Source organism: Lycorma delicatula, chromosome 11, assembly GCF_047948215.1.
Source record: "Lycorma delicatula isolate Av1 chromosome 11, ASM4794821v1, whole genome shotgun sequence".
Taxonomy (NCBI): domain Eukaryota; kingdom Metazoa; phylum Arthropoda; class Insecta; order Hemiptera; family Fulgoridae; genus Lycorma; species Lycorma delicatula.
The window spans coordinates 38,164,699-38,650,584 of record NC_134465.1 but is presented as its reverse complement, the minus strand read 5'-3'; the positions used below and the strand labels follow the sequence as shown (position 1 = coordinate 38,650,584).

At 30.8% G+C, this 485,886-nt stretch overlaps 9 protein-coding genes, 1 long non-coding RNA gene and 1 pseudogene across 17 annotated transcripts; 6 read left to right on the top strand and 5 right to left on the bottom strand.

Annotated features, from left to right (window-relative positions):
• Positions 1-9,283: 9,283 nt before the first annotated feature.
• On the bottom strand, positions 9,284-20,855 carry LOC142332005 (translocon-associated protein subunit gamma). The gene is made up of 5 exons (XM_075378061.1): positions 20,589-20,855; positions 20,115-20,242; positions 15,928-16,016; positions 13,651-13,782; positions 9,284-9,504 (listed from the first exon to the last, which is right to left on the bottom strand). Exons 1-5 carry the CDS (start codon positions 20,719-20,721, stop codon positions 9,438-9,440), a joined length of 549 nt encoding a protein of 182 aa, XP_075234176.1. The 5' UTR covers positions 20,722-20,855; the 3' UTR covers positions 9,284-9,437.
• A 361-nt stretch (positions 20,856-21,216) lies between these two features.
• On the top strand, positions 21,217-52,710 carry LOC142332280 (WD repeat domain phosphoinositide-interacting protein 4-like). The gene is made up of 8 exons (XM_075378613.1): positions 21,217-21,465; positions 22,497-22,571; positions 26,565-26,757; positions 27,429-27,609; positions 32,101-32,309; positions 37,847-37,948; positions 50,102-50,220; positions 51,942-52,710. The coding sequence occupies exons 1-8, from the start codon at positions 21,414-21,416 to the stop codon at positions 52,049-52,051; spliced, it is 1,041 nt and encodes a 346-aa protein (XP_075234728.1). The 5' UTR covers positions 21,217-21,413; the 3' UTR covers positions 52,052-52,710.
• A 7,646-nt stretch (positions 52,711-60,356) lies between these two features.
• LOC142332510 (cytochrome c oxidase subunit 1-like) lies at positions 60,357-61,894 on the top strand (annotated as a pseudogene).
• Positions 61,895-79,734: 17,840 nt separating this feature from the next.
• LOC142332597 (protein ILRUN) lies at positions 79,735-112,729 on the bottom strand. Its single transcript, XM_075379120.1, has 5 exons — positions 112,380-112,729; positions 92,295-92,414; positions 90,105-90,334; positions 86,997-87,157; positions 79,735-84,347 (listed from the first exon to the last, which is right to left on the bottom strand). Exons 1-5 carry the CDS (start codon positions 112,535-112,537, stop codon positions 84,297-84,299), a joined length of 720 nt encoding a protein of 239 aa, XP_075235235.1. The 5' UTR covers positions 112,538-112,729; the 3' UTR covers positions 79,735-84,296.
• Positions 112,730-144,864: 32,135 nt separating this feature from the next.
• LOC142332072 (uncharacterized) lies at positions 144,865-156,567 on the bottom strand. Its single transcript, XR_012758144.1, has 3 exons — positions 156,320-156,567; positions 146,614-146,722; positions 144,865-145,988 (listed from the first exon to the last, which is right to left on the bottom strand). It is a non-coding gene; the product is annotated as an uncharacterized LOC142332072 (long non-coding RNA).
• Positions 155,829-179,133, top strand: LOC142332070 (cilia- and flagella-associated protein 58-like). Of its 2 annotated transcripts, XM_075378252.1 has the most exons (7): positions 155,834-156,064; positions 158,376-158,554; positions 160,418-160,590; positions 163,935-164,097; positions 171,138-171,362; positions 175,251-175,361; positions 178,005-179,127. In XM_075378252.1, exons 1-7 carry the CDS (start codon positions 155,992-155,994, stop codon positions 178,215-178,217), a joined length of 1,137 nt encoding a protein of 378 aa, XP_075234367.1. In that variant the 5' UTR covers positions 155,834-155,991; the 3' UTR covers positions 178,218-179,127. The 2 variants fall into 2 exon arrangements, with proteins under 2 accessions (XP_075234368.1, XP_075234367.1); XM_075378253.1 differs by lacking the exon at positions 175,251-175,361 and having other exon boundaries at positions 155,829-156,064; positions 178,005-179,133.
• An 8,437-nt stretch (positions 179,134-187,570) lies between these two features.
• Positions 187,571-192,473, top strand: LOC142332187 (protein YIPF1). Its single transcript, XM_075378472.1, has 2 exons — positions 187,571-188,354; positions 192,060-192,473. Exons 1-2 carry the CDS (start codon positions 187,791-187,793, stop codon positions 192,429-192,431), a joined length of 936 nt encoding a protein of 311 aa, XP_075234587.1. The 5' UTR covers positions 187,571-187,790; the 3' UTR covers positions 192,432-192,473.
• Positions 192,474-231,738: 39,265 nt separating this feature from the next.
• Positions 231,739-391,182, bottom strand: LOC142332181 (stromal interaction molecule homolog). The gene is made up of 14 exons (XM_075378461.1): positions 390,515-391,182; positions 325,266-325,408; positions 314,648-314,767; positions 305,046-305,158; positions 302,814-302,929; positions 298,901-299,070; positions 296,607-296,759; positions 292,082-292,249; positions 291,116-291,216; positions 285,998-286,161; positions 280,094-280,156; positions 245,872-246,007; positions 240,335-240,518; positions 231,739-237,287 (listed from the first exon to the last, which is right to left on the bottom strand). Exons 1-14 carry the CDS (start codon positions 390,804-390,806, stop codon positions 236,988-236,990), a joined length of 2,223 nt encoding a protein of 740 aa, XP_075234576.1. The 5' UTR covers positions 390,807-391,182; the 3' UTR covers positions 231,739-236,987.
• Positions 391,183-391,564: 382 nt separating this feature from the next.
• On the top strand, positions 391,565-392,490 carry CRIF (growth arrest and DNA damage-inducible proteins-interacting protein CRIF). Its single transcript, XM_075378234.1, has one exon. The coding sequence runs from the start codon at positions 391,653-391,655 to the stop codon at positions 392,418-392,420; it is 768 nt and encodes a 255-aa protein (XP_075234349.1). The 5' UTR covers positions 391,565-391,652; the 3' UTR covers positions 392,421-392,490.
• Positions 392,491-394,753: 2,263 nt separating this feature from the next.
• Positions 394,754-400,197, bottom strand: LOC142332059 (uncharacterized). The gene is made up of 2 exons (XM_075378233.1): positions 399,149-400,197; positions 394,754-395,068 (listed from the first exon to the last, which is right to left on the bottom strand). The coding sequence occupies exons 1-2, from the start codon at positions 399,968-399,970 to the stop codon at positions 395,000-395,002; spliced, it is 891 nt and encodes a 296-aa protein (XP_075234348.1). The 5' UTR covers positions 399,971-400,197; the 3' UTR covers positions 394,754-394,999.
• A 460-nt stretch (positions 400,198-400,657) lies between these two features.
• LOC142332262 (alpha-N-acetylgalactosaminidase-like) lies at positions 400,658-484,922 on the top strand. Of its 7 annotated transcripts, XR_012758238.1 has the most exons (11): positions 400,658-400,929; positions 424,074-424,269; positions 426,499-426,673; positions 430,434-430,608; positions 444,117-444,211; positions 452,834-452,995; positions 455,605-455,802; positions 463,092-463,181; positions 466,658-466,822; positions 472,246-472,428; positions 484,565-484,922. XR_012758238.1 is itself a non-coding variant. In XM_075378583.1 (10 exons), exons 2-10 carry the CDS (start codon positions 424,097-424,099, stop codon positions 471,541-471,543), a joined length of 1,368 nt encoding a protein of 455 aa, XP_075234698.1. In that variant the 5' UTR covers positions 400,658-400,791; positions 424,074-424,096; the 3' UTR covers positions 471,544-471,625. The 7 variants fall into 7 exon arrangements, 5 of the variants coding, with proteins under 5 accessions (XP_075234698.1, XP_075234697.1, XP_075234701.1 ...); XM_075378583.1 differs by lacking the exons at positions 472,246-472,428; positions 484,565-484,922 and adding an exon at positions 471,409-471,625 and having other exon boundaries at positions 400,658-400,791; XM_075378582.1 differs by lacking the exons at positions 472,246-472,428; positions 484,565-484,922 and adding an exon at positions 471,409-471,625.
• The last annotated feature ends 964 nt before the right edge of the window (positions 484,923-485,886 follow it).

Below are 485,886 nucleotides of genomic sequence, written 5' to 3'. Positions count from 1 at the left end.
AGGCTACATAACAGGATTCCCCCAAACCTGGAGAGTCAGGTAAGTTTTTGAAAATAAGCCAAAAGTCAGGAAAAAGTTAAAATTGTGAAAAGGGAAAATTTTGGTAAAAACCCTTTGAAGTGCACATATTATTCACAGAAATCATCAAATGTTATATGGAACTTGGAAAAGTAATACTTTTTAAAGTTTTAATTATTTTGAAGTAACTTTCCATAAATATTGCATCTTGAATTTTTAAAATTGGTTAGAACTGCAGTAAGTGGTGTGATAAAAAATTGCCAGCTTACTGTAGACAAAGTGTGGTGTCTGTCCATCTGAGCCTTCTTTGAGAAGGTTCAAAGCTCTTCTCTCTCACCTTATCTTCACACTAGCTTGTTGGATTTGATGAAAAGTTTATTGTGTTGGTTTTGCACACCTTTTGTAACCAGATGTGTTGATCTGCTAGTACTGGCAGCAAGGTAGTGGCTATCGACTTAGAAAATAGTGAAAACTTACTTATTGTTTGGTATTCATTTCCAAACCATAAAACACCTATTTATTTATCGTATGGCACATGCACATGGTTTGATAATGTATATTAAGATAACAAAAAAAATTGGATAGAGAAGTATAAAAACTGTACAAATTATAAAGAGAGTAATAAAGAATTATTGTTGATTAAACAAACTGTAAATACTAAAAACTGTGAAACATGTCTCCGAGTTGGTTTTACTAAACTTTAGATAGCAGTGCAAGATTTTTCTAGTAAAGACAGTCCAAAAACTTTGACAGAAAAGCCCATTGAATTTCAAAGTTGTTGCTCGACTGTCTTCTCTAAACTCCGAAGTGATTATTTCACAACCTGATCTTGGAAAGAGACAAATGAACAATCTTCTTCAAGTTCTCTATGAAAAAGTAGAATCTCAGAAGATACAGCTGAAAGAACTAAAACTCAGTATGACTAGGTAGTCATACCTCATTACAGAGGTAGTCATACTGAGTTTTAGTATGATCTGAAAGTTGATTTTGATACTTTTTCGGATGATCTTCATGATGCAGACAAAGAAGAAATAAGATGATGATTTTTATGTTTCCATTTAGGGTAAGAGCAAGAAATGCTGAGTTGTGAAACTAGCACTGATTTTTTCACATGGGAATACTAGTGTGGAGTCAGGAATTTCTGTGAACAAATCTCTACTTTCTGAAAACCAAAAATAACAAACTATTGTGAACCAAAGAATTGTTTATGATACTCTGAAATTTTATGGAGGTTCCCATAGAGTTAAAATAAATCAGAAAATATTGACCACTGTCAGAGGGGCAAGAAAGCAATATGACCTTTATGTGGATAAAGGTAAAGAAATGAACACCAAAGAAGAGGTTGATGTTACTAATAAAAATGAGGATTCAGCTGAAAAAACTACAAGAAAGACAAGTATTCCAAGTAGTGCCTCAGTGTGAAAATACTACTATCATTAAAACTCCAAACAAATTATTTAACTGTATACATATTTATTTAACAAACTGTATACAATTTCGCACAAACTTCATGTTCTGGGCATATTTTACATTTGACTGTTCATATTTTTCCATTACACTTTATTTAGCTGCATGTAGCTTACATCTTCCATCTACGTACAATGCTCTTGAGGACCTAAAATCAAATTTAATTATGAGATATGTTTTCTTCTGACAACACTAACCTCAAAAACAATATGTCAAAATCTTTTATATGTCCACTTTTAGCCCATCGACCAATAATTAGTTGTTAGATGGTGCCTCTGAAACATTATATTGAAATAAGAGAATAAATAAATAAAATTATAAATATAATGTAACCAAACGTAATCTACGCTCGCTAGTCAAGGTTAGCGAGCGTAGGTTAAGTTTGGTTAGATTATATTTATTTAATTTCTTAATTCAATACAGCATTTCATTGGCGCCATGTAAAAACTAACTAACTACATGGTCAACAGATGTTAAGCATTGTGGACATATAACGGATTTTGACTGTTCATAGTTGTGTACTTACATAGAAGTTTTGATATTTCAGAATTCTGCAGAAATCACTATTTGATACAAAAAACATTGCTAGCATAACCACATCAATTTTGGGCAAATTACTGTTGTTGGCTTTTGGAAACCCTGCTTCCATTGAAAAGACTTGTACTCATCATACTATTACAAAAAATCGTATTACATACAAAAAAATGTGTTTTAGAGCAGAAAATCAACAAACCATATAGACCGCCGTAAACAATCTGATGTTTTGCGTGACATATAGTCATGCGCTCTGATTGGTGTTTTATGTCATGTGACCAATGAGCTTTATTTTTTTTTATTTCATGGAAATATTAAATAATTAACAAATTAGGTTCATTTTCAATTTTTTTTCTTCATTAAGACCAATTGTAGAAAAGAAAATTCTATCAGGTTTTCCCTAATGTCATTTGTACTATTTATTACAGTTAATTTTTTCACTGGTGAAATTTTTACAAAAAGGTTACCTACAAAAAAATTAAAGGTGTTAACTAGTTTCTTAGAATTTATCTCAAACCACTAAATTTTTTTAATGTATTTTAGGTAATTAATGGCTTTTAAAGGGCATCTACAAAAGTCTGTTTAATGGTCACTGGTTAGATATAAACTTACACCTACAACTCAGTTGGTTGAGATGTTATCGTGCTTTTTGTAATGTAAAAAAATGTTTGGACTAGGCAATATGTGCCTAAGGCAGTGACTTCATACTGTAAAGAAAAGCAGTATAATAAAATAATTAAGATAATCTTAATACATCTGTTTCTTCTTTGCCTGGATCTTCTGGTCAGAGTAACAGCATTTCAGCAGCAAATGATACATTTGAATCCTCGACTTCAAATATGCAAAATGACAACAAAATTACTTATTTTTGTTATAAAGATGTTTCTAAGATGGAGGATTATTTGGGTTCTCAATGTTGTACAAAATAAGTTATCCTAAGTTCATGTGAATATATTTGTGCAACTTTTAAAATTATGTTTCCTGATAGTTGTATATCATCAAAATTACAGCTTTGAGTTGGAATTAATCATGGCCTTGTACCATACGTTGATGGCATTCTGCAAATATGCCATAATATTAATCACAAAATATTTTTCAAGTAAATGTTAATAATGCTTGGTTTCTGTAAAAATAAGGGTGTTCTGTTCTAGTTTTCTTATCTGTGTTACTTTTATTCACAGTAATTTTAGTTTTCCTGTAAGTTGTGATCATACATATATTCTTTGTTAAATTGAAATCTATGTTTCTTAACATTTTTATGTAAACCAAGCTATTAAAAGTTATTTTTTTGTTTACTTCGCAAAATAATGTAAGCTAGTTTTTATGAAAAATGTTTAGCAATCGCAGGTGTGAGCCAGTTATTTTTAAAAATTGCTTTAGCTTTGATTTTTTATCTGTGTAACTTTTAGTTACATGATGTTATGAAAGAAACTTTGTTTTTTTTTTGTACTTTGCGATGTAATTTATTGAAACAATCTATTACATTTATTTTTTTTGTAATATTGTGCTATTTAATTTTTGTAATTATTTCAATAAATAGCCTAATTTAAAAAATATATTGTAAAAAAATCATTAAAAAATAAACGTAATAATAAATAATAAAAAAAGGTGTAAGTTGGGCAGCTATGGGGATGGTGAAGGCTGAAAAAAGTAAAATGATCGATATATTTTGCGGATTAAACACAATAGCATAACATTATAAGAGTGAGGAGATTTTACTAAATTTATCAGGAAAATTAAAATGGATCCATAAAATTTGGTGAAAACCCTGTTTCATTCAAAGTATATTTATTTTATTTTTTAGTTCCTCAGTGCAATTTCATTTGAAGGTAGTAATAGAGTTCATCACATATTAAATGCGATCAATCAGAAGTTACATCTTTCATTTTATATCGTATACATGTTACTTAGTCTTAGTTTTGTAGGTAATTACTGTTGCATTAATAAAAATTTGTTCATTTTCCTTTCTGTGATGCAATAAAACTTACTGCAAGAAAGTTTTGATATCTTATTGCAAGATTTGTTTGATATCTTAAGGGTCAGGGAAATTTTTAAATAAATTTAAAAAAGAATTATACTTTATATTTCACTTGCACACTCCTAAAGAGCAATTTTGTCACCTGCACACCTAACATGCTCGTTTAAAAATAAATGAAAATTTCAAAACTGTGCCCAGAAGTGTTCGATTTCAACCAGTATTACATTGATGCTAATAAAATAGAAAAGGCGCTTGAGTGGCTCTTTTATATGTGGGCATTTTATCCAAGGTGGCTATTGATTTGGAGCAGAATCATGCAGTCGCCAGAGTATGGCAAATGCTGCACATTCGACATTGAAGCCTCTGCCCAAATTGTTATCAGAACACTTTGAGTTTTGCTAGCTGGTGACAGTTACTTGTAATGCTTGGTAGGTCAGACTACCTGAATACCAAAGAATTGTTTTCAACAATTGTTAATTGTTGATTATTGGTGAAGATCCATTTGACATACAAGTTCAATCATATGTAGTTGATGGAAATTTCAAGCCCACTTTACCAGAGGGCTACTTTAGCAATATAGAATCGGGCATCTAGCATTTTTTTTAGAGCTATAAGTATGGGATCATGACCTGTCAAAACCAATACTCAGCTATATTTAAGGATAATGCTCATTTCTATATCACTGACTCCCATTTGATGGGGCCAAAAGGATTAATAAAAAAGGACTGTCAATGCCGATGCATTTTGCAACAGTCTTGTTACTGTTCAAACACCTGTTGGTCATCTTAAAAGTGTGAAATGAAAGAGATATGCAATTTTACATAAGCAGTGTCTGCTGAAAGACTGTTGCAAATGATGATTATGAGAATGAATGTGGCAATTAACTTTATCATATGTATTATGATGAAATCATTACCACTAGTATAATGCCAATTGACACCAATATACCCCAAATACAAACTATTTTACCTGATATTACAGACAATTATCCGATACCTATTTATCAATTCAAGTGTAAAATAGTTTCTCCCATCAACATTATGAAATAACAAAGGGAAGATGAATTGGCATGAGTTAAACTGCTGCTGACTGTAGGAATGGGTTGGCACCTACCAGTGCTCGTAACTTCACTTGACTACTTTCAATCAACGATAATGAGTAAGAAAATGAGATTACAGAGTATCTGTTTTACACCCTCTCAACTGTAGTTACATAAGGCTCAGCAAAATATTTCTGTTTGTGGCCACTTGTGCCAAAATAGAGTTGAGCCTAATAATATTGTTCAAAACATTCACTTTATGTGTGTAATATTTGAGCCATGAAAAAAACTTATCTAGTGAATCTGTCTTTTGGAACCGCTAGAATATTATGTTGCATTTATCATTTTGCCTTCTTGCTGTCAAATTGATATCCTTTCAGTAGCATCACTGGTTTGTAAACAATCAGAAATCACAAGGAGCAGTATCTAGTAAATGAGGTATCTCACAAACTAGAAATTCCATGCTTGACCAAGAAATCCTGTTGACAAGAACAGCAGCCATAATTTTTCCACTCAGAAATTCTTAAACCTTTGAGAATACAGGGAGTAGTGACCCTGATGCTTGAGCCGGTTAGTTATTATTTTCACTATATACAGAATACAATTACACTCTGATCACTTAGTAGTAGTATACATTACATTTACTTATGCCATATAATCGACACATTAATGCCTTTGTTTCTTTCCAGCACAATTATGGCCGTTGTGATTTGTCAAACCACAGACAACTCAAAGAATGGCTTCATGTGAGTAGGTGAATGTTAAGTCGTGAAAATCCCTTTGGATACCAGACGGAACTGTTGGTGCAAACCCTAGCTACAGTATATTTTCATTTGAGAGAATTGTCTTTATTTCACCAATACACATGAAGCCAAAATTTATGATGATTAATAGAACTGTACGGGTTGTTAAGATGTTTCAGTTGATATCATTGAACGTAGAAATTTTGGCTGTGATGTGACCACTCCAGAGGCTGGTCAGTGGGTTTCATTGAAAATCTACTTCCTATACACAAAAAGAGATTGTTTTTGTTATGGAGCAAGATCATGTTTCATAATAAGTAAGAGTATCATTAGTACTTGTGGGGAACTGAAGATTATCAAAAGGTTGAGAAGCAGAGCCCTACAATCAGGTTAACGATGGATGATTGCTGTCACCGGCTGCAGTAGGAAGCGAGAGTGGTTGTTGAAAACCAAAATACAAATATGGAAGTAATTATATGCTGAGATCTGGTTGGTGATTTTGATCAAAGAGACAGGAAAGTGCTGATGTACCAGCATGATTAATTTTAGTTTTCTGATGGCTGTTTTTGAGCAGAAAGTAACATCTTTTATGCCAAATCCTAGGTGTTCTTTTAGTGCCATGTATGGATATAAAGCAGAGTTGCCTAGAGAACAGGGTTTATGTGGAATCCAGCCAGTCAGCACAATTACTGCAAAAATCTTGAGTCCCATGCTCGGCCAGATCCCCCGATTTTTACAAGGAAGAAAAGGCTGTGGCAAAAACGTTATTTTCCACAGCTTAATGGGAATAAAAGTACCATTCAAATGATAAATTACTGTAAAAATCAAAAGAAAATTTTTCTTGAAAGTACATCCACCATTCTGATGTTTAAACAAGTAGCGAGCATCTCATAAGGATTTTATAGCGACAGTTGCAATTAAAATGATGAAACAATACATTTGACAAAAGGAGAAAAGACAGTTTAATTAAATCATATAAATTAAAAGTAACTGCTACTTGTCCATCAAAAAATTTTTAACATCTAGATTAAATTACATGATGTCTTCTAGCTCCCTTGGAGGAATCTTTCCTCGAGCCTTTGAAATTAGTGAGGAAGATTAAGGGTAAAGTGAATAATGGAATCTTTGAGGTGTTCATTAACAAATCAATGCAGGATTATGATCCATTAATTCTATGTTTACAAGAAACTGATCTCTAAAACCAAGAATAAGCCATTAACTATTTCATTGCGATTGTCAGTTCAGTAGAGGCCTGGAAGGCTATTTACTTGAAGACGTGTATTATTAAGTAAAATTTATATTCAAAGTAAACCTTCTAACTACTAACTACTTATGCTTTTGTTCCTGTCCTCTACTTCACTTGTATGTAAATCCCACCACATTTTACAGCTTTCAAAGTAAGAAATCTGAAATCTATTATTCCAGATTCTTGCTCCACCTGAGGGGACATATGTTGTGTTACTGTGTGGACATATTATTTTATAAGTTACATGTTAAATGTAATTACATTTAAGAATGATCAGGATTAATAATAAGGATTACACTGCCCTTGGGGGTAGACCACAGTACAACGCGCTGTTTCTTAAGATTTTTCATTCTAAAGTGTGTTGTGAAAATTAATTTTAAATATTCTCCAGAGTTGAACAGAATAAATCATATTATCAAATTATTTTTACTAAACCACTAAAAACATGTTAGTAAAATATTTTGTGATGCAAATAAATGCTAGGCTTCTGTTTCCACTTAACAGAAGGATGGATGTGCAAGAAACCACCGGAAGTAAATCTAAAATTACCTTTCATTATCTCTTCATTACAATTAAAATATTTTGAGGTAAAAGTGAAAAAATATAATACCAGTAGTTTGTAAATAAATTAACTTTAATAAAATTATATACTACAAAATAATCTTTATATTTTTACTGTTATTATTTATTACATTGCATTTCTTTTTATACAAATATTAATGAAAAAGACATGATGAATAAAATGATAAGGCAAAAAAGTTCAGACTCTTGTTGGTGTTTGAACCAAAGAAACCTGGGAAAATACTCTGATGTTGCAATTTAGGAACTGTTGAAATAAACAGTTAAGAATTTCTTACATAAATCTTTTAATGCAAATTATGTACTGAATAATATTCTACAAAAAATAAGATGTCAGTAAATTAGTAATAAAAGTATCTTATCCTATATTTTAACATGGTGGTCAGCAAAGTTTTATGTATGGAACACTTTTATGTGTTTCTTGAAATAGCAATTTGCATATTTAATACGACAGTGTTTTTTTATCTCTTAAATATTATTTATAATAATTACAAAATGTTTAATTTCAAGTTTTAATAAGTAAATATTTTTTTTATAATAATCCTTCATTCTTGCTTTAACACTCAATTATAATGGGACTTTTTTTCTATATTTTAAATGGCCTTTTCAGGTCCACCCTAAACTAACAAATCGATCACATATTAAATCGTTAATCGCATAATGACTTTTTTATCGATACAGTCAGTACCAAGGCTAAAAAATAATAAAGAAATCCTATATAAAACCCCAAACAAAAAATCACATAGGTCACATCAGGTGACCTTGGAGGCCACCACAAATAATAAGCTGTCATCAGGTACATGTCGACATATCCAAGGGTGAGAGAGCATTATTTGACCAATCCCATAGGGTTATGCCAGTGAGGAAGAGTAAAATCTTGCTGCAAAACAAGATTCTCTCATCAATCTTGTAGTTGAGGAATGTGATATGCCATGTTACATAGCATATCCAAATAAGCAAACAGCTCCTTCATGCTTGAATCTGTGAAAAAGAACAGTCTGTCAGGATGTAGTATAGAAAATATTTAATTCTGGGCAGTCCTTCTTGCAGTGAAAGAAATAATAGGGATTTTGTGGCTGATGATATGGACATTATATGTGTTAACTATTCTACTAAGATGAAATGTACACTCGTCACTAAACATATTACAATCAAGAAATTCATCATCTTCATGGTACAACATTTTGTTTGTGTGAAGTCGGTCTGCACAGCATACTTTGAAGGCTTCAAAGCCTGTAACAGCTGTAAACAGTCAGGACGCATTTCCTTAATACATTCCACAGTCATCACCATTGGTTTGCGGCTGGATTTTTTAAGACTATGCAGGAAAAGACTTCCCTGACGTGTTCAAAATCTCTTTAGATACCGTTAATTGTCCTGTACTCCCTACACAGAATAAACTGCATCTACAGATTCACATTTATCAAACTGCACAGAAACATTTTGTTCAGGAGTCGCCATCTTTGCCAGTAGCACTGTCAAGTGGAAAGATAGGGAGTCAATCTTAAAATTTTATCTTTTATTTTAAAAAATATTCCTTGAACAAGAAGTGCAATATGTACTCAAAAATAACTGCAGATATCCAAAAATTATAATAATCTAATTAAATCAGATATTAATTAGTATACTTTACCTACCAAAATAATGAATTGAAGGAAATTATTAAAAAAAAAACAAAATACAAACAATCATTGCATTCATTAAATAAATAATAAATAACATTTATATAAAAAAGTAATGTAACAGATGAATATACCAATAATGAATGACTTAATATAAACCTTATTTGTTTTTTTAATTTTGAGACTTTTTATAATGGATGAAATACTGCATTCATTTAGTTCCGGTAGATAAAAGGGCTAATAATCCACCAGCAACTCCTATAGATAAGACATAATTTCTGCAATAGCTGTTAAGGAAAATAAACATAAGTAGTAAAAAAAAAATAAATGATCTTACAAGAACAATGAACCACATAACACAAAAGACACATGCAGTTAATTAAAAAACTATTATCTAAAACAAAAGAAAAGATTGTAGGTATAACCTTGAACTTTGCAACACCTGGAAATTGAAGGGTTTGTAAAATGTAACAGTGAAATGCCTACATTAAGTCCACAGTTAAATAAAATGTTACTGACAGATAAGCGTCAAGAAATAAAAATAATTACATTTTTAATATTGATAAATTTACACAATAAGTAATAATAATAAGTTACCGGCATTCATTTTTTATGGACTAAAAATTAAATTAAATTAGAATCATCATACTGTTATGTTTTGGTTTTCTGCACAGTTTCATGAAATAAATTATAGTTGCAATTTTCAGCCATAACTTTAATTGTATCTACACTAAAATGATAGTGTCTGCTTAGAATTACATATTGTATCTACAATAAAATGATAGTGCCTGCTTAGAATTACATCAATCCTCTACATAATTAACTGATGGAACAATAAAAAACAAATATCTGAAGAAAACAGAAGTTCTGATAAACAGAATGGTAAAATAAAATTTTACTTTAATTCATTGAAATATTACGCCTTTTACGGAATATAATTCAGTCAGCAACTCAAATTGTTGATACATGAAAAATGGTGCTGTAAAATATGACATTCTCTCTTCTCTCTACGATATTTTTTTTTACTCTCAAGAGTAAAAAAAAATTCAGACTGGCTAAGCATTTTCTGATGATGAGGTAGAGTGTGTATACGAAGAGATTGATGAAGTAATTAAACACGTAAAAGGAGATGAAAATTTAATAATAGTTGGAGATTGGAATGCAAGCATTGGAAAAGGCAAGGAAGGAAATATAGTGGGTGAATACGGGCTGGGCAAAAGTTATGAAAGAGGGGACCAACTTATAGAGTTTTGCACGAAGTATAATTTAGTAATTGCCAACACCCAATTTAAAAATCATAATAGAAGAATATACACTTGGAAAAAGCCAGGCGATACTGCAAGGTATCAGATAGATTATATCATGGTTAAGCAAAGATTTAGAAATCAACTCGTTGACTGCAAAACTTACCCTGGAGCAGACATTGATAGCGACCATAATTTGGTGATAATGAAATGTAGATTGGGGTTTAAAAACCTGAAGAAAAGTTGTCAGATGAATCGGTGGAATTTAGAGAAGCTTGAGGAAGAGGAGGTAAAGAAGATTTTTGAGGAGGACATCGCAAGAGGTCTGAGTAAAAAAGATAAGGTAGAAAATGTTGAAGAAGAATGGGAGAATGTTAAAAAGGAAATTCTTAAATCAGCAGAAGCAAACTTAGGCGGAATAAAGAGAACTGGTAGAAAACCTTGGGTTTCAGACGATATATTGCAGCTGATGGATGAACGTAGAAAATATAAGAATGCTAATGATGAAGAAAGTAAAAGGAACTATCGGCAATTAAGAAATGCTATAAATAGGAAGTGCAAACTGGCGAAAGAAGAGTGGATTAAAGAAAAGTGTTCAGAAGTGGAAAGAGAAATGAACATTGGTAAAATAGACGGAGCATACAGGAAAGTTAAGGAAAATTTTGGGGTACATAAATTAAAATCTAATAATGTGTTAAACAAAGATGGTACACCAATATATAATACGAAAGGTAAAGTCGATAGATGGGTGGAATATATTGAAGAGTTATACGAAGGAAATGAATTAGAAAATGGTGTTATAGAGGAAGAAGAGGAAGTTGAGGAGGATGAAATGGGAGAAATAATACTGAGATCTGAATTTAAGAGAGCATTAAAAGATTTAAATGGCAGAAAGGCTCCTGGAATAGACGGGATACCTGTAGAATTACTGCGCAGTGCAGGTGAGGAAGCGATTGATAGATTATACAAACTGGTGTGTAATATTTATGAAAAAGGGGAATCTCCGTCAGACTTCAAAAAAAGTGTTATAGTCATGATACCAAAGAAAGCAGGGGCAGATAAATGTGAAGAATATAGAACAATTAGTTTAACTAGTCATGCATCAAAAATCTTAACTAGAATTTTATACAGAAGAATTGAGAGGAGAGTGGAAGAAGTGTTAGGAGAAGACCAATTTGGTTTCAGCGAAAGTATAGGGACAAGGGAAGCAATTTTAGGCCTCAGTTTAATAGTAGAAGGAAGATTAAAGAAAAACAAACCAACATACTTGGCGTTTATAGACCTAGAAAAGGCTTTCGATAACGTAGATTGGAATAAAATGTTCAGCATTTAAAAAAAATTAGGGTTCAAATACAGAGATAGAAGAACAATTGCTAACATGTACAGGAACCAAACAGCAGCAATAACAATTGAAGAACATAAGAAAGAAGTCCTAATAAGAAAGGGAGTCCGACAAGGATGTTCCCTATCTCCATTACTTTTTAATCTTTACATGGAACTAGCAGTTAATGATGTTAAAGAACAATTTAGATTCGGAGTAACAGTACAAGGTGAAAAGATAAAGATGCTACGATTTGCTGATGATATAGTAATTCTAGCCGAAGAGTAAAAAGGATTTAGAAGAAACAATGAACGGCACAGATGAAGTCCTACACAAGAACTATCTCATGAAAATAAACAAGAAGAAAACAAAAGTAATGAAATGTAGTAGAAATAACAAAGATGGACCGCTGAATGTGAAAATAGGAGGAGAAAAGATTATGGAGGTAGAAGAATTTTGTTATTTGGGAAGTAAAATTACTAAAGATGGACGAAGCAGGAGCGATATAAAATGCCGAATAGCACAAGCTAAACTAGCCTTCAGTAAGAAATATAATTTGTTTACATCAAAAATTAATTTAAATGTCAGGAAAAGATTTTTGAAAGTGTATGTTTGGAGTGTCGCTTTATATGGAAGTGAAACTTGGACAATCGGAGTATCTGAGAAGAAAGGATTAGAAGCTTTTGAAATGTGGTGCTATAGGAGAATGTAAAAATTCAGATGGGTGGATAAAGTGACAAATGAAGAGGTATTGCGGCAAATAGATGAAGAAAGAAGCATTTGGAAAAATATAGTTAAAAGAAGAGACAGACTTATAGGCCACATACTAAGGCATCCTGGAATAGTCGCTTTAATATTGGAAGGACAGGTAGAAGGGAAAAATTGTGTAGGCAGGCCACGTTTGGAGTATGTAAAACAAATTGTTGGGGATGTAGGATGTAGAGGGTATACTGAAATGAAACGACTAGCACTAGATAGGGAATCTTGGAGAGCTGCATCAAACCAGTCAAATGACTGAAGACAAAAAAAAAAAGAAAGCATTTTCTGAATTTTAAGCCACCAGCATCCGCAAGTACTTATGTATATGCAAGGATATTATGATTTTTATATGAAGAAACAATACAAGCCTAAAAAAATGCATTTTTAGATACATTTTTTGAATTCTTATAATTTCATCTTATTACACTGAAATCTTCTGTTATCTTTTTATTAGTAGAAGCAATTTGAACACAGCAACAGACTTCAATCTTTAAGAATGCATAAAGAGCAAGATATAGGCTTTGTAATAAAATCACTCCTTAAAATGGCACACCATCCCACTGAACATTTATTAAGTGGTTTCCCATCGCCTCCTTCACAGAATTAACTATGCTGTTGAATTCAGAGTCCTACGTCCAATGGAATGACGCCTTCATTCTGATCACAAAGTGGTTATATAATGAACATCTTTACTCACAGAAAAGTAATTCTGATCAGTGTTCCTTAAACCTTGGATGCTGTAATGCATCATAGTCATAAGGATAGTGTAAAGCAACAAATTAATATACTCTTTTCGTAGAAAATGATTTTTGTTACACATCTGCCTCAATTTAATAAGAGAAAATCGCTGATTAGGACTTTAAAAGTAGAAAAAAATGGGTGTAGCTGTTATTGTGTAAGAAACTACACTAATAACAAGTACAACATTTCTAATAAAACTACATAACTTAGAGTAAGTAAACTTAACGAATATTTCTATTTTATTTGAATAAAACTGCATATTTGTTTCAAAGAAAAACGAAAATTATATAAATAGAATTGCTGAGCATTTTTTCTTTTTTTTAATAATGATGTATACATAAAATATAATGAAAGGATACACAGCTGGAGTAAAACTTTTCAGCACATAGAAACTGGAGAAAATAACTAATGCTAAAAATAAAGCATTATTATAAAAAATTGAAAACGTTGTGGCCTCATAATCAGCTACTTCATTTTTCTTCCAAAGAATCCTGTAAAGATGTAAAAATGAACATTAGTTAAAAACCAATAGGTCTTAAGAATTTAATAATTAATATAAGTTACATAGTCTGTTCATCCATCATTCTGTTTAGTTTACATTTTACATTTTAAACTAAATTATGCTCTGAAAGTCTGAGAATCATAGACCTGAGTAATTAAATGTATTATACAGTTGTCGCTCAAAAGTTTGCGATTCTGGTTGTAGAAAGTATAAATTACATTTATATTTACAACTTGAATTTTAGGCAATATGAGAAACGAAAAAACCCAAGCCAGTTAATTAATAATACCTTTTTGTAATATAAAAATCAAAAGAGATTTAATAACAAATATACCAAAAGATAATTTCGCGGGAAAGAAATCTAATCGCTAGATAAGTATATGCAGTAATGCTGGGATATAGTTTCCTTTCAAGATAAATCTATCTTTTAGATATGAACACATATGATGTTGGCACTTGTTGTATTTCATTCTAACATCGGACATCGCATTAAAATTGATGAGAAAAAGATCTTTTATTGTGATCTGTATATAATAATCAAACTTAGCTGTTACTCAAAAAAATTATTTTCTGAATTGATTTTAACAATCTACCTTTTAGTACGGTTAATAGTGTTGCATTGTACTTCTCAGATAGATGGAAAATTGCTAATCGTAAATTTCCCATTAATGATAACGCATCTGCGACTCGTAATACAAAATTACAGGGTATTTTATAAGATGAAAAGTTGTCTTGAGATGATTAAATTGATCTTATTTACAACAACATCAAATTGCACTGTTCTCAATAGGTAGCATACTATCATCCCTGGTGACTACCTCAAAAAAAAAAATGAATATAAAAATAGACTATCAGGTCACTTTTTGATAGCAATAAGTGAATTATGTAGACAGATATTTAGTAAATTAAACATTATAATTTATCCATGTGTTTATAAGAGTATGAATATGCATGCAATATTTGCTACTAAAAACAATAGTCATCCAAAATAAATAATATTAATCCCTCTATCAAACCAGACACTGCCATTTTTTAATAAATTACTGAAACATTTAAAAATCATCCAAATAATTTATTTTAAATATAGTTAAATGATTCTCTTTTACAATCAGCCTACTCTATGTATGTTATTGATAAAATATAAAAGCAAACAAAATGTATATGATTTTTGCAACAATTAATTTATAATATTTTGACAAAAAAATACTGTATTTCCCATTCATAAATATCAGTGGTGAGGCTAATACAACCGACCATTACCTTTTATTAATATTCATAAATTTACAATGTAAATTACTCTATAAAAACTACACTATTAGAACTTAAAGCAGAGCAAAATCTACACAAATTTGTTTGGTACTTACGTATTAACGCCACCGCAGCTACAGCTTTATTTAAAAACAAAGTAGTCAACTGGATTTCGGTGGAAAATGGGCTGATATAGAGTTTAACATAGATTCAAAACAGTCTCTTTATTCATTTTATAAATATAATTTAACCAAACTAAACCTACGCTCTCTAACCTTGACTAATTAACACTGTAATTTTTTGAGTATTTATTTAATAAATTCAGCAATTATTTATTATTTAAATAACAACAATTACTGTTAATTAGTCAAGGTTAGCGAGCGTAGGTTAAGTTTGGTTACATTATATTTATAAAATAAATAAATACAAATAACCATTTCTTAAAATTAATAAAGAGACTCAATAAAATAAATACTCAATTTTAAATAAAGCTGTAGTTGCGGTGACGTTAATATGTAAGTACCATTTTTTCTTATTACTTTCTTTTCTTTAACTCCAATGTTTTTTGAGTTTTTTTCATGTTTGTCCTCAAATCTTGCTTTCTTAATTTAACATACTTCCTGACATTGCCAAATGATGAAATTTTACACAGTTACTACAGTCTGGTGACAATATAATATTCCACCATTACTTTTCCAAAAATCCCCTTGTACGGGGGTAAATTAAGTGTGCAGGTGTAAAACATCTTTTGAAATCCAAATTAACCTACTATACTAATGCAGTATATGATCAAAATTTGATTAAAGTATGACTAAAAAGTATAAAGCAAGTTCTTAAAAATGTTTGTAATATTTATTTATTAAATAAATAAGAATTATAATTATACCTTTCATCTTTCTCCTTTTTACTAATCTTTTTTTCAGCAAATTCTCTTGAAACTTCTCTAGCAACGGCTTCTTCACGTTTTACTGCCACCTACATGTAATCAAACATACTCTACATTTTATTCTACATTACATAATTCAATAACAGGTTCATTCTTTTATTTTAATCAGAAAAACTTTAGTGTTTCCTATCGACCCAAAATCCCAATCCATAAAAAAAGTAGTGAAAATAGTAGGCATTATCAAAGTTTAGTGCCCTTTGAAGCATTAAATATAAAAAACAACCTAGAATACAATAAATATATATATATATATATGTGCAAGTCATCATAAAAGAATAGTGGGGTTACAGTAGCTCAGATCAAGGACTTAGGGATATTTTGAGAAATTATTTTGGTAGCACTGAAAGCCTCAAAAAAAGTAACAGCCATTTTAACCAGTACATCAGTCTATATTGTTGCTGAGGTTTGTTTGTTTCTTTCTTTGAATATTATTTTCAGTCCATGATAAAGCAGTGTGTTTGGTGAAATGCCACCAGACTGGCATCAATAATTTTAGTTCAATATGCATTTTGATGTACGTATGAAAAGGAGTCACTGCATTTAGAGTAATATATAAAACAGAAATTGCCTCGAAGATGACCAGTATAAGAAGAAATTGTTGAACGAATTACAGATCTATAATCAGGAGGACCTAATAAATTCATTGCTCATCAAAACCTAGAGTAACAAATTCCAAAAAAAACTGTTCATAAAGTTCTACGTAGACTTGCATGTGTACAAAATTAGGCTAGTGCGAGAAATATAAAAATCTGATACAGAAAAAATTTCCAATTTGTTGTCCTTTAAATGAAATTAGTAAAACCTAACTAATTTTAAATTATGTAATTATTAGCGATGAGGCAGTTCCCTGTCTTAATGGATGTGTTAATATACACAATTAACGAATATGTAGCTCTGACAACAGACATAATTTTTTATACAGCACATGATAATTATAATTTTTATATAACATTAACTTTACCTATGGGTGAAGTTAATGTTTTTTTGTAAATTAATGAAAAAACATGCAATCAGAGGTCCATTTTCTTGCTGGCAAGAAAATGGCAATTTTTATCTCAATATGTTAAAATAATGAGTATAGCTTTTCTCAACCAAATGAACTTGAAAATGTATATGTAACTTATTTACAACCATCTGTATATATAATATAAAAAAAATATCTCTTAATAAAAGAATTGTGGGGTTTAAGACATGAATTAAATGAAACAAAAAAAAATCAAATTCTCCATTTCAAAGAGTTTTGTTATATAATCAGTAAGCTTCACTGTGCATGCCCTTTATCAATTAGCAAATGTCCAATCAAAATTCATATTCTGCTTGTACACGATGTATATACAATCTTCAGCTATGGTTGTATTATATTTTAGTAACTTTTTTGTCTTTAGTCATTTGACTGGCTCTTTATTTTGATATACCCCCTGCATCCTTCTTTCTTTGTCTGTTTAGCCTTCAGAACCACCGTAAAGTATTACTTCAGAAGATTGATATGTTTGATTGTAAATGAAGTGTAATGTTGTAGTCTCAGGTCGACCGACCATTCCTGAGTGTATGGTTAACCATACACTCAGGAATGGTTAACCCCCTACCATCCTATATTCCTAACAATTTGTTTTACATACTCCAAATTATGCCTGCCTGCACAATTTTTCCAGTCTACCGGTCCCTCCATTATTAAGGAGACTGTACCAGGATGCCTTAATATATGGCCTGTAAGTATGTCTTTTCTTTTAACTATATTTTTCAAAATTCTTCTTTCTCACAAATTTGCCACAACACTTCTTCATTTGTCACTTTATCCACCCATCTGATATTTAACATTCTCCTATAGCGTTGCATTTCAATAGCTTCTAATCTTTTCTTCTCAGGCACTCCAATCCTCCAACTTTCACTTCCATATAAAGCTATGCTCCAAACACATATTTTCAAAAATGTTTTCCTGACATTTAAATTAATTTTTGATGTAAGCAAATTATTTTTCTGACTGAAAGCTTGTTTCGCCTGTGCTATTCAGCATTTTATATCATTCCTGCTTCGTCCACCTTTAATAATTCTACCTCCCAAATAATACATTGATAATGTTTGTTTTCAATTCCTCCAAGGTGTGCTAATTGTTCCTATAAACAATTTCTTTTAAGTAACCCCACAGAAAGAAGTCTGGTCTAGTCAGATCAGGGAAAGCTGGTGGTCCCAATTCTTTAGAAATGATTCTTCAACCAAAAAAATCCTGTAACATCACCATATTAAGAGTGCTGTATGGCAAGTAGTGCTGTCTTGTTGGAACCAGCAGCCACACTCAACCTTTGCACAGTAACGCTATGAACTGTTGGATAATTTCGTAGTAGATGGCAGCATCCAGTTTTTAAAAAATAAGGATCCTATTCATTCCCTTAAAACTGCACACTGTATATCTATTTTTGTGAGTATGGGGAGATTAAAGAAAAATGTGTGGGTTTTTCAGTACTCGCAGGTCCAGTAATTCTGATTATCAACATAACCACCAATGTGAAATCTGAACTAAAATGCCAATACTGCCTCTAAGGAAGTTCTTGAAACATTGTTAGTAGTGAACCTTTTAGCATAATCAGCATTCCTTGGCTCACAGAAACCCTGCAATCAACATGGATTAACATTTCAGCATTCTCCTCACTGCATGCAGTACAGGCAGAACCTAGTGAAATGTTCTTTTCCCGGCTTACTCACCGTAAAAGTTTATGAGATGTTTTAACTGCCACTTTAACGTCCTCCTGTATGACCTGCATTGTTAAAACTGACTGTCAGGCATGTTTCTGGTCTTACACTGAACCAGTTTCATACAATTTTTAACTAACTTCTGAATTATACTTTTCACTAGTGCTTCCTTTTCAAATTTCTCCTTTAACTTTTGCAGACACAAACTTGAGATTTCATCTCTCAATAGGTTTCCATCAAGAATACATGTTCTTCAACAGCTAACTGCATTTTAACAAATAACAACATGATTATCCAACCTTGTTCAAAAGCCAGTGACTTGCCACAGACAAGCAATACTCTAATGTACAAGCAATGAATAGTCCTACACACACCAGCTCCAGTCGTATGAACATTTTCCACATTATTTTACCCACCTCACAATAATATGCATTTTAGAAAAAATGTGCATTTAGTGTAAGCTAATTTACCATTATAAAGATTTTTGTAGAGCTAAATATGATTGCTGATGGATACTTATTTCAAAATAAATATAACACAATAAAATTATACTAAAATCAAAACTCTACTATTTGTAATTGCTTGCACACTTCATTTCACAACCACAGTTAATATTTCTTTGTCTAACATCCACTAGATTAAGTTGATGCATTACACCTATTAACAAACACTGTTTCTTGAATCTGCTCATTAATCAAGACATCAGAGACTTCCTAACATATTGTTAAAAATCAATTAAAAATAAAAGAATTGTTTTTAATAATCTAAATATTTGCATATGAATTTACCTTAGTAAATGTTTCTTGTCACAAAATTTCTAATCGAGTAATGTTACATTTTTAAACCTGTATGTAATATTTTAAAAGTTTTCTCTTAAAAGCTTTTATGGTCAAAAACAAAGATAAAAGTGTCAGCCTATATTTATGCAATAATTAATGACCACTGATTTATACATCATTCCTGACTCATTAAACTAAAAAATTAATTTAAGTGGAATCTCTACTGGTAAATTATGACACAGGTTTACTTATCAGTTGTTGTACAAACTGTTCGATGTTACTACACAACGAGCTTAATCATAAATATAAGGCAGTTTTTAACTGTATCTCTGTACTCGTTATCAATTTTTTAATAACTTATATTAACAGCTTATAAATGGTCATAGTGGAACCAAACAAGACTGATTACTAAAATGTAAGCTAAACCCAGCTGTTAAAACAAAAACCTCAAAGAAATAAAACAAAATCCATCTTATTAGGATAGATCACCAGGCTGTTAATTTTGAACATTTATCTCATCAATAAATTTATTAACTCACTACAAAAAACAATTGATGTAACACATGACAATTTCAAACATCTTATATAATAGATTCTATTTAATGCTCAGATATATTAACTAAAAATTACTACAATTAATTAATAAATCTGTTAATATACCTTATGTTTGAGAACAAACTTAGTGTTTTTATATGCAAATGCCACTAAATACGTGCTGACTAATGTGACAACAACAAATGAAATTAGCGATGAATATAAGTCAATCATATGGATCCTCCAGAACAACCCTGAAATGTAGAAAAAAAATTACAAAAATGCTTTAAAAATTAAACATACATAAATTTCAAATTACTAGATGGCACTCTGAAAACTAATTTGTGTGATTTAAGTGACGTTAAATATTGCAATGAAATAACATCTGTAAACTTAAACGAATATTAAATTTATACTAATGAAAATGTAATTATAGAAAGCAGATTTACAATCACAATAATACATTTTTTCAATTACATGTAAATGCATATATACGTACAGAAAATAAACTACTTCCACAAAATCGAGTTAATTTTCATGCCTTAAATTAAATAATAATAAAAAACTTTCGGCAGAAAAACAAATATTAAAATTGCTCACAAATTGGTATCGCAGATACAATAAATGCATTTCCATAAAATAAAGCAGATGATTTTGTCGAAACATTTCGGCTAAAGTCTTGTAATAGAAGTTCTTCTTCTTTAGTAAAAGATGATTTATTTTTTCCAGACATTCTTAGGCAACTAATAATACAAGTTATACGTTCAGTAATAAGTATTTAACTAATAACGAATGCAGGTCAACTAAAACGACAACACCGTCACACATGCTACTGACAACCAAGCATCTAACGCACGTAGAGGTTAGCTACGTCTTACAACGTGTCACTAACTTCCATCGTAAAACTCGATGTAAAACAAAATTCATTTGTTTTCTTGGAAAAAAACTACATTGCTTTTAAAATAATCGAAGGCAATATTACAACATTTAAAAAAAATATCAATCAGCCGAAATGTAATATTATTCGTTAATTAAATGTATTTTAAAATACAAATTTCAATCTTAATGCAAATAAAATGACTAAAAGAAGTATTTATTGAGAAAATTTTATGTAACTGTAACAATGTTTTAAAGTATTAACAAAGTCTAGGTTTCTTTGCAAATAAATAATAGAAGGGAAATTTGATTTTTCAAAACTTCATATAGTGATGTACGCAGTCAGCTGCAGAGCAGCTGTTTACTGTATTTTAGTCTACGTTAGTTGAGGATTTGAAAGGGATGTGATTGTGTTTTTAACCTAAAATATTATTAATGCGTTTCATATTCTTTAATGTAAAAGTGTACACAAATCGCCCTTTATTATGTTCAGACATAGATAGCATATTTTGTTAAAGGCAGTCAGTAGTAAATGAGTTAACAGTAGCTATGGCTAACGATGATAGAGGAGTGATAAATTTAAGGTTCAATCAAGATCAAGGTTTGTTCAAAAGTTCTTTGTTTTGGTAACTTATCTATAATTACGTATATAGTAATATTTAGCCACTTTCATTAATATGGTTGATGTTTCGTCATCTGTTAAGTAATCTTTGTTGTACGTATCGTAAAAAAAAAAAATTATTCTATAAATTTTGTAGTTATTTCGAATTACATTTTCTGTAATTGCATTAAATGTAGAAGTAAATATAGCTATTAAAAAAAAAAAAAAAAAAATGAGTGAACAGTGTTTGAGTTGTTATATAATCTGACCAATGTCTTAAACTTTTTTCTTTTGTTGTTTCCTCTTGTTTGTATTTTTCTAATAATATGTTTGACTGTATGTAATGGTGTCAGCTCTATTTGTTAAGACACGAGATAGATGCATGATTGTGCATACAATTGTCTATGTGACAACAGTTTATTGTTTCCTCATTTAAACAGTTGTTTATAATTGAGGTATTATTTAGTGATTGAGATGTAAATTCATGACTTGCCACATAATTTGCCCTTGTTTAAATATAATTTTTTTTTGTATGTAGGTAAATCTCTCTTTCAGCATTGAATCTGAAATACTTGTGTAAATATTTTGTATACATTAATTTTGTAATAAAATAAAATTTAAAAATATTTTTTGTGCATGTTAATTTTTCATTTTACTTATCATTTTTGTTAAATTTTCTTGGAGAAATGTAGAAATGATTGGCTGCATTTTGTATTATGCACCTTGTATTTTTAGTGCAAAATTCAGTTTATTTTTAAACCATAAATTTATCATTCCTATTAAAATTTATGGGTTTATGCCGTTTACCTTTCTGTAACTTTTTGACATCATCTATGGCACAGATATAGAAAGTATTTTTATCTATTTTTTCCTATATTGACCATTTTCATCCTTTAATATAGAACTATCTTAATCTTAAAATTTGACTAATTGATTTGCAAATTGTTTTAGTATTTTAGAGTTTAAAAATTTTATTTTACTGTAAATGTTATGTTTAAATTAATGTTATTTTATTCCTTAATTGCTTATAGGCTGCTTTACATGTTGTATGGAATCAGGACTTCGTATCTACAATGTTGATCCATTGGTTGAGAAAGCACATTTTGGTATGTTAGATTTAAATTTTTTTGAACTTATTAATAAAAAAAAAATAATTTATATGTATGATTCGTTTATCGCATTCTAAGTGTGGAAAAACACATTTTCTTTATAAACTCGTCAATTAATATTAATCATTGCATATAATTCTTCCTTAATTTTATTGAGTAATTAGTTAGCCTAGTATTAGACAGTAGATAAATACTGGTCATTTTTATCTAATATTGTGTTACTATTTTATTCTTCTGTTTGATTATTTTTAAATCCGTTAAAAAAATTGTTCTTTGTTTATGTCAAATTAGCTGTTTTACACTGTGGTACAAAAAATACAATATTGGTAATGTGTTTCTTCCATCAGTATGAAAAAAATTTTCCTGTCTTAATAGAAATATTAAAAATTATTAATGGCTCACTTTCAGAATTACATGAAAATTGTGTTTTCTGAAGATCTTCAAAACAAATAAAACAGGTCCTTCTATAATGTTGCTTCTGGCCTAAAATAAGAAAGAAGATGTTGTGTAACTAATTGCTGAAAGAACTTTTGGAAGTGCAATCTCTTTTTATAACTTGTTAAAGTCTCATTAATAATATTTTTAAACAGTGTTGTATTTCATTATAAAATCTTTATTCTGTTTAAAAAAGGATTACTGTTTCTCTTTATTTAAATCGAAATTCATTTCTCAATTGGATTCAGGTAATTGAATACAGCAGATAATTTCAGCTTATTCTATTAAATATAGTGTGGCAGAAGGAAATGGGAAATTTTGAAGTAACTCTCACCAAAGTAAAAAAAAAAAAAATGGATTTACAAGTTTTATCGTTGAAAACAAATAGTAAATTACATGCCATTAACTGTTCCAACACAAAAATTACAATTTCTTAAAAACAGTGACCAATAAGATTGTGACATTCAATTGTATGCGTTCCTGGAAGCGAATACTGAGATTTTGCACGGCACTTTGAAATACTTCCATGGGAACAAGTAGTCTGATGGTTTCAGTTCCTGTACAACTTGAATTTTATAAGGATGAAACTTCAAATCACTATGGAGTATTCAGCAGATATTTGTTTAATTTAGGTTCAATGCTGCTGCATGTTTCCTTGCTGATCGTCGTGGGCTCCTTTCAGTTGAAATCCTCAAATGTTCTCTGGGGTCTGTTTCAATGTTTCCTGGGGTTTGTTGAATTGATTGACTTCTTGGTAGTTTGTGTTTTAGAGCTGAATCCATCTCCTCAAAATTCTCAACCCATGTCTTGATGGCGTGGTAAGATGGAATGTGGCCATGACATTCTAAATTGTAATGATGTCAGAATTCCTGTTGAGCAGCAGTCACACTGTCACCAATTTTGTAAAATGCCTTCACGGCAAATGCAAGTTGTGTACTGACCCACTGGTCCATGATTACTAAATTTAAAATAGCTGTTCGCAGAAGAATGCCACTCTTTCTACCAGCTCCTCAGGGCTACCACTACTACTTTCAAAATTTCCCATTTCCTGTGCCACCCTGGTCTTTTTCTGTTCCATTTATCTCTTTAATTGTTGAACAATGTTAATAAAATCTGTTACTTGTGTTTAAAACAATAGTTTCGGTAAATTGTATAAAAATTTCATATTTTCAAATTTAAATGTGTCTCAAAATTGTTACTCGATTATTAATAAAAAAAATCATACAAATTTTATTATGTCTAAACCACCCTTTAATCAAATTAACAAGTTTAGCTTAATTTTAAATATTTACTGAAGGAGATAATGTTTTTTTTTATTTTTACCCAAATTTTTCTGTACTACTTTCCTTTATGAAATGACAGTTATTTGCAGACATAAATGAGCTTTTTCTTTATATACATTTATAGTTTTTTTTTTGTATAGTCTACCATACTTGCAACTAGATTGTTTAGTCTTGAAGAAGGAAATTATTTTCTGAAAACATTCAGGTAAAAAAAAAAACTGATGAACAGCACTTAAATACATTTAAAATTAAGTTAATACTTAATTATATTAATAATTCTTTCTTGAAAATTAATCAGTATTATTACAACCTTCAGTTAATTTTATGTGAGTGTTTCATGCAATTTTGTTTTTAAAAAACTTTATTTCTTTGAGTTAACTGATTTGTATACATCTAAAAATTGACATAAAATTTTTAGTAGGAAGATGGTGAAATGGTAACAGATGGTTTTATCTATTCCCTCATTTTGCAGTAGGCAATTGACTAATTATAACATCTCTTTTGTGATGACAGGATAAAGTTATTTTAAACTGATAGACTATTGTAGAGAAATTGAAACCAGCATAATTGAATGAGAAGTCAACACTGATAGGAACATTAAATGCATTGCAAATTGTGATATGAATTTGTTAAGGTATTAAATACACAGTGTTTTTTTTAGTCCTGTTACCCAGTTGTTAATGTCTGGTAATTTTTTTCTAAGAAAGGGAAATTTTGTTTTGTGACATGAAGTTGGTAGCGCTACTTAACCGGTATAGATACGGCAGTGTGAGTTGATTCTCCTTTAGCTGTGTAAACGTTTTTGCCGTTTCCAGTCGTGTTACGAACAGCGGTTTTCAACGCCCTAACGCTTTACAAGCCAAATCTTTGCATTCTGAAAAAATTGGTGTGTGGTGTGCGATATCTTGTCATCGTATAGTCGGATTCATATTCTTCGAACAGACAGTAAATGGTGAAGTATGCATGAATATTGTGGGCCAATTTGTGTCCCTCCTTGAACCTCAAGAACGGTATTGCTGGTTTCAGCAAGACGGCGCTACATGCCACCATGGATTTTCTCCAAGAGTTCTTTGATGATCGAATAGTAAGCAAGGGCTTATGGCCTCCAAGGTCCCCAGACCTTATATCTCCTGACTACTTTTTGTGGGGCTATATTAAGTCCGAGGCCTTCAAAAACAATCCTCACACTATTGATGATCTTAAAGTCAATATTACAGACTTAATCACGAATATTTCCAATGCAACTCTTAAAAAAGGTTTCTGTTAATAAGCTGAAAAGAGTCCGTGCATGTATAACTGCAAGTTATAACAATTATGTATGCATTATATTGTGTATAACAATTGTGTAAGTAATAGCTTTTTATTAAATCTCTTTTGTAAGTAACAAATACATTTTATTTATTCCACCTAAATTTCCCTTTCTTAAAATACATTTAAAATTGGGTAACAGGACTAACAAATCATTCTGTGTTTATTGATTGAAAAAGTTATTGTTTCAGGTTGGTTTTAAAATTAGGTCCATTTTGAAAAAAAAACAAAAAAAACTGAAAAATATGAATAAACACTTATGCATCATAAAAACTATGTTTATTTACTACTTCTCTACATAGCTGCCTTCAACTTCAACACATATTTTTATATAGCGTTTCATTGTTCTTTATTCCATTGTCAAGAAATTCTGCCGTCAGGAATTTAAACTGTGCAGTAACTCCATTTTTCAATTTGTTGTCTTTGCCAAACCTGTGTAACGCAAGCTGCTGCTTAAGGTGAAGAATAAGAAAATCGCTGGGAGCTAAGTCAGGGTGGATGATCGAAGATTTTCCAACAAAATTTTTCTGATCGCCTCACTGCTTGATTTGCTGTGTGTGGCCAGGTAAAAACAAATTCCTGCTGGATGGCATCCCACATTGTTTGTTTTTTATAACTTTTCTAAGATTTTTTAACATTTTGCTATACATATGGAAATTCACAGTAGTTCTGTGAAAACTAAATTCAACTAGCAAGACACTTTTTTGTCTCAATAAACAGTAGCATAAGATTGTTTATCAGACAACAATATAAACAAGTAACAGTAAAATAACTAAACTATTGATTTAACAGTTGATTATCGATTGAAATAACTGATCTACGGAAGGCTATCTCTCTCTAATTGGGTAAACTATCTGTTTACCTAATGTGTATAAGTGACAAATTCAAAATAAACCTTACTTTAAAAATACAATTTGTATTATAAATTGTAAATAAGAGATGTTAATCAGTATTTGTTTTTCAGATCTTGAAATGATGGGCAGTGTGAGACATTGTGAAATGTTACATAGAACAAATTTATTTGCAATTGTAGCTGGTGGTAAAAGTCCAAAATTTGCTGATAACAGTGTTTTAGTTTATGATGATATACTTAAAAAGTTCATATTAGAATTAATTTTCACATCACCAGTAAAAGCTGTGCGCTTAAGAAGAGATAGGTATGTATAACATTGCACATAATTGTTTTCTACATTTATATGGTAATTACTCATATTTAGAAAGATGACGCGTATTCTAAAGTCAATATTCTTGGTATATGTTTTTGTTTTCACTGCGCTGATTATAAAAAAAAAACTCTCGCTTTAAAGGAGATTTTTACTTTAAAGAAACTTAAAATGAAAAATAAAAAATTACATATTTCTGAAGCTGCAAGGGTAATGATTTGAATTTGTATCAATATTCTTGTGTTTCAGTTTTTTCTATTTTGTATAATCAATTTCAAATGTTTATTATTCGTTCTTAAATATACTTCATTGGAATTTATGTAAACTGACAGATTGTATTTGTTTATTGTTGTTATTTATTTATTTTTTGGAAGCATAATTTCATATGATTTGAAAGTAAGTTATCTTTAATTGCTATTTTTTTTATTACTGACTATTTTAGTAATGCATTTTCATTTTTCCAATCCCTAAAACTAATTTCAGGTTGTGATGTGATAACTGGTTAATTCTTCTACTATACTTTCTAAATCTTTATTTATTTTATTTACAATCACTTGAATTTTATTGCTGTTATTATAGTTTTAATAAAAGAAAGTTAATTAATAAAATGTTGGATTATTAGTGAACATTAACTAATTATAACTTGTATTGTTTGTTCACTACAGAATTGTAGTTGCGACTGTGAATCAAATGAATGTGTTCTCATTCCCTTCTCCGGCTCAGCGTTTATTTACATTAGAAACAAGACATAATGCCCTTGGATTATGTGAAGTTACACCAATAATGACTGCCGAAAGGCAATTATTAGCATTTCCTGGCCACAAAATTGGAAGCTTTCAACTTGTGGTAAGATTATTTCTAATGTTATTTTGGTAAATTTAAATTATGTCAATAATCTTATTTCAAATTCAAATTCTACTACCAGGATTTTTTGTGTTTTTTAATGAAGGTATATTTTGAAATTAAAATCAAACTAAATGCAAAAAATCCATTTTAGTTAAATCATCATGTGCAGGTTATATTTATGGTTTTCCTGCTCTGAGATTTTATTGTAAGTAAATGTGGCTTTTCCATTTTTTATAAGTTTTTCAGTGATGTTCAATTTTATTATTTTTTTTTTGTGTCAAGTAACATTAAAAATCCTAGAATTTTTATAGAATAATTGAATCGCATAAGTATCGTATTGCATTCAAGTTGATATGGTGTAACACAACAGTTACCAGCAAAACAATGATGCTTGCTTCTTATCAGCAAAAAGACTTAAGTTTCTTAGCTCAATTTATCCTGAAAAAGTTTGTCTTAAAATTATGTCTCTTTTTTGTCTTGGCACTTGTAGAGATTTTATGTTTTTCATGATCTTTGAGCTTATCTTTTGGTCCTCCTTGCAATACGTTTTTCTTCATAACAGCAGTTAAAACTTTGTGTGCTAAATTAAATGATGAATCTTATTATATTTTAATGACATCTTGTATTCTATTATCGATCAACTTTCCTGTGTTTTTTTTTACAACTTAATTTTTGGACTTTTCATCTTTGATTCTCAAATATGTAAATATAAAGTGATTCAGAAATATTAAAACAATGTATAGTAAAACTACGCATATTTAATATAATTCTGTTAACAGTACTGGGCGATTGTCAATTGTTCATTGTTTAACATACATTTTATTTCCTCTATATTTTTAAATTTGAAAGTCCTCTGTGATTCACTCATCACTAATTCTCCTGTTTCTCAGGTAGCTAGAGAAGTGAAATATAGCATAATTATTCTCCTGAGTGTCTTTAGGAAAAGCCAATTCATAAAGGTTGTTGTACAGTTGTAAGATCATGTTCCTGTGGACAATTTGAGATGAAGGAATAAGTAAATGAAAATTCAAGGGTTCAGAGTATTCATGGATGATTTCTCCAATGTGATTTTCATTTGGGTCAAATTCAAGCAAGCAAACAAGCAAAAGTGCCAGATCAGTATGGTTTGACAGGACCTGTCAAACCATACTTGACTGTGTTGTGCCATTCAAGGTACCTGAGTAACATAGACTTATGTATTGATAACATTTTTAGAACTGTATGTTGACAAAGATGATGAATTTTTGGATCACATGGAAGAAAACTGATTCTTCTTCCCACTGATTTTCTAATTTTTGATGATATTTCAATAAATTTTCTTCCACTATTTTGAACATAATACTACTTTTTTCATTCATTGCAGTTAGACAGGTGTGTGTTACGAATATCATTTTAGCATGTCAGAAGAGGGTACAAGAACATGATTTCGACCATAGCAGGTCTATCTTCAAGGTTGAAGACTTAAGAAATAATTCGTATCTAAACTATATCATTTCTAGGGACTCCTCTAAAAGTCAGAATGTGTTTTCAAGATAAAAAATGGACTATCTGATTAGTGTTTAGTGCCCATTAATATGAGGGACATTTAATAATTAAAGAGAAAAATTGATTTAGAAAAAAAAATTGTATTTTACAAAATGAGACTTTTACTGCTTCTCAACATAATCCCCAGCAATATTAGTACACTCATTTCAATGATGAACTAGTTTTTTTTGTATCTGATGCAAAGAAGTCTTTGTCTTGTTGTGTGAGCCACTTTCCCACAAGTTCTTTGACCTTGTTGTTGCTGAACGTTTTTCAACGTAATGTCTCGTTGAATGGACCAAACAAATGAAAATCTGAAGAGCCAAATCTGGACTGTAGGTAGGATGTGGTAGTATCTCCCAACCCATTTTTCTAATGGTTTATTGGGTCAGCTGGGTGATGTGAGTGCGAGCATTGTCGTGTAGCAATATTACATCTTTTCTTTGAGATCAGCAACATTTTTCTCTCATTCCTGGCTTTACTTTTTTCATTAGCATGTCTGAGTAGTAGGCACTGTTTATTGTATGCTGATTTTCCAAATAATTACAAAAGACGACACCTTGGGCATCCCAAAAGACAGTCAACATGACTTTTCCTGCTGATGCTTGCATACTGAATTTCTTTCAGACAGATGAGCTGGTGTGCTTCCATTCCCAGGTTTGTCTTTTGGACTCTGGTTCAAAATGGTGAAACCAAGTTTCATCACTTGTTAAAATGTTGTTTAGAAAAGGGTCACATTTCCTTTCATAGCTTTCTTTCAAGTCTGTACACACTTTGAGTCTTGTTTCCTTGTGTTGTTGCATTAACTCTTTCAGGACCCACCTGCAACTTGTTTTGCTGTTAACATTTACTTGTGCTAACATTTACTGCAACCATTTTTGTTATATATTCAACTGTGAATCGGTCTTCATGAATATGTCGTCAATGTGGGTTTCAAGCGAAGGAGTTTACACTCCAACTGGTCGGCCAGGACATTGTTCATCAGTCACTGAGGTTCATCCATTTTTGAACTGTTCTATCCACTTATAAAAATATCCGTGGTTCATACAACTTTCACCATACTGTAAAATCATTTGAGAAAAAGATTGTAGGTGGTCTTTCACCTTCAGAAAACAAAAAAACAGATCACTGAACGTTGTTCAACAAATGTGGGAACTTCAAGGAGACATGCCATCGTTAAATGCAATATTGAGGTTATAAATAAAACAATTTTTATCCATCAGCTGTTCTCAGCTCATGCAAGTGATGCCAACCTAAAATCATGAAAGTACAAAACTCCTCCTACAAACTGTTTCATTTCTACATCAATTTGTCTTTAATTATTGAATGTCCCTTGTATAATCATGTAGAACAGTATTTGGTAAATTAAAAATTTTAACTTATCTACGAGTGTATTAATGTAACCTTTGCTAAAATAGATTAGCCGTTTATTTAAAAAAAAAAATTAATATCCATCTGTATTTATCCAAACAGCAGAATATTTTCATGTAACTGTAATCTTCAGCGTATAAGAAAGGTCTTATGCTTCTGTTATCATTTTTACTTCCTTGTGCAAAGTAAAGGAACTATTGTGATCACAAAAAATTTTGGTTTTTAGATTTCAACGGAAATATCCATTTTGTCTATCCCTGAATCCATTTTGACTAATTTCAGCATGACATCTGTACGTTCATGCATATGTATCTTGCATAACTTAAAAACGATTAGCCATAGGATGTTGAAATTTTGGCTTTAGGACTGTTGTAACATCTAGTTTCACATCTCCCCTTTTGATTGCAATTGACTGGACCAAAGTGTCCAAAAAAGCCTAAAATCCAAAAAGTTGGATTTTGAGCTTTTTTGTAGCTGCAGTAATAAGCTGTCATTGAGAACTTTTTAACGATATATCATAAGTGATACTTATTTTCATTGGTTCCAGAGTTATAGCCAAATAAAAGTTTAATTAATGAAATATAATATATATCTTACAAGGGGCTTCAAATCGGACTTCATCTTTTTCTTTTTTTTTAATATTTTTGTTTAATTTAAATATATTGACTTTAAAAAAATTACAATAAGAAATAATTCAACAATAGCAATAAAAAAAATATCAAAAGTTATTAATGAAATAAAATTTTATTACTTTTCATTTTAAAATAATGTATATATGTAGTTTAATAGGCGTATAAGGAAGTCATATGGTGTCGAGATTAGATTTTTTTTGTAGAGTATTGGACCCATTTAAAATACAGCAGTAATTTTTTTTTTTAATTAAAAGATTCTTTTTTGTAAGAATAGTATTATTATGATTCTGTAAATAATCATAATAATAATGATGATGATGGTGATAAAATCTGAGTTTTTTTGCATATTTATTTAATGTATACAAATAATACATGCTTAAATAATTTTTATCATAAATATTTAATGTCTTTGTTTGATTAATTTACTATTATTTCATACATTTTTATTTTTAATTATTAATATAGACTATAGCTAGTTTTTAAAAAAATGTTTATAAGTAATTGGACATGGCTGCGATCAAGGTTTTATCACTCACTGTTTCCTTTGACTGATCCAGGAAGTTACTGGATCCTTTTTTTAATCTGTGAAATAGCGTAATTACATGTTCTGATACGATGTATGTATTAATTATTAGTTTTCGGCTAAAATAAAATATTTATTTGTTCTTTTCAACTAAATTCTCTTAAGCTATCTAGTATAACCAGCTGTAATTATAATACAATAAATGTGATTATTTAATGCATCCTGCTTATTATTTTATTATAACATGTGCTATTTGAACTGTAAAAGATTCTTGTGCTCTAGCAGATGTTATTTTGTAATTTGTAACAAAAATTTGATAATAATTAGATTACATTTTTCAAACTATTTGTTATTTTTATTTTTTCACTTTGTTCATAATTTTATTTGCAGAGATTGAATTCATTTGTTGTTATTAGTATTATCTGACTTTATTTTTACTAGGATTTGGCCAGTACAGAGGCAGGTATATCTAGTGCACCAGTCACAGTTAATGCACATCAGGGTGATTTGGCGTGCATAGCGTTAAATCAACAAGGCACTATGGTTGCAACTGCATCTGTAAAAGGGACGCTTATACGTGTATGGGATACAGCAAGGCGCAATCTACTTGTTGAGTTTAGACGCGGCTCTGATCCTGCAACATTATATTGGTAATGTACAAAAATATCATATATGTTAATATACCAATATATATTCATATAAAGTCTGCTCAGTTATGAAATTCAGAGTGTACATCATGAGTGGAATAACATCGATAGACCTAAACATCTTTAATACAAAATAACAAGTACATTACATGCATTATTGCTGATTTCAAATGAAAAATTTCAGGTTATGATAATTTCACTGAACTTTGATTAATTTTTATTTAGCTATTATATGGTCACTCGAGAACAGCTACAGAAAGGAATAATGCAAGAATTTAGCCTACTCCCTTAGCTTTTTTAATCCATACATGAGAAGTACCAGGAAGAAAGTAAAAAGAATTTGAGATTTGAGTAATAGCTACCTGGGAAAAAGTGAAAGTATCAAAAATGTTATATTTGTTTAAAATATTGTTACATGTTGGCGCTCAACCAGGATATCAAGAGACTAACAAACTAAAAATTTGTTATAAATATAATCTATTACTCTAAAAACATAGAAGATTAAATAAATAATAATAATAGTAATAACAACATGAATAATAATAATATTAATAACAACAACAACAATAATAATAATAATAGTGAGTATATGAATACAAAATAATAATTCAAATAAGGACAAGATTTGTTTAAAGATAGTTAAATTATAAAAACCAGAAAACAGTCTAATTTACTAAAAGTGTTATGATGACCACTAATATTAATACTTAATATTGCATTTACAACAAGATAAGATTAGTCTAAAGTTCATACAATTCAATTCTCTGCAAATATCATAATTTTTACTGTTTAACTACCCTACACTTTATGAATGAATTCTAATACTGTCACTTTCACCACTGTTTACCAATAACTCATCGAACAACTTCCTGCATTCAACCACTGCCCACACTGGAATGCTTGTGGTATATACTCTTCATTCGTTGTTACTACATGCTTACTGATAATGCCATAACACAAACATTTCTAACGTGGCCTTGCAGAACTACTCGCTTACCTTCTCTTTAACAGCTAACTGTTCTCACTGATCCTGGCAGTATTTGTATCTCTTGGCCTATGGAACCAGTACTTGTCTCATTCTGTAACTGTTGAAGCATAATAATTTCATCATCTGTGCTCTTATGTTTTCCTATAAATTCATATTTCGGTCCAGTAACCCTTTGGTCCAGTAACCCTTCTTGTTGAACAACAGCTGTTGGAGGGGCCATTATCTATACTACAAAGGACAGATTGTTAAACGAATCTATTAACCTGAGAAAAGGATCCCTTTTAGATCCTTCTCAATTCCTTTGGTTATTTTGTCATACTTAATTGGAAGGAATCCATTACCCTGGTCCATTATACTGGTTCTGTTACACCATTATCCTTTTAATTGAAACAATAATTTAGTAATATTGAATATTATAGACAAAAAATTATTATTAAAAGATGGAATGTAAATGTAGTGACAAGATAATTATAAAAGTTCCAATCACTGAAGCATTTTGGTTTTTGATTTTAAAAATTGAAAGAATATAGAAAATAAACAAGACAAAAAGCTCTTGAACTGAGACATATCAGGAGTTTTACACAGAGAAGAAATCTCTTGTTATCAAGTGTTAATAATAGGACAATATAGAAAAGATTTAAATCTAATACAAAGGGAAATTAGTAAATAAATTGCAAACTGATGCGGGATTATTGAAAATGAGTGAATAGTTTTTAAAAATAATATTAGATGTACTTACTACAATCAAAATGTTTCCTTACTACATAAGGAAATGTTTCCTGGTTACTATGAAAAGTGTTTGTTTGTTAAGAGGTGCATAATTATATCAGTAAATTCTCAAACTCAGAATTTGATGAAAATCAACCTGGTCATCCTATTAAAGTCATTTCAAAACCAACTGTGCAGCAGATAGAGATGATTTGAGCTAACAGGCAAGTAATGATAAAGGGCTAAGGAATTCCGATAGATTGTTTAGCCTGCTGAGCAATGATTTGAAAATATTAATTTCCAAAAAGTGTACGTATAGTGAGTGAATGCTTAGTTGACTGAGCAGTAAATCAAGTAGGCCTAGTGTGCAACTTCTCTCTCAATACATTCATGAAGAAGAAAAGATGCTTAAAAGGATTGTCACTGGGATAAATTATGTTTGCAGGTGTGATATAGACTAATATTGCACCCAAATGAAAGTATGATTTAAAGCAATGAATATATTCTTTTTCAGCCTCATGCAAAAAATTTGAGGTTATTCTCTCATCCATAAAGGTTCTGTTTATAGCATATTTTCAAGGCAATTTTTCAAGGGGATTTTCAAGGCAAGCTATCGACCAATTTCCATTATGTGGTAATGTGAATGCTACATGATTTTCTAAAGTTCTTTGTATGCTTTAAGTTACAGTTCGTAGAAAACATCCAGACCTAGAACTAGTGAAATCACTCCATCATGAAAATTATTTCAGACCCAGAGAATTGATGAATTCAGGTGGCAATCTGTTAATATCCACATTACATCCAATTGACATTCACCTTTTTGGTTTGTTAAAATCTCACTTGGGTAGAAAACATTTTGTGGATAATGATGTTCAGATATATCATGAGGTAGCAACTGATCATTTATGCAGCAGGTTTCAAGCTGCTAAAAAAATATCATTTGTTTTTATAATACAACTGGATAAGTGTATTCACGTTGGTTGAGACTACATCAAAAAATAAAAAAGGATTTTCAGATGTTACTTCTAGTTTTTTCTTTTATACTAATTCTTCAAAACCTACCTCTAAATGATAATGATGATTATTTAACAAACAAAATCTGACTATATTTTAAATTGATTTTTGTTAATAGCTTTTGAGTATTATCTAATTTTCAGATTTATTTCAAGTACCATTTAGGATATCTTTTTCTTTGTATTATATATAAAATAGAATAAGTCTGAAGTTGTGTTAGTGTGCAATGCATAATTAAGAGCAAAATTCAAAAAATTAATTAAAAAAAATTACTATTAAAACCAAATTCAAATTTATTTGATAGTTTATAAGTTAACAAACCTCTTTATGGAAATGCATAAACGGAAGACTTGGCGTTAGCATCCAGAGCAACCAGTACTCTGATGCCCAGGAGACCGTCGAGGATCCGTCTCAACTTTGCCAGCAATTCGTCGATACTCCATCCAAGCTGGAAGTATCCTGATACTGGTATGACATCGACCGTACCCCTCGTGACTTGCACGATGGTGAATTGCTCATCTGGGGCATCCAGAAGATACCCAACGATACCGAGCCGACCACAATCGCAGAGAGCGGCTGTTCCCTACAAGATTGAATAACATCCACTCCATGGAAGCCGACCACCCTATCCCCGACCCTGTACGGCTCCTGGACCAAGAGGATCTCGAGGTTGTACTCTTCAAGGATCCTCATGGCTTCTCATTGGTGGCCACCCGGGAATGATGCAGTTTTAACTGCCCCAGGCTTAAGCGTTCGATGTGGACGACTGTCCTCGAAAGCTTCCCCCAATTCAGGTGTCGCCATACGCCGTATTATGCACGATCTTCACCCGAGCTTTGTCATGCGACTTGTATTGCTTGCCCCTGACCCGGTGTTCGGAATCAAAGCCTTTCACCAAGGCACAGGTAGCGCACTTCACAGGCGTGGTCGTATTAGTGCAGTTAGCTGCCCTGTGCCCAGCAAGGGCTCAATGACCATACATCTCCGACTGTGCTCTGCAACAGAGAGAGGTGTGACCAAAGCCCCCTTATATTTGTACTTATGTATGATCAGAAGATTCTGCCAGATCTTTGGCAAGATCTCAATTAAACAGTGGCTCTTTTTAGTCTCTTTCCGCCCCAACTGCCGGATTACCTTGGTCCCGTTGAGGAAGTTTTCAACAGCCATTTCCAACACAGGATTTTGGTTGTGTATGACCCTGAGGATTTCAGGTTCCTCTACCCTCGTTGCCCTCGACAAATCGTAGACCAATATTTGCGGCCTCCACTCGGCCAGCAACTGAGCCTTCAGCCCGTTCTTTAGAACATCGATCTCCAGCATGACGCTATTGTCCCTTGTTTTTGTAACCTGGAAAATATGGAACTTTTCTTTGCTCAGGTACAGGATTTTTTTTCAGGGTTAGCTCTGTCATTGCTGACAATGCCCCTGGACCATCTTGACAGTGGCCCTTTTAATTTTTGCAGCCAGATCCTGGACTGGCAGCGGTGGAGTAGGTCGCTTAGGCCCAGGGGTGGCAAAGGAGATAGTCTTCTTAACCTTTTCTTCCACCCGTTAAATAGTTTTGTGTAGTTCACCAACAGCCTCACCTGTCACCAGCTTGAAACCGCTGACTCCCTCCACAACCTGGTCAACCTTTCCCAAGAGCCTTAACACAATTGTATCAAGGACCTGGTTGGCGCCCTGGAGTCTTTCACACTTTAAAGCCAGCTCAACAACCATCAAACTACACTCGAACAGGTAAGAGTCGACTAACTGTCGAGCCTTTATTGAAATCCGAGATGCCTTCTTTTGAGGAGAATTTAATCCATGCAGACCGTATCTCCTTAAACCTCCCTATAGAAGGCTTCGCCCTTCTAAGCTGGAGATAGAGATCTCCAGCTTAGGGCCGACCACCACATCACTATCCTTCACCACCCATGACTTTGTGAGGAGGGTCCGTTTGTACTGGTTGCGCCCTCCATAGCCTTGCTTTCTCTGCATGATTCCAACTACCGTTTTCCCTGCACAGCTCGACACAGAGGTTTTGGCAGGATTTTTAGTGCAATCGACCGGTACACAAGAACACTCCACTACCCTCATGGAGACCTCTGAGACCTCCTATCTCAAGACCTGATGAGTATTCACAATCTCTTTCTTGAGCAAGGCCTTCTGTTCTCACACAACCCACTCGAGAAGTCAAATGCTAAAAGCTCCTAAGTCAAACCACTGGTGAGTTCAGAGCAAATGACTTCCCAAACCTGCCAGAGGATCTAGAAAAATTCTTTGGCCTCACAACCCTCTGAAATGGGGACATGATTTAACAAAGGAAACATCCTTACTTAGCTGACAGTGGCACTACTGCAACACACTACGCATCTGTGTAGCTCAAACATCACAGCAGCGCAGGTTAACTGGCAGCCACTGATTGTTGTCAGCCCGGACGACATGAACGTAGGCATGCTGTACTTGTAGAAAGAAAATTATCGCCATCGGTATCAGTGAACACAAGTTTTACAGCATGGGGCCAGAGGCCGAGAAGTGATTGAATGATGAGTTGTACATGTTTATGTCATTTTCATCACATGCATCGATCTTGTTTTGTTTAGCATCCCTACTTCCATATATTACCTGGCGCTGTATATATTATCATTGTAATAAATTGCTGAACAATGTAGTAATATAGCTAAGCGCACACATCAATTGGACAGCCAATGCAAAACTTCCAAAGTTTAGTCAGTTTAATCCCACTGTTTAGTCAGTTATACATTAGATGTTGATTGTTGTCAGACGATACAGTGTTTTATATTTAAAGGAAAAAAAGGTTTACACTTTTTATTTATGTTCTTTTCAGTATAAATTTCAGTATGGATTCAGATTTCATTTGTTGCTCCAGTGATAAGGGAACAATACACATATTTGCCCTAAAGGACACGCATCTCAATAGGAGATCCACGTAAGTAAATTATTTTTGTTTAGTATTTAAAATTGAAACTAGATATATAAGATATTTAAATTATTTTATAGAGATCATTGAGCCTTTCCTTAAAATAGTGATAGCATTATAATTTCAGAATTGCTTTTTATCGTTAACAAATAGTGTGTGGGTGGGAATAAAATATGTTAATTGATAAAATGTAACTTACTGTATTTTGTTAAAATACGATAACTAAAGTCACATTTTTATGTAGTGGTGTTGCTAATTTATTAGTAAAAGGATTTATGTGCTTGCTTCTTTAGATCAAGCTCTTTGAATTTTATAATTTTTTATAAGATATTAAGTCTAATTTTTTTTCTTTTTTGTTGAGTACATCTCATCATAAATTTATCTAACCTTCCCAAATATTTTGATGGGCCGTTAGGCCATCCAATAACTGTGTTCAGTAACATACACAGTTTGGTTGTGCTGAAACTGTTTCTTGCAGATTAATACTATTTAATATCACTTTTAGAAAAATGTCAGTGTTTTACAAGTTGTTTTAGCTTATCGATTAACATTTAAACACTATTGCAGGCAGGTTTCATACTATATCAATCTTTGCTTTACTAGAAATTGAACACAGTAAGATAAAATATTTTTTTTTTAGGAGGGCGAAAAACACGTTCGTGTTATCATTGCCTGGAACAAATAATACAATATTACAAAAGAAAACATATTTCAATAATTATTCAATAGTCGAGTACAGATGCACAGCCTTAAAAGATATTCGATAGTAGCATCTTATTGTTTCCTAAAATATCTTGGATGTTAGCCCCTAATATTTAAGTCTACAATGCTGCATAATACACAGAGTCCAGAAGGTTGCGGTGTATCGTTAGTTGGCAGTCACAGCAAACATAAACAGGTGCATCGGTCTGATTCATTAGGTGTTTATGTGTAAGATTAGTATGCCCTATTCATAGACAGCAAATAACCTCTTCTCTACAATTATTGCAGATTGAAGAACTCCATGGCAGCGTAGCATCCTTGATGTATCAGAGTTTATTATCTACTGTAGTAGTCCAGCCACCTTCCTCGAAGAGTGTGTATAATAGAGTTAATAAAATCTGTTGTAGTAACATGAATGGTGAAAGATGGTTAGCTACATGTTTCTTCATCAGCGGAATCCATACATTCAATACCCAGGATTACCACATGGCTAGGGTTCCAGCTGAAACTAACTTGTGTGTTGCAACAGTTCAACTCAGCGATTGCATTATGAATTTTGATGACGATTGGATGTTTAGAATACAAATCTTCTGTAGCTTGGAGTACACTATACACATCGCTACCAATGAGGATGTAATTGTATTTTGGGTTAATGATATTCAAAGCCTAATTGATGGTGTACAGTACAGCATTGTAGACAGTTGCAATATTAGGTAGACCGAACGTATAGGTTCTGTCATTTACAACAAAAGTGCATGCAATGGTATCATTGTGTTTAGATCCATCTGTTTATACTGCTGCGTCTGGGGGTTTGTCTTTGATAGAAATTTGTAAAACATTTGCTAAAAGACAGTAGGAATTTTTTATTATATATGGTTTGGTCATAATTAAATTTTATTGGGTCGAGTCCTCCATGAAGGACATAAACAGAAATAAGTTGGGAAAATAGAAGGTGTGTCAAAATCTAATAGGTACAGTAAATGCTGGGCATGAACACCCATTGGTGCTGTATAGTGTGCAAGGTTTTCATACTGTTGTAAATGAGGGTTTGCAAGGACTGCTTTAAAGACTGGATGATTTGGTTATCCTTTACGACGAGCAGTGTAAGATGCTAACAACTGGTCCCATCTTTCCCATAGTGATGGCTCATCGCAATCAGCAAGCATGCTTGCGACAGGACTTGGTCTAAAGATACCTGTAGGAAGACAAAGAAAAGCGTGATGTACAGACCCGGCATCTTAAGCATGGTATTCTGAATTGTAGTTGATGCAGTCATAATCCAGACGGGACCAAACTAAAGAATAATAAAAGTGCAACATACATGATCAGTCTTACTTGGTGTTGCTAAAGCCTCGTAACATATCTAGAATTTTTAAACATCTTGCTTTTAAATGTTTTCTATATTTGACCCACGTAAGACGACCATCAAAGATCTAAAAATTTGTCAGGAGAGATCGAAGTTAGCTCTTAATTGACACGAACTTTTGGAATAAAAGAATCTCATAGGCGAGAAAGGACTACACATTTTGTTTCCTTAAGTGAGAATATGAAGCCAAACTTCAAGGCGAGACATAGTATTCTATTGTAGTCTGTCAGCTGTGACTGTTGAATGAATTGTGATATATATATAGCAAAATCATCAAGTAGAGAACATAAAACAGGCAACACACATTTAGTAATACAGTTGATGGCTATAGTAAACAAGGTAGCACTTAATACACTTCCTTGAGACATTTTATCCTCAATGTGACCCTACTCAACACGGAATCTCCAACATGAACATGGAAAGTTCATGTCATTTAAGAAACCTAACTAATAAAAGCAATAAATAAAACTAATAAAAGCAATCATATTGCCACGACTCTCCATTCTTTAAGAGTGTTTAGAATACCATGTTGCCAGGCTATGTTATATGCTCTTCTAATGTCAAAAAAAAAAAATAGTGACAAGTTGCTGGTGGAGCAGAAAAGCATTTTGGATAGCTGTTTCCAGTGATAACGAGATGGTCAATGGAAGATCGTTCTTGGCGGTAACTACATTCTTCTGGAGATATCAGAGTATGTTTCTCTAAGTACCATTTAAGCCTGCGTTCACCATTAATTCCATCACTTTGCACAAAATGCTTGTCAAGGAGGTAGTCTGATTTCAGACTACTGCTTTATCTCTACCAGGTTTAAGTACTGGTACGACAATGTCTTCCGACAAGATGGGTAAGAAGACTTGTGCAGAAAACAACACATTATGAATACACAGTAGGTGATATAATGCTGAATTTGGAAGGTATGAGAGCATACTGAGATAACTGTTGTCAGGTCCAGTGGAGGAGTCATGTCAGTTTTTTAATGTATGTGACAACTCATTGAATGTAAAGGGAACATTTAATTCACAGACTGAATCCCCAACTTTTACAAAAGGTGCACTCATCTATACTATACTACAAGTATAACATCTTCATTGCAACCAAAGACCTTGAACGTTCCACTGGATAATATTCATGAATGAAGTTAATTATAGACATATATAGATATAGAATTACAGATATATATAAAATTAATTATAGGTGATTCAGTTTTTCTTTTTGGAATCTGTTAATTTTAATAACTTCCATTGCCCTGGAGTTGGGTGGTTCCTCAATCATATCCTCCATATCACGAGGTGATGATGGGGAAGATTTTGAAAAATGGCAAGTCGCAGACAACACTCCAGAGGGGGTGTTTATGTGGGTTCTCTTAACAGGGAGCTTATTGGAGAGCTTACTGCCAACTGTATTTACTTCTGCTCATAACAGAAAATCTTTGGGGAGAGGAGCTCCGGAGGTATTCCGCTAATGTTGGTTTTGTTGGCTGCAACTACTGATTTTTTGTTCATCTTAGCTCTGAAATAGTGGCTATGAGTGATGCAACTTGATTAGAAAACATCTGAACAAGCTTTTTTAACTTGCTGCAGGATCCGCACTATTGATTACCCACATTTTCAGGAACTTGTCTTGATGTAGCAGCTGCAAATGAGACATCTGCACATAATTATCTGTACGTGCTGCAGTGAATCTTGAAGGTTGGACTGACTGCTAGTACAGTGCCTGTTATCAAAACTGAAAACATTCAGTTTAGTTTTCACGTGCAGAAAGCAAATTGCTTTCTTGTAAATACTACTTTTTATTTTATGTTACCAGATGGTATTATGAATTGCTTTTAAATATTTTCTAATTCTGCTGTTTATATTTCATAAATCATTAAGCATTTTGTCATAAAAAAAACTTATGGAATATTATTTGAAATATGTATTTTGCAGAATTAGTTAAACAAAATGATGAACTGAGTGAGCACAATAAATTCCTAAAATTTTTCACTACAGCTACAGAAAAAACCTTGAAGAAGCTAAAAATTCATACGGAAATGCAATGTTAAATGTGCCAAAAAACCAGAATGTGTTCGTTAAATTCTGAAGCTGCATGACAGTTTAAAAGGTGATGCCCTTGGCATTACAAAAGAGCAGGTTGCTACTAAAACGCGTGCTAAAGTTTTAAAAATTGATAAGTCTAACTGTGTGGCCACTTTTGTCAATTGCAGCAGTGCTCAGGACTCTGAAGTCATATAAAAAAATCTTCAATAGTGAAAACAAAGAAATATTAATGGCTAAGGCATGTGAAGAAAATAACCCCCAAATAAGAATAACAAATATCTCAGCTGATGCCAATAAGGAAGACTTTCCAATGATATCAATAGAAATCAACTACCAAAAAATAGTGTTATCATTGTTCTAAATATAGATACGGAAATAATAATCACGCAGCCCTAGCAGAAGTAACATGTGATGTGTATGCTGGGATCATGAAGACAAAAACTGTTTTTCTAGGATTTTAAAACTGCAAGGTGTATGATAATTTTAATATTAAGACATATAAAAACTGGTGGATTTAATCATAGTTTGATAAAGTGCAAAAATACCTTCAAAAGACCTCAAGCATGTTTGAGGTGTGCTGGCGAAAATAATGTATCTGCATGTAATACGGAGATTAGAAAAAGTATCAATTGTATTAGTGCCAACAAGTATTTGTCTAAAAAACTATCAATAGAAGATTCTGTTGATAACATAAATAACTGTGAAAGCTACAAGGTGAGATGGGAATAATATATTAGTGATATCGATTATCCCTGGAAACCCAGAGTCATCATTTAGATCTGTTGTGTAATCTTTGGCTTTGGTAAAGAGATTTTATATTGAATTCTGTTTATGGAAGTTGTAGATTATAATCTTAGTGAAGAATTAATTTTTAACAGGAAGGTTGAAATAAATGAAGATTCAAGTTTTTCCAAGTCTGAGTCATTGATCCTGCATATTAATGTAAGAAGTATAAAGAAAAATAGTATTAAGTTTGATGCAATGATAAATGCTCTTGAGAATAAAGTTGTTATATATGATCAGAAGCTAGAATCTAGAAATGGATTCTGTATTTTTTTTTTTTGTTTCTTATGATGTTTTTATATACTAAAACATTAATGTTTTAAATTTTAGGCATAGTTTTTTTTTATGTACTGTTTTAATTGAGTGAGGTATACTTCACAATTTGTGTAAAATATATAATTTTTTTTAATTATAGGACCAACCTATGTACAGGTACTTATGTCCCCTGTAGGTGCTTTTTGTATATGTAGATGCTTAAAGGAATTTGGTAATAAATAAATTGTTAAATGTTGTAAAAATGTATGCCTATTCTTTACAAGTATTATAATTACATCAGCAGACAAACCATAATGATAAATTAAATAACATTGTAATTGTCTGTCATATATAAGCATACTTTATAGTTTGTTGCAATTATATTTATCATAAAAATAAACACAGACGAGCCAATTAATATCTCAGGAAATAAGTTGCCTTTTTAGTATCATATCGAGAAAAATATAGCTATATTGTTTGCTATGTGCTCATAGTTTCCAAATACAGCCAAACGTATGTAAAAATAAATAATTACCTGTATGTCTACTTTATTGAATGTCTAAGTATAATCCAATTAGCTAATTGTCCTGTATTTGTTGATCCTGTAAGTGCATTTGTGCAAATTCTTTTTACTCGAGTTTTGATTGAGAAAAGTAATCGCATTATATAACTGGTTGTATATTTTTAGTGTATTATAATTGGGTTCACTTGATTATTTTTCTGTAAAAAGCAAAAAATAAAACAAAAACAGCCCCAGGAAATAAATAGTGTGTATGAATTTATGAATCAAGGAGATGGTTGATTTCTGAAGTCGAAAAAGGAAGATAGACAATTGATTCAGATTAAAAATTATGAAGAAAGAACAGAAGCTGTGTGAGGGGTGATGTGATCCTAAGTCCAAGTAGTGAGAAAAGAGAAAAAGCAGTTGCTAGAAAAATTAGTCAAAAATCTGGCAGAGACGTCTTTCTTTATTTGAATAAAATATAAACTCCCAGAAAAACCTGCTACGGGACTAGATAATTTTGACAAGCGCATAGTGAGATGGACTATAAACGAATTTCATGAAATTCATAAAAAACTGCCGACTGTGAAAAGCATAATGTTAGCGCCAAAGATGCTATTGGTTATTGAGGAAAATAATAAGAGAATTAGGCTTTTGGTACAGAAAAACTAAAAATAACAGGAAGGTTCTCGCTGAGCAATAGACGTAAGGTTTAAGCGTGTTTAGTATCGTACTTCCATAAAAAAAATTTAGAACCGAAATGGGGCCGGTAGTGCACCTTGATGAGTCATATATTTTTCCGCACTTCAAATAAATTGTGGTGTAGTAATTTAGGTAATGGGCTGAAAGTTCCTATTTCAAAAGGCAGCAAACTTATAGTGTTTGCTGGAAAAGATAAATACAGTGAAGTGTTTGCAAAAGCATTCTGGTCCTCGTTCTCCCTCAATGCTGAAATCACAGTTGTACGAGTCTGTAAAAGCAAACAAACATTTAGTGGAGGGTGTCTTTCCTGTGGGGTCAGAATGTCTACGTGTTTGTTGATGAATTTTAACAAAAAAAGGGCATGAGTTCTCCAACCTCTATACCACCTGGATTTAAATCCTATCGAGATGGTTTGGTCAGAAGTTAAAGGATATAGCAACTCATAATGTAACTTTTCATATCAAAGATGTTCTAAGGCTACGTAAAAATAAATCGATGCAAATGAAAAAAGATATAAGGTGTATTGTAATAAATTTAAGGAAACGGAAGCTAAATATAAGTGACAAGAACACATTGACAATACTATGATATCATTTATTATTTCATTTCAAGAAGATAGTGAAAGTGACAAGCTTTTGTAATTCTTGTCGTATTTACCATTTTGAAAAATGCATAACATCATTTTTTCACAGGAAATGGTTGGATATTAATAAAAGAATTTTCATCAGTGAACCAACTAAATATGACATAACTTACATTTATATGTATAGTGTTTTGTGTGTGTGTGTATAATTAAATTAGTAAAATTTAAAAATGTAATAGTGTTTTAAATATTAGCTATACATTGAGGTGAATAAAATTTCAACAAAATTTGTTCTCTGATCCAACTAACACCACAATTCGTCTTACGAAGGCCGTTCGCTATTAGGTTATGAGGCAAATGTTATCTAAAAGGATAGAAGAATGATTCAAAGAGCGGCTTTCACTGCCATGGCACCAATTATCAAGACCCGTTGTGCCACCTCCACTCTACATTGTGGTAATCCACAAAGTGGTACGAAATAATAAAAAATTATTTAGTATTAAGTTAATATAACAGAATTATAGTTATTAAATAACAATTTTTAATACATACTTTTAAAATTAAATTTTCTCCATTTAATGTTTGGTATGACTGCTCTTCAAGAAAATAATTATTTTCTTTCACTATAAATATTATGTAATATATTTTAATTAAACATTGTACGAAGTTTATCATGAAAATATTTAAATTAATTGAATAATAAGAAAAAAATGCGTAGTTGTACAATTTTTTGATTTCTTTTCTAAGCAATAAATCACGTTGATAAATGTTTGGTACAAACAGGACCTTAAATCAAAGTTTTTATACGCACTAAATCAGCATAATAGTTATGTTAATAAGCCTACATAGCTCATGCTAATTTTTTGTAGTAATTCTTTTAATTTAAACCAAATTTTAATTGTTATAAAAAACATTTATTTAATTTAGACAAACTTAAATAATAAAATAGATCTTGATTTTTTTATAAAAATTATAATGAATTGGCTGTATTATAAGATTTGAATGACGCAGATGGAATCTGTATCATAATGAGGATCATTATGAAACAGATTTCCATTATGATACAGGTGTTCAACCGATCAAAAGTGGGGCTCTTTTCAACCACTGTCTGTTGGGAAGTAGATATGGTTTAATGTATCAGAGCTGTCTTTTTAATTTGATTTAAATCCAATTTAGTAGTTATCAAGCAGAGGTAAATTTGAAAGTACACCAAAGATAAGTAATTTTTTATATTATACTGTTTACTCTTTTGTTAATTATATTGGATTCTGAAGAAGAAATGTATTTTACATGATTGATGTTAAAGAAAAGGCAGAGCTTACTACTTAGGACCTATTGACGCTGAAATGTTTTGTTTAAGTTCTCAAAAATTAAAAAAAAAAAAAAATATTCTGTAAACACTGTATTCTATCATTGATCTAAATCAATAATCACAATATTACCTCAGCTGTAGAAAAAATATGGTATGCAACACTCTATAATGGCAATTACTGCACTCTTGCAAAGTTAATAACGCTCGCCAAGGCTTGTGTCATAACTTACTTCATACTCGTGCATTGAAGGCTATAGTTATAGGGTCATTGCATAATGTACTAATGTACAGATAATATAATACAGTTAACTTTTAAAGTAATGAATTGTTAAAGAAAATTTATTTTCAAACTGAATAGTTCGGACTGTTAAGAGTATAGTTTATTTTCAAGATTCTTTAAAGCATGTACATGTTAAGCAGTTTAATCAAGTGGTGGCTTACATACAGGCACTGTGGAACTGTAAAAACTCCTATTTCCCCTTGTTATTATCAATAACACTTAATATAATGAGTCCTTTTTTCTTTAATTCTTTCTTTATACTTGTACAATATATAATCCTTGAGCTTAATGTCAGTAGTCATCCCCCAGTTTATGAAAAAGATACAAAAATCTTTGTATGGAACTGTGCGCTTCACAGTTTCAGCAGCTTGGTGTTTCTGGCTGTTGTGCGCATGCACACATAGGAAGCTGCAAGGGAGAGAGAGCACTGTCCCTCCCACAGTTCCAACCTGGCGTGCTGGTGGAAGGTAGTTTCTTTTTTACTCTGCGTGTATTGTGCTTAAAAACTGTGTACCATATTCTTGATGTGATAAAATCCTAAATATAAAATACATATAAAATTCTAGATTTAGATTTTATCAGGTTTGTTAATAAATTGTCATTTCATATGTGTTTCTTTCCTTTTACACTATTTTAAAACAAAGGCTAAAAATTTTCTTGAGCAGCACCTCCACTAATTTTAGCTATGATCCGCCACTGATATACTACATACTACAAAATATACTCAAAAGTTTTTTATTTTTTTAATTATACAGTCACAAAATTAATGTTTGTAATTGCATGCTATTTATTAACGTAACTTTTTTAAGTGATAAATTCTGCTTGTTAAATTACATAAATAAAATATTCTTGTCAGACACAAAAACACAATATCTCTCAAGTACAGATCAGTTCACGGTTTGGTGCCGGTAATTATGAATTGTAAGACCAATGTTAAGTAAGTACTAAGTTTTTTATATTTAAATAAACTTATTCCCCCCCCCCATGCATCAGTAAAATGAAAACAACAGAACTATTTCTGTATTACACAAGCGTACCATTTAAATTCTGTTTAGCATGAAATCATTGAAAATAAAAACAAAATTTTGTAATGATGCAAGCCACACTATATATCAGAGAAATTCTTTATGAAAATAGGATAAAGAAGTTCTCTATAGTCAAAAAACAGAATAGATGAAATTGTATCTTGATGCCTAGACAAACTGTGTTTATAAAGATGTGCAGTGAAATCAACAAATTGGGCAGGTTGGTTACATTGAAACGGATATGATGTCTGCTCTGATACAGTATTGACTTTTCTCACACTTCGACCTCGATCCACGAATTAATATCCTGAGATTACATCAAAACAGTTTTTTTTTTATTTTCAAAATTATTCTCTGTGAGTTTACAGAATTTACATTTTGTATTTTGTTTTCTAGGACAAAGAATCGATTAGATAAAGTGATACAGTAAGACTCAATTGCTATGGCAACCGGTTAAACAATATTTAGGCATATTAAGAAAAATCATGAAATAAAGTAATTTTTTAACTATATAGAAAATGTATGAATTTTGTATTTTCTCTTTTACAGTACAAATTTCTTAATATATTCTTTACAGCACAGATTGGTTGTATAAAATTTGTTTTTTATAAATTTTAAGACAATTTTGAGGAAAACAATTTCAAGCAGAAACATAAAATGATTTGTACGTCCATTTAATAATAAAGTCACCAGTTTTGGATGCTATAATACACTTTCTAAATATTATTTATCTATATCCCTTAACGTCTGACTGTTGTGCTTGAGGCTATGTTAAAGTAGTTTTATTTGTCATCATAAACTGGTTTGATGCTATTCTCTATCTTTCTGCCCGTGATAATCGTTTAATATCAAAACGATTAATACATCCTATGTCCTCAGTTTTCTGGTTTATATATTCCAGTCTTTGTCTTCAGTTTTATCGTGTGTGCAATGCATCTCTCTATTACCAAATTAACTAAACCTTGATATCTTATTATATGGCTCACAGACATGGTTGTCTCTTTTAACATGAACTTCTTCTGTCTTCTTCCATTCTTTTTTAGACCTCTTCATTTTATATTTTATTAGCCCATTTAATTTTCAATATCTTGCTGCATTTCTAAGGCCCGTATTCTTTTCCTTTTTTCCTCATTTCACTACCAAGTTCTACATTCCACATACATATTTTTATAAGGTAGAAAAGCTTTCTACCTCTTAGATCTATAATAGATAATAGTAGATTTTGTCGCCTGAAAACTCTCCTTGTTTGTGTCAGTATGCTTGTGATATTTTCATCCATTCTTTGTCATTTTACTTATGTTAACTATGTAATAAAGTTTTATAACTTGTGGCATATTATATTTCCCTACATTAATACTTAATTTCTCATCATCCTCTGTTCTGTCTCATTTAATTACCTCTGTTTTACTGTTATTTATTTTCAAACTAAATTTTTGTACTAGCAATAAATCAATACCATTCAAAATGTTTTCTAACTCATTTTTGGTTTTTCCCAGAACAACTTCATCTATGAATCTAAATTTAGCGTTTTGAATGCCAGCCACTTTTATGAATCTCATTCTAGAATTGCCAGTAGTTTACTTTATTCTACTTCTAGAAATGCCAGCCATCTTTTAGCATATTTCAAGCTGTATTTATTAATTAAAATAGAAATGTGATAAAGGGGAAGGTTTGGTTGATGCACTGAAATTGATTCGAAACAAAAAGTTAACAAGGATCTGTGGTACCGGTTCCCATAAAAATAGTTCATCTTGATGAAATTTGTCTCTTACATACATTTTCATCTAAGAGAAAAAGATCCAAATGTATGGCTGCTCCAAAGGTGTTTTGTTCCAAATTCATAACACTTGTATTTTATATGCAGGCAAAAAACTTTTACATTGTTTCATATGATGTAATTAATTAAAAACATACATTTACAATCAAGTTTCTGTTATTTGCATGCTTCTAATTTCATGTAAATTATATTTAACATAGGAAAAATATTTGTTATTAAAACATCTTGTGATCTGTTTTGAATTCGGTCGCAAAGTTAGTTCCATGGGCTCCCATAAGAAGAAAACAAATGTTTACTTCTAAAAGTATTAAAAATGTAAAAATCTATTTTCATTAGGTTTGATCGTTTGTTTTAAACCTAAAATAATTTAGATAGTAAAGGCAGTTAGTTTTATATGGATTTGAATACTAGATCTTGGATACAGGTATTCTTTAATGGTTGGGTTTCAATTAACCACACATCACAGGACCTGTCGACCTGAGACTGTACAAGACTACACTTCATTTACATTCATACATGCCATACCCTGAAGTAATACCTTACGGTGGTTCTGCAGGTTAAAAAAAAGGTATAGTTAATATCTTGCTTTCAATTTACATAGTGAAGAAAAATCTGACTGTTGATTTGTCATATAAAAATAAAGAAAATAGGTAGAAGAGGACACACTAAGGCTCAACATCCATGGTGGATGGACACACATCTAGAAAGAAAACTGCTGCAAGATAAGTCTTTAAAAAAAAGTTTTGGTGGCAATCTTCTGACTTAAATAAAGCTTTAGTTTGTATTGTATATAAGTTTGATTACTATTTTGTATTTTTGTCATATGTTATTAATTTCAGGTTTTCAAAAATGGGTTTTCTCGGTAATTATGTAGAATCACAATGGGCTCTTGCTAATTTCACAGTGCCTCCTGAATGCGCTTGTATATGTGCATTTGGTCCACAAAGTTCAGTTATTGGTAAGTTATACTAATTAACAAAATTCACTACCTTTTTATAGAAATGTAAGAGGAACTGTAATTTTTACAAAAAAATAGTTTTTTAGGTGTCAATTTTTAGTCTAAGCATACAGGGATTTTAAGATCATAAAGTTAAATGTTAAATTTCTTCTGTTACATATACAGAACACTAACCAGGAAATATATATGTCTGTCTGAGATGGTTATATTTCAAATCTGATAATCCTTATAAAAATCGTTATTTACTAAGTGAACATGTTAGACACATAGTTGCCCTAGCTGAAGTATCTGTTCATATAAATACTGAAGTTTTTAAACTGAATTTCATTGCTCTTTCAGGATTAAGAAAACTGATCTTGGTTACTTTTCCTACAAATTAATATGTAATTCTTGCAATTGATATATTAAAATTCTATCTGCGAATAGAATGCATTAGCTAATATAAGATGTTAAAAGTTTCATTTTTTACATAATACTTTTGTTAAATGTTTCCAGTATTTTCATTATTTAAATCAAAAATTCATAATTGTGCTTTATCTAGTTTCATCGTCAGAGGAGCAATCTAAAGGGAATCCAAAATTATATAAAATTTTCTAGTCTGCAATTTTAGTTTCTACTTAATGTGTTAAAATTATCAATGGTAATTAAGAAATCCATACTTATCTTATTTCACTTGATTAGAGATGGCTGATGGGAAGCTCTAATTTCAGAAACAGAAATCAGATAGATAATTCAGAACAGGTAACTGAGATGGAGACATCATTCCTTTGCAGTTAGCAGGAGAGATGGGATCAGTCGACCGAGGTTAGATGGACTCATAGATTGATGATCCTGGACCTCCAGAAACGACTCCACTGGAAGCTTAATCCAGTTTCTCACCTGTTACAGAAGTTTAAAGCATATCTGTGCATTTAGGTATTTAGACACTCTACTGAATATGACCATTGCAGGAGAGAGGAAGCTGCAGAGCAAACTGTACTTGCGTGTGACATGCAGCATTGGGAAGGATGCCTGAGAGAATTCGGCTCACTAAGCCCCTCCAAAAAATATCACAGACTATGCTACAGAACGAGCAGGCACAGAATTTGGTGCTGATATTGTTGGTTGTAATTATACAAACCAAAATGTCAGAAAAAGTTCAGGGATGACTATCCCCTTGGAGGTGTGTTTGAAAAGCTGTCTGATTTCATGGAGAGTGACTAAAAAATAAAATAAAAATAATATAGAGAACAAAGTGTGTCACCAGACATTTTATACTGCCGTGTTTTGTCCATCATGAATCCTCAACAACAGCTAATATATATTATTATCAAGAATTATCTGCTGTCTTTATGATGTATTAGCTGCAAAAACTAACAAGTAATTTCTAGGTTTCCGAGCATCTAACTCTTCAGATGTGGCTTACTATGATTTCTATTGTTTCTCATGCTGAGAGGACATTATGTGAATGTAATGATACAGTGATACAGCTGTATCATGCATTTATGGATAAGTATATGCTTATTTGATACAAATTTATTTCATCCAACTGCCATTCCGAAATGTGACATCCTTAATGATCTGAACAATGAAAAAGCGACAGGTCAAATTGGATCACAAGGAGTACACCTTTTAAATAAATTCCTATTTTAATTATTTCACAGCCTTCAATTAATGATCTTTTCAATTCAGATTATAATACGGTTTAATAATTTGTATTTTTTCCTTTTATGATGTTTCAGCTATTTGCCTTGATGGTACATTTCACAAATATGTTTTTAATTCAGATGGCAGCTGCAATAGAGAAGCGTTTGATGTATATCTAGATGTTTGTGATGATGATGATTATTAATTATTTTTATTATTTATTTGTGTAAAAAAACGATAATTTTATTTCATGTATTTTCTTGTGTGTGAAAGAATTTCAGTGTGCAAGTCAATTTCAGTGTGTATGTGAATGTATATAGAGTAAAAATAACAGTAAGCTTTCATTAAATAAATAAAAATATTGTTTATTTTATTGTGTAGACATAACAATAATACAATAGTAATAGATTTTAAATTTTATACTGCATCTAAAATCTGTAAAAATTATAATTGTTGATATTCTAATAGAAATTTTATATACCCGTAATAATAATTATTGTGTATAACTAATTTTTTTTACATTTGTGAATATGTATATATATATATATTTATATATATATATATATATGTTTTGTACAGACAAATTATATATTTGCATTATTGTCAGCTTCAGTGGTCATTTGTAAAATAATATATTTCATTTTAAATAAAAAAGTGTTTGTTAATTTTTTACTGGATAGTGTTATAACTATAAATGTATGTGTCTTCATCATTTGTAATATAGTAAAACTTTGTAAATACTTTATATTTTATATATATATACAGACACAACACAACACACACACACATACACACCATCAATTTAAGTCATAATTATTGTGTGCATAAGTTGTTATTTAATTAAAAATTTGACGAGAAATAAATTTCTCTTTTTAAATATGTATAAAATATTCTTAATTTTAATACCAATTTAAAAATTTTCCTTGGAATTACTGCACTGATTAGACATGAACACTTTGTTCCTTCTATTTATCCTTGAAATTTTTTTTGAGGTTCTGGATGTTGTAATGAGCTAACAACTCTTACAACATTACCTGTACTAATATGCCATTTTTATCAGCTAATTTAAGTTTTTACTACTTTTTAATTTTTGGATGCATCCATATATGTTTTTTAAAAAATTGAATTTTCTCTGTTAAAAGATTTTTTTTTACGAGAAATTTCCTTTAAAATCATCTTTACATCGACCAACAAATGAGCAGCTACATTGAATCTCTATACAAATGTTAACTAATTTTTTATTAGTAATTTTTAGATTTAAATCATACAATTTTATGAAACAGAAGAACTATATCAAAATACAGTCGATTATTAAAAAGGAAATGACACATTATTGAAAAACCTTTTAGCGTGTAAGCAAAATCAAATAAAAACGTAAGATTGTGCCTATTTGTTAAAAATAAAAAAAATGGGATTTTAAAATATTTATTTAAAACTAAAAACTTAAAATTTTATTAAAAAAACAAACCAAACATCAGGTTAGACAGATATTATGAATATAAACAAAATTGATGCGACTATTAACAGATGAGTGTTAAATAATAAATATATTTTATAAGTTGTCACAAATTTTTTTTTTACTAAAAATTATACTTGCTTAAAGCAATGGAAGGAGAAAAATTTAAATGGCTATGGACTAAAGTCGAGTAAACCAGTGATAAGGTTAAACAAAATATTCCCCTTACAGTTTGCCTGTGAATTTACTAATTTGTGTTTAAATTTGCAATATTTTTCTAATCACTCTAATTCATTAATATTATTATTTATTTCTAAAATTCCCAAATTTTACTATGTCGTTATGTGTTTTATTTTCTATTAGATGTTCAGCTACCTTGGATGCTTTTTTTATTTACCAAATTTGATATTTAAAAAATATACATACTTGTAAAAGTTTCTTTCGCTATAGCACTACTATGTATAAAGAATAGAAATTTCTGTCTTTTTTTTTTTTATAAATCTATAAAATTTATGCTTTTTCTATAGATGCTTACATTTACTCTGTGAAATAGTAATTGTGGTAGTAAGTATTTCTACATAATATGTGGTGAAACGTTTCTTGTCCAGTCACTTGCCTTACTAATTTTACATGTAGAAGAGGAGTAACAAGTACTTATATGAAAATTGATGTTCAGTATTTAAAAATACCTAATCTATAAAAAGAGTCTACTGAAAAACAGTTCAGGTAACAGAACCAGCATAAAAATAAAATAAAATATAAAGATTGCTTATAAAACCTAAATTAAAACCTATAAAGGATTTAAGTTAAAGAAACTATTAACCTTCAAAGATAAATTCTTTTTTTCCTGAATTTTTATGGGCATCGACTGCTAAGGTCATTAGCCCTCGTCACATTCTTTAAAAGAAATTATTATCTCCATCAGGATCGTCATATGTAAAGGGCCCTTACATTTTATTTAAAAACACAAACTTCACAATAAACATTAAGACATAAAAGACAAGGACAATCACAAACACTTAAGGGGTGTAAAGGGCCCCAATATTAAAATTTGAGATAAGGTTCTCAAAAGACCATGAAATTAAAATTTCAACTTATCAATACCATTTCTTTCTTTATATATATATATATAAAACTACCGCTTAGAGATTCTTTTATCACAGCTTTAAACTTTCATTTTATAGACTTTTAAGAAGTACACTGGCGTGTAAAAATGCAACTATATTTTCTTCATTTCCATTATCCAGATCAGCACTAATATTATTTCTAAGACGGAACCTCTTTCTGAGGTCCTCATATATGGTACACTCTTATATTAGATGCTTGATTGTCAGTGTTTTATTACAAACACCGCACATTGGTCTCACTTCGCCGGTTAACAAATATAAATTTGTTAATCGCGTGTGACCGATTCTAAGTCTGGTCACCGCTACTTGTTCACGGCGAGTCAACTTAAAGTCGCCTTTCCATTTATAAGGAGAAGTTTTTACTGAGTTTAATTTTGTATTTAAACTCCTCCATTCAGCATTCCACTTGTTTTTTACTATATTTGTTAGACGGTTTTTAACATCTGCCACTCTTACAGGAAATGCATACAAATCATCGCAGACTGTTGCCTTTCTGGCAGCTTGGTCTGCGATTTCATTACCTGAATACCAGCATACTCCGGAGTCCATACAAATACGCATCGCTGTCCTCGTTGTTTTAGAACGTATAAAATGAACAGGATGTTTGCAATTAGGATATCCTTAATGTTCTTGTTCCGAATTGCGACAAGTGCACTTAAATAATCGGAACATATCAACACTCTCTCTTCGCAATAGTGTTCAGTGTAGCGAAGAGCTTGCTGAATTGCAGTGAGTTCTGCCGTGTAGACAATGGCCACATCTGGCAGTTTCCAAAAGTGGGCTTCTCCATCTACATATATTGAGCATCCAACAATATGTTCGGTTTTAGAACCGTCAGTATAAATTCTAACATGTTCTTCGTAACTACTGACGGTTGCCAAAAATTCCTGTTGGATGATCACTGCCGGTTTCTTTTTTATTTCTCCTTGAGAGAGATCCAAACTTGTATTTACCGCTTGCAAGAGCCATGACGGTATTTCTCTAGTAGAAATTGCCAATGTATCTGGAAAGGCAATTTCGTATTTACTTCTTAATTCGTGGTACCTAATTCCGGCTGGTCTGGAATAGGTAGCACGACGTTCGTATAATGCAGCCATAGGATGCAATAAAAGTTTATTATTTATATGGGCAGGATAAGCCCATATATTTGCTGCGTATCTTAGTAAAAGGATCTCTTCTATAATGTAGTGGCATTATTCCGGCTTCAGACATCAGACTAGCCGCCGGACTTGTGCGGAAAGCTCCAGTTGCATATCTTATTCCGCTATTATGAACTACGTTTAACTTTTTTAAATGCGACTTTCTAGCGGATGAATATACGATACATCCGTAGTCTAGTTTAGATTGAACCAATGCTTTATACAATCTCAATAATGTCTCTTTGTCTGAGCCCCAATTTAAGTTCGATAGACATTTTATAATGTTTAGGGCTCTTTTGCATCTATCACTCAAGTCCTGTATATGTAATCCCCATGTAAGGGATTTATCCAATACTAGTCCTAAATATCTTACATTGTCTTTATATTGTATTGGATTATCATCAATATTCAACGCAGGATTTTGATGAGGAATTCTCTTACTACAAAAGTGTACACAGCACGTTTTTTCTGGTGAGAATTGGAATCCGTTTTTCCTTGCAACTTCATTTAGAGCATTGATCGCTCGTTGCAATTTGTACCTCACCATAGCAGTCTTGTTGCTGGCATACATAATTGCCAGATCATCAACATAGACGCTTTTGCTGATTTCTATTGGAATGGCTAATATCAATTTATTAATGGCAATGGTAAACAAGGTACCGCTCAACGGCGAACCCTGCGGTATGCCACTTTTCAAGATTCTTTCACATGAATATTCATTGTTGACGCGTACTTGGAAGGTACGGTCATTCATATAGTTGCTGAGCAGTATAGGCAGATTGCCACGAATTCATTCATGTATCTGGAGCATTATACCATGACGCCAGGTCATATCGAAAGCCTTCTGAAGATCAAAGAAGACAACGACACAATGTTTCCTTGTAATGAATCTGTTATATATAACGTCCTCTAAGCTGATCATTTGATCAGTGGTAGAATAGTATTGCCGAAAACCTGCTTGATACGGTGATATCAGGTTTTCTTTTTCCAAAACGAGTCGATTATTAATCATTTTTTCAAATATTTTTCCCATAGCACACGTTAAAGAAATAGGGCTCTAGCTATTGGGATCTGTTAAATTTTTATTTTTCTTTGGTACTGGAACTACATGAGTTTTTTTCCACTGCTGCGGGTACGTTCCATCCCGCCATATCTGATTATAAAGTTCTAATAATCTGCGTTTTGCAGTGGTATTCAGCTGCCTGATCACATTATAATGGATTTCATCCGGACCAGCAGCTGTGTTATCTGCTTTTTCCAACGCTTTCACGAATTCTTCCATTTTAAATGGTACATTATATGAGTAATTATACTCAGTTCTAAAATTTAGTAGACCTTCGAGTTCTTCTTTTTTGGTTCAAAAACCTTCCTCGTAGTTGGCCGTTTTGCTGGCCTTCTCGAAGTGATTGGACAATAGCTCTGCTATTTCGTTTGGAGTATCCTTAATTCCATCTTCATCTTGAAGGCTAGTTATGGGAGCAAAATTTTTACGCCCACAAATCGCCTTCACTTTCCTACAAACATCTGATGCAGTAGTGGTTCTGTCAATGGATGACACGTATTGCTGCCAGGATCGTTTTTTCGAGTCAATCATAAGACGTTTTGCATACGCCCTGTATTTTTTAAAGGCAACAAGATTTTCTATGCTAGGACGCTTCTTGAAGGCGTTATACGCTCTTTTCTTTCTTTTAATAGCTTCACTTATTTCATCGTTCCACCATGGAACGGGTTTCTTCGTAAGTTTCCCAGATGCTTTGGGAATATATCTCGATGCCGACTCAATTATTGCATTTGTTATGGGGTCGACATCGTCTCAGTTGTTTCAGGGAGTATCGTTCTAGCTGTGAAGCTCGTCCAGTCTGCCTTTTCAAATAACCATCTTTTAGGGATGGGATATATTGTTCTTGTAACATTAGTTACAATTTGCACCGGGAAATGATCGCTTCCATGCAGATCGTCTAAGACATGGAAGCTGTACCTCGGTGCTATCGATCCGCTTATAAGTACAAGATCTATACAGGACGTCGATCCATCTCTGGCATTGAAAAAGGTTCCTGATCCATCGTTTAAAATAATAAGTTCTGAATTCATCAGGAACCCTTCCAGTTCTCTTCCGCGGGGATCTATTCGATCCGATCCCCAAAGAGAATTATGAGCATTGAAGTCACTCACCAGTAAAACAGGTGGGGGAAGCTCAAAAATTAATCTTGCTATGTCATCCTTATTCCAATCAAAATTCGGCAAGTATATGCTGCAGACAGTGATCTGAAGCGGACGCTTCATCCTAACGGCGACCGCTTGTAGGTTTGTGTTTAGAACAACCGCTTCGGTGGTAGCTCTAGTCGATGTTAATATCCACCTCTAACTATTCTACCTCCAACTCTTACATTTGGCGGTTGGTCTCGCCGAAATATTTCGAATCCTTTTAATTTAAAATCTTCATTTCGGCGGAAATGCGTTTCTTGCAGACATATACAAATCGGGTCTACATCATGTACCAAGCGTACATGAACAATGGATGTTTGAAAAACATCCATTGATGTTCCATTGTACAATCGACTCGCTAATTTTTAATTAAATTATGATCTGGGTTTTCCTTTCGGCCACCCTTTTTTCCTTTTTTTCTCCATCTATCGAACAGCATCGTGTTCGTGGAGAACGTCGTCGCCGGTGTAGCTTCCGGTCTCCGAATCGGAGACCACCGAAGCCGCCGACGACGACGGGCATGGATTGGCGCCGATTTAGAGGCGGCAAGCTGGCCGCCCCCAGACACAGGGGTCGTACCGGTCACCGCCTGTGGAAGGGGGGACACTCGTCCCCCCTGTGTGATATTTTGTGGCCTCTGTGGTTTAGAGGTCACCTCAGTTGCGGGAGGCTTTGCAGCCTCTATAACACACTCTTTCTTGTCATTAAGAATTTCGCTGAGACGGACTTTACATTCTGGTTTGGAGTCCGTTTTCTTTTCTGCAGGAGCAACTTTCACTTTTACAGATTTATCTTCAGCAGGCTGTACCACTATCTTTGGCTTAACAAATTCTTTATTGCTGAAAGGTTTCATCTTGTTTTCGATGATCCTCTCAATCATGTTAGCCAAAGTAGGCGCAAGTTTATTTATAATTTGAGTCTCATCTACAGCAATTGGAGCAGGAGCAGGAACAGTAGCCGCAGCCTGAGCATAAGATGTTGTTGCTCTAGGTTTGCGGGCGTTAACAATCTTTCTGGCTTCGATGTAGCTGACTTTCTGCAGGGTTTTAACTTCCTGCACAGCTACTTCTTCTTTGTAGACAGGCCAATTCCTGGATCTACATGAATCCTGTCCCTTGCAATTGATGCAAATGTAATCAATTGTTGCAATTGATGCTCTTTACACGGCTCTCCCTCATGCACCTCTTCGCCGCACACGCATATTTGCGTTCTCTCACATTTGATAGCGGTGTGGCCAAAACGTTGGCACTTGAAGCATCGCATTGGTTGCGGGATAAATGCCCGCACATCCAATCGATGTATCCCCGCTTTAATCTTCTCCGGCAAGGTAGGCCGGTTAAATGTGAGAACATGAGAGGCTGAAGGTAGGACTTCGCCATTCCTCCTCATGCTCAATCGGCGACACTCTATTACTCCCTGCGATGACAACTCCTCAACAATTTCTTGCTCCGTGCAATTTAGAAGATCCCGACAGACGACCACACCCCTTGAGGTGTTGAGCGTACCGTGGGGATCGACATGTACAGCCAGTTCTCCAATCTTTTTAAGCCCTAAAATCTTTTGAGACTGGACATCATTTACAGTCTCAACATGAAGTCCCATGAAGGTCTTCCTTATTTCTTTTACAGGGCCACCAGCGCATTTGTTATCTCCCGAGCGATGAGAAAAGGACTCACCCTCGAGAAATTTCCATCCTCCTTTGTAATGACCAAATATTTGGGTTTCGGTACATTACTACTTTTAAAAAAAGCTTTTTGTAAGCTTTTCCTAGCGTCAATCTCAATCTTTCTTGACTCTGCACTTTTTCTCCGTTTTGCCTCAGGCGAAACGGCTGGTTCTAGACGAGGATGTTTACGTGAACCCTCTGTCACGTTTAGTTGTTCAGTTTGCATGAACAATTAATCCCTTCTGTAGTAAGGCTAGCCGCCGGGGTACACCCCCACTCCAGGGCTACCTACCCTGGAGGTCCGTTCCGGTGGAACCGGCATATGTCCTGGCAGAGAGCGGATGCGCAGTCTCTGCACTGACTCCAGGCCCTTACACACCGAGGCATTCAGGGCTCCCATGCCCCGAACAACATGGGCACCTTAACTACATGCTTGCCATCGCGGGGGGCATGTGGACAACGAAAGGTCTCCGTTACACCTGCAAATAACTTCGACCGTGGCCGCCACATCGCCAGCTCTAAAAGCAGTATCAATCCATTTCCATAATCAGTAAAAATTTCGTATCTGCAGGTGGCCGCGAAATCCAGTCCTCTAATTCGGCATGCAGATGAAAATCGGCCGAGAAAAGTATATCCGAGAAACAATACTCGGAACCCCGTTAGCCAGCTATATGTAATGTACGTGAGTACAGCTGTTGCCGCCCTGGACGTGGAACGTAGATGTTGTGTTCCGGACGTGGGGATTATCTACCTCAGGGCAATAAATTATTATTATTATAAATAAGCCTTAGCAAATAAATTCACCACTATATTTGCAATACAGGATCATAATTGAATATAAGACAAATAAATAATGAGAGGTTATTAACCTTAAATAAATTTACAATTTATCACCTAACTCAGCCATCCCATTCATAATGAATAAATGAATATTTTCCACAAATCACAAAGACATTGGAACCCTATACTTCATCTTCAATCTTTGAGCCAGAATATTAGGCACAATAAGAAGAATAATTTATTTGAATAGAATTAATACAACCTGGATCAATAATTAAAAATGATCAAATTTATAATACCATCATAACATCACATGCATTCATTATAATCTTTAATATAGTTATACCAATTATAATTGGAGGATTTGGAAACTGACTAGTACCAATAATAATTGGAGTACCAGATATAGCATTCCCACGAATAAATAATATAAGATTCTGATTATTGCCCCCATCAATCACATTGTTAATCTCAAGTTCAGTTGTAGGATCAGGGTCAGGAACAGGATGAACTGTTTACCCACCCCTTTCAGCCCAAATCGCACATTCAGGACAATCAGTAGACTTAACTATCTTTTCACTTCACATTGCAGGATTAAGATCTATTATAGGAGCAATTAACTTTATCTCAACAACAATAAATATACTACCAAAAGGAATAACTATAGAAAAAATACCGCTATTCTGTTGATCAGTACTAATCACTGCAATTCTTCTATTAATCTCCCTACCCGTACTAGCTGGAGCAATTACAATACTATTAACGGACCGAAACTTTAATACATCATTCTTTGATCCAACAGGAGGTGGAGACCCAATCCTATATCAACACTTATTTTGATTCTTTGGACACCCGGAAGTTTACATTTTAATTCTACCAGGATTTGGATTAATTTCTCACATTATCACAAATGAAAGAGGAAAAATAATAACATTCAGACACCTGGTAATAATCTATGCAATACTAGCAATCGGAATCCTAGGATTTATTGTATGAGCACATCACATATTTACTGTAGTTATAGATATTGATACACGAGCATATTTTACATCAGCAACTATAATTATTGCAATACCAACAGGAATTAAAATTTTTAGATGAATGCAACAATGCAAGGAATAACCAAAAAAAAATCACCTCAAATAATCTGATCAATAGGATTTGGATTCCTATTTACAATTGGAGGACTAACAGGAGTAATTTTAGCAAATTCATCAATTGACGTTATTTTACACGATACATATTATGTAGTAGCACATTTCCATTATGTTCTATCAATAGGAGCAGCATTTGCCATTATAGCAAGAATTATTCATTGATTCCCACTAATAACAGGTATAAGAATAAATAAAAAATGATTAAAAATTCAATTCTAAACTATATTTCTTGGAGTTAATTTAACTTTCTTCCCACAACATTTCCTAGGATTAGCAGGTATGCCATGACGATACTCAGACTATCCAGACAACTACATAACATGAAACATAATCTCATCGATAGGATCCGTTATTTCAATAATCAGAATTATAATATTTATATTTATCATATGAAATCAATGATATTTAAACAAATTACAATTTTTAAAAACAATAAATCATCAACTGAATGATTCTCCAGTACACCACCCCCTGAACACTCATTCAATGAACTACCATCAGTTTCAAAACCATTCTAAGAGTGGCAGAAAATTGCCATGAACTTAAAATTCATTAATAAATTAAAAAATAATTTCCTTAGAAATCGCATCATGAATAAAATTCAATATAATAAATAGAGCAAGCCCAATTATAGAATAACTAATAAACTTCCATGATCACACTATAATAATTCTATTATCCATTACAACAACAGTAACAATTATAATAATAACAATAACAAAAAATAAAATGTCAAACAACCTACTAACAGAAAATCAAGCAATAGAAACAATTTGAACAATACCAGCTATTATTCTAGTATTCATCGCCATTCCATCAATTAAAATTCTATATTTAATAGAAGAAATAATTAAACCATCAATCACTATTAAAACAATTGGACATCAATGATATTGATCATATGAATACTCAAGACTAAAAAAAAATAGAATTTGAATCATATATAAAACCACAAAATGATTTAACCTCATTCCGATTAATTGAAGTTGATAATTGAATAACCATCCCATTTCTAACACAAATTCGAGTAATTGTAACATCATCAGATGTAATCCACTCTTGAACTATCTCATCAATAGGAGTAAAAATAGATGCAATTCCAGGACGACTAAACCAAATTAGATTAATAACAAAAACACCTTGAGTTTTTTTTTGGACAATGCTCAGAAATTTGTGAAATAAACCACAGATTTATACCAATTACAATAGAAAGAATTGACATAAAATCATTTATTAAATGAATAAAACAATAAAAAAAAATTCAAACATTAAGTGACTGAAAGAAAGTAACGGTCTCTTAAACCAAAATATAGTAAACATCGAATACTCTTAATGAAAGAAGCTAGTTTAAAAAAAACATTTAATTGTCAAATAAAAAATACATAAAATGTGCCTCTTGATTCCACAAATGTCACCAATAATATGAAACCTAATATTAATAACAACAACAATAACAATTATAATAAACATAACAAAACTATTCTTCATAACAAACATAAAAAAAAAGAAAAATAAATATTAACTGAAAATGATAACTAGACTTTTCTCAACATTCGACCCAATAACTAAACTATTACAAAGAAACTGAATAATTATTTTTATAACAACAATAATTTTACCAAAATGGTATTGAACAAAATAATCTCGAATAAATATATTCACAAAATTAATAGAAAAAAAATTAATAAATGAATTTAAATCAATAACTGACCAAAAAGAAATATTAATTATAGTAATATCAATTTTTATATTTATCCTAACCAGAAATATAATAGGATTAATCCCATATGTATTCACATCAACAAGACACTTAGTAGTATCAATATCAATTGCCCTACCTAGGTGAATTATAATTACAGTATATAGAAGGAAAAACTTTACAAATGAAATATTCAAACATATACTACCCAAAAGGAACACCTTCAGCTATTTCACCAATAATAATTCTAATCAAAACTACAGGAAACATTATCCAACCAATCTCATTAGCTGTACGACTAACAGCAAATATAATTGCAGGCCATTTATTAATAACACTATTAGGTAATACATCATCAATAAAAATATTAATAATTACTCTACTAATACAAATAATTTTAACAGCATTCGAAACAGCAATTTCAATGATTTTTTTTGTCTTCAGTCATTTGACTGGTTTGATGCAGCTCTCCAAGATTCCCTATCTAGTGCTTGTCGTTTCATTTCAGTATACCCTCTACATCCTACATCCCTAACAATTTGTTTTACATATTCCAAACGTGGCCTGCCTACACAATTTTTTCCTTCTACCTGTCCTTCCAATATTAAAGCGACTATTCCAGGATGCCTTAGTATGTGGCCTATAAGTCTGTCTCTTCTTTTAACTATATTTTAAAAAAATGCTTCTTCTTCATCTATTTGCCGCAATACCTCTTCATTTGTCACTTTATCCACCCATCTGATTTTTAACATTCTCCTATAGCACCACATTTCAAAAGCTTCTAATCTTTTCTTCTCAGATACTCCGATTGTCCAAGTTTCACTTCCATATAAAGCGACACTCCAAACATACACTTTCAAAAATCTTTTCCTGACATTTAAATTAATTTTTGATGTAAACAAATTATATCTCTTACTGAAGACTCGTTTAGCTTGTGCTATTCGGCATTTTATATCGCTCCTGCTTCGTCCATCTTTAGTAATTCTACCTCCCAAATAACAAAATTCTTCTACCTCCATAATCTTTTCTCCTCCTATTTTCACATTTAGTGGTCCATCTTTGTTATTTCTACTACATTTCATTACTTTTGTTTTGTTCTTGTTTATTTTCATGCGATAGTTCTTGCGTAGGACTTCATCTATGCCGTTCATAGTTTCTTCTAAATCCTTTTTACTCTCGGCTAGAATTACTATATCATCAGCAAATCGTAGCATCTTTATCTTTTCACCTTGTACTGTTACTCCGAATCTAAATTGTTCTTTAACATCATTAACTGCTAGTTCCATGTAAAGATTAAAAAGTAACGGAGATAGGGAACATCCTTGTCGGACTCCCTTTCTTATTACGGCTTCTTTCTTATGTTCTTCAATTGTTACTGTTGCTGTTTGGTTCCTGTACATGTTAGCAATTGTTCTTCTATCTCTGTATTTGAACCCTAATTTTTTTAAAATGCTGAAAATTTTATTCCAGTCTACGTTATCGAATGCCTTTTCTAGGTCTATAAACGCCAAGTATGTTGGTTTGTTTTTCTTTAATCTTCCTTCTACTATTAATCTGAGGCCTAAAATTGCTTCCCTTGTTCCTATACTTTTCCTGAAACCAAATTGGTCTTCTCCTAACACTTCCTCCACTCTCCTCTCAATTCTTCTGTATAGAATTCTAGTTAAGATTTTTGATGCATGACTAGTTAAACTAATTGTTCTGTATTCTTCACATTTATCTGCCCTGCTTTCTTTGGTATCACTACTATAACACTTTTTTTGAAGTCTGACGGAAATTCCCCTTTTTCATAAATATTACACACAGTTTGTATAATCTATCAATCTCTTCCTCACCTGCACTGCGCAGTAATTCTACAGGTATTCCGTCTATTCCAGGAGCCTTTCTGCCATTTAGTGCTCTCTTAAATTCTTTTGATGCTCTCTTAAATTCAGATCTCAGTATTGTTTCTCCCATTTCATCCTCCTCAACTTCCTCTTCTTCCTCTATAACACCATTTTCTAATTCATTTCCTCCGTATAACTCTTCAATATATTCCACCCATCTATCGACTTTACCTTTCGTATTATATATTGGTGTACCATCTTTGTTTAACACATTATTAGATTTTAATTTATGTACCCCAAAATATTCCTTAACTTTCCTGTATGCTCCGTCTATTTTACCAATGTTCATTTCTCTTTCCACTTCTGAACACTTTTCTTTAATCCACTCTTCTTTCGCCAGTTTGCACTTCCTGTTTATAGCATTTCTTAATTCCCGATAGTTCCTTTTACTTTCTTCATCACTAGCATTCTTATATTTTCTACGTTCATCTATCAGCTGCAATATATCGTCTGAAACCCAAGGTTTTCTACCAGTTCTCTTTATTCCGCCTAAGTTTGCTTCTGCTGATTTAAGAATTTCCTTTTTAACATTCTCCCATTCTTCTTCTACATTTACTACCTTATCTTTTTTACTCAGACCTCTTGCGATGTCCTCCTCAAAAATCTTCTTTACCTCCTCTTCCTCAAGCTTCTCTATATTCCACCTATTCATCTGACACCTTTTCCTCAGGTTTTTAAACCCCAATCTACATTTCATTATCACCAAATTATGGTCGCTATCAATGTCTGCTCCAGGGTAAGTTTTGCAGTCAACGAGTTAATTTCTAAATCTTTGCTTAACCATGATATAATCTATCTGATACCTTGCAGTATCGCCTGGCTTTTTCCAAGTGTATATTCTTCTATTATGATTTTTAAATTGGGTGTTGGCAATTACTAAATTATACTTCGTGCAAAACTCTATAAGTCGGTCCCCTCCTTCATTCCTTTTGCCCAGCCCGTATTCACCCACTATATTTCCTTCCTTGCCTTTTCCAATGCTTGCATTCCAATCTCCAACTATTATTAAATTTTCATCTCCTTTTATGTGTTTAATTGCTTCATCAATCTCTTCGTATACATACTCTACCTCATCATCATCATGGGCGCTTGTAGGCATATAGACGTTAACAATCGTTGTCGGTTTAGGTTTTGATTTTATCCTTATTACAATGATTCTATCGCTATGCGTCTTGAAATACTCCACTCTCCTCCCTAACTTCTTGTTCATCACGAAACCTACTCCTGCCTGCCCATTATTTGACGCTGAGTTAATTACTCTAATATTACCTGTCCAAAAGTCGCCTTCCTCTTCCCACCAAACCTCACTAATTCCTACTATATCCACCTTCATCCTACCCATTTCCCTTTTTAAATTTTCTAGCCTACCAACCTTTTTCAAGCTTCTAACATTCCACGCTCCGACTCGTAGAATGTGATCCAAGCTTATGGCTTTGCAACGCTTGTAACACTTTACTCTAGAGAAGTACCCTATGAAAAAAACTCATCCATTTCACATAGTTTCAAAAAGATCATGACCAATTACTTTATCAATAAATGTAATAACAATATTAACAGGAACTGTAAAATGAACTCAAACAAAAGAATATGACCTAATAGTAATAGGTATAATTATATCAACACTATCCATAATAATGTGATGACGAGATATCACCCGAGATGCAACATTCCAAGGAAATCATACAAATAAAGTAAAATCACTAATAAAAATAGGAACAATTATATTCATTATCTCAGAAATAATATTTTTCCTATCATTCTTCTGAATATTTTTCCATTTAAGTTTAGCCCATCAATCGAAATTGGAATAAATTGACCACCAAAGTCAATTAAACCATTTAATCCAATAGAAATTCCACTTTTAAACACAATTATTCTAATCTCATCAGGAATTACAGTAACATGAGCCCACCACAGAATCTTGTCAAATAAACTATCCATATCAAACAAGTCACTAATATTAACAATCATGGTAGGAGGACTATATTTTACAATCTTACAAAAATGAGAATACCAACAATCAACATTCACAATAGCAGACTCAATTTATGGGTCATCATTCTTCTTAACAACAGGATTCCATGGCATTCACATAATTGTAGGAACAACATTTCTTATAATTTCATTAGCACGATGTACAAAAATACACTTTTCAGCTACTCATCATATAGGACTTAAAAGTCGCAATCTGGTACTGCCATTTTGTAGATGTAATCTGATTATTCCTTTACCTATCACAATCTACTGGTGAGGAAAATAAAAATTAAATCTTTTTAGTACAAAAAGTATAATTAACCTCCAACTAATAGATTAATAAAATTAAAATTACTTTAACAATAATATCACTAAGCTTAATCATCATTATAATCATAATTGTCACAATATTAATTTCAAAAAAAAAAAAAAGACGAGACAAAAATTCACCATTTGAATGTGGATTCTCTAAAATATCATCAACACGAAAATCTTTCTCTACCCACTTCTTCTTAATTGCAACCACCTTCCTACTCTTTGACATCGAAATCTCAATAATTATACCAATATTTTCAACAAAAACAATAATACACATAAATGAATGATTCATTTCATCAACAATCGCAATTACAATTCTTATCATAGGACTAATACACGAATGAAAAATAGGAATACTAGAATGAAGAAAATAAGGAGAATAGTTAAACATAACATTTACTTTGCAAATAAAAAATATTGAAAGATCAATTTCTCTTAGAGTAAAGAAGTAAGATTACAATTAATTTTGACTTAATATTAAGGATAACCCTCATACTCAAATTAACTGAAGCTAAAATAAAAGCTATTCACTGTTAATGAAAAAAATTGATAATATCCAGTTAAAAGAATAAAAAGTAAAGGAGCCGCTAACTACCTTTCAAGTGAAACCACTTTATTCTTATTTATATAGTTTAAAAAAAACAATACACTTTCAATGTATAAATAAATAAATTTTGTAAATGTCCAATTCATAATAACAATTTCAATGTTAAGCTTTTAATTAAGCTACCCGAACAGAGAGAGAAAAAAAAAATCCTAAGAATATTTAAAGTACACCTATCAAAAAAAAAACCTAACCATTTTAAAAGTCCAATTAAACCCTCTGAAACAAAATATTCTAATCAACCACTATCAACTAATCCATATCTAAAATAATAAAATATAAAAAATCAATTAAAAAAAAAACCAGAAGAATAAAAATTCAAAAATCATATATTACTAAAAAAATAAAAATAAATCAAACCAAAATAAAAATAAAAAAAACTAAAAACATCAAAAAATAAAAATAAAGGAATTAACCTAAAATCAAAAGGCAAAATAAAAAAAATCATCCTCAAACAATCAAAATATAAAAGAACCCACAAATAAACAAGAAAAATACAAAAAAAAGAAGAGAAATTTATATAAAAACTGTAAGAAAAATTAATACAAGGAAAAAAAAGAATTACAAGAAAATAAATAATAAATTAAACGTAAACTATAAATAAAAGTAACCCCGACAAAAAAAATAAAAAATAAAAATAAAAAACATAAAAAAAACTCCAAAATAAAATCCCTCAAGTAAAATCCAGAAAAAAAGGAAACCCACATAAACAAATTAAAGAAACAAAAAATGCTACACTTACATAAGGACATTGCTTGGAAATACCACCTATAAACCGAATATCTTGACTCCCAAAAAAACAATGAATAAAAATACCAGAACACAAAAAAAGTAACGACTTAAAAATAGCATGAATTAATAAATGAATAAAGCAAAGAGATAAAGACCGAAGAGAAAGAATGAAAAATATAAATCCTAACTGTCTAAGAGTAGAAAAACCAACCAATAATCCTCTTTAAATCATTTTCTAAACAAGCAGCAAAGCCAGATAAAATTATAGTAACTAAGGAAAAAAATAAGTATCACAAAAATAAATAAAATAATTAAATTGAATAATAAGATAAACACCAGAAGTTACTAAAGTAGAAGAATGAACCAAAGAAGATACGGGAGTCGGAGCAGCTATAGCAGAAGTAGCCAAACAGAAAAAGGAAATTGAGCACTTTTAGTAAAAAGAAGCAAACAAAACTAAATAAATAAAATCATCATTAAAAAAATAAATATAAAAAATATAATGAAAAGAACCGAAATTAATAAATAAACCGACACATAAAATTAAAAATACATTACCTACACGATTTATTATTAAAGTAATAAGACCAGAATATAAAGAAACTCTATTCTGATAATAAATAACTAAACAATAAGAAATTAATCCAATGCCATCTCAGCCTAATAATAAACAAATAAAATCAGTATTAAAATAAAAAAAAAAACCAAATAATAAAACCGAACTAAATTTAAGTCACCTGACATATAGCCAAGTCTATAAAACAAAACACAACCTCTAGTTAAAAAAACAAAAGATATAAAAAAAACAAGAAATCCAATCAAAAAAATAAAAATAAACTCATAGAAAAAGAATTAGAAAAAAATAACCTCTCAAAAAAAAAAAAACAAAATCATATTCAAATAAATAAATACCAAAAAAAAGAGATTATAACAAAAAAACATAGCCTATCCTCAAAACGATCTTTGATATCACAAATAAAAATGTTTAATTTAAATAAATAAGCAAATAAAAAAAAACAAATCAAATATTATTAAAAAAAATAGGAAAACAATGAAGAAGTAAAACATAAAATTCACGAACACATCAAGAATTAATAAAATTAAATCACCTGAATACAAACCATGCTGAGTTAAAGAAAAAATTATTACTCTATAACAAGCAGAAAAAAAATAATTGAAAAAATCACCATCTCAAAATAGAAATAATTAAATAAATCTCAGAAAATAAATTTAATCTAGGAGCACAAGACATATTCATAACACAAAACAAAAATCAAAAAAAGCTAAGTGAAGGTAAATAATTAAGCAAACCCCTAACAATAAAAAATCTACGACTTCCCAACCGATCATAAACAACACCAATTAAATAAAAAAGACCCGAAGAAACAAAGCATGAGCAACCATAAAAGATAATGAACCAACAAACCCTAAACCAGTTATAGTAAATAAACCACAAATAACTAAACTTATGTTACAAACGGAAGAATATGCAACAAGAACTTTTAAATCTCTCTGAACTATACAAAATATTCTAATATAAAAACAACCGAACAAACAAATACTAATAAAAAAATAACCATAATCAAATAAAAAATAATAAATATAACCCAAACAACGAATAAAGCCATATCCTCCAAGCTTTAGCATAATACCAGCTAAAATTATAGAACCTGAAGTAGGAGCCTCTACATGAGCCCTGGGCAATCACAAATGAAATCCAAATAAAGGAAACCTTACTAAAAAATAAAATAATAAACATTAAATAATTATTTAAAAGAAAATCAAAAAATAAATAATTAAAATAACCATAAAAACTATTTAAATAAAAGATTCTAAACAAAAAGGGAAAAGAACCAAAAAGAGTATAAAAATTTTTAAAAAATCCGGCTCTTAACCGTTCAGGCTGATACCCTCATCCAAAAATTAATACAAATAAAGGAATTAATCTACACTCAAAAAATAAAAAAATCAATAACAATAAAATCCAAAACTATAAAAAAAACAATTTAAAATGAAAACAAAAAATATAAGTAAGACTTATATTTTTAAAATAATAAAAAATCAAAATAAAAAATCAAAATAATAATGCAAATAAACAGATAATAAAACAACAATAAAAATTCAAATACTCAAGCAACAAAAAATATATGATACCCTAAAAATTATAAAAAAATAAGAAACAGAAACAAAAAATAAACCCACTAAATGTACTTAATATACAAAAAAGGATTAAAGAAAACAAAAAAAAAAATAAATTTTAACATAAAGATAATCTATCTAAATAATCTCTTCTAGAATTACGAATCAAAAATACAAGTAAAGATAACCCTAAAACACCATCCCACCAAATACTAAATAAATAATCAAAAAATAATAATCAAAATTAAAATAACCTATAAACCTAAAAATAAAAAAGAAAGAAAGTAACAAATATTCAAGACCTAAAAGACACAAAAGAAAATGCTTACGAATAAATAAAAACATAATTAATCTAAAAAAATAACCAAAAAATAAGTAATTATCATAAGTAAAAGTTTAAGATAGTTTAAAAACAATGATTTTGTAAATCATAATTTAAAATAAATTTATCTAAACAAAATCAGTAAAGAAAAAATCATCTTTAGTATCCAAAACTAATATTTTATATTAAAATACTTACTGAATTTAACAAAATATATAATTATATCAAATATTATTTTATCCCCAATACTAAAACACCCTATATCACTAGGATCAATATTAATTTTTAAACAGCCTTAATAAGTAGAAATCACTCAATACTAATTAAATCATCATGATACTTATATATTATATTCTTAACAACAGTAGGAGGACTAATAATTATATTTATATACATATCAAGAATTGCATCAAATGAAAAATTTAAACCAAGAACAAAATTACTGATTATCTGAACAACCTCAATATTAATAACAATATTAGTAAATAAATTAGATCCAGCCATAGAAACAATAATTAAACTAAATGAAACAAAAGAAATAATAACCGAACTAACTGAAGAAAAATCAACAAGAAAATTTTTTAGAATTTATAAAATAAATATCACACTTACAATAATAACAATTTTAATTATCACAATAATTTCAGTAAATAATATTGCAAGAACATTCGAAGGACCATTAAAAAAAACTTATGTTTAAACCATTACGAAAATCAAGACCACTAAATTCCTTTTTAATTGACCTGCCAAGACCCTCAAATATTTCACTATGATGAAATTTTGGTTCACTGCTAGGTATATGCTTGATAATTCAAATCATTTCAGAATTATTTTTAGCAATACATTACTCGCCAAGAATTGACAGCATTTAAAAGAATTATTCAGAGTATGAGAAGTGAATTATGGATGAATAATTCGCAAACAGAGCATCACTATTCTTTATTTTAATCTTTATACATACAGGACGGGGAATATATTATGGATCATTTAAACTAAAAAAAACATGAATATCTGGATCAATAATTATATTAACATTAATAGCAACAGCATCTATAGGATATGTACTACCATGAGGACAAATATCATTTTGAGGGGCAACAGAAATTACAAATTTAATTTCAGCTATTCCGTATATAGGAGAAATATTAGTACAATGAGTATGAGGAGGTTTCGCAGTAGATAACTCTACACTAAATCTATTTTTTACATTCCACTTCATTATACCTTTCATCCTATCAATAATAGTAATATTACATCTAACATTTCTTCATGAATCAGGGTTGTTGAACCCATTAGGTATAAAAAACAACATCTATAAAATCCCATTCCATCCATACTTTACAACCAAAGATATTATAGGAATATCAATAACAATAATAATTTTTATAACAACAATCAACATAAATCCATTCCTTACTATAGATCCAGAAAATTTTACACCAGCTAACCCCCTCAGAACTCCCCCCCCCCCATATTCAACCAGAATGATACTTCCTTTTTGCATATGCAATTCTACGATCAATCCCAAGAAAGTTAGGAAGAGTAATAGCACTAATTATAACAATTATAATCATTATATCACAACCATTTTCAATAAAAAAAATTTCAAACAAGATCATTTTACCCAATGAATAAAATTATATTTTGAACAATAATTAATACATTTATTCTACTTACATGAATTGGTGCACGGCCAGTAGAAGAACCATATATCATCACAGGACAAATCCTAACAACAATTTACTTTTCATTTTTTATTATTAATCCATTAATAACAAAACTATGAGATAAATGTAAGTTAATAAGCTTAAAGCAACATAACTTGAAATTAGATAAAAGTATAAAATACTATTAACTTTTAAATCACCTTAAAATAATGAAAAACAAAAAACCCTAAAAAAAATATAATTTTAAGTAATAGGTAAATATCTCCTTCAACATAAATATATTAACCTTTCATAACGATAACGAGAAAAAGACCCACGAACCCACACAAAAAATAAATAATAAAAATAACCTTAACAAAAAAAAAATTATACAATCACCTCCCAAAAAAACTAAGCAAGTAAAAAATCTTATAAACATTATATTTCTATACTCAGACAAAAAAAATAAAGAAAATCTAAAAGATCTATACTCAACATTAAATCCAGAAACTAACTCTGACTCACCCTCAGAAAAATCAAATGGAGAACGATTAGTCTCAGCCAAAATACAAGAAAGAAAAATCATAAATAAAGGAAAATAAAAAAACAAATCAAATATCCAACTGAAAATAACAAAAATAATTTAAATTAAAAGACTCACAATATAAGATAAAACAAAAAATAACCCAAAAAAAAAACAACTTCATTAGAAATACTTAGAGAAATTCTATGTATACAACCCAATAAAGAATAAACCGAATTAGAAGATCAACCAGCAATTATAATAAAATAAACCCCCAACCCAGAACAACAAAAAAAAAAAAAATAAGAAGTAAACCCAACAAAATTAAAACTAAAAGGAAATATCAATCAAAAAATTAAAGAAACAGAAAGGCCTAAAATATGAACAAAAAATAAATCAAATAATTCCCAAAAACAAGAAAATAAAACTCCCTTCTAAATAACTTTAAAGCATCTCTAAGAGGCTGTAATAAACCAAATAAACCCACCCTGGTAGGACCCCTGCGAAATTGAATATAACCTAAGACCCTCTGCTCAAATAAAGTAAAAAAAGCAACACCCAAAAGAATAAAAATAAATAAAAAAAAAGAACTAAAAATAAACATTTACTAACTGTAAAAATACATTATTAAATTCTAAATTTAAAGCACTTAAATCTGCCAAGTTAGCAAATAAATTATTACATTACCAAAAATCTACTATGCGGGACCGAAGACCTCTACATTCCACTGAATAATGTTCATAAGGGAAAAAAATATAAAGAAATTAAAAAAATATACATATACTTAGGAAACCATATAAAATTTAGCTGTATGTGATTTGGATTTTCTTTTTCGTATTCTTTATTTTAAATAACTCCGACGCCTTTGGGTGGGTTGGTTTGTCAACCATATCTTCCAGTATATGGGGCTGATGGATTCCCTTTACGGGGAGCTTATTAGTTGGCTTACTGCCAGCTGTGATAGTCTCTGCTCGTACCAGTAGTACTTCCGGAGCAGAAACTTTCGTATGGATCACACTGTTGAATTCATTTACTGCGACGTAGGACTTTTTATTCACCTTTGTCAGCTCTGAAATAGTGACTGTAAGCGAAGTAACTTGATCAGAAAGCATCTGAACGAGTTTCTTAAGTTCATTGCAGGATCTGCACTGCTGATTATGAACATTTGAAAGAGTTTGTTTTGATGTAACAGTGGCGAAATATATATCTGGTTTGACGAGGTTACTTGAGCTAACTATCTTTCTATATTCCCTGCGTACAGCCAGGAAAGATAGTTTCTGCTCAGTACAGATTTTGAGAATTGCCTTTTCTTCTTTAAAGGTTGGGCAATCTCGGGAGCGGGCTGTATGTGAACCACTGCAGTTCGCACATTTGTCACTTTCCTCGCAGTTAGTGTCATTGTGACCTTCATTAGCACATCGAGCACAGATCTGTTCTCGAGCAAGATGTAGTGTGACCATACTTTTGGCATCTGAAACATCGCCGTGGGTTGGGTATGAATGGGCGTACCCGAACGGAGAGGTAACCCACTTTAATCTTCTCTGGTGGAACAGGAAGAATGAATGTCAGTATAAGAGACGGTGTCGGTTCTTCTGTTCCGTTCTGCCGTTTCACTTCTACAACACCTTGAGTACGAAGTTCATCAGCAATTTCACTTAAATTCATTTCCAGAAGGTCACGACAAAAAATTACTTCTTGGCTGGTATTTAGGGTCTTGTGGCTTGTCGTACTTATGTTTATGCCGCCCATATTGGCGAGACGTAATAGGGAGCGACTATGCTCATCGTTAAATGTTTCCACCAGAATTGCTCCATCACATAATTTCTTAATGTTCCTAGGAGAACCAGGAAATCAGGAAAGGTGAGAACTTTTGAACGAAGCCACCTTCCTGATTATTTTGAATAACAACAAAGCGAACATTCTTACACCTGACACCATCTTCGTCCGCTGTAGTAAGAACATCCTTATCAGACGAAGCTGACCGAGGCCTTTTCACTAGACTGAAATTGGTGGTTTTTTCAGATGGACCACCAACCATCATAGAATTTGCTGAAGGAACTGAAATTTTGGTCCCACGAGAACCAGCGATATAATAGACCATTCCAGCAGAGCGCACGCGTACTGGAGTTAGAGCTGAATACAACTGGGTTTGCTCTGGTGCCCAGAGAACATCGTTTGAGACTCACTACGTAGAGCCATTTACCCATCGGCACGATAGTTTCCACCTTAGGTTACGGTTGCGTTTCATAAGATGTCGCAACACCACCAAGTGTAAATGAAAGAGAAAATTATGTTGGATGTTGTAGTGTAGTTGAGTAAATGTATATGTAGTAATTCGTGAAGTGTTCTCGGTGTAGTATATGTGTATAGTGTAAAGTATTCTGCAGTGTATAGTGGGAAGAAAAGCTGCAGAGGCTCATGGGGACGCTAACAAAAACTGAAAAATGGCTGTATCATTAGACAATCATTTTATTAACTGCTTTGCACGTTTGCTTATATATTATGCTTTTTTAAGAAATCTTAATAACTATTTTTCAAATTTTATTTATTTATTCCATTTTATTTTACATCTTCGCATAACATCACATATGTCAAAAAACTAATACCAAAATTACAGTTAAAACACACATTATTTCCAAACATACTCGACAAGCAACAAATAAAGTTAATTTCCGCAAGATCTAACACATTTTACATTTATTATCCTTCCTTGAGTATTTGGAAAATGAAGACTGACAATTTTACTGCTCATTAGTAGATATTCGCTTACTGAATAATAGCACCTGTCCACCACAAAGCCCCTTCCTAATTCCCTTCTGATTGTCTTCAATTTTAATTTGTGGTTGCAGCTTATTAAATCAGGATGATTTGGTACACATTCATAAGTTGATGTTCTGTGCTTTGGGTAGGAGATCTTTGTCTTTAGTATGAAGTCAGAGTTATGTTTCAGTTCTGCTAGCGTTGTCAATAAATAGTGTAATCTGTAAAATATAAATGGGTGGAAGAATGAACAGGCTTAAGGTATCTAAAAAAACTCTTGCAAGAATCACTAGGTTTCAGTTGACAGATCAGGCGAATTTTATTTTTTTGCTACCAACAGAATTTCCCCAAAGAATAATTCCTTTATTTAAAAGGGAATGCACCAGCTCTGTTGGTGGTGGTATATTATATATATGCATAATACATCACCAACAGAGTTTTCCTGTTTGTCATACATAATGAAGAGTTTAATTTAGATGGAGACTGAACCTGGCCCTTCTGGGTATGGGCATCATCGATTGTGAGACCCAGAAAATCAGCACAGCTAGAAAATTTCAAGACATCATAAATGGAGTATCAGTTTATTGTTCCATGATTCAGATGAAACCTTATTTTGCTTGTATTGTACTGGAATTAAGTAGTAAGCCATTACCCAGAAACTGTTCATTCATGTTAAAGATCAGTATACTCACTAAATTAGAATAATTTAAGTTTGTAAAAGCCACTATGGGGTATCAACAGCAAACATAATCGGCCTTGACAGATGCGTCAAGTTTGGCAGGTCATATACATAAACCAGAAATAACATTGGCCCGAGAATAGATACCTGAGGAACGCCATGAGGTACAAACTTGTAGGTACTACTACTGTTTAATAACAGACATGAACACTGTCTATTGTTTTTTAAATAGGGCTTAAGCAGAGTAAGGGTAGCTTCACAAACACTATAGTACTCAAGCTTCCAGAGCAGCAGCTCATGATTTACACAATCAGACGCCTTTAATAAGCCACAGAAGACACCAAGAGCATCAACAATTTTTATTAAAAATTAATTTACCACTTTAACAGTATTTTTACCATTACAGAAGTTAAACTGGGTATGATGCAACAATCTATTATTTTCATATTAACATAGCTGAGAAATGCAGAATTGCAATTTGGCGATTATTAAAATCAGATTTTGAACCTTTTTTGAACACTTTAATCATATAAGTAAATTTTAATAAATCTGGAAAGACTCCTGTGTTAATCAGAACCTCAATATCGTAGCTATCAAAGAATACGATCTCAAAACAGAAGGTGGAATCTCATCCCAGCCATATGTGTTTGATGACTTTAAGGATTGTATAATAGATATTACTTCAGTCACAGGATATTCTTCTTTAAAGATCTCAAAGAAAATATTGGTAGCGGGAAGATTATCTAATAGAGAACTTGCCTTATTTATATCTGATGTCACATTAATACATATCTTCCTAAAATGTTGGTTTAAAGAATGCAAAAGGGTGCCAGTTATACCATCAACAGGCAAGAGTTCCAAAAATTCATTAATGCTGTCCAGCATAACTGTCTGATCCCTCACCATTCTCCAGGAATTCCTGATTTTATTCTTCAATTCTATTATTATTATACTTTTATACTGCTAAATAATTTTTTTTTTTTAATTTCTTATATATAGCTACATATTTCTTAAAAGAAACATTGGTGAACCCATCCAGATTCATCTATCTATTCTTTTCACCTGACACCAGTCATCATCATTTTTATTTCTTTTTTGGAATTGGAAAGGCAATATTAAAATTTCAAAAAAGTATTTATAGATGGTATCTGTGTTGAGTATTCTGATCGAAAACTCAGTCCATATATAGAGTTTCAGGTTTCCTGTTTCAATAATCCTCTAAATATATCAATGTAATTCCTGGAGAAGTACTTTAGATACATGGAAAATAAAAAAAATTATCTTAATTCTATAAATTAGGGGCTGAATATTTGTTATGGAGAGAATAATAATTTGCATTAAAAGACGACTGAATTTACTCCATTATTAAAGCACGCATCAATTAAATCTTGTGTGATAATAGCAAATATGATTTCTTTTAAAATACTGGTAGAAATATTTGTTAAATGCTTACTCCATATTCAAAGTAAAAGGTTTAATTCCCCTACACATAAATAGGAAGTAAAAACAATGACTAATTGACAGAAAGAACTATTCCTTTGTCTGAAATACCATAAAAGAATTTAATCTTATGCAACGATAGGGACTCGCATAACAGAAGTTTTAGTTGATTAATCTATCTCTAGAATGTTATAGCTGAAACATCAGGCCAGATGCACTATTAATTAAATGTTTATGAAACTGCGGCCAGTAAATAATATAAAGGAGCTGTTGAAATATAATTGGTCCTCTACCAGTTTAACTTCAATGAGGTGTGACAGTTCAATTTCCTAAATGCATCTTTACAACACAGATTTTTACAACTACACATTAGCGGCTACTGTAACCTCTTAAGTACATCTTTGTGCCATATGTATCTGCAATAGTAAACTTCCAACTGCACTACTAATAAAATTCATGCTCACTTATAACCTGTTACGGTAAGGTAATTTGATGGCAATTGTTATTACTAAGATAATTATTATTATCTTTTCTACTAAGATCACTAGTTTCTATTCGAGTTCTGCAAAGAAAGGAAGTGGCGTACACAACATAGAGATTTGATCGCAATCATCCAATCATCAGGTAATAAAATTACACAAACTTAACCCGGCTAGACAATCAATCTTAGTTAAGGTGAATCTTGCCATGAAAGACTGGTTTTTGATAGATTAAAAAAATAATAATCAATTACACAAGAACATCATTTAAAAAACGAACATAAATTTAGAATATAAACAGAATAAAATTTGACATTAATATGTGGTCTATTTTTATATAATATTAAAATGTTCTATATTTAATACTAAGATGTTTATTATTATATTCTATTAGTTTTGAATAAACTCTTTTAAAGATCTGTGATCAGCAAATATCAGAGGAAGAAAAGGTACAGAAAAGTTGCCAACAACTCTTAAAACATGAAAAAGAAAATAGATTCTTTTATGATATTGTGACTGGTATGCAATTTACCACATAACCCCAATTTAATAATATACATCATTTTTAACTTCAAAATTGGCATTAACAATTTCAACAATAATAAAAAAAAAGTTATATCCTTTACCAAAATGAGAATCTTTTATATTTACATTAAAAATTAAAAAATATCTAATATAAATGTTACCCTAAATGAATGTGAGAAGTATACCTGACCAAAAGCATACAAAGACAATAGTATTCATGCGTTATTACTCAGTAAAGTCGAAACGAAGTTACGTTGTTGACAGTGAAGTTTTATGTACGGTTAATTTAACTGATCTCACTGATGATGAAATATAACAACTGCAGTTAAGTCACAAATTAAGAATAGGTTTTTCACTGAATAGCATGGAAGACATCACAGAGGATGATACATCTGATTAAACAAATATCTGATATGTTACCAAATAAGTATCAATCAAAGCAATCAGTTAAATTATACTTTTATCGTTTGTTTTAAAAATTACATCCTTTACTAAAAATAACTGTATGGATTAGTCTTAAACCTACCATAGTGTATATGTTACAGCTAGACAAAATATAAACAGGGAATAAATGTTGATATGTAAAGCACAATTACAGATCTCATTTTATTTGGGTGAATAAAAATAAACAATAAAAGTAAAAATATTTATATTTTTTAAATATCATAATAATAATGATTAAAATAAAACAACATAATTATAAAGTTAAATGTACATAATTAAAACACAGTACTGAATTTCTTAAATTACATTTTTCTAAAAACGTAACTACACACTTCATTATTTGTAACTAGCAATGTTAATGGTAATACAGAATAAAAGTATATAAAGAAAGAAAAAATTCCCTGTAATTTAGACTGTTTAGAATATACTATTACAACAAAATCGATACTTATTATTTTATTTCAGTAATAGAAATAGAAAAATACAATTTGTGCTAATACTTATAAAATAATCATGTACTTCATTTAATTTAAATAATGTCATTTCATTTCATTTAAATGAAATCATTTCTAAATCACATTATTCAACTACTAATAAACTACTAATTTTTTGTATTTTACTAAAAGTTGATTTGGTAGTAAAAAGTTCCTTCTTCAACCATTCTGGCCAAACTGTAGGAATTAAAATCTTGGACCTGCTGTTTATACCAGTTCTGGAGCCATTATAAAAATTTTTGTGAAAGAATCAAACTGTGCAAACAGCTCTGCTATTTTGTTCTTTAAGCTGCGGTAGATATATCATGTTTTATAAATTTTTGGTATTCTTAAACAAGAAATTTATATAAATAGAAAATAAATTACCCAAATTTTAAGTAAAGGTATATTGTAAATATTTTCTCAGCACAGAATGAGGAACTGTTATTAATTGTGAGAAGGAAATCTATGAATGCATTTTAAATATATAAAAAAGTTCATCATGAAGCATGCTTCAGATATATTTTTGTCACAGATAGGAGATCTAATATTCTAACCGTTACACTTCTAAACTTAATTCGATAAAAGAGAAAAAATATTACACATTTCCTTGATTTAAATCAAGTAGATTAATTACTAGTGAGTAATTATTTCATATGAACAAGTGTTTCTCTTAAAAATATAATATTCAAATGGATGTTATTAGATCTGAATTTATTACAACCTTTCATAGAGTAAAACACAAAACTCCTGTTTGAAGTTAAATATTGCTGATATTTTATCAGAAAAATGGTGTGCTGTCATGGTTTAAAGATTTTAAGTCTGCACCTTCCGATTACTTACAACATGGTCAATTATCTCCACTACTGTTTATAATGATGAACGCAACATTTTTCATGATTTCTGTTCACTAATGACCTAAAATTTATATATAGAATAAAAAATTATGATGGTGTATTGAATTATGGAAAACAATGAATAAACTGATAATACTTTGCGTTTTGAAAATTAACTACAGAAATTAACATTTTGATGCTGAAATGAGATTTGATACGCATTTTAAGAACATCTATTCTGACTGATGCATTACAAATATTAGAAATTCATAAAAAGAAATTATGTAGAATTTACAACTGAAACATTTAAACTGTTATTTTTTTACTTCATTGAGATTTTTCTTAGAATATAATTGTATTGTGTGGTCATCCTGACCCCATCAGAGGAAGACACCTACCTACCTGCCTTGTGACAATCCTACAATACATCTATCTGCCTTGTGTATATAGTATATATACTCTATAAATTTAAAAAAATGAGAAATTGCAGGCTTGTAAAGTTATTCTGATGATCCGAATGGCATGTACTCTGAATCAATTCAAGAATGGACTAAATTTTTTTGACAAAAAAAAATATTATTTAATAGACAAGTACTTTTTTAATTCTAAAATATTCTTTAGTAGAGAATTTTTTATTACATAAAATTAATGATTAATAAAATTATTTATTTACATAAATAATAAATTAAAAATTCTTTAATGAAATTCCATGAATGAGAAATAAATAAAAACTGTCCTTTAGAGATGCACTATTAATTTAACACAATGTTGTTTTTTTGTCATTTTTCATTTATATGTAATTACACAGTCAAAAAGATTAAATTTCCAGTAATATCAAAGACAATATACATTAAACAAAAAGAAAAATATTTCAAATAAGTATTATACTTGCTGATATATCAAACAGCTTTATGAATAACTCCAAAAAACAGCCTTACTATTGACAAGAGAAGCAGAAAATAGTTAACAAAGATTGCTAAAGAAAGTAGTATTTTTGAAATAAATAAATTACAAAAATATAGAAGCAAACAAATTCAAAAATTTTATTTCTTAATACAAAAACAGTTTATTTTATTTTATTCATTGATATTACAAACTGAAAGGGAATTTTGAAGTGGTGGCTGATTTTTAACGCCCAGGTCATGTTATACTACAAACTATTGTAGATTTATAAAATAATTTAGTCGTATCACAGTAATAACAGAACACTGCATAATATTAGAACTTCTAAGATATTTACAGTAAATATGACAAAATAAGAGTAATATAGGCAAGATCTTCTGTTAGTTTATGAACAGTTTCATGCTTGTAATAATACAATTGAGGTTTACAGCTCTATTATTATTTTATGAACAGTTTCATGCTTGTTACAATACAACTGAAGTTTACAGCACCTTTCTCACAAGCTCATTAGTCTGCAATAGTGATATTATATTATTTTTCTAAAGCCAATCCTTTCGAGAATCATATTCCTCTGCACTACACAATGTTAGTTTTATTTCTGTTTTGATTTAAATTTGGAAAAGGATATTTTAACAATTTTAATCTTAAGTATAGTATAGGATGATTTTTAATTTCAATTTTAATATGTATTTTGATACAAATGATTTGAAAAAAAGAAAAATTTTATAGAGCAACTGATTATACGAGTAACTTGCAAAAGCACTCTTGCATGAAGTATGGAATAAGGTAGGTGTCATCCTATTTTATTTTATTTATTAATTCTGAACTTAGGTTGAACAGATTAATATATATAGGAAAATTATTATTTTTAGTTTGCTGTTGATATGATTGAATTTTTTCCAAAAGTCGTATGTTCCTTTAGTTTTTATTTAGAACACTATGAATACATACAGAAGCAAGAATTTTATCAGCATATGTATCTTGGTACTCTTGCAGTAAATCAAGTATAAAACATTTGCTCAATCGCATTTGTAACAGTGATAGTTTGCAAAGCAAAGCATCACCTACAACTACTACTGTTACAAATGTCTTCTTTTGTTTGTTGTTACATGTTTAGATCGTTTTTTGTGCTAACAAAATTAACATTAAAAAAAATAAGTGTGGGATTCTTCCAGAAAATTATTGTTTAAACTATCTTCTTTCTTAGGCTCAGATTTTAAAAACAGTAATTTTAAAACCAAAGCAATACATAGAATTACAACCTTAAAAAATCAGTGCTGTTAAGAGCTTAAAGAATTAGATAAAGCTTTACCGTTTCAACAGTTTAGGTCCGCATATGATATTAATCTATTACAGTAATGAAGAAAGATTCCACCTAGAAATGAGACAGGTTCTACATTAACACAGAATAACAAGTAGTGAGGTATAAATCCATACGTTTCAAAGAACATCTTTAATACCAAAAAAAAAAATGTAAATAAAATTATTTATTGCTTTTTTAAAAACACAAGCTGCTGAAATTATATAATTTTTCATTCTCCAGGTTTCCTGAACTTGCATCATGCACATATTTTTTTCTCCAGCAGCTTTTGAAGTATAGTGTGTAGAGTAAAATCTCTTGCTACTGAACACAACTGAAGGCCTAAATAAAAAAGAAATGTGTATGTGTGTGTGTGTGTTGTTTAAATTCAATATTTAATTACACTCACTTTTCTCTTTACAACTGCAATTAGAATTTATGGGTTTTTATTTATCATAACAAAATAAAAAAAGCGTATTTATTAAATAAAATCTTATAATAACAATTATACAGCTACACTCTATGTAGTTCTAGCGACTAAACTCTCCATACACAAACTTTTCCAACATCAAACTACTCCCATCAACTAGGGTCATGCTATTATTGCTACCAATTGGTTTGAGCACTTCAAAAGGAGGTCCTCCAACAAAATACAAAAAAAAATATTTAACAAAATATTAAATAAATTATTTTGTTAAAAAAAACCAACACCTTTTTGAGGTCACAGTTTTAATAAAAGTTATTTAATATATAAATAATGAAATCTGCATTACATAAATTGGAATTACACTTATTAAAGTACAAGATTTTTATCTATATATTACAAAGTCATTTCACTAAATTACAATAAAACTGATAATATAATTATTACAATAATAAAATAAAATTATAAACATTGTAACTACAATCAAATAACTAGTTTTTTTTTTGTTTTTATTACTGCTACTTTCTGTTCAATTTGTTTGTAGTAATTGAAAAATATTAGCACATTCATAAAAATCTATATATCAATACTGAACATTTTTCATGCAATAAAAGATCCCACAATAAAAATTACAAAGAGAATAACAAATTATTAAACTGACAGTGAAAGAAAAATAAATAAAAAGAATAATAAAATTATTACTATTATTAAATAAAATAATAATAATAATAATAAAATATTATTTATCATCAGCTTTGTCATTATTATAATTATACTAAAATAATTGGTGTTACTTTCCTTTGTTCATCACTTGTCAACACATTTTATTTTCACCATCTGGAGGTGGCAAATGTTGTACAGAGTCCTATAAATCATAAAAATGACAAATATTAAAATTAATAATTAAAGAACAATACTTATCACAATAATTCATCATGTAAGGATGAATCAGAAAGTTAACTGAAAAAATTTCTCATTTCAAAATTTCTTTTAAATTCACCCCTTCCCCCATTAATTTAATATACCTTTCATCAGAAGTTGATGTAACTGTATATGTTAAAAGTCTAACAATTTGTCCTTTTGTTGCTCTCTCTCCAACATGTTAGCACACACTTTAATTAAAGATAAGCCGAGATATAAATTATAATAAACTTAAAAAAAGTATATAATAACAATAATAATAATAATAATAATAAAAGATTTCAAAAGTACTCAAAAAATATAAAATAATCTTTTTTCAGTTATATGGCAAAGCAATTTTCAAAAATAATAAGATTGTATGTCAAGATTTAATAGGGAAAATGAGAAGAGTGAAGTGGTTTCCTGTTGCCGTCTTCATAGAGCCAAATATACTGTCGCATATTAGCATGTAAAGTCCATGAAAATGCAGGTGACATTCTGTTCACCGTAGAGAATACTGTAAATAAACATCAATAACCTCAGAGAAAGTGACTTGTGAGTGTGTTACTTGTACCTGCAATGGTTTAAAGCCATATGAAGACAAGGATAGATAGTATAAGACTACTACAGGAAACCTTCATACTATCTCCTTTATGTAGGAAACATACTATTACTAATTATTTACTTATCTGGTTTTATTATTTACTTTAAAATGACGTGAAAATATCATTAATTTATGTACACTTTTAAAATGAATATAACCAAATCAAAAAAAAAGTTCAATAAATAAGTACTACATACTTTACTACTGTCACTTATAGGATGAAAAAGAATCTGATCTTATTTTTTCTTTAGAAACTTTTTTTTGTCTTCAGTCATTTGACTGGTTTGATGCAGCTCTCCAAGATTCCCTATCTAGTGCTAGTCGTTTCATTTCAGTATACCCTCTACATCCAACATCCCTAACAATTTGTTTTACATATTCCAAACGTGGCCTGCCTATACAATTTTTTCCTTCTACCTGTCCTTCCAATATTAAAGCGACTATTCCAGGATGCCTTAGTATGTGGCCTATCAGTCTGTCTCTTCTTTTAACTATATTTAAAAAAATGCTTCTTTCTTCATCTATTTGCCGCAATACCTCTTCATTTGTCACTTTATCCACCCATCTGATTTTTAACATTCTCCTATAGCACCACATTTCAAAAGCTTCTAATCTTTTCTTCTCAGATACTCCGATTGTCCAAGTTTCACTTCCATATAAAGCGAAACTCCAAACATACACTTACAAAAATCTTTTCCTGACATTTAAATTAATTTTTGATGTAAACAAATTATATTTCTTACTGAAGGCACGTTTAGCTTGTGCTATTCGGCATTTTATATCGTTCCTGCTTCGTCCATCTTTAGTAATTCTACTTCCCAAATAAAAAAATTCTTCTACCTCCATAATCTTTTCTCCTCCTATTTTCACATTCAGTGGTCCATCTTTGTTATTTCTAATACATTTCATTACTTTTGTTTTGTTCTTGTTTATTTTCATGCGATAGTTCTTGCGTAGGACTTCATCTATGCCGTTCATTGTTTCTTCTAAATCCTTTTTACTCTCGGCTAGAATTACTATATCAGCAAATCGTAATAACTTTATCTTTTCACCTTGCACTGTGGATCTAAATTGTTTATTCATATAACGAACAGATCGACACACACACACACAAAGTTGATATTTTTTCACTTCATAAAAATAACTCATATTATTGAAACAATTGATACTCGGTTTCTATGTCCAAAATATGCAATTACCTGTTACCATGCGCTTCAGGAAATCAGGATCGTTGTAGGAACATATCGCATCCTATATATAATGCTCCTGCAAGACAAGATTGCCTTCTATTCAAATGACTTGAAAAGAAATTATGATGCATATTTTATGATTACATAACAGCTGCAACTCTACATACACCTAAATCATCTTAAAACACCTATCTGCAGAACTATTACCGAAACTAATTATTTATTGGGAAAAGCGAGAAAAAATACATGTAGAGCGAGGTATCGCGAGTTTTGCTTTTTGACTAAATCGGTTTCTGAGAAAATAAAAATAATGAGATATTTTTAAGTTATTCTAAGTTACTCTTGATGTTTTTATTAGTTAAGCGCCAGTCGTAACACAGGTTACAAATCACTCTTGAAAACAGCATATCCATTATCAAGAATAATCAATATCCAGACTTATTACGAATAGTAAGGGAAGAAGCGGTTGCTTGTCTATTGCACTCTTCACTGTTCAGATATACTGTCGCACATCAACATATATGCTCTTGATGCCTTCAAAATATTCATTCTAGAGCAGGCTGTATAGTGAACAGCATTTATCGCAGAAAGTAACCCAATAGTTAATCTTGTATTTCATTTACTTAACTTGCATGACAGTCATAGTAAAGATAGCATAAAGGAAAAACTAATAACCCCCTTCCTTTTGAAACAACATAGAGTGATATGATATAGTATATATAGTGCCTCAACAGAGAAAAAAAAAACAAAACTAATTATTTTTAATCAATAAGATTGATAAAATAGAGTTATGCGATTATAAATATAAATGCAATTTCACCTGATAATGTAAATGACTGGACATTCCAAATGGGTTATTAAGTCTAGAAGAATCTGCTAGCTGTGAAGGAGGTGAACCGAGAGCAGTCAAATGCGACAACTGTTGTGTTAATTCACTAGTTGTACTTTCCTCAGTAACTGTTACTATCATCCATATTATATCTATAAATAAACATAAATAAATATTCACAAAAATCTAAGACAACTTTAGCCAAAAAATAAATTTTATGCATTATTAAATTTTTTGAGAATTTTTAACCAAAAACAATTTCTTCTCACTTATCTCGATATCACACAATACCATTAAACGGTCGATTAAACAATTTTATAACGGTTTATCATAGGCAGAAATGTGCGCTAACACAATCTGTAAAAGGTATAATAAACAATAAATAAGCTACAATCCATTTTCTTTTTGGCAAATGATAAAATGAATTTTATACAGGTTTCTTACTGCACTTACAATTCAACTGCAACTGATACAATCAACCAATTCTTTATTAGCTAAATTGTGAATTAAGTTGATTCATGCCATAGCAACATAAATTTTTTACAATTACTTTAATACAATTTCTATGATTAGAGTATAATGAGGTACTCAAATTCATCCTTTTAAGTTAGCTCTCGTCTGGTATGTACTGCATTCTTCTATAATTTGATCTGTCTTTATTCTATAACATTTTTTGCTGGAAATTTTTGTAAAAATTATAGTTTCAGTAATTCAGTTGTAGTACAAGATTTTTATGGTCACAGATTTTGAGCAGTAACAACCCATTTGTAATTGTTCATCCTTATTTAATAAAAAATAAAATGTATCAGATACCAAACTCCTTCTGACAGCATCCATTACCAGGATTGCAACTCAGCTCCTGCAAATTTTCAGAATTCACAAGTTTAGCTAATACCCTGAATTGGAAATTCATTTCTTCAATTAAAATCATTACTAAACATTAAAAGTTAAACAGTATCTCTTTTTGATCTTCAACAAAAGTATATCCAAATTCAATGAAACTTATACTCAAGTTTTTAAATCATTTTGAGGCCCATACATACATATATATATTTACAAACAAGGTTTTGACCTTTGTTTGATATTATAAACAATCAGGTCTTTTTAAGATGTGATATTACAAATTCTGTAATATTAGAATTTGTAATCTTATAATTCAGATTATCCATAATCAGGGTTTGGTCAGCATTTGACCCGAATCCTGATAAAACAAGGTCCAAACTCATTGAAACTAATATAATAAATTGCTTGAAGGAAAGAACAGAATTAAAAAATACTAACCAGGTTTTTACTACACAAATGTATATTCCATATCTGGATAATCAATTTGGAGATGATCTGATCACTCATCTGATGTAGTTCCACATTTCAGATTGATGGATGGAAGTGTATATCTATCCCGATCAAAGTTGGCAACAGCATACCCTGCCATTGTATATGCAGTTACATGCATCTATAAGTAATCTGGGATGTAGTGGAACTAATAATGTTGAACAGTAGCAGTTATTATTTCTTTCTATTGTGTGTATATTAGTTTCTTAGTTACGTTGCAGTTTTCCATAGTCTGAGTATTATATTTTGTAAAGTTTTAATTTTTTTTTCTTTTTGCGAATCAGTGTAACTAGGTCAGATTGAACTTTATGTTAAAAATCCATCATTTTAATAGTGAATGACAAAATATTTTCTTCGGTGGCAAAAGAATTTCAAAGTTAAAAGATATTAGTAAGGGTAGAGAAAACAAACTAAGTGTTAGAAATAGTAGATAAAAAAAAAAAAAAATCATAGTTTTATTTTTGGAGGCTAGTTAATCAGATTTCATAATTTTCAGTTTGTAAACAAGATTTTTCTATAGTGTGTCATACACTATTAGTGGTAAAAACTGGCATTTTGTTTCAAAAATCCACAACGCTCATAGAAAATTCTAAAATGCAAAATAGTTCAAAGTTAATCACATCTTTTAAGGCAATAAGTTCCAATAATGAAAACAGAGCTGTTAATGGTGCAAATATATTTTTATTTATGAATTTGATAGTTAAATATAACCGATCCATTTTGTGCACAAATAATGAAGTTTCATATTAAGTTACTAAAAGTATATTAAGCTGCTTATTTGTCAGCAAAGCACAACTGATGGCTAGTCCTCAGATCAGTGGTGTGTACACTTCAAATAGTATATGATTATAAGTGAAACTAGTGCAGGTTTTAATATTAAAATATATATTGTATAAAACAATACCGTATTTTTAATTTAAACAATTTATCCGATTAAGAAAATACAATAAATGTACATACATATATATATATATATATATATATATATATAGAGCATCATTTAACACAGTTGACATCAAAAGCATATAAACAAACCCTGTAATCAAAGATGACAGTGCTATGATATGATGTCAACTTTTTTACCAAAAAAAGTTAACTTTATGACTGCATGTTATAAGATAAATGTGATTATACATGTTTGTAATTTTATAAGTCTTAAATACGCATTGTACGTGTGTTTTTAGATGTTATGTAACAATGAGCATCGTCAAAAAAAGTACTGTGCTTCACCTTAAGACAGCTATAACCAAAACAGACTAATAAAAATATATTGATATTCTTAAAATGATAAGAATAAGCAGACCATCATGTCAAAGCGATAATATTTCTTGTCTTTCATCCTGGTGTTCTGACCTGAGTCCCTGCCGGAGAAGACATTTTTATACGTTACAAATTTCACTCTTCATAATGATTATTATTGGCCAACAAACTGATATTAAATAAATAAATAAATATTAATTAATTTTTTTAAATAATGTAAACATTTAGTACAAGTTTATATACTGGAAATGAAGTAACTGTGTTCTTCTGTAGCATGGAAAAAGTTGTAGCCTCTTTAATGCAATGAAAATTGTTAGTCTCAGAGGTTCTATAAATCAATCGGTCGCCAGAAGAAGTCGGTCAGTTTTTATCTAAATATCAGATTTTTCATTGATATGTATCTTAATTATCTTTCAATATGTATCTTAATTTACATACATGTCAGTAATTATAATTAACAAATAAACAATAAATATGAAAGTAATAATAAAAAGAAATTAATCGCACCTCCAAAATATGAACCGGTAGGTGTAACCATACGCCATTTGCTTTGATAAACTCCTGGTCTATCGGGTGTAGTAAGTTCCACTGCAAGGTGAGCTGTACAATGTGCACCTAATGCCGGTGCCGGTATTCTTTCACAAGTCGACATACGATCCCCACCGGCAAATTGTAGGCAACAACCGATAGGCCAATTTTCATCACCGCTATTCTGTACTGTCCAAATTTTACTGAATCTACAGGTAACAAAACAACACTACTTAAAATGCAAAATTATAAAAGTAGAAAACATTTCACAATTTGCATAATTCCTCGTCTTTGTTTCATACATTTTTACGTGTCAATAAAATGTGAATACGGGGACCGTGATACTGAAGATAAAATATATTTCTTTATTTTAATATAATTTATCATAATAATGGTGCCGAAAGTAAAATGACTTTCAACTCAAATGAAACCAAAAGTACAATACATGCTTACATATACAACTACTTCCATTTTTCTTTCTCTCATTAATAAAGTAAGGTACGAACAAAGAATGACAAACAAACAGCACTACTTCAGAAAGCGGTAAACAAAATTCCATTTAACATATCTAAAAATGCCTGTCTGCCTTTTTAAACATAAATTAAATTTAAATTTCTCTGTGAAACAAATTAATCTCTTTTTTTTTACTTTTCAAAATTCCAAAATCACAATCCATTCAATTTCTGAATGAACAGTCTTAATAACTATCAGTTTAATCAAGTTATATTTTATTAGGTAACATCCCAACCCCGCAAGGGAAGACACCCACCACTTTGTGGTGATTCCAGTCGCCACATCACCCTCTTCTATTCTGAGCCTTGAGGGGCTTTACCAGATGTCGTCTTTAGACTTTCTAACTGATTACATCTCATAGTCATCAGCCAGGCTTCAGTCAGGATGCCACCAATGCAAATGCCTCGGCAGACATTTACATCAATAAAAATGCGAAAAACTATCTATATAATGTGAATGATAAATAAATAAATACTAGTTGCTGTAATTTAAAAAGTAATTTTTTAGGCTTAAATATAAAAATATATTTTGACAATGATGACATATTATTTTATTCCTAACTTTCTAATAATATAACCTCTAACAAAGGAAAGAAACTTTTATTAAACTAAGGTATAACAATCACACTTTTCTTCTGTATTTTTACAGCACTGCTGCTCACTTTCTTTAATACAGAAAACAAAAACAGCTAATCTTTACAACTGGTAATACTGACTGAATTTCCAAGTTTTTTCAAATAATGCTGACTTTTAACAACGAAGGTGTGGATATCAATTTAACGCATAGAAGAACTTAGAGAAATTCTGTTGGAGCAAGGTGGCTTAACAAAAAAAAAAAATCTTCAGAAGATTTCTGATTTGATGCTATTTATCTTCATTTAGGACAAGCTGGTAATCTCTCCAACAAAAAAGATCTGTCCATATCTCAATGTTGAAAAACATTCAGTTGACAAATTTTTGAAAATCTTGGAGAACATCTAGCGACAAGCACCTGAAAAATCTCCTATGCAAAAAAGAAAACTGCACGAAGATATGGAGTACAATTCATGAACATCAACCACATCATTTCAATCACAGTGAGGTACAAAACCGTTTGCTAACAGGTTACCACATAGAAAAGAATTCTACAGATGACTGACTATTGAGAAGTCAAAGTGAAAATGAAATCCATTTGAGATAGAGTATAAAAATCATTGTAACAAGACATTTGGATAAAATATAAGGAAATTCCTATTCGTCATTAAGAACAGTTTAGTATTAAAATTAAGGGAAAATTAGCAGGGGCACACTTCCTTCCATTGTGTTTAAACAGTAAAGTTTAGATTTTTTTTTAAACTAATACCCCTAGATTTGTTGTATACACCTTGAGCAAGAGCCGATGTGCGGTTCATGTACAATGGCACTCCATCAAAATTCAGTAACATTTTGTAAAATGGACAGAAACATAAGTAAGAAGTGTCAATAAAAAATTTGGTATAAAAAGATCTTATCAATTGGATCTAAAAGATCTGAGCTTTTGATTTTATTATAATTAGATAAGATATTTAAAAGATTAATGTACACAACAAGGGATGGATAACAACAGCACAAATGTTTATACAAAAAAAAAAAAAACCTGCATATACATAAAAATCAATATTTGCACACAACAACTTACTTAGTTAATGGAGGGAAGGTAAGACTTTCATCACTAATTTCATCACGCACTAACATCATAGAAGGCAATTTAAATGGAGATTCAAAATCAAAATACGAACAAACAGCTGCCTGTAAGTTCCTGAAACAGCAAAACATTGGATAAATACACAAAAGCAAGCATATATATAAATATGATCACACACGTACACACAAACACATCTACCAAAAATAATTCTTTTCACTTACTGTTTCTTGTTTTTAGTATCTAGTATCTGAATATTATAAATTTGGAGATATATGTTTATCATCTCCAGTCACTATTATAAAATGAACTATTGCAAAAATATTACAATCTATTAGTAAATAATGAAACTAATGTTTCCAAAACCATAATCTGAATATATATTTTAAATATACATTTGAATAATTTAAATCAAATATATTATTCGGTTAATCCAATCTAATCTTAAATTTTGAATTTAAGATTCCTAACATTAGTATAAGTTTTCTGTGCTTGACAATTTGTGTTCATTTCCCATAATGTAATCAGAGTAATTAGGTTTTTATTTGCTGTATTGTTCCTGAAAGCATTATTTTTTTAATTTTGTCATTTCTGTACAGAATTTTTTATAATTTTGCTCTCTGCAATCTATTTTCCAAGAAAATGCCTAGCTTATTAATAATACAATTAAGATTTATTAATTACTGTATTTTTTATTGTTAATTTTCAAAACAATTTTATAACCGAGTTTACCATTTGTACCGCAATGGTATATTATACGGTTTTTTCTCTTCTAGTGCTATAATTTTTTCATTCTATTATGTTTAAATTGACATTTATTGATTAATTCATTAACATCTTTATTATAATATTTTTTAGTCGCTATGTGCTCACACTTTTATAAAATTAAATTATTTATTAATAATCATCAATCAGTTTATAATTCTATAACTGTAGAATAGTAGATAGCAGTATAGTAGAATAATAGAATGGTCCAATAGTAGGTAGCACTTGATAACAATGTTTATGAACGTCGATGTATAACATTTTAAATTTACATCATTTCAGTAATGACAATGAAGTTGTGTTGTTACAAATTTTGTAGTTGTTAAGTGTTATTTTCTATATTTTTAAGTCTATTTTTTTTTTGTTATTTGTTGATGTAATTATAAAATTATGTACAGACTGATGAAGCGGGATACCATGATAGTCTATTATCAGTATAGTTTTTTAGGTTTTTTTGTTGATGTGTTTGGTGGTTAAGTTGTTGTTAAATTTCAATACGTTTCTGAACTTTTTATGTAGTTCACAGATACAAATTTATAGTGTTGTCCAGTCAATGGTACCAGGTAGTGAAATTCATCATGTCTAATCAGTGCCATGATTCTATACTGCAATTATATGCCATGATTGTAGTGCAGTTATTCATTGAACTATAACCCTGTGTGTTCATGCTAATCTGTTGTTCTGTGATATTCACGTGGCCATGATATTAATGCAAATCAACATTAAATTGACTTTTAACAAAGTCAGGGAACATTTTCAGAAAGACATAAACAATAAAAATAGTTTATGGTGAAAGGTAAACATCATTTCAAACAGTATAAACAACTCACGTGCTTATGTTCATGAAATCATGTGTTCTGATCATTTTACAGTTCAAGAAATAGAAAACTGCTACATATGTTTTAAGATAACCATTTTCTCTTAAATCATCTTTCAAATAATGATGATTTGAGATGTTCGAAGATGATTTTTAAAAATTCACAGATAGCTTATACACAATCCCAAGAGACCTAGCAGGATTACTTCCAGGAGTGGCAATGTTATCCAAATCATTAGATCACTTCAGGAGGGGAATACTTCTAAGTAGGTAGACAGTCTTCTTCTGATTTTAGCTGTGTCTAAAAAATGTACAAAAAAAGTACCTTGAACAGACACTTATGTTCATAAATATTTTTTTTCTTCAATCAATTACTTTTTATGCAGTGTTTAATTCACTCTACTTAATATCTCATTAAAATTATTGAGGAAAAACAACTGATATTTTATTTTTAACATAATAACGTAAGAAAAAAGAAAGCTTACATTATTAATAGTGAGAGTGAAATATCAGACATAACTACATGACATCAGATCCTTACTTCCTATCATTTTTATAATTTTGAAGATATTATTTTCTTATATTTTCCTTTGGTAAACATAAGGTCCAAACGAATTCTCTTTCATAACAACTTGCACAGGCTCCCAAGTAATAAATAATATTACTGAAATTAACAACAGGTTTCTTGTTAAGACTTCTACAAGGACAGTAATCAAACTACATAAAAATCACTACTTTCAGTTTCAAATCTTTGATCTTCCTCAATGCACATATATAATGGTTATTTGCGACTCTTAATTGGTAATTGAAAATTAAATGGTTGCCAGAGAAACATTGATAAAATAGCAGTTGCTTAAACTGATATGAGATGTATGGTATATTTTGATTTTTGACAAATAGAAGGAAGCGGTACTACAGAGATAGATGACAATCGTGTCACATTTTTAGTAATAACTTATAAGAGACAGTAGTGCGAGAGGAATTCTAGAAATACTGTGAGAAATAGGATGCTAGAAATTTGTAAAATGAAAAAGGGAAAGAACGATGCTCAATCATGAATGATGAACTTCAAAAAGTTACTAATGAAATGTGATATGGTGCTTTGAAATCAACTTTATAGAATCAGAACAAGACTTGCCAGGTTCTGTTTAAGTTCCATGCTAGGTAAATATCAAAACTAACTGATGTAGATAATGAAGAATATTTTTAGACAGCTGTGACTGGGAGAGTATCATGGTTAAAATGTGTCCAAACAGTGGATGCATACTCATTTAATTAGTCAAAAAACTTTAAGCAGGCACTTAAAAAAAAAATCATGTCTACAGCGTTTGCCGGGTTTTCCTTACACAATTCATGGAAAATAGGAAATAAATAACATAATTGAAATGATTAAAAAATCAATAAAAAAAAATTATTTGGGCTGCTTGCAAAGGGTGAAAGGGTGTTATTATTCTGCATCATAATATGTAATTCATCAAAGGTCCCAACAAAGAATTTGAACAGTTCAACCAGGATAGGTTTCACTCAGGCTACAGAATCTCAAAAACTACTTTATAAGAGAATTATATCAAATTTTGTTTGCTTTAATTCCTGTCCCCCAGAAATCTTTACTAAAATATACAGAGGAACACAGCCAGTTTAATTTTTTGTGCTATCATCATTATTTTATTACTTATTTTTTATAAAAAGGATCCTGCATATAAATACCAAAAAAACGTTTTTTATGGCTAAAATGTTTTTTATGAGTAGCACTACTTTGAATGAGAACATAGCTAAGATTTCAATAACTCTGATAAATAATTTCCTTCTGCAAGTTCCATTAAAAATAGGTTTTGCTGTTAAGTACACACTATTTAAATAACAGTTTATCTCTGGCTTTATGTTTCATCAGCTTTATATAAAATAAAAATCATGAAAATAAAGTCAATTCTTAGAAATTTACAGAAAATTTAAATTAAGCAGAAAGTGAAATTATTACAAACAATTGCCGACAGTATTTATCTACCAATGAAAACTGTGAAATGGTAATATTTTCTATAAAATATTTGATATCTTTATAGAATTTTACTAGATTTTGATAAATGAATAATAATATTCACGTTATTTTACAAAGGGAACAATGTAGCTCTACATCTTACAGAGCAGTGATTCTCAAACTGTTTAGTTCCATGACTCCTAAAAAGTAAAAAAAAATATATAATAAATATTTCATGACTTCCAACCACAACTCAATGAAACCTAGTTAAAAACAATTTAGCTGCATTGCCAGGGACAGGTATGAACATGCATGCATGAAGTGTAAAAATATGAGCAATTTACTGGTTCCAACTCGATGTGTACATGCTCCTTGTAATTTGGTCTGCTTGCATAATATTAGCTGTGAAAGCATACACATTGTACTCTCAGCAGTATAAGGGAATTGCAGAATGTCAGTTTAGTTTTGAATGCAAAGCATGTGGCTGGTGCATTTAATTAAGTCTTAAAAGTGTATTTACATTGAAATTTAATTAAGGTTTCACTTTTTTAGTGTACAGTCAAATGTTGTAACTGTGTAAATGACAAGATTGTACAATGACACTTATTTAAATTAGGTTTTACTTCATTGGACAGAAAGCCACAAAATGTTGTTGCATTGCTTTCTTTCAAGTCGTCTCCTATGAAAGCATGAAGCCATCAAAATTATTTGAACTTGTAAACTAAACATCCAGATCATAAAAGCCAACCCAGTTTTAATTTTTTGAAAAAAAAAATTACACTTTGAGAAATCAATAAGCTTCTATTTGTAAATCAATCTATATTGATACAAGTGAATTTGAAGCAGCTTAATTGAGTAGTAGCTAAAAGTCCAAACCTCATAGAACTGCAGAAAACATTATACTGCCTGTTGCAACTGATGTGGTCAGTGTTTTAATGGGCAAGGAAGAAGCAAAAAACTGAAAAAAACATTCCCCTTTCTAACAACACAGTATCAAGCTGAATTAATGACATGGCTGCCAATGTTCACGATCAGATAATTTAGCGAGTTAAAGTGAATTTTTTAGTATTCAATTTGATGAATCAACAGAAAACATTTTTCAGTTCTTATGCTTTAATAAATAAGATATGCATATAGAATTCATGATATGAATGCTATAGGGAAGATCAATCAAAGAAAGTATGTTGTTTTGTAAATCAATATGTGGTCATGCAACAGGAGATTGTTTTCTTGATGTTTTTTATGAAGCTACGAAAAATTATAACACACAACGGTTAAAATATATTAATGTATGTAGTGATGGTACAAAGATGAGAACAGGAAAAAACAGTGGATTTCTGAAAAAATTATAAGATTGTCTTACACAAAGGGTGGAATGGATGCACTGCTTCCTTCACAGACATGCTCTTACCACAAAAAAATAAGCCGAAAATTTTCAAACAAATTCTTCAAAAAGTTGTAAAAATGGTTAATCTTATTAAAATTAGAACATTACAGATTAGACTGTTTGGGCAAAAAGAAAATCTTTTCTTTTCCATACTCTGTCAGAAGGTTATCGCAGGGAACATGGTTATTGGAATAGCAAGATGAATTAATATTTTTCAAAGATAAACAAATCCTATTCTCAAAGTTTTTACAGAATGATTATATGTTAATGTTGGCTTACTTAGCTGATGTTTTTTTGCTAAACGACCTGAATGTGAATTTACTAGAGCATAATATTCATTTTATGACGAAGTTCAATCTTTCATTAAGGAACTTAATATCTGGATTATCTGGCTTCAAAGCAAAAATTTTGGTATATTTTTACTCACTTCTGATATATTGAGAAAAATCTGAATGAAGAAGACACTATTACACCTCACAGTTTGGATAGCAAGAAGAAGCATTTGCGCAAGCTAAAAATTCAGTTGGCAGAGTATTTCCCAAAAGATAAAAATAATTTCCCCATGAAATGAGTATTGAATCCATTTAGTGAAAATGGTATTGATTCTAAGTTACCGGTAGAGATTTACAATCAACTCATCGAAATGCTTGTCAATAAAATGTTACAAATACAATTCACATGTGAAGATTTAGATATGTTTTGCCTTGCTCATCAAAGTGTATATGGAAATTTAGTCACAGAAGCATTGAAAATATTAATCCCTTTCGCCACGTTTTACCTCTATGTAAAGGGTTTTTTGTCTATGGTTGCACAAAAACTAAATACAGGAATCATCTTTTATGACGTAAAAACAATTTTTGCTTTTCCATGTTTCTATGATCGATCCATTTATGGAGAAACATTTAAATTAAAAATAAATGCAACCATCTCATTGGTCCATTTTCTTTACATGTGTACTTACAAATGTAAGTAAAATGTTTATAAATAATTTTGTTTTTCTCATAAAATGATTTCATTATTGTTTGTGTGAAGTTGTAGGCTAATTTTGCAACCCCAGATTGAGAAACACTGTTATACAGTATGATTTGTAGCCGTTACACAAAATATTACATGAGTAATGATAATAAAATACAATAAAATATGTTAAACTTTATTGCTCCTCCAATAACAGTTATCTGGATACAGTTATGCCTGAAATCTACTTCAAATTCTCAATAAATAATTTGTGTGTGTTGAAGAATAATTCAAAACAGTCTAGCAGTGGTGTATTCATAAAGTTTAATGCTAAAAAACATAATTTTTGTTAATTAATGAAAGTAAATTTTTATTTAAAATTCTCATCCATCATAAAATACAATGTGTAAAATAATTTCATCTTTATCAATCAAGCAAACAACAAAATGGCATTGTTAGTTCAGTAAAAAATGCTAACTATGAGTTTTCCTTTAGGTAGATACAGTAACATTTATCAACAGTTAACTACAATGGTAGTAGCTCTTGAAACTTTAAAAAACTGACATAATTCATATTTAATTTAACAATGTAATTATAGAAAATTACATGTCACATATACAGTATAGTGATAAATAAAATCTAATCAACAATAACACCACATATGATTTTACAATTGAGGCAGAAGCAATAAATAATATTAATATTTTCTTTTTATTATTAATCTTATCAGCATAAGCAACTGTTATCACTTTTAACTCATTTTAGAATTAACATACAATTAATTATGTAACATGAAATTAGCTAACTACACATTTTTAAGTTTTATGCATATTCTTCTAATAAGTTCAAACCATTAAAATTTCTTCAACATCATGTATTATAACAGAATCTATTTTTAAGAAGAGAAAAAAACATAATTATAATTATTCATATTAAAAGTAACAAAGAAAAGACACTTAAGAATACAATTTACAAAAAATAAAACGTTAGTGTATATTTTGTGTAATTATCAGCAATTACAATACAAAGAAAGGATCTTGTAGTTATCTATCACCACTGAATCAAATCGTGTACTTTAATATTTTCATGAAAACCATTTAAATAGAAGCCAAATGTTGTAGAACACAGCACATACAGTTTTATTGAAAGTAAATTTAACCAAAATCTTTCTAAAACATTTTTTACTCATTTTTTATTTTAAATATTTAACTAGTTATTTTCTTTTTTTGTCTGTATATTGTTTTTATAATTAAAATAATGCTTAATATAAAGGTCTAGCTTAATATTTGAAGTTTACTTAAATGGAGCTGTAGTTTTCATGAAAATACTGTAAGTAGAGCCATTTTTTTCTAGCACTATTTTAAGGGTAAAAAAGTCAACATTTCTTTTAAATTCAAGTTAAAGAAAGTTGAGAATTTCAAACTCAAGGTCAAATTTTTTTAAAAAATTGACACTATAAACAGTTGAGCAGTACACTAGATTCAGGAAAAAAAGATAAAATTACATGATTCCACAATATTGTTTTTATTTATAAAAAAATTTTTTCTGGTTTTGTATTTTTACTAATTCCACGACGCTGATAAAAAACATGCTGAACAACTAAGTAAACTTGTAATAAAGTCCATTAATGAAACCAATAAAAAGATTATTCATTAATAAAAAATACAGGGTGGGTATTAAATAACGAGACTATTGCTGCTACAGATAAAGTGCCCATGCACCAAATTCGTACGATCGATAGCTGTGTAGTGTGAAGCCTTCTCTTTTGATTGTTACCACTCCAGTTTCTGTAGACATATTCGTCTACAGAAAAAAATGAAGGCTATGGCCTTCATTTGAATAACATCTGTTTCTTGTTTTGCCGAAAAAATAATTAGTGTTTTATTAGAGCAAAGAATTGTCGTGAAATTTCATATGAAACTTCGAAAAATTACTTCTGAAACTTATCTTTTATTAAAAATAGTATATGGCAATGAATGTTTATCACACGCGTGGGTTTTTGAGTGGTTTAAGCATTACCAAGAAGGCCAAGAAGATGTTTGCCTAGGTCACCCTTCCAGGTCAAAAATGGATAAAAATATTGAAAAAATTGGTAATCTGATCTGTCGCTTAACTATTCGTGCATTTGCTGAAACTGTAGCAATTAACAAAGAATGTGTAAGGGAAATTTTACATAACAATTTTAATATGAAAAAGTGCGCGCGAAAGTGGTACCTAAAATTCTCACAATCTAACAAAAGAAGCTTGTGAAAATGTTTGTTCTGACACTTTAAATGCCATTGAAAATGACCCAAACTTCTTGAAAAGAGTGATAACACGTGATGAATCTTGGTTTTTCATTTATGATCCAGAAACTAAGCATCGATCCAATCATTGGAAGGCCACAACTTCACTGAGAGCTAAAAAAGCTTGAATGAGCAAATCAAAATTCAAAGCAATGATGATTGTTTTTTTGATATTCATGGGATTGTGTACCTTCACTGGGTTTCTGAAGGTAAAACTATTAATCAACATTATTACCTTGAGGTCCTAGCTCAACTCCGTGAAAAAATAAGAAAAAGACTACCAGAATTGTGGAAGAACAAGTCACAGATTCTTCATCAAGACAATGCACCGGCTCACACTTCATTGCCTGTCAAGACATTTCTAGCCAAGTATAACATCCCATTGTTAGACTATCTGCCTTATTCACCTGACCTGGCACCATGAACTTTTATCTATTCCTCAAGGTCAAATCTGCATTAAAAGGAACAAGATTTCAAACCACTGAAGCTGTGAAAGAAAAAGTGGCACATGTCATGAAAGAGCTCACAGAAGAAGACTTCCAGCACTGGTTCGAACAATGGAAAATTTGCATGGAGCGTTGTAGGAATAGAGGAGAAGAGGTTTATATTGAAGGGGATAACAACTAAATAACTAAATATGTATAAATTTAAAATAAAATATTTCACAGCATTAGTCTCGTTATTTAATAGCCACACTTCGTACAATAAAGAATATGAATACAAAGAAAGAAAAACAATTATTATAATGATTACTTTGTTGTTCCAAAAAAAAAAAAAAAAAATAGATGTAAAGCTTTAAATACTAGAGCAGTAATTTTCAACTTTTTTAGCTCCCCAAAAAGTAAAAAAATATATAATGTATAATTTGCGACATTACAATCCAATGAAACCTAGTAAAAACTATTTAGCTGCATTGATAGTTGGGTATATACATGCAGGTGTGAGGTGTACAAACATGAGCAATTTACAGGTTCCAATTTGATGTGCATGTGCTCCTTGTAATTTGATTTGGCTTGCATAATATTCGCTGTGAGAGCATAAGCATGTTCAAACATGCATATGATACATTTGAACATGTCATGCTCTCAGCAGTATAAGTAAGGCATAAGGAATTGCAGAACATCATTTTATTTTTGAATGTGAAGCATACCTCTGGTACCTTCATTGAAGTTTTTAAAAGTGTAGTCATTGAAAATAATAATAATAAGGTTTCAGTTTTTTAGTGTATGGTAAAACAGTGTAACTTTTCTTTATTTTATTTTTTTCAATTAAATTCTTATACAAAATTGATAAATTTGTGAAAAAATGAAGCAATCCATCTTCATCCAATGATGAATCGATTTGTAAAAAGTCAAGATTGTACAATGACAGTCAGTTATTTAAATTATGGTTTTACCTCATCGGATAGAAAGCCGAAGTGTGATGTCCAAGTCAGTGTGATGTTTCAAGTCCTACCTGATGAAAGCATGAGGCCATCAAAATTAATTCAACACTTGGAAACTAAACATCCAGATCATAAAACTGGAATTTTTTCGAAAGAAAATTACATACTTTGAAAAATCAACAAGCTTCTATTTGTAAATCAGCCGTACTGACAAAAGAAACTTGAAGCACCATATCTTATACCATTAAGAGTAAGTAGCTAAGATTTCAAACCCCCATACAATCACAGAAAACCTCATATTGTTTGCGGCAATTAATACGGTCAGTGTTTTAACAGATGTGGAAGCAAAAAAATAGTAAAAATAATTCTGCTTTCTAACGACACATTAACACGGTGAATTGATGACATGACTGCAGATTTTCACGATCTGATAATTCAGCAAGCGAGTTCAAGTGAATTTTTGTAACATTTTTTTGAATCAACAGATGTGGCAAACATTTTTCAGTTCTTATGTTTTAATAAATAAGATATGCATATAGCATTCAAGAAAATATGATGTTTTGTAAATCAATACGTGGTCATGCAACAGTACAATGTCTTTTTGATGTTTTTTATGAAGCTACAAAAAATTATAACACAGATTGGATAAAATGTATTGCTGTATGTAGTGATGGTGCAAAGGTGATAACAGGAAAGAACAGTGGATTTTTGAAAAAATTAAAAGATCAGTCTTATATCAAGGGTGGAATGGAAGCACTACTTCCTTTATAGACATGCTCTTGCCATAAAAAAATAAGCTGGAAAATTTTAAACAAATCCTTTGTAAATCTGTAAAAATAGTTAATTTTATTAAAATTTGAACATTACAGAATAGACTCCTGCCAAGGTGGAAAGCGCCGACTGTAAATATGTTTTGGCAATTTTTATTGACATAGAGGCAGCATTTCCTTCCTTGTGTTGCAGTTCTGTCCTCTATGAGTTGGAATGCTGCAATGTTCCTATAGCCTTGCAGGTCGTAGTACGTGACTACTTGTCTGATCGCACAGCTCTTTTTAAGGTGCACACCTAGTTGTGGAAAAGTCTGTCACCAGGGGAAGTCCGCAGGGCTCCGTTCTCGGTCTCTTGCTGTGGAACCTGGTTTTTGACAGATTTTTGAGACTGACATTCCCAGAAGGGATCACGGCCCAGGCTTTTGCTGATGACTGTCTCCTGTTAGTTTGTGGTAACTCAGGACCGCAGCTGGAAGAACGAGTGCAGGTGGCTTTTTCAACTGCAGAGGGCTGGATGGACATTCAAAATGAAAGATTTCTGTACCCAAGATGAAGTTTATGCGTCTCAAGGGTGCAGACAAATTATTATACAGTCGTAATCCCTATATTAAGTAAAAAGGCTGTGTAATCAGCCGAGTTTGAGGTCATAAGTACCTAGGTGTTTTGTTTGATGAGAAGGTGCTGTTTAGCAACCACATTGGGTAAGTAGCGGCGGAAGCCATCTCTGTGATGCACAAGCTTAGGAGGATTGCTCGAAAGGATTACAGGCTGTCGGGCCACCATTTGTACATGGTGCACCAAGGTGTCTTCAAAATATGACCTCTTATGCGACGTCCTTTGGGCGCACAGGTTGGAAAGAAATCAAGCACTTATTCAAAATTTAAGGAGTGCCCAGCACAGAGCCTTAATCGTATGCACTGGTATTTTTAAAACAACCCCCTATGAGGCAACCACTGTATTGGCAAAGGCTCTCCCAATCAATTTAGTGATGAAAGTTTGGGTGGCCATATGGAAATTGTGAAGAGGCAGGGAGGCTGAAGTATTTGGGATATGGTTTTGAGCCAGAGCTGTACCGGAGCAGAATGGTTATCTTAATGCACTGGTTCTAAATTTCAAAAGTTGCCCATTTCCTGCCTGCAAAGGTAGCTTTTTACAGCCTTGTGATGGAAGCATGGCAGCAAGAATGGCGTGCCACATGGGAGGTCCTTAGATCTTCCCTTAGTCATGGCATTGTGGCATGCCATTTGAAGAAGATCTGGGGGGATGGTATGCCTCTCTCTTAAGGGCAACAGGACCCCAAGTGTTCTCCAACCATGTAAATTTAAACCAATATTTGTTTTGGTTCTGTCTGGGCAGCTGATGAGCTTGCGTCTGCAGGGATGTACAGTCGAACGAACACATAATGTTCGACTGCCCAACTCTTGGGGGGAGGGCAAAACTCAGGTCACCTTGGAACTTTCAACGGGAAAACTGGCCACTCACAAACTGCGAGAACTACATTGTCGAACCGTGTGGGAATTCTTTGATACAGTTGCTCTGTTCAATCGACATCAGTAGTTTGCCTAAGGGAAAAGACTCCTACTGCACTGCTGTAGGAAGCTAACCGAGTGATATGGCTGGCTACTAGCCAGATTAAGGCTCTAAGTGCTTTAATGGCTGGCATTCAGCGGCCTACGTGTGGCAGTGAATTGCTGTCTTTAACAAGATAAATTTAATTATTGATAGTCATATATGTTTTAGTAGTTGACAGGGTGCACCTACCCATTTCAGTGATATATGAAGTGGCAGTGGGACACGCAAACGAGTGGTCAATGGTACCATGCTTATTCTGCTCATGCTTTTAGTTTAGCTCTAGGAGCTAGTTATGACACTGGTCGCTAAACTGTTTTGAGGCTCAGTAGCCGTTTGTGGCACAGAAATTTGGTCTTATGCTTTAGGGCAACCAAATGGGGTGGTGGCGGGAGAAATGCCATGCAAACCAGTAACAGAATAGGCTGTTTGGGTGAAAAGAAAAATTTCTTCTTTTCCATAAAAAAGTTAGATGGTTATGAAGGGGGAATGTGTTAACCCAGTTACTGGAATTGTGAGATGAATTAACAATATTCTTCCAAGATAAACAAACGCCATTATCAATGTTTTTACAGAATGAGTATATATTGCTGTTGGTTTATTTAGTAGATTTATCTTTGCATTTAAACAATTTGAATGTGAATTAACAAGGATGTGATAAAAACATTTTATTAATGTCATGACAAAGTTCATGCTTTCATTAAGAAGCTTGATAACTGGATTATTCACCTTCAAAGCAAAAATTTTGATAAGTTTCCACTCACTTCTGATTAATTGAGAAAAATTTGGATGAAGACACTATTACTCACCACAGTTTGGATAGCAGGAAGATGCATTTGTGTGAGCTAAAAATTCAGTTGGCTGAGTATTTCCCAGAAGATAAAAATGAATTCCTGAAGAGATAAGTACTGAATCCATTTAGTAAAAACATTGTTGCAGCTGCTAAGTTATTAGTTGAGATTCATGACCAGCACACTGAAATGTCTGCCGATAAAACGTTACAAATACAATTCACATCTAAAAATTTATATAAGTTTTGGCTTGCTTGTCGAAGTGAATATGGAAATTTAGTAACAGACGCAATGAAAATATTAATCCCTTTCGCTACGTCTTACCTGTGAGAAAAGGGTTTTTCATTTATGGTTGCACTAAAAATGAAATATAGTAATTGTCTTTTATCAGTTGAAAACAGTTTTTGCTTTTATTTCTATCATAGATACATGCATGGAGAAACTTTTAAATGAAAAACAAACACAATCAATTCATAAAATGATTTCACTATTGTTTATGTGTAAAGTTTTAGACTAATTTCACAACCTCCCTTTCATATAACCCTGACCCCCAGGTTAAAAAAAATTGTATTAAACGACTAGTGAGAACAGTGTTTCTTAAAGAAAAATAAATTATTGCTGCCGCAGTAAGAAAATTTAATATTTACATTATATTCTTTATCTGATTGGTATTTAGTAAAAACAATTATTTTAAAAGCAAACAAAATATATTACATTTCAACACAACTTGTGTAACTGTGAAAACCAGACAATCAAAAGACAGCTATGCTAGTAATTTTTTAAATAAATTTCTATGAGTGTATTTTTATGCCGTTCAAAAAAATGTAACTGATAAATTAGAAGTTAAGAAAAAACTGATCTGGAGGATGTAACAGCAAGAGCTAAAAGCAGAATAGTAAGATCAAATGGACGTATCCACAGGGAGCAACAAGGAGGTAAGCTACCCCTCCCTTTCAAGATGGAATAATTTTTTTTTGAAAAATTAAAAATTCCACATCAATTTGAAAGAAACTAATTACAAAATCGAGACACTTGCACCTTCTGTGGGAAGATTTAAGAACTATTGCTACATGCTGGCACCATTTTATTACTTGTGGCCACAGGTTATCTAGAATAGTCTCATCACTCTTGACTCATTTCACGACACAACAGGAGTATTCCAGAAGCTATTTACCAAGTATATAACAGAGCACAAATTTTTGGTTGCAGTCAGTGCAGTTGTTACTTTTTATACAAGTGTGCAAGTAGTGTATACAATTTTTCATGGCTAAAGTTTGTTTTTCATGCCGGCCACCGGCATGAAATTATTATAATGGCATTCACTTTATTATAATGGATAGATATTGGAACATTTTTTTGCTAAGTAGCCTACTTTGGTGTTTATTATATGCTTTTATTTAAATTGCAATATAAGCATCGTAAATTTACAAAAGCTCTTGCTTTAAAATTTGCTATTCTTCATTTTTTTGTCATCTTTCTATGCTTGCAAGTGTTATGTTACTAAGGATTCTTCTGGATCTTTCAACATAAAACAGAATTTAGTATTTATGTTTGTAATTTTTTTTTAAGTTCTAAAAATAATCAATACTTTTCATGAACAATTAAAAATAATTTGAAATGTAATTTCCAACATCATTTTTTGCAATTGCTCGATTTTTATATCGGTAGAATCAGCTAGTTTATCTTGAATTTGTCAGTAAAGAAAAAAAAACGTGTAACTACCTTGTGAAAAATTTATGATTATGTTACAGAAAATACAGGAATATGGAGATATTCCTTTTGGGGTCCCAGAATCCAAAAAAGTGATTTTTAATAAATGTCTGTACGTCTGGTAAACTTTCTATTGATGATTCTTCCATAATGTTATAATGATGCCATATTTCTGAATTAAGCTCAACTTGTATAGTCATGTATCATCAAACTCAATTTTGACAAAAATATCAGTTACAATCATAATTGTTAAACCAATGCAGCAAGATGCCAGGTCTGGTACGTCTACATCAGTGTTTGGTCAAATTAATTTTTTTTTTTGCAGTGAATTTAAAATGAAAAAAACACCAGCAGCAGCAATGAGGATGAGAACAAGGAAGTAAGCCACATAGTCCATAACCACTGGTTCGTTCAAACAATGCGGCTGTGGGGCCTTCTTCTATGGTTAAACCAATGTGCAACACAATGAAATCAGAACTGAAGATGATGGTTGTCATGAAGATGCTATTGGAATATTCATCAGCCTGGCGAGTACTAAGCCAGCTGATAAAAAATGTCTCTTCAAATGTCTGGGTACCTTAAAAAAACTACAATTTTGCAGTGTATGCCAAACACCTTAAGAGGAAATTCAGTCACCAGTGGCTGGACACAATTCACCATGAGTAGCTTTCTCAAGATGACTCAAAGGTGCTTTCTGTAAATACTGTGATTGTTTCTGCCATCAGTCTGAAAGATAAGAAGTGGTTGGGGTACCTTTTCCATCAGACTATCACTATGTACAAGAACATGCACAATTATTGCAAAGCACATTTACAGTCCCAGGGACATCATATTGCATGAACATTCATGGAGGATGTTGCAAGATTAAAAAGAATTAAGAATTATTAAAATTATTAATAGTGCTGTTCTCAAAAAAATGTTGTTCCCAATTGTTTCATATGTTATTTTTTTTGGACATATGATTTACCTCTCAAGAGGCAAAAATTTGAATGAAGGCATACTTATCAACTTAAGTAATTGATCAAAGCAGATGATCTAAAAGACCATTGATTGAACTAAAAAACCATTTTGAGCATGGACCGAAAAATGCATCATACAGATAACCTATCATCCAAAATGAAATAACTGATTTATCTCTGTAGCACTACAATCAGGGAACACAACGTACAAGGGTTAAAAAATGCATTTACAGCATTTTGGCTGATGAAACCATGGATATTTCTGGCAAAGAACAGCTGTCTATTGGAGTACATTTCTTTGATGAAAATGACAACAAAATCAAAGAATTTTTAGGCTTTGTAGAGCTTGAAGAACTATCTGGCCTTGAGTATTGCCAGAACCATTGAGATTTTTGTAACAAACATAAACCTAGACCCCCTGATAAGTGTGTGGGGTTAGGCTTCAATGGATATTCCAAAATGTCTGGGAAAGAATAAAGTGTGCTTTGGTAATTAATGACTCGCCTAAAATTCTAAATAAATATTACAGAATAGAAAATGGAATTCTTCAATAATAGAATAAATAATAAAGCAATCTTTTAGATCCCATGAGATGGCATTCGATAATATATCAAGGAACAAAATGATCAAATATATAAGAAAAAGTGTACTGAAATGTACGGATAGAAAACATTATCAGGATCTACCGGACTGGTCTAGTGGTGAATGCATCTTCATAAATTAGCTGATTTTGAAGTCGAGAGTTCCAATGTTCAAATTCTAGTAAAGGCAGTTACTTTTATATGGATTTGAATACTAGATTGTGGATACCGGTGTTCTTTGGTGGTAGGGTTTCAATTAACCACACATCTCTGGTACGGTCAACCTGAGACTGTACAAGACTACACTTCATTAACACTCATACATATCATCCTCATTCATCCTCTGAAGTAATACCTGACGGTGATTCCTGGAGGCTAAACAGAAAAAAAAAGAAAGAAAGAAAACATTAACAGGACAATAGTAAATTTGATTATAGAGGGATGTATAGAATACATATTGTATATGACTGGAATATATAAAAGAGGTAACTAAGATAAATGGCCACATAAATGCCATATAACATACCACTTTTCATATGATTAGAAAAATTGAATAACACTTTTTGATAAAACACAATTTTGGCTTCTAAACACATATTTTAGCTTTCCCAACTATTGCTTAATTTACCTCCAGCTTATAGTCAATAATAATGTTTTTTTGTACCATGCCTAACCTGACTGAGATTTAAAATCAGAATTCCTTAAAGTAGATCATTTCACATATTATTTCTAACTTTTACTATTTCACCTACAGGCTTGAAATTTAATTTTCAAAACAATTTAATTTCAAAAAAATTAAAAATTTGAAGAAAATTTTTAAATGAATTATTTTCAACTGTTTGGCATTTAATTTTGTTATAAAAGGTTTTTTATTTTATGGTTATGTTTCATATATATTTAAAATATGAATAGACCTACAAAAAAAAATTGTTTAGGAAAAACTCCATCCCACAACAGGCAAAGCGAAAAACCCATATCTCATTATAAGATAACACTGCAAATGAATTATGTAAGGACTGTTAAAGAACATAAACTGGAATGGAATTGTTTATGGTTAATTAAAAAAATACAACTGATAGTATGGAAAAATAACAAACACTCCTACTTTGTAACAAAGATATTGCGCTACACTATTTGCCCATAACCTTTCTATAACGATTCTTATACATAAGTAGGGTGAAACGTTCCAGGCCTGGATAAGAAAACAACATTTTTCTTAGTACATTTTGGTTTATTTTTCAGCATGGTCACCATTAAGTTCTATCTATACACTTAGCCTAGAGTTCCACAAGAGTGCTTATGCCAGTTTGGTACAAAAATTTATCAAACTTCTTAAAGTAACAATCTATGGTAGCAATAACTTCATTTTTGATCGAAAATTTCATCCTTCCAAGCCATTTTTTTTAGGTTAGGAAACAAGTGATAGTCACTGAGAGCTACATCAAGTGAGCATGGTGGATGTTAGAGCAATTCAACCCACTGGGTTGGTCTAGTGGTTAACGCGTCTTCCCAAATCAGCTGATTTGGAAGTCGAGAGTTACAGCGTTCAAGTCCTAGTAAAGCCAGATATTTTTACATGGATTTGAATACTAGATCGTGGATACTGGTGTTCTTTGGTGGTTGGGTTTCAATTAACCACACATCTCAGGAATGGTCGAACTGAGAATGTACAAGACTAACACTTCATTTACACTCATACATATCATCCTCATTCATCCTCTGAAGAATTATCTAAACGGTAGTTACCGGAGGCTAAACAGGAAAAAGAAAGAGCAATTCAAACCATGATTCATTGATATTTGGCACTGCAATGACTGAAATGTGAGTGGAGCATTGTCTTGATGGAAAATCACTTTTTTTCCAAATGGTCGTTTTTACTTAATTTCATTGCTGAAATATTCCAATTGGGTTGAATAATATTTGCCATTTATAGTTTCAACCTATTTAAGATAATCAATGAAAAATGCGCATCCCAAAAAACAGTTGCCATAATGTTTTTGCTTTTATGGAATAGGTTGACTTTTTTCAACTCATTATTTTGACTGTCTTCAGAGTGCAGTGATGAACCCAAGTCTCATCAATCGTCACAAATCGACATAAAAATTCCTCTGGATTATGCCAAAAGAGCCTGAGACAATCACTTTAAATGATTTTTGGCCAAGCATGAGCAAATGCAGCACCCATCTAACATACAGCTTGTTCATACCCAAATATTCATGCAAAATATTACACACATATTCTGTTGACATGCCTACAGACTCTGCTAACTCATTCAATGTCACTCGATCTGCCAAAACGATTTTATGCATCTTTTCTTCAATTTCTGGTGGAGCCACTTCACCAAAAACTTCAGTTTTCTGGTGGAGAGCATCTGCTGGTGGTTCATCGTTAGTGCATATTTGACCCGTTTTAAACTCTGAGATCCAGCATTTTAACTGTTGTATTTGATGGAGAAGAGTATCCCAATGTTGTATCTAGCTCTTTAATTTCCTTTGCACAAGCCTTTCAGATAAAAGTATTTAATCACTGCATGAATTTCCAGATTTTCCATTTTCAAAAAAGTCCTAATTTCACACTTTGATGGAATATAAATACTATACTAAGTGATGCTGTGACTTGAAATTCTTATAGTAAACTAATTAAGAATAGAATCATGCAACGCTGTCGAGAAATTTTTATGCAATCGCTATGCGAGGCCAGGAACTTTTCACCCCACCCTCGTAACACAGAAAATTTACACAGATATATAAATAATCATCAGCTGAATCATCAGTTGAATGAATTGCTAATGTTTCAGATTTATTAATAATAAATAAATAGCGGCAAACAGTTTGACACAATTTAAAATCATTAAATGAAAAAATTATCTTTCAAAATAGTGGAACTTATTTTTCCATTACACTTTTCACAGCTAATTAGCATCACCACCTTCTTTAGAGATAACATTATTATCGGTGCCAATCTTAATAAGTAGGAATTGCATGTAATAATTGAATAATTTTCTCATATATAATATATATATATATTTTTTTTTAATTTTGGGAATTTATAATTTTGCATTGTTGCAAGTGTGCTGAGGTGTTGGTTTTCATGTTCAATACATAAAATAATTTGCATTTCATACAAAGATAAGACAATACAAAATTTATAAATGCATAAAATTTGACAAAAGCAATATGTTAAACAACAGTATCTAAACAGTCGTATTAAAAAAAAAGAAGGTATTTACTATCTTGAAGGGTAGTTGTTTTATATTTAATTGGAAAGGAAAAAAATCTAATGCAGCACCATCTTTTTGCACAAATATATTTCATTTTTGACAACAAAAAATATTATTTTCAGTAACTGATAAAATAACTGTTTCTTATCACCCTAGACAGTGAAGATAACATTTTCATATCAAAATTGCAAAGTTAACATTTAGAGACTAATAGTTTTTATAACTTACATGACATTAATTACATTCACACAATCTAAAACATCAACAACAAAATTTATACCCATAACCAGGTTACTAATATTTTCAACTGATTATATGAGTATCCTAATTAACAACAAACAGTACATATTTCACCACAGCTCGAATTATTTTTTAACAGTCCTTTGATTAAATAAAAGTAATCTGCTTATTTCAAAAACTGATTTTTCCCCAAAATTTAAAGAAACACAATTCAGATCCTGTAAGAAAAAACTAACACTCCTAACATAAATACTGAACATAATGTAGTGTTTTAATAATTTAACAGTTAGTTCTAGGTAGTTATATCAGTCACTTCAAAATTATTTTATTTTTGATTTGATAAATACAAATAAACTGGTTAACATTAACAGGTCGCTTATATCAATTTTTAATTTTACAAGGTACTTCCAAAGAAAACTAATAATGTCAAAAGGTTAGTCATAATGTCAAAGTCCTACATTAAGAATTGATACTTTGGAAACAATTCTAAACATCAAGAAACCAAGTAATAGGTATTATCATGTAACATATATATAACTAATTAACTACAACAAACTATTTTGTAAAATTTCATAATTTTTTATACAATTAAATGGAAAAACATTTATATGAAGCTTCTCTTAACTTGAAAATTTACACTGAATTAAAGTAATAAAATCAGAAAAAAATCATTACCAGTTGTTCATGTCTAAAAAAAATGATGCTGTAGTCGCATTCATGTTATCTCCAGCTAATTTTTGCATTTGTCTTATTAATTCCTCTTTATCTGTCGTTCCCATACAGCTGAACTGTTGTAACAAATGTTGATCGACCAAATCATTATCTACATCCATATTTATATATAAATAAAAGTTCTAAAGGTTTACCGTTCACTAATATGCACAATTGTATGCATAATATAGAATAATGAATTGAATAAATAATGTTAACTTCAAACAAATAAATATACCAGCAGAAAACACATTTTTTAACCTCACAACCAATGCCTTCTCAATACAAAATAACGGTCATGTCATCACGTATGTTTGATTTACTCGGAACATGAAATGAGATCATTTCCATCAACATTATTGAAATCGCAATTCTGAATTTATGCTACGACACACTTTCAGATTTTTTAAGAGAATTAATAATGAAGCATTTTAAAGCTATTTCTTTATTTAAATATAATTTCATTCACCAGTAAATTTTAATAATTTCAGCGCTGATCAATGATCTGATAAAAAGTGTATGAATACATTTTACACATAATGTATTACTATAGCAAATAAAAATTGACTTAGATAATTTTCAATATATAAAACGTTCATGTTTTACCTGCTGAATGGCAAATACATCAAAACTACGAAAATCTTATCCGTAGTGATTAACGATAGGAATGAAATCGTATTGGGCTGAATTTCCGAGAATTTTTTGTAATATATGCAGTCACCTGATGTATAAGGATTAAATTGCCAATACGTATACCTGGCGCACTTGCCAGCTGACGTGACTAAACAGTATCATAAAGTTAATACATTAAGATGAGTATAACGTCGTGCTAATATCTCTAAAAATCAAAACTGTAAAATAAAAATTATAGAAACCAGGATGTAAAAAGTATGCAACTTAAGTTGTATACTTAGATTCTTTTAGAAAAGAACTCAAAGTAAATACAAATATACTTTCCACAATTACTCGACAACTGCAAAAAAATTATTTGAAAGCGTATATTTTGTTTTTAGAAAAATCATTTTTTTCCGATAGATCGTCAATTTAAAGAATTGTGTCTTCAGGCTATAATATAGGTTAACAGTGAGTTGATTGTAGCACAACACTTATTACAAAAGAATTAAAAAAATTAATGAAAACTTTTAAATGACATAATTCTAATAATACAAGTTGAACTCGATTAGTTAATATCAACGGACCACCAATAGTATTTCTTCCCCTAGTATGCTTTTAAATTAATATGTTTATGCTTTATGTCGTGTTTAGGAGGGAAGTATTTAATTTTTCTACTAAAATTAGGTTGTAGGGCCGGCGTCTGTTGCAGACTTTTGCGAGATGAAATCTGCAAAATATCTTAACAGAGCTATTAAAATAGCGTGATGTGTATTATCTTTTTAAGATAAGGTGTTTTAAATTTTCAGGTATTTTGTATTTTTTGTCGCTTACATCAACGAATTAAGCAATGAAAAGAATCTTTTCCCTGATTCGCAGTTCAGAGTATGTCAGTTATGGATACAAAGTTGTCGGTAGTTTTTTAGTATTTTATTTTGCAATTGTTTAACTTTATTTGCCAGAATGAACAATACCCTTTTCAGAAATGTTGAATTTTTTTTGAAATTTTTCCTCAAAAAATTGAGAAAAGTCTCAAAAAGTACACCTGCAATTGAATATATTAAATCATGGTTACATTAATTTCTATTCATTTAAGGTTATTAGAAGAAAAAAATTTCAAATGGCAGTTTCTTAACCAAACTGTACTTATCAAGCACATTACAGCCAAATATAAGATTTGTGCTTGGTCATCAAGTTTACAAAGCTATTAACCAATCTCTGTGGCAGAAGAGTAGCATCTCAAACTTTCATCCACAGGTCCCAAGTTTGAATCCTAGTCATGCATGGCCATTTTTCACATGCTGCAATTTCCATATCCCATGACAAGCTTCAAGCTTATGTGATGGTATAATCGAGCCAAAAAAAAATTGAGTGCTTTTTTTATAAGTTGTGAGAATTGAATTGAAATATTTGAGGTCAAAAGCCAGTCTTTGCTTCTAATGAATAGTGTCTCACATCTTAAAAAATTTTAATTATATCACTGCTTTTTGTATTAAAGCAGCAAAAAAAAAACTGAAATTTTAAGTTGGTAGCATCACTATGGTAACCATGTAAACAGATCAATTCTCTACTTGAGCAGTTTTATTTGTAGTACATGTTAATTTAATCACAACATTAATTCTTCAATTTTATGGATTCTATTCTTTACACTGGGTTTTAAAATGAAAGGAATTTTATCAGCACAGAAACTGAAATTAAAACTTTTAGCTGTAATGAAAAACATTTTTTATATTTTGCATGTCATAATATTTACAATATTATTTGCATGTATAATATATGTAAACCATTTTAATCTATTATAATTAATGTATTCAATGCATTACTTTGATTCAGAGTAATGCCATTATATATAAATAACAAAATTAAAAAATATTAACCGCAATAAATATGCAGACATTACAGAAATAGATAAGATACATGATAAATTGATTATGAAATTAAGTGATTTGTTTTTAAAAAAAAGAGTTGTACAAATACTAAAGGGAAAAAAGTAAAAGATAAAATCCTACCCTTGATGTATATGCTATTTTGAAATAAAACAAGAAAGATTAAAATTTTCAAAACACAGACCCTAAGTAACATAATTAATTAATTGACATTTCAATTAATTAACATTAATTAAAAATAAATAACATAAATAAAATTTATGAAGACATTAATAACAGAGTTAATAGCCGTTATAATGAACCAAATATAGATTTAATGTCATTATATAATTTTATAGATTTAACGCCATTATGTAAAAAGTTAATGGTAAAGGAAAATGATGATAAAAATTAATCAAATATGTGACGGACAAAAATGTACATTATCGCATATTATTAGCTTAGGTTTGAAAGCAGAGTGTTCCCTACAGATCTAAATGTCAGTAGATACACCCATTTTAAGCAGGAAGACAACACAGTCATGACTGGTGACATCAATGTTCTTTCAAAAAATTTTGTATACATAAAAAGTAGACTGGTAAAATATTTTGATAAAATATTTTTTTTTGTTTTTTAGTAATAAACAATATGAATGGATTCCTATAAAATAAAAACTCTGAGATGGTACCTTTATGAGTAAATATACCATAATATAAACAACAATTTTAAAACTGCAGAATAATGTTTTGACATATAAAAAGCATTCGATTCTGTCAACCATGAAATCGTATTAAAAAATCTGGTGATAATCAGGGAGGTAACATTAGTAGGCTGATTTCAGTCATATTTAACAGGCTGTTAGATTAAATAATAATCATTCAACCTAGCTGGTTAGGCCGGGTTAAATTTCATTAGGAATGAGTATCAATTAAATATGAAACCCCTCAAGCTGTACTTTCATCACTGTCATGGCAGTGTTATCTATACTTTTTTGATATATGTGAATGATTTCTATAAAATGAAGTTTTGTGGAAATCGTACAGTGTTTGCAAATGTTACAGGACTAAACTAATAAGTGACAGTTTTATTAGATTAAGTTTTTATTTAATGTAGAAGATTCCAATTTTTTAAATTATTCGTAGTTAAGCAAACGCCCCAGAATATGTTATCGCATCGTTTTACGAGGTGTGTGAGAAAAGTAATGATATTGGTAACACTGCGAGCGATCTGGCAACGCTGTGTCTACCGGTCTGTGCTAGATCGGTTTGTTCATCCCTTCCAGATGCTCAGTACGAGTTTCAACTCCGTTCAGCCAACATATTATTTTTGATAGCGCCATCAGTGAATTTGTGTTTTTGTTGTGTGTTACGAAAATGAAGCATCGGAATTTAGAGAGACGTTGTGCAATCAAGTTTTGTATTAAACTTGGGGAATCCGCGAGTGTGAAATTTGAAAAGTTGAAATAGGCCTGCGGGGAACATTGCTTATCAAGAGCACAAGTTTTCCGCCGGCACAAATCATTTTTGGAAGGCCGAGAACACGTTGAAGATCAACCTCGCTCAGGGAGACCTTCAACTTCAAAATCTGACGAAAACGTTGAGCATGTGACGGCTTTTGTGAGATCAGACCGTCGTTTAACAATAAGGATTATGAGTGAACAGTTAAATTTAAACACTTTCACCGTACATCAAATTTTGACAGACGATTTGGACATGCGAAAGTTTTGTGCGAAATCGGTGCCGAAAAACCTCACAACGAAACAGAAGGACATTCGAAGATACGTGTGCGTTGATCTTCTTGAGAGGATTGACAACGACCAAGAATTCTTCAATCGTGTGATCACAGGTGATGAATCCTGGATATTTGAGTACGATCCTGAAACAAAGCGGCAAAGCGAAGAGTGGCACACTCCGTCATCACCTCGATCGAAAAAATGTCGAATGAGCAAATCAAACATCAAAACCGTGCTGATTTCCTTTTTTGACAGTGTATCGTGCATAAAGAATTTGTTCCTCCAGGACAAACTGTCAACCAAGTGTTTTACAAAGGTGTTCTTGAAAGGCTCAGGAAAAGGTGATTCGCGTGAGACCAGACATTGCAGACAAGTGGATGCTTCATCATGACAATCGTGTAGTATTATCGACCAAACACACCTTCAACATATTGAGGTAGGGCAGAAGAAAATCGTTAAGAATCATCGGTAGATAAAAAGAAGCAAATAAAACGGCATCTCTTCCAGAATTCAAAAATTTTAATGTAATATCTTTGCCGTATTTATGATTTTAAGAGAGTTTTGTAGTCGATGTAAAAATAATCAAAAAAATTACATATACGTAAAATGATAAGAGGTGTGTTTTTAGAAGTGTAGATTCCGAGTTAGTTGATTAATCACTAGTAAACCATTAAAAGACCCACCGGCTTGGTCTAGTGGTGAACGCGTCTTCCCAAATCAGCTAATTTGGCAGTCGAGAGTTCAACTCCTAGTAAAGTCAAATATTTTTACACGGATTTGAATACTATATCGTGGATACCGGTGTTCTTTGGTGGTTGGATTTCAATTAACCACACATCTCAGGAATGGTCGAACTGAGACTGTACAAGACTACACTTCATTTACAATCATACATATCATCCTATCCTCTGAAGTATTATCTGAAAGGTAATTACCAGAGGCTAAACATGAAAAAGAGAAGTAAGCCATTAAGAAAATCTTTTGTATACATCCGGACCTAAGCGTATAATATACTAAATTGGGAATTCTGGAATTCAGTTAACCTTTTAGAAAGGAAATCAAAAAAATGGATACTAGATATCCCACAAATGGAATATTTATTTAGAAGAATCGAATAAATTAGTTTTGGTTATAACAGTATTTAAATTGATTTACTGAATTAATCGGTCTTATTTTCATAAATAATTTACGATATTATTCGTATAATAATTAATTATAATTAAGCCTTAATGATTAATAACTTGGAAATTTTCATTGAAATTATCTCTATATTAATTTAAATGTTTTTGTTGAATCGTTTGTAGTATTAATAACCTAGTAGTTACTTGTTTGTAATAAATCTGCTGAACAATAATTATAATCAATAAAGTTACGGTTAGTTGATGTAATCTGTTTTTTATTTATCGGTTACAAAAATAATTTATATTCATCTTATTATCGGATCGTGTATTGTTGCCGGCACAATAGATAATATAAATACATACATTACTGATTTTGCGCGTGTAAAATGTTCGCATTCATAGAGAAATAAAGATATAATGTTTATTAACTAATATTAATTGTAACAATTAATTTTCTGTGGTAATTATAAAAATATTAAATAATTTAAAGCACTTCCAGTTATCCAAATACGTTAATCATATGATATTAATATTGGATAACGGTAAAGTAAATAAAGATTATTATTTACCTCTTATATATTATCACGATAAAACATTGTACTTTTTAAATTACCGGACGGAATAAGAATAATAATAAGTTATTATTATTATTATTCTAAGCTATATAAAGAATTACTTTTCCAAAATAATATTAGAAACTAATTAACGATCTTATATGAGCTTTGCTATTACCACTACTAGCTGTAACATTAGAAAAAAGTTAGAACAGAACCGCATACTACAGACAGGAAACATGCTAACAAAATAATACACCGGTACGGATGTACTGTCACCATCATATTTTACTGACGAGAGACAAGAATGATTCTTAACATTTATAACAAATACCGGTATGTCATACGTTAAACTTCACGGGTGAATATGAATACAGTAAATAAATTTTCTCGATCTCATTATTACAAAAAGCAAGCGACAAAAAGATAATTTAAAAATATGAGTAAAACTAATAATGTTTAACGCGTCAAACGACTTGGCCTCAAACTTCCGGCTTCAACAACAGCATGATTCACAAACAAGTCAAAACATGTCAATATGTGGGACAACTTAACGCTGTAAAAATTTGTGATACTGACAAATAGATATAACAACTGTATAGAATAAATAAAAATAGAAAAAATAAGAAAAATAGTACATAACACAACAAAATAAAGATTCAGCAAACAAAATACTTCACAAATTTAAAATAAAGCTCGACATATAATCAGGAGTAGAGTGTAAAGTTCTACAGCAGACAAACTTAAATTCAGCGTCAAAGATATGAATACGAGGTGCTACCCAAAAGTTCGGGGAATTTTACCATAAAAATAAAATAGCTTACCATAACTTATAATTTCCACTGTCTCCTTCAAAGTAATTCCCTTGGGCATTGATACAGTGATCCCAGCGTTTTTCCCATGATTTCATGCATCCCTGGAAGTCTGCAGGAGTAAGTATTCGAAACACGTTCTGCGTTTCTTCCTGAATCTCCTCAACTGTGTTAAAACGACGGCCTTTCAATTGAAATTTTATTTTCGAAAATAGAAAAACGTCGCACGGGGCAAGATCGGGGGAATAGGGTGGGTAGGGAATCACTACCGTCTTTTTGGAAGCCAAAAAATTCCTAACGGCTAGCGATGTGTGCGCGGGCTCGTTGTCATGGTGCAGAACCCAGCTGTTGTTACCCCACAGATCTGAACGTTTGCGCCTAATGCTTTCACGTAACCGCTTCAAAACTTCACAATAGAACATTCCATTGACAGTTTGATCAAGAGGAACAAATTCCTTATGGATAATGCCTTTGATGTCGAAAAAACAATCATCATGGACTTCACGTTGCTGCGAACTTGGCGTGCTTTTTTTGGCCGCGGTGAACTTGGCGACTTCCACTGCGACGACTGCTGCTTAGTTTCAGGGTCATACCCGTATACCCATGTCTCATCACCGGTTATGATGTTGGAGATGAAGTTAGGGTCATCTCTTGCTGAATTTTTCAATTCACTACAGACAGCTACGCGATTTTGTTTCTGGTCACGCATTTTATATCACTGCTGCTTCGCCCATCTTTAGTAATTTTATTTCCCAATTAACAAAAATCTTCTACCTCCATAATCTTTTCTTTTCCTATTTTTACATTCAGTGGTCCATCTTCGTTATTTCTACTACATTTCATTACTTTCGTTTTGTTCTTGTTTATTTTCATGCGGTAGTTCTTGTGTAGGACTTGTGATCCATGCCAATCACTGTTTCTTCTAAATCTTTTTTACTCGACAAGAATTACTATATCAGCAAATCGTAATAACTTTATCTTTTCACCTTGCACTGTGGATCTAAATTGTTCTTTAACATCATTAACTGCTAGTTCTATGTAAAGATTAAAAAGTAACAGGGATAGGGAACATCCTTGTCAGTCTCCCTTTTTTATTATTGCTTCTTTCTTATGTTCTTTGATTATTACTGTTGCAGTTTGGTTCCTGTAAATGTTAGCAATTATTCTTCTACTCTATAATTGAACCCTAAATTTTTTCAAATGTTGAACATTTTTATTTCAGTCTAGATTATCAAATGCTTTTTTAAGTCTATAAATGCCAAGTATGTAGGTTTTCTTTTCTTTAATCTTCCTTCTACTATTAATCTGAATGCTAAAATTGCTTCCCCCGACCCTATATTTTCCTGAAACCAAATTGGTCTTCTCCTAACACTTCTTCCACTCTCCTCTCAATTTTTCTGTACAGAATTCTAGTTAAGATTTCTGATGCATGACTAGTTAAACTAATTGTTCTGTATTCTTCACATTTATCTGCTCCTGCTTTCTTTGGTACCATGACAATAACACTCTTTTCGAAGTCTGACGGATTTCCCCTTTTTTGTAAATATTACCCACCAGTTTGTATAATCTATCAATAGCTTCATCACCTGCACTGCGCAGTAATTCTACAGGTATTCCGTCTATCCCAGGAGCCTTTCTGCCATTCAAATCTTTTAATGCTCTCTTAAATTCAGATCTCAGTATTCTGTCTCCCTTTCCATCCTCTTTGACCTCCTCTTCTTCCTATATAACACCAGTTTCTAATTCATTTCCTCTGTATAACTCTTCAATATATTCCACTCACTTATTGACCTTTTCTTTTGTATTATAAATCAGTGTATCATCTTTAACATATTATTAAATTTTAATAAATGTACCACAAAATTCTGCTTAACTTTCCTGTGTGTTTCGTCTATTTTACCAATGTTCATTTCTCTTTCCACTTCTGAACGCTTTTCTTTAATCCACTCTTCTTTCGCTAGTTTGCACTTCCTGTTTATAGTATTACTTAATTTTTGTTAGTTCCTTTTACCTTCTTCATCATTAGCATTCTTATACTTTTTATGTTCATCCATCAGCTCCAATATATCCTTTGATATCCAAGGTTTTCTACCAGTTCTTCTTTTTGTTTTGCCTAAGTTCGGCTGATTTAAGAATTTTCTTTTTAACATTCTCCCATTCTTCTTCTATATTTTCTACCTTACCTTTTTTACTCAGACCTCTTGCGATGTCCTCCTCAAACCTCTTCTTTACATTCTCTTCCTCAAGCTTCTCTAAATTCCATTGATTTATCTGACACCTTTTCTTCAGGTTTTTAAACCCCAATCTACATTTCATTATCACTAAATTATGGTCGATATCAATGTCTGCTCCAGGATAAGCTTTGCAGTCAACAAGTTTATTTCTAAATCTTTGTTTAACCATGATATAATCTACTTGATACCTTGTACATCACCTGGCTTTTCCATGCTATATTCCTCTGTTATGATCTTTAAACTGGGTGTTAGCAATTACTAAATTATACTTTGTGCAAAACTCAATGAGTTGGTTCCCTTCTTTCACTTCTTTTACCCAGCCCGTATTCACCCACAATATTACCTTCCTTGCCTTTTCCAATGCTTGCATTCCAATCTCCAACTATTATTAAATTTTCTTCCCCTTTTTGTGCTTAATTGCTTCGTCAATTTCTTCGTATACGGACTCTACCTCATCATCTACATGGGCACTTATAGGCATATATTTGTTAACAATCATTGTCGGCCTAGGTTTTGATTTAATCCTTATTACAATGATTGTGTCGCTATGCATCTTGAAGTACTCTACTCTCTTCCCTATCTTCTTGTTCATTATGAAACCTACTCCTGTCTGCCCTTTTTTGAAGCTGAGTTAATTAGTCTAAAATCACCTGACCAAAAGTCGTTTTCCTCTTTCCACCGAACCTCACTAATTCCTACTACATCTACATTTAACTTTTAACTTATCCATTTCCCTCTTTAAGTTTTCTAACATACCAACTCTTTTTATGCTTCTAACATTCCATGCTCTGACTCGTAGAATGTTATTATTTTAATTTTCTGGTGACCCCTTACTTAGTATCCCCATCTGGAGATCCGAACAGGAGACTCATTCATCTCTAGAATATTTTACCAAGGAAGGTGGCTCCATCTTTGTTACATGAAAATGCAGAGATCTACATTTTCTTGGAAAAAAAGCAGCTGTAGTTTTCCATTGCTTTCAGCTGCGTAGTACTCAGAAAATTGAGTGATGTTGATATGGCCGTTTAAGTCCTCCTGACCTACGTCCTTAACAACTACTGAAAGAGCTACTGCCCTCTTTTAGGAATCATTCCTTAGTCTGGCTCTCAACAGATACCTCTCTGATATGGTTGCACCTTCAGTCCAGATACTCTATCACTGAGCACTCAAGCCCCTTCACCATCGGCAAGGTCTCATGATTCATAGAGGGAGATAATATACTTAATTGTATGAAAAAGTTTACAATAAAAGCAATAGACATAGTTTTTTGTGTAGAATAAACAAGCTGATCCCTCAAAAGTATCTTGCGTTGATTAAGTTTTCTCTATATTTTGCAAAACAAATATGTGTCCATAATTATCCTTTGGAAATTCTTAGTCACACAGAGGATTTGGATGACCTTTATTTATCAAAAATATTATTTCTGCATTTTTTATTATATTGGGCCAAGTTGCTGGGTCGTAAGTCAAAATTTTGCTGAAATTAAAATTAAAGTGTCTCCGACTCTTTAGTATTTTCTAAATATGAAGATAATTGACTATTTGATTGTATTCCTGATGTATCACTTGTAGTGGCATTAATGTCTGTAGTAGCACCAGTTGTAGTGGGGTTCAAATTTTCTACAGGTTCAATAAACGGTTCAAATGTGGTTAAATTGGTTTCATCTTCATGTGTCGGTTATGTTTTAAGCATTAACTGGCTGTGAAGAACAAACGAGTTTCTGTAAGAAGGATTCTAATGCTCCCGCTTACTTTTTATTTTCGGCGTCTTTCTTTTGCTGTTTAGACTCCGGAACCATCGTAGGGTATTATTTCATAGAATGAATGAGGATGATATGTATGAATGTAAATGAAGTCTTGCACAGTCTCAGGTCGACCGTTCCTAAGATAAGTAGTTAACTGAAACCCAACAACCACCAAAGAACATCGGTATCCACGATCTAATATTCAAATCCGCCTTTACTAGGATTTGAACCTTAGAACTCTTGACTTCGAAATCATCTGATTTGCAATGACGAGTTCAGCACTAGACCAGTTGGGTTGGTTCTTTTTCTGTACTGGTACCCTGAAAGTCGTTTCCTGTTGTCAGCCGTTCTGCGGAGAAATATTATAATATAATAATGAACTTAGAATAATTTTATATCACAAACTACAAATGGAAACAATAGATATACTCTTCAATTTAATGTACGCGTTTTTTAAGTTTATGTCGTAAACCGATCAATCGAAGAGAAACATTTACTTGATCCTAATTACGATTAATAATTATATAAATACATATATATTTTTTCAATTTATAAATACGAATGAAAAAGAGATATTCTGGTCGAAGCAAACTTATATTAAAAGAGATATACAATAATTTACAATGCATCGTATTAAAATTTAATTAAATTAATTAAAACTGTATAGTCGTGTACAATAATAAACATATGAGAAATGTTTTTGAAAATTTCCCGTTTTTTGGAGAATGAGAAAATGAGTAAATTTTCAAACAATAAAATTTTAAGTCATATTTATAACGGTAAAATAAAATTAAATAAGCATTTGTTATTTAAAACTTCTTATGCCACAACATTTTTTAGTAATTATTAACCGCTTAATAAAACTCGTTTTAGTATATTTGTCCACTGACGAAAATACATGTCCAATAGGACCACAATTATAAACTCAACAAGTTATATAAACATATCGATAAGAATTATATGAAAACGCATACCGTATTTCTTGCGAATACAACATTTTTAAAATGCCCTCTTTTCACGCTTTCGTCACTTTTCCGCTTCACAAATACAAAATGCTGTTATTGAGCTCAAATCCTTAAATAACAACAGGGTTCGCTCTTATACAAAATATTATTAGCTGTTTGTCGATGTTCACTTTTGAAACCTACCCTCACTGTCACTCAACAAGGAAATCCGCAAGACTAAACAATTCATCGCAAAATTCAGAACAGTTCACTTGCAGGTATTCATATCATATTTACTTCAAATGAGATTGTCGGCAATTTTATAGATTCTATATTATTAATCATCAAAATAAACGATGGCAGATTTGTTGTAATTTTCTGAATGTCCTTATTTCAAACTAAATTTCCGCCAGTTTGTCGTAAAAATAAATTGTTTTTCTCAAACCGGACTAAGTGCACGCAAAAAAAAATATTTGCGCAATTGCACTTGCAAGCGTCAATGTTTGCCGACAAGGACGTGTTTAAGCCCTCCAGTAGATTTATTACTCATTACGGAGATTCTATTGAAGTTCTCAAAATGCATGTCGTGCCCAGGTGCTTTTATTTAACATATTGAAGGTTGTCTAACTTCTCAAGTACCGGCAGCGTGTTGGAAATGTACGACACGTTCATGTTTTATAATTTTCTATTAAGGTTATTTTTTCTCTAAGCTATTTTTACCCCGACCAAGATCTGGGTCTGTTATTACAAAATGTCAACTGAAAGTGCAGCGTGCAGTGTCACTTTATTGAAAGTAGAGGAAATGTTCTTGATGATGAATGCATAATTAAATATAATTTAATAAGTATAAAAAATGTCCATTAAGTTAAAATTTGCTTGGTTTTGATGTTTAAAGTTAATTATTTTATATAAATTTATTACTCTTTGTGTGTTTGTATTTTTGTAAGAATGATGTGCGATTAATGTTTCTTTTCTGTCCGACTGGGAAAAAAATTGTGAATTGGTTTATATAAAGATTGTAACAATTATTTTAGGCAGTTCGCCAGCCAGAACATGAAACCAAAGAAGAATCAGCTTTAAAAGAAATGCGAGAAGATTTTAGAAATATGGAAGAAGTTTATAAAATAGTAAGTAAATATTTGTTACAACAAATATTCTGAATATCCTGTACGCTTAAATATATAAATAGTAAGTAATTTCTGGCCGAACAAACTAAACTTGTGAGCCGTTTTCTAATTCCCGTTTGACAACAAGCATATCAGCTACTAGATTTTTGTCTCTTACAAGCTCAACATTTTTATTCTTAGAAATTACATTTCCGAAGACTGACTGTTCTGTCAAAAAACTCTATTTTAATGTTTTTATGAGCGTTTCTGTTGGAGTATACAGCCAGCAAATAAAATTTTCATGAAGCGTTTCTGTTTTTTGCCCTTAAGGTTTACGTTTAAGCTTCTCATATTGATATTTTTCCATGTATGATTTGTTTCAATGAGGTGATATGTAAAAGTCAATTCATCAGTGGAATGAAGTGAAATGCACAGACTTTTGTTCACTCGGCAGTCTTAACTTCTCAGAAATTAAATTGATGAAGATATTAGTTTATATCACGATATAGAATCGATTTAATTCCGAAAGCTGATTTTCTGATAGAGTTTTTGTTATAATAGTGACAGTTTAATGTTAATAAAAACATAATAGTGTTGTCTATCCAGACACGCTGTGTGTTTTGTACTTAGGAAATGAATTATTTGATAGTTTTAGTGCTCCCATGTAGGCTATTGCTTAGAGAAACCTTTAAAACGAACATTTTAAATATGTTTATTCATTGTAGGATTTTAGTAATAAATTTTATTATAGAAATCAAACGATTCAACTTATTTAATTCTAAAGCGCGTAGGTATATTATGCAAAAGCTATTCTATCAACTATTACAGAATAAGAACAAATTTTTCGTCATTAGAAAAGAGAAAATCTTTTCATTACGGGGGTTACTCTTTTTAACAATTTCATTAAAATAATTAAGATACTAAATTCAACTCAAAATTAAGATAATATCTAATAGAAAAAATCTACATAATTCGAATGAATTATTTGTTTTGTGTATTGTTGTAATTATAATTATAATTTACATATATTCATTTACTGTAATTTTATAGCGTGAATTCTTAAATTTAGTCATTGAGTAATTTTCAGGCGCTGTCTTTTTAGTTTGTATATTCAAATTTGAGTAATATTTTGTTCTTGCGTTATAATTTAAATGCGGAAACATTTTGTTCTTGTAAACTATTGGCAGAATTTGTAAGTAATTTGACAATATGTTAAAAGAATTATATATTATCATCATTATTTTATACAGTGAATAAATAAAAACGGTTCATATTTACCAACACTAAAAAATCTGATGTAGGACCACACGATTCCCTTGTACGCCTATTAAATTACATATACACATATTTTTAAAATGAAAAGTACATAAAAATTTATTTCATTAATAACTTCTGATATTTTTTCATATTTTTTTATTTTTATTATTATTGAATTATTTGTGTCGTAAAAGTTTTTTTACGATCAGAGGTTAATAAATCAATATATTTAAATTAAAATAAAGGAGATGAAGTATGATTTGAACCGATGTGCCTTCTCCTTCTAAGATCCAAATATTTCATTAATTAAAATTTCATTTGGCTATAACTCTGGAACCAATGAAAATGAGTACCACTTATGCTATATCGTTGAAAATCTCTCAATTAGGGCTTATTAATGCAGTTAAAAAAAGTCCAAAATCCAAAGTTTTTTGGATCATAATACCGAAATGTTTCGCGATGACAATACTTCCTTTACTTCGTACCATGGAAGTAAAAAACTGATTTAAGTAGATTTCATAAGAAAACTACCTATTGTAATGGGTACTGTGATTCGACTTCCGGAAAATTTCGACATATCTTCGCGTTTCATATCCCCCAGACACCAAAACCACCATCAGTTCAAATGTTTATATATATTTCTTGTTAAAAAAAAAAAGTTTTTATATCACTTTTTTGTGGATACGATAACTGCCGTAATTTTGCGCCAATAACCTTCAAATTGATACATAAAATATAAAGACCCAAAATCTCGGTCGAGTTCGTTAATGGGCAAAATCGAAACCAAGGGTGTGGAAAAGGGGGACCTTTTTCGAAAAAAAAAAACAACAAAATATTATAATAACTTTCTTATTACGTAAGATATCGAATTCGTTTAAAGTTCCTACTATTCTTAGGATAAGGGCTTACAGCTTACCTAATTAAGTTTGTTGATATCACCAACCATTAGCCCAGGGGCTGGAAAAAAGGGGTTTCGAAGACAAAAAATCATACCTCCCTTAATAGGCGCACTATCGAATCGGTTTAAAGTGGTTATTAGTCCTCTACACATTTCCTAAAACTTTTGTCTGAAGAAATTTTTGATATGACCAACCCTTATTACGGTAAGGGATGACAAAAATGTTACTGGAATTGCAAGAAGATGAGACTTGTATGCTAAACATGTGAAACTTTTTTCACATGCAACCATTGTCGTATTGAGTAAATTTAAACTTTTTCTTAACTTTATGATCGAAATCTTTTTTATTCGCTACTTAGCACCGGTGAAATCTACGTCCGCCTTCTGGCGTGCCGAAAAGGATTTTTTTTACTCTAAAAACTCAACCTACTTTTTGAAATAGTCCAATGATGTGATAGTTCATTTTACATACGTGCAATAAATATATAAGAACAATTAGAATGTTATTGTTCTATTAAGACACTTCAAAGTGAAATATTTTATTATTTATTTTTCATAATGTTTTAATTACCTGGCATTGTATATATTTTAAAGAAAATTGAAGACATCCCCTATCGCTCTATTTTGTTTAGTAGATAACAACTACGCTTCCAAGGCTTTAAACATCAGGTAATGAAACCAGTGGTACGGTTCAAATAGAGTTTTGACCGATAATAGCAGTTACCAGACCAAAACTGTCTGTGTAGCTCATCTTTACTGATATTACCGGTTATAAAAGCTCATGTTATTTGAGATTCAGTAAATACTTACTATCTTAAGAGTCGATAAGCCTGTGTCTGTTTCTTTTCTGATCGGTTGTATTTATGACCTACTAACTTAAAAAAAAAACCTACTCAGTTTAAAAATTGTACAAATAATGAGATCATAGAAGACAGCAGAACCAATAATACAGACCCAGAAATAATTAAGTGTGAGGGAAAATTAATTATGATATGCCAGCAAAAAATATACCTAAACACTTAAAAAAAAGAAGTTACATCTAAGGAATTCAGAAAGAAAGTTACATAATACTTATTAACAAGAAAGGTGACAACAAATGTGAAAATTATCTTGCTGTATAATTTTACTTATCCTTAGTAGAATGTAAAATCTATATAAGAGATTAAGAATGTAGGTACAGAAAAATCTTAAAGAGGAGTAAGCAGTGGTTACACGGCCTTTCAAACTAAAAACCGTATTTGTTGCACAAAGAAATTACTATCGAGAAAGGAAATAACAGATATAAGAGGTGTTAGACATTTTCAGATTTGTCTTTGGGCTCTAACTTAGTGTCAGAAAGGAAAAGTGGAGGCTATAGGAAGATACTAAAGCCTCAAAAGAAAAAAAAATAAATGAGATTAAGTTTAACTAAAATAAGTAAACGGTACAATTTGAATCATTAAGAAAGACGATAATAGGAATTCAACCATAATCCACTGGGTTGGTTTAGTGGTGAATGTGTCATCCCAAATCTACTGCTGATTTGGAAGTCGAAAGTTCCAGCGTTCAAGTCCTATTAAGGTCAGTTATTTTTACACGGATTTGAATATTAGATCGTGGATACCGGTGTCTTTGGTGGTTGGGTTTCAATTAACCACACATCTCAGGAATGGTCGAACTGAGACTGTACAAGATTACACTTCATTTACACTCATACATATCACCCTCATTCATCCTCTGAAGTATAATCTGAACGGTAATTATTGTAGGCTAATGAGAAAATAGAAAGAAACTAATGATGAAAAAAGAAAGAAAAGGAATACAAGCTTAAAATTCATAAGTCGGTGCAACTTCTGATGTTATTGAGCGATGCTGAAACATGAATAATGTGGGATGAACAAAACAGCAGAAATGTAACTTTAAAAATGAAATATTTGAGAAGAGCGGTGTACAAAACAAGAAGGAATCCTAGTTACAAATGCTAATAGTTAAAAGGAAGTGAGATTGATCTCAGCGTGGAGGTAACTGAAAGATTTACTTTAAAATGATTCGGACAAATAAGAATGACATTTCTTAGATGGAAGACTGGAAAGGAAAAGAAGAACCTGTTCAAATTAAATTTTTATCTTATAAATTATGCAGTATTAAAAATACAAATGAGAAAAAATAAACATTCTTAATAAAAAATGTTGTATCCCAGTCAACCTCTTTGATTAAATTATGTTTTTATCATAAAAATAATACTGCATTTAGAATATATTGGTAAAAAAAAGAAAAATTTGGACCTATATGACCTGCTTGCATGACAACTACTGCATACAAAATTTTTAATAACAGCCACATTTGAAAACCAGATACGTGTCAGAAATTACAAAAACATTTTTTAAAAATTGCTAAAATTCTTAGGTGGGACCTACATTTTTAAAAGTTCTCATTTTGTCCACATTAATACTAGATGCAACTGGATTTTCAATCTTAAATATTAAAGTTAAAAAGAAATAAATACTTTACTACGGGTTCCACTCAGACCCTTAATTTTTTAGGCTTAAATTTTTTTTATAGGGCCTAAAAAAGTCTGCCCGATTTAGCGGAATGTTATGCAACAAGGCAAAAAATTGTATCTACTAAAAAAAATTATAGATGGACGAAGCAGGAGAGATATAAAATGCCAAATAGCACAGGCGAAATGAGCCTTCAGTCAGAAATATAATTTGTTCACATCAAAAATTAATTTAAATGTCAGGAAAAGATTTTTGAAAGTATATGTTTGGAGCATCACTTTATATGGAAGTGAAACTTGGACGATTGGAGTACCTGAGAAGAAAAGATTAGAAGCTTTTGAAATGTGGTGCTATAGGAGAATGTTAAAAATCAGATGGGTGGATAGTGACAAATGAAGTGGTGTTGCGGCAAATAGATGAAGAAAGAAGCATTTGGAAAAATATAGCTAAAAGAAGTGACAGACTTATAGGCCACATATTAAGGCATCCTGGAACAGTCGCTTTAATATTGGAGGGACAGGTAGAAGGAAAAAATTGTGTAGGCAGGCAACGTTTAGAATATGTAAAACAAATTGTTAGGGATGTAGGATGTAGGGGGTATACCGAAATGAAACGACTAGCACTAGATAGGGAATCTTGGAGAGCTGCATCAAACCAGTCAAATGACTGAAAACAAAAAAAAAAATTGGTTAAAATTTGCTCCTTGTCCGATGAGGTCAAAATATGGCCAAAACATGGATCCTTTGTCGACAGGTTTTCGAGGTACCAGGCAAAAAATGTTTAGAAAGAATGCTGAATAACCCCCATGTCCAATTAACTTAAAATGTGGAATTCTAAATAACTTAATAAATTCTTTCATCTTACTAAAACTCAATTTTCTAAGACTACTATAAAAGAAGTAAAAAATTAAAAATGACCAAAAACTACTTTTTCATTTTTTTAGTTTTGTCCAAAATTAAATGCCATCAATGCCCCTTTATAGAAATTTTTTGAACCATTTTAGAAGATTTTATGTTTAGTCAATCGATTGATATTAATCAAAACACACACATACACGTATGCACTTACATACATATTCTGGAGTTTTTTATAACTTTTTTTTTTTTTGGAGTAAAGGCGTAAACAATTACATTTTGTGAAAACTCCGAAACCCAAAATTTTTGTCGATCGTTATATTTTGGCTTTGTAGCTATGCTGCTGTAGCAGTATTATAGCCAGAAACGTAATAAGTTTAAAAATTTATAGGTAGCCTGACACTGCAAGGTTGAGTAATAGATAAAAAAGTTTAGTAGATTTGCTCCAGTTTGACACTTGAAAAATCAATAGTTTAATTTTCATCACCGACCGTCATGAATAAAAACAGAAAAAAAAATTCGATGGAAGGACTGGAAATAAACGCATTAAGTAGAATTTATACGTTAGTATATTCCTAACTAAATATTTTTGTATTATATTTTATTAATTTTTTTATAAAACTGATTGCAGTTAACTTTCTTTTAATTATGAAAGTTATAAAAAACTTTACCTGCACCTGAGATAGGTTTTCTTCATGATACTATTTACTCGTACTTGGCTCAAATAAACAAAATATTTTCTATGACTTTCACTTCTGTGTTAAGGTGTATTGTATAGTCAATCTTATTAAAAGAATCTATTTTTAAAAAATACGTGCACACGGTTAGAAAAATTAAAATATTTTATTATTATTGTATTAAAAAATATACAAGTATTTCTTTTATTTTGCAGGCCACTGGGGAATTAGAGGCATCGATGACAGCAAATCGTTTCTTAAAAGAGTTTAATCAGTTATGGAATGCCGTAATAAAAAGACAAGAGTTTATTTCTTCTTTATCAAACGTAATAAAAGAACAACAGACTGCTATATTAAATCTCAGTAATGAATTAACTACGGCGTTAAAGGCAACGGAAATCGATCAAGAAACTATTGAAAAATTGAAAGAGGTTATACACTATGCGTGTTAAATAATTTATTTCTAATTTATTTCAGCTTTTCTGTATATTCATATTTCTAAATTTTGAGATTTTACTTCAGTCTCTAAACTTCAAATGTTTTTAGAACTGGAGAAGGCAAGTTGCCGATTCTCAGACTGGTATAGAACTACAAGAATTGGAAAAAGAGAATTAAAATGAAAAGTATCAACTTGTAACGAAATAAAAAACAGTTAATAAGCGGAAAACACTATTAATATTCTTCGCATAGTTACTATTTATCAAGCGTTGAAAATTGACAATGGAAAACAGAATACAAGCTTGATTACTTACCTACCGATTAACTGCTGACAAGCCGGGGATTTTACTACCTTTGCTAGATTTGTCACAAAATTTGGCTACTTCTTATATTAAAATAAATTGTATTACCGTGAAGTTTAGGAATTTCTCAAAGAAAATGCAATCAAAAAAAGATTAAAAAATGTTTTATTTTAAGATAAAATTTTTTTATCTCAAATAAAAATATTTTTTCACTTTTGAACAATTTCTTCTTGAAAGAATAACTTGTACTGTAGACGTGTTTGATTTTCAAGGCATTTCTCCCGCCACCACCCCATTTGGTCGCACTAAAGAATAACACCAAATGTCTGTGTCATAAACGGCTACTGAGCCTCGAACCAATCTAATGACCAGTGTCCAACTAGCTCCTAGAGCTAACCTAATTGCGTGATGGAAGCATGGCAGCAAGAATGGCACGCCACGACTAAGGGAAGGTCCATGCATAGATTTATACAGAATCTGAGGGGATGGTATGCCTTTCCATCGTTTTAAAGGGCAACCGGAGCCCAAATGCTATCCAACCATGTAAATTTAAAACAATATTTGTTTCGGTTTCGCCTGGCAGCTGATGAGCTGTACGTCTGCGGGGAGGTCCAGTCAAACGAGCACATGATTTTCGACTGCCCAGCTCTTGGGGGTGCCAGAACGCAGGCTATCCTGGAACTTAGAGGTCAAGAGGAAAATTGGCCACTCATAAGCGGCGAGTCAGTGTGGCATGAGCCGCATTGTCGGACCGTGTGGGTGTTTCTTGATGCCGTTGCTTTGTTCAACCGGCATCAGTAGTTTATCTAAGGGAAAAACTCCTACTTCGCTGCTGTGGGAAGCTACCCGAGAGTTATGGCTGACCATCAGCCAATTAAAGCTCCAAGCGCTTTAATATTGGTGGACAGGCACTTGCTGGTATTCAGCAACCTAGGCGTGGCGATGAGTTGCTGTCTTGGCGAGATAAATTTAATTTATTGATTGTCATGTATATTTTACTACTTGACGGAGTGTGCCTACCCATTTTAGAATATATGCCAAGTGAGAGCGGGGGGACACAAAAGCAAGTGGTGTGTGGCTCCATGCTTATTTCACATTGATTTAACAGTAAACGTTGAGACAACCGGTGCAAAAAACAAGAAACTTACCAGGTAAGAAACTTTCAGTGTTTCTCGGTGATAAAGACACTGGAAGACTTCAAGAAATTTTTCTTTGTAATCTTAGAAAATCTGTATGTAAAGGTTGTGACTAAACTTCCAAAGATATTTGGTTTTAAGGGTTAAAAAATATCTTTATTTTACAGAATATTAACACCAATATTACATATTTATGTTAGACAATAATCTAAATAGATACGAATTTGTTATCAATATTTTCAATGAAACTGACAACAAGAATATTTTACAGAATGATTTTCAGTGACAAACTAACATATATTGTTTCTCATTGGCATTGAGCATGTTCTCAAATTTGTGGATGCGACCCGCAGAATGGATTCCCTGAAAGTCCTTATTTGGTGTCCTCTTCGACAAGGCCAAGCAATCAGACCATCTTTTTTTTTCTAGAACTTACTGTAGTTCAACATATCTAAAACATAAAATATTTAAATGTGTTTAAATTCATTAAAATTCCATAAAGATGATAATGTCGTCATTCAGCAGGATTGACCTATTTTTCATAATACACACTGTGTTTGTGATTTCCTCATTTAAGCACATTTCCCCAATGATTAAAACGAGGAGGTGCATCTGAGCAATAATTTCTCCAATCTTTTAATCTTACTCCTTTACACTTTTACTTCTGGGATTTTGATTATAAAAATTTTCACACCATTGTTATCAATGACATCTACTGAATGAAATAGTTGATTATGGAAGTAACTGCAACTGTTGCTTCTGATGTTTTAGGATGTTACAGCATAATTTTGAATTGACATAAAATCAGGGGAATTCACAGAACTCATATTGAATTCAAGTCTGTAAAATAGAAATGTAATGTAATGTGTTTCACTTTAATTTATGACTTATTTCATGTCTCCATAATTTTTTCCTTCAAAGTTTACAGTAGTTTAAAAGTGTCCTACAACTTTAGGGACACACTGTTTGGATGAAAATTAAATAACTATTTAATGTGAAACCAAGACTAAAAATGACCTGAGAATTAAAAGGAGTCTTTCATTTGCTAATCTATGACCATTTTCCTTGTTTGATGGTTCAGTTATTGTATGTATTAGTAATTTCAAGGGTGTGTATGATGTGGGTGCAGGGGGGAAAGAGTAGATAGGAAAGAGAAATGGCTATTTTGATACAGAAAAAGATTAGTTATAATGTTCGTAAAATTATTTCTCTACAGAAAATTGGGAATTCATTAAGACTAGTGGATGCAACTCATGCTAGAGAACAAGTTGCTCAAGAAACACTTGAAAATTTACGCCAACAAGTAACACAACTAAACACTGAAATGGAATTAAAGGCCAAAATGGAACTCGATCAAGATGGGGAGTGAGTAAATTTTTATTACTATTGGTTTAATGCTTTTTTCACTTAACAAATTATATTTTTTATCTTTCTGTTTTTCTTATATTATTATTAGGGAAATCACTACTGTATACATTTAATTCTCTTTGTAAAAAAGACTTGTATATAAGGGAATAAATAAAATTATAGGATGGAAAAAAATATAAATTAAAATTCATCTAAAAATTTAACTGAAAATTTTTCATCTAAAAGATTTGAATTTTTTTTAACTTCAGCCCCATCATCACTTAGTTTTACTTTGTAATTTTTTATTTATCACTCAATATTTTACATAATTTGTGTGTATACTTTAGTTGTAATTTTCAGTTATGTTATAAAATAATGCAATAATAGTAATTATAATTATAAAATGAAACTTATGAATTTGAATTTTTGTATTGGAATCTCTTCAGTGGTGTATGCTAACACACATCCAATAAATTGTGTAATGAAATATAATTATTTAAAGCAATAAAAGGAAATAGCTGGATGAAATCATTAGAATAGAAATGGAATAAAAAAATAAATAGGCCAGAACAAAGGAAAGGAGAGGAAGAGGTTGATCTACTGTGTCATGGGATGTGTATTTGGATGGAATAGCTAAGAGGAAAGGAAACAGCATGCAGCGGGGATGGAGATGGCACTGGATTGCAAACAGATCTAATTATGACTGAAGGTACCTGACATTTAATGACAAAAAGGGATAGAAAAGAAAGAAATTTTTCTATGGTCTTTTTCATAACTTATATACAATTAATACTTTCTCATAATTTAATAATACTTTGAACAAAATTTTCATCTTTTGAATAAAAAACTAGTAATCCTGATGAAAAAACTAGCATATGGTATTGCAACATCAACTTGCTGTCAGATATGAGATCGTGTCAAATGTAATCTCAAAATCAATTCTTTATTCTTTAATTATACATACTTAATTATAAAATAAAAGAATAGATTCTTTTAATTTTTTTTCAATTATGAATAAGTTGATGGTATTCTCCATTCTTTTCTGTTCTGTAATATTTTAATCTCATTCTATGTACTTCATCCTAAATTCTCAATTATTTGTTTTATAAATTCCAATCTTTGTCTTCCTTTACACATTTTACCTTCTACACATTCCTCTGTTACCAAATTTACTGAAAGTTGAATGTCAGAAAAGTAATTAAATAATTAGTAAATGCATATACAGGTTTGCATCGATGGCAAAAAATAAAGAATTACAAGCAAAAGAAAAAGGGAAAATGGAAATAGAATTGAGTAGAGTAAAAGAGAAATTAAGGACACTTACCAAGGAGTATGAAGAACTTGATAAGAAGTATACTGCAGCAACATTAAAAATGACGGAACTGTCACAGGATCTTGAGGTAGGCCTGCTTTAATACATTTTTTATAGTATTAGTCAAAAATAATTTATGCATCATCAGTAGATTATTTTTTATTATACAATTCTATAAGTTTATTTGTTGAACTAACTACAATTTCTCTATACGAAAAACAGCTATACTAACAGATATTAGATAAAAAGATAATTAAGACAGTCTCTAAAAATTAAAAAGGTGAAAAAAGATAGGTATTCACTTTAACTGTTAAATGATGATCATCAGTAGATATAGATAAATAAATAAAACCTTTATTCTGATCATAAAATAATTATACTTTATTCAGATCTGGAATGATCAGTGTGATATTTCAGAGATATAAAAAAGGAACTGCTCTAGCATTTGCAGTAGAATGTTCTCAAAATTTCCAATAACGCCTTTGAATTGTAAATTATTTTTTATATTTAATATTTTCATATATTCAGTAATTTTCTTTAACATTATTTCATGTTTTGTATTTTAAATTATTGATATGGACTTTAATCACATCTATTCTTTTCTTATGTTTTTATAATTTATTTTACATTGATGCAGTGATTAATGAATTATTATTTACTGATCAGACAAAATAATTATTTATTTATTTTTCAGTTCACTTCCCTTTTTCAAATATGGTGGCCAGTTAATTTTCTGATATAATATCAACTACTTTTTTACTAGATTTTGGTAGATTCCTTTATTCTTGGGTTTTTTTTCTATAAACTTTAAGCTTTCAAAAATGAAAATCAGCCTGACATAATTTTTTTCCTTTGCAATTCATATTTCTTATGTAATTTTCCAATAAGAAACCTCAATTTAAGACTTTCAAAAACTGTAAAAAAGCTTATATTTTATAAAAGTTAACTAAAATAATGAAATATTACAAATAAACATTAAACTACAAGAAAAATGTAAATTTACACTGCTGTAGGTTTAGGTTCAACGTACTGTATATGCATATGTAACACCTTACGTACACCTGATCATTGTCAGATGTAGTTCTTCAACATTTGCATTTACGGAAAATAAAAAAGTCATAAAATGATGTATATAAAATTTGAAAAAAGTAGGGGATTACTATTTAAAAAAATAAATTTGGTCCCATACTGGAAAAAAGGAAGGGAACTGAAAAAAGTACTTTTAACGCTCAGGGTAAAATAAATGGAGTTCTCCATTGCAGTTTTTTTATAGATTTTTTCAGAGCAACAGCTGAGTTTCAGAGCTTCTAATACTGGAACAATCAAAATGTACATACTGCATAGTAAATTGTACAATAATCTTATCCCAAAATCAAACTAGTTATAAAGTTAAGCTAAAGTTGATAATAAAGTTCATTAAAAAAGAAGATTATTTAAGACTGTAAGTATAAAAAATCTATAAAAAAAATTCAGAGTATTTATTGATATTCTTATTATATTAATTTAATTTCCATTTTGTGTGTGTGAGTACTTGTATATGTTATATTTAAAAATTTTTACCTTATTTCAATATTTTATTCACTGTAGAATAAAACACATGAAGTAACAAAAGAAACACAGCTGAAAGGAAGATTTGAAGAAGAAATAATAAACATAAAAAGAACATTAGAAGATAAAAATAATGATGTAATGTACTTAAATAATCAAATTATGGAACTTACTAAAAAAAATAATAAACTGGAAAATTCATTAAGAACTGCAAAGGTAACTAACTATTATTTACTGTAATAATAATAATCTTGACTACAATTGACTATTTTTGGTTGTAATTTACTTCTATTGTGATCATAGATTAGCTTTTAAATTAGATATAATACATTCTGTTTTTAAAAAAAACAAAAGTTAATAACTGAATACTGTTGAATTGGGAACGCATTCTTGCATCAGAAAATACTTTCTTAAGCAATGTATTAATTAGCATTCTGTCTTGCCAAATCTACAAGCAGATCAGGCTGACAAGTTTTTATTATGCCATTGTAGTAGAATAGTTATAATTCATACAGTATTGATAAAGTTTAGGAACCCTTAAATAACTTTTCAACAGGAAAATATAGAAAAATTAAGATTTAGTGATCGCCTCTATCTTGGAGCAATCTATTTTTTTACATGAGATCATTACCCCAAGCCCCCTGAGAGTTATCTTGAGGGATATCTGAAAAATTTTAAATAGAAAGGATAGGATTGTGCTAAAACAAAAAATTTAATGTAAAAAAATCTTTGAGCTATGACAAACATATCCAAAATAATGGGCATTTAATAGAGCTAGTTTCAAAAGCAGTTCACAGTATATTCCATGTAGTGGTCTAAATTTGACCACAAACACATTGATGTGAGAATTATGATTTGATTTCAGATGTCATTACTTAACAGGAATCTCAGTTATTTGTTTGTTCCTAAAGCCCGTTTTAAAAGTGAACAAAACTTGTTTCAAAATGAAAATTATACCTTACAATTTATCCCAATTTTTACTTTTCTTGCTATTATAAGTAGTACAGGATATTAAAGATAAACACAAAAGTATTGTGATGGGTCAAAAGTTTGCGCGCCTGGTTTTTACATTTCTTAATGATTTCAGGTTCCCTGAGTCTAAAAATAGCAAAAAAAACCTAAGGCATAATTTTCTATATATAGACACACACACACACACACACACACACACACACACACACACACACACACACACACACACACACACACACACACACACACACACACACACACACACACACACACATATATATATATATATATATATATATATATATATATATATATACTAGCTGTACCCGCCACGCTTCGCTGTGGCACATTGTGGTTGCATGGATGAGAAATGAGAAACAAAACAAAGCATACGTTTCATAGAAGTTTAATTTTGCAGTACTTGTGGATATACAATATTTTTTGTTTTACCACTGTCTGCGTAGATATAAAGGCTATCTGGTTTCCCGACTCGGGAACACGCAACATACAGTTGTCCATGTGAGAAGCAATCCGCATCTAAATCTAAACCACACAATTCTAAAGACTGACCTTGAGCTTTATTGATTGTGATTGCAAATGCCAATCGAATTGGGAATTGCAATCTTTTAAATTGAACTGGTGATCAATCGGGATCATGGGTATTCGAGGAATGAGGACATCTTCACCTTTGAAAGGCCCCGTTAAAATCGTTGCTTCCACTACGTTATTCATCAATTTCTTAACTGCAACTCGCGTGCCTTGCAGAGTTTTGGCTGATTAATATTCCGCAACAGCATAATTGGCACACCTATTTTCAATTTTAATATGTGTGGTGGCATCCCTGGCAGATAAAGTGAGTTTAAAAATTCCGTTGGATAATAACTCCTTCATCTGCTTCCACAACGGTGTCTATCGACTTATATGTAATTTCCTCACTTTGAATGCTGGATTGAATAACATTATTAAGTTGATAGACATTTTTATTCTTTGCGGCAAGGATAGCTCGTTCACTGAGCCAATCGTGATTTCTATGAGTAATTTGAATATCAGGAAATACTTTTTCGATCAGTTCTTCTTTCGATGTTACTAAATTACAAAAATGATCAGGAAATGATATTCGTCTATACGTCTCATCGACTGGCAGCTGTCCGTTTCCAATGTCCAGTAACTGTCATGAGAATACCTCAGCTGATGGATCATTCTGCAACCGGACACGCATATTCGTAGTCAACTGCAATGTACGTACGTGTCGCCACAGTGTTGAATATTTCAGGCAAGCATTTATTTCGTCTGCTGGTGTCGATCGAGAAATTACAGGCAATGTTTGCCTAAAATCTCCTGCGAGCAATATCAAACCATTCCCGAATGGTTGAACGTTTCCACGCAAATCTCCTAACGGTCGATTAAGAGCTTTAAGCGTTTTTTTATGTGCCATCGTGCATTCATCCCAAACAATGAGTTTACATTTTTGTAATATTTTTACCATACAGGATGCTTTGGAAATATTGCACGTGGGAGTCTTGATGATTTGCATGTTTAATGGCAACTTCAGAGCTGAATACGCAGTCCTTCCACCTGGTAACAATGTCGCAGCTATTCCAGACGAAGCAAGAGCTAAGGCTATGTCATTTTTTGATCGAACCGTTGCTAGAATCAACCTAATGAGGAATGTTTTCCCAGTTCCTCCTGGCGCATCCAAGAAGAAGGTCCCCCAACTCCGTCATTTATCGTTTGCATTATGCGATCATAAATGCCTTTCTGTTCACGCGTTAATTTGGGAATGTTTGATTGGACATATGACTGAAGATCACCAATGTTGTAACTCTGTTCACGGCGTAAATCCACATCAAATGAAGCAATCGCAGCTCGGGTGGGTGCTGGCATTCCCAATTGACTAAGAACTTCATTTGTATTAGCTAAGCACTTGTCTTCAATATTTATCAATGCTTCGTTGTAAATTCAGACAAAAGTGAATATTTAACCTAACAAAGGATTTTTTGGTCATTATGTATGGATATTATTTTCTGTGTATTTGGTTATTTCGACTTTTTTTGTTTGCATATCTGAAGTCTATCTGGGCTATAAGAAAGTTGGGTGTTTTAATTTATTTACTGTAAGTCATACTTCTTGGTGGCTTTTCTTTTTGTTTTGGTATTTAATAAAATACAGATTTTTAGCTGTTAAATATAATTTAAAGAAATTTGTTTATTTTGTTAATCAGTTGTGATTTTGTTTACATTTGCAACGGCCATACGGGTTCTTTGTGATTGGTCGTTGTGTTTGACAGCGGCCATCTTGCATTGATCTTTGGTTTTCCTTTGTTTCCATTTCCATCTGATTTATTAGCCTCTTATTTATTAAAAAAACTGTACAAATTAAAAATAGATAGATAGATTTATTAAAAATAGATGAAAACAATCTTTGATGCGGGTTATATATCGTGCTAAATTTTTTTTATCGTGTTTTTTTTAATTTTAATAAAATACAGATGTTTTAGCTGTTAAATATAATTCAAAGAAATTTGGTGGTTGTGTTTGACAGCGGCCATCTTGCATTGATCTGATTGGTTTTCCTTTGTTTACATTTCCAAATTAAAAATAGATAGATAGATTTATTAAAAATAGATGAAAACAATCTTTGATGTGGGTTATATATCGTACTAAAATTTGAGCTCAATCGGTGCAGAAAATTTTGAGTTTTTGAAGCGTACACAAACGAACTTAATATATATATATATATATATATATATATATATATATATATGATGAAAATTCTGAAAACATCTGTTATGTTTTGTATTATTCAAAGTCATTAAAAATGATTCAGTAAACCACAAAAATAAAGTAATTGATAATGATGCTTTTTAAGGCTGTTGCCTTGAAAAATCAGAACTTGAAAAATTCATTGTTGTACCTGAACCGAAGTGAAACACACAACTGATTTTGAAAAATCAATTCACACTTCTTTTCATCTTCTTATGGATGAGTGAAGTAATAATCCCTTTTTAGCAATACCTTAACACCTTAGGGAAAATTCCTGAGATATCCCAGTTTTTCAGCTCTTCCAGTTTTTTTATTTGTTTAACCTCTTCCTATTTAACACGCAGGAGGGTCATTAATCAAAATAATTTTGGTTATTAACATCCTAACAACCCCTAAAGAAATAAACACATTAAATTTCAGATTGTTAATTGTTTGGAAAATTTATTAAATTAGTGAAATTATGAAAAATTTATTATTTATAATGTATCGATGTCTAATTGTGGAACGACTGCTGAATCGGATGTAGTGTATCATACTCATAACATTTAATGTAACAGAAGACCATAATTTTTAATGATTATATTACTTGTGCCTGTAATTACATAACAGCAAATATTGTATTTTATTACAGAACGATAAAGAGAGGTTACAACAAAATTATGATGTTCTTTCTCAACGCTACATGAAACTGCAAGAAGAATATTCATTTGAAGCTCGTCAGTTTGAGACAATTAGCCAAAAAGTTACTCAACTTGGAAACCAGTTGAAGGTAAAAATGTATAATTTACTCAGATATATTTACACATAGATACATTCATGTTCTATTTATGCGTAATATTACAGTAATATATAATCAAATCGTTTATTATTATTGGCAAATAAGCTATTGTAAAATACTACTTTTCTCACTCAAAAGTGTATGTAGAAACCTTTCCTTTGACCTCTAATAGTTTTTAATCTGATGCGTGAAGCTTGAAACTGAAATGGGATACACAGGGTAATATAACTTATTATACTCTTATACCCCATTGTGTAGGTATATTCTGTGAATCTGCACAATGTTCAGATTGAAATAATTAATTTACTTTAGTGAAATGATGAAAAAACTTTTTGAAGACTGAAAATATCCAGGGCTGAAAGTATGGAAAATGTATGATCAAGCGGAGAAGTTTATCAAAATACTAAATTGAAATTCGTGAGATAAAACACTAAGCAGAAAACAGCTAAGGTGAATTACAGCAGAAAGCACACTAAAAAAAAAGATTGGGAATTTCTTAACAAGGAATGGTATATTTAAACAATGAGAAGAGTGAAAATCGCATTGATTTTAGTAAATATGCCTTATTAGACCTAGTAAATTAGATTTTAGTAAATATGCCTTATATGACTTTTATTAGAATTTTTGTTTTTTATAACACTAAATAAAAAGCTTGAATCGTTCACAGGCCAGTGCAATTTTAGCCAATATAAGTAAAAAAAAAAAAAAAAAAAAAAAAAAATGGCTTGATGTCACCTTATGTGTAACACTTCTTAAACTAAGTGTTTAAAGTTAAGAAAGCGTAAGCCCTTTCATCTAATCAACCGAATCGGACTGTTGAGCCATCCCGAAAGGAAGCATGCTAGACCTATCCTCCGATCATAAATAACATTATTGTAAATAACTACACTATTTTACAGTTCTTGTTTTTTTCTGACTAATCCTAGACTCCGCATTTTGTAATTTGATTCAGAGATGGTCAAAATGGGATATTCCCACCAAAATCTGAATTTCTCGAATACAATACTTGTTTTTCTTTCCTATTTATTATTCGATAAATGACAAGTAGTGTATTGTTAGGCAGTCAGATGTGTTGAAGTATTCCAGGTACCTTTCTTACATATCTCATCAACATTCGTTTCCACTTCATAGAAAAAACTATCAGTATCTTTCACACGTGCGACAATTCATATGGTCCTCTAAAACAATACCTAACTGCGGCCCCAGAGGATAAACAAGAAAAAAGACTAAGATATCCGCTCTGCTTACCTTCAAATTCGGTCTCTTCGCGAAGCAATGACTCGAATGCTACTTCTATCGAGTGTACGATATCGTTTACGTTGATGACCGCAAAGTTTTTTGTTTTGAAGCAAATGTCTCTTTACTCATCAACCAACGGCTTTTCGCACGACAGCTCGATTAAGATGTTGTATTTTATAGAACCATAGCATTCAACCGATTCGGTCAGCAACGTGAACGATATCGAACACTCGATAGAAGCAGCATTCGAGTCATTGCTTCGCGAAGAGACCAATTTTGAAGGAATGCAGAGCGGATATCTTGGCCTTTTTTCTTGAATAACCTCTGGGGCCGCAGTTAGTTATTGCTTCAGAAGACGATATGAATGAATTGTCGCACGTGTGAAAGATACTGATCGTTTTTTATGAAGAGAAACGAATGTTGATGAGATATACAAGAAAGGTAAAAATGTTCCTGAAATACTTCATCACATCTAACTACCTAACAACACACTACTTGTCATTTATTGAATAATAAATAGGAAAGAAAAAGAAGTATTGCAATCGTTAAATTCAGATTTCGGCGGGAATATTCCAGCCGACCATCTTTGAAACAAATTACAAATGCGGAGTCTAGGGAAGTCGGGAAAAAACAAGAACAGTAAATAGTGTAATGATCGGAGGTTTAATTCTGTAAATTCGAACTCTCATTCAAAATTACTATGTGCATTAATACCATTTTTTCTTTTTCTGCAAGAAGTGATATGAAACATTAACTCTCTTCTTGTTTATCGGCTGATTTTCAACTCTGTCGTTAAGGTACGTTGATGATATTACTAAATATTAAATTAGACTTAGCGGTTTAAGTGTGATAATAAATTAGCCGATAATACTATTAGATGTAGTTCATGGTCTGTGATCATTTTCAGCACATCATAAATTACACATCGAACATTATGAAAGGAATGCTGTATTCAAGCGCTAAATTCACCAGCTTATATTCCGGCGCATTTTTACTAGATTATAGAGATTTAAAAGTTTTTTTTGTTTATATAGAAAATAATGTAGTTAAGTGAAAGGATAGTAATAAAAATTCTCCAGCTTATATTCCAATGCATATTTACTAGATTAGTTTGTATTGTTTTATTAACATTTATTTAATAGAGCACGGTGTTGCGTTTCTTTTAAAATGAAAATTTGAGAGGATAAGCACTAAATCCAGTAGCTTATATTCCAGTGTATATTAAATTAATAGAGCACTATGTTTTCTAATAGTATTCATAATTTTATATAGAAAATGATATTGTATTCAAGCACTAAATTCATTAGCTTATATTCCAGTGTATATTTATTAGATTAATAGAGCGCTATGTTATGTTAGTACTCATAATTTATAAATAGAAAATGATATTGTATTAAAGCACTAAATTCATTAGCTTATATTCCAGTATATAGATTAATAGAGCACTGTGTTATGTTTTCTTACCATATTTGTTTATTTTTCTATCTCATTAAATACAATAGTACTGATAATTTTATACAGAAAATAATGTTAAGTGAAAGGATTTTAGTAAAATAAAATAAAATAAAATTTACAAAATAAAAAATTTATTTAAATTAAATAAAGATATAAAATAAAAATATATTAATATATAAATAAATATATAACTAAAAAATAAATAAAAAATAATAAAAATAAATATATAAATAAAAAAAAAAAAAAATAATAAAAAAAAAAATATAGATATATAAACACGCAGTCGCCCTGCTTATAACATATGTGTTAAAAAAGCGTCAAAGTCCTCCTCCGGCATAGCTCAGAAAGCCTGGCGGAGAGAGGCGGATTATCATTCTCCTCCTCCTCCTGCGTAGACTCAGAAAGCCTGAGGGACGGAAGTGGTACTACCTCGAAGCTAAAATTGCTACTGGAGGTAGCTCGCCGCAGTTGCTACTCGTCTCGCTGGGTGGGGTCGACACTAACCCCCACCTGCGGTAACGCGACACATGCTGGCTCTGTTGAGCCGCCCGCATTCTGTGCCGCGTCTACCAACATTGGTAGAGACCTCACCTCAGTCGGCTCCGGGTTGAGCTCACCCACTCTTTCGACCGATGGTAGGTTACAAGCATGTGCGCAACTAGAACATTTTGCCATTACTTTTTGTCGATTGCTAATCTTTCCCGTATATCGAGCGAGATTAGCAATCTTTCTTTCAATTATTTTAAATTTCTCGCTCACTTCATCATTCATGTTGTATGGTTCAATCCAATGCGGGGGCGTCTGCGTGTCTGAGATGTTTTAGCAGCAATGGAGGAGGTTGAAGGTGAGGATATCGCAGGAGTTATTCGTTCAGTAGCCGCAGGCGTCGTCGTTGTTGTTGTTGATGTTGTTGTCGACGCCTGCGCTCCCTCCTGCGCGGCGGTCGTAGGACTTAATACGATTACCGGAGGCGTTGGTGGTGCGGTTGTTGCGGCTATTGCAGCAGCCTCCGCAATCGCAAAACACGTAAGGAGCGATGAGTACGACGTCTTTGATGATAAATAAGGCGTCGTTCTCATCGTCCTTACCCCAGATGTTGTTGGGGTTGACCGCCGCGGCTACCTCGTCGTCCTTACCCCAGATGTTGTTGGGGTTGGTCGCGGTGACATCCTATTTGCTGCTCTTTCGTATGGATGAGATGGTGGGGTCGATGATGGTAATGTTGACAGCAGAGGCGCCGCTCTTCGTCTCTTCTCCTCATCCAGCCTCTGCCGCAACTGACCTAAGACCATCTCAGCCATTAGCAGTCACTCCTCCATCGCTTGAGTATTGCCATCGTTGACGTCGTTGTTGTTATTGTTTTGGCGTTGTTGTTGCTATTGTTCTGCATTTTTCTGAAAAACAAAAATAAATTAGTTATCGATATGAGAAAAACGACATCTTCAAATATAGTATTAATAGTCTACCTGTAAAATAATAGTTTGGAATAGGACTATGTTTATATTTAGCAAATAGCATAGGACTATGTTTATATCTAGCAAATAGCATATCTGATGATAGTTTAGTTAAGTCTTTTCTAAATAAATTAGTACTGCTGAGAGAATCAGACCAATAATATATCTTCCTTTCTACTAATTTTTAACCCATCAGTTAACGGAAAATTAAATAAAACTATAATTTATTCGTTTTAAAACAAATAACATTTATTAAACATCAAAATTAACTTTTTACAAATTGAACAAAGAAAAGGTAATTAGATGTAATTTTTCTTTTACAACTATGACAAATAGGATGTCCACAAGGAACGACAATATATTGTACGATATTTTTCTTGCAATATCGACACAATATTATTTCACATCCTTTTAATTTAACTCCTTCAACAAAACCATAAGTATGTTTAGAATTCACTACATTATGGATTAACTAGCCCTTATCAACTTTTAACATAAATGTTCCACAATTTAATTTTATCACTCCCCTTTCACAAGAAGTATGTATTATTTTACATGTTTTTACCTCTATAGAAGGATTAGATCTCCATAGGAATTGTCACTCCACGAATAGAAGCTACATCGATATTCAAATTCTTATTAACGATCAAATGCGCATCATTTCTATTCCGAACCTGAAAAACAAAAAACGATCTTTTTATTTGTTGTAAAGATTTATTTTTAATTTAATCTAGATTAATTAGAATCGAATAATAATTGCCTCTGTATAGACTCTGTCGATGGTAATTTGCGTCGTAACATGTGTCGGATAAACTGGTTCCGGCGATGATGGTGATGAAGGTACCCTGTAATTTGGTTCATCAAGCGGTGACATCGGTCGATACGGATGATTACCGCTATCTGACAATGAAGAATTCGCAATAAGAGGGGTGTTTTCTTCATCGCTACTAGAAGCCTAATCTAACCGTATGGCTTTTTCTTTTCCTGTTTAGCCTCCGGTAACTACCGTTCAGATAATACTTCAGAGGATGAATGAGGATGATATGTATGAGTGTAAATGAAGTATAGTCTTGTACATTCTCAGTTCGACCATTCCTGAGATGTGTGGTTAATTGAAACCCAGCCACCAAAGAACACCGGTATCCACGATCTAGTATTCAAATCCGTGTAAAAATAACTGGCTTTACTAGGACTTGAACGCTGGAACTCTCGACTTCCAAATCAGCTGATTTGGGAAGACGCGTTCACCACTAAACCAACCCGGTGGATTTCTAACCGTATGGCTGAACTTCCAAAACTTAACCTCCTTGCTCGTGGACGAACAGAAGAAGATAATCGGTTTTCTGACATTTCCTGCAGCTGTAGATCATTGCTGGTACCAAATATTTCTTGTGACATCTGAAAATAATATACAATACATGTAAAACCTATATCTTATTTCCTAAGTAATCTATTAAAGAAACAAAATTGTACTTTATGAAATTTTTGTCGAATATATCCCAAGTAACTAAGCCGTTTTGAAAATTTCTAAACCTAAAAAAAGTAACTTCATTTAATTTCTTATAACACATTATTTATACATTTTACAAATTAATATATATATATAATTATTTATTGCTGGAATTAAATAAACACGATATCATTTAAAATACTCTAAATATTAACATTAAATATATTTTTGGAAATTTTACAATTACATATATAGTTATTATTTATTGCTGGAATTAAACAAAAAAAAATTTTATTTAAGGTGCATAATTATTATTGCAGGAATTAAACAAACCGCAATATTATTTTTAAATGTGTAATTACTTTATATATATATATATATATATATATTAACATTTAATATATAATTATCGCTAGAATTACATAAAGACTAAATATTATTTTATATTGTTATTAAAATGACGTTTCACATTTCTTAAATAATAAAGATAGCGACGAGAAAAAATAAATAGCTGAATAACACAGTATACACTAGTAGAACAGTAAGAACGCAATAAAAACTGGTGAAAATTTAGCGGGATTTTATATAAAACCGTTAGCCTTGTAATTGAGATAACTTTCAAATAAACAAACAAACAAGTATGACGCAAATGATTTTTTTTAGGAACTCTTTTTTATGACGTCAGCAGATTTTTTTTGATGACAGCAGAATTTTTTTTTTAGGGAAATTTTTTTTCCCGCCGCCACTCCGCGCAGGAGCCGGACGTGATGCTTGGGCGAGGCGGGGCGGCGGCTGCGCGCGTGTCTCGACAGTTTTTTTATGGGAATTTTTTACATTTGACCTTGATCTTTGACCTTGTCCCAGAACCGGCATACACTTTTGACCTTTTCCCAGAACCGGCATAATTCTACTACTGTTAATGTTGCAATAATTTCATCAGAGCTTAAACTTATAGTAGAAATTATTAGGTTAAAGTATCCAGGATAGTGTTCCATATAAAACGACATAAATAAAGAAATATTCTTACCAACCAGGTTCATTAAAAAAAAAATGTTATTCCAAACTATGTACATAATTGAAAAAAGTACAGCTGTTGATCAGGAATACACTGAACAAAAAAAAGCTAACTATAAAACTCCATAGAATATGTTAAGTTGTCAATCATATAATAGTCAATTCAAACTGATTATATTAAATGTTATCAACTCCTACGGTTAATATTGAATTCTGATAGCATGCAATAAAATGTGAGCAGTAGTATTTATCTTCAATGATCTTTAGAATTAGTGTATGAATGGTGGCTTCAATTATTGTAATTACAAGTTTCCTTACATCCTTCAATTTCCAGGTTGTTATATCCTGAGGTGCTATTGCATGTAATTGTATTACACAATCATTAAAATTAAATCATGCTTTTAACTTTAGTCAAATTTACATATATAAAAATAAAATATTTTGATCCTAATTTGTTTCAAATTACATTCATTTATAATGTTGGAAAAAGTTTTAAGATTCCCATTGAAAAAATTGTATGACCAAAAATCTATTTACATTTTTTTATCTAAGAAAAAACTAAATCCAGCATTTAGTTTGATATATGGAAATTGACACAAGGTAAAAGAAATAATAAAAAAAAATTGTAATGGTGAATTAATTCAAATAGAGTATGTTGAAGCTTCTACTTAAGAATATAGAAATTAAATTTTTAATAGAAAAATTTATATTTTTTTTATATTACAGAAAAAAGATGAGGAACTTATAAACGATAAAAAAGAATCAGTGAAACTTAGAAAATTAATTGAATCAAGTTCAAAAAAATTTGACAACATAGAATTGCTAAAAGAAAAATTACAAAAAGAAAAAAACAAATTATCATTGCAAGTTAAAATTTATGAAAGAGAAATAAATAACCTAAAAAATACCATAGAAAATGAAAAACAGATTTTTCAAAATTTAAATCGTACAAAAGAAAATGAATTAAAGCACATATATCGTCTTGAAAAGAACATTCAAGAATTGAATAAAAAACTTATTACTAGTGAACAAATAAGAGTCAAACAGCAAGACAATATCAATTTACACGAAGCAGAGGTCAAAAAATATAAGCAAGTAATTAGTGAAATTGAAAAAGAAAAAGAACAGTAAGTGTATTTTGGTTATATTTAATTATCTATAGATTATAAGCACAATAAAATGATGACGATAAATCATCCCATAATTTTATAAAATTTTAAAAGATCATCCACTTCTTTGTAATTTTTGGATTTATAGTTTCCTAAGAAGTTCTAGCAAATGCTCTAAAAAGATTTTCTTACAGCTTTCTCCACTTTATTTAACATAGTATCAAAGTTGTCATCTTTAAATAAATGTCTAATTTAAGGTCCTACAAAAATTCTTTCTTTGAGTTTTGCTTTACTGATCTTTGGAAACTTATTTTTTAAGTAAGCAAATCCAAGCCCACTTTGATCCATTGCTTTCATGAAGTTTTTCATAACCCCCAGCTTTATATGCAATGGAGGTACATAAAATTCGATTGAATCAATAAGTTTTGCATTAACAGCATTATTCTTTCCTGAAATTAATGCTCCAGAGTGGTTTGGCCCCTCTTTCTGTATATAATGATTTTTTTGGTCTCTGCTGTCCCACCCGCAAAGAAAACAAATGTATTTGATGAAACCAAGTTGAAGATCTAGCAACAGAGCAATTTGTATAAATTAATGTTTCCACTTACCAACAATTTTCAATCTATGTGTCCTTTTCTTTCTTTTTTCCTGTTTAGCCTTCGGTAACTACCGTTTAGATAATTCTTCAGAGGATGAATGAGGATGATATGTATGAGTGTAAATGAAGTGTAGTCTTGTACATTCTCAGTTCGACCATTCCTGAGATGTGTGGTTAATTGAAACCCAACCACCAAAGAACACCGGTATCCACGATCTAGTATTCAAATCCGTGTAAAAATAACTGGCTTTACTCGGACTTTAACGCTGGAACTCTCGACTTCCAAATCAGCTGATTTGGGAAGACACGTTAACCACTAGACCAACCCGGTGGGTTCAATCTATGTGTCTTAGGGCTTTCAGAGTCACTTCTCCATCATCAGGGATTTTATTGAAATTGTTAATTTAATATTCATGTGTATAAGTTCTCTATATATAATTATAATTAAATTTATGTTAAAATTGTTATGTTCATAATAGTCGATCATCAAATAATAAAATAATTTATATGTCAATAAGATTGTAATGTCATCTCCGTAAGATGTTTACAACTATTATCTTGCCAAGAAAATTAAATCTAAACAGAGTAATTACTTTTAAATCACCACAGATATTCCACTGCAATACTTTATTTTATCAAGCAGAAGTTTCATGCTCATGTAAGTTTGTTTTAATGCGTATTTTTCTTTAGAAACTTATAAAACTTTGAGAAAACTCATTCCCAATGTGCAGAAGCATTTCAGACTATGTTTAGACGAATCAATAAACAAACATAATTCCTCTGTTTTGTACTTGTGACCAAAAGATTCCATTATAGACAAAACATATTACAAAAATCAAGTCATTTTCAAAGAAATTCTTGAAGTCATTATGCCTTTTTCTAAAAACATATTTGCCTCTTGGTGGAGGAGCTTCCACTCTTTTAATCATAAGCCTAAAACTTCTGCTTCTTTTTTTGATAAATCCAGATCTTGTACAAGGTTGTTGAGGTCCCATTGTGTTCTTAAATGTGGTTCACCAGATGAACATGAAGCTTCATAGTTTGGATCAACCCTTACATCATCATTATCCTCTGCCAAATCTTTGTTTTGATGATCATCGCGCTAAGTATGATTTTTCTGGTGCTTTAGGCACAAGCAGTTCTTCACTGTGAGGCGAAGGCCTCTGGCAGATGGTAAATTAGTGTATGAAATAGCGTGCTTTGATTTTGAACTAGTGTCCACCAATATTAGTCAGACAAAGGTAACAATCAGGGGTATGATCTTTTGGTTCCCACCAAATCATTGAAACAGCAAAGATCATATGTCAAGAACCCTTTGACCAGCTTGTAATAAGTCTGACACAAGTAGCACAAATGTGAGAGGCTCAGTTTTGTCTTGGTAACCAGCTTTGTAACCAAAATAAAGCTCATAATGTTTTTTGATGAGAGGAATAAAACTACATTCCTGAGATTTAAATGTTACCTTTCCACATAATGTAGCAAAAGCTGTCTGGGGATTCACACAATTTCTAGGCATTTTGTAAAATCACACAATATAAAAACACTATAGAAAGTATTCACTACACGTCTTGAATTCAAAAGATGAAATGTAAATTTAGAATACGTTGTAACTGAGAGAAATTAACACTGAAATATCAGCACATACACATAAAAGATGTACACAGATGTCAACAGAGTGAACACTAAGCACAGACTGGCTATGGCTTGAACCAGTAACTTAGATATTATAAACAAAAACAAAAATGTTGCTCCACTTTGACAAACAATGATGACTAAGTCTGTAAGAAAGCCATCTTCTGACACATTTTAGAATTGCATCATCCAGCAGTTATGATTAATTATATTGTTCTATGCCATTGCAGACCTTCTTTCATAACAAACTAATCATTTTTAAAAGCTTAATCAATACAATTTTTTTTATTCATTTATGTATTATAAATGCGTAATAACATAACATAATTGCATAATCTCCATAACATATATAACACTGAACAGGGTGTAATTTGAAAACTAAGGGTGATAAAAAAATTATGTTAACATTTTTGAATTCAAGGAGGAAAATACATATAGAAACCACTTCTATTTTCTTTAGGACAGAATTTTGTACACCAGTGCTATCAATCCAAGATTCTCAAATTACTCACCACCCTTCAGTTAGCCCCAGAGCCTAACTGATGGTTCTATCTATTAATGTCAGATGTCTTCTTCCACATTTTAATCCAGATTTCTTATTGTTAGAGATGATTTTCTTAAGAAAACTTTTCTGGACCTCAATCTTCAACTTGATGACACATAGTTGTAGGTGTGTCCACCATACAGATAATTGAAGATGGATGAAGCAGAAAATGCATAGGCCAGAAAAGTTTAGTTGAGAATGGAAAGTAATAGAAAAATTCAACAGGCTGTTAAAAAATATATAGTAATAACATTTTTTTCCATTATTGTTTTTTTTTAATATCAGTGAAAAGAGACCTGACTTACACAGTAGAAATAAGCAGGCATTTGATAAGAAGGAAAGACTGCTGAGTGGAAAGTTAAACTTAGCGTTAAAGAAGAGATTAAAGAAATGTTTTATTTGGAGTGTGATGCTTTATGAAGCTGAAATGTGGACAATGAGAAGGGCAAACAGAAAATGAATTGATACTTTTGAGATGTGGGTGTGGTGCAGAATGACAAATTTCAGATTCCAAGACCATGTAACAAATTAAGAAGTATTAAGAAGAACCAAAGAGAACAGGAAAATGCTAAATGTGATTGAATATAGGAAAAGGAACTGGCTAGGAAATTGTATGAGAAAAAGGTGTTATTAGTTGATGTGATAGAAGGCCTGGTGAATGAAGAAAAGGAAGAGATTTCAAATGATGGATTATGGAAAGGGGAAGATATGCTGAGACAAACAGGTTAACAAAGGATAGCACAAGGTGGAGAGCAGTAGCCATGACAGGACCTGCTCTAATAGGAGAATACTATGAATGAATGAATGAAAAAGAGAAGAATATCTAAAAGTTAACATTTGAAGTTCCTTATTGCCAACATTGTTTTATTTTTCTAATATCTATAAAAGTCACATTTTAAAAATAAATAATTATTAAATAAGTTTTCCTCTTACAGTAAATTATCTCTTGTTTTAAATAACAATATCAACTTATAATCTAATTCTATCAAAAAATGTATTTTTGTAAAAAAATGTAATTCCACAGTTTAATTGAGAACACATTTCTTCTTCTTAATGTTGACTTTGTTTTTACCTATTGCATATTTTCAGTTCTACATAAGTTTTTATACAGTGTGGTACCTAATAATAATAATAATAATAATAATATTGATGAATTTCAAATCAGTTTTTAGGCTGATGAAATCAGCTTCTGAAACTTAGTAAAACTTTTAATCCATTTCAGTAGCTCCTAGAGTCCCTTTTCATATTTAATCCTCTATTTAGATTTGACATTTCATAATCGATCATCTCGCTTATATTTTATTAGAATAAGTTAAATCTCTACATAATAATCTGATTTTGAGAGTATTTTTCCCCCCAACTCAGGAGGTGAAGCAACAATTCATAAACATCTATCTTTAATGTTTAATTTAATTACAGTTAGTTATAAATATAGTGTCATAATGAAGCAAAAATATTTTTTATTATAATATGTATTGTATATTACTAATTTTTTTTAAACAGGAAAAATGAAGAAATAAATGAATTAAAGAATAAAATTGAAGAAATAAAGGAAGAGATTAAAATAACATTATTAGAAATAACAAGCTTAAAGAGAGAAAAGTTAGGAGTTGATGAGAATTATAAAAAACAACAAAATGTGTTTGATATAGTAATAACAGAAAGAAATTCTTTTAAAAAAGAACTGTTAGAAGCTAAGGTAATTAATAAAAATTGACTTTATTTTGATATAATAATATTTTATCTACTTTTTTTTTCATAAAATAAAATTAAAATAAAGAGCTGTGCTAAACGAATGTTAAAATAAATTTGAAAACAAGATTATACTTAAGATTAGATCATTTACAAAATCTTGTAAACCATTTTTTGAGTATAATTTCATCTTCCAGTTATATAAAATAAAAATATTAATATTAATTATACTGTAATTACAAATATCTATCATACATATTTATATCCACACAAATGATTCAGAATGTTCAATTATTATAAACTTTAATGCAGTACCATGATTTACTTACATCCATTCTCCTCTTCAGGTTTTGGCTAGGACAACCAATGCAATCTCCTGGGTCCTTGCAATCCGTTCTATGATTCAATCATGCTCATTCCATTTCTTATTCTTTGATCCCTTATTCCTTGAAAAGGTATTTTTTAAGATTGGACCAGATACTGTACATGTTTAGCAGGATGGTGGCTCTGTCTTTGGGTTTATTCAGTTGATAACATTTCCTAACTAGGAGTTGTACAAGTACCCAATTAATGGATTAGGTAGAATCAGGTAAACTTTGTTTTCCTATTTTCCTATCATTTTGTGAAGTATAAAATAATGCTTATTTGTTTTTAATATTAATCAGTTTAGTATATGTTTTGTAAAAACACTGAAGTAGCCTTTGCATCATAGTATATTTGTTGTAAGTAAAAGTTATATTTAAAAGTAAAGAGAAAAAAACAATATTCTATTGCAACAAGTAGTATTTATGGAATGTTCCTGGAGATTGAACCTATGGTTACTAGAGTCTGCATATGAAAAATTCAATTTTCAATTTTTTTTTGAAAATTCAAAACATTATCTTGTGTTTGTTAGATTAATAGAACTTGTTTTGTCAAATTTAGATGTTTTAAACAATTTGCATTATTTTTATTACTGTAAAATTCGTTGTTATTAAACAGTGTAGTGGTATCTAATTAAACCTATTTATTACTGAGCTGTGTTCCTGCATATAACTTTTTTTTTTAATAGAGTATTAGAAATTATGGTATGAGGTCAATGTGCAGTTCATTATTATAGCTGACCAAAAAATAATTTCATGTATAAAAATATTTTTTTAATTACATATGGTATGTACATACCATACTAGTATACATGTACATAACATACCAGAATGTATGTAATTTACATACCAGCCTTTACTCAATTACAATATGAGAATTTATGAAATTGGTGTCAGACTTCTATCAATTATAGATACTGTATTGATGTAATGTAACTGGAAGTAGGTTCTTTTAGTGGTATTGTTATAACTCTCTCGATGTGCTTAATGTGCAGCAATCTTTAATTGTATTAAATTTATAGTTAAAATAAATGTTAGATCTTGTTAATCAGACATCTTCAGTATCCCATAATTGTCAATTGGCAACATCATTTTCTGTTGTACAATGAATACAGTTATAATACAGGACCCACTTGTAGTCTCATTAGGTGTATAACCAGCGAACACAGTATATTTTTATGATAAAAAAGTTATGTTTTACTGCTGAATAAGTTTATTTTTTAGTTTTACTGCTGAATAAGTTATATAGACTGTTAAGCACTCCAACATTTAAAAAAATATAAATGTTGTATAATAGTAAAAATCTAATTATTCAGTGAAATATAAACTGATAGGGATGACCTTGGGAACTCTTTTTTTACATTTTACTGGGATTTCTTTTTAGAACGTATTGTAAAATTACTATTTTTGATACATTTAAGAAATAATATACTGTAAAATTTATAGAAATAATAGTAAAATTATTAAAGCTAATTAAATTTTTCCTAGAATTTTTTTTCAATTTAGGATGAGATAATTGATTTCAAACAAAAATTTAAAGTAATGATGCAACAAGTTGAACAGTTGAAGGAAGATATATCATGTAAAGAGAATGAATTAACCAGCAGAGAGTTGAGTAAGTAAATTAGCTATTTAAGTATACATTGTATATATTAAAGCAGTTGTCTGCTCAAATGCAGATTGAATCTTACTACAGATTTAACAAGTACTTATGATAGAAAGCCTATCAGCATTATGAACATCTACCATACTTAGAGAAAAATACTTATTTATTAGATTTTTTTCTAATCAAAACTGTATATATATATATATATCTTGTATATATTAAAAGAAATGTATCTCGATCAATTAAATTGTTTTTGTGACTTACCATTCCCAAAATGCTGAGTTCAATGTTTTTACACAATTATAAATAATTTTTTCCTTACGTTTCTGATCAATAAAAAAATGATTTGTTTGTATTATCGGTGTACTTTTATTGTACAAAATATTGACAGTATTTTGAACAAATAATTGGTAAATATTCTTTTCACGTTTTAGTATTATCTAGTGTTTTTAAATTGAAACTAACAAAAGATCAGGCTTTGAATGAACTTGTCATGACCTTCAATTCTTCTATTGACTGTATATTTTTTAAATTATTTTTTGTGGAGTAATGCCAATGATGTAAATCATTTTTTTTAAAATATATTAACAGAAATAAAATTATAACTTTTTATAAAATGAAATTTTGTTTGAAAATAATCAATTATTTTTACAGATCTATTGTGAAACATTTTTAAAAACATGTGATTGTATATTGAAAGACATATTTTATATTGATATATTTATATAGTAAATATTTTATATTAAATACAAAATTTAGTATATTTTATTTTATGTTGAAACAGAACAATGAATTATTTACTTTTAATCTTATGCAATGATGTTTTAATTTAAATGTAGGCGGACAATTTAATCTTACCATGGTAATCAAGTGACTCTGCACAAATTTAAAGTTCACTCACTATGGTGAGAAATCTGTGAATTGTTTTTTTAAACAAATTCCATCCTGTCATGTTTTCCCAACAATAAAAACTAATTACACAATATGTAAACGATTAATTACACAAACATTATGTTAAAACATTATACACAAACATTTTGTTAAATATTTGCATAGATTTCAAGTCAGTATATTATATTTCAACTTCCAATTTCATATAGTTCAAAAAAACACCCACATTATACGTGCATTAGTAAGGACTCACTTTGTTCATCCAGTTATTAAATTCAGAGATATAAATATTAATTTCTCAAACATGGTATCACTGATATGTTAAATAAATAAATTAAAAATTAATATATTCCACCTTACCAGCACATTGATATGTTCTCTAGATCTTTTGGCTTACTTGAAAGCCATCATCAGGAGTTAAAATTAATCCATTAAAGTCAAAGTTTAAAAATAATTTTGAATGATTTCAATGTCCCGGTGCTACTACTATACTCAAAGAGAGTATACTAGTTCGACCGGGACAGTCATGACTGTTTTTAAATCTTAATTGTGATTTTTAAACTCTGATTAATGGATTAATTTTAACTTCTGATGATGGCTTCCAAGTTAGCTGAAAGATCTAGAGAATTTATCAATGTGCTGGTAAGGTGAATTATATTAATTGCTAATTTAGATATAAATATTTAAAAAAAAACTGATGCTGGTTTATGAATACTACTTATAATTATTTAGATTATGGTGTAATCAAACCACTGTGAACATAAGAAACTCATTAATAATTTTTGCAGAAAATTATTACAACTAAAAATTAAATTTGTACTATTTTCCTAATAAGCATTTAATACATTTTAATTATCATTGAAAAGGCTTGTGATTTTGACTGACTTCAGTAAAAGGTGTAGATTCTCTCATTTTGACCTACAAATAATTTTTCATAAATATTAAAGCCTTTCTCTTATCAATTGAGCAGATCTTGACAGTTTTTTTTTGCCTCATGGAAGTTTCTATACTGGTCCCATTGTAAGTTTTACCGGATAATTTGTGCAGAAGATCATTTTTAACAAAATATTAGATCACCTATTTACACGATTCAAAGATGTTTTTTACTTTTTGTACTCGTTTCTCACCTTTATAAAGAAGTAGGTTTCCAGACTTATGAATGATTTTAAAACTTTTTTCTACTACACTTAGGTTATTGTATACAATTTATATATGAATTCCTTACTGCCATCACACACAACGAAAACTTGTATTACACAATTTGTTCTTTAAAAAATTAACAGAACAGAATAGTCTCTATTACTATTAGGACAACTAACTATTAATTTCTTAAGTATACAGACAAAATATTAACTTGTAGTTGGTAAACTATTCTTCAATAAACTATTTTATATGGTAAAGAGGTTTAACAGTTTTTCATTTGTTGTAGTGCATAGAAAATTACAATCAGAGAAACAATCATTGAAAGCTGATAGTCAACTCTGGAAAGAGAATTATAAAAAAGCTAAAAAAGTGATTGACACTTTGCAAGAAGAAATATCAGAAATAAAATACACTTTAAATATGAATAATAGTAAAGTACAAAGGTTCAGAAAAGAAATTGATCATGTAAGCTATATTAGTTAATAAAAAATAAAATCTCATGAATTAGAATCATATTTAGATGTGGCTAAAGTATTTCAAGGCATAGTTTTGGTTAACAGTTGACTGGGTGAGGGAATAACATTCTAATACTCTTTAAAATCAAAATTTCAAGCGTATTTTATGTTGAAGCAGTTCAAATTTCATTCCAGGAATTTGATTGCTGTTGACTTTCAAATAAGGAACATGTAAAAAAATAAAACAGCCTAGAAAATAACACCAAACAAGAATTTAATTAATATTTATTCTTTGATATCACCTTATTTCTTCAGTTTGGCTTCACAAATTTCAATCTTGACTTTCTTCAATTATGAAATTAATTAGACATTTTAGGAGTTTGTTCTAGCCGTTTCCCTATTTTATCATTAGATATCTTTAAGTTTTTATTCATTCAATACATTTGAATCCACTTGATTAGTTTTATAAACATTATCAACTCATCTAATTATTACCAGCATCCTCCTGAGACCAATTTTATTATCTATTATTATTATTCTTTTTGTTATACAGGCATTGACTTCTAAGGTCATTAACCCTCATCACATTCTTTAAAAGGGGTTTATATCACCATCAGGATCATCATATGTAAGGGTGTAAAGACCCTTATATTATATTTAAAAATACCTAAATTTATAATACATTAAAACACAAACACTAAAAAAAACACTTACGAGGTGTAAAGGACCCTGATTTTAAAATTACAGATAAATAAAACACAAAAATATAAATGGAAAAAAAGGGTCCATAATACCACAATCTCTTTTTTCTGCCTCCCTTATTTTTTTTAATTTTTATTTTTTTTAAGCACCCTGGGGACAACCAGACCACTGTTAAGCAGCACGTCAGTCATCCTAGGATGACGTGGCCGTTTACTTCCCCCTATAAATAGTCCTATAGGACGGAACCTATCAGGGTCCCCCCTGCGTCATAAAAGCAATTTGACCACATGTTCAGGATTTTGGTGAGGGTGCTCTTAAAATCAGGAGAGGATCCCAGTGAGGCCAGAAGATATCAACCAATCAGTCTCTTGCTGGTAATCGGCAAGTTGCTTGAAAGGCTGGTTGTGGAACGGCTCTGGAAAAGGATTGAGGAGAACTGTTTTCTAAATCGAGGCTAGTATGGCTTCACGAAAGGGGCTGGCATTGAGAATTGCATCTTAAATCCTCTTGCCGAGGTGGAAAGCGCCAACTGTAAATATGTTTTGGCAATTTTTATTAGCATAGAGGCAGCATTTCCTTCCTTGTGTTGGAGTTCTATCCTCTATGAGTTGAAATGCCGCAATGTTCCTGTAGTCCTGCATGCCATCGTACGTGACTATTTGTCTAATCGTATGGTTCTGTTTAAAGATACGCACCTAGCAGTGGAAAAATCCGTTACCAGGGGAAGCTTGCAGGGTACTGTTCTCCGTATTGCTTTCAAGCATTTTCGACCTGATGACTTAATAGGTCTCAATTACCGGCAGAACTTCCACCTTTTTAGTGAAACAGCTAAGCGATCACTTGTGCACGCAAATGATGGATTTGAACCCAGGACCTACTGGATGAAAGACAGAGATGGTACTGGTTTGTCAAAAGGATAGGTGAATTTGATTAAGAAATTCATTATCTTCTATATCATATTGATCTTCAAATGTCAAAACTACTCCCATTCTCTTTTTCATACCTTCTTTCTTCTTCACCTAAGTAATTGTTTTAATGTTCCTTACTTTCTGAGCTTACTATCTAATTTTTTTCCTTACTTTCTAATGGCTTTCATGACTGGAAAGTAGAAATCCATTTTTCTTTTTTTAACAACAATATCTTATTACATTCCAATTATTTTTATTTTTAGGTAATGAATGAAAGAGACATTCTTAATTCTCAATTAAATCACTGTAAAAATGATTTGGCACTTTTAAATGAAAAGTTAAGGGTGCTACAAGTAACTCTTGACAAAGGTAAAGCATTGTATTTTCAACATCTTGATGACATTCATCTTTTAAAAATTGAAGTCAAACAACTCAGGTAATGAATCTTTTATTATTTATAACTCAGTGGTTTTTGAAACAGAATTTACAGTACTTATTAGAATCGACTGTTAATATTTAAGTCTCATTAATTTATAATAATTATTATATAAAAATTATGTTAATATTCCTTCTATATAATTAAACTAGCGTACTCCGTCGTGACTTCACCCACAATATAGATCTAGCTTCACTCGCAATGCTTTTTTAATAGCAAACTTATTTTTTTATAAATAATTATTATTATTTATAAAAAAATAAATAATAAATAATTTATTTTATAATAATAATTATTATTATTCTTTATTTTTTTTATAAACTGTAAATAAAAATTTTTATGAAAAATACTACAGGAATATGCGATAGACAATGAATTGTTGCCCAAAACTTAAACAAAGGAAGATAAGAAAATTGAACAATATTTGTTAGACCAATCCATTTTATGAATGAATTAAAATAGTTCAATATAAAAGTCCAATAAAGATAAAAAAAAAATTTATTACAATCCCAAATCTAGCATCCCCATCGCGGCTTCGCCCGTGCTCTATAGTTACTTGCGCTTTCCTTCACGATCAGAAGGGTCATGGCTCGCTTCGCTCTCCCTTCCCGTTTCCTTTTCCCTTACTTCCCTTGCCCCTTTCTCTTCTCCCCGGTCCCTTTCCTCCTTCCTCTTTTTCCTTTCCATTTCCTTTTCCCCGTTTCCCCTTCTTCCTTTTTACCTTTTTCGATTTTTCTCAATTTCCCTTTTCTGATTTTTCCCTTTCTCCCTTCTTTACCGGTTTTCGATGAATTTCGGTATAGATACATTTTGACGCTAAGCAGAAATCACGGTAAAATTCTTTTTTATTCCTAATTTAAAAACTAAACCTTTTCCGGACACATGTTTATGATGAACTTTTTTTTCATTATTTTGAACAGAGACAGCTGTAAAATTTAACGGTATTCTTCTGGAGCACTCACACACTCATTCTGTCGCTCTGCGCGCGCACACGATGTATTAATATTACTTATTTGACAGATGTAATGAATTACTTCATTTCCATGCTTTACCTACGCTTTTAATCTCAACCAATTTTTTTGCATCTGACATCTTCAATTATTTACTTTAGATATTTCTAATTTTTTAATTCCATTTTAATTTAATTATTTATTTATTTTAAATTTAATTTAATATTATTCTATTTAATTTTAATAAAATTTATTTAATCCCCTTCCCCACTTCCCTTTCCTTTTTCAATTTTTCCCTTCTCCCCTTTTACCTTTTTCTATTTTCCCCTATTTCCCTTTTCTGATTTTTCCCTTTCACCCTTCTTCCCCGCGCGTAAATCAGTCCAGTAGTTTTTTAGTCTATAGTGAACACACATAACGGAAAACATTGCAATGTAATCGTAAAATATTTATTATAGTATATATTGCTTTTACGTTCAACAGATAGCGCTGTTAACACGAAATTTTGTTTTTTATCGATTTGAATCCCTTAAAATCAAAATTTCGCAAAATCATTTCTTAGAACACGCCTACTTAAAGATACGAAAGTATCCTGAAAATTTCAAGTCTCTACCTATAATAGTTTTGGTTGTAGGTTCTCAGAACATTCTCTTTTGTTTAAGAGATTGTCAGAATTAAAATGCTGATATTTAAAGATAAAAAAGTAGCTAAAAAATTTGCACAATCTTTGCTTTGTAATCTATGCAACCTAGTACTTTAAATAAAATCATGGGAGTATGTTATTAACTATCTATTATCAGTCGTAAATATTGCATAGATTTACCTGTCCTCAGTCGATTTTAAGGAAGCCTTCAATGATTAAATAAAACTAAGGCTTTAAATACATTGTGGAATTGTAGTACACCAAAAGTTCATAAGGGTAACACAAATGTCAATCAAATGATGTAGGAGCAGTTCTGAGATGAGGCTGCATTAGCAGAATGTACAGTTTGATCAGTGGTATTTGATAAGGAGACCTGCCTACAGGTTCGCTCTTTAACCTGGTATATAATAAAACTACATCCTGTTAAAGTAAACGAGTACATGCTTATGAGACTGGTAGTCAGAAATACGCATACATTCCAAGAAGTATTCCGCTTGCAACAGCCGCATAACTAGAATTTCTTTCTTTTTTTAAGGGGGTTTGTAACAATGATCGGTAATAAAAATGTTAATGATAATAGTATTAGCAGTGGCATGACAACAGTAGTAAATAAAAATTAGATATATACGATTCACAAAATTAATAAGTTTGTGATATTACAAAAATACAGTGGTGAATTCTAGACTTTCAAATGGATACATAAACTTTCAAACATTACTTAAATATCAGAGATGTCTTATACCATCTAATGTTTCTGAAGGAGAAACATTGTAATTTTACCAAATGTTTTTGCTAACTGTCTAATATTACTTCTATTCATAAACAGTATCAAGAAAAGAAAGCAAAATTTGTTATTTTATGAAGGGTAGTAAAATATCTGGTATGTTCTAAAAATATTGGAAATTTTTTTAAATTAAGATTCAAATTTCTCTCATGATGGACATGATCAGAGGTCAGGTTTCAAAATTCTTCAGTGAAACTACAAAATTTGTCTCTCTTCATTCCAGAATATAACAAACTGTGGTCATGGTAATGAAGGAAATAAAATAACACCTGGCCATTTCAACGAGTTTTTAAACTCTACCTGTGGATTAAATCTGTTTTTTTAATAAATAAAAGTCATCGTAGGAATCAGGAAACAATGATATAAATATAATTTATAATTTTTATATCTGTTTTCAAACATTTTCATTTTGAATAAATAGATTTTTAGTCCTTCATTTTAAAGGAAAATATGGACACCCTGAACTATGATGGTCAGTAGATGAGTGTTATGATCTAGATCTTAGAACAAATGACTGAAATATCAAGTAACTGAATATTACTGGAACTTAAGCAAGAGGACGGCAAGGCAGCATACAGATAGACAGAAATATGCATTTTCAGAATCTAGACCTGAACTTAATCGAGAACAATAGAATTTCTTGAATGAGACTACACCGCTGCTATAAGTAAGTATTGTTTTAAGAAAATATTATATCAAATAAAATTACAAATTTGTCATACAAATTAAGTTTGGTATTTTGATAAAATAACAAAGAGATATTTTACTTAATGGCTGTAATACAAAGCAAATATTGATTGTAATTTAATAGTGTATATATATATATATATAGTATATATATATATATATATATATATATATTATTAAGTCATATGATATTACTCTAAAAAAAAATATTTAAGTAACAATATCATTCAATGAGGTATGGTTACAATATATTCATTTTTACCTTTTCAACAAATTACAGAAGTGAAAAACTCAAATTAGCAAAAGTTGTAAACAATTCGACTGATTTTCGTTCAGAAATTTTTCACTTGGAAAGAGATTTAACTAAAGAAAGATTGAAATGTAAAGCACTAGAAGAAGAATTACAAACACCATTAAATATTCATCGTTGGAGAAAACTTGAGGTAAAAAAGATTTTTGGTATCATGACATATTGTTTTAAAATACAAAATTTCAGTTCACTTTAATTCAGGTAGAAATTATAGAAATGTTACCCAGTTAGCTTTTACTCTAAATTTAAACATTTTCAGAAACTGCTGGCAGTGGCAGAGTACTTTCATGGTGTCAGATGTAGCAAAAGTTTTTTGATTAAATTTTAAATGATATTTAAAAATGTTTAAATCTGCAACACTAACAGCATTTAAATCCACTTAAAAAGTAATTATAAATTTAAAATTAGATTTTAAGTTGAATCTTACAGAAATATAACAATTAATGAACAATAATGATTACCGCTGATTTGGTAGTCACGTTACTAATAATTATTTCAAATATTCAGAACTTTATTTCTTATTTTTATTTTAACCCATAGTAAATTCACTTTGAATATTTGCTGATTTTTCACTTGATATTTGTTGATATTTTTATTGTTGATTTTAGTCGGTAGTATGTTAAAAGAATGAGTTTGGTTAAGGTCGTATATGTTTTTTTTAGATTGGAATTTTAATGCTCAATTGTGTAACTTTGTTCTTTATTATTTATGCTTAAAACTTTAATTTTTTGGTTTATATTGGCAAAATATGGAGAGAAAAATCATTTTAAATGATCAAAAACACAGTTTGAATTGCGTACACTATTTAAATACATCACCAACATAGATTGTTCAAGATCTAAACAAAACCACCCTCACACCCGACACCATGAGAACACCCTCTTGACAGTCTATGAAGAAACTTTATTTAGATCAAAAACTAACTCGGTCAGGTAAAGTTCATATAATTTTCACCTTAAAGCATCGTAGTCCATTTAATGAAACTATTTTATATTTATTATTTACATTAACTTTTTTGTTAATAAATGAACATCTCTCCTCTTCAAGTAACAGAATTTCTAAAATCTTATCAGTATTAATAATTTATAATTCAAACGGGTTCAACTATTGAAAAAATCAAAAATATCCTGCCAGAAACCAAAAAGAGGATCTTTTAAAAATTAATAATATTCCAAGTGAATTTACTTTGGGTTAAAATAAAAATAAACAAATAAACTTCTGAACATTTGAAAAAATTATTAGTAACCTAAATTATTATTACTTATTAATTATTATCATTATTAATTTTTGTAATGCTATAAGATTCAAGTTAAAATCTAATGTATAATTACTTTTTTAAGTGGATTTAAATGCCATTGTATTTCAGTGGCATTCTCACAGGAATCTTCTGTCTGAGTCTGGTAAAGACCAACTGTTTAACGGTAATTAATTAATCATGGAATGTTGTGAGGCAGTATGTCTCAAGTGTTTTTAAATTAGTTGTACATAAATTTTTAATTAGAGTAGGTACCAAAAAAAAATTGTTGAATTTTATATTACACCAATGAGTGCAGTGTATTTTCAAATATTAGTGCTGCCCACTTAGTTCATTGCTCACCCACCAAGATGGTGTGACTATATAAAGCTGGATTTAAATTTGGCAGGTCATCATGAAGATATTCTCAGATGGACTTAAATTTATTATTGTATATGTATGTAGATGATGTACTTGTTATAGTTGCAGTTACTATTGCTTTAGATATATATATTTTTTTTTAGTTTAGCATTTTATTTTACTGTATTATTTGTTACATAATACAGTACAGTTTTTTATGATATTGTAAGATACATAACAAGTGGATTTCAAATTTCAATTTTCATTGTTTCAACATTCATAGTACTCTTTCTTTATTTACTTACATTTTTTGTTTCATACTTATCATTTCACATTCATTTTATATTCATTATACCAAAGGTTGCAAAATAAATAAAAATGCTTAGTTTTGTTTATTTGTGATCAACAATCGCTCATAAATGAAATCAGTTTAATAAATCATCATCGACCATCACTGTTAAGAGGAAGTTTTGGATTAATTCAAAGATCATTTGTTACTACATGGTTCAGTGATGAATATTTCAGATAAAATTTTATGAAGAAATTGAAGAAGCAAAAGAAAAGAAATATTTGTAGCAAAAGTCACACGACTGTAACTGATATACTGTGTAAATAGCAGTGACGCAGAAATGAAATGAATGAGTATGAATTCTTTGCTTTAAATTCTTTTAAAATGTATCATCTTTGTGGTTTTATTGAATCAACAATAAGTATCATTCCCTCTCTTTTGGTACCATAATTTCATGAACATGTTTTCAATTTTAACTTTCCTTATCAATCACCGCTTGGAACAATTCAACTGGCCAAACCATTTCCTCAGATCGTTTAAGCATGATATCCTTCTTCTTTCAGGTGTTTTTTTACATTTTGTTTTACTCTGAATGATAAGATACAGAATCTGGCATTTCCTTCCATTTTTCTTAACATGAGAAAAAATACTGACTTTCTTGCTTCCACCGCATCTGAATTAATTTATTCTTTTATCAAAGAATGCTTTCATTCATTATATAATCTATTCAATTGAGCCTCATCATTTTCTAAATGCACCTCAAAAGCCTCTAATGGCCCATCAATGCCTCAGATACTGCTCAAGTATTCATTCCAAAACAGTTCATTAATTACCTGAAAATACTTGAACACAATATGATGCTATAGAAATATATAAACAAAAAATGTACTTTACTAGAATGTGTTGCACCATTATACATTCATTATTATGTCTCTTATCTAAACTGCACTTATCTTGGATTTAACACTGAGGCTCAAGAGACTTGCTGCCATGATCATCTGAATAAACCGTATGTATTTATCTCCACAAGACTAAACTAAAAACAACAATTTCTGTTCCATCTCTTCCAAAGATGTTATGAGTTTGGATAACAAAGCAGTTAAAACCATAGATTCAAAGGATCATCACAAAGTATCCCGACTGAAAGATAAAATTATAAACAGGATGTTTGCTGTGTTACACAAGGCAATTATCTATACTGAATATTTATAATTGTGCTCAAACTTGAAAAGATACATACATATTACAAATCCACCAAGGTTTTTATTTTCAATATTTGACCATTACTTTAGTTTGATTAAAACATTTGTTGGGGAAAGTTGCAAAAATAAAATTACACATAGCTCGTTTTTGCCAAAAGAAAATTGCACTTTATTTTTAACAGAATGAAATCAGAATTATATAACCATATTCATAAAAACAAAAAAAATGCATAAATACATTATTACATATTATTGTTTTGTTAAGACAAATGCTTTGCACAAATAAATCAGATGGAAATGTAAACAAAGGAAAACCAATCAGATCAATGCAAGATGGCCGCTGTCAAACACAACGACCAATCACAAAGAGCCCGTATGGCCGTTGCAAATGTAAACAAAATCACAACTGATTAAGTAACAAATTTCTTTGAATTATATTTATCAGCTAAAACATCTGTATTTTATTTTTTTTTAAAACACCAAAACAAAAAGAAAAGCCACCAAGAAGGATGACTTACAGTAAATAAATTAAAACACCCAACTTTCTTATAGCTCAGATAGACTTAAGACTATGCAAACAAAAAAATTCGAAATAACCAAATACACAGAAAATAATATCCCTACATAATGACCAAAAAATCCTTTGTTAGGTTATTTTTTTTACATATATATGACCAAACAATCGTTTTTTGATCATTTAGCGTTCTTTGCTGTGTAAAAGTAAAGAACAAAATTCACAAATAGTAACACTGAAACCACACAACCAAGTATTCCTTTTTTTTTCTTTTTTCTAACCTCCGAAACCACCGTTATGCATTGCTTCAGATGATGATATGAATGATTTATAGCGTATGAAAATGCCATGCCTGACCGGGATTCCAACTCGGACCACCGGATTAAAGTCCGAGACGTTACCACTCGCGCCACGGAGGCCGGCAAACATATTCGTTAGGAGCCGAATAAAAACACGACTTACCAATATGGCGTTGTGTGTCAAACCAATTTTATACGGACTATAATTACTTTTAATACGCGAAACCCTTTGCAATGATTGGACATTAACTTAAACGTCTTCAAAAATTATTCCTTTTGAACTAAGCCACATTTTGATATCATTGTTTTTCTATAACACGGCTGGAATTCTTTTCGTTTAATTATAAGAAGCGTTGTCAAAGACAATAACTGATTTCTCTTCCAAAGGACATAATACACCGCTAAACTATTTCTAAATAATTCAAATTCGTGTAATTTATTTACGAATCGCATTTTTATCAAAATCTCACCTTTTTCTCAATTGACCTGCGGGGTTCTGTTTTCTTTGGAGACCGTAATTCATTAGCAGATTCATACTCAAGAATCACGTTGTACACTGAAGCAGCACAACTTATACTTACGTTAGCAGTTTATTAACATCTGAAATCAACGCCGTTTGATTATTCTGTAATTTGTAAGCATTTAAAATGATGTGTTTTTTCGCACGACTTAGGGCTTTTTTTCGCAGCCCACAAATCTTTATATATAAAAATGTTAAGTTCGTTTGTGTACGCTTCAAAAACTCAAAATTTTCTGCACCGATTGAGCTCAAATGTTAGCACTGTATATAACCCGTATCAAAGATTGTTTTTATCTATTTTTCGCATCAGTCACATACCCGCGACCGCGAGAAAACATTTTTTTTAACGGTCAGCTGTGTACCAGTGACCGCGCCATCTGCCGGAAGCGAGGGGAACACTCGCCATACTAGCTAACGACAACCGCAGTCACATGTGAAACAATACCTGTCCCCAATTACATTGTTTATTAACAAAAAAAAAAAAAAAAAACGTATCCACTTGCATCTGATTCAGATTATTATACAATCTGAATTAGATATTCACTTTAATCGAGGTACTTTTGTGTGATCGTGTCGTGATTGAGATTCACCAAGCACTGAATTTATTAGAAAACGACCAATAGTGGGATATATGTATTAATGACGCGTGAAACACTGCACATCCAAACCAAATTCGCGCATTATTCGCAATTATATTGACCGCTTGCTTCCCTTCATCTCCCACAGAGTTATGGGAAAGATATCGATCGCATATGGCTGAGGATATTTTGCATAGAGTACGCCTAGAAAATACCAATATGACCGTGGAATTTACAGAAGGCATTTACAACGAAGCATTGATAAATATTGAAGACAAGTGCTTAGCTATTGCAAATAAAGTTCTTAGTCAATTGGCAATACCAGCACCCACCCGAGCTGCGATTGCTTCATTTGATGTGGATTTACGCCGTGAACAGAGTTACAACATTGGTGATCTTCAGTCATATGCCCTATCAAACATTCCCAAATTAATGCGTGAACAGAAAGGCATTTATGATCGCATAATGCAAATGATAAATGACGGAGTTGGGGGGACCTTCTTCTTGGATGCGCTAGGAAGAACTGGGAAAACATTCCTCATTAGATTGATTCTAGCAACGGTTCGATCAAAAAATGACAATTATCTTGTTGCGGAATATTAATCAGCCAAAACTCTGCAACGGCACGCGACTTGCAGTTAAGAAATTGATGAATAACGTAGTGGAAGCAACGATTTTAACGGAACCTTTCAAAGGTGAAGATGTCCTCATTCTTCGAATACCCATAATGCCGACCGATACACCATTTTAATTTAAAAGATTGAAATTCCCAATTCGATTGGCATTTACAATCACAATCAATAAAGCTCAAGGTAAATCTTTAGAATTGTGTGGTTTAGATTTAGATGCGGATTGCTTCTCACATGGACAACTGTATGTTGCGTGTTCCCGAGTCGGCAAACCAGATAGCCTTTATATCTACGCAGACAGTGGAAAACAAAAAATATTGTATATCCACAAGTATTGCAAAATTAAACTTCTATGAAACGTGTGCTTTGTTTTGTTTCTCATTTCTCATCCATGCAACAACAATGTGCCACAGCGAAGTGTGGCGGGTAGAGCTAGTATTATAAAATTAATATCTTAAATTTAAAAAAAATAAAATTAGTTAAATATATCTTAGTACACAGAAAAAAACATTATTCATAGCTTCAATAATATAAGCTGTATGAAAAATATCAGAAATTTGTTACCCGCAATAAATACATTATTGTTCTATAAAATAACTAAACTTTGAATTGAAATTACATAAAAAAAAGTTGTATGTTAAGAAGGGTATTTCATCAGGTATGAACTGCAAACATATGTTATTTCTGGATTTTTCTTCAGATTAGTTAAACAAGTAGACAGTTTTAATGAGCAAGTTTTTTTAGCATATGAAAGTTTATTATATCAGACTTCACCAATATTTAAAAGACTGTTTTCAGTAATTGTTTAATCCATGCCTTAAAAAATGCATTTTTTCTTGTTTACAATTATTAATTTCACAGTTAAAAATTCTTTGGGATATTTAAGAAAAAAAATAGTTTAAAAACATATAATGAATAAACAATATTTGTTTGTATAAAAATATCATGACATAAATATCTGTATTTTACTCAGTAACAGTTTTCTAAATAGATATACATCTGAGATTAACTTTGATTTGCTGAATATATAATCAACATGTTTATTCCATCGCTGATATTTATAACCCCACAAACTTAAAATTATCTTATTTACTGTGAAATGTCATAAACACTATCAATCAAATATATGAAATATCAAATTTTAAATAAGTAATTACAGTGGAATATTTGTGAGAACTGGAAACCTTTGTATTAATGGAAAGTATTCAAAAATGACAAAAAATATGTTAGAATACACATTTCCAGTATTATTTGAATTTTTAAATATTAATTCTAACATAAAAGTAAGGAATAAAAAAAAGACAAACTTAGAAAATGAATGAATATGTCCATCAAAATTTTGTGTTTTATGTGTTATTCAAATTCAAAATGCTAACAGAACATTGTAAGTGAAAGTCGGAAAAAAGTATAACAGTACCGATTCTATTTAAATAATTTGTAACAAATTTTGTAAAATTTATTTTTTTCATATAAAATAATATGTTAAAATATAAAATAATAAAAATGTAGAAACATAAAATAATAATTATGTTTCATATAAAATAATAGGGTTCAGATCCTGTTAAGCTGGAGTTGTTACAGAAAATTAAAATTCTACAAAAACGATTATTAAAAGGTACTACTTCATCAAAAAAATTAGAAAATAAATTACTCAACTGTAACAAAAAATACGAAGCTTTAAAAAAAGAGCTGTCACGCCAGCCTGGACCAGATATCATTCAACAGCTTACTAAAACTCAATCAGCATTAAGAGAAAACTCAACAAACAAAAGAGTAAGTTATCATTCATCAAATAGACTAAATTATGTTAAATTTAGGTTTAAACGAAGATGAGTGTTATCAATCAAAAAGACAACTATACCGGATTTCATAAACTTCTGCAATTTATGAGAACCATTTAACTGGCTCATTAATATGATTCATTAATGTTCCAGTTAATCAAATACAGTTTCAGCTGTAATTACATATCCTTAATTTATATCCTTCAATATTTTAGATGCTACACCCTAAATGGAATGGCTTAGGATGTAAGTCTGTACCGAAACAGTTGTAGCAACATCAGATACTAAAGATTTTTCAGTTTTAATAGTTGAATGATTATTTTCAGGTTTGCAAATTTCCTTGAACCTTATTGAATGATTAAAAAATGTACTGTTATTGTGTTTAGAATGGTATTTTAATATTAAATGACCAGTGAAAATTATTCAAAAATACCATATGTATTGACCACAAAACTCAGATTCTTGGATTTGATTAATAGCTATAACTCATATTGTTTTCATAGCAAAAAACATTAATGTATTAAATTGAAATTTTACTTTCAGTTTTTTTTTACCTACATAGCCATTTATACATGAGTTGATATCTGGATGCACCAACATACTGCTACCACCTAAGTCTGTTATCACTTTCTCTTCTGTTACATTGATCATGGAGAGGTACACATTCTTACATTCCCAGATATAACTTGTGAAGAATTAGATTTGATCCCACATTTCTGCCTCAGTCTTCTCAGCAGATTTCTTCTTACTCATCAATTTCTTCATCAGTTCATCCTCTTTCCTAAGATCATGGTCTACCTACCTTAATCTTCTACTCCTTACCTCTGCTATTACATTGCTTTCTCCAGAAAGATTTCTTGATATTTCTTAATTTCTTCTTTATACTCCTTGCTCATTAGAAGGTCAATCAACTTTTCTGTCTTCATTCTCAGGAGACAGTTACTTTCAACATTTTTATTCATTAATCATACTTCTGAGCCGTTTATCAGTTGTATTATGTTTTGTAAACTCTTATTCTTTGTTTTGTGTGAAAGAGATTTTGAGCCCAGAAATCTTGTTATATGAATACAAGCATTTGTTAACTGTATTCAGCCTGCTATAAATTTCAGATAATTCTGTACTTTTAGTTATACAGTTCCTGTCTAAATAACTGTACCCATTGACACGTTCAAACTCGTGTAATTCCACATTCATACTACTCTATTTTACTTGCTAAACATAATTAATATTATTCTTGTTAATGCAATATAATTCTCAGGCTCTTGCATTCTGTTTCTTTATCAAGGTTTTCTCTAGTTCTTTGAGGTCTCACTTGCTGTCTGCAATGACACTCAGATCTGTGTAAATGATTGATCTTGATTGATCTGTTAATTCCCCACTTTATCCTTCTCAATCCTCTTCCAGTGCTGGATTGAACAGTAATGAAAGCCACTCATCCTGTGTAAGTATTTACTTCAAAATCCATAGACCATTTTCCATTTTTGTTGCATATCTGAATATTAGAATAAAAGATTATATTTAGTTAATATTACAAAATATTTTGCTTATTCCTAAAAAAAAAAAAAAGAAAAAAGTTGTACTATTCACACTCTCTTAAGCCAGATAAAAGAGCTGCTTTCATATAACCAGTAAAATATGCTGTCTTTCATTTCCATTTTTAATTGGTAACTGATCTTATGTTCTCAACAAATTATTTTAAATAAAATTAAAACATTTTCTTTTTAGAAAAATACTCTGTTGATGAGTTTTTAAATAATACTAATAAAACCTCTGAATTTTATACATAAAAATTAATTATTAAATAGTAATATATTTGTGTAGCTTTGAAATATAAATATGTAGTCAGTTCTCATTAACATCTTAAAAAATGTATGGTTTTTGTTTTGTTTAAAATCTTCATGCATATTACTTAATTTATTTATTATTTTTTGTTATTAGTAGTATGGTCTTCAACAGATCTTTTTTTGAAATTAACTGCATATTTTTGATACTTTTGATTTTTGATCAAGGTTTAACCACAACTTCCCTTGATTGATCTGGAAAGAGTCGTTTGTTAATGTTTATGTATTAGTATAATTTCATTACACATATTTATGTCATATAAATTCTTTAATTCTGTGTGTATAATAATTGACCAAAAACTAAGAATCTTTAGAATTAAAGTTCACTCTGATTTTTTAAACATTTTCCTTTGTCCTAAAGAGGACTTTAAAATAACCACTTTCTTGCAATTTAAATAGAATTTACTGCTTAAAAGTTTTTTTGTTGTTGTTATCCTTCCACTAATGTATGATTCATTAACTTGATCAGCATTTTTTATCGTATGTGAATACATATATATTTTTTATTTTTTATAAAAACGTCTTTTACCATACATTTGTTGTAGGAATTTCCTACATGTTTCAGCACATCAATGTATCAGCATCATCAGAGGATGGATTGCCTGATTAACAATAAGCATACAAATTACATGCTTGTTTTAAATACATATTTTAATGTGTAATATTGTGATGTGATGTTTTGCGTTTTTTTTTTTGTATGTAAGAATGACAAAATATGATGTGGATAATTTTCATATCTTGGTGATGCTGACACATTGATGCATCAAAACATATAGGAAATTCCTATGACAAATATATAGTAAGACAATAATTAAGATTACATATTTGTTTCTGGTAAAAATTAAAAAAAAATTATTAACTGTTCTAGCCTAATAATGATAAGTTTCTACATCTACCCTTCATGCTGCTCTTATAAGTTAATTAAATGAAAGATACTCTAAACTTTATACAGCTGGCTGTTGAAAATAAACCAGTCTCTGTAACAACATGATGCATGAACAATAGTCATTACCAAAATCTATAATCTAATTTATATTTATCATCCTTTCTGTTAAGTATAACTAAGATCGATCAGTGAAAAATGAAACCTGTCAGTTACTATAGTCAACTCTAAGAAATGCGGCATGGTTTGTTTTTTTATAAGCAAGAAGTAGACAACTCTACCTGGAACTATCAACAGTTCAAAGTAATTTTTACAGTAATAATCTTATTAAAATTGAGTTTCACATTTGAAATTTAAACAGAACCCAAAACATTCAAGTGAGCACTTTTGAACTGAAAAAAAATTGCTAATATTTCAGGGAGGGAGTTTCATTAGCAGAATTCAAAGTACCTATAACCAATCACATTAACATCAGAAATTGTAAAAGGCTAAAGAAGTTTCAGAGATCAATCTGAAACAAGTGCCTAGGATTCTTATGAAAGGTGTGATTATTCATGGCAGTGTATGATCTCAGTGTAGAGATTGCAGAAAAGCTTTTTGTGAATGATTCAAGAGAGAGAATTTTTACCATTTGAGCTAAAATTATCTTTTGACCAAGATGAAAATCTGGTTGGCTACCCACTGCCTTAAAAGGTGATGGATAAGATTACTGCCAGTTCACTAGCAGTAGGCTTCTTAATAAGGGTTTGAAAAAGCAGGTTTTGAAGTATGCTACTGCCTGAATGTGGGCAGTAACTATTTGGAGAAGTAGATGTATAGGTAACAAACCGTTGCAATACAATCTTTCTCTCTGTTTTTGTTTTAATTACTGTCTAGTCTGAAATCAATTTTGGAATAACCCTTTCCTTGTAGAAAGGCTCAGTATCTATGGGAAACTGAGAAATTATGAAATAGTGATTCTGCTCTGTGTGCATTTTTATAAAATATAAATTCTTTGTATCGATTATGCATGGTTGATTTAGTGTGTAATTAGTTATAGCATATTATTAAAATACTTAGAGAGAGTGAGAGAGTGATAGTGAGAGTGAGAGAGTGTAGATATTAACTACCTGTAAACAATTCAAAACAGATTTTATTGATGCGTTGCATATAACAGTGTTTATTGGGACAAATAGCCGCTTACAAATCTGAAATAGCTGACCTAAACCTCAGTATACAGCATGTTAAAAATGAACTTACAGAAGTTAAGAAACTATATTTTGAACAGGTAAATATTTTCATTGATTGCTTTTAATTTTACATTAATTTATTTTTTAAGATTAAATATTTTTGGCATTTCATTTTATATTATAAATAAATCAGATGATTATTTTACGCTGTCATATCTATGTTTTATTACGATAAATAGTATTATGATGCATGATTCATACAGCACACTGAATATAATGCAAATATTCAATATTTGTTTAAAAATAAAAAATAGAAACACCACACAATACAACTATTTTTGCCAAACTTTATGCAAAATAATGTTTTGGTCTACAAAAAAGAACTTATTACACTTCTGTTACAATGTTTAATTATTTACTTAATGGTTGTCATCTTTTGACTGATTTTTATTAAATTAAATTAAGGAATTTCTTTTTATAGAAAGAATATTTCTTTCTCTGTTGATGAATTTTTAAGTAGCATTAATTAGATAAATCTGAATTTTGTGTGTAGTGGTTGAAAGAATACTTATGTATACATATTTAACATATAACAACTAACAAATAGGTTTTATTGTGTACTAATTTTATTTATTTATTATTCATATAGTGTTATATAACTGTATTTTTGTCAATTAACATGGGTTATAACTGCTTCTCTATTTTATTCATAAATTTAATATATTATAATTTACCCTGATCAAGGTTTTTCTACAATTTATCAATATCGTTCCCGGCAAATATTTGGACAGTTCCTTTTCATTATCGATGGAATAGCAAACTTACAGTTCCTGAAACAATCTATAAAATGTGTAATTAAGTTGTGATCTAAATGAACTGTTTATTTATGCTATATCTGAAAAGTTCCAGAATGCTTACATGACTTTTAGACTGACAAAGATAGAAAAATTCAAATAAGTAACATTATATAGAAATATTTTATGGAAATATCTTCATGGTGATCCACACATTTTTTGACCATACATCAGACTTCTTTTTTCTCTTCCCTCCCTCCTTCCAATGCCACGTAACTGAAAATAAAAAAAGTTACTAATGTTAATACCACATAAGTGATCATAATTTATGACACTATTCTGAATCAAAAAAAAAATGACCGATCACCTTCATGTTTAAATAACTTTGGTGTGCTTCATTTCAAATGCTGATATCAATCATAACAATTCATATCATTCAATCATTTTTCTTGTAAGCTTCTTGCAACATTTTCAAACTGTCTGTAATCATACTGTCAAACTTGAATCAAAATTTCATACAAACACATTATAGTTAGAAAATGTTTATTTCTTTTTTATCAAAAACTCTCCTGAAGCGCATCTCCAGAACACATCCTCATTTACACAATTGGAACTGAAAATGATATAACATAAAGTGATGTGACAAACACAGTACTATTTCTTAAGAATCCCGATAATCTAATAGCAAAAATTAATACTTTGGTGCAATGTTTAGAATGTTTGAGAAGACTTCATATTTTGCTTATGCTAAATAACTCTAGGAATGGGCATTTCATTCCTTAGAAATGCTGAACCTGTTCTTGTATGAGTTTTTAATTTTTGGAGAAAAAAAAATTTTGCAGCGTATTTTCAAATTAGAGCTTTCCTTATTATACTCCAGTTCCTTCAAGAACATATCAACCTTTCTCACTGTCCTCCCCTTTTCTTACCCTTCATCCCTTTTTTCATTTTTTGTTCTGTCAAACAATTTTTTTGCCCCTGCTAGTGCATTGATTTTCAAACGCTTTCACCCACCACCCACATTGAAAATCAAAAGTTTTCTAGCGCCCCTAAAGATTTTTAACTTACTATTTGTTAAAAGTAATAATTGCAATTGCTGTTTTTAAAATGCACTCTTAAAAAATCAGCAATTGCAATTGTTGTTTTTAAATGTGGTATATCCTATTTCTGAGTTGAAACTTACATTTTAAATCAGAGCAATTAAAATGCATATTTAAGCATATTTGAAAAAAATTTATTAAAATTCCTTTCAAAAAAATTACAATTGTATATATATATATATATATATATAACAACAATAGTGATAGCATATTCAATATAACAATACAATAATTAAAATAAAGCTTCAGTTGAAAAATTACACTTACCTTAATGTGAAGGTTGAATCCATGTTCAGCACTAAACCCATGTTCAGACAACACTATGATGGAAATATTATCAGAAATTGTTGAACAATCAACCATAATCCAGGATACAGTTGTGGGATTGGCTTTTGCAGCCAAAATTCTTGATAGCTATATATAACTTTTGCCTTTTTTTTTTTTTTAATCGGCCATTGCCTTCCTAGACCCCCAATTTTCTGTTGGCCTTCTTCGTGGTAAAAGGTCAACAGAAAATTTTTTCGCCTTCATGGGAGGTAGGTGCTCCCTCACATGAAGGCCTCCAGCACCCATAATCGAGGGGGGGTTATCGCCCACTTTGAGAACAAATGATCTAGTGCATCCTTAGTGTGATCTGGTGAGGTTGAGTTGACTGTGAAACAATCAAAGGATTGTATTTCTTGTTTAGAGGCTATATCATAAAGTGCCTTTCATCTAAAACTGGGCCTAATTACCAGTTTGGGCCAAAAGTAAAGTTTGTAAATAATAATATTTTGTCAGGTAAGTTACAAATTCTATGATTAATATATTTGTTAACATAACTGAGTTGATTGAAATTATTTTTCAGAAGAGTAAAGCTGAAAGATATAAAAGACATTTAGATGAATTGAAAAAAGAAAGAATGAATCATGAAAATGAAGAACTTACAACGATTTTACCACTTTTAAAGGCAAAAATATCAAATGGGTACGATCGGTTAAATAGTAATAATGGAGCTGACAGTAATACTTCTAAGGTCAATAATGATATCTGTAATGCTATAACTAGGCAAAGCTTTTAAATTAATTCAATCCCATAAACTTATTCGATACAGTTTAAACAAATTTTTAATTATACTGGTATTTGATAATTGATAAAGCAAGAATTTTTTTTAACTTTAAAAAAATTATTCTAATGAGTTTCTAAAATTTTATAGTGCAATACATAATTTTTACCCATTAAAAAAAAAAAAAATTACTTTGTGATTACATGAAAAAGATTTGTTTTCTAAGTTATGTATTTTGGTCATCTCTCACATCCTTTTCCCTATCTCATAATCCATCTTTGCTCATCAAATAACCCTCATCATGCTAAATCTCTTTCATTTATTCACTTCTCTACCAGTTGGTCTTTTTTTTTTCATTGAAGATATTTAAGTTAAAAGTTGGAATTTGGGTCTAATTTCACTTCAGGTTTAGGTTACCAATAACTTGTTTGACCATCCTATATTTTACATATTAAGTTACTGTAGCGTATTAAAATGGAATGAGAAGAAATTATTGAAAGTTTACCCTAAAACTCTACTGTAATATCCTGATTTAAAAGAAATTCTTTATGTGTTATATAATAAAATCTAAGATTCTTTTTTTTTAATATCCAGACAGATTTATGCTTCTAAAAGATCTTACCAAGATTATAATTCAATCTCTCACTCGTACTGCAGGTGGCAATAACACTAATTTTAATGGTAGTCCTCTTAAAGCAATTGAAAAAGTAATTTAATATGTGGTCAAATAGTATATATGATTTGTAATATCCGTTTATATGGTGTAGCATATTAAGGCAATTACACACTAAGAATTGTAACGTTTTTGTTTTTTATTTTTTATTTATTTATTTATGATTCCATATTTGCTTTACTATAATTTCATTTATTAATTATTTCTATATGTTGACATACACTTTAGCCACTTCCTTTTTTTATTAAATAATTTTATATTTTGTATCATCGAACTATCAAGATTTTCTTATGCAAATACTAAGGTAATTCCTTTTTTATCTATATGGTAGTATACTCAGTTGTCCATGATGTAAACTACAATAGTTTAAATTATGGACTAGCCTGAGTAAGATATAACTTTTTTTATTGCATTATTTTATTTTAGTTTAATTTTGTGTTTAAATTGTTTTAAACACAAAATTAAATTGTTTTAATGCTTTCATTTCATTTCATGACATGCTACATGCAAAATTTGTGAGAAATTTGATTAATATTTCCTCATCTCCAGTCTCTAGTTTCTATGAAATGATTTACTATGTGTAATCTTTGTTAGGTGTGGTGTTTAATCTGTTTGTATTTACGGTCAAATAATTATTCATGTCCAATTCATATTTCTGCCATCCAATATTTTGCCCTCATAATTACATGGTCATTTGCTTTAACTTAGTGTGAAACTTAACAGATTTTTCAAAAGATTAGGTCAGTCACCGGTTATTTATTGCGCTGAATCACCCCACATGTGCATAAAATAGATCTCTCTAGAAAGCTTCATTTTCATATGAATGTTTTACGTTTACTGAATCCAGTTCTCAGCCGATTATGAAAAACCAATTTTTTTACAAAGGTGTCTCTAATACACAATTCAACATAGATAAAAAGTTGCATACATAGGTAATTAAAAATATTATATATGGATGAGTACGTCAGGTATACTGGTTTTGTTTTTAATGTATTTTGAAGTGAATTTTATAATTTTAATTTTGTGGATTCTAGAATGCCAATTGCTTTATGTTTATTTGTTTTATAGTGAAAGTAGGTCAGTCTGTAGTTTTTTGATAGATGATGCAAAAAGTATGATATTGTCTTAAGTTTTCTTCATGTAGGAGTATGAACATATAAAACTATATACATTACATCAGATCTTCATAGATCTCCTCAAGTAACAAACTTTAAATTGGTAAAATTCAAACACATGCAAGTTGATGTAATAAAAAACATAAAACAAAGTAAGTGATATAAACCAGTATGTTTTTAAATACAATCTCTGGTGTATCATAGGAATTCTTTAGTTAAATATATTTTATTTGATTGTGTTTTAAATGGATTTCTTAACTATGACTGCATATAAACAAGTGCCTTTTGCAATACCAGTAAGGAAGAGACTGGATTGTCTGTAAGCATATTTCCAGAAATTTAAAAATTAAATCGTAGATATTTTATTATTCTTCAAAAAGAGACCTTATTTCATCATGTTGATCTCTGAATTCCAATTTTTATATCATCATAACTCTGCCCATAGACAAAAAATAAATCCTGCAACTTTCACTAAAGGATTACATACAGTTTCACTCTTTTTTTTAATAATTTGTCATGTTCTATGTATTTTATAGATAATATAATACAATTATAGTAAATTATTATATTTGTCATTATAGTACTGTATTATATAATATAATAATATTTCTATAACATAAACTTAATGATATTTCATAAATAATATTATTGTTTTATATAGATGTTGTTTTAAGTTTTATATTTTATCAGAGCAAGATTTAACTCAGTTTATTGCATAGTAGATTTAAATAACAATAAACAAAATTTTTAACATTTAATAATTAATATTTTTAATATAAGGAAATTTCTTCAGGAAAATTTCTTACATATTTTGGGCTAATAAGAACTATTGGTGAGAGGTAAAAAAAAAAGTAAAGGAATAAGGGTATGTTTTATAGGTATGGAAAATACATTCATCCTTATCAAATGGGATAAGCTTAAGGGAAATATTAAGAAGCCAAAAGAGTAGATTAGAAAAATAAAAAATTAATTAACAATGTATACCTGAAGCAGTAAACGGTTATGAAAATAAAGAATGCTCAAACTGAGTGGAAAGAATGAGGCAAGGAAAGGTACTGATTACTCCGATCTTGTTAACATGTTAATTTAAAATACTATAAAAATAATGCTCTGATGGAGGAGTAGAAATAAATTGTATAAGGTCTACAGATGGCATGGTGTTTTAAGAAGATGAACTGTAGGATTTACAACTGATAATTTCAAAATTAGTAGACACTGTGATAAAATATGGAATGAATATTAATGTTAATAATGAAGATAGAACTCAATAAATGTAACATAAAAATCAAACAAGTAAAACACCACAGGTTTTAAATATTAGGTACAATGTTAACAGAAAGTTGCAAAAGTAAAAAAGGGAAGAAAAATTTTCTATGGCATTGGCTAAATAAATGTTCAATAGAAAGAAATGATTATGTGATAAGATATAATTCAGTATATTGTGAAATTTGTGTTTTGTATATACTTCTATATAGATATGAAATATAGGCACCCATATTAAGAAAACAGCTGAAAGCATTTGAAATTTGGGCATGGAGGAGATAAGAAGATTTAATTGACAGAGTGAAAAACAAACTAATTCAAGAGTTAGAAGAAAAGGATGAACAAGAAACTTAATCAAAATAATTTAGAATAGAAAGGTTAAATCATGAGGGAGAAGAATGGGTTAACACAGTGCAAGAAGAAACAGTAGAAGTGGCCAAAAAGAATAAAAATGATAGGTGAGTTAAACGGAATTAGAAAAGTTTAGACAGAAGTAAAAGAAAATGGACATGGTGAATGGTACCTTATGAATATCAATTCCATTTCTTTAAATATTAATATTAAAAAAATAAATAAAGTTAAGGTAGTTGTATTCTTATACTTAATAGACTTCTAAATAAAATAAAGAATTAAAAATAAATGAAAACCATAAATAGTTTTCTAGTGGTGTGTATCATCAATATTTTATAATAAATTGGAATAAACAAAATAAAAATCTCCATTTTTTATTTTTTAAATAAAAAAAGTAATTTTTGGAGAAATGGTAGCATATAACTTCACTTTGTCTTGTGCACAAACTGTCCTAGAATCAGCTGGGATTATTATATAATGGCAGAAATAAAAAATAAAATTTTTTTCTTTCTTTTTTAACCTTGATGTAACATTTTCACAATGAATCAGCCAAAATTCATGTATAGAAAAATTAAGTTAATAGTAGTTGTATTTATGCTCAAAATTATGTGCATAATTTTGTGATGATTGATTTAGAAAATTTTTGCTATAATTTTTTCAGTGAAATATTGAAATTTGAAGGAATCTGATAATCAGTTTTCTAGCATTTGGCATTTTTGCCGCCACCTCCCCCCTGGAACATTTAATGCCATAGGCACATTTAATCCCAGTTTCTAGGAATTCTTACTAATTTATATTAATTAACATTCTTTTATTAAATTTTAAACTTGTATTACATTTAGTATAAAAATAGGTTAAAGGCTGGTAACAGAGATTACTAGGCCCTAATCAAACGTACATCGCCTTTCACATCAATCTAATGATTGAAATCGGTCTTAAAATTAGTAAAATAAAATAAAACAGCTAGGCTAATTTGCTACTACCAAGCCTTATTTTTAGTAATGCGATTGCTTATGACAATTTTTGTTTGTATATTATTAGTTACCCATATAAATTCTAGTGATTGACTAAATTCATCTTTACAAAAGAACTGAGGTTTCCTACTTAATTGGCGATAGTTGAATGAAAGTAACCTCATCAAGGAATTCCCATACAATTGTCTATGGCTTGTGCTGCAAAACCTCATTAATGAGAGGCGATTTTTCCCATCCCAATCATGAAGTTCCAAAGTGATACTTTCTTTATTCCCTCCCATAAGCAGGGCAGTCAAACATCAGATGAAAATTCAACTGGACCATCTCATCTCAGGACCTCTTCAAAATTTGCAAATAGCAGCTCACTTCACAATCAAATCTTCTAGGAAAGCCTTCCCAAAACAGTAGCAGCTTCAAAGAAACATGTCTCAACCTGTTGACTTAGAGTAAGGCTTATATTTTAATTAATCTGTAAGTCTTGACTGAGGCTGTGTGCTACATCATACTTTTGAAAAATCCATTATATATTTCTTCCCAAAGCATGAAAGATTCAAGATCGAATTACATCACAAGAAAGGAATTACAAATCATACTGATAGTTATGATAGATATCAAGATCATCATAACAAATCATATTAATAATCATAATTAATTTCCTGAACTGCGAAGGTGTTAGAAAATGATTTAACAGTCCATAGAAGTATATATGGTGTGAAATCCATTTTCATGCTTATAGTTCATACAAATCTCATATAGTTTTAGCTACTCAAAGTTTTATTGTGCAAAATTCTATGTGGACTGTTGACCATGTAGTCTCTCCATCCTTTTTAATATCATTTTGGGAATTGCCTGATCCATTTTATCTGCTCAGGGATCATTTATATTTTGAGATCATAGCTTGTTTGGCTGGGGCTGCAACTCTATTTCAACATACAATCACTCTGCCTTAGGTAGAAAGGTCAGTTGTCTTACTGCCATAGTCATAAATAATCTGTAATTGCAAAAACGTAAATACAGTTTTTTCAGAAGGAGCTCCTCAAAGTGTGGAAGAAGTAGAGTTACAGCCGATTCCATAAAATAGAGCCAATCTTGAAGAAAGTTATGAATATTTAAGTGACTGCCACAATAAAGAAAATTAAAGTGAGGTAGATATTTTTTCAGATCAAATGGTGAAGGTTGAAAAGTTATAGTAACCTTTAACAAATTTTACTGATTATAAAATTCGTTGTTGGGCCGCCGTAATCCCTACAATAAAATTGTTGTTACGCCGTAACAACAATGCTACGGCAAACCGCTGTTTATTACCGTTATAGCTTATCGTTAACACTTGTTTGAAGGTATTTCCCGATTTCACCTTTTCTTGATTTATTTATTAATTTTTCAGACATCAATATTCTTCATGTTTTCTTTTTTTTATATAACTTTCAGAAATTCATATTCTGTATAAAATTTACAATACACACATTCAAAAAATCATATGGTTGACAGTCAACAAATTTTGAACTTGAATCGTTAATAACTAATTAACGCGATCGGATAAAATTTTTTTTCAAATGGGGTTTTTCTCTTCGCGATTTACTCTATACAACCGTTCTAATCTCAGTTTTAGGAGAAAATATATGTATCACTGTGTTATCATGATTATACAATATAAAATTAAATTTGTATATTTGATAAAATATTTTTATAGAGATTTTTGCAAAAACAATACAAACTGAAAAAAAAATTAAAGCAAATGTTTTTCTCTCTTTTTTATAAATTTTACGGTCTTTTAACTAAAAATCTAATGAATTTTTTTATTGTAAAATTGTTCTTTAGAAAAACTTTATCTTTATAATACTACCAATGAAATCTTATTTTCTTTCACTCCCAATCATAGGATTTTTCCAAAAAAACGTAACAATACTGACTTGATTTTTTTAAAAAGTATTGTTCATTACAAAAGAAATAAAATAAAACAAAGACAAGTATCACAAAATAACATCAGCTAATATAATAAAAAAATTTACTTTCTAAATAACATAATTATCATTCATCAACCACTGAATTGTCATCAGTTACAAAAGGACTAATTAAGGCCTCATAATACTGATGAGTTCTGAGGTGAATGTACTCTTTCAGTGACATCAAATCCTGTAATTTTTAACCGAAAGCATTAAAGGTTTGTTAGTAAAGTAATTGGTGTTAATAAACTGGCATCGGAATGCCCCAATCAAGTTTTTTATGAAATGCCAAGAGTTTTGAAATCTAAAATTTTAAATAAATATTTAAATTTTGTTCAGGTTTTTCAGCCATGAATCTTGTTCACTTAATCTTCAACCATGACACATTTTCTTCATCAGTAAAAATCTTCTGAACCGTTTGCACAACTTTTATTGGAGACAATGGTGGACCATTCATTTTAATGTGTCCCATCCCCTGGGAACTTCTACACTTGCTTAAGTTAATTTTTTTCAGTTAACATGTGAATTAAATCAGCATCCATATATGTCCGTGTGAGCCCTGGTTAACTGATATAATTCACTGTTAGGATGAGAATAAATATATTGAGAACTCTGTGATGGAGCTGTGCTGTAGGAGGTTGTAGACATTGACCTCTCTCCTGAAAATGGACCAGAGCAGAAAGAGAGTTAGGGTTATGATTTCATTATAAGCTCATTAAATTTATAGATCTTTTCTTGATTGCTGAATAAATCAAGAAGACTTTGAGTAAATTGAATTGTAGGACAAAATTCTTGTTGTGTTCAACACTTGCTTTTTTGGTATGAGAGAATAGTATTTTTAGTGTTTAAAAAAAGAGTCAAACAAGTAATGACCTGAGTGCTAATTGTCTAATAGTCAATTATTATTTTAGCTGAGTGCTAATAGTCTAACTGAAGTTAGATATGGAAAGAGTTTTTCTGCAAAACCTTCAGTGTTAGAGGAAGGCATAGGGATTGCACTTGCAGGAATGGGCTAATTTTATATTTGGGGGTTGTAAGTTATGGTAGGTAGTCATAGTTGGAAGAAGCCATACGAAGGCAATAGTAAGTTGTGTACATATAATGATGGAAATGCCTGCTTTGGCATTTGCATCAGTGGCATCCTGACAGAGTCCAAACTGATGACTATGATGTGTTACCAGTTTTAGAGGGTCTAAAAGATGACCTCTGGTAAAGCCCATCAGACCTACGAACAGAGGGGGTTGTGTGTAGTGTGACAACCAGAATCATCAGAAGCAGGTGTCTTCCCCTGTGGTAGTCAGAATGTTTGTTGGTTGTGGATGTGTGTGACTAGATTCAAGGAACCTATAATATATTTCTGTTCTGTCTTGGACAACAATCGCTGTAAAGTTTAACTCTTCTACACTGTAGTATTAAGGAAAATCAGAGAGAACAGGAAAATGTTAAATGTGATTGATTATAGAAAAAGGAACTGGTTAGGACATTATATGAGAAGAAGTTGTTTATTAGTGAATTAGTGAATGCAATAAAAGGCTTGGTGAGTAGAAGCAAAGGAAGAGGAAAGAAGAGATTTCAAATGATGGATGGGATTATGGAGATGTAAAAATATGCAGAAACAAAGAGGTTAGCAAAGGAGAGAAAGAGGTGGAGAGCAGTAGTCGTGACAGGACTTGCCCTAATGGCAGAACATTATGAATGAACATTGTCAAGAATCCCAGAAAGATGCTTAAACAAGCAAGAAACTATTTCCTGACTACCTCTTGATGCTATATTGTCTTATCCTGCAAATAACATGTGGGATGTGAAACAATGTGCTTGTTTGTAAAGAATGTTAAATTTAATATCCACAGCTGTCATTTGTAAAACAACATACTACTTGATAAATTTACGGGTGGTTAAATCCACTTATTATAATTAAAATTATTGTATTTTAACTGCCACATTTACTACAAGATTCATTTTCAGATTTCTTGAAATCTAAAAATTCTACAAAAATATCTTCCAATAAAGTGATTTTCTTTTTTTGGAATAACAGATTCTTTTTAATGAAGTGATCTTGAGCAGCGATACCAGTGGGTAGGAAACCTTTTGATATGATTCCAGCAGAATTTTTTATATTGTTTTTAACAATAAATCTAATCTTTTTTTTCTAAATATGTCAAGAGTATTTAAGAACGTTCCTTGATAAGCTTCATTTCTCCAGATTCTATTTTCAGGTAATATATCCTAGTAAATTTACAGACTTTTTCTGCCATTATTTCCTCATAAGTTTACAAATATAAGTCTCCTCAACATTTGGGAATTTTACTTATTAATTTTGAGAATCAGAGTTTAATAACGTGTATAAACTGAGCTTGAAATTCTCATAGCACTTTTTCCTGCATTTTGCATAATGGTTTTATTTCTTTGGGTTTTTTTCTTATTTTATTACATTTCTGCCTCTACCCTTCTGACATACTTTTCTTTTTCAATATTCCTTCCCAAATTATTTCGGTTTCTCTAGCCCACGTCAACTTTGGAAATTTTTATAAAACAATACTAAGCAGACATTTAGGTCCAATGTCAACGCCAGTTTACTTAGCAAATACTTTTTTACGTAGGCAATTCATTTTTTGTACTGGCCCTTCAAGAAAATGGCGAAGTAAGAATAAGCCCCAAACGTTTTTGTGTTTTAGTTAAGCAATAATTAACATTAGCCTTTTTAGCATGGTAAAATAATGTGTACTTTTAATAAGTCTGTGGGCATATTAACTTATTTTTAACAAAAATTGACTTCTGCTCTTTGTAGCAGTAGTCATAAAATTATTAGTGTAGCTACTATAGGATCTAATAGCCATACCTATATTCTAATATCAATATAAGAAACGGTTTGACTAATGCTAAATAAGTAATACAGTATACAAACCTTTAAGTTCTAGATATCTGTTCATTTAAAAGTTATAACATTATTTATATATATGCATAAATTATTTTATTATTAAAAATATTTAATACCTCGATAATGTTGGCTGCATTGCATTTGACAGCTGCATCTGGTTATCTACAGTGGTGTTTCGTTTTATTTTATTTAGTCGTTTTATGCCGACGTAGGCACTATTTGTCTTATTTATTGTACTTTAATTTGATTTACATTAAGTTATACAGAAAAAAGTGGTTAGTTATTCCAGGACAAAATGTTAACAGTTTCGGTTTTTGGTGTAACTGATTGATTAGGTTATGCGAACGGTTATTTTATCAATTATAAAATTATATGTTACTGGTAATTAATAATGGCATCTACCAAGACGTCGAAACTTATTGATATTGAATCATCGGTTTCTGCTGAATCTAGATTGCAGTTTCAAGATTTTCCAGCTGACGACACTAATGGTGTTGCAAAACTTGATATAGATTCATCATATTCTCAATTTCCTAGTACTTCCGCATCAATCGATGACGGATTATCAAAACCACTTGATGATTCTGATAAAAATCAGTATCTTAGTTTACTATCCATCGAATACTATCAAAGATTATTCGATGTGAACACCGATCAAGTGGTGGAAAGAATCATATGGGCGATGATCCCTAAACCTGGTGTTAATTATCTACAGCATCATATTGGTTCAAAACCGGATTTATATGGACCGTTTTGGATTTGTGTTACGTTAGTATTCACCATTGCAATTAGTGGTAATCTCGCCAATTTTTTACAGACTGAAGCAACTCATAGTCACTATCACTGGAAATATGATTTTCATGCTGTAACATTTTCTGCCAGTGCTATATTTGCCTATGCTTGGATTTTACCTGTTGTTCTCTGGGCAATAATTAAATGGCAAGGCTCTCAGGAGGTATCTATTTATATTGTATTTTTAAATTTTATTTGTAAAATAAATCATAGTTTTATGTTAACATTTTATTAATAATTAAAAATAATTTTTTTCCTAAGGTTTTCATAAAACTTTTCTAATTAAATATTGTTCATGAATTATATGACCAAAAAAGTAAAATTTTATTAAACTTTTTTTAGGAAAAGAATACAATTTTTATTAAAGTAATGAATTACTTCTGTTATTTAGGTGTTTTGAATTTTTTTTAATGTGAAAGAATATTTTTCTGTTCTATATGATTTTCAGCAGTTTCATTTGTTATTTCACTAACTGAAATTTGATTAATGAGGCTTGTCATATATTCCTTACTTTCTTTAATCAGTGTTCTATTATTTTGCATGAGCTTTCTTAAGAGAATGTAAGGTTGGGCGAGATATAGGTTGCAAAAAGTGGGAAAGAAAATTGTTTTTATGTAGCATGCTCTGTTGTATTAGTTTTCTTTTTTTATTGAAAGATTTGAATTTAACAGAACTTTGAATTAATCTTCAGTGTTTCTAAATAGTTGTTTATTGGATACAAAATATTCATTTCAGTATGGTACAAAGAGTAAATTCAATTTTCTACTGTAAGAGGTGCAGGTTGATCCAGGGGCTATTAAAGTAATCAGGCTTTATATAAACCCAAAAAAGAAACTAAATTACAAAATACAGAATAGTAGTAACTATGGTAACTAAAGTACACAGACCTTTGATGTGGAAAACTTCACAACTTATTTTTGTTGCCATAGAGACGAAATTAATTAAATTTTTGCTTCTTTAATGAATATCTTTAATTGACAACTTTACCTCCAATGGGGTTTACGGCTTGATAAAACGTTCCATGAAGGGTAACATGAATGTACCCTGCAAATTTGAAAAGGATCGGTCAGTTGGTTCTTGCGTGATGCAAGAACAAACTGATGTAGAACAGACAGACAAACTTTTGGCTTTATATAAAAGAAAATATAGTTTATTGAGTAGGTTGTTTGAAATCAGTTATTATTAAAAACTGCATCTTTAATCAGTTTTGCTAAATTAACAAGATTTAACTTGCACTTTAATGATTTCTGTATAATCTGCTACTTATCTTTTTTAATGAACATTTTATTTTGTTTCCTTGGGTATTATTTAATGGTAATATAACATTAAAATTGTGTATTTAATCTTTTAGTGTTATATCTAGAAATATATGAATTTGAATGTAATTATTATTTTTTTTTAAATTATCATTTATAAAAAAAGGTTGTTTATAATCTTTTGATGAAATGTGGCTAGCAGTTATAAAAAGTGAACAAATACTGCAACCATATATTAACTAAGACCCATAATAGATTATAAAAAATGTTGTTGAATGAATTATGCAAAAATTGAAGTAAACTTTCTTCTATACAAATTGATTGCTGAAAAGAACAACAGCATGTATCTACAATAAGAGAAGAATGAAGGTAAGATTGGTGACATCCTCAGAAAGCTGTGCACAATGAAGGTTAATACTTATCAAGGGTTGATTTTATTTAACTTGCTAAAATGTTTTACCAAACCTACTTTGAACAAAGACTGCCTTTCATTTATTTTTATACTAGTGTAAAACTAGGGACTCTGATACTTTATCAAATGATAGTTGATGTTTCTTATCTTTGTCATTTATTTATCAAAACTACATTTCCTTTGATAATACATCAATTAATATTCTATTTTCATATTAGCCTTTAATATTAATGAAAGCGTTACAATTTGAAGGATAAAATAATCTTATCATTTGACTGCAGTTTTCTAATTAAGACATGAATTCAACTGTACAACTAGTAATATTATTTTACTAATAGACATATAATATTTTAGTAATAGACATTTACTTGTGGTTTTGCGACTTAGGATTGCATACTAATTTACAATTTATTATGGTGTTAAAATGTTACAGACTTCATATGTCCTAACAGCTGTTAAATTACATTGTATTTCAAGGAAAATAAATTTTGTTAATGTTCGCGCAAACAGTCTGACATTACAAACATTAATGAGAGCATTATGTTTTATGGTTGTAAATTATTAATTTAAAATGTAGAAATTGGTTGGTGGATCTAGAATTTTTCATGCAACAATTGTTTGTTTGCTTTATTAATTACAAAACTAAAGAATATGTGTCCATATCCTGATATTTTCTCAATTAGATACAAATAAAAATAATTTTGACTATTATATCTGTATGCAAAAAATTTGGATTTTTATGTTATCAAATGACCATGGTGTAAAATTGACGACCCAGAATACATGTTTGAGGTCAGTGAATTTTATTTACAAGGAGAAATAATACTTGAAGAGTAATTTTCTTTCGGTGGACATTCAGAGAAAAAATATGGTTTCTCATGGTGGTACCTTATTGGTCTCAATTTGATTCGGTTGATTAAAAAAAAAATTGGGCTCAGTTTGACAATAGTTTCAGCCTGCTGGCAACACAAATCCAGTTGATGCAGGTTTCCATAGATTAGACACAATAAGGCTGTCTGTACATGAACCTATTAAAAAGAATTGTATTGGTAACTTTTGTTTCTAATCAGGTAATTGTGAGTCATTTTCAGTGGAATGCTGCACACTGAGCAACCTGTTAGAAATCCATTAGTAATCTGTTGCAAACTGGTTCCAAATGACTAGGCTTCTGCCACCTAGCTTTTTCAGTTTTCTCCTGTCGTGGCAGGAGCAGTCAGTTGCTAGACTGTTTCAACATGTGATGAAAAGCAGTAAATTTAGTCTTGACTGTTGAAGCTCTTTTGCTGCTATGAACAGTCAGCAGTGGATTATTTTTTTGGGGGTATAAATGAACCCATAATTGTCTGCCTTGTTTTATTCTCTTAAAATAATACCTCATCATCTTTGTTACTGAACTATATATCTGACGTCATGATTGCATAATGAAAAAAGTGGAGTTTTTTTACATTACGTGCATTCGACTGATGCAATTTCTGTCGTCGTTGGGTGCTGCACGTGAGGAACTGTGTCACTGACTGGATAGTAATTAGCTGTTGATTTTAATAACTACTATCTGGTTCCATTATTTTTTGGAGTAGCTCCACGTGTGGATTGTCTAAATAAACATATAATTTTTCAATCAGGACATCTTTTCCCTCTTGCAATTTATAAAGTTATTGTGGATCCACCTTGTGGACAGCCCCTCCTAGCAGAATTTATGTGTGATTGTTATATTAAAATCTAAATAGTGATTTGTTTTGATGCAATATTAATCAGTTCTGGCTCTCCAAATAATGATACATTACATAAAAACTTTCAATTGTCACTAGAATAATTAATAAAGGAAAGAATAATTAATAAATAAATAAAGGAAAGTAATGTGGTCTTTTTTACTTAAAAACTTGAATTTTGTGCGAAGTATATTATAAAACTTTACGTTTAATATAGTTTAGTACAAGCATTATTTAGTAAAACAATTATTGGTGAAACATTTTTATTATTTACTGAACGTGGTTATACTTTTATAAGTTGTACAAAAGCAGTGTCTGCTATCATTTTGGTAAAAAAACAACTAAAATCGTTCAGTCTTTAAAAATAGATATGACACCTACAACACTGTTGTTGTTAATGGAATATGAAATTCCTCCTGTAATCATTTAAAATTTTATATGTATTTTAAAAATATGCTACAGTGAATTAATTTGGTAGTACTTTGTTTCAGAGTCATGTTGGGCTAATAGAGTTGTTATGTGTTTATGGATATTCACTATCAATTTATGTGCCACTATCAGTATTATGGGTGATACAAATCGGATGGCTTCAGTGGTTGCTCGTGCTACTAGGTGCGGCTATGTCCGGTTCTGTGTTAGTCACTGCAGTTTGGCCAGCATTTAAAGATCGTAGTGCTTTATTATTAGCCGCTATATTAGGGTTCCATTTGTTACTTGCAACTGGCTTTATGCTTTATTTTTTCCACGCACCATCTATCGCATATTATAATAGTAATACTGATAATATTGTTCATCCTGGTACTGATGTGCCATTGCATAATGTTGTAAATAATAATAATAATAATAATAATACATCTACTTAAATGTAATAATTACTATCATAATAAATATTAAATTGTTCAAAATTTTGTGTTTTATTTTTTAAGTATCCTGCTGTTTTTTTAATAGAAATCCAATTTTGGTCTTTCGAAAAATCCACTGACTGTACATATTTTTTTAAGTATCCTGCTGTTTTTTTTAATAGAAATCCAATTTTGGTCTTTTGAAAAATCCACTGACTGTACATTTTTGAGGAATGTTACTTTTTTCTTTAGTATAATTTGTAATGCTCATCCATGTGAATTGTCTAAAATTTCAGCTAACAGATGTAAAAGACAGAGGCGAGTTGTACATTTTTTTCTTACTGTTATCAGCTGTTGAAATGGTAAACCTGAATTGCTTCTTGTATAAAAGTCAGTTCAGACAGTGTGTTATCAACCTTTACTATTGTTTGTTATATCAAATATACAAACAGTATTTGTATGAAAATAAAAAATTTTTTAAGTAAGTTTTAAAATGAATATCTAAGAAAATCATATTTATATTACTTATTGTTTCTTAACAAAACTTGTTTTAATTCTTAGCTAAAAGTCCTGGTTTTTCTTATGTTTATGGTGCATGTAAAGCGCCGGAAGTACAAGAGACTTTGGTCAAGAATTTTTATTCTGACAATGGTTAATTGCTTGGTTCTGGTAGTAAATGGAGAGAAGTTATAATTTATACAGCTAAATGCCTGCAGTATGTACAACAGTGTGTTTGGCTGAATCATAAGGCAGCGAGAAACTGCTTTCCTTAGTTAGCCTGATGTAGGATCCAAAGCATTCCGTATTGTTTTGGATGTGATTTGTGTATCACATAAAATAAGAATCTCTGGAATAAATTGTTCAATTTGAATTATATGTTATAACTATTCTTTTAAATACTTAAAATTTGACTGGCATAATGTATTCTTTGATGTTGTATGTAATATTATATTACATAAAGCATAAATGTTTTTTTCTGGGCAAAAAACACTACATCATTATCATTGCCTGAACATGACATATTTGTTGTAAACAAACATCACATTTTATGTCTCAATTAGAATCATAAAATTTCCAACCATTATACAGCAACTACCATGAAGAGCTGATACACACTAAATGTTTGTATATAAGCAGATGGTCTTAAGAAATAACACCCAGTCTAAAGTTTCTTTATCGTTGCCCAGAATTCATCAAATGCTTCTGGGCAATTTATATTTAAGATGCAAGGCTGTGTAACATTTGCAATCTACAAGGATGTGATGCATAGTCAACTGGCTGTTGCATTGTGGAGCGTTTTCTCGTGACATCAAAAACTCATGAGTAACTTTTGTTGTTCCAACCGCAATCTGCAGAGGACCACTTCCTCTTGGCAAACTTTTCTGTGATAAGGAGTCCCATGGGATAAAAACATTTATCCCATAAATAAATAATAAAAATAAAGTAATTAAAAGTAAAAAAATAAAGTTACTTTCTAAATAACTTTAAAGCATCTGTAAATATTTTAATTAATCATTCTTTATGTTATTTTAATTCTTGTATATCCCAATAATATACATAGGATTTTTTTATACACACACATATATATATATATAGGATTTTTTTAAGTTGAAATACTGTATTCTAATAGCAATGTTGGTTATAAAACTGGTAACAATTTTTTTTAATACGGATTATTAAATTGTTTATGTGTTTAAGATTTATTAACTTTAATTACATTTTTTTAGTTATATTTTAAACAGTTAGTTTAATTTGATAACAAAAATTTACTTGAAAAATAAAAGGAAAATAATTAATAGAATTAATTACAGAAAAGTACGTACTGTCACTACTCTCTTATGACTTTAAATCATCACTTAAAATTTTTTAAAATACTTAATAAAGTGTCTTGTCTTTAAGTATAATATTTTTTCTTTTGCTAAAATATGCAAGACAAACTCAATGCTTGAGTTCCAATGTTCAGCAAGTGATTTAAACTTATTACAGTTTTTGTGTGTGTGCGCTATATAATGAAGTCAAATTACAAAGAACATGACATGTTTACTGTTTATATAATACTTTCAATAAATATAGTCAGGAAACTTTGTAATTTACTGTTCAATAATAATTTTTGTCTTTATTAAGCATTCAGGTAGAGTTAAATGAAACAGATTTGGTACCAATTAGGGTTGGTTGCTCAGTTAACCCATAAATTTTTAGTTGCTAATAATCCTCAGTTGGAATGTAACTTGACCTGTAGAAAAATCTAAATAATGCTGAAAATGTAAGTAAAATAAACCTGCATTAGAAAAATAAAACAGACTATAGAAAATGAAATAAATATTAAAAATTAAATTATACGACTATATTTATTTTTAATGTTAGCTTTTTGAAGTATGTGACATTAAAAATGCCTTACTATCAAACTTAAATTTGGCATATGCTTACAAAATTCTAATTTTAAAGAAAATGTAATGAATTATTATAATTTTTTACTTGATTTCTGAAGCCAGTTTTATATCATTTTTAATATGGGTAGGCTTATAATAAATTCTGTTTATAAGAAAACCTAATTTCATGGAACATTTCAATGAAGCTTAAGTTTTCCAACTAGCTGTGTTAAAAAGTTAAATAAAAAAATATTTTGAATATCATAAAACTGCAGGATACAAATCATAAAGTTATAATGATACAACAATAAGTTAAATCTTGAATCGCCTACGATCATGTGGTTTTTAATTTAAAATTCTGCTCATGTTACCTAAAAGAAACTTGCATTGGTACCAACTTATATCACAAAATAAAATCAAAATCAGTCTATAATAAGACGTGTATATATATAAATTTAGAATCTTTTTTTTATAATTTGTTATAAGACTTAAAATTTAATGTCTATTTATAAGTGTAACATTAATGGTTTTGGTGAAAATGCACAAATATTCAAATATTAATATCTTGTACCTTAACTTTTTAAATTATGGAATTTTGAATGGTTGAAGCAATATTGTAACAGGAATATGCTAATAGAAATGTTTGTAAACATTTTATATGACTCCAATAATTGCATAACTTTTTAAAATATTGACGTAAATATAATAAATTAGTTTCAGAATTTTGAGTTTGTTGAGAAAATCATTTTTATTAGTTTTGTAAACACTAAATGTTTATTGTTTTGTTAAGTAATAAGACCTAATAATGGAACAGTACTTAGTATTTAATAATCTAAGTTTGTTTGTTTTACCTATATCCTTGTTATATTCAATAATATTATTTTTTTTATTGGTGGAATCAGATTTGTTATTAGTTCATGAAAAATAAGAACAAAATAACAAAAATTTGTAATTTTTTAAGAACTATTAAAAATAACTTATTTAATTTTTAAGAAAAAAGTTGACAAAACAATATAAAATTAATTTTTGAAAATATACAGAAACAACAGTAAGGGGTTGCACATGGACATCAACAAATGAAAGAAAATTTTTACTTAGATCAGTTAAAAAGATCATTCAGAAAAATAGCTTAAAAAGTACTTAACAAAATGTACATAAAGAAACCAAGGGAATATTAGAAAGCTTTAGGTAATTGAGGAAAACATATAAAATGGTTCCAGCAAAAAAAGAAAAACAAATAATAATAAAACTGAACAAGTAACAAAATTAAGACAAAAGCCTAACAGATTTAAGGAATTTTAAAACTTCATTATATAAATCATTGCCTATTATGAATCCTAATTAAATTTCTTTTGCATCGCTAAAAATAATAACACAAAGAATATGTGATTAACTATGCAATTGTTATTGAAAGACGATATTACAGCATCACCAGACACTTGTAAAACTATAACCTGTATAAAATATCTGTGTATTTTACCAGTGACTCTACACAAAGACTAAGGACTGATTTGGGTTGTCTTGCACTGATAATTTTACTAGCTTGTGATGCTTATCGTTATAGAACATCAATCACAGATTCTGGCATTAACCAAAATTTCACTATATAAGCATAATGAGAATGGATAACGCTCCAAAAAAGTTGGCTTAACATATATCTTCTTAATGGCTAAACCTGTTCTTTCTGCCAGAAAATGCTACAAGATCAAGACTGCAGCAGAAACTGAACATACATAGCGATGAAGTCAGAGATGTACTTCATACAAACAAATATTGGATGTATAATGAATATGTCGGCTTGTTCTAGAAGAGAACTTGCTGAACTGCAGGACAGCAAAATCCATCTGGGATGCGATTAAGAGCAATGAGTACAGCACGTAATTTGGTAATAATTATATCACATCAGAGAGGTGGACTGAACATATAAAAATCTAAGATTTTTATGTGTTCATTACTGACTTGTTACTAGGTTTAGATAAATTAACTGCAGTTTTTCCTTATCTTATAATTTATTATCTACCACCCTGGTTCCAAATTTGTAAAATGGTTAAATTAACATTCTGCAAAAAGTAAGAATTTTTATTATTTTAACAAAGCAGTAAATATTAATAGTAATATATATATATCATCACACTTGATCTCATCACATTCCATAAATAAATAATTCTTTAATTGTACTTTTACATTAAGAGTATAATAATAACTACAAACAACTGTACGTGTTGATCCCCACGGCACACTCTACACCTCAAGAGGTGTTGTGGTCTGTCGGGATCTTTTAAATTGTTCGGAACAAGAGATTGTAGAGGAACTGGCAGCACAAGGAGTAATAGAGTGTCGCCGATTGAACATGAGAAGGAATTCGCCATTCCCTCAGAGTCCTTCCCTCAGCATCTCATGTTCTCACATTTAACCTGCCTACTTTGCCGGAAAAAGTAAGAGCGGGAATACATCGGTTGGATGTGCGGGCATTTGTCCCACAGCCAATGAGATGCTTCAAATGCCAACGTTTTGGCCACACCGCTCTCAGATGTGAGAGACCACAAATATGCGTGTGCGGCGATGAGTTGCATGAGGGAGAGCCATGCAAAGAACCTCCTACATGCATCAATTGTAAAGGAACGCATTCTTGTAGATCCAGGAACTGAACTGTCTACAAAGACGAGGTAGTTGTGCAGGAAGTAAAAACCCTGCAAAAGGTCAGCTACTTCGAAGCAAAGAAGATTGTTAACGCCCGCAAGCCTAGAGCAACAACTTATGCTCAGGCTGCGGCTGCCGTTCCTGTTCCTACTCCAGTTGCTATCGATGAAAGTCAACTCATCGGTAAACTTGCTCCGACTTTGGCTAACATGATTGAAAGAATTATTGATAATAAAATGAAACCTTTCAATAGTAAAGATCCTATAAAGCCAAAGATAGTAGTACAGCCACCCGAAGATAAATCAGTTAAAATGAAAGTTTTTCCTGTTGAGTAGAAGATTCTACTTTGAGCCAAAGTAGAATCCCAAGTCCGTCTGAGTGAGATACTTATTGATAAGCAGAAAGTAACAGCTACAGAATCTGTTATGGAGGCTCCCAAGCCTCCTGCAACTGAGGTGGCTTCTAAACCCCAGAGGCCACAAAAAATCACACATGGGGGCGAGTGTCCCCCATTCCACAGGCGGTGACCGGTGCTACCCCCGTGTCGGGGGCGGCCAGGTTGCCGCCTCTCAATCGGCGCCGATCCATGCCCGTCGTCATCGGCGGCTTCTCTTGTCTCCGATTCGGAGACTGGAAGCTATACGGGCGACGACGTTCTCCGCGAACACGATGCTGTTCGCAATATGGAGAAAAAAAGTATGGCCGAAAGGAAAACCTAGGCTATAATATAATTTAAAATCAGCGAGTCCATAGTACAATGGAACATCAATGGATGTTTTTCAAACATCCATGAGCTCCAACGCTTGGTACATAATGTAGACCCGATTTGTATATGTCTGCTAGAAACGCATTTCAGCCGAAATGAAAATTTTAAATTAAAAGGATATGATACATTTCGGCGAGATCAACCGCCAAATATTAGAGTTAGAGGTGGAGTAGCCACACTAACATCGACCAGAGCTACCGCCGAAGCTGTTGATCTAAATACAAACCTGCAAGCGGTCGCCATTAGAATGAAGCGTCCGCTTCAGGTCACTGTTTGCAGCATATACTTGCCGAATTTTGATTGGAATAAGAATGACATAGCAAGATTAATTTCTGAGCTTCCCCCACCTGTTTTACTGGTGGGTGACTTTAATGCTCATAATTTTCTCTGGGGATCGGATCGAGTAGATCCCCGCGGAAGAGAATTGGAAAGGTTCCTGATGAATTCTGAACTTATGCTTTTAAACGATGGGTCAGGAACCTTTTTCAATGCCAGAGATGGATCGACGTCCTGTATAGATCTTGCACTGATAAGCGGATCGATAGCACCGAGGTACAGCTTCCATGTTTTAGACGATTTGCATGGAAGCGATCATTTCCCGGTGCAAATTGCAATTGATGTTACAAGAAAAATATATCCCATCTCTAAAAGATGGTTGTTTGAAAAGGCAGATTGGACAAGCTTCACAGCTAGAACAATACTTCCTGAAACAACAGGAGTTATCGGGGACGATGTCGACGCTATAACAAATGCGATACTTGAGTATTCATTGCGAGATTCATTCCCAAAACATCTGGGAAACTTACAAAACGACCCATTCCATGGTGGAACGATGAAATAAGTGAAGCTATTAAAAGAAAGAAAAGAGCGTATAACGCCTTCAAGAAGCGTCCTAGCATAGAAAATCTTGTTGCCTTTAAAAAATACAGGGCGTATGCAAAACGTCTCATGATTGACTCGAAGAAACGATCCTGGCGATACGTGTCATCCATCGACAGAACCACTACTGCATCAGATGTTTGGAGGAAAGTGAAGGCGATTTGTGAGCGTAAAAATTTTGAGCCTATAAGTAGCCTTCAAGATGAAGATGGAATTAAGGACACTCCAAACGAAATCGGAGAGCTATTGTCCAATCACTTCGAGAAGGCCATCAAAACGGCCAACTACGAGGAAGGTTTTCGTACAAAAAAGAACTCGAAGATCTACTAAATTTTAGAACTGAGTATAATTACTCATATAATGTACCATTTAAAATGGAAGAATTCGTGAAAGCGTTGGAAAAAGCAGGCAACACAGCTGCTGGTCCGGATGAAATCCATTATAATATGATCAGGCAGCTGAATACCACTGCAAAACGCAGATTATTAGAATTGTATAATCAGATATGGCGGGATGGAACGTACCCGCAGCAGTGGAAAAAAGCTCATGTTCCAGTACCAAAGAAAAATAAAAATTTAACAGATCCCAATAGCTATCGTCCCATCTCCTTGACGTGCGCTATGGGAAAAATATTCGAAAAAATGATTAATAATCGACTCGTTTGGGTTCTGGAAAAAGAAAACCTGATATCACCATATCAAGCAGGTTTTCGGCAATACCATTATACCACTGATCAAATGATCAACTTTGAGAACGTTATATATAACAGCTTTATTACAAGGAAACATTGTGTCGGAGTCTTCTTTGATCTTCAGAAGGCTTTCGATATGACCTGGCGTCATGGTATAATGCTCCAGATACATGAATGGGGCATTCGTGGCAAACTACCAATCTTATTGAGCAACTATATGAATGACCGTACTTTCCAAGTACGTGTCAAAGGAAAATGGCATACCACAAGGTTCGCCGTTGAGCGGTACCTTGTTTATGATCGCCATTAATAAATTGATATTAGCCATTCCAATAGAAATCAGCAAAAGCGTCTATGTTAATGATTTGGCAATTGTGTATGCCAGCAACAAGACTGCTATGGTGAAATACAAATTGCAACGAGCGATCAATGCTCTAAATGAAGTTGCGAGGAATAATGGATTCCAATTTTCACCAGAAAAAACGTGCTGTGTACACTTCTGTAGTAAGAGAATTCCTCATCAAAGTCCTACGTTGACAATCGGCAATGATCCAATACAATATAAAGACAACGAGAGATTTTTAGGACTAGTATTGGATAAATCCCTTACATGGGGATTACACATACAGAACTTCAGTGTTAGATGCAAAAAAAGCCCTAAACATTATCAAATGTTTATCGAATATTAATTGGGGCTCAGATAAAGAGATATTGTTGAGACTATAAGGTATTGGTTCAATCGAAACTAGACTACGAATGTATTGTATATTCATCCTCTAGGAAGTCGCATTTAAGAAAGTTAGACGTAATTCATAATAGCGGAATTAGATATGCGACAGGCGCTTTCCGCACAAGTCTAATGCCAGAAGCCGTAATAATGCCACTACATTATAGAAGAGAGATCCTTTTGTTAAGATATGCAGCAAACGTATGGGCTTTTCCTGCCCATATAAATAATAAACTTTTCATGATTCATCCAATGGCTGCAGTATATGAACGTCGTGCTACCTATTCCAGACCAGCCGGAATTAGGTACCACGAATTAAGAAGTAAATACGAAATTGCTATTCCAGATACAATAGCAATTTCCACAAGAGAAATACCGCCATGGCTTTTGCCAGCGGTAAATACAAGGTTGGATCTCTCTCAGGGAGAAATAAAAAAGAAACCAGCAGTGATCATCATCCAACAGGAATTTTTGGCAACCGTCAGTAGTTATGAAGAACATATTAGAATTTATACTGACGGTTCTAAAACCGAACATGGTGTTGGATGCTCCATATATGTAAATGGAGAAGCCCATTGTTGGAAACTGCCAGATATGGCCAGTGTTTATACGGCAGAACTTACTGCCATTCAGCAAGCTCTTCGCTTCACAGAACATTATTGCGAAGAGCGAGTGCTAATTTATTCCGATTCCCTAAGTGCACTTGTTGCAATTCGGAACAAAAACATTAAGGATGTCCTAATTTCAAACATCCTGTCTATTTTATACGTTTTAAATCAACGAGGACAGCGATTTGTATGGACTCCAGGGCATGCTGGTATTACAGGTAATGAGAGTGCAGACGAAGCTGCCAGAAAGGCAACAGTCTGCGATGATTTGGATGCATTTCCTGTAAGAGTGGCAGATGTTAAAAACTGTCTAACGTAGTTAAAAACAAGTGGAATACTGAATGGAGGAGTTTAAATACAAAATTAAACTCTGTTAAAACATCTCCATATAAATGGAAAAGCGACTTTAAGTTGACTCGCCGAGAACAAGTAGCTGTGACCAGACTTAGAATCGGTCACACACGATTAACAAATGCATATTTGTTAACCGGCGAAGAGAGACCAATGTGCGGTGTTTGTAATAAAACACTGACAGTCAAGCATCTAATAGAAGAGTGTACCATATATGAGGACCTCAGAAAGAGGTTCCGTCACTGGCATTTTTACACGCCAGTGGACTCCTTAAAAGTCTATAAAAATGAAAATAAGGCTGTGATAAAAGAATCTCTAAGCGATAGTTTTATATATAAGAGAGTCTCGAAGCGTGGCACGTATAGTAACGGGAGTTAGCCCTCTTGCCTAGGCCATCCTGGCTCGTCTGAATTCAAGAGCAGTGAGTCGGGGTGTGTCCAATGATGGCATGGGGGACCCTCAAGGGTAAACTGAGGGCGCGAGACTATGGGTAAGTGCAATGGATGCCTGTAGCCTGTTTATAAGGAGTCAACTGCCACGGCACCCTGGCGCGACTGATATACTGCTCAACGGCGGTTCTGGTCGCCACGAGGGTGCTTAAACAAACTATAAACGAGACACGTAGAAAAACGGAAATGGTATTGATATCTTGTATTTTTAATTTCATGGTCTTTTGAGAACCTTATCTCAAATTTTAATATAGGCGCCCTTTAGACCCCGTAAGTGTTGTGTTTGTCCTTGTCTTTTGTGTCTTAATGTTTCGTGTAGTTTGTGCTTTTAAATAAAATGTAAGGACCCTTTACACCCTTACATATGACGATCCTGATGGTGATACTAATTTCTTTCTAAGAACTTGACGAGGGCTGGACCGAAGGTGCAACCATATCGGAGAGGTATCTGTTGAGAGCCAGACTAAGGAATTATTCCTGCAAGAGGGCAGCAGCTCTTTCAGTAGTTGTTAGGGGCGTGAGTCAGAATGACTTAAACGGCCATATCAACATCACTCAGTCCTCTGAGTACTGCGCAGCTGAAAGCAATGGAAAACGACAGCTGCTTTTTTTCCAAGAAAATGTGGCTCTCTGCATTTTCATATAGCAATGATGGAGTTGCCTTCCTTGGTAAAATATTCCGGAGGTAAACTAGTCCCCCGTTCGGATCTCCGGGTGGGGACTACTGAGGAAGGGGCCACCAGAAAATTAAAAAATAACATTCTACGAGTCAGAGTGTGGAATGTTAGAAGTTTAAAAAAGGTTGGTAGGCTAGAAAATTTAAAAAAGGAAATTGATAGGATAAATGTGGATGTAGTAGGAATTAGTGAGGTTCGGTGGGAAGAGGAAGGCGACTTTTGGTCAAGTGATTTTAGAATAATTAACTAAGCTTCAAATAATGGGCAGGCAGGAGTAGGTTTCATAATGAACAAGAAGATAGGGAAGAGAGTAGAGTATTTCAAAACGCATAGCGATAGAATCATTGCAATAAGGATAAAATCAAAACCTAAACCGACAACGATTGTTAACGTCTATATGCCTACAAGCGCCCATGATGATGATGAGGTAGAGTGTGTATACAAAGAGATTGATGAAGCAATTAAACACGTAAAAGGAGATGAAAATGTAATAATAGTTGGAGATTGGAATGCAAACATTGGAAAAGGCAAGGAAGGAAATATAGTGGGTGAATACGGGCTGAAAAGGAATGAAAGAGGGGACCGAATTATAGAGTTTTGCACGAAGTATAATTTAGTAATTGCCAACACCCAATTTAAAAATCATAATAGAAGAATATACACCTGGAAATAGCCAGGCGATACTGCAAGGTATCAGATAGATTATATCATGGTTAAGCAAAGATTTAGAAATCAACTCATTGACTGCAAAACTTACCCTGGAGCAGACATTGATAGCGACCATAATTTGGTGATAATGAAATGTAGATTGGGGTTTAAAAACCTGAAGAAAAGGTGTCAGATGAATCGGTGGAATTTAGAGAAGCTTGAGGAAGAGGAGGTAAAGAAGATTTTTGAGGAGGACATCGCAAGAGGTCTGAGTAAAAAAAGATAAGGTAGAAAATGTAGAAGAAGAATGGGAGAATGTTAAAAAGGAAATTCTTAAATCAGCAGAAGCAAACTTAGGCGGAATAAAGAGAACTGGTAGAAAACCTTGGGTTTCAGACGATATATTGCAGCTGATGGATGAACGTAGAAAAAATAAGAATGCTAGTGATGAAGAAAGTAAAAGGAACTATCGGCAATTAAGAAATGCTATAAACAGGAAGTGCAAACTGGCGAAAGAAGAGTGGATTAAAGAAAAGTGTTCAGAAGTGGAAAGAGAAATGAACATTGGTAAAATAGACGGAGCATACAGGAAAGTTAAGGAAAATTTTTGCGTACATAAATTAAAATTTAATAATGTGTTAAACAAAGATGGTACACCAATATATAATACGAAAGGTAAAGTCGATAGATGGGTGGAATATATTGAAGAGTTATATGGAGGAAATGAATTAGAAAATGGTGTTATAGAGGAAGAAGAGGAAGTCGAGGAGGATGAAATGGGAGAAACAATACTGAGATCTGAATTTAAGAGAGCATTAAAAGATTTAAATGGCAGAAAGGCTCCTGGAATAAACGGAATACCTGTAGAATTACTGCGCAATGCAGGTGAGGAAGTGTTTGATAGATTATACAAAATGGTATGTAATATTTATGAAAAAGGGGAATTTCCGTCAGACTTCAAAAAAAGTGTTATAATCATGATACGAAAGAAATCAGGGACAGATAAATGTGAAGAATACACAACAATTAGTTTAACTAGTCATGCATCAAAAATCTTAACTAGAATTCTATACAGAAGAATTGAGAGGAGAGTGGAAGAAGTGTTAGGAGAAGACCAATTTGATTTCAGGAAAAGTATAGGGACAAGGGAAGCAATTTTAGGCCTCAGATTAATAGTAGACGGAAGATTAAAGAAAAACAAACCAACATACTTGGCGTTTATAGACCTAGAAATGGCATTCGATAACGTAGACTGGAATAAAATGTTCAGCATTTAAAAAAATTAGGGTTCAAATACAGAGATAGAAGAACAATTGCTAACATGTACAGGAACCAAACAGCAACAGTAATAATTGAAGAACATAAGAAAGAAGCTGTAATAAGAAAGGGAGTCCAACAAGGATGCTCCCTATCTCTTAATCTTTTTAATCTTTATATGGAACTAGCAGTTAATGATGTTAAAGAACAATTTAGATTCGGAGTAACAGTATAAGGTAAATAGATAAAGATGCTACGATTTGCTGATGATATAGTAATTCTAGCCGAGAGTAAAAAGGATTTAGAAGAAACAATGAACGGCATAGATGAAGTCCTACGCAAGAACTATCGCATGAAAATAAACAAGAACAAAACAAAAGTAATGAAATGTAGTAGAAATAACAAAGATGGACCACTGAATGTGAAAATAGGAGGAGAAAAGATTATGGAGGTAGAAGAATTTTGTTATTTGAGAAGTAGAATTACTAAAGATGGACGAAGCAGGAGCGATATAAAATGCCGAATAGCACAAACGAAACGAGCCTTCAGTAAGAAATACAATTTGTTTACATCAAAAATTAATTTAAATATCAGGAAAAGATTTTTGAAAGTGTATGTTTGGAGTGTCGCTTTATATGGAAGTGAAACTTGGACGATCGGAGTATTTGAGAAGAAAAGATTAGAAGCTTTTGAAATGTGGTGCTATAGGAGAATGTTAAAAATCAGATGGGTGGATAAAGTGACAAATGAAGAGGTATTGCGGCAAATAGATGAAGAAAGAAGAAGCATTTGGAAAAATATAGTTAAAAGAAGAGACAGACTTATAGGCCACATACTAAGGCATCCTGGAATAGTCGCTTTAATATTGGAAGGACAGGTAGAAGGAAAAAATTGTGTAGGCAGGCCACGTTTGGAATATGTAAAACAAATTGTTAGGGATGTAGGATGTAGAGGGTATACTGAAATGAAACGACTAGCACTAGATAGGGAATCTTGGAGAGCTGCATCAAACCAGTTAAATGACTGAAGACAAAAAAAAAAAAAAAAAAAAGACAAGAGCTAATGGACCTTAGTAGTCGATGCCCGTAAAAATTCAAGGAAAAAAAAAACTAAATATATCATGATAATTAAAAATTATAAATATTAATGTCTTTTTACATATAATTAGACTGTTTGCTTACTAAATTGGATTAATAGTACCGTTAAAAATTAAATTAATTTTATTACAACAAATAATGATGAAACTGTACTTTTAATTTATATAAATAAAATTGACAAGAAATTACCAAATAAAGTAACAACCTTTTTTCTATATCTTTAATATGCATACTGTTTAAATCAATAATAGAAAATTTTTAGTGATGTACTTTCTATAATAAATATAGATTTATATATTAAATATTGGTATTCAATTAAATAACATTAACATGTAATGGGTATTATTAATACAGTCCAAACTCAAACTTACAGAACTAAAGGTGTTATCAAAACAAGAGATAATTAAAGACTAAAAATAAGTAAAAAAATTATTATGATAAAATATGCATATTTTTTTATAATTTGTCAGATATTTTTTATATGAATTAGGATGAATAATTCAACCATCATGCAGTATGGCAGTATATACAATTAGAAAGACAGTTGTTCTTTATCATACTTTTTGTAATACTGATATAGTTGATCTCTGTGGTAGAGTCTCGCCCTTTGTCTGGAGGTCCTGGATTTGAATCCTGGTCGGGCATGGCATTTTTCATATGCCACAAAATTCCATTAACATATATCTCTTGTACAAGCTTCAAGCTTATACGGTGATATAAAGTTAAAAAAAGTGAGAAAACCTTAACGACATACGTTGCCGTTCAAAATTTTTAGTTCTTTAATAGATGGCATTTGCTCAGGGAAAAGGCCATCTATTATAAAGAAAATGTAATATTTCATCTCACAGCTGCTATTGTGTTTTGCAGAATTTTTTTACAGGTATATGATTACAGTGAAACCTTCACTGATATAGTCTGGTGAAATAATAATAAAAGAAAAATTTCATTGTATTATGCTCATCATATACATAAGTTATAAATTGATTATCTTGCCATTATCAGATTAAATACATTAATTTATTTGCGATGCGTAATATTAAGGTGGTATAGGTCAAAAAGTTTGTCACGAACTAGAATAGTAATAAAATATTTACCTCAGGCCTTCAACAATCTATGCCATTTGGAAATTTCATTGTATAATCTTATTCAGGCCTGCAAGCTTAGGCACTACTAATAGGAGTAATGATGCTAAACACCATGAAACAGAATAATATAAGAATTCTTACAATTGAATTTTCTTAACTTCTCTCACTCTGCTCAAGAACTTAACCTGTGAGAGATGGTCTTTGGCAAGCCGAACAAATCAGTAGAAAATCAGATAGTCGAATCTAGGGATAATGGGTGAGTGAACAGATTTGAGTAGGAGGCTGAAGAGACTTCAATTTCTCCAATCTGTTACTATCCTAAAAGCTACAATACACATAGTATTGTAGGAAATAGCTACTCAAAAATGAAAGAGTAATATTTTTACAAGCAATATAATTATTTTAGTATAATAATAATTAGGCACAGCTGTTACAGCTCTACCTTGTCATCTCATTAGAAAAGAAACTCAATCAGGTTTCAACATACAATGCAAATGTGGTGGGTCTTAATACAAGAGATTTGTCTGGAGGAATAACATAAAGCAAGTGAAAACAAAATAAGGAAAGAATGACATAAAAGTTGTAATTTGGAATGTTCAAATGCAATCAGGGAAGATGATGGAAAGTATATAAGAAATGAACAAACTTATAACAAACCTAATAGCTTTGCAGGTCAGACATTAGGAATAACAAAAGTAACACAATACTTTAATCAACGGAAATGATATGATATAGTGAGGCACAAGTGAAGGAATTAAGAATAAGTTACAGGATTGTTTGAACAGAATAGAAAGGAGAGGATATTAAAGATAATTCTTGATGGAAAGATCTATTATCCAAGGTAAAGGTAAACTATATGTCTTGGAAAAAACACAATAGCAATCAAAGTCTATTACCAAAGGATAGAGATATAAAGTCCATCAAGGTGCTACAAAAATTTAAGATTTAAAATTACCTAAGGTATTTGAAGTAACTCTAGAGCAGAAAATGTTAGATAAATTGTGGAAAATAAGACCAATTATTACAAGTTTTCATACCAGGGTAATGCGAAAAAGATGTTAGCACTGATGAACAAATAATTCCATTTACTGGCCACATCGCTATTCGACAATATGTTCCATGCAAACCTAATCCAACTGGATTAAAAAATTATGCTCTTCCAGGCAAACAAGGTATAATTCTAGACTTGAGATTTATCAAGATGGTATGACTAGACTGCCTGATGAAACTGATAGCAATTATAAATTAGGTGCAGGAGGATGAGCGATAATCTATCTTAGTGAATTGCCCTTTTGGAACAAACATATAGTTTGATAAATTATTTACTGGTGTAGCTTTACTTGAAGTGTTGAAAGGAAACAAAATTTATTAGTAAACAAGAATTATTGCAACAAGATTTTCAAGTATTAATTTGGAAACTGATTGGCATCTATTAAGAGATGGTCATAGGATAGTAAGGCGAGGGAAAATGAACTGATAGTCATTATGTAGTCTACATAGCATTCAACCAGTTAGAGATGTTAATAAGTTCTTGAGAAGAGACAGAAGTACCATTTGAGTTAAGCAACCTCACATTGATAACAAATACAATGAAAACATGGGAGGTGTAGATCTGTTGAACCATTTAATTTCACACTAGATCTGATCAAAAAACAAAAGAGAGGACAGTTAGATTTTTTGGCCATTTCATAGATACAGCCTGTGTCAATAGTTGGCTACAGTACAACGAGGGGATTGTAACACCCTAGCAGTAAACAAAACAGAAATTATGGATTTACACTGTTTTAAAATAAATGTAGTATGGCAGCTGATTTCAGTTGTAAATGCTGCTCAATGTACCGAATCAGATATAGACTCTGTAGTGAAGGCATTTTAGAATCTCCAAGAAAGAAAACAGTTAGACATTCAGGAATGTTGTACTCCCATTACAAGAAGAAAAAAACAAGCTCAGCATCACACATACCAGAAGCAACGGATTTAGCAAATGCCCAGGGTTGTTGCCAACCTGGTTGTACCGGAGTCATATATGCTGTGTAATATGCAAGGTATACTTGTAAATAAAGACAGAAATTGTTTTCTTAATTTTCACAAAAAATAGATCTTTAGATTTTAATTATATTTTGTAGATACAATTTATTCATTTTAACATTTAAGCCTTAAAAAAAATTATTCAAGTTTTTTATTATTGTAATTTACTTTCATATTTTTTACAGTTAATTAAAAATCTCAAAATTTTATACAACTACGATGTCATTTTTTATAAAATTTACTTTGATATAAAAAAATTTAATTAGATAATATCCAAAAAAGCTTTTTTTTACTAAAAATAAACAATCCATTATTAAATACATTCATATCTTAATTTGTTGACAAATGTGGTCATTCGAATTCAACCTAAAAAAGACCTAATGCCCACATACATGGGCAAATCATTTTCAAACTTTAGCACATAAAACTTGTACTACTACAATACATAGCCTTAAAAACAGTATTGGTGTACAGAATACAAAAATATTACTTATTTTTCCTCACACATGATCGCTGGGTCTGAAGAGCATATAATAATTTTGACAAGAAAATTATTAAACAGTAAGGGTCATTAATTTCCAAAATGACCTACATTCAAAAATTTTTAAAGTTAAGTTATTGGTTGTATATTTCTCATAGCTTTTTCTATTCAAATGTACTCTCCTTTTGTTTCAAAATTGCCTATATACCATTAAAAATTAAAATTAGTGTTCACAAGTGAGTGATTGATTCCAGAATGTCTCTTATTCACAAAAGATGGAAGACAGCACAAATGACAGAAATTAAAAATCAAACTGTCCTCTATCCAGTGTGGAAGCTTAAATGAGAGCCATTTTTTTTTCAAAAACGTCTTTTCCACAATGTGCATATAGAGAATAAAACAGTAAAACATTATTTTAAAACTATTATTATTCTTGTTCACAATCAGAAATGTGTTGTGGCATCACTGTAGAACAGCGGACATAAAACTCAGTTTTGTTTAATGATAGGTTATTTATCTATATAAAAAAAAAAGTTAGTGGAACTTGCACTCAACTGAATATCTTTTGTTGATTCAGTGGCATTTTTTTTACAAACTACATTATAAAAGCTTACTCCATTAGTTACAGTTTTTTTAGTTATATTTGATTTATTTAATTAATTAGTTTTTAGTGTCTAGGCTAATTGACTTTGAAGTAAAATTTGTGTTGAAAACTGTGATGCACTGTAAGCCTATCATGAAATCAGTCAACCTCAGTCCCAGAAAGAGCAACAGCTAATGCAAGGTATGAAAGTTACTCCTTGTCCTAAAAATAAGGCCAGAAAATGTTCAAGAGATGTTGAAAAGTGGAAAAAGCCTACAAAAGTTATATGCTTCAAAAATTTTATCTAACTTACAGTGTTCAGGCACGTCAATAGTAATTTTAAATGCAGTTTTTTATCTATGCAAGACATTCATAAATTCTGTGTAGGTTTCTATTCTACAAAAGATAAAACAGTTCTGCGCTGAAATATGCAGTGAGTGAGTCTCTTGTAAGAAAAAGGAACAAAAAGCAGAACGGAAACAATCCAGTGAAAACTGGAAACTTCAATCCAAACAAAAATTTGGGCAGACATCATCGATTGAAGTTTCAGAAAGACTTTCTATAACATATTAAGCATTACTGAAAAAAAGGCACTACAAATTTGTGATCGACATTTTAAATCTTGTAAACTTTCCATACGAACAGAGTAGGGGACCACTAGTCGCAACCGTTTGCAAGTAAAGGGTCTGCCATGAAGTCATTCATTGAGTGCCTTTGCTTGCTAGAAAAACACTACCGCAGGTCAGCAAATATTACGAGGCAGTATTTCCCAAACTACCTCTCAATAGCTAAGTTTCATGAAATGTGCAATAGTATTGTTGGAGAAGAACTCTCCAAAGTACCATATTTTTACAGTATCATTGTAAAAGATTTAATCAATCTCAGCTTTGGTTTACCAGCTATGGACAAATGCTTGAAATGTATCCAATTTGAACTAAAATTAGAAGCACGTGACAATTCAAGTCAGGCTGAATTCCTACTTAATAAGAAAAGGGCTGATACATTTTAGTCTTCATTACAAAAAGAAGAAAAAAATGAATCTGTACTGTCTTTTGACTGCCAGAACTGAATTCTACCAAAAATACTAGATCAGACCTGCTACTACAGCAGACAGTTTTACTTAAACTTACTATTTGTCACGGAACTTCAAAAGAAAAACAACAAAAGATCAGATATTCATGAATTTAAGAAAGGCTCAAATGAAATTACCTCAGCCATTTTCCACTGTTTGAAAAATGCTAATTTTTAAGGTATTTCTGCAGTAAAGCATTTTTCAGCCGCTTGTGGGGGACAAAACCATAATAGTACCATGATCTGCAGGTTGCAGTACTCATTGGTCACTGAAGCTCCATCCCAAATAAAGACAATTATTTTGACTTTCCTAGTACCGGGCATTCATTCATGCCACCTGATCGTGTCTTTGGCAGAATCGAAAAGGACATTTTAAAGGTGGATACAATAATCTAATCCGATCAATACTTTGGAATCTTTTCAAACCGTGGAACTGTGATCATGATATCTGACGTTTGTAATGTTTTTGACTGGAAAGCAGTTTCCTATAATTATATGAAAAAATTTCAATACTGACACTTCAAATTTTCCAACGCGAAGAGATTCAAACCCCTATTATAATAATATGGTTGAATTCAATCTTTTATTATAATTCATTATTCTTATAAATAGTACAGTTCCAGGCAGTCAAGCATCTGTAAAAGGAGAGCCCTTGTATAATAAAGACATTGGGTGAAACAAGACAATCGTATAAAAAGGTGTAAAATTTGAACTGCCACTGTCGCAGCATGGTGTTTCACAAAAGTAAATAATGGAAAGAAGCTGTTTTTTTCGGCATTTTGGTGAACAGTGGGAGAATGATCCTCAACTCAGATTTTACCATAATTTAATTTGGGGCCATACAATGACAGATGCTGATGAATCTAAAGATAAGATTGAGGGTTGACAAATGGAAGACGATGGCTGTGTTTAGAACCATTTTTTACGATATTTGAAATTTGATATTTTTTTAAATATAGCCTTCTAATGCAAGTGATAGTGTTAATGAATCTCTTCTTGTAGGAAGTACAGACAATGTTTTTTTTTTACGCTAGTTTTATTTCATTGAAATTTGATTTATTTTTATAATGATTAAGAAAAAGGGGGGGCCTACAGCCCAGTGTGAAAATGGTTACATGGTTTATGTTTCATTACACATGATCTTGTTAAATGTTTTTGCCAACTGCAACTAAATAACGTTCATGAATCTAGCGTAGTAACAATAAAAACTTTTACAATGAAAAGCTTCAAATCTTGAACATTTTTAGTTATTTCTTGAGTTATGATTTTTTAACAGAGCTCTAACCCCAATGTTTTCCTTTTTTATCCCCAAAACACAAATATAATTTTAGATAAATCGTTCATATCAAGAAGCATAAATCACTTGAACCAAATGAATCGTTTGTGTGCTGCGCGCAGCACACTATCATTAGTTGGCTCTGCGCCAATAACAGCTAAAATAAAAATGTGAGCACATATGACAAACAAACAAATAAACCCATGCACCATCCTTTTTTATGGGAAAGATTTTATATTCATTTATGTTCTCCAGCACCTGTATTTTTCAGCCAACTTCTTTAACTGGAATATAATTTTTGGAATTTCCTTCAGATTAAAAATGTAATTTGTTAATATTAATGCTGGGTTACGTTATTTTTAATCAAAGTGTCCCATATTCAGTATTTTTATTTTCAAAATCATCTTTAATCCAGACTTTGTTTCCAAAAAGACTCTTATCTAGACTTATCTCATTAATTATTAAAAGTTGGTTAAATTTCTGGAGATTTTTGGTCAGAATACTCTTAACAATCTTGGGAATTATTAGGGGGGAAAATACTGTGAGGAAACTAAATTTTAAGGCCTTTATAAGTTTTTAGTCAATTGCCAACAATCTTGTCATTTGGATAAGAGACATTTTGGAAATCAGCAACTCAATTATTAGCAGATATAAATGAGGTGCAATTAAGATCTATTTTTTAATAATCTCAAGCAAACTCTTCAGCAGAGGAAGAACTTCTGTATGAAATAAAATTGCTTGAATGAAATTATTATTAAATAATACTGCCTTAAAACAGGCTGGGAGCCAAGTGCAATTCAGGAGTCTGTCTTGTGGTCTCAATTTGCCATGACCATTCCTGGTGGTAACATTACTTGAAAACCTGAAAGCCAAAATACAATGAGGGATCAGTTACAAAAGCAACTACCTTTAACTGGACATGAAGCAGAATTCTGTGCGATATCACTGAACAGCTGGTTGACAATATGGCTGACTACTTGCCTGACTAAAATATATGCAGAATTTACTGACTACAATTTTATATAAAAGTTGAGTTGGAGAAAAGGAAATGAAAAAATTTCAGTTTTGAAATTTTGTTTTTTATATTATATTCAATTTATTTAATTTTTTACGGCATCAAAAAATGCGATATTTAATGAAAAATAATTCTATCTGTTGCTATATCTTAACATATAACCTTACATAAATTGGAACAACAGTGTTATAACTTCAACGTAGAATTCAAATATTTATGTACACTTTTTAAATTATATTTCATATACAAAAAAATTATATTTTTCATAAGTTTCAAAATTTATTTCTCATTATAAAAATAAAATAAAAAAGAAAGAGCAAACAGGCAGATAATTGTGTATAAGCCTGTAGTTGCTGGGCTGAAGTAAATAAATTTTAGTAGTTTACATAATGATATTAACATATAATCGATACGTAGGGGAGTATGCAACATTTTCAACAAAGACAACACCTTCTCTAAATTTCCCATAAAACTAAGATGAATTTAATAGGAAATTACATTGAACATTTTTTAAAGAGATCTAAGTAAAAAAAGTAAGGCCTATGAGGGAGGTGGTGGGTAAATTTCCCAAAGAGGGAAATTTAATAAAATCCAAATAGATTTAATAAAATCTATTCTATTACACGGTTAGATAGCTTTTGCATTAAAAAACAAAATTTAAAAAACTGTTATACAACAGATTTTAAAAAAATCTGATATGTTTCAATAAACATTAATTCTGATGTTATAAAAATTGTTTCTATCATATACTTGGAACCTTTAGATAGTTTATATAAACATTTATATAATATTAACTTTTAATAATATAAATTCTTAATTTAATTGATTTGAAGTTTACATTATATTCAAAGTATTTACATTTTCTGATATTATTATTTATAATAGTTTTCTGACAAAATCTAAAAATTTATAATTCTATCAATAAGACATCAATATGTTACCTTAAACTGCTGAATATTTATTTTGCAATAAATCAGCATAAATTTTGGTAGCATATAGATCGGAAGTAAGTTCATTAAGTGCATTACAATCAAGTCATATAAATGAAAAAGGAGATTTATATAATTCCATAACCATTAAACGGAGAAAATATACAAATACACAAAATTTATTGTATCAAAGAAAGTAAGTAAGAACATATAGACTGACATTGAGTACAATAATATTCATAATTTTTATGTTAATGTGCGTAATTATCATTTATCGTTAACATTTTATAAATTGTGAAATAAAACACACCCTCATAATATTTAAATTAATTCATAGTAATCATCAATTATATTATTGCTATTCAGATTACAATCTTTCACTGAAGAATTTAATGAAAAAGGAAAATCAGAAATTTTTCTCTAATTCAAAACTAAGTCAAGGTTTTTTTTAACTTAATCTGCATGTATTTTTTGGATTGAAACTTGAATTTTTGTACAATTTAACATACAATCCCATACATAAAACAGCACAGTGTTTTAATATAAATAAAAGGTATGTTAATTAATTATTTGTTCTATCATACCCATATGTAAAATCTCTAGAATTTACATCCCAGAATATACTAATAAATATATAACTTCTTATTAATAATGTTATTCTATGGTATCAAATGACCACAAAAGTCTAGATTAATCAAGCAAAACATGTTTTAGTTGTACTAGTCATCATGGTAGGATACTGGTTGGCTAGGGTTCTGGCCTAGGCATTGGATTGGTTGGAGGTAGGCACATTGGCATTATGTCATGGTTATATTGGTATTGTTTGCGATACGATTTGGGGCTCCTGTTGGCGAGGGTGGCCATGCTGCCAGGATATGGTAGCCTGTGAGACTGGGAGTGTGGCTTTGTTCTGCCAGTGACGATCTGTGATTATGACTTTGTAATGGCGCACGAGACTCCATGATGGGACTGGGTGGGTGTGTGGGGCTTGTCCCCGGCTACTGTGCGAACCGGAATGAGGTTACGTTCCCCTTGTTAGGTGACCTAATTTGGTCATCTTATTTGGGTGTAGGTCTGAATTTCTATGTTGCATGAAACATAAGTTTGATTGGTATGAGTGTAGCACCGATTTGACTTACAACTTGTTCGTTTTCTGAGGCTTTCGTAGTCACAAACAGTGTTGTCAAATTTAGACTAGGCACAGGATCCGTGCTTCTATGGTCTTGGTTAGTTAGTTTGAGGGAATCATGTTAGGTTGGATGTGAAGATATCCGGTTGAGGCCTATGTGAAGGCAAAATTTGATTTGTATTTTACTGATGCAAATGTCTTCTGAGGCATTTACATCAGTGGCATCCTGACCGAGGCCTGGCTGATCACTGTGAGATGTAATAAGTTAGAGGGTCTAAAGACGACCTCCGGTAAAGCCTATCAGGGTTCAGAACCGAAAGGGGGTGGTATGGCGACTGGTAACATCACAAGGTGGATGTCTTCCCTCTACAGCGTTTAGTCATAAGATGTTTTTACTTTTATAGCTAAGATAAAATTTTTAATAATAAATTACCTGGATGTAACCCCCAGCTGACAGAAAACATATTTATGGTTCTATTTTAACCTACTTTTTGTACTACTGTAGACAAACAGTTAAAAACTATCGACACAAAGTACTAATTAGTAAAAGTTCTAACCTGATCGTACTCTAGGTGTCATCCTGCCTTATGAATACAATTATTAAAAAGAGAACAGAGTGAATTCTATTCTCATTATAACTGCATTAAAATATAATTCTTTAGTTAGATCCTTCACCTTTACTAATATGGCTTTGTATATCCAGTAATAACAGAATCAATAAAGTTGAAAACTGGTTTATATATAATTCTGACAGAGAGTGGATATTAATACCTCTCATACAATCCAACTGATCTGCTTTTCCTTCATTTTTCACTTACAAAAAAACTTCAACATAAGGATATTATGATTATAATCTGCAGCTTAATTAATTTATGGGTAACTTATTGTCAATTCAAGAAAAAAAAATACAGACAAAGATAAAAGGTTTTGAATGACTCCTCCCATCGATTGATAGGTATTTTTTTCAAGTACTGTAAAATATGATACAATCATATTATTTATCCCTTAAAAAAATTATAGGTAACACCAGAATACAAATGTTTTACTCCCTTCGTAGTAATAGGCACTGTGCTGTAGGAGGAAGGGGTCTCATCAGTCAACCTCAAACATTGCACGTTGTTATATTCTGGTGTACAACAGATACGGTTTAAGTTTACTTTTAGCAGTTGTTACATTAGTAATTTAGATTTTTTCTACTCATGACTAATTATTATAGTTTTACCAAAGAAATTATAACATAGAAATGAATTTTTGGATCGGAAATACAGTAATTCTTTTTTAAAGGGAAATAAAAGTTGGAAATAGTAACCATGAACAGTAGAAATTTAATACCTAAAATTTCTTTTGAACATTTAACATGTTGACTACTGTTTAAGGTAAGTTTTATATATATATCGATTCAGTCAACCGATGATATTTTATATTTTACTTCTTTGACAACTAATAATCAAGGTCTTTTTTCGTTTTATTAAACTATGAATTTTTACATCAAATAACAAAAAAAAAAAAAAAAATATATATATATATATATATAGTATTCCGTTGTATCACCATGGCTTCCATGAATATTTTATAAAGATACATTCCTGGAGGACTCAGTGGTACGATGAATATTTCCAAGTTTTTTTATATTCTTTTCCATAGTGATCGATGATAATCATTCATCTCATTTTCTGAGAAATTAAAATTATGGATCAATAACTTCACCTTTTTCTTTCATTCTGTACTTTTCACTAAACTAAATACACTTGTGTCAGTCTGTTGTCCTAGTAACAGGACATAGGATCTGATCAGGTGATTGTTAGCTGCTCAACACGATAGAGATTGTGATAAGAGTTTATAGATTGTGATAGATTGATAGAGATGCATCAATAAATTATTAAAATTTTATTAGTCCTAGTTTATTGACAAAATTAAAATATTATTACAAAAAAATGGTAATTATACTTTACCTACTCGTGTATGTTTGTGTATACTGAAGCCGCATAATAAAATATTTTGATATTCAGGTTATTAATTTAACTATTTTAAAATTTTGCAACAGCAGCTGTTTCAATTATAAAAAAAGAATACTACAATGCATGTTATTTACATTCAAATAAACGCTGTTCTCAAGGTATTTTAAAAAATTAAATTTTTTCAGATTTGTGATTATAGTACAGTTATTACAAATAATTTTCAAGCAAGTAGTATTTACAGAAGTTATTACTAAACTTCTTGAAAAACATAGAAAACTAACTGCAGAAAGTGATAAACCTGACACCAGAAATAAACAACCTATAGCGGTACTATGGTAGTCAGATATTTTTACAAAATAGTGTGAGAGGTATAATGTACCTCTGTTGTTTCACATTTATTTCTCCGAGTAGTAGAATACAGCTCCCTAGCAGTCAAAATGTTAACCAACAGAAGGTGCAAATGGAAAAGGTAAGTGTAGCACATTATGAAACCTACAATTATTCTTAGACAGTATAGTGAAAGGCTGAGAATTTGTTTAATTTAAATGTTAAAATTACATTTTTTTTTGATAATATAATTTCATGGAAGTCTTGTTAAACCAGTATTAAGATATAAAAACATTTGATTAAATTTTTAAAAATCTATACAACTTTTAATTGTTAAAATGAAACAGAATAAAAGCGGTGTAGTTAAGAAAGACAACATGCTTTTGTTTTTTGTATTAAAAAAAATCTAATGTATTAGATGATATACTGACCACAGTGATAGTCAGTAAATACTAAATAGTGATAGTGTACGTGAAATGTGATAATCCAACCAATTAAATTTTATCTAAAAAAAAAGGACTAAAAGTTAACACTTCAAAATTATATAACTATAAAAATAAATTGTTAACTACTTGAACGAACATTAATAGTAATAATAAAGACCAACATTTTAATGATTTTGTTTTATTCATACTAGTTTCTATCATACACAAAAAACATATTGCTATGAAACATTGTTTTTAAAATACTGATCGATTTAGTTTTAATATTATTTATATTTTTGTTACTTTTAAGGTAATAAGAGATGTAAGAAATAGAAAATATAAAAATTTACACATCCTGACACAAGCTCGACTGCTACAGGACGGATACTTATCACATTACTTATTTGACATTACATTGGCTAAGCAGAATAAAATATTCAGGAAAAGAATGTTTTAGCTGCAGAATTTTTTGTAATCGGTTTTAGTCTATGTTTAACTCTTCACCTCATTACTACTGCAAATAATGATAATTTCACTGTATTGCATTTTGACTTCTTCAGTGAAAGATATACTATACTTTTACAGTACATTAATAATTAGTTTATATAACTAAAAAATATAATTACAATTTTATAACATTCTAATACATATGCATACCTACAAATGTTAAATAAATTACATCCTAAAGTAACAATAATAATTATGACAGTATATAAACTCATTTCTAAAACTAAAATTATATATATCCATTCATACAAATTACCCATATATTTACATAAATCACATATTTCTTTATTGTCATTTTCATAATCAGTAAAGATTAAATTAAATAACATTATGATTTATAATAATAAACAATTAATAACAATTATTAAAAAATACATAATATATAAATATATTTATGAATTGCAAAGGTCACTAGTCATTAAGATATTAAAACCAAAGTTAAAAATTAATAACAGCCAAGACAAGGAGAAAATAATACATTCAACTCTTGATTACTCTGAAGATGGGAATGAATTATAGATGCTGACAGGAAAGAGTTAAAGAAACATGTCTTAATTTTAATTAATCAGAATCATATATTTTTACTACAAACAATTTTAAACCGAGCTAAGATCAGATTTACATTCTATCATGTTTGAAAAAAAAAAATTATAAAAAGTTGTTTATAATGCACATTGGAATCTGGGAGACTATTTCTAAAATGCAATATTCTTTACAAATTTATGGTACCAGATATCACACCAACCATCAGATACAGACCACCACAATGGTATGTTGGTTGGTTCTTTTTTATAACACCCTCATCATGTCATATAGTAATGTTGTACCATTTATGAAACAAGTTAAGTAATAAGTAAGTTAAAACACCATGTTTTCCTCACTTGCACGGTCGATCTATCATCTAGGAAGGCATTCATCCAGATAATTTTTGACCTGTAAGTGCCAGTGAGGCTGAGCTCCATCTTATACAAAAATGAAGTTGTCACTATCCTCCTTGAGTTGAGACATTAGCCATTCACTTAACATGTCCAGATAAATTACTCCAGTTACTGTCACTTCTTAAAAAAAGGACAGCCCATACACTCTTTCACGAGATGCAGCAAAAAACACGTTCACTTTAGGGAAATCACTTATATGTTATTAACTCTCTCATGGGTTATCTGTACCCCCTATTCTTACACTGTGCCTATTAACTTTTCCAATAATATGAAATGAACATTCATCACTGAAAATTAGGTGATAAAAAAGCCATCATCATTTTCAACATGTTCCTGCAACTCCAAACAAAAATGTTTACATAAGACTTTATCGTCGACATTTAAACTTTGCACTAACTGTAATTTATAAGGTATCATTTTTAAATGTTTACACAGAATTTTCTTCACAGTCGGTTGAGGAATTTGCAATTTTATGCTTGCTGATCTAGTCAATTTGCCTGGGCTATGTTCTTCTGAAATAGGAGGTCTTCCAGCATTTTTCTTTTTACACAGACACCCTGTGTTTTGAAACTGTTTATTCCTGTTGTAGATTGATTTTCTTCTTGGTGGTGATTTAACAAATTTGGTCTGAAATGTGGCTGCACAACAGTAACAGAGTTTGTTTTGGCTAATTCAAGCTCACAAAAAGCTTTCTCTACTGCAGTAGCAGCCATCTTGCCAGACTGGTAACACGATACATCAATCAGTGACATTAGAAGCAGAGCAGATATATTAACATAAAACTTTAAAAAAATCCCTGTAAAACCATATCATTTACTACATTCACATACACCAGTTTAATTCGTTATAAGCTAACGAAATTGTATATTTCATTTGTAATCACCCTGTACTTTACTTCCCCCATTTTCTTTACACTAAACCTACATGGAACATGAATTTACACAGTATATATATTTTTTTTTTAATCTTGAAACAGTACATCATATACAATGCCTTACTCAGTAAAGGAAATACTTTATTTTGAATATTAAAAAAATTCAAATCGTCCCCCAAAAATACAAAATTATGAGACATGTAGGTGTATATAATCAAAACTGATAAAACATTCCTATCTAGTAAAGTAACTGTGCAAACCAGAACTGCAGGTAATAAATTAAACAGAACATTTTTGTATGAAACGTTTTATATCTTTTGAGCCGAGTGAAATATGGAAATTTAGTTAATTTTAGTAAAATTCAGTAGATATCTAAGAAACAGTAAAAGTTTCTTTCTTGCTGCAAATCCACATAACGGTAACAGTACACAAGTTACCACACCACATACTATCAAGAGTTGATTGTATTAAATGTATAACAAAAGTAACACAAAAAATAGTTGGATAACATTATAAATACAAATAAACACTACATAGTGTAAATATAGCATGACATACATATTCTAAATAAAAAAGATAATAAAATACAAAAAAAAAAACACACAACAGATAAAACACAAAAATTGGAACATTAAAAAGGAATGAAAATGGCAAAATCCAAATTCTAATAATGTGCTCATATGCACATAATAATTCTTTTATTTATTTATATTTATAATATTTTCTTATATTTATATATGTATATTCATTGTATATATTACTATAAAAAAAATGTATTTAAGCATTTTTAGAGGAGGTAGGGAAATTAAGCTCATAAAATACAAATTTTATATTTGTATTTTATAATATATAATATTTTATAATATGTATTATTTTATAAAGTAAAAATAATACAAAAAAATAATCCAATTCTGTATCAATTTTAAAACAGGTGGGGGCAAAACAAAAATCCTTTTGGTTAATACAGGTATATCTAAAGTTATATTCACACAAAATAATTAATAATTCTACAAAAATACAGTGTATATGGATAAATAATAATAATAAAAAAAATGTCTCATATAGATATAAACTTAAACGATGTACCAATTAGGTAAAGCAATGTATTTTTACTCATTAAACAATAAGAGGCTGATACTCAAATTTCAATTTCTTTCTTTATTATGATAAGAAATTACAAAACTTCAAATTAAATATAGTAGAAGTTGAATGAAAATCCAATATTCTGATCAATTCACCAAGCGTCCAAATCGCACGATTAAGTAGTACAGTTCATGAAAAATAATCCCAATTTAAAAGTGAATAAAGAATAAATAACTGAACAACTAGTATCTCAGAGAGGAAAGTTTTGCATACAGCAAACAAGTAACAAGTAACTAAAGTTACATTCAATGAATATGTACAACTTTAAAAAAAGGCTTAGGTATAGATATTATATTTTTAATAGACAGGAGATTTAAGAAGTAGTGTACATAATTTATTGGCTAAACTAAGTATATTTTTATTAGTACGTTATACCTGTTAAAGCACAATTTATCATCGCTTTGATAGTTATAATGTAAATACTATCAATTTTAATGCACCGTAAAATGCAGTATTTTGGTACCGTACTACTTAAAATTTACAACAGATAGAGAAAATCTTAAATAATTTCCATGACAGAGTGTGAAAACATCTATGCTTTTCATTTTAGAAGGTGATAGAATACCAATCAGGTTCATTACTTTTTATTCACCCCACACATACACACACAGCTGTACATATATACCCTTAGGCTTCCTGTTATGAATTTATCATTAGAAAAGAAAGTAAGCAAGAAATCAAATGCAGTCTGGGATAAACAAGAGAGATTTTGTGCAAAAAATCTGCTATTATCAAGTAAAGAATTAAGATTCAAAAGAATTCATGAAAAAATATTTGTATGGTGTTTAGTGCTTTGCAATACTGTAACAATAACAAATGGAAAGCTAGAAAGGAAAAGAATAGAGGGTTTTAAAAGTAATTGAAAAAAAAAAAAACTTGAGTCAGAATCTTGTAGATTTAAATTAGGTCTGTGATTCGTGTATTAAGACATCCAGATTTAATTAATTTGGTAAAAAAGCACTATATAGAAAGTAATAGCTAGGTTTTGACTAGCTTGTTTCAGCTAGTCTTAAAATCGAAATATAATCCTTACATAATGTGGTTAAATAAGCTGCACAACCGATCTGGAACCAGATGAAAACAGATTTATAGAAGAAAGATCAGCAAGAAAAGCATTATTTAGATGCTTTTCAGAACAGTAAAGAGGCTATGGCAGCCGATGACAAATTATAAGATTCAAATTTATTTTCACATTTATCAACAAGTGTGACCTGATAAAAAAAAAAAAAATATTTTACTGAGCCGCAGCCCATCATGTAACTATCAGACAGAGAAGCTGCACTAAGGGATTTGCCTCAGAATGATGTTCTAACAGACAAATTTGTTTACGCCTAACTCTGTTGTAGATGCTAGTCAATTTTAGGATGGTGCCATTTTCTTCAAAGGTATTAACTGTGGAGGTTGGCAAATGTTGAAATAAATAAAACACATAATTGACATGTACAATATATTAAATATACAGTTTAAAAGATTAACACACAGAGAAAGGGATGGAAAATAACATTACCACTAAAAAAAATTTTTCTTTGCTTGTTGAATTGATTCACCACAGAAGCTTTGAAGCTTGTACATGGGAATGTAAAAAAGGAATTTTGTAGCTTATGAATAAAATAAAAAAACTTTATTTTTTGAACAGAACTCTCTGACGTCACAAAGGAGGCATTAAACAGGATGAGTCTACCCTATTTACTGTTGATAAAAATTATTTGTAAAAGAAACACTTTTGTAAACACTAAAATATACTTTCATTAAATGGTTTGTGTATTGATGCAAATTATAACAACTTTCATCACTCCTACATAAAATAAACATACAATTCACCGATGTATTATCTTTTAAATCTATTTAACAAAAGAAAGCTTATTTGATGCATTTAGTCTTCTCTCAATAAAAATAATTAAACTGACAGCCAGCTGCATGGAGTTGTGTAGTTATGGCCAAATTTACTGATTACTGTTAATCACAAACGTATTAATTTTACGATATTACCATATTAAAAAAAAAATTGAATACCATTCAAATATTGCCTACTATGAAATACAAGCTTCATTGCGTATGTTTTTTTATGAAATCTGTTTTGTGATTATATTTCATTTAAAAAAGTATTAAGAATCCAAAAAAAGATTGAACAGTTAAAACTGTAACAGTTCTAAAATTCTAAAACTGTTATAATAAAGATTATTAAAAAAATGATTTACATTTTTTGTTGTTATTTAATTATAAAAAAAAACAAATAAATAATTTCTGCACAATGGTAAGTTATAATAATAAAAAAATATCACAAAATAAGTACTATTTGCTTAAATTAAGAAAATAAACTAAATCTTAATATTAATAAAGACCTTCATTAAAATCAATTAAAAAAGAAAGGAATTAGAGTGGATTTAGCAGCAGCTAATAGTATATAACTAACAGTTTAATTCACAATCAATTTAACACAGGAAGACATAATTAAAATGATTATTATAAGAATATAACTAATATAGTTTATAATTCACAATCAATTTAACACAGGAAGACATAATTAAAATGATTATTATAAATAATAAAGAAAAACCTAAAGAGAAAATTACAATTCAGAAAGAGAAAATTTAGACAGAAATGAGAATCAATGTGACGAAGAAATCAAAATGAAAAATCTATCAGTAAAAATACAGTCAAACCTTGGTAACTCAAAGTTGAAGGGAAAAAATCTTTTCAAGTTACTGAAATTTTGCCTAATTTACAGTGATATAAGATTATACAGTTTATACTGTGTAATCTTATTTCACTAAAATATTACTGTATTATTATTATTATTCCAGTGCTTAGTTGCTGAACAGTAGGTAGAGTATTCTTGAAATAAGATACACTAATGCAGAAAAAGATTTAAAAAATACTTTAAGTTAAACATTACAAAAGCAAAACAGGCATAATAAACTACTTCAGAACTACTTGTCCACTAATTTATCAATAATTTGCTTATAATGTTGATTTTTAGATGAACTGAAAAAAATTAGACTTAGCATTTTGTTTTTATTTTATTTAAGTGGTTTTACTTTATGAAGGGTAAGGGAAATAAGACTAAATTGTTAAAATAATTATTTTTTTCTTTTGGGGAAAAACAATTACTTAACATAAGGATAGGATTAAGTTAGGTTATATCATATGCATTATTAGAAGGCAAAGTACTTAGCGAATTTACACGTAAAATGATTAAGAGTGGAAAAAGTAAAAAAGAACAACACTGAAGCAGAATTATATAAGAAAAATAAACATTTTTATAGCAAATATGGGGTCAAAAAAAAAATGCATTGCTGTTTTACGTGAAAAACACTCAGTACCAGATGTTATGGACTTTAATGTGATGTTGTTATGAGTGGTTTCATTGTTCATGTCCTCATATGACAACTAAATTATAGAAAAAAATTGCAAAAGGTAATCTAGACGATGTGAATAGTGTAAAATTATTTGTCAATTTAAAGATAATGGGTTCAGCCAGCCACAATCAGGATTTATTTCATCAAAACAACACTTTAACTGATTTAGAAAAAATGTTTCGCTGGTGAATTATGTGAAATTTCTAATTAAAATATTGAGATGGCCGATTCTGATTCTAATGAATTAAATGATTTTCTGTGATATGAAATTGAGAAATTGAATTCTCTGATAAATATATTAAGCAGCAATTTAAAAATCAGCAAGAGTTAATGAGGTCATTTCACAAAATGAAATACTCAAGAATAAAATAACTGAAAAGGAACAAAAATTATGTAAACTGCAAGAAAAACTAATTTATTTAAAATTAAAAAATCCCAAAAAAGAAACAGAAACTTTAAAGTTAAACACAGTTCTTTAACAAATAATCAGGTTTTTTAAATATTGTTCAATTCATTGTAAAAGTCATGATTGTATGTCTATATTTTTTTTTGTAAAAATGAGTTAGAAAGTGATAGTACTGTTGTTGATCAGAGTTACCTTTGGTGTTGACCAAAGAATGTGAGATGACTGTATTCTTAGTCACTATAATGAACAGTTCCTCTGAAATTTTACTGTTGTTGTTACAACAGCGTGCGGGATCAGGTTCCATGGTCATCATAGATTTAAGGAAGGTATGGTCACTGATGACAGAACATTTAATCATCTTAGTTGATCATAAGCTGGACCTTCTCACATGGAAATGGAAGTATATACTCTGAATGTGAACAGATGTGGGGTTCAGTAAAGATGAAAAATAAGAAATTGTCATGGCACTCATCATGAATGAGTTATTTATGTGAATGTATGTGGCATTTCAAAATTCATGTCAAAAAAAAAAAAACATGACAAAACATCTGGAGTACAATAACACCAAAGTAACAATTATGTTTGAAGAAAGATGAACTCAATAGTGGACTCCCAAAAAACTGTGAACAGAGATATCTCTGTTATAAATGAATGATTGAAAGTGAATGGGTACATAATTTTAAATACCAATTTAAATTTCAGCTGAATTATAGTACCTTTAATATAATGACTGTTTTTTATACAATACTTTAGCATTTATTGGTAACTGCAACAAAGTCTGGTGAGAGACAAGTCACTGATGTCAAAGAGGGTTACTGCTCAAATTAAACGTACCTCAAATACTATATAAAAAGACAAATTTTATTTTTTAGAAAATCTAAAATTGTTGTTTTAAATTAGTTACAAAGTCATTATGTTATACTCTTTTTGAAGTGATATACATATTGCTTTTAACTGTTTGACTTATTAATTAAAATTAACTCTGACATCTTTCTGTAGGTCAAAATTATTAACCTGATTTATTTCATAATTTATTCACTGATAACATTTAATATTTTAACAATTCATAAACAATTTTCACCAAGTCTTTTTCAGCAGAAAGCATAATGTATTATGCTATGACTATAATTCTTCTATTTTTAGCATTTGTCTATCATCTGACTTAATTACTCAGATTTATGCTCTTCTATTTCAATACAAGTCTTGGCTTACAATAATAGTAAAATTATTTGTGTAAATATTTTTGAGTTATGTAGATCGCTCCATTAGTTTCCATAGAGAATGACATTATTCAGAAATAAATATTTAATATAATATGTAAATTTTTGTATGCCATCAATAAAATCTTACTACTGTTTTATGATATTGATATCCAGACTTTAATAAACAATGAGCTTCCACATATATTGCATTATAAACATAATTATGGATAAAGTATTACAATAAATAATAAATCACATATGTACAAAAATAATTTTGATAGTGTAAGAACCATAATAATTTTGATAGTGAAGTTCTACATGTTGCAATTAAATTAGGATGTAAAATTTTCCAACTTATAAATATAGTGTGTATAATATGCTTTTGCATGATAAATAAATAAACAATTTTTTTCACTGATAACAGATAAAAAATTCATAAAGCAAGCTTATGGAGTATAAAATTAAAACCATCAATTCAATCAACAAATGCTTAAAGCCTGCAGTTACAAACATATGGATAAATTCATTACGTAGATATTTTTATTTGTTTGTTTAAAAAATGTTTAGTCCAGAGAGTACATAGCCCTACTGTTCAGTAATCTGTTACGGTCTCAATTGTTATTTATATAAGAGACGGAAATGAATTTGTGCATAGTTCATAAATGAGTCAGTCATCATTGCTGCCTAAGGAATTATTGTTTCGCTTGTTGATTGTGTGGTTAGGTAGTGTACAAGTTGGGTTTAGCTCTCTACCATATTAAGTTTGTAAAAGGTAATCGTGCTGTAAACTTTTATTTTTAACTATTCTTGCTTGATTAGTCTTTCTTTTTTAATTTAAATATTTTATATTTGTTCATGGCTGCTAATAAACTGACAAAACATCTTCTTTCTGTCATATAAAAACCATGGCAATATCTTTTTAATCTTATGTCATATTTTAAAATGCACTTATTTTAGCAGATAACTGTGTTAATTTAAACAAATTAGTAGACTTCTGTAGAAGGTTATAAATTATTTTGGTAAAAATATTACAATTTAAATTGTAACATGTTTCTTCACAATTGTGAGAAGTTTCAATTTTAAGGTAGATTTTTCTTATATTTTTTTTCGTCAAATTTTCAACATTGATGAGACTGGACTTTTTTGGAAGAAGATGCTATCAAGAACTTTTATTGCAACAGAAGAAAAAAGTACCAGGTTTGAAAATTTCTAAAGACAGTTGGTAGTAAATTTCTAAAGATAGTCTAAAGACTATTGGTGGCAATGCTTCAGGAGACTGTAATCTAAAACTGTTATAGGTGTACCAGTCAGAAAATCCAAGAGCTTTCAAGGGGAGTGATAAGACAGCATTGCCTGTAATTTGGAGTTCTAACAAAAAAGCATGGATCACATCAGCTTTACTTCACGAATGGTTTGTAAATTATTTATTCCAGTCATAGACAATTACTGCCTGGAAAATAATCTGGTACTTAAATTGTTACTCATCTTGGATAATGCACCAAGTCGTCCTACTACATTAGCTTAATTCAAATGTAAATGTCAAATTCTTGCCTCAAAATACCATCAGCTTACTGAAACCTATGGACCAGACAGTAATAGCAACCTTCAAACGACTGTATTTATGTCGCACTATTAGTCAAGCAGTAGAAGCTACTAGTGCAGATGAAACAGTAACACTAAATGGTTTATGGATAGATTACAACATTTTAGATGCAACAAAAAACATTGCTCATTGTTAGAATAATCTGAAGTCTGTTTCTGGTTTAGAAGTTCCAAAAGAAACTGATGAGAGAATTACCCAAGAAATTGCAGAAGCAGACAAAAAATCACCCAATAAGTGGTTGAAATGGGACGCAAATTAGATTTGGGAATTGATGCATCAGATGTGGAAGAACTAATCGAGTCTCATTCAGTAGAAATGACAAACTGTGAGTAAATGTAAATGCAGGTGGAACTAAGAGAATGGCTAGTGATAAAGAAAAAGCTATTGAGACTCTTACAAATTACTTACATATAATGTAAAATTAAAAGCATGAATGGCAGGTGTATATTGAACAAATACTAAAATTTTTGACCTCAAATTACAATGCTATTACAAAAAAAAATACCAGACATTTCTCACAATTTTATACTACTTCGTTGATGATTACAAGTATCATAATAAATGCATGTTGAGTATTTTCATTTTGCTACCAAGAACTGCTAATTGCCATTTTACTAAATTACTGATTCACTGAAACACATAGAAATGTATCGTTATCATAAACTATTACGTCAGTGCCTCCTAAAATGGAGGTACATTGACACAGTCATCTTCAATCAGGAAAATATAAAAATAATATTTACAATAATTTTAACTCAGATACAAAACAAAGAAAAAACTAAGTACAAAAAATTAAGTCGATTTTAAAACTTGATATGTAATTTAAAATACAAAATAATGATTAATTAATACTAAATAATTAAAAATATAAAATAACATATACTCCAAAAATAAAAAGCATAACACATCGTTAACAGACAACAGAAATTATGTTTACTTAATACTAATAAAAAATCAATATTTAGGCACTTTTGGTTTAATCATCAGGAAGTTCCATGCAATATATTATTGCTATTACTAAAATATTAAATTTTTTTATTAAAAAAATCAGATAAATAACGTTCTGACAAAACATATTAAAAAATTACACTTTTATTTTGTAAATATTAAAACTAGAAACACAAGAACACTCAATTTAAAAATTTTTAATAAATAAAAAGAAACCTTGAAATATAATTATTCAGAATTTTTTTTAAAATCTTGGATAAATTATTTTAAAATAAAGAAAATATCTTAGCAAATTTGTACTCGGTCAGGGATAAAACTAAAAAAGGAGATAATATATAAAAGCTAAAAAAAAATTCTTAATTAATTTTCTATTTGAAGAAGTACATAATCAATAAATAAGTGCAGCAGCCCAAATTTAACATGTAATTTCTTTATTTAAATATACAAAAATTTTCCAAATTTTATTCCTTCTCAGAAAAAATATTTCAATGGATATTATAAGATTTTTGATACATATTTAAAATAGTTAAAGTTATCAAAAAATTAAACCATATAATCCAATCCAAATTAACAGTAGTAGTTCAAATTGTAAAATACTGATTTTTAAAAAAAAATTTCTATGTTGAATGATATCTAGAAAAAACTAACCTGCCTAAAATAACATTTGTAAATATACATCCCTAATTTTCCCTCAAAAATAAAATATAACATGACATCTAACAGATAGAAGAGTAGACATTTGAATAAAATTTCCTTTTAATTAGTTCAGCTATATAGTCATTAAGAGGAAATGAGAAGTAGCACTAATCTATAACTGACATAAGCCTATCAAAATCTGACAGAAAAAAAATACAGCAAAATCTGAAAAAGTGGTTCACGGATAAGTGCAGTATTAGTCTCAAGAATGTACATGACTTCTAATGTTTAATATAAATAAAAAGCATTGTAGTTTGAAAAATCTAAAATTAAATAATCACAAATTAACGCAAATAAATAAAATGGCAAGCCTGAAAATTGGTTGTTACCTACTATTATTGATAGTTAACTACTAAAAAGCATGTAATGAAACTGTGGTTAACTATTCAAAAAGGATTTAATCATTCATATAAAATTTAAAAATTAATAAATAAATAATTTGAAATTAAATTTTTTGTAGTGACACTAAATTAAATCATACCATAAAAATATTTTTTTTTTAATTTAATTTTTTTCACTAAAAAAGTGAAAAAATTCACACTGATTACAGGAAATGAATGAGAAATAATACTTACGTCCAATTTTTTACAAACTATCCAATTTTAACATTAAATTACTTGAACATTAATACATCTTAAAAAAAAAATTGAAATTATAAGATGTCTTTTGAAAAATCTATTTTAATTTAATAGTAAAACAATATGATACATGGTTTTAGAAAGACTAAACAGAGATTAAATTTTAATATTTTGCAGTGATTTTTGTATTAATAATGACAGCATAGCCAGAGCTACATAATATTGCAACTTAAATTTTCTAATTATCGCTGATGCACTTATGTCAATATAGTAAAGTTATAATTAAAATTTTTAGTATTGACAACAAATTTATTTATAATTTGTTAAATAAAAAAAAACCTTTGGTACAATAATTTAAAAACAAATGCATTAAGACGTCTGCTAGATTACAATATTTCCTTTACATTAAATGATAGTAATAAAGAATACCCGACAAACAACACCGTAAGTACATAAAAAATTTACAGTTTAAAATGAGAAAAAAATACATAATTTACTACACAAACTATTATATTAAAAGTTTATTAAAAAAATTATAGACTTTTTTAACAAAATTAAATCCCAATCAAAATCTAAACAGGTTTACTTTATGAGCAAAATGGAAGGTGCTAATAGAAAGAAAACATTAAAAACAAAACACTTTGACAATGATTTCTGATCTGGTTAATGTTAATTAACAAAATTACTATATTGTAAACAGTTTCTCATTTTGATAGAAAAATAAGCCTCTTTAACAACTAGCAGAAATCCCAATAAATAAGAATTGATATAAAACAATTATATAACATGAACAAAATTCCAGCATACAATAAAACACATTACTTTTAATTTATTAAGAAAGAGAATACATTTACTATAGTGATTTATAAATTGTTTAATTTGTTTATTTAAAAAAAAATCATATTATAATGAAAAATGTATGAATTCATTTTTATTCTACATACTCTCAAAAAAATATAAAAAAATTAAGGATGGCAGAATTATTGTAAAATAAATGTACAAATCTATCATTTAAAGTAACAAATGGTCAAAATCGATATAGAAAATAATAAAAATGTAAATATTTCCATCTCTAGAGGTACATAAGTTATAATCTAATCCATAACAATAAATGTTTACTTTCTAAAATGTAATTTTTATTAAATTGAAGAAAGAAAAGACACGATAATGTGTCGGGGGGCTGTATAAAGAAAGAAGTGGGTAAATATTAACATCTCTCTCAGAACAATGGATGATATATCTATTGGAATTTAAGGAGGTCAGTACATGAAATCAAATCAAAATCTTTATTCTGAGTATTAAATTAATAATTTTTATTTTTATACTTTTTTAATGATACGCTACACTAATGTTACCATTAAACGGGAAAAAATGTTAACTGCAGCGAGAAACAAATTTTGAATAAAGTAATGCAAATAATTTAACACGGTGGATTTAACAAATATGTTCATGTTAAAAATAATGAAAAACAGAATTAAGAGAAGTGAATCAAATTAGTTAAATCCACTGATGACAAAAAAAATTGTACTATAACATCTTCCATTTTACACAAAACCAGAAACATCATAAAAAAAAATATTAATACTAATCAGCCATACATCTATTATAGGTAAAAGTACATAAATTGTAATGTAGTAAAATCAAAAATTAAAAAATAAAATATGTCTTTTATTAAATTTATCTCACATGCTTACAATTTAAGTAAAAATAACAATAATATTAATTTTTTAAATATATTTATATAATGTATGTGTGTGTGTGTATGTGTATGTTTGTGTGTGTGTATATGTGCTGCACACGCATACTTTTATGTTTATCTAGCACCAAATAAATTCAATTAATTCATTGTAGTAGACAATATATCAATTAAATTATAAAATCATTAATACATTTAATCTGAACATAACATTTCAGTATCAGTTAAGCAATAAAAAATGTTGCAGAATTGAAAATAATACTACAGAAATTAAATTTATCTATTCCTATTTATAGTTTTTAATTTTTTACTCATTCAGATTTTTTTAGTAGTAAATGGCTTTTACATAAAAAAATTCTTTGATTAGTACTCCTTGATAAAACTAAATTGTGAACATTAATCTGGGCTCAAATGGCGTGATCTATAAAGAAATGACCGGAATGACAAGTGATACGACGAAAAGCCAGCAAGGCTTCAATCAGATATTAGAATACACACAAGTTCATAATAAATAAATTCTAATAGAAATTATTTAGATATAATATTATCAAATACCCTCCCCATTGTACATAAATTTTTTTTAGGAAAAAAATAATCTGTCCTTTTATTTTTAACTCTAGATTTATTATGTGAAGATTGTCTCAACTTTCATACCCACCAAACAGATGTAGTTAAATTAATCTAAGCCTTGTCTAATTATATGGTTTCTAAAACAAAAAAAAAAACCTTGAAAACAGGTAAAAACCAGCTTCTTTCATTAGATATGATCTAATTTTTAATATATTTGAAAGAATTTTTCTTAGAATATTAAATTCTTAACTACATTGTACAACCTTGTCATTAAAGTTTAAATCTTGATTAATTTTCTTTATTTATTCATAAGTGATAAAATTCAAATTAAAACTTTATAAATTGGGAAAAGGCGACCTGTAAAAAATATCTTTTGGAACTCCGAACTGAAATTTGGTGAAAACTGATCAAAGTACTGGAAGGGAAACCCTAATGAGTGTAATCTATTTCTTAGGTTAACAATATGGACTAACAAAATCAAAGAATCCTGCTCGTTGGAGTTCAGCCAATAGCCACTAGGTTGCAGTAACCTGTAACATGAGATTTCAATACTAGAAAGCATCGTGCTCGATTCCTCAGAGATTTTATTAATTTAACTGGTATGTCTGAGCTATGCTGGTATGTAAAAATTATAAATTAGGTTTTCAAACAATTGTAACATAAGCTCCAAGATCATTATACAATGATCCAGATAAATGGAAAGAGGAGGATAAGGAGGGCAATATGAATCAGAATGCATCAAACTTGAGAGAAGAGATATAAACAAGGTACCATTAATAAAGCTTTGGGAAATAAAGAGGGCTTTAAGAAAAATGAAGACTAAGAAAGCATCAAGAGAAGACAATATTGCCACAGAGATAATACAGGAAGGAAATAACAAAATAATAAAGCCAATAACAAAGTTGTTTAACCTGTGCTATACCAGAAGTATGGAATAATGCAATAATTATATTTTTGTATATGAAGGGAGACCCTAAAATGATAGGAAACTACAGACCTATTAGCTTCTAGTCACATATTTACAAATTACTCACAAAAATAACAGTTAAGAAATTAAATAATGTACTGGATGAGATGCAACCACAGAAACAAGCAGGTTTTAAAAAAAATAATGGAACTGTCTGTCACATGCAAATGTCAAGATATGCTTACAAAAAAGGCCAAGGAGTATAGTATTCCTTTATATGTGGGATTTATAGATTTTTAAAAACTTTTGATTCTATTAAATTGAGATTCCTTAAGAAAAACATTAAAATGGATGGGAATAAAAGATGGATACAGAAATATCATTGAGCATCTATATAAACGAGCTGATGCCTTTGTAATGGTAAATAGAGTGACAAATTTGAAGTGTAAAAAGGTGTGCAGCAGGGTGATGACCCTTTATCATCAAAGTTATTCACAGCAGTTTTAGAATTTACTATGAGCAAATTACATTGGGGAAACAAGAGACTAAATATAATTGAGAAAAGACTGAATCATTTTACGTTTGCTGATATTTAATATTAGCAAACTCTGTAGAAGAACTAAAATCAATGATAGAAGTGGGTCTAGTGATAAACTTCAAAATAAAACAAAAATGATGAGTAAAACAGCTGAAGAGGGGATAGGATAGTGGGATACAGCATTGAGAGGCATGAAGATAGAGGTGGTAGAGGAGTATATGTACTAGGGGAAGTTGATGAATATAAGAAGTACAGGAATAAGAATAAAAGGAAGTAAAAGAAGAATAAGGTCTGACGGAATACTCATGGAAGAATCAAAAGATACCTAGAGAGTGGAATAAAAAAGAGAGTAAGAAGAGGTTATTTAATTGGTGCATCATTCCAGTACTGATTTATGGATCGAAAACATGGCTAACAAAACTAACAGTGGAAAAAATGCAAACAGCAGAAAGACAAATGGAAAGGTATATAATGAATATAAGGTGGAAAGAGAAAAAAATAAATGAATAAGAGAACAGACAGACGATGTTGGGGTGAGAATAGCGCAAAATAAATGGAAATGGGCTGGACATTTAGCGCGAAGAACAATAGGTGACCTAAACGGATAATGGAACGGAGACCATATGAGTGACACAGACATCGAGCAAGACTCGAGAGGCAAGTTAGTGTTGAGATCTAAGCAATTATGGACATGTTCTTAGCTCTCTGTGTTTTGATATTATTATAGTGGCTTTTTTTAATGTTTCATTGTTTGTTTTTGTTCTTAGGTGTTTTTTTTTTGTTTTGTGTAGTTTTAATTGTGTTTAATTTAGTTTTTCTTCTATTCCGGTTTTTTAGTTTTTTTAGTTTTTCAGGCCCGGCTCCAGGGGGGAGAAAACAAAAGTGAACTAAAAAAAAGAAAACATTGTAAGGGTAGTGGGAAATAACTGGATAAGACAGGCTCAAGACTAACAAAAATGGTGGTTTGGGTAAGGTCTACATCAACTATATAGTGTTGGCAGGCTGAAGAAGTAACAAAAATTCCAGGAGTGAAGCTCTACCATCTGAAATCATTAATATTATGGGCCAATGTATGTACAAATAATAATTTGTTTCACTACACAAGCATAAAGGTTGTGCCTGAGTATACGGAATGAAAATTCTGTAGTGTATGAAAAATGTCACGCTTGACCAGAATTCATACCCAGGACCTTCTTAATGAAATGCGAAGATACTATCACTCCATCGCAATTATGAACATATAAAAGTGTATGTATATAGTGATAGATTTTTCCAGTCAGCAGACTTTTCAAAGCAAGATTGTTATCAATTTAATAAAATAAATATAAACTTTTATCACCAACTAAATTACATTCGTAATGTAACTTGCAGGAAGAGCAATATGTTATAATTTCATGGTAGTATAGCTTAAAGGAGGTTTTATAGGTTATAGAATGTTAAAGGAATTAATTAAAATCTATTTAACCGTCGAAGAATCGTTAAAATTTATTTATTATTTATTTATTTATTATTTTGTAACTATGCTTGAAATTATCATTTAAATTCAGTTCAGAGGTTTTGTTATCGGTTACAGGCTACTTCAACAGCCAGATGACCAAGCAATAATGATGATCAATAATAATAATTGGCATTCTTTATTCTGTTATTGAATTCAAAAGGTATTTGCATTGTTAACAACGTAAAAGTGAAACTGTTATACTTTTTCTCATTCTATTTTTGTTCCACTTTATAGATTATTTATTGTTAAACAGGCGTACAAAAAATTTCTATACCTATTAATATAATCATTAATGAGTTAACAACACTTTTAAACTTTCTTTGTCGATTGGTGTCAGCTGGTCCAAATCTCTGACTTACTATAGTTAATTTTGAGGAAATTGTTTACATTTTTTATATATTTTGTTATAACATTTAAATGTTGTCATAAAAAAGCCAAAGATTAATATTTATATTATTATTATTAGAAAGTTACTGTAAGGTGACTTTCACTTTCAGGCATCAAAATGGTGTTTTTAAGGATTTATGAGCCCCTAACAAAGTTTGATAAATTTTCTTTGTAGGGACTGATTTCAAGATTGTTCATCTGGTCAATAGTGTATTTTCTGAGAGGTTGACTTCTTTGATTCTATGTATAATTTAAAAAAAATTTATCTTTACTAACAGTCAGTTTTAACTTTTATAAATTATTGGCTTTGTAAATTATGAAAGCACTGTTTCTTTATAAGTTCACATTATTATTATTATTTTTTTTTTTTAACATTTTTAACTTTCATAAAAATAAATTAATTTAACTGATGACCTCTGACTTTTTGTCTTATGAGAAACAGCATAAGTTAATCTTAACTCCCCTTCATTTATATGTTTTATAGATGAGTTAATATTATTACTTCCTTTGCACAAAATGGATTAAGATTCTTTCACACAAAATCTAGATGGTACATCCCACTGAAAACATAATTAATGTTATTACTGAAATGATAAAATATTAATGGTATAACTAATTTGAACATTTTTTCAGACCAATTCTGTTCCAAACTGACTACTTTCTCAGTCAGTCACAGAATTCTGATTAAGACAGTAAATATCCAATGATTCCCTTTGACCACCTTCTCTTTCCATTCTTTAATCTCGCAAACCAATCTACAAAAATATATTAAGATAAGATTACTACTGATATATTATGAAAAATGTATTACTTTTTTGTATCATTCCAGCAATGAGATTGTAAATTGTTTGTAGAAAAAGAGGACATCAGTTTATTATAAGTTTTATAAAAATTTGCTTAAATGATCAATTTTGCTTATCCTGTTATTTTCTCATAACTATTTAACCATTATTTTATCATAACTATTTAAGGATTAGAATAAAATATATGACACTACTCATATAGAAAAAGAAATTTGTATAAGAGTGAGAGAAAATAAATGCGCATTTAACATATATTGAAAGATTATGTTCAGATGTATTTCAATTACTTGTTTATTTACATATATAAAACTGCTGACCACTTAAAAATACAGTTAATTTCTTTTTTATAATACATAAAATAAACCAGTAGTGAGGAAAATAATAAAAGTAATAGCTAAATTATAATATTAACAAAACATTAATATATTAATAAAAACATTAAATCTAGTAAATACTAGTCATGATGTAGGCTTTGATTGGTGCTGGATCTGTGCCTGTGCTTTTGGTTTTCTAAATTTAGGAAAATGAAATTTCTTACTTTTAGTTTTATCCGACGTAATGGATTCATCAACTACTGAATTAGAATCCGTTGAATAAGTTTCTTCATCGACAGTCAATTGTGGTGATTCAATTTTACTACGCGAAATAATTTTACGTACACGTGGTGGTGGAGCAACTGATGTGTTTGAAATCTGATGGCTCTGTGTACTGTGAGTTTCAAGATTAGTTTCTGATTGTGACATTTTTGGTAATGAAGGCTGAAAAATAATAATAGATTAAAAATTAGTACAAGTAAAAAAATTAAATGAACAGTTTTTCAAAAATTAAAAATCGTATTATTTTCTGTTCTCTCTTTCTAATCAATATCATGAATTTATTATTTTAACAGCTAAACCATAATTACTTCCACAACAGACTCTTGATTTACATGGGAGATGTAAACTTGGAAAACCTGTGTAAATTAAGACCTTATTAATTAAATATGATTTTGAGAGTTAGAATTATACGAGGCTTGTTCATTAGTAATATATAGCATGTTTTTTTGGCAGTTATCTTACACTTTCTGCGATTGATATTATCATTAATATGGTTTATGGTGGCATAAATTAGGTTATGTTTGGTTATTTGTGGTAATTTTTCTTAATGTAAAAAAGGGTCATAAAGGGAAATGTGGCATATGTTTATTATTAACTAGCAAAATCTTTATTGAGATTTTTTATGGTTATTTTTAAAAATTTCAGCAGCATTATTCTATCTTGCCTTTAGAATCTAATCATCAATCAAATTTCACAACAACTGGTGGCATTATTATTACTACACTCATTTTAACACACTAACAGCAATGGACTGATAGCAATGTGGCAGTTACATGCCCAACAGATCACTTAAAGCTGCTGTACATGCGTCAACCAATCGGTGTTGCCAACTCTTATATATAACTAATCGGCCTTTACGTTTGAACGGCGCCTTGTGCTTACATCACAGTCTAGTTGTCTATAATCATTCACAAATAACAAAGTTCAGTGAAATTCTTCAAAACGGATCCTGAACAAGATAGAAATCTTCTCATTTTGGAAAAATAATATGTTCTCATTAAAAAAGTAGAAAAATCTATGTAAATCATCCTGTACAATACAGAACCTTCTCAATGCAGTAATAAAAAGTTAGGCACCCTGAATAATATGGAAAATATACTGTATGAACTATGGATATTAAGGAAGGGAAATTGATTATTTATCAACATTTTTTGAAGATGATTAAAAATGACAGTATCCTATAAAAAGCTATGACAGATGTATGTGAAATGATAGTTGAACATGAAAGCGAACAGATATGGTGACACCATACATATTCTACAAAAATGATGTCATTGTTTACTATATGACAATTTGCATATACTTCTTTTCTATCAATACTGCAGTCGGGTTTACTTGATTGTGTAAACTAATTGTGTTGACAGAAAGATGTCAAAAAAATGCCTTACTGTACTTCATTGTGTAAACATAGGTGGGGAACTTCTACAATCGCTCGAAATCAATAAATCGGCAAGACCACAGTGTTTTTCTCATATTAATGTTGAACTCCCTGTGACTTGATGAATTAACAAAATAGCTCGGAGACTTCTACAACAGCGGAATGGCTGAACAATTTTAATTCTAGAATGAAAATTCAAAATTCTCACTTTCCATTATTCCCTGATAATGCAACTTATCATCCTCATATCAATTTGTCTAACATTAAATTAGTCTGGTTTCCACTTAACACTATCAGCATCACACAACCATCAGAGTCAAGGTGTGATTTACACCATGAAAATCAGAAGGACACTGATTTTCACTACAGAAGAACAGTGTTGTAATCAATTACTACGAAAGTGAATGGTGTGAAGAGCACTAATGACCTTGTGAAATCAATTTCAGTACTTGATACTGTCTACTGGATTCATATGGCAGTAAAGAATGTAAAAAAGAAAAAACATAACAAAATGTTTTAAAAAGGATAAATTCTCATCTCTTCCAAATGCAGTAACTGTAATCTTAGATGAAGCAGATGAAAATTTTAAAAGATCTGTACTTTACTAATGAATCTGAAATAGACTCCGATACATTTGTAAACTCTAACACTGGTTTGGCTACCAGTATTACGGCTAACAATGCAATGAGGGAGTTTTGCCAGTTCCATGGGAAGATAATGATGATATTGAACCGCCTACTGATGAAGATGAAGACTGTACCAAATCTGGTAATTCAACAAGAACATTGAAGATCCTGTCAAAATAAACTCGTATTTTGATGCGCTCCAAAGCTTAAGAAGTTCGCCAAGAAAAAACTGTATTGAATTTTTGGAGTATTTGTGTAAAGTGCATAGTTAATCAGAACAGCATGCAATTAAAGAAAATATAAAGCAGGTAACATTGGTTGACTTGTGGAAATCACACAAATAATCGTGATAAAAATCTAACTTAATCATATATTCTGTATTTTTGAAAAAATTGTGTTTTTATAGTTAATTAGTGTAGCGTTTAATTGTGTAGTAAAAATTTCCAATATGCCTACAAATTGAATTATTTTAATAAATTATATACTTTATTATTTTAGTTGACTACAACATTCTAGGTAAGTTGATGTGTATTCTTAGCATGGCACATTATTACTTAGCACAAACAGTACACAGTATGTTCATCATTACTGTCGTAACTGGATAAAACAGAAACCTATCCAAAATGGAAAAATATTTCATCCCGTTGGTTTTCTGTTTTGAACACGTTTCATTTTATAATCTTGTTATGTCATTACCAGTTATAACGTGACATTAAGAAAAACATACACATGATTAATTTTTTTGTTTTTTTAAGTTAAATGTAACATTTAGTATACTTCAAACATGTTTAGTATTTATAATTTCTTGGAAAATATTGTATGCAATTGAAAAAAAAAAAAAAATTGTATTAACTCTGGTGATTGCTTTCCATTTATATATTAGCCAGTTTCCATTATTATAAGCAATAATAGCATTACATTTTTATTAAAATAAATGAATCCAGGGAAATATTCTGTTGTAGAAGATTCTGCTAAAACCAGGTTTACTGAACTCTCTTAAAAATTCAAGTTAACATTTTAATTTAAAAGATTAAGGTAAAGATCTTAATTTTATAGTAAACAGTAAAACAAATTTATAAAACACTATGTGTATGAGCACATTGTGTGTATGTTTTATATATATATGTGTGTGTGTGTGTGTAAGAGAGAGAGAGAGCACAGATTATAATAATTTAACATAAGCAGTGAAATACTATTAAACTTACCTCAAACTCATGAATAGGCTCTGGATGTATGTCTTGACTATAAGACCGTGACATTCTAGTAGATTTATTGAACAAGTCCCCACTACCAGATCTATGATGGGTCAGTTGTTGCTGCTGCTGCTGCTGCTGCTGTGCTTGTTGTTGTGGTTGCTGAACTTTTCCTGTTGGTACTGATGTTTCATCCCTTTTAAGCAAAAATTATACAGTCTTAAACGTTCTCAAAATATAATTGTATACATTGAATTATACACATATTACAAACAGTGCGTTCAGAAAGTTGCTGTGCATGCTTTAAAATTATGTGGTGCATTCTGTTCTTTCGGTGTTAGGATGGTTGCTCTGTGGGTTCATTGGGTTTTTCTCATTAATATACCAAGACGTCAGTTGTTGAGTTGTGATTGAACATGCTTCATTTTTTTGATTTATCGGAATCAATAGTTGTGAGAAACATAATGATTCTTTCGGTAGAGGATTGCATTTTTCTCAATGAACATGTCTTTCATGAAGGTGATAAGTATACTGATTTAGTGAAGCGTAAGTTTTCTGAAAAGTTTCCAAATATTTCTGTTCCTCACCGTAATAAACTCTTATTGAAAAATTTTGGGCAATAGGCTCCATTGAAGATGCTGATCGAATAGAAGACCACCTACATTAAAAGAAGGGAAACTGCTTGATATTTTGGATGCTGTAGCCTAAAGTCCATCAAAGTCAATGCATAAGTCAGTACCGCAGCAAGATATCAAACTTGTTACCGCACATAAACCTATAAGAAAAGAACTGAGACTTTTCTCCTACAAAGTAATGTGTGTTCAAGAACTGAAACCTACACATCATGACCAAAGGATATATTATTATCAATGGTTTAAACATTTTATTGACCATAATTCCGTAGGTATCCTCGGCATTATGTTTTTTTTTTTTACAGATGAAGTATTGTTTCATCTGGAGGGTATATTAACTGAAAAAATACATGACTATGGTCGACAACTAACCACCATGAATTACAGGAACAAACTTTACATGAAGTGGAAACTGGAGTCTGGGTGAGTAGAATATTCATTGTGGATCCAATCTTTTTTGAAAATACAGTTAACAGTAATCGTTATTGTGCTGTGTTTTAACAAACCTCATTAGTCAGTTAACAGAAGTGGAAATCAATCACAGTCGCTTTCAAAAAGATGGCACCACAGCTAATAGGTTTATATTTTTACAAAAATCTTTGTTGAACAAATCATTTTCAGAAGTTAGATTACCCAATCTGACAATATCCAGGGCATTTAACAACTTAGGGTGGCCCTCTGCCCTGTTTCTGATGCAGAAGTGTAAGTGTACATGAAATGAATTAGAAGTGCTCTCAAGTTATTTCAGCCATCGAACCGTTTCCCTGTGTAATGGCGGCTCAGAGGTTCGTAAGACCTTAACTAAAGGATGGCCTCAGGACAGTGTTCTGAGTCCCCTTCTTTGGATCATAGAATTTGATTCGATGCTGTGTTTAAGGTTGCCATTTGGTTGTCGTGTTGTCGCTTATATGGATGATGTGCTGTTACTGACTGAAGGGGATTGGCGTAATGAGGTAGAGTTCCGAGCTGCTCATGGTTCACGCTTACGCGGTTTCGGTCAGTTAGTTTGAGAGAATCATGTTAGGTTGGATGTGAAAATGTCCGTTTGAGATGTCCGCATTTACATCGGAGTTCCAAGCTGCTCATGCTTGTGAGACACTCTGACTGTGAAGTCTCCAACGTAAGATGATTTTCAGCCCACAGAAAACCACAATGATGTTACTTTAGGGCCAATTGGCTGCTTCCCAATGAATCCGGGTTCGAATGCCTAGTCTCCCAATTCGATAAGTTACGGCTCAAAAATACCTGGGTGTTAGTCTTGATGATAATTTGAAATTACAGTACATGGCAAAAAAGTGCGCTGATGCTTTTTATGGAATGTATAGAGTCATTCATCCCGACTGGGGGTTGGAATTACCATACCATGTGTATCCTTTACAAAGGTGTCAACAAAGCTATTATGCTGTATGCTGCACCTGTCTGGGCTCACCACATGTCTTTTAGGTATTCCATGAACATTTTGCTGCGGGGCCAGTGACTCTTCTTGCTAGCTGTTATAGGTGCATATAGAACAGTCTTGCGGGAGGCAGAATGTGTTATAGCCGTTGTCAAACCAATAGATATCTTGGCTAATGAGCATAGGGAACGCTACATTTCCAAGGTAAAAAACCTACTGACATCAGAACAAAAGCAGGAGATTGAAGACTGGGGCCTTGCATCTGGCAGGTTAGGTGGGATGAATCCCCCACAGGTCGCTACACACATGGTATATTTCCTATAGTGTCTGGTTTAGGTCCGATTGGATGGGTCTCCCCTAATTGGTATACCACACAATTTCTCTCTGGGCATGGTGCCTTTCGAATAAGTTTGGCTAGGTTTTGTTTTGTGGATTCGAGTCAATGCCAGGATTGTGGGACTGATGATACAGTGGACCACGTTCTTTATGTCTGTCCCCGATGCAAGGTCGAACGTTTACGAGCTGTTAGGGAACTTGAGAGAATACATTCATTTCTGGATCTCCATATTAACTGGATGAGTGGTCTATAGTGGCTGGTCTTCTTCGCGCCCTTGAGGTATGTAGGTCTGCAGAGGGAGTTTAATCAAAGTACTCGATCATGGTAGGATCCTGGGTGGCTAGGGTTCTGGTCTAGGCATTAGATTGGTTGGAGGTTGGTGTATTGGCATCATATTATATATATGATGACGTATATTGGCGTTGTTTGTGATTCGATTTGGAGCTCCCATTGGTGGGAATGGCTGCGCTGCCAGGGTATGGTAGCTTATATGACCGAGGGCGATCCTGGTTGTGACTTGGTAATATCGCGCGAGACTCCATGATGGGACCAGGTGGGAGTGCAGGGTTTGTCCCCGGCTCTTGTGTGGACCAGAATGAGGTTATGTTCCCCTTGTTAGGTGACCTAAATTGGTCAATTTATTTGGGTGCACGTCTGAATTTATATGTTATGAAAAACATAATTTTCCTTTTTATGAGTGTAGCACTGATTTAACTTTCAACTTGTATGTTTTCTGAGACATTCACAGTCACGAACGGTGTTGTCAAATCTGGACTAGGTGCGGGGTTTGTGTCTCCACGGTTTCAGTCAGTTAGTTTGAGGGAATTATGTTAGGTTGAATGTGAAGATGTCCATTTGAGGCCTACATGAAGGCAAAATTTGATTTGTATTTTATTGATGCAAATGTCTGCTAAGGCATCAGTGGCATCCCAACCGAGGCCTGGTTGATGACTGTGAGATGTAATCAGTTAGAGGGTCTAAAGATAACCTCCAGTAAAGCCCGTAAGGGCTCAGAATGGAAGGGATGGTGTGGTGACTGGTAGCGTCACAAGGTCTTCCCCCTATGGGTTGGGATATCCAATCTGACTCCCACAAATTACTTTCTATGGGTTGCAGCAAAACAAGTAATGTATCACAACAGACCATGCACAAACAACCTAAAAACTGCATACATATGAGACATTACATCACTTGGCTGAATTATTTGAAAACAAATTGAACCATGTGCAGAGATGAATTGACATAGCCTGCTTGGTATATATAATCGTGTAATTTAATAAATATCTTTTCCTAAATTTTATAATTAACTAAAAGAATAATAAACTGATATGTACAAAATGTTCGATCTTTCCTGCTAAGAAAATTCCTTTCAGTTTAAAATTACTTAGAACTCTTCATCAATATCAGATATTACAGTTTACTCTATGGTCAGCTTAAAGAAATTTACCAAAACATTCACAAAATAAATTTAAAGGATTTATTTTGTAAATATTTAATAATTTTCTGCAATATTAATGTATCCCATTTACCGTGTTGTTTTGTCAAATGAAATGAGTTTATAAATTTCATACTTTTCAAGTTTCCTAAGAAAACTTTTTATGCTTTATAAGTAAAATTTGTAAGTGTGTCTCTCTGAGGAGAACTGTAAAGGTCAACTCTGTTTGTATGTGTTTAAGAGATTGTTTTAAAAAAAGTTTCAATCTTAAGCTTCACTATATGAAAATTTCATGATTTTTTTAAAAAAATTTAAATAAAAAATTCCTCTGCAGATCCTGTAAGTTTTTTCCAGATAACTGCAGTAGAATTTTTTTCTAATGAAATTGCACTACATTCATAGTTTGAAGGCATAAAAAGCAATTCTTTTTTTTTTAAAAACAAAAAGTCATATTACTTAGTCTTGGATTATTATAACAATCCTACCAACAATAATCTGCCTAATAGAATTCTAATATTTAAAATATTTTCATATAAAATCTCAAGGAAAATGTGATATGTATATGCTTTTCTACATTCCAGATATTCTTAGCACACACTTGATTGTGGTTACTAAAATCTCAATTTATTACTTATTTTTATCAATATCCTAGTAGTTCCTTACCTTGTAGTGTATCTTGTAAATGGATACTTTTTCATACACAGTCTGTCTCTTTTTATAGGCAAAACAAAAATAAAAACAATTAAAAACATGTATATAAGGTGTAAAGAAAAATCTGTTTTAACTATTCAAGAAGTTCAACTTTCTGAAGATTTCAAATTAAGGTTACTAAGTTTTTGGCAGTTGTTTTTAATTTAATACAACTTTAAAACAGTTAAAATTTACAAAAATAATAAATATTATTTTTTAATATTTAAAAAAAAAATTTTTGTTATTTTTAAATGTGTACGTATAAGTTCTTTGTATCACATACTCACTGACCCACAAACTAGTAATTAGTTTGATCTGGTTGTTTAATTAATATATTTGCTAGTCAAGGAGATATTTCTACAAGTTTTATTTCATAACTTAAAGGTCGTAACACTGATTTTTCTGAAGAGCACGTATTCCCTCTCACATGTCCTCTTTTCTTATCCTAGATTCTTTTTTACCTCAGAAATTAAGTCAGGTCAGTCATTTCATCAGCTACATCTTCGAGACTGAGCAGGTAATAATCAATGGAATGGCCGCTTTCTCATTTCTCGGGTGAACTGCTGACTATACCTGCAGGTTTATTGTAAGCCTACATTTATGACTATCTTTATTTTTATAATACTAAAACCCATTGTAACCTCTTACTCCTTCACTCCATTCTCTACTACTTGCTTCTATCCATCTGCTCTCATTTAATTAAAATTCTGTGCCGCCCGATCCATCTCTCTACTTCTTGATCAGTCCTTCTGCATAGGACAATATTCGCCATTATCTCTTTGTCTACTTTTCTTGCTCATCAACTTTCTTACCTTTATATTTATCCTAATCCTCATACAGCATCTCTTACACTGATCCGTATTTTTGATTAAAATTCATAAAATTTTCAATGATTATTTCATTAGAACTTTTTTGAATTTCTGGGCAGGATTTTTAATATCTCCTGTTTCTTGGTGAGAAATACTTCTTTTTGATTTTCTTTTAATTATATAATTAAAAGATAATTATAAGAAAATTAATATATGTCATAAAAAAATAGTTGAAAAATTAAATACTTACTGATCACCCCCGACAGTAAAATGGACATTTGAATTAGCTCTTGAATCATCATCATCTAGATCTAATTTTTCACTTTCTGATGAATCAGCTGCCTCATGTTCTCTCCAAGCACCTAATTGCATATCAAATCCTCTGTCTACAAAAAAGTGAAAAAAAAAAGATAAAATATGAAAAACTGTTAAATAGGAATATCTAAAATAAAAATATCTTGACCAATAATAGCTTCATTTTAATTCTTTTAAAGAAAAAATAATATAATATAATATACAGGTAAAATCAATTTATTTCTGCATTTATTTTTTTCTTAAGATATTAACTTATGCAGTTCCTAGCTAAATTCCATTACCATCCAAAAAAAATTTTTCCCAATTGATTCTTAACCCTAAGATTCCAAATGGGATATTTCATGTCAGCAAACTTTGAAATATAGAATTTTTGGAGCTTATGTCTAAGGGTTTATACTTGTCAGACTTACTTAACAAATTTTTATATATATATATGCTTTTTATTCTTTTTCGATTTTTAAAATAAAAAACAGAAACATAAGCAAGATGGAAGTAAAATGACTCTCGGAAATAATAAGTGGTTAACAATTTTTCTGTACAGATAGTATTTTAATTGGCTTAGTTAATGACATGTGGTTACAATATTCTTGATAAGACGTCTCAGGTGTTCTGTCTTACACTGAGTGACTGACCATAAAGAATATGTACACTACAGATGCAGAAAGAGTAAGCCAAATAAAGTAGAAAAAAGACAAATTAATGCATCCATTTCTGTTGAATGATGGCAATATACATAGGGTGTTCAATTTAAAAGTATACTTCTGTTAGGATTGCTAAAACTATAACAATTACAAAAAAAAAACTTTATATAAGGAATTTCACATATTTTTTCTTTAGCATTAGCGTACATTATTGTATTTTACAATTCACTTCCATTTTCCCAACATTAAGGTGGGAAATTTTATTTTTTTTACATACCAACCCCTATTTAATTGCCAGTTTTCCATGGAAAACATTTTCAGGCTTTTTGTTGTTTGTTATTTCCCGTATCTTTTCCTAAATGCAATTGTTCAAGAATTACACCTTTTCTTTTTCTGTTTAACCTCCAGAACCACCGTAAGGTATTACTTCAGAAGATGAATGAGGATGATATGTATGAATATAAATGAAGTGTAGTCTTATACTATCTCAGATTGACTGCTCCTGAGACACGTGATTAACTGAACTCCAACTCCCAAAGAACACTGGTATCCACGATCTAGTATTCAAATTTGTATAAAAGTGCCTTTACTAGGATTTGAACCTTACAACTCTCGACTCTATAATCGGTTGATTTGCGATGACAAGTTCACCACTAGAACAACCCAGTGGGTAGGAGTTACACCTGATCTCCAGCTATGTATATCCACACAAACTTAAGCATAGCGCTATCCTAATAGAGTGATACTCTTATGAACATTTGTGTACTTATTAACTAATATAGGGATTTTCAGGTATGAATATAAAAAATAAATCTTTAATTTATTATTTTGACCTCGGGAAATATTTTTATAAAATATTTTTTAAATTACTTCAAATCTTAATAAAAATATGGAAGATAGAAAATACAGAACATTTAAAAAAATTTTTAGGCGCTGAAAAAGTTTACAGTGTACGCAGTAATTAGTACTTAACAATCGGTGAGAAGGTCTTTATTATTAGGATATTATTTTTACATCCTGAGCATGAATTAAATATTTTTTTTTTATCACACAAACAAAATATTATTGCACAATAATCTCCATAATAAATGTCCATCTAATGTCCATTCTTAACAGTAATCACTAATGATAAAGCTGTACTAATGATAAGTGCTAATGTGTATCTTATCACTAATGGTAAGATACACAGAATGTGTCAGTGTTACTGAACATTATGTTATCAAGATTTATTATTACCAATCGATGCAGAATATTTGAAGAGATACTGTCTTCTTCACAATAATTTAAAAAAATTCAAGTAGATATGCTTGACATTATTAAGCCTGAATTCAGATTTTGTAGCAGTAAATTATATATAGACAGAATTCATAGTACCAAAAACCACAAGAAGATCATAAGTTTATCGAGATACAATAAAGCTTCAGAAATCAAACAAACAAAAAAAAAGGAATGATCATGAAGGGTTTTCTTCTTCATAACAATGTGCAGTCCCACTCAAAAAATTTAACAGTGATATTTTCAATCATCCCTCTACAGCTGATTTAATATAAAGCGACTAATATCTCTTCTCTGAGTGTAGGTCTAGATGGCTATTTGACCTTCTGAAACTGATGTGATCAGAGTTAATAACCGGCCAGAAATCCTTATGGCAGAATTCTAAGAGTATAAGCAGTTAATCTAGATAATAAAATCTGGGTCTTGGGTAAGTCAGTAAAATGTTTTTAGCTTGACAATGTAATTGGTAGCTATATCGGATGGAACTGATTCAAACTGAAAAGATTTAATATAAAACAGAACCAAAGCGAACATAAATTGAAGTAGTTATACCACTGTTACAATTACTATAAATCAATAATGCAACATATGAGTATAATTAATAAAAAAGAAACTAATTTATAAAACAGCAAAAATATATTATTGTAAAGTAAATTTAACAATTAAAAAAATTACTGATTATAATAACAATGAGAGTATCCATGATGTAAAAGTAAAATGATCACAGATTTGAACATATCTATGAGCAAAAGTTGTACAAATAAAGATGAATCAAACAGAATGTATAACTAATACTGTATACTAAAAAGATTATAACAATTAAAATATAATAAAACCTTTAAAATTCATCACCTTCACTCATCTGAATGCATATAAAAGATATCTCATGGTAAAAATTTACTAGAAAAAATTACTTTTATATTAGATAATATAGCTCATCTAAATGAAAACCTTCAAACATGTAAAGGCACTGTAAGTCTATTTTGCTAGCTAACTTCATCTTGTCTGATTCATCTGATGATCAACAAAACATAGAAAATATTAGATATAAGAAAATATTTCTGCAAAGGTAAAAATTAAACGTGAAAACAGTAATTTTGAAAAAAAAACAATTTTCCATAATAATCGCTAACAACATGTTGAAGTGAAATGTGGTTTGTATTAAAAGGAAATGACAACAGTAGGTTTGCCGATGAAATAGAATATGACTATCTCAGAACAGAATTAAAAGAAATATAATTGTAACTGAAAATATATTGAATACATCTTAATGAACAATAAAAAAATATTCAAAAAATGGATAAAAAAATTGTATCTTTGTCCACTAAATGAAATAACATACAGAGAAGCAGATGAAATGCTCACAAAATAAGGGACAAAAGGAATCTGAAATGCTGATGCTAATAGTATTAAAACAAATTCACCATCTTGCCACAGAAAAGTAAAAGAATTCTTTAGTGGAAAGAAAATAACAGAGTTCTACAAAATAAATAAAAACTGATAAATGGTAAAAAAGAAAAAAAATCAAAAGCAACATTTTTATAAAATAAATTAATGAGGTCTTTTGTTTTATTAGTGTTTTTATACTTTTAGTTTCCTTTTCACTTTTAAAATGATCACATTAAAAAGTTGTTTATTGTAAACAATTCTATTCTTAACTGAAAAAAATCTTTTAAGTAACACGCTGACTTCCAAAAGAATCAATACTAACTCTGATTTAGCAGTGAAATCTTAAAGTAAACTCGATGTTATTTTTGATAATAAAATTGAATTTGATCAAAACAGCTAACAAATTAAATTTTTTTAAGCATGTAAAACAAGAATTTAAATAAAAACAGTCTTTCTCCTTTACAAATTTGGTATCAGAGCTGCCGATGTTCTAACTCTTCAATCAGAAAGCAACATTCATTCTCACTTTTTTCATTATGTTACATTTTGTTGGATTAGACATAATTATAATTGAAGCAATAAAAATAATATGAATTAATGCTTCTGATTAATAGTTTTACTGCAATAACGTAATTTTGGAATTATTTATAAAACAAGTTCCAACAAAAGTTTGTAATTAAATAAACCAAGAAAATCAATAGGAAAGTGAAGAATCTAAATCTTCAAAATAAGTTTAACCGATTTCTATAAAAAGGGAGGTAATTTTTATTAATTAATAAGCTGTATGCTAATATAATTTATGGTTTAATTAATGATAATTATTTAACAAATATATTTCTTCGCTGATTTTATCAGATATGCAACAAATTATTTTTGTTAATTCTGATTAGCACATTTAAACATAAGTTAACAAACTGGTCTTTTATAATGAAATATATAAGTATTTTTCTATTGCGTTTGGCAAGACTACGGTAAATTATAAGACTTTTGTTTTAAAATCATGTTCAATTTTGTTTTGAGATTTCATATAGGTTTTATTAGAGAACTATGCTGACACAGTGCTTTACACCTGTAACACAGTAGGAATATTTAAGTACAGCACAATCATGTTAGGCAACAGAAAACAATAGTTTGGTACTATTTGTTTTTTCTTTAGTAGTTATAAACTTCAGATGCCAAAAATACATGATCACCATCCTGCAGATTCATTATGGTACATTCAAAATCGGTGTAGCAGTCTTATTTCATTATAGAATTTTTTCATAATGTAAAATTTGTTTGCACTACAGTAGGATGTTCACAGCTTTGGCACGGTTCACTCATAAACCGTGCATTAATAACGAATCATGACTTTCTTTATATTTTTATTTAGACACTGCAGTATTTAGTATTCATTTTCCAAATTGTCATCACCTGGTTCATGCTTTCTTTTCAACAAACTGAACACATGTCTTGCAATGTTGTTGTCTCTCATCAGTGCCAGTTTGCTTTCCATCTCGACAGCTTTATCACGTATTTTATTCATGTTATCCATCAGCTCCAATATCTGATTATATTTTTTGTGGATTTTTTCCACCGACCGTTTATACTTTTTACTTGACCAAAGTACATTATACTCATAAAAGTGATATTACTAATTACAGAAGTATTGCAAAATACAACAAAAATATTAGTATGATGAACCAGGATGAAATAAGTCCTGAATTTATTTTGTACAATAATTTTATATTGTATTACTTTTTTAAAAGGTAGAATCAAAACAACCAACATTTCAACGACTGAGAAATAAAAAATAAATTTGGTTATTTGTTTTTTTTAATTTCAAATATCCAAAAATGAGGGTCAGAACGACTGATCTTCAGTTTTAATTTTCAATTTTTTAATTAAACACTTAAAATTTTTCCAAGGTCGTTGACATAAAATATAATTTTTTGCCCTTTGCTGAAAATTGGATTGAATGGAACTGGTTGTTTTGTTCTATATTCATCAATAAAAATTACTAACAACTGCGTTTTTCCAAAATGTCACTATAATTCTATATTTTATCATTTTCCCAATTATGTTATGCTAAGGCCCTGAATTACAAAGGTCCTTAAAATATTAATAATATAAAAGGTATTTAATCATGTTTTTAATTGATCTGCTAAGTCCATAGCATATCTGAAATCACTTAACTTCAATAATAAGCAATTTTAGGAAATGCAAAAGAAAAACAGAAACAGGTAATTTTTGTTTACTTTATAAAATATCATTCTTCCAAATTCTTTTGGTGAATATTAGTAATTTCACCTTTTATCTATCTGTTCCAGGTCTGAATTTCTGTTAGGCAAATAAAAAATACAAAAGATAGAATAAATTGAATCATGTTTAGTTAAAACCTCTGAATTTGGTGTGAAGAATTTTGTGACCACCAAAATTAAGTCCTAATCATCTGCATAATGTGAGTTGAACATTCATTAATGCTGATAGCATTAATACAATACAGCAACACTGTATTGAAAGTTAGATGGACGTAGTGGTTGAAGTAATCTTGTTTTCCACTAGTCTTACTTCACTATCGATTCCAATGTCAGTGACAGCTGTCATTTTCCAAAGATGATCACATATTTATATAAACAATTATAATGTGTAATCGTCATCATGCAGTTATCAGCCATGAGGCAGCATCCCCTGCACTATTTCCAGCTAAAGATGTAAAATTCTGAGAGTTCTCATTTCCTTTTATATTCTCTATAATTTTTACTATTTTCCAGCCTCTCCTTTTTTTTTTTTTTTGAGTACGAAGTACCGGATTACATAATCAAGATGACACAGTCCTACCTAATTGGGCATAGACTGACTTGTGAGGTGGAGGGAAGAACCCTTGATCGCATACTGAACAGAGGAGTCCCATAGGGGTCGGTACTTCGGCCAGCCCTATGGAATCTTACTTATAATGATGTATTTCACCTTGTGTTGCCCATTGGAGTCACTCTGATAGGGTAAACAAACGATGCAGTGATAGTAATTGATGCTACCACGGAGGCATTACGATACGGAGGCAGCCGTACGATTAAAAATTCCTACGGCATAATCAAAGATTGGATGAGAGAGTCGGACTAGAAATGGCCCCTGATAAGACCAAGATTGTAGCCATTACAGCAACCAAATGGAGACCTAGACTGTCCATCACAATAAAAGGCCAATGTATTGATTCACAACCGGCTGTGAAGTACCTGGGCATCTGGTACTATACATCTCGTATTTATTTTTTATTAAAATTTATTAATACAATGACATCTGAAATTCTTTTTGATACAGTAATTTTTTACTTTAAATGCTATCATAGCATTAAACAAACAAATCTTTTATACAGTTATTTAATAGTTTAGTCAGATAATTCCATTGTTTTATTTGAAAGTTCTAAGAAATGGGTTGAGATGCTTTTTTAAGTCCATAATTGTTTACAAGTGGTTCTTTAGTGTATAGAAGAAAAAAAATTAAAAGATATGGCATAAAAGTTTTCTTGTAAAAGCAAAATTGTAGATGAATAAGTGTTGCACCCATCTGGGAAAAAATTCTTTTCTCATAGATGAGAATATGGAAAAAAATATGGGTAGCAACTACCTGTAGTGGACCTTGAAGCACTATTTTGAGGACAATTTTTTTTCTCCATAAGTAGCTATCCTTTCACATCATCTACCTTTGTATCTTATTCTTACTTGAAGGTTAAATGCCTTTGATTACAGCCAGAGCTTCTAATCATTCCTAATACTTAAGTAAAATAAACAGTCGTTCAGACTACTTTGTATCCACTTCTTATACTTTGCAGTGCCATTTAATTATGAACATTAGTTATTCAGAAGAATTTTTATTAAATAATAGTTTTTTATTAATGCTGTCTATTACTAAAATTAATTATAGGTGAACTACAGCAGATAATTTTCTTATGACTAAGGTAAAAATACAATAAAAATTGTAATAATTCTTATTACAAACTGCTTTTCTGAGATTCTTGTAGCATTTAGACAAAGTATCACAATGAACAGGCTAATCGATTTAACTCATTTTGGAAGGCTATCTAACAATATTCATTGAAGAAAATTTACAACCTGTAGGTTAAATGAAGCCAATTAAATTGGCAATAAGGAACATTTAAAATTTGAAAATCTAAAAGTTACCATAATATTCTAAAACAATAAAATTAAAAACATATTCAAATTTTACAAATTCTTTATTGAAAATTTGAATCTTTTGAGTAATTCCAAATTTCTGATGGAGGTTTATGGCGATTTCATAAAATGGATATTAAGTCATATGAGACATTTAAGTTAAATGGATTATTAACCATCCTGACCATATTAACTGGAAAAATAATAATCCTTATCAATACATTCAGAAAAAATTAAAATTTACAGGATATAGTAAATTGTGGAGTTTGGTAATTTATTTGTGGGATATTTTCAGTTCTTACATTTTTGCTTTTACACTAAAATGACTAGAAAATGCAGTGACAGCTTTCAATATGCAGCGTACATTTTGAACATAAGATAACAGTTGTGTTAATTTATTGCTGGAAGGAAAATTCTATCAGTCATTTGTGTATCAAAAAAGCATCCATTCCAAGTAAATTGGAATGGGAGCTCTACAGATAAAGAAAGAGAATATCAACGGGGAGTTTTTGAAAGGTTGACAGTGTATACTAACAGCAAGAAGGATCCTGACTGAATCCAAGAAGAAGTTTTTGAACTACATAGTATAATGTCTAGTAATGAATCTGAATCATGGACAGTCAAAAACTGATAATTTTGAAGAGTAATGGAAAAAGTGAAACGGATAAAAAAAAAGAGAAGCAGGAAAGTACTGAAAAGAAAAGGATAGATCCAAAATTTAATAGCCATTACATGACAAATCTGAACCCTGGACGAAGCTTATCCTATTTATTGGGTCCACACTGTAAGGTGATAATTGGGGCACTATGATTGTGAGCGGACTGTGTGAGGAAGTTGGAGAGCTGTTATGCGTGCGTTCCACAAACATTGTTATTACAAAATCATATTTACAATGACTTCAACATTTAATTACTTTATCTTTACATTTGCATTTAAAGTTTTGTTTAAAATATTGTTCATGTTATCCATCACATATTACATTAGATATGTAGGCCCTCATTTTTATAAACAACTATAACGTATAACAACAAATAATAAGTATTTAGTATCCTCTTATAGGATTACAATCTTCTAAACTGTAAAAAGGCAAGTTCAATAAATTTATTTGAGCGCTTTTAACTTAAATTTATAAGTGACTTTTTTAAGAATTATAACTTTTTCTGTTTGTGAAGTACATTATGCGTGGGTTTTGAAAACAGATTGTAGTTTCTTTTTGTTATAGAGCTTAATAGTGTAGTGTATTCACGTGAAACAAAATAATTTATTTTAGTGACATTTTTTTATTAACAATGATTCTTGTAAATAAAGCAATGTAAAATATAAAAAATTGCATGGACAAAGCAAAAAATTACAGAAAACTTGTTAAAATTTATGGAAGAAGCTAAGCACAACAAATCTAAGAAATCAGATGACAGTTTTCTTTTTCCCTTGCAACTTCAGCTTTGATGTAGTGCGATAATACATATAAAAACGGAAGCTGAAGACATATTTTCAAATAAAACTGGTGAGTCAAGTTTTTGTATGGCAGATAAAAATTGCAAATGACAAAAACCTGTTTCAATGATTGACAATTATAATTCCTCAGCTATCAGAAGAATTTTACTGGACAGATAAAACAATACCTACTGTCAAAATGTTAAAAAATAAACTTCAAAATGAACTCGGTTGGTAAGGAGGATAAACAAGTTTAAGAACTATATAAAAAAATTTAGGTTATAAGTGGGTGAAAACAAAAAATAACCAAAAATTGTTGAAAGAGAAACATGATAATGCTATGAAGATAATTTTTTATTTGAAAGCCATTCAGAAATTTCAGGGAAAAATATACAGATCATGGTATATTTAAATGAAAGTTATGTTTTAACTTCACACTCACCTGCTAAATTGTGGGAAGATGACAGCAGTAAAGGGACTTCATCCACCAATTTCCAAAGGCAAAAAGGTCATCCTTGATCATGCAGGAGAAAAAAACAGGTTTGTTTCAAATGCTTACTGACATTCACCGCTAGCTCAAAAACAGGTGACTACCACAATAATAAACGAGGTCTGTGAATAAAGTAATGAGACTAGTTTTTTTTTGGCAGCCAAAGTGGCAACATTGTAAAGTTACTAGTTAACATATGGTTATATGAACAGCTGATTTATATTAGGTATTAATATTTTTAGTCTATTGTTGCCACGCGAGACATAAATAAACTTTTCGTGAAACGAGTTTTTGTTGTGCATTACAAAAATGAGTGATATAATTATGAACAATGTTGTGCAATCAAGTTTGGTGTTAAACTTAGTGAGAATGCTACTGAAACTATTTTTAAAAATTGAAAATGGTGAATGGAGATGATGCTCTGTCACGAGCCCAAGTTTTTAGGTGGCTTAAAGCATTTTCAGATGGCTGGGAATCAGTTGCAGACGATCCACGCTCTGGAAGACCATTAATGTCAAAAAGTGACAACAATGTTGAGCGAATCAGAGAACCGGCGATTAACTGTCAGAATGATTGCAGAACAATTGAATTTGAACCATACCACAGTCCATCAAATTTTGACAAATGAATTGGACATGAAAACAGTTTGTGCAAAATTGTCCCCAAAAAACCTCACTGTTCAGAAAAACAACAGGGTAGAAATGTGCTGCAATCTTCTAGGGCGAATTGAAACTGATCCTGATTTTCTAAAAAAATGTTATTACTGGTGATGAATCTTGGATATTTGAGTACGACCCAGAAACAAAACGCAGTGCAAGCAGTGCCTTCAAACTCAACACGTCCCAAAAAAGCAAAAATGAGCAAATAAAAAATTAAAACCGTGCTAATTTGTTTCTTCGATAGTAATGGCATTGTCAATAAGGAGTTTTTGCCTACAGGACAGACTAAACCAATATGTTTACCGAGAAATTCTTGAAGGATTGCAGAAAAGAGTTGCCTGTGTGAGACCAGCCATCAGACAACTAGATGCTGCATCATGATAATGCACCTTGTCACACTACACTCTCAATTAATGAGTTTTTGGCAAAGAAAAACATTTCTGTAGTTCCTCAACCATCTTATTCACCTGACTTGAGTCCTTGTGACTTTTTCCTGTTCAGTTCCTGTTTGTGACTTTAAAAAAATACCTTAAAGAACACCATTTTGGACACCGTAGAAAACATAAAAAAAATGTAACCGACCATCTGAAGGATATTCCAGTTTCTGAGTTCCAACACTACTATGAAGAGTGGGAAACCGTTTGAAGCGTTGTGTGGCTTCCCAAGAGAGCTATTTCACAGGTGATAGAGTTTGTGTATGATTGGATTGTAAATAAAAGGTTTTTCTGAACCAGTCTCATTACTTTATTTACAGACCTTGTAAACTACAGGAACTTTGAACGAGTTTCCAAAAAAAACGTTTGGGAAAATTGAAACCAAATTCTCTAGTAGTTCTCGATAATGCGCTATACCATGCTGCAAATTGGAAAAGATTCCAAATATGCAAACTCTTAAAGCAGAAATGCAGGAGTGGCTAAAGAGATGGAATATTTCATTTGATAAACTATTGATTAAAAAGAGAGTTGTTTCAGTTAAAATAAGCATCAAATCCAGTTGTAACTTATTTCCTCAACAGCATTTTAAATGTGGAGAGTCATATTGGTTCTTAAGACTGCCCCTGTATCAGCCGGATTTAAATCCAATAGAAATAATTTGAAGAATAATAAAAGAGTAGGTGGCAGATTAAAACTTAACCTTTAAAGCTACAGATATTATTACTCTTGATGAACAAAAAGTTTCTTCTATTGATGCTAGTATGTGGTTAAAATGTTGAGAGAAAGTTATTGAAATTGAAAACAACTACTGGAGTAAAGAATGTGCCATGGATACTGAAGTTGACAAACTAATTGTCAATCTAAATCGTGAAACTTCTACTAATGAAACAGTAACTGATACTAAAGGTGAAGTTCCAATGAAGATACTCTCTGGAGTTGGAAGAAATGGATTCATAAAGTTTGATTACAGAACACAAATCAGTAAGTTAGATTCTTCTTAATTCAAATATTAATGAAATATTTAACCTGTATGGATATCTAAATTAGATTATTTGAATAATTAAAAAAATTTAATAATTAAATAACATCATTCATAGTTATTTAAGATGTTATAATAATTTATTTTTTGTTTTCCATCGATTTTTTATATTTCATATAATTTTAATTACATTTAATATAATTTACATTACATTTAATATAATTACATTTTTTGTACAGTTATTATATATTAAAATTACATTTTAATTAATTAATTTTGATTTTAAATTTCAATAGTTAAAATTACCTCTTACAGCTTCAGTGTATCATGAATTGTAATTTATAACATAAATGTTTGCAGTTTAGTTTCATTTGTATTTATAACTGTGATATACTCGTATGTCGCACTTGCAATAATGTGGGATGATATTAGTAGAATGTACAGTATACTGCACCTCACATGGTAGGCTGCAATCATCAAGTTATGCCGTACAACCTGTAGATAATGTCTTCAGTAAAGGCTCAGAGAGAAAAGGACAAAAACAAATTTTACAATTAAAACCCGTCAAAATATACCACCAAAAAATATAGTGGCCGCAGAAACGTTATTTATTAGTTATCTATTTCAAATAAGGACAAAACGTCAACATTCTGAAAATGTACTTTTTATTTCGTAACAAAATGCTAAATACCACAATTTAGTTTGAATGTAATTATTTCCTTTGCATTAATTTTCTAGAATGGATCGATCGGTTTGGAACAACAGAATAGACAGCTAGGTCATTTAAATTACTAAACTGATATTTTTAGAGAATGAAGTGTACAAGCATAGGGAAAGAGATAAAACTAAAAACTTTACACTAAGAGCTTGGAAATGATCGATTCAGACAAAAACTTGTGCATCATGATTTGTAGTTCCAATCTGATTCCAACTGACATAAAAAGTGTCATCAAAAAAAAAAAATTTTAACAACTAAATTATTTACAATCTGTAAAAAAAAACCTCATTAATATTATATTAAATCCTTAATTTGCGGTTTTGAGATAGATTATGGTCAAGTGATCTTAAGTGAAAGTAAGTAACATTTACAAAGCATTATGTATTTTCAAATGTTCTTGATTATTATGATACTACTATTGTGGTTGATATTACAAATTTATCTATACTTATGAATACTGCTGCTACAATTATATTAAATTTATGCAACTTCAGTAATCCTGAATATATTCATTGCTATCCTCTGAAAATTTAACATGCTGTTTATAACTTTAAAATTACATTACTATAATTTCATAAATAATATACTTAAAAAAACATCAGCTGGTGATGTGTGTACTGGTGAAGTGAACGGTTCAGTTTGTCATTTAATAGATATAATTAAAAATAGATAATATTCTTATAATCTGACATAATTTAAAAGAAACTTTTTCTATACTGTTTATATGTTTTCAAATATAAAACAACATTATCAAAATTTATTACTCTCTCCATAAACATCTATAGCAATTGAATTATGATTCTTCAGATTTGCAATCATTAAAAAAAACCCTGCACAACAGATAACTGCATGTACAAGTTACTAATAATAAATCATGAATGCTTTACTTTTTACAAGGATATCTACCTCATGAAAATAATCTCCTTTTGTGAAATGGAATATCACGAATAATTCTTAAAAAAGGAAAAAATGAATTTCTACAAGATGATAGTACATATCTGAGGAGATTCTTCTATTTATTATCAGATTATAAATCAATTACAGATGGAATACAGGATAAGTGAATGAAAGGAAAAAAAAAACAGAAGACAAAAGAAACATGTTAAAAGCAAAAAAACGAAAACAAAACTAAATAAAATGAATGTTAATGTATTTTAGAAAAATAATAGCAGCAAATATTTAAAATAAATAATACAAAGTTTACGACATGCAAATTAATATTACATATTACACAATGAATACAAATCAAATTAAGAGAAAAATTAACATAGAAAAAATTAATTTACGAAGTGTGACCATTTAATTCCTGGATTGACAAATCAGCTGTCACGATTTGGTTGGAATCACATAATTAACTGTACATAATCTAACTAGTAATACATAAATTTAAAAAAAAATGTATGCCTAAATTTCAAGCTGAAAGAGCATTTTTTTTTATAAGATATTGTGAAAACAATAAATGTTTGTTAGTAAATTTCAGCAAAAGCAAGTCATAAAAATTTAAAGAGACATAAGATAAATTTCAAAATTGCTACTGAAATGTCAAAGCTGTTGAAAGCAGCATATAGCGTGGATACTTAGAAAATAAAAAGTCTTGACTTGACTGATATAAAGAGATTTAAAGACAGGTGAGATGTGGACAATGATTAAAGAAGAAGGTGACCAAAAACAAACATGATGGATGCAAATGAGAACAGACCACAAGATCTGATGTAGTCTGACAGATGGTTACATGTGCAATTAATGAGACAGGAAAAGGTTTACGAAATGCTGTTCAAAGGAAAATTCCTGAATTTGATTTGGAAAATAAATTATAGATTATATTACATAGCTATAATGCACTCGTGATAGAGTTTTAGCTAAAGAATGTTACCAAATCGAATCGGTCATCCTTCTTTCTTTCTTTTCAGTTTAGCCTCCAGAACCACTATAAGGTATTACTTCAGAGGATGAATGAGGATGATATGTATGAAAGTAAATGAAGTATAGTCTTGTACAGTCTCAGGTCGACAATTCCTGAGATGTGTGGTTAATTGAAACCCAACCGCCAAAGAACACGGGTATCCACGATCTACTATTCAAGTCCGTGTAAAAATAGCTGGCTTTACTAGGACTTGAACGCTGGAACTCTCGACTTCCAAATCAGCTGATTTGGGAAGACGCGTTCACCACTAGACCAACCCGGTGGGTTCGTTCATCCTACTTAGCCTGACTTAACCCCACGGTGTTTACAGTGTTCCCAAAATTAAACATTACACTAGAGACAAAGATTTTATGACATCAAGGGTAGCCAAAATAATGAAATAAAAGAGCTCAGATGTATTTTGGAAAGAGTTTCAGCCTGTTTCAAGAAATAAGAATACAATTTAAACTGAATTATAGGTGCAAGATTACTTCAACAACAAAAATAACTGCCAATATACAGTCCTAAATACGTGTTTTTTAGTTGTTTTCAGAAATTAAATTGTCACACTTCGTGCATCATAATTATCATTAGGCCTACAATTAAACACACAAATTAGGTCACATAAAAAAGACAGTACAATTTTGAAGAAACAGAAACTACAGAAGCAATAATAAACACTATAAGTAGAAAATTAACAGGTATCGTAAATAACTTAAATACATGCCAATAAATAAAAATATAATTAACAGAAATAATTTTTTTCTTTTTTTTTTTAAATGCATGCATAAATGAATACACAAACACACAATTTTATAAATTAATTTACATTTAATTATAAATAAATTAATATTTTAACATCAAATAATTTATTAATTATTTGTATTGTTTTTCAGCTACAACAAATAGTAAGAAAATAATCTGAATTTAAAAAAAACATTAAATAAATAAATTTGGGATTAAGAAAGCTTACAACCATTTTCCACTATAATGCTCCACTAGTCAACACTGATAAACCCGAATACAGAATATTTTCATAAAATCTACCCTAAATATATGCTTTTGTAAATGACACAAAAAGGCTTTTTTGTGTAAATCTGAAGATTAAAGAAAGGCAATCGTTCATAAACGAATGAAAAAAAAACACATGTACTATTACAGGCAAGAAGTAATACAGAAGTAAGAAATTTGATATTCTGCATATTAAAATACTCCAAAGGATATTTAAAAAAAATATAGTAAGACAATTGAAAGGTTTCAGTACATAAAAGGGCATATTTACTGACACCAGAAAATTTAGAAGTCAACACCATATATATAAAAATGAAGTACTCGCCCCATCATTACTTTATTCTACTTTTATTGTTATATACTCATATAGGATATACGACTTCATTGGACAACATAATACAATTTGTTTATTTAATAACAAAAATTTTATATTTAAAATAGTAGAGAGCAGAGCAAATATGCTTTCTCAGGCAAGTCTAATTTAATACTAATCTCTGTTATCATGTTATTCTGTTACATGTATATATTATTTACTATTTATGTAAGTACTTTTTTTTTCAAGTAAGACATACAGTTTTCTACATAGTCATTCCAAAACCTGGGTACAAATTATACATGAATAGTACAATGTTCATGTATACTTTTTGGAAAATTGGTTAAAATTACAATCTTAACTGATTTTTCCAAAAGTGAAGAGTAGCTACCCAAGTTCATAACAGAAAAAGTAGTGATCATTCATCATAATAAATAAAATGATAGATTCAAGACATGTATACCGCTTGATATACTGAAATCAATAATACTCGTTTTCAATCATAATAATAATACTTGCCAGGTCTCAGTTGGTAAGTACCTTTTTTCATTTTTTTTTGTAGACACATCGTCTCTGATTAAAGATTTATAAATCTGGCATAACATTTGTCTCATGAGTAAGTAAATGTTTTACAAATGGTGTGTAAGAATAATTTTGATTCACCTCAAACAGGAAAGACAGGCATTGAAGAAAATGGTTCAAAATCCATGCTCATCTGATCAATGGAATTTAACAAACAAAGGTGCACATTTGTGCTCTTGATTACTGTTGTTGAACAAAGTTAATGGCATTTGTGTTTCTTAAGCGAATAAAATTTCTACGATTTGTGGATAGAAAGCGGTGAAACATGAAATTTATGTAAAGAGCTTCGGTATAGTGTTTTGAGAAACTTAGACGGCACCATGGATCATGCACCAAAATCATACATCATAAGGATCAGAAGATGGATAGTTATGCAAAAATGTCTTCTTTAGTGACAATAGCAGTTTATTGATAGGTTAAAGTTTTACATAATTTTAAAGCTTAAACGGTATTGTAAAAATTCTGATTTTCATAAGTACATTTAAAATTTTCTGTACAGCATATTTAATAATTAAACTATAAATTTTCCTACATCTATTAGCAAATAATGAATTAAATGTTATATAATTTTTTTTTGATGTGACAGTCACTTTTAAATATTAACCGTTTATTAATTATATTATTATTGTAGTTATTATTACTTTTTATAATATTAAGTTTTTAAGTGGAATATTAATAATTATTCATTTCTTAGTATTGATGTGTTTTTTTTCTTGAAATGGTTTGTTGATAATTTAATGCGATCCGATTTTATTTATTTATCGTAATTGAAGAAAAGTAATACTCAGTATGAAATAAAAACAACAATAAAAATAATAATAAGAAAATACAGAAAAAAGATATATAAAGAAAGATCCTGAAAAAGATAGGTGGAAGAAGATTTGAAGTATTGGGATAATGAACTATGAAAGGAATCTAATAGAAAATAGAATTTTTAAGAATGAACCATACAGTTATAAAAAAATAAAATTGGTACAAAAAATCCTTTAAACGAACATATTTTGATACAGACCAGACTGAGGTGACACTGAAATTCATAAGGGACTTCATTCAATGCTCTAGATCAGTAATATTTACAATAACCAGAATATATTCAATACCTAATTACATATATTAGTATTAAAATTAAAACTGTATTGACACTCATATGATGGATAATCAAGCAACTGCTGCACCTTGTTGAAAATCAAATGACCATCGAATTCCTAAAAATCATATTTATAGTATGTCTTTTTTGTCAAGTCAAACATGCTATTACAAAAAAAGGTGTGAAATATATAAACAAAATGACATTCACTGACAATATGAACATCAACTGACAATAATTGAATATTATCTATTGGCATTGTTTGTATATACTGATTATTTTTAAGATTTTGCTTGTTGTTACTCATTATTTAGGCTGAAGTTATTATTTTTTTTTTATTAAGGTAGTGATACTGTACTAACAGATTACCAAAATTAGTAATCGAATTTTGAAATTAAACTGACGTGTTTAAAAATATTTAGATGCAATTATGCCAAAGAAAAACACTGTTCTTATTTTATTACAACTGTCAATTGCATTCTAAATTTATTAATACCATATGGTAATATTATTATTATTTTTAATAACTTACTTTTCTCCATTAATCTTTTTTACAGACTACTGAATGCTTTTATAGCTCTTACTTGGATAAGTTTTACAATTTCAAGATATCAAAAATTATTATTTTTAACAAGTATTAAGAGAGATGTATTAAGATGTATTAAGAGTATTAAGAGAGATGTCTTCTAACATTCATTAGATAAAATTGATAAAATCACTGAAAGAAGATAATATTTTTTTTTATTAATAATTTTTAATGTTTTGTTAAAAATATAAAACCCATCTGATGATGCAGTGATAGCTACAAAAGCGGTCACGAATCGGTACGAAAAATAAAAGAAGCAGTAACACGAGTTATTTTTAATAGTAATTTAATATTTTTCTACACACAGGATGCATTACTATAAACTGTTCATTAGAGAAAAACAGTTTTCATCAAATCTGATTCATTTATATAGTCTTATTTACTGCTGGAATTTATTTATTGAGAAACAACAAGCTGATTCCTGATTACCGATAATGAATTTTGTTAACGTATGAAAAATACCACAACTTGCAGAGACTCAAACCTAGAACCTCTAGATGAAAGGCAGATTTGCTACTGTTCAATCAAGAAGATTGGTGGAATGGTGATTAAATAATATTCACAACACTTCTTCAAATATTAGAAATATCACAGTGAATGTCGATAAGAATGTTTCTAGTTTTCTATTTTGTGACGAGTTCCTAAATAAAAATAGACTGACGCCTTTCACAAAAAGAAAAACCAGATATGAACAAAGAGTTCCTTCATGTACTTGGGTGTAGGATATTTTTAAAAATGTGCAGCCTCTATGACAATTTGAACCATTCCAACAAAATAATAAAGAATGAAATAAAATATTATATAATAGGTGACTATAGTGTTTCTGATAAAATCTTTACAAAAAAGGTCAAAGTCAGTAAGATGCTTTATCAAAGCGCATGATTTACTCAACTGATTAACAGATTAGAAAATACTTTTTTCAAACATGTGTGTGTAATGAAAAATAATAAACCAAAACGTTTTCAAGAATGTAGTAATTAACTTACATCCAGTCTTTAGATAAAAATAAGATATAATTGGTGTCAAAAAATTATCAGAACAAATTTGATGTCGTTAGAAAAAAAGGAATAGTCCTATTAATGGTTGGGCTCTCTTTAACAGATAATTTGTAAAGGTTCCCTCAGCAAATACTAGATATCGCTGCGATTGCATACACAACCGCATAAGTCAGTCACCATGAATTCACAACATGTAAAGTGGTTTACTGAAACAAAAACAGATTCACAAGTTTGACGCTATTTTAGAACTAGGTATAACTTAGAGCCAACCTCTAGAACAAGTATTCGTTCATGGTATGATAAATTTAAAGAAACTGTCAGCGTTCAGCATAAGGCAGCAGGAAGGCCTAGACATCATATGAAAAAATGGAGATCATTCATCATCAATCTTTTGTTCACAACTGGAATACAGTGCGCGAGTTAAGTCTTCTGAGATCTACCATACACAACGTTTTGAAAAAAATGATTAAAACTGTGTCCTTATAAATTATAAATTACAAGCACATTACACCACAAGATTGCACTGCTAGAAAGGAATTTGCTTGGAAATGATGATCGTTACCTTAAAAAAGTTATGTTCTCAGACGATGCTACATTTCATGTGTGCAGAAAAGTGAAAGCTCAGAACGTCCAAATATGGGAATCAGAAAACCTGCATGTTACACAAGTTTGACCTTATTAGAGGTAGCCCAAAAATTAATATTTGGTGCAGACTGCTTCACGATTGTGTGAATGGACTTTTTTTTTGGAAATGGCAGATATATATGTTAATATCTATCTGGACTTGTGTGAAGGATTTGTTTACCTTCAGCTTGAAAAGTTACAATTCAAAATCATATTTCAACATGACAGAGTGCCGCCACATTGGGGTTTATAAGTACAAGAATCCCTCAACAACAAATTAATAAATCACTGAATTGGATGTGATGGACTGATCACTTGACCACCTTGATCAGCAGATATAATCCATGTGATGTTTTACTACAGGGTTTCATCAAGGATAATATATACAAAACTTGTCTAATGATTATTGATGACCTTAAGAAGAGGATTGTTAATGCATTCGAACTCATAGATGTGGATATATTATAATGAACATGCTGTTAAATTGATTACTGGTTGGATATTTTGAAAATTACTAAAGGTTGGAATGGTTTGGTATAATAAAAAAATTGCCTAATAGAAAAATAGTTTGGTTAATTCTACCTTCATTAAAATATATGTAGCAGATTATAAAAAAAATGAGGGAAAATCTGTACAGCACAATCTATCAAGGTCATAGCAAACATAAACATCAAACACTTTGGTAATTTACTTGAATTTCATACGACAGCTCTGCCGATCCTACAAGTGCATAAAATTGCTACTCATTTATTAAATATTTAATTCAAATGAAAAAAAACCCATTGAGATACATTTTCATCTTATTAGAGATGAGAATGCTTATGATTATCTGCGGTAAGGATGCTATGTACATCAGATGTGGGGCTCTCATTTGATTCAGGATGTCTGGTTTCATTAATCAAATCTAAATAATCAAAATCTACTAAGGAAAACACAAATAAATTTTTACTCAGACATAAGTTGGGTTCACTGTATCATAATACTGCAAACAACAATTACCTGAACAGTTTCAAACAATATATTAATAATAATTAAGGAGCTTAATTAATGCAGGTGTTAGTTTATTCTCTAAATGATAAAAATAGAAAGACTAAAGAAGAACAATATGCAGTCACCTAATATATTAATGAAATACATAGGAACACAAAAATGTTTTCTCGTTTCAAAACTTAAGTACTGTATGTACTTACAGTAACAATGTTTGTAATCAAACAAATACATGGTCTGACAGAATAAAAATTTTACCCAATTTTGTTACAGTACAACAAAATATTATTAAAATAAAAAAGAAACCAATTTCTGGAAATATTCACTAATAATAAATACTATTAGAAAAGAAAGAAAGATTGTGCATACATTCTGACAGCATAGATGAACCAGAAAATGATTTCAATTTTAAACTTAACAGACAAAAAATTTGTAAAAAAAGAAATAGCTGAAAAACAATAAGATCATTTGAAACAAGTTAAACAAAAAATTAAAAAACACAGTCACACCTCACAGATTGCAGTAACTGCACTCCTTTGAAACATGTTAAACTCAAAACCATAAAAAATAAAAGATTAATTAATTAGGCAAATCCATAACACATAGGGTTTAAGACCAAAACAATTTTCTTAAAGAACAGTATTAAATTAAAATATGCAAAAAAATAAAGTTACGTAATATAATTAAAATTTATTTATATGTATATATTTAATAAGAAGATAAAATTTAAGTCCCTTAATTTATTAAGGGAAAATGATAAAAATTAATATTTTGTATTTATTTTACTCCTGTCCAAATTTATATGATTTTTAACTTTGTAAACAAATCAATTCCAAAATTAAACCACAATATTTAAAAATAAAAAATAAAACCATTCCAGAAAACAATATTATCTTTGAATTTTTACACTAAATCACTCAGTTTCACAAAATCATAATAAATACAATAAAAATTCTTATAACATAAACAATGTGATTAAAAAACACATTTCACTTAACATCTTTAATATTTAATATTTTAATAATTTATTAATCTTTTGTTATTATAGTAAAAAATTAATATTTATTTAATATAAAAATTAATTTATTTATAACTAAAAAAAATTATTATTATTATTATTATTATTATTATTATTATTATTATAATTAGCTAAAATTTGCACATTTAGCAGATTTTTATGGGTTTTGATAGTTTATTTTGGCTGTCTATGTTGGATTGTCAAAAGTTAAAAAAAATATGCCTTAAAGGAAGAGTACTTCAATGCTCTGAAACAGCTGAAATGAGAATGAGGACAATGAAGAAAAGAGAGCTTTTCAGGGATTCTTGCAACCATGAGGATAACAAACACAGCAGGGGTCCAGGGGTCAGAGCCCCCAGGTGAGACGGGAAGGGTGAGCAAAGCGAGCCCTGGTCGACTATTAATAATATTTTAATTCATATTTCTTTAAAAAAAATGATAAATTCACTTATGGTAATATATTAATAACTTTTTTCTTTAATTCTGCGTACAATATAATTTTGTTTGATAAATTTTTCATGCACATTTAGTCTGACATTATTTACTTCTCTCATTATTAATCACTAATAATTATTTCACGGCTGTAAACTAACTCAGACCATAATAAAAACAATAAATAAATAAAATATAAACATATAAAAAAGTGTCAACGTGTATGTAAGTGCCACAACCATACAAAATGTAGGTGTGATCTAACTCTTGTTACATCACCTAAAATCTAGAGACACACAAAGGAATACTGCTATGCGCCTCCCTTTCTCTGAAAAGCCCGGCACAAGTTTGTTATTGACATACCAGTTTTGGAAGAGGCTTGTGTTAGATCACCTAAAACTTTTATGGTTGTGGCACTTATGTACACATTCACATTTTTATTTTTATACTTATTTATTATAGTTACACGGTAACCGCTTTGTGCATCCTTCACCAAGTTAAATATATTATGTTCCATTACAGAATGCCAAGCCTATTGAAATGAATGTGATATTTCTGCACTGCCATGTGACATTTTCACTCTATTCACTGATGGGATAGGCTGTATAATGAACATCATTACGCTAAGAAAAAATTATTCTGATTCATGCCTATTAGGTACTTTATAAGTGTCACAGCCAAAAGAAAGCATGATGGGACAGATAAAATAACAAGGTATTACATATACGGCTGGATTCAGAAGCGGAACAATTACAAAAAGCTTTAGTCATTAAAATAAAAATAAAATAGAAAAAGGTCATTGGGTAAAAATTTTTTTTGAACTAGTCAAACAAACCACCATGTGTTACAGATTTTAAAATCATAAGATGTTGCAATATAATTTTTACAGTCGTGTGCCAAATTTCAGCTGTATGGTACAATGCTATTGGATTAGAAAAAATATCCATTATTTTTCATTTATGTTCTACAAATTTGTTTATGTTGTTTCTATGTTATGGCACACTTTAACTGTGAGGTTTACATTAAACAACAAAAATAAAAACTAATTTTTTTCACTGAAAAAAATTAAAAAATTTTTTTAGCTGAAAAAGCTTTATAAATACAGACTATAATGTGCATCCACAGTTACAAAAAAAAATTAAAATAGATAATCTTAATAAGCATCCACTATAGAACTATTTGCAAACAGAATTGCGAACTGTAAGGTAAGACTATATCATATCGGTCATAATAAAAAAAACCACAAGCACCACCATCTGTGCACACATACTCAACTCACACAAACTCACAGAAATTATGAACAAATAAAAAAATACATTGAAAAACTTTAAACATAAACAGATTTTATTTATAGATAATCAAATTTACTAATAATAATTAAAAATTAATATCTAATATTTACTTCAGTTCATAATATATTTAACATAAAACAAAACTTAATCTAATATTTTCTAACATTAATATTATCACCCTTTTTATTATTAAAATTTTTTTAGAAACATAAAGATTTATTAATATTTAGAATTAACGCATATTATAGAATTAACGCATAATTAGAGTTAACGCAAGTTAACAAACTAAGCAGATTTTACCTAACTTTATATAAAAAAAAAAAAAACAGAAGTAATAAAGCACTGAAACCCAAGACCAAATAGTGTAATATAACTAATAATTGCAATAATTGTGAATTTATCTACCTAATATTTAGAAGAATTTATATATATATATATATATATATATATATATATATTAATGAAAATGGCATAAAATGGGAAACATAAAATATTTAAAATGTGTAATGTGTTACTAGATAAAATATACAATATAACAAAAACTTCTCATAACAAGCCAAATTAATGGGAAACTTAATGTCAACTTACCAATTTACATAAAACGTGTTTTGCAATTCCTTAGATTCAGCGATTACAAAAATATTATTTAAGGAAATGCGTTGTTTTCATCATATGTTAACTGTCATCAACAACAAAATTTATTATCCGAGGTGGTATTTTAAAATCTTCAATAAATCAATGGATTCAAAACATATTTATTATGTAAATTTTTAAACTTAGCTTGTTGTGTTAATTCAAAATTTTAATTGATTGAGTGTTTATCAGTAGTTATTGATTGCAGCATAAGTGACATGTTTAATAAAAATAAATATGGTTAAATGGTTAAGATCAGCAGTCTCATCATTTAGTCAATGGTAAATAATGAATAACAGGCAGGAGTAGGTTTCATAATGAACAAGAAGATAGGGAAGAAAGTAGAGTATTTCAAAATCAATAGCGACACAATCATTGTAATAAGGATTAAATCAAAACCTAGGCCAACAACAATTATTAAAATCTATATGCTTACAAGTGCCCACATAGATGATGAAGGAAAGTACGTATATCAAGAAATTGATGAAGCAAACACATTAAAGGGGATGAAAATTTAATAATAGTTAGAGATTGGAATGTAAGCATTGGAAAAGGCAAGGAAGTAAATATTGTGGGTAAATATGGGCTGGGCAAAAGTAATGAAAGAGGGGACCAACTAAGAGAGTTTTGCACAAAGTATAATTTAGTAATTGTTAACACCCAATTTAAAAATCATAATAGAAGAATATATACATAGAAAAAGACAGGTGATACTGAAAGGTATGAGACAGATTATATCATGGTTAAGCAAAGATTTAGAAATCAACTTGTCGACTGCAAAGCTTACCCTGGAGCAGACATTGATAGCGACCATAATTTAGTGATAATGAAATATATATTGGGGTTTAAAATCCTAAAGAAAAGATGTCAGATGAATTGGTGGAATTTAGCAAAGCTTGAGGAAGAGGAGGTAAAGAAGATTTTTGAGGAGGACATCGCAAGAGGTCTAAGTAAAAATGATAAGGTAGAAAATGTAGAAGAATGGGAGAATGTAAAACGAAAATTCTTAAATCAGCAAAAATGAACTTAGGTGTAACAAAGAGAACTAGTAGAAAACCTTGCATGTCAGAGGATATACTGCAGCTGTTGAATGGAACTATTGACAATTAAGAAATCCTATAAACAGGAAGTGCAAACTAGCGAAAGAAGAGTGTTTTAAAGAAAAGTGATCAGAGGTGGAAAGAGAAATGAACATTGGTAAAATATATGGAGCATACAGAAAAGTAAAGGAAAAGTTTATGATGCATAAATTAAAATCTAATAATGTGTTAAACAAAGATGGTACATTGATTTATAATATGAAAGGAAAGGTCGATAGGTGGGTGGAATGTATTGAAGAATTATAGGCAGGAAATGAATTAGAAAATGGTGTTATAGAGGAAGATGAGAAGTCAAAGAGGATGAAAGGGGACAAACAGCTGAATTTAAAAGAGCATTAAAAGACTTGAATGGAAGAAAGACTCCTGGAATAGACGGGATACCTGCAGAATTACTGCACAGTGCAGGTGAGGAAACGATAGATAGATTAAACACTGGTGTGTAATATTTATTTATAAAAAAGGGGAAGTTCCATAAGACTTCAAAAAGGCTGTTATAGTCATGAAACCAGAGAAAGTAGGAGCAGATAAATGTGAAGAATACAGAACAATTAGCTTATCTATTCATGCATCAAAATTCTTAACTAGAATTCTGTACAGAAAAATTGAGAGGAGAGTGGAAGAAGTGTTAGGAGAAGACCAATTTGGTTTAAGGAAATGTATAGGGGCAAGGGAAGCAATTTTACCACTCAGATTAGTAGTAGAAGGAAGATTAAAGAAAAACAAACCAACATACTTGCATTTACATACCTAGAAAGGCATTTGATAATGTAGATTGCAATAAAATGTTCAGCATTTTAAAAAAAAATTAGGGTTCAAATACAGAGATTGAAGTGCAATTGCTAACATTTATAGGAACCAAACGGCAACAGTAATAATTGAAGAACATAAAAAAAAAGCTGTAATAAAAAAGGGAGCCTGACAAGGATCCCAGTTACTTTTTAATTTTTACATAGAACTACCAGTTATGTGTTGAAGAACAATTTAGATCCAGAGTAACAGTGCAAGGTGAAAAGATAAAGATGCTATGATTTGCTATTGATATAGAAATTCTTACTGACAGTAGCAATCAGTGGTCCACTGATTGCAAAAATAGGAAGAAAAAAATAATGGAAGTAGAAGAATTTTGTTATTTGGGAAGTAGAATTACTAAAAATGGACGAAGCAGAACCAATATAAAATGCTGAATAACACAGGAAAAACTAGCCTTCAAGTCAGAAATATATTTTTTTTACATAAAAAATTAATTTAAACGTTAGGAAAACATTTTTTGAAAGTATATGTTTGGAGCATCACTTTATATGGAAGTGAAACTTGGACGATTAGAGTACCTGAGAAAAGAGATTAGAAGCTTTTGAACTGAGGTGCTGTAGGAGAATGTTAAAAATCAGATGGGTGGATAAAGTGACAAATGAAGAGGTGCTACGACAAACTGATGAAGAAAGAACCATTTGGAAAAATATAGTTAAAGAAGAGACAGACTTATAGGCCATATATAAAGCATCCTGGAATAGTCACTTTAATATTGCAGGGACAGGTAGAAGGAAAAAATTGTGCAGGCAGGCAACATTTGGAATATGTAAAACAAATTGTTAAGGATGTAGGATGTAGGGGGTATACCGAAATGAAACGACTAGCACTGGATAGGGAATCTTGGAGAGCTGCATCAAACCAGTTAAATGACTGAAGACAAAAAAAAAATAATGAAAAAGTAAATAAATACTTAAAAAAAGAAGAAAACTTGTAACTAAAGTGGGAGGGGTTCACAGTTCAAGTCTTGTTTACTACAATGGCCTAAGATATATCTGCACAAAAATATATTCAGTTATTATCAACAGTCACATATATTATCTAAATGAAGTTTCTCACCCTAATTCAATACATGAGAATAAAAATTTACAGACTTTTTTGATATAAAAACTGTTTTAAATTTATCACTGATTTATTCTTGATATTAAGATAAAGTATGCATAGATAGTTTGTCTGTTTCGGTTGTCAATAGCTAAGAGTGCTAAAAAACAGTCAATTCCATAGTTAAAAGCTGTAATATATGGAAAAAATTTTCTATGTAGATTAATATCTCTTCAAAAGGAAACTTTTTTAAGAAATATAGGCCAAATTTTATGAATAATAATTGAGTTAATAATAATAACTCTTGGAGGAACCTGTAAACCCTAGAGACCACATACCCTGGTGGCAGAAAGGAGGATGCGTCCCAAGTATGGGTGGTAGGAATCCAGCTCCCATGGACCAACAGGTGAAAACTAGCCAATGGCCTCAGTAATGAAGAGGGAGACTTTCCTGATGACAAAGAGGATTGAAAAGCAAAAATTCAAGCATGTCTGTTCCCAGATTGGGTGGTGTTTGGTCACTGTCTGCACCCCATATTAGGGGTGGCTGAAAACTAGCTGTTGGAAGCTTGCCTGCAGGAGCTTAACCTGCACAGCCATTCTAATAATGCAATTGATACACAGAGGAGTAAAATAAATATTCCAGGCAGTATGGGGTCTCAATACGGAGTCACTATTCACAGGCAGCTGTAGGTGATGGTGGAGCGAGTGGCACCACAATGCAGGTAGGCCAGAATCAGATTGATAAGGACAGTCAGCCGGCAGACTACGACCCACCTCCAAGTGTTTTGTCAGGATCCTGGCAACCACCAGAGATGGACAGACAAGACAGAATATGCAATGGACTGTTGAAATGAACCACCGTGTCATATGTTGCTACTATACACCAACACAAATGGAGACAGTGTCCACAGGTTACAGGGCCCAAATACAACAATTTTTCATCCAAAAATATCCACACTTAGCACAAATAGTTGCATAACAAAGATTAACAGATCAGAAAAGGGCCATAATCAGGAATAATAGGCTCACAAATCACAAACTGCAAAGACTTAAGGGGGAAATAGTCACACACCAAACAGAAAGAAAAACCAAAATTACACTGAGAATCAAGAATCATGGAGGCAGGAATATCAAGACACTGAAATACATGCACTTGCAACAGAAATAAAAATGGCTGCAACAGGAAATCAAATACAGAATACCATAGAAAATTGTCTAACAAGCAATCTAGAGGAAAACATCACCAAATGGACTGACAACAACCCTTTAAATAAACCACAAATTCCAAAAATTATTTTCAATGGATCAACTAAGAAATAAATTGAAACAATGAACAAAATCCTCTTAAAATATATCGACAAAAGAAGTTCAATAAGAGGCATTCACACTCTTATATATTGTGCTGCTTCAGGAGTTGTCAAAAACAACCAGAAGCTGCCCGACTTGAACCGCAAAAGGAATGATGAAGCTGTGCAAAAACCCAGATAGGAGATAAGACTGGAAAATAAAATAGCAAAACTAAAGAGACATTGGAAAACTAACGCAATATGTCCAAGGAAGATAAATTTGTCTGTGAAGCAGACATACAGTGTCCAATGATAGGAAAACACAAAGTAATCTCTTTTACACAAATGAAAAACTTTTTTATAACAACTTAAATAAAATGGAAAAAATCAACAGTGCCTCCAAACAAAAAAAAGCAATACAAGATTTCTGGAGAAATCTATGGTCAAACCCATTCCAACACAACAGTAATGCTTCATGGATAAAAAAGGGAGGAGTAAAACAGTCAACCCTATCAAGAACAATATCAAATAATAGCAATGGGGTCTACACAGTTAATAGGGGTTATTTATTACACTCAGTTTTTGTTGCTGGCATAGAAAATAAAAAAAATATTGCTATTCTCTACAGATAAATCCACAAAATAGTTTAACAGTACTTACACTGTAATAGTGATTGCTCTAAAGTGGTGTGCAACTTCTCTTCCATTGAAATATGTTAGATTTTTGTGTTAATTTTCTCAAGCTTTTAGATGATGCTAAGTTTTAAAAAGTAAATTTTTCTACTTGCAACAGTCAAATTATAAATTCCACAATATTTAAGAACGACATTGAAATAAAGTATTTTATTATTTTTTAATTAATTATAAACGATAATTTTTTCTCATGGAAATTGCTTTGCACCCTTCAAAAACAATAGAACATTGATGAAAACAACTGAAAAATTATGAATAAATGACCTCTTAAAAGTAAACATTTTTATTTCTTTTTTAAAAAAAAAAAAAAAAACAGCTAAAACTGACACCTTTTTTTGTGAGTTGTAATTAATCAAGGAAGATAAAATAAAAATGTTTCATGTTTTTAAACAGAAATTATTGTAGATTCAGAAGATGTTTTAATTTTTATTATAACACTTTCTCCAGAAAGATACACTAATTTAACATACATACAAGCATCACCTTTACAAGTATGCACTACAAGGGATGTTTACTAATTATTTGGAAATGTGACAGGCAGCTGCATTAATGAATAACTGCTATGTAAGTGGATAAATACCAACCCCTTTATACGATTCCTATCAAAAATCTTGACACTGCATCAAGTAGTTTATTTTTAACAACCAAATTAAACTCTTTGAGATTTACACGTCTCAAATTCTAGTTTATGTTTTGGTTACACAACATATTTGTGCTTGATGACATGCATGATATATATAGAATATTTTTGTTTCTGACAATGGAGCCGAATGTATTGTTACAATCTTTCTTAATCGCACCAGGTTCTTACGTTCTTACATTGTTCAACAAAGGTTTGCTTTCAGTTTCTTCATTTACATTTTTTTCTATGGAATTTTGTTTTTTGTGAAAACTGAAACATAACTCTGATAAATCTGTCTTTTTTGTTAACCTTCAGATTTCTTAAATGCCTTCAAATTTATATTAGTTATACATCAATTTATTGAATATAATGCACGTTAGGAACTGGCATAGCAATGAATTTAAAAAAAAGTTTTTTTAATCAATTTTTTTATAATAGTTTTTTTAATAGATTATTCTTGAATAGTTTAGAATAAATTTTAAAAAAATAAGTCTACATCTTTAAATACCGTAACTAACATCACAATTATTTTATGGATATTTATCACTTACAATAAACATCATTAATTCTTTTTTTTTTTTTTGGAAACTAAATGTACTTTAATACTATTTGATAAATGGGTTCAAAAATACATGAAACAATGACAAAAATAAATAACATACTGTGTTCATAATAACATGAACATAAATTACATGTTATGTCTTTTGGCTTTATATGAGTCAACCATTAACTGCATGAGGTTTATAATTTTTTCTAATATATATAATTTGTATTTTCTATTTTTAAATGTTTTATTTATAAACTTATTATTATTTTACTCCTCTAAATGTATTAATATGATATTATTTATATATAATATAATTATATTACATTTATATAAATATAATTAACAAAAGGTTGAAGAGATGAATTTAATACAAAAAAAAAGAATGTTTCTAAACTAATACAGTTCACTATTTATATGGTTAGTTTGTCTGAAAATGTCATACATACAAATAAAAACCATTACAGTAAGTATGCATATTTATAGAAAATAAGAGCGACAGGTTTGTAAAGAACAGGTTATAATTATATAAATCTGGTACTAACAGTTGTTTCTAATGGTTTTGTTTTTTGTTCGGTTTTATTATACACATCAACAGAATAGAACATGAATGATTGAAATACATGCATCAACGAAAATCTTTATAATCAAATTGTTGTTTAATTTAGGTTTTTTAAATTGTTTACAGTACAAAAATATAACCATACTAAACAAACCTACAAATATCCAATGCAAACAGGGTGTTTTGAAAGTAATGCCTTGAAATAACAAAAATAACAGAAACGCTTGGTTTGGAAAAAGAATTAAAATAACTGCAGTCAGATTAAAAAAACTTTTACTTACTTTTGTAATTTTTTTTAGTTAATTTACTTAACTGAGAATAGGTAAAACAGCAAATAAAAAACCCAACATAGTAGAGGATTAAACAATAGCTTTGCATTAATGATGAGAACAGTGTAACTCTTGTAAAAAAACCTCTTATCTCAACTATCAATGCCGACTATCATAAAGTATATAAAACTAGATTTATATTAAAAATTAAGATTGTACTTAATATTTTAATATTTATACAACATTAAAAAATAAAATAATTTGTTTTATTTTATGAATTTCTGTTAACTTTTTTTAGGGGGCTTTTTCTAATGCTACACAGTTTTATTCTAGCAAGCATGCAAAAAATATATGTAGTTTACATGATTTAATTACTATTATTTATATTTATAAATACTATTCCACTCTCATTCATCAAGGCTGGGCATTTAAAGATAAAAAAAAATTTCATGATATAATTAAAATAATCAAATCTATAATCTTACATTTTATTTTAAGTACACGCATAAACTATTCACTAAAAAACAAACATCAAAACTAAAATAGAAAAAAAATATAAATAAATTAAAAACATCAAGATGAATATAACCCATGCACAATGAGAAAAGGTTTAGAAAATGAAACAAACAGAATCCATGATTAAGAAATACATTAAAAACAAAGTTCACTTCATTAATTAACAAGAATTGAAAGAGGCACTAGCAATCTACCGTTACATGCTTTTGTAATTAAATTTCCTATTAAAAATTCGCATTATTTCAATTAATTATAAAAATACATTAGTTTTCAACATCAATAAACAAACACAAATGACAAAATTATAAAAAGAAATTCAAAAGGAGGCAAAAATTTTGCTGTAAAAATGTGCATTTAATTACTTTTAAAGATAAAAAATTCTTTAAAAAATAACATTATTTATGCATACAATATTACATATAAAATACCCCTTTGCCCATAATAAAGTAAATGCAATAATTGCTTCATAAAATTATACTCCATGTCCATTATATAGTAAACATTTTTATACTTAAAATTTTAATTAAATTTTCAAATGTAATTTTAGAAAAGAAACCCTTTAAAAATCTAGATTCAAAAAATACATATTTTAACTTAAATTCATACTTGCAAGTTGACAGAATAAAAATGTCAACTATTAAAAACGCAAATCTAAACTTTCAAATAAGAACCACATTAATTTTACTAACAAGGATCAAAATAATATTAAAATTTTAACAATAACTTTTAGTTTTACGATACACCATTCTTCAGCATCTTATCAATACAAACATAAAGTAACTATTACAAAACAATGCGTGAAACCAACATCAAACACAATTTTATGTGTTTCATGTTGTAACACAACTAAGTAAGGAAATTTTTCACACAGACTTTAAAGCCACTGAATGTTTTTAGGATGGAGCCAGAAGAAATGATAAAAGTATACAGCTAATTGAAAAAACCCAACATAACCAGCAATGACTAGTAAAGATCCATTTAATTAAAAATTGCTTTGATAGCTAGTATGTTTTCCTTCCTTCATAGCTCTCTATCTTTAAAATATTCTATCCTGATTCATCATGTCATGAGGGAATGTACGTCATGGTTTAAAGTAAATTCCTGTTTTAACTTATTATCAACTTTTCTAGTCGGTGACTAATTTTAATGAAACAGAATGTTTTATTCTAGTACGCAACGCCGATAAGTACATGATATTAGACAGTGACAGTGATACGTAAACAATCAAATCCAAGGGAAAATAATATATTCAGCAGAAATTCTAACAAATTGATATATAAATATCTTGTGGAACCTTGTCCTTCAACCCAAACAGTTCTGAAGAGGGACTTAAAACTTCTGTTCTCAGAAGCTCCAATATTACTGGGAACAATCCGCATGAGATTATAATCATCGGATACAATATGGGAAGATTATGCTTGGTCAGTACACCGAGTAGCTCCAGTTTTTTGAAATGATTAAGAGCAATAAAGTGATCTATTTTCATATAAAATACATTCACAGACCGCCAGTTGTTTTTACAGCTAAAAATATATCCTTAAGATCACAATGTAGAGAAGCATAATTAGTGCACAGGCAGTGGCTACTGTGCTATAAAACAATATTTGGCCTACTGTAAAAACTGAAGATGGCCTGAACGACTTCATCTTTATGCATGACTTAATGTTCCACCACAATTTGTACCAACCATCTGTGCTCGTCTCAAAAAGCAGTTTGCAGATTATTGGCTCGATCAGGCTGTAATCAATATGAATGGCCCACACAGAGTCCTGATCATATGATTTAGAAATTTTTCTTAAAGAAGTGAATGAGGAGATTTATTGCAACAAAAGTTAACTCTTTGATCTACCAGAGAGTGAATACAGCGGGTTGTGGTCGATATATCACAGCAGTTCATGATGAATCAGTCGTAGAAATTCCCAAATGTTTATAACGACTTGTAAGAAATACAGATTCCTACTTTAACACGATAGCCAATTTCTTACTTTGTTAGCTACAAATTTTCATTTGTTACACAAAAATTGAACAATAAGTTGAATAAATTGTAAAGCTACTAATAATTTAAAATAGGAAGTTGCTTTACAACTGCTTTATAATCTATTGTCTCAGATGCACCTACAAACTACTTAATAAATTATTTAATTTATACTTAAGATATAAAAAAGGGAAAACATAAATAAAATTAGGATAAAAATAAATTTTCTAAAGATCATAAATGAGAAAATACTACTGGAGATGTAATAGGAAAATTCTAAGCCAATGATTATTTAAATTTGTTGCTATATATATTTTTTGTTAAATAAAGGAAGATAAATCTAATGATTAAGGCAATAATAACATTATATGTTATTCTATATTTTAAAATAACTTTACATCTTAATATCACCAACAGAAAGGAGACAAAATATAAATATTTAAATAATTAAAATATCAATTAAATAATTTAAATAACCAAGAGTAAAGAAAACGCTCATGTTATCTGTTTTTGTTTTTTGATCCATTAAATTTATTTGCAGCAATGTACTACATAAGCAAGAAAACTTTATACATGAGGCAGAATATATATGTATAATCCAGGCCCACTATATGGCATAACAAAACTAATTTAAACAAGGAAACTAAGTTAAACTTGAACTGTTTAAAAGAATTATTTTATTTAAAATAACCAGCATTACTTAAGTTTCACGATCAGTAAAATACGTATATTAACAAGTCATCTTGACATATGTATCAAGATGAATTGATTATTATAAATTAAAACATAAGTACTCTTGATTAACCTAAAATTTTGTCATTTCAATAACTCAGAAGCGAGTAAAAAAATCAATAAATTAATGCGATACAACTCAATCAATATATTAATGCATTACATATAACTGTTATACATAAAATCAAAACCACTCGGTACTACACTCTTTTGGATTAAATAATAATTCAATAAACTTATAAAAAATTAAAATAAAACTAATAACAATTTTGATGACACATTAAGATTTTGTAAACAGATAAATAAAATTAACAATCAGAATTATATTCATCATCAGTAGCAGTTGAAGACGTAAGTAACAAAGATCGCTTACCTGTTGATGGCGAGCATGAACTCGCATCGTCATCTAAATCATCTTGACTGCTACTCATACGACCTGCGATATAAAATGAATAAATTAAACATCTGACTGCATGTAATATAATAAGACAAGTAAATAAATTCAGCAACCGGAACAATATAACATCTTTATATAATTTTAAATATTTAAGCGTAAAGAAAGAACAGTAGTCTCAATTGTTCATTATGACATGAATTACGAGTATTACATCAATTTGTATTTTAGAAGCGAATAAGCAGCTTTGCTTCACTTGTAGATAATTAAGCTGCTGCCTTAACAGCTGCAATCCCTCTCCGCTGGATAACACTAAGGTTACAGTTGCTATATTTCAAAGAAACTAAAAATAATATTTTTCAAATGAATAAAAAGTTTACCTTATCTACTTTGATGAGAAATCACTTTATAAATATTGATGATGAATGTTTAACAGTAAAAAAAAAATGCACATCCAGTTATTGATTTTTTTCAGTTATTGAATAACAATTTAACATACCTCGACAGGTGCATTTATAAACAGAAGAAAATGCAAGTTTTGGATGAGGTGGATAACCAGAATACATTCTAAAGATTAAAATAAATAACAAACAGAGGTCGGAAAATGGCTTGTTTTGCAATTATGACAGAAAAACATTAAAAAAAAATTAAGGTGATACTGCAATTCTATGAGTGAAAATAATAGAATGAAATTAAATGTAATTTAATTTTAAAAATAATTTATAATAATAATTCCTTAACAAGACTGTTTGATGTATTTTAAACTTTTTGAAAAGTTTCAGTAATATTTCAATTTTTTTTTTTGTAGCTGTTGATGTAAAAACATTAATTTCACAAAATGCTTACTCATACCTTGTATTTCTATCTATAATAATTATGTCATAATCTCAACTGTTTATAATTTTTATACAATTTCATATTAAAAAGAACGCTTCAAAAGAATATTTGAACATTTTTAATTAATATTTGTGAAATTTTTAATATGGTGTTTCAATTTTTTTTTAAATTACTATTTTCAATAGCATTAAAAATATTTAAAAAAAGTAATAAGTATAAATTAATTTTATTCGAGTCATCATTCACCACAATAGTTTAATGCTGTTCTTCACTTCTTATGTTATCTATTTTATGTTATCTTTTAGAGTCTACACAATTATTACATCCAACATACCAGTTAAATATTTTCTAAATTTCAATGTTTATCTTCCTCTCACAGTTTTAACCATTTATCCATTTCAAAATTAACTAAAATGTGACGTCTTAATATATGACTTACTGATCTAGTTTGTAACTTAATAAACTTCTGTCATGAATTTCTTTCTATTCTACTCGTCTTCAGATCTGTTTGTAGTAAAAATAGTTTATGACAGTCTATTTAATATCGTGAAAAAATACAGTTTTGTCAGAAGTATATGAACAAGTTCAGTTTATAAAACTGCCGGTTTGCTACATGGAATTGCCAGCTATTACTATAAGAAAGCAAAGCAGTTTTATTTCACATAAGAATTATACTGTTAATTAATGTATTGATTACTATTCCGATAACAATTCTAAGAATGTAATATATTATCTGACAAAATATTACTCGCTAATGCAATCTCTTATCAAATAAATAAAATCTCTATTTAATTTTCATTTAATATAATCTAACCTAGTTTTGTTTCTCTTGACGGTTAAATCTGTAAATCATGTAACTACTTTTTAACATGCTATAACTTGTCTAATTTTTTTTTTTAATTGTACATATTTAAAAGGAACTAATTTTTTAGATTTAAAATACAACTTATTTTTAGTGATTGTATAAAAATACATTAAATATAAATGGAAAGATCATCTGAATAGTATTTTCTTGTTTAATAATATGCAGGTGTGTAGGACATTCAATAAAACAAATAACCTGTTACCATGCAATCATTGGAACATGGAGAAAGATGTTTTGAAATAAGAATATTACTATGTAGAAAATGTTTTTGTCGATTTCATGGTTTCATATCAAAATTTATTTTTTAAAAATCACAAATAAAAAACACTTAGTGGATTCTTTTTAATGGTATCTTTAAACAACGTGGTACAAAAAATAAGTTCTTTATAAAAGTTCAGTAAAATTTTGCAAATATATTTTACTAAAAGAATCTACACTCATATTTTTCGCATGAATTATCTATTGTTAAAAGAACTGTGCACTGATATGCAATATTTTTTATTACTAAAAAATGAATACAGGAGATCAAAGTTTATAATTAATCTGTATTTATTGTTTTTTTGCAGTAAGAATTGTTACTATTTTTTAATTATTTATTAATATTTATGTCAAAACTTAATGTCTGTTTTATATCAAATCATTTTAAAACTTAAATATACTTTAAATGGTAAAAACTGTCTAAATTTATCTAGCCAGAATAAATAAATTTACAACACAAATCAATGAATTATACAATCATTACAGAACTATATAAACAGCATGGTAGTAATTAGCAGCAGAGACAGAAGATGTCTTGCGTTGGTGTTGCTAACATGGAGAATTTATTTAATACTGGTACAACACTGAATCCAGCAAGTGATTATTCGTTTACTTGTAAGCCATTGTAAATACAATTTCTATTATAATTAATGAAATATTAGATATGCTATGAATTAAAATGAAAATTCTTCGATTTATCATTTCATTATATTAGAAAGTAAAAAGTGTAAATACATCTATGATCTGCTTTTGATGGTTGTTTCAGCTTTTTATGCCAAAAGAATAATTCCTTCTTAAGTCTTTATCAGTTTTGTTTACTCCAAAGAATTTAACTCTCAATCATCATTGTTTACAATATTTATCGACAGCACTGTCTCTTACATATTCCTACTCTTGTAAAGTTTTTTGATCATTTATATTGTCGCTGCCAAGTAACAGGGAGCTTGGAGTAGCAACAATTACTACCTGACGTATGTTGTTTATGCTAATAAGAGATGACTAATCATGGTGTGTCAATGTTTCAGAGAACAATAATATAATGGTGATGTGCAGGCTGATCATCCAAGCTTATCGTTACATGACAGGTACTGTACATTGATTTCTATTCTAAACAAGCCTCGTGTCAAAATTCTTCTTCAAGTCTTGTTCCATTACAGAATTTTCTCTACAGTCTTGACTTTCACTAGTGGTCAGATAATCTAAGACCGGTTCAGTTAAGGAACTGTAATCTTAAAAAACTGAATGACCTTCAGACTGAAAAACTTTATTTATGCTTTGTTTTTGATTGGTAGTAATTTATTATAGCACAAATTTTATAAACTTTTTACTATATCATTAAAAAAATATGTATAAACATTTATAAAGAACTCAGTTAGCTGGGAAATTTGCCGAACAAATGGACATTTTTAATTGAAGGCAGATTTTCTCCATGTAACCGAATATCTGTAAGTGCATTATATATATAATGATTAATTCAATAATTAAGAATGAAAACAAATCTTTAAAAAATTGAATATCTTTATTTCTGTAATCAGCAAAATTTAGAATTATAGAAAAAAAATTTATTTGACATTAATTTATTTTAATAACTAACTAAATAGTTGTCTTTGATTGTGAGGTTGTGTTTTTGATTTCTTGAGAACAATTTATAAAATCACTACGGGTCGACAAAGCCATGGAAGAAGTTTGAACAACAGGTATATAAAATTCTTCATAAAAATCCATGCTCATTCCTTGTGAAAACAGTATTAATGTATCACAACGTTACAATATAACAAAAATTATTAAAAAAATCATTAACTAGTATTATAAAAGGTATAAAATTTGTAATAATTATTCTATCTATATACATATATATAATTTTTTTTTAAAGATTCAAGTAATTCATCAACATATTGATCACATATTTTTATTTCAAAATGTAAGATGTGTTTGAAAAATTTTCAGAATGTGCAATAGGATTTTCATTTTCTGAACATATAAAATTAATCAAAATTCATTGTAGCTGTTAAAACAGAGTGGTAAAACTGTATTAACTGTACAAATTTTTATAAGTAAATTAAACAGTTTAATTCTGGTAGAACAACTGTCACCAATTTTCATTGAAGTAGAAGTCTGGTGGAAGTTTAGAGTAATGTTTTGCAAAATCACATTAATGATTTTTTTCACAAAGATAGATGCATAAAAATTTGGGAAATTTTTGGAATTTGTAATAAGAGTGTTACCCTGTCCATTTCATAATCAATGATGAACTGAAATACTGAAAAATGTGTTCAAGGTGGGTTGCAGGAGGTTGACTCAAAATCACAAATGCCCTTGAATTAACAATTAGAATTGAAACTTAACATTGGTTTTTAGTAGAAGATAATGCTCTTTTAAATTGGATAATAACTTAAGATAAAACTTAGATTCATCATTATGAGCCTAAATCCAAATGCCAAGAGTACAGAATAGAAACATCTGAGTTTGGCCACAAGGAAGAAAATTTAAAATAAGTGTCAGCCGGCAAAATAATTGTAATGGTGTTTTGGAACTACAAAGACTCAATTTATTGTGATTATTTAGAAGAAAATATACAATTAACAGTGAATATTATTGTAATTACAAAATAAAGTGAATAAGGAAGAAATGTCCTGATCCTTTCTCAGAAGTCATAATTCTTCTGCATGATAACACCCACCTCAATACTGCTTAAAAATCACAGGAAGCTATTCAAAAGTTGGGTTGGGGGTGATGCTGCACCCACTCTCAAACCTGATCTCGCATCAACAGATTTTTCTTTTTTTGTCCTCTACCAGAATCTTTACATGCCATTGAGTTGGGTAACAATGATGCTCATTGTTACACTTGACATGCTGTCAAGTGTGATACAAGAATGGCTCAGACACCAAGATTAATGATTCTTTTCTACTGGAATTAAAAAACTGAGTAGCATCAGCAAAAGTAGCATTAGTTTCATTGGTATTAAGTAAATAATAATTTTCCTACAGTCATTTGTCTTTTAAATTATTGAATGACCTACATAATTATATTCTTGTCATTTGATAAACTATTTATTAACATTGTAACTGCGTGTTTGTCGGTCTGATGAATATGTTTGTTACCATAAAGAAGGAGAATAACATATGTGGAGTACATGTTTGGTGTGAGATCACAAAAAACAATTAGCATCTTATTTCTTCAACAAAAATCTAACGGATAAATTCATTATATTGTTATTCTTGTGGTCATTAGCTATTAATTGATCATGGATTTCACATCTACTGCCCCTATATTTGCAATAGGATAGGACACCTCCTAATAATGTTCAAGTTAGAGGCTACCCATCCATTCAAAACTTTGGTTGAAGGTATATGATACAAAAGAACTGAATTACAGCTGCATCCCAAATGATTTGATACGTTATAATTTTTTCTGGGATATTATCAAATCACAATTCTTTTTCAAATCCAAATAATCTGAACACATCTCAAACTGTTTACAGAAAACTATGTTTATTTTGTAAATTGAGAGAAAACTTTAGTGGAAAAAATGTGTAATTCAATGGTTAAAAATGTTGCCACAAAGCATAAGGCAGAAATATAATATTTTTAACACTTCCTGTGATGTGTATTAAACATGCAATATTAAAAAAATTGTCCATTTAATTTCTTTTTATTAATTGTTTTCTTATTAATAATCGAGGAATACCTGATGATAAAACAAATTAAAATATGAAGAAGGAAATCTGATGATTAACTGGCGATAGTCACAGATATTGACGATTGATTTTATTAACATTATGACCTGCATCGTGCTCAGAATACTAATGATTACTACATAAAAGGAAGAAAACATTAAATTATAACAAGAATTCAATTAAATTAGTTAAATGATTATGTATACATATACTAATGGACAAAATAAAACAAAAATATGCATACCTCTAAGGCCAATGCCTCTTCCATTGGCTGCATTGCGATATAAAACAGATTCTAAAACAGCTAAACCACTATTGTTAATTATATTAAAACCACACATCATTTCTATTTGCTTCCACCTATGTACACGTTCTGCCAGCTCCTGTGTTACTTCATTTAATGATGTCCTGTAATAAAAAAAAATAAATAAAAAAAAATTACTGTACCTCCATTAATGTAAGCACAGAAATTTTTTACACTGAACTTTAATAAGATAAATCTATTACTACAGTAACAATTATAAAAGTGATTAGAAAAATGTTTTTCATATCATTATCTTGTTAACGGATTTTAGAAATTTCTAGGACATTATAAAAATGGTTAAACGTAAGGCTGAAATATAAGGAAAACCTACTCAACAGAATTTTTTATATTAAACACAAATGTCTTTCTTAATGAAATAACATTTTTTTTCTTGATATTAAATATACCAAAGATGAGATACAGTTATACATCAAAATACAAAAACAAACAAACGTTTTTACACATTTTTACGTTATTTTGAGGTAAGTTGTAGGCTATTCGTTCTCAAAGTGGGTGATAATGGCCCCTTATGAGTGCTGGAGGCCTTTAGGGGTGAAGGGGAGGCAGTAGAAGGCAAACAGAAAATTGGGGACATTCAGGCGGTCTAGGAAAACAATAGCTGATAACAAAGGCAAAAATTATGTTTTCCTGATATTTCGAACTAAAATTAAATACCTACTACACTACACTGGTACAACAAATTAAAGGGACACCTATATTTTATGATAAAAAATGATTATATTCAAACTATTTTAACTTTGCAACCAAGACTTATAAGAGACCAAGAGTTAGAGACTAATAAAAAAAAAAAAAAAATTAAAGCTTGAATACTCTACTTTTTGACAGTATACTTCAGATTTCAAAAATCATCAAATTAAAAAAAAAATCAGTGCAAAGAAAAGTTCTAAAAATTTGACAGCTTTTTTTCAATCTTTTCATCGAGCGCATAGGGTAAACAAATTTTTTTCAGTAAACTGCATTAAAATCATTTAAAAGCTTATGCATTAATTTCTTTTTTCCCCATGTCTCTATGATACAACTGTAATTTTTTTAAAGCAATTTTAATAAAAATACTTCCAAATATGATTAAATATGTGTTTTAATTGCTCTCATTTTAAATTGTATGTTTCAACTCAGAAATAGGATGTGCCATGTTTAAAAACAATAATTGGAATTGCTGTTTTTAAGGTGCGCACCTTAAAAACAGCAATTGCAATTATTATTTTTAAGATGGTAAGTTTAACAATTTTGGGGGCACTAGAAATTTTTGATTCTCAATGTGGTTGGTGGGTGAAAAAGTTTGAGAATCAATGTTGTAGACTGTAGAGGAGGACCCAAAAAATAAACTAGAAATATTTATTTAAATTTTTTTTATGTAAGATAACACCTTGAAAAAATGTATCCTCTTCAAAATACTGTCCACTATTTGATAATCGATGATATGCACTAAAGTTTTTTCATTGTTTGAAACATTCTTTACATTCTTTTTAACTAATGCTGTTTAAGTGTCTCCAGAGATTTTTTTTCTTAACCTCTTCTATATCCTGAAAATGCTTTCCCTTTAAGTTTGTCTTCATTCTTGGGAATAAGAAGAAGTTGCAGGGGGCTAGGTTAGGCAAGTAATGGAGTAAGAAACAGTTGGCATGCTATTTTTGTCAAAAACTGGTTGACTTTCAATGCTGTGTGGGCAGGTGTGGCCATGAACCAGGCAGTCCCCCGACTGCCATAATTCAGGTCATTTTTTTCTCAATGTCTCACGATTTGCTTCAGTCCTTGCAGATAGTAATGTTAGTTCACTATGTAGCCCTGAGGAAAAACCTCAACGTGATGACCTCTGATATCAAAAAACAAACCATCATATACCTCACATTTGATTTCACTTGCTGCACTCTTTTTGGTCTTGGTAATAAAGCTATGTTCCACCGGCTGGACTGCTATTTTGTATCAGGGTCATAACACCAAGATTTATCCCGTGTTATGACTTTTGACAAAAAAATCTGGTTCAGTTTGCGTCTGTTCTTTTAATTCCTGGCACGCTCAGACAGTTTTCCCTCTGGTCATCGGAAAGCAGTCATGGAAACAACTTTGCCATGACACATCTCAGGTTCAAATCTTCAGTTAGGATTCTTTGGCATGAGCTCCAAGAAATTCCAGTTATCTCCTCTGATTCATCAACTGTTCTGCAACAATCAAACATGACGGTATCGCATACTTTTTAAACATTTTTGTCCATTCTGGATGTTGAGGGGTGATCCAAACAGGTTTCATCTTCAAGTAACATTTGGCCACTTCTGAACCCAGGTAAACCACTCATAAAATTTTGTCTAGCTCAGAGCTTCCTTTCAATAAATAAGCTTCTCAAAGCACTGAAGCCATTTCTCCTGCTGTTTTCTTTAATAGGAAACAGAATTTGATGTTTACATGTTGTTCCTTAGTTTGCCATTGTGAAATTGCAGAGAGCCTTGGGAAGCGCTTAAGAAAACAATCATTCTGTCTGTTATGACAGTTTCTCATGAACGCTACCTGGCCAACTCAGCAGGAAGAGTGCCTAGTAAACGTACCTAACATGAGAGGACAGCAATGCCAACCCAATTGCCTACAGAAAATAATTCTCAGTTTGTTTTTTTTTTGGTACCACCTTATACAACTACTTTCTAAGTAAATGTTTCTAAATATAGCAAAGTATAAAAAATTATGTTTTTAATAGATGTAGTAAAAGATTGAATGAAACAAATAATACTATATATCTTTTTTTATGCAACTAAAAAAAAATAATGGATAGTGTGTAAAAATCTGGATGAATTTGGTCGCTGTAGTATTACTTTATTTATTTTCCTCTGGAAGAATACAAGCCTAAGCTCAATTACAAACGATCCAACTCTGCTTTTTGTTATAGTTGTTCTCAACTTAACAAGCAACGCATGCCAGACTTATTAAGAAAAGTGAGTAGTAAAGCGATTTCCCATAGCTTTCTAACCAAGCTTAATATACTGTAAAATATCAGTACACCAAGCTGAATGAAATGCAGGTCATACTCAGCCCTAGGAGTGTCACCTTTACTTTGTTCATTACAGGGATTGAATGTATAATGAGATGTGCTCAGAGAATACAACTCACGACTAGCACATCTCTTATACCTCAAGTGCTTTAAAGCGCTTAACAGCAACAAAGATTGAGACAGATAGTACTAATCAAAAAATTTAATCCCTTTCGATCAAAGGACAATGAATAACCTCCACTTGTTATGAGAGATTATTTATTATTTAGAAACAAAAGTGTTTACTTTATATTTAATAATAAAAGTAAAGGTTAGACGGATAGTAAATGTAAATTTAAAAACCTAATAAAGCTAAAGTGGACTTACAGTTCACGTTATATCTAACAAGTATATCAAGTCTCATCATTATTTTTATAACTGCGAGGATGTACCTGTTTGCTATCAACTACTGCTGACATGTTTTAGTTTGAATACAGATGGTCCTGATGCCACAGACAACTACCCGTGCAAATTCAACCAGTAATAAGAGTTGACTTAACTGATAGTAGAAGTTAATGTAAAAAGAACTGATTTTAATCAAATTTTATGTTATACGTAAATTTGAATTGATTTGGGCACGAGCCCAGGTTACCGCTGAGCTCCTAAATTGAGCAGATGGCAAACAAAGGATTAACTAAAAAATATTAATTTCTATAAATTAATATTATTTAATAAAATGAATCTTTTATTGATAAAATTAAGAATAATTTGAGTACTTTTGGCCATAACATTATCTTCAGGGGTAAAAAAAATAATTTAAAACATATTTATACAGTAATTTTCAAACTTTGAGGTCTGTCTTGATCCAAATATTAAACATAAAACATAAAATATAAACAATGTTATCAATTTTTATCTAATAAGTATACTTCTATAAAATAAAATTCTCGTTAGATGATGAAAGAAATAAAAAAAAAAGAAAACTTTACTGGGTTATTGATAAAATAACTCTCCCGAGCACCTAATTTCTATTTATTATGTAAATTTTTTAAACAATAGTAAAATTTATTTACTTAATAAATCATTTTCTACAACCAATTTTTCATATCTTTTTCTAAATTTCGTAAAGCTAAGAAATAAATGATTCTTAGGCTAAAAACATATTCATTATTTGAAATGCCCAAAATTATAAAAATTATGTTTTTTACACTGGTAAAAAAAATAAAAATAATTAATCAAGTTACATTTAAGCTTAATATTTAAAAACTATTTAACATTTAATACAAATCCTTTTGTTTTATAGAGGGATATTTATTTCTTACGATTTTATGTGACATTTTTATTTTATAATTTTTGCATTAAAAATACCATCATCAGATAAGCCTTTCAGAAATTACTATGTAAATACTTAGATATACATATAAAGAATACAACAGCATGTTAACTTTTTAAGCATTCAATAACATATGATGATATAATTGATATAATAACTATATCAAACATACTTCTTAATATAATTTCTTTTTATGTTCACTTTTTACCTCAAATTTAATACATATAATCGAAAAAATAAATATAATGCACTCTGTTTAGCGGAGATGGTATAAAAAGTGCATCGCTTCAAGATAGAAAGGAGCACACAATTTGTCCCCAGACTTTCTTATAACTGTGATGCATTTAAAGCACCTTACGCAGAAGACTGTAATGATGTTCAATATACAACCAGCGATTGTGGTACAGTATCATTTGTAGGGCCAAATGATATCACCTCCATTTTGGTGAGCTGGGCATGCTGATATGAAATAGTATATTTGGCTCAGTGAAGACAATGGGAAACCACTTATCTCCTCGATTTTCTGTAAAACTCTGTCCAGGATACTTGCTATTCTTGAAGATAACTATATCATTTTCAGAAGCAACTTACAACCTAGAACCGACATGTACCAACTACAGGAGTGACTTACTGACTCTACAACTGATACTGGTCGAGGAACTTAATGTACACTGTACACCTATTAGTATATATATATATATATATATATATATATACTCATGATGATAAAAAATCAAACTGATCTCACCTAGCTTCCACTATACTCCTGTCAACATCATCTATTGTTTTTCCGTGCGTCGAAACAAATGCACCAACAAGGCTAGATCTTTTCTTCCTAAGTTTCTCACACTACAAAACCAAACAACAAATGAAAGGTAAAACAATTTTCTTCTTCCTCTATATATATACACACACACACATATAATAATAATAACTGTAATATATAAGTAATATTTGATGACCATTTATTACCTATAAATTAATTCAATACTTTTCAACAAATACTATATGCGATACAGAGATGTGTAACTTGAATTTCTACTCAGCATAAATAAATATCCATCGTAAGACTAAAAACGTTCTTCAGGAATACAGTAGTTACCTTACTGTTGTTAATTGTATTGTTACTGTTAATTCTTTGGTATGACGCATTATAATTACTTCTAAGAGGTTATGATACACCACGAAATTGTGAATTTTGATCTCAATTTTTTATACAATGTGTCACATTAATGTAATATTTTTTTAATAATTTAAAGATATAATAACCACTTAATCGGATATGTGCAGTGGAGAGAAAAATGTTTAAAATTTACTTTACATAATATCTTTAATAAATATAAATTAATTTAGACAATTACACTTCATTGAATATAAGAAAAACCACAAACTTCAATTTATTATAATACAGTTTTTAATGGAAGCAGTGAATACACAAAAACATGCAACAAGATATACCTAATGAATAGATATAATTCAAATCGCGTACACTTTTCAACTGCATTCTTATTACATGTTGCCAAAAAAAAAAACCCCACCAATAATATCAGCTGACACCAGTGCAACAATATCAGCACCAGTTACTGAGAATGATCAGAAAGAAAAGTGAAAACAACCTGAAGTTTGTTAAATACATTTTACTACAAAATTTTTATCGGTTTGACATTACAAAAATTTTAATTTCAAATATATATTAAACAAAAATATAACTTACAGCTTCTCTTGCCTGTTGTAATTGTTTTTCAGCGCTTAATTTCTTTTTAATGTAAGCTTTATTTTCAATTTCATGAGTTAGTTGAAGCCACTGTTGTAAACCGACAGGCGGTGACCAACACCTATCTTCTAATTCACCTTCAGCTCGCTGAAGTTCTGATCTTAACATCTATCAACAAATTGAACAAAAAAAACCAAAATAAAACCTATACATTCTCATAATTCATAATGTAATTTTGTAATTACTCATTCACTTACATCAATAAACTGTTGTGAATTTACAATGGTTTCATGCCACATGTGAGTCTATTCATTACATAATACATTGATCTACTTTATTGAAATCGACTTGTAATACTTTTTAATTTGATTATTACAATTTTATATAGGCACGATTTCTTCATTTTCATTATCATTTAATGTATGGAATGTAATTACTTACACTCATTTATTTCTCAACATTAAAAATTTTTATTAAATTGCGATTAGATTTAAATTAAAAAACCATCTCATCAAAGCAAAAGTCCATAGATAGTTAGGTGATACAAAAGAATGAAAAGTTTTGAAAAATGCAACAGAACAATTTATTGATAAAATCCTAACCTTACGATTAAAAACACACACATACGTGCAATCACCAAATTATCAAAATACCTAATATCAGTTTTTGAAAATTACATCAGGCAGATGTTCTCCTCTGCATATGTGCTTTGCCGATCTGCTGTTGAGGTTCCCCATTGCTTGCTGCAACATTTCAGGTGAGATACCACGAATTTCATCTTGAATTGCTTGTTTTAATTCACCTAGTGTCTTTGGCTGACTCTTAGAGATCACACTCTTAAGGTAACTCCACAAGAAAAACTCAAAAAGTGACAAATCTGTTGATCTTGGGGACCAGGGAATGTCATTGAATCTTGAGATGACATGGTTACCAGACAATTCTCACAGCTGCCATCGATTGCCTTGCAGTGTGCGACGTCACACCATCCTGTTGAAATCAGACTTTGTGCTGATGCGGAAATTGTTCAATGCAGCTATAAAAAAAGATTGCAGCATGTGAACATTCCGATCTGAAGTGACACTCATCGTGATCTGCTCCTCATTTTCAAAATATGAAACTGCACACCATACTGTTGCTGCATACCTTGCTGCTTGTAAAGGGCATTCATTAACTTCCACAGGGTTGCTGTCTGCCCAGTAAGGATAGTTTTGCTTGTTCACGTAACCTGTGAGATGGAAATATGCCTCATCTGACATCCACAGCTTTTGAAGGAATTCATTGTCCTTGTTAATGCTTGCTATAAGTTTTTGACAGAAATCAAAACAGAACTGGTGATCATTCTCCTTCAATTCTTGATCTATAAGGATAAAATTTTAAGTCAAAATGAAGAATTTGGCGAACACTCTCTCAAGACAGCCTGACCACAGCTGCTTGTTTACAAACTGAATGCCGTGGTTCTACACGACTAAAGCATGAACAGCCTCAATATTGTGCGAAGTAAAATTACTTCTCAGTTGTCCTGTTGGTTCCTATTTTAGAGTCGATCCAGTCTTCAAAGTTTTTAATCCACATTTTGATCGTCTGTTTTGATGGAACACACCCTAAATTGTAATGCCGTTGTAACTCCTTCTGTGCACCTCCCACACAATAATTGATTTTGTAAAACATTTTTATGGCGAAAGCACACTGTTGACCACTCCAGTGCTCTATGTCATTTTCCAGTCCTCTTCATTAGTCACTTTATCCACCCATCTGATTTTTAACTTTCTCCTATAACACCACATTTCAAAACTTTCTAATCTTTTCTTCTTAGGTACTCCGATCGTCCAAGTTTCACTTCCATATAAAGTGATGCTCCAAACATATACTTTCAAAAATCTTTTCCTGACGTTTAAATTAATTTTTGTCTCCTCTTTCATTACTTTTGCCCAGCCCGTATTCACTCAAAATATTTCCTTCCTTGCCTTTTCCAATGCTTGCATTCCAATTTCCAATTATTATTAAATTTTCATTCCCTTTTATGAGTTTAATTCTTCATCAATTTCTTCATATACACACTCACCTCATCATCATCAAGGGCACTTGTAGGCCTATAGATTTTGGCTTAGGTTTTGATTTTATCCTGATTACAATGGTTCTATTGCTATGCATTGTGAAATTCTCTACTCTCTTCACTATCTTCTTGTTCATTACAATGAACTTGATGCTGTGTTATTCTAAAATCACCTGGCCAAATGTCATTTTCTTCTTCCCACTGAACCTCGCTAATTCCTACTACATCTACATTTAACCTATCCATTTCCATCTTTAAATTTTCTACCCGACCAAACTTTTTTTGTGCTTCTCACATTCCATGCTCCAACTCATAGAAGGTTACTTGTTAATTTTCTAGTGACCCCCCCCCTTAATAATTCCCACCCAGAAATCCAAACGGGGGACTAATTTATCTCTGGAATATTTTACCAAGGAAGGTGCCTCCATCTTTGTCACATGAAAATGCAGAGCCAAATTTTTTGGGGAAAAAAACAGCCATAATTTTCCACTGCTTTCAGCTGCACAGTACTCAGAAGATTGAGTGATGTTGATATGGATATGGCCGTTTAAGTTCAAATGACCTATGCCCTCAACAACTAATGAAAGAGCTGCTGCCCTCTTTCAGGAATCATTTTTTAGTCTGCTTCTCCACAGATACCGCTCCGAAATGGTTATATCGTCGATCCAGCTACTCTGTATCACTGAGCACTCAAGCCCCCTCAGTAAGTTCTCAGGATTCAATTTTAAAAGCTGTGTTGGAGAGCTCTCTTTTTTCTATTTAGCCTCCAGAACCATCATAAGGTATTACTTTCAGAGATTGAACGAGGGTGATATGTATGAATGTAAATGAAGTGCAGTCTTGTATAGTCTCAGACTGACTATTCCTGAGATGTGTGGTTAACTAAAACATAACCACCAAAGAACCACAATCTAGTATTGAAATCTGTGTAAAAGTAACTGTCTTTACTAGGATTTGAACCTTAGAAATTTTGACTTTGAAATCAGCTGATGTATGATGACGAGTTCACCAGTAGACCAATCCGGTGGGTTTCGTGTTGTCATGTTGGAGAGCTGTGTATATATATATAGGGTTATTTGTTTAATTTAGATGAAAACAAGAGGATGAATAAAGTATTGAGACTGATGTAATAATCATAAAGTCAGATAAGGTTAGAAACAAGGAAATAAGGATGAAAGTAGAATGGAACATTATTGACATCCTAGAAAAGAAAAAGTTGCAGGCATGAGGTCATTTTATGAGAACGACAGGCAGGTAATTGGCTGCCAAGGCTGGTCTTCCAGTATCTATTGCTGGAATGCTAAAGGAGAAGAGCCACAGTTCATTAAAGACAAATAATGAAAGAGTTATGGAAAAGAGAGGAATTTATAGTAATTTATATATCAAATTAGAAGGCGATGGCATGTGTACTGCAAAAAATGACCGTGTTGAATAAACATCCCATAAAAAAATAACTTGTGAATCAACAGTAATTTTAGATCAAAATCTTGGAAAACCAAAAGTAAATAAAACATTGATGAACAAATTTTTATTAAATAAAAAAGAAATTTGAGATAGCAGAATATTGGCCTATCCCTTTTTGAAATAAAAGGGATTTTAAAAACTAAAGTTTTAATTAATTGTAAGTTTTTAAACATTTAAAAATAAATGTAATTACTAAAAGCAATATACTAAAACACACACTATAAACATAATAAACTTACAAGGCTACACTAATAAATATAGCATTTTCAGAAAAAAATTCAAGTTTTTAGAATATTTCTCTCCCATCCCCAGATCAAAAGTAACTCTGTCTTTTAACATTAAAGAAATTTTCATCATGTGTGTGCTTAATCAAAATGTTTGGTTTAACTTCCAGATGTTGCTAAAAAGTTTTGTTATATAGCCTTGGGAATACTCAATTCTAAACTAAGGTTGTTTAATTAATTTTTAGTTAAAACAAGTGTAGACTAAATGCTGTAATCATTCGGTTGTTATCTGCAACTGGATGTCTACCCTGATTTGGCCTTCTGTTTCCAAGTCACAGTCAGTTTCAAGAAAATTACTGATCAAAAACAGACAATCTTTGGGGTGGTTCTTCCTGTTAATTAACAGTACTTAATTTGTCTTAACAGTGACGGTTAAATAATGAGACCATAAAAACACTGAACATACCCTCTCACCTGCATACATCTTAGTTGCTACATTTTAATGAAATTTATATGCCTACCAGCAGTCATATCATCAGTAAATTAAGCAGCATTAAAACTGAAAATGTACTGTAATCATTGGTGAAATTATAAAATTCATTAAGCCCTTTATTTTCTTAATAATTAAATGTTATCTTAGTATAACTAATTTAAAAACATTATGTATATCCAACATGCACTAACATTATCAATACTTAGGCGATTTGATGGCCAGACAGAAAATATCAATAGCATGAGCACATAATCAAATGGAAACTTAAATAATTTATTAACAGTAAGGTACCTCGATTTCAGCCTTCAACTGTGAAACTTCAAGATCTGAATATGATGTTCTCAATTCAGAATCGCTGCTATGTTGCTGCTGTAACCTCCTCTCAAGATCTTGCTTCTCTGTAGTCGCATATTCTTGCTCCTGTCGAGCTCGTTCCAGTTCTTTCTGAAAACAGCAGAATACAAATACATAAATGTCTACATTATATACATCTTGAAATGTTATAACAAGAAACAAATATCATAAATAAATTATCTGGAAAAACTGCACTTTCAACTTTAAACTTTGCACGTACTACTCAAAATTAAAGATGAAAGTGAAATTTTTTAAATATTAAAAACGAAAAGATAACAATAAAGTAAACAATAGCTAATAAAACTGGACAAAAAATATCAGTCGAAAAGACAAAAATAATGACAAGAATTAAAAACACACAAATACCCACAAACAGCAAAAAAGTAAAAAACACAAACTAAAAACGATATAGAATTCTGACATAGGTGAACTTAAACAGAAAAATGGGCTAGAAAAATCAGTAATACTTGATGGTTTCAAAAATATGAGAAAGTTTAAGGAATAATCAAAAATACATACATAAAAAATGCATAATCCAAAAACTGAAAAATCATACATAGTATAATAATAAAACAACATAGTTTATGTATGTGTGAGTGATTAAATATGAATGCAGGTATAGAAAGGAAGGAAAAAATAATTAGAAAAATATTAGGTCATGTAAAAGATAGAAAAATACTTAAATTTAGAAGTAAAAATGAAATATATCAAAACATGGAAAAAATAATGGAAACAATGAAAAAGTGAGGATTAATGTTCTTTGGTCACCTTATTAGAATGGGTTAAAACAAATGAAAAAATAAGCAAATCTCTGATTTTTTCTATAACAGGAAAACAGAAATAAACTGTATTAAAAGTGTTAAAAAATGCTTAAAAATGTTAAAATATAAAAGAAAAAGATGTTAAAAATACCTTTAAAACCAAAATTATGATGTTAGAGGGTTTCCAAGAACAAAAAATTCAGATCCAAATATGAAATGATTGGAAGATTTGAGAAAACGGTAAAAAAGTAAATGATGAGATTGGATCGTGGTCTTAAAGTGCCCAAAATAAATAAAAAATTCAGAAATGTTTTGAAAATTATTTGAAAACATTAAATAAAGATACAAAAAGTTCAGTGGTTTTAAAATTAATATAATAAATGGCAATAAAAGTGTAATAAAGAAAAACTTTTCTTGCATGCTACACATTATGTTGTACCATATGAAAACAGTACTACTGTTTGTCTGTTTAGTAGAGGAAATGCTGTTTTTTTAAGATAAATTACTTTTTTTTGCACATTCATACATAAATAAATGTTTTGCGTAAGTTAAAATTTTTAGTTTATTAAATAATAGGTTACACGATTCTTATTTATGGAGGCTAAACAATTCTGACTTTTTGAGGAAATTCATCAGATGACAAATTTTAAATGGGATAGGCACTAAAAAAATTAATAATGGAGACAAAGGTTACTGTTTTACTGAGAAACATTAAAGTAAAACAGTACAGCTTGATTTTTTTTATTAAAAAGTCACTTTGAATATTCCATGAGCGTTTGTATTTAACAAAACATCCAGAAATTTTGTACTTGGAAAACAAAAATACTATCCTTTCCAGAAATGGAAATATTTTCCTTCCAATCAATAATCTTATTTCTACTTAAGAAGCATAACTTAAGTTAAGTCACAGTAAACCCAGTAAACAATTTCTTGAACAGCTAATATAAAATTTTCCACCATTTAAAACAATACAAAAATGTTTAAATTACTCAAGATTATACACAAAAAGGTTTTTGCTTCTTCGATTAAACATTATTTTTCTTGTTGAATGTAACATAATAATAAGCTAATTTTCAGTTACAGAAATAACTTCTATCTAGAGAATTAGGAAATAATTTCTACCTCTTAAAAGTAATAGTACAATTTAGGCCAAATAGATCATCAGAATACATAAAAAAAACCTTACACCAATTCAGAAATTCAATTCCTGCATCTAATTCTGAAAATTAGTCACTTAAATAACACTGAATAATGGGATTTATACTTGATGATCGAAGAACATTTCATTGCAAACGGAAATAAAGAAAAATACATACTGTACGCGTGCAAATAATAGTTCTTAAACATAAGAGAAAAATATTGACTAAACAGAACATCATTAAGAACAGATTTAAGAGTAGAACCACCATGACTACATTATTTACTAAAATTATACCAAAATAAGAGAAAAAATTAATCAAAAACAAATACCTGTAAATTTTCTAAAGCAACTTCTGCTTTATGTAAGCTTTCCATATCTTTCATCATACGTCCTAAATGTTTTCTTGAAATTTTATTTTGCCGATACGCATACCAACATCCAATTAATGCACCCAGCAATAATGTAACCAATATTAAATCTTTAAGATGATGTGTGGTGTCTAAAATAAACATAAATGTTAGCCATAATAATAAAAATAACACTTCTGTAAACATTAAATTATGCCCATTTCATATGCCATATATGTAAAAGAAGAATATATAAATTTATTAATAAACAACTTTATACAACATCCTACAAATACAAAAATGTTCTTTTATGCAAAAAATAAGATTAACATTACAATAAATGTTAAAAAATATATTTTTCATGCCTGGCAATTTATAAATCTACACCTTTTATTTTTTGAGTATAAATTATAACACATAAATAAGCATTATGCTTGATGGGAATACAAAACTGAAATTATAGCATTTGAAAAATGCCATTCCTGATCGGGATACAAATCCAGGATCTTCAGGATGGAAGGTGAAAACATTACCACTCTGGTCGGCAAATCATATTTTGCCGATCACAGTTTCAAAGGAGATTATGCAGAAGAGAACTTTAAATCACAGTAGATCTTTTACGGCATAAGATTTTTAAAAACTTTGGTTTTATGTTTCAGTTAAATTGATAAATAGAAAAAAATTTATCAAATACCAATAATTTAAAATTTTTAGTTTTAATTTACATGCAATATATCAGTGGCACTGAATAAGCCGCCACTAGCATTTACACTATATCCGGCTACCTACAGACAACTGTCACCGATGCAGTAGAAAATATCTTGCTCCAATCTTTATATGAGGTCACATTCAGAGCAAAATTATTTTTGTCTTTGACTACCTAAATTATACCATCAGCAGTTTATTGAACATATTGTACAAACGAATAAAATCCATCGATTTATAATTTTATTTAAATAATTGTGTATAATTTATACAGTACTTACAAGTACAGCTAAGAACTTCATTCATATTATCTAACAAACATAACATTACGTATAATCATACTTAGAGCAGTTCCTATTGGATACTCTATAGATGATAGATGTTTTGTGGAGTACAAACTACACATCCAAAGGATACACTACTCAGAATATCATAGTAAGAGATCCAAGACAATGTCTTTAGGATGTCCTAGGGTTTATAAATATCATATCCCATAATGTCCTGTAGGATGATCTATATTCTGTAGGTAAATCCCCCTGGGATAAAAAAAGATCAATGTTTTATATATCTAGTGATAAGCCTTGTATAATAATCATGGGGCTTTTCAACAAACTTCCCAGGATATCCACTGGCTACTCTGAGGATGTCTTTGTGACGTGTGGCTAACTATTAAATGCATACACATTATCAAATATGGAAGTATTATCGATATGTTTAAACATGAAAGTAAAAAACTCTGTGGCTAAGGTCTGCATATTTGCATTACATTCTTTAATATAATCGATTACATTATTAACTTTTAATATTAAAGTTTCTTTTTTATATAAAAATATAGTTCAACATAATATAACAAATAACTTCTCTATTTTGGTCTCTAAGTAGTCTTCTGGATTTAGTTCTTAAGATTTTTGAAAATTTTTGGTTTTAGAACTTAAGATTTAGTTTCCATGAGAAAAAAGAATTAAAAATAGAAATGCATATTAAGAATAGTTTAATACAAGCAGACATTTAGAATCAAATACTTTTACGCATTACAACGACTAATTCAGTTTTTCAGTATGAAATCTACATTTATTATCAGATTCATTGAAACTATCTTTCATAATATATAATAAAAACTGAACAAAGAAATATAAACAAAGCGCTAATCAAAGTCATTTAAATAAATAATAAAAATTAAAGTCAGCTTTTAAAAGCGATATTTTGCACAAAGATAAACAAAAATAAACGTCAGCTGTGAATTACAATGAATCGTAAACAATCTCATTCATTATTAGAAAAAAAAAGACTTATGCTAAAAAATGTATACAAAATGGAATTTAAAAAAATAAAACATAAAAAAGAGTTTACTCATTTGACTGAAACATTTTCCTGGATTATTTACTTATTGAAAAAATAAAAATAATTCAAAATATTTAGGAAAAAAAGCAGAACTTCAAAATATATTTATAGAGAGAATCATTGTTAAGTGAATTTTTTCTTGACTATAACTGATTTGAAAACTACTATAGAATAGTAATATAGAAAATAGCATTACAGCTTTTAATTCTGTGATCAAGTTAGTTTAAATGTAATTATTTCATTATTTAAATATTTATTTCTTTAACTGATTTTATTATTTTCAGTGCATATTCCTATAATTTACCATCCCCACAACTTTCTCTTAACATTGGAAGAAAGGAGCATGGTAAAAACACTAACTACAAAAGTACGAAATGAAATGGTACAATTTTAATGCGATCAACATCCTATACATATGTATATATACTTAGTATAAAAATTTTGTTAGCAGGCTGAAATGAACAATAATGCAATAAAACAAGTCGTTGAAATCGCTGTTCTATTAGTATATGTAGCAGAAGATATCAGAATGCAGTAAAAATTTATTTGTAGGAGACAATATTCTCCTCAAATTTTCAGTCTACGTGTGCGCTGAAAATTTTCAGCGCACACGTAGACTGAAAATTTGTAGGATGAGATAAATTCAGGCTCTCAGGAGGATCAACAAACATTCATCATGAATTGTTGAAGTTAATTTCGAACAGGCATTAAACCATATAAGAAAATTGTATTGAAGCTCAACACTTCATGATGTTTGTCTATAATTTTTATTTGTTTAAAATTTTAAACACGACACATTAAAATTTAATTTTTAAATTTTATGACACATTCAAAAAACTGATCGAGAAGCCTCCTCTTTTGTCTAAAAAGAGAAGCCACGATTCTCCTGGGAGAAAAAGTACGTAATCCCTTTTTTTATTTTGTTGGCATGTGAGTAAGGCCCGCATTCTGATGACTGATTTTCTGTCTCTACATTTCCATGTTAAAACCAGTCTCATCACTCATAATCTTCAATTAAAGCATCACCTTGGATACTGCAATGCTCAAGAAGGGCTAACGACGACCTAATCTGTTGTGTCTTGAATTTCAAGAAACAAGTTTAAAAAAATAGGTATATAATTTACGATGGCCCAAACATTACTTTGATCGCTTAATCAAAGACCGAGTGACAGACCTGAAGAAAGTAATCAAGATGCACTTAAGTGTTAAATAATCTATTATCTTTGAAATTCTCATCATCAATGATAGTCAACCGGCCACTTTTCTCAACATGGACATCGATCCACTCTTTCTAAACATCATTCCACATCCCACAACTATTTCACATCCTCTTCCATCATTAATTTCTTAGTAAATTTCAGAAAGTTTACGATGGCTTTATATATAAAGTTTATGTTGGTTTATATTCAACTTGCAGGATCTCAACTGTCAGATCTATCTTAAACTGTGATGATATAAAAAAAAAGTAAAAGCATTACCCATCTCCTTCTATCACTGCTAGATGCATTCTCAGTCATATTTCACTGCTGTACAAGATGGGATCATTACTCCTACTCCTCGCACGCCATATCTAAAATGTATATTAATTTTCAGATAACCGTCATGTATATATATATATATATATATATATAAAAGTTATCAGCCCAAATGCAGGTTTGCTCAGTGATACTATCAGCCATTATTCAAAACCTAAGGGACAGTGAGAATGTATACTAGGTACTATATTAGGATTATTGAACTGAATCGATATAAAACATGTTAATATATTTTTAAAAATAAACAGAAATATTTTCAAATACACAAATCAAAAATTAATAAGAAAAAGCATAAAAATAAATAGAGGAAGTACCTTTTGGTGGACCAAATAAAACAACATCCATAGCTTTGAGTGCGATCTTTTGTTTATGTATAGGATCTTTAATACCAAGAACATTACTTAAAAATTGCATATTGCTTACAGCCAATCTGTAATAAAAAAAGATTATTGTAGAAATTAAATTAATAGAGCAAGTTTCACTTAAAAAATTAAAAGAAGAATGTAAAATATTACTGTATACATTTGACACTGGTTGAGGATTTCCAAATTACTCTTAAATTTTTCATTGTTTATAAAAAATGTATCATTTTATAACACCTAATGAATCTTCCAATTATATTCATTCTTTTACCTTCCGCTATATCTTTCCTTTTTCCTATAAATAAATATACTGATTTTACATCTTACTTCACTTTATACTTGTCTAATCACAGCAAAATACATAATTCTAAATATCATCATATGTATATTTATCATATATGAATGTATATTTATCATTATGACATATGTATATTTATCATCTCCTTCAGTGAAGAAGTCCACAGGAACGTTAGGTAAAGAGACTTATGACTAATGTTTCTTGGGGCAAAAATAAATATTGAGCTAATAAAATATTGTAATATGTAAATTGCAGTATGATCCGATGAATAAAAAAAAAATTAGAGACAAGAAAAATCATTAAATAAAAATAATGCCTACTACTCCATTTTGAATGGGCTATTGTTAGGTTGATCTGTGTTGATAAAATACGATATTAAAATAAAATTCACAATATTACATATTATAAATTAAAACTGTAGATACATTATTTAAGTTAAGTAAAAAAAATGGTAAATGGAGGTGGTATATTTAATTTTATTTATTATTTAAAGATATTTTTGATACAAGATACAAGATACAAGGGGTGGATGAAAAGTAAAATGTAGTTAACTCTTTGTAATAATAACTTCCAACAGAAAGAGATTTCAAATGTAACAAAAGAAAAGTTTTGAACATGTCACCCAACATTTTTACAACATATTTCTTAGAACAGAGAACACCACCTTTCTCATCCTGTCGATGAAGAATTCTGTTAGTCTTTCCTCAATCCATCACTCATTTCACTTTACGAAATAAATGTTGCTTAGATTCATGTAATGAATGTTCTTTAGATTCTTCTTTAAATTCAGTAACACGTGAATTCACATGAAGTTATCACCAAACATGTTTTCTGATCTTTATGAAACTTGTTAAGGATGACATATACGTAATAATATTTCACAATGTTTTCTACTTCAAAATAGTGTGAGTCTTGATTGTTAACAAATAGCACTCATTGAATCACCACTTTCTGTTGGGTACTCTTTTTATATACTTTTTAGCAAATATTAATTTTGATGTAAATTTATCATGTGCTGTAGTTAAAAAAATATATAAAAACAACAAAAAACCATAGAGAAATAACAGATGTGCCTTCTTCACAGTCAATAATTTCTGGTGTTGTGGAATCAATATTTATAAAACAGTAGAATATCACTTCTAAGAAGACTATATTTGACACTGTCAAGATCTTATGCAATCTATTATGATCATCGACTGAGATTCATACTTTAATTTAATTTTCACTTCATTAATTCAGTTTCATTGTAAACCTTAATTTGTTTAATTAGTAAGAAATTATAGCAAGGATTATTATGAAACTAGTCTATTATCAGTAAAAACATTCAGTACTATGAGAAAATTTAACAGAAAAAACCTGGCAAAGAATTACAAATATGTAAAGTAACTTAATTTTTTAATAAAAAAAATTAAGCTTTGTCAGCAACATTTATAAACAAATCAGCCGATGTAACAATACAATTAATAATAATTTTAATATCATCATTAAGAGGTAAAAATAAACATAAATAATACACAATCGGGTACCAAGCACCTGACTTCAGGATTAGTCTCACACCTAATAAAGGATTAAAAATAAATCTGCTAAAAAAATGAAATACTGGGAATTCACTATATACTGAAAGTGATATGACTGAAACTGATTGACTGTTTATATTTGCAGTTTGTTATGTATTATCTTCAGGTTGCAGTAAAATATAGCTGTCTTGATATTTTTGACAGTTGTTTATGCATTACACTTTCTTCTATTTGATAGATAAGTACTGAGGTCAAACATATTTACTGAACTAACTCGGTGGTTATTACCTTTTAAAACTATATTTTTGAATAAATACACATACATATAACAAAGTCAAAACGTAAAGAATAATTTACTTGAAAACTGACCTCGGTAAAGTAGCTCCAGTCACTTTGTTTAGAATAAATACAGGTACGTACTGCGGTAATTCGACATTTGTTGCCAGCCATTCAGTGGTCTGCTCAACCGTCCAGTTGTGCACCTATCATTAGCATGAATTATTAATTATTATATCATCGAGTTACATAAAATCAGTGAAATCAATGACACAAGTATTACTTGAGAAAAAACATATGACCTTTTTCTAGAAAATAATTTTTACATTTATGAAATTATTTAGAGATTATAAACAGGGTATTCAAAAAGTCATGTAAATTAGATTGTCTATAATTAATAATATCAAGGAATAAATACTATTTTCCTTCCTATGTTTTAACAAATTTAACAGAGGTGAAATCCTGTTTTGTTACTAATTATAAATGTTAGCCAAAATAGTCATATCATTGTGTAAAAGATATTTCTGGTATCTACACATTCAGGAGTCATATTAATAATAAAAGCACATAGAGGAAAGGATTTAATAAAATCTTACTTTATCTTAAATGTTATGGGAAAATGCCAAAACATTTTTCAGGCAAAGCCTCAGTTATAATAAATATGTAGTAGATTAACCGCTTTTTATAGGTAAAAATCATATCGAAACAACTTTTTAGGAATTTTATAGAAAATTTATAGTTATAAAAAATGTAAAATATATCCAAAATGTAAAAAAGGTAAAAGTTTAAAAAAAAATTGTTCTTAATCAAATTAAAAAGATATAAAACTCATTTTCTTGGGTAGTACAGTTATTTTCAAAAGCAGATGACATATTTAGTTAATGCTACAGACGAATAAATTTTATGTTGGTGAAAAAAATAAAATAAAATTTGCTACATTTAGTTTTTAAAAAGCTAATATAAGAGCTGGATAGTAAAAATATATATATTTATATTTTTCATTTTAATTGTCTAAAAATAAATATTGCACTAATAGTGTAGCTTAGAAGTTGTATTTGTTTAAACTTGAAAAGTTAAAACAGTTTGTTTAAATGTTAAAAAAACATTTTTTTTATTTAAATATTATATTTATATTTATATATTAGCTTCCTTCATGTTTCCTATTTTAACAGATAGAAGAAATAAAAAATTCATTTTTTTTCCATTATAATATCCAATTTCAGGGTCAGTGAAAATAATTAATTTTTGGAATGTTTTTATAAAATTAAGAAACTCAAGACGTAGAATATTTATTTAACACTATATAGTAATTCTGATTTTTTTGGGAAAAAATTTTTCTTTACTTCTTACTTTTAAATTTTAGTTTCTTATACTAAATTATGTAATAACTGGAGGTAATCAGATATATATATTTTTTTTCTAATTAATAATAATTCAACATTTATACCACTAAATTTTAAAAGGCACAAATTAATTATTTCCTAATCGTCTAAAGAACAATGTAATGCATTTACAAAAACCCCAAAAATTTTCTTAATATAAGATTACACATTAGCAGTTCACATTGGTAATCATTATATGTTCTTCACAGATCTGTCTTAAAATGGTAAATTTTTTAGGGTAGGATTATAGCGTGATCTAAAAAGCAAGCATATGTTAAATTCAAGATAAATTTTGAATGAGTTAGCCAGGTCGCTTGAAAATATTTATTTTCAAAATCTAAAACTAGATCTACATCTAGTTTTAGGATCATAATCTCTACTATCCTCTTCTGAATGACCTGAAACTGTTCTACAAGATTTAAATAAAAAATAAATCTCCAAAATTTCTGTGTCAAAAATAGATCAATTCACTCACAATCGATGATAATTGTGTTTCTATTATACGCATTTTTTATGTTATTAAGTTGAGAGCATATTTAATTATTTAGTTATCAGGTTTGATTAGGAACCCCGGCTTAACATGATAGGCATATCTCTGTTATACTTGTTGCATAGCCGCTGCACAGGAAGGAGAGTTCCTGTTCCCCTTAGCTATTGGATACTGAAATGATTTTCAAATTCTGACATTAAAGCATGAAGAACTGCACTGTTGCCTAAAGCATAAGCAGGGTCAAACCTATAACCCTGTAACTGATAACGAGAAAAAAGAGATCAAGGATAAGGAGAGAGGATTGGTTTGGCTCATAAATTACCATCATCGATTAGTAGAAGTGAACATTTTTAATAAAAGTAGTGTAATAAAAAAGATATAAATATTTAAAAAACCAAATGCAATAATTTCAATTTATATGCGATTACAGCAAAAGATTATAAAATTAGTAAAATAATTAAAAAAATGAAGGAAATTATATTTTCTAATACAAACAAGGTCATTTTATTTCTCTTAAACAAAATTGTTGTTGTAAGTATTACGCTGATGTATTAGTTTTCAAATTATACTATCTGTTTTCTTGAGCTAAATTATGTTAACAAATGGAGATATAATTCATATATGTGTTTTTCTTATTAATAATAATTCAATATTTAATGGATTAATAAAAGCATATGTTTAAAAGTTTAACTGAAGAGAAAGAGGCCAACATTAATCCGCTACATTATGTTGAAAAAATTATATAAGAAAACAAACAATACAGTAAAATTAAATTTTATAAATGCTTATGGGAAAAAATTACAGAAAGATAGATGCTATAACAGAAATAACAGTCAGTTAAATGAACAAAAACCAACATCCTAGCATAAAAGATTACTGAAGAGCATTTTTAAAAATCCTGCCCTCTGATATTGTGTAATTCACTAGAATTTTTAAATATTGTGTAATTGAATCCTTTTTAAAGGTTCTAGGGAAATTAATGAAGTAAATATGAAACTATTATAGTTTTGTAAGTGAAGTTGAGAATGACTTGGTTAAATCAAACTTCTTAATAAATATTAGTGAATGTAATTTTTACTTCGGCAAGATTATTACATAACCGACTTTTCAAAAATTCAAGTTCTGATAACATGGAATAATAAAATGCTTGATAAAAATGTAAGAGCAATAATAAATTACAAACTACTTTCAGGGAGTGGAAAACAATTGTTATTCATTTACTTTGTCGAAATGCAAACGCTCTAGAACTAACATCAGCCACCTAAATAGAAAATATTTTTAAAATTTATCAAAAGGTAATTTTCATTATGTAGATTGCAGTCTTTCAGATCATAACTGTCAAACTGCTATAACATCGCTTATTATTAATGAAAAAATGTGCAACGAGAAAATTATTACTTTTATTTTTCAAGAGTAAGATTGATAAAAATCTGATTAAAACTTTCTGTCAGAAACAAATTGGGAAAGTATTAAAAAAATCAGCTACGATGAAACATTTAATAATTTACTAGCGAGATTCAGCAGGCTTTCTCTCTAGCCTGCCTTTCATTAAAAAAGAAACAATTTAAATATAAAAACAAAAATGCACAGATTACTAAAAGAAATGTAAAACGTATCTCTATTCTAAGAAATTTCTGTGAAATGTATAAATATAATATCTGATTACTTCTAGAATTATTTGAAAAATTATCAAAAAATTAAGCAAAAGTTATTCACACTGCTTAAAAAATTATAGTATGATAATTTAATATCTAATTTAAACAGTAAATCTAAAACTATATAAGCAGTTACAGAAAATGACAATGAAATACATAATTTACAAAATTGTAGGCCGATTTCATTGTTGTATGTATTTTCTTAAGTATTAGGAAAAATCATGAAAAATAGATTTTTAATGTTTCTAGAAAAGCATATCAAACTAACAAACTTTCAGCATGATTTTTACAAAAGTGTTATCTACCAACAGAGCTGTTCCCCACTTTTTTAAATTATTTTAAATTCCATAGAGAGAAAAAGATTCCATTTTCAATTTTTTGCAATCTTAGTAAAGCATCTCATGAAAAAATTTATCTAACTGTAAACAAGTAGTTGAAATTCATTTTTCAAAAAGAATGCACATGTAGAATTTAAATTCTCACTTCAAGATGTAGAATGTAGAGTGCTTCAAAAGTGTTTTCAGAACCCTGCTTTTTTTTTGTTTACTAATGATCTGTTACATAATTTTTAGCCATTTGTTGTAACCTTTTCACAAATGACACAACTATATCTCTATCTGAAGATAATAATTTAAAAGGAATTGAAAACTGTATGATAGAAGCTCAAAAAGTATTTACCAGATGGACTGTAACCACCTAACTTTAAATATGGATAAAACTGTTGCACTGTGTTTATCAAGTAGACGTAACATTGCTGATTACATAGACAGAATTCTAATTATCAACAACAAAAGTATTTCCACTGCCCACAAAGTGAAATTTCTGGATGTTTTATTACATGATATGTTCTCAAGAGATGATAAAATTTATTTTACTTGTAACAAAATCAAGCCATAATACAACATTTATTAAGGCTCTAAAGAGCCTTAATAAAACACTAAGCTTGTTATCATTAGGGAATATTTATTATTCCTGCATATATTTTCATATTACATATACTGAAACTTCTTGGGGCTCTCTAAAAAAGTCATAACTAGTTTTTAAGATTCAGAAGTAGGCTGTTAAATCATTATGTGGTGTCGATAAGTATGAATCGTGTAGACCTATATTGAGAAATATTAACTAATCTTTGTATTTATATTTATGAATGTGCAATCTTTCCAAAAAAGAATGATCACTTTTTTTTTTAAAATAACAATATCCACCTTTACTGAACCAAACAATGGAACTGTTTTCATACAACTCAACATAATACTTTGATTGACAAGAAATAGCCTTATTACGCTTCTGTTAATAAATTGCCAAACTGTTTGAAAAATCTTCCCAACAATTTATTTGAAATAAAATTGAAAAATTTTTTTTTACAATAACAATATTACTCTGTTAATGAATTTTTAAATAATATTAATTAAAAACAAAAAGAAAATGTGATCTATCTACATCTCGTACAATACGCAGTACAATGTGCTAAAAATTATTTTCAATGGCAGCATCTGAATTGTGTATTATTTTATAGTAATCTTTTATATTGAATGTATTCACCTTATTATAATTATTTAATGTGCTGTATTTAAATAATTAGTATGGATTGTAAACGCATCTACTTTTATCTTTTAATTTGTAAAATTTAATCTTAAATTTTTAAATTTAAAATTTACCTTATATTGACATTTATATAATGTACTTTATGATGCTATCAGAATAATTATTTAATATTCTTATTTTGAATAATAAAAACTAGTTAAAAATAAAATTTACCTGCAAGTTTAAAACTGAGACTTTTTTAGGTGCAGAAGCATTTTAAAGTGCTATTTTGTTAATGAGAGTACTAAAGCGGAACAAAAAATAAAGCTGTTATAATAAATATAGAATAAACATATATACATTATCATTAACATTACAACCTAAAATCATCAAATAGCATACGCATTACAATAATAAAACTATTTGTTTAAGTGATTTATTCTTTATTTATTAACAGCATTAATCTTTTATTTTATTAGACTTTCAAAATTTAACAAATTTTTTTTGATAGTTTCTACTTTCTGAGCAAATAAAAAAAAAAATTATATCATAAAGTACGAGTAAATTGAGAACTTAAATGAAATTTTTCGGTTTATCTAAACCAGAATATTGTAAATTAGCAGTAATATATTAAGCTGCAACAAGTAAACAATCAAACTGTATTGCCATGGAAATTGTCAGGGAGAGGCAGTCGCTGTTAAGAAATAATGAATATTTTTAACATCTTAACCTTCAAGGGAGCTAGGGCCTCGGTCGATGGTAAAACTTTCTCTCGGATAACACGAATGCATCCTGCAATTTTGAAAGTAATTGGTCAGTTGATTATCGCGTGATGCAATAACACAAACAGACAAACATATATGTGTATGTATATATATATATATATATATATATACACATATACACACACACACACATATATATATACATATACACGAGGTGCTACCCAAAGGTTCGGGGAATTTTACCATAAAAATAAAATAGCTTACCATAACTTATAATTTCCACTCTCCTTCAAAGTAATCCCCTTGGGCATTGATACAGCGATCCCAGTGTTTTTCCCATGATTCCATGCATCCCTGGAAGTCTGCAGGTGTAAGTGTTCTACGCACGTTCTGCGTTTCTTCCTGAATCTCCTCAATTGTGTTAAAATGACGGCCTTTCAATTGCAATTTTATTTTCGGAAAAAGAAAAAAGTCGCACGGAGCAAGTTCAGGCAAATAGGGTGGGTGGGGAATCACTACTGTCTTTTTGAAAGCCAAGAAAATCAGAACGGCTAGCGATGTGTGTGCGGGAGCATTAAGATGATGCAGAACCCAGCTGTTGTTACCCCTCAGATCTGAATGTTTGGGCCTAATGCTTTCGCGTAACCGCTTCAAAACTTCACAACAGAACATCCCATTGACAGTTTGACCAAGAGGAACAAATTCCTTCTGGATAATGCCTTTGATGTCAAAAAAAACAATCATCATGATGGTCTTCCTGAACGCTCATCGTCATCGACTGTCGTTTGTCCATCTTTGAATCGTTTGTACCACAAAAAAGTTTTACTTTTACTCATAGCGTTGTCACCAAATGTTTCCACAAGCATGCGATGGGTTTCTGCACCTGTTTTTTAAGCATGAAGCAAGATTTGATGCTGGTTTTTTGCTTTTTAAAATCTGCCATTTAGAAGTTTGTCGAAGCAGTATAACACAACGTTATACAACTGCACGAAAGTCAACAATGCAGCCTCTCACCATCACAGCTGTTGGAACACTGATTCACAAAGAGTACTGTTAGCCAAATCTAGCGGCAACAGGTGGTTTTCAGTAACATTGATGTTATTAATTGGCCTAGAATGTATTAAAATTCATATTGCAAAGTACATTTAAAAAACATAAATCTTTGTATTACTTGGATCTCAAAAAAAATAAATTATTGGATCTCAAATAAGAAAACAAAATTAGATCTCAAAATGGAAGAGTCATATGGAATATAACTCTTGCACAAATGTTGAATGTACCACCCTTAAAAATCAGGCATAACCTCTCAACATTAATATAGCCATTTAAGATTCTCATCTTTTCTTAAAACTAATCACTCACTATCTTATATCACATTATATTTATATCTTTATACAGATGTAAAACATTTTCATCATTTCATGAATGTAGATCCAGAAGGGTTCACCGTGACAGTTCATATCTTATCAAAACACTGCAATTAATGAACAGACTGAATTTAGCGAGACACCCTTTTAATGACACTCTGGGAATTTTTACAAATAAAATTTACTGGATACTTTTTCCATTAAGAGTTTAAACATAACAAAATATTATAAAGAAATAAAAAAAATGTTTATTTTCGTTTTATTTGTTTACAAAATTTATAGAATCTGTTTCAGAAAATTAATTTTTTAACAAGAACAACGTCTGTAAATCCTGAAAGAAAATAAATAAAACTAGCACAATTTTTCATTTCCTTTTTTGGTTTCGGGCGATATAAATGTTTGCCCGATATAAAAAAAAAAATGAAGTTGAATAACAAACAGGAACCCCCTTCAGTGTTATCTATAATGCATTATAAATAAGGGGTGATGCTAAACATTTATTTACTGAAATAAATTTGAAAAAGAGAATAATAAGCTCGAAAACCATTTACAACAAAGATGTTCACTTAAAATCTAAACGTTGATGGCGGTTTCAATTGTTAAACAATCAATGATAATAAATTATAATCATCATTCTCATCATCAATAATGTTTCTAAACATGCTGATCATTTAACCATCAAAATGGCTATAATCATTTATATTTTAAGTGAACAGTTTTGTAAACGGTTTTTGAGCCAAACTAATTAATTATATCCAATTTTTTTTTTGGAAGGGTGATTCCTTCTACAGTATAGAAAAAATGCAGTAATGAGAATCAAATCTTAATATTTACATAAAACTTTACTAGTAAGTTTGTTTTTTACATCTTATTTATGATATTTCATTATACCCATACATATGTATGAGTATATGCATTATTAAAGCTGTTACACTACTTAAATAATTGAGATCAATTGGTGTTAATCACTGGCATTATAAATAAGTAGCCACAATTTAATTTGTGTTTATTTGTATCGCTTTTGTAACTGTAAATTATATTTACTGCTAAATTTTACTGTGCTTTTACTTATTGGAACTGATTATTGTGCTAAAAGTATTTCTTTTTTTTTAAATTGTACAATAGTACTTAACAGCAGAAAATATGATGCATGAATGCTTATAATTTTTCTGTTTAAAATTTTGTACAGACTCTTGATATTCCGATTTTAACTTACGACTTCTGTTTTAAAAGTCTATTGTTCTATAATAGACAGTTTTTAAACAGCTATTAATCTAATCGCTCAATAATTTTAAACAAAAAAAAAATGTTGAATTTTTTGAGAATGTAATGCTAGTTTTTTTAAACTAGGCTATTATACAGTATTTTAACTATGATAATTTAAAACCGGTTAACTCCTTTATGTGCAATGTTTCAATATCAAAGGAGCATCATTTTTATTATATTTTCTTTTCTGGATAATGATTCTGATTTGTTAGGTTTGTATCTTATGAAAGATGTAATAATTAAGTAAGAAGTCTCAGAAGTTCAGACCCCATTTTTGAGCGAGATGCACAGGACTAGACAAATCCACTTAATAAATCTAATCTAGCCTGCAGCGTAGCTATTTATGGTAGCACAGAGTTCTTACTTGATCCTTTTTATGTGTAGTAGATTACAGAATAACTTCAGTAAATTAAAACAACAGTGCATGAGAAATAAGGAACAAAAGTTGAAAATTATATTAAGAATACAAATTCTATTGGATTTAGAGCATGTAGAATTGAAATTTGAAATAACATTTAATAATTTTAAAAATTATAAATAAAAAAATGACATAATAATTAAAGTAATCCCTTACTATTGCAACAATTATTTATGTTCTAAGAAAATTACAATTACAAAAAATGTAAATAGTGAGCCCATAAATAAATATATGAATAAAGGGCGTACAACATAGATGAAAGGACGTGGTTAGGCGACAATATTTAACAACTGTCCTCAAAATCTTAGTAACATTACATTCAAATCAGATCCCATTGTGAACTGAACATAGCAGACCATAAACATACATATAGACATATGAAAAAAAAAGAAAAAAGTTTAGCATACCTCTTTATAAAATTCAAGACAAGCTAAATGGATATAACAATATATTCGACCGTCTAATCACAATAATGTATATTTGTTTATTTGAAATGCCTACAAAAGACTGATGTCAAATTATAACACAAAAAAAAATAATTCTATAATCAGATCGATCAGATAATATAAGATTAGATTAGATCAGAATAACATAAATAGTTAAAACTTAAATTTTAGTGAATCACAAAAAAATAAACTTTTGCAAATAACAAATTTATAAACGATATACATTTTTAAATAGTAAGAGAAATAGTCACTAATGAATTACTATTTAGCCTTAGTAATAATTAATAATTTTAAGACTAAATTTTCCTACATAATTTTTTACAAACCATAAGAAATATATTTTCTACTCATTCATTATGTAGAACATATATAAATAAATGCAAGGCAACATTTAAAGAAAAAGTAAAAAACAAAGTACTTACTTCAGAACGTAACCAAGCATCCCACAATTCCTTTACGCTTATGTGCATATCATCATTCCGATGGAATGCGCGCTGTCTTTTTTCAGCTCCATCCTCGTATTGCAATTCTTCTCTCAGGAACTGAAAAAAGAGCAAAATATTTAATCTAAAAAAAAAAAGTAAAAACTGTCCGAGTTAAATTTGCCAAATTACCTGACAATGTTCCATTTATTGGTTGTTATCTATTAGGAGAGGAAGCCCAGTTAAATTAAAAAAAAAAATTTTTTTTTGTTTTCTATAATGAAGATTCCTTGAGCGTCTAGTGAACAGATCTAACTGAATTGTTTACATTTCAGTCAGATACTTTGAAATGTCATTGTCGAGACAGATGAGTATTTTCCATAGGTTTCCTGAGTTCCACGGTTAAGTGGCTCTTCAGTATCGGGGGAAGCAACCTGTCTCAGAAAATGTTTGAGTTTGTTGATGCAAAACCAACTATAAATAATTTTTGCTATTGCAATCCCGTTAAAAAACCCAGGTTCTATAAAGGAATCGTAGGACGGGATGAACACCTGTTATGTGGAAAAACTCTTCACTCCTTTGAGTGCAGGTAGTTTGTGTCATTTCACAGTCCTGTTGTAGGCAGATCACACCTTTCTAACACCACTGATCAATTCTTCCACAATGTTCTGTAGATTTTGGTTAGACAATGCCAGAATCATTACAGGCGATATGAAGAATTGTAGAAATAATTGCGTGCATATTACTGCTGTCTGTTTGGTTTGTCATTAATTTTTCTGGCAGAACGAATAATTTTTTTGGAAGAGCAAAAAACAAAAATCTGACTGAGCAGAAATTTTTTTTTTATTAGAGTATATCCTCAAATTTTTTTAAAGAAATTAAAAAAAATAGTTTAATAAAATTCAAAGAGAATGAACTGGAAACTAAATTACAGTTAATTATTCCCTACAAAATTTGTTTCTGAAAATTTTTATATAACTATTGTACAAGGACTAAAGGTAATGGACATATTTGTTTTATTTTCTATCGTTGAATTCCTTTCATTGTTTAAAATTAATTTTAGCTGTTTTATACATTAATGATCGCATAAGTATCAGGAAAATAAAAATATTAAATGTGCAAAGCGGAGCCTACATTTTCGCTTATATTCAGAAACTTCATTAAGAAAGAAACTTCGGCAATAAAATTAAAATAAATTTAAATTAAGTAATCGTAGATTCTTTCCAGAAATACATTGAAAATCCTACTAAAGAAAAACAAATAATCACAAATATTCCAAACGATATTAATAAATGCGATCTGAAGAGGAAACTGAATCTTTGCTTTCACCATCCGTCCTAGTCTTTCTTATGGTTATCCAGCATGTAAAGCGACTGAGATACAAAAGACGACGATCTCAAAGTTTCTTTTTCCGTAATGGAGTAATGGAGTAATGATGCCTACCGTACGGCCAGTTTTTATAACAAACAGAATGAAAGCTTCGTTCACAGTAATGTATAGTTCTTGATTTTGGTGAACTCTAAAATCTAATATGCTACTGTACATTTGCATCGGTGAAGAAGGTGACAAGCAGCCGCTTCACTAATTCCCGCAGGAACTCTAGAACGGGATCCATGATATTTTAAAATGTGATTTGTTATTTTTAAGTAAATTGCAACCGGTGTCAGAACGTCTGCACCCGATACGGTTTCGGCACATCACATACGTACCATATTTACTCGTGTAATTCATGCAATTTTTTGACTGACATTTTTTTAAGTAAAAGTAGGTGCACGATTTACGCTAGAAAACAACTTTACATAGATTTATAATGAAACTAAAATGTTTTAAATGAGAAAAAAATTTATTTAAAGGAATATTTTATTTTTGATGTTTTTTTTTTAAAATTTAGGTGCGTGAATTACGCGAGTTAATAAGTCGAATAAAGATTTTAAATCAGAAAAATGTGAATTTTATTGAAAAACTAAACAAACTTATAAATTTATACACTATAAGCTATAAATTGATACATTATTAAAGACTATACATACTATACATAAAGAAGTTACAAACAAAATTTTGGCGCTTCAGAAACCGATGTTATTCTACAACTTTGTTTTTATAATAAAAATTTTTCCCTATAAAATATATCTGTTGATATAACTGGTTAAAAATCGAATGTATATATAGTTTTCCAGAAACTGAAGTGTTTTGTTACTTTTTAACAATAGAAAACAACTTTGTCTATCATAAAACTATTTGCTACCAGTACTTCGTTACGTGAACTATTTTCTCTCTAACCCTGCCGTTTATTTTAAAATGAAAAAAAAGAAAATTCATGAAAATAAATTCAAATCTGATTTCACTTAGTTGACAACATTTTTAGAAAAACGTTTATAAATAAATTTTACGAAACAAGAAATAGACAATTATCGATAATTTTGTAGTCGCTCAAAAGAATTTCACTCGTCAGAAGAGATATAGAAATATATATCTAAAATTAAATAATTTTTAATCCCTTGAATTCAGAGGAAGAATTTATTCTTAATATTTTCACGCGATACAGGAAAAACAACGATTAACTTATAATTGAATTAATTCACCGATCGAAACAAACGATCATCAGCTATTACGCACGCGTTACCTGCAAAACTGTATTTAACAACCGGCGTCTTAATGAACGTACTAAGTACGAAAAACAACTGAAATACAACTCGCCTCCTGACTAATTCTTTTATTATACGGCCTTGACAACCAAATCTATTTAATAAATGAGAATAATAACATAATTTGTAAATTAACTCGCAAGATTTATAATGCTGTTTTCCTCATAAAATAATTTTCTACACTTATAACAGGCGATAAAAAAAAAATTTCAAATTATTCGCAGCGCTAATAAATAAACAAGAATGGGTTATATGTAGCGATTACAAACAAATTTGCTTTGTTTTGCGATAACTTATCGCAAAAACGTTTTTTAACAGAGCTTTTACAAAAATTATCATATTTTTATTACAAACGTGCAGGACAATATTAAGTAATAACAAGCAAAAATATTTTGGCGATTATTAATTTACGGTATTGTTTTTATGCAAATCGGCTCGTTTGAACAAACGGAAGACGATCGACTTAAACGATTTCCTTTTTTTCATCATCGAAATAGATTTATAAGATTAATGAAATGTTTTATTGTTTGCGGCTTAACGATTACATTAATTTTAATAGGTCCCGTTTATCTCGATTTTCAATAATTTGTATCTATTCGCGTCGTAATATGTTTGACACTTAATAACTGGCATCAAAATAACAGTAAAAGACTCGGGCGGTCTTATTGCAATACCAGACTACTTTTCTGTTTACCGATGTAATTTTATTTTATTTATTGAAATTTGTCTAAATTTGAGGGAAATTAAAGAAAAGTATCCTTTTTTGAATACTTTTTAACCAAAGTTTTGAATTTCCACCTACGTAAAATGCGGGGATAAAATCTAAAAATACTACCCGACTAATCTTTACTCGAAGAATTCGTACGATTTTGGCATTTTTGAGCTACTGGCCGCTTTCCAAGTAATAAATATTTTAATCGAGAACTGTTATTTAAAAAAAATTAAAAACTACGCCTATCTTACTCATCTTGATAAGCCGAATACGGGAATAATTATAATTTCTGACCGAATTATTAACTAAAAGCTGCGATGTCAAAGATAAAAAAAACAAAAGAACAATTCTTTATACAAAAATTTACTTTACCACGATAATAACATTCAATTACGTTTAATTTTTACAACGTTTAGTTCATCAAATAGAGAAAACATTTTTTACTTATTTATTCACTATCGTGTTGTCTTCTCCTTTGGCTTTGATAAAGCTTTCAATTTTTCTTTCGTACTTTCGTTGCTGTCTAAAGTTTCTACCGTTAATTCTCGATACGATTTGAGAATAAAATTATCCTTACGATGAGTCGAATGCTTCCATTCATTTTTCCTTACCTTCTTTTTGTTTTTAAAAACTGTCATACGCCTTCGATCGAGTATTAATCTGACTGATTTCCTTGTCGAATAAACATTTATACACTGCAGAAATATCTAATTACTCTCTGCTGTACAGCAAACAGTAGAATCTTTCACGAATATTTATCTTTGTTTAAGTAATCCTTCATTTAATAAACAAATAATCCCGGTTTTAAGCGGAGTGTATCGGTCAGAAGTGACAGGCACAGCGGCGAGATGGATGTCACCGTACCTTCAACGAAGTAAAACCGACCGAGTTCTTCGGAGTCGATAACTAGCGGCATCGTCACCGGTGTAGACTGGTTATTGAACATTCCACCCCCCCCCCCCAAGTCCTGTATAAATCTATGCAAGGACCTTCCCTTAGTCGTGGCGTGCCATTCTTCTATCGCGAGGCTGTAAAGCCTCCTCCGCAGGCGGGAGATGGACAACTGTTAGAAATTTAGAACCGGTGCATTGAGATCACCGTTCGGTACATGCCCGGCTCGAAACCGCATCCCAAATACCTCGGCCTCCCTTCTCTTAACAATCGCCACATGGCCGCCGAACTTTCACCACTAAATCGATTGGGAGATCCTTTCCCAATACAGTGGTAGCCTTGTAGGAAGTTTTTTAAAACACCAATGCATACGATTAAGGCTCTGTGCTGGGCACTCCTTAAATCTTGAATAAGTGCTCGATTTCATTCCAACCTATGCGCCCAAACGGACGCCGCGTAATAGGTAATGCTTTCGAAAAGACCTCGGTACACTGAGTACAAATGACGGCCCGACAGCCCGTAATCCTTCAAGCAATCCTCCTAAGTTTCTGCATCACAGAAACGGCGTCCGCCGCTACTTGCCTAATGTGGTTGCTAAACAGCAACTTCTTATCAAACAAAACACCTAGGTATCTATGAACTTGAAATCGGCTGATTACACAGCCTTTATACTTAATATGAAGGTTACGACGGAATGATAATTTGTCTGCACCCTTGAAAAGCATAAACTTCGTCTTGGGCACAGAAATCTTAAAATTTAGAATATCCATCAATCTCTCTGCGGTAGACAAAGCCGCATGCATTCGGTCTTCTAGCTGTGGTTTTGAGTTACCACCAACTAACAGGAGACAGTCACCGGCGAAAGCCTGAGCCGTGACCTTTTCTGGGGATGGCAGTCCCAGAAATTCGTCGAATTACAAGTTCCAGAGCAAGGGACCGAGAACGGAGCCCTGCGGGAATCTCCTGGTGACGGACTTTTCCACAACTAGGTGCGCATCCTTAAACAGAGCCGTGTGGTCAGACAAGTAGCCACGTACTACGGCCTGCATGGCTTCGGGAATATTGTGGCGTTTCAACTCATAGAGGACAGAACTCCAACAAAAGGAAGGAAATGCTGCCTCTATGTCAATAAAAATTGCCAAAACATATTTACAGTCGGCGCTTTCATTTAAGCAATCCTCGGCATTTAAGATGCAATCCTCGGTGCCAACCCTTTCATGAAGCCATATTGGTCTCATAAAAGGAAATTATTCAACGGAAAGTCGAAACATCAGAGAAAAGGTCGACTGTACACGTCGTCTGTCAAACGCAGACTAATTTTTATAACAGCACTACAATCGGTAGTCGGACACTCGTATACGTCACCACAACTATAGAAAAGCTAGTACTCTAATAATAAATAGTATTTAGACTAGATGACCAAATCCTATATAAATTATCTGTAAATTAAGACGTTTTTAAATGAGCCTCTTTTCATTTTTAACAAATAGCGATTTTTATAACGTCTACGATTTTGCCAAAAGGTAAAATGATTGATCCGTATCCGCTGAGAGCTCAAATCATCTGTTTTTCATTCCTGCTGCTCATCGCTAGATCGTATACTGTTTATTATCTTAACCGACCGTATATTATTTACTATTTTTATATTATTATTTTTTACCGACTTCGGTAAAAAGACTACTTACTTTAGTTTCTAAAGGATTATTGGAAAAATAAGAAAGTAAAAGAGATACAAAGACGTCGGACGATGGAATTTGGAACCCTACCGCCCGGACGAGAGTAATAATTGCAAGAATTGTGATGAGTTTAAAGCTAATGGGAACAGTGAACATTGTAAACAAGAAGTGAAGAAAAACCTCTACGGGTAATGAAAATGCTGTTTTAGTAAAAGAAACCCCGACATGAAATTCCCCTAAAAAATTTCTCAGACGATGTTTGTCTGAGACCGGTATTAAATTAAAAACAGCGTTTGAAGAATTTTACAAGCTAATAAGCGGAGATCGTACTTCCCCGACATTTCTACGCGAATTAAATGAAGAAGATCCAGACAGGTGAATACAAACCCACCGGCTTTGTCTAGTGGTTAACGCGTCTTCCCAAATCAGCTGATTTGGAAGTCGAGAGTTACAACGTTCAAGTCCTAGTAAAGCCAGTTATTTTTACACGGATTTGAATACTAGATCGTGGATACCGGTGTTCTTTGGTGGTTGGGTTTCAATTAACCACACATCTCAGGAATGGTCGAACTGAGAATGTACAAGACTACACTTCATTTACACTCATACATATCATCCTCATTCATCCTCTGAAGAATTATCTAGATGGTAGTTACCGGAGGCTAAACAGGGTAAAGAAAAAAAAAAGACAGGTGAATACAGCTTTGTACCGGGACAAGTGTGAAACAAATGAAGGATTTGGAGAGCTTATTGTTTGGTCGTCTGAACCCGCTTTTAAGCGTAAGGAAACAATTAATAGGCGTAACGGTTTATTGGAGCGACGCAAATACACACAAAATTGGACAGAAATCTGTAAATTTACCAGGCCTAACAGTAAAATGCAGTTTATTTTCTAGAGGGATTGTTCGGCCGTTCATTGAGGGGACTGTCACCAGCATCTCTAACTTCAAAATGTTATAAAACAACATTAATCCTGTTCTACAAAACTTTTTGTCGATGAAGTAGGATATTACTTTCTACAAACTGGAGCTCCACCCCGCTATCATCGTGACACGATGGAATTTCTTGATACCTTTCCTGAGCGACCGATGGAACTAAGAGGAAATGTTTCGTAGTTCCCGGCTCGATCTCTATGGCCGTGGAATTCTACTTTTGGGATGTTTTAAAAAACATGATGTTTGCTACAAAACCAAGGACACTGCAGCAGCTGAGTTAGCCGATTGAAAATGCAGTTAACGTGATACCTTTAGCTAAAATACAGTCGGAACATCATCGTGTATTAAACCGTCGCTTTAGGTAGTAGATTAACGATAACCAGGGATCGTTTTGAATATTTATAAGTTTAAGTTAAAAACACATAAACATCACGTTTTAACTAGTTCTTTAACAAAATGTAACTTAGTAACACCTTAAACCTTGCGGCTACACAAGTGAATAAATAAAATGTAACTCTTCAAACTGTGTACACACGTTTTTGAGACGCTGTAGTTAATAGTTATAGAATTATAATGTAATATAACAGAATGAGTTATGTAGCCGACTCGGATTAAAGCATAGTTTTTTTTACACATCTGTAGTTCCCCCCCCCCCCCCAGAGCCGGACCAGCAATTAAACATAAACTCAGCTCCAGGGGGTTGCCTTCGCCTCAAACTACCTCGGAAGGACGCAATGCCCCGCCTAGGCAGCCGGGAATCGATCTTTTTGCATGCCACGCCTCAAATGAGGAGTTCCCAAAAGGGAACTTCCCACAGGGACTCCGGTCGACGTCTCGCCTCTAGTGCGGAACTCCAAAAGGGATCCTCCACCAGGACTACGGTCTTACATTCCCCCCAACGGCATCCCAAAGGAGTCCCCACCCGATTATCGAAGGTAGAAGATCAAAGCCTCTCACCCCTCCTGGGTGGAGCTGTCCCTCAGACACCATGACATCACTGTGAAGACACTCCTGGCTCAGATGGACCCGTCTTGCATCCTTGACCTGCAGGCGCATGGCCGTAACACTTGCAGGACGTACATCGAGGCTTCTGTTTACAATCTTTACGTATATGGCCGGCCTTACTACAAGTAAAACAATGGCCACTTCTATCTGTGCCATTACAGAACTTCGCCGTTGCCCGGACTCCAGCATCTAAAACAGAGTTTGTTGGAGGCACGACGCGTCACCCGACAAGCCACTCACCCAATTCGAACACACCCATCAGACAGCAGTTTGTCCGCAAGGATGGGTGGCACAGCTGATGTTACCACTTGCATCAGCCGGTAGTTTTGATAAAACATGTATAATGACCGACTCACCCGTTATTTTATGAATTTCTCTGAGAAACTCATCCTGCGTCGTGAGAGCATTCTTAACAAGGACCTACCACCCCTTCCAGCCAGAGCCGTAGTAGCACCCTCCACTTTTTCGGCGATATCTCTGCTGAACTGTTCGGCCTCGCCACCATCGGCTCACACACGAAGGTGAAGATCATCCGCCTGGCCCTTCCGTACGAGGACCCCGGTTTCACCCGTCGACACTGCACCCTCCACGGAGCGGACGAGATCAGGACCTCCTCCTCCTCCGCCTTGACCATCACCGTGGTGGTCGATGGCCTCGCCGGTCGCTTCTTGCTTTGCGGCGTCAATGTTGATGGCCGCAACAAATGAACAAAACGCCGCTTCCCTACCCGCCTACACATACACTCAATGATGCGCCTTAAAATCTGTCTAATCTGTCCAATCCGCCCACGCGGCCCGTAGAAAAACAGACTGGTCGACTTTGTTCATCATTCAGCATTTGGGGAACTAATCTGCAGATGACAGAGGCCATCCTACGGTCCCCAACCGTTGAGATTAATAAAACGTAATCCGTCCTTCCAAGATCTATCTTACATCATCCCCGCCGAACAGATCACCGGTAGTCGATCGCAAACAAGGACCTGACCCACCCTCTGTCTAACGGCACAAGCCAGGTCCCGAATCCACAAAGTCATCTGAAACATCATAGTGTTTAGAGGGTAGTCGACCCCAACCGCCATAATCCAACCAGATCCAACACCTTCTTCTAATTCTATAGCGTCTTCTACTAGGGCTAAAGATTGGAAGATGTCTTCAGGCAACCCCACAAAACCAGCCGTTCGAGGTCTGCGTCGGTGGCCTCATAGATCGCCCGCTTAGATTCTCACCTATCCAAGCCAAGTTCTGCCGCAGGCCCCTGTCCGGTATTTGGGACCTCATCAGTGATGATGAAGTAAGTCTGAGTGGCCTCATCCACCATGTCCATTTGTGCTTCAGGCCGCCTTGCCTGAGGCCCCACAGTTGTATCGTCAAGCACGTCTGTAAACATTTCCATTACACGGGCAATACCTTTATATTGCGGGAGCACTCCATTATTTACAGCTTTGTGTTCGCGTTTTGTCGGTCAAGTAAGCGTAGTTCTTGTAAGCTGTGTTAAAAGCCAAACATTTATTCCGTTTTCGAAGGTCAGAACATGCACCACCCACCAGTTTCGCTTCCCCTAGTTCCTCCTCTTCCATGCGGGAGACAGAACCACGTTCGAGATCGGAGGCGTCCTCCAAGGAGGACAAGGAACTCCTACTGCCGGCCTTACATTTTTTCTTCTCCCCTGTTGCTGAGGGGGAAAGCCACAGTCTGCGTTCCCCCACCGTTCTCAAAAGTTTCGGTTCATCATCCTCAATGTCGTCACCCAATTTCATTGGTAGGATCAGAAAATCTCTCTCAAAAGGCCAACTACCCGGGGAAGCCGCAGAGGACAGAACCGGTGAGTCGACAGCCCTCTGCCGTCGCCGGGCCGATGCTTCTCCCTTCTTCTTCTCTTTTCGCCTGGACATCAGCCGATCTGCACATCGAATCTCTTCTATTACCATCTCCGCTAGGCTTTTATAGTAACTACTGTCGTTGAGGACTTCCCGCATCTGGACACGAGAAGCTCCCCTCCTGGGAAACCGTCGTCCCACTACCGGAGAAAATCTCTCTTCGTCGGGTGGAATTGCACCCTATCACCTTTCTGGGTCGGTCGTGATTCCAACTACAAAAGCAAATTAAAAGAAACCAAAAATAAAAACGAAAATCAATAGTAATTAATTAAAAAAAGTAATCAATTCGACACACGTCGATGTAAACGAGTAAATAAATCAGACAGCCGGGTAGTTACCGTAATAAATCAAAAGTTACCGTAGGCTAGTCTATCAAAACCTCCAAATACTCGAGGTTATTATTGGTGTTTCGTTGATAGTTTTGTTACTTTTTCGTTTTTAGTTGTTTAGTGATGTTTTTAGCAGTTTTGTTGAGTTTTAGTTTTTTTGTGGCACGCTTAATTTACGTTAAATTGAATTTCGTAGAACGGTAATTTAGTTTAATTAACTGTGCGATCGTGATCTGTTCTGTTACTTTACATTACTTTACGTGTTTTTGAAGATAATTTTCAGTTATTGTTGTCTTATTTTACAATATTAAAGCATCGAGTTGTGCAGATGTAGAATAACCATACGTTTAGTATTTAATGAAATTTCATTTTTTCCCGGTTACTGAAAATAAACAAAAAAGGCCAAGTCATGTTTTCCACAGGAACATCGATTAAATAAATTAATATGTCAACATTGAAAATTTTAAAAACTACAATATCTTAATAAATAGTAAAAAAGTTTACTCCAGCAATTAATAAAAAAAAAACATTCAAAAAGCAATATATTACCTCATTTGATTCAGTCAAATCGACGGCACCGTTCGCATCATCATCCAGCTGCCTGTGCAATGACCTGATCGCTTCTAACCCCAATCTGTCATTTGAAGCCATCATTAAACAAGTGAGATCATCGTTACAAGATTCAGCCGACACTGGAAAAAAAAACCGATCGTTAATAAATTAAAGGAATTACAAGAAATAATTCATATTTCAAGCGTACAAACACATTTTCTAGTGAATTTCAACAATTATTTTTATTATTGTATCGACTATACTTGCCGATCTGTACATTGTTTTAAAGAAACGCTATTTGTGTGACGTAAATGGTAGATTTATTTACGTCGGTTTTTACTATACAGACGTCACAAAAATAAAAATTATGATTTTTAAAATTCTGCACAAGAAAATGTTCAACGTAACACCACTCCGAGAGTAAATTCTTATCACCATTTAAAATTCAAGACCGGCTTTCAACCGAAGGCCAGGAGCTGGTGGATGAAAAAACTGAGGCCGTGAAGTGAGTGGCCGAAGACTCAGCCCGATCGCAATACGTGTCTGAGAGATTATTATACGTCCTACTATAACGATCAAATATTTAGGCGTCCGATCAAATATTTAGGTTGGACCGAAGCATGCGCTTCGGTCCACACTTAAGGAACACCGGCGAGAAAGCTGAGAGAACAACCACGACTCTCTCCGAAGTCATGGCGAATACTGTAGGCCCTCGATAGAAGAAAAGAGTGCTGCTTGCTGGATTGATGGCCTCCACAATTTCTTATCTGTGCCCGGTGTGGTGTGATGCCCTGGCTGTGGACAGGAATAAAAGAACACTCGATAGAGTCCAGCGGCGTATCGCATTGCGTGTGGCAGCAGGCTACAGAACAGTGTCGGCTGAGGCCATATTTATAATATCCGGAATCCCTCCGTTAGACTTGAAGGCAGAGAAGCTCTTGGAGAGGAGGGGTACTCCGAAGACGGTTGCATATTTCGTCTTTTTGGGCAGATGGCAGGAAAGGTGGGATCGAGCGGTAGGTAGCCGCTGGGCCTACGCACTGATTCCTGAAATCATGAAGTGGATCAACAGGAAACACGGTGAGGTGGATTTTTGGACAACCCAGTTCTTAACCGCACATGGGCTGTTCGATTCCTACTGGGCGAAAATTAGGAGATTTGAAAACGATGCATGTCAATATTGTGGAACTATGGACACGTCCGCGCATGTGATGTTTCAATGCATCCAATGGAAGGAGGAGACGGTTCTGCTGCAACATCACCGGTCCACTCGACGAGGGATACTACTCTCAGAGTCCAGGTGGAATGCTGTATTCAAAATGTGTTACAACATTATAAAAATGAAGATGACTGAACAAGACCGGCCAGGACGTGTACCAGCTGAGGCATGAGACTTCTACAGGGTTACCTCTGTCGAAGAGGCTGTCGGGACTTCACTGAACTCGGGCAGAAGACAATCACGATGTGGATGAGTGTATATGAGCATATGGGTGTGCAAGTGTGAGTGGAGCAAGTAAGATTCGACGGCAGTCGAACATTACTGGTCGCTATTCTTTGGGAAAACAGGCTTTTAAGCCTATACTAAGCTGCATAAGGTTGGACTGTTTAAGTTCTGCCTCAGTAATTTGGTTTGCTTGGAATTTCTACCGCCGCCACCCCATTAGGTCGCCCTAAAGCATACGACCAAATGTCTGTGCCACAAACGGCTACTCAGCCTCGAATAGTTTAGCGACCAGTATCCTACGTAGCTCCTAGAGCTTACTTAACAGCGTGAGCGGACTAAAAGCGGTGCCATACACTACCGGCTTACGTTTCCCAACCGCTCACTTGTCATATATTTGCTAAAATGAGTAGGCGCATCCCGTCAACTACTAAAAATAAAAATGAGATCCATAAATAAAAATTTATTTCGTCTAGACAGGAATTCGCTGCCACGCCTAGGTCGCTGAATGCCAGCAAGTACCTGTCCACCATATTAAAGCGCTTAGAGCCTTAATTGGCTGGTGGTCAGTCATATATATCTTTAGGTTAGCTTCCAACAGCAGTGCGGTAGGAATCTTTTCTCTAAAGTAAAATACTGATGTCGGTTGAACAAAGCAACCGCATCAAGGAATTCCCACACGGTCCGACAATGCGACTCTTGCCACATTGACTCGCTGCTTGTGTGCTTGTGAGTAGCCAATTTTCCCCTTGACCTCTATGTTCCAGGGTGACCTGGTGTCTGCCACTCCCCCCCCCCCTACAACAACAGGGCAGTCAAACATCAGGTATTCATTTGACTGGACCTCCCCGCAGACGCACAGCTCATCAGCTGCCAGGCGGAACCGAAACAGATAGTGATTTAAATTAACACGGTTGGTGAGCAACTGGGCACCCATTGCCCTTAAAAACGAGCTCGAGGCATATTATCCCCCCAGATCCTGTATAAATTTATGTAAGGATCTTCCCTTAGTCGTGGTGTGCCATTCCAGCTGCCATTCATCCATCGCGAGGCTCTGCAGCCTCTTCCGCAGGCGGGAGCTGGGCAATTGAACGAAATTTAGATCCAGTGTATTGTGATCACCGTTCATCTCCGGTACTGGCCCGGCTCGAAACCGCATCTCAAATACCTCGGCCTCCTCTTCGCAATTTCCAAATGGCTGCTCGAACTTTCACTACCAAATGATTGGGAGAGCCTTTCCCAATACGGTAGTAGCCTCGTAGGAGGTTATTTTAAAAATATCATTGCATACAATTAAGTCTCTGCGCTGGACAGTCCTGCCCCTCTAATGGAAGATGGGCTTGTTAAAGTCTAGCTGTCAAGGCATCTATGCTCCTCAGTCTAGTGTTGCGTCTGGGTAGTGGGTTGCCTGGTCGCCAGGGTTGATGATCATTGCGGCTTCCCTTCTCCTGACGCCTGGTGACGCAGCGGGGCGGCATGCCGGAAGGTTGATATCGGGTATGTCGCCGACAAGTAAAGCCCATCAGGGCTAGGTACGGAGGAGGCGTGACGACTGTTAACATCACATCGTGGGTGTCTTCCCCGATGGGAAGGTAGGGGGAGAGGGTTTAGTCGGTCCTGGCTTGATTGATCCGGGTCGTTTTGGCTGGAACCCGACATAACCATATACGGGCGCGTTGTGGTATCTGCGACCAGATTTTTTTTGCCTCCTCTTATGTAAAACCCAAAAAATAGCCCTATTCAATGCAGGACTATCTGTACGACCTACATTATTACTTCCAAAGATTCGAACGAATAACGCCGATTCGGGCTTCGACTCGGCAGGGCGAGTCGAATAGTCATAAATGAACGACTAAAATCGAAAAGCTGAAATTTATGCGAAAAGTATAAGAAAAGATTAAAAAATGGAATAGCTGAAATTTATGCAAATACTTATAATATATAAACACATTCCGTGATTTAAATGTATAATAAAAAAAGCAGGCCAACGTTCGCATAACTTTCCCGGCTCTGCTCTACACAAATTTTTGAATACACCGTCGAGTTTTAAATATTAATGACTTAATTATGAAATATTTAGAGTTTCTCTTGCGACAAACCAAAATGTTCAGTAAAAAAATTTGGGTTTGATTTGACCCTCTTATCAAATAGCATTTAGCCTTAAAGAATATGCAAAATTAAAAATAAAAATTGTTATTAAACAATTTTGGATCTCGGTTTTTAAAACTAGGAAGTTTAAAAAAAAAAAATAGAAATTTAAGTAAAAAAAATGCGGGATCTATTTGACTTTGACCCCCCTTTGCTTGACAGAACTGTATATAACAGCCACGACTTGGAAAACAGAAGTATCAGAAACAATACATTCAAAAATATTTTTAATCCTTAAGTCGAATCTATGTGATTTTTTTTCTTTTTTTTTTTTTTTTTAAAAAGTGTGGTTTAAATTAATACTAGATACACTGATGTTGAAAATATTTTAAGTACGATTCTGTTCATGTTATTTGGGGCATAAATAAACACTTAATATATAGGAGTAATTACTTACTTCAACGTGTCAACCGGATTTGGCACGAAGTTACTCAACAAAGTTAAAAAAAAAAAAAAACCCGTAGAGGTAACCTTGTCCAATAGGGTTGATAATCGGGCCGAAGCTGGGATATGTGTGTATATAGATATATTTGTACCAAATTAAAATTGTTTTTCAAGATAAGATGGAAAAACTGTTTAGAAAGAATGTTGAATATTTATCCCCTTTAAATAACTAAGTACGTTCACATCGAACAATAGTTCAATTTTCTACGACCGCTGTACAATATAAGAAAAAAATTAAAATTGGCGAAAACTCTCTTCCCCTTTTTTTTTAATTTTATTCAAAATTTAATCCCCATACGTAGAAATGTTTTGAGACGTTTTCGAAGAATTAATGTCGAGCCAGTCCGGAGATAATAATCAAAAATACAGGTCGACAACAAACGTGAACATATACATATTCCCGAAATTTCTATATCATTTTTGGCGTGTTTTTGGACTAAGAGGTCTTCAAACGTCGACGTTTGTATAAACCCCGATATCGAAAGTTTTAGCAGATCGATATGGTAAACTTTCCGTTGCTGTCGCGACAGTAATACAGCTATAGCCGGGAAAGAACGGGATTATTCGTTATTTCAGTTTCGTGCTCCTCGAATTCGTATAACTAAAAAGGTCTATAGATATAAGTCCTTTGTTTTTCCTGTTTAGCATCCGGTAAAGGATGGAGGATTAATGAGGATGATATGTATGAGTGTAAATGAAGTGTAGTCTTGTACAGTCTCAGTTAAAGCATTCCTGAGATGTGTGGTTAATTGAAACCCGACCACCAAAGAACACAGATATCCACGATCTAGTATTCAAATATAGATATAAGTCTGGAAATGACTTTTATAAACGTTAGTATGACGTTTTGTATTTTTAAAATGCATAAATTTATATCTCTGAAACGGAATGAGCTACTTTAATTAAATTTAGTACATTAAACTGACATTTTCAAAGAGATAAATAAATATGGAAACTTCATGTTGGTACATTTCAAAATGCCGGTCATCTTAGTTCATCGCTCAAGAACTACCGGTGATTGCTTATGAGCTAATATTTTAAGCATCTCATTGGGAACAAAATTATAATACATTTAATTTCCATATACGTGTAAAGGCGTTAATTGATGTATGTTAACTGCAATTTTTTTCTTGTGCTGATAATCGTATTTCTTAACGATCGAAATATTGGACTTTTCTTATACACCCTGTATACTTATAAGTCAGTACGCGTAATGAAAAAAGATTTAATTTTAATTAAGAAAGTCGTTTATAATTCCGTTAATTTAAGATTTACAAAAATCGTTTACCAAAATTAATAGCCAGGGAGAAAATAAGTGATGCAAAATGACGCCTCTTTTGAAATTTTACAAGGTTCTTCAGCAGATTTAAGTTATGTTTGCTTTAATTTTCCTGTCCGAAAATGTTATTTAAGCGCATCCCCGACTTGAAACAATTTTGCGAAAAGGAATCGATTTATCGGCTCAGCACGCGCACGCAAACAGAAAATAATAATGCAGTTCTCACACGTAATTAACGGTAAATATTTAACTGCGCATATCAACAAAACATAAATATGTATTTCTGTTATTCAACATAACACAACACAAGCTCACACGTCGTCACAACAGCATATTTCGGATTGAAGCGCAAAAGTTGAAGCAAGCTCTCTCTCTCTCTCTGTGTGTGTGTGTGTGTGTGTGTGTGTGTGCGTGCGTGTATATGTATGCGCCCTCACGTTTTTAATGATATAGAATGTACCGCATAATTAATCTTTTTTTAATCACAGTAACACAAGACTACAATTCTCTTACTTTACTATTACAAATACTAACTGTATCGAATTAATCAGCAAAATACGAGTAATATAAAATAACAAACCGTATTCATTACAGTAATAAATACATTTCGCGGGCTGAAAATCAGACGGAAAAGAAACAGTAATTAAAACAAAAACTGTTTAATACGCGTCAGAGGAAGGGTTAAGCGTTAACTTTTCTGACTTTATATATTCGTGGCCGCGTTTACCCGCTGAATTATAACGATAAAGTTTGTCCCGATCGATAAAATAAGCCAGCCGGGTTTTCAACCGAAAACGACAGGCGAATTCAGATCGTTCAGATTTGAAGAAAATACCACGTCTTTGACAATTATTCCATAAGACGTCTTCATGAACGGCAGAACAGTATCGTTTTTATTTTTCCGTTAACAGTGAAGCGTATAATTAATCGCAAATATTTTTTTTTAATATCGAACCTAACAGAATTTGAACGGTAAAGATTTAAATCTCCATCCGAGTAAAACCATACGATTTGTAATTATTGTTTATGAATAAAAATAGGATTCGAATAAAAAAAACCTTACACCGCTTTTCCATGACACTATTTTGAAAAAAATTCAACACGAGATATTCAAAAAACTGTTGAAAAAAGTTTTACGTATACTTTAAAATAATTTTATTAAATAAAATATTGATAACATTTTCTGAACTTTTTGCAGCGTCGAAAAGTCGTTATTACAAAATTGTTTAAAGGAACACTTACGCGGTCGAAAGCTTCACGCTATCTGCAGTCGACAAAATTACCTATTTTAAATACCTGTCAAATCAATAACAACCGAGTTTTTCTACCTCTTAATTTGACACCGTCTAAAAATTGAAATGTGAACTAGAATCGGAAAATATTAACAATACATAGAAACGACAAAAAAGATGGCTAACATGCGTATTTCCCCTTATTTATCCATAAAATACACTGAATATCATGATGCATAATAAACGATGGTTATAAAATATTAAAAATTGAAAAAGATTTCCGACGAGAAAAGGGGACCACCAAAAAAATAACATTCTCAAAAAAAATAATCATATAAAACGCTTCGTTAGCGAATGCCGGCCGGTGGAAGATTTCGCCCTGATTTCTGCGCCTTTGGTAAAATTAAGCGCGACTTTAATTCTTGGGACCCAAATTACGTAATAATAATCTTTATTCCACAAAATAAACAGATTACAAATGAAAATAAAATTATTTACAGTTATAAATTCTTAATACATAAGCTTAGTAGACATACAACCAAACAATATAAAATAGAAACAAAATAATAAAATAACGTGGTAAATTTAGTCTTTTTATATGAAATCTGACCTGAAATATTTGAAGCAAATAGGACACAGAATTATACTCTCAGTAATTATTGAAAAATATGGGGTAAATGCAAAGGATTCTCCCTCTCTTTTTTCTGTTTAGCTTCCGGAGCTACCGTAAGGTATTACTTCAGAGAATGAATGAGGATGATAAGTACGGATGTAAATGAAGTGTAGCCTTGTGAGGTCTCAGGTCGCCCGTTCCTTAAATGTGACAAGATGAAAGAACTGGGATCGAAAAACATCCTCTTTTATGTTTGGCGAAAAATAACTTTTTACTTCCTTGTACGAAATTAAAAAAGTATTGTGATCGCGAAAAATTTCGGTTTTCAGAATTCAACCGAAATATCCATTTTGACTAGTTTCGGCGTGACGTCTGTTGTAGGTATGTATGTATATATGTACGTACGTATTTATCTTGCATAACTCAAAAACGATTAGCCGTAGGATGTTGAAATTTTGGATATAGGACTGTTGTCCTATATCGTCCAAAATACCAAAAATTTGGATTTTGGAGTTTTCTTAAACTGCAGTAATAAGTCCTCATTGAAAGCTTTTCAGCGATATACCATAAGTGGTACTTATTTTCATTTCTTCCGAAGTTATAGACAAATGAAATTTTAATTAATGAAATATTTGGATCTTACAAGGGAAGGCACATCGGTTCGAATCGGTCTTCATCTACTTTTTTTAAAATTAATTTCTTTTCATTTTTTTTTTTTAATTTAAATATATTGATTTATTAATAAAGTTTGAATTAAAAAAAGTAAATAAATCATTGATTTATTATTAATCCGTGATTGTAAAAAAAAATTTACAATAAATAATATTCAATAGCAACAATAAAAAAAAAAAAATGAAAAAATTAGACGTTATTAGTTAAATAAAATTTTATGTACTTTTAAAAATGTGTATGTAATTTAATAGGCATTATTACATATGTGTATATGTAATATATTTGGTGAAACATCTGATTATTTAATATTAATTGAAAATTATAATTTAGAATGGTATTATTTTTCGATTTTCTTGTTTAATTTTATCTACATTAAATTTAACTAAAGACTGAAAAATAGACCCTCGCAAAAACAACATATACACTGAGACACATGCTCGATCTTTAATAAATTGAAAAAAAAAGTTATCTTTTAGTTCATTACTCCTCCGATATTGTCGAACAATATTCTGCCTAAGTCGAAGTTGATGATCATTACGTTTATTTGTTTTTTGTTGCCGACCATTTAATCGCTCTTTGGTTTGACATAATTCTTCTGATCTTAATTTGTGTACACGTTCTCTAGTTTTCAAATTTTCTCTCTCTTTATATTCATCATCCTCTCTTAATCTTTTTAATCTTTCCTTGATCTTAACGTTTTTTCTCTTTATATTTATCATCGTCTCTTAATTTTTTTATTCTTCGCGTGTTTTTAACATTTTCTTCCTCTTCAGATTCATCTTCTTGTTATCTTTTTTTCCTGTATGATTATGATTATTTCCTGTATGTATGATTATTTACCAAATAATCCAATAATAAAAACTGAATATTTGACAGTTAGTCGAAATTAATATTTGTAACCCGCATATAGGAGTTCACTAAAGGCAATAACTTAATTATTAACTTTTATTTATGCGGCACACCAGGAATCTGAAACTTTTATTAATCAGCAATTCACAAAGGTACGAATAATACTGATCTAATATTACGAGTAATAAATGACTGTATATATATATATATATATATATATATATATACTTTTACTCTATCCTAATATTTCATGAATTAATAATTGTATAAATATTTGATGTTAATAAAAACTAATATTTCAGCAATTATGTTAACTTTCCACTTTTATTAAAGAATTGGAGGATCGTATCTCACTTTCAAATGAATAAAGTTTAAAGTGCAGCGAAAAATGTGTGTAAGTAATTTATTATGCATACAAGGAAGTTATGTGGGTCCAAATCAGATTTTTTAATGGGTAATAAACACGTAACGGTTTTATTCAAACTTTGCAGAGAATTTGATTCTGAGTAAAACGGTACGAATAAAGTCCAAATAATATTAATAAAAACGTAAGAATTACGAAGTTAATTAAAAATATAACGACACTCGTTAACGAAGCGTTTCCGAAGTTACGTTTATATGAACGTTTTTATTTATTTCTACCAGTAGACCTCGTCCGTCCTGAAGGTTTGTTACATTCTTCGTGAATCATCCTCTTTCTCTTTCTCTCTCTGTGTATGTATGTATTCATGTACGTATATATGGGTTACTTTTTTTTATAATTGAAATCACGCCAAAAAGAAAAAACAAACTAAAAGAATACTTACCCTTAATTTAGCGCAATGTTTAAACATCAAAATTTTTTTTTAATGTTTTTTTGAGCATTTATTGAAGTCGGTTTTATGAATTTAAAAACATTTATTTTCATTCAAAATACGAAGTATTAAACAGATAAAACGCGAGGAAAAAATAAATCCATTAGAAAGGGATCCAAAAGGCAAAAAAAGCAGCATACTACAAATGCGCTAAACTGCTAGAGAAATAAATTGAAAAACAAGAGGCTACATTCCGGAAAAATTAGGCTCTAAAAGAAAATTTGCGATTAAATTCAAAATTTGCCTAGTATACAGAATAAAATTACGCTTGCCAGAAACATTACGTTCCTCAACAGCTTTTGGAGTATAATCTTGTTTTCCAACTTAAAAATATGTACGTCGCACATACGGGTATTTGACTCAAAAACCTGGCCAAAAGTCGATTTCACAGAATTATCCGTATCATAAGATAACCTGAGATACTTGAATACATTATAAACACAGAGCCGACCCTTTTTTATCCACCCACCCCACCATTTCGAAGCGCTCTCGGTCGGAATTTGATCGTTACTCATTGTATACGTGTCTGTTCTCGCGTTCGTTGCAATAGTAAATATATCAAAATGATTTTTTAAGTTTTAACGAAGTGTTTAAGTTTTATCCGTAGTCAGTTACTGCTTACGGATGTATCAGAGGCAGGTATGTAAAAAAAAAAAAATTTACTAATTTTTGTAGTAATAAATCATAATATATTATGAAAGATATAATTTTAAATAACCATTTTTTAATATTTTTACCTGACTCTTTGTTTTTAAACTTTAAGGGTTTATTAAACTGGATGAGTCCCGGTCATGATTTATATCTCATAATGTAGAAACAGATATCCTCTAATCATCCTACTTAAAAATGTTTCAAACTTCATCCAAATTCCAAAGTAATCGGTGTAACTAGTACATACTCGGCAAAATAGAATAATTTTATAGCACTTAACCTTTTTCTTTGTACGTCCCTCCGGAAACAAAATTATGACTTGGAAAAGTTTCTACGACAAAATGAGAGAGCACCCGGGTGAAGAGAAAAAAAAATGGAGCATGCTGAATGTTTTTTGTTGGATTCCCAGGATTACACATAGGATCAACTAAAAGAAATGAAGCACAAACTATCGTACGCAAAATCAGAAATAAATGTAGATGATGGATTGCTTCACATTGCAAAGATCTTTTTCTTAAAATAAACGATAGTTGCTTTCAAGGGACATTTAAAATACCACAAACGAGAACTCGACCGGGGCGTCCACAGAAGCATTTTAGTGAATCCAGTGAATTAAGCAAAAAAAGAAAAACAGAAGCTCTGCAGAGTTAACTGTGGCCGCTTATATGAAGTTAAGCTATGAGGGCAAGATGGATGCTTCAAATATGATAAAATATTTAACACAATTTCCAACGCGCGCAAAAAAATATAGAAAATCGTTCATTGAACTTCAAAAAAGAAGGAACAAAAGCAGCGATTAACATTGTTCATGTTATAGGCCAAAAAGACTGTTATCATGTGCAAGAGTCTTTTAGAATTACAGGTACTTGTGCTGAAGTCAATCTACAAAATCGTTTAAATCACGCTGCTTTGTAGCTTTTATTCTATTTGACTGAAGATGTTCAGCATTTGAATATTCAAGAAAGGGTCACATTAACTTTAGTGCACAAGCGGGGATGTGACGGGTCCCAGCAACCAACATTTAAGCAAAAATTTGAAAACAATTCAGATTCAGATGCCAACATTTTTCTAAGTTCATTTGTCCCGTTGAAATTGTCTTGTAGCGAAGAAAATAAGATAATATTGCGCCTTCATCTCCACGATTTTTCAGACCAATTCGAATAAGATTTGTAAAATAAACTGCAGATATCACGCAAGAAGAAATTAGTTATGTAGAAAATAAAATAAGTTCATCGAAAGCGACTCGAATCACATTAACAAACAAAATATATTTGATTAAACATGTCATGATGCTGACAGTGGTTGACGCTAAAGTATGCAATACCGGGACGAACAACGATGAAATGCAACATCTGTGGAGCTTCGTCGAAGGATTTTGTCGATTTAACAATGACAAAGCAGATAAATGAAGATTCTTTGAAATTCGGCTTATGCCGAATTGAACTGCATGCCAGAATAAGACTGTTTGGATTGCTTCATCTTGCATATATAAATTGCCGGTAAAAAAAATAATGGAAAATAAGAACTTCAAGTGATAAGGAAATCGTTCAACAAAGAAAAATGGAGGTACAAAAGGAATTTAAAACACAATCGGGTTTAATAGTAGATGTTCCTAAAGCAGTATTTGGAAATAGGAATGACGGAAACACGAGTAAAAAATGTTTTATGGATTGTGGCAATAATTGGCATAGATTATACAAACTAATATATCGTCAAAAAGTAATTTTAGAGGCTGTATCTAGTGGCCATAAAATAGACACTCATAAATTTAAAGTTTTTTGTTTAGACACAGCATGGAATTATATTCATGACAACCAATGATACCTACTCTTCATAAAATATTAATTCATGCATCTATCGTCAAAAGGCTAACCCATAGGGATGATACCAGAAGAGGCTGTTGAGGCACGAAACAAACACTTTCGCTCTTACCGTCAACATTTTGCTCGAAAGTTCAGCAGAGAATTCTGCAATCAGATGTTATATATAGATTGTTGCTTAGCTCGGATCCCGTAATAACAGGCATGCGACTTGCTGAGAAAAAAAAAGAGAAAACCGTAACCTCAAAGTAACTGTCGAAATGCTTCTTCCGTTGAAACAGGGGATCAGTCAGATTCATCTGATGAAGAAGACCTTGCAGATGGTGCACAAGAATCTTCAGATGAAACATGAAGTCATCATAGGATTAAGCAATTATTTGTTTCTTTCTTAATATGCAACAAATTTCATTTATAATTAAAAGTATCTGTTTGATATTATTTTCTAACCTAGTGTGTTTTACAACACTTTTTAACTAATAAATTGTTAATTAGTCAGACCTACGATGATGTTTCGTATCAAAAAATAATATTGGACAGGTTTTTGAATCAAATACCCCTACGAGCGTCGTTAAAAAAAATAAATAAATTCAGAGAAAGAACGTTTAACTAACCGCTGCCGATTGTGAACTAAGGCTTTCACGGATATTTATTATTCTTTTAACTTCAGTTTTAAAATAAAATTTCTTGAAATTTTATTTTAAAACTGAACAATGAGGTGAGAATGTAAATTAAAATATTACAATGAGGTGAGAATGTATAATTTCATTATAATTCGCTTTACATGTCAGCGTCAGGACTTTTCTCGCGGTCTTTCAGCACCGTAAAAAGTTTCATTTTCATAACTATTAAAAATATATCAAATTTCTATACGTTCTAAGTTTCCTCAACGAATTTTCTGAAACATTTAATACAATCAGTGCCCTGCGTACATAAGTCATCCTATCGAATTTCAGTTTCTACGTCAATACGTTCCTGAAATATTAAGCGAAATAAGACCGACATTTGTGACATGCACGCACAATTATTTATTTGTTAACAACGTTATAAATATTTCATAAATGTATCGTGAAAGATAATTAACAATGCATAAACCTTACGTATGGCACTTATAAACTGTAAACAAAATATTATTTCGTCTGAAAATAATAGCTAAAATTAAAATCATTTTTGGAATAACGTTTTTCCGATATCCGTGGCAGGACAGTCGTATCTGCCTTTCATCCAGAAAGTCCAGCGTTCTAATTCAGATCAGCAACGGCATTTTTTAACGCGCCAAAAAATTCATTTCTTATCGTCGCCGTCAGTAAATATAACCGAATCTTATACCTGTAGCGACTTTCTAAACTACCCGTATAAAGGTTTTTAAACCGTAAGATAGAAAAATTAATATGAAAATGTTGTCGCACAATTTAATTCACGTAATAGAGCTCGTTTTTAAGGGCAACGGGTGGGTGCTCACCAACCACGCTAACTCGAACCCATATCTGTTTCGGGTCCGCCTGGCAGCTGATTAGCTGTGCGTCTGTGGTGAGGTCCAGTCAAATGAACACCTGATGTTTGACTGCCTTGATCTTGGGGGGGCCAGAACTCAGGCCACCCTGGAACTTAGAGGTCAAGGAGAAAATTGGCCACTCATAAGCGGTGAGTCAATGCTTTTTTCTCTTTGAAATTTGTTAGTGTTTGATTCCTTACTGTTCTATTTTAGTAAAAATTAGTTTCAATTACTAAATGATAAACGAATGTTTTCTAGTTTTGTTTTTTTCAGAAATATTATTACGTTTTACATTTACTGAATTACGAAAAAGTTTTTTTTTCCTAAATAAATTAAAATAAGGTCGATGCTTACGCGTGAGAATATTAAAATAGAAATTTTATAGCGTATGAAAAAGACCTTGCCTGACTGGGATTCGAGCCCGGGACCATCGGATGAAAAGCCGAGATGTTACTATTTCGTCATCGAGATCGTTAGGATTTAATTTTATAGTTCTAATTTAATTTTCCCTTTTTAAAAAAAAGATAATATTTCTCTGAAAAAATGAAAAGTTAAAAAATATAAATAAGAGCTAAAACAAAAACAGTAACATTTTTTAACTATATTCAGTTTTGTCAATAAAAAATTTAATATAAAAAAAATATTGCAAACAAAACGATTAACAGGTTCAAACTAAAATACACATTCAAGGTCAGTTAGAATATAAAATAATAAATATTATTATGTTACTATTTAAAACAGAAAATATGAAATTCTACATAAAATTAGTAATTTTTTTCAAAAGAAATGCAAATAATAAAAAAAATGGAATATTAAATATAAATAGTAAATACAGTACCAGGTTATTTAAGTATCCACATATAATAGAAGCTATAAATTACGTCTGCATTGTTAAGACTTTACTTATAAACTGCAAATTTGTGGCAATACATTTGTAAAATTGTTATATTTTTAAATGTTTGAAAGGAGGAAGTTAGTAGTAACTATTTACATTTATAAGAGAACATTTTGTGTATTACTTTTTCGTTTTGTAAACCGTTTGAAGATTAATGAGTACCACAAAAAGGTTTTGATTTATCTTTATTACTGTAATTTTTGTGAATTAGGAATAGCGAATCAACAATAATAATCCCTAAATGGTGATAGATTAAAAAAAAATAATTTTTAAAAATTGCTTAAAAAATATAAAGAAAAGTAATAATTATAAATAAACAAAGCTGTCATTTTTTCGGACAAGGATGATAATTTTTAGCTTTTTTTTTCAATAAATACTAAAGAGTAAGGACTGTCAAAAAATTAACATTTTATATGTAACGAGTAACTTGCGAGATGGAGTTACATTTAAAATAGTTTTAAACGATTTTTAAAAAATTAAAAAAGTATCTTTTGTTAACACAAATCAGTAGAGTGAGATGGGCAAAATGTTTATAGTAGTTTGAAGGCCTACTGATCTAGAAAATAAAGATGAATAATATTACAAAAAAAACTTAAAAAACTTAAAATTTTATACTTTAATCAAATTATTATTATAAATTGTATGAGTTTAACTGTAGATTAATTTGATTACAAAAAATATCATATATAAAACTTTTCTAATACATTTATAAAATATCAAACAAATCTTCAATCAGACATTTACTACACAAAGTAACGAAATGTGAAGTTTTTGATTATTGAAACACAGTTGTATTTTATATTCATTTTACAAATTTATATAATTTCTTCCTCGCTTAATTTATCCCCGTAAGGGAGATGTTTGCAAAAGAAATGGTGAAATATTGTATTGCCACCCGACCTTAGTAAGTGCAAGAGTTCATCAATCGAAAATGTCAGGAAGTATGTTAAATTAAAAATGCAAGGTATGAGAACAAACATTAAAAAAAAATTGAAAAAAAAAACAATGCGAGTTAAAATAAAGCAAATAATAAAACCTGGAAGTTTCGGTTTTACTTACAGGTAATTTTAGGAAACGTTCTTCGGTTTTAATTTTTAAAAAATAATAATAATCGTTAATATTGTGTAATAAGTCATAGATTCTGGTGTACTTTGTAATAATTAATAAAAATATTTCATCAGTAGTATATTTCATCATCGATGTAAAAACTGTTTATTTTAATAAAAACATAGACGAAAAAGTAAAAATTTAGAAAAATTTCATGTTTATTTAACTCGTCAAATAAACCGACCTGACCTTTAAACAGGGCCATCGACTTAAAAATGTTACAAAGCACAACAAAATTACCGCATAAATTGTGATCGATACAAAACACTTGTTCTTCGTGAAAGTAACATACTCTTTTTCAAGTATATCTAACATTTCACGCCGGATTTACTAAAACGAGGAATGAAGTGGTTTCCCGTTATCTTCTTCCACCGACCAGGTTTACGAAGAAAACTGAAAAATTGATTTTTTTGCAACGTCTTCCGGTTCTAAATTTGTATTAAAATTAACATCGTGCAGAATTATTCCCTTAGTAGAATATATTGACAATAACTACAGTTTACAAGACGTTTTAAACTAATTTTATTTTCGGAAATAACAAAATGAAAAATAGTTATGTGAAACTGTAAAAAAGTTTCTAAATATTTGTATTAAACAAGTTTTAAGGTGTTCGGTTTAAATGTTATATTTAATTATCTTCATGTATTTATACCTTTCGCTTGTTCACTAGATAGTAATTTTTATTTCATAACAGATAAATTATGTAATCTGAAGATAAAGTAACTAGTGTTGGATTGCCATCTTTAATCCCTGACTGTAATAAACCGTTTCTTAATAAATATATATATGTCGGAGAGGCGAGGAGATTTGTCAGGGATTCAACGCCTTGTGCTTCACTCATTCCCACCATTACAAGTGGAGAATATATAAGATTACAATAAAGTTCAATTAATAAAAATGAGTAGATAACTCGTACAATGAAATAATTACAAATGATAATTATCACTTATCAATAACTCAGTAGCACACGAATTACAATATAAGATTAATTCAATTTAGAATTCAAATAATATTAAAACAACTTGCGATAGACCGAGGCTCAGGGAAATAACGAATTCGCGACCACCAGGACGTCTGTTCGATCTGGGTTCCAAAGCAAGACTACCCTTTCTCCATATTCTCAAATAATATACCTACTGCATATTTCCTTTTCCTTATTAATTTTATGATACCCCTATCGTCCTGGGATCCCGACTACGTTGACAACCATGTGCCTACCTAGGCCTAAGCCTACCGCAATAAAACAATTTAAACCTTATTTTACAAAATTTTACAAGTAATAGTACATTTCTTAAAACTACTAAAAATACAGATATTCTAAAGAATATTCTCATCGTTTTGTCGGAAGATACTCCACTGTACTTTATTCTCCGACATATATAATAATAATTCTTTATCGGTTGTAAGTTTTATTTTTAAGTTTATACTTTTTGCGGTTGAGTTTTTCTTAACATTAAATAATAAACAGATACCCTTTAAAAATTAGATAAAATTTTTCCACAAAACTAAAGCGATTACAATCTACTGCTTGTTATTTCATTTACGTTAGGTAATATAAAGTCGTACAATTATATTGTATTTTTAATTGTTTAAAGTATATTTCATATGTTTAAATAATTTATCTATGAATATCAAAGATATCATACTAAATTTAAAAAATCTACTTTAGGTATATTATTGATCGTACATGGATGTTAGTCTTATTTCTAAGCAAAGCGAAATATTTTGTACATCGTATCTAATCATATTACAAATTATATCAATGATATACTTGTGTTTAAGTGTAACAGCAGTATTTTTCCATATATTTCGGAATATTTTATTATAACTTTTGATATAAATGTTTAGTTTAGAAAGTAATTACTGAAATATAATTTTATAAACGATAGCTGCAAATCTATAAAATAAACTATTAATTGCTAAATAATGTTTCATGTAATTTTTGCCTATTTATTACAAACTGTAACAAGAAATTATACGATCAATTAAACTGATCTGTAGTTTAAACTCAGAAAATGGAATCTATTTCCGATGCCAGACCGCTGAAAAACATATACATTGAAGACTCATATTATGGGTATTTCTTGAAATTTATGTATATCTGTAGTAATAATGAGAAAAAATTCTCTTAACGCCTAAAACACCTGTACATCTCTAATAAAGGTTCGCTTCATAGTATTCTTCACATCTAATGCTAAATTTAAATCTAATAAACATCTGTTAACAACTGTTGGATTTCTAATCTGATAATGCTAACATATTTTGTGAATCTGTCTTAAGCTAAGGTCATTGGTTTGCTTGGCATTTCTCCCGCCACCACCTAATTCGGTCGACCTAAAGCGTAAGCCTGAATGTCTGTGCCACAAACGGCTACTGAACCTCGAAACACTTTAGCGACCAGTGTCCGAAATAACTCCTAGAGCTTACCTAACAGCGTGAGCAGACTAAGCGTGGTGCCATACACCTACGGCTTACGTGTCCCAACCGCTCACTTGTCATATGTAATTGAAATGGATAGGCGTACCTCGTGAACTACTAAAAATATATATGACTTCAATAAATAAATTTATGTTCTCAAGACAGCAATTTGCTGCCACGCCTAGGTCGCTCAATGCCAGCGAGTACCTGTCCACCATTTTATAGTCCTTGGAGCCATAATAATTGGCTGGTAGTCAGCCATTACTAAGGGTTAGTTTCCCACGGAAAAGCCTTCCCTCAAATAAACAACGGATGCGGGTTGAACAAAGCAACAGCATCTAGGAACTCTTACACGGTCCGACAATAAACGGCTCTCGCCACATTGACAGGCCAATTTTCTCCTTCGCCTCTAAGCTCCAGGGTGGACCGGTCTCAGCCCCCCCCCTCCCCATCAACAGCAGGGCAGTCAAACACCAGGTCTTCATTTGACTGGACCTCCCCGCAGACGCACAGCTCATCAGCTACCAGGCGAAACAGATATGGTTTCAAGTTAGCATGGTTGGAGAGCACCCGCTCGTTGCCCTCAAAAACGAGCGAGGCATACCATCTCCCCAAATCCCGAATAAACTTATACAATGATCTTCCCTTGTTCGAGGTGTCCCATTCCAGCAGTTATGCTTCCATCGCGAGGCTCTGCAGCCTCTTCCGCAGGCGGGAGATGGGTAACTGAACGAAATTTAGATCCGGTGCACTGTGATCACCGTTCCGCTCCGGTACTGGTCCGGCTCGAAACCGCATCCCAAATACCTCGGCCTCACGATCACTTCGCAATTTCTACATGGCTGCCCGAACTTTCACCACTAAATCGATTGGGGGAGCCTTTCCCAATACGGTGATAGCCTCGTAGGAGGTTGTTTTAAAAACACCAGTGAATACTATTAATGCTCTGCGCTGGGCACTCCTCAAATTCTGAATAAGTGCTCGATTTCTGTCCAACCTATGCGCCCAAACGGACGCAGTATAAGAGGCCATACTTCCGAATTTTTTTTTGTATACGATGTACAAAAAATGCCCGTAATCCTTCCGAGCAATCCTCCTAAGCTTGTGAATCACAGAGACGGCGTCCGCCGTTACTTGCCTAATGTGATTGCTAAACAGCAAATTCTATCAAACAAAACACCTAGGTACTTATGAACTCTAACTCGGCTGATCACAAAGCCTTTATACTTAATGTGGGGGGTTACGACTGTACGATAATTTGTCTGCGCCCTCGAGAAGCATAAACTTCATCTTGGGCATAGAAATCTTTAAATTTTGTATGTCCATCAAGCACCCTCTGCGGTTGTCAAAGCCGCCTGTGCCCGGTCTTCTAGCTGCGGTCATGAATTACCACGAACTAAAACGAGACAGTCATCGGCGAAAGCCTGGGGACCGTGACCCCTTCTGGGAATGTCAGTCCCAAAAATCCATCAAATGCCAGGTTCCACAGCAGGGGACCGAGAACGGTACCCTGCGGGCTTCCCCTGGTGACGGACTTTTCCACAGCCAGGTGCGCATCTCTAAACAGAGCCGTGCGATCAGACAAGTAGACACGTACTACGGCCTGCTGGGCTATGGGAATTTAGCGAAAAACCAGTAATAAGGTACCTACATCTTTGTTGGCAAAATGTTGAAAAATTGATTACCTTGTTATAACAGTCAACTAAAAAAACACATTTTTAATCATAACTTCAATACCAGTGAACCAATTTTTATCTTATTTGTACCAAATTACTTGCCATTCAAAGAGCCTTCCAATGAGGTGTCACAAGGTGCATCGTCTACCCTTGAAAATTTAGAAAACATTTAAGAGCGAAATTTTGTGTCGGTAATTTAAAAAAAAAATGTCAGTTTTAATCCACAGATTATGATTATTTCAAATGGTTTAACAAGTAATATCACGTAATTTTATAATTATTTTTGTTGGACTGAAATTTAAAAAAGTATTACCCCAAATGGTTTTTCGTACCTACCGAGCGAAGAGGTGGACGTATTTTAATTTTCTTTTCACAAAAATTCATTTTTTTTCCGGATTGTCAATTGATGTAATTAAACGTTACCATCACCATTTAAGATTTTTGAATTAAGAATTTAGGTGCAACGGAGAGGGTGGGTTCCAACCCTTCGAAAATAATTATAAAAAGGTTCCCCCCTTGAATGGTATACATGCCTGCAAACAGAAATACGATGAGACAGATAGTTGTCGAATAATAAATGTAGTAACTTTTCAAATGATCACTCAATATAGAACAAATTTCACTTCATATATCGAGAAATCGCTGTAGCCGATCGGTTTAAGGCGTCAGTCAGCTGCATCCCGTAGTTACGAGTTCGAAACCTAGCCAGACCAGTTACCTTTTCCGCTTTAAATATTATTTACTTATGTGTGTGTTCGTTTAGACTCGCATAGAGTGCTCGTTTAATACATAGTCTAGCCTCACATGGGGTGCTCGCCTTGCCTCGCACGGGGGATTCACACATGCCGCCGCTCAGCCAGCAGCATCAAATGACCTTGAATTTGCGCTTAAACCGCGCCACTTCTACACTACTTACGGTATTAGACCACGGAAGGGTTTATCGTTTTGTAATCAAAAAAATTAATGAAATCGCATTATTATCTGATAAGATCTGCGTAACAATCCTATAAGAATTAGAATTTATCGGAGAATCGATTATGTCGTTAACAGTTTCAAGTCGTAACCGCATACTTAAGTTTTTAGTAAATTATAACACGGAAGAAATAGTACCGGTGAGTTTTCAAGTAAATAGTTTTTTGCAAATCTTTGGGGTTTAACAACGTAGCGTGCGTTATAAAACTGAATATTTTTTTCCGATTTAGGAAGTATCAGTAAAAAAAAAAACAAGTAACAGTTCACAGTCGAGTTCAGTCTTACGGCGCAGATCGTTCGGTCGCGTGCTCTTTATAGAAATTATAATCTAGTTAACCGTAGGGAGACTTTCATCAAAGTGTGTTCGTCTCCTGTCAAATCGGTCGATGATTTATCCTACGTGTCGTTCTAGATTTGTAAGGTGTCGTCGTTTACTTCCTCGCAGCTGAATAAGAGAAAATAATGGCGTTCAGTTTGTAACGTGCAGTCGACATAATATCAGAAAATAATAATTAAATAAAACCGACCCATATTAACAAACCGGCTAAGTACGTCGATCGTCTCGACCGTGTTTTGTCAATCGGAATAAATTATCTCCGCCGACGTTACGCTTCGAGTATACATTATACTCGCGGCTACGTTACTTTCTTTTTTCTTTCTTAAAAAAGATTCATCGAAATCGGTGCAGTAGTTTTTGCGCAATCGAGTATCAAACAAGCATTTGCATTTACGTATTAGTACGACGATAATAGAAAAAAAAAAGAAGTAAAATATGTATAATTCGTTTATAAAGAAATTTTCATTCTTCTAAACTTTTGTCTTCTAGGAAAATATCCATGCTCAGGAGTAATTAATGTCAATTAAAAAGAAAGAAAAGAAATATTTTTCAAGGGATTTAATTACATAACCGTTCATGTTTCTGCCACGAGCTTCATACTCAGCGAAAACGATTAAAAAAATAGGAGCGGTGACCTCCATAAATATTATTGGAATCGTCATTGACATGTTATTAAGTTGAATACATTCATCCTGCAATTACAATTATCTTTAATCTCGATCGATAAACATAATTTCAATTTGTATAAAGTAAAATAACGAGGATCCTTTTAAATAGAAAACTTATTGTGGGTTCAATAACCGAGAGGACCGTAATATAAGTAATAGAAAGAACTAAAAGAAAATTCTAACGTTATATTACGGTTAACGTCTCACCGAGTACTATCCTTAAGACGTACCGTTGTCGATAATTAATGAAAATATATCACCGCTGAATCCCTTTGTCATCGCTTAACAAAAAAAAAATAAATAAATAATCGCATCAAGGCTAAACAAGGAATAAAAATAAACAATACAAAGGTCGACCTAACCTGGCAGTTGTCCCGTAATAATTTCTCATTAAAAACAAATAAATTCTCGAATTATAATCGATTTCTAGCCTCATTAAAATAGATAACATTGCTAATAAAAAGATATTAAATTTTTAGATAACTGTAATCAAAATATGTAAAAGAAAACAAATCGAACTATAAAAAAAAACAACCGCGAGTAACCAAATCCGAATTTTACAGATTAATTAAAATAATTAATAAAAACATTTATTATTATAATTATTATCGTTATTGATATAATATATTTAAACAATAAATCAACTTTAGCAAGAAAAAGCCGGCACAACGTTAACGTAAAACTATCTAGTCGTATTTAAAATTTAATCTCACCTCTTCACCCGACGTTTTTCGAAATTGTAATTTTGTTATTAACAATCAAGATGATGACCGTACAGCAAAAGGAAAATGAAAGAGAAAAGGTCTACTACAACTAAAGAGGGTCGCGGTGACCTTTTGACCGAATCGCAGTTATCTAGATATATCGATCGCGAATTCTTCTGTCCCTTTGAAGGGGATCGACCCCGACCGATATACACGAAAACCTTTAAAATTGAACACGCATAATGAACCAAAAATAATTGATATCACCCGCTTATCCGTTCAAAGTATATTAAACTTTAACATCGACAAACAACAGATTTTAAACTATATAATTTGGAGTTTTTTCGTTTGACGTTTTAGGATAGGGAAGAATTTTACACAAACGTAAACGCTATTAATATCAGAGGCGGCCTAAAAGTAATGAGCCTTCGCTAAAAACCCGCAAACAGAAAGAGGTATTTGAATAAAACAAAAAAAAGTGTGAAATTCAATTTTAACAGCTATCAGAGCTTAATTTCACTTTTCCATGCGATCACCGTTTACAGCTATACATTTCTCACGACGCGACGGTGAGCCACGGAAAATCCTGGCGGTCTTTCCTCGATCCAGGATGTTATGTTATTACGTTCTTCAGTAAGTCATCCGAGGTGAAATAAACGCTACTAAGAGGTAGCTTTTTAAATTGGGCGAGAAGTAATGATTACAAATTGTCGAATCCGGAAACCGCGGAACGGTTGGAGTTTCGATTTCTAAAAGCCTCGGCGACAGCGCGCGGTGTTTACTGCCGAGGATTATCGTATCGCAAGACTATCGACTCGGTAAATTTTTGAACACGACACGCACGTGTCGACTCGATTCGTTCGCACTTTTTCGACGCTATAGGTATTTACCTCTTAATTACTTTGTGATCGCAGTGAAATTTTAGTGAAACATCGATAAGAACGGAATGCGCTACTTTAACCGTAATAATTTATCGGAAATAAAAATATATTAATCTCCCTCCTCCTCAGAGTAGACGCGGAGTATGTTAAGCGTCTTTTCAATAAATAAAAAAAAGCGTATGTTAATTCGTCGCTTTAGACTACTTGTTCCGGTCTTTTTTCCGAATTTAATTCGAGCGAAGCACATAAAGTACCAGGGCAGAGATCAAAGTCACTTTCTCTATTAGTATCGATGTCTTTAATACACATCCGGTCTTTATAGCGAACGGATGAAGATTTTTATTTAGAGCTTACATACAGCTGGCGTTTTGATTTTGATACAATAAAACGATGAATTAGAAAAGTCAAAGCGGTAAAATAGTTTAGTATATTTCTCAAATCGACACAAACAAAAGAAAATCGAAAACGCTCACGTTTTCGTCTAAATAATCGTGTGTTCGGGTTTTTGATATAAACATTCATATCCCAATATTTAATAGGTTTAATACGATTTCATATATTTCAATTGACAATTTGTACGAAAATAATCTTTAAAACTTAACTAACGTCGAAGTTGCTAGCGTATTAACGAATTCAAAAAATGTCAGTAAAGAGTTGCATAATTACCCGGTTTTCCTCTAGAAAAAATTTTATTTTAAATACGCCACGAATACGCTTTTAAATATTAACGACTTAAACGACAGTACTTAGAATATAACGGCGTAGAACATCAAATTTTACGTTAACAGAGTTGGATGCCGTTTTACTCTCTTGATCAAAAGACGTTTTCACCTTAAAAATTAAAAGTATAATCGAAAGAAAAATCAAAATTCTAATTAAAAGATTTTAAGTCACGATCACGACCGCCACCGGCGTAGGGAAGCCACGCTCCCGGACCCGGCTCCTGCGCGGACCGGAATAAGGTTACGTTTCCGTTGTTAGATGACCTAAATTTGTCGACTTAATCGGGTGTAGGTCTGAATCTTTATATTGCGTAAGACATAATTTTGATTGGTATGAGTGTAGTAATGATTTAATTCGTTCTTTTTCTGAGGCATTCACCGTCACGAATGGTGCTGTCAAACCTGAACTAGGCTCGGTATTCGCGCTTCCGCGGTTTCGGTCAGTTAGTTTGAGGGAATCGTGTTAGGTTGGATGTGAAGATGCCGTTTGAGGCCTACGTTAAGGCAAAATTTTATTTGTATTTTACTGATGCAAATGTCTGCCGAAGCATTTACATCGGTGGCATCCCAACCGAGGCCTGGTTGATGACTGTGAGATGTATTCACTTACAACGTCTAAAGACGACCTCCGGTAAAGCCCCTCAGGGCTTGGAACGGAGGGGATGGTGTGGCCACCGGTGACGTAACAAGGTGGGTGTCTTCCCCCCTACGGGGTTGTGATGAAGGTTTGCCCCTGTTTTGTCAGCCGGCTCTGGCGGGACGGACGAGCGAGGTTTTATGCACTATTTAACCGGATGAGATTATTAATAACATAACACATTTGTATATAAAATGCAAACATAACAGACTATTAGAAAGTACGACGACCGATACACTAGACACAGCGGCCGGTGAGGGGCAAACTTTCAGCTAACGTGCAGATATCACCGTAAAAGAATATTTAAATATATAAGCGACACTTTTACTACGTTACTAGCAACTGTAGGGACTGCCTGGTATATCGAACGACATTACTCTCGGGCAATTATGACCGATAGCACTTGTACCCTCACACGCTCCACTCGAATTAATTCCGTGAGAAGACTTACAAAAAAGTATAGAAACACCAATTAATATAATACAACCCTTTCTGCAGCGAAATAATGCGTTATATTTAATTCACGCCCTCAAATAAAAATTAAAAAAGTATATGAAAAAAAGCATATACGGAAAGAAAAGACAAAACGTTACAGCAGAAGAAATACGCACGCACGCGCACATATACGCACACAACAGTTTTATGTATTATATTTATAAACGTTATAAATTTATCGAAACAGCTATAGAAGATAAAATAGAGGGTTGTACTACAAGATCAGTACGTTATCCGTCAACCCTTCCGTATTGTTTAATGTGTCAAAAATACGAACGAAATAATGAAACGTCAACAAAACATTTCATCGATTCTAAAAGAGAGAGGTAACATCAATCGTATCGAATGAAGTACCGGCCGACACCACGCTAACACATACGTACACTAAGTACGTTATCCTGTTAATGACCCAAATATTTAAAAAATGTAACAGTCACCGGGTTTAATTTAATCAACAGTTTTTAAACCGGTATGGACCGCATATGTATTAATGTGCATCCCGACAGACGAAATATTATAAATTGCCAATACCCTACTTCCAACCGCATCCGCACATACACACGCACACAATTACAACCTTTTAACAAGTAAAATGAAAATTAATTCTCTGCCAAAATTTAAAGAGATAACTTTTTTTATAAATCAACGCGATGAGTTTATTTTTATAGTAATATAAACATATTTAAGATCGACAATTAAAAAAAAAATAATAAACAATATCTGTTACTTAACAATTTATATATATATATATAAATTGTTACATATTTACATAAAAAACCGCGTTTTAAAATTACATAAACCGCGATTTAAAAAATACAAAAGATTCTTTTTTCGCTAAAAAAGGATATACTATTGTCAGATTACCACTTTAAAAATCCCGACTTAAATCCTATTCAGAATGTCTGGGCATGTGTTAAAAACTACATTGCCTAAAAGAATGTAACATTCAATTTAGATGAAACAACAGAACCGGCGAAAGAAACATTTACAGAAATAAATATACACTTCTGGAAGGCAGTTTGCAAAACTGCGGAAAATTGCGAGATAAAGTATGTAACACTTGTACCGATGTTAGATGAAAATTACGAGCGTTTTACTGTAAAATTACATGAAACTGATTTCAATTCCGACATTGCCATAGACGACAGTGATGACGATGAGGACATATCGAGTAGAGCTGAAGAAATAGTGTAACTTGGAAAGAAATTAAATATGTTATGTGTTAGGTAAAGTGCTAATTTAGTGAATCTAGTAAAAATTATTTATTGAACGATTTCGAAACTGTGTAATATTATAACGCGATTTATTTTGCAACTACGGTTAGACTTTGGTTTTTTAGTAAGTTAATTTTCTACATTACTATCAGCACCATGATCATATTTTATAATGATTTTTTTTTTATCATTTCGCTGACAAATTAGATTCTACTGATATGAGTTAAGATTTACGAGATGATTTATAGCGTATGTTTTGCTTAATATATTCGATTTTCGTATATTGTCGTTAATTGTGTACGTTGGAAATGTAGTAATGATTATAGAAATATAAAAATTATGAATTATTGTCATCAAACAGTTATATATAAAAATAAAACTAGTTATCAAATACAAGCTTTGATTCACTGATTAGCGATACAAGTAAAATACAGTACATTCATGATTAGCTACTAAGTGTAGCTAATACTACTAATGTTTGTACTAGTGTACTATTAAGTGTAACATATTAGGAATATAAGGAACTCTACATCGCAGATAGTTTGCTCACTGTATTCCTGTCTGTAGACTGAAACTCTAAGAGTTCGCGCAGCTCTCGCCACCACTTCTCAAACAATCTGTACTCTCTCGACTACTGTGTAGATCAATCAGATACAATTTTCAGTTGAGGAAATATAAAGTCACTAAATTGAGTTCATCGTTTAGAATTTCCCTGTACAATGAAATCAAGTTATTCCGAGCGAAAAAAACGAGATTTTATTTTTAACGGGTAGAGGTCGTACTGTACAAACGATCCGACCGTCTATTAATAAATTTTACAAGGATAAATGAAATTAGTAAAAGCAACACGTTTTTACATTCGCCTGAAAAGTCGTAAAGAAAAAATAACGCATAAGCACGTAAACGCATCGTCATAATTCGTGTTAGAAATACGACTTTTTAGGTCGCATAAGCATAATACGACATGTAAAATAATAATTTAGAAGCAGTCACCTACCGACGAATTTGTGTGACGATCGGACAAATAATGCATACGAATTAAATTATATATTACACACAGATCACAAAAAGCGATGACGTACACCGTTGAACATCACGATATACCGCGGAGTTAAATTAAGGAGGTGATGTAATTAATATAAGATTGCAATAGAAAATTAATCTTATTAATATAACTTATTTTAAATCGAATTTCTAAAGGAAAAGACAATGTGAATAAGACGAAATCGTCACCACTACTGTCGGTATAGTATCGATATGTCGGCTATTTCCGATTATTTTAATCATAAAACGGTCAGCCGTAAATAAGCCACCCTCAGGCTTCCTCTTACAACGAAAAAAAGTTAACATATTAATTTTTTATTTAAAAATATACGTCAAATGTGTAACTGCAAAATTTTCTTCACTAGAATGCAATATAAAATATTTGTAGCATCCGTCACGAAGGTGGGCGAACTGTAGGAATACGCTACTTATAAATAACAATTAATTAATTGCCGGTTTCGTGACGAGCGGTGGCGTTTCGACCTTTCATCCGGAAGTCCCGGTTTGGAAAGCCGTTCACAAATGGCATTTTCATGCAAAAAATTTCCCACGGCACATATTCTCACGACACAAACTTCGAGCTTAATTATTAAAATAAGTAAAATTATTAAAATTAGAAAATGTGCTTACTTAATTAAATTTACATAATTTAAAACCATTACTTCCCAAAAAATTAATCGAAAAAAGACTATTTAAAAATCCGATGTGGACATCACATGACTTCCTTGTACGCCTATTACATTATATATACACATATCTTTAAAATGAAAAGTATATAAAATTTTATTTCATTAGTAACCGATATTTTTTCTTTTCTTTTTTTTACAATCAGGTTAATAATTAATTATTAATAAATCAATGAATTTAGATTAAAAAGAAAAAAGTTTAAAAAAGGGAGTAGAAGTCTGATTCGAACCGATGTGCCTTCCCCTTGAAAGGTCCAAATATTTTATTAATTAAAATTTTATTTGGCTATAACTCTGGCACCAATGAAAATAAGTACCACTTATGATATATCGTTGAAAAGCCCAAACTCCATCTGGATTTTGGGCTTTTTTGGACACTTTTGGTTCAGTCGATTGCAATCAAAAGGGGAAATGCACAACTAGATGTTACAACAGTCCTATATCTAAAATTTTAACATGTACGGCTAATTCGTTATTGAGTTATGCGAGATACGTACGTCCATATCCATTTTGAATAGTCAAAATGGATTCAGGGATGGTCAAAATAGATATTTCCGTTGAAATCTGAAAACCGAAATCTTTCGCGACACAATTCTTTCCTTTACTTCGTACAAGAAAGTAAAAAAAAACTCTTTCTTAAATTTCTACGAAACCGAATTAAAAACGAAACCTTTACTTTTAATAAGGTAACACTCCCAAGAATTAATTCGTTTTCCCAAAGAAAGTACCGATCTAAGTTAACGAATCTATTATTACTTAGTCTTACTTTCTTTCCCTAATATGCAAAATTAACCAAAAGGTTTATTATTTCATTATTTACCGGAAGACTTCACGTTGATTATTAATTCATAAACTAATGTAATTATATAAAAAAAATCGCTAATCGAGGGAACACATGCAAGCACAGAAATTATACATTGTCAAGAAAAATACTTCAAGATTATTTCTGGCCGTTCATTTTTAAAGTTGACGACTTAAAAAAAGAAATATTTTTTGTAAAAACTAAATTGTAATATAATACTAAAGTCAGAAACAAAAATTATTAAAAAATCACCAGAAGTAACAACGTAAAAACAAACAAAATTTGTCAAAGAGTTTTATAATTCGACTGAGGTATAAAAATTATTTTAAATTAAATTCGATTTTTACATTATTATACTATATTATTTTTGCCAAGTAAAGTTAAAAGGAATGACTGCTGTTTTAAATGCTAAATCTTACTGTACTACGAATAGGCAACGCATACACGCACACACAAACGCTTATATTTCTTGGCATTCTTAGTGACAAGTCGCAGTGGCCGGCACATACACACGCGCGCGCATCTATATATATATATATATATAAGTATCGAGTATTAAACTAGTCGTCAGATAAAGAGTATAAGCTGAATCAAATACAATAGAGAGAGAAGTAAACGCAGGGCAGTTTCTACTTCTCTTTTTTATCATCTACAATCTAGTCTCAATCTCTTACAAACACACACGCGCGCACACAATATCCTTCAACTAACAGTATCTATCAGATGAAACATTTGTTCTTAAGTCCTTTTATAGGATACCTCGCTAACAGACACACGCGAGCTCACTCGCATACATGCGAGCGCACCAGTTAAAATTTAAAACAAACCTTTCTCAACATATTTAACCCACCACCAGTAAATAAATTAGAATAATTCCGTTGTCTATTCACGAAACAACTACATGCGATTCAATCGATCCTCCCTCCAATGTTACCATCACATCACACACACACGCTCAACTGTATAAATAAACAGAGCGTAAAATTTTCAATTCGTATATTGATTTTCATAAACTTTGTTTTACGCATAATAAATAAAAATTCAAATGATAATTCATTTTTTAATCTACTGTTCTAAATAAATGTGTGTCTGTGTGTGCGTGCGACCACACACGTTTATAATTCACCTCCTAAATATAAATATTACATTAAACTTTACTTCAGGTGCTTTTTTCATACAATTATTAATGCATAAGTATAAATAAAACAACAAATAAAAGTCAAGGGCTATTTATTTATACAAAGTAGTACATTTACCTCTAACTGAATTTATTCAGTCGTTTTTAGCACTTTAATCCTGAAAGTTTAATAGCACAATCTTATACTTTTTACAGGTCACACGATTATTATTCATAAGGAGTAGGTTTTCCTTAAGGAAGGTAAAACCTGTTTTCAGGCAGCTCGTTAGTGTAAAGGAAAAGTAATTTTTTACGTCGTATATTAAAGCAGATAGGTGAGCCATCGATCGATAACACTAGTCAACACACAAATTGGAACTGAAAAGGGTGTTCTATAATAATAATTTTATTGCGTAAAAACAATATAAAATTGCATCACAATCTTCAACAATCAATACCTAGAAAATGTGGTTAAAAGTCTATTGAAAAGATTAACATGTTAAAGTCCTTTCTATCCATTCAGTCGCCCGTTTTCGGTAAGTTAGTTTGAGGGAATCATGTTAGGTTGGCTGCGGCTGGAACCGTGCAGGGAGTGCGCGGTAGTGAAGGGAGAGCCAAATGGCGAATGGCGGCTCGGGGAAAAGTCGGGGAAAGTGGAATCTGGCGATGTGGAGGTCGTCTCGGTGCGGGAGGTCCCCGGGCTGAAGCCCGCTGTGAGGCAGGTGAACTCCGGATCTGACTGTATCGGGCGGATCGAGGAAATGCAGTCCGAATGGTCCAGTTTCCTCTAAGAAAAATTTGCGTGTGGCAATGGAATTTCGACAGACGGTCGATTCCTTTTTAAGTGAGTGTAATAGCTTGATGGTTGCGGGTCTGGCATTAAAATGCGAGGGACTCCAAGGCACCAACCTTACCCTGGATTCATTCGTTTGAAATACTTTAGAAGAGATGATTTAATTTGATCCTGCTATGACTTTAGGGGACTAATGTCTGAACTGGACATTGAATATGTTATTCATGATCGGCGTTTATTTATAGGCTCACCAAAAAAAAGGTTAAAGGCAGTATCGTCGCATAACTAGAGTAAATTTTCTTCTACACCAGTAGCACACGCTGCAGGAATGAAAGAAACATATGAAGGTACGTCAAAAATTTTAAAAGCTATTAAGTGTGATGAACACTCACGGCGAATCATCGCTGACCCGAAAGTGAAAAGATAGTCGCTACGCAAGAGAAACTCAGAAAAAGAGTGAATTTTATCGAGATATCGGCCGTTTAATAGAAAATCTTATTTTTAAATGCAGACGAGAGACGTAATTCTTCGCGGCGAGCGATATCTACTCGTACGTACCGTAAACATAAAGTTCCTCCTGCAAATAAGAACGGTCGTTTTCTTTTCGTTTTGTATAAAAATAAAACGAAAGGCTTTTAATTCAAAACAGCTTATTTCAGGTTTTCCAACGCTTGCGAAACGATTTGCGTTTCGCTGTTAGTAAAAAATTATACAATCACTTTTAATGGAACTCGAAGAATGAACTTTTAACTACGCATTGCATTGCTAGTACACGACTGAAATTATAGAGATATCTGTTATTTCTCAACTTGAAATATTTTTCAGCGACGTGCTCCCTCCCTCTATTATATAATTTATTCACTCGGGGTGCACTTAATTTAAAAAAAACCTTAATAAATAAAATATAGTAAAAGATCAAAGAATCAAAACGGCTTCCGCTTCGATAAAAGCTTTTTAAAAAAACTGTACACTACTTACAACAAACTGTTTTTGAAATTTCAAACGAGGTTCCTTTTCCCAGTCCAGTGGGAACGATTTTTTTTTATTTACACGGTCCGGTGAATTAAAGAAAAAGATGTCGAGGAAAAAGAAATGAAACTAATAAAATTTGAAAAATTTTCTTTATTAGCGGATATTGTCCGAGGTTCCACTCTTAACTGATAGATAAGTTTTTTGTTAACAGGAGTTCGGCTAACGAGTAGAACTATCAGATTACGTTAAACATACGTGTAGAATATTTTCGTGAAAGTAAGTTCATATTGAATTCGTAAGCGATATACTTGTATTATGATATATCGGTAGTTTGTTATATATAAATTTTGTAAGAATAAGCGTTTATTTCTTTGTTCGTTATAGAGCCTTTATTTTACGCTTCGTCACACGGTATTCGGCACTGTACAAAATATTTAACGATTATCACATATCTTTATTATAAAATAATAAACATTTAAAAAAATAACTTTTCTTATATATCTACCACCCGAAGGCTTAAGGCGGCCACCGTTTCGATTCCCACATTTTTTAAATTAGACTTTAATGTTTTCCATCGCACGACGCAACTTATACACAGGGATTGCGGCAACTTTGCGACGAATCTTTATTTTTCAACGTCTCGCGGAGTCTGATTACGAAATAAGCATTCTTCACTCTTTAAATCACGGCACAAGAAAAGAAAGGTGCTATAAAATCCAGCCGCTAGGGCCGAAGAACATCGCCGTATATGCATAAAATGCAGTTTAGAAACCGGATCCGTCGATTCGCCACAACGCGCTTCTCCGCTAGTCCAGAAGACAATATTGTTTCGACAATTCCATCGGACATATCGCAAAAAAAAAAAAGACTGTAACGACAAAGATAAAGAAAAAACGGATCCATTATCCAGAGAACGCTAGCGAACACTGCACGGGGCCTTGTAGTAGTTCTCGATGGGTTTTAATAGTTATTTGTCGCCCGATGCCCTAAATTTCTTTCGTTTATACAAATATCCTCATAAATGGATCTCTTCTTTGCATACGTTTATAAGAATCAAATTCGGCGACTAAAATCGGACGATTAACTCAATAGGTATTGTTAATTTTATTATTATTATCATCGTTTTTTAATAAAGTTTCCAAATAATTCCACAGCATCTACTGATGACGATCGTTTAAGTATTATAACGACAGTAAAATTTTAAATTGCAAGTAATTTCTTATAAAAGATTTTTTAAGCTCTTTCTTGTTTTCATATTAATTTCGATTAACGACGATTAGCATCGTTCTTTCTTTGTATTTTATCCTAAGTTTTCTTGAATATTTTCGAAGACGATCGATGATACTAATGAGAACAAGAAATTAAAATATCGTTAAATCCTTTAGGTAGACTTTATTTTCACCAAAACTATGCAGGAAAAAAATTTAACAGGGCCGACAGAACTCCCTTTACAGAATAAAAATTTAAAAAAAAAGTAAAAATCACTCGATTCGGTAAAAAATTAAGACTTGAATACATGTAAAAAGTGATTTTAATCAAATTCTTCTTCCTATTCGTCAAATCTATCAAAACAGGACATTAATCGACTATCAATTAAATTAAATCATTTAGCCTGTAAACAAACAATTTAAACTGAAATTATGATACTTTAATAAAATAAATTATAATTTGTTATGAAGTAATGAAAAAATACTTTCAAATGACAAAAGTATCTAGCACATAAAAAAAAACGTAGGTTGTGTGAGAGTGTGTGTGTGTGAGAGAGATAGCAGTGGCTCGTGTCTATGAATAATATTTAAACACGTAAAACGCATCATATCATTATAATTACAGAATAGAAAATCGTTCCCTGTATGCTGAACGCTGTACAGTAACAGAAAAAAAAAACGCATCGAATAAGTTCTAAATACCTTTTTCCTGTTACCCTCCCGGAATTACCGTCAGGTATTACTTCAGAGGATGATATGTATGAGTGTAAATGAAGTGTAGTCATGAACAGTCTGAGGTGAACCATTTCTGAGATATGTGGTTAATTGAAACCCAACCACCAAAGAACACCGGTATCCACGATCTAGTATTCAAATCCGTATAAAAGTAACTGCCTTTACTAGGACTTGTACGACGGAATTCTCGGCTTCCAAATCAGCTGCTTTGCGAAGACGCGTTCAACACTACACCAACCCGGTGGGTACTTTCTAAGTTCGATAACACAAAATCGCACACCAGAGTATCGGCGACACCCGATTATTTATAATAATAGCTTAAATTAACTTTTAAATTTCCTGCGATTAATCCAGTTTTTTAAACACTATATATTAAGTATATAAATATATTACTCTAAGACCGAGAACAGAACCCTGCGGGCTTCCCCTGATGACGGACTTTTCCACAGCCAGGTGCGCATCTCTTATCAAAATAAAAACGCACTTTAGAGATGCCCAGCTCGAAATTGCATCCCAAATATCTCGCTTATGTCTTGAAAGTCGTCCTGAAATTAGAAACACAATATCAAAATATACTTCCTTTTTGTGGAATATTCGCGTAAATATGTGTAAACGTATCGGCACATATGTTGGCGCAGGGACTGAAAGCCTATGTAGTAGCATTTTGAATGCATTGGAAAAAAAATAGTTTCATAAACTTAGCCCACCGGGCTGGTCTAGTGGTTAACTGTCATCGTAAATCGGCTGATTTCGAAGATGAGCGTTTTAAGGTTCAAGTCGTAGTAAAGACAGTTACTTTTATACGGATTTGAATACTAGATCGTGGATACTGGTGTTCTTTGGTGACTGGGTTTTAATTAACCACACATCTCAGGAATGGTCGACCTGAAACAGAAAAAAGGAGAGGTTTCATGAACTTGCTGTACCGTGTGCAACTCTGAGTTTTATTCCAAATTATATATGCTGTGATGTAGACCTATTTCCTGTTGTACAGCAACTAATAATATAATCATTCACGAATCATAATGACTAATGTGCTATTTATGAAGCATTTTAAACACAACACGGAATTCTACGAATTTCATGTACTTATTTTTAATCTACTCTAATCATAGCGCTTTGAAGAATCATATGTCACACATCGCTTGTAATTATGTTCTAGAATGGTTATTGTAGAAACATTGCGGTGTATATTTTACATAATGAGTGAATAGCTGTTAGTGATTTATTTTTACTCTGTTATGTTGTTTTCATTTAAGGCGTTGTCAAAAATTTTGTCCTTTAAATTTTTAATATTTCAATAGTTATTTTCTTTTAAAATTCCCAAGTTAAGGTGAAAAGGTACAGTAGTTCACAGTCAGGCGACGGAAATTCTATTCAACGTTTACAATTTCTTTTTACAAAACAATGCCGGAAGCGGAATAGAGAGGAAAAGTGAAGTGCTGAACGGTTGTTCAAGCGAAAAATGCATCAAAACGAACGGTCCAAAGAATTATAGCAGAAGTGAGATCAAATGAAACTGAGAAGCCAGCCATCCATGTTCGTTTCGCCGAGAAACCCCGCAAATCGCCCCAGCACTGTGTGGAATTCAGATTCGTTTGACACGGATGCTTTGGGACGTTTAATAAATAAATTTTATGTAACCGAAAAATGCGTTCCTACTGTGAACAGAATTATGCAAAACGCCCGCCAAAGCGAAATTAATTTCGAAGGGAGTGAAAGATCTTTAAAGAGAATATTACGTAAAATGGGATTAGATGGGGGAAAAAACAGAAGACAACCGGAAAATACTAAGAGAACGGCACGACATTAAAATGCAAGGAATGAAATTTCTATTACAAATTTTCCTGATTCGCGAAGGAAGACCGATTGTACACAGATGAAACCTACATGCGACACAAAAATCGTGGGTATAAACAACAAACCTTTATGGACAACTGAAAACACCAGTATGCAAGGGATTACTATTAATAATTGTTCATGCCGGCTGTAATAAAGGATTCATTAAAAATGCTTTACTTATGTATGAGTCAAACACAAATCGATGGATTCCGAAAAGTACACGAAATAACTGTATTACCAACGTGCCACCTCGGTCGGTCATTGTACTAAGTAACGCATCGTATCACAACGTTCTGCTACAAAAGCAGCCAAATTCTAACTCTTTAAAAAGCGATATGATAAAATGGTTAGCCGAACAACGAATTATCTGTTCTCCGGCTATAATATAAAATTACACAAAGAAAATCAAAATAAATTTCTAATAGACGACATTTTCGAAAATTATGGTCATACAGTTCTACGTTTGCCACCTTATCACCCTGATTTAAATGCCACTGAAGTGATTTGGAGTCAAGAGAAAGGGTAAGTACCTAAAAGAAATACAACATTAATATGTCGGACGTTTTTAATTTAGCTGAAAAAGAATTTCATAAAGTATCTGAAGCTGAGTGGAGGAATGTCTGCGAGCACGTTGTCAAGGTTAAAAAAAAATACATTGAAGATGAACATTAATATGATGTGCACATCATATTCGCGTATAAATGTGAATTCAGAATCGAATACGAACACTTTAAAATCTACCGACAACAGCGAATTCGAAATTTACGATCTACAGTAATAAAGCGAGTAGAAAAAATAATTATTTAGAGTACTTATAATATTAATCGGAATAATAAACTAGTTTTAATTAAATAGTAGCATAGTATGTAGTTTCGGTAATAAATATAATCTACATTAAAGTGATAATGTTTTCAGTCGGCCTAGTACCGTGCCAAATGTTTGTTGAATGCTAGTAGTTTTTCGTGCTAACTTACGTTCTAACAATATATAGTTCTGCAATACTGTTAAATTTGTAATTAAATCTTTCTTACAGGCAGCGTTCACGGTTTATCACGTAATTTATTATTTTTATCTGCGTTTATTCTGCAATAACTGTTAATGATTCATATATATATGTATTTTATTACAGTTAAATTGTTTATATTATTGTCGTTCGATTCTTCCTAATATTATTTGATACACAAGAGAAAAATTAAATATTAATATTTTAGATACATGTTCACTAAAATTATAATCGTATTTTGGGGAAAAAACCCAAAAATTGTTTAATGTGGAATAAATATCATAAGAATATTTACGATACGCATTCTCGTTCCGTCGCTTTTGTTTTGCCCTTTTGATAACCTTATCCCTTTGACCTATTTCGACACCATCTTATTTGTTTTTAAACACGTGTGACGGTCAAATTTTCCTAATTTATTAGAGTTAAATGTATCCGTCCTTATAACATTTTATAACGTTTCTGTACTTTGTTACATACATCGAACATCTTTCAATTTTTTGTTTCATTTTACGAGTTAAAATTAATATAATCTTAATAAAAATAAATTTTAACAATAAACAAAACACTTTGAAATTTTATCGCGGGTGTGCAAGAATTACGCGTGCACGTTACGAAAAAGCGTACACGCTTCTATTATTTTTTACGACTAAGTGCGGAGAGTAGGAGCTACTTACACGTTTCGTAAGATAAGAAAGCAGACAAGAATCTGACCATCAACCGTAGACTGCCCTATTGCTTCTGGAAAATCGTATGAAAATTTCAAAAACGTTCCGGAAACGAAGTAACAATATTAAGGATATTAAAACGGCTCTCGCGCTTGAACGCCTACAATAATTTGCGCGCTCCACAGCTACATGTTTCTGAACAGTGAGTATACCGTTGCCCGATTTAGATTCTAGTACGGTTTTTAAAAAAAATATATATCGCACGTGTAAATAAATAATGGATTTACATTTCAATCAAAACTCAAATTTCATCTTATTTCATTCAAATTCTAAAATAGCCTCCGTAATCCCTTTTACTATGCAGCACATTTTAATCGGACGATTATCTTATACATACAAAAAATACATTCACTATAAAAAAATTGTGGTCAAATGCAACACAAAATTAATTCCCAACAGGTTAATTTTAACTACACTTACAAATACGCACAGTCGCACGCGCACATATATATATAAAATAAATTACTTTAAATCGAATGACTTCTAAAAGATTCACTAAAGGGTCAAAGGGAGTACAGAAAATAATTTAAAGATTTTAGACTGTTTTACAACAAACGCAAGATAAAGGAGTAAACAATCACTAGACTAAGGAGCATGTAAAATGAAAAAAAAAAAGAACTGTCGTAAGTGATTTAACAGAAAAAATATCGAATACCGTACGCATTAGTCAAATTGACAAGTATTTAATTAATACTATTTATTTAATTGACTTGTATTTTATACACGTCAATAGACGAAATGGAATTGATCTGACAAGTGTTAATAACATTTTTTTTTTCAATTCTAAATATCGATTTTGAAAGTTGGTCCAAAATTACAAACAACCAATCGATCTTTAATTAATTAATAGATGTGTGCGTGCGTGCGTGCGTCTCAGGAAACTTTGTTAAAACTTAAGTTATTCAATCAGGACAACAAAACAAGAAAAATTCATGTGGACAAATGCCTTATCTCCCAGCATTTTCCGTCTGTTCGCCATTTCGTGCTTTTATTTTTTCCAATAAAAATGTATGTCATTAAGAACTGGATTGATAATTTTAATTAAATTTACTGTATATGTGTGTATCCGGCATCTATAAAATAAATAAGTTTAAAAATTTTCTCAGAAAATTTCTAAACATCGGCCGTATATTTTCGTAAGTATTAGATTTATCGATTATGTTTTATTAAATAAAATGTTAAACCTTTTGTTCAAATCTATTTAAAACTAGCAGACCCGTTAATGCTTCGCTATTGCCGAAGAGTGGAAAAGAGAGAGAGAGTACAAATGAACACAATTTAAAATTTGATAAAAAAATTAAAAAACTGAACTTCACAAATTTTATCTTTGACTTATTCTCCTTCCCCTTTTCTCCCTCCAACTTCTCCCTACCCTTCTCCAAGTTTCCTTTTTACCCTTTGCCCTTTTCTCTTTCCACCTTTTCCCTGTTTTATATTTTTCCCTTTTGCCCGCGCGTAAATCGGTCCATTAGTTTATTGGTCTTTAGCGGACACACATACGAACATGCCTTTATATATATATATATATATAGAATAAAAGTTTGTTTGTATATTTGTTTGTTTCGTAAATATCTCGACACCGGCCCCACCTAGCGGGTATAGTTTTTGTAAAAATATTTATTTTCACGTAACTAATATTTATTTATATTCTGAATATGAACCAAATCGGTCCATAAATATAATTTTTCTAAATATTTCAAACCCCAGCGCCATCTAGCGGGTTCATTTTTTGCAGAGATAATTCTTTCTACGTAAGTAACATGTATTCTGAATGAGGCAAATCGGACCGTAAATACAATTTTTCGAAGTATCTCGACGCCAGCGCCATCCAGCGGATCCCAACTAATTCAGAAACCTTCTCTGGCATGCGTTCCCCAAAGTTTCATCGGTATCGGATGAACGGTTTAGGAAGGCATAAGAGACATACAGACAAACATACATTTTTATATATATATAGATAAACGGCTGAAATTGTTTAAGCAGAACGCAAAAATTATGCGGTCTGACAATTTTGTGCCCGTTTTCACTTCTTTCATTAACCGAATTTAAAATAACAAATAATAATTTCAATTATAAGTAATTATTATTAACGATTAAAAAAACAAACAAACGATCAACCTCGGTCCGATTTTTGGGTTCCGCTTTTTAATAATTTCAACCGTACCTCAATCCCAAATTTTATTAAAATATCTCGATCCGATTTTAAGATACAAATTTTTATTGAAAAACTTTTATGTGGACACCACATGACTTCCTTGTCTATTAAATTACATATACACATTTTTGCTGCACTTCATTTGAACGTAAGATACGATCCTCCAATTCTTTAATAAACGTGGATAATTACACGATTGTAAAATATTAGTTTCTATTAACGTCAGGGGTCCGATACTAACGGGTGTCAAATGAGCAGAGCATCCCGTCTGTCAAGCTAATTTGCATTCATATAAAAAACCAGTAAAAGAGTTTCTATTAACGTCAAATATTTATACAATTATTAATTCAACAATTTTACCTGAAACATTAAGTTATAGTAAAAGTCCCTTGATTACTCTTTAAATAAATTGTTTACCAAATAATCCAGTAATAAAAACTGATTATTCTACATCGTAAGGTCAAAATTAATATTTGTAACCGGAATATAGGAGTTCACTAAAAGGAATAGTTCAACTATTATTAACTTTTATTTATACGACACACCAGCAATCTGAAAATTTTGTTAATCAGCAAGTCACGAAGATGCGAATAATACTAATCTAGAATAGTATATTACGTAACAAGAGTTGTAAGAAGCATGTGAAAAAAGGTTTTCAACACTTTACATTGAATAAAATTCAAAAAGATTTTTATTTTTTTGTCACGTAATTAAAAAAAATGATTTTTTTTTTTAAATATACAATTTACATAAAAATTTGCTTAGACAATCCAAAAATAATACGATTCTAAATTATAATTTTCAAATAATATTAAATAATCACATGTTTCACCAATTCTATTACACATACACATATGTAATAATGCCTATTAAATTGCGTATACACATTTTTAAAAATGTGGGCACATCGGTTCGAATCAGACTTCATCTCCTTTTTTATTTTTTTTACAATCACGGGTCAATAATTTTTAAAAAATTTACAATCAAGGGTCAATCAATATATTTAATTTTTAAAAAAATGTTAAAAAAATAAATTAATAAAAAAATTAAAAAAAGATGAAGTCTGATTCGAACCGATGTGCCTTCCGCTGATAGATCCAAATATTTCTTTAATTACAAGTAAATTAGGCTATCTCTGTAACCAATGAAAATAAGTACCACCTATCATACATAGTTGAAAAGCCCTCAATGAGAGCTTATACTGAAGTTAAGAAAAAATCCTAATACTGATTCGGCCACCGACGCATACCAAAGGCCACCGACGCATACCAGCGTTGTTAAAAGCGGATACGTTTACCGATGCGGAATGTTCTAGCTGTACATTTTGGTTTCACGATTTGCAATAAGCGATTGCAGTTCAAAGTAATTTTCGTACAGAATACGATAGGGAGCCTCCTAGTAGGCGTACAATTTACTCTCGGCACAAAACCTTCGTCCAAACAGGTCGTTCTTCTTCCACGAAGTAACCGTAAACGGTATCGTTTATCTGGACGCGCTACAAAATTTTCTAATTCCTCGGTTAGACGAGGACGACCGAGACGGACGCCATTGCTATGAGCAAAACAGAGCACCGCTTCGCTACCGCCTAGAAGTACGAAATATTTTCGATACTCGATTCCCAGGTCGGCGGATCGGTCGTGAAGGTCCGATTTCACGGCCACCTCGCTCCCCAGATTTGACCACGCTAGATTTTTTCTTGTGGGCTTTCATTAAAGATCGAGTTTACATTCCGTCTTCGCCTGCTGATCTTATCGAGCTAAGACTTCGAATTAACGCCGCAGCTGCAGATGTAACGCCCGACTCGCCGGCTACAGTCTAGAATAAAATCGACTTCACACGGGATATAGTAGCATTACAAACGGAAGCCGTATCGAACCGAAGTGAATGTCGTCGGGTGACGAACCCGATGTATTTTTCTATAAAACGAGACCTCAACCGAATCTGTAACTTATTCCGATAAGTTGTTATATGCTTTTAAAGTTGCCAAGTCATTTTTGAATCGTCTCTTATAATGAGGAGTAAGCTTTGAAAATATACTTAAAAAAATGCAGCGAGTCACATAATTTTCACGACTTTGTAAATAGATCACCGTCGACAAATTATTTTTAATTAATAATAATCGACGCCAATGTCTCGAGAGTAGAAATTTCGTTACTAAATTTTTAGTTTCAGTGTTAACGAAATTCAGAGATGTTACTGTGGGTTACGACTCTGAAATTCGTTACTTTCATTTCTTTTGAAATATTCACCAAATTAGCGCCCATAAATTATATTTTACACAGATAATTAAGTATTATATTATAATAGAATTATTGAAAACCAGCTCTGATCGAATAATCGGGAGAGCGCTGGTTTTTTGAAAAAACGTTTTGTAAAGGGTGCAAATTTAAAAAAATAAAAAAGCTAAAAACATTTCTCTGAATATATGACACTTCCTACTGTATCTTCGGACCCCGCGACGGATATTTTTAAAAGTTTAATAGAATCAACGATAAAAAAAAAAGTAAATTAAATTAAATCATAAATAAAAATCATCAATCATGATTGCAAGTGTCTACGTAACCCGTTCTAGAAATACTCGTATTAGGCGAAATAGAGGCAGATGCACGTTTTTTGTCGGCTCTCGATATTTTACGGTCTGTTGAGTTAAAAAAAATAAAACATATATTTCGACGAGTCTTTTTTGATACGACAGCAATACTTTTTTCCTTACAATAGTCGGGTGGAAACTAGAAACTTCTCCTAATCTATATAAAATTCGGTTATAAGTGGCTACAGAAATGCACGTGAAAATCACAACCTAACGGGCTAACTGAGAAGCTAATTTTTTTTTTTTTTTTTTTTATAGAAACTGTTTTAAATAAATGTTTTGATAATTATTGGGCAGTAACAATTTATTATTTGCAAATGAAGGTAATATAACGCTATACACCTACAAGTAATAATACGGTAAAGAATGTAGGTCATTACTACAAGTGAAAAGAGAATGACCTAAATAATAATTTCTAATCATAATTATTCGGTATTACGCTACAGCGACAGAAGAATCTTAAGGTCTCGGTTAGGTAATGAAACCGATGTATTACTCATACAAATCTGAGTTGTTTTAATCTTAATTACTCAAGTAAACTGTACAAACAACAGTTGATTTAAAAAAATAAATAACTTAATTGGAATTATTATGACTTACTTCCCAAAAAATAACTTTCTAACCAATAAAAATATTTTTTTTTCATTCTTTTTAATATATAAAACCTCTTCAAAACGTCCGCACTACAAGCTAAAAAGTAACACACTTCCGTTTGTTGAAAAAAGTGCCAAATTAAAAAACCGACTTCGAGCGATTTGCTAACCCTTAATGTGACACAGATTTAAAAACTTCGAAATAAACAAGAACTGCAAGGTATTAGTCTATTACTTATTAAATAAAACCGCTTAAAAGAAACGCGAAGTTAAGAAATTGGCAACTCCACAAAAATAAGAAAATGAATGCAGATATACGACGTAAAGATTCTTTTACCGACTGAGCCGAGGCTTTCTAGATGCGCGAATATATTTTACCTACAACGGAAATGTTTTATATTGTCGAATTTGCGAGAAAAATATTTCGTGCACAAAAAAGTTTCAAATAGACCACCAGCATGTCAAGACACATCGCAGGATTGCAAAAGAAAGGCCCACGACAAAGCCTTATAACAGCGGCAAGTAGCAGTGATTTCACTTTCAAAGTTAAACAAAAGAAACCACTTTAGCTCATGATTTATGTTAAGCATTGCTTACAAGTAATATTCCTTTTCACAGACTTACAAATCCTACCTTCAAAGATTTTCTACGAAAATATTTCTTGAATCAAAATATACCAGATGAATCAACATTGCGTAAAAATTACAAACCAACAATTTACCTACATATTCTGGAAGAAATACGCAATGAACTAAAGGATAGCATTATTTGGATTTCAGCTGACGAAACTACCGACAGTTACATTGCGAATTTTATTGTCGTTGCATTAAAACTAGAGCCTTCTTTTTCCCATTTGGTGGCATGCAAAGACCTTGAAAAGACAAACCATTCTACGATCTCCAGATTAGTGAATGATGGTATTAAAAAAATATTTCCTGAATCTTCTGCGGATGAAAGAGTGTTTATACTTCTTTTAGATGCTGTCCCCTATATGATCAAGGCAGTCAAAGCCCTCCAAGTATTTTAACCAATTTGATTCATATACCGTGCTTTGCTCACGGAATACATCGACTCGCTGAAGAAGTACGATTCACGTTTGGGAATGTAAATAAAATGATTTCATCAACAAAAAAGGTGTTTCTTAAGGCTTCTGCACGCAATAAAGACTATAAAGAAAAACTACCAAATGTGCCTTTACCTCCCGAACCAGTGGTAACTCGATGGGAAACGTGGATTGAAGCTGTACTGTTTTGCAATGAATATTTCGAGGCCATTAAAGGTGTAGTAAACGACTTCGATAGTGTAGAGGTTATGGCAGTTTGTCGGTCCAAGGAAGCATTTAACGATTCTAGTATAAAAAAAAAAAAAACATAGCTGTGATTACCACTCATTTTTCCCACATAGCTGCGAGTATTAAAAAGCTTGAAATTCAAGGTTTGGCGTTGACCGAATCTATTTAATTAATGAATAAAATCAGTCAAATGAACTCCGCATTGCCAGAGGTACTCCCGTGTAAACTTAAAGAAAAATTTGAAAACATTTTGAACGATAATAAAAATTGATAGTTTTACCAATGGGAGGGTGAACGTTTGCCAGAAACAATAAGTGCTAACATAGCACCGAAACTGAAATACTGCCCGGTTACCTCAGTGGATGTGGAACGATCCTTTTCCACTTACACGAAGTCACAGTTTTCCTACCAAACATTTGGAACAGTACCTGGTTATTTATGTTTACAAAAGTAACAAAATGTTAAATAATTGTAAATTATCGAATTTATTGACATTTTATTCAACTATTTACTACTTGTAAGCTGATTTTGAAATAAAAAAAACTAAAAATTACTATTTTTTTAAATTTAAACGCATATTTTAAGCATTTTTCATGTATATTTGTTTGTATATTTCAAGCTTTTTATGTTGCATATAATCCGGTCTCTATTTATAATTAACACTGTTCATGTACACAAACACGCTTTTTCAAAACAAAAATTTCTCCGAATTTATTTTCATTTAAGTGATCATTCTTTTGTTTTACGAAATATTATTTAAGAGCAAGAAGCTTAAACTTTCATTCGATTATTTTCCTTGTACATAGTTTCATTTTATTAACTTCCATACATCTTCAACTCAGCAAAAAGTGAAATAAAAACGTATTCTGTCAAGCTTAAACTTTCATTCAATTGTTTTCCTGCTGTATGAAGTTTCTTTTAAATTTCAACATAAGACTTTTTTTTAATATAAAACTCTAAGCCTAAACTTATTTACGTTGAGCTGATACTTTTTGCAAATCATTTATATACTAGAGCTCAATGAAAGAGTTGCGATGAACAAAACGTATCGCAACTTATTTTTAAATAGTATTCTTAATAGTGTTTCATATCTTACTGAATTCATCCTGTAGAATTCTTTGTAGAATAAAAACAACAGATCTCGTATTAAAATGGGATCCTGTAGAATAAGTGGAATCGACTGAGTAATTCCGTACCGTTACTCGATTTATTTTCAATCGAAAACACAAGGGACTTCGACCGTACTTGACCGGTCCGTCGAAAGAGATTTAAGAATAAGTTATACTCTTATTTGGAAATAATGGGGCTGCTCGGACACGTAAAGTTTTTTTTATTATAATATGTATTCAGAATTCTGGCATATATTTTATATTTTCATTCGCCAATGTAACTTACAAATGCGGAAAAAACTTAGATAAAATTTGAAGATGGAATCGTCCGTAGAGCTCCATGTAGATTAAGTCATACTTGCTCCTAAATAATAATAGCACATTTAAAAACTGTACGATTAAAAATAATTCTCTTTTCAACGCTAAAGCGACGCTAAAACACTTGTAATCATTTTTAATTCGACACAGTGGTCTATTAAAAGCAACAATTTTTAAAACCGTTCCCAAAGTATACGTTTATAATTTTTTTACGATTATTTATCGATAAATAAATAAATATTAAATAAAATAATTCAAATCGTTCGAAATACATCATTAGTAATTTAAGACGCGATTCGCGTAATTTTTTTCTACATTTTTTATTTATTTAAAGAAAGCGTCAGTTCAGTTATTGCCAAAGCTGTAGCAGAATGAGACAGGATAATGCTATCTGTTGCCAAACCGTAATTAAGCAGTCCTGTTCCAAAACGGTAGAATAATCTCTGACAAAATAAAATTACATCGATTAATTTAAATCGAAATAGAAATTTCATTTCCATTCCTCTAATATCCTTCGAATAAGACGCGATAAAAGTCTCCTTTACGATTTTAAGCAAAACTCGTACTCCAGAATTAATTCCGATTTGTCGGTTACTTCTTACGACTACAGCGAAACGTTCAGCGATTTATACATTTCCTTGCACGTATATGCATCTAAAAATCGGAAAACCTTTTTAAAATTTGAGCGCACGTCGTTATCCGGCGTTATGCGTCTACAAAAACCGTACAAAGCGTCAGACAAAAATTACGGATTAGAAACCGTTAGTAGAAACAAATGTTTGGAATATTACGAAATAAATTGTTCTCCAAATACAACAAATCTCCCTCCGGCGGAAATCAGACGGTACTTAATACCCGATAGCAAAATATAAGGGGCGTTTTGAAAAATTATGTAAGCGGCACTGGATGCCTCCCTTCTACGGTTTCTGTAAAAGGGATTTCAACCCCACCAAAGATAACCGTTGCGTCGCCGAGATATACGTTTATGTTTACTATGTTTTCTGTTCGAGAAAAACTCGTGTAAAAACAAATTTGAAAGAGGGTTGTCGAACAAAACGACAAATAACGTCTGCATCACCGGTTTAGGGGAACAGAATGCGTTATAAAAAGACTAACGGTCCTGAAAGAGTTCCAATATGATAAAAACTGTCGATGTATTAGACAAGTATAGTTAATATTATTCTCTTGTTAAAAATTAGTTGCAAATTAAATATATATATATATATATATATATATTTGCGCATAAAGACTTTGCGCATAAAGACATGCACATATATGCATGCGTAAAAAATGTAATAAAAGTGACCGATATAGAAAAAAATATTTCGCATAAAATCCGTGACAAGATCTTTGAAAAATTAAGATAAATTTGTTTTAAATGGTAGGATCGATAGAAACGATTTACAAATACGGGAAAATAAAAATTCATAGACATATTATGCGAAAGCAAATGACACACCCTATTTAACATACGTATTTTAAATCTTAACAGGGTAAAACAAAATTATCTATGGACATGTATAATGCGTGCGACTATCATTTATTTCCGGCAAAATGCAGTTACGCCGGATTTGAACGCGCTAGTTTACTCGGCTCACAATTAAAAATTTCAAGGTCAGATCGAGGGGGTCTCCATATCTTACAGAAATCCTTTAAGAACCCCTAATCTGTCGCTACGGTTTTCTCTAAGGTTATGTAAAACGATACGTCTTTTATTTAAGATCTAAATCGGTAAACGGAGAGAAGTAGAAAACTACTTCTGTTATACAACTAGATACGTTAGATTGTCAGCGGGCAAAAATTGAATATCAAATGGAAATTTGAAGCACTAACTCCTCACACGTTGATTTCGATTATATGAAAAAATTTATTCGGGATAAATTCAACGTATAAGAAAATAATACTTACCTTATTTAGTTTAACCCACCGGGTTAGTCTAGTGGTGAACGCGTCTTCCCAAATCAGCTGATTTGGAAGGCGAGAGTTCCAACGTTCAAGTCCTAGTAAAGCCAGTTATTTTTACACGGATTTGAATAATAGATCGTGGATACCGGCGTTCCTTGGTGGTTGGGTTTCAATTAACCACACATCTCAGGAACGGTCGAACTGAGAATGTACAAGACTACACTTCATTTACACTCATACATATCATCCTCATTCATCCTCTGAAGTATTATCTAAACGGTAGTTACCGGAGGCTAAACAGGAAAAAGAAAGAGTTTAAACAGGACCCGTCGTTTAAACTTACTTAACGGGAACCCACAAAACGGAAGAAGGGCTACAACGAGGCGGTTCTTTAGGTACATTTATTTATCCTGTGTCACACTTACTTTCGGCTCTTTTCGGCCGGCCGACTTAGCAACCGCCTCCGTTCCCTTCAGAAACCCTTAATAAGGCTCATACTGCCGCTCCTTCGGTCGAATATAGAATATTTGCAAGTGAAATTTTGTTTTCTATATATTCAAAACAAAGTAAACTAAATTTTATACCACCGTTAATCGGAAAAGTTCATACGATCTCGTATCGCTCGAGATCCGACGTTCAACAAACTAGAGTAGGAAATCGCACGATTCAAAAGCGACCGGACTTTATTCGCCAAAACGCACAATAGTCGTTATGAAGGGTTTCATTTGTCGATCGGGTAAAAATTTCTATTTGCAGACTACAAACTGTAATCGCTCATATCCTTTTCTTAATCGCTTAAAAAATGTAATCGTAACACTCATAAGCAACCTGAAACGAATCGTGCGCTCTCCTGAAAGTATCATAATCATTACTAAACAAAAAGCGAGTCTACGTTACGTTTAGGTTACGTCTTATAATAACATCTGGCTGTATTTACATATTTTATAAAACCGTAGTTCTGCATGTTACAGTTATTATTCTAGGGCTAAGACTATTTCATATATTTAATGCTTTATTACTGTATTATTATGAAAATGTATCGTTTACTTTTTTAAAGTTTTAATGTAAAATGCTATTAACGTTGTATACATATTTTAATATTTTCAAAAAATTTTTTACTTGATATTTTTGCAAATGTCAAATAAGCCATTCCCTCCCTCCCATCTAGAATATTATGCATGGCTTATGTATTTTAATCACAATTTTTAGTGAATCTTTTTCAATATAAATATATTTATATATATATTGAAAATATATATCCATTTATTTATTTTTATTATTATTATTATTATTATTGTAAAATCAATTGTTTTTTGTAGTAAACTTTTATCGACTTGATCACGTTTTGATCTAAGGACTGTAAGACTGCTGTTGTTTTCGGTGGTAAGAACCAACGAAAGATTTTCAATGTGTGGATGAGCCAGACAGTTGTCAATGAGCAACAGTATTTTGTCATTTTCAATCTTTAATTCGCGGTCCCATTTTCGTAACCAAGTCGTAAATATATCACTTGTCATCCAAGCTTTCTTGTTACTTTCATACATAAGAGGAACCGATATCAAATTTTTAAAACATACGGGTTTAGCACTTTTCTCTATAACCAATGGGTTTTTTGTCAGTCCCAGTCATATTTGTAGCAATTAGTACTGTTAGTCTTTCTTTTGATAATTTTCACCCCGAATAAGTTTCGCCTTTAAACCGAAGGGTTTTTCTGGCGTCAGATGAAAAAAAAAAACGAATTCATCAGAATTATAGATTTTTTCGTCCGAATAGCACTCTTTTAATTTTGGCCAAATTGTTTCTATCCATTTTTCTGACACACCGGTTGGAGCTGCTGCGGCCACGCCGCTTATTCTTCCCGACACGATATCGTGACGCTGAGGAACCGTTGTTTTCAAGCTGAAGTTATTTCACGTGGTTTACCGAATTTTTAAAAATAATCGTCCGCTAATAAGGATATCACTAGCCCTCTGGTATTTAAACCATTTTAACAGCGCTTGGTCTACATCATTATGTTGATTAGGCCGTAATTTTTTTGATTTCATAGAATTTTTTTCAAAATTTTTCTTAATTTTTTCAAGGTTTTTTCATATCATCGATATAGTCGAATGACCTACGCCTAATTCTTGGGTAATATTATTAGTTTCAACATTCTCTAACCGCCAGATAATGTGCGCCTTTTCCTCTATCGTGAATTTTTTTCGCGAAGAATTAAATCAATACTAAATGAATTGCACAGGATACGTAAAATAAAATACTCTACCCGCACGATATGATAATGCTCACAGCAAAAGATTAATAACAACTGAATATGGCTGCTTCAGTTTACAATAATCTGTTAGGAAGAAGATAAGAAAAACAAAACTATAGTACATATGTAAGTAGTGAAAATATTTCTGTATCTACAATGTAGATATACTACCTTATTGATGAGTCACTTCCATCCATACTATAAGCGATAAAATGTTGCATAGCAGTAGTCATAATAACCTATATTTCACTACAACCGATGTAATTATACACAATATACATACTGTATTTATGTATTAACAGCGTACCAAACCAGCCACAGGACAAGTTTTTGGTCACTATATCATTACATCCGATATGTCACTATATGTCTAAGTCACTATATGTATAAGTGTATATACACTTTATATGTCACTATAAACGATACTTACTGTAACTAAATATAAAAGTAAAAAAAAACGCATAGTTACGCCGAAATCAAACACTAGTTTTGTTTTACAGAGGTAAATTTATGATTAGCTACTGAAGTGTAACATACTAGGGATATAACCAACTTTGGCGAAGGCGAAATTACGGATGTTCTTAACTACGATCGTAGATGAAGGTTTTGCTTACTGTATTCCTGTCCGCACACCGAAACTCACTGGATCGAAACGAAACTACTAATTGAGACTTTCTGGATCGAGACTGAGTTCGCGCGTCTCATACGCCAACGCACGCCAAAAAAAACCGCACTAAAGGGCTGATGTAAAAAATGAGAAATTTCACTGAAATTGCAAATGAATTAGCTTTTTAGATTTTGTACAGTCTTTTAAGCGGTTAGGTTTTATATAATCCTTTTAAAATTATTTAAGATACATTTTAAAAACTATTTAATTTTTTAAAGGATGATGATGAACCTTATCTAAAAAAGTTTTTCTTTTTTCATACATCTAATAAGAAAAGAAAATTACTTTCGAAGACGTCACAAGAAAATCAAGATAAATTGTGTAGGAATATAAAAAATCCAGTTAAATTTCAGTACGTATGTAAAAAAATGTGTAAGTCTTAATAAAAGACAAAGAAATATAGAGTTAAAGGTATAAAGATACATTTTATAATACGTTTCAATCTATAAATGAGATATTTCTTTTCCCGTGGGGTCAACGAAATAACGTATTCGTAATATAACAATTCAACGACGCGTGTTAATCGTACGAATACACAACGTTCTCACGGTTATATTTTTTCTCTTCCTGTGTTTTTTCAAAGATTAATATCTGCCTAACGGGCACCTGCTTTACGACGAACGATATTAAATAGGAAAAGAAAAAGTAAAATAAACGTATATACATATAAAATACACACCGAAACGTATACTAGAATAGTATATACTAGAATAGCGCTTCTAGTATTCCAAGTTTATCGATCGATAAGGATCTAACACATTCGTTCTCAAAGTGGGCGATAACGCCCCCTTGTGAGCGCTGGAGGCATTCAAGAAGGGAGGTACAGGAAGGCGATGGCTGATTAAATAAAAGGGCAAAAATTATGTTTTCCTGATATTTCAAACTAAAATTAAAAAGCTACTACACAAGTAGAAAAAATTAAAGACACCTATATTTTACGATAAAAAATTGTATTGAAACTACTTTAATTTTGCAACCAAGAGACTTGCAGACTAATAAAAAAATTAAAGCTTGAAAACTATTTTTTGACAGTGTACTTCAGCAAAAATCATCAAATTAAAAAAAAAAAAAAAACAGAGAAGAAAAGTTTTAAAAATTTGAAAGTTTTTCTTCATGTTTGATCGAACGCATGGGGGAAACGATTTCTGATAGCATTCCCATCGTATTTGTCTGAACGTGGATTTAGTGCTGTAGCAATGTTGCTAACCAAAAAGAGAAATCGGCTGCTTGTTACCGAACGCGGCGACTTACGACTGTTTTTAAGTAAATTCGAGCCTGATATTAACAAACTCGTTAAAGCACATCAGATTCATCCTTCACATAAATGTAAGTGTAATTTTTCAATTGAAAGCTTTGTTTTAATTACTGTGTTATTATATTGAACATGCTATCACTATTGTTGTTATATAATTATATAGATAAATTAGTAATTTTTTTGACAGCACTTTTAATAAAAATACTTCCAAATATGATTAGATATGCGTTTTAATTGCTCTCATTTAAAATGTAAGTTTCAACACAGAAATAGGATATGCCACGTTTAAAAACAATAATTGCTTTTTTTTTTAAGAACGCATCTTAAAAACAGCAATTGCAATAATTATTTTTAACAGATGGTAAGTTAAAAAATTTTGGGGACGCTAGAAAATTTTTGATCCTCAATGTAGGCGGTGGGCGAAAAAGTTTGAGAATCAATGAATCATCAAAATACGATTGCAAGAAACTATTTTTTTTTATATAAATTTATTCGATCGACAAAGTATATTTTCATACATTCCCCGCTCGTTGTTATCACACTATGCTTTCTATTACTCTGGAATAAATCATAATAAATCTTTTTCAATGAATATCGTGCCGTTATTTGAACGGTTTAGAAAGATATACGACAAAAATGCATTTTTTTAAAGGTAGACCGAACCCGATAATCCCATCTACGGTGTTTATCCGATCTTAGGTATCAGGAGCCTATTTCATCTGCAGTTTTCACGTTCAAGTCCCGGAAGGTCGTAGAATTTTTAAACAGAATTCATCAACATCCACTCTAACAATTATCAGGTATTGATCTATAGTACAAATAAGTAAACTATCGACAGAAGTAATCATATTTCTAGGTACAGAATCCCAGAGATTTCCAATTAATAAATAAAATATTTCACTTATATTTCGACACAGACCGAACAATATTTTAGAAACGACATCATCTGTATCCAGCTTAAACGGCTTTAATTCTGCAATCTTTGTTCCTCCCTGATCTAAGCTTTGTTTTCAAATTTTGACTCGCTCTACTCCGTATCGAGTTACCCTGAGATGGTATTTTTTAAAAGATTCCTACTCCATCATCGTATCGACAGCGCAAGCCAAATCTAAGAAATGACTGTTGTAGGCTATCGATATAAATTTAAATTATAAAAGCTACGAGTACTACGCCTCGAGGCGATTTTTAGTGTCAATATTATATTACTTCTAGAATTAATAACTTTAATGCAATGTTTTACGTCAATAAAGCGGTTTTTAATGAGTTCTAACACTACAAATCGATGTACTACTTTTAGGGTTCACTATAGGGTACATTACGTACCTGATAAGTCTCAAAATATTACTACTTACGTATTAATTTATCCGTTATCATCGCCCGAACACGATGTCTGTTTAAAAAAATCTAAATGTTAAAAATTCACAATTAAAAATAAAAACACCTTTAAAAACAACAATTAAAATACATTTTAAAATTATAAAACCCTGTAGCGTATGCCGAGATCAAAATAAAAACGCAAAGATATATCGCGCTATATGTCTGATTAAGATAATAATTACAACCTGCTTTACGGCAAACCGCATGAATAGCTGGAACACACAACAGTAATTCAAATATTTAAATTAAAGGGACGGTCCTAAGAAAAGGTAACATAGATAACTTTGTTTCATCGTCGTTTTAAGGTAACAATAGCAAGTTAATCTAAGTGAAAAATTTAGATTTGAATAATGATCCGTTTAAAAAATGGCATAAAACAAGTAAATTTGATTCCCTTTACAGTATCGTAGTACTTTTTTTAGTATTATAAGTTTACTCGAAAGCTGTAACAAAACTGACTTCCGATCGGCTGGTTAAAAAAAATTAATACGTACATAATTACCGACATATCTATGTTACGTTAGAGCATAATCACCGAAGTAGTTATAACATGGGAGATCTGGAACAAACGTCTTCAGGTGTGTTTTAAGAGGTTCAGGTAAATTCTTAAGACATTAGCTGAACGTCTTAAGAAGTTACCTGAAAAAAATGGGGTTAAAAAAATGGGTGGGGTTATTTTGAAAATTCAAAGTGTTACGTCATCGTGGCGTCGAGGCGGACCGTTCTGATTGAGTGCGGTGGCCGGCCCGCCCCTTTGGTTGGGGGGTAATAATTACAAGAACTTGAATAACTCCGTAACGGGTGGAGGGATTTTAAAAATTCGAAGCGCTACGTCACCGCGGCGCCAGGCCAGATCGATCTTGCGTGTTTGTTTTTATTTTTTTTATTTTTGTTACGCATAAATTTAAAAAAATATTTAATCGTGGGGTTATGGATGAATTTACATATGTTACGTCATCATCAGGGAACGCGGAACATTTAAAAAAATATTTTTAAATTATATATGTATAGAAAAAAAGTAAGGCTAGATTGAAGGACTCGAACCCGGTCTCAATGAAAGCACGAGTTCGGTAAGCTAACCATCACTCCAGTCCTACTTTAAGTAAATAATGTTATTATTTATTTAAATGATACATTTGTCCGTAGTTTTTAGTTATTAAACGCGCGATTTTTAATCGTTATAAAAGTACACTATTAAACGAAATAGTAGCATTGTTTTTTAATAATTTAATGCCATTTGATACGATGAGTTTGGACGATGAAGACGATTTCGTGTGCCTTATAAGTTTTGTACCCGGCGGTCCGATCAAGAACGTTAATCAGTTGATTAGTATTGTGAAGGCGGGATTTCCGGATAGGTATATCGATCATTTAACATCAACTGAAGATACAATAGGACTAGATTTAGATCGTGAAATCGACGAAACCGATTTTAGGTTGGCTTTGTGTGATTGGTGGGTGTGGTTAATGGTCGAATTTGATGTCAATGTAGTAGAAGAAGAAGACGACAACCACGATAAGTAAGTATTCTTTTCATCATCATCCCCATCATTAATTTAGACATGAAAATCGTTATCTTTTTAATAGAACAGGAAATAATTAAAGATATTATTAAGAATAATTAATGAGACTACGTAAACTGATGCAAATTTTTAACAGGTTAAAGAAAAGTAATATATTTTGAGAAGAAATAAAAATGTTGAAATGCGGCTTTTCAAAAATGAAAACGTATTAAACCGAAATGTGTTATCATGTCATGACCTTTATTTTCATCAGTACGCAATCATGAGCCTTTGTGATATTACGTCTGACCGTTGGTTAATTTTATTCGTTCCTGGTGGAAATAAAATTGCTTTAGTTGAACATTTGAAAGACATTGTTGAAAATGTTTATCCGTGAAGTGAAAGTTATAGTGGATTCGCAAACTGTAAAATTGTGTTTAACATATTATATTCCGTTCTATTTTCTAGAAGATTCATTGCGCGAGTACAGTGAACATTTAATATTCGACCTTGAATAATGCCGCATTTAAAACGGTTGCGTATTTTTGTCGATGGTGACGAATTAACAATGGCTAATACACATTGCGATTTAGAATTGCACAAAAATAAATTAGGAAATATGGCGTTACTATCTTTAAAATGTCATGGTTTTCTACTAAACGAACAGTGTAATAAATGTTTTTGTTATTTTTGTGATTGATCTGCCGATGCTGTGCTCTCACCGCAACATATTATTTTTATGCACGTGAATGAAAATTCAAATTGTAGGATGGTACAAAGCGAAAACGATAATGGAAAAGAACTGTTATCTGCTATGCTTTCGAATAAGGAAAAAACGAAGACGACGTACAACTACACAAATAAGCAGTTGAAAATCGAAAAGTTGGTGGACGCCAGATTCTATTATACAGGCGAGACGGACTGCGTTCGTTGCATCGAATGTGGTATTGAACTCTACAATTGGGAAAAAGAAGACGAACCGATAGATATTCATCGTTATTATTCGCCCACTTGTATGTATTAAGATATTTGTGTAGATTTTCTTTACAATAAAAATGTTTGTATGTATATAATTTTTTATCTTTTCCTTTTATATAAGCACATTAAAATTATTTTACTTATACATTATTGTTAAAACGATGAGTGTGAGAGAAGGTATTGCCCGCGAGCTTCACAAGAAAGCTAGGCGGAATTATCCGAGCGCAATGTAGAGCTTAAGGGCGTTGATGATTTGTCCCAGTCCGATTTAGTAGAAATGCTGCCGTATTCTAATTCTAATAAAGGTTTTAAATATATTATGACGATTATTAATTGCTTTACAAAATTTGCATACGCGGTACCATTAAAACGTAAAACGGCCGAAGTCGTCAAAGCTCTTGAGCCTATATTGAAAAACAATAAGATGAAAAACTTTCAAACTGACGACGGTAAAGAGTGGTTTAACTACAGAGTTAAATTATTAATAGATAAATACAATATTAATCATTACTCACCGTTCAATCAGAAAAGCGTCTGAAGTGGAACGCCTTAATAGAGCGTTGAAAAACAAGATGTGGCGTAAATTTACTGAAATGGGTAATTACAGGTGGGTAAGTATTCTAGACGAATTGATAAAGGAATATAACACATATCACAGAACAATCGGGTTTAAACCTAAGGATGTAACAAAGAAGAACGGAGAGGTAATGTATAATATAAGACTTTCTTTACTGAATTCGGGTAAGTCTGCGAAGAAGACGAAGAAACAGTTTAAAGTTGGCGATAGAGTGAGGATTAGTAAGTATAAAACAGTGTTTGCTAAAGGGTATTTACCGAACTGGACAAATGAAGTGTTTTCAAATCATACCGTGAAAGATACCGTTCCGGTTACATATGTTTTAACCGATGGGAAAGGGGAAATAATTAAAGGTTCGTTTTACGCTCATGAATTGAGCAAAACAAGATTCGGCGATTTGTTTTTGATAGAAAAGATCTTAAAGCGTAAGGGAAACAAACTTTTTGTTCGATAGAAGAGGTATAATAAGTTACGATTCGTGGGTAAATAAAGGGGGCGTGTTATAAAAACATGAGATGCGATAGAAATTTTTTCACTTTTTAAAATGAAGTTTAAAGAGTAACAAGACAAACTGTCTGTAATTTTGATAATTTTATTGCCTATGGTGTTCAACCCGAAATGAAACGAAGACAAGGCAACCTACGTCCGTGTAATATCAGGTATTTGATTGTAGGCCCATCCAATTGCGGGAAAACGAACGCCGTTTTCAACCTGTTGTTCAAGTCTATCGGATTGCGTTTCAGTAACGTTTATGTATTTTCAAAATCGTTGTTTGAACCTAAATTATTTATTTTTAAAAGTTATTTTATCAGACATAGAAGGCATTAATTATTTTCAATATGAAAATAATCAAGAAATTGTACCACCTGAACAGACAGAGCCGAATTTGGTTATGGTATTTGACGATGTTGTTTTGTGAAAAGCAAAGCATTACAAATTATTTTGCAATGGGGTGACATAATAACATCGACATGTTTTATTTGTGTCAAACGCACAGTAAAATTCCCAAACAATTAGTAAGGACAACGCAAATTTACTATTGTTATTTCGTCAAGACGAAAGGAATCTAAGACATATTTACCGCGATCATGTTGCACCCGATGGCATTTGATAAATTTAATTATTTATGCGATTGTGCGTGGAATCGCAACAAAAACGGGTTTTTAGTCGTCGATAAAGAAAGCGCAAAGACAAAGGGGCGCTGCCGATTTAATTTTGACGTCTTTATTACAGAATTCGATAAAGAGTAAAGCGTATCCGTCGACGACCGCGTTAACGGATGCGCTAGCGGTGCGCCGGCGACGACGACAGGTTAGTGAACGGAATCGCAAGTAGGCTCGCCACTCGTCTGTATATATATATATATATATATATATATGAATTATTCTCGAATACATTATTACCTTTCACTATATCTACGAAGTCGTATCGTGAACAGCTCGTCGAAGAGATCGCTGAGATCAGAAAGAGCATTAAGAGAAAACATGCCGCTATGCAGCTCGGATTAAGCGAAAAGGAACAATTTATGCGAAAAAATTCAAACATATTACCGAACCGATTTTAAAATTAGTCGAGAAAATATCTGCGAGTGAAATAATCGAATAGGGTAAACCAAAAGATGAAGTCGAATCTGCAATTCCGATGGATCATCCATATCGCATGATGAGACAACGAAAAGCATTATGAAAATGATGACGACGTACGAATGATTATCAAACAAGAATTTTGTATAAAAAAAGAAAAGATAAAGTTAAACCTGTCAACGACGAGGTCGAAAGTAAACGCGTCCAGTCCGAGTTGAACGAGCGGATGCAGACCGAAGGTACTGTACCACCAGAATTTACATCGCCCGCCGATTTATGAAAGGAGGAGATACCCGATTACAGGCGGGTTGTACTTACGCCGAAAAAACTTATCATCACTACCCGAAGAGTATTCTTCACCTGTTACGGTATAAGAGACGCTCGCAACAACGACAGGAAAGCTGCAGGCCGTGGCATGGGTTAGAAGAAAGAGAATGGGAAATAGGTCTGACTGATTTCATAACTTATAATAATATACCTAACTTAGAAAAAAACAAAAACATGTTTTATTACGATCACGTAAAGAGTATTGAATTACCCGAAGGTATTTATGAAATCGAAGACATAGAAATGAGTCTGAAACATGAAATCAAAAGGATTTGCGAAGATGATGTTGATGACACAAATGAGGTTTTTTCCCGGAATTAATGAAAAAATAAAACTAAATAAATTGAAGACATCAAAGAAATCATATAAATCGTCAGCATCTGTATTTAAGGAGGATCCCGAAAACATGTGTACAGAATCGCACATATTACATATCTTATATAAGAAAACAATGAGATGTACATTCGAAGTCGATTTTACACAACCGAACACAATTCGTTCGATATTAGGCTTTGATTCGATCGTTTTAGAACCGCATAAATGGCACACCTCCGCCGAACCGATTTCCATTAGCACGGTGACCGCCATACGAATAACTTGTAACACTGTCAGAGGTTCACTTACGAACGGCGAAGAAGGACACGTGTTGCATGAATTTTTTCCTAACGTCGAAACGTTTTTCCTAACGTTATAAAATAGTAGAAACACCGCATAACGAGATTTACCTCCCCGTCAATACGAGACGGATACACATCATTGTTATACAATTTGTGGATCAAAACGGAAATATAGTCAATTTTAAAGGGGAGATAATAGATAATAGATACGTCTTCATCTGAGAAGACGAAGGTAAACAAAAACAGGGCTAGTGTTTTTGGAACAAAAGGGAGGAGGAGGAGGATGGACATTATAAGAAGGAAGTTAACGCCACACCGACCAGCAGTTGAAAAGTTACTATAAGGCGGTTAACACCTGAAAATCGACGTTTTCTACAGTCTTTGGGATTTACTGTTGTTTCTTTTTAAGATGAGTTACATACTTAACGTTGACACAAGCAATGCCATATTAGATGATTCTATTACCAGTTATGAGTACCACACTCATGTGCCGTACGCTTAACAAACACGCAAGATTGATCCGGCCCGGCGCCACGGTGACGTAGCGCTTCGAATTTTTAAAATCCCCCACCCGTTACGGAGTTATTCAAGTTTTTGTAAATATTACCCCCCAAAACGGGGCGGGGAGCACCGCACCCAAACAAACATGCAACATCGATCCGGCTCGACTCAACGATGACGTAACATTTTGAATTTTCAAAATAACCCCACCAGTTCCCGAGATATCGAATTTCTTGGAAACGAACGTCTTAAGACAATTTTCTTCAGGTAACGTCTTAAGACCTTCAGGTAATGTCTTAAGAATTTACCTGAACGTCTTAAAACATACCTGAAGACGTTTGTCCCAGATCTCCCATGTTATAACTACTCACCGGCCACAAGATATATAGTCTAAGTTGTCATCAGATGGGATGGCAAAAATATCTCTCCTTAGAACGTTTCAATCTGTTAAGCGAGGGGCTGTTACTACTTGTATTGTGCGAACAACATCGTCAGCATTTTACCCGGTTTGCTTTAGATCGACCTTTCTTTTGCCGTTTAGCCTCCGGAACTACCATAAAGTATTACTTCAGAGATTAGATTTACTGGCATTTCTCCCGCAACCACCCCATTCAATCGCCTTAAAGCATGAGACCGAATGTTCGTATCTCGAACTCTACTTCAAAGGATGATATGTACGGAATGTAAATGAAGTGTAATGTTGTACGGTCTCAGGTCGACCGTTCCTCAGACGTGTGGTTTTTGAAACCCGGCTGCCAAACAACACAGGCTAATCCGTTTCCATGCTAAACTTCTAACATATTTGCGGTCCCGGGCTTCAAGGACTCTATCAGAAAGTCTTTTACAGTCTCTAAATAAAATAACCGTCATTTTTCAGTTCAAGCTTCTTAAATTTTCTGATTTATTACAGGGGTACTGTTCGGATTGTTCCTTGATCTTTAGCTTCACAATTCGATTCGCGTCTCAATCACGGCCACAATTCTATCCAGATATTCTTACCCCTCAAGGTTGAAGGAAAAGACCGCGTTTCCTTCAACCTCCAGCGAGAGGTTCCGCTCGCGTATGAAAAGTACTTTAACGGCACCGAACAGAATGTTCAGCAGTCCTATGCGTGCAAGAACTATCACTATGGCGATCAGGTCGTTTTTAACATTCTATCAGAAGTTCGTTACAGTACATACCTCATGTTCGTAAGTGTGTGTCCAGATTTACTCTGAATAAATTGAATTGAAACAACCACCTTTCTATTTTAAACATTCATTTGTTCTATTAGATGAATTGTACTCCTTTCTGTAGTCATTATATACAGGTTTTGCTTCAGTACAAATAACTGAGTGCACAAAATTTTGCAATTTTAGAATTAAGCTCGTTACGATCTGAGTAAAATAAATTAAACGTTCATAAAAAATAACTAATAATAGTTATTAATCTAATAATAGTAGATTAATTTTTTTTGAATTTGATAAAACAGCATTGTAAAATGCTAATTTGTAAGTGGTAAAACATCACATTCTTGCAATACAACCTAACATTTTGGCAAACCTAACATCTTGCTTGAGTTTAATTAATGATAAAATGATTAACAGCTTTTACTGGTAACTGGTATCTCAAATAAAAAAAAAAATGTTTTAATGAAACTGGAATAAATTATAATGACCTTTTTGACATGGGTCATATATGCAAAGTACACAAACTTTTGTTATGAAGTTTATCATTAAAAAAATACAAAAATTAAAATACATAGATTATTAAAGGTAAATTTTTTTTCATTATTTGCTAGAGAATGCAAAAAGAGAAATGGAAAAGAATAGGTTGGATGTGCTGGGTTTGAGTGAGGTGTTGGGAAGGAAGGGAGGAGTTACAGAGTGGAGTATACAAAATCTTTTATTCAGGCAGGGAAAGGAGTGGGAATTTTGCTGAGCCCACAGATGAAAGACAGAGTAGAAAGAGATATGTCGATGAAAGAATATTGTTGTTGAGACTGAAGGGCAAAGTAAAAGATCTAGTGATAATACAAGTGTATATGCCAACAAGCCAACACCAAGATGAGGAGATTGAAGAATGCTATAATAAGATTCAGGAACTGATAGATGGGGAAAGGAGAGAAGCTTGCATTATAGTGATGGGAGATTGGAATGCGATGGTAGGAGAAGGATCAGAGGGAAATTTTGTGGGAGACTTTGGGTTAGGTATAAGAAATGCAAGAGAGGCAAGACTGGTGGATTTCTGCAAGAAAAACTCTTTGGTAATTGGTAATGCACTATTCCAGGCCCACAAGAGATGCCGATACACATGGACATCAAGAATAAATGGAGAGAGGTACCAGATAGATTACTTTATGATAGAAAACAGGTATAGAAATTGTTTAAAAGATTCAAAAGCATATCCAGATGCAGATATAGATTCAGACCATAATCTTCTGGTGGGAGAGCTACGGATGAGGATGAAAAGAGTGAACAAAGAGAAAAGAGTAGAGAGGTTAAATGGGGAGGTACTGAAAGATGGAGACAAAAGGGAAAAGGTAAAGGAGAATTATTTGGTAAATATAGAGAGAAGGGGTGGGGAGGTACTGAAAGATGGAGACAAAAGGGAAAAGGTAAAGGAGAATTATTTGGTAAATATAGAGAGAAGGGGTGAGGACAAAGACCCAAACACAAGATGGATATATATGAAGGAAGATCAATAAATGCCATCAAAGATACTGGGGGTAAAAAGGAGACTAAGAGGATAAAGAAAGAATGGGTTACAAAGGTGATGCTAGATAAAATGGACAAGAGAAGAAACAAGGAAGAATATCAGAACAGAAGAGGGTAAGAGGATGTACAGGAAACTAAATAATAAATTAAGAAGAGAAACAGAAAGGACACGTCACACATGGTTGATGTAGAGGTATGAAAATATTCATAAATTGGAGAGGGTAGGGAAATTTGAAGAAACGTATAGAGCAGTTATGGAACTGGTATTTAAAAAGGGAAAAAGAAAAACTAGAATGGAAATAGCGACAGAAGATGGGGAGGTGGTTGATGGGAAGAACGAGGTTCTAGGTAGATGGAAACGATATGTGGAAGGAGTTTACAAAGTAGATAAGAGACCAGAAATCCTAGGAACTGAAGATGAATCGGAAGTGTGTGAGGAGGAGAAAGGTTGTTACATTTTGGAGGGAGAGGTAGAAAAATCCTTAAAGGAAATGAAGAACAGGTAAGCATGTGGAGTCGATAAAGTACCGGCTGAGCTATGGAAAGGTTTAGGGTAAAGAAGAATTAGAGATATCACAAGCCTTTGTAATTTGATATATGAGAATGGTGATTGGCTGGAAGATTTTGCGACTACTATTATGGTCCCAATCGAAAAGAAGAGTAATAATTGAAATGTGAGGAATATAGAACCATTAGCCTTATATCGCATGCAGCAAATATAAAATAGTGCTAAGAGTGTTGAATGGGAGACTTTATGAAAGACTCTTTCTAGAGAGATCAATTGGTGAAGAGCAGTTTGGGTTTAGAAGGGGGAAGGGAAAAAAGTGATGCAATAGGGTTAATAAGAGTGATCGGAGAAAGATATATTGAAAAACAAAGAGATTTACATGTGGTCTTCATAGATCTGGAGAAGGCATTTGACAGGGTGGAATGGGCTAAATTACTGAGAATCTTAAAGGAGAAAGGAGTCGCTTGGAAAGTAAGAAGATTAATAAGAAATCTGTACTTGGCACAGAAGGTAAAAATAAAGATTGGGAATGAGTTATTGGAAGAAAGCAGACTTTGGAGAGGTATGCGGCAGGGATTTTGCATGTCACCAACTCTGTTCAACTATTACCTGGAAGCGATAATTGAAAAGAGTAACTGGTAATAATAGTGTAAACATTGGAGGAAGGAGGATAGAGTGCGTTAGGTTCGCTGATGACATGGCAGTGTTGGAAGAGAGTGAGTACATGATGAATGAAATGTGGAGAAGAATAAATCAAACCTGTGAGGAGTACGGGATGAAGATAGATACAAAGACAAAAAGCATGATAATTAGCAAATCAACCAAAAGGGTGACAATAGGATTGGGGGAAATAAAGTTGAGCAAGTGGCATCCTTCAAGTACCTGGGGTGCATCATTAAGGAAGATATGAAGTGTGATCGGGAAGTTAAAGTACAGATTGCTAGAGCAAAGAAAGCATTCAGCAAAATGAGGAGAGTGCTATGTAGCAAACTGGAACTGTGAATAAGGAAAAACTTGCGAAATGTTTCACGTGGAGTGTGGTCCTTTATGGGGCAGAGAAACAGACTATTAAGAAGAGAGAGGAGAGAAGATTGGAGGCCTTTATGTGGGTTTAGAGGAGGATGGATAAGATCAGCTGGATGGAGAGAGTTCAGAATGAGGAGGTGCTTCGTTGAGTAAGAGAAGAGAGGGCGATTATTGAAATAATGAGAAAATGTAATTAGTTGGGGCACTGGCTGAGACGTGACTGCCTGTTGGTGACAGCATTGGAAGCATTTGTAACAGAGGGGAAAGCAAGAGGTCGCAGACAAATGAAAATGATAGACAATGTAAAAAGGGAAGTTACTATAACATGAAACGGATGGCACAGAATCGAGCAGAATGGAGGGTAGCCATGTGAAAACCTGCCTTTGGGCAGAACACTTATTATTATTTGGCTGCAGTATTTACTGAAAATAAATAAATAAGAATAAAATGGTTGCGGTGATAAAATGAAATTGGAATTAACAGATTAAACGTCAGGCATATTTCAACAAAAATTGTAAATTATGTTCCATGTATATGAAAAATTTACTTGCTCTAATCAAGGTAAATGTATATTAGTTAATCATGATTAACTAATATACATAATATTCAATTTAACTTTTTTTCTTAAAAACCAGAAAGATTTTCTTCTAATTAATAAAACATCTAATATTCAGCATCAAACACTTGTTTACGGCAAAAAACTCCCTAAAAATCTTCAACACTTCTGTCATAAGTTTCTGAAATTCATATTATATAAAATGGTTTTAAACAATGCAACATAGAAAAAATACAAAAGATCAAAAAATCAGTATATCTGATAATTCCTAAATAATAATACAAAGAATTACACAGATTGATAATTTTGAGGAATTACTTTATCGACTATAATTTTATTCATACTGTAATATACCAGTGTAGATGTACTTCGGCTCAGGAAAACAAAAGATCTAAATAATGCAAAGCAGGTTTAGTCGGCGAATGACACATCCAAAGTCGAAGTTTGTGCCGTGTTACTGGTACTCTAGTCGATTAGATATCAGTTTTATGAGTTATCAAAACGCTAATCCATTCTGTGGAGAGAGGTTAGGGTTAAGGTAAGACTTTTATAGAGTGAGCTTAGAAATAAATTGCCAAGGTATAACAACACTTAACAAAATCTTGCAGGACGCTTAACCAAATTTATATTTAAATGGATAAACAGACAGTACAGAGAGAGTACACCACATGTTACACGCTATCAGTCATGAGTATGACAGCATCACCTTATCAAGAGCACTATCAGTCATTTTCACAGCAGAGTCATAGTCTAACTCTTGACAACTATTAAGGTAGTTTACAGTTTATTTTTCTCTCCACAGAACGGATTAGGTTCTGAAAAGGTTGCCATAACTTATAAAACTAATTGCTGATTGACTAGAGCACTGATAATGCAGCAGACTTTGATCTTGCATGGGTCAAACCTGTTTTCAGACATTTAGAATTTCCTGAAGTTACAGTACATAAAGTATGAAAAAATTAAGTTGATTAAGTAATTGCTCAGAATTACCCACAGATTCTGATGTACACAACAAAAGAAAAAGAAAATAAATTACAATAAGAATTGTAATCAAATGTTGCTCTGGTAAAGATGAAATTAACTGAACTCTGAGACGAGTTCAGGATTCATTATTTCAAGAAATAAAACAGAATAAGAAGGCTAACAAAGATAACACACAGAACACTAGATTTCAACAAATTATACACTAAACAATAAAATTATTACCAGAAGTAAAGATTACAACAGTAGACCAAACCAAAACGTAAAATAAATAAATAGATAAATTAATTACTTTAAGTCCTTTCACTTTAATTACCAATGATTAAAATATTTAGTAAACAAAGAAACTATTTTTTTGCTAGAGGGTGCATGGAAAGAACTTCAATTAGGCTAATTACATTATGCAAAATTAAAAAAAAAGTGAATTATATGAATGTTTTATTTTGTAAATATTCTTCATAAATTTTTAAAATAAGTCAAAAATTATACATCTATTAAATGAAAACTGCAGCACACAAAAAAAAAAACTTCTACATTACCTATCACCATTGCTTTAAGTACAACAAAAAAAAATCAAGTAAGAAATGAACACCCCTTCATGATATTCTACATAATTGTTGTAATAAATAGTGTTAATCTATTTCTGACTGAACAAGAAACTGGTATATCAAAACATCTTTGTAAAAGTGCAAGTAAGTAAATATTTGAAATGGGCAACAAATTAATAAAACTTACCGGCTTCTATCCTAGCAGCAGCTTGAGAATGAGCTTGATCAAGAACTGATGATGATCTTTGAAGACTTCTTCCAGAAGTGTAAGTAGTAGTATACGGTGGCCTGTAAATTCTTTCAGCAGATGTTAAATCGGGTGAATGTTCACTATTAACACTACTTTTTTCACCAGAATCTTTATCGACATAGACACTTTTATCGGCTTTAGTATTTAAATCTTCACCACTTTCTGCATTACACGAATGGGATGATAAAAGCCAAAGTAAAAATAAAAATGTTTTTTTGGATAAACTCATTTTTTGTATTGAAGCCAAAAATTTCAATCAATGTAAAAATGTTTTTCACGGATCAGTAAATGGTCACACTTCATACATTAATACATCGATTACAACATAAGTAACATATAATACTAATAATAAAAGTAAATAATTACGATAATGGATTTAAACTTTTCTATTATGCGAATAAAATAAAACTTTTCAAGGTTGATACTCCCCATTAGAGAGATGACAAATTAATATTTTTACAGTGAGGAAAAAACAACGATAAAAACGTATCACACCATACAACATTAAAATTTATACTCATATTTAAATTTGTAAAAATAACAATTGCCGCACACAGTCAAAATAAACTACACCACACATCACACTACACCAAATTAGCTGAAAGCACGGAACATCACAACTTAGGTATATTTTCGTATAAGGTAGAGTGCAGCACTTTAAGGTTATATGACAGTCATTAAATAAAACTTGCACATATGTTAAAAAACGAGTGTGTGTGTATATATATATATATATATATATATATATGGTTATTTTATTTGATACTTTCAGAGGACATTTTCGTTCATTAATAAAAAGGAATAATTTTTATTAATAAAAAGGAAAAAATCCTATTTATTAATTGTATATTCTTTTATTCCCAGCTATTTCTGCATATATATATATATATATGCAGTTTTTAAAAAGAAAGTAATTTACCGCCTAATGATAAATAAAATATTATTAATAAATCTTTAAATTATTCAAGGCAGTGAAAGACTACTAAACGATATCAAGTCGTACCAGTGACCGACTTTACTAACCGAAACAGTAGAGGTCTGATGTTTGTGTTTAATTTTAGTGCGGTTAGAAAATATGGCAATATTATTAAGTAACAGAAACTTTAATCTGACACACGCGTTTAAGACTATTGCATTATCTTCTGTAAATGTAAATACGTTACGTGTGAAACAATTTAGTGCAGATTCAGTTGTTAGTGATCTACCAGAAGAAATTGAATTACTTAACACCAAAAAAGAAGCCGATATTGAATCTAAAAGAAATGTTTCTCGTTTAAATGTATATCATAGAAATCTATTACTCGGTAAAGTGCCATATCCAGAGCCGAAAGCAGACTTTCATTTGACTGTTAAATACAGAAGAAAAATGTATGGTTTATACGGTGGTGCTAGCAAAGTAAATCCAGGAATAATGTGGCCAACAAAAGAAGATATAAAAGAAAGAAAAGAATACGAAAGTGTTGCATATCCGTTCACTATACAGGAGATGGTTCGTAATCAAATATCGAAAAAGGAAGCCGAAGAAGCAGAAATTTTGGAACGCCAGAAAACAATTGGTGAAAACAAGAAAAAACTTAATCAATGGATGAAAGATCTAGAAGCTAAACGAGCGAAAAAGATGCAAGTTGCAATTGAAGCTAAAGCTAAGAAAGATAGGTTAATAGAAGAAGTTAGACGTCATTTCGGTTACACTGTGAATCCTAGAGAAGAGAGATTTCAGCAAATGTTAGAACAAAAGGAAAGAGAAGAAAAGAAGGCATTAAAAATAGAAAAGAAGAAGAAGAGGGAAGAAATGTTTTTGCAAGAAATAATGGTACAAACAAAAAAAGAAGACAAGATGTAAATGTGATTAGATAAAAGTGCTTGTATTATGTAATTATTGTTTTAAAAATATAATTAGTTATTAGAACATATTAATTGTAATTATTTCTATTAAGCTCTGATATTTTCATTTAATTTATATTTTTTTAGGAATATTACAATTTAAAAAGTGAGTCATTAAGATTCTCATCAGGTCCTTTGCTCCTGACATATTAAATGAATTTAAATTGCATTAAAATTCTTAATAATTTCTTAATTATTTTATTTAGGTAACTACAAGCCAATTGCCCTTTTACAGTGCTGTAAATGGATTTTGTAGTTATGAAAAAATGCCAAGCCTAACTGGTATTCAAACTCAAAGCCCTCCGTATGAAAGGCAGAGAGACAAGCCACTCCTTCACAGAGGTAAGCAGCTGTCTTCATGTAGGTTACAGGAATTTTCATTAAGTAAATATTGATATTATTGTTACTGTTTCATTGGTAATGTCTTAACTTCTTCTATACAGTAATTTTTCTATTTGGTTGTTTTTCTTTTAGTTTTGAGGAAAGGAAACAAAGTTTTGACTATACTTTTTTGTTGTGTAGTGAATAGGTTTGTAAATTTTACAAGTTTAATTGTACAATAATGTAAATTTAAAGTGAATACACATTGTTTCAAGAGTAAGTATATATGAAACTTAAATAACGTAGTTATTTCCAGACAAAAATGATGCTTCACAGAGAAGTTTATATCTTCAATCAAGGTAATCTAAACGTCCCATTTATTCATTACTAGTTTTTAAACTTTCCTGTTTTGTAAAAAAAAAGGTTTTTCTGTTATGTTTTGTAATCCAAATCCCTGGTATTTTACAGGATTTATTCAGTTATCCAATCCAAGTAAAGAATTAAGTGTTTTAAACACTGTGAATTCTTACTAATGTTTCGAGAACAAAAAATAGTGATACCAAATTATTTTTTTTTAGCATACATAGTGAATTACAATCTTATTTTGTGCAGGTGTTCTGTTAAAATACATAAATTTTTAGCCACAAGTCAATCTAAATATTAATGTTTTAGGTGGAAAGGACTGATTGGTAGTTCAGTTAACTAAACTAAACAGATATATATTATGTTACGTAATGTCAACATTTTATTATCTGTTTTATTCAGTAATTAGTAATTATGCAATATTGGTTATTTTTCATAAATAACAACAAAACATTCTTATACATTGACATTCTATTTATTATTGTATTCGTTTTGAAATAATTTTGGTGTTTTTAATTTGTACTTGCACTTGTTTTTTTGCTATGTTCTCCGTGACAATGGTGGTATTAATTAGTAATTTGAACTGTTTTAACACAATAAAATTTTATAAGTTTTTTTTTTAAATAATTTTATCTATAAATCATTTTTATGATTATCCATGTCCTGATGTTCTACACAAACAAAACAGAACCACATCAAACCGGATTCAGGTTTGATGTGTGTAGGTTCTCATCACTAGCTGAGAAATGTAAATGCAGTAGCACCAGTCTCTAAGGATGGTCAAAGATGAAGTTTTTTTTTTTTAAACTTGATTCAAAGCAACAGTTTAGTCTAGTGCTAAAACTAGTCTGGTTTTAGCACCAGACTAATTTCAAAGTAATTTTATCTGGTTCAGTTTTGATTTCTATGGTCAGACAAACCTTTCTGAAGCCAATCTACTAAAAGTAATAAATTTCAAAACAGTGATCAGTATGTCAGAACCTTAACATGAAAGAGGTGTAGCAGGATTGGCAAAACATGTACTGTTAATTATAATAATTTATATATAATTATAATTAACCTACATTTAAACTTTTATGGGGAATTTTTTTTTGCAATACAACTTTATAGTTTTTAATAGATCGGTGAAATCTTCACCAAAATCCCTCTTTCCTAATAGTAGTTATGAATATGAGAACCAAACTACTTTTATTACTTTCAAAAATGCCCTAAAAATATTAAGAAATGAAAAACTGAAAATAGTCTTCTTTGATAGAACTAGATGTATTATGAATAAACCTTCAGGATATTTATATTTGTGTTTAGGAATACACCTACAGACTGTCTCTTGATAGATGAATAAGATTCCATACTGACCGTTTGTTACCATGTTGATGCCATCTACCCTGAGGTGTTTTATGGTTAGATAAAGGTGTTTTACCTACTGGATAAGAGGTGTTTTATGGTTTGATACATACTGGATAAGTAGTGTTACACGCCCTCACTGCTTAAGGTTTTGTTAAGTGCTGGGTCTGCTTACAGACCTGTCTGTTTAAGTGTTCAAAGTAAAACTTGCTGTGTATATAATTAATATACAATACTCATGTATCAACACTTTTTTTATTAAATTAGAAATTTATTGTCATAAATAATACTGTACCATTTATTTACCATACATGATGTAACATATAATAAAAGTATAACACATAGTATATACATTTTGTATAATAATAATTTACATCCAGATAACAAACATCTTGACTGTTGTACTACTATGATAAGAAGAGCACAAATGGTTTCATGAACACAACTGGTTTCTTTGTCAATTGGTTATAAAAAAATTCTATTTTTTATACTTCCAATGAAAAACAAAAATCACAAATGGTTACGACTGTTACTTATCGATGGTGTTGGTTTAACACTATGAATTTTCTTCAATAAAATCTGAAACAGTATTCAAATAAAACGTTATATAATTTTAAGACAATGAAGAAAAATTGTACACTTAATTTGACTAGCAAGTAATTGGATTCATTAAAACGTTGAGATTCTTGTACAGGTGTTCAACTTAAAAGAGGCCCCCCATTTAGTTTAGTCTTATAATAGTTTATTGGCCAACACTAACTTACGGGAGGTGTTGGAAAATGATATCCATCCATTTCTATGCCCTTGACACATTTGACCATGTTGCTGGTTACTGTTCTTAACTGTACAACCTGTCTTTATTTCCTGGATGCCATCGATAATGTTTGTCTTAAAGAATTTTTTTAACTAACCCCACAGAAGAATATCTGTCTATTCAGATCACAGGATCTTGGTGGCTGCAATCCTTTAGAAATAATTTCACCAAAAAAAATCCTGTAGCACCTCATAGTAGAGTGAGCTGTATGGCAAGTGGTGCTGTCCTGTTGGTTGCAACCAGCAGTCAAGTTCATCCTCTTGCAGTAAGGAGATAATTTAACTGTTTGATAATTTTTTGGTGAAAGGCAGCAACCACAGTTTTTTCTAAAAGAAGAGATATTATTTGTCACCTTTAAACTGTACCCAATAAGTCTATATTTTGTGGGTATAGGGGAGATTTAGAAGTACAGAGAGAGTCTGCTAGTTCTGACTATTAACAGATTAAAATGCCAATGTTGCCTCTAATAAAGTTATTGAACCACTGACAATACCATTTTAGCATAATCAACATTAGTTATACTAATGGAAATCTACAATTGATACGGTAACATCTCAGTGTTCTCACTGTAATATGGGCTGAATATAGAGAAGTGTTCTTTTCTCAGCTTAGTTTCCGCAAAGATTTATGAGATGTTATAGCTGCCACTTTAACGTTCTGTATGACATGTGTTGTTAAAACTAACCTGTGTCTGGCACATTTATGGTCTAACACCGAACCTGTTTCATGAATCTTTTTAACTAATTTCTGAATAACATTCTTCATTGGTGCTTCCTATTCAAATTTCTCCCTGAACTTTTGCCAACACATAATATGAGATTTCATCTCTATTGTGAATAGATGTTTCCCTTCAATCATGAATACATGTTCTTCATGTAAAAGTTAACCACTTTTTAACAAACAACACATGATTACGCAAGCTTCATCTTCATTGAAATCAGTAATTTTTTATCTTAAAAAAAAATATTTTTTAATGATCTGACTAATTTAATTTAATTAAGCACACTTTCCCAAACTAAAATAAAATGAACAAAACACATCAAATGACAATTTCATTTTGGACTATTTTCATTAAAAAAAAAAAAAAATGTGGATTTTGGCCTCATAAAAAGTACTGCACACATCGCCAATTGAGAACTGGGAGAACAGTAAAGAAATGACCACTATTCATTTAAACAAAGCTTATGAATCCATTCAGAGAGATTGTTTGAAAGAGATCTCAATAGGGCACACTATGACTTGATTACGGCTGTGGCTTTTTTACTGTACAGAATTAATAGTGTCTGTTTAGAATTAATATTGGGAATAAATTGGCATAGGTAAGTGCTTGAAGAGTGAAAATATATTGTTTCCTGCTATAATGGAAATGGAAATGTTAAGTCCAAATTTTAGGAGGAGAGAATGAATTCAATGAGATAAAAGTTTAAAAGAAAATTGAAAAACTGACATCTTAATTGCGGAGACCAGAACAGATGGAAGAACTGGTCATAAATTCTGTAATAGTTTGAGAATGAAAGCAATATTTTTTTCTAGCATAAAACATTTGTTGTAGGATATATATATATACTGTAGAAGGTAAAAATGCTTCTCTACACCATGTCACACACTTAGAGTTACTTGCATAGAAACAAAAAGGGTAACAAGTCAGAGAGGATTGGAGTAAGCAGCAGAGGATGAAGGTACTGAGATCAGAAGCAGGCAGTACAAGATTGTAAATGATGAGGAATAGTGATAAAGAATGCCGAATGTATAAGTGAGAAGTAGATATGCTTGGGTCATGTAAGAGTTGGAAGAAAAGCAATGAAGCAGAATGCATGTGAAATGGAGACTATGGAGGAAAGCATGAAGATTGTTTTATGAAATTGGACTACCAAGGAAAGTGGGAAGATTGTTTTTTTCACAAATTTTCATAGATAAATAACAAAAAATTTACCCTTACAATACAATATAGATATTTTTAATTCTTTGTACAAGCTTTTTCCTTTAACTTTTTTTGCAAAGGAAACAAAACAGATAGTTATTTTTAAAATTATTTTAAACCTAAGAGAAAAAATCGTAAACAAAATCAATTGTATTCTAAACTGGAGACAATTTAAACTATTAAACAACAGTTCACTAAACAAAAGAGTTCTCATATTTATGAGAATGTATATGTGCACATGTAATTGTCATAAATTTTTTTAATACTTGCATATTAATATTACTGACCAAAATGATTTTTAAAATATTTAAAATTAAGTACATACGGTATTTATCTTAAGTTAGATGTTAATTTTTTTTTTGCACTGTCTGATAATTTTAACAATTTAAGTCATTAAAATATAATATATTTACTTTATATTAAGGAATTTATGTAATAAAATTCAATTATATTTTATTATTTAATACAGATTGGGGGTATTCCTTCAAAAGTCTAATGATCAAATTATTATGGTGCTGTTAAATATGATCCAGAAAGACATTTGGTAAATGATTACTAAATCTTTGTGCATTTATTTCTACACAGTAACAATATCCTCTTCGATTAAACCTGACTACAGAAATAATATCACTAGCAAATATCCTTAATCATGAACATTAAAAATAATAGCAATTAAATAAACCTGAGTTTTCTCTATTCTCTTTAACGTAGATTAAAACAGTTCTTTTATAGGTCAGTGAGACATCTTTATAATAAGATGCTAGACACATCCCAAGTTTTATCACTTGCTTTGGTTTAAAATTATTAACTGTTTAATTTTTTAAGATAATCTTACAAAATGTATCTTAATATTTTTTTATAGTAGGTTAGTTAACTGATAATGAAACAAATTTGGCATTCTTTTACCCTCAGTTTAAAAAAAAAAAACATTTGACAGTTTTTACAATACATATGCTATACATTTAAAATCTATTATGATGTACTTTAAATGAAAATGGTTCATTTATTGATCACAACCCAACAAAAGAATAGTAATAAAAAATAAGTGCTGAGGAGTTATCAGCATTAAAATATAACTGATGTGACTTGTGTTGAAACTACTACTTCTGGCAAAGGAAGTCATGATCCTCTCCATATTAACCAACAATATAATGAAAATCAAACTAGTTACATCTGTAACTAGTACAACAAATCTTTATAAGTTTTAATAAAAGAAAAGATATATACTCAGTTATTTTTAAATTACACTGCTCACAGTTACATATATTTTTTTTAAATAAGTAATATTTTAGTATGGTGCGGCAAAATAATCAGTGTATTTTAAATATGACCACATGTGGGGATGTGTTTTCAAGGCACAAAGTTGTAACGTACTAGAAGTGTTTGTAGTCAATTTCTACTACACCATTTGGGTTTGGCAGTGTATTCAACCTATATTAAATAATTTCTCAAACATGGTACTGCTGATATGCTAAATAAATTAATTAATATAAATACACCACACCGGCGTGCAGATATGTTCTCTAGATCTTTTGGCTTACTTGTAAGACATCCATCAGGAGTTAAAATTAATGCCATGAAGTCAAAGTTAAAAAAAAAAAAAAAAAATAGTTAAAATTTAAAAACAGTCTTAACTGTCCACTCTTATTAGTACACTCATAAGTTATGGCAGCTTTTAAATTTTAACTATGATTTTTTAAACTTTGACTTTAATGCATTAATTTTAACTCTATGATGGCTTCCAAGTAAACCGAAAGATCCAGAGAACATATCAATGTGCTGGTACAGTAGATTATATTAACTGTTAATTTATCTACATTAAATAATTCATACTTTTTTAAGTTTATTATTTTTCAACTTTGGATTTAAACATTTTTAATTCCACCTATATTAGCTTATGCTGACTGATACTAATCACACTTACATAGTTATCATGATTTATTTGGCGCTGGTTTTTCTTTCGATTGATGGCTGCACTAGCTTTAACACATGTCGGTGGTGATGTATTATTCATAACTGATGGCTTAGTGTTGGGTTTGGAATACGACATTATCTTTTTAAGCAGTATTTCATTTTCTCTATTAATTTTTCTTAACTGTTCATTTGTAAATGTCATATTTTTTCTTCTTGTTCTGTTACACTGTGATCTATTTGTATTGCATGGAAATGTTTTGATCTGTGAGCGCATATTTTTATGTTGTAATGATAGTGTTTCAACTGCATCAGCAAGTAATTTCATATCAGATTTTTCACATATTTCTTCTACTGACTGACTATCCTCATCCTTATCAAAGTTCTTAATCGATGAATTACTACTTGAACAAGAAAAAGGCATAGGAGTTACAGTTGTTAGATCAGATGATGGTGAACTGACATTTAAACTTTCTAATACAGGGCTATTATCTTCTTCACTACTGCTTTTCGATGCTGTACTTACACTAACTATACTACTACTTGTAGAATCAGGACTCGCTGAATTATTTCTTTCAAAAGCAATACACTTCGTTAATTCATTCTCTGAATAAACTAAATCATCTCCAAATTTGGATCCTACATTTTTCTCAAATGTTAAATCATGGATTTTTCCAGGATTTCTTTGTAATGGCTTTATATCTATTTTTCTTACACCAGGGTTAATTTCATTACAATCACTTTTATTGAAATCGGAATCGTAAAAGTCAAAATCTATTGTATCATTAGTAGATTTATTAATATTGTGTAAAGATTTTACATTACTTAAAGGCATTTTCCGTAACTGAACACAATATTTAAAATTAATATACAAGGTTAAGTTTCCGTCGTTGAAGAGGGTTTAATATTAAAAATACATGAATATTAGAAGTAATACTGCAACAATTATCCAGTTAGTATTAAAACATATTACATAAACAACTTTACTATTTTGATGTCGCGTATAAAATAATGCCTTTCCACACCGAACAAACAAAACACAACTTACATTGTTTATTTACATCATAGCCTGTTGAATCTTTTTGACGTTAGGAAAGAAGAACACCACAATTATATTTTAACAGATTTCATCTAATGAATTTCTTGAAGTCATAAAACTATTAATTTTAAATATAATACTCTATTTTTTTTTTTTTTTTTAACAAAAATTTATTTATTTTTTTTTCCCAATAATAATTTGTAAAAATAACGAATTTGAAATCATATATATTTTCTATGGCGCAATTATTTAAAGTAAGCAAGATATTGCAAATCCATTCAAACTTTTTTCCTTTTTATGAAATCGTGATTAACTAACTGCAACAAATTTAAAAAAATAATAAACAGTCGAGTCACGTGATCATATGTAGTAGCGCTTAAGTTGATTTTTGTTGACATAATTTACTTATTTCAAAATAAATTAATAATAGTAAAATATTGCCGACCTTGTCAGTTTCTGAACAGTTGGTAAGAAGTCATATGATCGTAGATTGAATCTGTTTTTCAAGATTTGTCAGTAGCGTGTGGACTGGGTTTTTTTTTGAGAGGGTAATGTAAAGTTGTCACTGCAAATTAACATTTTGCGTATTACGAAAAACTATGTAGAACTGCTGCCGGGTTAGTATCTTTTCTCCACCGTTCGTAAATTTATTGATTATTTTTATTTTAAGGATGACATGGCAGCAGTCTTTAATTACTGCAAAAAATTTGACCATTATGAAAAAAATATGCAAATTAATTGTTTATGAAAATATTGTAAGTAAGCATTTTACTTTTTTCTAATTAAATGATAGTTTTTATTTTATCGCTAGTTCGTATTATTTTGTGTTGATTCTAAATAAAATATCCGTGTTATCCCTATGAAACTGTTCTATTTTGAAACATTTAGAGATTGTATAATTGTGACCGTTTCCTGTGTCTTTACTGTTAAAATAATTTTTTGTATTTATGTTCTGATTTCCATGTACGTGCTAGCTGTGATATGTGAGTGTGTGTATTGTATTTATGAGTGGTTTATATTGTATTATAAATAAGCCTACTAATTATATTGATCCTCCTTAACTTTGGCTACACTGAATGATACATTTTTAAATTTTACCTAACTGAGGAATTTTATTTTAAATTATATATATTCTCATATAGTCAATGATTTGCGTTATTGATTGATAACAGTTTTAAGGTAATCGGTGAATTGGCTTTATTATAGGAACTCATGATGCTTCGCTTCAATACTGTTTACATTTTCTGTTAGAACTCATTAGATATTGTGTAGATCAAACAAAACATCAACTCAGTAACTGTCTGAATCCAAGTGCATTCAAGTTGCTTTCAAATAAGTAGCTTTTACCTTAACAAATAAAACGGGATATGTATCCAGGATATTATGTTATAGAATAAAGTCCATTACAAATAGAGAATAAGAATGAACTGAAAATTTGTATCATTCAGACAATCTTTTCTAGAAAATGGTGGGCCTCGGTAACATATTTTTTTCATAAGTTATTTATATTTACTAATAATTGGGATTTTATCGGTTAAAAAACACCAATGCAGTAAACTTACTATGACAGATTATTTTTGTTTTTTGAATAATTTATTTCCTGAATACATTTTGGATAATTGTTACTGCAATTCTTTTTACAAATATTTGTAAATATTGAAGAACTGTCTTTCACGTAATAGTTAAAAAATTTTTTACTCGTGACACAAGTAAAGCAAATTTAAAAGAAAAAAGCTCCTTTATTTTTGTTATCAACAACCTTGATCACTGTTGTTAAGTTGCATGGTACAATACTGTCACAATAATAGTGCATAGAGAATAAAGCATTTAAATGTAATTACAAGATATACTACAACTTCATGTTCATATCTAGTTCATGTATTCTTTAAGAACACTAACAATAAATTTAAAAACTGTTTAGCAATGTGTTAGGAACTAATATTACTGATCCTTTCATATAGTTTCCTTTCATATACTTTTAGATGCCAAATATAATACTGGTTTGATTGGAAAAAACAATGCTACTATATTCAAAATTAATTGACATCTTACTAAAATCTATTTTCCAAGAGAACTGGAATTTTATATATAATAATGATAGCTATGATGTAGATAAATTAACTGACTCCTGTTTGAATAGTTTTTTACCATATTATTACTGTGAGTATTACATCACACATCCCACATAAAAAAAATAAAATTAAAACCTTAGATCACCATTGGTATTATCCGCTCCATTAACATGACCATTTAAAAACACAACCACTTAATATACAACTACGAAATAAATATAACAATTACAATAAGTTTCCGAAAAAATTAATTTCTGTCTCTAAATAAAATTATTATCGTACTAAACTTAATGACTACAAAAACAATAACTATAAAATTGGTAAATAATGAAAGAAATTATTAATAAAAATATTGTGAATGGTAATGTTAGAATAAATATAAATACACTAAATCAATTTCTTACTGATACAGGTAAAAGTCATGTCCATGACATACCTTCACTGAGTTTGGATGACAAAATCGGTTTAGGGAGATGGTTCTGGATTACATTATGGGATCAGTCACTGTTCCTTAATCCAGCATCAGCTCATGAAGCTATTACAAAAAAATCTGGTGTTGTCACGACATGACTTCCTTGCATACCTCTTAAATTACATATACACGTTTTTTTAAATGAAAAGTACATTAAATTTATTTCATTACTAAATTCTCTGATATTTTTTCTATTTTTTTTTTTTTTTTTATTCATCGTAAAAAAATTAATAATGAGAAGTTAATAAATCAATATATTTAAATTAAAGTTAAAAAAAAATATTTTTTTTTGTCTTCAGTCATTTGACTGGTTTGATGCACCTCTCCAAGATTCCCTATCTAGTGTTAGTCATTTCATTTCAGTATACCCCCTACATCCTACATCCCTAACAATTTGTTTTACATAATCCAAACGTAGCCTGCCTGCACAATTTTTTCCTTTTCCTTCTACCTGTCCCTCCAATATTAAAGCGACTATTCCAGGATGCCTTAATATGTGGCCTATAATTTGTCTCTTCTTTTAACTATATTTTTCCAAATGTTTCTTTCTTCATCAGTTTGCTGCAACACCTCTTCATTTGTCACTTTATCCACCCATCTGATTTTTAACATTCTCCTGTAGCACCACATTTTGAAAGCTTCTTAATATTTTCTTCTCAGATACTCTGATTGTCCAAGTTTCACTTTCATATAAAGCTATGCTCCAAACATATACTTTTAAAAATCTTTTCCTGATGTTTAAATTAATTTTTCATGTAAAAAAATTATATTTCTGACTGAAAGCTCGTTTCACCTGTACTATTCGGGATTTTATATTGCTCCTGCTTCGTTCATTTTTAGTAATTGTACTTCCCAAATAACAAAATTCTTTTACCTACATAATATTTTCTCTTCCTATTTTTACATTCAGTGATTCATCTTCATTATTTCTACTACATTTCATTATTTTCGTTTTGTTCTTGTTTATTTTCATGCAGTAGTTTTCCACAGGACTTCATTCATGCCGTTCATTGTTCCTTCTAAATCTTTTTTACTCAGTAAGAATTACCATATCAATAGCAAATCATAGCATCTTTATCTTTTCACCTTGCATTGTTACTCTGGATCTAAATTGTTCTGCAACACATAACTGCTAGTTCTATGTAAAGATTAAAAAGTAACTGGGATCCTTGTCAGGCTCCCTTTTTTATTATAGCTTCTTTCTTATGTTCTTCAATTATTGCTGCTGTTTGGTTCCTGTAAATGTTAACAATTGTTCTTCTATCTCTGTATTTGAACCCTAATTTTTTTAAATGCTGAACATTTTATTTCAGTCTACATTATCGAATGCCTTTTCTAGATCTATAAATGCCAAATATGTTGGATTGTTTTTCTTTAATCTTCCTTCTACTATTAATCTGAGCCCTAAGATTGCTCCTTGCTCCTCTTGCCCCTATACTTTTCCTGAAACTAAATTTGTCTTCTCCTAACACTTCTTCCACTCTCCTCTCAATTCTTCTGTATAGAATTCTAGTTAAGATTTTTGATGCATGACTAGTTAAACTAATTGTTCTGTATTCTTCACATTTATCTGCCCCTGCTTTCTTTGGTATCATGACTATAACACTTTTTTTGAAGTCTGACGGAAATTCCCTTTTTTCATAAATATTACACACCAGTTTGTATAATCTATCAATCGCTTCCTCACCTGCACTGCGCAGTAATTCTACAGGTATTCCGTCTATTCCAGGAGCCTTTCAGCCATTTAAATCTTTTAATGCTCTCTTAAATTCAGATCTCAGTATTGTTTCTCCCATTTCATCCTCCTCAACTTCCTCTATCACACTATTTTCTATTTCATTTCTTCCGTATAACTCTTCAATATATTCCACCCACCTATCTACTTTGCCTTTCGTATTATATATCGGTGTACGATCCTTGTTTAACACATTATTAGATTTTAATTTAAGTACCCCAAAATTTTCCCTAACTTTCCTGTATGCTCCGTCTATTTTACCAATGTTCATTTCTCTTTCCACTTCTGAACACTTTTCTTTAATCCACTCTTCTTTCGCCAGTTTGCACTTCCTGTTTATAGCATTTCTTAATTCCCGATAGTTCCTTTTACTTTCTTCATCACTAGCATTCTTATATTTTCTACGTTCATCTATCAGCTGCAATATATCCTCTGAAATCCAAGGTTTTCTACCAGTTTCTTTGTTCCGCCTAAGTTCGCTTGTGCTGATTAATAATTTCCTTTTTAACATTCTTCCATTCTTCTAAATTTTCTAGCTTATCTTTTTTATTCAGACCTCTTGCGATGTCCTGCTCAAAAATCTTCTTTACCTCCTCTTCCTCAGGCTTCTCTAAATTCCACCGATTCATCTGACACCTTTTCTTCAGGATTTTAAACCCCAATCTACATTTCATTATCTCTAAATTATGGTCGTTGTGAATGTCTGCTCCAGGGTAAGCTTTGCAGTCGATGAATTGATTTCTAAATCTTTGTAAACCATGATATAATCTATTTGATACCTTGCAGTCTCATCTCACTTTTTTCATGTGTATATTCTTCTATTATTATTTTTAAACTGGGTGTTGGCAATTACTAAATTATAGTTTGTGCAAAACTCTATAAAGTCAGTCTCCTCTTTCATTCCTTTTGCCCAGCTCGTATTCACCCACTATATTTCCTTCCTTGTCTTTGCTTGCATTCCAATCTCCAACTATTATTAAATTTTCATCCCCTTTTACGTGTTTAATTGCTTCGTCAATTTCTTTGCGCATACACTACCTCATCATCATAATCATGGGTGCTTGTAAGCATATAGACATTAATAATCGTCGGTTTAGGTTTTGATTTTATCCTTATTACAATGATTCTATCGCTGTGCATTTTGAAATACTCTGCTCTTTTCCCTACCTTCTTGTTCATTATAAAACCTACTTCTGCCTACTCATTATTTGATTAGATCTGCTCATTAGATGGCTGTTACCATTAAATGTATTTCTTCCCATATTTAAATTCCCCCTATCATTATTTATTAATAAAATTTTTATGACTGGTATATTCCCGACTAAATTTAAACGTGCTAGAATTAAGTCGATTTTTAAGTTCAATGACCCTAAACTACCTATGAATTATAAGCCGATCAATCTAATTAGTAGTGTCGCAAAGATTGTGGAAAAGTTAATTAAAACTATGCTTATGAGTTTTATTCTTAAAAATAATATTGCAGAAAATCAGTTCGGATTCCAGAACAATAAAAGTATTGAAGATGCCCTAATTTATTTCTTAAATGAAATCTTGCACAGTTTTAGTGAAAGAAAAAGTGCCTGATTATTTTTTTAGATTTAACGAGGGATTTGACACTGTTTGGGAACCATAATTCGCTAACTAAATTAGAAAGATATGGAATCAGGGGTTGAAAGCATTTGTTAAAAAGTGATTGAAATTAAACAATAATTGATGAATGTGATCAAACAAATCATCAGTGAAATAATATTAAGTTACCCACAAGGAACTTTTCTGTCCCCAATTTTATTCTTACTATATATTAAAACTAAAACTAAAATATTGCAAAATTGTTTCTTTTGCCGATGATACAGTATTAATTTGCAATGATGTTTCTTTGCCTGCAGTTTACTGTCGAGCAGAGAACAATATATTAATCATTAAGATAATAATTTATTGAGATTGATTGTTTCCAAGACTAAATATATGCGTTCTCTCCTGGCATACTCGTTCAACCACCTATCGATCTAGATTTAAAAAACTCCACTCAAACTGTAACTTACCATTATTTAATAATGGTCGGTACATGTCCGTAAATTGATAAAACAACCGATATGAAGTATGTAGGGGTAGTGTTAGATCCAAATGTTTAGCGGAAACCTCATATAAGTTTTATTTGCAAAAAGTAAAAAAAATTCTCATACTCATTCTACAAGGCCAAAAGTATCCATCCTCCATATCGATGAACTAAAATTTTTTATTATGTATTTGTAAATTCAATATTACAGTACGGCGGAACTTAACAATCAGCATATCGGTAACTTTTTTACTGTCCAAAAAAGAATTATAAAAACAATTTTAAATAAACCCAGATTAAACCGTAGTGCAAATATTTTTTTTTTTAGAAATTTCAATATGATGATTATCAGACAGCTTTACATTAAAGATTGATTAAGATGTATTTATAGATATAGGAAGTTTTGAGGTGGAGACCCAGAATGATCTATTTAACTTTAGAAATAGCGGCCTGAAGTTGTATAAGATTGAATTTTCCAATATAACCAGTACGCAAGCAGATAATGTATATTAGCTCTGAGCTTAGTGATATGATGACCCCTTGCCACCTTATTCAGGAGAAAAGTGATAAAGAATTTTATCTTAATATGGGTCAGAGAAAATGGATAATTAAAAATTTATTTTTTTAAATTAATAACTTAGCTTAAAACTCCCTATTTAATATACTACAGTCTAATTATGCTACTTATTGATTATCATTAAATCATAACTTTAATGTTGTTAACCTGGATAGCTAGCATTATTTCTCCTTAATGGCTTATATTTATAGTATATAATGTATTTATAGTTATTATAATTATATTTTATTATTGTTATTATTATATTTTAATGGTTTATAGTTATTAATCTAATAATAACCATTCAGAATTGTTTACATTTGTTATTATGGATGGCCATTTAAGTTACCAATATTCAATGTTGTACTGACATTTTTCTATAGATGTATCCGATCTTTTAATTAGTGTAATGAGTTTTAATTACTATCTAATACTCTATATAAATTTCATACTTCAAGGCTTAGAATTGTAAGTTCTTGGAAGTTTCTACTATTATAAATAAATAATAAAATAAATTGCAAAAAAATATAATAATTGACTCTCACTGGTAAAAGAGGGTTTTTTGTCTTTATGCCAGTCAGTGCCAATAAATTATATAATTGTGTTATTTATAATTTAAGTAATTGTTTAAGTATTTATATATAAGTATGAGTATATTTTCTTTATACTATTATCCGTATCCTTCATATGTTATTGTACTTTCTGTATTTATATTAACAATTTTGGTATAAAATAAAACAGCTGGAATTGTTGTCAATAGAAGGGAAAGTAACTGAGAATATATTTTATTTTCTTAGCAACATTTTTTATGAGAACTAGAAAAAACGTTTCAAATCTACACAGATAGGTAAGTTTACATATGCTTATGTTTCTCACTCAAAATTTACAAGATGAATATCACATTAAAATTGTCAGTTGAAATAGGTACATGTAGTAGTGTTTCAAGTGATGAACTAATAAATTAAAGTGATCCTAAATGAAGTTGTTTATGTTAAGCGTTACCGTTAATAATGATTAAAATTACTTAAAAGTAAAATTATATTTAGAAAAATTTGAAATTTTTTAAATTATTATATTTTTTTAAAAACAAAAATTTTTAAATTAAGAAAAATATTATGAATTTTAAATGTGTTTGAACTGAACCAAGATCGAGTTTTGCCATACAAAAATTGTTTTAACAAACATCTGTTTGGTGTTACTTCTAACCGCTTGCTCAAATGAATAGTTTAAAAGGTTTTGCCTGTAATGGTTAAAGATTTATGTTACAGCTAAAAACTTTTGTTCAGGATTATAAACAGATGAAACGCTTGCAGGCCTTTGTTTACCCTTTAACGTAAAAGTAATTTTAAAATGAGCAACATTTCTGTTGAACTTCTCTAGCATTTGTATAAAAATTATATTTTAATCCATTCCTGTTATATAAAATTGAAAATTATTTTTTTTCTTTCCTTACTGCCTTACTTTCCTAATTCATGTATGACAAGATAACGTTGTACAGGTACTTTTTGGAAGCGATGATGCAGCTATGAAGAAATGGAAGTTGCAACCTAGCTGACTATTGAGATGGAAGTCTATCCTTGAAATATTTAATTTTATAATATGAGGTGTATATAGTAGTTTAGATACTTATGTGAATGTGGTGGATCCATACTCGATTCAAGCTTAGTCAGTCATATCCACTCAATTACATGCAGCGGCAAAAGAAATACATTAATAAATTATCGACTACTTGTCTTCTTATTTATTTACTTAAGTTATATTTGAGTTATATTTACTTATTTTTATGTATATATTTTCATAAATTTAAAATTTACAAATATAAATGAAATAGCTAATAATAATCTTAACTTAAAAATTACAAAAATAAAAGTAAAATAAAATTTAACATGTATAAGAAAAAAAATTTAAAAAGTGATAATGTACTATTGAATAAAGACACAAAATTTGTTTATTTTTGTGACATAATTTAAATAACTAGTGAAGAGAAATGAAAAAAATTCCTGATTGTTTTAAAACTTACTCATTCCAAGCATCAAGCGTCATAGGTTATATAGTAATCATGATTGCCCCTTTTACCTTCCGATTTCACTTCTTCGGTACCCCTCACAGTAATAAGATTAAAATTACCCATTTGCAAAAAAACTTTCTCAAATATTTCAAAAGGTGAAAACATTTGTCTCAATGAAAGAAAAAAACGAATGAAGAAAGATGACAAAGAAACCGCTATTGAATGCAAGTAAACTTGAAATGTTGGGATAAACATTATTTTTTATCTTTAATTTTCTTTTAATTTTTTCATAAAAATTTTTTTTTATAATATCACAATTATATCAGGTTATAAATATATATTACGATACAAAAATCTAATATTACCAGAAATGTCTGTAAAAGAAATGAAAATATGTATATATGAAGTCATATATAGATATATTCACATATTCTTCATATATATGTTTGACTTCTTATATTCTATGAAGTCAACTTATTGTTAAAAAAAAATGTTTTATTTGTTTTTTTAACAACAAAATCACCAGATGCATAAACAATATAAAAAAAGAGTTCTTGAAACAGCCGATTTGTTTAAGAATAACACACTTGATATGCATAAAAAAAATTTGTATTACATTAAATACCTCTTTATGCTCCTTGCACACAGCTACCCCGTAAAACCTAATGATTGTATGATAAGCATTCTCAATATAAAACACTAAACAGATGGTGCTACGAATATGTACATGGAAAATTTTATTACCTAGATTTTGATAGTTTTGAATTAAGGTATCTTGAAAATATTAAAAATAATGCAATTCAAGGGGGTTATCATTGTTTTAACAATTAATAATTTTCCATCATTGCATTTTATCAATTAAGCGAGTAAAAATTAGAGGAAAACATTTTTTATAATTAAAATTTTATTTACGCAACAAATTTAAAAAATAGGCTTTTACTTTGAGAAAAAAATAATTACAGCATTTTTGCATTGTGTTGAAAATGTGTAGTATTTAGAGAAGACTCATAAACAGGAAGCACTGATAAAAGATTAAAATGACTCCCTCTCACACTCTTTCTCTCTCTTACTATCTCTCTCCCTCTTCCTCTCTCTCTCTGTGTTCTTGACAATTCAAGCCTCATTTCACATCTCATTTTGATCCATATTCATGACAGAACCGATATAAGTAATTCATTTCTTTTTCTGTAGAAAAAGTTCCGTTAGTGGTTCTTTTTTTATAGTTTTTTTTTACTTAGCCGGAATCCATATGATATTCAGAGTACTGTTATGCAAAACTTACTGTGAATAATTTCTTATTAAAAAATATGAAACAAATAAAAAGATAGCTTTTTTCGATTTTCAAGGAGTGGAAAATTTAGGGCAAAATATTTATTAAAATTTAAGATAAGCATGCACTCATGTACTGAGCTTAAGATAAGTGAGGTTATGTTAGTAAAATTTTGAGAAGATTGACCCTCCAAATATCCCTCCCCCATCCCTTAGAGATGTTGACTCCAAAGATTTACCAACAAATTGTCCCATATACACAAGTTTCTGTACAAAAAAAATCAGTTTATTCAGTCAAAAGTTATTAAATTTCAAACACACGTATGTATGAACATTACCTCCCTCTTTTTATGTTTTTGGGGTTCCTGGATCATGAAATATCAAGAAATGCAAAAACCCCATACCCCTCTGTTTGACAGATTACCATACTTTATTTCTTGCAGCATAGCTCTACAGCCATGATAGTAAAAATTATATCGTGCATCATATACTTTTTTCCAATTTTGTTGTTTAATGGAAATATAATCATTTAAGTAACATATTTTTCTATAAATTTCAGTTTTATCTATCTCAATGAAAAATTTACTTAAGTTACATAAAAAAAAAATACATCATTAAAATGATTTTTTTGATTTGTTTATAAATAACAAAACAGAAATACTTTTATCCATTAAAAAATGTATTAATATGACACAAATTAATTAATTTGTTAATAAATAAATAAATTGCCAAGTTGAGATAAAAATATTTTAAATAATATATTTTACTATAATTTTATTATTAGATGACATGTACTCGACATAAAGGAGATAATATTTATGTTTTTATCATATATAATATGATAAATAACTGTCATTTAGTATGGTATATATTGCAATATTTAGCAATTTATTTTTTTTACCAATTTATTGGATGTAAAAAAATAAAAATATGTCAAGTAGTATAAATAACATTATTTATTTAAAAATGTCAAGTGTTTTAAAATTTATTTACTGCTTAATTGTAACAAACTATATAGTTCAGTGTTCTATGCTGAAGCAAAACTTCATGACAGGTGATGAGTACTTTTTTATTTGAGTTTATTTAAGAAAAAAAGAAAGAAGTTGTATATGTATAGTTTTTCATAATCTCACTGATCTTGACTGTGATTGTTTACTAACATTTGAGGGAACTGCAACATTTTGTTTTTAAATAAATACTGCTGTATAGTTATATATTGTGAAAATAGAGAATAAAATGAAATGTGTAAAAGCAGTATTTATTACTGACTAGTTCTTTAGGATCAAATATTTTGAATTAACTATTTTATTTATTCTTGTTTAGAATGTCAGTCTTCATAATAATGTTATTTTGTGTGTTTTGCATGTTTGTACCTTTGTAGTTATTCAGTTGCATTTAGTTTTTGCCTTTATTGTTTTTGTGAAATTTTCATATTAGTTAAAACTTTTTAAATGACAAATCAGACCAAATTTAATAATAAATACAAAGTTTTTATGATACAAGTTTAAACTAAGTTCAGTGAATGGTACTGAAAAAATGTTTGCCCTCTTAAATAATGCTAATTGCTAATTACCCTTAAAAAAATATTGCAAAAGTTATTTTTACAGAGGCTGATATCTATGTACATATAAACTTCTGATGTTTTTAGAAATTCTTCAAAAATCTAAAAACGTAGCTTACACAAATGAATTCAGAAGCATTAATAAAATAAATACATATTGTCAGATAAAAACTTACATGACATTAGAAAAATTTAATTTATTTGCAGAATACAAACTGCATCACTTATTGTAACAAGTTATATGTAGTTTGATGTAAACAGGACTCGACTATTTAGACCAGTGAATAAAGAACATATAAAAGAATTTCACTTCATCATCGATTAAACCTTTGTGAACTACTGCAGTGAAAGAAGTCACAGTATGCAAACAACAATATGAAAATCTTATACAATTACAACAGGTGAAAATTAGTTACACTTGGGAATTCAGAATGTACAGATTTGTAAATATAACAGTTTAAACGAAAAAATATAATTTAATTCTTACATACATTCCTCAAACGCTACAAATGACAAAGATCCTTCAAAACACCATTTCCGTAATGATTGCTAATCCTGATTGTAGTCTCTGAAGAAAATTGATTTAATACGATAGAATGTTCAGACCTTCAGCAAAATTTTTATAACTTTTGTTTTAAATACTGTGATCTATTTAAAGACTCTTTTATATAAGTACAAATTCTTCCTAAGGTTTTTTTTTTGATAGGTTTACTTTAAATATTATTTGTAATGATAACATTTTCAAATTAACTACTTTGTTACAATAATATAAAATAAATGCATAATTAAGAAAACGCAAATGGAAAATGATAATAGTCATGTTGGAATATTGATGTCTGAAAAGGTCTGTTTAAGTCGGCATCCTGATAGATCAGCAGTGGTGGCTTAGGCCAGCTATTTGCCATCCATTGTAATAGGTTGAGACTTGGGCCTGAAAGGAAGCGTTTGGTCCTAACTTCAAAAGAGATGGCTGGACCATCAGTTCTTTTAGGAATGTTTTTGGCTTGCTACCAAATAGGAGGAGTCAGAAGCATAACAAATTTGTCAACTTTAATTAAAAATAGTTATGAAAAGAGCCACTGATGCCCTTTAGAAAATGGCAAGTTGTTGCAGATGTCAGAAGCTATGTTGTGAAGAGTCTGAACCATTTCTTCATTCAGGCTGCTGTCTGAGTCTCTTGGTGAAGGTGCTCTGCCCCGATCAGAAGGGAGAAAATTCAAATGTGATGGGGATGTGTTATTCTCCTGTACATTGCATAGCCTTTAGTCCCTTGCAGTGGATTAATTCTTAAAAAAATGGTAGTTGTAGATTTAAAATTGTGGGTATTCGTCATCACTGAGTGAATGGAAAATAGGACTGTGTTCCAAAACTAGATTAAAACTATTTTTGAAAGCAAGAAGAATAGTGTCCAAGGAGAGCATTATTTTCCTGGCTCAGTTCCCTTTCAGTCCATTCTCCTAAAGCCATTTTGATACTAGTACCAAAAGTAGCCTTGCAGGCTTGCACTTGACGAGTTCCTACTTCTTTTTAGAAAAAGAAACTTTATGTGTTTTCTTTACAACTAGAAATTTATAAGGTTATCATCTGATTTTTGGGTCTGATCGGTTAGGAATAAAGGAAACTGTTAAGATAGGTTCTTTTGGTCTTTAACATCGTGTGCTTATTGATTACTACTTTCTTCTTTTCTTTTCTAGGTTTCTTGTTTCTTCTCTTCTATTCTATTCACTTACACAGCGGCCAGTTAATCCTATTGGACCGTTCTGTAGGTTCTAGTGATCATTGTCGTTTATGCAAGGACTTTCATTTTACATCACGCATAAAAGGCAACGGTCAAAGAAATTATCATCCGATTCACTAAACTCGTACCGATCAGTACAACGGGGTCATGGGGGGGGGGGGGCTTTTTCATGTCTTCCCCCCCCAAACGTTTGCAAGTTTCTCACCTAGAAATAACTCAAAATAGCAGGAAATATTGATATTAACAATAACCAGGTTGGAGAAATACACTATCTCGATAACACAATAATATGCTGTTTTATACCGGTCACTTTAAACATTCTCCATATTAACATATTTTACGTATTAAAAATATAAGCATTATTTCTTATTATAAATATAATCTAACCAAACTTAAACTACGCTCTCTAACCTCGACTAATTAAAGTAATGTTTTGAGTATTTAAATAATTAAATGCAATACTCACTGAAAACATTACTGTTAAGGTTAAGTTTGCTTAGGTTATATTTATAAAATAAATAAATATAAATGGTTATATTAGGTTATTTCTCCCGCCTGGTTATTGTTAATATCAATATTTCCTGCTATTTTGAGTTATTTCCAGGTAAAAAAAAACTTGCAAACTGTGGGAGAGAAGAGAAATGAAAAAGACCGAGTGGTTTAGGCTGCTTTTAGTCAACTTTCGTTTTTTGACTTTAATTGTCTAAAACAAAACTGTATAATTTTTGACTATATTTTATAAAGGCGGTTAGACACATTACAGTAATTTGTAATGTTTTGTGTCGGTTATTCATTTATTAATTGTTATAATATTTTTTATTATCGTTTTTCAGGTTTTTATTTCGTATTTATTAGCCGTTTTAAATCCCCCATGTTTGCCGATGATTGTTTAACAATCGAATGGACATCTTGCAAATTATTATTTTTCTGTTAATGATTCTTGTGAATTTTAAATTGTAACTTTAATAGCCCTTTCTTTGTATTAATTATAAATATTATTTATTTTCACTTTGTGTCTTTATCTATTGTATTGATAATAACAATATCCTTTGTTGCTTGTTAGTTGTATAAAAAATACAACATAAAATTATATTGTTTCCACAAATACGTAAGAAATAATCACAATGAATGCAATCAGAATTTGTCTCGCTTTAAGATAAACGTAGTTCAGTATGTGTATTGATGACCTTGAATACAGTATTTAAATATATACTGGAGTTTTTAACCAACAAAAACTTTTAGTACATTATAAAATTATTTAATGATAACAAATATTTAGTTTTTGCTATTCTGTTGAAAGTAAATAAAGCCAGTTTTATATTTTACATTTCGTTTAATAATTGAAAGTGCTGTTTTGGTTTGTTAAAAAAATTTTCTTTTTCACTAGTGTGAGTGCGCATGTACAGGTTCTTCCGGAACTTTCATAACTTATTATACTCGTGAAAATAATGGAAAAAATTCATATAAACATACGTCCTAAAATTCTTTGTTCGTGAGTTACGGCTGGTGAAAAATTTCGCTCGTATTTCAGCAAAACCGGTAAAATGAGATCATACTGAAATTTTTACGACGTTAGTTAAGGAGCAGAATTAGTGATTTGTTTGGTTTTAGACCTGAAAAATCGAATAAAATAGGTCCCAGAACCGTATCTACCGTAGTTATTAGAAATCTGGGGTGGAAACCAATAAATTGGGGTAAAAAACCGTGTTTTTACGTTTTACGTACAATAACTTTGTTAAATTGGTAATAAACACGTAAAACTCTTAATCAAAACTTGTAGAAAATTTAATTCTAGACAAAATTGATAAGCTGAATAAAACAAAGAAAAGTTAGAGAAATTTTTATTTTATTTAGAAACAGTACGTTACCACATTTGTCAGAAAAATACTTATTTAATGTAAAAAAAAAACAAATTCTTGGTGAAAAATTTGTAAAAACAAAATTTACTGTTAAAAGTTGGTTATCATTTTTTTTTTTAACTGGAAATTACACACTCGTAAAATAAAAATTACTTAGATAATAATATTTTTATTAGTAACACAAATACAATAAATTATTTGAAAAATTATTATTTCAATATTGGCAGTAAAATAACAACAGCCGATCAGCAAGGCGCAATACTGTATCAGTGTTTAAATTATTCTGTAGGGTACATTAAGTATATCTGGTACTGGGAACTGTGCTATCGTTAACGAATCTGTGAATTTTAGTTTAAACGTGATGGGTTTGCCGTACTTATTTACAACAGAGGAATACGCCGATACGGCATTAGGTGTAAGTAATGTGTAATACGTTTTCCGGATCGCAGGATTCCAGATACCAAAATAATTAGCGCGACTTTTCCCAATCTTCGGGAAACAGGTTCACTATTTAGTTTTCGTACCGGCTACATACCATCTCTCCAACACGACGCTGTTATTGATGTAATTATTATTGATGCAGTCCAGGCGTCAGTACACGATATCTTTCTAAGCGGATCGGAGTTTCGCATTCGATGGTTTGGAGGACACTTAAACAAAACAAGTTTTGTCCTTATCATAAACAGCCAGTTCAACATATACACCCAGGAGACGGTCCGCTTCGCCTGAAGTTCAGCAACTGGTGGAATACAAATCGACAACTCTCCAAGTACGTTTAATCTCTCTCGAGATAGAGTCAATAATGAGCAACTTACACAGTGAGTATACATAAACTGAAGTAAAAACCTCATGAACCGGTGGAAGGCAGTTCTCCACATTGATTTAGCGTCAGTGTATGATGCAGCCTTCTTCACATCAGCTGTTTGGATCGTTCATATTACCTAACCGATTAAATGCTGAGGTCTACTTGCATTTTCTTCAAGAATTGCCGCAGTTGCTTGAAGATGTTCCTCTAGCGCCGAAATGCAAATTATACTTCCAGCACGATGGCTCACCTCCCCGCTTCTCTTGTGCCGTTTACACTCGCTTAAAACATAATTTCCCTGAGAAACGAATCGGTCGTGATGGTCCCCATTCAAAATCAACCAGATCGCCTGATCTAACAAGTTTAGATTTTTGCGTCTGAGGATGAATGAAACATTTTCATATACAAAAACAAACAATACATACATTCTCATGAGGAATTAATTGCCCGCATTATGGATGCGGTTGAGCAACTTAAGGACAGCCCTGAAGATCTGAAAAAAGCAACAAAAGCAGTACAGAAGCGTGCCAAGAAAGGTGTTGAAAATGCGGGCTCATTTTTGAACATATTATAAAGTGGTACTTAAAAGGCACGTGTACTGTTTCTAAATAAAATTCGAAGTTTACTAACTTTTCTTTATTTTATTCGATTTATCTTACACCGTTTTGTTCAGAATTAAATTCTCTAAAAGTTTTACGTGTTTACTGCTCATTTAACATATTTATTGTACGTCAAACATAAAAGAAGAGGATTTTTTGCCCAACTTATTGATTTTCACCCCAGATTTCTCATTAATTATTGCAAATATGGTTCTGGAACCTATTTTATTAGATTTTTATCGTCAACAAACCGTAAGAAATCACTAATTCTGTCCTTAAGTAACGTCCTAAAACTTTCAGTAAGACTACCTCATTTCACCAGGGTAGCTGAAATCCGAACGAAATCTCTCGCTAACCTTAACTCGCTAACGAAGCATTTTAGAACGTTTGCTTGTATGAACTTTTTACAATATTTTCACATGTAAAAAGGTTATGAAAGTCCCAGGAGAACCTCGTTTTACATTCTATATATATATTTTTTGCTGATTTTATGTTAAAACTATGTACACAAAAACTACTTGACATATTATTATATCTCTGATTTGAAAATTTTGTTAAAGTATTTTTGTTAGGAATTCCTAACTGTAATATGATTAACGAGGTTGGAATTAACATTCAGAGTAGTGTATATATTTATTTTGAAATATAGTGGTAAAATAGTTTATAGAATGTAAATGACAGAGATTAATTTTAAACAGTTAATTATCAATGTGCACCCGTAATAATAAAATTAGTCCCATATTATTTTCTATTCGACGTATTGGTCGCTATAAATGTAAAATTGTTAATGAAATCTGAAAATTTCATCAACTTCTTTGTTTGTTGCCTCTGATTTTTAATAAAATTGATTATAATACCGATTTGTTTTTTATCATTTAAGTGTTTTAAGTACTTTCTGTTATGTATTAATTAATCTATTGCAACTTCGACACACCTGCTTTTTTTAGTTGTAAGTTATATCATTTCATAGTTTAAACTAGCTTTACTATCTGATGTTCCTTCAGATACCAGATCTTATATATTACTGGGAAGGAACCGTGAGTCATTCAAAAAAGAATTGTGAAAATTATTTCAAATTTTATTTGCTTTAATTCTTTTCCACTGAAATATTTTATTAAAATTCTTCTACATCGAGTGATTCACAAAAAATTCCCCCACAATATAGGAGAAAGAAACCCGATTGAAATCGAAAATGTTTCTATGAAAATTATGATTGTCGAAATTTATTTCCGTAAAAACGTTTTACCGACAGTCCGATAGAATCCTCATTCCCCACCCGAAATATAATATAACTTTATAGGAAAACTTTATTTTCGTACGTTGAAACATTTTTGTTAAAACGTACGCCAATCGTTTAAATAAAAAAAAGTAATCTAAACGGGAGCAGCTTTAATTACCGGTACTTTTAAGTAAGGTGCGACCTGAGTTCGCACATCAGGTATTTATGTTTATATACATTAACGTACATAAATATCTGATTTGTACAACAAATGACTTCCTTGTAGGCCTATTAAATTACATTTACACATTTTTAATGAAAAAATTTTAACTATTTTATTTTATTACAAATTTCTAATTTTTTTTAATTTTTATTACTGAATTTTACAATGAAAAAAAAATTGAAAATGAAAATTGAAATGAAATTTTACAATTTTTTTCAATGAGAGGTTAGTAATCAATATATTTAAATTTAAAAAAAGGAGATGAAGTCTGATTCGACCCGATGTGCCTTCCCCTAAGATCCAAATATTTCATTAATTAAAATTATGTTTGGCTATAACTCTGGAACCAGTGAAAATAAGTACCACTAATGATATATCGTTGAAAAGCTCTCAATAAGGGCTTATTACTGCAGTTAAGAAAAGTCCGAAATCCAATTTTTGGGGGATTTTGGGCTTTTTTGGACACTTTTGGTTCAGTCGATTGCAAACAAAGGGGAAGATGCACAACTAGATGTTACAACAATCCTAAATTAAAAATTTCGGCATCCTACGGCTAATAGTTTTTGAGTCATGCAAGTTACAGACGTCACGCCGAAACTAGTCAAAATGGATATTTCCGCTGAAATCTGGAAATCGAAATTTTTCCCGATCACAGTACTTCCTTTACTTCGTACAAAGAAGTAAAAAAACTATTTTTGGGCTAGAGGAGGCGATCAGCTAATAAATTTATCATAAACAGCAGGTGTTATTAAGACTTCAGTTGTATAAATTTTTGCCTAGTTAAAATAACCTCTTCTTCCTTTCGCTAAAACAGGTCATGTCGTAAACGGGTAATCTCTGGTGTCAGTAAATCAAGAGAAAAATCGAGATAACGGGCACAAAATAAATCAAAGCGTTTGAGTTAGATACCCTTTTGTCTTGTGTGGAATACAAAGGTAATCCGTCATAGGCTCTTCGTCAATAGTAGGGAGTGTGGTTGCTATCTAAGAGCAGTTGAATTTTGTTTTCTTCTGACATCATTGAAATAAAATAGTCCATAAATCGCCAACTTGAAAGAGAAGAAAACAGAACATCACTTTGATATCCTTAAGCTCATATCTCCTACAACGATATAAAAAAAAGTTTCACGTCTGTCTTTTGATAACCGAATACTGTCTGCCATGCTATCTTGTCAGGTAAAACTGACTAAAATAAATGGAGATTGGTAACAAAAAACTATTTAATATGCCATTCAACAAAGGATTAAAATACACTAAACAAAAACATCATCATAACTGATTTTATAGATACATGCCTACTTAATAATATCACAAATTATAAATTCTATTAAAAGCTCTGAAATTAAATAGGATCTCACAAAAATAAAAATTATAATTATAAATATTATATGAAAGAAATGTATAAAAAAATGAACATTGTATGTAAATGACAGTATTTAATTTGATGTATTAAGTACTTCTAGTTGCTGAATAAGTGTGGGAAAATAAATACAGTATTAATTTTACAAAAATAATAAATCGCCTATCATTAGTGATTAATTGCTCTTTGTAACTGCTACCCATCAAAGGTGATAATTATTAAAATTTCTACTAGGTATAGAAGTGAAGATGAAACTATATGGTACTTGAATGATGAAATTCCATCAGATGGTGAAAGTTGTGGTAGCAACTGATTCTGATTCTGCTGAATCAGAATCAGATAGACAATGATGATCACAACAATATATTAGGTAGGCTTTCTGCTTTGTTTACAATTGCCGATGAACTTTTACTGGAACACAATTTGCCAAATATTGTTGATGAGCAACAAACACTGACTTGATTTGTTTCCTGTCATTGATAGAAATTGAACCAGAACCTGAATTGCTAAATGTTACCAATAATATAATTAGGGATATTGAACAAGAACTGTAAGTGCCAGTAATTGCTAATGATACTTAGGCAATAACTACCCTTTGCAACAGATTCTACTATTTACTGAATATTCTGCTATTGCATATTGTATAAATGAAATTAACAATCAAACTCCTTACAAAGTATTTTCTATGTATTTTAATGATGATATCGTAAACCGCATTGTATTTGAAACTAACCTGTATGCAATGCAAAAAAAATTAGACCACCATTTAAATTTAGTTAGTGATGAAATTAAAAAATTGTCTTAAAAAATGGTCTTTGGATGATGAATATGTTCTTTATATTTTAAAGCAAATGACAGTAAAATTCTTTGATTTTTTGTTAGCTCATTTAAATTTGATTGAAAATTCAATGCGGTAAGGTACAGATCATCCCAACTATGATAAATTGTAAGTTGCAGCCTGTAATAAATTTCTGGTCAGAATCATTTATAAAATGTTATAAACCTTAATAGCAATTTGCAGTCGATCAGGCTATGGCAAAAGGGTGTTCTACCCTAAAGTAGTATTTGAAGGACAAGCTGATTAAATGGAACTATAAAATTTGGATGATTTGTAGTGTCTGCGTTTAAAATTTGAGATTTATACTGGTGACAGTAGAAATAAAAAAGTAGAAACTGGATTACGGGAAAGGATAATAATGAATCTGACTGAATCGTAAAAAGGTAAAAACCATATTGTCTATGTGGATAATTTCTTTTTATTGATTTCACTGTATAAAAAACTAAACCTTAATCAAATATTTGTTTGTACAGTAAATTGAAGTAGAAAAGGTCTGCTGATTCTTCTGCATGAAAATAATACCGTGAATCAGGAAGAGTTCTCATTCAGCATAAGTCCAAGTGGAATAGCAGTATACAGGTGGAAGGACAAAAATGGTATCAATATCATGAGCGCTGTTCTGATATAGCTAGTGTAAACAGAAAAATGAAAGATGAAATTAAGAAAACATTTTCTGCTCCACAAGCATTATGCTATTGTAATAATAACATGAATTTTGTAGACCTGATATGAATTTTGTAGATCTGATAGATTAAAAAATGATTATAAGATAAATAGGAAGAGTAAAAAATGATGGATGTGGCGTTTTTCTTTTGATTGACTGCTGTGTAGTAAATACTTTTATTATTTACAAAGAACTAAACATGCAGCAGTATACAAACAAAGACTTCAGAGGAAAATAATAGATAGTGAAAGCAAAAACGCAATCTTTCAATGACAATACACTAGCTGCTCACTGGTTAGAAAATGAGTCTACATAAATTTGTGTTTAGAATCCAGTAACCACCAGCTGTAGCATTTCAATCAACTACGAAGGTGTGCAGTGTGTAAAAAACTGTCCATTAAAGATGAAGTGTGATTTGTGATATTCCGTTGGACCTCGGGTTGGGGAAAACTTATTTCGGTGATTTTCATTATGAATGACTAATATACATTTTTTTATTAGCCAAGTTTTTAGAATATTTGATTTTTATTATTATTACTTTATTTTTTAAACAAATTTTTAAGGAACTGACAGGATTTAAAAATATGCATTTTTAGTTTGTATTAATCATAATTTTACAGAACTTAATCTAATTTATGTTACATAAAAAATGTTTGATTCTGACATTTTTTGTACTTTTATGTTTTTCAAAATATTTGTTTTTTTGTTCTTTGAAGGCCGTATCTTTTTCAAATTATACTTATATAATATAGCTTTTTCAAAATTTGTCCCTTTTTTAGTTTTTATTTATACAATTATTTTTTTTTAAATGTCAGTCTTCATTGGAAATTTTTATTTAGTTTTTATGCATTAAAATCAATATATTTCTCTATCTATTTAATTAATTATTGTCTGAATTATTGTGTTTCATTTCTATTATATAAAGTACTAATTATAAATATATTTATTGTACAAACTAAAAAGGTTTCTTCCTGGGCATCTGTTAAACCATGTAACTGCATTTGGATAAACCGTCTAGTGTTATGTGTTTCATTTCTGTTATATAAAACACTAATTATTAATTTTATACATTAGTTTTATTATAATTTATTAGTAGATGTTGAAGAATGCATCAAATTTTATAAAACTATGTGTTGCCCCTGAAGGGGTTTTAATTTCCTCTATCTTCTTGCCAGTCAAAGTATTAAACATGATAATCAGAGAGATGCTAGCAAGATAAAAATCTCATCGCACATCCTTTTTTCAGAAATCTTTTTTATTTTCATAGATTTATGATCTTATCGTTATTTGACATAATTTGCATTTTTAGCTTTTAAGCCCAGATAAAAATCTGCATATTTGAATCTCCTGAGGCATTGAAGTTTCATGTCGGGTTTTGGGCTGGATAAAAAATTCTTGGGATAAATATCCTAACAGAAGTGAATCAGCAATATTAAAAAATGATACCAGAAGCATCACAGAAGCTCTTGAATGTTTATGTAGTTAGGATAAATAAATTGATGTGAGTATCTTCAATAAATAGATCAGTATATAGTACTGACCTAGTATAACCAGTACTGTATAACTTTTACAACTATAACTAGTATAACTAGTACTGACCAGTATAATAGTAGGCCTTTAGAACTGTCAAAGTCAAACTGCAGACTGGGTGAAGTCTGATATATGTTCTACTATCTTATTACTAATTTTATATTTTGTTGTTGGACTCAGCATCTTTAATCATTATCATATTTATTACTGTCCTGCTGCTTTCAAATTTTGTGGTGAATGTTTTTATACTCCTCTAGCTCAATAGGAAAAATTATCATTAATGATAACAAAAAGGGGAATGATTTATCCAGTACTATATTTTGTAAAGACTAATTTGATATAATCACACAGTGGAATGAATATGAGCCCTTTCGGAGATCAATTGCGATGTAGTTATATTCTTTTGATTAATATCATTTCTTTCATTGCATCAATTATGAACTGCTGATTACAATGGACTGTTAGTGTTTCCTAAGATCTGATGTTACAGGAGAAAATTTGGGGTGGGCGATAGAATATAAAGTTAAAAGATTTTAACATGAATTGAAGAACAGAAAGATTTTGACAAAACACTATAAAAAGGATAAAATGTGTGGATTAAATTTTTAGGCATCCAAGTTGAGCAAATTTATTTTTAGTATGTGTAGATAGTAAAAATAAAAGGAAGACAAAAATTAGAATAATAATTTATAAAAACCACTTACCAACAACTTTAAAAAGTTGGTAAGTGGCTTTTATAAATTATTACTATTGTGTAATCATACCAACAGGCCATGTTTGATAAGATTATTATAAATTAAAAATTAGAATATATGAAACAGATAATTGGGGATCCAGGATTGGGTATTAGTATTGCTGAAGTTTTTCAATGAAGCGTTGAAGAATATAAGGTAGATATAGGGATGTATAGATTTTTTTTTTCTGCAATCTATAAAAAAAAGTGGTTTTTATCAGAGTTGTCAGTTATGGGCATGAATATGATATTGTTATATTTGAATATTTTTTTATTGTTTTATTGTATTTTTCTAAAAAAAAATCTTTTTAACTTTTTATTTGTCTGAATGAGATTTTGTGTTATGAAATGATCAAACATAAATTGATGGTATGTTATTTTAACAATTTTCTGTATCAGAAGTAAAATTTATGAGATACTCTGTTCAGTTTGGATTACTAAAATCTGGTACATCATTATGTTTAAATTTGTTTTAAGTCTAAAATCCATGTCACATAACATGCTGACCATTTGACTGTTCTGATATTTGAGTATTACTTTTTGGTTTAATATTCACAAGTAGTCAAAAATAATTTTTTATGTTCATTTTTTTTCTCTTTGCAGAATATAACTAATAATGTTACATAATGGATTCATATAATTCTTATGTGTCTATAGTCATATTATTAATATTATTGAATCCAGTATTAATCAGTGGATTAGATAATGGTGTAGCTTTAACACCACCAATGGGTTGGATGTCTTGGGAACGGTACAGATGCAACGTAGACTGTAATGAATATCCTGATGAATGTATCAGGTATTGTTTATTTTATTAATTTTTTCTTTTTTTGTTGTAAATTGATAACTTCAAGCTAATAGTACTAATGGAGCACCTCACAACATAATAGAATAACAGTAGTAGCAGCTGTAGTAATAATATGGTAAAAATTCTAATATTCAGCATTCTTGGATTCAGTGTGTTGTGCTGTTTATTGGAATTTTCTGGTTATTTTAATGTTTTACAGTATTTCAATAGCTGCATTGCTATCGCAAATACAGTGTAAGTGTAATAAATTAAATATTTATTGTGTATATGGACTGTAGACATAAATAAAAAGATTTAAAAAATGTTTCAATAAATTGCAATTCAAATATCTGTTCTGTTATTATATACAATATTGTAAAATGTGTTTTGAAATGGAATCACAAAAACTTTTAGAACTTTTTAATACTGTTTTTATATATTTGTATGAAAGATATATTTGTATGAATTTCACTTACTGTAAATTAGCACATAATATCCATTTATACAACTATAATATCCACTTAAATATATCTCGTCAAAATGTTTTGTAAGATATAAATTTCGTGTATGAAAGAAATTTCATAAAATCTTTTTCAAATGTGTATTTATAAAAAATTTAGTTTTTTCTGATCAGTGATTATTGCTTTCATAAAGCTGACTTTCAGCAAATTTCACTGCATATGCAGCATTAGTTGAGAAACTTTCTCTTAAATTATATTATGAAATCCTTAAATGTATATCTATGTGAGTTCTTCAGTGTAATCATGAGAGATTGCATTTATGTATAACATTTTTGTCATTTATATTTATAAATTTGAAGCTGGATTACCTGTTTTACTGAAGATAATAAAATAAGTTCATTGTCTTATCGTATGTGTTCTCTTCATTTATTTTATGATTGAAGGCTTGACTTTAAAGTTGTATACTTTGATTAACTTGAAGGAGAAGTGTTATAAGAAATGTAGCATTATTTGGGATATGATGATGTTGCAATGAGGTGTATTCGGCTTGGTAAAGAAGGTAGTGGAAACAATTTACTCCTTGCATTCCTTAGTGATTGTGCCAGAGAGTGTTTTTTATTCTGACGTTATGCAGTTGCAAGAGTGATTAATGGTTATGCAATTAACAAGAGTGATTGATTGGCATCTTGTGTCAGTTCACCTGCAACTGTTTTGTTTGTGACACCTAACATTCATTAGAGGCTTGACTTTATTATTTTACATTTTGTCAGAATATTTATATTATTAGAATCAGTTGATATGATCTGATCGATTACCAAGAAGATCTCTTCACAGAGATGGGGATCAGGCTTTCTGCACAGTACTTTGAAACCAATTAGAAGTTCATAGATGGGACTGGCAGAGTTTTTTGAAAAGGATCTGCAATAAATTGTGCAGCAGTATTAATAAGTCTGAGTATGGGTGGCAGCTTTTTGGAGAATTAATGTAAATATAAATGAATCAAAATGTAATATAAATTAATGTAATTATAAATGTGGTAATATATAAATGAAACAATAAGTTTTCTTTATTTTTGTTTTTTTTTTTTGCAGACAATTTAAAGTAAATTTTTGAATAGCTTTTAAAGGGTTATGTACGTTAATGTGAAAAATAATCAGTGGAAATTACCTTTAGCAATAGAAATAATTAATTATTTTATTATTGGCATTATTTCCTTGTTTAATGCCAGTGATACATGTTGGGTATCTGACATACGTATCATTTTTGTAAATGACGTAGCCATTGCAAAAATTACATACATCTTTTGTATCAGGTTAACTAGAGAATATTAAGACTGAAATGGTTCTCCATTGCCTTTATTACTGAGCCGAAGATGTGGTCGCATATATTAATTATACACATACTCATTGAAATGCAGGTGATATTCAGTCCTATTAGTGACACCTTCGCTTTGCTCACCACAGGATATGATTGTATAATAAATAATTATTACTGTCAGAAAACAACATTGACTAATATCTGTTTTACTTCGGGTTCATTATATGTACCACACTCATGAAGAAGACAGGGACAGACATTGTTAAGTATTGAACAATAAATTAATTCCCTCCTTTATGTTATGAAACAGTCCATTATACTTGCTGATTTGATTGTGTCAGGAAAGGTTTTTTTTAAATATAGAATTCTTTAATTATTATTTCATTCAAAAAAGAATATTTTAATTAATAACTTTTTGATCGTAATGATACTAATTTTTTTAAATTTTACTTTTACTTGACAGTGAAAGGTTATTTCATAGGATGGCTGATCTGCTCGTTAGTGAAGGTTATGCTGAGAAAGGTTATAAATATGTAATAATGGATGATTGTTGGTTATCACATGAACGTGATAAAAATGGAAGATTACAACCTGATCCAGACAGATTTCCTAATGGAATCAAAGCTCTGTCTGATTATGTATGTATACATTATTAGTTTTTTTAATAATAATTTTAATAAATGTTTTATTATAAAAAATAATAAAACATTTGGATCTCCTATTCAGAGACCAAACGTAAGTGTCTCCCCAAACACTGTAGCATCCCACATAGTGGCAACATCCAGAGCACCAAGAGACAGGGCACACACAATTGAGATAAAACGCAAACTAAGAAACTTGAGAAGGAAGGCAGGAGAGACTGAGTACACTCACCCTTTTACACTTGAAGAGATTGAGTCGGCGCTCAAAGATGTTGCACCAGGAAAAACACCAGGGTTCGATGGTATCAATCCGGAATTTTTATTAAACTGCGGAAAATATGTAAAACTTTGGCTGGCCAGATTCTTCACTGACATAATGCAGACCGGTAGCGTGCCTAGAGAGTTTAAGCAATCGAAGGTAGTAGCCATTTTAAAACCAGGGAAGCCAGCAAACTTACCTAAGAGCTACAGGCCAATAGCATTGCTATCAGTGACATATAAGTTACTAGAAAGGCTTATCTACAGAATCTGTCGGAGGGTATATGATGTTATACCAATTGAACAAACAGGCTTTAGGCCAAAACAAAGTTACACCGACCAAGTTCTCTTGCTCACAACGTACATTGAAGTGGGATTTCAAAGAAATCTTAAAACCAAGTTATCATGAGATCCGATATAAGCTCACAGAGGAAACTCAAGAACGGCCTGCCACAAGGGTCGGTACTTGCACCTCTCCTTTTCAGCCTCTATATTACGGGCATGCCAGAAACAAGATCTAAAAAGCATGGCTACACCGATGACTGGGTGCTAACAATAAAATGTAGATCATTTGAAGAGTCAGAGGAGGTCCTGATGGCTGACCTGGAGAAACTGGGAAGGTACTTCTGGAGATGGCGCCTCCAACCAAATGCTAGTAAAACAGAGGTGTCATGCTTCCATCTGGGTAACAAGTTTGATAATAGAGAGCTTAAAATTCTATTCGAGAATATGTGGCTCTTTCACAATAAGACACCAAAATACCTAGGTGTGACACTTCATAGAACGCTTTCATTTAAGGAGCACCTAATGAAAACTGCAGGCAGAGAAATTGAAAGCAAGAAACAACATTATACATAAGCTCTGTGGAACAACGTGGGGTGTATCGGCTTCCACTTTGCGCACAACGGCTCTGAATCTGGTCCTCTTGGCTGCTGAATAATATTGTGCGCCAGTGTGGCTTAACAGCCCTTATGTTCATAGAATTGATACTCAACTTAATAACATTATGAGAATGATTGCCAGGGTTATCAGGTCTACTCCCGTGGAATGGCTCCTGGTATTGAGCCACATACCACCCCCAAGCCTGTGCTGTATGAATGCACTTGTAAGAGAGTACAAGAAGATTATGGACAATTGAAACCTACCAATACATGAGGACATTGAGGATGCCAATTGTGGTTGCCTTCGATATAGAAAGCCACCTATCAAAACAGCAATTACTGCCACAGAGGACGGATTTGTCCATTCTTGACGCCAGGCGTCGAGAATGGACAAATCCGTCCCATAATCCCATGTATTACTCAAAGGCCACCGGGTTTTGACTTGCCACGTAAGACATGGTGAACGCTAAACAGAATACGAACTCAGCATGGTAAGTGCGCCTATTTCCTGTATAAATAGGGTAAAACACCGACGCCTCTTTGTGAGTGTGGTGAAAATCAAACTGTTAGACACATCACGGCAGTTTGCCCTAGGACAGCTTATGAGGGGAACCCTGAAGATTTCCTGGTGGCGACTCCAGAATCAGTAGCATATATTAGTTTGTTATTTCTTTGTTTGTAATTTTGACTGTAATTGGTGTTGTGTTTTGGTGTCATACACTAAATAAATAAATAAATTATAACAAATTTTTCTTCGGTAAAGAAGTTGATAACTGTCTGCTGTTCCTCTGCCTGTGATGGGATCTTGCGCTTTGAGAATGTCTGCATTATTTCTGATGTGATTGATACTTGTAAGTTTGTGTGTAACATTATGGCTACAGAACTTTATCTATGGAGTAAAGTAATATCTTTAATTACTTTAAAACTCATTGTTCTTGAAATCTTTTTTTTTAAATTGACTGATCAAAACAAAATTGAAAATGTCCATTTGGTGATAGTATATTAGGAGTAATATCTCTTACGAACATGTTATATGTTTTCATATGCAGTCACTCTATAGTGAAACAATTCATCAGGTTCAGATTAATAATTATCTATATCACACAAATATTGCAATATTTTTAGCTCATTTTAAACTCTTGTTCCCATTATGTGTTTTTATGCAGATAAAGCGAATCGCATAACAATACTTTAGAAAATAATTCTTATAGATTTGGTACATTGATTTAAGCAATAATGTTATGGTTACGGTTCAAGAATGTCTTGATAAATATTCAGATCTAACGATATCAATTCGTAAAGTGTTTGAAGATGCTGATAGATATCTTAGAGACTATGCTACAATTAGTAGATAGTGGATAGTGGTCGGTAATGGTTTACAAGAAATCCAAATTTTTAAAGAAGAAATTCCCTATGCTTTACTATTAAATGATACTACAAGCACCAGAAGGTTGCCGCACAGTTTAAATATTTTAAACTTTGGCTTAAGACTACAGATACAACAATCATACCTGTTCTGCATAATATGTGAACAAGACCTATTTTCACCAGATCATGATAAACAAAAAAAATTCTGTTGATGATTAATTTAAAAATTGTTAACCCCATTGTTTGCTAATTAGAATGAGAATCATGCCGCTTATTTATTTGTTATATCAGCAAGAGTTTTCTATTAGATATCAGATTATGGGTTGAAAGTCTTGAAAAATAACATAAAATGAAAAAATATTAAAAATAATTTAATATATCAACAAATAGGATATGAAAATGATTGTCATATAAAAGAACTAGTACACTTAATATAATTTAAAATTGATGAATGTTATAGCTTTCAATTCCACTATCAAATTGTATTAGTAGCAGTAGGGTTTTAATTTACAGCTAAAGAAAAAATATTTTATCTTTAATTAAAATTTTTTGTTTGTGTACTTTGGTTCTAAAAGAATTTTAACTCAAATCCACACGATTTCATTTAACACTCACATCACTGTTTGAAGATGAATCGACTGCCATTTAAGTTCATTTACTTCCAAAACATTTTATCACAAAAAATAATAATATTTTTGGTGATTTACTGAAAATAGTTTTTTTAAAAAAAGTAATAATTCAAAAAAACAAAAAATCATATAAAAGAAGAACATAATATATCTTTATTCAGAAAATCATTTTATCAAAAAATTATTTACTATTCAGCAGTTACAAGAATCAGATGAGTGGTGGTATTTAAACAAACATCTATTCTGATTTATCAGCTAGGAAATGCATAGTTTGGACTACATTGAGTCTTCAGTAAAGATGCATAATAGAATTCTTTATTTTATTTTTTTTTTATATGATTTTATATATGTACATGTTTTTGTAAAATTTCAGTTTTATAATTTTTGAATTATTGCATATACAATGTGTAGAAAACATTATGATGAAACAAACTAACTGCATGTAACCCAATAATATTGAACTATCTACAATAATTATGTAAGATGATGATTCACTAAAATCAATTTGTTTATAAATGCCGTAGATTTTTAAATGATGTGGTGGTAAATGTATAAAATTAGTATGTAAAAATAACAGCTGTGAATTCAATGTATATTTATGTTTTTAAATTTTTATTTTAGATTCATTCAAAAAATTTATATTTTGGTATTTATGAGGATTATGGAAATTTTACGTGTGCCGGTTATCCAGGAATTCTTGGCCATATGAAAACAGATGCTCAGCTATTTAAAGAGTGGGAAGTCGATTACGTTAAACTGGATGGTTGCTACTCAAATATATCTCAAATGGATAAAGGTACATTTATAATTTATTTAAAAAGTTGACAGTCACAGATGATTTTTCTTTCAAATACAGTGATAACTTCTAAGGTGTATTGTTTTGAGAACTTATTTATGCTTTCTTTTGTTTGCACTTCCTTTATGGATACGAAAGATTGATTGTGGTCATTTCTTAATATTTAAGCTTTCATCTGATAACTATTAATTGTACTCCTTGTGTATAGTATTGTACCTTTTAGGGCTCATGGGCTGTAGAAGCAGCTGTTACCATCCAGCCGATTTACTGCTAATCAAACCATTTAGAAGTATATCTTTCCTTTCATAGTTTCTATCGTTAATATTCCTTACAAGAATTTTTTTTTAATATGTTTTACCTTCAGTAACCGAGTAAGGTATGTAAATAATTAATTATGGAACCTTAATAGCTAATTTTGTTTAATTTTACCTGTACAATGAATTTGCAAAATATTTTTAATAAGAATTTTAACCACTAATTTGTAACAGTCGGGTGAAGTATTAAAACGAAAGTATGCTGAGCCTATTTGGTGCATTATTATACGGTAGTGATGTTTTGTGGATTTAAAATAAATATAGCTATTACTTTGAATTATATCTTAAAGAGCGATAAATATTTACATACAATTGATTTGTTATCTCTATTAATTTCACACGAGAAGTCTTTAATGATTTTTAAATACAATACTAGTTGATTTTTATTATTTTGTTTATTAAAAAAAATTTGTTTAATTTAATAAAATTAATCTTTTAGGTATTGACTTGTGAATAAATAATTCAATATAATTAATATTTTCTGTTGCAACAATGATTAGTTGCATGGTAAAGAAACAAGATGCGATCCATATTAAATTAAATAAATTCTTAAAAATAAAAATATTGTGAGCTAAATATCATTAATTAAAATATCTATATTGAAATATTGGTTATGATTGGGGAGGGATAAAAGGTCTGGCTGTACACTTGATAATCGCTTCATGCATTAGGCTTGTTGTGCAGCCAACCAGACTGGCAACTAGTAGTGTCTATAGGCAGCCCCTGACTGGTTACCAAGGATGGACGCTGCGCTTATGTGTTGCACAGTGTCTCTAGTATGGCCTTCAATCATGCCGTGTCACTTCGTTTAGTTTTGAACACGCAGCTAGCACATAAACATGTCTACAACGATAGAATCTCCCGCCAAGTGTGAAGTGCGTGGAGTAATTCGATTTCTTCAGGCTGAGGGGTGTAATGCAGCTGAAATTCATAGACGAATAAGTAATATGAACTGAAGAAACAAAAGAACAATCCAAACAGTGGATGCATTCTTATTCTCCCAGTAAACCAAAGAAGTTCAAGCAAACCTTCTCCAACAGAAAGTGTATGGCTACTGTGTTCTGGGACCGGAATGAAGTTCTCTTGGTGAAATTCATGGAATGTGGCACGACCAGCACTGCAGCCTCACACTGCGTGACTCTTCAACGTCTACGAAGGGCAATTCAGAATAAGCGGAGAGGAATGTTATCGTCAGGCATTGTCTTTCTCCATGACAATGCTTGGCCGCACACTGCAGCTGTAACAAAGAAGCTCCTGCAGCGTGTTTGTTGGGAAGTGTTTGATCACCCACCATACATCCCGGACTTGGCTCCATCCGATTTTCCCCTCTTTGCTCACATGAAACGCTGGCTAGGAGGACAACATTTTGGCATAGACATCGAGCTGCAGACCAGTGTAGAAACATGGCTGAAAACACAGGTGGCTCCGTTCTATGACGAGGGTATTGGAAAGTTGGTACCACGCTACAACAAATGTCTTAACTGGAGTGGCGACTATGTAGAGAAATAGCGTAAATATGTAAGTACTTGTTACAAATAGAAAACTTTTTATTTTCACTGTGGTTTTAATTTTGTGACCGATCGGACCTTGAAAAAAAAAATAACCCTCGTACCTATACCCACAACTGATGAAAGGGAAAAAGACGCCGATGATAAAGGAACTGAGCGGTCAGTGGAATTTTTTTTATCGGTCAACCGGTTGGTCATCAGAATGTATTGAAATAACTTACATCTTACCCAGGTAAAATGTTTTCAGAAAAAAAATTTAATATTTTTTTATTTGTACTGGAAGTACTAATGTTCTTGTGATAAACAGTTGAGGATATTTTCTTATTTTATTACCGCAAAACAAAGAACTCTATTAATAATTTTTATTCTGTAACATTGTATTCTGATAAAAAAACTCCAACATTGAAATAGTAAAACAAGATAACCAAAAAAATGGTTTTTTTATAAAAAAATTTTGAATTTTTTATAATCTTATTTATTTCAGTATCTGTTCAACATTATCTTTTTAAATTTAAATTTATTGTTAGATATGTACGAAAGTTAAGACATTTAGAATAAATTTGTTGAAGAGGTGATATAGGTGACGACTTATGAGATATAGTTATTGCTTATTTTGGGTGCAGTTTGACTTGTCAATGCCAAGAGAGCTTCTCAATGGTTGACACAAAGAGCTCAACAGCACTGAAAAATATTATAATCGTTGTTATTAAACAACTAAAAAACACACGACTTAGTTTGTAATGAGCATTTGTAGAACCATGGTGTACACTGTTATAGTCATAGTCTTGGCATATTCCAACATTAAAATGAACAATTTTGAGTTCTATCATATAGCATTCTACATGACAAGTTTCAGGCCTGACTTATAATGCAATTTAGTAGTTGAGTCCACGGGTACATGTACTATACCTGCTAATTGTCATTGCTTGGTTCTAACAATATTATTTTCAAGTATTCCACACGGTTAGATATTTTTTTAACTACCAGCATTGTAAACTCCATACGTCATCAACAATCATTCAAAAGAGTTCTGTGGATTCTAAGCCCTAGTTTCTATTACCTAACTCAGAAGTTCATTCACTTCATTATTTGACATGTTGCACAGGATCACTGAAAAAGGTGTCCATGATTTCATTGTAAAATATTGTAGCTAATAATTTTATTACTGTTATTATAAATAGATTTATAATTGTAAATTGGAAGAGAACATGAGTGAATCTTCTGAGAAATCATGCCTACACAGCTCAGTGCTCTCATCACAAGATGTAGATTAATATGCCTAAATGATTATCCAAAATGTATTTCATAAATGTGTGAAATTGCTCACCTGTAAAATACAGCTCTAACATAAAATCAGTGTAGGTGACTGTCTCGGATGAGTTGACTTCATTGAATACCTGCAGGGTAGAGTTCTGTTTAGAGATTTGCTAAGTGACGAGAGGTGCTCAGGTTGAAATTTACTGAAATATGCAAGAAGTATTTTCTGTACATTTTAGTATAAAATTAAATTAGTTACATTTAATTAATGCTTATCGTTTAGTTATGGATTTGTGAACAGTATTTTTGTTTATACTCTCTATACTACATCTTGGCCTCAAAAGCTGTGTTTATCTATGACTCATCTTAAGTGATAAGTACACCTATCAAGAATGGATAGGTACTGTCTTCAATAGTGCAGGTAGTAGAAACCCATCCCAGCTATAATTCCTTTGTATATCAAATGTAAATAAGAAGACCAAAAGATTTATTTTTACCCAGAGGGGAAGAGCATGCTACCGATCAACAATTTTATGTATGCTATCTAAAATAAAGTAGCAGGCAAATTAATCAGAACACAGGGATTTTTTTGTTTATTTTTATGTTCTGACTACACTGCTTGACCACACCTATTTTTTAAGTTATCTGTGTAATGCGAGGTTATTGTTCTTTGGTTATTTAGCAATATTTATGTTAGTGTTTTGTGAAAGTTTATTTCATCTTTTATAAAATCATATTTCTTGAATATATAATAATAGAGATAACTCCAAGAAAGCATTAAAAAATTGTTTCTCTTCTGAACATACCAGTATGACATGATAAATAGCTGCTGAATGTGATGTTGAACTAGTGACAGTGAATGCTATTTTAAAACAATTTAAAGAAATTAAAGGAAAGGGAAATATGGCCGTAAAAGAAAACTACTCCAACACAGATCGGTTGTTAGTGAGAAAAAGTAAACTTGATCCAGAATTATCTACTGTGGACTTAAATTGAGAATTAGCAGCCAGTGGATCAGATTTACATGTGACAACTGTTAGGTGCAGACTTTGTTGAGCTGGATGGAAAGCTTGTCATCCAACTAAAAAGCAGCTTTTAACACCAACAAACAATATGTAAAAAAAAAAAATATTCTTGTCGGCCAAAGCACATTCTAACTGGACCAAAGAAGACTGGAAAAATGTTATTTTTTATGTTTTCTTTTTGTATATTTGTAAAATTTTTTTTGATATCACCAACCATTGGCCCAGGAGGTGAAAAAAATGGGGTTTTGAAGACAAAAAAAAATCGTACCTCTCTTAATAGGCACAGTATCGAATCTGTTTAAAGTGGTCATTAGTTCTCTAAACATTACCAAAGCAAGAGATGACCAAAATGTTGCTGGAATTGTAGGATTTTGTACGCTAAACATGTGAAACTTCTGTTCCTGTTAGGGTGAGAAATGGAATGATAGAAATTGTGAAGCCAGACATCATACTGGATTATAATAAGAATAAAACTGGAGTCGATAGAAGTGACAAACTTATAAGCTACTATCCATTTCATTGGAAATCCTTCAAATGGTGAAAAAACAATTTTCCACGTTTTTTCCACATATTTATGAGAGCTGTTGTGAATTTTTAAAATAGTTTATGTTTTGAGTAGACCTAACAAAAGTTATCCATTAGCTACATTTATACCTAACTTTGCAACCTTCTTGGCAGGATGGGGTCACCGGTAACCAAGTTCTTGGCTAAACCAAAGAGCAATTTGGGGGAGATTGCCTCGAAGAGGCAATTTCCCTTGGATTGCTCCATAGCAGCTTACCAATGAAAAAATTCACCAACTGCACTGCCAGGTACTACAGTTGCAGTTTGAAAAAATCCTATCATCTATCACAAAACAGATGAGTGTTCATTCAGCTTAGTTATTCCAAGCAAGGCCGCCTGTCCTTACGCAACTCTGCTCGAAACAGTCAAAGCTTAAAAGCTTCTACTATAGACCACCAGTGAGGTCGGAGCGGAATCACTTCCCAAACCTGCCAGATGATCTGAAACTTTCCTTAGCCTCATGAACTACGAAGATGGGGACACCGACACACAAAGAAAACATCCTTATTTAGCTGACGGTGGCTCTCATGCAACACACTATGCCGCTGTTCCGTATAACACTTTGCAGCAACGCAGGTTGGCTAACTGTCACCAATCGTTGTACAGCCTGGACGATGTTTACGTATAATACTGTTCTTGCAGAAAATCACACTGGTATTGCAAAGCAAGTTCACAGTAAGGGGCCAGAGGCCGAGAAGCGATTGGTAACCGAATGGGTTAAATCATTCATTGGTTTTTTCATCTGTTGACTTCAATCTCTTCTTCCTTCTTAACATTTCATTCAGGAGCTGTTATTAGCAATCCTTTCCCTTTCACGTTGTATCTGACTTGATCTCTTTTCTACTCTTTACGATGTGCAAGATTGCTCTAACCTCAACAATTCTTGTAAGCACCTCTACATTTCTCATTTGGTCCATCCATTTAATTCTTTCCACTCACATTTCAAAAGCTTCACTTGTTCTTCTTTCCAAATTTCTTTCTTCTTTTTCTTTGAAGTGTTCTTAAAATATCTACATTGGTGTGCTCATCATGATTGATTGACAGCCTCTAATTGTCAATTGTGTATTCATGATCTGATAATTGTTGTATTTAATTCTCTTTCACTTTTTAATACCTACTAAGAATATTTTATAAATTTCTCTCACAATTTAAGTGAATTTTAAATTTATTAAGTACGTGTAACATTCATTTGCAATAATAAATATGAATAAGCTATTATTGCTCATTAACAAAAACCTATGGAACAAGTGATTTAATAGTAATTGCTAATGTAGAAAGTCATCATGGTATTCTCTTATTTAAATTGTTAGAAGAAAATTCTCATTTATTACCGCATTTCAGAAAAAGCATAGTTGGTTAAAGTTTATTGCTGGGATGTTCCATTTTAATTCAACAAATTTTCAAAAATTTTATTGCATCACTATTTTTGATTTTGATGATATTTGTTGTATGATAACTACCCACCTAGTAGTGGCCAAAAAATATTTTTATATTTTAAAAACAATTTTTTCGTAGTACTAGACTATTTTCTAACTTGCCAACAGGTAAAAATAAGCCATTTTCGTCACTTTTTCCATGAGCATTCTTATTTTAGTTGTTTTTAGCTGTTGTTACCTTTTATTTTTTTTGTTTTTAGTTTTTTTTAGCTGTTTTTTACCTTTTGACTCTTAGGCACTAGTAGTACTTACAAAAAAAAATTAGACTGTTACAGTGTCCTTCATTTAAAAAAAATAGCCAGAGAGAGAGGGGCCTGTTTCTGAGGTTTTAGAAACTGTTAGTTTCTGTTGACCGTTGTGAACTAACTACTCAAATTCTTCCATTTCAAGAGTATTTAGATAAACTTATTGAAAATTTAAATAATCTTAAAAAGCATCAATTTGTTTGTAATGAAACAAGCAAATTTTCCCAACATTATAAAGGAAATCTTCTTGAAGAGAAAATGTATTGTAATGGGAGACTTCTCTCAAAATTTTCCTTTTGTGACACATATCACTGGTCAAAAACTTTTACCACAGTACATGCATTTCTCATATATTTAAAAAAAGAAGGAAGATTACAAAACCAAAGCTTTAGTGAGTACTTGAAGCACAATACTACATTGTTCTACTGCTTCCAAAAGCAAGTTATAAATAAAGTAAAACACGGTTACCACAAGTAAAATATTTTTTTTATTTTCCTGATGGCTCCTCAGTCCAGTATAAAAACAAAAAAAATTTCATAAATTTTTGCTATCATCAAGATTTTGAAATCACAGCTGAATGGCCTTTTTTTCCTCATACCATGGAAAAGGACCATGTGATGGTATTGGTGGAACTGTATAAAGGACTGTGACTAAAGCAAGCCTTCAAAGGACAGTCAACAATCAAATTGTTACACCTAAAATGTACAATTATTGCAAAGACAATATTAAAACTATAATATTTATTTTCTGCTCTAATAAAGATGTTCAAGATACTGAAGAATACCTCGGTTCTCATTATCAGGTAAACACAACAGTCCCAGAAACAAGAACCTTTCACAGTTATGTTCCAACAAGTTCAAAATGTATTCTGAAAGTCCAGGCGACCTCTGAATCAGAAACATTTATGTTAGTGTCAGTACACAAGGATATTAGTGTTTCTGTTTGCTTTATAGGTTTACCAAAGCCAAAATGTAAAAATTATGTCTGCTGTGTATATGATAGCAAGTGGTGGTTAGGCAAAGTCATTAGAGTCAAAATTCTTGAAAATGAAGAGGAATATCGAATACATTTTTCCATCCACAGGGTCCTGGTACTTCATTCAAGAAATCATTGAGGGATAATCAAACATGGGTTCAACTGGAAAATATTTTAAAGATTCTCATGCCTTCAGAGCTTTCTCTATCAACTACTGGAAGAGGACACAACATTAAAACAAAGATAAATGAGGACTTATCAGTTCTACTCAATAAAAAATGACAGGAGTACTAAGATATGTAAGTTAATAAGGTAAAAGTGAATTGAACAACTTGTTAATATATTTGAATTTTTTATTACTTTGTAATTATTATTTATCATTCTGTAATTGACTGTTTATTCATTCTAATGAGTTTAATTTTAATTTTTATAATCTGAGAAAAGTATTTATCAGTATTTTTGGATATGTTGTTTACGGTTAGAAGGAATGGTGTTTTAGTGGTTTTGTTGGCTTCATTACTAGTCAACCCCTTTGAGTAACAAAATATCTTTTATGTGGTTTTAAAGTATATAAAACGTACTTACTACTGTAAACATTTCAAATTTTTGCCTCCTGTTCCACATGTGGTTTTTGGGCCCCAAAAATGAGACATTTTCAAAATCATACAATTTGGTGGCCTTTTTTTAATGAAGGACACTTGATAACAGCCCAATTTTTTTTTATAGGTATCTACTACTGGTACCTAAGAGTTAAAAGGTAAAAAACAGACCTGTTACCCTTAGTCCTTCATTATTTATTTTGGGCCCAATATTTGAAAAAACAACAATTTGTAAACGTAACTTCAGTAAATATTACAAGATTTGGTTATGTAACAAGATGAATTTTGAGTACATTATGATGAAGTTCCATATTTACTCCTTTCATAAAGCCCTTTTTGACCTCTGTATAATGTAACATAAGAATGCTAGAACTTATGGAAAAAGTGATGAAAAAGGGTGTTTTTACCTGTTGGAAAGTTAGAAAATAGTTTATTGCTCAAGAAAATGTTTTTAAAAATATAAAAAAATATTTTTTGGCTACTACAAGGTGGGTAGTTATCATATACCAAATGTCAAAATCAAAAATAGTGATGCACTGATCATTTGTTGAATTAAAATGGAATACTCCCACTAGAACTTTTGTGTATTTTTAAAGGGGTGGTATTTGTTATTCATTACTTTGTAACTCACAACATCAGATATGGATTATTAATATTTATGATAATCGATTAATTCTTTAAGTAAAGTTATGTTTTAAAGTATGAAGATTATTTTTGTAATTATAAAATATAATTATTGTAATTAATTAATAATTATGATTTCAATTATAATTTATAATTATTATTTTATAAAAATATATTTTTTTAAACTATAAGTAATTTTTTTTAATTGTAGGTTACCCAAAATTTGGCCGATATTTAAAACAAAAAAATAGAAATTATAGGCAAATAGTATATTCTTGCAGTTGGCCGGTTTATCAAGAGGAGGAGGGTATTTTGGTGAGTGTGTGAATGAGTAGTGAGTGATTTGGGTGTTGTAGTACGTTAAATGAATATTACTGCCGAGTACTCTGTTATTGATTATAAACAGTCAAATATTTTAAATGATTAATCTTTATTTTGCTTTACAACAACTTGAGAGTTTTAAATTTATTTGCATTTAGTTAAATATAAAAATTTTAATGTAACTTTTAATTACTTTACCAAATATCATTAATGCAACATAGTTTTTGCCGACCCCCATAAAAACCTGTCATACGATTATTAATGATAAAGATGTCAATCATTTTATGATGAGTCCTCAAAAATTTCCCATATAAACTGTTCATGTAAAATATGTTTGCGGTGGTCACATGTCATCATCAAGAACATATTACATACTATGTGCCTCTCTGAGCTTCCATTACTAAGGAATGACAATCTTATTTCCTCTCTAATATTCTTTTCATGTTATTCTGTTTGAGATAATTACGTATATCGAAACACACATTCATCTGCAGCTGGTAAACATAAAATCAGCTAGCTGTAAGATTAATAATACCGGTGAGGATAGTAAGTGAGCGCGAAGAGGACTATTGCTAAATAAAAGTCAATTTATATATAATTCATCAGTCACTGCAGTTATAATAAAACAACATATAAAACAGTTTTCATTAGTTAAATTGTGTTGATGAAGAGATTAATATAAGCTAACAATAACCCAAAATTAACTTTACGTTAAATTTATTACTACCCTTATTAGTTAAAAATGTAATTAGCTTGATTCTCAGCATTTAAATTAAGGTATTCATTCACTAGTCTAAATATGAACACAACTAATGTAAAATTATCATACTTTGAAATATTGAAATTTTTAAACAGACACAGGAAAGAAAAGAAATGACACTCATCACTGATTAGTATTATATTCAAAAAAATTCCTCCACGACTTAAAAACAATTACAAGCAGAAAGCTCTTAACATAAAATCCAACTCTTTTAAGGTTTAATTCTTGCAGAGTATATTTTCCCTTCTGATAAGCTTAAGAATGCAATTTAAAACATTATCTTGTTATGTTATCACATAAAGACTTAATAAGTTCAAATTTATCCTGTTTATCCCTGACATGTTTAACTATTTTCTATGAGAAAATATAAGATAATGAAAGTGTTTTAAAATCCCTAAATAACATTCAATTATTATGTGCAAGTTACTCCTGCTATCCAACATTTTTTTTTTTGTGATCCGTATGTTTTTCTCTGCAGAATCACTCTGATAAATAAAATCAGAAGAAAGCAGAGAATGGACATAAACAAAATAAAATAAAATGAATGTAGTTCTACCTAGAGTCGATTTCAGCTTCCTGAGTAGAGTTAGCATGCGTATCGATTTAAGGATGATTGCTGGTTTCTGACCATGATTTTATCTACATTAATACCAGAAACTTAGACTTTTCTATGGACTCAATCCATCTTTCATTGAAATCTTATTCGTGTGTCCATTTCTTCTACAATAAAAGCTCATTATACATTTTGGAACTATTTAAAATTGAATGGATCAATGGAGCAGAATTTAACCCACAGTATTTTTATTTAATATTAATACAGGAATGCAACCAGCCTATAAAAAAGATATAACCAGGTTATAATTAATAAAATAAGTAATTTTACTTCACAATAGTTAAGTAATTAGTATCATAAATAAGGTTTTTTATGTGATAAATGATGGCCCTAAAATTGAGTACTGAGGAATACCTGCTAAGTTTTTATGATCAGAGGATTACGCATTTAAAAACTATTTCCAATGACTCCTGAGGTAAGATTTAGAAATCATCCTTTAAAATCATTGTGTGCTCAATGTAGAATGAGCAACAGGATTAAGCTTTAGTCAAGTCAACAAAAATTGTTGAGGTAGTTGAAAAACCTTTTCAAAACTCAATCTGCATTTCTCTCAGTATTGTAAATTTTATAACATAGGACAAGTTTGTTAAAAGGTATTTTTCAAAAACTCTAATAATTTCATAAAATGTTTTAATGGCGATGCAGACTGGAATTACATTAGAAAAATTTAAACAATTAGGAAAAATTCTTTTCAGAAAGGAATTATTTATAAGAGATGATGTTATGCCATAAAAAATATTGCAGAACCTGTCAGAATCTTACTATTTATTCCAAAAAATATAGTGAAATTTTATTTTTAGAGATTTGATCACAGACAAGACCTCCTTCCCAGAAACTGTTTTCATGTAACAGAGTGAGAAAGAACATCTATAAAATGTCTACAAAGTTGGAAATCAGACTTTAAAGGGGTATTACAAGCAACAAAAGAAATATTGATAAAGTAATTATTAAAATGTTTAACACTTTACTGCTCTTAGAAGAGACCTTATTTTTGAATTGGAATTTCTTAGAAACAGCTAGTTCTCTTACCAGGTACTTGAAACTCTTTGATATAAGTAAGAAATTTAAGGCTCATTATTTCTTACACTTTGTAAGTTATATACTAAGATCTGAATAGATGATCTATCAGGTAGCTTAAAAAATTAAATTTTAAATCGTTAACTTGTCTCAGTCAGCACTTACTTTTTAATCCTTCTTTACATCTGTTTACAAATGCATCATTTAGTTTCTTCCCTAAGATGCATCGAACAGAATAATATTTGCTATGTAACATTCACATTACCATCAGTAGTGTTAACCCACTATTCACATCATGTGTTTATTTTTTGATCTAGTGTAATACAACCCAACATAGACTGCCCTTGAATCAATTTAAGTATTAGATAAAGGATCATAAAGCTCATGAAGTACATGACATTGACACCTAAGCGAGGTTGATAAAAACTTAAGCAAGTGATTGTAAATACTTGCTCAGTAGATCAGTACCATCAGGAATAACCATATACCTTAAGGTCATTAGGTAAACAATGGTTTTCTTAAAATTTATTTGAAAAAATTGGGCTTTGAAAATTTTATTAACATTGTCAAGAAACAATAAATGCTGCAGGTATAAGTATTATCGTTCATGTTTATTGTTTTCACTTCTTCAGTTTATTATGTACTGACAAAAATTCATTTCTTACAAACACATAATTGTACTGCAGAGTATGACTGCAAACATTGTTCACCTATACCTGATCCCTTCACCTATAACTGCCCGGCCTTTTACATTTACATGTATCACCAAAAAATTGCTGAAGAATGATTTTGTTGCACGTTGCTGGCAGTATGCAATTTTAATTGCATGTATAAATGCACCCTCGTTATTACATTCTGTTTCTATCAATCTTGTACAATTCAGTGAAATGAATCGATGATTGATAAATAAATTCTGATTGTATCAATCTGTGGCTGCATCCATTTCATTTACATGAACCTTTCCTTTACCTAGAGGCAAGTAAGTGTCAAATCAGATGATTTTCACAATTAGGATATTGCTGCACTATATCTAGTCTACTATACATGGTGTGATAAGTGATATTATCATGATTGCAATTGAACAATATGCCATTTTGTTGAAAAATAAAGTTTTTGTTTCTATTTCCTTGTTAATCATGGCGTTTGATAGTTTCCAGGTAATTAATGCTGCTTAAATTTAGTTATTAATAAAAAAGGCTATTTGTGTATTTTTTTAAATTAAGTACAAAAAATAATAATTTTTTGTGAATCCTGTATACGTTCCTCAGCCTTGTGTGAATCATCTGCATCACATATCCTAACATTATAATGGTTTACCTTGATGCTGATGGAAAGTAGCTTTGTCATTAAACATTACTTTCATCACTCTCTGTTCCATTTCAATGGAAAGTGCTACAAATGCCCATGTTCCATTACAATGGAAAGTGCATTTTTCTTGTGCCATTATCATTCAGAGCATTAAGCAATTGCAATATTTTTCACTATAAAAACAATACTTAAATGTGTTCTACAAGGTTGCATTGGGAATTTTTAGTTCTAATCTGACATGTTAGTTTAATTTCTCTAATAGTGGTTTTTTTGTTTTGCTTTTTTTTTGAAAATATCTTCTTTCTGTTCAGTTTATGGTAAAAAAGCTTCATATTGGAATTTTTCTTACTGCACATTTATGCTTTCAATTTATATAATGTAACTTTTTTTTAAAAGAAACTAAAATGAAACATAACATACCTTGTGTAAACATATTTTAGACATATCTGTTATGTATTTCATGCAAGACAATTTTTTGCTATGATTGGTTGTGGGATCTTTAATTTTTATTTTAAAACTCATTTAGACCTTTGTGGTTTTTATTACTTCTTTTTGTAGTAATTTTTGTAGCATAACAAATTAAAGAAAAAAAAGTTTTTATCAGTTCTTTTTACTTCTTATTTTTATAACATTGTCTACATTCAAAATTCTCATATGGAAATTAAACCCAAAAATAATTGTCGCTTTACTATCAAGATTTGAAGAATAAAAAAAATACTAAAGGATTAAGTTATAAAAACCTTTAATATCATGTTCTGTAATAACCATTTTAACAATCCAAGTAATGAATGAGATCGACATGTAATTACTGATTGACAATGAAAATTTCTTATTTCATTATAATACCCCGGTTCAATTTTGCATTGTTTGTTATAATTTTATGTTGCATCCATTTCAAATGGGCATTAATATTTATTGTTTTATGACTGTTGCATTAAACAGGATATCCTGAATTCGGCCGACACTTAAATGAGACCGGCCGTAAAATTGTTTATTCTTGCAGCTGGCCTGCTTATCAGGAAGATGTAGATATTTTAGTAAGTTTTATTAATTTTATCTTCAGAAAAAAGTACGGTTAATCTTACTTTAACCTGAAACCTATCCTGGTCCTGTACTTTTTACTCTACTTGTTTTCCTTTTTAATATTGTAATTAATTTACTCAGTATATGTTGTATGTAAAATAAGTCTGTAAAGTCAAATCAATCAAAAAGGTATATATACATTTTAAACATTACATTTTATTTAAACTTTATATTTTAATTAATATACTTCAAAAAGACTTATTCCATCGGATGTTGTGAATGCCTTCATTTTCTTGAATATGTTTTATTTCACTTATTTTCAGAACATTCAAATTAATCATTTAATGTTAAGTTTTGTAATTGATTTTTTAGTATTGCACTTAGTTTTATTCATAAGTAACATAACAAGAAAAAATTGTGGAAAAAGAGAGTGAAGACGGAGTAATGAGGAAGGCAAAGTTTCTTTTGATGACTGATCAGAAGAATTTTTTAGTCACGGCTGAAAATTATTGCTATTTCATTTTGTTTAATGTTTATTATATGTTGCTGTTCTACCTTGACAACATGAAAAGTATTGTTTGCTTTTCATTCAGAAGTTCATCTAATCGTTTAAGTGTAGCCAGCAGAAGTCATAGTTTTTCTAAGAAAATAGGGCAACGGCTTGTTACTGTTAATCACAGATTGTGTTTAGTTTTTCTGCAACATATGAAATTTTATACAGCGCTTACTTGATCTTGTTGACTTTGTAGTCAAGATACAGAATCCAGTTTTTATAGATTTTTTTATTATGCAGTCAGCCATTCTTAATTTTATTTCTTCACAGAAATTAACATAACCTAAAATTTTTTTTACTAACTTTTATTCATGTCAAAATGTTAAAATTCAGAAAGATAAAGATTCAAACCGGTTTTAGAATTTTAATCCATGTATTATACTTACAAATGACCTGAATATTCTGGCATAATTACATCTTTTTGAACTGAGTTGGTCACATTTTTATGAAAATGAGCGATAATAATTTTTTTCCTGCACTTGTCTTCTACTTTATACTAAGTTTGCCGGTTGACTTAAAAGCAGGTGGCTTACAGCTAATATTGTACAACACAAAAGAAAAATATATTGCTTGTTTGTTAAAGCCTGTTTTATTCTATCGATTTCAGTACAGTTGTAAAAAACAAATTAATTTAAAATATGGCTTTTTTCATGATTACATAAACCAGAAAAGTAAACTTAATGTAGGAATACATTTACAAAGTGTTCCCTAGCTAGCATAAGAATTATAATGTTAAAATTATATTGAATTCAGTCACTGAACTATTGTGTCTGAATTCAGGCACAAATAAATATGATGTTGGTTAGTAACTAATAGCTGACTGAAAATGAAATGAAATTGTTTGAGTCTGGCCTGGCAGATCAAAAATAGTTTAGTGAAACCATGCCTAATTGAAAAAAAAAATGTAGTGATAATATAGAAAATCTACAAGCAGATTGCCCAAATTGACGACTAGCATTTTTTTTTCGACCGTAACAAATACTTCTTACAGTAATGGCAGCCTTAATTATTATAATCTAATATTACCTGATATGTTCAAACTTAAAAAAAGAAAAGAAGAAAGTACTTGATTTTACAATTTTGGTTTACCATTTGCAATTTAATAATCACAGATTTTACAGTTTGCAGATGGGCATAGTTCTGGATGTTTTCAATTTTATTGGGATTTTTCTCTGGATTAATAGATTTTTATTTATGTTATAATTCAATTTAATTCAATTTACAATTTACTTATAATCTTTAGAAACTGATTAAAATAATCGATAATACTGTATACAGCACTCTAGCGATACAATCAGACCTCAGTAGTTCAAGTTTAATGTATATAATTTATTTCTTAAGTCCAACCTTAAATTTTGATTAGTAAGATTTGCAACACTGTGCTGTAATGTATCTTAATTTATGTACAATTTTTTGTATACTAAAACAGTACTGTATTATTCCTACACTCAGTTGTGGAATGGTTAGTAAATTACTCATGTACTGAACTCCAAAAATGAGTACATACGTAAAATACAATAGATGCTACAAGTTATGTACTATACCATAATTAATGCCAAAAGCTAAAAATTAAAGCAAAACTTGAACAAAGAATCCAACCAACTTGAACTATATACAGTAATTTTTTTACTTCTCTTTATGTATGTTATAAATATCAAAATGACTAAATATAAAAACTTAAGCAAGGGATGTGCATTGAAACCCAATTAGTGCAGGAAATGAGTCAACTAAACTCATGTGAAATTGCATGTGTTTAGTCTTTATTTAGTTCTTCCCCCTCCTCTTCCAAGAAGGAACCTCTCTGTGCACAACTCATAGCGACTAATGAAACAAGGAAAACAGGCAGAATAAATTAATTATTATTCAGACATTATGAACCATTTCCTTAAGGGATTTATTATTGATATTTTAGACAGAATTAATTATAAAGCCCAACAAATTTACAGTTTGTTATATTTTTTTATTTGAAGAGATTTTATTTTATGAAGTGAATGGAAATTAAAAAAACTGAATAATCTGCATTTTAAGGTTTACATAACAATAAAGTGGACGAAATAAAATAATACTTATTTAGTCATGTTAAACACTGATAGACAAAAAAATATTTTTAATATTTCTCAGATAAAAAAACATTTTTAATATTTCTCTAAGTACCATTTCTTGAATTGCTTTTTTGTGTAAATTACAGACGTAAATACAATTTTTCTATCACCTTCTGAAACCCTTCTATCACCGTTTGAAATGAATTAAGCTTAAAAAAACAAAAAAAAAAAAAATTAAGGGAAAATATAGTTAAAATCTGTAAAATTTGTAATTTTGGATGACCATACCTGTGCTAAAATGATTTTGCTATGCTTTTTCTTTTATAAATAGCCTTAGGCACATCCTGAATTAATGTCTAACAGTAATTGGCTAGCATGTTAGTATTCCATTTTCCTTTATAGCGGCTTTCCATCACAGAAATGTCTTGGTGGAAACGTTCATCATGTTCATAACTTATCTCTCCGATGTTGTCCTGGGAAAAATCCAAGTTTGAGTGGAACAAATGTATTTTCAAAGACATATTACATCCCATAGTTCGGTATAAAGTAAGAAGTTGATTAACAATATTGTGGTAATTGTTGGATTTTTGTTTGCCGAGAAAGTTTTTGCAAACGTCTCTAAATGAAGCCCAAGCTGCACTTTCTACATTATTTAACATTGAGTTAAATATATCATCTTTGACCAAATCTTTATTTGAGGACCAACAAATATTCCTTCTTTAATTTTTCCTTCAGTTACATTTGGAAATTTCTGCCTGAAGTACAAAAATCCAGGACTATCCTTCTTCATTGCTTTCACAAAATTTTTCATTAGTCCTAGGTTGATATTGGGAGGGGGTAAAAATATTTTTTGAGCTCAGCTAAGGACTCGTGAATAATATTTTTCCCATTTGGAGTTAAGTTGTCTCGTTTCTTCCACTCTTTGGTAGTGTTTATCCCGAGCTTGGCTGTCCCATTTGCAAAGAAAACACATGTACTTAGTAATGCCTAACAAAATAGTTATAACTTTCACATTATCACATATGTCCCAGCTATGTTTTTTATAATTTATTTTTTCAAGAATGTCTTTCATCACATCATATGTCTCTTTCAAATTAATACCATAAGCGATCGGTATCGAAGGATATTTGTTACCGTTGTGTAGTAGAACTACTTTTACTTGGACGCATCTATGAAAAGGTGCCAGTCCTCAGGTTTATGAACTAGTCCTAAGTGCAATATAAGCTCATCAATGTTTGTGCAATAAACCAAATTATTTTCATCACTAAAGTACTGAGAAAGTTCTTTTTGTTGGCTTCCCCAAAGCCCAAAATTGTTGTATTTTTTTTAAGTAAATTCCAACCTTGCAGTCTTGATCCTAACAGTTCAGCTTGATTTTTTGATAAATTTAAATTCCTAACCGAGTCATTTAATTCATCTTGTGATATAAGATGTGGCTTATTGGAAGATAATTCAAAATCAAAATCATTTTTGTCTTCTTCAGTACTGCCTGATTCGTCATCTCTGCTTACATTCACAGCTGACTCAGGAACTGGAATAATTTCACTGTAAGGTACAGGCCTGATTGCAGATTGCAGATGAAGGATATTTTACAGTGTGTTTAGATTTTTTAGAAATTCCAGACACTCTTGTTAAACAAAAGTAACAATCTATTACATGATCCTTTAGTTCATGCCAAACCATAGGTACACCAATAGCAAAGCCTTCTCTTGTATCTTTCAGCCATCCTATAAAATAAACAGAACAATTAGTGCGTACTGTATGAGGAGCCCACGTCTTATCCTGATCACCAATTTTACACTGAAAGTACAAATGATATGCTTTTTTAATTCAAGGTGTAATGTTTTTTCTATTTGATTTTACAGTAAACTTACCACCTACATAACAAAAGGTATCCACATCATTTACACAATTTTGAGGCATTATGAACTCCACTGTTAACAAATTTAACTCTTCATGAAGACTCACATGAACTATCATTAAGGCTCACTCTTCAGTATTAGATATGATGTCATAATATGTGACTACTATATGATTTGTAACTTACAAATTATGTTAACAACGTTAAACAATAAAAACTGAGCTGAGAAAATACAATATAGGAGCTTAAAATGCTAACTATGTTAGCATTTGTATGTTGAAAAATGAAAAAAAAAAATCTTTAATTAAAATTTAAAAATTTTTCAAAAATACTGGGTGAGAAAAATTCTGAGTTCATATTCGTTTTCAGCATCAAAAAATAGATTAAAATCATGTATCGTATATTAGGAAACAAAAATTACGTTCATCAATGTTATTAAACATTAAAAATTAATTTACAGAGTAGTGAAAAAGTTGCAGTATAGCCTATTATTTCAGAAGTTGTAAAGAAAATGAAACATTTGGATACACCAACGTAAATCAGGTATGAGGACCCACCTTTGTGGTATAACACAACAATGGCCACCATTTTGAATCACCATCCATTTATTTAAATGGGAAGATGGGTCATGTCATGTATCAAAACATATTGAAATTTTATCAGGAATTCATTTCTGTAATCAGGTTTCACATACCGTTATGGTGTAGGAGTTATTGGGATCCAAAATTGACACTAGAGGGCTCCATGATGTGTTTAATACATTGATCGTTTTGTTGATTGCAAAACTCCAGTCGCTTAATATCCATTCAGCAGACATTCACAGAAGCACTTCTGGTGTGATTTCCGTGCAGCACAGCATAATTCTGGTGGTGGAGCACCATCCTGTTGAAAAAAGAAAAGGAATGTTCCATCTTCATTTAAAAGGGAAAGAAATATGGTGTCTCTCAGCATGTTCAAGTACCACTAAGGATTAAGGGTTCCATAAATGAAAATTGAACCAACCACACAGGTACCCCATATCCCACACCACACCATAATTTTGAATCTCCCACAACATTGGATGGGTCAATCCAGTGGGAATTTTCATCACACCAATATTGGTGATTCTGCCGGTTCATCTCACCACTTGACAGAAAACATTACCTTGTCACTGAATAGAATAATACGCTATGGGAACATAGGGTTGTTCTGATATTTACGTTATGCCCAAGTATAGAACTCCTCAGAAAGTTTTTGCAGCATTTGCATCTTAAATGGGTGCCATTTGTTGCTATGAAGAATACGCAGAATGGAGGAACAACTAACACCAATTTCACTTGCAAGACATTGAGTGCTCAAAGACGTCGTTGTGGCTTCCTTGCAAAGGCAGCTAAGATCATCATCGAGGTTGTCTCATCAGTGGAAGATATGAGACGACCACTACATTGCCTTTCGAACACATTTCCAGTTTCCTTGAATTTGGATATGAGACGTGCAACAGTCTTATGCGAAATCGGTGGTGTCTCTGGGTGGCACCTGTTGAAATCTGCTGTAACGACTTGACTGCTTTGTTCACCAGACATCAGGATCACCTCAATTCATTCTTCTTTCATCAAAGCCATCATATGTCACCTGCAAAAGAATAAGATTTTCAGAATTTTTGATGCCAATAACTTCTACATCATAACAGTTATGTGAAATCTGATTGCAGAAATTCTGATAAAATTTCAATCTGTTTTGATACGTCATATGACCTCCTTCCTATTTAAATAAATGGACGGTGATTCAGAATGGCGGCAATTGTTGTGTTATGTCCCAAAGGTGGACTCTCATACCGATTAAATGTTTCATTTTCTTTACAACTTCTGAAATAATAGGTTGTACTGTAACTTTTGGACCACCTGTATAATTATGTTACTATATTTCTTAGATAGTAGTATTGTAATTATTAATTTTACAGATCATTGGTCCATGTCCCCTTCAAAGTATTTCCCTCCTTTATTCAGACACTTTTTCCAGGAGTGTTTCCCCTTCACAAAGTCCTGGATTGCTTCATTTGAAACTGCTTTTTTAAGGCTCGTGATGAATTTGCTTTAATATCATCAAGAATCTCAAAACAGCATTACTGATTTTAATTTCAGAAATAAGAAAAATCGCAAGAAGCTAGGTCTGCTGAGTACAGAAACTAAGGAAGGATAGTTATCTGATTTTTGGCACAAAGTTGAGTGTGCGAGTGCTTTCATCGTGGTGAAGGAACCATGAGTTGCCTTGCCACAGCTCCGATCTCTTTTTGCGGATTTTTTCACATAACCATTGTAAAATGCCTTGATAGTATGAATAGTTAACTGTTTCACTTTAAGGCAAGAATTCAAAATGCACAATCCCATTAAAATCAAAAAAACAGAGAGCATCACTTTGCCATCAGATTGAGACTGACGTGCTTTTTTGGGGCATGAAGATCATTTGCCAACCCATTGTGATGATTAACCTTTTGTCTCTATGCCATAACCATAAACCTGGCTTTCATTTCCTGTTATGATCCTTTTATGTGAATGTTTTATCATCATTAGCTTGTTCAAGAAGTTGCCAACAAACGTCCACTTGATGTTCTTTCTGCTGTTCGGTCATCAAACAAGGAACAAACTTTGCTGCAACTCAGTTTGTGTTCAATTTTTCAGTCAAAATGTCACGACATGATCTGATCGAGATGCTAACCTCTTCTGCAAGTTCTCTGACAGTTAATTGGCGATTTCTACGCACCAGATTATTGATATTCTGAATGTGGGTGTCATCAGTTGAAGTCGAAGGCCTTTCTGGTCAAGAGTCATCTTCAATTGACTGATGACCACTTTTAAATCATGAAAACCATTCGTAACATTGCATTCGACCCAGAGCATCATCTCCATAAGCCTGTTTCAAAAGTTAAAACATTTTTGTGAATGTTATCTCCAGTTTCATGCAAAATTTTACGTTGTATTGAAAAAATTACACATTACAAAATTTGCTACTAACACTTAAATATGTTGCACTCAAATAACAATAACACGAAAACTAAATGAGATATCAACAATACAAGAACATGTGGTTACAGAGAAGGTTAGTGCAGAACACAATGCTGCCAACTGCATGTCACTTAATATCTCTGTTGGTGTGTAATTAAAAATGTTTGGTTATTCCTGAACAGTCCTCGTATTTGATAATACGATAATGAGAATTTATTAAGATTCTGTGGTGCCCTTGTTACCGTAATTCCTGATGAAATGAAAATAATTCTATTTAATAGTGGTACTATAATTTAATGACATTTGTAGTTTTTTATTTGTAGTCATTTATATAATGATTGTTGTTCTCTCATAAAAATGGTTGTGCTGTTCATAAACTTGTGTTGGATTCATTGCTGTTTCCCATAATCTTTATAAAACATTGCTAATATTTTTGAGTGAAATTTTTAAGCAGAATCCAACATTTGACTTTTTACCAACATTTGCAACTCTTTAATAATGCACTGAACTGTGACAGATAAATGAAATCTGTTGCCTTATTGCCTTATGTGATTCTCCTTATATCATGTGATTCTCGCCTTATAGCCTTATTGCGATGTGATGAATGCTGCTGAATTATGAATAATATTTCCGTGGCATGATTACTATATAAACAAAGTAAACCGATACTTTTTTGAAGCTAAATGTGTATTATTTACTTTGATTATTATGTAAACAAAGTAACCTTTTTGAAGCTATATGTGTTTTATTTACTTCTACCTTAAACATTAAAGGGTTAATGAGAAACTTATTTATATATAAATTATACAAAGTATACTCCGAATAGTGATCTCATAACCAAAAAATACTTTATTTTGGGGTAATAACATTTGCTAAATTTCATCTTATCTGTATTCATTACCATCATCATATGTATATATATCAGAACAGTTATCATTGTAGTTTTTGAGGCAATATCTATCTGTCAAATAGTTTTATTTACGATATCTTCAAAGTTAAAGTTTCTTTTTATTGATAGTGTTAACATTACTGGTATTTAATTTTAAAGATTTTATTTATTGTGTTTTTTCCCTTAAAATGTGACAAAAGTTTTTATTTACTTATTTATCCAGGCATTGTAGTCTGTTGTGGACCTCAGCCTCCCACGATTTCCCTACCAATTATATGGTTTTAATAATTACTAATATTTATAATTTTAGCCAGATTATGAAAAGATAGCTGAAAATTGCAACTTATGGAGAAATTATGATGATATACAAGATTCATATGATAGTGTTGTGAGTATAGTACAACACTTTGGTAAAATGCAAGACATATATGCTCCAGTTGCTGGGCCTGGGCATTGGAATGATCCAGACATGGTAATAAGTAAATTCATTTATTCTGTATTAAAATAATAATAGTAATAATAACAGATCATCATTAATATAACATATATCGCCTATTGATTAAGAAATACAACAATTTTATTTTATATATTTGTGTGTGTGCATGTGCGCATGTGTGGAATGATTTATATTATTTAAAGCTTTCTTTTAAAGTTGAATATTTCCTGGCAGTGATTGTGAAATTGGATCCAAGCAATATTTAATATTTATTTTGGATTTTGAAAACAATAAAATTATTTGTAGTCAATTAATCTCCACGTAAGCTCGAAACTTATATGTGGGAATACGAAATGGAAATATTTAATTGAAATTAATGAACCAGACTTATTTTGGATGAGGTATTTTTTATTATTATGGATGAGGTAAGTTTGTCAAAATTGTATTTTGGACAAAGTCTATGTTTACTACTTGCTTAGGAATTAACTTTAGTTACTCCCTACTTTTGTTAAATAAAATTTATGCAATTATAATGTATGAGATGTGTATGTGTGTGTTTTTTTTTCAGTGATTGTTTAGCTTAGTGCAATTTTCCATACCTTTCTGTTTTCTACTTAACAATTTAACCTCAACATATTTAACTAAATTCTGCATCCTCAATTATTTATTTTATTTATTCCAATTTTTGTATTTTATTGACCGACTTATTTTTTACAGCATTTTGTAACAGTACATTACAAAGGCTTCTATTACTTTTCTAAGAATCTCATTCTAATTCTTGGATCTGTTTTTGACAATAGCAGACATCTTGTTTGCATGAAGACTCTCCTTTGCTCATTCCTTTCTTTTTCTGTTTAGCCTCTGGAACCACCGTAAGGTATTACTTCAGAGGTTGAATGAGGATGATATGTATGAATGTAAATAAAGTGTAGTCTTGTACAGTCTCAGGTCAACCATTCCTGAGATATGTGATTAATTGTAATTCAACCACCAAAGAACCGGTATCCACAATCTAGTATTCAGATCCGTATAAAAGTAACTGCCTTTACTAGGAATTTAAGCTAAGAACTCTTGACTTTGAAATCAGCTGATTTTCGATGATGAGTTCACCACTAGACCAATCTGGTGGGTTCCTTTGCTCATTCCAGTCTGCTTTTGATGCCTGCCTTGAGTTATGAAATTAAAATTTATTTTATTTGCCTTATTACATTACGACGTACATGTCATAACAATGACATGTGTTGTAAATTTATTTTATAAATTATGTACATTAATTTTATAATTATACACTGTTCAAAGAACTTTTTGTACTAAAAACATAATTTTTTATCTTTGAAAATGGCCAAAGCCAAAAGTTGAGAATCTGTATTAAATGTTTTTTTTTTGTCTTCAGTCATTTGACTGGTTTGATGCAGCTCTCCAAGATTCCCTAACTAGTGCTAGTCGTTTCATTTCAGTATACTGAATCTCGGTATTAAATGTATTAGAATTTATTATACTTTTTACTTAAGTGAGTATATTCACTATCAGTTGTAGATAGTGAGTAGACAGTTTAATATGGACTCATTGAATTCCTTTTTATTTGCTATGATGGAAGTGTATTACATTAATTTCTAGCCTCAACCACAAAGTCGTACCGTACACCTGAGCCCAAACACTGCTATCAGTCTTCAGAAAGTAAGGCTCATCATTCTTAATGCCAGTATATCATGTAAGAATAAATAGAAGATTTTCTATATTATGATTCAGAAAGTATCTATCTTATTTCTTAATCGGCTGACAATTTTGATTTTGGCTTATCGGCAATAATATACAAAGATGGCCAATCTCATTTCAAGTTCAGCTATGTTTAAACCGATTAACTACTATTTGATCGGTTAATCTCTGCAGCATGTTGCTAAAAACCTGTTCTTTCTCGGCTATTGTTTCACTTTGGTATCAAAGGTATTAAACTGGAATGCTGTTTTACAAATCTGGATAAAACATCCCTTCATCAAGCATAAAATAAAATTATGATTATAATAATTTTTTACTTAATTGCATACATTTGCTGCCAAACGGTGACAGACTTATCAAAGGAGCTGAAATAAAACATACTGATAAAAAAACAATGTGTAGTCACATCGTTACATTAATAAGCTCTTGTTGTTCACTTATAATCAGTTTATATTTTTTTTTTACGATAGTTGAAATGAATTTAATAGTGTCTGAATAATACCCAGCCTGGCTGTTATATTTTCTTTACAAAAAGAGACTGGTACTAACTAACTTAAGCTGATTTTCCTTGCTGAATCTCATAGAAAACAAAAATCATTAATAAAAAAACAGTTTTTATTAAACTCATCTGCGATTTTTTTTTGAAGGAGGATTATTACCTGTCCCAGATAAAGCATTACTTTTTAAAATTCACATAGCATAACAAACTTTGAAGATAAATGGCGATTTAAAAATGTATTTAAACAGGGGTATGTTTATCTTAGGATTTCAAGTTATGTAACATATTTCAAACCTATATGAATACATTCATTTACATTTAAATTTGAGAAAAACTATTAAATATAAATACTTTAGGTTGAATTAATATAGATCTGTTGTAAATAAGAAAATAAAATAATGTTATAATATTATTGTAATAATTATTTCAGTTGATCATAGGCAATTTTGGCTTGAGTTATGAGCAAAGTAAAATGCAAATGGCCATGTGGGCAATATTGGCTGCACCATTGATTATGTCAAATGATCTTGAAAATATAAGGCCAGAATATAAAGAAATATTACTAAATGAGGATGTTATTAAAATCAATCAAGATAAACTCGGTATACAGGGCAGAAGAATTTTTGAAGTAAGTAAAAGAAAAAAAGATGAATATTTTGTTGAATTTAATTTTATCACAATTTCCTTTCTTTTGGTAATTGTATTATTAGAATACATAGGAAACCACAAACAATTGTCAATTTATTATGTTATTTTGATCGCCATTATATGGATTGGCTAAATTTGAAGAAGTTCTCAGTAATTTATTGTTTTTATTTTATTTTTATATTGATAAAGAATTTAACATTTTAAAAAAAGAACAATTTTATTTTTTTCACTATTCAAATAAAGTTGTTTCATACATTTACTTAGAGGATGAAATTAACTCCAGAAATTCCTTTCTGGATTCTTCATTACAATTCTGTTAAAAAATAGAAAACTAAGTATTATTAAATATTTATTTTATTATTTCATTTAACTTTACTGCAATTGCTTAAAGCCAACGTATAATGTACGTAAGTCTTATACTTGTGAAGTGGATCAAGCGTCATTGGGATTCAAATACCAGCTTTCACATGATTGGTGTAGATGCTATTGAAATTGACTTTATTTTATGCATTATTTTATGAATTAAGATATAGAAGAACTTTATTAATGTATTTTTTTTATTATCTGTAGTAAACTAGTGGTGATAAGGGTACTATAAATCCTTTTAATCTGACTGGAAACAATGTGCATTATTCACATTTTTTACCATTCTGCTATTCATATTGATTGGGATGTACATCACACTTATTTTTAAGTTGAAAATGATCCATTGAATTGACCTCAGTGGTGCACATTTTTATATGATAAATTTTGAGCTTTGTACAAAAAGAATCAACCTTTGAAATAGTATATCGTTTTATCGACACTATTTCACTATTGGTGGTACGTAGCAAAATTCTTGAAATAACATTCTTTTTGTCATGTTACTCCAGGTTGTTTTGTGTACAGTTTATTGCATTTATAAAAATTACATGTAAAGTGTTAAACAAAAAATTAATTATTGTGATAATAAATTTGAAAGAAGAGTGTTTAATAGTAGGAAAACATAGGAACATTTAAAAGATTAATTTGATCACAAACAAGAGGAAGAAGCCGCCAAAACTTTAAACAAATATTTTGTTAAGATCGAAGAAACTTATTGATGCTTTGACCTTATTTTATCTTTTACATATGTAAATTACTTTTTTTAGGGTAATTGTAAATGACTTCTTAATTGTCTCCTTTGCTGACAATGCCGCCATTATATTTTCAGCTGATTCTAGAGGAAAAATTTTCATTTAGTAGAAAGAATTCTCTATAGAATTTAGTAACATTTTAAACGTAACATATTGACCTAAAATTATAAAATAAGTCGAGTACTCTCCACCTGTAAACACATGTCATGTCTTCTGCTCATCTCCTTATAATCTGATCTCTACAGTGTAAAAGTAAGTAATTTAAGAAATTGTAAAAGTGAGATATTAGGAAAGATTCATTTCATTAAATTAATATGTTATCTATGCCCAATCACTGATTATTTTGTATTGAGATATGATATAGTACAATAGACTTACTTAATTAAACTTTTTCAAACTGTAAACTTATTATAATTTTCCTTGGGTTAACTTAAATGTTTTTGAGTAAAGAAATGGATGTACTAACAATCAGACAATATACATAAAAATGTTAAATTATAGGTTAATTATAACCAAACATGATTACAGTCCCTGCAGTTAGTTGTTGCTTCTGTTTAATAATTTTTACATCCTTTTTTATGATTGTAATGATTCGGAATCATTAATTTAAGTCAAACTAATTACCGCATTATAACTTAATTCCAAACAAATTTATTTTCATGAATTTTTATAAAACCGATCTTCCAGAAATTGAATGTCGGGCGAAAGGCAACTTTTTATTCTAAGATAAATTTTATCAATTAAAGTAGTAGTGTGAATAAATCGATAATGTACTTTTCTAATGTATGAGGGCTGTCCAGAAAGTAACTAACGTTTTGAAATAAAAAACCAACCAAATAAACAAAAGAGATTTTATTATATACATTTGAAAGGGACAATCTTAAAATATTTTTCTACATAGTCGCCATTTAAATTGAGGCACTTATCATAATGATGCACAAGCTTTTCAATTCCTTCTCTGTAGAAATATGCCGTCTTAGATTTTTGGCTCCTATCTTGCACAAAACTTGTGATAACCAAGCTTCTCCGGTACAATTTCATGTAGTAAACTTTGTAAAATTTGGGGGAAATGAAGCAAGAGTCCTGTAATTGTAATGCAGCGATTTTCACGAATTTTATCATTAATTTTCATTGTCAGTTCATCAGTCCCAAGGCTAGGCCGACCACTGTGGTCCTCATCATGAACATTGGTGCAGCCATTTTTAAACTGAATGCACCACTGCCTCATTCCACCTTCACTCATTATTCCATCTCTGTACACCTTTTTTGAAATTGCACCTTTTTTTGAAATTCATTGGCAACTTTGTTGCCGATGAATATCAATTGGTTTGAGGTATTTTACCAGTAAAAACCTAATAACTAAATGTACCTCACAACTCGTGGGATTTTCTATTGAAGTGCACATTTCAGTAATTCACAATGAACAAAGTAGAAAAATTACAGTCCACATGCTATGACAGCTTGGTGCATACTGAGTATAGAAACATTTTGACGCCAAGATGGTGGCTGTATCCCCACCCAACTCCACGCTAGGCAAAACGTAAGTTACTTTCTGGATCGCCCTCGTATACTATTCTGTAAATATAAAAATTATACAGATAGTGCTATTGCTAACACTTCAACTTTGTTCATTAGCAATACCAAATCTTTACTATAAATTTTATTTTAATTTTTAATTTTATTTTATAACTTATTTTTATTTTATTATAAGTATTTTATTGATACATAATTATTTTTTTATTGCATACTAATGAATACAGATTAAATCTGATTTGATATATATGTTATTAAGCTTAGGGTGAACAATGCAACGGGATGATGCAGAGGGTTAGTGCTTATTTTCTCATCGGTGAACAAGCATATGCTACTGAACTCAGAAAAAAATTTGAAAAAATAAATGAAAATTGATGATGTAAATAATATCAAAATATTTTATGGGTGCTTCGACAGAGCCGGAGATCTAACAAATGTATATCGATCAGTAAATTGGTTTTTACTGAAAATAACGTGTTATTAAAATAAAAATAAATTAAAAAGGTTTTCTTCCTAGTCCCTAAAATAATACAATTTTTAAATTTATGTAGAATAAAAATATTACATTCTTCAGTTTCGATAACTTTATTTTATTCTATATAAAAATATAATGACAGTTTTCTTATTTATTACCAAATTCCTTTAATCATTTTACTTATACAAAAAGAATCTGTAAGGGGCATAAATACCCATACATAGGTTGGTCCTATAATTAAAAAATTTATAAATTTTACACAAATTGTGAAGTATACCTCACTCAATTAACACAGTACATTAATAAACTATACTAAAAATTAAAAAAAAATGTTTTAGTATATAAAAAGATCATAAAAGAAAAGATCATAACAAACAAAAAAATATAGAATCCATTTCTAGAAGATAATCAATCATAATTCCACTATACAATATCAATCTTTTTGATTTGTACTTTCAATCTTTGTTTTAACAATTTTGTTCCTAACATCAAGATCCTTAAATTTATTTAGCAATTCATTTAGAGTAATAGACATAGCTTCTTTGTCGAATTGTTAATAGGTGTTTTGGTAACTTAATACTTAAAATGAGTGTTAATTTGATTCTAAATAAACTCATTTTTTAATTCATTATGTAAGTACACGATAGAATTCACAACAAAAACACGCCTGATGCCTAACAGTCTGTCTGGATCTTGTTCACTGATTGCAATTATTTTAAAAATACTTTTTTGTAGCCTTTTCAAAGGATCAAACAAAGACCACCCCATCCAATGATACCATACATTGCCATACTATGAGAAAGACCACAGTATACTGGCAACATCTGCCTTCCCAATGATACTTGTAGAAAACAAAAACTAGGTATTTGGTTTTTTAACTATATTGTTCACATGCACATCAATGTTATATTCATATGTCACTCCTACATATTTACTAGTTTCTCTTGAGGTGCTGTCCATTGATTGTGATATCTATGTTATCTGGTATAGAATCTCTTAATTACCAAAAGTAATGAACACTGATTTTTTTATATTAAGTATAAGGTTGTTTTGATATAAACATGAGAAAATAGAATCAAGCTTAGCAGACATTGAATCTACCAGTTCAGTCCATGTATGTCCATTCATTGGTATGGCCATGTCATCAACATATGTAATTAGATACTTCTGTAGAACTAACAAGTCATTTATATAGAGAATGAATAACAACGGCCCTAAAATTGAGCTCTGTGGCACTCCAACATTCATCTTAACTGGCTGACCTTTAGTACCGTTAACCTTAACAACTTGAGTTCAGTCTTGCAAGTAACGTTTTATAAGAAATAGGCTTACACCTCTTATTCCCATATTGTGCAGTTTGGATAGAAGAATCGTATGGGTAAATGTATCAAAAGCTTTACAATAGTCCAGTAAAGCAACCACTATTGTGACCTGCCATAGCATAGGCTATCATAAATAAATTTGCTTAGGTGAGCAATATAGCATCATCAGTGCCTTTATTCCTTTGAAAACCAAACTGTTTGTCACTAATTAAGTTGTGTTTCATAGCAAACTTGTACAATCTAGAAAAATAATTCTTTCAAATACCTCTGCCAGATTGGAATATCAATGCTATAGGTTGATAATTGTTAACCAGAGTTTTTGATCCACCCGTATGGATTGGGCATATAACTATCATCTTAAATTGCAATGTACCTTACACCATAGCATTGTTTATAATGTGCGTAAGAACAGGTGAAATGTAAGGTGCTGCCAACTTAATTGTGAATGCATGGATCTCATCACTGCCTCCAGCTTTATTTCAGTGTTCATGTATAGTCTTCATAACTTCAACCTCATTTGTAGGTGTGAGGAACAATGAATGTTGATTAAATGGTATATATTTGGTATTTCATATTGTTGCAGAGGAAGAGTGGCACTCTGAAAAAATTAGCTTTAGATATATCATCTTTGCTTAGCACATTGTTGATCATTATATCACTAATTTGTCAACTTTTTGTCTTCCGGTTCATTTTACTATGAACATAATGCCACAATTTTCTAGAGTCAGCATTTTGAATATGTTTTTGCACATATTTAATTTTTGCTATCCTGAGTAGGCTCTGAGTATTTTTTCATAATTTAGGTACCTCACTTTCTTAGCTAAATCAGCCTAATCATTTTTCCATGCCTTGTACAATCTATCTTTGGTATTAACTGAATTAATCAGGGCTGGAGTAATCCAATTTTTCCTCGGTTTTTGAACTCTTGGTTTAGTTTTATGTGCAAGTCTATTTATATTCTGAAGTTTTTCAGTCATTAGGGCCAATGCATCTTCTGTATGTTAAAAATATGTTCCTATTGTTCAGATTCACATAACTGCAAAAATATTTTTTTAATAATTTTGTATTTCTCTTTTAAAGCCAAATTTATCTTGCTATCATATAGTGAAATCAGAACAGGGTAATGATCATTGATAGAGTCCAACAATTTACCAGCACTTGCCCGACATATACCTTTCATAAAAATGTAATCAATGCAGGTTTCATCATTATAATCCTTTATGTAATGAGTGTTAATCATCGATTGTTAACCATTATATAACAAAAGTTAAAAATAATCTTCAGCTTTTTTATTAAGGTCAATGATCAATATTCACGTCACCCAAAATTAAATGATTTAACATGTTTTTATTGGTGGATAAATTACTATGATCTTCAATGAATATATCAATATCATAGTCATGACATATGTACATACATGTTATTTTAACATTAGTTTAGTTCGTTGTTTCAATAAGCAGGCTGAGGGTTTTTAAATTACCAAATTGTTCGTTAATAATCTGATACCTTAGATTATTTTTTACATACATAATCATTCCATCTGCTTTGTTAATTCTACTATCATTGTCAAAATGTGTATATCCTGTTAGATAAATAAATTTGATATTATGTATTAGTCATGCTTCTGAACATATTATAACATCTGGTTTATTCCAAAGAGCATTTAACATTGCTTCGAGCTTAATAATATTTTTCTTTATACCTCTTACTTTAACATACAGGCTCAGACTTTGAAAAAATTGAATTTTCATTTATTTCAACCATTTTGTTAAAAATGAATTCTTCACTAAGATTATAGTCTACAATTTCCATAAATAGAATTCAATATAAAATCTCTTAACCAAAGCCAAAGATTAAACAACAGATCTAAATGGTGACTCTGATTTCCAGGGATAGTCTGTATCACTAATATATTGTTCCCATTTTACCTTGTAGCTTTCACAGTTATTTCTGTCATCAGCACACTGATGTTCATTCAAATGCGTTTTTGGTCCAAAGTGAGCAAACGCGACACCCAATGCATGGATAGCTTATGCATATCCAATTCTTCAATTAGTATATGACAAACATGTTCTTTTGATATGTCATTGACTCTGCTATCTCTCGAACTTTAATCATTGGTCATCCAGTACCATTTGGTGAACTTTTTTGATGATATCAGTGGTGGTTGCAATTTTTGGCCATCCTGAACACTACCATGTTTAAATTCAGCTGCCTATCTTTTCACATTGGCAAATGATGAGGCAGAGTCTCCATAAACAGTGTCCAACTTGGTTTTAATTTGTGTAGGCGTATTGCCTTTCAAATGTAAGTATTTAATTACGGAACTATATTCTATTTTTCCATTTTCACAAAAACACTCATATGACTTGCTCAAACAATAATTGAGGGGCCAAAATGACTGAAATTTTAGTAAGTACCTTTCAACACTTGCGTGAATATATTCTCTAACTTTTATTGATGAGTGCTGCCATCTGCATGTTGAGGCTCAAAACATTTCAGACAACCCTCATATTATGTAGAAAAAAAGGGCAAAATATCAAAAGTTTTATTTAGGCGAAGAAATGCGAACTGGAGAATGGGGAGTATTGTTTTAATAATTAAAACAATACAGTGATGTTAAATATTTGAAGGAAGCTAGTTTTAAGTTTTGGTAATTATAAGTTTCGATCTAAATAACTTAAAATGAAAGGAAATTACATAATTTTTTTTAATTAAAATGTGTTTGTATGCTGAACTATTGACAATGAGTTTGCATTAATGTGTTTGTTTGTGAACTTATTTAATATTATAAAAATATTGATGAAAAAATAATTTGTTTCAGAATTGCAAAAATAAGTATCTTCCAGTGTTAGGAGTATCATTATTTTGGAATCAAATGATTTCATCTGGAGTGATGAGATGTCAATCCGGGGTAAAATATTCAATTTTTTCCATCCACTGGTAGCTTGTTCTTGGATCTAATTTGGGCATATATTTTAATACAGTTTAAGGAAGATTAAAATAATTACTGTATTAATCATAGAATGCAGAGTATATGTAATCACTTTTATTAGACATTTACTAAGTAAATTACCATAAAAAATAAGAATTAGTGACCTGAAAAACTATGATGTGTGATCGGGAGCTGGGTGAAGCAGCCTGTCATCATAGTTACAGTTGAAGTAGTCAACTGTAACTGTCAGGCCTGATAGACTTATATTTGTTTACCTATCTGTACACAAATAGATTTGACTATGAATAAAAAATTTGCATAAAAAAACTTTTGATATAAGATACAAAAATTTTATTAAAAAAACTTAAATGGTTAGATCTTAGCAAAATTTAGACATACACATTTGTTCATACACATGATGAAACCTAAAAGCTAATCCTTATTTGAGTTGCAAAGAAAAAATTTGATGTTACAGTGTGGTAAACATTTTTTACTAGATTTAAGAATGTTACTAGTTTGATAAGAGATGATTTTGTTTAAAAGTTAACCTTTTCTCAGAAAATAATTATCAAAAAACAGCTCTACACAGATAGTGATGAGTAATATGACCCAAAATTTTATTTTGGTATCAAACAATGGATCATGCAGCAGTTGAAATATTTACAGTATGTAATAGTTACAATAGATTATAGAGATTAGTTTGTACTTTATCCAGTCTGTGTACACACCACTTTATCCAAGACAGTTGACATAAAAAAATACTGGCATCAGAACACCACATAACTCAATGAAACAGGAGATATTGTGGTTACATAACTGTGGTATTGATGGATTGATAGTCATCTTCATTTAAAATGATACATAAAACTTTAAGGAAAGTTTAATTCAGGTAATTTTGTATTGGAGAGCAAATGTAACCGAACTGCATCTGTATGTTCTCAAGAGAATCTGAATGGTATCAGTACAAAACTATAAAGGGACCTTCATAAATCATTGAGAATCTTTTTATTAAAGAAGGACTGTAGTGTCCAGATTATATATGTAATGAATTTTGAGTCATTTCCATAAGAAAATGGATAAATATTTCCAAAACTTATATTTATAAACAAAATCCAAGAATAGTATCTGGTGAATGAGCTACAAATCAAACTTTTATGTTGAACATTATTTGGTTTTCAGATGAGACACATTTTCATCTGAAAGGAATGATTATTAAGCAAAATGTGCAATCTTTGACATTTTAAAATCCACTTTTGCTTCACAGGAAGGCGAATTATGATACAACATGATGTTCCAAGTCATGAACTGATAAAACAAATGCTTTTTGATCAGATTGTTGTAGTAATTGTAATTAAATGTGAATCTTGTTTGCATCTTAGCTTTTGTTACAGGTCTGATATCACAGACCGATCGGTTCATGCAGGACGGGCCAGACTGGCAAATGTTATTTTGGACTTTTTGCACAATACTTTCAACAAATGACTTATATCAACTGATTCATTTAGCATGCGGGCTGAACAAGCCCTTGACTAATGTATTTTAAACCTACGTGATTATTTTTTTTGGGGTATTTCTTAAGGAAATCATTTTCCCAAAATGTTTTATTGTTGCGGTCGATAACAAGATAACTGAAGATATGTGCCGAGCGGTCAACAACTTTGCAATTCTTATTGAAGAATTTGCCAAATATATAACTAGTCATGATCATGATCTGTAATCTATAAAAAAATATATATCACTTATATTTTATAGTAAAAGCAATAATAATATATTTTATTTACTAGCAAGAAATTCAAAAAGTACAACATTTTTGACATTATTTTTTTTGCATAAATTTTAACAAATTCACACCGATTTGTGCACGGTGCCAATTATTGTTTTATTTATTTATTTCACCAGTCAAAATACATCAGTTAATACATATCAGTACACCTGCAGAGGTAATAGTGATTGCCTCTGCATGGATTGGAGCTTGCATACTAAAACAAAATGAACTTAATAACTATAACACAGCAGATATACATCTTATAAATATTTTCAAAAGTAATAACCATATATTACCCTTTTAAGCATAGAATTCAAAAAATTCAACTAGGGTACTTTAACATGTTAAAGTGCCCTGTTGAGTATTTAACAAAATATAAAACTTATATATTTCATTCTAATCCATTCTTTAAGTTTTCTGCTTATGGTACACTTATTTCCTACTAATCTTTTGAGATCATTTGGCAGTACATTAAATATTTTTATAGCTTTGATATAACTGCTTTTGAAGCTAATAGTCTTATTTATTATCGACATTGAAATATATTTACTTCTTGTTGTACTATTGGAATTGATGAATTTATTTTGTAATTCAATGTAGTTGTAATTTAATTAATTTAATTGTAATTTAATTATAATTAATTAATTTAATTATATATATATCCAAAAATTATATATATAATTTTTTTATAGTTTCAACATTACTCTCTAAAACTTCAAAGTGAGCTGATGGATGATGTGACAGAATATATGATGAAAATGTTTATGTCGTTTAAGCACCTGTTTTAAAAACATTTCAAGTCACAGTAATTATTTTTCTTATAATAATTCTTATAGAACTGAATAACTGTTTACAATTAATTGATATTAAAAAAAACCACTCGAAAACTGTTTAAAAATAAAAACTAACCGTATTGTTAAACAGTCATTATTATCAGCTGATACAGAGTAATTACCAAAGATAAAAATATTACATATGTAACTGAAATATAAAAAAAAAATTGAAAAACCATAAAACGTTAATAAATGAACTAATAAAAAAATAAAAAATAATAATCACAAAACACTAAAAAAAAATTCCTACTTCTTTTTTAATAAATTTAATTGTTATCAGATATATACACTTAATGCAGAAAGTAACTTAAAAACATTTAAGACCACTTAATAGTTGACAAGAAGAAAGTTTTCTATTTTATTGTTCGTCAAATAGAAAAACTTTCACTAAAATGATATTTAATTTAATTAAAAATTTTAAACGAGGTTGCAGTTCATTTTCAACTCTCATCTGACCCTCTCTGAATGATTACAGTATTCATACTCTTTTAGCCGAGAGAGTCATCATCTCCAAACTGATTTTTAATTTTTCTGTAAGTCTTGTGTTGGAATGACTTCATCTTTTATAATAAAAATTGACTCGCATAATCTCTCACCTCTTGTTCACAGATGTTGATCATATTGTAATAATTACCTGATACCGGTTAAAAGAGTTCAAACTTGCAAAGTATTTGGTAAATAATTCATCTTTACTTCATGATAACAGTAGTTTTAGAGCATGAGAATTCCACTTTACAGTTGAAACTCTTGTGTATGAAGGTGCTGCAGCTTATTAAATATTTTATTTAAAATTCTTTTTTTAGTTTTACAGTAAAATTTAATTTTAGTTGTTTATTATTCTTTTTTTATTGTTTCAGAATAAAAATATAGAAATATGGACAAGACCGATTACACCGGTCTCAGAAACTTATTTTTCTTATGCTATTGCATTTGTTAGCTACAGAACTGATGGAACACCGTTCCCGTTCAGCGTTTCCCTTTCAGATCTTGGATTGTATTACCCAAATGGATATTTCATAAAGGTATGTGCCATATACTTGTAGAATGTAATATTATTTCAGCTTATCTGCATCACAAAATTACTAAATTACTTTGTTAAAAATAAACTTATCTATGCTACGATCTATGTTTGGGTCTTAAGAACCACTAATGGTATTAATTAAAACTTTTTCTACCATCAATCATGTGTCTGAATTGATGTGCTTGTCCATTTCTGTCTGCTATATTATAATCTTTTAATTTCAGCATACTGTTACATCCTGAATTCTTAATTATGTACTTTACTTGTACATTTACATTTCTTCTCTTTAATAAAATTATCATATTTATTTATGTATGTATGTGATGGAAAAGTCAAAAAAAAAAGAAGAAATTGTAAACATTTAGGAAAATATTTGTTGAAAAATAGGATACGCGCATCACTCAAGGAACTGGTGAGGAAGAACAATGAACATGACATCATGTGTGTGTGAGCTTTTAAAATCTAAAGCTGAAACAGTTTTATAGACAAAATTAAATAATAAAGTTAATAGACTGCTGTCGAATCATATCTGTACAACTACTGTATATTCAAACGATATAACATTGATTCTGCCTTTTCAGTGAATACAGGCAAAGTGGTTGATATTGGAGTTTGATCAGACTACTGCAGATGGCCAGAGAAAAATAAAAACCATTGTTTAATTTTTTGTGAGGCAAACATTTTTTTAGATTCAAGTTGAGCAATAGAGATCTCCAGGACTCTTGAAGTATTTTTAACATTCGACTCCATAATATAATTTTCCATATATTCATCAAGTACCTTAAAAATGGAGACTTCAAGGCCTCTGAGAGTGTGATCAGTAAAAATTATTTTAGGAATGGTGTGGTCATCAGAAAACTAGAATATAATATAGTAACATAGAAAAAAAGAGGACACCACTTTGAAATTTTAAAAATGTATATCAAATTAAATGATGGTAAATCTTCAGGTTTACGTACATTCTTCAATTGAAAAGATTCAAACTTGTTATGATTTAGCCATAACCAGGAACATAGGTAATGTCAAGAATATTAAAGAAATGTGGAAAGGATTTCTTTTTTACGTATTTGACAAAGACCTGAGCCATTGGGTCTACCCAATCAGAAGCTTTGTGGTGTAAATATAATTATAATACAGTTGAAGGACTTTTGTATGAGCTTAAAGAATCCTTTTATTTATTATAATGACCACTGTAAAAAAAAAGTACTTATTAGTTATTAGAAAAGAAATATAGAAAAGGTAAAATGTCCAAATGAAAGAGTTAAGAGTGAAATCCGATTGTAATTTTGATGATCATTTTGGTCACTTCGCCTGTTTGGGCAGATAGGCTAAAATTTAAAAGCTATTGGGACACATTGTTGAGGGCTTATATTTTTAATGGTAGTGGGTGGCTACCTACAATTTCATGGGAGGCGATCTTGGTGAGTGTGGGCACGAAACCGATAGACTTGATTGTGTCAGAGCAGCACAGTATTATGTCACCAAGAGGTTAGGTGAATTAACTTTGACAAAGTCCGGGAAATTGAACAACATGGTAATACTTTGTGGCAGGCCAGATGTGATGAGGCAGAGGACGGATGATACGCATGGTCTTTTTCCTGATGTTGTTTGCAGGGCACCTCTTGGGTACACCAGAATAAGTACATGATTCAATATCTTTCTGGACATGGTGATTTCCGGAACAGGCTGCATAAATTTGGTCTGGTGGACTCAGGAATGTGTCTGTAATGTGGAAAATTGGACAATGTAAGTCATGATCAGTAAGTTTCTTCAAAGTATGAATTGATACGCACAGAGGCTATCTGTTGGCTTGAAATTATCAGGTTGGCACAGGATCTCCGTGTCAATTGGCAGAAACTGGCCGAATGAATAATAGTTGAGAATTTCATACACTATTTGGCAAAAGAAAGGATTGCTGAGGGCATTTAAGGTGCTACCTGGGCTTTCCCGCATTCTTCTTTTGTTTGTTGTGTTTTTGTTGTTGGTTTATTTTATTGTAATTTGAGTTGAACTCACCTCTTTTATGTTCAGGTAGGTTGTGGATTTCAGTTTCTTCCTTACTTTATTTACTCCGTCTTCTTTGAAACTAATGTAAGATGCATTTTATTTTTAATTTAATGTTAATTAATTTTGTTGTTTTTTAGGGAAAGTAGTACACCAATGGGAATTTCACATGTGGTATTCACATCGGTATCATCCTGACCAAGGCAAGAACAAGGCTGAGAGATGCCTTTTGCTCATAAGCCCATAAGGGGGGTTCAGAGGGGGTGGCATGGTGACAACTGTCATATGGTGGGTGTCTTTCCCTGTGGGATCAGGATGAGCAAAAATTATGTTTACGTGTAAGATCGGCTGAAAACCAGGAAAGAACATAATATTTACACTAAAGAAGTCAGATGCTGCTAGAATTTCTGAAGCAAACAAATTGATGTTAGATGAAGACAAACTCATTCTGAAGAAAAGAAAACTTTAAACATTCCTGCGTATTCGTCTGTTTTTTACTGACGTAGACATTTCATTTATTCATAGTGTTAAAGTTAATTAAAAAAAAAAGCTTTTTTTTAATTTTTAAGGTCACTTTTTTCAGATTTTAGATGAGATATCTCAATTAAATTTGAAATGCAAAGTTTTAAAAGAATACTTTTGCAAAATATTTAAAAATGGCCAAGAAAAACAAATTTTGCTAAGATTGGGGGTGGCAAAAAGTTATTTTTCAAAAAATTCTACGAAATCCTGCCTCTTGTTTATTTTATTTCAAATTTTTTTCATTAAAATATGCAGAAAGAATTCTTTCATCTGTGACCAGAATCATTACTCCTGTGTTCTTCAGAAGAATGACCAGACACTTACATCTAATCTAATCTTCTGTTGTGTTCAGAAAGAAATTCATTGTATTAAGTTGTCTTCTTGTTGATGGTATTGAATTGTATTATTTCATTTATTATTATTCATAATGATATGTGATAAATTACTAAAAGAACTTTAATGACTTTTCCTTTTATAAAACAAATTTATTATAGTGGATTTAAAATTCAGATTTTCTGGACATCAGGAAAAATAGTGATGGTGCTAACAATGATGGTGCTAACTGTGTATTTGTTCTGAATGCATTTAAGCTGATTTACTGGACAATGAGAATTTATGCGCTGATGACAGTAGTACATGGGGTCTACAAACTTACTTTTGAAACAATTTATTTCTGTTGAAGAATAAAATAAACTTAGATTTTAGTGACAGGAGTTTTGATCATATCACAATCCCACAATATTTTCTTCCTGTTACGTACTTTTATGGTTGTTGTATTTACTGAATTATTTTTAAATAATAATTCAATAAGTTGGCTTTATAATGGCGGATAATACAGCAGCTTATGTTTCTATAAAAAATGACCAAAGTGAATTAAAATAACTTTGCAAAGTTTGGTAAATAGGCCTGCCAGTACAGAACTTTGCTACTGTTTTGTGAATTAATTAACAGACTTACTTTAAAAATTTCATTGAATGTATTTTTAGGCTGCATGTTTTATGCTTGTGTGTTAACAAAGGTAAAATTTCTTTATTTTTTCATTTTATTTTTCTTTAATTACCTATAAATTTACACATAATAACTGAGTGCATATTAGGTGAATAAGTATAAAAACTAAAATAAAATATTCAATACTCTTATGTAAAAAAAATGTTATATCAAATTGTTTTATAAAAAAATATATATTAAAAATAAAGCATTGCCATATTTTTAATAGTATTTTTTTATGAATATCTTTTATTAGAAGTATTTAGATGCTTATAATTCATTGTTTCTATACCGAAAGGAAAATAATTAAGGATCATTATTATGTTTTTGCTTTTCACCATTTTTTTTTTCAATCTTCTTACAGTTACAATGCATGAAAAGCACCTAGTTGTATTATAAGAGGTGATAATAACAGCTGTTTTATCTGAGTAATGATGATGTCTGTGAATAAAGGAGGTTAATAAATGCAGGCCTTGTGGGGCTAAATATCACCTGCATTTTTTTGGTTTTGAAATGCTAATCACCTTACTATCATTAGATGCTTGTTATTTTTGAGACCCACTATTTCAATTTCACTAGCGACCCGGATCTTATGTTAGGACAACCACAACCGTAAGGTTATGGCAACTTATGTATATACATTTAAGGACTCGATTCTATTTGGTAGGTGCTGTGCAATAAATTTATATCAACAGAAGTAATAGATTACAAAATGTTAAACAAATTCTTATTGTTTACAGATGCTGTGTGTACATTCTGTATATATCCTCTGTATTCACAGTTTGATAATTCAAACGCTTTCTGCGTAACTGTACTCAAAATCACATTCATTATAATGGGAATTTTTTTAAACACATACATCAGTCTTCAATTTTTACTCTAATAATTTTTTTATAGTAGACAAACTTTACATTCTACTGCTATACAAACAATTTACTGTAGTCTAATATGTAATAGATAATTATACCTATTACAGTATTATTATCTATTACAAATAATACAGTAGTCACTAAGAATTTATACATATAGAATATTATTAATTAAGATTTATTAGGTTTGTGATTATGATTTCAGGATGTTTTTGATAAATCAACACCATCATTTAAGTTAAAAGTGAATGATTCTATACAGGTACGAGTTAATCCAACAGGAGTTGTCTTATTAAGAGCAAGATTATGTATAAAACATCGTAAACCAAAATATCATTAATGACGCTTAACATCTAATTGATGTTAATCATTTTGCAAAAAATTTTGTAATCTTTAAATAAATGAATTCTATAAATCCAGAATTGTTTTATTTATTTATTAAAAAAATAAAATGAATGCATCCTGGACATAGCCATATTATCATGATAATTATTTATTTAATAATACGAGCATCAGCCTGTTCTTACTTTATAAATGAAGAGAATACTTTATACCTCAATACATTTTTGAATGAGTTTTTTTTTTTTAATAAAGCTGGCTGAAAACTTATTTTAACTTACTTTTTGTCCAAAATTGTAAAAAACATAGCTTGTGCAGTGGAGTTAAAGTAAACATTCTCTTTAAAGATGAGATGCAAGGAAGAAATGATCTTCTAATGAACAACAAAGGGCACAACTTGATACATTTGACTAAAAACACAGAAAAACAACATTGTGATAACAGTTTGAGCATTCTGTGACAATTTAAATCACAAACAAACTGTTCAAATAGATGGGTTCAGAAATTAAAGGTTTGTGGCCAACCTTCCTAACAGACTTTTTAGGACTATGCAGGAAAAGCTTCCTGATATGTTCAACATTTTCTTCAGACAACTTTGGTTATCCTGTACTCTTCTCTTTACATAGACATCTGGTTTGCCATTGACAAATGTTATTGTCATTTGGAGGATCACGATTAAATTTCTATTTTTTTTTACCTCCAGGATCAGCGCTAGGTATTGCTTCAGAGGATGAGATGAATGACAATGTAACGTGTGAAAATGCCATGCCTGACTGGGATTTGAACTTGGGACTACTGGATGAAAGGCTGAGATGCTACCACTCATGCCACGAAAGTCGGCAAACTATAACTGGTCTGAAACTAACAGATTCACTTTTAAAAAAAGGTAAAATACTAAAGGTTTTTTTTTTGTTCACCAGTCACCATATTTGCTAGTGGTGCTGTCAAGCGAAAAGGTAGAGAATGAATTTATGGTCATGCATGCAACTAAAACTTTCCTTTTAGCACTTTGATTTTAGTATTAAATCAACGCTGTGGACCTCATCCAAGAGATACTATAACAAATTAAAACCCTGATACTCTTTTTTGTATTCATATTACAAAAAACAACTTTAATTTTTAAAGTCTTCTTTATTTTAATTTTATATTTACATTTAGTGAAGTCTTTTAAACATATTTCCCTGCCTAAGAGCTATATTGATTATTTTTAACAAACAGTTCAATTTAACCTTTCAACTTTTTCAAAGTTAATAAAAATAAATTAGAGATAAATAATATAAAAGTAAAAAAGAATTAGCTGCATTGTGAATCTGTAATGACAGGGATTTTTTTGTCAATTTTATAGGTGTTAATAACAAATTATCTTTAGTAGTAACTCAAGGTAAAAGAATAAAATAATTCATACATAAACAAAAAAAATTAAGTTAAAAGGAATTTTTAAAAATAGAAAAAATAATTGTTTTATTACAAGTTTAATATTAAAAATTGTGTGTGTGTGTGTGTGTGTGTGTGTATATATATATATATATATATATACACATATACATACAAGTATAATACAAAATGTAAATAATGATATTGAACACAATAAATGGCCCAAAACAAATTAAAATTATTTTTACAGGTAAATAAATATTTACATTCATTCTTACACATAAATACAAAAACATACAATTTATAAATGGTACAACAAAGTACAATGCAATAAGTACAGTATTTGATATATTTGTTTAACATGTTTAACATATCTTTATGTTTCCCATATATGGCCATTGAATAGATGTGTTTTACACGTTATGGTACAGCATCAAAATCTGACTTCCCTTTATCATAATTGACATTATAGAGAAAATTAACTCATAATTATTGACCTTAAAGAGAGAATTAACTCAAAACAGAAAATTAGCTTAAAAGTTTTTCAAAGATTTAAAAGTAAAAATTGTTTCTTAAAAATAATAGTTATATTAATAAAAAAGTGTTGAATCAAAAATTTAAAAGCTTTTCCAAGAGAAGCACCTGGAAAAAAAATTTTGATCAGTTTAAAAGTGATGAGAAAATTTTAAATAATTTAATTTTTAAAGATCTTACAGTTTTGACTGAAAAACTACATTGCGGGTTGGGTTACTAAGAAAAAAAATCACATGAAAAATAAAATCTACAACATTAACGTTGTTATACAAGAAAAAAACAGCAAGAATTGTATGAATTGGATAAAAAATATAAAATTAAAATTCTCAAAAAATTCTCAAAAGAAAATTCTATTATGGCATTATTTTATCCAAAGAATTACAAAATGAATCATGATTTTTTATGTAATAAGGTAAAAAATTAAATTATCAAAAGAACAAAAAAATTAAAACCGAGTCCATAGAATGAAAATCTAAAACTTTATCCAAAGAATGATATAAATATCTTCAATATAACAATATATAACAATGTAAAAAATTTATCTTCAAAAAAAAAGTATAATTATCTTGTAAAATTAAGAAACAAAATATAATTTATGAACTTACAGATTTATATGAAATTGATCTCATTAAAATAGGTAAAAGAAATCCATTCTCATACCTTCTACAACTTTTTTAATAGATTTTTAGTTAAGAAATTTGAATAAATTGTCTTTTAATTCGAAAAGGTTTTTTCTCCAAGAATTTTAAATATACACAATTAGGGAATTAATTGTAGTCTGTACATATTTTTCCACTATGATTTCTTAAATATTAATTATATTTTAGTAAAAATGAATGTCAAAACAAACAAATAAGAACTTTTAATTAAAGATTTAACTAGAATGGAAGTATAAGAAGTTACCTCACAAGATATTTTAAATAAATTTTTGAAAGAATTATCAAAGATCTTATTACAGATGTTGGAAATATTAAATGTACGAAAGAGTTTAAATTGGAAAATAAACTGTAAACAGAATCATTTTGCAATTAAATTACAGTTATAATTTAATTCTTTTGCAGAATGTGAATTAAAAGATTGAAAAAAAATTAATGGTTAAAAAAACATTTTGTGGATTTTGCAACAATTTTTGCGCGTTTCTTTTTCTAAGTATAAATTAGCTGGCCATTGTGTATAAGTAAACAGTGCTGCACCATTATCTACTATTGTTCAGAAAAATAAAAGAAATCTCTATATAGGTAGCAGCCAGTAATTGTTTTTTTTATACAATTATGATCCAGTTATTATAGAAAATCCAACAGAAAATACTCGCAAATGTGCAGTTATTAACTAAGATTTATTTGCAAATTTATCTTTTCTTTCTTTAAGCATTTATGTATTTTTCTATTTATACTTGTTGCTATAAGTTTTATGCTGCATTTCATTTTATTACTGGGTAAATCTATAATTTCGCTGGAAGTTTATACCTTTGTTTAAGCTTTATCAAGTTTATTTAGTCCTTGTGAAAATTTATCAGTCCAGCTATCTGGATAAGAGAAAAATTGTCTGCATTAATTAAAACTGTTATTCTGCAGTGTGTGCAAATTTTAATGAGATTTAGTGTAATCATATTTCCAAATCTGTTTTCTTTTTATGTGTAATCTGTTTCTTTGCTTGATTTAGAGTATTAAAGACATTTATTTTATTATTAGGCGTATCTACATCATTATGTAATTTAAAACTGTGTTTCTCTAAAAAAAATTTATCTTCTCTTGATTTGAGTTCTTGTATGCTAGTATAAATGTAGCTTTTTTTGTCTTCAGTCATTTGACTGGTTTGATGCAGCTCTCCAAGATTCCCTATCTAGTGCTAATCGTTTCATTTCAGTATACCCTGTACATCCTACATCCGTAACAATTTGTTTTACATTCCAAACGTTGCCTGCCTACACAATTTTTTCCTTCTACCTGTCCCTCCAATATTAAAGCGACTATTCCAAGATGCCTTAATATGTGGCCTATAAGTCTATCTCTTTTCTTATGAACAGATACTCTTCTATGTTAATTGTGGTTTCAATATTTTCATGTGATTCTAACAATTGTGATACATCTGTTTCCCTCCATATTTTAATATTGTACAACAGATAAGATTGTAAAACTGGGATATATTGATTTTTTTAAACATATCCTCTTTTGCTACTTTTAAAGATTTTTTGTGATTTTATGTTTGTAATTAACTTATCAATAGTAACTTAAAATTTTAATTTTTATCTATAATACATCCTAAATATTTTTAGGATTCTACAAACTTAATTGTTGAGCAGGTACATTTGTTAATCAAATCAGTCGTATTATAGTTTAAACATTTTCTGTCATTATAATATACAGAAAAATGTACGTATTCTGTTTTACTAATATTTAATGAGAGGTTATTTGCTTGTAACCAGTTTTCAATAGTATTTTGATCACATTATTTTTGGAAAATATGTCTTTTGCTTTAACAATTAAGGCTATATCCTTTGCAAATGATATAAGTTTTCCATTTAAATTTGTATTGCCATTTATGTAAATATTAAAAAATTATCATAGAGCAATTTATGACCTTGCAATAATACATGAAAAAGTGATTAAAAAATAATCTTTAAAAGTGACTTAAATAATAACTTGAGAGAAAAATATGTTTTAGAATCTATTACTCATCATTATAATGAATTGAAAGCACTTTTTTTAAAGAAATATCAACCTAATAGAAATAAAAATTTACAATTACCCAAAGTTAAAAAAGAAATTGATAAAAAATAATTACAGATTTATTGCTTATAAATATGTTAACAAGCTTCCTGAAAGTTTAAAAAATATTTCAACAAAAAACTTTAAAATAAAATTACAATTGTATTACAGCTGTGAAGATTGAAGAATTTATATAATCAGTGTTATTTAAAAGTAGATATTGCAGCATATACTACTAATTGAGCATAGTGTATGAATAAAAATTATCTAATTTGTAATTAGTTTTTGTTATATGCAGGGTGCAAACAAATATTACATATATATATATATATATATATACACACACACACAGCGTGAGCAACATAAAACAGAACCCATAATGAAACCACTACCCAACACTAAAAGACTCTCTCACAACTAGCACAACTAGTGGATGTATATTTAATACTGATTATTGCTGCCATTTGTCAGGTGGTTACATGTCAGTGCAATATACATTTTGTTGCCGTGCAGTATAGTGAGTGCAGTTGTGTTTGTGTAAAATGCCTTATTCAGTCCAGGAGAGGATAGCTATAGTTTAAGCCTATATTTGTTCTGGATTGTTTGAAGAATCACGTTAAGTATTCGTAGAAAAATTTCCAAATGCTTGTATCCCAGTGAAGAGTAGCATACACAATTTAGTTAAAAAATGGCATACAACAGGTTTGGTTTCAAATGCAAAACGAAATAAGCAACCTTCTGTTAATATTAAATATTGAAATATTGTTAATACTATTTGACTTTAAAATGAGAATTACTGCCAGTCCAAAAAAAATCACTACACAAGTTATCTCAACAATCTGGTGTTAAATATACATCTTGTTGTAAAATTCTTCATGAATTAAAATTGAAACCATACCGCATTACAACTGTGCAACAACTGGAGGAGACAGACAAATTGAAACGACTTGATTATTGCAACTGGCTTCTTGAAAACAGTGTTGGTGGACAGATAGACCGGATGTCATATTTCATATCAGACGAGGTATGTTTTCATTTTTCAGCCGTGTTAATTCGCAGAACACCAGGTATTGGATGCCAAGGAATCCTCATGAAATATTCAAGCGTCCACTTCACAATGAGAAAATTGGTGTTTGGTATGTTGTTTCTGTTAATCATATAGTGGGACCGATATTTTTTGACTGGACTGTCAATACACAAGTTTACCTCACAATTCTTGAAGAATTCTATGTGCAATTAATTGATAATGAAAAAGAATACAGCTTCTTCCAACAAGATGGAGCAACATGTCACACATTAAATGTTTCACTGAATTGCGTTCATGCAGCTTTCACAAATGAATGAGCTGTCAGCAGAGAATGGTGGCCTCCATGTTCCCCGGAGTTGTCTACTTGTGATTTTTTCCTTTGGGACTACTTAAAGGACAGAGTTTATACATCTATTCTCCACAATATTAATGAACTGAAGGTAAACATTCAATGAGAAATCAACGCAGTTGACAACAACATTTTGCGTCAGACAACTTTCAATGTGATCAGTTGAGCACAAAAGTGAGTAATGCTCAAGGTGGTCATTTTGTAACAATAAGGTAAGTAAATGCAACATTTAAATTAAATTTTATCTTTTTCTTATTTAATTAATCTGTATCATTCATAAAATTTCATTTCAACATAACCTACCATTCTGCAGCAGTTACATTACGGGTTTGGTTTTATGTTGCTCACTCCGTGTATATGTATGTATATACTAAAATCAATTTTTTTATTGTCCATATCTTCCTCTGTACTAATTGATTAAAAGAAAAAACAAAAATTCAGCACAATCCACCACAGTACAGAATCAAATAAGATTTCTTACCTTATCTTATTATTTTTTTATTTATATACCAATAGCGCTTTCCAGGAATTTCTCATCATCAGTTAATTAAAATTAAATTAAAAAATTTTTTTTAAAAAACTTCAAAATCACACATTAAAATATTCTTACATATATAATATATATATGCAGTCAAATAATTAAAAAATTAAAATTCTTTCCTTTCAAAAACTAAAAGTGATTTAACATATTATACATTTTTGTGGCTAGCCACTAAATACAATACTGCATTAATATAATATAAATTTACCTGGCGTTGACAAAAGTGTTTGTTATCTATAGCAGTGTTGATAAGATATATATATATATATATATATATATATATCATATATCTAAAAATATATATGTATATATCTTTGCAGGCACTATATTATATATTACTTTTGTAACCTATTATTAGTAAATAACTGAATTAAATAAATAATGGGCTTAAACAGTAACCTTGAGGTATCCCACAAGTTATTCTTTCCCATTTTGATACCTTATTTTTAACTCTAGTATTACATTTAAAAAATTAAAATAATAAAGGACTTAAATAATTGTTTAAAAAAATAGGAATTAAATAAATTCCAAGCAGTTCCTTGTACGCCAATTTTCTCTAGTTCATCAATTAAAATGTAGAAATCTACTGTATCAAATGCTTTTGTAAGTCTAGAACTGTTTTAGTATCAATTTAGAAATAAATTTTGAAATTGCATCTTCTGTATTTGTATTTTTTTTAAAGCCAAATTAAGAATCAGGAAGAATTTTATATTTAATAATAAAGAAATGTCTTACAGACATTTTTTGAAAATACATGCAAGTGTGGATAGAAAAGAGATTGGTCTGACATGTCTGTAAGACTCGGATCACAAATATTTCTGTTACTTTTATAAACTGGGGACATTGTAGCATTTTTTAAATTGTTCCAGAAAAATACCCTGCTCTATAAATAAATTAAAGATATATGCTAAAGGTTCACATAGATAAGATTCTAATTGTTTAATTAGTTTTACAGAAATATTACCTGGGTTGCAAGTCTTACCCGTTTTCAATAATTTTACTTTTTTCTATTTCTTTTTCTGGTACAGCCTCTAGAAATATTTATTTTGTATTAATTTTCTCTTTAATTCTTTCTTTATGTGGTATTGTATTGGATCATTTAGAGATAACATTTGCAAAGTGAAAATAAAGACAATTTACATCAGCAGCAAAGGATGTATATTTTTATATGTATTTATTTAGAAACTTATTTAATAGTTTCCATTGTTTTGTACTATTTAAAAATAAGTATTTGTTCTTTAAAGAGTTTTCTGTAAGAATTTTAATGTAATTTTTTGCCTTAATTTTCGTTAGGTTTGGCGAGATTATTCTTTTTTAAAATTTAACTGTTTCTAATTTTTATAGAAGTAATTCCTTATTTTAATCATGGTTTTGAGTCTTTAAAAATTTTTTACTTTTTAAATTATTTTAAACCAAACTTTGGTAAATTACTTTTTGTAAAGTACTAAATGCTATTTCTGGATCTTTTAAAGAATAAATTTTTCTTAAATCTAGAACCAATTTACTTATCTTAATGTTCATTTTGTAAGCTACAGAATTCACAGATATGTTTTTTCATCCTTTTTGAAGAAAATATAGACGAAAACTTTCATAAAACTTGTGTAGATCTTGAGGTTAAATAACTTGTAAGAACAAGACCGAAGTGGATTTCATTAACTGTGTGAAGAAAACTTGCAATTCACTCACAAAAGATTCTTTGCAAACTCCTAATAGTTTCTACAGATTTTTAGCAGATAAATGAAAAAATATATTTCCAAACAAAATTTTTGAAAATATTTTTTTAATTTATACTCCTAACTTAAAAGTTTTTCATATTATATTTAAAAAAAAAAAAAAAAAAAAAAAAAAAAAAAAATGTTTAAATGTTTCTAAAATTTGTTAGCCTTAATTATTTGTGTATAAAAAGTCTGTAGTATCGCTTTTATAGTTTTGTTAATAAATAATCACTTGCAGAAAACTTATCTTTAGATTTAGTAATTTAAAAGGCAAACTTACAGTTGGTTTTGTATATATTTTTTTTTTTGCAAAGAAGATACTTTTATAATGATAAGCTTCTCAAAATATGTACAGACTCATGTAAGAAAAGTTTGAACTTTTCCGTTGTTAATTAATGTCAAGATGATTCCTGAAGATATTACTTATCAGTATCTCATTTTAACAACACTTATTTTCTCGCACAGAAAACAAAAGGATAATTTACATTCAGAATTTTTATAAAACTAATAATTGGTATGGATGCTACCAGAAGAGAAAAAAGAATAATCAGTGAACAGATGTGATATAAAAAGAAAATAGATGGACCAGTAGGAAAAATGTTGTTTTGTGTTACATTTCAGTTAAAATTGTTATTCTTTATTAATTCCTTACAGGTTCACTCATAATAAGATCTCTGGCATCTGTGATATATCGGTAAAACAAAACTGTGTGGTAAAACAAAATTGGGGTTGTAAAATTGTTAATAAGTTGATTGAGCTTTATTAACGTTCTGTCACATGCATCAGCTTTTAAGAGCACATCAAGTTTTTTAACTTCCTAATATCTTTTGGAAATATTAATGAACTAGCCTGAAATGTTTTCGTAATTTTTATAAGTTGGTCATGACTGAGTTTAATTTTGTTACTTTGTAATTTGCTTAACTAGTCTACGTCATTTAAGAGAAACCACTGCGGCACATTGAGCATGTATTGCATGCATTGAATGTATTTTGTGGGCCTTCTGATATATCTGAAAGAAAAAAAATAAATGTAAATATAACTGTGAAATATGGAATGAGTATTTTGTTTATCGGTAAAATATATCATGAATTAAATGTAAAATTGTTGGAGTGATAAAAATTGTGAAAGTTATGAATATTTTGTAAACCATAGATCGATTAGTATATTTATTTTTATTCAATAGCTAATAGTGCAGTTTGAGTCTAAGTGAAATAAAATTTAAATTATTTTCATTATTAAGAGTGAAGCAAAATTTACACTTGAATTCAAAAATTCAAATAATTCATTTCTTTTTTTTTGAATTCCCTAAAAGTCGCCATCAGCAATTTTTATTAATTATCAGTATAAAAAACCTGTTTAAAAAATAAGGAAATCTTATTTTAACTACTTTTGAAAAATTTATTAATGAAAGAATAAAGTTTACTAATATTTCTTTATTTCTTTAGCAATGCATTATTTCTTTACAAAAAGGCTAGATTTTTATTTTTATTAGTTATATTATTATGTTCACCTACATCAAGATAAAATTATAGCCCTGTACGTGTACATGATTATACACACACATAATCACAAATGAAAATACTAATTTGTAGTTTTGATTTTAAATAGACAGTTATATTCTGATTAGTTAATAAATAACTACTGTAGCTGCTTATTCGTTAAGATCAAATATTTTCCAGAATTATAATTTTTAAGCATTTTAATTAAATATTTTTAATAATACAGATTATCACAAGTTTTTTTTTTTTGATTGGTAATAGATCTCAAACCGACCACAAAATAGCTCTAGTATTATACTATAACATGAACTGCAATCACCTAAATTGTACAACTGAACAATTTTCTAAATAAAATTAACCGTTGGGTTTTTACGATTATTACCTAAATCGTAAAGTGTTACAGAGATAAGTCGGTTACTGATGATATTGACTATGAATACATCATAGTTTATCAATTAAATGTAAATAAATAAATCAGTAAGCAGATGCAAACTGAATCCCAAACAAAAATTTACTTAACAGTCAGTCAGTAAAATATATTACAATACATACATTTGAATATCATAACATCAAGAGTCTGAGCAGTAACTGATTGCAAATTAACTATAGAGATCTTCCTTTTAATGTTATGTGTTAATAAGCTACTGCTGTCTTTACATATCACAATGTTTCAGAATATGTGTATATATATATATATATATATATATATATATATATATATATATATACACTGACAGTTATATTTAAAAAACTTAAGTTATGATTTCATAAAAACGTTTTTTAAATTATTTTCAAAGACAACTTTATTACACATATAAACTCTTGTTCTAAAATTTAGTTAAAAAATTGTCACAAATTAATCTTATTCTTTACTTCTGCATTCTGAAATTGGATTAAAAATGAACAAAACCATACTAAATTTAAAAATTTTAAATAAATATTACATGTAAAAGAAAATTAGTACAGTATATACAAAAATAAAAAAAGGTAACAATGTAGTAGTATAACTTTCTTGACTACTTTAATCCTAACTGATATTAGTAGGAAACTATTTTTTTCTTTCACATAATTTAAAAAAAAAAGTTTAATAATATTAATGTGCCATATTCACAAGCAATTGTACCAAATTTTATTGTATGTTCACTCTTTCCAATTATATTAAACAAAAAAGATGCTAACATACATTCACAAGTACATATATATATATATATATATATATATATATATAAAACTGCACTCTAGTTTTGTTACATTTTTTGATTAAACTCAAAACTTTAAAAATATTTAAAAAATCAGGAACTCAAAATTCTGACTTGTGACAATACATTCCCTTATTTATAATATTTTATATTACATTAATAAGAAAAATAATTTCCATTGTCTTTTTCAAATTTTAATTTGAACGTTAACAAGAGCTAACAGTATATTTTAAACATTATGCATATGCGTACAGGAGTTAAAAAATAATAAATTTCATAACATTTTTTATAAATTTGATATAATTTATAAGTGTCTCATCTCATATAAAAAACATTTTTTTGGTCCTACAGTTTTTCCAATTTTTCTTTGGAATACACAGAAAATGTAAGGAGTATTTTATGAAAATTTATTGGCACAGTTGTAAAAACTGAAAATTTTATTATAAACATTTATTTTTATAATTTACTCCCTTTTCAAAAATAAAATAAGAAAAGCATTCTGTACCATAATTAATTATTTCATTTCATCATCATCATCACATGATGTTCTGCCTGTTAGCAGGTCCATGGCACCACCGTTGTCTCCATCTGTTTCTGTCCTGTGCTTTCCTTTTCATCTCATGATAACCTTCACTACCTTTTATGTCATTTATTAACTTCAGTTTCTTCCTTTCTCTTCTTTTTTCAGAGCCTTCAAGAAATTTTATTATTCCCTTTCCTCTAATTATATGCCCGATCCAGTTTCCTTTCTTCCTTTTGATAGTCACCAATATTGTCTACCTTCATTTATTCCTCTTAATACTTCTGTATTACTCCTAAGATATCTGTATCTTTTTACTTGCTCAGTTTTTTCTTCTGCTGTTACAACTTCTCCTCCATATTTTAGATATCACTCCTACAATCTTCCCTCCATATCTTCCATCTCTTCCACTCTTCCCTCTCATATCCACATCTTCCTTCTCATTCACTTTCATAATTTTTGTTTCCTCACATTTATTTTCATTCAGTATTCCTTTATCTATACTTGCTTTTATCATTCCTTGTAATGTCTGGGTGTCTTCAGCTACAATCAGCATTTTGTTAGCAAATCTGATACAATTTATATTTCTTCCACTTATGCTCACTCCTTTTTGACCATCCAATATTTTTTTTCAATATTTCCTCGACATAAAAGGTGAACAGTGTTATTTCATTTGGGTATAATAATATTTTTGTTGTAAATAACATATAAAATAACAATCACATTAACTGATAAATAGCAGATTTATATTATTAATATCTCGTGTTACATGAAGGCCATTTATACAGTTCAACATTAATACTATTATTTAATTTTCAGCTTCAAATAAAATTAAAAACTCCTAGAAAATGTTGAAAAAATATTATTACAGAGCAAAATAAAAACTCAATACAATTAAAATAAAACACAATGATTATTTTACTGTGAGAAGAAAATCCTTTATACCTGATTGGGTAAGAAGGGAATATATGCAAGAAAATTTTGTATAATTATGTAACCATAATTAAAAAGTAACCTTAACTATTTTCATGAGACATAAAACTATACACTTCTAGCCTGAAAGGGACAAGAAAATTTGAAAAAATAAACCACAATTTATTGAAACCCGTTTACTGTACTACAAATAAAACAACAAAAGAGGATTTTAGTCTCGAAAGTCATGGAAAAGCTAAATATAACTTTAAAATTATAGTAATAGAAAATAAACATTTTATAAATATTTACTGGTGTAAAAACCTAGCTTTTGTCAAATCATTAACAGAGATTAATTCTGGTGGACTTAAAATGGGAGTTGAAGTCGATGAAAGTTCCTTTATAAAAAAAGGGAGAACATAACAGAGGTTGCTTTTCAGAAGAATACTGCAAACCAGAGTTGTTGGTGCCACATGCTGAAAACTGGACTGGTCTCTCATTGCAGTACTGGTAGGATAATTGAAACTTATTGCCTATTATAATAGTCTCACTAATGTGGGTTCCTTGGCTTATTATCAAATAATAGAGGTAAATTTAAGCTATATTGTTACAAGAAATTTCATGCTTCAATTCAATTTTTACAGGATTGCAATTTCCAGTCGTTACAGTAGCAACACTTACTTCAAGATTATGGGAAAGAATTCTGCAAGAATCTCATCTTCATTAAAACTGCTGAAAGCTTCTAATTTAATATCAATTGCCAGTAAGATGATACAACAAGCCTACACTAGTATAAAATCAGGTATACTGAATAGCATTTATCAAATTAAAACTAGAAAAATTCCTCAAGTGACGCCAGATAACACTACAGCATAATAAGTATAAAACAGAGTCAAATACAGTATACATAAAATTATGTATGATGTCAATCATGTAAGTACATAAAATTATGTACTTATCATGGCATGATAAGTAAAATATTTAAAATTTTACAGATTTATTCACCTCACTGCTCGCAATTGTTTTTTAATATATGTTTGGTTTTTATATTCACTGTTAAAAGAAAGAATAATATGATTATAATGTTTGTCAGTTAATAGAATTATGTTAATAAAGGATATTTTTTTATATAAGCAGAGGTTTACAACCTAAATTCTTGTTACTATACCTATTATTCGTATCTCTGTGCCACTAAATACAGGATTTATGCAACAATTTAATTTCAGCTGTATTCAATTGTTGCTGAATTATCACAATTATCGCAATTTATAGCTGAATTATCACTAATTAGTGATGATTTGGAAAAAGAGTACTACAATATGAATCATTCATGTTCATACAGCAGAATTATTTATTCTTTCTTACTGCATTTGCAGTATATATATATATATTGTACTTAATTTAAAAAAATAATCTTTATAGTAAGTGATATTTTTGACATACAAAATTATAACTTGTTACTGCATGGTAATAAGTATGTTTATTTTAACTCAACTCAGCTTAAATCTTTGTTTCGTCAGATTATCAGAAACTCAATATATTGAGACTCGATTTAACATGACTATAATGCTGAAGATTATGTCACAAACGACAACATTGACTGATGAACAGCACTTACAGAAAAGTAACCATTTCAACCCATGTTTTTTCAATTCCATAACCTTTGCCTGTATTCAAATTACTGTATGAGAAAAAAGTGAACAAGGTTAACAAGAAATATCAGTAAACTGATGGATAAATGCCAGAAAATTACTCATCATAGCTTATGTGCTAAAAGCAGCAAATGAAAATTCTGAAAAAAGTACCATGACAAAAAACTGTTTTTCTAGTTCATATTTCACAAATACACTGCCACAATTAAAACAAATACTGTTCACATGACAATTAAATTAATTTAAAGAAAAGCGGTTATCAAATTTAAATTTCTTCTCCAAGTATGAATGTCATTCATTAACATTTTTGTATA

Bases quoted from the DNA above. Each gene is read 5' to 3' on its own strand.
- LOC142332187 (XM_075378472.1), top strand. From the start codon at position 187,791: ATGGCATCTACCAAGACGTCGAAACTTATTGATATTGAATCATCGGTT. The intron at 188,355-192,059 runs GTATCTATTTAT...ACTTTGTTTCAG, and splicing joins AATGGCAAGGCTCTCAGGAG to AGTCATGTTGGGCTAATAGA.
- LOC142332005 (XM_075378061.1), bottom strand. From the start codon at position 20,721: ATGTCTGGAAAAAATAAATCATCTTTTACTAAAGAAGAAGAACTTCTA. The intron at 20,243-20,588 runs GTGAGCAATTTT...TCTACATTTCAG, and splicing joins TGTATCTGCGATACCAATTT to GGTTGTTCTGGAGGATCCAT. The intron at 16,017-20,114 runs GTATATTAACAG...GATTACATGTAG, and splicing joins AGTTTGTTCTCAAACATAAG to GTGGCAGTAAAACGTGAAGA.
- LOC142332280 (XM_075378613.1), top strand. From the start codon at position 21,414: ATGGCTAACGATGATAGAGGAGTGATAAATTTAAGGTTCAATCAAGAT. The intron at 26,758-27,428 runs GTATGTATAACA...TGTTCACTACAG, and splicing joins GTGCGCTTAAGAAGAGATAG to AATTGTAGTTGCGACTGTGA. The intron at 32,310-37,846 runs GTAATGTACAAA...TGTTCTTTTCAG, and splicing joins GATCCTGCAACATTATATTG to TATAAATTTCAGTATGGATT.
- LOC142332070 (XM_075378252.1), top strand. From the start codon at position 155,992: ATGATGCAACAAGTTGAACAGTTGAAGGAAGATATATCATGTAAAGAG. The intron at 156,065-158,375 runs GTAAGTAAATTA...CATTTGTTGTAG, and splicing joins ATTAACCAGCAGAGAGTTGA to TGCATAGAAAATTACAATCA. The intron at 164,098-171,137 runs GTAAAAAAGATT...ATAAAATAATAG, and splicing joins ATCGTTGGAGAAAACTTGAG to GGTTCAGATCCTGTTAAGCT.
- LOC142332597 (XM_075379120.1), bottom strand. From the start codon at position 112,537: ATGGATGTAGATAATGATTTGGTCGATCAACATTTGTTACAACAGTTC. The intron at 92,415-112,379 runs GTAATGATTTTT...TTGCTGTTTCAG, and splicing joins TTTTTAGACATGAACAACTG to GAACTTACAGGCAGCTGTTT. The intron at 90,335-92,294 runs GTAAGTTGTTGT...TGTTACCTGTAG, and splicing joins ACCTTCCCTCCATTAACTAA to ATTCAGTAAAATTTGGACAG.
- LOC142332181 (XM_075378461.1), bottom strand. From the start codon at position 390,806: ATGAGTTTATCCAAAAAAACATTTTTATTTTTACTTTGGCTTTTATCA. The intron at 280,157-285,997 runs GTATGCATATTT...TTTATATCGCAG, and splicing joins AAGAGGCATTGGCCTTAGAG to GTCGTATGAGTAGCAGTCAA. The intron at 246,008-280,093 runs GTAAGCGATCTT...ACTTTTTTGTAG, and splicing joins TTCATGCTCGCCATCAACAG to ACAGAGGATTTGATATGCAA.
- LOC142332059 (XM_075378233.1), bottom strand. From the start codon at position 399,970: ATGCCTTTAAGTAATGTAAAATCTTTACACAATATTAATAAATCTACT. The intron at 395,069-399,148 runs GTAAGTGTGATT...ATACTGTTTCAG, and splicing joins AAATAAATCATGATAACTAT to ATTTTATTGAAGAAAATTCA.
- CRIF (XM_075378234.1), top strand. From the start codon at position 391,653: ATGGCAATATTATTAAGTAACAGAAACTTTAATCTGACACACGCGTTT.
- LOC142332262 (XM_075378583.1), top strand. From the start codon at position 424,097: ATGGATTCATATAATTCTTATGTGTCTATAGTCATATTATTAATATTA. The intron at 426,674-430,433 runs GTATGTATACAT...TTTTTATTTTAG, and splicing joins TCAAAGCTCTGTCTGATTAT to ATTCATTCAAAAAATTTATA. The intron at 455,803-463,091 runs GTAAGTAAAAGA...AATTTGTTTCAG, and splicing joins AGGGCAGAAGAATTTTTGAA to AATTGCAAAAATAAGTATCT.